The sequence below is a fragment of the Schistocerca gregaria genome, chromosome 3, assembly GCF_023897955.1.
Source record: "Schistocerca gregaria isolate iqSchGreg1 chromosome 3, iqSchGreg1.2, whole genome shotgun sequence".
Taxonomy (NCBI): Eukaryota; Metazoa; Arthropoda; class Insecta; order Orthoptera; family Acrididae; genus Schistocerca; species Schistocerca gregaria.
Window position 1 is genome coordinate 616,491,984 of NC_064922.1, and position 576,716 is coordinate 617,068,699.

The 576,716-nt window shown below is 42.4% G+C and overlaps 2 protein-coding genes and 1 non-coding gene across 6 annotated transcripts; 2 read left to right on the plus strand and 1 right to left on the minus strand.

Annotated features, from left to right (window-relative positions):
• The first annotated feature begins 1,233 nt into the window (after positions 1-1,233).
• LOC126353853 (survival of motor neuron-related-splicing factor 30) lies at positions 1,234-33,589 on the plus strand. Its single transcript, XM_050003015.1, has 6 exons — positions 1,234-1,516; positions 1,599-1,737; positions 20,967-21,105; positions 22,137-22,298; positions 30,670-30,796; positions 33,039-33,589. The coding sequence occupies exons 1-6, from the start codon at positions 1,463-1,465 to the stop codon at positions 33,180-33,182; spliced, it is 765 nt and encodes a 254-aa protein (XP_049858972.1). The 5' UTR covers positions 1,234-1,462; the 3' UTR covers positions 33,183-33,589.
• A 43,628-nt stretch (positions 33,590-77,217) lies between these two features.
• On the plus strand, positions 77,218-378,614 carry LOC126353852 (uncharacterized). Of its 4 annotated transcripts, none has more exons than XM_050003012.1 (11): positions 77,218-77,461; positions 208,338-208,437; positions 210,920-211,040; positions 262,598-262,808; positions 287,558-287,757; positions 302,805-302,997; positions 308,356-308,636; positions 319,322-319,484; positions 344,483-344,713; positions 360,845-361,045; positions 377,026-378,614. In XM_050003012.1, the coding sequence occupies exons 1-11, from the start codon at positions 77,365-77,367 to the stop codon at positions 377,175-377,177; spliced, it is 1,950 nt and encodes a 649-aa protein (XP_049858969.1). In that variant the 5' UTR covers positions 77,218-77,364; the 3' UTR covers positions 377,178-378,614. The 4 variants fall into 4 exon arrangements, with proteins under 4 accessions (XP_049858969.1, XP_049858970.1, XP_049858968.1 ...); XM_050003013.1 differs by having other exon boundaries at positions 77,255-77,461; positions 210,923-211,040; XM_050003011.1 differs by lacking the exon at positions 77,218-77,461 and adding an exon at positions 158,176-158,416 and having other exon boundaries at positions 210,923-211,040.
• A 152,092-nt stretch (positions 378,615-530,706) lies between these two features.
• Trnal-cag (transfer RNA leucine (anticodon CAG)) lies at positions 530,707-530,790 on the minus strand. The gene has a single exon. It is a non-coding gene; the product is annotated as a tRNA-Leu (tRNA).
• Between the last annotated feature and the right edge of the window lie 45,926 nt (positions 530,791-576,716).

Here is a 576,716-nt window from a genome sequence, read left to right on the forward strand (position 1 = left end):
TCCATGCTTCTGAGCTATGCTGTATAGACGTGTTTTATAATGATATCAATGTTCAATTTTACTAGTTACCACAAACTTTTAAGTTTAACTTGCGTCATTTATGATAGAACAGAATATTTATACAATAAAAGAATTTTTAAATGGTAAAAAACTGCCTTGTAAATTGAACATGTAACAATGGCTAAATTCAAATTGTGATGTTTTGATGACTTGTAACTTACGATTGTCTGAAAACTGAATTTTGTCTTTTTCGCTCTCTCTCTCTCTCTCTCTCTCTCTCTCTCTCTCTCTCACTGTCTTCCTCCTTCTCAAATTTGACTTGCCTTATACTGAAGATTTGGGGAGGAAAATAACTGATGATGGTCGAAGTAGAGAGGATATAAAATGTAGACTGGCAATGGCAAGGAAAGCGTTTCTGAAGAAGAGAAATTTGTTAACATCGAGTATAGATTTAAGTGTCAGGAAGTCATTTCTGAAAGTATTTGTATGGAGTGTAGCCATGTATGGAAGTGAAACATGGACGATAACTAGTTTGGACAAGAAGAGAATAGAAGCTTTCGAAATGTGGTGCTACAGAAGAATGCTGAAGATTAGATGGGTAGATCACATAACTAGTGAGGAAGTATTGAATAGGAATGGAGAGAAGAGAAGTTTGTGGCACAACTTGACCAGAAGAAGGGATCGGTTGGTAGGACATGTTCTGAGGCATCAAGGGATCACCAGTTTAGTATTGTAGGGCAGCGTGGAGGGTAAAAATCGTAGAGGGAGACCAAGAGATGACTACACCATGCAGATTCCGAAGGATGTCGGTTGCAGTAGGTACTGGGAGATGAAGAAGCTTGCACAAGATAGAGTAGCATGGAGAGCTGCATCAAACCAGTCTCAGGACTGAAGACCACAACAACAACATACTGAAGATACTATTCAAGTAGGTAATGGGGACCCATGATAGGAGCAGTTTGGCTCCGTAGTCCTTACCACAAATTTCCAAAAATTTCTAAGTATGTAGTGAATCAAATGGACCAAGTAAATGAAACGAAAAAATCTTTTTTACGACTGTGCTTATTTGATTTTCCTCGGGAGGTTACGGAAATTACTAAATAAAAATCAATCAACAATGGAGATATTAGTAGTGCAATATTTGCAATAAGATGATAGATCCGAATAATATGCTCTAATAAATGAAACATATTTTCTTGTCAGATATTCCGGATTGCAACTACTTTGGATTTGGGGACAGTGTATATAACCTTTGCCTATGTGTAATCGACGGGATCTCTGACTACGAAAAAACAACATTTGGAAGTGAAGTGAAACGTCTTTGAAAAAAAAAAGTAAAGGGAAAAATCTTATTATAAGGTGATAGTAGGCATAGCACTGTGTGCTGATATTAATAATTGCCGAATGCTTTTAGAAATACCTGTGGTCAGTTCTTAAGTTTTGCGAACAATTAAGCCGTAAAATGGCGGACGACCTGCAAGGAAATCTCCAGAATTACAAGTTACAACTGCAGCAGGTGTGTTGATCGCACTGATGAGTGTATAATCATAAAGAATGTAGTGTAGTTGCTATTGCTTGAGCATACATTTTGTTTGTAGGTCGAAGCTGCTCTGACTACAGATCCTGATAATGAAGAGCTTAAGAAGTTGAAAGTCGATTTAGAGGAGGTTATAGAACTAACTAGAGATCTAATTAAAACTCAGCTGATCGAACTAAAAGCTGCCCAAGAATCAGCCGGTAAGTTCTGTACCGTATTTTGAAACAGAGTGGATTTGTAAAACTATCTTTGTGTAGGGACACGATTAGTGTATTGATTGATTGTGGCACGAAAGTGTGCTGCATGACATTTCATGAAGTGGTAACTGGCAATTGACTTCTGTCGTCATTAGTGAGCTGTAGCCTTCCCTAGTATCGTTCAAGTCGTTAATATAGGTTGACTCCGATACACTTTCAGCTGAGCAAATCGTTCTAAAGTCATGCAATTTGGAGAGAGCTGTTATGCCTCGCATCAGACTATCACAGTGAATACTGCCGATTGCTCTGCCATGTTGGTGTACGTTCATGATGTATAGTATTTTGTTGTATCGGAACATTGATGCAGAAATTCTGTTCAGGTAGCAACTAGGGGATGATGTCAGTAACTGCATGAAAACATTAGCAAAAAAGAAGAAAACCATACCAACTATTGGTCCCTTCCAAGGACAGAGGGCATTTGGACAGATTCATTTTTATTCTAAACATCTTGAAAATGTATGACAGCAGTTGGAAAATAAGGATTTTTCAAAATGAATCGTCATGGCAACCGAAGTCTGGGTTGTGCTACAGATGATATGATATTTAAAAAATCAGGTAGTGGATCTATGTTCTCATTTTTGATATCCTTGTTTATGTACATAATATGCGTTGAAACGCCATTGAGACTCATCTAATACGGGTTATCTGATTTTGGCTAGCAGTTAGATTATACTATGAAAATTGCGTTTACTGTAGGGTGCTCTTCGATGCAAGATATTCTACAGATCTGTTTCTTACAACATTCATTGGCTCTTGTCAAATCACAACCAATATGTTGGCTAAAATGCACTTAACGGTGTATGCAGTTCTTGTGTGGCGTGCTGTTGTTGACAGTTTGTTTTGATATTCGTAGACAATTACGTGATCATTTATGGCGGCTAGTACGGATAATTGAATCTTAACTAATCTGGATTTTTTGTGTGTGAGGAGGGGGGATGGGGGGGTGGTAAAAACTCTTTGCATTGTGAAGTGTGATAACAAAACTTCATGTGCTGCCAGACTGACCTGAGCAACTCCCAAATCCTAGGTTATGGTGGAACTGACAATTTCATTGTGATTTGGCGGAGACAACGAATCTCAGCACTAAGATAAGCGTGCTGTAATAGGCTGACATTTAATATCTCAAGATACACGTTCATCACTGCATGAAATCATTTGCTGTATTTCCGAATCTGTCAAATATTCTGACAATGCAGTAAATTCTAATGTAATAGATCGAAATACCAGCTCATGTTATTTTAAGAACTATAGGAATTTGCGAATGGGCTTTCTGATTGGCAGGCAACAGTCATCTCGTGATTCATTGTATCTCAATCCCATCGTTCATCATACAAGTTGTCACCAACATCACCACAAACTCAATAGTGGTAGACCCCATTAGAGCAATTTTACCAAATTGCAGCATTGAGTCTAATGTTGATGTTGAACTACATTACAAATGTTTGTAAGTGCAGTGAACTGTGCAGAAGGTCAACAAGCAAATAAAATCACAATGTAATTTATGAGACTGCTACAACTATCTTGATAAAAAAGGGAGTCAGAAATGCAAAACAACAGTATCTCCAATAAATTCACCATCTCCACTAGACCTTTATTTATATATTGTACACCATGACCTAAGCTGCTGTGCGCAAGACCTAAATGGTGTGTTATAAACAAAACAAATTGTGTCTAACTGAAAAGGGCAAACAAAAACAACTAGATTCCATCTGCATAAGATCTGAGGTCCCACTTGTAAGAATATATTGTTGGCTTACTTTGTTCACAACACACATAATGGAGTTGCTGTAAATGCCGTTTTGCAGCTGCATATTAGAATTTATGTGGAGATAAATGAAGATGATCCACAGTGGAAGTCCTTGTAATTGGCATTTATGAATCATCTAAAATGAAATTGAATAAAGCTAAAATGCATTTTTAATTATTTCTTTACTTTGACTTCTGTGTTAGTCAATAAGATTTGTATGTCTTGTGGGAACACTGTTTATCCACAGTATTTTATCAAAAGTTAGTTACAGTATTTCAAAATCAGAACTTTGATACAGGCAAGGTGTCTTTATGAATTACTGTCACAAGCACTGAACATTAATATGGCCATTGGAAATTAAATGTGGCCTCACTGTTTCAGTCCAAGGAAGTGACCAATCCTGTCGTGGAAGTATTGCAGTTGAGTCAGGCTGCACTTAAACTTTGGTATTGACCATACTTCCTTACTAACGTTTACCAATCTGTACATGTTTAGGCATTATGCTATTATCATGCTCTAAGAAAGGTGCAGCATACACTGGGGACAATCAAATAGAATAAGCAGAACTTATGCGTGTAGCCCAAAATATATTGCTGCGAAGTAGCTTGTCAGTCATTTTCATGAAGATCTATTGCAGACTGCTTGGAATGCGCGTATGACGATGTAAGGAGAGCAGTTACCCCAGATGGCGCTTTAACGTACATAGATGTTCTGATATGCAATGAATACTTATTATTGTTACCAAAATAATTTAACTATTTACGAATCCAAGCCCATTAACTTATACATTTAGTGTCCTATTTAAGTTTGTGGTTTTTTAAAAAATTACAGAAGACATTGCTTTAGGCTAACATTTATTGTATGATTTTTGTGTGCAGTTTGCATAATAGATGGCATTGATGTGCAATGACACCTGCCCTCACAATGAACATATATTATTTCAATAGTTTTAAAAGTTATAAGAATGCATTCTACAATATTTCATTTAAATGGAAACAGAACATTTTGTTGTACATAATAATATAAAATGCATAGAGAATGGAAAATAAAGTGGTTGGACAAAAATCGGAAAAATTGTGCAAAGTGCATGCTTGGAGAAAAACACAGATGCTAGGCAAGCCTGCACGATCTGCTATTGTATTTGATCACAAATGGCACCTCTGCGATGTCCTCGGTATGTTTAAGGTGTCTGTCGTGGTCAGAACAGTGTTCTATGTAGTTGTGAATGCAGTATGTCGCAGCTAAATGCATTTGAATGTGGCAAATTGTCGGTGCTCATATAGTCGGTGCTTGCATAACCAAGGTAGAAGGGGGTGTTTGGTGTTTCAAGAGGCACCGTATCGATGATTTATTGTGCATACGGGGAAACTGGAAAGGCTCCATCCACTAAGTCACAATGTCAATGAAAGTGTGTGTTGACTGTTCTTGACAATCATTGACGAGGATTGTGAGAAACTGAACATCACACTCACGAACAATATAAACACCAAAACAACATGAAGGGAACTGCATAAGCTGGGAATTCCAGGGTGAGCTGGAATGACAAGACCACACATTAGTGATGCAAATGCCTGGGTCAGGAAGATGTGACACTGGAGCCATAAACCTGGACTGTGGAGCAATGAAAGTCATTTGGTGAATGAGTCTTGCTTCATATAGTTTAGAACTTCTGGCCAAATTTACGTCCCAAGAGTGAAAAGTTGTGAGGGTTGTGTGATAATTAGGACAGCCATATCATGGTATTCCATGGGCTCTGTGATTACTCTGTGAGGATGCATTACTGCCAAGGATTATGTGATGATTTTGGCTGTTGAAGTTCATACCATGGTATGTTTGTTCCCCAGTGGTAATGCTGTTTTTCAAGGCAACCATACAATGCCTTATATGTAGAGTGCTGTACTGGCGAAACTAATGAGTGTGCAATCAACCTAAAGACAAAAGCATAAAACACACTGTTATGCTGTATTGGTAGATCCTTATTGTAGTGAAAACAGAGGGCTGTCAGTGGGTACAGTTCATATAAAACAATAAGAAAAAATGAAGTATTTTGGAGCCACAAACACAGCTAAAAACAAGGAGGGAGTAAATTTGCACAAAATGTTAAAGGAGAGTTACAAATATTATGTAAAAACCTTGGTATATGTTATATTGTGCAACCTGAATGCACGTACAATGTGACACCAAGGCAGCCTAAAGCACGTCGAAAGATTAAGACGAACAGAATGCTTGCTTTAGGTATTTTGGTTTGCAGTATCATGAGATATATTTTTATCTCCAGTGATTACAGTGGGGATGAGGGGAAGCTTTTATCATCAATTGCCAAAAGCCTATGTAGAGGTAACAAATGCAATATGTAATTGCCAAATAAGTTGACCTTTTTTCATTCCATTATTTGACGTGCAGCAAAGGTCATTACATGAAGACATTTTCTGATATGGCTATTTTAAATAAATAAAAAAAAAAAAAAATAAAAAATAAAAATAAAACATTACACAGAAAATATAACTAACAAGTCATAAATGAAGACAGTGGTATGAATGATTTGTAGCAGCAACAGAAGGTGAACGTAAGTGGTGAACAAATAGAAGTTTGGTGTGGTATTTTAGGTTATGTAGACATAGGATTATATATAAAGGCCTATATTTCGTTTGAAGCATTAAAAAAATGTTTATTTACTGTCTGTAGATGGAAAAAAAGAGTGTGAACTTGGGTTAGCTAGATGCCTTTAAGCTGGTGCCTAAAAAAGTGTGGATACAAAGTATAGCATTAATACTCTCGAACTCCCACCCATGAGTTTGACACGCAAAAGACAGCACAAATTGCTGTAAAATTAGCAACCAATGTAGCAGCTGTTTTGTTGTCTAGGTGGAATGTCACTGACTACTTTTTCCATTGTTGGAGATCCAGTCTAAACGTAACTGCTGTCCTTGTTGTGGATGTCCAGCATCTGATCATCAACTTCTTTAGTGGTTAGACACTGGACTCGCATTCGGGAGGACGACGGTTCAATCCCGCGTCCGGCCATCCTGATTTAGGTTTTCCGTGATTTCCCTAAATCGCTGCAGGCCGGGATGGTTCCTTTCAAAGGGCACGGCCGTCTTCCTTCCCCGTTCTTCCCTAATCCGATGAGACCGATGTCCTTGATGTCTGGTCTCCTTTCCCAAAACAACCAACCAACCATCAACTTCTTTCATGGATATGTGACCACAGAACACTGCAGACAGAATGAGGTAATGGACTATGATTAGGAATGCCCAGCAGCCATCATGTTTCTGCAACAAACATTTACTAGGTAGGCTCATGTACAGGAAGAGCGTGGTCCTGTTGAGAACTCTAGGAAATAATGGTTAGTCTCGCATTAAGGCAGGCTAGGGAAAGGTATCAAGTTGACAGCTAGCTTATGAATGTCAGGATTCAGCTTACCAGGAAACCTCAATCAAGTTTCAACACCAGACACCGAAAGAAGTAAAAAGTGATTAAAGTCTCCATATGTTGGCATTGCAAGTTTTAGGGTGCGAAAGACAGTGTTTATTAAATGTAAAATCTGTGTCTGAAACTAGGTGAATGGACAGCTCAGTAAGTGTTCATGATCCTGTCAGGGTATTCTCCACATAGTTTTCAAATAAAGGGAGGTCCAGTTTCAAATCCTGTGCCAGTTCATAATGAATGGGTCATAGATGCTGTGTAGGCAATCACAGTTCTTTGCTTCCTTGCACAGAACATCGAACACAGTGTCTGCAGTTCAGCACAGTCCACATAGTGTCCTTTTGGCCAGTTGTTGCCTGTTCCATTCTGTACAAACAAAAAATTATCTGAGCTGGCCCAGTGACCCAGATCATACAGAGTCCATTGTACCTTGCTTCAGGTCAGCAACAATGTCACGATCATATTTTCCGTCTCATGCTTTCTTGTAATACACCTTTATACATTCCAACTTCAGGTCTGAGTCGCCATGGTATGCACCAGTAGTGTCTATGCCATGGTCATCTGAGATTGTCTCCCAGAACACATTTTATGTTGCTTTGCTGTTATGATCTATGTGCATTCAGGTAGTGCAATATATCACACACTGAGGTTTTTACATATTATTTTTGAAACTCTCCTTATCATTTTCTGCATGATTTACTTCACCCTTGTTTTTAGTTGTGTTGATGTAAAGTGCTTTAGGTTTTGTTTTATTGTTTTACACAAAATTTACCCAAATGGTTGCAACCAGCACCATCTTCTTATGGAAAAGATCTACTAATGTAATAGGAGAGTGATTTAAGATTTTGGCTGTCTGTATGTTCATTGTTTTCATAATGACAGCATTCTAGATTAGAGACACTTGACAGTTTGCCTCTTTTGTGACATATCGATGTACAGTGTGACACTGTGAAAAATGTCCTTATGGTCCTTCCAGTTGTGCTTAAATAGATTAGCTTTGGCTTTTTTAATATTTTACATTTTCATGCTCTGTTTATTTTTTATGTGTGTAATTTGTGCACACAGTTTGTACAGCAAAATGTGCTGTTTTTGTGTTTAAATGAAGTGTTGTAGAATGTATTCAGCGCCATCTATCATATAAATTGCACACAAAAAACATATAACAGGTGGTAGCCTCTAGTAATGTCTTCTGTACTTTAAACATAAAAAATACAAATAAGGCATCGAACATATGTTACAGGTTAATGTGCTTGGTTTAGTAAAATGTTAAATTATTTTTGTAACATAAGAATACGTGTTCTTGCGTATTAGAACAGCCGTAGAGATTAGTGGCATCTGGCATAGCTCTTACTTCCAAGATGAGTGCATTCCAACCGAGTTTTGGGTAGGTGTGAGTTCTGCTACACATGTTGTATTCTATTTGGTAGTTCTTGATGTATGCTTGACATACATCATTGAATGCCAGTGCTTTATTTCTCATTTGTGCTACATCTTTTTAGAGCCTTTGAAAGTGGTGTAATGCCAAAACACGTAAGGATTAGTGAAAGTTAATCAGGGTTACCACAAGTTCTGGAAATCGGGGAATTTCAAATGTGTCGGGGAAATCAGAGAAATTTGAAAAAAAAAAGAGAAACAGGAAAAATCTCGTTTTTGTCTCAGTAGATGAAATGGTTTGTTTACTGAGATGTCACGCATCGTCACTTGTTGGGGTAGTTTAGAATGTGCACTGCTTCTCCTCTTCCTCCCACTCCCCTCAGTTTGCAGTTAGTGTCTAGCAGCTCCCGAAGAGAGGCAGGCTGGCATGAGGAGAGGTTTGTTTGGATCTTATTCTCAGAGATTGTTAATACAGCAGCTGGAGACAGTGGTCATGTGTGGATGAGTTGTGTCTGAGGGATTGTGTGAATGCATGTGTGCTCTCGTTTTCTTACAAAGGTTTAGTTGTGAGTGTGTGATTGTCTTTTCTACATGCCTGTCGGCAGGTCAGCGATTGTCGTTACGGTGAGCTGCTACTTATTCTCATTAGTATTGATTCTCGGGTAATTTGCAAAATTTGTCTATTGCATGGATTGATTGCCGCTGTCTCATTTTATCAACATGGTGTCTGTGACACATGAATAGCTGGCCACATGAATTGATTTCTGTGATGACCCAAAACTGCATGCCATTTCTAATGAATCGGGCCTACCGATCTGAAGCCCATTGTTTCCCAGTAATGTGCAGGTCATGCCTGTTGGATCTAGTCTCACCTATCTGCTTGCAGGCCAGGTCTATTTGTGTGTGGCACAGTGTGATGGATTTTCGTGGTTTATCCATGGACCTAGGACCGAGGTGCTTCTCGGCAGGCTAGAGACCACAGTTTATGGATTTCACGACTGACTCAGTGCATCGTCAGGATTGCCACAGGTTCTGGAAATCAGGGAATTTCAAACATGTCAGGGAAATCAGAAAGTAAAACACTGGAAAAGTCTTGTTTTTTTTTTTTTTGTCTCAGTAGATTAATTGATTTGTTTAGTGAAGTGTCATGCATTGTCATTGGCTGGATGCAGCTGAGTACATGCACCACTTCTCTATTCCCTCGTTAGTACTGCTTCTCCCCCTCCTACCACTCCCCTTATCTTGCAGTCAGTGCTGTCACTACCTCTTACTACTAGCCTAGCAGCTGGCGATGAGAGGCAGGGAGACATGAGGAGTGGATTGCTTGGGTCTGATTCTGAGACTGCAGACACAATGGCTGGAGGTAGCGGTCGTCTGTGCATGAGTTGTTTGTAAGTGTTTATGTGAATGTGCACTCGTTTTGTGACAAATGCTGTGACTGAACATTCAGCTATGGGAGTGATTGTCTTTTCTTTCTGCCTGTCTCTGGCTCAGCAATCATCTTTATGGTGAGTTGCTGCCTATCTGTATTATTGATTCTCATTGTGTTTGAACACATGATCTGTTGCATTGATTGCTCACTGTGGCCTCATTTCATCAACATGCTGCCTGTGGCTCATGAATACCTGGCCTCATGTGTGAATTTCCACGGCGGGCCAAAACCACAGGCCATTTTTGTGGGTATCTGTAATGGATCGGGCCTGCTGATATAAAGCCATTTGGTTCCTACTAATTGTGCAGCTCCTGCCTGTCGGATCTAGTCTTATCGATCTGCCCGCAGGGTGGGTCAGTTTGTGTGTGGCGTAATGCAGTAGATTTTCATGGTTCATCCGTGGGCCCAGGACTGCGGTGGTTCTCAGCAGGCCAGAGGCCATGGGCAATGGATTTCAGGTATTGCGACTGTCTCACCGCAAATACATTGTACAGTGTGTCGTTTTATAGACATTTTATTTGTTCTAGTACATTTTGCCACTTGTACGTATTAGTATGGATGACAAGAAGAAGACAATTGTCAGTCACTGATGGTTTGTACACTATATAATCATGTGTTTCTAGAAAGAAAAATCACATAATACCTGTAAAATAATAGATATAATACAGTGGGTAATAACTGAGAATAATGAACGTTGTAGAACCAAATTTTATGGGTGGTCACCTAGTGTTGCTTTACACAATTATTCCCTACCTTATAATCTCCTACTTTTTTCTGAGGTTATTTCTGAAATATTTTGGGAATATTTTAAATCTTTTTTGCGACTCCAAGGTGATGCGTATTTTTGTCACAAAATGTGTTTCATTTTATTGAGATAAAATAACAGCAGCGGTCTTAATGAAACACATACCATTTGACTTGTTTTCTCCTTCTAAAAGCAATTCATTACAAAAGATGCTGATGTTAGTACTTAAGATTTTTGCTCACACAGGGGAGAAAAAGGAAGTCCTTAAATTTTATTTATTTGTTTGGTTTTTTGTGATCTTTTGTCTTTACTTAACTTTGAGATCACAAAGTTTGTCGGGGAAAATGATAGAACTTACCTAGAAATCAGGGACTCTCACTTCAAGAAACTTGTGTCAACCCTGTTATTATAGTGCAGAAAATGACCGCCACATCTTAAAGCATTTTCTATTAGAATTGCACTTTATCTAAATTTAGGCAAGTTCCAAGAACCATGGTACTTAGTCTACCCCTTGCTTCAATCTTTCATTGTTTGTGAACAATTTGCAAGAGGGTCACAAAAATAGTGAGTTTTTTGAAAAATCGTGTACTCGACAGAACATTTCAGAATATCAAACATCTTCCAAAGAGTGTCCATAAGAAATAAAACACTTGTCCTAACATTTTTTTCTGTTGGTGGAAACAGTTTTCAAACTCATCTGAAGTTGCACTGTTTACTGCTTCAATTGAGTTTTCGTGTTGAAAATTATTGCCTTTTAGGTTTCTCTTAATTTTTGGGAATAAAATTCAGATGGGGCCAAGTCCACTAGGTTGGGTAAGTGAGAAACCATTCTCATTTGGTTTTTGACTGTAAACTGCCCGAGGCTCAATGCTTCGTAAACAGGGGCATTGTTGTGGTGAAAAAGTCTGTCTCCTGTACAATGTGGGCTGTTCTTATACCTCTGCTTCACTTAATCATTTTAGCACTCCAAAGGTACATGGACCAATCACATTAATGTAACCATCACTTAGAGTTCGAAGTCACTGTGAAATAACCACTCACAGACAGCTGTTGGCAGCATTAGCAGTGGAGTATATATAAAGCATGTCAAGCGGGTGCAGTAAACTGTGCAGTTGTTATCGTAATGTGGAAAAGGAGTGATTTATCTAACGTTTGAAAGGGAATGATCATTCGCTTTTGGGCCAAGAGTGGAAGCATTTACAGAATGGCTAAGTTTGTAAACTGTTTGCATGCTGCCATTGTTAAAGTATTCAGCGCATGGTAAAATGGCACTATCCAAAACCATTGTCTATGCAACTGCGTTGCACCATGGGCCACAGATGGCAGGGGTGAATGACAGCTGTAGAAACGAGTACCAGTGAACATATGTGCAACTATTGAGCAACTAACTATGCAGATGAACCAAAGGTGCTACCAATAGTATCTCCTTAGTGACTGCTAAGCGACTGTTGTTCGGTATAGGCCTCTGTAGCAGGCACTTGGTTCATGTACTGTGGCAGTTTCCGGCGACTAGAGGAAGCAATGTGGTACTGGTGTGAAAGACTAGACACATGCCCTTCATCATAGGACTTACTTGGAGGTGCTGTGCTGATCTTCTTCTCAGGATAGCTGGCTGCGACGATCTGCCCAACTTCTTTTCCAAAGATATGATACTGTTTGGAGGAATTTGCTCTACTCTTAAAATGATTGCATACAATCAGGATACTTTTAAACCAACCCTACTATATTTCACTTCCACAAACAGAACACCACATAAGTTTCACATGAATGAATCTTATTTCGTAAATCCAATGAGTCCCGGTCCATCAGAAACCATTTATTACTTTTACAATAAATATAGTTCCAAAAATCTCTCAAGGTTCTCACAAGTCCACCATCCACAACTTTAGAGTGTCAGTAAGTAAGTAAGTAAGTAAAAGGAAGTGTCTGACATAGCATCATCACAGAGTAAGGCACGCTTGCTCCTAATGCTGGTCATGTAACTTCTGTGATGAGTGAGGTAACCTCTTGCCCACAAGGATGAGCCCTTCACCTTGTGGCATTCTCTTGACACACGTCCACCCTGCAGACAGAAAACGAGTGCGTGGTAGACACACTCCCATTTCTCACACTCTTACCTAAAACATCGGGTGTTCGAGATGGTGGAAAGCGGAGGGTCTGTAGAATTTGCGCCAAAATTCTTGAGGCACTACATATCCCTCCCCTTACCTCGAACACTCGATATTTTTTACATATTCAATATGTACATTGATATCACACTTAATAACAATCCACTTCTTTGAGATATCCAGTTACTTCATAATTCTAGATATATATGTATTTTTGCTAAATTCTTAACTTCACAGGATAAGCTCCCTCTTTCAATTCCATTCGTTAATTCCAGGTGTCGTGGACCCTTAAACATTTTACCCTTTACCTTTAATCCTTCATGTTACTCCTTCCTTTGTTCATACGGACTAGTACTATCCTATACATCTTTCTGTAGTCTGGAGGAACAAAATTTATCAGCCTGTTCTTTCCAACATCCATAAATTTTAATAAAGCTGGAGGCATTAAGACTTCAAACTTACCAGAATAAAAAAATATGTGATTTCTATCACTAAGCTGCCTTTTTTCCCTCGGGAACAGTACTCATCCCTTACCTATTGGTAACCTTTCTCCTGCTGTTCTGGTAGATACACCCCTTTCTTCTTCCTGTATTCTATGGTACTTGTCAGCCCCCTTCTTGGTGCCCCTGCCCACACAGTATAGGTCAGCCTCTCACTGGTCTGCCTATCTCTCTCTCTCTCTCTCTCTCTCTCTCTCTCTCTCTCTCTCTCTCTCTCTCTTTTTCAATTTGCTTTGTGAGTAGGCCCCATGATTTATCGACCTAGTATACATCTTTACGTATACCATCACTAAATATTATCCAGTAAAATTACAAAATCTACTTCATTCTTCATTATTGCTCATTAATACTTCATTTCGTATCCTAGAGTCCTCCTTTACTTTTCAAACTCCCTACCATACCATTGTACTTAAGTTATCAAAGGGTACACCATCTTTATTTGGGTCATCAGAGAGCCCCACTATTCAACAAGTTGTCAAGTCATTCTTATTTATATACATATATATTTTTAGAATTAGTCAATGTAGAACCATCACCTATAATACCATGTGCTCATGCTTTATCATGTGCATGTACTTCCCCCTACAACACTTGATGGTTCTTATAAGCTCTCAAACTGTACTTTTCCTGTTTGTGTCTTTGTGTTTCTGCATTCTTGGATGACAAGAGATGGTGTGGTGTTGGGTTGCATGACTCAAACGTCTCTTCCAGTTGACTTAAACATTGTGCGTGCAGCCGATCCTCTTCTTTGGTTTATCAGCTGTGTTGCTCTTAAGATTTAATTCATCTCTAAAGACTGTATGAGGTTAAGGGGAATATTATTAACCAGCTCTATATTCTTAAAATAAATTATGCACTCGTAGGCTCTTGTCAGTTCAACAACAATGTATTTTCGACTCTCATCCCAAAGTAACAATTATTCTCTACAAACTCCAGCAAACCAACTGGTTAGAAGATAAATGTCAGAATCTACTAAACATTCATAAAGTTACATATGTTCTGCCTCAGGCAGACCCAAGACATAAAGTAAAAGTCTCTATATAACACACGCTTCATCTGTCTCTGTAACAATCCTCATGACACCACACACACTATTGAACATTATCCAAATACTCTTTGACTTTTTGATATAACTTCTAGGGCACTGCTTGTAACCACTTGTCGGAGCCACTTGTCTGACACAGCTCCTGGCTCCTTGTGACAGCTGTCCTACCTACACACACACACACACACAGACCTGTATGGCACAGAAGAAGGGCTCTCTCACCCTTGTCATTAAAATATCAGGTGTTCAAGATGTTGGTGAGCCAAGTGTTTCTAGAATTCACCCTAAAATTCTCGAAGCACTACATATTCCTCCCCTTAGCTCAGGTCAGCCTCTCTTGGGTCTGCCTATCTGCCCTTTTCATCCAATAAATGCTGGGTGCACCCCCCTCCTCCCTGAGTAGGCTCCCTAGTTCACTGCCCTAGTATACGTCTTTATGTATACTGTTGATAAATATTACTTGGCAAAAGTCATTTCTACTTCACACTTCTATATTACTTCTCAGTACCTTATTTGATCCCCTAGAGTCCTCCACCACTTTTCAACTTTTATGCTTTCAGTAGACCTCATGTTTATATAGAATTCACCATATCATACCTTTCCTTATTCTAGACTTGTCCCGCTATCATACAAATCGTCAGAACAAATATTTGACTGATATTCCTACATAATCATCACCGTTAGTTCCTCCCTGGCTGATGCTCATTTGCTCAGCATTTCTCACATTTCCTTGTGCGATATAGAACTGTCTCTGTTCTTATACCTATGTATAAATATATAAGAAGTGACAAAAGGAACAAAAGGGGGTGATGTAGAACCATCATGTATCAACCATACAATATGTACATCTACCTAGATGTACATAGGTCTTTATTCCCCTACATCTCTTGGAGGTTCTGACATCGCTTTAAGTTTCTAACCCGTAATTTCCATGTTTGTGTCTAAGTGTGGCTTTGTGTGTATGTTGATGTGTGTTCGTGCAGCCTGATTCTTCAGCCCACTTATTTGAAATAAGTTGAAGGTTATAGGACACCACGCAGAATGAGGAGGACTTCAGCGATACAAATGTATGCATATGGAAAGAGGGAAAGATAGACCGGTACTCAGATGAGAAGTAAGAAAGGAAAAAATAGAAACAGTTGCTAAGATCGAAGAAGTGAAAGAAGATAGCCCCAAAGACAGAAAACTCTTCCCACCCCCCTTTCCCTGGATCCCTACTTTGCGGGTACTTGAGTGAGAAGTCGGAGGAGATATGATGTTGAACGTCTCCTACAAAATGGACATTCTCACCTTCACCTTTGAAGTCCCTGAAGAAAGATCTCAGCAACTTCTATGGAACAAACACTACACTAAAATAATTGTTTAGTCATTCAGTTTAAACTATTTTTCATACACACATAAAGTACTCTGTTCATTTTATGTCTAGATATTACATTGCTTGAATAGTATCATAATATTACCTTTGTACTTGTCCTATCTTCTATTCATTTCATTCCATGTTTAGAGATCACAGTTCGTTCGTGATCCTCTTAAATTAGTCACACACCGTCAGGTGGCTTGCGGAGTATGGGTGTAGATGTAGATCTTGCAGTCATATTTGGCCACTTAAATACTAACATGATGGGATAGTTTAAGAGGTTATGAATAGATTATAGAATATTTGAAGGGAATTTAGTGTAGGAAAACTAATGTAGAAGTAACACGAAAAACAACTCAGGATCCGACAGTCCTCACTCTGCCTGTTAACACAGAATATTAACATCCCTGGGGAACGGATATGACTCCACCCATATCCCATGGGTCTGATACTAAGCTCACTGGAGCAAGTCCATACCAGTCCCTCTTGTTACATTTTGTGTGAAAGTCTCCCCACAACAAAACAATCACCACTGTGCTAGGTAACACAACATTAGGTAAAGCTATTCTATTTTCTACTTTGCCATGGGCAAGTTTGAATTCTTCATCCATAACCTTGTCAGTATCATCAGGTTTGGAAAAAGCAACAGTCACAACGTTTCCAGATATTATACTCTGGGAAATTCTCTATCTATAATTAGCTCAAAAGGTTCCGCCAGACTGCTTACATTTATAATGTTAAAGTTGACTATCTTTTCTTTGAAATTTTGTTCTGCATTTTTTATTTGCGAACTGACAGCTTGTATAGTAACAGCTCGTATACTAACACCTGGAATTTTCGACTGAGTAATAGATATTAACTCCTAAAGTCGATCTGTGGTCTTTCGAGATATTCAGTTCCTGACATACAGAAATAAATTTAATATTAGGCTACATGCATTTTTAAAGATTCTAATTTTTCATTGAGATCGGGTTCTTTATTATTACATTCAGCATCAAATTTAGATTCCAAAGTAATCGTGCCTTCGCACAGACTACTAGCTTGTTTGCTTTGAGTGTCTACTTTGGCGTACAATGAATCTATGTTTGTTAGGCTTTTTCGAATTTCATTCAGAGCATGTAACTTAGAACTTAGTCTACCTCTTTTTTTTTGCACATAAAACTTTAGTGTAGGCTTTTATAGCTTCAGTCTGGGTATCTATTTTAGTAGCTATTGAGTGTATCAAGTCTAGGTTTTTCTTAAAACTATTGTCTAAATCTTTTCTAAAAGCTTTAAAAAATTCCTTCTGGGCTTTGAAATGATCATCTAAATTTTTACTAAAAGCATTAAAAAACTTGTTCTGGGCTTTGGATAACTTTATCAACTCAGCCTTTACCAACTCCTGCCCATCAGGCACCCCTTTACTTATTTCCATGGTCGTAGCTGGTTCTTGATTCTCCTCAAACTGTTTTAAGCTATCCGTATTTCTATAGACTTCGGCTCTTGTAAGGATCTAATACTAGTTTCAGTACACAGTAAAAGTTCACCCCACAGTATTTTGTAACACTTCTTACAAGAATAATAAACTTGTTTATTTTACACTGCATTGGTGAGCAGGTGTAGAATCGGCACCAGTGAATAGCAAGGGCGCCAGCAACGTCAAACATTGGTTGCGGCATCGGCGAGTGGACGCGAAGTCAGCAGTGGTGGCAGGTTACTGCATCGACGTCGGTTAGCTACTGCGTCGGCATAGGCATGATGTGTGTGGGTGAGAAATACTTCCTCCCCACACTAAAAACTCCTTAGTCAAAAAGTTGATCTTCTCTCTATTTTCTTGACGTTGTTACTTTTTCCTCTCTTATATTGTGCTGCATTCACAACGTTCTTCCTTCGGTTTATTGGACACCACGCAATTACTCGAAACAGTTTCTCTGTCTTGTTATTTCTGGTTGCTATGGCAACACAGTATCTTCTTATCTCGATTTCTGTCGTAAATTTCCCGCTTTTTACTTGTCCTGTCACTCCGGTTGCCACATTCTAATGCTTTCTTGGGCGACAAGAGACAATGCTGTGTTGGGTTGCACGTCTCTTCCAGTTGACTTACACATTGTGCGTGCAGGTGATCCTCTTCTTTGGGTTATCAGCTACGTTGCCCTCGCTGTTTAATTTATCTCCGAAGACTGTATGAGATTAAGGGGAATATTATTAACCATCTCTATATTCATGAAATAAATTATGCACTTGTAGGCTCTTGTCAGTTCAACAACAATATATTTTTGACTTTTCCCAAAGTAACAATTATTCTCAACAAGCTCCAGCAAACCAACTGGTTCCAAGATAAATGTCAGAATCTACTAAACATTCATAAAGTCACATATGTTCTGCCTCGGGCAGAGTCAAGGCATAAAGTAAAAGTCTCTATATAACACATGTGTCATCTGTCTCTGTAGCAGTCCTCATGACACCACACACACCATGGAACATTATCCAAATACTCTTTGACTTTTTGATGTAACTTCTAGGCCACTGCTTGTAACTACTTGTCGGTGCCGCTCATCTGACACAGCTCGTGGCTCCTCGTGACAGCTGCCCTTCCTGCACACAGACATGTGGCTCAGTAAAAAGGCTCCCTCACCCTTGTCATTAAAATATTGGGGGTTCAAGCTGGTGGAGAGCCAATTGTTTCTAGAATTTACCACGAGTTTCTCGAAGCACTACAGCACCAATGCTTACAGCTTGTGAAATGTCTGAAAACAAAGGGTCCAGGCCGGAGGAGGGAGCGTTACGGTTTGGCGAATGTTTCTGTGGCATTCACTAGGTGATGTTGCCATTCGGGAAAGCATAGTGAATCAATACAAGCATGCATCTATCCTAGGAGACCATGTCCATCCCTACGTGCAGTTTATAACAAAGAATATAGTCAATTTTTGGCAGTATAATGTAATTAAATAGATACAAAAAAAATCTACTCCAAGTGGCGGCAGGGGAACACACACAAAAAACGGTTTTACTTGTTCAAGCTTTGGGAGCCAATGTCTCCTTCTGGCAGAAGTGTTGATAGGAAAGCAAGAGGGGTGATAGAGGAGGACTGGTGAGGTTTAGGAACAGGGGTACAGTTTGGAAAAATCATGCAGGCCCCAGTGAAGGGAGGCTTAGTGGACGGGATGAGAAGGAATCTTTCTCATCCCATGTGGTCAGTCTCCCTGACCCTTTTCTAAAATGTATCCCAGTTACTAAACCTATCCAGTTTTCCTTCACCCCCCCCCCCCCCCTCCTTCCTTCTCCTTCAACGCTTCTTCCAGGAGCTGCCACTGGATCCAAAACCTTGCATAAATAAAAGCTTTCTTTATGTATGTTCTCCTGATGCTGCTTGGTGAGCAAATGTTCTTTTATCTATCCAATTACCCTACATGCAGTTGGTTTTCCCTTGGCACAATGGCACCTATCAGCAGGGGTGCAATGTGTCACGCAGCTTGCAGTGTACGAGCATGTTTTGAGGAGCACCAGAATGAGTTTACCGTACTCTCCTGGCCACTGATCTTCTCAGGCTTAAAGCCACCAAGAATCTTGTGGGACCACCTCGATCGAGCTTTTCGTGCCATGGAACCTCAGCTGAGAAATCTAGTGCAGGTGGCCATGGCACTAGAGTCAGCATGGCTCCACATCGCTGTCACTACCTTGCAGAATCTCACTGACTCTTCCTGCACATCTCAGAGTGATTGATGCTGCAAAAGGTGGTGGTTATTCAGGTGTTTAACAGGCGGTCACACTAATCTGACTGGACAGAGTAATAATGTGGGTTAACCATGGTATCTTGGAGAACAGATTCATCATGGATGATGCCGAAAAAACAGACATTGTCTTCACACAGAATTTCTCCTGACTTGCTTCTTATGCTCTTAGTGATGGAGTCTTTGACTGGTTGTTGGTTGGTTTTTGGGATATATCCATAACATGATGACTTTTGCATCGAAATCTAGCTCAACCTCTGACTGTTCTGTCAGTACCCAGCACCTGTACAAATGATTCTCTGGTTGTCAGGAAAAATATGTGAAATGAATTTCACTGCAACGTGTTTCTTGTTCAGTCAGCATTTGTTGGCATGAACTCCAGAATATTAAAGTTGTTTCCCCCAATTCACTGATTTCTACATTGATTAAATATGATAGCAACACAGATATTTTCAATGTTTTCATCCATTCTGGAAGTTGGTGGGTCTTCCCGATCATAATTCCTCTTCAGTTGACATTTGACCACCTTTAAGAAAAGTAAACCACTCATAAACCCTTATCTGGCTCAAAGCTGCTTCCCCGTAAGCTATCTGAAGCACTGAAATACTTTCTGCTGTTGATTTCCTAATGGGAAATAGCACCGGATTTTTGCATGTAGGTATTTAATGTCAGATGGTGGAAAAATTGCCAGACATGTGAAACAGTGCTTACAAAAACATACTGATCGCAATAAGATTTCCACATCAGTTTGCAATGGTAACTGATACTTTTGGTATTTAGCAAAGGCATCTAGCGGGAGAATGCAGAAGTAATATTATACCAACAACCAGAGAAAAATTTTCGTTACTTTTGGGTCCCCCCTTGTATGTACATAATGCCTCAAAATACTCATCTGAAATTTGGCCGTCATATAAGTTTTCCAAATTTATCTCAGTGTTTTAGTTTCTATAATGAAAAGCATGTTAAATATGGTAACATGCATTGAAGTGACCCTAACACAGGCTTGAGGCTCCATTACACTTCAGTTGTCATCACAACCTTTGTTTTGAATTCACATTTGTTGGCTGTGTCAAATCGCAACCGAATTATTGCTTTCTAGGCAAAGATACACCTTGGGCTATGCTGCAGATCAAGCTGTCACCACAATCCTAAGATTTAAGGGGCAAAGTGGGTGGCACACTTAAGCCACAACCACCCTTAAGACAATTTATGGTAGACATCTCGGAATGCTAGTGAATATTACTGTTGAATGAAATCGTTCAGTCTGAAAGACAGAACACAATTTAATGAAACTTTGTGTCTTGTGTAAGAGGGCACGATGAAAACATTGTATTTTGCAGACAAGTCTAAGGTGTCAGTTGAGTGTTCTGGGTAACAGACAATGCTTCAATCTGTCAGTATCTGCACTACATTTCTAAACTCCACAGGTAATCCTCTGGATACATTGCTATACATGAACAGCTGAAATAAAAGTGGGAAAATTGCTGCTTTGCTGTCCAAAGTTTGTTTCAAATAAAAAAAACTGTGACTGCAACAAAGAGTATGATCTGATGTCCCTGTGTGCCACACAGATGTAATATGTCAAGAAGTTTCATGACCACGTACATTCCACAAAGGAATTAAAATTTTAATGCTTTCTTCCATTTTCATATATTAATGTGTCTTCAGAAAAAATCCTGTGCTTATTTTATTATTGAGTTTTATATGAAAAATAACTTTTTTTTACAGCAAGTTCAAGTATAGAGGAAGCTGAACTTACAGCAAAGCTCCTGGCTGCTGAAGAACCAAATGTTAGCAGAATTGTACCTGTTCGAAAGGACTGGAAAGTTGGAGATAGGTGTCTTGCAATTTGGAGTGGAGACGGGCAGTAAGTTTAAACTTAAAATTCTGTTGTTCTAAAGTCTTTAAAGAATTAGGAAATATTGTGGTTCTATTTACTTACTGTGTTAAGTCTTACAGTAACAGGAATGGAATTGGAGTGGGACCTAGATTAAATGTTGTTATAAACTAATTTGGTCCACTGAATTTATGATGACAGCATTTTTATAGTATTGTAGTCAAATCTGCAGCTCTTATGCCAAATTATGTGTGTTTTTTAAGTAGTGGAAATGTTATCAATAGACAAACTGTTGGCTTTATATAAGTGCGAAAAAAATTAGTAATGTATAATCAGTCATATTTCAGTTATAGGTTTAGTTGTGTAAAATGTTGTCTTGTTATTTAAATGTGGGTAAAAACCTGAAATAGGGGAGTCTGCTGGTGAAGATGATTGAAAAAGATGCTATCAGCCAGTTCCAGTATTGCCTGCTAAAATGAGACTGTTTAATGAATGTTTGAAATGGTATGCATTCCGACCAAATGTCAGTATCTGATGTACAGTCAGTATATTTATTGTTCCATGCACTTGTTATGAATTAATTTATACTTTTGCAGGAGGTCATTTTGTCAGCTTGATTTGCATTTCGGCCATATAATGTGCCAGACCTAAGTGACATCCTAATATTGAAGGTGAGATCAGAAACTGGTACTAATGAAACAAGAAATATTCAGGTCCTTTCCACATCTTCCCATTTTTCCTTTCTGCGTAGAAATCACTATTGAAAAATGTGATCCTCGACCTGTTCCACAGGTGACAAACATTTTATAAATGTATCAGGCAGTTTTTTTTCTATATATTTTGTCATCGAAAATTTAGTTGCAGGCATTTGTCTTCATTTAAAATTAATCTCCATTTAATTTGATTGCTTTTAAAAATTTGCCATGAAAATGTCTTGTTTTTGTAAGTGTGCTATTGGTAGGACTCATCACTATATTGTACAGTACACGAACGACTTTTAATTGGTGTCATCTTTTATTTGTACGTAACAAACATTCAGATTTTGTGTGATCTGTTCACAGATATTACGAGGCAACAATTGAAGACATAACAGAAGATGGAGATGAAGTCTCCGTTGTGTTCGACAATTACAAAAATTCAGAAGTTACGTCAGTGGCGCTGTTGAAAGAATTAAAGGCTGGTGCGAAGAGACCAGCAGAAGATGGAGCTGATAGTAAAGCTAAGTATGTGAGCTTAAGGAATGATTTATACCATTAAATGGCTAGAATGTGGTATGTGTCATACCCTGGTATGTTGGTTGTGGTGTGTAGTGTTTTCAATTTCTAATGCTAGGTTATGAAGTCTTAATTTGATTGTGAGTTGGCAAATTTGATTATGGAATATACATTGTGACAACAGATTGGTCTATCGTGTAGCCTAATGTTTACTTTCGTGCCATATTTAATACACTTTTCATCATAAAAACTAAACCTGCACGGTAAATTCAGAAAACGTAGTAGACAAATGGTAAGTCTTTGACAAATGTTTTGATTCATATAATGTACATATTGTTGCAAGGGGAGTGTTCTTCATAACTTTTTCCAATAAAATAACAGTTTCAGTACAGTTGTTACTCTGAAATAGCGAGTGGGCCAATTATATTCTGAACATTTTATCTGTATATCTTTATTCATCCAAGGATCAACTCACAGTGATAATAATGTAGTGGCAACTAGTAGGCCAAAATACAACACACACCATACATAACATGCTTTAAGAGGGTGGAACAGATGGTCAGTTGTGGCCTTTATTAAGGAACCATCGTGGCATTTGCCTAGCGATCTAGGAGAATCACGAAAAATCACGAAAATCAGGTTGGCTGGACACAGCTCTGTCCCCGTGAATATGAGGTCAGTGCCTTAACAGCTGCAGTGCCTTACCTATGCACACATTGTTTCAGGTAACTTGTAATGTGAGACAGTTTCCTTCTTCACTGTTCACACACTAACGACAATCATGCTGAGACACACACTGATGATTCCTGATCTGGGAAGGTGATGCTGTGCGTATAGCCTCAATTTGAGACTCCATATTCGACTATGTGCTCCTGTCCACGTGAAAAATTAAGCCCTCTTGCATTACTATCATGTATTACACACCTTGACACACGATCCTTCTGAAAGCAGTAAACCATAATCATGTATTGAAATGTGACAAGGTGCTGTAGTTATTCCCTTTCATTACTATCCACTACTTTGGGTCCACCAAGTAATCTTTGTGCCATATGCATTAATTGTGAAGAACTTCTTAGCAATAATCTTTTTCACATCCTTTGGCCGTCTTTGTACAATTTTATTCCCTGATATAAAATTCTGTTTTTTTTTTTTTTTTTTTTATTTTTTTTTTTTTTTTGTAAATATAACTTTCTCTTAGTTCCATGATTTTGTGTAGAACTGTTAGTGTGGCATTTCATAATATTTTCTATGATTTGCACTATGTATTGGTATATGTACTCACTTGGTACAGTAAGGATGCCAATTTTTTTTAAACTGCACTTCATAATGAGCTCAGCCACTACTTGCAGTTATTATTTTTATGGCCCTTTTCTGCAGTTTAAAAACTGTCCATGTTTTGTGCCTTCAATCCCCAGAAAAGAATCTTCATAACTAAGAAATGAATGTGGCAGGCATAGTACATAAAACACAAGACCTGAGCGTGCCGTTCTGCAGTTGACCATCTCATCAATTCATTAACCCATGTCATGAAAGGTTTACTGAGGAAATACCAGACTATGACCATGTTTTTTGATTTGCAGAAAGCCTAAGACACTTGCTGGACGACTGGTATCCTCCGTATTCTTTACACTTGGGGATTCTGAGGGTGCCTGCTCCATTTTCTTCAGGAATTTTTAAAAGACATAGTTTTCAAGGTACGTGTGAATTCTGTATCGTCAGACAACTTTATCTAGGAAAGCAGGATGCTTCAGGGTTCCGTCCTGAGCGTTGATCTCTATCATCATTAACCCTATTGCGGCCTTTCTCCTGCCGGGCATCTCTGGCTCCCTTTCTGTTGATTATTTTGTGATCTGTTGCAGTTTTCCATGGACTTGTCTCCTTGAGTGGTGCCGTGCGCACTGTCTCGACCATCGTTACTTGTGGAGAATCGACTGTGGCTTTCACTTTTCCACTGACAAAACTGTTTGCATGAATTTATGGCAGCACAGTCGGTTTCTTCTGCCATCTTTACACTGTGGATCTGTTGTTCTTCCGTTCGCTGAAACTACAAATTCCTGGGGCTCATGCTTGATAAAAAAAATTTCTTGGTCATCCCATGTGTCTCACCTGACTGCCCACTGAACCTGATCCCTCAGTGTCCTAAGTGCTCTCAGTGGTACTTCCTGGGGAATGGATTAGACCACCGTCCTCCATTTGTATTGATCCCTTGTCCATTCAAAACTATACTATGGGTGTTTCATTTACACATCTGCATGTCTGTCCATCTTATTCCATTTAAATACAATCCACCATTGGGAATATATTTGATCATGGCATCTTTTACACTAGCCCAGTTGAAAGTTTCTATGCAGGAGCTGCCGAACTACTGCTGTCATACCGATGTGACATCCTCCTGAGCTGATACGCATATCGTTTCTCTTCCTTGCCTTGCCACCAATCCTATGCCTTCTTCTTTGGTGACTACTTCAACTGACAGTGTGGGGCAAGTCCCTCTTTTCTGTTACCTCCTTGAGTTCATTTCCGCTATTGCTCTGGCAGCTTAACTCCACCCTACCTTCCATGTTCCTGATGGATGTGAATCCTTCACTACTCTAGCTTCCTTCGATTTTCTTTAGCTTCCTGAGGTCACGACTCCAGATTTGATCTACCACTGTAAGTTTCTCAATTTTTGCACAGAACTTAGCTCTCAGACTGACCATGGTGTGCATTCATCTATGGCACCAATCATTCTAGGTCTTGGCTTCTGGAACACTGCTCAGTGATTATAACAAAGCTCTGTGCATTGTATCTTTTTTTAATCTAATTTTGTTCGTTTTCATTCATTGTACTGCTCGGGGCCGACGTCACAAGACACCCATTTCAGTTCATCGTTGATCAATTAACTGAGTTTTTTTGTTACAGAGGGCAGCTAACCCTCTGACCGAACACGCTGATTTACCGTCCCTGCTGTATCAGGCCACACTATACATCGGACGACACAGACTCTTCAAGTGTATCATTTGCTCTGATTCTCTCTGCCCGTCAGAGCCTCTGTGTACTGTACAAAGTCCATCCCTTAGTGCAACGAGTCCAAGAAAGCTTCCACTTGCTCACTCTTGAGGGAGCCTCTGCGATGTTTATGTGGGTCCCTGGTCATGTCTGTCTGATAGGAAAAGAGGCTGCTGTTGAAGATGCCAAGCCTACAGTCATCATACCTCAGCCTGCTAGTTTTTCCATTTCTTCTGATCTCCGTGTTGCTGTCTGTCAACAGGTGGTGTCACTTTGGTTCCTTCATTGGAACAACTCCAGGGAATTAAACCTCTCCCCACTGCATGACCGACTTCCTCTCAGCCCTCTTGTCACGAGGAGATCATTCTAGCTAGGTTGTGTATCGGCATTTTTTTTTTTTTTTTTTTTTTTTTTTTTTTTTTTTTTTTTTAAATAGCCTTCACCATTTGTTAAGTGATGAACCCTGTCCAATTTGTGCTCATTGTCATCAACCTTTGACTGTTCACCATTTTCCGACCAAATGCCCTTTTTTTATTTTTATTTTTTATTTATTTATTTATTTATTTATTTTTATTTTTTTTCCACTTACATTGTAATGTATGTTTGCTGTCTGAGTTATCGACAGTTTTAGTGAATGACGTCCAGGCTGTTGACCAAGGTGGTGAAGGACATTCAATCTTTAGGTCGGGACCTCCTTTGTCTGTATGGCATACTTTGTGGACATTTCTCCAAGAGGAAGTATTTGTTTTCAGCTCTCTTTCCTTCCATCAGTTGGGCTAAATATGTAGTCACTTTTAACTCCTTTTTTGTCTTCTGGTTCTGACATGGGTGTATATGACTCAGTTGTTTTTGCACCATAAAACAAAACAAAATACTCCAGTGTGATACAGTCTATTTCTCACATAAACTGTGCAGAGATGACTAAGCTGATTGAGATCGTTTAAAAGTAGGGGAGCTCCTTTTCATGGTTTATTAAAAAAAAAAGGCAGAGTTCTCCTACCTCTGACAACAGATATTTTACAGTGGGTGACCTCACACCCACTCCCTACATTTTCACCAATGAACTCCACCAACCACCCTTTCCTAAACCTATTGAGGTGCAGATCATGCTTAGTGTAGCCCCATCCCACTTCAGCTCTTGTTGTTTCATTAAGTTTGATGGTGGCTGCTATATACGTAGCCTTCAAGATGGCATCTGCATCAGAGGTGTGTTGAAGTAGAGCTGTCATAATGCTGACACAAGTGTCCAACAGTTGGAGTATTTAAATGTGTGCACTCACTGGGCTCCCAGTTGTGGAGCAAGGTGTTTGTTTCCATTGATCACCTCAAATGACAGTGACTACACATTTCAACATTGCAGCTGTGTCGGCCAGCCAGCATGTGAGATATCAGACAGGTTTGCGATACCTTGCGATAATGACAGACACTTCGCCCAAAGACTCATAGTGCTTTCTTTCGCTGCTTATGAATATCTGTGGCGCTCTGGTTCCCACCGAAAGAAATTCAATGACAGCTCTACTTGAAACACACTTCCATTACAGGTGCCAACTTGAAGGCTACATATAGCGCCACCACCTCTCTAACTTAAACTATAAGGCCTGAAGTGGGAATGTTCCACAATGTCTCAAAACAAATTATATGTTTTCAACCGAAATTAGTCGAGGAAAAAATTATTTACATTACTTATTGAACACCCCTAATACTCCTCTGTTGAGCAAATAAACTGTAATCTCAGATTGTGTTAGCTGCTAGTGAGAATAAGATATTAGGAATGGTTCTGGTTAACAATGCCAACAGCCTTGCTGCAGTTGTAACACCAGGTCCCACTAGATCACCGAAGTAAAGCACTGTCGGGCTGGGCGAGCACTTGGATGTGTAGCCATCTGGTCTGCTAAGTGCTGTTGGCAAGTGGGGTGCACTCAGCTCTTGTGAGGCAAAATAAAGAGCTGCTTGATTGAGAAGTAGCGGCTCCGGTCTCGGAAACTGACATATCACCAGGAGAACAGTGTGCTGACCACATGCCCATCCATATCCATATCCACATCCAGTGATGCATGTGGGCTGAGGATGACACTGTGGCCGCTCAGTACCATTGGGTCCGCCAGGGCTTGTGGATGGGGGTTTACGTTTTACGTTAATGGTTAGTAACAGAGAGCCACTAGACCATCGGCAATTTCCCTACTTAGTCCTCCTATGTATGAGGAATTTACTTTAACAGAGGAACATGTACATCCCCCTCCAGAGATGTATTTTAGAAGAAAGTACTATAGACAGTATGAATGTAGGAAATAAACGTTGTATGAGTCTACTGTAATGAGACACAAGAATCTCATTACTGCAAAGGAACTGTTTTCTCTCACAACTCTCAAGCAGTGATAAATTATAAAACTGACAATTTTTAATATCAACTACTGTTCACTGTGATACCACATTTCACTAACAAACCATGTAAAATTGAATTGATTCTGTCTGTAAGTACGTAGTTATCAATACCACGCAGTGGGTAAGACTCTGAGGAAATCACTTAGGTCCTTTCGTGGAACTCCAAAAGAAGCAGCAGCATTAGGTCAATAGAGGAGCAGGAAGGCTAGATTTGTGCACTTCAAGCACAGTTGCATCAAGTTAGGAGAGAGCTGTTGAGGGTAAGGGAAGGTGATAGTGAGGGTGCTGAGTTTCTTTCACATTCGTGGTGATAGACAATTAACAAACACCTAACTGCACAACTGGACATTATGGTAGTACTGATGCACACAGCCAGCTGTTGGAAATTTAAAGGTGTGTGCTTGCTGGGTTCCTTTCGCCTAACAGAAGACCATAAAGAACAATGAAGGGCAGTCTGTGCAGAATTGCTTGGGGGTTATGAAGCTGCTCGTGAACATTTTTGTTGGTCATCATAATAAAAGTCTGCACACTCTACAGGAGCTCACCAAACTTTATTGGACTGCTCTTCCTTGTCCATCTTACAGCCCAGATTGTGCACCATCTCAGACTTCCATCCGTTTGGCCCAATGAGGGACGCACTGCATGGGAAGGGAAGGGGTATATGGATGATAGAGATGTAATTGATGCAGTTGAGTGATACCATGGGGTATACATGCCCTTCAAGTAATGATGTAAGACTGCCATATTGAATTGAAATTATGTTGGAAAATAGTGTTCCATGGAGGGAAATGAATCAATCCAATCTGCTTTCAGAAAAAAAGTATTGCTTTACTTACTGAATGCCTGTGTAATATGTTCCTTACATGTGTTCTTTGGATACCTTATTATCCTGTTTCAAATTTTGCAGCACATCTAGTCTGCAAATTTCTCTTTGGAAGAGAGAGTAATGAATATTTTCTCTCGAGGCTCTAAAGTCGTACAAAGTTGTATAGTGGAGAGCTTTCTGCCTTTAATTTTTCATTACTCACTTGGAAGTAGCACTCAGGAGGAAGTGAATAATGATCTGCCCTCCAGGAATTTCAAATTAGGACTTGCCTTTTAGATAGATCAGTAACTGAAAGCAAGCTGTCAAACAAATGTTTTTCCAGTTAGCTAGCTGTTTGAACATCAAAGTAGCATGAAGAATGAGTGGGCAGATCGTGTACGCTGTAGCATTCATTTACATCTATATATAATTTTATGAAGACAATTTGTTCCCTTGTGAGAAGAGAAAATGCTGATTTGTAATCAGGGCAGAAGTGTAGGAGTGCTGATATTAACATATGGACCACCTGCAGAGAACATCATAGCCTTGTGGTTATGCAATGCCGTCCTATTATCCAGGATAGACAGAAGAGATTTTTGACACTGTCCTTGACTTATCAGGTGTATTGTGAAATTGGCACTTGTATGGAATGACAGGGGGAGGTAGGAGGTTCCAAGTTGTTAAGTTTTTTGTTGCAAGATTGACACATTTGAAGTCTGAGTACAATAAGTTGTAGTCATGGGATGAATTTCAGATAACAAGCACTTTCATTTTTGAAAGTGGACATCAGTTGTACTGGAGCTTTTAGGATAGAGTTTTCAAGTATCGATTTTTTTTTACCCTAGTGATCAGAAAATATTTGCAATATTACTTTTATGTTACCTTTGATTGTCCAATACATTTAGTAAAAAGAAGATTTTAAATAGTTGTATGGGATACTCACGAAGCCCATCTCTTATTGTTTTAACAAAAACACTAAAAACCAGGGTTTGGAAAAATCTGGGTTTTAAAAAAGACCCAGTGGTTTAAATGGGGTTGTATTGGAGTTTTGAGATTTTTTTGGTATTTATAGTCACACTTCAGTTTAATTTATTGAAACACTAACTCATTCTTGAAACTGCTCGATTCTAAATATGTAGAAATTGTAACAGAGTACTCTGAAGAAGTCCCTGCTACCATTAGCAAAATCTTGGAGATGCTGTTACAATTTGTGAAGATGCCATTCATCTTCTCTGATAATTGCCGGAGGTTTCTAGAGTCCTGGACCTGCTTGAAGCAGACAGCACAAATATCGAAAAAGTCATTGAACTGTGGATTGGTCTTTCAAAAGGCCCTGATATGGAACTCTATAAGAACATAATAAAAAAGAAAGAAAGCAACACTAGAACCCGTTCAGTATAATGTTAGTAAGTTACAGCCCAAGATTCAGAGGGAAAGGTAAACTGCTGATCAAGAAGAAAGTGCAGAAAACTGGCTCATAGAGATGCATCCAGAGTGGATTGCAAGTGTTATCTCTAATTATTTTCCTGCCAATATTTTTCCTGGTGCAATCGTAACACAGTTCCATCAAAAAAGTTGGTGGAAGACTGAAAATGGGAGAGAAAGGGAAGCTTACCAATAGAATTTATTCCTTTTGTGAAAAGCTTTATTTCTTGCTCTGTCAGCACTTCAACCAAACATTGAGAGAACCTTCTCCCATTGCGGGCTTGTTTGGTCAATATTAAGAAATAATTTAGGAGAGAGAAGAGCTGAGAAGTTAGTTCAGATCAATAAATTTCTGCAGATTTCTGAAAAGGACTAAATTGTGGTTCAGTCATTACACTTCTACAGTAAGTTAAAGCTTTTTTGTAGAAGTTTAGTATTGTTAACTGTGTTTCTAATATTGCAAAAAATATAAGGCAATAAAATAAATTCTTATGCCAGTAAGTATTTGCCTTCAATGATTATGATATCTCTTTTTAATTTATGTAAGACCAACTAGGTAACATTTTATATGTTGATTAAATGTTCATACTTACATATAATAGGGTTTTATTAGCTTTTTTGGCAGTTATAACCTTGTTATAAAGACTATGGACACCTTTCAGAATTAAGTAATTTCTTTGTAGAGATGCTAGATAACATTTATACAAATAGCTAGTTGCATATCTTAAATAAATGTAATCTCTTGAACTTCAAATAAAGTGACACTTTTTATCATTTCAGGAAACTGGCATTATCAAAACAGAGAGAATATCAGAAGAAGAAAAAGCAAAAGAAGTTGCAGAGGTACAAGCAATTGGAAGAGGAACGTGAGGGTGAGAAGAATAAGTGGCTTGCATTTAATTCAAAGGTAACTGCCCTGAGTTCACACCTTTATTGCACAGCAAATGCTGATGCTGTGCTTACGTTAATCTTTGTCCAATTTTCAAACGGAAATTTAACAATATTATTGATTTTGAGAGTTGCTCTAATTGGAATTAAAATTACCAAAGCAAGAGTTCATAGCTGCTTCATCATGTGACATTGTTGCACTGAGTTAACTGAACAGCTTTTGTTGCAAGCCAGTTACCCTATATGACACAACTTGCGTTTCAGGAACTGCCTGTATGCGAGGGTATGAATTTTAATTTTTAGTATGAGTTTTTATTGAGTTAGTGTACACCAAACTCAGGAAACAATTAGGTACTCCATTAGGTTTATTTTGTGCTGACTAGGAGTAGGGATGCTGACTAGAAAATTGTTTGAAGGAATCAACAGATAATTAAATAATTTTGGACCAAAGGTAACAACTCGGAATATAGTAGCTGCATTTGTTCACTGATAGGAATGTAAACAATGCTGGAAACTTCACTAGTGTTGTATGGCTTTTGTTCCTGTTGAATACTCTAAAAAGGATTCCAAAGTTAGCAAAGTTTCCTTTCCTTCTTTATGAACTTGTTGACAACTCAGCACCTCTATTATATGTTCAGTGATTTGTCACCTTCACTCCTATATTATTTCTGTTCTGCCAGAACTTTCAGTACTAAGAGATGATTAAAGTTTTTTGTGAGTTCTCTGTGGAATGTAATTTGAATTACCATAGAGACAATGAAAGAAACTGAAGCTACCATGTATTACTACAATAATGATGTAGTCTTCATAGTCCACTGAATGTTTATAGATCTCATATTCAGCCATTTGCATATCTTCTTTATTGCATCTTGGTAGGTTATTTAGTTTTGCTTTGTAAGATGAGTGTGTTGTTGGCAAGTTGCCAGACCAAGTGATAGAATTGGTCTCTTTGGAATTCACACACATTTGAACATTTGAACAAAGTGACAGAAAAATGAATGAAAACATTTCCCCTACCCTGTGTTTTGCATGACATTTTCTTCAATAAGTACTAAAGCTATTTACAGTTTTGGCAGAAACTAGATGGTAGTTATAAGTCAAGGGGCATGAAGGGGAAGCAGTGGTTGGGAAGGGAGTGAGACAGGGTTGTAGACTATCCCCAATGTTGTTCAATCTGTATATTGAGCAAGCTGTAAAGGAAACAAAAGAAAAATTTGGAGTAGGAATTAAAATCCATAGAGAAGAAATATAAACTCTGAGGTTTGTCTATGACATTGTAATTCTGTCAGAGACAACAAAGGACCTGGAAGAGCAGTTGAACGGAATGGACAGTGTCTTGAAAGGAGGATATAAGATGAACATCAACAAAAGTAAAATGGGGATCATGGAATTTAGTCGAATAAAATCAGATGATGCAGTGGGAATTAGATTCGGAAATGAGACACTTAAAGTAGCAGAGGAGTTTTGCTATTTGGGGAGCAAAGTAACTAAGAGAGGATGTAAAATGTAGACTGGAAATGACAAGGAAATCATTTCTGAAGAAGAGAATTGCCAGGAAGTCATTTCTGAAAGTATTGGTCTGGAGTTTAGCACTGTATGTATGTGACACATGGATGAAAAATAGATTAGACAAAAAGAGAATAGAAGCTTTTGTAATGTGGTGCTAGAAAAGAATGCTGAAGATTAGATGGGTAGATCAGGTAACTAATGAGGTGGTACTGAATAGAATTGGGGAGAAGAGGAATTGGTGGCATAACTTCACAAAAAGAAGGGACCAGTTGGGAGGACCTGTTCTGTGGCATAAAGGGATCACCAATTTAGTACTGGAGGGCAGAGTGGAGTGTAAAAATTGTAGAGGGAGACCAAGAGACGAATACACTAAGCAGATTGAGAAGGATGTAGGTTGCAGTAGGTACTTAGAGACGAAAAAGCTTGCATAGGATAGAGTAGCATGGAGAGCTGCGTCAAACCAGTCTTTACACTGAAGAAGAAGACGACTGTACAAAATTATTTTGGAAGACTGAGGTACTGCTGTTCAGTTACTGAATTATCAGAATGTGTGATATATTACATGAATTTCACGTGCTTTTACTCTTTATCAGTCATGCTTTTTACATCTCCAGCACAGGCAACTTTCCTTCTCATAGTATTGTTACATCATTCCATCCTGGATTTTCCATTTATTAATAATAAACAGACTTACACATAGATATATTTTGTGTTTTCAAATCTTTTCTTCTAATTTTACAACTTTGTTTCAGACCTCCAAAAAGGGCATGACAAGAAAAAGTATTTTTGCATCACCAGATAATGTAAATGGACGTGTTGGCATTGGGACATGTGGTATGAGTGGAAGACCTATGACTGAATTTACTACAGCTGAAAAATGGAGAAAGGGCATGTGACAGTTTTAGGAATTGTGTTTGTGAAATTCTGGTACTGACTTCCTTTCTCCATAGAGCTGTTCATGGAGTAGTCAGATAATGTGCGTCATCTAGTGCATGTTCGTGTGACGAGCTGTTTGTGAAGATGAAACAAAAGGTGGTATTTAAATTCCACAATGGACTAAATTGCTGTTTCATAATGAATGGAATGTCTTTTTTTTGAAACCGCAGCATTTTGACTGGTTTTCTATTGTGATACAGAAGTGTTGGTGATTAAACTGGTAAAATGCATTTCATGTATAATTTATGCCGTGTAGATGATGGACCATTTACTCAAAATGTAAAATTTTTTGTTGCTATTTATGCACTCATCAGAAGTATTTTACATTTCGTAAAACGATATAAGAAATGTTGTACAGTGATTTTAATTGTGTTGTAATTTATTGTGTAAATTTGTCACCTAAAGTACTGTATACATGCTCCTTCCCAGGTTGTCACAAAAGTATTTCTGGTAGTCACTCGATTTGCTCACAGTCCTTTGTACGAGACAAGACTTTCAATTCAGAAAAAGTGTGGTAGTTCGTATACTGCAGTCACACCAAAAGTTTTTAATTAAATTTCTTTTTTAAATTGCCAACATCTCTAGTGGTTTTTTACAGTGCCTTCGATATGTAGTGTACTGTCTCTTACTGCATACAAAATATTATCAATTATTTGATACAACAAATAATAAGGGTGAGAAGCAACCATTTACCAGTAGCTGCTCAATGTGTGGCACATAGACGTGTTTAACAGCAGTGACTTAGCTAGCTTTTGAGTTATTTGTCTCCATAACTTGTGCCTGTAGCCACTCAAATGCACCTACTTATGGTTGCAGCGTCATTTGTAAACTGTAAATGCCAGTAGCACAATCATTGTGAATGCCAGTGTGAGGTATGAGTCTGTGCAACTGATAAAAGCATGTGCAGCCTTCCAGAAGAAACTATTATTTGTAAAATTGTACAGAAAGTTCTTTTTGCAAAAATGGTTAAAATTCTCTACCAAACTGAGAGCCTATAATAAAGCTTGCAGATTGCCTTGTCTTGTAAGCGCAATACACAATATTCAAAATTTCAAATCACATCTGATTTAATATTTCTTTCAGAATACAAACAAAATGCAATTTATACAAGGAAAAAACCTATGCATGGTAGGGGGAAAAGGGCTTCAAAAACAATTATCAGTCCAATCCCGGGAGCGGAAAGACTTCCCTTAGGGGGAAAAAAGGACAGGTGTACACTCGCGCACACACGCGCACACACACACACACACACACACACACACACACACACACACACACACACATGCACACATATCCATCCGCACATACAGACACAAGCAGACATATTTAGGCAAATATGTCTGCTTGTGTCTGTGTATGTGCGGGTGGATGTGTGTGTGTGTGTGTGTGTGTGTGTGTGTGTGTGTGTGTGTGTGTGCGCGTGCGCGAGTGTACACCTGTCCTTTTTTTCCCCCTAAGGGAAGTCTTTCCGCTCCCGGGATTGGAATGACTCCTTACCCTCTCCCTTAAAACCCACATCCTTTCGTCTTTCCCTCTCCTTCCTGAAGAAGCAACCATCGGTTGCGAAAGCTAGTAATTCTGTGTGTGTGTTTGTGTGTTTTGTTCATTGTGCCTGTCTGCCGGCTCTTTCCCGCTGGGTAAGTCTTGGAATCTTTGTTTTTAATATAAATTACATTGATAGTGTGATCTTTCACCCTTGTGTTGTTGAGTAAGAGTCAGCCCATCAAAGGGAAGCAGTATCTGGGAAGACAGTGAGCGAAGGTTGTAGCCTATCCTCCATCGTATTCAGTCTGTGCATTGAGCTAGCAATAAATGAAACCAAGAGAAATTTCAAAGTGGAGGGCGAAGAAATAAGAACTTGGAGGTTTGCCGATGACTGCATATATCAGAGACTGCAAGTGACTTGGAACATAAGTTGAACAGGGTGGATAGTGTATAGCAAATATGTTATAAGTCAGATATTGACAAAGGTAGTGAGTGTAGTAGAATTAAAGCAATGCTGAGGTTCGGTAGTGACACTGAAAGTGGTTGACAAAATTTATTGTTTAGAGAGAATAATAACCAGTGATGGCAGAAGTAGAGAGGATATACAATAGAGGCAGACGGTAGTAAGAACAGCATTTCTGGAAAAAAAAGATAAATATTTTAACATCTAGTGTGTGTGTGTGTGGGGGGGGGGGGGGGGGGGGGCGGCGGTGGATATTTGTCTGGAATATAGCCTTGTATGGAAGTGCAGCTTCAGTGGTGAACAGTTCAAATGAGAAGAAAATACAAACTTTTGAAATGTATTGCTACAGAAGAATGCTGGAGATAAAACAGGTGGATTGGAATAGTTATGCAGAAATGAAGTGGCTTGCACAGTATAGACTTGCATTGGGAGCTGAATCAAAGCAGTCTTCGAACTGAAGACGACATTGTTAACCTTCCTAGAGTATTCAGTGCACTGTTTATTGCTGTCAGTGCTGACTGTTGAGCTTCATAACTGTTATTGTTGATATCATTGGAATTTGCAAACTCATGATAAATATTTGCTTAGCATAAAAGTAATACTGTGGAAGTGTAATTTACAGATTCAGAAGGATGTAGGTTCCAGTAGGTACTGTGAGATGAAGAAGCTTGCACAGGATAGAGTAGCATGGAGAGCTGCATCAAACCAGTCTCAGGACTGAAGACCACAACAACAGCAACAACAACAACATTTGCAGGTTCAGAATACTAGCTATAACCACTCTTTTGATACTGTCAGCAACTCAACACAGCCAAAAAATATTGTTCTTCCCACTTTCCTCACCATAGATGGTAGAAATAATGTAAATCAGTAAGTAAAAACTGGGAGGAGAGAGGCAGAAAAATGTCATTTGTGTTTTCATCAGTTCATGTATAAATATGTGCACATAAGGGCAAAACTAAATTGAATAATTCAGTAGCTAATGGTGATGCTTCTGCCACAGGAAACGGTACGGAGTTAGTGCAAGAGGCACTGTCATGGGTAGTGAATGAACAATTTTGCAACTACTTCAAAGATTGCAAAAGGTGAATAGGGAAGTGTGCCAGTAATCAGGATTACTTTGAGAGATGAAGTGTGTAAATGTTTAATTTCAGTAGTGTTTCAGATACCTGTCTGTGAATTTTGTCAGTGTGATTTGCACATAGTACAAATATCCCTTGACTGTAGTCATTAGCATAATCTCTGGCACTATCACCATTTCTATTGAAAAGTAAACAACTTGACATAATTTTCTGTAACTCATTGACAGTGATTTTGTACAAGCTTCCATCTTACATTTTAAAAAAATGGGGATCCCAACTTGTTCAAAAGAAAACAAAAACACTTGCCTCTTGAGCCACATTTCCAACAACTTGCTGAGAATTTAGATTCAAGGAGTGAAAAGTTCTATTAGGTAGACAGCAAATAGGAATGTTTCTGATAAAGTAGCATGACAAGCAGTAATATGTTGCCAACAAGACTTTATATTTAAAGATGTAGTTAAACTATTTCTTAGAATAACACTAATGTGATCAAGGAAATATTATCAATCATACACTGATAAACAGCAGCTATTTCCCATCACCGAGGGGGCAGTAGCATTTTTGAAAATTACAGCTTTCTGATGTCCATGATTAAATTTAGTTGGCGTAGGCATGAATAACCATAGAAATAATGGATTGTTAATATAATATATGTATTAAGTTTTTACTCTTTCTGTTCCTGTCATTATTCTATGCCTTGAGTCATTCCACTTTCCTAAAGGTTCTGCTTGTTGGAGGTGCACAGAACAATATGAATGAGGACACACACACACAGAGAGAGAGAGAGAGAGAGAGAGAGAGAGAGAGAGAGAGAGAGAGAGGTGTTGTTATCTGTTGTTTGTTTTCCATGCAAGATTTCCCCAATACGATATTGGTAAAGGAAAAATGCACATTTGTGTGAATGGGTCAGTTTTAATTTCTTCATGTGATTATATCTGTCTGTACTTTGAAAGGAACTTTTATTTAGACTTGTCAGTGGTCGAAAACCATTTGAATGTAAGTGTCCCTTACTTTATTTGAGATCAGAACGAGGAATGGGTGATTCAAGGTTTTCTGTCATTGATTGCTTATCAAGTCCTAGTTGTGATCTTAGCAGTTTCCACGATTATAAGTGAAAGTTGTCGACTATTAGCCTGTTTCCCTTCAACATTAAACGGCATATGTGTGCTGATACAGCTACAGATTGTTTTGCAACAGTGATTAATATTAGAGAAACTCAGAAGAATGAAGAAAAGAAACGAAACGAACTATTAACAGATTAAGATAGAATTATATGAAATTGTATTCTCCATCCATTATGACCACTCGTTACACCACAGAGGCTTTGTAAGCAGATAAATTAGTTTCGCAGTGTCTCATAAAAAAATCGGCGTGTGCCATTTGCTTTTTTTATTTACAACAGACCTTAGGTTATTGTTCCATGACGTGTCCCCACAAATTGTTACTGCCAATTATGTGCAAGATTTCACTTCAATTGTCACTCATTAATTAAACATTCAAAGTTTACATAGCATGAACTGCAGGAGTATACATTTTTCATACTGACCTAGTTCCCAGTTTTTGGATGCGGTTGGTATTGTTGCTGGGTCTAACTGGATTTTACTTTTTTGTCTTTATAATAGTTTCTCGCAGATAAATGCACAATTGAAGGGGGAAAAAAACAGGAGATTGTAGCTACTACTATCTATTATGTTGCAACAGTAATGTCAGACTTCTGTATACCAGTGATATGCCTGCTCTCCTCCCCACAATCCCCAACATTCTTTACCATTGCTGATCTCCATTGTAGCAACAATTTAGAAATAAGTGTCAAGCAACAAAGCAATTCAGTATTCGTATGCAACAGGACTTGGTGGTTCTTAATGCAGACAATATTTCTGTGCTTAGTTGAGATTGGAGTCGTTTCCCATCCTGGTTAATGAAGACACCCAGAATTGTTTTAGAGTTATCAGTGAACAAAAATAATTTTTCGCCAGTCTATGTTTATAAATCAATGTTTTACAAAAAAAATTTAAGCACTGTGACTGTATTTTCATTTACACTGATGGGTCTAAGCAGGGTTTACCATTGGCTGCGCTGTTTAATTTCTAGAATATGTTCTCAGGATTTGTATTCATAGGGTTTGGCAGTAAATTACATGTGATTTTGAGTGCGCTGGAGCAGACAGGTCCCAAGTGCCCTCCAAGCTGTCCACCAAATCTATGCAGCAGAAAAGTATCTGCATTTGATCCATGAAGTCCTTTTTGCCTTGTAGAGGCAGGACAAGGTGGTGTCATCACAGGATCGTGTCCTTCGGATGAGGAGAGGTTAGGGTGTCGAACAACAAACTGCGTTTGATGGTGAAATCAATGACCAGACGATCCTAATTACAACCACTGGGATGGAAGGAGTTTCTCTTACCTATAAATGGAGTACTATCCATTGATGTGTGGATTCCTGGTGGAGCAGGGGAATCCAACAGTATGCAGTGCTTATGGTGCACAGGAATCCATACACCATATTATAACAGCTTTTGCCCAAGCCTTGTGATATTACTTGAGTGTCCTATACACATACATAAATACCACCGCCACCAGTGATATACAAGATGATATTTCTGTGTCTGTGGATGACTGTTCATAATAAAGTCCTGCAATCTGCCTGTTAAAAAGTTTTCAGGAGAGATACAAAACAAACCTTTAAAAGGTTGAAGGTGACTGAAATCCAGTGAATAGATATAAACTATAGAGCTGTAGGGGAAAAAAGTTACTGCAGTCAACAAAATTGTAGTTGCAGCAAATAGTGAAACAAGAAGTTAATGTAAAGAAGGCTGTAAGGCAGAGTTAAAGGTTATTTCCATTGTCATAACCAATCTGTCTAGATGATGAACAGTTATCTTGGCAATGTAAAGATAGAGCTCCTCATATCGTGCAAGGTTATTTCACTTAATTATGATTAATTTGCAGACTGTTTTATGCAATTGTGTATGTTTCATTTAGCAAACAGTTTATTGCTTACATTGAGTCGTGCAATGTATGTATCCATTTGCTTAGGTTATGTTGTTAAGTTTTCTTGTATGTGGTACCTGCACCCTAATATGAGGCACCCTGTACGAGTTCTCAGCAGCTTATTGACATCTCATAGCTGCTAGCTGTAATTAATTGTGATTAGCAATTTGGTTGGAGAAGATGGTGATCCTCACTTCTTGCAGAGTATAGACATTGATCAAGGTACTGGAAATTCAGCAGCTGCCAGTACACTTTTCAGCCGTAAATAGTAACACATTTCCTCAATTTAAGTACATTGCAAGTGCTTTAGATACTTGCTTATCAGCAGCAATTTCTACAGTTACAGGTAAATGTAGACATCTGTCATCTAGCTGCATAGCCACTCCACTATGGATAAAAATGCTCACACATTTGGTTAGGAAGTGTAATGAGAATGTGATTTCTATACCCTACTACTAATTAATCAAATATGCCAACATCATACTTACTGGAAATAGTTTCTTAGGTATGGTAGCAGACACTTGGATTGACAGTAAGAAATTCTCACACACAGCATGGTATATTCTGTATGTAAATGAAGATCGTTCTTTAAAATCTACATGTTCATCAGTATGAAGCCTTCCTTCAAGACTATACAACACAGTAGCAACTTCAGAGAGGGCCTTCCAGTTGAATTACCTCTGAAATGATTAATGTAGACAATGACAAGTGCCAGTGTGATTTATTTGGAGACCATTTGATAAATAGTGTACTAGACACAATAGTTACCATTTGGGATGTTTGAGCAGTGTCCTCCAACCTGACAGGTGTTAGATTTGTTGTCTCCAGACTGAAGACTGGTTTGATGCAGTTTCTCATGGTAGCCTATCCTGTACAAGCCTCTTCATCCCTGCATAACTACAGCTACTTCTATCCTTTTGAACCTTCTTACTGTATTCCAGCCTTGGCCTTTGCTGTACAGTTTTTATCTCCCACACTTCCCTTCAGTGCCAAGTCGACAATTCTTTCATGAATTCCTATCAACTGTAATACCCCTGCTCACATGATGCAAATTATATCATTTCACATATTGCATTGTGCTTTAAAAATGAAATGGTTGTCAGCAAGTGATGGTAAAATAGTTTTTTGGCCATAAAATGATACACTATTGTGTTAATACTGATCTTGACATACTAAAGGTTCCTATGATTGTGGATCAAACTATTATATAACTCTCATTCCTTGCAAAAGCCCAAGGCTTGCTCTTTTGGTGCTCTGGATTATTATGCAAAGTTCATGTTTTTATACTTTGGTAAAAAAGCCCAAACACACGACTTATTAATTTTCTTTAGTCATAATACTGTGTCGGAATAACTACTACTGTACAAACACGTAACAACTCTCACCACAACAACAGAAACTACCCTCTTGATTGGTGTAATATCAACCCTTACATAGATTAATGAGACTGCATGTTTTTTAGAATATTTTTTTAATAATAACTCTAGTGACTTATAATGAATAGAAAGTTGTAAAAGTAAATTTATACATGACTGTGGGGCCAACGGCAAACAGTCAAAATGCAGAGTTTTCCAATGCTTAAGTTTTTAAATGTGTTTAGCAATTAATATTACAATAAGTAAGTTTTAATTAAAAATAAAATTAAGCTTTTGATACCCCTGCCAGATTCATGCATGTCAGATGAGTTGTTTTCTGTCGCAAGTCAGTATGATCCTTGGCTCCACTGTAAGATGCATGAATATCGCGCACATTGCGCAGTGCTTCTAGAGTCATAACTTCCCTTGTTTGGACTCCAGGGTAAGTCACAGGCTAACTCTAACTGGATTCTTGTTTACTTGGGCTATGCTCGCTTACTTTCAATGTTTTAATTCTTCACACTATCACCCTCTCTTTGTTCTGCATTTGTCCCTGATCTCACTTTTGTACTCTTTGCTCACCAGTTAAGCTGACAATCAGTGTTTATATAGGCATGCCACTCAGCCTGATACAGTGTATTCATTCTGAGTATTGACATGACCATAATCATCTTGCTGTATGAGATATAACAGTTGGTGGCAAAACCTTGCTCTCCCTCTCTCACTTGTACATTAATTTTTTTGTTAGTTGCTGTATATTGTGGCCACCATGGACACAACATTTTTGGAGTGTTGGAGGCAACAGGCATCACTGGAACTAAATTTCTGCGAGGGGGGGGGGGGGGGGGCACTCAATTGATAGGATGTAGATCACAAGGGGTTCAAGATTCCCTTGAAACCATTGGGACATAAAATCACTTTTTGGAGAATTCTGAATGTCTTGGACAATGTATTTTAGCAGCACTGAAAACTGCTAAAGCACATCATTGTAAGCATACATTAAAATATATTTTGCAATTACAGAGTGCAAAAAGTTATATAATATTAACTTTTTCATTTATTGACTGTGTGTATATAACTATTATGTCCTAAACAGCTATGGAATCCATTTCAAATTGAAAAGTTTCTCAATCCAAAATTTGCTTTACTTTTAGTGGAAACAGAAATAAATAGCCTCTTACCTATTCCGTTTTATTTAGTTTATTTTTCAGACATTAAATAGACACACAAACCAAAGAGTAGGAATAAAAATGTAAGCACGATAGTCACAGAAGTTGAAGTAGTTAAAAAATCAGAAATGGCAGTTAAATACAACGTCAAAAACAAAAGGTAAAATGATTTTATTAAGTTTATCCTAGTGATGCAAATATGAAGAGTGTTCAAAAAGTAAGGTGACTTTATATTTTTATGAAAAATATTTATTTATTCATCAATATTCATATTGTCCACTTTAAAAGTATTCCCACTCAGATACAATACACTTGTGCAACACTTCTTCCAATCCTTGAAGCACTTTTTGGTGCAGCCTCGAGTGCTTCCAGCGATGCAGTTTTTATTTCCTCAGTCATTGAAAGTCTTTGTCCTTTCATAGGTCTCTTCAGGTTTGGGAACAGGAGAAAGTTGCAGGGAGCCAAATTTGGTGAATAAGGCGGCTAAGGCAAGATTGCTGTGTTGTTTTTTGACCAAAAAAATCTCTCATAAGCAACAATGAATGAGCAGGTGCATTGTCAGGGTGCAAAAGCCATGAATTGTTTTTCCACAATTCCGGACTTTTTTTGCGTATTGCTTCTCGCAAACGGCACTTAATGTCAAGTTAATACTCCTGATTGACTGTACTTCCTTGAGGCAAAAATTCATGATGCACTTTGCTACAGTAATTTCAAAAAACCGTGAGCGAAACTTTGAAATTTGATTGAACTTGGCGTGCTTTCTTAGATCTTGGCTCTCCGGGATGCTTCCATTGGGATGACTGGGCTTTGGTTTTGACATTGTAACCATAAACGCACGTTTGGTCACCAGTTATGACCCTTTTGAGCAAATTGGGGTCATCATTGATATCATTCAAGAGCTACTGAGTAATGCTCATATGATGTTTGTTCTGATCAAAACTGAGAAATTGTGGAACAAACTTTGCTGACACACGTCTCATTCCCAAAACATCTGAAAAAATTGCATGACACAAGCCGACCGATATGCCAACATCCTCAGCAACTTCTCGTACGGTAATTTGACAAATTTCTAAAACAATTTTCTTCTCAGCTTCGACATTATCATCTGTTGTTGATTTGCTGGGGCGTAGAGAGCAAGGTTCGTCATTGGCATCTTCTCGGTCGTCTTGGAAAAGCTTGTACCATTTGTAAACATTTTTTTAAATTAGGGCAGACTCGCTATATGCCACTGCCATTAATTCAAATGTTTTACAGCACTTGATTCCATTTTTCACACAAAATTTGATGCAAATACTATGCTCCACTTTTTATTATAATCTAAAATTGCTGAGCACACTAAAACAAATCTAACCCTTCTATCTGTCAAAAACAAACGAAATATGCGGTACATTGGAAAATGTGTACATACGTTCAGGACATGTGTACAAATATAACAATAAAAAAAATGGTAATCAAATGTACATTGCCCATGCAATTCGAAAAGTTACCTACTTTTTGAACAGCACTCGTACATGTCTCCTATTGTCAAAATTGGATATAGATGCCAGGTGGTTGTAATCGGAGTGCAGCTACTTACAGAGGTCCAGTACAACAGCAAAACTTGATAGATATTCTAATGTGTTAATGTGGAACCAATTTATGCTGGGAAAAAATAGTTCCAATTTTGGATATTGGGTGCAAATATGGTGCTGAGAAAGATGTATAGAAATGTTTCCCTACATAATGGATGAAGAATGGGTAGAATGTCAAACAAATGAGAAAAGCGTAATGTTGATTGTATTATTAACAGTTTGTTCAATATGAGCACCAGAGGTGACGACGAGATGCTGTACAGTGCCAGATTTGCACCTATTGGCCAAAGTCTGAACTAATTTCTTTTCTAGCATAAATTGGTCCTACATTCATGCAATAGTATATCTATCCAATTTTGCTGTCATATGATAATTGCAGCCCACACAAGACTTCAATGAGTAGCTGCACTTTAATTGTAACAACTCTAAACTCTAGCAATGTTTCTTAAGTCTATTTGATCCACCAGCATCTTGCGTACACTGCAAACTGCTAAGTGATTGAGCCTCGTCCGTGTAATTGCTGAATATATATCTCTTCAATCATCATATGCTTTGCAGCTCAGTGCTGGACAAGCAAGCTTAAGTCTTACCAGTGCTTCAAAATTAGTGAATAATTCTCAAACTTCTTTTTTCCAAGATATCAAAACAACATTTATGTCTTTCAGACATTTTACATTGTGTTGTAGATGGAAGAGTTCAAGTTTTGCTTTCAAAGGTTGAACATCGATTTCCAAGTATGGTGCTTCCAAACCATGTCCTTTTTTCCCCACTAACACTTGAAAATAAACCTGTTTATTTATACCAGGTTGGTCAAGTAGTCAATATGTATGTACCTGGACAGCCGTATCATAGACTTCCTGCTTTTAAGGTTCGTCAAGCAAGAGATATTCATGTTGATATGTACCTTCAGACAACCACTGATGAATTCCTTTTTTCCTTGGAACTTTCAGCTTTTCTAAGCCATACTTGGATATCTTAACATTATATTCCTTGTATAAGAAAGAAAAGTTTTTATTCATGTCCTGAGACTCCTTTTATTCTTCTTGGAAACTCTTGTTCAAGATTTCTAGAAGCTCAATCACTTCTTCCCCCATCGTGAAATTAAGAAATGTTTTGCCAGCCTCTGTTAGTTCATTCAGTGATTTTAGAACTAAAGGATATTTTTTCAAAATTTCATTGATTTGTAACTGTCAGTATATACATTTGTGACATAAGGGCTTGATCATGTCTAAAGGTCCTCCAGCTGCATCTTCAATGATACACAAAAACCTGTCATTTGCTTTTGTGTTTGATAGCAGTATTCATGCTTGATGAGCTGACTGTATGGAGTTTTTAAACAATTTCTGAAATTTCACTGCTTGTTTTCATAAGGAATTACAGCTGTTGGCACCACAGTGTATGAAATCTGCCAAAGGCTGCTTGTCAGTTATAAATGAATGAATCCCACTCATGTTTCCTGCTCCATCATATGTCTGCCAACAAATCTTGCTTACAGGCGGCTGCAGTCTAAGAGGAACATTACAAATGAGTGCTGCTACATCTGCTCCACATTGAGGTGTTTTTCTTGTTATGGGTTGACTAAGCAATTGTGTAGTGTAATAACAGCTACCCTCTTTTCCGAATTTCTCGATTCCTGTCTTGGTTTCTCTAGATGTTGTTGTCCTGCTATACAGTGCCATATATTTAACCATTGACTTAGTTTCTGAATGCAAAAGGATGAGGGCTATAAAAGAGCTTCTACATTTAAATAACTCACTACAAAATCACAAAACACTGTTTCCATAATTATTCTATATTCAAATAAATTACCAACTCACAAAATTGATAATTTATAAAGCTTTTCAGGCAACATGTTCACACACAATGCTAATGCTTCACCCTTTCCATAAGTTTGTACTTAACTCCAGATAGCATGCCATAGAGTCTACACAACAACATCCAGTTTTCTTTGATGCTTGACCATTGTCGTCAGGCCCCTTTCTTCTCTTGAGTCCGTAGCACTCCCAAAGCACAACTGCAAAGTGCACATGACCTCTCTCTGGCCAGTCCAAATTACACATCCATCATCACTGTCTGACCTGTGCCTACATTGTTCTGTCTCTTATATACACATAAATTCCAACAAACCTGGGCACAGTGGATGCTCTTCAGGCTACTACTAATTAAAGTCATTTTTTCACAGGCACATCTTTCAACGGTCTAGTAAAAGGAAAGTGAGACATGTTGCTATGCTTTCTAGCAACGTGTGCCACTACAATATACATAATGAGTTTTATAGAATCTCAAAAAACTTTCATGATGATCAAAATTGTCATCACACCATCTTATAAAAACCTAATTTGCTCATCACCTGATAACCCTTTATGCCATCACAAATAAATGAATAATTTGAAAGATTCACTGACCTAATTTTTTGAACTGCAAACAATTTCCTTATTAAGAATTTCAATCAATACATTTTGTAACTTTTGATTAGTGTAACTTCATTGTTTTAGAAGCCATAATGTAAAGACAGCCTGATCATCCCCTGCAGAGTTTCAACTGTTCCATTAAGTTTCCTTCTAAGTTATGTGCTCTGTAATAGCCAATCCTTGCAGATAATATATTTAAAACTACTAATAATGATCATCAATAATATTAAAGTCATTTCTTGTTCAAATTTCAGCTGAGATGGTTTCCCTTTCATACCATAGATACTTTTAATTGCGTGTGGCTCAATACAGAATGAGAATGAGCAGAAATTCTCTCATGCGTTTTAAATTTTTCAATAGCCGTTCTCCAGTTCTTAAATCATTTTTTGGAATGCTTAATCAGTTTTAGGTGTAAGAGTTTTGTTTGGATATAACTTGGTATATTCTGTGCAATAAAAACAGCATACTCCTTGAAATCCAACCAACTATGTGAAGCCAAGGAAAGAGCCTGTACTGACTTTTCTGGAATCTAAGCACTCAGTGTGGAAGGTGCTGAACAGGAAAACCATTGGGTTGAGTTTCAGGCTGTTGTGGAGAGGGTGAGCAAACAAAGCTGCAACAATGAGTTTTGATCTCTCAGTTGTTGAAGAACATGGCAACGGCAGAATCTGCTTTCCAGATTTTCTTTCACATGAAACAAAGTAATAGGAAATATTCTGTGTTGGTATGGTTACCTAGCTTGTTACTCATCCTTAATACGAGTAAAAAGAGTATTTTTTACAGTTTCCAAAATTACTTGACAAACACTATGAGTATGTAACCACATGTCATTTCTATGCTTGAAAAACTTTTTGTAATTTTGTGGAATACTTTGTGAAGGACATAATCACTAATGATTGAACTTGAGTGCAATATTTATACTTTTTGTGACTTGAGTTTATATTTGTGCACTATTCTCAATGGAAACAATTGAGCAGCTACCCACATATTGTTAACGACAGTGCAAATCATTGAACTGGTTATATTTTGAAACAGCAATAGTCCTAAGATATTTCCATTTGTAAAAGCTTTGTTCGTGCAAAATTTCAGCTCTGTCGGTTGAGAGAAACAATGACAGATGAAGACCTCTACATTTTTAAATACTGTATTAGTTTTATTGTTAAAGCCAGAATAAGAAAGTGAAAATAATCAGTCAGAAAACACAATGTATTTTGTAGTTTAAAGTACAGACCTACACTTATAAGACATGCAGAACACTGGAAACCTTTTACCTTACAGAAACACTCTCCAAAAATTCACATTCTTTTACTGAGTAACTCAGATATAGCCATGACAGTTAAACTGCAAGTTTATTGTAAACATTTTTGTTCTGAAGAATCAAGGGAAAATAATATGTATAGAACATAAGAGCATATATGCTACATTTAAATCAGTTTAAAAAAGTTGATAGATTCAAATGAACTAGGTGTTCTACTACATTTTACTGGTAAAAATGAGTAAATGGGAGCAGATCTTTCAGTACATATTTACTTACGAACATTCCTTTACCTTTTTAAAAAAGACAGTATTGATTAATTGTTGTGAACTATCTTTATAACGATTCCTTGTGACACGTGCACTGGCTATTGTTTTATTATTATACCAACATGAGACTGAAAGAGACTGTCACATGACATTCAGTTGTTAGCCTTTTGCCTCCTGGCCATCTGCACTATAAACTTACAGCAAAACCATCAGATTTGTGTTTATCTACCCAATCATAGTCACACCAACACAATTCAATAAAATTTGGAATATTGTCTTCATTTACTGGCATATTAGTAAATCCTGCAAACCATTAGTTTTTAATGCACAAGTGCTTTTAGTATGGTTAATTAGTTAAATTTGGATATATTTGTTCAATGGCATCATTTTTGATGAACTAAGGTTAAAAAATTGAAATTATTTTACAAAGAATGTTGGGGAGGGGGGGAATCACATATCCCACTCCCTACCCCCCCCCCCCCCCCCCCCTTTCCCAGCAGTGGTGCCCATATAAGCCAACAAATCAAGATGCGGGAGGAACAGCTAAAATAACAACAATGAAAGTTGCAGCAACAGCTATACAGCTGGTAACATGAGTGCAGGTGGTGCAACTTCCACTGCCATCACCAGCCCTAATTGCAGGCTTTAATAAGACCACAGAAAAGTGGGAAAATTGTTTATCCATTTTAAGCTGTACCTCCAGGTAAAGTACATCTGCAAGCCTGTTAATTGGAACACTTTTTTAGTGTTATTTGTATGAGATAGCACAGAAATTGTGGAAGGTGGATTTCGCAAAGCTGTGTTAGTAACACACTACTATGGTCAAAAAATGCATGTGATAGCTGCTAGCTAGCAGTTTAATCATCATAAGTATCAGGGAAGTTGTGTGCTGTGTGATTAGCTGGCTTTCGGGAATTGACTTACTGGAGTTAGGACATACAAGTATTTTTTAGTATAAACATTGTAGCAATTCCCATGCAGACTACATAGTTCGTCATAGATTGGTGTGACTGGCACCATGACGTGGTTGTATGGTCAAAAGTGCAAGCACATTCATATCTAGTGTTAGATGAGGTAGCACAATTTACCGAGATGAAGGAGTTGATAGAGACAGTACAAAATACTTTTCAGAGGTGGCTAAACACGATAAGTCACTCCAGTGGTTCTGGTCCCCATTGGAGGCTATTCAAGGTTTAGCTATCACACCATTGGGGTGGACACTGCTGGACTCGTCCCAACAGATGCAGCAGTCTTGCTGATCATTACAGGAGAGGAGAAGCTACCCCTATTTCTTTGCAATTTGTCAAGCCCATCACGTGCCAGGACACTCAGCAGTTGAGTACAGAAAAGCCATAACAAAAAGACCGTCACAATATAAGCTTTTGGTCAACATGGCCTGTGTCAAAAATAGACAAAAAACACACACACACACACACACACACACACACACACACACACACACACAAGGGCAGTGGGGCAGGGAGGGGGAGGGATAGCAAGGTAGGGGTGGAGGACAGTAAAGTGCTGCTGGGGAGTGTACAAGGACAAGGTGGAGAGAGGCCAGGGCAGCTAGGTGCAGTTGGGAGGTTAGACAAAGGGCAGGGAAGAGGTAGGGGGGAGGAGGATAGTGGAAAAAGAGGGAAGTAAAAAGAGTGGGTGTGTAGGTGTGCAGCTGTGTAGTGCTTGAATGGGAACAGGGAAGGGGTTGGAAAGGTGAGAAAAATGACGAAAGTTGAGACCAGGAGGGAACACAGGATATATTGCAGGGAGAGTTCCCACCTGTGCAGTTCAGAAAAGCTGGTGCTGATGGGAAGGATCCATATGGCACAGCCTGTGAAACAGTCACTGAAATAAAGGATGTTTTGGGCAGCATGCTCAGCAACAGGGTAGTCCAGCTGTCTTCTGGCCACAGTTTGTTGGTGGCCATTCATGCGGGCAGACAGCTTATACTGTGACAGTCTTTTTATTGTACCTGTCTGCGACTCAGCATCTACACTATATGGTGAGTAGTGACTTTCCTTTTCACATATTGTTACATTTGATCCTGGATTTTTCGCTGTATGATTTTTGCCTGCTTTTCTTTGACCCTCGCTCAGGCTGTATTCCTTTGTTACTATTTTCTAATGCATTACTATACTCAATGTCCATCTTTCTTTCTCTTCTTTCCTGTGTTTCTCTTGTCGCCTTACAAACCCTACTAGATGCTCCACTTATGAGCCACACTGTATCGACCGTCTCAGCCGCACTCAACAGGCGACTACAAGACCACGCTGATTGTTGGTGCAGCATCTTATGTCCCACATTCCTCCCACTGATATCGTGCCCAAATCAGACTCCATCTGGGTGTGTTAGCAGTGACATGAGGACATTTGTCTTGCTGCAGTTGGATGGACTTATCAACTATCACACATATATTATCGGGAAGGAGTATCCCATTTCTCTTCTTCTTCTTTTTCTTCTGGTCCTCTACACCATCACAGGACCAGTCACTCAAAATAAAGTCCATGTAATGAGGATTGTGAACCGACCCTGCTATTACACTGTATACGTCATATTTTGGTGTGCAATGGGTTTTTATAGAAGATATATATCATCAGCTAAACTACAGAATATACATAAACCTGAGAAGTTTCATCTATCATTCTGTTTGACTGCAGAAGTTGACTGTGGTGATAATATGATTCAGACAGCTTCCTGCTGCAACGATACTGTTGACATTGCATTGAAAATACTAAGAATGCTAACATTATTATTATTAGTAAGAAAGGTACAGAAAAAAAAACATGGTTTGCTGTATAGCACATTTTTTGTTCAATAATTATGTACAGTATGCACTACAGAAACAGAAATCACATGGTTCTTTCTTCGTCTTCACACCTGTACAGAATTGAGCAAGTAAAGCTTTCTAGAATGCACAGAATACACTGGGGTTTCCCTCAAAGTGAGGAGTATCCCTTTAAGTGCTCCTTTTGGCATCATGTTGGTGCACTGTTCTAAATCGTCTACAAGCATAGTATATGTATGCAGGTAGTTTGCAGCCTGAGTGCAGTGCTACCGTACAGTGATGTGATAAATACTGTCAGGCCAGCACATCAAATATTCAGGGGAGACTGGGATGGATAGTTCTTGGTAGTCATCTGTTTATTGATGTAGGGTTCTGCATCACACAGCTCATCCCATTCCAACACCGTAAACTGCATTTTAACACTTCTCGGAGCATTTTTTATCTCTAACACAACAGGCTTCTGCAATCAGATACAGGATTGTAAGGCATATCCAGGGGCATGTATAGACTCAGATCACAATGCAGTAGTGATGAAGAGTAAGTTGAAGTTTAACAAATTAGTCAGGAAGGATCGGTTCACAAAGAAGCTGGGTATGGAAGTACTAATGAATGAAGAAATATCCTTGAACTTCAATAAGGCTATAGAATCTGCAACAAGGAATAGCTCAGTAGGCTGTACAGCTGAGGAGGAATAGACGTCTCTAAAAGGGCAGTCACAGAACTTGGAAAGAAAAAACAAGTACAAGAAGGTAACTGCGAAGAAACCACGGGTAACAGAAGAAATACTTCAGTTGATTGATGAAAGAAGGAAGTACAAAATGTTCAGAGAAATTTAGGAGTACAGAATCATAAGTCGCTGAGGAATGAAATAAATAGGAAGTGCAGGGAACCTAAGATAAAATGACTACATGAAAAATGTGAAGAAATCAAAAAAGAAACGATTGTTGGAAGGACTGACTCAGCATATAAGAAAGTCAAAACAGCATTCGGTGAAATTAAAATCAAGAGTGAAAACATTAAGAGTGCAACAGGAATTTCATTGTTAAATGTAGACGAGAAAGCAGATAGGTGGCCTCTACGAGGGGGAAGATTTGGTGCTCGTGAACAATATTGAAAACAGTAGGACCATCCAGCTCGATACAGTGGTGAACATACGAGTCAAAGTCGAGAAGAGCCCGCCAATTGAAGATACACACAGGTGCTACTTGTGTCAAAGGCAGCCTCATGTAACTGCAAAATTGCATCGAACCTCACCACAGCATCAAATGTGTAGGGCAACAGCAGAGCCGCATCTGCAAAAGGTGGAGTGATTAGCCGCCGCATTGTTCAAATTATCTGGAGAAGCAAATATCGAGTTACTCTGGCTACAAGATTTTTAAGCAGCGTGCCGCCAAACAGAGCAATAAGGTTGCGCTGTCCAAGGCAGTGCGACGAGACACCACCTTTGCGGCTAAAACGAGTGGGAATACAACCGACGACCCGCCCAAGAAGCAACACTACAGCAGTCAGACCATGAATTGCCGCCAAGCCCTGAGATAAGTGCCAGAACCCGAAGCAAGAACTCACTAAACAAGCCCAGCAGCCAACACGAACTCTGACTGTTGCCTGCAGCGACACAGATAACCAACAAATGGTGCTGCAGTACATGAAGTGGCCTGTAGAAACCTCCTGCAGATCATCGCACTTGCAGTGACGGCAGCCATCCAGACAAAAAGAGGAGCATGTGATCATAGCTGAACGACACATATCAGGCATGACCGTTTGCAGCTGTAATGCAAGCGACATATCCCAGCAGGCTGGTGAGTTTCAGCAGTTTCTCCGTTATGAGGCAGTAGACATAATCTTTGTCACTGAAGCTCACTTAAAGCCAGGTAATACTGTACGAGCAGCGACCTATTGCTGCTGTCACGGAGATAGGTTGTCTACAAGAGAAAGAACTAGAGTATATGTTTGAGCTTCCTTATCAACCTTCTCTTTCCTTTCGAGATGATGGAAGCGACGTCACAGTCTGTTCTTTGGTGGGCGGTCCACCACTTCTTGAAGACGGCGTGGCGCTGACGCCATTCCATGACAAACTCTTCCAAGGAGGAGATTGTAACATAAAGGACTTGGAGTGGTTTTCCAGAGTGACGAACATCAGTGGTCAGTGCCTTCTGCGGGTCGCCCGCGAGCATGACGCCTTAATAGTGGAATCATATGACTCTGTTATCTTTCCGAACAATAACGGCCATCGTCACACACTAGACGTCTCCGTTCTGTAAACATGTCGACCACTGCACCTTGTTATCGAATCCGATATCAGTACTATGCATTCTCGAGCTAGGGGGTACTGCCCAACCAAAACATCGATGAAGCCTCAAGAACTGGAGGAGTTTTAGGAGGATCTGGTCAGTACCCTCGAGACGAAGCCCAACACAAACGTCGTGGGCGCAGGTGCCGTACTCTGCCGCTTTGCTCACCAGTCAGTGCCAGCAGTGGATGCCAAGAAGGTCGCAACAGCCATGCCACTTCTAGTAGTAGATGCGAATGTATATTAAGGAGGCAGTCATAGGCAAGAATCAGTTCTTCCATGAGTGGTAGGTAACAAAGCACTCCCCCACCAAGGGGCTGCTGAGTAGGCTGTGAAGAGACATCAAGACTGCAGTGAAAGATCATTGCTACCGCTAGTGGGAGGGCAAGATAGTCTCCATCCATAAAGATGACGGCCGTCATGGGTAATAGCGAAGCATTATCTGCGCTGTGGCCACGGAATTACACGTCTGCGTGTGGGCAGGAACATCGTCACTGACCCATACTGCAACGCACTGTCTTGGCAGAGGATTTTAGGAACAATTTCATGCATGTGGAAGACCCAGCGGACGACACCTATGTTGGCCTCATCGAATAGTGACTGCTGTGGTTCACGGCGGCCAGGGCGGACGAAGGCCACACAGAGGAGGTAACGGAGAATAAAGTGGCATTTCAGCTACGTCACCTCAACAAGAAGACGGAAGGAGGGCACGAAAAACGAAAATGAAGTTCTGAAGCAGCTGCCACTAAATGCGATTCACTTACTCAAAGTAATATTTAATGTCATTCTGTGCACCGTATGCTACCCAACCATACAGAAACACGTAGTTGTGGTGGCAATACCAAAAACAGGGAAGAATCTGCCCCTTGCTCAGAGATACTGGTCCATCAATCTCGTAGCACTGACTCCCAAAGTGTTCGAGCATATACACATGCTAAGACTGCTCCAGCTCATCACCACTCAGGGCGTGACCGCACAGGAGTAGTTTGGGTTCTGGACTGGCCACTCGACTACCTGTCGGCTCCTCCAGCTCTTGGAGGCCACTATGAGTGCCACGGATTGGCGGGAGTGACTTGGGGCAGTACTCCTTGGCATCAGACAGGCGTTTCAAATGCATGTGACCTCACAGCTTCCTGCGTAAACGCCCCGTAGAGAGAATCCCACGTGTCACACATGAAGCTCATCAACAGCTACGTCGAGGGCAGGACATTCCACATCTGCGCCAGCGTTCGTACGTCGACAAAGCAGCAGGGTGGATAGCCAGGTTATCTACTTCGTGTGCCGAGAGATTCCAGCGAATGTGTAACCAATAATAATGCACTAAGACCCCATAGCCTGGGCCAAGAAGGGAAAGTATTAGGAGTGACCCTGGACAGTCGACCCACGTGGAAGTAACACACAGAGGAGAGAAAGGGTATGGCGTTGGAACGTCTATGTGCCGTCTAGCCCCTCTTCAGTCCGTCGTCGACGCTGTCCTCATGCTACAGCATCATGCCTGCACTTGAGTAGGCAGGTTAAATGCCAGTAAGAGCGGTGTGGCCCGCCTCCAGTGGGTGCAGAACCTAACTCTAAAGCCTGACATCCATGTTCCCAGGAACTTCAGTACAGAAGAGCTTCGTGAGCTGACAGGCATCCGTCAGTTACAGGACATACTCATGTAGACGACGCAGTTTGTCGCGGCGGCCGACCCACCCAGTGATCAACGGTCTGAGTTCAAATGGCTCTGAGCACTATGGGACTTAACTTCTGATGTCATCAGTCCCCTAGAACTTAGAACTACTTAAACCTAACTAACCTAAAGACATAATTCACATCCATGCCCGACGCAGGATTCGAACCTGCGACCGTAGCGGTCTCGCAGTTCCAGACTGTAGCGCCTAGAACCGCTCGGTCACTCTGGCCGGCAATGGTCTGAGTGCCTAAGCCCATCACTCTTTGGTTACCAGATGACCGGTCCTGTTGCAGGAGTGAATGATCCACCCAGAAACACAGGGAAAAATATTCCTTAAGTACCAGATGGTATATAAACAAAAGAGGCCACAGGTGTTTTGCCAAATCACCTCGTGGACACCTCCGTCCGGAAGGCAGGCATCAACGGAGAGGAATGACCTGTGGTATCTGTTGACACGAATCCGACTGAGCATGCATGTCATAGCTTGAATGTTGTAGAGCTTCGCTGCAAGGAACCTCTTTTCACTCTGAATTAACTCAGAATGGTCACCACCGATGACTGAGACAGGCTTGAGCAACAACACCTCGACCACTTTATGCATAACATGTCGAGGGCAAACGATTACAAGGAACATAGCTTTAAATCTTACCAAGCAGCAGTTTTTGATTGCACATCTACACATTCGAACAAACTGCTCTTGTTCTGGTTATTGCGCTATTGTTATTTTACAGAAATGTTATTTTTTAGTTTCTTAAGACTTGCAGTACACTTCCTGCTCGCTTTGAGAATTCACGCCCACACACGCAGATATGCAGGTAGTGCAAAACTACACTGCGCAGCAGTATTAAAGAGTAACTTTTCCGAGGCCGGCCGGGTTCTAGGTCCTACAGTCTGGAACCGCGCGACCGTTACGGTAGCAGGTTCGAATCCTGCGTCGGGCATGGATGCGTGTGACGTCCTTAGGTTAGTTAGGTTTAAGTAGTTCTAATTTCTAGGGGACTGATGACCTCAGCAGTGAAGTCCCATAGTGCTCAGAGCCATTTAACTTTTCCGAAACTCCGTAACTGTCTCCCATTGCGATCACAAGTTCGAAATTTGGCTCAAAGGTGCCTACAACTTTCCTCCGTAACTGTGCAAAAGCGTGGCGTCCTGCGGCGTTACCCCCGGGCTAAAGGACGCTTGAAACAGAAGGTGTCGACATATACGAGAAAAGGCCAGAACACAAAAGTTCACGTGACGTGTAAAGTGGGTTAATGAAGTCACATTGGTACCAAATATCACCATAATTCTGCTCAACACCGCAGAGGACGTGTCACACGATGGGAAGGCCGTCACAGCCCCTCTTACCCTCATTTCACCCTTTCCTTTGACGCCTCTGAAATGGAGATCAGAACGTCGACGCCCAGCCTTCAATTAATGCGGTATTCTTATGAGTGGCCGAGGAAAACTTTTCAGACATATCGGCGATCAGAATCGACACGAAAATGCCTCAGGTGGTGGCATAAAGCGCGTCGATAAAACCACCCCTTTCCTTGGAACGCTGATTCCCACACAATTTGCGGTCGAAAATGACAGTTTGCACTACAAAGAGCAACAGAACGACGTTTTTGGCAACTTTAATGACTCTTGACACCTCCTGGGCGATTCAATCCTTCTCGACGGACATCGCGGGTGTGCAACCCCATTGAAATTGATCTTACCCCTTTGGAGTACCGTGCGACTGCAATTTTTGCTCTGGTTTACGGGGTGGAACCCGAAGGGACCGTTCAAAACCATTTACGGAAGTTGAACGTGATCCAAAGCAGCTGGTAGTGCTTATGATTTTTCAGCCGTCCTGCTTCACGTCCTCCTCTCCCAAGATCATGGAGGAGTGCATATTGACACATGCTCGAATGCAACGGGAATGGTTCCCTCTAAGGCCCCCCTGTTTATCAGTACCCTTGGCGATACCTGTCCAAATTTACTGTGAATTTAAAAAATGTATCTTTACAGAGACAGCCTGCAAAGAAGTCCTAGATGCCTGCAGGTGGGCAACCAGTTCACACATCTGCAATGCCAGCTTCCTATGTGCAGGTGCCTAGGACTACTTTAAGGTTTTCTTTGTAAAGGCACATTTTTAAAATTCTCAGTAAATATGGGTGGGTGCTACAGAGCGTGTTGCCAAGCTCGGGGGGCCTCACATGGACCTGTGCCATTGTATTCAAGCAAGTGTCAACACTGCACCCTTCCATGATCATGACAGAGAAGGGTGTGAAACAGGAGGGCTGAAACAGCATAAACACTATTTGCTGCTTCAGATCACATTAAGATTTCGTCGAACAGTTTTGAACGGTCTCTAATGAGAGAGCATGTATTGCGGTTACACTGCACTTTATAGGGGTGAGACCACATCAAATGATGTTGCAGTCCTGTGATGTCCACCAAGAAGGGTTGAATAGCCACGGAGGTGTCAACAGTGCCAAAGGTTGTCAAGAACATCGTCGAAATAGCTCATCACACTGAAAATTGTCGTTTTCGACCACGAAATAAGTGCGAATCCACGTCTTAAGGAAAAGGATGGTTTCATCGACGACCTTTATGCCACCCCCGAAGCCTTTTCGTGTTGATTATTCAAATGAGTGTGAATTCCTAAGAGACCAAAGTGCTGAGGTCATCGGTCCCTAGACTTACACACTACTTAAACCAACTTACGCTAAGAACAACACACACACCCATGCCCGAGGAAGGACTCGAACCTCCGGCGGGAGGGACCGCGCAATCCGTTACATGGCGCCTAAAACGGCGCGGCCACTCCGTGCGGTCCGTGCCGATTCTGAACGGCGGTGCGTCTGAAATGTTATCGTTGGCCCTCATAAGAAAATCGCATGATGTCAACTCTGGGCATTGGGATTCTGACCTCCTTCGCAGAGGTGTCAAAAGAAGCGGTGAAATTTGGGTAAGAGGGGCCGTGACGCCTTTCCCATTGTATGAGACGTCCGGCGGTGGTGTTGGGCAGAATTATGGTGAAATTTGGTGCTAACATGACATAATTAACCCACTTTACACACCACATGAACTTATGAGCTCTGGCCTTACTTTCATGTATGTTGACGCCTTCCTGTTTGCAGCATTGTTGGGCTCGAGGGTGACGTTCGCAGGCCGCCACGCTTCTGGAAGGTTGTAGGCACCTTTGAGCCAAATTTCGAACTTAAGCGTCACAGTGGGAGACAATTAAGAGGTTTTGAAAAAGTAATACTTTAATTCTGTTAGGCAGTGTATTTTTGAACAGTGTATATTTGTTTTACGAATTTCTCTTTGAACAGGAAATATCAGTCAGTTTTAGACATAGAGACAGTATAAATAAGCATTCCAGACCATGCAAAATCTTAGTACAAAATGGATGTTAGACCAAAAGCAACGAAAAATAGTGAAAAAAGAGAGAATTAATTGAAAGTGAAGATGAAAATCATTGAAGGGGAACGGTTCTATCATTCAGAGTGCAAGAGTGTCGATCTGAAGATTATAAGACATTTTCCGTGCATAGGAACAGTACTTTAACAGTGATTAAAGACGCGAAACTTTGACGAGGTGAGAATAGCTACACTACGAGGTCCTTGTCTCTTAGGAACACGATCACTGGTTTATCCGTCAGCTGTTGCGGAGCAGCGGTCTGCATATGCAACGTTCTTGCGACCACGTCACATCCATATGTAAGTCAGTGGCGTTGGAAATTTCCAGTCGGTGAATACGTCCCATGCTTTGGCTTCTGACGTTTGGTAGCCCTGCATGGAATCAAATGTTTTGGGAGCCGCTTGTTGCAACGGGGAAAGACTGGTAGCATTGTGGAGGTAAGTCAAGATCTGTTTCAGGATTGCGTAAGTCAGTCAGTAGAAACGAAACCCTGGTAGTGTCACTCTGTTGCCAGTTTTACTGTCCCTCTGATAAGACCGCTTCTTCGCAGTAATGGGTAGAGGAATCAAGTTGAAATCTGTGTTAAACCTTAAGGTCTGGGCTCCCTTGGTGGTGCAAACAATTTAAATTTCTAAGTAAGCCCACTCAAAAGATACGTCCATGTATGTCACATATTTCGATACTTGCAAACTCACTCATCAGCCACTGATGTCTTGCTTTGAGCCTATGGTGTTTGAAAACTTACACGCAGTCTTCCTCAAAACAGATGGAGCCTGGATTTGCTGAAAACTACTAATGTAGATCTGCAGCTTATTACATACATAGAACAATTATAATTTGTTGAGCTTGGCACCAGTGTTGCTACTGATTATATTGACTTATATTATATACCTCGATGTAAATAGTGTCTACAGCTGGGCCATAACACCTAAAACTCTCTGATTTTGTATCTATGTCTTTGGACGGTTTTGATGTAATGAACATACCCGATGATTCAGACGAGAGAAAATTGTCCCATTACCTTGCACCAAAAGGCCAGGAGTTCCAAAGTAGCTGGTTTCCACATTATACACACACAATAGAAAGTACGAGATTCAGTAAAGAAATTTAAAGTAATGTCTGGAAAATAATCTTATTCTAAGCAAAACTCCCTGGATATTGTCATTTCCTTCAAGCTCACTGGATGAAATTATATATCGACATTAATTTTGTGAAACACATGAATGCGACAAATGATTTTGAAAAGAATTTCTTCAAGCTTAAGAAAAACTGTTTTGGGCAAAATTATTTATAATGCGTGGAAAATGAATGATGTGCAGCAAGTAACAAGTTGGGAAGGTAAATGCGGAGCTGCTACTCCGATTGAAAGACCAAATTTCAAGCACAATGTTGTATTTAATGAAAGTTTGGTTGCTATTGAATTAGGTAGACTTGTCATTGTATTTGATAAACCTAAAGCAGTAATGGTTATTTTAGATAGTTCTGAGATTTTGCTTGTAGATTTCCATAAGGGGCATGTGTTGAAGAAATATGATCCAAAAAATGTTAAAATATGCTACGCAGTCGCAGATGACCTAATGTATCATGTAACTATCTCAAATGCTTACGATGTTATTAAAAGTGATGTGCATGTGGGGCTCGATACTTTCGATTATCCCAATGTTAACATTTACAGCATTCCATGGGCTAAAAAAAGAAAGTAGGGTTAGTGAAAAAGATTTATAAGGGGAAACTATTTCAGAATTCTTAGGACTGGGCAACATTGTACACTCTCGAAGCTGCGGCACAGTGCGAACTGCATGGAGCGAAAGATGTGGAACGCTCATCAGCAAAAGAACTAAGCATTGACGATTACCGGGAATGTGTGTTAAATGATGTTGATAAACTGACTTTGCAATATATAATTCGATCTAAACTGCATACAGTGTCGACAATAAAGTGATGTAAATGAACCCTGTTGGCAAAATATAGGTTTTCATAGTAGATGGTAAAGCGAGCACGGTTGCGAGGGGGCACTGCTGTTTGTACAGCAGTTAATGTATCAGGGAGCTACTGCTAACAAATGTAGTTGTAGCCTATGTGTTGTGGGTATGAAAAAATATGTAAACTGGTAATGGAAGCTGTACATTGTTGATGTAGCCTTCTTCACAGTTGTATAGGGGCTGTGAAACTGATATCTGTGTGTGTCTTACGAAAATCTAGTTGTTACCTACTGGCTGTAAATGTATTATGAAACTGAAATTATAATCTGTATGTTGTAATCTGAAAATGTAATGATCTATAATGTATTGAGCTACATATTTCAGAGATTTTTTTGTGATCTATGCCTGTCATACCTGTCTGACGTCCATAGCACACAAAATATTTGTTGGCTTAGAACTATGATTGATCTACACTCATGCTCATAAATTAATGATAATGCTGACACATTGTGAAACAACGCTCTGGTGTGCGGTTTGTGGGTTTAAATCACCTCGGGGTATGACCATGCGGTGCATTTGACCTGCGGTCGTCGTACGGTGGCGCTGGCAGCAGTCCACCTATGCAGAGGTGTGTTGGTGCATGTCAGAGAACGGTGCAGCGAGTAAGTGTGCAGACGTTTTCAGACGTGCTAATGGTGACTGTGAGTTGAAAATAGCTCAAGGAACACATAGTGATGACGTTATGATGAGTAGAATACTAGGGCGACTGGAGGCTGGTCAAACACAGCAGGTTGTAGCAAGGGCCCTCCGTGTGCCACGAAGTGTGATCTCAAGATTATGGCAACGATTCCAGCGGACAGGAAACGTGTCTAGGCGCTACAGTACGGGACGTCCACAGTGTACAACACCACAAGAAGACCGATATCTCACCATCAGTGCCCGCAGACGGCCACGGAGTACTACAGGTAGCCTTGCTCGGGACTTTACTGCAGCCACTGGAACAGTTGTCTCCAGACACACCGTCTACAGACGACTGAATAGACATGGTTTATTCGCCCAGAAACCTGCAAGGTGCATTCCACTGAGCCCTGGTCACAGGAGAGCCCGTAAAGCCTGATGTCAAGAACACAGTACATGGTCATTGGAACAGTGGTCCCAGGTTATATTCATGGACGACTCCAGGTATAGTCTGAACACTGATTCTCGCCGCATTTTCATCTGGCGTGAACCAGGAACCAGATACCAACCCCATAATGTGCTTGAAATGGACCCTTATGGAGGTCGTTGTTTGATGGTGTGGGGTGGGATTATGATTGGTGCACATACACCCCTCCATGTCTTTGACAGAGGAACTGTACCAGGTCAGGTGTATCAGGACGTCATTTTGCACCAGTAGGTCCGCCTTTTCAGGGGTGCAGTGGGTCCCACCTTCCTCCTGGTGGATGATAACGCACGGCCCCACCGAGCTGGCACTGTGGAGGAGTACCTTGAAATAGAAGATATCAGGCGAATGGAGTGGCCTGCCTGTTCACCAGACCTAAACCCCATCGAGCACGTCTCGGCTGCTCTCGGTCGGCCTATCGCTGCACGTCTTCAAACCCCTAGGACACTTCAGGAGCCCCGACACGCACTGGTGCAAGAATGGGAGGCTATACCCCAGCAGCTGCTCGACCACGTGATCCAGAGAATGCCAACCCGTTGTGCGACCTGTCTACGTGTGCATGGTGATCATACTCCATATTGATGTCGGGGTACATGAACAGGAAACAGTGGCGTTTTGTAGCACGTGTGTTTCGGGACGGTTTTCTCAACTTACCACCAATACCGTGGACTTACAGATCTGTGTCGTGTGTGTTCCCTATGTGCCTATGCTGTTAGCGCCAGTTTTGTGTAGTGCCACGTTGTGTGGCACCAAATTATGCAATTATCTTTAATTTAAGAGCATGAGTGTATTTCCGAGAAAGATGCGTGACTTAAAATGGAGTTGAAAAATCGCACGAAGTGGGGTACGTCGAACAAGATAGCGGTTATGGGGTACATGCTGATTGGCTGTTTTATTTTAATGTCTGGTAAAATACTGTACTCTGATTGGAGGAGAGGGGTGATGTATGATGATGTCATATAAAAGGAGCGAGGCTTAGGAAGGGGGTGCAGCTCCAACCGCCACTGTCCAAAGAATGGCAAGTGTGCATATTTGTCGCTGAAGCCCTTTTGCCCTCCTGCTCTCGGGTAGCAGAGTACATGTGGAGTGCACATGTTTTTTTAGGCTAGGAAATAGTTCGAGTTAGCCTGAGACACGTTCACCAGTCAGTATACAGAAAGCGAAATCAGATCACGTACAAAGTAGAGCCACTTCGAATGTCAATATTAATACAGAAAACTTCCGAAGCATTTGTAACACAGTGCCTGAATATACCAGCCTCCAGGAAAACTATCGCTCTAAAATTATACCGAGAGCAGCATGAAACCCGAAGTAGAAAGCTCAGAAATATTAATTAATGTAGCATGGAATTTAAATCGAAAGGAGAGGTTAGACTTAATAGGAGGGAGAGTGTTCATTGCGGTCGACAAAAATGTTATGTCTATCGAGTTCGAAAATGAGTCTGACTGCGAAATTATTTGAACGCTAGTAACCGGTTTAGGTGATCTAAAATTTAATCGTCAGTTTTTTTTCAGCCACCCATTTCCGCTTTAACAGTTGCAGGACTATTCAAAGAAAGTCACCGCTCAGTAGTGTGGAAGTACCCTAGTCATGCAATATAAGTTGGAAACGTCTTCAACGTACCGAGTGTGGTTTGGGAGGATTATTGAATAATTACCGATGATACAGATACTCTTGTAAAGTGCTTCTGGCTCTGAGCACTATGGGACTTAACATCTGTGGTCATCAGTCCCCTAGAACTTAGAACTACTTAAACCTAACTAACCTAAGGACATCATACAACCCCCGGGAATCGAACCCAAGTGCTTCTGGATACCCTCTCCGTAAACTGCCTAGAGCAGCTAATTCAACAACTCCAACAACTCACATGCAATTGAAATATTTTCGACCTCGCAGCTATAAACGGGCCCTACCTTACCGTCAGTGTCGGTATAGAGACAGGAATTGGTAATCATGTCATCTTAGCGACAGTGGTTACTGAAGGTAATAAATACATCAAAAAGTCTAGAAGACTTGAGATAAGCAGTTGTTAGCTGCCTACTCAGTCAATGAATGGACATCGTTTAGTTCCAATTTGATGGACATAGAGGGGTTACAGAAAAAGTTCAACGTGATCATATATCGCGTTCGGTAGGAGTATACGCCTAGTAAGCGGATTATTGACGGAAAAGATCCGCCCTGGTTTAATAACAAAACTGAGGAAACAGAAACATCGACTGATAAAAGTTAACAGATATTCGAACATTTATAGAAACATCGAAGTGCAAAGCATACAACTTTCAACGTCACACGTTATCGAAACTTTTTGTCTAGAATCCTAGAAAAATCTGGTCCCGAATAAAATCACAAAGCTGGTAGAAGGCTTCTATTCAGTCACTGATTACCAGTCTGAAGAGACAATAGGAGACCGCTTAAGGGAAGCCGAAATTTTAAAATTCGCGTTAACAGGATCACTCACGTAGAAGGATCGTACAAACATACCATCCTTTGACAGCCGCAGAAACTCCTTAGTAGAGAATATAGAAACAGTCCTCTCTGACGTTGAAAAGCAGCTGAAAAAAGTACAAAACAAATAAGCTGCCTGGTCCGGATGGAATCCCGACATTCGGTTTTACAGAGAGTACTCATCGGGGATGACAACTTACTTAGCTTGCATTTATTGCGTACCTAAATTCAGCTTGTCCTTTACTCGCACAGTGTACTGCGAAGTATTCATGAAGGACAAAAGGTAGATTCCACATTCCTAGGTTTCCAGAAAGCATTTGACACTATGCTGTAATGCATACTGTCATTCAAGCGTTTCCCAAATATGTCAGTAACTCGCAGTTCGTTGTCCCGGCCGACGAGAGTTCATCGGAGACAAAGGCACCCTCAGAGATGCCCCAGGGAAATATGGTAGGACCCATCTCGTTCTCTATGTACATGAAAGATCTGCAGCAGCGTCCTGTTACTGTTTGTTGGTGACACTGCGGTGTATGGGAAAGTGCCGACGTTGGGTAACTGTAGGGGGACACAGGATGACCTGAATAAGGTTTCTGTTAAGTTTGGATAAAGGAAGCTTGCTCTAAATGTCGAAAAACGTAAGTTAATGGAGGTGCCTAGGTAGAACAACCCTGTATTGCTCGAATACAATTTAATGGTGTACTGCTTGACACAGTCACACCAACTGCACACCTAGGCGTAATGTTGCAAAGCGACGAGAGTAGTAGGGCAACCTTCGCGTCACCCCACTCTCCATTGTTGCCAAATTTATTCAAGATGGCGGCAATGACGTCTTCGAAGATGGCGGCATGTATACTTGGCAACATCACATGACGTCATCCAAGATGGCGGATTTTGGTGGGAGAATAGTCCAATTGTGCTACATCCACTAACCTAACCTCAAGTAAAAACGGCGGGAATTTTGAATTTTGGAGGGGAAAATAGGCCAATTGTGCTATGTCCACTAACCTAAGCTACCAGAAAAAAAATGGCGGGAAGTTTGAATTCCAACACGATAACACATGCAAAAACCGTACTTCTCTTTATTATTATTGATTATCATTTATTAACATTCATTATCATTTATTATTATTTATTATTATTTATATGATGCACGTGTTCGAGAATTAAGTGTGAAAGGACGTACTGAGCAGTCATCTATCAATGCTCGCAATGATACTTGCAAAGTAGAGGTATGGTTTAGCCACGACATTGAAATTAGGAAAACATGCTGTCATATGATTGGCCAGTATGCTTTATTACGAGGAAAAGGTGTGCGTCGAAATATTGTTATCATTGGTTTGTGTTTAAGTATATAATATTAAATGACCTATCCTCAGTGAGAGGGGTGTGTATGTCGGTAAAACTATTTGCTTATTTGACTACATGTATGCGTAATTTAGTACATTTAAGTGTTCACCAAATATGACTGTCTGTGAAAAAAGGAATTATTATGTTCTATTGAGCTGGGTTGTATGTGGTGGCGTAAATGCGTGTTCAAAATTATTATAACAGGGTGGGTGGCAATTAAGTAGAACAAGTTCTGTGAAAGCATGTGTAGAAGGAGTGAGCGAGTAGATAACACGACTCATCTATGACTGTATCATTAGGACATGTTTATAAATGTCGGACAATCTAGATTGAGGTCTTTTTTTCCTTTTTAATCGTATGTATGACTTCTGCTTGGAGTTATGTTTGTCTGTTTGTTCTAAATGTATACTCATCTTTGCTTAGAAAGTGAGTTTTGACAGAATTGTCGGCACAGCGTGAATGACGACGAGTTCGCTGGCTGGGGGAGACACAGTTTACATGTCGAGTTGGAGATGCAGGGGAGGATATAGATCTGTGCTATTCAGGAATCCATCTGTGCAATGCATGTGGTTAGACAATAGCTAGAGAGCAGGTATAGAGAGAGAGCCCACTACGGCATGCTGGTCCTGGGGCTTAGTGGACGGCTGTTTAGATGGACAGATATGTGGCTCTGACATGCCGCCGGCGGCGCTTGCATTTCAGGCGAATGGTCAAGACAAGCTTCTGTTGCAGTAACGGAGGTCATTCTGCTTGTAGACAGGTTGCAGAAGACAATTGATATGTCTTTCCCCGACTTAAATTGCATATATCAGATGCGCAAAGATCTGGAAATGGGATCAGCTGAACGATGTGTAGGGTGTGACTAAAGCCAAGTTGGGATTTTAATGTAGCATGCAGGTTCGGGAAAGGCGACACGTTTCGCACTGGGCGCAGCCATCTTGAATAATGGTAACTGCGTATTCATCTGACGTGATGACAGAGCGCTCTGTTGGTTGTCATAGGAGCTAAACACAGTTGAACTTGGAGCCATTTTTGTTAGGTAACATGATATAAATAATAATAAATAATAAATCATAATAAATAGTAATAAATGATCATAAATGATAATAAATATCCGGAGCAGCTGTCCGAATTCAGAGACCTGTTGGAGTGTATGGATCTGTAAGAGCGAACTTTGATGTCCTCTAGACGACCGAATAGCCAAGTAATAGTATGTGTTGGGCGGCTTTGGTGATCAATTCAGAATTTGAGAAGATGATTGATTTGGGTTGGAGTGTTATTAGATGGGATGTAGATTGTTCCATTGACTACTTCTGCACATTTGCTTCCTTTATTTAGCTGAATGAAGATCGATTGTGGTGTGTTGGATACATGCTTGTCTGTTCTCTAGACCTGGGACAGAACTTAGTTGACGGGTAAGTTATAGCCAAGATCTCGGAAATGTTACATGACTGAGACCGGTATTCGAGAGTGGAAATATCATTCTGCATATGTTTGTTTCTAGTTAGTCAGTGGTTTACAGCATGCTGCACATAGATAAAGTTCGGCGTTTGTAGAGAATTAATTTGAAGTCTATATCTTATGAATTATGATGAACTAGTGATCGGTAGGTTGTAGCCTAGTGCATGATATTGGGAAGTACAGCTAAAATGGTGTAATATTATGGAGAAAGTACATGTGTTCTTGCAGTCTATGAGTCTGAGGATGTTTGTAGAAAAGCGAACAGATAAAACAGATAAGGAAGGAGAGACAGTAAGGCGTTTGTGCTGGGGGGGGGGGGGGGGGGGAGGGGACGATACCGAATTTGTAAAAAGAGTTCTGAGGGTGACTTAGATCCGCTGATGTAAGAGGGAAGATTATTAGCTCTGAGTGTGGGGTCTGCAGAGAGAACAGGTTGATGGTGCTTTCCTAGGATTGGGGAGCATTGCTGTATATAGACGCTGTAGGAATAGGATTTTTTTTGCATACTGTAGAGATATACTGGATAAGTGCACTGTTTTGTGTCAAATGTGTATATACTGTATTGTGAAGTTAATGTGGTTTACATTGTGTAGCCTTTGTATATACTGCACTGTAAAGTTAATATTGATTATGTTATGTGACGAGTAGAGAGGAAGTCGTAAAGACGGTAGAGATACACTCCTGGAAATGGAAAAAAGAACACATTGACACCGGTGTGTCAGACCCACCATACTTGCTCCGGACACTGCGAGAGGGCTGTACAAGCAATGATCACACGCACGGCACAGCGGACACACCAGGAACCGCGGTGTTGGCCGTCGAATGGCGCTAGCTGCACAGCATTTGTGCACCGCCGCCGTCAGTGTCAGCCAGTTTGCCGTGGCATACGGAGCTCTATCGCAGTCTTTAACACTGGTAGCATGCCGCGACAGCGTGGACGTGAACCGTATGTGCAGTTGACGGACTTTGAACGAGGGCGTATAGTGGGCATGCGGGAGGCCGGGTGGACGTACCGCCGAATTGCTCAACACGTGGGGCGTGAGGTCTCCACAGTACATCGATGTTGTCGCCAGTGGTCGGCGGAAGGTGCACGTGCCCATCGACCTGGGACCGGACCGCAGCGACGCACGGATGCACGCCAAGACCGTAGGATCCTACGCAGTGCCGTAGGGGACCGCAGCGCCACTTCCCAGCAAATTAGGGTCACTGTTGCTCCTGGGGTATCGGCGAGGACCATTCGCAACCGTCTCCATGAAGCTGGGCTACGGTCCCGCACACCGTTAGGCCGTCTTCCGCTCACGCCCCAACATCGTGCAGCCCGCCTCCAGTGGCGTCGCGACAGGCGTGAATGGAGGGACGAATGGAGACGTATCGTCTTCAGCGATGAGAGTGGCTTCTGCCTTGGTGCCAATGATGGTCGTATGCGTGTTTGGCGCCGTGCAGGTGAGCGCCACAATCAGGACTGCATACGACCGAGGCACACAGGGCCAACACCCGGCATCATGGTGTGGGGAGTGATCTCCTATACTGGCCGTACACCTCTGGTGATCGTCGAGGGGACACTGAATAGTGCACGGTACATCCAAACCGTCATCGAACCCATCGTTGTACCATTCCTAGACCGGCAAGGGAACTTGCTGTTCCAACAGGACAATGCACGTCCGCATGTATCCCGTGCCACCCAACGTGCTCTAGAAGGTGTAAGTCAACTACCCTGGCCAGCAAGATCTCCGGATCTGTCCCCCATTGAGCATGTTTGGGACTGGATGAAGCGTCGTCTCACGCGGTCTGCACGTCCAGCACGAACGCTGGTCCAACTGAAGCGCCAGGTGGAAATGGCATGGCAAGCCGTTCCACAGAACTACATCCAGCATCTCTACGCTCGTCTCCAAGGGAGAATAGCAGCCTGCATTGCTGCGAAAGGTGGATATACACTGTACTAGTGCTGACATTGTGCATGCTCTGTTGCCTGTGTCTATGTGGCTGTGGTTCTGTCAGTGTGATCATGTGATGTATCTGACCCCAGGAATGTGTCAATAAAGTTTCCCCTTCCTGGGACAATGAATTCACGGTGTTCTTATTTCAATTTCCAGAAGTGTATTTCCAGAGTAACAGCAGTCAAGAGAGTGTATTTCCGATACTTAGCTCATTGTGGAATGCCAATCAAATGAGACCGCGATGGTAAGATTTAACTGTATAAGTATAATGAGATCAACGACTTCGGTATTCGAGAGTGCGAATATAATTTTTTGGTCTGTTTGTTTCTAGTTATTCAGTGGTTTAAAGGATTCTGTACTTAGAAAAAAAATTGGTGTGTTCGTGTAGTCTATGAGTCTGGATAAGTTCGTAGAAAGAAAGCGAGCAGGCAAGGAAGAAGAAGGGAGACTATCGTAGTTGTGTTGAGGGGGAGCGATCGCCGAATTTGTGGAACAGTTCTGAGAGGGACTTCCGTCCGTTGATGCAGAAGGGCTGATTACTGCTGAGTGTGGCGTGTGTAGAAAGAAAGAGCAGGTTCACAGTGCTTCCTTAGGAATTGAGAGAATTGGGGCATGTAGTGGGTATTGTAAAGTTAATGTGGATTACATTGTGTAGGCTTTGTACATAATGGATTGTAAAGTTACTATTGCTTATTTTATAGGATGACCGCGCGCGCGCCTGTGTGTGTGTGTGTGTGTGTGTGTGTGTGTGTGTGTGTGTGTGTGTGTGTGTGTGTGGATTGAGAGGGCTGTGTAGGTAATTTAGCGATCTCTGTAAAAGTTAGCACAGGAAGCATGAGAAAGAAAAGCAGGATGGTACTTCGATAACGAGTCCTTAGGAAATTAGGTCAGTAAATTCGATAAGAAGGAATGAGAATGTGCAATCGGTTGTGCTGGGATATAGGAGGGTTATGCTTATGTTGAGACCTGGAAAGGTAGGAGGTGGGGAGCGCATTCAGTATGATTTTGGTGAACAAGTTCTGTTAGGGTAAGAATTTGAATTTACAAATAACCTGAAAAAACACGAAAGCTAGCGTTAACTAATTTTTGGGAGCACTATACAATTTCGGAGAGGTTGACTGGGCTCTTATTATTTTTATTTTAATTTTCAAATGATCGTTTTAGATTGTGAGGGGAGAGAAGCTTGGGATGTGTGCGGACGGTGTGTGTGTGAACTCGCTCTCGGCTATTCTGACAACAGACGTGAAGGTGGAGATGTGACGCATATAGGTCGGCGAGCAATGGAATGCGACCTTAACATGTGTGTTGGACCGCACTGAGCTAACGACGGTGACAGACGACTCGCGTGGCCTGGCTTGGATAGCCATGTTCGTCATGTAGGTGATACGGATTTCTCAGGTGTTAGGTGTGAATGCGGCTGTCATCAAGTCATGTTTGAAGGGTCGAACAGCGGCCTTTGAGCGAATTGAGAGTTGTCGGACGTGTGACTTAGTGTGGGACACGTTGACTGCGCGCCTATGTTGAGTTACTTTGCTGTGCGTTATTTGGACAGATTACGAGTACTGATGGTGTTTACAGTTATGTGTACTGCATTATTTAGGAGCAGTTTGATATTATGCACTGAAATTAGGAGCTCTTTGCGTGTCTGCTGACTGTGCAACATGACACCAGGTATATCAGGGCGAGTGTTTTTTGTATGAGAGTAATAGGTATACTCGATGCATAAATAAAATGTAAGTTAAGTATTTGTGGGGCGATATAGAATATGAGAGAGTTCGAGTTGGTTGTTATTTTTTCTACTTGGAGGGTTTGTTAGATCAAATTGCCGAGGCGAGTAGCTACGAGAGCGCGAGGGGTGTGATTGCAGCGTATCTCCATCTCTCAGCGGTTAACGAAAGATAGGGCGAGCAATGCTCTCGGTTTAGGTACTGGGGGTGTGCTCTGGCCATGTGCTAGACCGTGTGGACTGAACAACAGTATTAGGGTCATAGTTTAGCGACAATATTTATAGAGGAGTATGTCCGAGGCGAGTATAAATGTCGAAACTGTGATGTGGGCGGTCTCGCGCTCGTGGTGTGTGAGAGAGGCAAAGCAGACGATTTTGAGTCATCACAGGCGACTTAGGTTAGTTGCTTCGTTTGCCACAATTTTCTTGTGTTTGGTAGCGAAACAAGAACTGACCATCAGAATTGAAGCTTGGCTTATTTATATAGACAGAATATGATATAAGTTAATGTAGGTTAGTACACGTTAGTAAACGGAAGCAAGCATTAGTACATATTAGCCAACGAACATGGGTCGGTAAAAGGACGTGGTGGTCGGTAGGGACTTAAACTATTTCATTTCAAGTCCAGGTGGGTGTGGCAGTGGCGAAAATTGATTTCAAGTCTAGGTGGACGTGGCAGTTTTCCGCATCCGAGAGGTTAATTAATTGATCATATTAATTAAATAGTCATGCAGACTTTGTTACTTTCACTTGCGGAGGTACTAAGCTAGGTGCGCGCGATGGCTCATATGTACGGACGTGTGTTTTCACCAAGGTCCTGGATTAGGTAATCGAAGCATGTGGACTGAATAATGAGAATCAGATGATCAGTTAACTTAGTGAGAGCGTTCTTTGTCCGACAGAGCCACGTGGTCGATCGCGCGTTGTGATGTCAAGGAAGTTTTCAACTCGGCAGAAAAAACATTCCAGTTGGAGCGTGTCGGTTCCTGTCTATCGGTCTTGAATTGCAAAGTTTATGGGGCTGAGGGCGTCATTTGTGCCCCATCACACGTGCTGGTGGGGCGGTATGTGGCGTGAGGGTGGTTTGGACAGAGCAAGCGTGTCGGTTCCTGTCTGTCGGTGCTGAGAATTTGCGAACTTTAGGACCGATATAGCTTTTAGCGAGACACGTGATAGAACTTTCCAAACATCTCGGGCTGTTGTGTGAGGTAGGTATCGGCAGGTTCGAACCTGTTCAGAAAAATAAATTTGGGATGGAACATGTCCTTTGTCCAGCACGTGGTCGACAGGTTCCATCCTGTCCAGCATTAAGTGCTCGCGGGCGTGGAAAGATGTTTACATTGTCGGACTCTGAGGTGAGCGCGGCTGACCGTTTGTGGTTGGACCCTGAGGCGCCACTCGCCGTCTACCTGGCGCGCTGGCCGTGGGGGCTGTGCGGGCACTGCTGGTCGCTTGATGTCAGCCAGCCAGGGAGCTGCCGATGGAGCGGGCTCAGCCGGTCGCGCGTACATCAGCTGCGCTCCGGAGTTTCGCTGTGTGAGCTTGGAGAAGTCAGTTGGGACACACCTGCATGACCGTAATGTCTGAAATAAGGAGTAATTTTCTAGGTATTTACAGAAGACTATGTCCGTCACGTGTATCGAGGGAGTGTGATGTAAGCGGGGCGGTGGCGCAGCGATTGTACATTTATTACGCGCGTGCGAGAGCGAGTCAGTTAGCGAGCGTTCTAGTGCGGACCAAACGTGCTGTTATTATAGTCATGGCGGATTCCACTGTCGAGCAAACTTTGCCACCAAAAATGTAGCACTGCGTTCTCGATCGCACAAGGACACGTGGTGGATCGACAGTTTTGAATGTGCCCAGGAAAACAACTTTGGCGCCAAAAGTGTAGCAGGGAACAGCTGACTGTTGTGTGATTCAGCTCGAGGCAAACCATTTTGGCGGTAAACGTGCGGAGGCGACGAATACACGTGGTAAGCAGACAAGGGACCGCTGTGACGTCAAACTCGGCAAGTTCCAGCGTGTCCAGCGAAAACATGTTTACGACGTGGGAGCGATCGCTGGGCTTGCCCCCAGTGCGGACAGCCGCCTCACGTGACAGGCGTCGGTTGTGTCTCCGCGCGCTGGCCAGGAGGTGGCGAGGATTTGAACTAATTCAGTTGGAGCGCGGACGTCGTGGTGACTGCACTGCAATATCAAAGATGTGTGTGCTGACTGTGTTGGAGAACAAATGATGACCGTACTGCTTGAAATAAAGTCTTCAGCCCCCTCCCCCTACAAAATCAAAGGACGTGACACTACATTAATATAAGTGCAGTTTATTATTTGACACGATTATGATAGGCTACCAGTGAAAAAAGATAAGTGACGGAGAAAGCTCATATGTGTGTTGGGATTTGAACTTGTGATAGATTTTTGTTATGGATGTAAGGAAAATGGCTTTCTTGCCGAGAAAATCGGACATCTTGAATAAATAATAAATTTTAATAATAAATAGAAGTACAGCTTTCGAGACATTATTGTGTTGGAATTTGAATTTGGGGCAATTTTCTAGTGGAGGTAGGCCTATAATAATAATAATAATAACAATAATAAATGATAATAAATTATAATGAATGATAATAAGTAATAATGAATAATAATAAACAAAAGTAAGATTTTGTAGCCATTGCCGTGCTGGAATTTGAATTTGGAGGGAATTTTCTAGTGGAGGTAGGTCAATAATAATAAATAATAATAAATGATAATAAATGATAATGAATGTTAATCAATGATAATCAATAATAATAATAAAGAGAAGTACAGTCTTTGCATGCATTATCCTGTTGTAATTGAACACATGCCAACGACAGCTCAGCAAAAACTGAATGTGCAGGAGAACGGTAATGGTAGTGCAGTGGAGGTAGCACAATTGGCTTTCTTCCCGCCAAAATCAACCATCTTTAATGACGTCACAGTGGCGCTCTCTGGTGGCAAGGGTATGAACTAACACAGTTGGATTGCATACACACGTGCATGATATAAATAATAATAAATGATAATGAATGTTAATAAATGATAATAATAATAAAGAGAAGTACAGTTTTTGGATGCATTATCATGTTGGAATTCAAACTTCAAGCCATTTTTTCTTCTGGTGGCTTAGGTTAGTGGACGTAGCACAATTAGCCTATTTTCCTCGCCAAAATTCATAATTCCCGCCATTTTTTCTTGAGGTTAGGTTAGTGGACGTAGAACAATTGGACTATTCTCCTGCCAAAATCCGCCATCTTGGATGACGTCATGTGATGTTGCCAAGTCTACATGCCTCCATCTTGGAAGACGTATTCGCCGTCATCTTTAATAACTTTGGCAACAATGGAGAGTGGGGTGATGCGAAGGTTGCCCTACTACTTATGAGCACTCGTTCATTTTCACTATTGTGAAATATATCTCTTCCAATGTTAGCTCTTTGCTGTTACTAACGATGTACAAATGCAGTTAACAAATGAGGAAACATTACTCTGCTCTTGTCCATGGACACAGAATGCATTAAACATCTGTTGGTGGAGTTGGGTTCGAGCATGAAGGAGCACCAGCCCCTTTCCTCTGAAATACACAAGAATACTTCACACAGACTTTTAATGGGCAGTACATTGGTCGGCTTGACCAGTACGTTGGCTAGCTCGTTCCCCTGATCTGAAGCCCTTGGGTTTTTGGTTATGGGGACGTTTGAAATCTCTGTCGAATGCAAGCCCGATAAAAGCTACAGGAACGCGTCTTCTGTGCCTGCCCGCACTTCAATGGCCCACTTTGGAGTTTTCCGAGTGTGTGTGATTCTCTAAGCCTTATTATGAATGGACACTATGTTGAGCATTTCCTTTAGCGATGGCTCACAAGTGCAGGTCGTATGTAACAGCAAGAAGATTGCATTAGAAACTCTGCTGTAACACAGTAACAGATTAATGAATTGTTATGTGTTTCTCATTTGCTTACAGCATCCTGTAGTCGTTCATAACAGCAAAGAACTTGCAGTAGGAGAGATGTCTTTTACAATAGTGAAGGTGAACAAGTGCTCATTGTTCCTAAGGTGTGCATTTTAGAGCCCATGTTTACTGGGCATTTTGTTCTTCTTTGGCCCATACTACCACATCTCAAAATATGGAATACATTTTTTTAAGACCCTGTGTAGTTGATGAAGCTGTATAACGGAACAGGATTTTCAAACCAAGGTTTCGGTTTATCTGAAAAGGAAAGAAGCGGTCAGGGAAGTCGAAGTGGACGTGGTCAAATGCAAACGGATGATAGGTGGACCGGGGAAGTTCTTTTGTTAATTCCCATTCAACTCTGGGTAAGTACTATACTTTTACACGCACTGATGAGCCAAAACATTATGACTGCTGCCCACCGCGAGGTAAATGCCTCCTTGTGGGGTTGCAGGCACGTGACTCAGTAGGGAAAGAATGTACGCCAAAGAAAGTCGAATGGACAGTCATTACAGAGGAGATAAGGGCCGCAAATGCGGAAACCCACTGATATAAGTGGTTTTGACAAAGGGTATTGTTGTGGAGCTGCGGCTGAAAACGATAACCTCTGAAACGGCGAAGTTGGTCGCCTATTGCCGTACTGCTGTCGTGAGCATCTATGGAAAGTCATTGAAGGGTGGTGAAATAACGAGTAGGTCGAATAGTATTGGACGATCACGTCTCATTACAAGACGTTGAGGTCGGGGGATTCCCCTCTGTGTAATCCAGGACAGGTAGCGATCTGTGTCATATCTGTCGACGGAATACAATGCTGGTGCAGACACACGTGTTTCGGAGCATCGAGCTCCACATCCCACGACCTTTACATGTTCCCATGTTGACCCAACGACATCGTCAGTTATGATTGCAGTGGGCACAGCAACACTTACACCAAGTGCAGTACCTCTTATGAGTTTCGTAAGTGGTGTTGAACAAGCTGTACGTCGCCTTCCTACGGACGCTGCTGAAGAAATAAGAAGGGAAACTGGTCGGGTACTTCTGAAAGCTCCCCCTCAACGCAGTAATATAACCGCTGAAGAAAGGGCTGCACTACGGAACCTTCGAGGAGATCCGGAAATAGTCGTGCTTAAGGCTGATAAAGGTAACTCTACCGTTTTGTTACCTCATGGGTTGTATTTGGAGAAGATGTATAGTCTACTTAGTAATATTATGTATCGGAGAATTGATCAAGATCCAACAGCATGTGTGCAAAGGAAGACGTGTGCACTTTTGAACTCTTCCTCGCTAGCTCCAGAGACTATCAAGCAGTTAAGACCACATGGCAGCGTACCGCCGAGAATGTATGGTCTTCCTAAAGTGCATAAAGAAGGTCTGCCTTTACGGCCTGTACTCAGTAATATTGGCGCACCGACATGTGATTTAGCCAATCATCTAGCTTCTTTGTTGAGACCATCGCTTGGCAAATGTTCACATCCTATACGGAACTCTGCTGATTTCGTTAACAGACTGGGGGCTCTCCACTTAAGTAGATCGGATCTTTTAGTGAGTTTTGATGTAGTTTCCCTTTTCACAAAAGTACCTCTTGCGGATTCCTTTATTCTAATTGATCAACAGTTTGAATCGGACATTACTGCTTTGTTCCGACACACTCTTTCCTCAACTTATTTTATGTTTAACCAGGGATATTTTGAACAGTCTGACAGTGTCGCCATGGGCAGCCCTCTGTCTCCTCTGGTGGCTAACCTCTTTATGGAGGATTTTGAGGAGAGGGCACTTGAATCAGCGGTCTGTAAACCAACTGTTTTTTGGAGATACGTCGATGACACTATCATAGCGTGGCCCCACGGAGAAGAAAAGTTAAGGGAGTTTTTTCATCATCTTAACTCCATCCATGAGAATATTCGATTTACTATGGAACTGGAGAAATATGGCTCCCTTCCATTCCTGGATGTTTTGGTTAAACGAAAGAGTGGCGGCACTGTGGGACATTCTGTCTATCGCAAGTCCACTCACACTGATTTGTGTTTACATTCTTCAAGTTGCCATCACCCATCCCAGACCATGAGTGTACTTAAAACCCTTGTACACAGGGCACACACAGTGTCGGATGCAGTGAATTTGCCTAAGGAACTGGCACATTTGAGACGGTGTTCAGAGACAATGGGTACTCTACCCGGCGAATTAACAGGGCCTTCTCAACTAGAGCCAGAATCCGGGAAATGGATAAAGAGGAGGACGCGCCAACCAAGTCCCTAGCTTTTCTGCCCTTTGTCGGAAATATCTCCTTCAAGATAGCAATGATTCTTAATCATTTAAATGTGAAAGTGGTCTTTCGTCCGCCTTCTAAGATTTCGGATTTGCTGGGATCGGTGGAGGACGATTTGTTATTGCGGAAGGCGGGAATTTACAAAATACCGTGTCAGTGTGGTATGGCCTATATAGGACAGACAACGAGTACAGTGAAAGAGCGTTGTACAGAACATCAATGTTGCACTCGCCTACTGCAACCCAGTAAGTCTGTAGTTGCGGAACATTGTATTTCAAACGGACATTCAATGGAGTACGACAAAACTTCGTTTCTGGCCACTGCAAAAACTTTTTGGGTCTCCATTTTCGAAGAATTAGTTGAAATACGCATTGCGGGAAATCTAATGAACCGTGACAGTGGTTACCAATCGAAGAACGCATGAAATCCCGTCATCTCCGAATTTTGCTCGAGACGAAGACGCCAGAAGACTTCGACAGCTGCGGCCAGCGAGAATAACGACGGCAGCTGATTACTGCAGTTCAACCAGCGAGGGCGCTGCCGCTGGTCGTTGTGGCCCTTCTGTCTCCGCAATTGCAACGCATGCGCGGCACACCTGCTCTCGGCTGTGGTATGTCATATTTGTGCCAACTTTTTAGTGCAGTGTTTAAGTGAGTGTTCAGTGTAGTGCGTCTTTCCACAGTGTTGCGAACAGAAATCATGCTGTCGCTGGGTGTGCATTTTATATCTCTTGCGAACAGAAACCAGACTGTCGCCGTGTTCAAATGGCTCTGAGCACTATGGGACTGAAGCGCCTAGAACCGCTCGGCCATCGCGGCCAGCCGTAGACATCATACTTCAGGAATCCTGTCAAGGACTTAAAAGAATGATAAGCTGCGGCATTGTCACGAATAAAACAGTGACCTGAATAGAGAATAAATTTCCTTTACTTTACGTCACAAACGTTTTGTCAACAGATTACCGGTTTCGGTTCACAAAACAGATCTGAAGATTGCCATTATAGACCGAAACCGGTAATCTGTCAACAAAAAGTTTGTGACCATAGACGTAAAGTAAAGGAAATTTACTTATTGAATCCACGCCAACCAGAATCTCTATTGTACTGTGTTTGAAAAATGGAACAAGACTCTATTAAACAGGTGGTCATAACGTTTTGGCTCATCTGTGTACATTAGTCTTCGACTACATGCATGCTCGTTGCTTCTACGTGTTTTCTAAATGATTCAGATTCTATCACCATAACTTTCATAGAACGATGAATACTGTAACAATTTTTTGTTACATCATTGGGCTACTAGTTGGTCTATGTGTTCCAGATGAAAAGAAGAAACATGAAATTAGCTCTTTATCGCTTTATGTGTGTTTGACAGGGAATCGACTTTTACTTGAGTGCTAGCAAAGGTGTTTCAGTAGCAGATTCATTAATTTTAGAGCCTTGTTTAACGATCCTATGAAGATTAAAGACAACCTTCCGTCACAGCTCCTCGTAACTACACATTGCCCTCGTACAGGTGTAAACGGCTTGTTACGCGCTTGTGCGTGTTTCAAAATACGGCCACGAGAGCGCACCGCTGTCCGTCATGGACGCCGTGCACTTCGGCGCGGTCATCAAGCTTCAGTCGATCCGCAACCGTGCGCGAATACGGAGCAGTGTGGCTTGTGCGCTCCGATGTCAGTGACAAGTGCAGTGCTGTGACACGACTATCCGAAGCGACAACAGCAGCAAAATGATAGCCGAGGGCAAGACTTTCTTCCTGCGTTCTGCAGTTTTCGTTGGACTAGCGTCAGTGGTGACTACAATCATTTACTTCACGCCTGTACCAGGTGAGACACATCGAAATGACTTGTCCAAAACTTGGACACCTGTATGCTGGTTCTTCACTGAGTGTTCAGGATATTACATTCGTCATTGTTGTTAGTATATCTGTTTCTTTTAAGGAGAGTACACTAAAAGTCATAAATACCAGCAATTAATATTGAAAGTTAGACTTATTTTTAGTACGATGATTTTCGTAATATAACGTACGTCCATATTAAAACTGGTTACTAAATTTGACACTTGAATTGGTCACACACAGTACGGCTTGACGACCGGAAATACGTTGTATAATTAATTTTAACCTGCAGAATAATATTTTCCATGCACGTAGAACAACATTCTGAAATGCGGTTTAAAGAAAGGCTGCAACAAATAAATTTTATTTTGAAATTCACTCACCTGTTTTTGGAACTGTTCGTGAGAGTGAAAAGTTAAATTACCTATGTGACCTAAGGTATAAATGACGTACTCAAAGCGCAGGGCTTGTAAATGTGACTGTTGCTCCACAACTATATTTAATAAAGGCGCCAAATATAACGCACATTGTGCAACTCCGTACTTGTGTTAATGCGAGCGAATGGACTAACAACAAAAGTAAAGTGCAATAGCCCCCATTCTTTTACCTTGTTATTCGGGAACTGCACATGGTCCTGGATTAAATTTTTGCTCCAGCACAAGGAACGTTTTCACAATTGCATTAATAGTGCCAAAAGTGAACTTTCTCTTTCACCCAAAATTTTGGCGAAGATGCTAAATTTTGTTCCAATCGCAGTTAATTGTTTTATAAGTCGGAAAGTACCGCTGATAAATCTCGATCACGTTTTGTTTTAAGAATTTTTATTCTCACATGCTTCAAATTTTAGTAACTACTAGTCTGTGTGAGAATGCCGAATGTCGACGAGTCTGCATTAGGCACAAAACTGAAAACTATTGCAGAGCTTTCCTTCGTAAAGTTTGCACAATGCGTTAGTGACACTGGCCTCATGAAACTGTTGGCTCCACTTGTCTGTGCTATACCACTGAGCAGGGTTACGCGTATCTGTGATAGTCTGCTCCTGAACGTCTGTCTGTGAGCTGAGCCTATGCTCCAGTACCTGCGGACCTTTCTTCAGACGTGGGCGTCCTTGTCACTTCCTGCGGTATCTGCGGACGAGCGCGCACTGTTGAGTCGCCGGGTTATCCCGATGCAGGCAGAATACCGGTTACAAGTCGTTTTCTTTTTCTCTCCTTTCTTGAGTTGCTTTAGCGCTCTGCCAACAGCATACTTCTTGCGTCAGAATCCACGTGTCAGTCGTTCGCTTACAACAAGCTCTGCCGGTATTTCCGACTGCGACAAAACCAATTTTTGAAAGAAACTATATTAAGAATTTTAAAATCACCCCAGCTCCGTTCACAGGAACATCCGGTCCATAATAGAGATACAGAAATATGACGTCTGCCTTTCCTGGATGTTTTGATTAGGTGGAAGAATGATGGTTCTTTGGGGCATTCAGTTTATCGTAAGCCTACTCGTAACGATTTGTACTTACAATCGAGTTGACATCACCCGTCACGAACTATGACTGTACTAAAAACACTTGCACGCAGAACTCACGCAGTCTCTGATCCAGATAGTTTGCCTGAATAGCTGCCCAGCTAAAGGCAATATTCAGGGAAAATGGATATGCCACCCAGCAGATCAACGGGGCACTATCAGTTAAAACCAAGAAACCGGAAATGGACGAAGAGGATAGGACACCGGCAGAGTCTCTAGCTTTTCTTCCTTTTATTGACAATATTGCGTTTAAAACGGCAAGAATTATCCAAAAATTTAAGATGAAAGTGGTTTTTCGTTATTATCTGAGATTACAGATTTTCTGGGGTCAGTAAAGGACAAATATTTCTGAATAAGACTGGAATTTACAAATTACCTTGCCAGTGTGAAAGAATGCGGCACCAAACATTAACGTTGTACTCGCCATTTGCAACCAAGTTTGCTAATGCAAAGCGTTGTATGTCGACCGGGATTGTGATAAAACAATACTTTTGTATGAATGTGTGATATCTGTTCTTTCGAATACGTCCAGAAAATCTTCTCGTAGGCCCCTAAGAGAAACCTCTCAGTCCTTACCCATAATCCTCAGCACCTTTCGGACTGTTAATAACTTTTTATGGTGTAAACGTCGAACGCTTCACAAAACGAAAAAAGCATACTACCATATGACTACAGTATCAATGAATCGCAGTTATCGGAATCGGTGAACTCATACAAATACTTGACTGTCGGTTCGTAAGAACATGAAATGGAGCGATTACATAGGCTAAGTTGTAGTCAAAGCAGGTGTCAGACGTCGGTAAATTTGAAAGATACTGCTTACAGAACACTCGGGCGGCCCTTTTTAGAATATTACTCAAGTGAGTGGGACTCGTATCAGATAAGACTAACAGGGGAATTGAGGGTACACAATTAAGGATATCTCGTACGAGGCAGTGCAGCTAATCGATCTACTCTGTATATTACTGCATGTGCTGATAGAGTATTGAGAAACGTTCACTGTCTAATCAAAAGTATCCTGATACCTGTTAGAGGACGTCAGTATGGGATGTGCCTACCCTTCGCCTTTGTTTCGGCTTGAACTCTACTGGGGACACTTTCAAGGAGTAGCCTGAATGTCTGTGGAGAAATGGCAGCCTATTCCTCCTCAAGAGCCGAAACCAGAGAAGGCAGTGATCTTGGACGGTGGCGTCTGGAGTGAAGTCAACGGTCTAACTCATCCCAAAGCTGTTGAACTGGGAATTGAGACTTTGGGCAGGACAGTCCTCTTGAGGAATGTTACTGTCCACAGACCACTGCCTCACACACGCTGCCTTACAAGAGGGTGCATGGTCAAGCTGATACCAGCAGTAATCGCCTCCAAAGTGTTCCTATACTGTACGCAGTACACAATAGTATCAAATTTTATGTATGTGCTTCCAAAAATTTCCCTAAATAAAAAAGGCTGTCCGTTGTAGACTTTATATAAGATCTAACGATACAGTCAACAACGGGCAATGTTTTCTTTTGCTGTCAAATATGTTCATATATTTCCGCATTTAGCGTTTCCTTAACACCCCCCCCCCCCCCTCCAATACCGTAAATTCCTCCGTACTTCGCTGTTGGCACTACACATGATGTGGACCGCCCCACAGTATAGGGTGATCCATCATACAAAGTCAGTCATTTCTGGTCATCCACTGTCCAGTGAAATGAAATGTCGTGTGTCTAGGGCCTCCCGTCGGGTAGACCAGTCGCCTGGTGCAAGTCTTTTGAGTTGACGCCACTTCGGCGACTTGCGTTTCGATGGGGATGAGATGATGATGATGATGATGATGATGATGATGATGAAGACAACAACACAACACGTATTCCCTGAGCGGAGAAAATCGCCGACCCAGCCAGTAATCGAACCCAGGCCCCTTAGCACGGCATTCCGTCGCTCTGATGACTCAGCTATCGAGCTGTCCAGTGGTGTCGCTGTTTAGATCATCTCAAGTGTTGATTAGCACTGACTACAGAAATTTGGAGCTTATGATGAGCTGCTCGACATTTGTTCCCCGCACTTTTTGACTCCTACCTGAACTGCTGGTAGCATTTGGGAATTCACTTCCGCTGATTTCGTGAGACATTTTACAACCATTATCCACAATGATCGACGGTCCCTGGCTGTATGTACATGAGGTCTGACTGGTCATGGTTTAGCTTTGGGTGCCAGTTCTCATTCCCTCTTCACAATCAGTTCGTTGTGTCACTGTGGTGCCAACTGCTGCTCAAATTGCTGCTGCAGCTGCAGTTAACAATGCGACAGAGCGATAGGCCGAACACGATAGTCTCCCCTCTCGGTGGTGCCAGGTGGCCGTCCGGAGCCCGGTCTTTTTTTGCGACCGTATATTCTTGTGACCGTCGCTGGCAGCAATCATGTACGGTGACCCATTCCTGCCAAGCCTTTCCGCAGTATCGCAGAAAGAACATCCAGCTTCTCTTAGCCGTATTACACGACCTCGTTCAAACTCATTGGGGTGTTGGTAAAAGCGCCTTTGTCGCCTTAGAGGCATTCTTGTCTAACACCAACTTACGACGTCCAGTCTCGGAGGTAGCTATCGCTCTCGACCGTTACGGTAAGTATTTGAAGCAAACTTGATTTGCGTCCTCATAGTGACGCTTAAAGCGCCTGTCGTATGCGACTGGCGCGAAATTTGAATAGAAATCATGTCAGATGTAGGAACACGCCTACCAACTTTAATTTATGTCGCATAACTCCTTCTTTGGGTTGTAATTTTTTTACCGTCAGTGTAAATAGAGAAAACTTAATTTTATCGATTTCTATGTCATTTCTGTGACAAGCTTTCTACGGTTACATGCGACATAATTACCAGAAGACGAAACTACAAGTCAGAAGCCGATTTTCGCTCAAGAGGTTACATGTTAAGGTCTGATACGATTTTACTAGCTCGATCTCATACAGGTTTACACGAATGGTCTTTGGAAACCAGCTGTTACAGTTTCCAGTTTAAACAGCAAAACGGATTTCTCTTCATTTAAATCTGGGAAATAGATAACTTCTTGTTCAGTCTAATATTTCTTCTCCTTAGCTGCACAAGAAGGTATCTATCGACATTTTTAAAAGCTAGAAGGAACATGCAAACCAGGCATATGTAAATAACATTTCAACGTTTACGTGGGGACGAATATCGATTATGGAATTGGAAAACAGTCAGCATGAACCACTTTTCCAGAATCGATGTTAGAGTGGTTACATGACCAACAGGAAGCGGTACTGGAAAATCAGTTTACGGAAACCAGATTTTAGAACGTAGTAACTGAGAATTTTTCAACTTGTCTTCACACAGCTTTAATTAAAGACCCCTGTGGTAGGCGGAAAAAAATCAAAATATGAAATACCTGAGACTGCGAGAAAGTTGGTATTCTAACGAAATGCGTGTAATGTTTGCTGAGACCTCGACGTTACAAAATGGCGATATCTCGATTTCTGAATAATGGACAATGACATGAACTTTCTCCGGTAAATTAAGAAAAGATAATGACGCCATCCGATAATGAGTATTAACATCCCACGAAGGCGTTGTCCGGAGCGTGATTGTTTCCATTGTTTTGATGAACATTTTAGACATGACAGTGACATATGAGTAAGTACAAAGATAGGAAAAGATACAGTATCCCCTATGCTTCAGTTTCAAATGGCAATAGAGACAGACCAGCATCGGGCATGTAAAGTTGCAGTACTGGAATTTATTAAATTGTGTTCACCACGAAATAGGGAAGAGAATGTCACTGATACGATAAACAAGTCTGGGTAGCAACCACTAAAACAAAGGCGTTTATCGTTGTGGCGAGATATTTTTTCGAAATTTCAATCGCCAACTCCCCCCCCCCCCCCCCCCTCCGAATTCCAAAGTACACTACTGGCCATTAAAATTGCAACACCACGAAGATGAGCTGCTACAGACGCGAAATTTAACCGACAGGAAGAAGATGCTGTGATATGCAAATGAGTAGCTTTTCAGAGCATTCACACAAGGTTGGCGCCGGTGGCTACACCCACAACGTGTTGACATGAGGAAAATTTCCAAACGATTTCTCATACACAAAACAGCAGTTAACCGGTGTTGCCTGGTGAAATGCTGTTGTGATGACTCGTGTAAGGAGGAGAAATGCGTACCATCACGTTTCCGACTTTGATAAAGGTCGTATTGTAGCCTATCGCGATTGCGGTTTATCGTATCGCGACATTGCTGCTCTCGTTGGTCGAGATCCAATGACTGTTAGCAGAATATGGACTCGGTGGGTTCAGGAGGGTAATACGGAACGCCGTGCTGGATACCAACGGCCTCGTATCACTAGCACTCGAGATGACAGGCATGTTATCCGCATGGCTGTAACGGATCGTGCAGCCACGTCTCGATCCCTGAGCAACAGATGGGGACGTTTGCAAGACAACAATCATTTGCACGAACTGTTCGACTGCGTTTGCAGCAGCGTGGACATCAGCTCGGAGATCATGGCTGCGTTTACCCTTGACGCTGCATGACAGACAGGAGCGCCTCAAAGACGAACCTGGGTGCACGAATGGCAAAACGTCATTTTTTCTGATGAATCCAGGTTCTGTTTACAGCATCATGATGGTTGCATCCGTGTTTGGTGACACTGCGGTGAACGCACATTGGAGGCGTGTATTCGTCATCGCCATACTGGCGTATCACCCGGCGTGATGGTATGGGGTGCCATTGGTTACACGTCTCGGTCGCCTCTTGTTCACATTGACGGCACTTTGAAAAGTAAACGTTACATTTCAGATGTGTTACGACCCATGGCTCTATCCTTCATTCGATCCCTGCGAAACCCTACATTTCAGCAGGATAGTGCACGGCCGCATGAGGCTGATGCTGTACGGGCCTTTCTGGATACAGAAAATGTTCGACTGCTGCCGTGGCAAGCACATTCTTCAGATCTCTCACCAATTGAAAACGTCTGGTCAATGGTGGCAGAGCAACTAGCTCGTCACAATACCCCAGTGACTACTCTTGATGAACTGTGGTATCGTGTTGAAGCTGCATGGACAGCTGTACATGTGCACGCCATCCAAGCTCTGTTTGACACAATGCCCAGGCGTATCAAGACCGTTATTTCGGATAGAGCTGGTTGTCCTGGATACTGATTTCTCAGGATCTATGCACTCAAATTGCGTGAAAATGTAATTACATGTCAGTTCTAGTATAATACACTCCTGGAAATTGAATTAAGAACACCGTGAATTCATTGTCCCAGGAAGGGGAAACTTAATTGACACATTCCTGGGGTCAGATACATCACATGATCACACTGACAGAACCACAGGCACATAGACACAGGCAACAGAGCATGCACAATGTCGGCACTAGTACAGTGTATATCCACCTTTCGCAGCAATGCAGGCTGCTATTCTCCTATGGAGACGATCGTAGAGATGCTGGATGTAGTCCTATGGAACAGCTTGCCATGCCATTTCCACCTGGCGCCTCAGTTGGACCAGCGTTCGTGCTGGACGTGCAGACCGCGTGAGACGACGCTTCATCCAGTCCCAAACATGCTCAATGGGGGACAGATCCGGAGATCTTGCTGGCCAGGGTAGTTGACTTACACCTTCTAGAGCACGTTGGGTGGCACGGGATACATGCGGACGTGCATTGTCCTGTTGGAACAGCAAGTTCCCTTTACGGTCTAGGAATGGTAGAACGATGGGTTCGATGACGGTTTGGATGTACCGTGCACTATTCTGTGTCCCCTCGACGATCACCAGAGGTGTACGGCCAGTGTAGGAGATCGCTCCCCACACCATGTTGCCGGGTGTTGGCCCTGTGTGCCTCGGTCGTATGCAGTCCTGATTGTGGCGCTCACCTGCACGGTGCCAAACACGCATACGACCATCATTGGCACGAAGGCAGAAGCGACTCTCATCGCTGAAGACGACACGTCTCCATTCGTCCCTCCATTCACGCCTGTCGCGACACCACTGGAGGCGGGCTGCACGATGTTGGGGCGTGAGCGGAAGACGGCCTAACGGTGTGCGGGACTGTAGCCCAGCTTCATGGAGACGGTTGCGAATGGTCCTCGCCGATACCCCAGGAGCAACAGTGTCCCTAATTTGCTGGGAAGTGGCGGTGTGGTCCCCTACGGCACTGCGTAGGATCCTACGGTCTTGGCGTGCATCCGTGCGTCGCTGCGGTCCGGTCCCAGGTCGACGGGCACGTGCACCTTCCGCCGACCACTGGCGACAACATCGATGTACTGTGGAGACCTCACGCCCCACGTGTTGAGCAATTCGGCGGTACGTCCATCCGGCCTCCCGCATGCCCACTATACGCCCTCGCTCAAAGTCCGTCAACTGCACATACGGTTCACGTCACTGACGGCGGCGGTGCACAAATGCTGCGCAGCTAGCGTCATTCGACGGCCAACACCGCGGTTCCTGGTGTGTCCGCTGTGCCGTGCGTGTGATCATTGCTTGTACAGCCCTCTCGCAGTGTCCGGAGCAAGTATGGTGAGTCTGACACACCGGTGTCAATGTGTTCTTTTTTCCATTTCCAGGAGTGTGTATTTGTCCAATGAATACCCGTTTATCATCTGCATTTCTTCTTGGTGTAGCAATTTTAATGGACAGTAGTGTATGTTGTTGATTCCCACTTACATAGAGAGAAATTATCTTCACGACAAAATAAGTAATCAGAGCTCGCACGGAAAAGTGTCCATGTTCGTTTTCCCCACATGCTATTAGAGAGTGGAATGATAAATAGTTCCAAAATGGTTTTATGCACCCTTTGCCCAACACTTAAGTGTGAAATGTCGATTAATCATATAGATGTGCATTAGGCAAGTTAGTGGTCCAAGCTATTTGTTTACAGTAGTTAAGATAAAATATTTGTTGTTACTCGTGACGAGTAATCTAGACCGAAACTAGGAAGCAGATTGGATTCATTAGAGTTTACTCTCTGATTTCAACGAGCTTCATGAATCTGGTTTCGTTCTCATGTGACATCACTCTAGCGTGGCGTAATGTGTTGAAGCACCACGTTATGGAACGGAGGTTAGGTCGGTAGACGGTTCGGGACCTAGTATACGCAATTTTGAGATGCAACGGTCATGTGAAAACTGGTAGGGAAGGCGATTGGGCGACTTTGGTTTATTGGGAGAATTTTAGGAAAGTGTGGTTCACGTGTAAAGGAGACAGCATGTAGGAAGCTGGTGCAACTGAGTACTGCTCCATTATGTGGGATCCGTACCAGGTCGGATTGAAGGAAAATATCTAAGCAATTCAGAGGCGGGCTGCTGTATTTGTTACCGGTAGGTTTGAACAATGCATAAGTGTTACGCAGATGCTTTGGGAACTCAAATGGGAGGCCATGGAGGGAAAGCGATGTCCTTTTCGGAAAACACTGCTGAGAAAATTTAGGGAATCGGGATATGAAGCTGACTGACGAACGATTCTACTGACGTCAACATAGATTGCGCGTAAAGACCAGGAAGATAATATTCGAGAAGTTAGGGCTTCTACAGGGGCACATAGATTTTTACCTCGCTCTATTTGCGAGTGGAAATGACCAGCAATGGTAGTAGTACCCTTTACCACGCACCCTACGTTGGCTTGCGGATTATCTGTATATATGTAGACACCTCCCTTTCCATGTTGCGAATGAATAAAGTGGTGATGTCGTAGACAGGACTGAGTCAGCAGATCTACGATTAGCTTGCAAAGATTCTATCGACCGCTCCGTAGTAAATAGTGAAGAATAGTCATGTAAACTGTGTTATTACGGCTGAATCGTTTTCTCCGCAATTGGCCCAATTATTTGCTCGAAATATATTTTTTCGCTGGGTATTAACAATTGTTTGTCCGTCCCCGGTAGCTGAATGGTCAGCGTGACGGATTGTCAGTTCTCTGGGCCCGTGTTCGATTCCTGGCTGGGTCGGGGAATTTTCACCGCCCAGGGACTCAGTGTCGCGCTGTCATCATCATCATCATCATCATCATCATCATCATCATCATCATCATCATCATCATCATTAGCCTATCATCCTCATCGACTGCTGGTCGCCGAAGTGGCGTCAATTAGAAAGGCCGGCACCTGGCGAACGGTCTGCCCGACGGGGGGCCCTAGCCGTACGATTAAATAACAACTAATTGTTTGCTAATTACATTAATCCTCCTTATTAATGAAGTCAGTTTCACTAAGAAAATAATCAGTGACATGGGTACGAAGGTAGGCAAACCTCACCTAAGGGATGTCGAAGGGGTTGACTAACCCTCAGGCGTAGAGCAGCCGTGAGACTAAAATTGTGTCTAAATTTCCAACAGGGAAACACGCAATACAGAAGTGCTGAAAAAGCACAAAACCCATTTGCTGCTTCGGATCACGATCTAATTTCCTCGAATGTTTTTTAACGATCCCTAGAGGTTCCATTCTGTGCACCACAGCAAAAATTTCGGTAACATTATACTTCAAAGGAATCAGATCGCGTTCAATGCGTTTGCAGTCCCTTGATGAGCTTACACTAGCGATGAAACGTCTAGGTGGTGGCAGCAGTCGTTTTCGACAGCGAAGTGTGTAGGAATCTACGCGCCAAGGGCAAGGGTAGTTTTATTGACGCCCTTTATGTCAACCCCTGAGGTCTTTTGGTATCAATTCTGAGTGGCAATGTGTCTCAAATGTTTCCGTTGGCCTCCTACAAGAAAACCGCATGATTTCATCGCTGAGTGTCGCGGTTCTGCCTCCATCGCAGAGACGACAAAAGAGATGAAATGTGGTAAAGAGGGATGTAGCAACCTCCTCATCGTGTGACACATCCACAGAGGCGTTGGCCAGACTTTTGGTTAAATTTGGTGTCAATGTGAGATCATTACTCCATCTTAAAGCTTACACAAACTTCTGAGACGTGGCCTTTTTTCCTCATATGTCGAAACCTCTCTGACTGATGTGTCGCTGAGCCCAGGGTGACGTCGCAGGGCGCTAATCTTTTGCACATTACAGAGTAAGGTAGTTGGAATCTCTGAGCCAAATTTCAAACTTACGCGTCGCAATGGGAGACAATTACGGGGTTTCGAAAAAGTGACCCTTTAATTTTGTTTCACAGTGTACGTGTACGAGGGTTATTCGGAAAGTAAGGAACGATCTTTCGCGAAATGGAAATTACAGTTAAAATCTGATGAAGCTTTGCACAGATGCGTTGGGCACTGTGTCTAGTACTCCCGTCGATCGTATCATGTCGCTCTTTTCAGTTCTGAGCTCACAGTGAGAACGTAAAGGAGGCTAGAAATTAGCGTCTCCCGCCAATCATGAGAGCCTGGTGAAAGATTTCGCCTAAAGCTATGCGATCCACATAACATAATTGTCATGCAGTTCGTTCTACACGACAATTGTCGGCCGCACTTTCCGGGGGGCAATGAAGATGCTCCTGCAGCGTTTCCGGTGGGAAGTGTTTGATCACCAACAATACAGCCTGGAATTGGCTCCCCCTGAGGTTCGTCTCTGCTCAAATTAAGCGCTGGCTATGAAGACAATATTTTGACTCAAACAACGAGCTGCAGTCCAGAGTGGAAAATTGTCGAAAAGCACTGGCGGCAGTCTTCTATAACGAGGGAATTGAAAAGTTGGTATAACGCTACGACAGATGTCTAAGTGAGCGGCGACAGTGCATAGAAGTAGTTGGAAGGTGTAGCTAACCCTTGCAAATAAAACAGTGGTTTCCATTTCGAGACCTATCGTTCCTTAGTTTCCGAATAGCCCTCGTATTACTCGTATCTTAGAATGTCGACACCCTGTTTCGTAGACGCACGCTGTGTTGCTAGCAATCAACTCCGACGCGATCATATAACGCCCATGTTTTGAATGGGGAGGAAATCGGCCATATTAATGCTGCCATGATCTTCGTCTTCACCCGTAATCGACTTACAGAAACCACGAAGAAGCTGAAACTGGTTGAATAGAAGGAGATCTGAAAGCTCTTATTGAAGTACGTGACTGGCCCGTTGGCGGATACTTGTAGTAGCTATCAAGGTCTGTGGATTTTACTCCGTTACATGCTTGCATCTGGAAATTACTGGAACTATGAGTCACAGAAGGGAGCATTTGTTGTAAACCCTAGTATTTTAATTTTAAAAAATAATTAATAAAAAGCCAAGGCAAGGCAAACGCAGATAATCTTTGCATAATGCCACAGGGAAAATAAGCTCACTGACATGATCTGGGGGGTTTCTGAAAACCGAATTTAACTTTTTCTTTCACTTAACACTGCAGTAAGTACTTTTCGTGCACCTGATAACCTTTGAATGACTTCTTTCATTTGTAACTTACAATGCTTTTAATAGAATTAGTTCAGTGTTTTGGCGTAGTTTTAGTAACGAAAATACATCAAAAGAAATTACGGTCCTAATAGATGATCAGCGTGATTTCACTTCTCTCTGACGTAGTCTGGTATCATGTGATTTAGAAAATGGCGTAAAATTTGAAATGCACTAGGTTTGCCTCGAGTGCGCGACAGTAATTTTTGGAATTTGTTAGAGCATTTTTAAAGGTTTTATGGGAGCCCAAAGTCGAAATGCAAATGAATTCAGGTCAATGTAGTATACCTTTCTGATGGCCGCAAACCATATTAAAATATTTCTTTACGCGTTTGAGCAGGTGATGAGTAATACTGCTTAATTTGATCTAGTGCCATAATTCATACTTGTACATATTTAACATCGTTTTATCTTCAACCGCATCTGTATTTCCATCAGATTACGGATCAAACTCTTGTCAACTTCGATTTATCTTTGAGGAAAATTTGAATAATGCAAACGATATAAAATAAACATCATTCAGAAACTAGCGCGATCAGCAATACAGTGCGCACCTCTAGACGTTAACGCACGGCCACACGCAAATCGATCGTATCCGAACATTTTTTTCAAGATAGTTGTTGTTAGCTTTTTTGACTATCCGACATCGGTATCTCTTGTTAGTTAATGATGCTCATAAAAGTTATCTAATATGCCAGCGCACATTATGTAAGTGATAGAGGAGTGCGGTTTAACACCTTATCGACAATGGGGGCGATTCACAAACTCAGACTGAAGAAGGGGGAGACAAGAAGTCGGCTGAGGCCTTTTTTATGGAGCCATCCAAGAAAACTGCAGAAAGCCTAAATCTGAATGGTCAGATATGGATTTGAACTCTGCTCCTCACGAATAGGCGTCTAGTGACTTTACCATCGCGTACCTAACTACCTGTGACACACGATTCGGACAATACATTAAGGCTACGCAGCATCACCAACACTGACGTTAATATTGGTGGTCCTGATTGTTTGGCCACATTAGCTTTCAGAGTTTGAGAAAAAAAATTGATGAATATTTATTTGTACTTGCAATTCAGTTTCTATTTCTTCGCAGGATTCAGAGACGCCAAACACAGACGAAAAACTATTATTAACGATATCCTCCTAACTGCTTATGTAAAATGTTAAATCGTTGACTTCGCTTTGATGTATCCAAAAATTATGGAAAACTCCGTCAGCACAACGGGCGTCAAACAGGGCTTTGCGAAGGAACTACTAAACGCCTCTGCAACAGGGTGCACTTTCATTTCACAATCTAGCTGACTAAATTTTTTTCGTATGTAGTTACAGGGGTCGTCATTTTTTCTGTTTCCCGTCGTTCCTTAGTTACTTCAAAATTTATGGAAGTATGTTCTATCTTTGCAGTTAAAAGAAAGGCAGTTTACATTCACCGTACGCGTTTTGCTTCTTTTATTTCAGAAGTATTTTCAAATGGTTCAAATAGCTCTAAGCACTGTGGGACTTAACATCTGAGGTCATCAGTCCCCTAGACTTAGAACTACTTAAACCTAACCAACCTAAGGACATCGCACACATCCATGCCCGAGGCAGAATTCGAACCTGCGACCGTAGCAGCAGCACGGTTCCGGACTGAAGCCCCTAAAACTGCTCGGCCACAGCGGCCGGTTTTATGAAGTAGTTTCAACGGCTTGTAAACACATCACAATATGTTACTGTGTACATCTTCCGCCGTATATCTCTTGTTTTCCAGACTAGAAACAACTTTTGTAGCACAAATTTTGGGAAGGGAAGTTAAATTATCGTTTGGTGTTACTTACGATTTCCAATGTTGTTACTCCACAGACGCGGTCCTGGACATGATTTCATTCGGTCTCCATGCTCCAACTGACCGATTTCTGGCATCTTTCACCCATATTTATCGCAAAACTCCCACAAATTAGAATATCAAACTACATACACACTCACACAAGACAAACAAAAGACGAAAGATACACACACCGACAGTCGGTACCATCACACATTGTAAACACACACATGTTGATCACAAAGTCAAAAGTGCACGTGATATGTTGTGATGTGATCAATGAGGATGAAAAAAACCGGCAATCACCTAGCTGGAACATGGGAACCGAATGAACACATCTCCAGACCCTCACATATGGACAAACAACATTGGAAATCGGAAGTAACACCGAACAATGAATTAACTTTCCGAAATTTGTGCTACAAAAGTTGTTTCTAATCTGAAAAACAAGAGAAAAAACATGAAAAACTACTGCATAATAGATTTATTACATGTGTTAAAAGAAACCTGTGTTACAGAGTACTGAAGATACTTCATAAATAAAAGAAGCGACACCCATACGGCAAAAACAAACTGCCTTTCATTTAGCTGTAGAGATGGAACGTAGCTTCGTGAAGTTAGATGGATGTTGATCAAAAGTTTAGCATAAATAAAAAAAACCACATGCTATGAAACCGGAATGTTCATCAAAGATCTAGAACAAGCTACAAAGAAAGGCGTTCGTTTTCCATACAATGCATCACTGCTGTAAGAGCGTGCCCAGGATATGAGCCAGAGGGTGCGTAGGGGCCCATGTTGGTTTCACGGTGAATGACAAAATAGTTTTGAGATTTCACGACACAGTAAATGCCTATGGACTGACTTGCTACTGGTCAAAATCAATTCTGTGTTCTCGCTTTCTTCAAACATACTTAGTACGTCCGTCTGAGAGGGCACGACGCGAGTTCGGTCGGCGAAAACTCTTTCTCCTAGGAGGAGGGCAGCTGGCCTCCCCTACCTATCAGTATGCCATTGCACTAATGCCTTTATTAAATTTAAGCCATTACTGCAGCCCCTTAGGCTAAAAGTCGAGGAAAAACTCTCCAAATATAGTGTCTGCACACATACTCGTGACAGAAAATTTAAGTGACCTCAGCAATTCCGTTATGTTTTGTTTTTGGCACTGGAACAAAGAAGACCGTTGGCCACCATTTTTACTCAGTGCGTAGTACTCGCGAAGATAAAAATGGTACAAATGGCTCTGAGCACTATGGGACTTAACTTCTAAGGTCATCAGTCCCCTAGAACTTAGAACTAGTTAAATCTAACTAACCTAAGGACATCACACACATCCATGCCCGAGGAAGGATTCGAACCTGCGACAGTAGCGGTCGCGCGGTTCCAGACTGAAGCGCCTAGAACCGCTCCGCCACCCGGCCGGCACTCGCGAAGATAAATGGCAATATTTCGCGAGGGTAACGTGAAGTGAATCACAAGAGCAAGAAATTTCCTTTGGCCGCGTCTTATTGAAGATGTAGCTTTAAACATGTGCAACTCAATAAACTGACTCGATCACTGACGACAGAGGACGTCTCGAGTTAACCTCACTTCCCAGAAGAGGGAGCGCCAAGGCAAGCAATGATTAACGACAGCACGAACGTTCAGTCACGAAAGAATATACTGGGAAAAGCAAGCTCTTCCCAGCACTGGACGAGAGCAACATATTAGTAGTTGAATGTTCGCAACTAGTGAAGCAGATCTCCGTGTTAGTGTGTCCTGTGCAGGCCTCTTCATCTCTGTGTAAGCCAACCTACATCCCTTTGACTTTTCTTATTATAATCAAACCTTCGTCTCCTTATCCAATTTTTAACCCTCTTCACCTTTCCTTCTCACTTCCCTACTTACCAAAACTGACCATGTCTTCATGTATCATGTTTTGTCCTATCAACTGAACCCTGCCTTTGGTCATGTTCTGGCAAGAAAATTCTTTTCTCCCCAGTTCAGTTCACTATCTCCTCATCAGCTTTCCCATCTACCCATCTAATCTTCAGCATTCATTTGTAACACGTTACAAATGCTTCTGTTTTCTTCTTTTCTCTTTATCGTCCACGTTTCACTTCCTTACTAAGCTACATTCCAACCAGATTCTCGGTAACACTTCAATTTATATTCGGTGTTCAAATTTTGTTCTTTTTCGGGTTTATTTTGCTCGGTATTGCCAGTCTGCATGTTACATCATTTATACTTTATCCATTGTCAGTTATTATGCTGCTCAAGTAGGAAAACTCATCTACTACTTTTAGTCTAATCCTTTAGAATTCCCAGATTTAATTCGACTATTTTCAATAATCCTTGTCTTACTTTTGCTGACATTCAGTTTACAAACTCTCTTCAAGCCACTGTCCATTCTGTTTAACCGATCTTCCAATTCCTTTGACAGTTCTGTCAGAACTACAATACCACAGGCAAAACTCAACGTTATTGTTTATTTTCCCTTTCCAAATTTCTCCTCCGTTTCGCTAACTGTTTGCTCAATATACATCAGGGACAAGCTACAACCCCATCTCATTCTCCTTCTCAACCACTATTTGCCTTTCATGCCTCTCATTACTGCGGTCTGACTTATGTTTAAGTTGCAGATAATTTTTCGCTCTCTGTATTTTATCCTTGATGTCTTCAAAATGTCAGGGTGTAGTCCAATCAATAGTGTCAAAAGCTTCCTCTAAATCTACAGATGCAATAAAGGTAGACGTGCCTTCCTTAACCTGTCTTCTAAGATACGTCGTAGTGCCTCGCGGGTTCTAAAATTTGTTCGGAACCCAAACTGATTCCCTATGAGGTCGGATTCTGCCAGTCTTCCTACTCCTCTGTGAATGACTCTTATTTGTACTTTGTAACCATGACTAATTAAATTAATGGTTCGGTAAAATTCACACTACCTTCTTTGGAACTGGGATTACTGCCTTATTCCAACATCATAATAAACTGTCTGTGATGTGAGTGGATTGATGAGGAGTGAGAGTACGTAGGAGTTGCAAAGCGGGTAAAAACAATAAAATGACCACATGAGTTATTTAAATGATGAATCAAATGACGATGTAAAATTGTTAGAGGAAAGTTCCGTATTACGCTATAGCACAACTAAAAGTCACAGGTTAAAAATTCGATAATTCAGATAAGAATATTTACGCCTGCGAATTTTACAGTACAGCATATACCTTAACCGAGTGCATGTGCTGTCGAGTGTGGATGATGTCTGACGTGTTGAATAATGAAATGTAGCCACATGATGTTAACTTTACTGGCGATTTACTTCTTTCTCAGTGAGAGTGGAGCGTGTAAAATCGAAACTGTCAGATTCTCTGTGAAAGATGCCTACTGTACTGGCAAAAAGGGTCTCAAAAATTTTTTTTTAAAAAAAAAGCTCCTCAGTGCAGAAAATAAGATGTGAATCTTACGTTGTGCGTCTGAGTATTCGCTGAGATACATATACATACAATAAACTAAAATTCGAGCCAGGACTCGAAATCAGATCTCTGACTTTCGGGCGTAATGCAGGATCAGTTAAGCATCTGAGCACGCCACACATGCCGATTCAAAGCAACAGCCTTCAATAACCTCCCTGCCACCTTTTCTGTGGGATGTCCTAGTGTTGTCTGCTCAAGGCTATGATTTCTACTACAGGCCAGGTCTGGCACACAACCAGGAAATCATGAAATTTACAACTTAACCTCTTCCTCAACAAGCATAAATGGAAGATATGACTGGCTGTAGGTCTCCAAGTGGCGCATAAACAGGCTACTACTCTGAACACACCTCCTGGACCTACCCAGGCCTGCAATATCACTTACACTGGGGTGACAAAAGTCATCGGATACCGATATGCACCTATGCGGAGGTGGTAGTATCTCGTACACAGAATGTGAAAGGACAATACACTAACGGAGCTGCCATTTGTGCTCCGATGATTCATGTGAAAAGTTTTCCGATATAATTATGGCCACACTACGGGAATTAACAGACTTTGAACGCGAAATGGTAGCTGGAGTTAGATGCATGGGACATTCCATTTCGGAATTCAGCATTCCTCGAGCCACAGTGTCTAGAGTGTACCGAGAATACCAAATTTTAGGCACTATCTCTCACTGTGGACAACGCTGTCAGTGCTAACGGATAAGTGACTTTGCTTGAAATAACAGTAGAAATCGATATAGCACGTACGACGGACGTATCTGTTCGGAAATAGTGGCAGAATTTGTCGTTAATGGGCTGTGGCAACAGACTATCGACGCGACTGCCTTTGCTAACAGCACGACATCGCCTGCAGCGCCTCTCCTTGGCTTGTGACCATATCGGTTGGACGCCAGACAACTGGAAAACCGTGGCCTGGTCATATGAGTCCCGATTTCATTTGGTAAGAGGCGATAGTAGGATCAGAGTGTGGCTGGCAGGGTGGCCGAGCGGTTCTAGGCGCTGTAGTCTGGAACCGCGCGACCGCTTCGGTCGCAGGTTCGAATCCTGCCTCGGGCTTGGATGTCCTTAGGTTAGTTAGGTTTAAGTAGTTCTAAGTTCTAGGGGACTGATGACCTCAGATGTTAAGTTCCATAGTGCTCAGAGACAGAGCCATTAGTGTGTGGCACACACCCCATGAAGCCACGGACCCAGATTTTCAACAAGGTGTTGTACAAGATGGTGGTGGCTCCATATTGGTGCGGGCGGTGTTTATATGGAATGCACCGATTACTGACTGGAAAAGATTGCGTTCGGCTACATGGGGTCCATTTGCAGCCATTCATGGGCTTCATGTTCATGAATGGCTGCATTGGCCCAAACACGATGTGATTTTTATCGATAACAATGCGCCACGTCAGCGGGCGACAATTGCTCGCGAGTGATTTGAAGAATATTCTGCAAAATTCGAGCGAATCATTTGGCCATCCAGATCGACCGACACGAATCCCATCGAACATTAATGGTAAACAATGGAGAAGTCAGTTCGTGCACAAAATCCTGCACTGGCGACACTTTCGCAATTATGGACGGCTGGCAGCGTGGCAGGGGACTTCCGACGCCTTGTTGAGACCATGCCACGTCCAGTTGCTGCACTGTGCCGGAGAAAAGCAGGAGTCCGACATGATGTTAGGAGGCATTCCGTGACTTGCCACCTCAGTGTACGCCTTTCTCTCTGAGAGATCAAAATAACCAGAGGGACAGATGTCGCACATCTTTAATCGCCAGCCGACCAAATAATTTCTGAAAAAAGAACGTTCAAATGTTTTGTAAAATGATTTGTCTAAAAGTGAGAAATAAAAGAAATTACAAAACCATTTGTTGCCCCTCTGAGCTCTAAATTACGTACAACAGCTGAGATGCTCATACGTTAGTGTCGTAAGGAGACCACTGAGTGAAATTCCAGCAGACAGTTACCCTATAGTACCTTTTAAAATAAAAAAAATTTTAAGATAAACATCGAACTCTAAATTCTCTGTCAGCACCTCGTTGTTTCACATTATTTCGAACATTATTCAGAGGCGCTCCATATGTTTCTCTAATTTGTTGCATTTCTTACTTTCAGATAAATCATCATTCCACACCGTATTTGACTGATTTTTCTCCATTTTGTACTTTCAAGTTTTCTTCAGAAAGCACGAAACATATTTAAATATCGGTCGGTATTCTGTTATCGTTAAGAGGATATAGATGAAGGGAAATCGGAGTAGTTTCGGTTTAAGCTGCGCTTTGAAATTTTTTGAAACTTCATTTACCACCAGTTGTTCCTGGAACACTTCAATTTTCCCTCAAATCACAATTGAAGTTGTTATTAATTATCCTGATTACTTTCATGCAATTAAATCTTTATTTGCGAAACTAGACCTCAAGGTGGTCAGTTCGACACTCCAATTGTCTATTAACACTCGTCATTTGGCTATGAAAATTCGGAAAGAAATCCATCGCGTAATTTTCTTCAAATTACTAAGTTTTTCTTAATTATTCTGATTACTTTCAGCAAGTTAGACATCTTTTTTTCTGAACCTAGGCTTCACGCTGGTCATTTTGATACCGCGTTTGATAATTTCCCACTTTTCGTTCGTGCTACGACAATGTGGACAAAAATCCATTGTGTAATTTCTAGAAGTCTTGTTTTCGCTCTGCTCTAACATTTGATTCAGTATTAATAATTCAGTATGCCCAAGATAACTATTCAACAGCAATAATACGCACATTGTTACAGAGAAACATAACTTTATTCAAAATAATAAAAATGTTTTAAAAATTACAATAATTTAATTTACAACATAAGCTGAAAATGTTCACCCTCCACCTCTACATATGTTTGCGCTCTTGAAATCACATTCAGACTCAATAGATGGAGGACTCTAACATCGCATGTTTCAGTTTTCGGTTTTCATGGACCAGTAACGATTTGTCTGACTACTCGAGTAACGAGAATGGTGAAACCAAGCTTCATCTCTCATAAAATAGATTGTCTGGTCAAGTCCGCGACCCACAATCTTGTTAAGCAACCGGTTATAAGCCTCTTTTCTTTATCAGCTTGAAGTAATAGCTGAACACATGAAACGCGGTAAGGTTTGAGGTACAAGAACTTAGTACAGAACGATAAGATGTGCGTGTAGCATCCGTATCTTGCGAAGACCGTCTGACAGAGCTTTTGGACTATCAGTAATTTTCTGCAGAATGTCTGTATTCACTCTTAAGGTTCGAACTATAGACTTACAGGCACGCTTAGGATTAGAGGCATCCCCACTGGACCGCCATTTTGTTATCAACTTTTTAATATTACTTTTTGCAGGAATACTAGAGGTCGGTATTTATTCACGAAAAATTTCACAAGTACGGATGTAAGTTTCAACTATAGACACTCTTTCTCATAATTGGACATACTTTACTTGACTAACCCAGAGAACGACGAAATGATGCTCAAAGCACTTTTAAGCAACAACTGAAGCTGTGTCAAGAAACCAGGCCCGTCGCGTGACGGAAGATAGTCTGAGCGGAAAAGAGTGAAGTCACGACAAGTTGATGGTTACTGAGCGGCGCCGCTTTTATCTTGGCCTTTTTTCGATGTCTTTATGGTGGTTGCAGTTTCGAGGCACCCTCAACGTGTGGGTCTATGTTTCTACAAAGAAATACAATCATTTTGACTTCAGTCGCCCACTCATTAACTGCTGAAATTCAAGGAGAAGACTGTGAGCTCTTCCTATTTTTATAACGTATTAATTAGATCTGATTTATTTCAGTTTTTTACCCGTGATTTTCCGCCTAAGCTGCTTCACTTTAAATTTGGGGCGGGGAGATTAACCGTAGTTCATATGTAGCATTATAACACTACTTGGTTTGACGATATTGAATTTATCTGTACTGTTGCTTAGCTTAAATATAACCACCGGGATTAAGCCGTTGAAATTAACTTTATAGTTAAAATACACTTAATATTGGAACTTTTTAAAATCTTTATTCAAAACACGAAGATAATAATCCCCATGATGAACTCAATAAAACGTAGCAGCTAATAATTGCTCACTTCCACTCAGGTACGATCGCTGTGAGAATATAAAACGTACCACACCAAATATTAACGATGGATATTTGTATGATGTTCACTTTAAAGCCAGTTTGACTCGTCATTAATTTTCGGTGACAGAAGTATGTGGTTAGTTATTGTGTCCCCATTTTGATTATTGCTGGTTAAACTTGTTTGAGTTGCAGCTTATTAATCGCTCTTTTATTTCTAAAAACTTTATTGGAAACGTCATTTTCGGTATAAATGGTCCACTCAACTGACAAATCAAAATTAAAATCCCCAGTAAGCATTCCTGAGTTCTAATAGCGTCAGTGCTTCCTCAGTTTCTTTTGAGTCCGCCAACCAAGTATCCCTTTCAGCGCGCCACCCATGCTACATGCGCACATTCATTGTCATGCAATATGTCATCAATGCTTCTCCTTGCCACACATTCGCACTTATACATCTTAATACTTCCTCGAGATACAGTAGTCTCGCTTAAATACTTTAAAGTCTATCGATGCGGAAGTCATGATACCCTTATACTGCGTGTAAATTTTTCGGCATTTTTGAATAACTTTTCGTTCGTAATAAACCGTTTAGATCAAAGGATTAAAGACAACACAACTTTCAATAGTACCAACATGAAAGGAACACAGACACACACCATTAATACTTAAAAAAGCTGCATAAGAGAGACTATTTCGCAAATAAAAGTAACACTAGTTTTAAATTGTCGATCGAAACATCTGAATGAAACCAAAATAAACTTTCATTGGTATCTCCGTACCTCGGACCATTGGAGAAATCTAGTAAATCCACAAAGAAGATCGGTTGCAAAACAATCGTGCGACCAGTTCTAGAATATTGTTCAGGTGTGTGGCATTCATACCAAATAGGACTTACAGGGGATATTGGAAGTATGCAAAGAAGAGCAGAGCGAGTGGTACGGTTTGTTTGGTCCAGACCGAAGTGTATTGAAATATTGATAAATCTGAACTGGTGGACGCTTCAGGATAGACGCCAACATCCCGCAAAAGCCTACTTAGGAAGCTTCAGGAACCAGTTGAAATGTGCCTTTAAGTTAGAATAAATTACATCAAAGGAAAAATCCTTCAGTTATGCGACATTTAAAGATACGAGTAATTCAAAAGTTTTGCTTATACATTTTGCAGCGTCATTAACGCACAGTCAGATATAGGTAGGATTGTGTCTCATTATCTGCGTATTTGCTGATAAAAGAAAAACTTAATTTGTAGGATGTTAAATAACTTCACTCCTTTTCTCCGAGTGCTGGATGCTCAGAGCAATGCGTTGTGGATGGCTTCCGTCATTAGCCGGCCGTGGTGGCCGAGCGGTTCTAGGCGCTTAAGTCCGGAACCGCGTGACTACTACGGTCGCAAGTTCGAATCCTGCCTCAGGCATGGATGTGTGTGATGTCCTTAGGTTAGTTAGGTTTAAGTAGTTCTAAGTTCTAGGGACTGATGACCACAGATGTTAAGTCCTATAGCGCTCAGGGCCATTTGAACAATTTTTGAGCTTCCGTCATTGTTCATAGACTGTTTGGGCGTGAAATTTCGATACTATTCTCACACACCGAAAATGTAAGAGAATAAAGAAAATTAAATTGTTGGACTTTGTCTCTACAAAGGTACGATCTTTCTTTGCTGCAATGTTCAGATAAAGATCCAACATGAAACTCAAATCGTTTCGTTATTGAACAGCGGCCGTTGCAATCCTGTTGAAATCGGTCTCCTGTATAAAAGTGTATGTTTCAAATTTGTCTTCTAAATGAAACACCTCTACATAATTTATTAAGTAATTATTAAAAAAATGCTTTTACTTGACGACGCTTACAATATAGAAGTAACCAAAAGTATGTCAGAGAATCAACTGATACAAATGTTGTCGCGACAGAAGAAGAAAAGTAGAATTTCACTGTTATAAAAGATAAAAGATAAAGATACACAAGCGGCATCTTAGAATGTACAAACTGATCTCAGAATTATAATTTTTTGACATTGCGTAATTGAGTATTACATTGAGTTCTACATATGTTTTATGAGTTTTCAAATAAAGAAAAAGGTGGTGTTACACAGTATTAAGTGACGAACCTAGCAACATACTACGTATGGCACCCGTAGAGATAATGATTAAACTGATTACCACACGCACAGAGGCATCCATGCATTCGTTATCCTCACGCTGCATATGAGAATGGAACGGGAAGAAACCCTAATACATGGTACAATGAAAACTACCCTCCGTCATTCACTTTACAGTGGCTCACGGGCTATGGTTTTAGATCATATATCGAGAAATCTACTTCTCGTCCTCAGTGTCCTAAAAAAGTACCTGGGTAACAAATTTTTATCTACAAGTCGTAGTTCCATTTCCTATATGCCTTCAAAACATTATCTTCCTCGTGTTCTCAGCTACTTGTATTAATTGGACATAGCCTCCTTTCTGCATTCATCTCTGTTGTCACCACGGTGATGGACTGACTTATTCACTTATACCTGTCCGCTGATTCAGAACTAAAACGAGAGAGGAGGTGGGACAAAAGTATAGATTCAGCAAAAACACGACACATTACCATGCCTAATACAGTGTAGGAAAATCTTTGGCATTCAAAACGGCTTCCAGTCTTCTCGGAATGGATAAATACAACTCCTGTATGGGATTCAAGGTAATCGTATACCATTCTACCTGCAAAATACTGGCAAATTCAGATAACGATGACGGAGGTGGATTACGATCACGCACCCTTGTCTTCAAAGTAGACCACAGGGGCTTAGTAATACTGAGATCTAATGACTGTGGTGGCCAGGCGAAGTGCGCCAATTCATCCTCGTGTTCACAAAATCAGTGAACAGAGGTCCTATCGTCTTGGGACACACATCAGCGTTGGGGAACAAGCGTCGTACACTGGATTCGTGATTTCATGTCAAGAAGGTCGCAGTTCGTAGTAATAGACGGCAAATCATCGAGTAAAACTGAAGTAATATCAGGTGTTCCCAAGGGAAGCGACCTGGGACCTCTACTGTTCCTGATCTATATAAATGACGTGGGTGACAATCTGAGCAGTTCTCTTAGGTTGTTCGCAGATGATGCTGTAACTTACCGCCTAGTAAGGTCATCCGAAGACCAGTATGAGTTGCAAAGCGATTTAGAAAAGATTGCTATATAGTGTGGCAGGTGGCAGTTGACGCCAAATAACGAAAAGTGTGAGGTGATCCACATGAATTCCAAAAGAAATCCGTTGGAATTCGATTACTCGATAAATAGTACATTTCTCAAGGCTGTCAATTCAACTAAATACCTGGGTGTAAAAATTACGAACAACTTCAGTTGGAAAGACCACATAGATAATATTGTGGGGAAGGCGAGCCAAAGGTTGCGTTTCATTGGCAGGACACTTAGAAGATGCAACAAGTCCACTAAAGAGACAGCTTACACTACACTCGTTCGTCCTGTTAGAATATTGCTGCGCAGTATGGGATCCTTACCAGGTGGGATTGACGGAGGACACCGAAAGGGTGCAAAAAAGGGCAGCTCGTTTTCTGTTATAACGTAATAGGGGAGAGAGTGTGGCAGATATGATATGCGAGTTGGGGTGGAAGTCATTAAAGCAAAGACGTTTTTCGTCGCGGCGAGATCTATTTACGAAATTTCAGTCACCAACTTTCTCTTCTGAATGCGAAAATATTTTGTTGAGCCCAACCTACATAGGTAGGAATGATCACCAAAATAAAATAAGAAAAATCAGAGCTCGAACAGAAAGGTTTAGGTGTTCGTTTTTCCCGCGCGCTGTTCGGGAGTGGAATGGTAGGGAGATAGTATGATTGTGGATAGATGAACCCTCTGCCAAGCACTTAAATGTGAATTGCAGAGTAATCATGTAGATGTAGATCCGATTGACCTGATCAGCTAAAATGTTTACGTAATCCTTGCAGTAATGCGACCTTGCATGGTAACCAGCAGGGTCCGTGGAATACCATGATATGGTTGTCCATCAGACAAACCTCGCTTTGATTCAATATTGGGACGTAAACTCGGCCAGAAGTTGCGAACAGTGTGCATCGAGAGCCATACGAACAAAAGACATTCCTCCATTGCTCCACAGTCCAGTTTTAATGACTCTGGCACGACATTTTTCCGTTAAGGACAATTCTTAAAATGATGCGTGGGTTTGAAATTTCAGCCAGCCCTACAATTCCCAGTTAATGCAGCTTTTGGTGTTGACGGGCTTCGTTAGGGCGACAATCAGTTCTGTATTTCCTTTGCAGCTGTGATCCTCATATTCTTGCTCACAATCCTCTGCTATGATCGTCCGTCGCCATCACTCAACACAAACTTCCGTCCGTGTTGTGACTTAGCGGGTGTTGTTTTCCCGCTTTTCCTGTACGCAGTAAAATCTTAGATACGGTGCCTCTTGAAACATGAAACATTTAGACTACCTTCATTACGGAAACACCCATTACATGAGCACCAACAATTTTCCCACATTGGAATTCACTTAGCTCCGACATAATGCACTCACAACTGCACAGAACGCTGTTCTGACCGCGACTGGAACTTTCAACGTGTTGAGGAAACACGCAGGTGCCGATCCTGATCAAACACAATAGCACACCGAGCGAGGTGGCGCAGTGGCTAGCACACTGGACTCGCATTCGGGAGGACGACGGTTCAATGCCGCGTCCGGCCATCCTGATTTACGTTTTCCGTGATTTCCCTAAATCGGTTCAGGCAAATGCTGAGGTGATTCCTTTGAAAGGGCACAGCCGACTTAATTCCCCATCCTTCCCTAATCCAATGAGACCGATGACCTCGCTGTTTGGTCCCTTACACCATATCAACCCAACCCAACATAGCGCAACCCACAAGCTTTGCTAGCATCAGCATTTATGTTCCACCTCTCTGTAGGTATTGCGAGGTTTCTCCGATATTGGGATTGTTCCCTTGCAAATGACGAGCCCGATCCTTATCCTGTATGCGCCTTTGTTCCGTCTCTAATGATCTCGTTGACCACGACACGCCAAACACTAACCTTCCTTCTCATGACGGCTAACTGCTTAGTTTCTGTTCACTTACTCTGGTTGCATAGAATAAGCCACTAATTGCCTTCGTAGAGTTACCTCGTCATAGGACGATCCGTGTCTGAGAGAAACGACGGAACCGGTCTCATTGCATTGGCGACGGCGCGTCTGTCAGCTCTTTGAGAGAACGACACCGGCGAGTGCGTGTGTTGCGTCATATCCAGCTTTCTCTCATACCGAATTACGGAACGCATTTACTCTGCGCTCCTTTCGCGAAATTGTTGAATCATGTTTGTCACTGTAGCAGCCATTGCCGTTAGCCACACTATAACTGGTACATTGCCAATTGGCCAAAACTGTTGCACGTCTTGTGCAGGTTTTGATTTCTGTGCTCGCAAAGAGAAATTGGAGAGTCTGAGATAGAAATTCCGCTTTATGAAAATCTCTACGGATTTAGCTTTCTTCCATCCTTACATGTTGCAACACATTACGTTCTACATTCAGTTGGTTTGTGACGTACTGATCTGCCAAAAAACTTTGACAAAACATAGAGTTTCTTTAAATACAGTTCTTATAAATAAGAATTAAAAAAATCTTTATAAAAATAGGGATAATAGTTGTAATTCATATTCAACAGATAACTAACGTGTGACATGTTATGAAGCTATGGATCTTCTCGCTCTCTCTCTCTCTCTCTCTCTCTCTCTCTCTCTCTCTCTCTCTCGATATATATTTTTGATGTTCAAGGATATTTTAAATCGCAAACAAATGCCCGGCTTACATATTAAAAACAGAAACTGATCGCAGAACTGTTGCAAACTTTTGATTAAGAAACGTTACTAAGACTGTGAAGTGTATAAAAACGTAAAACAAGAGAATGAGCTACATAGTCTCAAAAAGCTGTAATTACTTACACAAACTGAAAGCACCAAAAAGCAGAAATACTCCCCGAAAATGACTGAAGAGCATTCGGCTAACAGAAAATGATCTTTTCAGTATAAACTACAATACAAAATGGAAAATAAGTTTTTGTTGCTGCAATGGCAAGTTATAGATTTGTATATAATGTGACACTGCCTGCACAACATAGTAGCCCCCTTTGAATAAGGCAATTTTAGTGGCAAACGAAGGAAACTGAGTATGCTAGCTTCCTAGAGTGTTACACGCCATTTAGCTACTTGTTCCAATACATATACAATTTCGTTTCTAGAAATAGTTTAAGTCTTTTAGAGAAACACTATTGAGAAAACTTAGAGAACCGGCATTTGAAGCTGACTGCGAAACTATTTTACTGAAGCCAAAATACACTGCAAGTAAGGACCACGAAGAAAAGATTCGAAAATTAGGGCTCATAGGGAGGCATATAGATAGTCGTTTTTTCCTCGCTCTATTTGCGAGTGGAACAGGAAAGGAAATGACTGACAGATGTACAGGGTACCCTCCGCCCCGCTCCGCACGGTGGCTTGCGGACTATCTATAGCCGGCCGTGGTGGCCGAGCGGTTCTAGGCGCTCAGCCTGGAACCGCTCGACTGCTACGGTCGCAGGTTCGAATCCTGGATGTGTGTGATGTCCTTAGGTTAGTTAGGTTTAAGTAGTTCTAGGGGACTGATGACCACTGATGTTGAGTTCCATAGTGATCAGAGTCATTTGAACCATTTTTTTTTTGAACTATCTATAGAGATGTAGATGGTATCTCCTAACAGCAGTAGTAATCACCTGTTACATTCAGTAACGGTGGAGAGCCTCGCATCAGGTGGTACGATAGGGACCCTGCACTTTGCGAATAGTACTTATTCTTCTTAGTCGTCCTTACATTGGCATTAGCGCAGCAGAAACGAAAAAGGTAACGTGATCATACATCTGGGAGTCGAAGCTGGGACCAATTTTATAAATTCTCACTGTACGGAATGCAACAGAGCTCTGTACCTGTGTACATTATTAAATCTTATAACGAAATAAATATTATGGGCCAAATGATATAATAACTAATACAATCTAAAACATACACACATTCATAGTTACAATACACTTAAATCGTAATAGTCAGTAAACAGAGCACAGCACAGATTTAAGACTCAATTATTGATACCACCTTACTTCTGCGATGACTGAATCTGACTCACCAAACATTTGCTACTGTTTAAGTTTAATAAGTCATAGAATTCCTAAGAATTACATCTCAAATTAGCTTTCTCCGTTATTATTGCTTTCAGAGTCTCTACTTCCATTTCAGTTTTCCGTATCCTATTCATCAATGAAAACACAAGCTCGTATGCTGCATTTGTACCGGGGAATAAATAACGCAAACTCTACAATGTTAGAAATATTTTAAGAAAATATTTGTGGAACAGTTATACCCAAAGCATATGAGTGACTTATATTTCTATGCTCTATTTCTCTGCTGAAATGCAACAAACTGCTGAATATTAGTACGCTGTAGCAACAAGTCATTATCATTAATTTTACAGTTGGGAACATATTTTTAGACACTCGTGACATTCATGTACCTCTTCCCATGTTGGTACCATAGTGCAAAAGAAAGCATGTAGTCTGAAAATGCGTTTAATGATCCGTCCATTATTAATGTATTGTGAATTGCTATAATAAAATTCACACACGGTTTCAGTGAACTTTATGCACCCCTCAGATTTGTGTGCCATGTATCTGGTTTTTACCTTTTTGTCACGTTCACTCTTAAAACATGAAGCGCTTCTCCAACCTCTAACATGCTGTTCTTCTACCTTCAATACTGTCTCACGAAATGTGCTGCACTACTCATGCCAACGAAATACAAGTGAAAGCCTTAGGGCTACTACTAAGCAAATCCAGCAATAACACCAGTTTCCCCTCAAATGTTACTGAAGATCTCGAGCTTCAGCCCGTCATCAAGCAGGCCGTGTGAACGCATTTCAAAGTACAGCGAGTCATTGTAGTCTAGATTAGGGATTCGATATTGAAATAAAGTATAGATATTTGCTAGAAATATAAAAAGTTATATGTTGAGACCTCACATGACCGAGAATTTTATTTAATTTCCAAAAACCGGAACAGTTCGGATGAGGAAACTGTTCTGGCCAAATCAGGACGTCTGGTACCCTTAAAAGAAAGGTTGTTTCCACTTTGCATTCCACTGTCTGTACTAAGTACACCGATGGCCAGGGTAGCACAAGTGTCCGTTTCGTCCCCCGTTTCCCCTCCCCCCCCCCCCCCCCCTCTCTCTCGCTTGCCGATGCGTATGATGTCAAACTAAAATGGAAAATTGCAGTGGCAATAATGTAGTTACAACTAGGAAAACTTTGTGTGGGTCCTGCTTCTGCTTCTGCTGTACGCTTTCGACCAGCGGATATTTTCACGTAAGATGACAACAGTACGCCCAGAAGAAAGGCACGGCCGCTCGATGGCAGATATGTCGTCCCGGGGCTTGGAGGAGCGCTGATCCAAAAATCTGTGGCATAAGTCGTACTTCGCTAGCGAAGTGTCGAGCTTTGGAGAAAGCGTTGCTTACAACTTGTGCCTTCTTACGCGACGCGTTACGCCACTGCCAGCAATTTGCAGAGGGCTTTCTAAGGCAGGCGGACTACTACCGTGACTGACACGTAATCACCAGCGCAAGAGCCTTACTTCCAATGGGGAAGGCCTCAGGATGAGAGAAGCAGTCAAAAACCTGCTTCGAGGCCTGCCACTGTACAGTGCATGGCCCATTGTACAATTTCCTTTTCGATCTCATTCGCGTATTCACCGAGGGAAAAAAAGATAGTCTAAATGCCTCAAAGTGACCTTATAAAATATTTCTTTACATTTACTCATTCTGGTTATAGGTGAACTACAGGGTGTTAGGAAATTTGCTACGCTGTTCCAACATAATTGCGTTGGCTATACAGGTCTGAAACCGCTTAATTTGATTGAAAAACAGTTTCTGCAGATCTGATTGTAATATTCTTCTCATATATGCAGTTATTTCAGTTCTCAAGTCAAAGTGTGCGTAGGCCATTGGCAGCCACCATAGATTTAGTTGCTGCCCAAAGGAAAAAGCCAGGTGGAATAAGACGGCCGCTGTGGCCGAGCAGTTGTAGGCGCTTCAGTCCGGAACCGCGCTGCTGCTACGGTCGCAGGTTCGAATCCTGTCTCTGGCATTAATGTGTGTGATGTCCTTAGGTTAGTTAGGTTTAAGTAGTTCTAAGTCTAGGTGACTGATGACCTCAGATGTTAAGTCCCATAGTGCCTCAGAGCCATTTGAACCGGTGGAGTAAAGATCGGCGAGTGAGAGGGTCATAGGTTTTTTGAGATGAAACTGTGCCAAAAAGCTCTTCCAGAAGATGCATAGTGTTGTTAGCTGTGTGCGCAGCGGAGCTGTCTTGTTGAAATCGTGAATAGTTGATTTCTTCTTCCTTTAGCTGGTCAGTGAAATCTGTGTCATTAAATTATATAGTTCACTCCACATGGTTTCTTCAAAAAATAAAAGTCCAATAAATGCACCGTATGAATACTGCCACCCACACTACAATTTTCTGAGCATGCAATAGAGTTTGAAGCACACCATGAGGATTCTCCGTTGACCATAATCGTTTGTTGGTGACCTCAAGAATATCAATGGTATTCCTCTTAATAAAAGAATTTACAGTAACGGATTCGCTTTTCATGTACTCATCTTTCAGTTCTTGCAGTGGTGTCGCTTTATACGGGAACAATGTCATTGAGATATTTTTTTTATTTTTTACTCAATCACTTTAGGCACAATCATAAAAAGTGAGTCAAAAATAAAAAATAATGCCTTACAATAAGTCACTCACCGTCTCCGCAAATGCATGGTTGTTTTTTCCGAAAACAATTTGCCGGCCGGGGTGGCCGAGCGGTTCTAGGCGCTACAGTCTGGAACCGCGCGACGGCTACGGTCGCAGGTTCGAATCCTGCCTCGGGCATGGGTGTGTGTGATGTCCTTAGGTTACTTAGATTTAAGTAGTTCTGAGTTCTAAGGGACTGATGGCCTCAGAAGTTGTCCCATAGTGCTCAGAGCCATTTGAACCATTTTTTTGAAAAACTTGTGCAGTGATTTTCTGATTAAAATCGGAAATATCTAATAACTTCCGTTCGTTTAGTCTAGGAGGTCCTACAGTTCGTTCGGCATCAAACACTCAGCCTGTCTCTCGAAATTTCTCAAGAAGTCGACGGACGGCATTACGATGAGGTAGAGGCGTTGCCGGGAATTTTTCAGCAATTGTTCCTGTATTAAATCTGTGCATTTATCGCATTATCTAATAAAAGTTCAACAAGAAAAATACGTTTCCAGCTGAAAGCGGCATATTTTAAAAACAATTTGACATCTGAACACTATACATCACCTCCAGTAGCTTTCATCAACTGAATCAAACAATTAAATGTTACGGAACACAGAAGGAACTTAAAAACAACCGCGTGTCTGTGAGGGGGTTGATTTGGTGGAGGATACCAAACAGCGAGGGCATCGGTCTCATCGGCTTAGGGAAGGATGGGGAAGTCGGCTGTGCCTTTTCAAAGGAACCATCCCAGCATTTGCCTGAAGCGATTTAGGGAAATCACGGAAAGCCTAAATCAGGATGCCCGGACGCGGGGTTGAACCGTCGTCTTCCCGAATGGAAGTCCAGTGTTCTATCTACTGCGCCACCTCGCTCGATGTATCTATGAAAAAAACAGTTCTGCTGACTTGTGCTCTGTCAACTTTGTTTCGACTTCAAATAAATTCTCATAATTCTCATTTCGTTGTCCGCGCTTAAACCGTACTTTGGCACGAAAGTCGGCGCTTGTTGTGACTCGAGATTTTATATCGCACTATGTCCTCACACCTACATAGTAATCTTTGGATAACAATCTAAAGTCATCAGTTTTTGCCCTTAGTGATAACTTTATTTACTTCAAAATAAATATCCTTTTGTTACGGGAGGGGGGGGGGGGGCAGTGCTGAATTGAAACAGTTATGAATGCATTGATTGTCGTCGTCGTACAAAACATACTCCAATCTAATGTGTGATTTTTGCTTTTCATCATTTAGTCTTTACCCTTAAAGGATGTGTTTGAAACAATAAAAGCGCACAACAGCATCCTCTATCGCTGCGTTGACGCTTCTGTCCGCATACCGGTGGAAAGGAGTTTCCCGGGTTGCATACACAAAGTTGCGCAGGCGAACGGCTGTTTCCATCGCGGACAGATTGCGTAATGCCACTAGCCGTTGGATGGTACATTTGTGAACTGGTGCAGTTCCAGGCAGACACACAGGTCGAGTACGGTGGTGCAACTGCCCTCAGGTCTTCGCGATACAGATGTATTCTTTAAACTTGTCTTAAGTACCAGAATGGCATAGTGTTGAAAGTGACGGGGCTCTCCACTATGACAAAAAATGAATTTAGTGGTAGCCTGGATGGAATCTTCAATTAAAAAATTGGTTATATAGCAACTGCAGATATGATTTGCTATAGAGATAAACAGTTTATGAATAGTACAAATTAATAAATAATAAGCTGAATTGGTAAAGGGATTAGTGGTCTTTCCCAGGACAAAGTAAACATGTGTTTTTAGCATAACTGCCAAACCCGAAATCCACCGACAAGATATCGGAGGTTGTTCAGAAACTTTTTATGAGTATTTTGGTGTAGAGGACTTTGTCGCAGAGGATTACTGGAGTATTTGCATTTCGTTTGATCTCGTGTACCTCTTTTACTTGAATCGGCTAGTTGGAAAACGGGTCACCTCCCAAGAAAGAAAATTTTTCAGGAGACACAAGAAACTGTTTTGCTACACAACGGGTTTAAGCATGGTGTCGTGGAGTTGACTTGCAGCAGTTGGCCCTAGGGTGTAACAATGTACACCGCTGCCACATACTTTACCCATCAACTACGGTCAATAATAGAGTTTAACTCTACTAGAGATGACTCCTTCCCAAATCTGATGATGTCGATGAGGCAACTAGAGTTCTGTCTGCAGCGTAAGTATCGTGTTATGCAAGTTTATATTATTCCTATTCATTATAGCAATGAAACAGTGTGTTACGAGATACAGGTTTACTCGTAATGTACTCAAGATACAGTCGCAATCAGAACACAGCAAAGTGGACGACGGTGGATGCGCTTCATCTTTATCTTGTCCATTTTTCGCTGACAAGGAAGAATGGACCAATGAAAAGCACTGGCAACTGATAAGCACTGTTATAAAATGGTTTCTACTCGTAAGGTATGTTTCTTTTTATTGGAACGGGTTCGCTATAATCTTATGTTGATGGACATAGCCACATTCTACCCCAATACCCTTCTAACAAGCACTTGGGTTGCAGGGACGTAATCCCCTGTTTACAAAGCGATGCGTTCAGCTATAAAGATCAGTTATCTCCGGTGAGCGGATTATGAAAGAAATGTTGGACATGGCTTCTTTTCCAACTCATCGATGAAATTGAATTTTTATTGTAGTGGAAGTACCTGAACCACACTGCAAATATCGACGGTATACGCTGTGTCTCTTGTTTGGAAACAAACTTGTCCATTCAGTAACGGTTTTTGCTGTTGACAACAGTTATGGCTACTTAACTCTACGCCCTCAAGCTTGCACTTAGTACTGCTCCGTTCTGCCTTGAGTTTGTTTTCCTAGAGAGTTAGTTGTATGTCAATAGTGATAAACAGCAATACGAATATTTTTACAGATGGAGACCTGATCGATGTACACCTCGTGTATATCGATCACCACTGAATGCTATGGAAGAGCTGAACAATGATGCTTTGCTGAGTTTTTAACGCAGGTTTTGCATCTGAGTGTTGTTCCACTACTCTGTGTTTGGTGCAGTACGTGTCGTGACAGCATCGTACAGAATTTACATTGTTGTGAAAGTAATATCACAGAAACAAAAATAATTGTAGTAACAAACTGAATAACTCATACTTACGTGATTACTCTGTAATGAGCCGCTGGAAATCACAGGTCTCTTGTACTAAAATACTCTCTGAACAATCTCTGAAGTTTTGTCATTGTAGTTCGTGTTGACCCTGTGTACAGTCTAACTGCAGAAATACAGGGTGTTCGGATATTCCCGTTACAAACTTCTAGGACTTGCTGAGGACAGTGAGTACATAAACAAGGTTATTCTAAATGATAGATCCATTTTCAAAAATTCGTATGTATTCAAGTACAAGTCCAAAATGAACAAGCTTTATACCAATTAAAAGATAAAATTCCAAAGTTTTTGGCGGACGGTAATGGTTTCAGAAGCGGCTGGTAGAGTCCGCACGGCAGTATGTCCGTCATTCCGTTTCTGTCAGTTGTGAGATGGCGACTGTGGAGCAGAGGTTTTCTGCCTTCTCGAGTTCGAGAAAAGTGAGTCGCAAATTGCAGGGCAGCTGGCATTATTCGGTATTCAACCAACAATTCGCAAAAGCATTAGCTGTTGGTTTAAAAAAAATGGTTCAAATGGCTCTGAGCACTATGGGACTCAACTGCTGTGGTCATTTGTCCCCTAGAACTTGGAACTACTTAAACCTAACTAACCTAAAGACATCACACACATCCATGCCCGAGGCAGGATTCGAACCTGCGACCGTAGCATGTTGGTTTAAGCAATTTAAACAGACTGGAAGTGTGAGCAAAGATAAAAGCACAGAGGATGATGTCTGACGGATTCAAGGAAGTTTTGTCCGCAGTCGCAGGAAGCCTACAAGTGGAACCAGTCGAGAACTTGGAATACCCCAGCCAACCGTATGGAAAGTTCTGAGACAGAGTTTGATGTACAGGCCCTACGTATTACAACTTGGTGCAAGCTGTCAACCTCAATTACAAAGAGAGGCGTCTCGCATTTACTGGTTGTGTGTTAGCAAAGATGGGGGATGACGCAATTCTACAGCGTGTAATTTTTAGCGATGAAGCTACATTCCACCTTAGTGGAAAAATCAACAGACACACAATTTTCGCATACGGGGTTTGGAAAATCCACATTCACCATTGCAGCACGAAAGAGACTCATCGAAGATCGTGTTCTGTGCCGTATTCCGTACAAAGGTTTATGGACTATATAAAAATGGTATCTGTTCCCGACAGAACAGATACCATTGATGACCGTGCAGCTTCTCTAGAATGAAATGACAGTTAAATCGAAACCCTTAGCTGCCGACAGATGTTGTTACACATCAATGGGGACAGCTGAAAATGTGTGCCCCGACCGGGGCTCGAGCCTGGGATCTCCTGCTTACATGGGAGACGCTCTATCCATATGAGACACCATTTTTCTTTACGGAAAGAACTGTAATGGGAATCACGTACCTGGACGTGTTGGAACAATGGCAGATTCCCAGGACTTCATTTTCCAACAGGATGGAGCTCCACTACATTGGCACCGTGATGTAAGGGTCCTTTTGAATGACTCCCTTCCCTTGCGCTGGACCGGGGGCAGGGGGCTTGCGTACCTGGCTCTGCACTTCTGGCCACCGAGCTCTCCTGATCTCACAGTCTGCGACTATTTCTTATGGGGTTATGTGAAAGAAGGTGTTTATGTCCTGCCTCTCCAACCACTCCGAACGATCTGCGGAATCGGATCACTGCTGCCGTGCACTCAGTAACAGCAGATACACTTTCGCGTGTGTGGGACGAGTTTGGTTACCGCGTCGATATTCACCGTGCAGCCAACAGTGGCCACAGTGAATATTTATAATATTTATCACATTTCTAATTATAAATAATATTAAAACTAATTAATTACAAATCATTACAAATTATTAAATTTATTGAATTGATATTAAACTTTATGAAAGAAAACTTTGAAATTTCCTCTTTTCATTGGTATAAAGCTTGTCGATTTTGGATTTGTACTTGAAAATACTCAAAGTTTTGAAAATGGGTCCATCATTTAGAGTAATCCCGTATGTTGAATAGGAGCCCATGTCAGATAACGTGCCGTTCCCGTTCTACGACGGTTTCAATTAAGATGTGTAACGGGTCCACGTCTGCTGAGTGGAAAAAGAAAATCCTCAGAGTAGGTTGTCCTGGTATGCAATTGGGTAGACAGGATGACGTATTCCACGTCAGACGGTTACGCGATGTCACGTCTGCCTTGCTGCGAGACCTATTCATTGTCTGTGCGTCTCCGATACAGTAGGCTGAGGTGGTCCAACCGCGTGGCCGCCGCGGTCGCCGGATTTAACTCCTATGCATTAATTATTGTAGAGTCCTATGCAAAGTTTAATTTGCGAGACTCCTGTACAGACAGAGGAAGATCTACTGGCACGGGTTCTGGCCGCTGCACCAGAAACTGAAGAGACACCAGGCGGGTTGGAGGGTCTGTACCAGAACATGCTTCGTAGGTACAATGTCTGTAACAGCGTTGGTGGTCGCTACATCGAGCCGCTGTTGTAATGCATCAATACTGCTCCGTACGTACAATATATTAGGTCCTTTTGTGTTTTGGCAATAACGTAAACACATAATGTTTAAGTGCTAAAACAAACGAATGTGCTTAAGTGATACATGGATATTTCGTTCTGTTTCCGTTCGAATTGTTACCTAATATTTGTATTTCGTCACGCCTAATTCAGTTCTTCAAGCAGAATTAGATGAGATAAACAAATGAATTAAAACCGCCGTAGAGCAGAAACGGTACGTTCCCGAACATGGATTTCTGTTCAAAATATTATGTACTCACTCCCCTCTACAAATCCTGGAAGGTTGTAACGGGAATTTCCGAACACACTGCATATTCTGTAGGAAGTTACGGTTAACTGCTGTAGCTGTAGTAAACGTTCTAACGATAAAGTGGCAACTTGGGGAGAGTTAAGTTTACGGCTTCACGCTAGTTACTCAACAGCAGGTGTGACGTTGATGGTTATCTTTGTTCACGCTTCGTTACGGCGGAACAATACGGCAGTTGATACTATTATTGTGGGTACTATTTGTTTGGCAACTAATTAACCTTTGCAGCCGGATAGAAGCAAGAGTCAATGTTCATCACAACAAGCTTCCTAGAGTCCTGCATATTCCTTCCTCTGTATTGCTACAGATTACAAGCACCTGTCCAAGTTTGTGCTTTGAATGGAGAGCGTGCGAAGGGCCACAACAGTGATCTACTGGGTCAAGTCAAGACAAACATTCTGATTTAACCATCATGCTGCCTTCTACAGGTGTCCCTGCACAGAAGCACCTGATGGAACTGAAAGAAACTTGATAGCAAGTGGGTTAAATCTCTCTTCGCTAGTAACTGATAAGTCCACTTTAATAGATCAAACGCTTAAAAACGATAACATTTCTTCATAAACTTTACGTCATTTACAGGCACTTCATGCAATTAAACTTCCTATACACGTTCAGCTCCGCAGAGCTCACAGAGTTGCGGTACATAAATATTTAAATAAGTGGCGAGCAAATAAGAATTTACACGTGCGCCCTTGTCTACAGTGAACTGTGCAGCCGCTGCTGACCAGAGCTCACTCCAGTCCATCAGCACTCGACTACTACTATCAGCCCGAAGCGCATCGCTTGCTCTTATCCTTGGCGCACCGAAGATGCATGAACTGCTTCGTCTGCATTAAACAATACTAATGTTATTGAAGAATGCAGATAATGAAAAAAATCTAAATACTGTGTATGACAGCGTACTATTGAGAGTAGCTGCAGTCATCGTCAATCAAGTGTGAATATGCTGGGTGAAAAAACAAATACCGCACTTTGTGGTCAGCATGCGAGTCCTCATCTCGATTGAAGACAAAAATCTGTCTAGCAAAACCTAGCCTCGCCAATAGGTTTAATAGAAACGCTATTAAAAAAACGAGGCCCTGACAACGCTGTAACTGCGTGCAGTGCGGCGAAGAACAGGTAGCATGAAATCAGCGCTTTGCCGGAACTGTCCCATTAGCTCAATGCGACGGGGCAATGCCTTGGGTAACGTATATGCAGACCCGCCCATGCTTGAACATTTTTTTTCACTTAAACATTGTATCCAAAATACACCTCCAAAATGCGGTATCTTGAGTATTTATTTCTGTTGCTGTTACTTTTATTTAAACATTAAGAAGTAAAATGAACTACTTACAGACATAGACGACCGCTTTGTTTCGCCCATGACGCAAATAAATCCAACAGAAACTAAAACGATGACATCGTCTGTATCTAATGAGGTACAAGAGCAATATATGAAGACTACATTAGATTACACATTATACTACCCGCAGTAATCCCACTCTGTGCGTTTGACGTCCAGGCTTATCTTTACAGACCAGGTACGTACACGTACGAGCCACGTTTACTAGTACGAGCAGCGTTCACTTTAGAGAATATGTTTAAAGGGACCACCTTGCATTTGCAGACCCTTCGTTACTCGGTGGATCACACCTGCATCCACAATTGCCGAAGCGGCGTGTATACGAGCTTGTTGAAATAATCGTATGGTATTTATTGGGCGGGGTATCCCCTTTGGGGTTCGGCCGTCGTATTGCAAGTATTTTTAGCTGACGCTACTTCAGCAACTTGTGTGTCAATGATGATGAAAATGATGATGGACACATAACACCCAGTCCCCTGCCGGGAATCGAACCCGGGCCCCCTTGCATGGTAAGCGGCAACGCTACCGCTGCGCGAGGTTGTTAAGTCGTGTACATCCAAGGGGTGGACTACTACAGACTTCTTAGTTTAAGAGCTCCACAAATAAAAATCTAGTGGATTAAGGTTCGGGGGAACGTGGATGTCAGAACTTTGGACCTCCATGAGTAAACCATTTCCCCGGGAACGCTGCATTTAAATAGTTACGCACATTCATTCAAAGTGTTGTAGTGCACCGTCATGCTGAAACCATAGCTGTCACCGAACATCAAATGGTACGGTTTCTACTGCGCCAGGCGAAGTATTGCAAAGAAACGTACAGTAGAGGGGCGCATTCAATTTGTCTGGCCCACGATTCCAACCAGCAGGTTTACGCCAAATCGTGACAGAAAGCCACTATCACGGATGACATGTGGGTTGTGTTCCGAGTAAAAATGCCTTCTATAGAGGTTGAAAATAACTGCACCAGTAAAGATAGATTCGTCAGTTCATATCACATTGTTTATAAAATGTTATCTTCCACTTGGTGCAGAGGCCATTCAAAAAACTGTACTCGTCGAATGCGGTGTTCTCGTCGCTCGTGTTGAGTTAACGTGTAACGATATGGATACAGTTCTTCATTGAGCAACAATTCAACAACCAGTCTTTGAGGTCTCTGCAAGTGCCTTCCAAAATCACGGGTACTTCGCCGGGATTATTGGTGAACGGTTTCAAGAATCGCCTTTTTGGGGAACGCTTGGTTCTTGGACGACTGCTCTCCATTACTCGTGGACGAAGATTACCGGTTTTCCGATACTGTTGCTCCAGGCGACGAAAGTCATTCGTATAGAGACTGCGCATTTGACGGTACTGTGCAGCATACACACGAACAGGAGCAGCAGCAACAGCAACAAAGGCGTAACCCACCAAGGGGGCTCGCCACTCTTTGGCGGGTACGTGTTTGGCTAACATCGGGTCCCAGCCTTTGCAGCATTTTTCCCTTCCGTGCTGCGTGTCTATCCTCCTGCTATTCTTTTTCCCCTCCCGTGGGGGAACATGTCTGGGGTGCTATTGGGAATGTTCTGCATTGTCTGTCACTGACGTAAGGATACTCTCAACTTTCTTTTTCGCTCCCTTTTCCTTTCTTTGTTCATCTTCGCCTCTCGTTCCTCCGCTTCGGCGTTTGAGGTTACTCTTTTCCTTATTCCTCCCTGTGCGCTCCTGAAGGCCGGCCGTCTGATGCGTAACAAGTGACTGGGTAACGCGTAACTTTCAGCCCCAGTTCGACAGGCAGGGTTCGCACGTACTCCCTCGTAGGGCCCAGATCCAGGAAGGGGTGATTGGCTAAGCTTCAACCTTCCCAAATTGCCGATTGGTCCCTCTGTCAGGTGTTCGGGAGGTGTGACCTCAGATGTGAACAGTCACCTAAGGAGGGTGTGCCCCCTTGTGAAGAGGGCCCCAGTTGGAAGGAGCGCTCCATCGGAGATGCTAGCAATCATGAGGGATTTCATCACAATGAGTCAATCATCTTCCCAGTCAACGTCTACAAAACATTAACGTAATGAGGCTAACGATTCAAAGACCCTTCCCACTGCTTCGCAGTTCCTTGTGGTCTCACATACTGAAGACGGTCAGTCCTTCGCCATGGTAAATCCGTTTGTTATTCAGAAAGGTGTTGATGCAATAGTTGGCCCTGTGAAATACTGCTCTCGTTTACGGAATGGCACTTTCCAGTTGGAGGCTACTTCTGATTCTCAAGCACAACGTCTGCTAGCTGCCTCGCTTCTCCACAGTTACCCTGTTCGTGTCAAGGCCCTTAAAAGTCTGAATTATTCCTGTGGTGTAACTTACATCAGGCTGCTCGATGGTCTAAGGCCGAAATCCAGTCTTACTCCTCTGATCAGGGTGTCACTGCCGTCCATTGGGTGATGAAAAAGCAAGATTCCTCCCTACTATCCACCCACACTCTTTTTTTCAGCTTTGAAAGGGTGGTGCCTCCGTGCAAGATCAAAACAGGCTACGATATCATCACAGTCCGACCATCCATACCGAACCCGATGCGCTGCTACCAGTGTCTTCGTTTCAATCACACTAGAACGTCTTGTCGACCGATACCCAGCCACATGTGTAACCTATAGTAGGGATGAACATGAGGGCGATTGTCCGCTTCCTTCTCCCTGCTGTATCAACTGCAGTGGCGGCCATTCCGCCTCGTCTTGGGATTGTCCTGTGTATCTTGATGAACGGCCTGTCCAAGAGATCTTGGTAAAGGAAAAAGTGCTTTACCCAGTCGCTTGCAAGTTACTGGCTAGTCGCAAACCCTGCGTTCTCCCGTTTGGCACCTATAGTTCTGTTCTTGTTACCCCTCGCTCCATGAAGGACATGGTCACACAGACATGCGACCTCTAATTCAGCTCTGACGCTGTGAAATCGCCCTGTGTCAAGGTAGCTTCGACTTTCCCCCATCCAGCTGTGCAACAAGCCGTCAACCTCTCACCTCAATTGGCGAAGCCACCAGCCACACAACCGGTAGGCCGGAAAGAACAAAAGGAGTACTCCCTTGAAGACTTCCTCTGTCCCTCCAGCCAAATTAACACCCTAGACTTCCAGTAACCGGAAAGGCTCGAAGAAGTCCACCACAGGCAACTTGTCTTCTTCTTCACCAATCCCAAGATCCTCTTCGACGGTATTGCCACGTGATACCTTAGCCTGGCTGGCCAGTCTCCGTGTCGCCGGTGCGCACCACCAACCGTTTTTCAGCGTTGGACTCCACAGACCGACCGCATAAGCAAGCCGATGCTTCTGCGGACCCCATGGAGCAGGATCCTCCAGCTTCTGTGCCCTGTAGTAGCGACTCTTCACTGGCTGTCACTCGGCACCCGCCAAGGTGTCACTCCTACATCTCTTCCTCATCCTGACTCTCCTCAAATGGAATGTTCATGGCCTTCAGTCCCACAAAGAGGATTTATGGCTGCTTTTAGCATCTCAGCCTCCCCTTGTACTCTGCCTTCAGGAAACGAAATTGCGTCCTCACAACGACTTTGAGCTTTCGCATTTCTTCCCAGTTCGTTTTGAGCTTCTCCCTGAAGTCGGCATTCCATCTCATGCGAGTGTCATGCTGCTCATACAGGATCACATTCATAGCCAACCCATCTCCCTGACTACCCATCAAGTTGTTGCAGTTCATCTTTTCCTTCCCCACCTGACTTTTTCCCTCTGTATCTTTTATGTCCCTCCGTCATTTGATGTCACCAGGGCAGACTTCCTACAGTTTACGGGGCACCTACCTCCCCCATTTTTGCTGCTCGGTGACTTAAATGTGCATCATCCTCTTTGGGGTTCTCCCAGGACCTATCAGAGAGGTGCCCTCTTGGCTGACCTTCTTATTCAACTTTACCTCTTCTGCCTTAACACTGAAGCACCCACTTTCCTTCCCAACTCCTCGCACATCTATTCCCATTTGGACGTCCTTCTGCACTGCCCAGCTTGCGCGTCGTCTTGAGTGGTCCATTCTTTCTGACACCTACTCGAGCGACCACTTCTCATGTGTGGTATCCGTTTGCTGACTCCTACCCCATCCACGTGCACGCCAGAATGGCGAATTACTAAGGCTGACTGGTAGCTTTACTCCTCCCTGGTGACCTTCGAAGAACAAGATTTCTCCAGTTGTGATGACAAGGTGGAATATCGCACAAACGTTATCCTTACTGCTTCAGAACGTTCCATTCCTCACACTTCCTCTTTACCGCGCCGCGTCCCAGTCCCTTGGTGAACTAAGGCATGCTGCGACGCGATTTGCGCACAGAGACGTGCTCTTCGCGTTTTTAACGGCCATCCTACGATGGCAAACTCCATTCATTATAAACAGATGCGTGCAAAGTGTCGTCGCGTTCTTCGGGGTAGCAAAAGAGCTAGTTAGATTTCATTCACTAGTTCTTTTAACAGTTGCACCCCTTCCTCTGTCGTGTGGGCCAACCGCTGACGGCTCTCTAGGACCAAGATCCACTCCCCTATTGCCAGCAGGACAGTAGCAGACAATGTCATTGTGGATCCTATTGCCATCTCCACCACCTTGGGTGGCCATTTTGCGGAGGCTTCGAGCTCTTCCTACTATCACCCTGCCTTCCTCCATCGGAAACGAGCAGAGGAGGCTAGGGCGATACCCTTCTCTTCTCTGAATCGTGGGTGGTATAATGCTGCCTTTACTATGAGGTAGCTAGATCATGCTCTTAGTTCATACCGACCCTCCGCCTCAGGGCCAGACGCCATTCACATTCAGATGTTGCAGAACCTTTCTCTTGTGGGTAAGATCTTTCTGCTTGACACGTACAATCGCATCTGGGCTGAGGGCATATTTTCCGGACGCTGTTGCGAAGCCACCGTCATACCCATACGTAAGCCCACTAAGGACAAAAACCTTCCATCTAGCTACCGACCCATTTCTTACCAGCTGCGTTTGCAAGGTGATGAAACATGTGATTCATGCCCAACTGGTATGGTGGCTCGAGTCTCGCACTTTACTGAAAGGTGCACAGTGTGGATTTCGAGCGCGGCGTTCTGTAGTTGACCATCTCGTTACTTTGTCCACCCTTGTCATGAATGGGTTTCTGCGGAAATTCCAGACCGTGGCGGGTTTTTAGATTTGGAGAAGGCCTACGACACCTGCTAGAAAACTGGTATCCTCCGTACTCTTTACACATGGGGCTTCTGTGGCCGCCTGCCCTGTTTCCTTCAGGCATTTTTAAAACACCAAGTTTTGGAGGTGCGTGTGGGTTCTGACTTGTTGGACACCGTTATCCAGGAAAACGGTATGCCTCAGGGTTCCGTCCTGAGCGTCGTCCTCTTTGCTATCGCCATTAACCCTGTAATGGCCTGTCTCCCGCCGGGAATCTCCAGCTCACTTTTTGTTGACGATTTTGCCGTCTACTGCAGTTCTCCACGGACCTGTCTCACTGAGTGGCGTCTTCAGTGCTGTCTTGATCGTCTTTACTCCTGAAGCACTGACAGTGGCTTTCGCTTTTCCACTGACAAAACCGTCTGTGTGAATATCTGGCGACGCAATTGGTTTATCCCCCCCGTCCTTACGTCTTGGGCCTGTTGCCCGTCTGTTCGTTGAAACTACGAAATTCCTGGGGCTGATGCTCGAGAGGAAACACTCTTGGTTCTTCCATGAGTCTTACCTGGCAACCCACTGTATGCGGTTCCTTAATGTCCTACGTGTCCTCAACAGTACTTCCTGGGGTGCTGCACGAACCACTCTCCTCCGATCTCTTGTCCGTTCGAAACTCGACCATTGGTTCTTTGTTTATGTGCCTTCACGTCCATCCCTCTTACGCAGTCTCAACATTATCCACCATCGTGGCATCCGTTTGGCCACAGGCGCCTTTTACACTAGCCCGGTTGAGAGTCTGTATGCTGAAGCTTCTGAATTATCACTGTCCTACCACCGTGACTTTGTCCTCAACAGGTATGCATGCCGTTTGTCTGCCATGTGTGGCCACCCGCCCTATGCCTCCGCCTTTGATGATTCCTTTGCTCGACACTATGGGGCTCGTGCCTCTTCTCTGTTACCTCCTGGAGTCCGCTTTCGGCATTTGCTACGGCGGCTTAACTTCACACTACCTGCAACTTCCCCGGTGAGTGTGAACCCTTCACCACCTTGGCTTCGTGAAGCGCCCCATGTAAACCTTAGCCTTCATTGGCTTACTATGGACACTACTCCAGCCTCGGTCTATCGCCTTCAGTTTCACGACCTTCGCATGGAACTTCGCGATAGTACCTTTGTATATACTGATAGTTCCGGACTGACTGTGGGTTCTGGTGTACCTTCGTCATTGGCACTCGTGTCTTTCTATATCCCCTTCTGGCACACTGCTCAGTATTTGCAGCCGAGCTCTTCGCCCTGTATCAGGCCACGGAGTGCATCCGGCGACACAACCTTTTCAATTGTGTCCTCTGCTCAGACTCACTCAGCGCTGTACACCGCCCATCCCTTAGTGCAGAGGGTCCAGGTAAACTGTCCTTGCTCACACTTGGTGGAGTCAGTGTGATTTTTATGTGGGTTCCTGGCCATGTCGGTCTGCCAGAAAACGAGACTGCTGACGCTGGTGAGAGGAAAATACACGGACGTTCAGATAGAGTAGCATATCTCGGCCGTTTCAAATGTAACCACTTTTGGAAAATGAGTTTACATCTAGAGGAATATAATGGAAAAATCTTCTTCAAATTAGTGTGATGAGCTTGAGACTAAGTTTATTTTACTTAATCTGTCGTACCAAAAAACAGATGATACGGGCATACTGTGCTGTGACTTAAATGTACGCCCTATGTTACATCAATTTTTGATACGGTAATAAAAATTCGAAGTACCATCGTAAATATATATCTCTGAAGAAGTACATCAATTTTACTTTTCGCCCGTGCCCACAGCATGACAAAAAATAATCCAGGTAAACTGAAATAGTTTAATTAGTAACGTATCTTCTTTACTTCAAACTTTTTTCGACCATACACCATTTACAAGTAAACATCTGGTTTGAATAGATGCCCATATTGCATCAGTGAGTAAACTACGGAGTCTCAGTTTGTTGCTAGATTGTTATAACCACGATAGTTCTATTTGTATAAAATATTTTCGTGAAATACGTTTGACAGCTGGATTGAACTTTTAGTCTAGTTGATGCTTTGTGTTTGTATTTACACAAACCGTCACTCCAACTGTCAAAAATATTTCACGAAAATATTGTATACAAACAGAGCTTACGTGATTATAGCAATATAGCAACAGGCAGGCAGTCGGCAGTTTACTCACTGGCGCGATGTGGGCATCTATTCCAACTAGATGTTTACTTGAGAATGGCGCTATAGCCGTCATAAGCTTGTAGTAAAGAAGAAACGTTAGTAATTAAACTGCAGCATATTACCTGAAATTATTTATTATATCAGTTTTTCGTTAGTAGTGTGTTGTATTAAACGTTTTTTCTGGGTATACAATTGATTGGCGTTACAGGCTACTTGATTACATTTGACAAATTCTATAGTTCAGAAAGAGATTAGAATGTTCGTTGCGGTCTACTTAGAATTTTCTGAGGAGAATAAAACACTCCTCTTCAGTTTCTTTAGACCAAAGGTTCCCAAACTTTTCCCTGACCGGACACTTTGAGGATCCTGGTACTTTGATGAACAACCTTGTTTATTTTCAAGGTCAATAATTTCTTTAAAAAGGAAAAACTTGTTTTATTTAATTACTTCAATTGTCAATACGTCGAAGGAGAGGCCATGTTATTAACAGTTCTTCGTGGAGCACTTATTCACTTCCTGCAGACCACCAGAGTTCTGCGGAAGATAGTTTGGGAAACCGTGCCTTAGGTAGTTTTCGCTGACTTTCAGGGTATTGGCAGTTGATATGGAAATCAACCGTACTGGAGTAAGCAAGCTCAGTGGATCAAAAATTAGTCACCCCTAGGAGACCTAAGGCTAATGCCAGGCAACCCTGCCTCTAGCCCTGATTGTGTTGAACGTTGAAATTGATATTCCGGTTCTGGTTCATCTTCACTGGTACCTGAATGTGTGGACCCAAGTCTTGGTACGAAAACCACCCCAAACCTTCACAAACCATATTTCATCTGAATTACATTCCCGTAAACTGCGTATTAAAGCGCTCATTAGCCCGTCGGTGCATTATTTGAAAAGAGGCATGGTCGTGAGGTACCAGTTATATCCCAAGGCGACCAGTGTACCCTTTTAAAGAGGTGACAAATACTTAGTCCGGTGAACTAAGCTCGAAATTTGTCTCATGTCATTTAAGGGAACAATAGCAATCCTACATCAACTTGCTCGTATGAGGATCTGTATCCGTCTCCTGCTGCAGAGGAGTGCATTGTTACACCAAGTGCGCCACGTCCGTATGTCAGTAAGTGTTGCCGGGAGCTTTCTCGAGTAGCGGCCTGTGCTCATTCGCTAGGCAATTCGACCCCTGGGCCGCCATCGCAGCTTTCTCCGTGTTGCGGGACGCCACAGGTGTTAATGGACCCCGTTTCCAGGCGCCGCGAACTGACACACTTGCTGTTTGTTCGGCTGTAACAGCTGGCTGGCTGCCTTCTGTAGCTTCCACAAGGATGAAGCAGAAGCGGCTTACACTAGTACATTACTCATATCCGTCTGTCTTAATTTACAGTTTCAACTTCCTTGAGATTGACAAACACATTTATCCTTAATGAGATTTTCACTCTGCAGCGGAGTGTGCGCTGATATGAAACTTCCTGGCAGATTAAAACTGTGTGCCCGACCGAGACTCGAACTCGGAACCTTTGCCTTTCGCGGGCAAGTGCTATACCAACTGAGCTACCGAAGCACGACTCACGCCCGGTACTCACAGCTTTACTTCTGCCAGTACCTCGTCTCCTACCTTCCAAACTTTACAGAAGCTAGTTCTGCAAGTTTCGCAGGAGAGCTTCTGTAAAGTTTGGAAGGTAGGAGACGAGGTACTGGCAGAAGTAAAGCTGTGAGTACCGGGCGTGAGTCGTGCTTCGGTAGCTCAGTTGGTAGAGCACTTGCCCGCGAAAGGCAAAGGTCCCGAGTTCGAGTCTCGGTCGGGCACACAGTTTTAATCTGCCAGGAAGTTTCACATTTATCCTTGAAAACTAATTCACTGGTACGAAAAGTTTGGGTGCCAACATTAACAACTGTTATATCACCGGACTCGTCTTTCCAATAGCCGAATGCCGCTAAAAATGTATATTGTTCAACCTGAAAAACGACGCTTCCATCAGGATCTCGTTTGATACGAGAGTTTAACATATTAAACATAAAAAATGTTCAAATGTGTGTGAAATCTTAACTGGTAAGGTCATCAGTCCCTAAGCTTACACACTACTTAACCTAAATTATCCTAATGACAAACACACAAACACCCATGCCCGAGGGAGGACTCGAACATTCGCCAGGACCTATTAAACATCCAATATCTCGTTTGATACTAGAGTTAAACATATTAAACATGCAACTAAACTGACATGTGGTTCTTGTCGGCGACATTGTTGAATAAATTCTTCACGTAGTTTTCTCCGCATCAGACTTATTAGCCTCAAGATTTTGACCACTTGCTCCGTAATCTTTCAAATGGTTCAGATGGCTCTAAGCACTATGGGACTTAACATCTGATGTCACCAGTCCCCTAGACTCATAACTACTTAAACCTAACTAACCTAACGACATCACCCACATCCATGCCCGAGGCAGGATTCGAACCTGCGACCGTAGCAGCAGTGGGGTTCCGGACTGAAGCGCCTAGAACCAGTCGGCCACAGCGGCCGGCCTCCGTAATCGTCGCCAGGGGACTAATTTCAGTAGTCTGTTTGGAGAATATCATTGTATGGTAGTTAAATATGGACTGTGGGAAAACGGGAAGAAAAGAAAATCGAAATATTTGCTTACTATACTTACCAATATGATGTTGCAAGCACTCTTGCCTTGATGGATGCACTCATTCGTTTCTGGAGGGTATAATACAGCCATTGTATCCTGTCCTCAGACAACCTAGCCCACAACTGTTGAAAATGATCTTTTATATCCTGGGTACCGCCACTGGTAAGAATTTGGCGTCCGAAATCGTCCACCACTCCAAACGCAGCCGTTTGTGTTGCGGTGTAAGGGGCAGCCTCTGTATGGGGCGGTAATTCCATTGTCCGTCTGCTTCTACGGCCATTTGTGAAAGTTGACAGAGGATGTTGTACCGAGTCCATTACTTGTTCTCGGGTAGCAGACGCAGATGTGAAGGCTTTACGAAGTCCTTGGCGCAAAATACGGCGACCCTCCCTAGTTTTTGTCAGACGTATTCGACCAAAACCTCGATGACGGGCAACTTGCCTTGACGTTCCCATGCAGTGCAATGAAGGGCCGCAAATCTGGATGTTGCACGGTTTGACCTGTCGCAAAAAATGGTGATCTACAATCCCGGACGCGGGATTGAACAGTCGTCCTCCCGAATGCGAGTCCAGTGTGCTACCATTGCGCCACCTCGCTCGGTTTAGGTTTAAGTAGTTCTAAGCTGCTATCTTGAGTGAGAGTGAAGAAGAATTAAATGATCTGCTGAACGGAATGAACAGTCTAATGAGTACACAGTATGGTTTGAGAGTAAATTGGAGAAAGACGAAGGTAATGAGAAGTAGTAGAAATGAGAACAGCGAGAAACTTAACATCAGGATAACCAATGACGGACGGAGCAAGGAGGACATCAAAAGCAGACTCGCTATGGCAAAAAAGGCATTTCTGGCCAAGAGAAGTCTACTAATATCAAATACCGGCCTTAATTTGAGGAAGAAATTTCTGAGGATGTACGTCTGGAGTACAGCATTGCATGGTAGTGAAACATGGACTGTGGGAAAACCGGAACAGAAGAGAATAGAAGCATTTGAGATGTGGTGCTATAGACGAATATTGAAAATTAGGTGGACTGATAAGATAAGGAATGAGGAGGTTCTACGCAGAATCGGCGAGGAAAGGAATATGTGGAAAACACTGATAGGGAGAAGGGACAGGATGATTGGACATCTGCTAAGACATGAGGGAATGACTTCCATGGTACTAGAGGGAGCTGTGGAGGGCAGAAACTGTAGAGGAAGACAGAGATTGGAATACGTCAAGCAAATAATTGAGGACGTAGGTTGCAAGTGCTACTCTGAGATGAAGAGGTTGGCACAGGAAAGGAATTCGTGTCGGGCCGCATCAAACCAGTCAGTAGACTGATGAGCAAAAAAAAAAAAAAAAAAAAAAAAAAAAAAAAAAAAAAAAAAAATCTAAGGGACCGATGACCTCAAAATTTAAGTTCCATAGTGCTCAGAGTCATTTTGCTAACAACACTGGAGACGAACAACGCTAATGCACTCTGTTGGCGGTACTACCTGTGTGGACTCGCATTCGGAAGGACGACGGTCCAAACCCGCGGCCGATCATCCTGCTATAGGCTTTCCGTGGTTTCCCTAAATCGTTTCAGGCAAATGCTGGGATGGTTCGTCTGAAAGAGTAGGGCCGATTTCCTTCCTTAATCCGAGCTATGCTCCGTGTCTAATGACCTCGTTGTTGGCGGGGCATTAACACTAATCTCCTTCCTCCTCCCACCTGTGACAGAGAGTTGCAACTCTAATCGTTTGCATACCCACAGATGTACCGAGTGTTTATAAGTAATGTACAACTACTCACACAGGTCCAATGTGGTCTGTAGTTGCCGTATGTCAGCAATACTTGGTAGATACTCTAATGCGTTAAAGGGAAACTGGCTTACTCTGAAAAAAAAATTGGTTCATATTTTGGCCACAAAGGAAAAATCTAGCGCTGTGAATGCAAGAAATACGTGTAGAACTGTTTTAATATGTAATGGATAACGTTCTTGGAAAATGAGCTGTTGCTCTATAAAACAGAGATAGTGCGAAACTCAGCCCGTCCTTTTCCTCCATGAGAGCCACAGCGTAGTGGACAACGGCGCTTAGGCTGATGCCGTGTTCCTTGATTTCAGTAAGGCATTTGACACCGTCCCGCATTGGCGTTTAATGAAAGAAATACGAGCTTACGGAGTATCTGAGCATACCTGCGAATTGGATTCAAGACTTTCTTGCAGATAGAACTCAACACGTCGCTCTTAACTAAATCGACAGACGTAAAGGTAATATCCGGAGTACCACGGGGATGTGTGATAGGACCGTTGCTGTTCACAATATATATAAATGGTCTAGTAGGAAGCGTTGAATGTTCTTTAAGGCTCTTCCCAGATGGTGCAGTCGTTTATACCAGAAGATAGGAACGATTTGCAGAATAACCTGCAGGGAATTGATGAATGGTGCAGCCTCTGGCAGTTGACCCTGAACGTAAATAAATGCAACATATTGCGCATACATAGGAAAAGAAATCCACTGCTGTAGAGCTACACTGTTGATGACAAACAGCTGGAGACAGCGTCTGCCGTAAAATGCCTGGGCGTAACTCTCCAGAGCGAAATAAGTGGAATGATCATATAAGACAGATAGTGGGGAAGCAGACACAAGACTCAGTTTCATCGGAAAAATCTTAGGGAAATGTATCTCATCCACAAAAGCAGTGGCTTACAAGGCGCTTGTTTGCCCGATTCTTGAGTATTGTTCATCTGTCTGGGATCTCTATCAGATAGGACTGACAGAGGAGGTAGAGAAGATCCAACAAAGAGCGGCGCGTTTCGTCACGGGGTCGTTAGGCTGGCGAGAGAGTGTTACGGAGATGCCAACAAACTCCACTGGCAGACGTTACAAGAGAGTCGTTGTGCATCACGGAGAGGTTTACTACTGAAATTTCGGGGCAGCACTTTCCAGGAGGAGTCGGACAACACATTACTTCCCCCCATATACATCTCGCGTATTGACCACGAGGAGAAAATTCGAGAAATTCGAGCCAATATAGAGGCTTACCGACAGTCATTCTTCCCACGCACTATTCGCCAGTGGAACACGGTTGGAGGGATCAGATTGTGGTACCCTCCGCCACACACCATTAGGTGGCTTGCGGAGTATGATGTAGATGTAATGGATTAGGAAGGGGACGTGGGCAGAAAAGATCAAACAGGTGAGAAAGTCATTATATTAATTTTATTATTATCCGGCGCTTGGGTAATTTGTTCAATGTGTGCACCGGAGACGTCAAAGAAATGCTGCACCAATAAAACGGCGTGAACAGTTGCTAGCAGCCATAAGAATAAATAAATAAATAAAAAGTTTCATTAACAGCTCACGGTCTCACTTTTAAATAGCCATACTGTTCACTCACGATATGGCTTGTCAAATGACAGCGTGAATGTCATGTCATACCTTCACACAGATTGTGTACAGCGCCAGATTTGCACCTGGTGGCCCAAATTGGAACTAAATTTTTGCAGAGTAAATCGGTTCCGCATTAACGCAGTAGTGTACCTACCAAGTCGCTCTGCTATACAGTAATTACAGCCCACACAGGACCTCAGATATTAGCTGCACATTAATTGCAACCACCATATACACGTACGAAGCTCCTGACAACCGACCAACTGTTCTAGATGTTTCACTTTCTTTTTTGTGGCGGTGTATCTGGGGTTACTTGTCATAGCTACCTCATCCAGTATAATCGGCATCCTATTTCAATGATAGTCATGGAAAAATGTTGTTTTGCAGTTCTGTTTTTGATGAATAACTGCAGTACATTAGCCAAAGCTATTTTACGCAAATAAATTAATTGTAAGATATTAGACCTGCATTCTTGTTGTTGGCGTACCTGGTCTCTCTATTTAATACAAATAAAAGCACATGCTGCATTCTAATACTATTATTTTATAAGTAATAAACGAAATTCATAATTCATTAGACCTATCAAAGAAAGGGCTTAATAAAAACCGTTATTACATAACTTGCGTTGACGTGGGGAGTTACAAAAGTCATCATTACAATCGCAATATCGATGTAGTGGAAAGCCATCTTTTCATTGTTTGTGAGACCAATTTCAACGTCAACTAGTTTGTTCTGTGGCATAAAACATGATCTAGGTCTGAGGTAACTGGTAACGTTTCGCACTCCAAACCAGTGTTGCATATTGTGTGCAGAGCACATTCTAAAGACCGCCGAGGAGAATTTCATCGAACATCCGATTAAAGAAACGTAGCAAATAAACGGTCGTTGAAGTGCCCTGACGTACAAGTACCAAACGATTAACGACAAAACCAATACTGTGTGCTGACACCGAATTGATGGACAACGTTTTTAAAGAACTTGCGGAAGTTAAAGTGTTGTCGAAAACTGAAGAAACGGACATACTGTATTATAGAGCACAGCAGGCAAGGATGACGGTAAAATAAAGAGTGAAACTAGTTTTTCTAGACGTCTTACACTCTTTCGCAGTCAGTAATCCTGTCACAGTACACGTAGCTGTCGTATCGCTATCTTATTCGTCATACGCAAGATGAAATCGAAGTTTTGGCGAGACTTGCGTGCATTGGAGTCGGCTGTTTGCCTCTTGCTGTATTTGGTACCAGATGTTGGTACTTCATTTCCACTCACTTAAACTGCAGCGGAAATTAATTTCATTGTGTGCAGTCTGTCCCCATCAGGAGCAGGAATAGTTCCGTACAGTAACCTTACAGCGCGTCACGTCTGTTTGCAAACGCGCCTGCAAAACATTCAACTGTTTTTGAGTCGGAGCAAAAGTTAACACAACTCTTCCGTCAACAGTGAAGTGCAAAATTCTTATGTATCTCTAAGCTCAGTTTTTAAACGGGGACTGATGACCATAGATGTTAAGTCCCATAGTGCTCAGAGCCATTTAAACCATTTTTAAACACTTTTTGTGAAATATAGAGAAACAATTTTTTTTTATTTTTGAATTATCAGAAATTATGGAACACCCCATAAGCATAAAGCAAAGTAAGATATGTTAAGAATTCTCTGCCACATCAAAAATATTCGGTCATTAAAGCTTTTCGTTTAGAAAATACACAGAACACATCAATGGGCTCCCAATTGCTAAATATGCACACAGTACTATGCTGTGTGTTTAGAGATACAGACATATGGACTCTGAAGGCCATTCGGGGAACGAATTATCTGGCTCTGAGCACTATGGGACTTAACATCTATGGTCATCAGTCCCCTAGAACTTAGAACTACTTAAACCTAACTAACCTAAGGACATCACACAACACCCAGCCATCACGAGGCAGAGAAAATCCCTGACCCAGCCGGGAATCGAACCCGGGAACCCGGGCGTGGGAAGCGAGAACGCTACCGCACGTCCACGAGATGCGGGCACACACAAAAAAATATTTCTTTTATCATTTGTTATCCGACTTCAGACTTAAAACATTCTCGGGGCAGCAGTGGGTCAACAATGAGCTTAATCATGTGGGCTGTGGTGCCAGTGTCCTATAGATGTTGATCTGACGGTCATGATGGCTTTTCTGACGGTAGTGCAAGTAACATGCTTTAGACAGAATTTTGCGTGAAATGAAGTGATAAATGAATCTCTTACATCTGTGGTTCCATTGTGGTTGGAGGTGAAGCGAAGTACCGGTTCAGTTTTTTGGCTTGAACAATGAAATCAGCTGCAGCTTTTACTGTGGCTACACCAAGAAAACGAAGATTTTTCCATAGGACAGCCGGTCTATTTCTGTTATCGATTAATGTATGGGCATGCCTGAGTTTTGTACTTCTCACAGAGTAACTGACTGTTGCGCTCCTGCTTGTAATCAATATGATTTTCATGTGTGAGGGGCAGTTATTGTGCCCGATGTGCAGATTTCTGAGAGTTGTTTTAGTTCTTCAGTTAGCCAGGGTGCAGGTTTCCTTCTTGCTTTCCCGGTCTTCAGGCGAGCATAATGTCATGTATTTGAGTAAGTTTGTTAGTAAATCCACTAAGTTTTTCGTTTGTGTCGGAGAAGGGAATAGAAGACACCCACCAAACTACGTCCCGGCAATATTCTTCACCCTTGGTGGACGGACAACACCGGTAATATCTCGACAGTAAGTCGGCAGTTAGCTGCAACATCCTATTCTATATATATATATATATATATATATATATATATATATATATATATATATATAATCAGTATTGCCCAGCCATACCGCAATATGGCCATGTATAAGAAACACAGTTGTGGCCCCGTAATGCCGTAAACTGAGGCCTGTGTAAACGCTCCGTTAACAAGTGCAAGGTCAGCCGATAGTGACGTGCAAGTGTTTCCCTTTTAGCTGACTGTTTACTGAGGAAGCAGAAGTCTGCGACTAGGGATTGCTGAATCGCTTGGAAATTGTTTGCGGCAACAAAGCACGCGACTGCTGACCAGCGAGTTCTAGAGATCACTTAACCAGTAGATTAGGGCGAACAACACACTGCTGTCATTATTGGAATAATAGCAACATTTGTGATCTGTAAAACAGAATATCTGCTAGTTAATGTTAGATGTCGTTTGTGCGCTTTTTCGTTTTTTATTTATTTTTCTTAAAAGCCTGCAGTTGGAGTAGTTAGTTTTGTAGTAAACTACAGGCTTCTTTCGTGTACAGTTATTCACCTGTACAATTATTCAGCGGCGGATTAGGCAAAATAGACCTTCCATTTTCCTCGAGGACACATTTTTGGAGAAGATTAATCGCCAGAAGAAATCAGAAAGTACCCTTGCGTTACCTTTATCGAGCATAACCGTTTCCAAACCGACGACGGTGTCCAGCGAACACAGTGTCCGTCTGAAATGACAGTGAGCCAAAACCTGTTTTCATCAGGCAGAAACGCCGAAGATCGAAGAGAACTGTTGAAGCGAACAATAGACCTAACGTGCTACAAGTGGCATTAGCCGTACCAGTATCTCTAATTAACCGTTTGTGCAGTATCAGTCGGGCGCGAGGTGCACAAACTAAAACGTAAAGGAATTGCTGACGATACGCGATTATCTGCTGTCCACAGCCGACTCTCATACAGCCATGCGCTTGAAGTTATTGGGTGAGGTTCTGCCAGCAATGCTTTTCCGTGGGGTGCGTTATTTGCTAACTTTGCAGAGTTATTCTATTCGTATCTGATGACCGCAATTAGTTGTTTGATTTGCGGGATGCATTTTGCAACTGTGAACGGTTTTTGTTCTTCCAAGCCCATTTTTTATTAGTACTTTCTGATATGCTCTTTGCTTGACCATTGGCAGTTTTCATTACGCGATCGTAAAATTGGTATCAAGATCGGAATTAAACATAATTATTCTCTTCTCTTGCATTTCTTACTATCTCGTTGAAGATTTCCTACTTCAATGCTTGCTACGGGAAACAAATAGCATGTTTTAAAAGCGAGAATTTTCATTTAAAGATTAAATGCCTCCCTTTACCGAAATGTGCTGTTGTGTGGTGGTTGAATTATCCAATTTATGCATGACCATGAGATTTTAAAGGTGGGCCTACCTCTGTTAAATTCAGACTTAAAAAGAAAGTCAGTTGTAAGACTGTTTCATTACCGGCCGCTGTGGCCGAGCGGTTCTAGTGGCTTCAGTCGGGAACCGCGCGACCGTTACGGTCGCAGGTTCAGTCCTGCCTCGGGCATGGATGTGTGTTATGTACGTAGGTTAGTTAGGTTTAAGTAGTTCTTAGTTCTAGTGGACTGATGACCTCAGAAGTTAAGTCCCATAGTGCTCAGAGCCATTTGAACCATTTAAACTGTTTCATTACCTTTCAAAAGTAATTTCGCATCATTGCTTAAGGAGCGCTTCTACATTTTTCGATCACAGGGACTTCAATTTTGCATCTCAGGGGTATACAAACAACAACCACAACCACCTCACAGCACCATCAGAACAGAAGCTGTAAGAAAGGTTCGTAAATCGTGCCTGGATAGCTTAGCCGGTATGAGTATTGTGCTCGAAGGGCCAGATTCTGAGTTCGCGTGTAACAGTGAACGATGACATATTAATCGTAAACGGAAGCACACAATACGGGTGTGAATGTGCGACAAAATGAAAACGTGGAGTGGTTCCGCTTCGTATTATCAATGTACACTACTGGTCATTAAAATTGCTACACCATGAAGGTGACGTGCTACAGACGCGAAATTTAACCGACAGGAAGAAGATGCTGTGATATGCAAATGATTAGCTTTTCAGAGCATTCACACAAGGTTGGCGACGGTGGCGACACCTATAACGTGCTGACACGAGGAAAGTTTCCAGCCGATTTTCTTACATAAACAGCAGTTGACCGGCGTTGCGTGTTGAAACGTTGTTGTGATGCCTCGTGTAAGAAGGTGAAATGCGTACCATCACGTTTCCGACTGTGATAAAGGTCGGATTGTAGCCTATCGCGATTGCGGTTTATCGTATCGTGACATTGCTGCTCGCGTTGGTCGAGATCCCATGACTGTTAGCAGAATATGGAATCGGTGTGTTCAGGAAGGTAATACGGAACGTTGTGCTGGATCCCAACATCCTCGAATCACTAGCAGTCGAGATGAGAGGCATCTTATCTGCATGGCAGTAACGGATCCTGCAGCCATGTCTCGATCCCTGAGTCAACAGATGGGGACGTTTGCAAGACAATCTGCATGAACAGTTCGACGACGTTTGCAGCAGCACGGACTATCAGCTCGGAGGCCATGGCTGCGGTTACCCTTGGCGCTGAATCACAGACAGGACCGCCTGCGATGGTGTACTCGACGACGCACCTGGGTGCACGAATGGCAAAACGTTATTTTTTCGGATGAATCCAGGTTCTGTTTACAGCATCATGATGGTCCCATCCGTGATTGGCGACATTGCAGTGAACGCACACTCGAAGCGTGTATTCGTCATCGCCATACTGGCGTATCACCCGGCGTGATGGTATAGGGTGCCATTGGTTACACATCTCGGTCACCTCTTGTTCGCATTGACGGTAATTTGAATAGTGGACGCTTACATTTCTGATGTGTTACGACCCGTGGCTCTACCCTTCATTCGATCCCTGGGAAACCCTACATTTCAGCAGGATAATGCACGACCGCATGTTGCAGGTTCTGTACGGGCCTTTCTGGATGCAGAAAATGTTCTACTGGTGCCCTGGCCAGCAAATTCACCAGATCTCTCACCAATTGAAAACGTCTGGTCAATGGTGGCCGAGCAACTGGCTCGTCACAATATGCCAGTCACTACTCTTGATGAACTGTGGTATCGTGTTGAAGCTGCAAGAGCTGCTGTTCCTGTACACGCTATCCAAGCTCTGTTTGGCCCAATGCCCAGGCGTATCAAGGCCGTTATTACGGCCAGAGGTGGTTGTTCTGGGTAATTATTTCTCAGGATCTCTGCACCCAAATTGCGTGAAAATGTAATCGCATGTCAGTTCTAGTATAATATAATTGTCCAATAAATACCCGTTTATCATCTGCATTTCTTCTTGGTGTAGCAATTTTAATGGCCAGTAGTGTATTTTCGTTTTAATAAATCGAAATTGTTCTATTTCATAAATTTTAATATCCGTGTAATTGGTAGAGGCCGTTTTCCCACAGGACACAGTCCCATCGGTCACCCCTACATAGTTAAGTTACAAATTACGTAAGCTGACTTCAGGGTCGTTTCAATGCTATATGTATTTATATCTTATTTATAAATAACTTATTTGATGATGCTGTCACTTTAAAATTATGAGCTCCATATAGTGAATAGAGAAATGGTAGGCACAGCACTTCAGCCCATAGTGTACGTCAGATACATACAACCAAGAGCTAGGAACATATATGGAGTTTAAGTAAATCGTAGTGCAAATGTTCTACTCCAAAAAGGACGAAGATGTAGCTCTGTAAGTAAACTGTCATTGTCATTCTATTCAGGTTAAGGGAAAGAAACCGGTAAATATGTTGGAGTATCTGACAATACTAAATGTAGCCACAACATAGCGTGATTAAAAATAACGTATTTTTAAAAAATGTTTTTTGTAGTTATCTTGCCGCCTGGGAGCTACGTTGTACGTAATTTTTTGTCTGGGACAAGAAATTACCGGTTCCGACCCAGGTTTTCCTGAAGTTCCCCTTGGTTTTACCTACAAATCGCACAAATTGAAAATTTCCTTCAAAATATTCCCAGTGCACATAGCATTCACACAATTCCCTGTAGACTGAATTTTTAAAAAGAACTAGAGAATTACTGAGTTGCGAAGTCCCTTAACCTTTTCCCAATAAGCCGTATTTATTGTTTCAATTTATTTGCAATCGAGATCTCGAAGTAAACTACGACTTTATCTTCAGGCACTTCAGCACTGTGATCGATGTGCTATACCATTGAAAGCACACGGTATCCACAAGTAAAGTTCCAGTTTCAAAACACTGTAGAAAGAGAACCACTGCTCAGAATGACGCCAAATTTGAACAGCTTAGTATTGATGCAAGGAGAAACGTCATGAGAAAAAAACTAAATTTGACCAAAAGATGGCGCTGTAATCGTCAGACCAACAGACCTATGGCACATGGATGTTCCAGTTGGCGTCCAAGACGGCCAACACGAATGCCTCTATGAACGACTGAGCACCACCAGCCCTGGGAAAGTTCTGGAACCTCGAGAGTGTGAAAAAAGATCCGATGTGTGCTAAGGGTCTGGACAATAAGATTACAGAATTCGGAAAGGCATAGTCTTTTGATGTGCCATGAGACAGAGGGAGGAAAGCAGCTGATCCAACGTCTGTCGAAGACGTGGTTACAGCGTTGCAAACATCCATTTCACAGGGAATTGCCCATACGTTGGACATGCCTGCGAGCATGATGCGTGAAATCCTGCTAAACATCCTGCATTGCTATCCACACAAAATCACCAATGTTCAAAAGTTGCTTCCTGCTGACCTGCCAGCAACAAACGTTCGCTCTGGAGTTTATTGTTCGCGTGGAAGCTAAAAAGTGAATGCCTATGGAAAATTCTGTGGACAGACGAAACTCATATCCCTCTCCAAGGACATGTCAACAGGCAGAATTGCAGAATACGGGCAACGGAAAATCCTCACGCACAACAACCGGTACCACATCATTCTGCAAAGATGTGGTGCGGGTGGATGGCATCGTTTATCGTAGGGCCGTATTTTTTCGTAATGAGTCCTGCGGGTCCTGTTACCTGTACCGTGAGAGTCTTTTCCGTACCAATGACATTCCAACCTTTCAACAGCGTGGATGTGTGGGTAGGATCCTTTTTATGCAAGATGGCGCTCCTCCGCATATTCCACAGCCAGTGAAGCGGCTGCTGCAGAGGCATTTCGAAAATGCTAGAATTGTCATCCCTCGTTTCCCTATAGCTTCGCCATCCAGATCGCCTGATCTTAATCCGTATGACTTCTGGGTTCAAATGGCTCTGAGCACTATGGGACTTAACTTCTGAGGTCATCAGTCCCCTGGAACTTAGAACTGCTTAAACCTAACTAACATAAGGACATTACACACATCCATGTCCGGGGCAGGATTGGAACCTGCGACCGTAGCGGTCGCGTGGTTCCAGTCTGTAGCGCCTAGAACCGCTCGGCCACTCCGGCCGGCATGACTTCTTGGTGTGGGGTTATCTGAAATTGTGCTCAGTGAGCCAATTACGAACGTAGCTGAACTGGAGGTACGCATTCAGAACTTACCCCGGAGACACTCCGATCTGTTGGGGAGCATGCTGTTTCTCGATTTCAACTTGTAGACAGCATACTGAACATGTCTTGCGTCAGTCTCACGATAGTTAGAAACTGATTTAATTATTGCTTTTTCTGCGGTTTTTGGCCTAGGACGATTAAAAATCGATGTCAATTTGCTTTTATAAGATTCTTGGTCTAAGGACGATTAAAAACCTATTTTCCTTCCGCTGTAGTACGCCCTTGGCGTTGTGGATGGGCTTACCTAACTAACAGTGCCACAACTGTTGACTGCCGAACTTGTGCAGTCTTGTTCACTTAACAGTACGGATCGCGTAACGTGCAACTGAAACCCTAGGCGTCGTATTGCGATTCATCTGTCATTTGCAGCCGATCCAATTTACGATAAGACTTTTAAAACGCCATCTATTGGTAAAATTTTCGTTATTTTTTACGTGTCGTTTCTCCCTAAATCCATAATTTGCTGTTAAATTTGATGTCATTCTGAGCAGTGCTCATCTTTCTACAGTGTTTTGAAGCTGGAACATTAATTATGGACACCCTATATAGCCTGCTAATGTACCCCAGTGACCTCTATTGCGGCAACTGTAAATCTGTCGATTTAGTTTGCTGTTAGTTTTCGGAATTTGCTAATAAAATTTTTTGTTATGCTCCAGCTCGTTTCTAACATTTTAAACTTATAAAATGCTATTCCAGTAGTCATTATCTTCCCTTTTTGCAGAATGATTGTTTTCCTGTTGCTCACAAAGCCTATTATTTTATGTGTGGGAGTCAATGATTTTCTCTTTTTGTCCCAAAATCTAGCAGACTACAGTATAATGCACTCTGTTCAAGTACGCTAATGCAGCTTGTGGTGTCACCGCCAGACACCACACTTGCTAGGTTGTAGCCTTTAAATCGGCCGCGGTCCGATAGTATACGTCGGACCCGCGTGTCGCCACTATCAGTGATTGCAGACCGAGCGCCGCCACACGGCAGGTCTAGAGAGACTTCCTAGCACTCAGCCCAGTTGTACAGCCGAGTTTGCTAGCGATGGTTCACTGACTTCTACGCTCTCATTTGCCGAGACGATAGTTAGCATAGCCGTCAGCTACGTTATTTGCTACGACCTAGCAATGCGCCAGTACCCGTACTATTGATATTGTGAATCATGTACCATAAAGAGCGACGTTCGTCATTAATGGATTAAAGTTAAGTATTCCACCAGCTACGTCCGTTTTTCTCAATTCTAATTCCCTTGTCATGTTCCATACCTCACGCCAGCCTGCGTGAGCTAAAACGCGTGCATTTCGGCCCCTTGTAGTAACGGTGTAGGCCCTCCTGCCAACCACAACACAACTATCATGTAATTATTCCTAGAGGCGTTTAATTCTGTGTCAGGGGCAAGTCATCACACGATTTCATTTATTCCCTTCCATTTCCCCAATCCCGTTCGTTTTTTGTCAAGATTGTATTGTTGTCATGTGTTTATCCTTAATCAGCCTTTCTATTACCTTCATCAGGAACGGTAATGGATCGATATATACCTAATTTTGCAGAAAAGTTAGCTACACTGAGTAAATATCAAGAATGAAAGTAAAGGTAAGAGGAAGCGGTATGCTAAAGAACGAGAGAGAAATGAAGATGAATAAGAAGAAGACAGCATTATATCCATATAAGTAAAAACGACAAAACATTTCTTTACCATACTAAATAGAACGAAATGAAATACTGCTCACTGACCTAAAAAGAACTACAGTGTTCAGAAGAACAAGTAAAAATATCGAGCAGAAGTCTGCAGAGGATTCGCATTTCTGAGGTATGAGTAGTGTATATGGTCCCTTTACTTCGCTCCACACAGATATTGTTTCTGTTCACATCGTGAGAAATAAATTTAAATACGTAGAGGAAACCGGGGCAACGTGACGAGCGAGGCAGGATGGCTAATTACTTAGTCTAACAAGAAGACTATCAGACCTTTTAATCACGGATTTTGATGAGTCTTAGGTATGTTCTAGAGGGACATGTCCTGAATAAGTGGTTAGGCCCCTAGTTTCCGAGGGAATCGGTTGAAGTTTTATGCGTTCCTAATGTATCCGTGTTAACGTTGAATGTTTTGACCGAGGGAGGGTAGTGCAGGCGCTAAGGTTAACTGCTAACACGCTGGCGGTAGGGGTTCATACCCTGCTTGTGTTCATTTTTTTCCATTTTCATAGTACAGAATATCGTTAATTAGTAAGAGTCATGCAAAATTATTAAAAACTAGGTATTTTCGCCGGAGTAATTTCATCAACAAATCATTACACCACATTCTCTTCAAACATGGACAACGTTTGTTACAGAGTAGGTTACAGAATCCGTCTTACTCGCTATTACTTCCATCCCTTGCTGTGCAACAGAATTCCGGATGTTATTTGTCGCAGAAGCAACAGAAACACACATTTGTCGATTACCATGCACATGTAATGAAACCTTCTGCCTTGCAGGCACCCGAATTATTCAGGAGCGATACCGGAAAACACATTTCGGTTACATTTAAAAAGACTGTACCATCACTGACCACCTTCGATGAAACACGCGAATTTGATCATACCTGTTAAAGCTGCTGGACAAAATTGATGCAGAATTAAAAAATGTATTTTTTATCGAATCTTCCCCCGAACCGATTTCTCAAAAAGTTTTCGGCCTGTCGGAGAGCAATTTGTTTTTTTTTTATATTTTTGCGAAAACTTTTAGCAGCGTGTAAAACATAAGCATCACATGTTGTCAAAGTGGAGCACATATGGCGCGATAATTTTCACGGTGCAGGTGCATGGTTCTCTTTCATCTACAAGGATTTGGTCGTAAAGTGTCTTATGAGGCGACCTCCGCCACGAATCAATAATGTAAAGACATTTTTCTTGTCCCTCGTACGGAAGAGTGACAGGTTTGAAAAGATCTTCGTGGAGCACTTTCGTCAATTTCCCTGATTCGTGCAAGTCACAACTGCGTTTTTTAAATTTATGACTAGTTGTCAGCTCTTTTTGAACAATCCAACCAAATTTAACGGATGGTTCTAGCATACTTCAGAAATCGTAACGAAATATTTTTCCTGGCGCAGCTATAACCTGGCAGAAAAAAACAGCAACAAAAAAGAATTAATTTAGAGTAATGAAATTTCGGCAATACATTTGTCTAGATTACATATTTAAGTGATCAGCATTTCAAGATCATACTTTAATGTAAGCGCGAGATAAGCCATTGCAATTGTGAATACTGGTACATTAGTAACAAGTATCACTATCTGAATGTTGAATGCAAGTATGCAAACGTGCATCATTGTGTTGTACAGATGCCGGTCTTCACTTTGTGGGACGGAGTTACATGCTTGTTGCAATTGGTCGGTCAATATAGAGACGGCTATGTCCCATATGTGCTCGATTGGAGACATCCGGTGATTTAGCAGGCCAAGGGAATGTCCCGACAGTTTTAGAGCAATCTGGTTACAGCTGCGATATGTGGGTGAGCGTTATCTCTTGGGAAAACCCTTGGGAGTGCTGTAATTGAATGACAGCACAATAGGTCGAATCACCAGACTGATGTACAAGGCCGGCTGCAGTGGCCGAGCGGTTATAGGCGCTTCAGTCCGGAATCGCGCGACTGCTACGGTCGCGGGTTCGAATCCTGCCTCGGGCATGGATGTGTGTGATGTCCTTAGGTTAGTTAGGTTTAAGAAGTTCTAAGGCCTAGGGAACTGATGACCTCAGATGTTAAGTCCCATATTTCTCACAGCCATTTGAACCATCTGATGTACAAGTTTGCAGTCAGTGTGCGTGGGATAATCACGAGTGTGTTCCTATTGTCATACGAAATCGCATCCCAGACCATAATCCAGGTGTAGGTCAGGAGTGTCTAGCGTGCAGATAGGTAGGTTGCAGGTGTTTAGCCAGCCTCCTCTTTACCATCACCGAGCGAGGTGGCTCAGTGGTTAGACACTGGACTCGCATTCGGAAGAACGACGGTTCAATCCCGCGTCCGGCCATCCTGATTTAGGTTTTCCGTGATTTCCCTAAATCGCTCCAGGCAAATGCGGGGATGGTTCCTTTCAAATGGCACGGACTACTTCCTTCCCCGTCCTTCACTAATCCGATGAGACCGATGACCTCGCTGTCTGGTCTCCTTCCCCAAAACAACCAACCAACCAACCAACCAACCAACACGTCCATCATTGGCACCGAGGCAAAACTGGCTTTCGGCAGTAAATAAAACAGGCCTCCACCCTGCCCTCCAGTGAGTTCTCGCTTGACACCACTGAAGCCCCAAATGGCGGTGCTTGAGGGTCAGTGGAATGCACGCTATAGCCGTCTGACTCGGGGTTGTCCTTGGAGTAACCAATTTGTAACAGCTCGTTGTATCACTGTAGTGCCAACTGCCGCTCAAATTGCTGCTGCAGATGCAGTACAATGCGCCACTTCTACAAGATGAACACGATGGTCTTCCGTCTCGGTAGTGTCACGTGACCGCCCGGAGTTCGTTCTACTTGCGACCGTACATTCTCGTGACCACTGCCAGCAGTCATGTACACTGGTTACACTCCCGCCAAGTGTTTATGCAGTATCGCACAAGGAATTTCCAGCTTCTCGAAGCTCTTTTACACGACCTCGTTCAAACTCACCACGACCCCACGTCCAATCTCAAAGGTAACTAACGCTGACGGCTGTTAAAGCGTGTATTTAAAGCAAACCTGATCTGCGCCCTCACAGTGGTGATACTTACACCACACTTACGTGACTGGGACGAAATCTGAATAGACATCATTTTTCAGATATAGAATCACGCTTACGAACTTTCGATTATGTCTCACAACGTCTACTTGGTGTAGAAATTTTTTTCCGCCAGTCTAGTACACAGTGCTGTGAAGGAATGAGTGATCTTGTTGAACTCGTTTTTCGCTCTCTGTCCACAAGCGATCCGTTTTTCTGCTACTGGTAGTGGTAGTGGCAGTCTGTTTGTTACGTATTAATCACACAATGAAGGTCAAACCTAGGAATGAGTACCTTCCTCAGTATCTGGCATACAGGGTGTTCCAAAAAGAATGACCCGATTTTAAGCAGAATTATTTATTAGGAAGAAGAACACCAACAAATTGCATACTAAATTACTCAGAAAAGATAGAAATTTATTAAAATCCACCATAACTGTTCGATATGTCCTCCATTGGCTGCATGGACGACATCTAGCCGATAGCCGAATTCATCCCAAACTGAACGTAAGGTGTCTTCTGTCACTGAAGCTACAGCAGCTTATTTTCTGGTTTTTAGTTCATCAATGTTATGAGGTAAGGGAGGGACGTAAACACATTGTTTAACATATCCCCACAGGAAGAAATCACATGGTGTTAAGTCAGGGGACCTAGGAGACCAAGAGTCGTGTGAAGTTAGCACCCCTTTTTCGAGAAATATACATTTTTTTCAAGTTTCTGCTACCAGTCACTTTTTATTTTATGCTGAATCTAACATAATGAAATGCGTTTCGAACATGTTCCGTTCATCTTCAAGCGTTTATACATACATACATACATACATAGAGAAATGTTACTTAAAAATAAGCAGTCGTAAACTAGATTAATCTAGAACACTTTGTCCGTCGTTTTTTACTGTAGCTGCTCGTGTGGCATTTGGGGGGAAGGAGGGGGGCAGTGTATATCTAGAAATCGAAATCAGTGATGTCTTCTGCTGGTTTTCTTCTTTGTTGTTGACTACGTATATCACAGCCTGTATTGGATGCAGATAGATTTGCATCAGTTATGTGTTACGAAAAATAGTGTGAACGGCTTTTATATGGCAATCACTTACAATGTCATCATCTTGCTGCTTCACTTGAATCACTGGTGCAATGGCGGAGCTGTTGATTGACATTACACTATTGCACATTTTATTTTGTCACTGACAGCCAACGTAATTCACTGCACAAATTGCTTCGATGTTATACACACAACACAAGATGGCGGACTGTAGCATGTGAGTCTGTATAGATTACCGACGTTTTGTATCTATATTCTTGGTTTTAGTCAATTATATACATTGACATTTCTTGAATCTATTGTTAGAACTGGCTTAAGGCTTTTGAAGAATTTTGAGTTTTTGAATTCGGTTGTTTAATTAAGAATGTTATCTCCATGCTTTGTGCTATGTATGAAAATTTCCATTTCTTCCATGATATCCATTCTTTTACTTTTTTACTATTTTGTGTAAAATTTCGAGGTTGTCTTCGATTTTCAAATGGTGGCCTGTGTCTTTAATGTGAGTTGCTGCTGATGATTTGTTACATTTATCAAGCCTGTAGCAGTCTAAATGTTCTTTGAATCGGATTCTGCCTGTTTGGCCGATATAATATTTATTACATTTTTGTAGGTAATTTTGTGAATTCCAGATGCATCAAGACTTGTATCTGGTGGTTTTACATTGTGAATAAGCTTCCTACTTAGGTTGATGTTGGTGCTGAAGCTAATTTTTACTTCTGTGTTTTTGAATAGTCTTACTAATTTGTCAGATACTATTCCAAGATATGGCATTTTTACATATTTGACTGCTGGGGCTATGTCAGTTGTGAGTGTAGTTTGATGTTGTTTGTTCAGTTTATTTTTTATCTGTTGTGACATGTTAGATTAAGCATAAAATAAAAAGTGGCTTGTAGCAGAAACTTGAAATAAATAATTATCCGTCACAACCACGGTTCACGAACATAGCCATTATGGCTGAAAATAATTATATTTTTTTCAATGTACGCCGTATCCAACGTTGAGGTCAGCGCGTATATTTTTTCTGTAACTCTACACCATGCCGATTATGTCTAGTGCTGTTTCAGTTACATAGTGACATTTGTCTCAGTGTTATTACAGGTTAAAATCGGGTGATTCTTTCTGGAACACTCTGTACTTCCGCAACTGCTTATACTTCGTCCATCGTTGAGAACGCCAAATATTTGGAATTTTAATGACGAACCACATACGGAATACACATTTTAAAAAATTGTGCTGTAATGACTGAATTATTAATGAAATTACTACGGCTACAGTGACTACTTTTGAATAATTTTACATGACATATACTATTTAATGATATTCTGTACGATGAACCTGAAAGAAGAATAAAAAAAGGTATACAGGCAGGGCCCGAACCGCTATCGCCCGCGTGGTAGGCGTGAACTTTAGTCTCTATACTATGCTGACTCTCACCGAGCGAGGTGGGGCAGTGGTTAGCACACTGGACTCGCATTCGGGAGGACGACGGTTCAGTCCTGTCTCCGGCCATCCTGATTTAGGTTTTCCGTGATTTCCCTAAATCGTTTCAGGCAAATTCCCGGATGGTTCCTTTGAAAGGGCACGGCCGATTTCCCTCCCAATCCTTCCCTAACCCGAGCTTGCGCTCCGTCTCTAATCACCTCGTTGTCTACGGGACGTTAAACACTACCTACCACCACCACTACGCTGACACTCTCGAAAGGTATTTAACGTTACGGATACAGACGGTGCACATGAAAATTCAACGTCGATTTTCTCGCATACTAGGGACCGTCTTATGAAAAGCCGCTAGCCAGGTGCTCAGGACAGGACCCTTCTACGACATACCTAAGAATCATCAGAGTCCGTGATCAGCAGGTCTGATGGCCCCTTTGTTATGTTCACATTTCTTGGTAATACCATCATATGGATATTGCTAAAGTTTCTCATGGTAATTCATTAAACTTCGCACAGTGAAGCTGCTGCTGCCAATTCAGTTTGTGAAAGATAACTGTCTTGTAAATTCCTTGACGTATTATAACTTGCAAGGGTTCAATGTAATCTCTTATAGGAAAACTGTGAAGATATTTGGTTATTCTTTATTATAGATGAGTAAACACACAATACTCGTTTCACAGTCGCCATTTATTTATGCCTTATCCTTGTTAGTCCTACTCCAAAAATCAGGCTTTAAACATAGCAGACTGAGGCGATGCTCTAGCCATCTGTTCAGCGCTGCTTATAGCACAAAGCAGCTTCTGTTGAATATCATGCAGAGAATAATGAAGAACCATGAGCTTCAACAAAGTCAAAACTTTTACGACGGATTTTCTGTTTTTAAGGCTTTGTCTAAAGAAAGACATTGTGTGGAAAAAGCCCCTATACGCTAAGTGCTTGTGTTTTAATTACCTGATCTATGAAACTGGTGATGGTTGATAAGGAAGCACACAAGGTGGAACAAGAACATTTAAACAAACAAAGACAAATTCCAAAGTGTAGTGCAACATCCTGCTTGCTGTAATATCTGCTTTCACTCTCCACTACTAGACAGGATAGAATGCTGCAAACGCTACACATGGTGGGATGGCGATAGCGTTTGAAGGAAGATAATTTGCTTGTGATTCTTGTTGATAAAAAGTGCTGATATAGAATTATGTCAATTTTCAACACAATAGTCCTTGAATTACATACTGTGCAAAAGAAATACATAGCAATGTTTAATTAATATGCTGTATTATATTTTATAAGAATAAAAATGTATTCTACGATGATAAGTATAGGGAAAAGATGAAATTATTGGACTAGCTTTTAAAATTGGTAAAAAATTGTGAATGTATGAAAATAAACATTTATACAGCTAAGTATAACAGAGTACTATAGTTTCTAATGTACGCCGAAAAACAGAGTATTCCCATAAAAAATAGATTAAAAATGGTTAATTGCTAACGTCATCAACTTGTCCCGATCTCTCTACTACTATTATTAACTTTGTCTTCAAATATACTGCACCATCAAAATAAGACCTGTGTGTAATTTTTACACAATGGTTTTGTCTGAATATTTTTAATTTATTTAATTACAAATAGCGGGGGTTCTTTTACGAAACTTAGTCGGATTGATAATGTACACTAGTAACGACGAGTCAGTATTATATCCATCTACGTTTTCGTTATAAACCAACTGCTGCCTAAACTGATTAAACCAAAACATGCGTAGGTACCCGTTTTATGCCGCGAGGTAACGCACGTGAAATTCCTTGAAAAAATAAAAAATGCTGTTATTTCAAAAAATTTAGGTGGTAATTTCTTTTTCACTGACTTAAACACAAAAAAGTAACACAAAAGAAGCACACTTCCATTTTATGTGCGTGCTCAGAAGGAAAGAGAATTCTCTCTCTCTCTCTCTCTCTCTCTGTCTCTCTCTCTCTCTCTCTCTCTCTCTCTCTCTCTCTCTCTCTCTCTCTCTCTCTGTGTGTGTGTGTGTGTGTGTGTGTGTGTGTGTCAGAAGGAAAGAGAATTCTCTCTCTCTCTCTCTCTCTCTGCCTCTCTCTCTCTCTCTCTCTCTCTCTCTCTCTCTCTCTCTCTCTCTCTCTCTGTCTGTGTGTGTGTGTGTGTGTGTGTGTGTGTGTGTGTGTGTGTGTGTGTGTGTGTTTTGTGCTGTGGATGGAGTTGACCCGTGACACGACATGCTTTCATTAGAACAATTTTGAACAAACTATTATCGATTTTATTTAACGATAGTTTCCGATTCATGAGATAAAGGCGTGATGTTTTAAGCGTGAAAAACTAGTTTTTCTTAAAAGGGAGCGCAAATAACCGTAGTCATCCATTGTTTGGTAATGATAGCATTTAGCGATTTCGAACAAACTTTAAGCATAATTTCGAATCTTTTCCAAACTTTTTCTCGCTTGCATGTTCAATGTCACATATAGGTCGTGTTTCATTCTCTAGCAGTCATTATCGTACGGGCCAGGTGCAGAACTCTTCCCCTGGAACAACTCTATCAGTCAAAAGCTGCTCAAACTTTCAGGCAAGTCTTCAAGTCTTGACAAGATTTGAAAGTGGTGCAAGGAGTGGCAACTTTCTTTACAAATTCAAAAATAATAAATTGTGCATTTAACGTAAGTCAGATTAGTAGTATCTTATGAGCACAGTGTTAATGAGGAACGTTTGTAATCAGTCAAGTCATAAAAATACACGAGTCTAATAATTAATTGGGACGTGAAATGGAATGATCACTTAGGCCCATCACATAAGTAAAGCAGATGGCAGGCTTTTTCCATTGGTAGGATACTGAGAAAATGCTCTCATTCTACAAAGGAGGTTGCTTAAAAAACATTCATGAGGCCCATTGTAGAATACAACTCAAGTGTATGGGATCCATACGAGCATAGGACTAACGTGCTGTAACGTTTTAGTCAGTGTGCATTGTTACATTCCAAATCCGTGTTAATTGTGATTCTTTGATAACATTTTCCAAGACTTTTTCTTTTTTGAAGTCTTATAGTGCTTTGGATTCTGTATGGAAATATTAACATTAGAGATCCTTTTGTATTATCTTTAGCTTCTGTCATTTCCTTTAGGAATGCGTCGTTTTCTTCATCCCATCAAAATGGTAATTACCTCTTTATTTTCCGTTTGTTTACGAGACCGGTTATCAATGCTTCCGCTCTTCATTTAGAACCTGTATGATGATTCCATAGTGTCTTTTGGCATCTCGAGTTTCATTTATATGTTCAGATTTTTCTCCCATTTCGCCTAATAGTTGTAACTTCGCAGCAAAATGTAATTTCACTTAATATCGTCTGTTACTAAGGTTTCTACATTACTTATAACTACCTTCGTAATGAAGGAATCCATATTTTCTTGCTTAAAAAAGAATTTTAGTGAAGAGTATTTGCACTCTAGGTTTTGAGAAATAAGTTTTATATTGTTCCGGCTCGATGTGAGTTTGTTGACGTCAGGAAATATCTGTTAGGGTCTGATTATTTTCCGCCAACTGGGGCAATCGCTAAATCTCAGCAACACTTTAACATATACCTTTGTTGGGTAGAGGTGGTTTATTGCGTCTTCGTCCGTTTTTTTCGAAGAGTATGCCTATTTAACGGCTTCCAGTGACAACAAAAATTTATTTTTCAGTACTTCCTATAATTATTGACCAGTTTAAAAATTTACATTGCTATCAAAAATGGTTCAAATGGTCTGAGCACTACAGGGCTTAACATCTGAGGTCATCAATCCCCTAGAACTTGGAACTACTTGAACCTAACTAACCTAAGGACATCACACACATCCATGCCCGAGGCAGAATTCGAACCTGCGAGCGTAGCAGTAGCGCGGTTCCGGACTGAAGCGCCTAGAACCGCTCGGCCACAGCGGCCGGCACATCGCTGTCATTAAGAGGTATAATTTACGTTAAAGTTTTAACCCAACAAGTGAAGTATTAGTTAGAAACTGTGTGTATGTCTTGAGGCAGCACGGCTCACCGCGCTCAAATTACCCGGACTATATTGATACAGTGTTTGCGAATGAGAGCACCTACTGACTTCCAATAAACTTTACTCGTATTTTCAAAACTTTTTCTATCTGACACCTCCCACGAAACAAGAAAGGGACAGAAGTCTAACGATTGCTGTGATTCCAATGATTCGGCAGTAATTTCAGCATCGAGCATGGCTTTTTAATTTATTCATTACTGCTGACTCCATTCGCAACACATTTTCCAAGCCGTTTCCACATATACCTATGAATGTACATGCAGCTTATATCACTGTACGAAGCATAGTTCGGGAGACATGACGTCATAAACATGGGTGAGAAACTGGCTTTTCTTAAAACGGAACCCAAATTATCCAGACTATACTCATCGAGTGTTTGAGAATGGGAGCACTTAACGACTCGAAACAAATTTTAAACACAGTTTCAAAATTTTGCTAAACTTTTTCTCGTTTTCATGATCAACGTCAGATATTTAACACATTAACTCATTTGTAAAGAGGGTTCCATACTTTAAAGGACTGAGGGTTGGGGGTTCGGGTATAGGCTAAACCGGGAATACATCCGAACTTAGTCATCGGCTAACGGTCAAGTGGGCGAGTAATTTAGCTTTATCTTATAATTCAGGGTTTCCTTTCTTTAAAATAAGAAAGTAAAGATCTAAATGGTACAATCAGTCTTATGGAATACAAAGTATTTGGATCTGTTCTTGTGTTCCCACTCGAGCCTTCGTATATTTGTTAGGTATGTACAAACGGATAATTTTTTCAGGTTTGGACGAAGAAAATATTGTAACCGCGAGCAAAGTATCTTAATGCTGTATTCCATTAATATACTGCAAGAGCTGATTTACATAATCAGATGTAGCGACAACAATGTATTGCTATTTTTCCCTCTTGATAGTTGCTCTATTGGATTATTCTTTAATCTTTTCAAAACTCTCTTTATCATCCAGTTAAGGGGTTGGAAAATTGTGAAGGTAGTATTTGGCGCAACGTAGAGGAAATGGTTGGATAAGTATTGCAAGGTAGAACCTATGACACGAGGAAAAAGGGCATTATCCGTAACTTTCTTTGACAACGAGAATTCGGACATTGTGTTTTAACATGTGGTTCTGCTGAAGGTGTAGTAGTGGTGGTAGTAGTAGTTGTTGTTGTTAAATCTACCCATAGATCACTATTACAAGGCTGTTGGACACGTTTTGTAATACAATTTGCCCGCATCTCGTGGTCGTGCGGTAGCGTTCTCGCTTCTCACGCCCGGGTTCCCGGGTTCGATTCCCGGCGGGGTCAGGGATTTTCTCTGCCTCGTGATGGCTTAGGTTAGTTAGGTTTAAGTAGTTCTAAGTTCTAGTGGACTGATGACCATAGATGTTAAGTCCCATAGTGCTCAGAGCCATTTGAACCATTTTATTACAGTTTAAGAACGACCAAAACAGAGTAATTCACATACACAAACAGTCACAAACTTACGGGTCTTGACAAAGACTGGCTTTTGGGCATACTGATGCAGCAAATGAGAAAATACCAACAGTGCTTGATGTGTTTTGGTTTCGTTTCTTTGGTAAGGAATACTAAATATTACCGTGTCTAGAACAGTAACACATACGGTATCAAAATTCATAAAATTCTACCAATGAATCGTCGAAGCTGCCTAGTTCCGGTGTATGATGATTGCCTTTCACTGAGTCAACGATTTTCGTTTCGTACAGATGCTAGGGGGTGAGGTATTTTATCTTCCTAGGCATTCCAAAGGCAACGGCTTTGCCGCAGCGGTAGCACCGGTTCCCGTCAGACCACCGAAGTTAAGCGCTGTCGGGCTGGTCTAGCACATGGATGGGTGACTGTCCGTTCTGCCGAGCGCTTTTGGCAAGTAGAGTGCACTCAGCCCTTTTGAGGAAAACTGAGGAGCTACTAGATTGAGAAGTAGCGGCTCCGGTCTCGTAAAATGACATAATGACACGGCGGTGAGCTCCGCCTACGTCTTGCAAACAAGACTGGTTGATTTACCACCTTAGGTAGCAGCCGGAAACCAGAGAGAATCTCTTCCCATCCAAAGCGACCCACATCTTTCGTGCTTACATGAGCTCCGCCTGCAGTCGCCCTCATGGCACCTGAGATGACTCCTCCCTCCGATATGCATGTGGACTGCGCTCTGGATTTTTTCCCATCTATGGGTCTCCATGGCTAGCCTAACACTGGAGCTCCCAACTACCAGTGGTACCTTCTTCCATGAATGCTCGAGCCTTAGAGGCCTAGATGCTTTCTCTGAAACAAGATAGACGATTGCAGCCGGCTCAAGATCTATGAGCCACAAATAGGACCTGGAACATGTTTGTCATACAAACAGAAGAGGTATTTCAATCGGTCTCCTAGAAATCTTTCGCTTCCTATCGCATTTAGAAGAGATCTCCCATTCGACCTTAATGGATTCAGTAACATGTGGGACGTGCTGCACATCATTTCGACTTCGGAGTCCAGTCCTTCACAGTGATGCCAACTGACAGTAATCTCAAAGTACGTGACCGAAGCCAGCCCGTAGCGATTTGAAAACTTTGTCCGCACTTACACACCTTCAGGTACATAACGCGTCGTCACAGGAAGATATTCAGCGCGGTGTCTAGCGACGGGCAGAAAATAAGAGATTGTTTCCTTTATCGCTATAAAGTTCGTCTGTGTAGATCAGATCAACATAGGCGTATTACCCCTTATGGGGAGGGGGGATTAAAATGAAATATTTTGAGGGGTAAGAAGAATAAAGATTCGCCCACAACTCTCAAGTATTTTTGAAATATAATCTGTACCAAAAGTACACTCCTGGAAATTGAAATAAGAACACCGTAAATTCATTGTCCCAGGAAGGGGAAACTTTATTGACACATTCCTGGGGTCAGATACATCACATGATCGCACTGACAGAACCACAGGCACATAGACACAGGCAACAGAGCATGCACAATGTCGGCACTAGTACAGTGTATATCCACCTTTCGCAGCAATGCAGGCTGCTATTCTCCCATGGAGACGATCGTAGAGATGCTGGATGTAGTCCTGTGGAACGGCTTGCCATGCCATTTCCACCTGGCGCCTCAGTTGGACCAGCGTTCGTGCTGCACGTGCAGACCGCGTGAGACGACGCTTCATCCAGTCCCATACATGCTCAATGGGTGACAGATCCGGAGATCTTGCTGGCCAGGGTAGTTGACTTACACCTTCTAGAGCACGTTGGGTGGCACGGGATACATGCTGACGTGCATTGTCCTGTTGGAACAGCAAGTTCTCTTGCCGGTCTAGGAATGGTAGAACGATGGGTTCGATGACGGTTTGGATGTACCGTGCACTATTCAGTGTCCCCTCGACGATCACCAGAGGTGTACGGCTAGTGTAGGAGATCGCTCCCCACACCATGATGCCGGGTGTTGGCCCTGTGTGCGTCGGTCGTATACAGTCCTGATTGTGGCGCTCACCTGCACGGCGCCAAACACGCATACGACCATCATTGGCACCAAGGTAGAAGCGACTCTCAACGCTGAAGACGACACGTCTCCATTCTTACCTCCATTCACGCCTGTCGCGACACCACTGGAGGCGGGCTGCACGATTTTGGGGCGTGAGCGGAAGACGGCCTAACGGTTTGCGGGACCGTAGCCCAGCTTCATGGAGACGGTTGCGAATGGTCCTCGCCGATACCCCAGGAGCAACAGTGTCCCTAATTTGCTGGGAAGTGGCGGTGCGGTCCCCTACGGCACTGCGTAGGATCCTACGGTCTTGGCGTGCATCCGTGCGTCGCTGCGGTCCGGTCCCATGTCGATGGGCACGTGCACGTTCCGCCGACCACTGGCGACAACATCGATGTACTGTGGAGACCTCACGCCCCACGTGTTGAGCAATTCGGCGGTACGTCCACCCGGCCTCCCGCATGCCCACTATACGCCCTCGATCAAAGTCCGTCAACGGCACATACGGTTCACGTCCACGCTGTCGCGGCATGCTACCAGTGTTAAAGACTGCGATGGAGCTCCGTATGCCACGGCAAACTGGCTGACACTGACGGCGGCGGTGCACAAATGCTGCGCAGCTAGCGCCATTCGACGGCCAACACCGCGGTTCCTGGTGTGTCCGCTGTGCCGTGCGTGTGATCATTGCTTATACAGCCCTCTCGCAGTGTCCGGAGCAAGTATGGTGGGTCTGACACACTGGTGTCAATGTGTTCTTTTTTCCATTTCCAGGAGTGTATTTCATAAGACTGATTATTACATCCTCATCAGGCCTGTAAAATTCAGCATGGCCTAAAGGCGTTCTATAGACATTCCCATGCATTGCGATTTTCACTTGCATGTTGTTCCTGCATATTTTTAATGTCATCTACCCATCCTCTGTTACTCTTTCATCTGGGTCTTTCCTTATATCACGTATCCAGCAAAGAACCTCATTGGTCGTTGCGACACCCATTCGCTTCATTACATTTCTTACCCACAGTCATTCTAATTTCATCGCACTTATGGCCGCTTCTTCCACGCCAACCTGTTCCATGATTATTTTCTGTCCGTGCTCCTAATTCCCAGCATGTATCTCTCCATTGTTCGCTTAGTATCCCTTTGCGGTTTTCGCACGTCGCCCAACAGTATGAACTGATAATACACAATGTCTGTAAACTTTCAGTTCATGCATACTTAAAGCTTCATTTGATAATGCTATTCAGTTTACCAGAAGAACTTGAGACAATTTTTACGGTTCTGTTTTTTCTAGTGCTGTTCTAGTGTTCATCCAGTCGTAGTAGCCAGCACGTGCCATGAGTAATAAATTTTGTTGGAAACCGTTTTCCTGATTTGGAAACCAGCCAGTAAATAACTGATTTCTAATATTTTCAGAAAGTGAAACCTGAACAAAAATACAATTTTCTCGACTCCACGAAGAAAAAGGACTGGAAACAGGCGTTGATAAAAACTGAAATGTGCATGTCATAGGAGCGTTGCTGTGAGCGAGCGCGACTCCACACTGATAAACGTAACTCTCTGCTCCCACAGAACTACGGCTTGGAGGGGAGGATTTACAACTTTAGCCACGGTGACGATGAAAGAATTCTTCTCAAAACACTGAAACGCAGGGAGGTCTGCCAAATCTTCTCCACCATTGCTTACAGTACGCCCATTAATTGCCCCAAAGTTGGTACACGATAAATGTTGTGTCGTCACTCATTGGCTCAGACATATGCTACAGCGCCTTTGCCAGACATATGCTACAGCACCTGTGCCGATGACCCTTCTGATTGGCTGACGTCATCCGGACAGTTAGATTCTGAACTTTTCCCACACTGAATACGCACAGTGTCAGAGCCGCGCATTTGCATATTCATCACACCAGAAATGTTCAGGGGACCTGGGCCGCCTCGTGTGGAGCGTATGGCCACAACATTTCTGCCAGCCAGCATATCAGCAGGGGAGAGTCTTGAGTCGTCCCGTATTCGTAGCGCTGCGACCACCGAGGTCCGTCATTGTACCCTCTCATGCCCACCTCAGAGATATGAGCTACTGCGTCCCCTAGAAGATGGGCGCTGAGCTGCATGCAACTCTGGTGCAACTGTCTTAAGGCTAGCGTCCAGAGATGGCGCGTCGGGGCAAGGACTAATTTATGCTTCCGCTATACGTAACAACAAATGGTTCCCAAGTGGACATCCATCTGACAAACGCCGATATAAGCCGACGCATGGTTCCACAGACAGGACCAACGTTATCTCAAGACAGCAACAGGACAGTGTCTAGAATCGTACCCATGAATAGTCCAACAGGACATTCTATCCATAACCGTAGTTATCGTCAGCTGGATTCACAACTAAACCAGAGTTAAGACAGATCAGAGCAAGTGAACAATGAATGATTGTTATGCCCTATCTTCATATCACTATTTATGTTGATGCTTAAGTTCGTAGCGTTTTTGTTTTGCGTATTGATTCAAAAATGGTGCAAATGGCTATAAACACTATGGGACTTAACATCTGAGGTCATCAGTGCCCTAGACTTAGAACAACGTAAACCTAACTAACCCAAGGACATCACACATTTCCATGCCCGAGACAGGATTCGAACATGCGACCGTAGCAGCAGCGCGGTTCCGGACTGAAGCGCCTAGAACCTCTCGGCCACAACGGCCGGCTTTTGCATGTTGATATTCCGGTTGCTGTGTGTTTATAAACCGATTGTCATTTTCCTATTTGTAGTTCACTGTTGCTATTTAAATTTACATATTGTCATTTTGTCACGTGGAGATAGTGAGTGGAGACACGTGTGCGTATCACGTTGGAGTACTGACGGGGCGAGAGAAGATTGTATGTGTGAACCAACAACCATAGCGCTGACCGTCAACCGACGAACGGCAACAGGGCAATCCCGCGGCCAATTGGAGTGCGTGGCGCCAAGTTTTCATAGGTTGAAAATGGTGCTTTGTTGGCCTACACAACATTAGTAATTTTGGTTCCTACTGGCATCAGCTATCCAGGGTTAAAATTTCGTGACACAATTTTTCTCCACCCTGTATATGCATCTCTGCTTGCTCGTTGTCAATTGCCTCGTGAACAACACCGACGATTCCTATTTTACATCGTTACTGATGACGCGAAATTGTGTCTTCATGTTAACGTAAGGAAAAGAATGGAATAGTTGTGTCCAAACAAAGCAGCAACTCCGGGTACAAAGACCTACGCGCATCTACAAAAGATGATGTCACGCAACTGGTGGAACAGCGATGGTGTGATGTACTACGAACTGCTTCCCCGTGGAATAACCATCACTGCTGACATTTGTTGTCAACAACTGAGACATCATGGAGACGCAGTCCATGAACGACGATCAGGAAGGCTGCGTGAAGTGACGCTGCATCAGTATAACGACCGCCAGCATTCTGTTGCTAAATAAAAAAATAAAAAAGAACACTACACTGTAGTTGGGTTGGGAAATTATGCCGCACCCGCATTATTCACCTGCTCGTATGTCCTCAGATATTCACCTTCTTCGCTCTTTATCGAAAAACCTTCAAGCAACTTCGTTACCGAATGAAAACGCTCTCCTACCATGGTGCGACGAGCTCTTCGCCTCACAGCCATGTGACTTCTACAGTGACGGAATCGAAAAGTTACCCCAGCGTTGGCAGATTGTTGTAAGTACTGAAGGAGAATAGAATATATTACTGATGACTCAAGTCTCTTTTACGTGTATCTATTGTGTTTATAAACTTGTGCATAAACGTTTGAACTTATGTACCAAGCCAAGTTTCAATCAAGGAACTGTTGTAAAGTGTTGCTGATCGACGTTTCCATCATTTAGCGGTACGTGTTGCCTAAAAGTGCGTTTACACCAGTGCGCCTTGCGGCTGGTTGCCGTACGGCTGTGGTTGCCTCCACACGCAAGTAGAGGCGCGCAACGTGAATACAGGTGTGAATGGAATCACTCGTGCGCACATACTGTGGAAAAGGCATGCACCTGCACGCGTGTATCTTTTTGGGTGTGGGGCAAGCACAGCCCCACGGCGACTAGCCGCAAGGGACACAGTTATAAACGCTATGAAGCCCTGTGGCGAGGCTCTATAGTTTCTGCGCGCAAGCAACCCATCTCGTAACAGAAATTATTTTCGGTGGTACTGGATCCTCTTCCAGCCACGTTTACATCTTTGCCGCCAAGTACCTTTGACGAATACAACACAAACATAAGGCCGGTATTACACTGTAAAATTTCTTTGTCAAAGATTTGGTCAAAGATGTGATCAAATATTCCGTCAAATATATTTGACAAAGATCTTTGACGTAGTGCTAGAAGGAGTATTACACTGTCATCATATTTTTCGTGAAAGTTCAAGATGACTGACAACAACAACTTGTTATTGACCGCAGCAGTTGCATTTACCACAATTGCACTGTGTGCACATGCGGAAGAGAAGCGGGGAAAAAAAAAGGAAACATACCTGAGTGAAGCCGTGGGTTTTACGACGACACGATAAAAAGCATTCAACAAAACTTGTTACGTGAGCTTACAGTGGAGGACGTCAAGTCGTACATCAATTACTTAAAGAATGGGTGAGCATACATTTCTGTGTGTATATTGTAACAAATAAGCCCTCGGTCACAATTAACAAGTCAAAATTGACCTCGTTTGGACGCTACTATGAGCGTCGTCTTCAGAATTAGACTAATTGTTCTAAAACATATTAGGTATATAGTACATTAATAAAATTAAAGTTTGTACTGACTGGAAAAGATGCAGTACTTACAAGTCACATATTAAAAAAAATCTGAGCCGGAAAGGCGACGTAGTGAACAGTTGTGACATGGCGAGCCGCTAAGGGCTGCTCGTACTGTGAACAACAAGGGTTGTTCACAGGGTTGTTCACAGTACGATCAGCCCTTAGCGGCTCGCCATCTAACAACTGTTCACTACGTCGCCTTTCCGGCTCAGATCATTTTTAATATGTGACTTGTAAGTACTGCATCTTTTCCAGTCAGTACAAACTTTAATTTTATTAATGAACTATATACCTAATATGTTTTAGAACAGTTAGTCTAATTCTGAAGACGACGCTCATAGTAGCGTCCAAACGAGGTCAATTTTGACTTATTTGTGACCGAGGGCTTATTTGTTCCAATATAATTCTGACACAGTCACTGAACCTTAGCAGCTATGTTCAAAGTTTTACATTTCTGTATGTGCTCAGTGATGTGTATCCTCATATCACAAAGCACAATATTCAGCTAAGAACTGCTACATCTGCAGAAGACACTCACTGTAACACTCCGATCCCTTGCTACAGGTGAGGGTTGGGTTAGCTTAGCTTACCTTAGCTTAGCTTAGGTCAGGTCAGGTCAATTCAGGTCAGGTCATGTCTCCAATCTTCTTAATCCATTTTTGTATTCAGGGTGCCTCACGTTGTAAAGCGCCTCATCAGCTTCATACATCTCTATTAATTTTGTAGTTGTCGGCACACACCAATTGTGTTTGTTGGCAATATTTGTGAAAACACTACAGACGACAGAACGCTGCAGCGATGCTAGCGCTCTGTGTGGTAACATGTCACATTGCAGTGAACAGAAGACAAGTGACTTCGATGGTAAAATCTACAGCGAGGCCCTAGATGTGACCAAATATTGGACGACATTTGACAGACTTCCCTATTACACCATCAAATATCTTTGAGAAAGATATTTGGCAAAGAAATTTGACAGTGTAATACCGGCCTAAGGGACAACCGCATGAATTTTGTTTCCGGTTTAGGAAGTGTGTTCGGCGGCACCAAAGCGGAAAAAGGCTGTTGAAACAATACAATGAGAGCCTCCATTTCTAGTGTAGTGGGGAGGTTCGCTGCCGCCAGCGACTTTCGCTCCGGTGATTGGTCAGGGGTGGGAAGCTGACGGAGTGGCGTTCGACTGGGGAACGAGATTTTTCGACTGAGTGGCGGCTTCTCCCCTCCTCCGTTGCGGCACAGAAAGTGAAAGAGCCCGGAAGCTGGCGAGACGGCAGGGGGGGAAAAGAGTCGGGAGCGCCTCGGGCTTCGACGTGCGGAGCGGACGCGGAAGAGTAGCTGCGTTTTCCGGCCCCCCCTTCCAGTGGCGGAGGGCGTGCCGGGGGTCGTCCGCGGCGGTGGGCCCGCGTGTCGCGGCGTGTGTGAAAGTGAACGCCGCCGCCGACGGAACACTTTCGCTGGCGTGCCGGGTCCGCGCGGTCGCGTTACGCCGTGTTCGCGTCTCTTCGCTCGCTCGCTCGCCGTGCCATGTCCCGGGACCCGCGCTGCTCCAAGGCGAGCTCTGCGGCCGCGCCGTGTGCCGGCCACGGCTCGCCGGCCACCAGCGCGCCGTTCGCCGTGCGCTGCGCCGTGTTGGCAGGCCTGCCCTCGGCCGTCGCCTTCATCCTGCTCTGCTTCACGCCGCGCCTCGGTGAGTAACGTCTCTGGGCTCAGTCCTCCCGAGAGACTCACGAGCTGCTTACCGCCACATTGCAAATTCTCTCGCGATTCCTCAAGATCGAATGTTACTGTTAGGGGCCACGGCTGTTACTAACGAACCTCATGCTCGTTCCTGCCTTCCTGTGGAATTCAACAAGCTTTCTATTAGGGGATATATCAGTGTCATGTAGGTCCGTATCACCTTGTAACGTTGGCGGTACTACACTGAAGCGCCAAAGAAGCTGGTATAGGCATGCGTATTAAAGTATAAACATATACAGGGTGGTCCACTCATAGTGGCCCGGCCAGATATCTCACGAAGTAAGCATCAAAGGAAAAAACTAAAAACACCGAAACTCGTCTAGCTTGAAGGGGAAACCAGATGGCGCTATGGTTTGCCCGCTAGATGGCGCTGCCACAGCTCAAACGGATATCAACTGCGTTTTTTTAACAGACTAACTCCCATTTTTTATTACATATTTGTGTAGTACGTAAAGAAATATGAATGTTTTAATTGGACCACTTTTTTCGCTTTGTGATACATGGCGCTCTAACAGTCACAAACGTATAAGTACGTCGTATTTTGTAACATTCCGCCAGTGCGGATGGTATTTGCTTCGTGATTCATTGCCCATGTTAAAATGGACCGTTTACCAATTACAGAAAAGGTCTATATCATGTAGATCTATGGGTATTGTGATCAAAATGCTGAACGGACGTGTGCTATGTTTGCTGCTCGGTACCCTGGACCGTTCGCCAGATAGTTACGTAATTTAATGAAACATTGTTCAGCCACATGTGAAGCATCAACTACGACCTGCAACAAATTATGATCCCCAAGTAGCTGCTGTCGCGGCTAATCCGCACATCAGTAGCAGACAAATTGCGCGAGAATCGGGAATCACAAAAACTTTGGTGTTGAGAATGCTACATCAACATCGATTGCACCCGTACCATATTTCTATGCACCAGGAATTGCATGGCGACGACTTGGAACATCGTGTACAGTACTACAAGATGTTTCATTGCATGACAAAATGGCGATATACTCCCAACATAGTGGATGTCCGGCACATAGCTCGCGTGTGGTTGAAGCGGTATTGAATAGCATATTTCATTACAGGTGGGTTGGTCGTCCAAGCACCAAACCATGGCCCGCACGTTCACTGGATCTGACGTCCCCGGATTTCTTTCTCTGGGGAAAATTGAAGGATATTTGTTATCGTGATCCACCGACAACGCCTGACAACATGCGTCAGCGCATTGTCAATGCATGTGCGAATATTACGGAAAGCGAACTACTCGCTGTTGAGAGGAATGTCGTTACACGTATTGCCAAATACATTGAGGTTGACGGACATCATTTTGAGCATTTATTGCATTAATATGGTATTCACAGGTAATCACGCTGTAACAGCACGCGTTCTCAGAAATGATAGGTTCACAAAGGTACATTTATCACATTGGAACAACAGAAATAAAATGTTCAAACGTACCTACGTTCTGTATTTTAATTTAAAAAAACTATCTGTTACCAATTGTTCGTCTAAAATGGTGAGCCATATGTTTGTGACTGTCACAGCGCCATCTGTCACAAAGCGAAAAACGTGGTCCAACTAAAACATTCATATTTCTTTACGGACTACACGAATATGTAATAAAAATGGGGGTTCCACTTTAAAACAACGCAATTGATATCCTTTTGACCTATGGCAGCGCCACCTAGCGGGCCAACCATAGCGCCATCTGGTTTCCCCCTTCAAGGTAGACGAGTTTCGTTCTTTGTAGTTTTTTCGTTTGACGCTTATTTCGTGAGATATTTGGCGCGGTCACGATCAATGGACCACCCTGTCTAAACAGGCAGAATCCGGCACTGCAGTTGGCAGCGTCTGTGTAAGACAACAAGTGCTGGGCGCAGTTGTTAGATCGGTTACTGCTGCTACAATGGCAGGTTATCAAGATTTAAGTAAGACTGAACGTGGTGTTATAGTCGACGCACAAGCGTTGGGACACAGCATCTCCGAGATAGCAATGAAGTGAAGATTTTTCCATAGGATTATTTCACGAGTGTACCGTGAATGTTAGGAACACGGAAAAGCATCAAATCACCGCCGCGCGGAGTTGCCCAGCGGTCTGAGGCGCCTTGTCACGGTCCGCGCGGCTCACTCGTCGGAGGTTCGAGTCCTCCCTCGGGCATGGGTGTGTGTATTATCCTTAGCGTAAGTTAGATTAAGTGGTGTGTCAGCTTAGGTACCGATGACCTCAGCAGTTTGATCCCAGGAGACTTAACCACAACTTCAACTTCAAATCTCCGACATCGCAGCTGCCGGAAAAACATGCTGGTAGAACAGGGCCAACGACGACTGAAGAGAATTATTCAACGTAAAAGAAGTGCATTTCTTCCGCAAATTGCAGCAGATTTATGTACTGGGCCATCAACAAGTGTTGGCGTGCGAACCATTCAAGCAAACATCATCTATATAGGCTTTCGGAGCTGAAGGCTCCCTCTTCAACGCTTGATGACTGCACGATACAAAGCTTTACGCCTCGCTTCGGGCCCTTTAACATCGACATTGAACTGTTGATGACAGATTACATGTTACCTGGTCGGACGAGTCTCATTTCAAATTGTATCGAACGGGTGGACGTGTTCGGGTATGGAGACAGCCTCATGAATCCGTGGGCCCTGCATGTCAGCAGGAGGGGACTGTTCGAGGTAATGGAGGCTCTGTAATGGTGCGGGGCGTGTGCTGTTGGGGTGACATGGGACCCCTGATACGTCTATATACTACTGACAGGTGACAGTTACATAAACATTCTGTCTGATCATCTGCATCCATTCATGTCCATTGTGCATTCCGACGAACTTCGGCAGTTCCAGAAGGGCAATGCGACACCCCAAACGTCCAGAATTGCTACAGAGTGTGAAATGTCCCCTTAGAAAACTTAATGAATTACTATGTAGATACACCTCTTACATTATTTGATTTTCAAATAGCTGAGCAAAACTGAACGTACTCAAACATTCACTAAAGTGACACACAATATTTTTTAGTGCAACGCAATCTGACTTTCAATAATCCCTACAAGAGAATGGCCTTGACTAAATTAACCTATACGTTTCTCAAATCACTTACCTCACAAAAATCATCGTTACTCAAACTACTGCAATACTGCTAGCTAAATAAAAGACTCAAACTACTGAAGGCACAAACTACTGATAGGCACAGTTAGCAAATGAAAGATTTTGATACAAACAATGTATTTACCTTAATAGTGTTCAAAAGTCATAATATATATCTATCAGTTCATGACATCCAGTGTTACAAATTTACTGTCTCTGATGGACATACGTCCAGATCATCCGCTATCAAAACTCTGCCATCTCACTCCCCACATCCACCACTGCTGGCGGGTCACCTCCAACTGCCCAACGCTATGCGCTGTTCACATCCAACTGCCCAACACTACATTGGAGAATATTTCAACAATGCCAACAAGCCACAGACTGCACACAGCACAGTCAGTGATTTTCATACAGAACGCTACGTGGCGTTACCAACATAAAAACCTAAACAGCCTACTTACAAGTGGCTTCAGGAACACTTTTTTGAGTTTAAACACTTCCGCCGGCCTACAAACTCCCTACACATGAACATTATTGAGCATATCTGGAATGCCTTATAACGTGCTGTTCAGAAGAGATCTTCACCCCCTGGAAGTCTTACGGATTTATGGACAGCCCTGCAGAATTCATGTTGTCAGTTCGCTCAAGCACTACTTCCGAAATTAGTCGAGACTATGCCACGTCGTGTTGCGGTACTTCTGCTCGCTCGCGGGGACTCTACACGTTATTAGGCATGTGCACCAGCTTCTTAGGCTCTTTAATGTATGTTGCCCCTCTTTACTGGATGCCATATCTGCAGTTCCCTGTAACTATTGGGCTGGCGCATAAGTTCGTTGCGTTTTCCCATATGTTTAATAAACACAACAGATAAACCACAGACTTTAGTCAACAATGAGATATTCTCATTCACTATTTACATCAGTCTGGCAACGCTGGGGAAATTTTCGATTCTGCTACTATAGAAACCATGCGGTTTTGAGGCGAAGAACTCGACGAGCCATGTTTGGAGCCCATTTGCATCCGGCAAGGAAGTTCCTTGAAGGTTGTTCGATATAGAGCGGAAACGGTGAAAATTTCAGGGCGCAAGATAATTTGAATAAAGTTCATGCTGAGTGATGTCTCCACCCAATCCCGTAGAGCGTTTTTTTACCAGTACAGCAGAATGCAGGCGGGCGTTATCGTAGAGTAGCATCACTCCACGTAGTCTTGCTGGTCGTAGTTCTTGGACTGCGTCTGCGACACCTCTCCGTTGTTGACAATAATTGTCAGCAGTTATAGTTGTACCTCAGGGAAACAATTCATAGTACACCACACCGTAGCTCTCTCAGTAGATGTGTAGTACTACCTCTTGTGGGTGCAGGTCTTTGTATGGGGAGTTGTTGCTTTCTTTGGGTTCAAGTATTCCTTTTCTCCCTTATGGCAGCATAAATTTGGAAATTTGTGATAAGTTCCTATGGGACCAAACTACTGAGGTTATCGGTCCCTAGGCTTGCACACTACTTAATCTAACTTAAACTAACTTACGCTAAGGACAACGCGCACACACCCGTGCTCCAGTGGGGACTCGAACCTCCGACGGGGACAGCCGCGCGAACCGTGGTAAGGCGCCCTCTATTACGCTGATACCCCGCGCGGCTGTGTTAGCATAAAGGCATCCGTTCGCATGGTCGGTGTGGTTCACGAACCGAGTGATGATGAGCAAGCCAGATTTTTGTGATTTTGGGTTAGAGCATGCAATACCCAAACACTAGATTTTTGAACCATCCCCATCCCATGTAAATGTTACACGATAGTGGAATGATCACAGTTCATCCCATCTAGAAGTTCTCGAGTACACTGACGTGGATCACTGTGGATTAATATGTTAAAAGATTTTCATCAAACCCCGAAAGTCAATCAATAAACCCAAAGTAATCGGAATATGAACATGCAAAACAAGAACGCTATGACCTTTTGCGTCAATCTAATATTAACTTCACAAGCCGCCTCTAGGAGTGAATCAAAAGCTTGCGCACGAATTACTGGACCTGACAGATGCCTTGAAATATAACTCTGGAATAATCTTGGAAGTAATCCTGATCCAGTGGAAGCTCTGAAATATCAGGAAGATGAAAAGTCATTTCACAGGTGCCAAAACTTTAGCAAAAATAATCCCCCATTTGAAGCCTCTTGGTGTCTTTTTGGGCAGCATATCAAAAGCCTCGTGAACATGATACCATTTCCCGTCTAAGAACCACGTCTCCACAGGATACTGACGAGCTTCGTGCGACACTCTGTGTTCTTGATAAGGTGCATACACACTAGCCAACGGAGGCCGATGAATGACAGCCAGTCGCTTGGTTGGCCGAGATTTGCTTGGTGTATACGGGCGATAAATCGGAGCCAACGAAGTGGTAGGCCTTGGTTGTGGTTCGGTCAACTGGCGCTAACATCAAACCGTTGGCAGTTAGCTGGCCTAGCGACCCCCCCCCCCCCCCCCCCCCCCCCCGCCCGATAGTGTGGACGGCAGGTTGAGTGTGTGATGGTCCCGTAGCGATTAGCTGTGTCGAACGTATGTATGTTTATTGTATTTAAAATACTGAGATTGGAATAGAATACGGACACAGTATTAAAGCTGTTTGAGTTTCAACATGATGTAGTGTACCGACGTAAGTTTTGTATAAATGATTTTCTTTTGACATATGACCATATGCAGACTTCGTCACCAACGTCAGTTACAAAACACTTCAGAATTATTTAAACTCTTTTTGTAAGTGGTCGCTGAATGGTTCTTGAACGAAATTGTAATTAAAACATCATCATTTGAGTCGTATGCGCCGAATTACGTCACTCAGTCCAATTGGTTTGCGCAAACTTTTTTCAATTTAGATGTCATTTGTTTTTTCTCAGACATATTAACGCAAGAATCTGCTTTAATAAATATTAAAACCACATTGAATAAACTTTTAAGACTCAAACTCGCGATGAACGTTGTCAAAATTAATAATCTTGTCAAATAAATCAATAATTCTTCTTAAATAAATTCTCAGAACACGTATTTAAACTTTTGTGGTATACACTACTTTATTCTCTTCCTATATACTACATATAGACGTGAACCTGAGCCTTGACAAGATAGGACTAAACATTTACAACATGATTAAACTTTCTATGACATCACTGTTGTAGAAACATTACAAATTCTTATTTTTTCAGTTTTTTAGAAGCACGACGCAACAACTCGGTTTCAGGATGTTCTGTTGCTGTTTGGCTGTCGACCTGCGACGTATAGTGGCCAGCAATTTTCTCTCTGGTCCGGCAGTGAAGATGCTGTCTCCGTTCGTTGCGCCGCCCTCTCCGTACATGAAACATAAAAATAAATACAAAACTTTAGATAATTCACAACAATTATAAATATTACAAAATACCTAAGCAAAACACTAAATTAAACTTACATTCACCTGCAAACTGGTCTGACACTGCTGGATGGGTGACGCTTCAATTTCACGTCCCACCACAATGAGAGGTAATATTTACGGTACCCTACGACCTCCTATTATAAAAACAAATTGAAATGATTAGACGCTTGGAAGGGGACAAGTGAGACGACAGAAAGCAATGTGCACGATTTAAAGAAAGAAAATTGAGTCCTTATTGAGAAAATTGTCTTCATTGCCATGTTTTCTCCCTGAACGATAAAGAGAAAAAAAAATGGAAGTAATGCTGAATGGTGCCTAAAAGAGGCGACATCGTTGGAAATTTTAAAGGATGATACGAAATTTATAGCTTGCTTTCGGAAAAATCATGAAATTTCCGCTCGTTGCCCTAGCGTGTACGCGCCCATAGAGTGCGTCAGAATTTTGCACGAAGATCTTACGCCTATACTGAATGTGGTGGTCGCCAACTTAGGTACTTTCTGTAATGTACAACGTTGGTAAATAAAGGGGACATTATCTTTGCCATGTGCACTATTGTCCTTGTTCTTCCAGACATTCCAAAGCTTTTATTGGCTCAGGATTCCCATACGAACTTGTTATACTTCGACTGCTCTATCAACTCCTTCAGCTTGTGATCAGTCTATTCTTCAAGATACCGTCTCTCGGTTATAAGAATTCACTTTTTCTCCACCGACTGACGTATGGAACAATAGGGCAGTCTGTAAGGGGAAGTCAGATGAAAACTAGAGAGATGGAAAAGAAATAAGCAAAGTGTTTGTTATTTCAAAAGTTATCACCGTAACTGTTAATATATTTATCCCATTGTGAGACAAGACGGTCAATGCCTTCAAGGGAAAATGTTTACGGTTGTCTAGGGAACCGTGTCTGGACCCAGGCGTGCACCTCTTCACCCAGCGGCCACGAATGTCTTCCTTCAGGGCTCCAAAAATATGGAAATCACATGGTGAGAGATGATTGGTTGGTTGTTTTGGGGAAGGAGACCAGACAGCGAGGTCATTGGTCTCATCGGATTAGGGAAGGACGGGGAAAGAAGTCGGCCGTGCCCTTTGAAAGGAACCATCCCGGCATTTGCCTGGAGCGATTTAGGGAAATCACGGAAAACCTAAATCAGGATGGCCGGACGCGGGATTGAACCGTCGTCCTTCCGAATGCGAGTCCAGTGTCTAACCACTGCGCCACATCGTTCGGTGCATGGTGAGAGATCGGGACTGTATGGAGAACGTGTAACTTTGGTAACATGTAGCGCTGCCCTCACTGCAGAAGTTTAGTTGGGAAGCCTTTACACATCCTCCATACCGTCCCGATCTTTACCCACGCATTTTTTTTTACTTTTGGAACCCCGAAGAAAGACATTTCTGGCCGTCGATTTGCTTCGGACGACGAGGAGTAAGCCTGAGTACAATCATGGTTCCGCAGGCAATCGCAAACATTTTTCCATTAAGTCTGTAAAAACGGGGCCCTTATAGTATCATTTTGTTGTCTGTCTGTCTATCCGTTTGTTAAAACCTCTTTTTCTCAAAAACGGGTAGACGCATCACGTTGAAATTCATGTCACTTACTGAGGTCTACAGTCCGTTCGTGGTGTCAATATTTAAAGCGTCTAAGTCAGTCCAATCAAAAGATACGGCCATTTATGTCACGTATTTAGAAGTTTGATGCTCGCAGACTTACTCATCAAAACCTATAGGGTGGTTCCCGTTAACTTAGAATCATGAATTTTGGCAGTGAGTAAGGTTTCACAGGACAAGTCCAAGTAAAGGAAGAAATCCGAAAATAGTTAATTTGTAATTATAACATAGGAAAAATTATCTCTTTTGTCATTTGTTGGTCAACTTCAAACTTGAAGTTAAAACTCTAGAAAGTCTTGGAATCCGTGGGACGGATATCTTATCACTATCAATGCCGTTAACAGGCAAAAATAGTCGAAATTTTCGATTCTCGGAATGAACGAACTGTCTATATACGTAACTATCATCAGTGTGCAGTACTCTTCGCACCTGACCGATTTCTTTCCATCCATCCCGATTTCATTTGACTGGGCCCTATATGCACACAATAAAACAAGTTTTGCATCAACTCGGTTCAGAGAGTTGCGGAACCTGTACAGAAATTTGGAATAGAGATCAACAAAAACATCATTATTGCTCATTAAAACCACACATTGCATGTTGTACCACCATACAGCGAGACCTTCAGAGGTGGTGGTCCAGATTTCTGCACCTCTAATACCCAGTAGCACGTCCTCTTGCATTGATGCATGCCTGTATTCGTCTTGGCATACTATCCACAAGTTCATTAAGTCACTGGTGGTACAGATTGTCCCACTCCTCAACGGCGATCCGGCGTAGATCCCTCAGAGTGGTTGGTGGGTCACGTCGTCCATAAACAGCCCTTTTCAATCTATCCTGGGCACGTGCGATAGGGTTCTTGTCTGGAGAACATGCTGGCCACTCTAGTCGAGCGATGCCATTATCCTGAAGGAAGTAATTCACAAGATGTGCACCATGTGGGCGCGAATTGTCGTCCATGAAGACGATTGCCTCGCCAGTTTGTTGTCGACGTGGTTACACCATCGGACGGAGGATGGCATTCACGTATCGTACAGCTGTTACGGCGCCTTACGTGAGCACCAGCGGCCTACGTCGCCTCCATATAATGTCACCTCAAAATAGCAGGGAACCTCCACCGTGCTACACTCGCTGGACAGTGTGTCTAAAGTGTTCAGCCTGACCACGTTGCCTCCAAACATGTCTCCGTCGATTGTCTGGTTGAAGGCATATGCGACACTCATCGGTGAAGAGAATGTGATGCCAATCCTGAGCGGTCCATTCGGCATGTTGTTGGGCCTACCTGTATCGCGCTTCATGGTGTCGTGGTTGCAAAAATGGACCTCGCAATGGAGGTCGGGAGTTATGTTGCATATCATGCAGCCTATTGCGCACAGTTTGAGTCGTAACACGACGTGCTGTCGCTGCACGAAAAGCATTATTCAACATGGTGGCGTTGCTGTCAAGGTTCCTCTGAGCCATAATCCGTAGGTAGCGGTCATCCACTGCAGTAGTAGCTCTCGGGCGACCTGAGCGAGGCATGTCATCGACAGTTCCTGCCTCTCTGTATCGCCTCCATGTCCAAATAACATCACTTTGGTTCACTCAGAGACGCCTGGACACTTCCCTTGTTGAGAGCCCTTCCTGGCACAAAGTACCAATGCGGACGCTGTCGACCCACGGTATTGACCGTCTAGGCATGGTTGAACTACGAACACGAGCTGTGTACCTCCTTCCTGGTGGAATGGCTGGAACTGATCGGCTGTCGGACTCCCTCCGTCTAATAGGTGCTGCTCATGCATGGTTGGTTACATCTTTGGGAGGGTTTAGTGACATCTCTGAACAGTCAAAGGAAGTGTGATACAATATCCACAGTCAGTCTATGTTCAGTAATTCTGGGAATCGGGGTGATGCAAAACTTTTTTGATGTGTGTATTATTTCAGGTACGTACCGACACTTCCTGCTGAATTTGCAGAGTTGCACCGTTTGTCGTCACCTACGTGCAACGTCTGTTTCACGGTTCCGTGGCATGTGCTAGCTTGGAAACTGTGTACGAGAGTACCTCTAGTTGTGTACGTGGGTATTCTACAATACTTGCTACTCGGGTATTCTACCATGCTCAGTACATAACGTTTTTAGAGAGGGTGACTTTGCTAAGTGGGGAAATGCTGCAATGAATTAATCCTCGAGTTTAAGGAGCATGAAAGACCATACCTAAATATGGCCGGAAATGCATTCCAAGGCGGTTCACTCCCTTAAAGGTAGGGATAAAATATCTTTGACAGTGACTCCAGTATCAGCATCATGTAGGTGCACCGCCAGCATGGAGTAAGCCAGACGATCTTGTAGAACGTTCTCCACTTATAACGCGTTTTCAAATAGCCCCCACGGCGACGTTTTTGTGGCTACTTCGTCGCACAGGTCACGACAGTGTTGGTTTCCTGTCTTTCACCCCATTCGCAGATGAGGCAGTCCCGATCTTACGAGGGGCGCTGTCTTCAACCTTCACACCCCCTCATGTGGGGTACAGATAATTTCCATGGTACGATGGCAACGAACCAATGTGTGGGCGGGAATTGTTTACGACCATCACGTAGGACCTGTCATCCTTCCACAGTACGTCGCAGGCAAAGCATATCCACATTTCCTGCGAGTGGCCCTGCGTCCCCTGGTGGAGGAGCCCCCTTTGGTGATATGAAGGGCAATGCGGCTACTATATGATGGTTCTCCAGCTCACTGTCTTGTTGAGTGTGGCGCTAAAACTCGCTTGGAACGCATTTTCGGTAGTATGTCAACATAATCTTTTTTCTGTTTATCATCTCACGATCTTTTCCTGCAGTTTTCCTCCATTCAACAAAATCATCCTGTATACTACACTTTTCTTTACCCTTGGGTCTTGTGCTGAAGGTAGTTCAGTATCGACGAGCATTCACTAGAAGCACGCAGTCCGCACCATAACATCACCAAAATAACGTATATTATTCTTCGCCTGACTTTACTTTCACATAAATCACAGACCGAACAATCTGCAATTGAAAAATTCATTTAATCCTGTTGCTACTTGATGTAGCTCCCTCTATACTACCATACCGTCCTAAGTCCGATGCCTCTGGAGGCCACCGCTCCAATGACTGCAAGATTGATATCATTAAGACTTCGAACTGAACTTCGTGTCTCTTCGTAAATTCTCGTGGGTTATCGGTTTCACAATATGATCCGCATTTACTATTAGTAAATTGTACACTGTCCACTCATATTCAAGTGACAGCCTGTTAGAAGTCTGAATAACCATCTTTTACAGCGCGTACCGCTGCGAAACACGAGGAAGGGTCAGAGAGGTTCTGGGAGGTACCGACAGGGATGTGGAACCATGCAGACTCCACTCCCGTAGACAGCTGCGCTTGGTTTCTCGATTCAGGTTCGTTTGGCGCGAATATATCGACCGAGGTGAGCCCACAGATTATCGATTCGGTTTAAATACGGTGAGTTTGATGGTTCAGGGGAGGGCAGTAAACTCATCCTGGTGCTCTTCAAACCACGCTCGTACACTGCGAGCTGTGTGACACGTTGCGATGTCCTGCTGATAGATGCCATCCTGCCGAGGAATAAGAAATTGCATGTAGGGGTTGACATCGTCCTCAAAAACAGATGCATACTTGTGTTGGTCCATTGTGCCTTCCAAAATGATGGTATCAGCCAGCGTATGCCATGAAAACATTCCCCAGACCATAACGCTCCCTCCTCTGGCCTGGACCCTTCCGACGATTGTTGCCGGGAGTTTGTATTCAGACGACCGTGTGTCCGATGGAGCATAAAACGTGATTCGTCTGGAAAGACCACCTTTCGCCACCCAATGGATGTCCATTTGCGGTACTGGTGTACAAATTCCAGCCTTGTTCGCCGATGAACAGCAGTCAGCTTGGGCCGGTCAACCAGGCGCCTTCTGTAGAGCCCATGTGCAGCAATATTCGCTGGACGGCCGTTGAAGAGCCAATGTTGGTAGCTTCTTGGTTCACCCCGGTAGTCAGTTGCTCGACAGTTACACGTCCTTCCATGCACGGTATACATTAACCACGGCGGCAGGCAAACAGTTTACAAACATACTTTTCGTAAATCCTTCGATCCTTCAAGCGATAGCCAATGATGATGCCCCTTTGCACGTCAGATCAATCGCTCCGTCAGATAAATCGCTCCGCCTCCGCATTACGACAACGTCTTTACTGTTGTCCGTGTTCCCCTGACACGCTTTAAATGCCTTATACTGCTGTTGCTACCACCTGCCGTCTGTGAGCGGTTATTGCACACTGACGTCGAACATAGGCTGTGGTCACGTTAATGCCAATTGTCCGTGTACACTGTAGCAGCAAAAGTCATGGGATACCTACCAAAATCGTATCGGACCTCCTTTTGACCGGTTTACAGCTGTAGTCGACGTGGCGTTGGCTCAATAAGTCATTGGGAGCCCGTATAGCATTTTGTACAAGAACAGACCTCTCGATTACGATCCATAAATTTTCAATGGGATTCAGCTATACTTTATAGGCACAGCAAGTGAAGTTACGCTATTTGCTATCCGTCCTGGTTTTGTAATTTTAGTGGCCGGCAGGGTAGATGTACATTCTTGGAATCCCAGGCGAAAGCAATTACCACACTAGTTTTGAGCTAAGCATGAAACTAAGAGAGTTGAGGACAGCAACAGAACTTAGAGTAGCAGATGCAGCAAACAGTCGTACACCGCGAGCATATCTCCGAAAGCGTGTGGGCCTAAATTCAAGGGGGCAGTGAATGAAGTTAAGAAAAAGTGCTGTGAGATAAGAATGAACCAACCACCAAAACCAAGGCAGACTGTCCGAAAGTGCACAACATTGCACATTAGTCTGTAAAATAAAATTTTTTTATTGGGTAACATTGAATATCGTGTTGCTTAAACTCATTGCGAAATGACTGCATGCTTGGCGAGCTGTCCTCGGAGTGGCAGACACGCTACTTTCCAAGTTCGCATTATTTGATGAAGGACCCTTTGACAACACTCGAGTATATAAGGGAGCTCGGTCCGACGTATCGCTCCAAGTTACAATTTGTTCCAAGCATGCTCTGTCGGATTCATCTAAGCAGACATCACAGGCTATTCCATCCGGTTGGCTCCTGACGCTAAGAGACAGGAGTTCACGATATGAGCACGTGTGCTCGTGCTTTACCACCTTGAAAGAAGCACTAATCGTAGAAGTCTGGACGGCAGGATGGATGTCCCTGTCCCGACACAGCACAGGCCTTAATTATCTTTTACGGTATCAGATCTAAAACCGTTCGATTATCTTTCTTTCGGTTTCCCCACTGTCCATTCATTATTCACTACCATACAATTCTATGCTCCAAACGCACTGTCGGAGAAATTTCTCCCTCAAATTAAATCTGATATTTGATACTAGAAGAAAAATGTCCACATTTGTGTGAATCCCTAAGGGACCAAAGGTCATCGACCCCTAGACATACACACAACTTAAAGCAACTGATGCTAATAACAACACACATACCCATGCCCGAGGGAGGACTCGAACCTTCAGCGAGAGGGGTCGCGTAGTCCGTGACATGGCATCTCAAACCGCGCGGGTATACTAGAAGACTTCTCTTGGCTTATTTGGGCAGCAAAATAACCGATGGTAGCCGAACAAGATAGAATGTAAAATGAACTGACAAACGACGAATTTATCAACAGGAATATAAACTTGAGAGTCAGTAAGTTTTTTCTGAAGATAATGGTCTGCAGTGTAGCCACGTACGGATGTGAAACGTGGACGATAAACAATTAAGACAAGAAAACAGTAGAAGCATTTTGAAATGCGTTGCTTTAGAAGAATGCTGACGATTAGATGGCGAGATCGACTAACTGCAAAAATTAGGAAATGGTTGTCAGGCCACATTCCGAGGCATCAAGGAATCGTCAGTTTGGTAATGGAAGGAAGAGTGTGTTTGTGTGTTTCTTGTGTTTTTGTGTGTTTGTGCGTGCTTGCGTGCAAGCGTGCGTGCGTGTGTTGCGTGGGGATGGAGGGTAAAAATTGTAGGGGAAGACCAAGATATGAGTAGAGTAAACAGATTCAAATAAATGTAGGTATCAGCAGCTATGCAGTGGTGAAGAGGCTTGAAAAAATGGCTCTGAGCACTATGGGACTTAACATCTATGGTCATCAGTCCCCTAGAACTTAGAACTACTTAAACCTAACTAACCTAAGGACATCACACAACACCCAGTCATCACGAGGCAGAGAAGAGGCTTGCACAGAATAGACAAGCATGGAGAGTAGCATCGTACCTCTCTTAGGACTGAAGACCACAACAACAACAACAACACACGTATAAAAGAATATGTATCACATATGAATACGTGAAAGCATACATGGTCGAAAGCAATATAAACATTCAGTTGCAAAAGATGAATCACATTGTATTATTAACACTACAACATTCATCATTGGTTTGTTATCTCAAATTGCTGAGATGAGAATCTTTTATCGTCAGTATAAGTGTGGTGCTAAATATTGGGGATACTGCCTAGTGTGACGATGAGCTTGTTTCTGTTCAAAACTTACAAGCATGTCCAACGTACACTTAAATCAATCTGAATAAACGATATGGCTACTTCCTGCGGAATGCAGATCATAATGTTGGTTGAAATCCTGCATGAAAATTGTTTCCATATTTCATTGTCACGTGGGAACGGAGTAGTCGTTATCAGCCGAAATCCACTGAACTTCCAACTATCAAGTTGGGCAATACGTCTTATAAAATTACCACTAGTTTTCATTCTGTCGGTGCCTTACGATTTGCCAGCGAACTGACGACATTATATAATATTTCTACCATGTAAGGTAGGAATACTACGTCCCGTCGACGATGAAGTCACTAAAGACGGAACTAAATTCTGATTGTACATGTATGGGGAAGATAATTGGCCGTGCCCTTTTTAAAGGAATTGTCTTTGCATTCACCTCAACTGATCGACGAAAATCACAGTTAACCTAACCCTGGATGGCTGGACACAGATTTGAAGCTCACTTCTCTAGAATACGAGTGCCGTGCCTCAGCCTTTCACTATGTCCCTGTACGTGATGGTTCTTATGGCCTATCCTATACTGTTTTTGCCATGAGCCCGCGAATATCTACTTATGATTCTGAAGTGTTTGTTCTCTTGAAGAACAGTAAACTGGTCCCTAACCATAGTGGCACACGTTATGCCCGCGGTATCAAACTTGCACTTTTATTCTAGTTCCCATTACGCTGATAAGATGTGTCATTAACTGTACCTGATAACTTCTTGAGTTACTGCTTCCTGTTTCTGCCCTTCCTCGTTAATGGCCTCTGAAAACCTCAGCCTTCCCACCGGTAGTTAAGCCTGTATAAAGCGTACAATAGTTGCTGAAACCGAAAATATTTAAACAGTGTAAAACTTTCGAAATATCAAAATTCCACGTTATAATAAAAGCAATAAACTAAATAAATAAGATACCTGGATTTAATAAAGGAGCTCTGTTTAGGATCACACTGACAGAGCTCTTAAAACCTGAAACACAGGGTTTCATACAAATAAGTTGGTGACGGAGCCTGACAAAAACAAAGTAGGTTATTGCCTAAAACCACGTAACTTATGGAAATCAAAATCAACGCTAATTCGATGGCTGAACACGCAGTAGAAAATAAAAGTTGCATGTAACATGAGATGTCATCAACACCAATGAGCGAAACCATAATCATCTTTATTGTTTATTTTTATGTTGTTTTACGCTTCTAATTCCTAGGGCACAATTGAGGACCAGATTCCCCTGGTCATGGAACGAATCCGCACATGAAACAAACATCAGAAAGGTAACAATAGATCAAATAAATTTACACGAAAGCTATCCAGACGACAAGCTGCTGATTGGATACATTAGCATAATCAACAATACAACACAGGAATTAGCTTAACTTTTTTCCAGGAACTCCCCGACAGAACAGAACACGGGAGTCATGAGGAAGTTCTTCAGTTTAGAGTTGAAAGTGCGAGGATTATTGCTAATACCTTTTAATTCTTGAGGTAGCTTATTGAAAAGAAGCTTTCTGCACAAGAGCTAAGGAGGTGCAGTGAAAGCTGCTAATACAGTACTTAGGAATAAGCTCATATTGTTAACAAACAGAAGACATTAAAGAAAACATATACATGAGAGGCTGACGACAGAACTCACAGACTTCAGTGCAGGGGTCGACAAAAGTTTCGAGAACTGCTCGAACTGCCCGTTTGTGAGCGAAAACGACACTTTGTGAATGGGAGGAATTACCCCAGAATAGAATGCCGTATGTGATAAGTGAATGAACATAAGTAAAGTAGACTAATTTTGAGTGTTGGTTCTTCAGTTATTTCGGATACTGTTCTATTGGTAAATATAGTATCATTCAGTTTCTGAACAAGATCCTGAACATGGACTTTCCATTACTGCTTACCAATTTTTCTGAATACCTAGGAATTTCAATTGTTCAGGCACACTAATCATATGCCCATTCTGTGTAATCAAAATGTCAGTTTTAGTTGGGTTGTGTGTTAGAAACTGTAAAAACAGTCTTATTCTGATTAAGCATCAGTTATTTTCTATAAAAAATCTTTCAGATCGCTCTGAGCACTATGGGACTTAACATCTGAGGTCATCAATCCTCCAGAACGTAGAACTACTCAAACCTACCCAACCTAAGGACATCACACACATCCATACCCGAGGCAGAATTCTAACCTGCGGCCGTAGCGGTCGCGCGGTTCCAGACTTAAGCGCCTAGAACCGCCCGGCCACACAGGCCGGCGTATGTTCTATAAGCCATTAGCTTATGTCATGAACTGCACTATTTGATACATTGCCTACGTTGCACCCAACATCCTTCACTATCTAGCGAATTACATCAGCAGATAAATACACTCCTGGAAATTGAAATAAGAACACCGTGAACTCATTGTCCCAGGAAGGGGAAACTTTATTGCCACATTCCTTGGGTCAGATACATCACATGATCACACTGACAGAACCACAGGCACATAGACACAGGCAACAGAGCATGCACAATGTCGGCACTAGTACAGTGTATATCCACCTTTCGCAGCAATGCAGGCTGATATTCTCCCATGGAGACGATCGTAGAGATGCTCGATGTAGTCCTGTGGAACGGCTTGCCATGCCATTTCCACCTGGCGCCTCAGTTGGACCAGCGTTCGTGCTGGACGTGCAGACCGCGTGAGACGACGCTTCATCCAGTCCCAAACATGCTCAATGGGGGGACAGATCCGGAGATCTTGCTGGCCAGGGTAGTTGACTAACACCTTCTAGAGCACGTTGGGTGGCACGGGATACATGCGGACGTGCATTGTCCTGTTGGAACAGCAAGTTCCCTTGCCGGTCTAGGAATGGTAGAACGATGGGTTCGATGACGGTTTGGATGTACCGTGCACTATTCAGTGTCCCCTCGACGATCACCAGAGGTGTACGGCCAGTGTAGGAGATCGCTCCCCATACCATGATGCCGGGTGTTGGCCGTGTGTGCCTCGGTCGTATGCAGTTCTGATTGTGGCGCTCACCTGCACGGCGCCAAACACGCATACGACCATCATTGGCACCAAGGCAGAAGCGACTCTCATCGCTGAAGACGACACGTCTCCATTCGTCCCTCCATTCACGCTTGTCGCGCCACCACTGGAGGCGGGCTGCACGATGTTGGGGCGTGAGCGGACGACGGCCTAACGGTGTGCGGGGCCGTAGCTCAGCTTCATGGAGACGGTTGCGAATGGTCCTCGCCGATACCCCAGGAGCAACAGTGTCCCTAATTTGCTGGGAAATGGCGGTGCGGTCCCCTACGGCACTGCGTAGGATCCTACGGTCTTGGCGTGCATCCGTGCGTCGCTGCGGTCCGGTCCCAGGTCGACGGGCACGTGCACCTTCCGCCGACTACTGGCGACATCATCGATGTACTGTGGAGACCTCACGCCCCACGTGTTGAGCAATTCGGCGGTACGTCCACCCGGCCTCCCGCATGCCCACTATACGCCCTCGCTCAAAGTCCGTCAACTGCACATACGGTTCACGTCCACGCTGTCGAGGCATGCTACCAGTGTTAAAGACTGCGATGGAGCTCCGTATGCCACGGCAAACTGGCTGACACTGACGGCGGCGATGCACAAATGCTGCGCAGCTAGCGCCATTGGACGGCCAACACCGCGGTTCCTGGTGTGTCCGCTGTGCCGTGCGTGTGATCATTGCTTGTACAGCCCTCTCGCAGTGTCCGGAACAAGTATGGTGGGTCTGACACACCAGTATCAATGTGTTCTTTTTTCCATTTCCAGGAGTGTATTTTAGAATCACCTGTCATATTAGGCAATTCATTTGTATATAAGGGTGTCTCTCTTAAGAGTAGTCAGACACATTTCCTGTGGTGTTTTGTCAGATATTTACAATTTCTTTTTTGCAATGTGTAACTGGAGGCAGTAAAAACAAATACTGCTAATCAAGTCTTTCATGCAACGCCCAGAGCCACTAGATAGTGTCGGTTTGTTTTCAGTTAAAAGCAAAATGATATTTAAAGCGTAATTTTGCGTGCACATTCGACCGAGCGTTCCCAAAATAGTCGAGTGCCATATTTGTTTTATCAGTATTTTTTAACAGGGACAGTAAAACACGTAGACTCTTTAGTAGCGCAGCAGCGTTTATTTAGCAGCGCTGTTGCGTGGCAGTAGGAGAGAGCGCTGGCCTGGCTGGTGCTGTTGCTTCTGGAGCACTGGTCATTCTTCTCGATTTACTGTGCCTGTTAATAAATATTAATAAAACAGACATCCCATTAGGTTAATTTGGTAACGCTCACTCGAATGGGCACATACAATTCCTCTTTAAAAATCATTTTACTTTTAACGCGAGACAAACCGACACTTTGTATCGGCATTGGAGGTAGCACGAAAGACATAATTGCTGTGGCCGAGCGGTTCTAGGCGCTTCCGTCCGGATCCGCGCTTCTGCTACGGTCGCAGGTTCTAATCCTGCCTCGGGCATGGATGTGTGTGATGTCCTTGGGTTAATTAGGTTCAAGTAGTTCTAAGTCTAGGGGATTGATGACCTCAGATGTTAAGTCCCGTAGTGCTTAGTCCTTTGAACCATTTTTTGAAAGACATGATGCGCAGTAGTTGTTTGGGCTGACTCCAGTTACACATTTCAGAAACTAAATTCCTTATATGTAACGAAACACCAGAGAAAACGCACTTGACGACTCTTAGGAGAGACACTGCGTGTGTAAGGAACAGCGCTGACATCTCAGGGAGCGCCCATCTAACCGTGCCCCTATAAGATGCCACATTACTGTGACGAATAACCTTTTGCTGTGTGTAATTAAAATATGACATTAACCAGTTGTGAGCTAATTCTGTCTACAGTGGTTTTAAACAGCAACACACAGCGTTCCTCGTTGAGATTCGAAAGCGACGAATATCTGTGTATTCGAAAATCGATGTTGGAGGCTTTGGAAACGACTCATGATCTTTCGATCCACCTCCCTTTATTTTCTGTACAGGACCAGTGGTCATCGCCCAGTCAGGTATTCGTCGCGACATCTGGAGCAGCGGCAGCCGAAAGTGGAGCTATGTACCACATAAATGCACTGACTGGAATGGAAACTGTTACACCCTGAGACACCAGTCTGATATTTATCACATTCTGTACAGATACTCCTTACGTAACGGGTATTAAATAATTAACCTTTCATCCCATTTTAAACTGATTTTCCACGTAAACATCAGTATGAGATGCGACACCTAGGGGCACGAACACAGTTTTGTATTCGTTCTGACGTGGAAGCAAAAAGCTTCCGAATGTCACTCTGAGGAATTCCTTACCATACCTGAAACACGTGAAGTTTCCGTTCATGCAGATTGCTGGCTGGCGGCTGGTATGAAAGTGAAAGTGTACGTCTTCCCATCGCGTCCCTGACGTGGGTGTAGGCGACGAAACGGGGGAGCAGTCAGGAGTGCGTACATTCATCAAGGCATTCGTGGTTTGAGCTGTTGCGTGGACACCAGTAATATCCTGCTGGAATACATTCCTCGTTATAAATCGTACGACAACAGGGTTTACCTTTCTGCTTGCCTTCTGGCGATCATTCAGTCTCTGTTCAACAGTTACCGAAACAGTCTTGTTGTCGCATCCAATAGCGCCAAAGCCCATGGTTCCCGGAGCTGGAGAAGTGTTTCTCTGGAGACTCGCCATTTTCCCTGACCATTCATCAGGTTTTACACGAACATGCTGGCGAGAAGCCCTCCCAATGTCTCCGCTGATACGTCTCTGTCTCTAGTATGGCGTCAGCGGTACGATACACAACTCGCGTCCTCAACCCGTCTCCCAGTAATCTGTTGCCGATGGACAGCAGTGACAGCCTGCCTGTAATGCCTGACTGAATCCCACCTTTTCCACCCGCCAATTCGTCAGAGCCAGTCCAACAGCACTACGACGTTCTCGCGGTGCATTCCTTGTGGAAGGACTCGTATCTTCTTGTCACACTCTTGTGCAAAGTCCGCTTCATAACCTCTCTTCCTTCAGTCACTGCACTACAGCCAGTTATCAGTGTGACCTATCGGTATAATGCTCCCATGACAATCGTTCGACCTTTCTCAAATCCGGAAGATGGCGATAAGTTCCACCTGAACATCCTCCTGGTGAACTGCATTGCGATCTCCTTCTGAAAAGTAGCCATCATGTACCTAACATTCTTTGTCAGTGGGAAAGACATTTCTGTACTGAAAGTAAGTTCACATAACATATGAAATTTTAATCAACCTATCACAGAGGCGTGGAAATACTGGAGTATCAGTGTGGTGGTGCTGCGTCCCGGCGTTGTTGGTGTAACACTTCACATTTGCGCGAGTGCAACGTCACCACCACTCTACGAGTCTAGCTCCATGTCTATAGAATGGAGAGATATTAGCCCCTCCTAATGCACTGGACCTGAATATTGCTGGGAATCAATCAGTGTAAATTCTGAATCGTAGCCAAATGAAATTGTATCATTCCTTAATGAAACTGTGCCAATCTCTTGCAAGATGTGGGAAGAGTGTAACAGTACCTTAAATATTTTTAATACGAACTAGAGTTGCTAATGATAGTCCAGTCTGTAGCTCTGGAGCCGGCCGCGGTGGTCTCGCGGTTCTAGGCGCGCAATCCGGAACCGAGCGCCTGCTATGGTCGCAGGTTCGAATCCTGCCTCGGGCATGGATGTGTGTCATGTCCTTAGGTTAGTTAGGTTTAAGTAGTTCTAAGTTCTAGGGGACTAATGACCACAGCAGTTGAGTCCCATAGTGCTCAGAGCCATTTGAACCATCTGTAGCTCTGGAGGCTGGCGAAGGCGTGTTATTTCATCCTGCTCCATCTTAGCAATTTTGAAATTTCCACCCAAGAAAGTCGAAGCATTGCATGGATGTACTTAAAGTGGTTTAGCGATTAAGATAAATGGACACATGAGCCTTCTACTTTTTCTTGACGAATTCCTTAAGATACCTTTTGCGACCAGCGTTTTGAAATGGAACTCATTCTAGAAATGCGTATTTATATATTTAAATACTACGTGTACTTTCTGACATTAGTGTTATCTCAATAACTAGATTGCCGTTCAGTGGTAGCTTCCCGTCTGTGTCTTTCGTCTTGTGCTAATTTCTAACACGTAAAAAATGTCCTCGATTGTCGACCGTCGAACATGCACGTACTTTCATGCGATGCCAATATTGATATGTTAGGTAAGCAGGACACGGGCTGCTGGAATGGAAGGACTGAGGTCAAGTCGGGAAACATCAAAAATATATTCAATTTTTATATCTGTCAAGACACTTCGAACAGCATATAACGGTAGCATGCACATGAGAATTAAGTAAAATATGGTTTTACAGACAAGCTCAGCAATCTGAATCGTAAAACAGGCACTCAGAACAAATGTTTAAACAAATGTTCATCAATAATATGGAAATTTTGGCCTGCCATTAATATGACAACACTTCATTGTTATTATCCAATGCTATATCGGTTTTACCATTAAACAAGTAAATCACTTCAGGAGCTAGGTATAAGACAATTTGTTTTATCCATTTCTGGAAGCAGCGCACCGCAGTCGGAGCTAAACCATACGCTAACTACCTAATTTACGTCAATAGAGGACGTTTGTATGTTTCATTAAATGTACTTGGAAAAATTGGCCTTTTCTTGTTGATGTTCAGTATTTCTCTATGATGTTAACTGATCATCAAAAAAAAAACCTATTTGTATGCACTATATTTCTTTCATGTTAATTATTTAGTGGAGACCACTATGATTAGTATTTGTCGAATTTCATATTGGTATTAAATAGAATTTTATCAAGACTATATCCAATTTTCTTTAATTTTTAATTTTTTTATTTCATGTAACAATTGTGTATAGGGCAGTTGTAGGAACCTATTATTGATGTTTTGCGTAAGCTTTGGTGGGTCGCTTCACCACTAATAAAGAGTGAACATCAATAAAACAGACAAACTGCAGGGACGAATTGCTGTCTGTTAATGGAGGAAAAAAGGTCCTACAAAGATGTGTTCGGAGATGCATCGCCACGGTAGATGGCGCTGAGGAATGACAGTTGCTCTGCCCATGTGCCGTGTGTTCATTGTGTGTTGCAGGCTATGTGATTGACGCAGTGCACTGAAAGGAGAAGAATGTTCCGGTTTTCGTGTTGCAAACAAGCCGAGACGGTGTTTGTGTACGGGCAAGCAGATGGAAACGGTAGATAGGTAGCACGACTATACCAAAGTAAGTGCCCTCTCAGATACCAACCACATCGTAAAACATTTCAAGCCCTTTTTGACCGTTTGTGTTGTTACTGATCCCTTCAGACAGACGAACTTGCAGGGAAGCGGGGGACTGCGCGTACACCAGAGTTGGACGACCGGGTTCTACAGAAAATTGAGACGGTCTTAGTGCAATTCCAGGCAGGTGAAACGCCAACATGATTTAAGTCAAAGTTCGATTATGTGTATCCTGCGTGACAACCTCTACTATTTCTGTCACCTGCTGTCCCATGGAGGCCACGGTGAACATGTGTTACCACGTGCATGCCATGCAACTCTGTACTGTGTTGCGGGACGATGTATTGTTGATGCACTCACACCGTCCATTTTGGGACACATGTTCATAGGCCATTTTTTCCTCCATTTAAAGCCATAAATCCGTCCCTGCAGATTGTCAGTGAAATGAAGTGAGCGTACGACGTTGTTGGCCGGGAGCCCCCATTCGGGGAAGTTCGGCCGCCGAGGGCAGGTACTTACTGCATTCGACGCCACATTGGGCGACTTGCACGTCGGAGATTCCCTGAGCGGCGTAAATCTCCTTCTCCAGCCGTGAATCGAACCCGGGCCCCTTGGCGTGGCATTTCGCCGCGCTAACCAGTCAGCTAACGGGGGCGGACAGTTTGTCGGTTTCACTAATGTTCACTCCATATATGAACAACGAAGATAAAGTCGACATTTCTTGATGTATTTAAAAGTAATGTGCAAATATACTTGCTGATTTTATTTATCAAGAGGGGGTTTTAAAGTACTATATTTGATTGCAACTGGTTTAGTTATTTTTTAATATAGATGACGTTATTTATTCTAAATGAAGCAAACTGAGGCTGCTGTACCTGTTGTAAATCATCACCTCAGTTTCTTTCTCCCTATACACCAATAAGATCATATTATGGTGACATGTAACGTTGCGAGTTTGTTGGATTGTAACTCTTTCAGCTGGTATGTTGACCAGATTGGATCACTGCTATTGGATAATATGGTTTTTTACATATTGTTTTATGTAAATCCGTTATAATTCTGTAATTTCCTTGTATTTTAGGACAGAAGATGGCTATTTATAGCTGTAATCTGGAAATTCAAGAATAATAAAAACTAACGAGACTGCGACTGATTAGTTGTGTTCCTACCCTTCTCTAGAGTCTATGTTCGCTGTGCACAACAGTTCCTTAAGGAGTCAAAGCTGGTTAAAATTCACAATATTAAGGTTGCACTGAGCCACCTTCAGACAGTGAACACACCTGTCTTCCAGATCACATTCAGTTCAGTGGCAAAAGTTCCAGAATGTTGTAGGAAAATACAGTGTATTGCAGGCAGCAGAGCTTTAACAGTAACAACTAATAATGAGGAACGAAGAATATCCTCCATACTCGTATTGTTCAAATAAAAATGGCTCACCAATAAGGGTGGTTTTGCAGGGGAGCAGCTCACGTGGACTCAGTACTGCAATCAATTCCGTGAGACGCCACATATTTCCCTGCCAACCCCATTTCGCCACACAAGGCGCTGCTCCTGCAACGGGACGCTCCAAAGTCGCCAATGCAGGCCGAACGCACCCCTTGCCCGCCACGTTCCGTCAAGAGCGGCTGCTGCTTCGTACACGCGGCCTACCGCAGGCAGCCACTCCAGCCCCCTGTATGTGTCGCTCGGGAATATCGCCTACCCACCAGATCCCTCACCAGATTCGCAACTCCGCAGAGGCTCGCACTTAAGACACCGTCAAACCAAAGACTCCACTGACAGACATACACACGAGGTAAAATATCTGGCCAGCAGTACAGACTGTACGTACCCGGAACACAATCAAATATCAGTCATGAAAGCGTTAAATTAATACACGGTTCAGTAGCATTAATGTGTCCAACTGTCACAGACTGAATGGACGTGCAGGAAGAAAGTCTGTGAGCTTCTGGAAGTTACCGACTGCGATGTGGAGCCATGCCGCTCCAGTGCCGTGGCCATCTGCGCTAGGTTTATCGGTTGAGGGTCCAAGGCGCGAACAACCCAGTCGATGTGCTCTCATAGATTTTCGACTGTTTTCAAATCCGGGGGGGGGGGGGGGGGTATGGTAAACACATCCTGGTGCTCTTCAAAACACACACGTATACTGCGAGTTGTTAACATCTTCTAAACTGCACGTTCTGGTGGACGTGGTCACCAACTTGTGTTGATCCATTGTGTCTTCCAGATTGACGAGATCCCCCTGGGAGTGTCACGAAAACATTCACCACAACATAACGCTCCCTCATCCGGCATGGAACGTTCCAACGATTATTGCAGAGCCGCACATACCAACGCCCGTCTGTCCGATGAAGCATAAAAGTCAGTGGACATCCAGTTACGGTATTGGCGTGCAAATTCCATCCTTCGTCGCCGATGGACAACATGGCTGCATGAACCAAGCATCTGCTGCGGAGGCCCATATCCAGCACAGTTCACTGAACGATCGTTGAGGAGTCACTGTTGGTAGCACGTTGCTTCACCTGGGCAAACAGTTGCTCAATCATTACACGTCTATTCGCACGTACACTTCTCTGTAGGCGTCATTCAGCCCTATCATCTACGACCTGTGGTACACCAAAGTTGCCTCGATGCCGGTTTTACATGCTGCCGTTTTGCCATGCACGGTATATCTTAACCATGGCAACACTCGAACAGGTTACAAACTTAGCCTTATCAGAAATGCTTCCACCCTTGGACCGAAAGCTAATGATCACGTACTTTGGACGTCAGATAAATCGCTCCGTTTCCGTAATACGACAACGACTGCAATGTTTTCCGCGTCCGCCGACACGCTTTATACACCCTCCACTGCTAATGCTGCCACTAGTTATTGCAGGTTGATGTCGAACCTAGACACTGGTCAACTTAATTTGACTGGACTACTACTACTATACCAGGTACATCCAAGTTCTAAGGCCTCCGATTTTTTTTCTCCGGACTGGAAAGAGATAGAAACATGCGCATTGTTTTAAAATGAGGCCGCCTCCATTGTCAATACGTCCCAGAGATGGCAGCACCGTACGGCAGATGGAATTTTACAGCCAGTAGCGAGAATGAGAACTGTTTTAAATACTTAAAATGGCGACGTTTTCCTTACTTGAACAGCGTGCAATCATTCGTTTTCTGAATTTGCGTGGTGTGAAACCAATTGAAATTCAACGACAGTTGAAGGAGACATGTGATGATGGAGTAACGGATGTGTCGAAAGTGCGTTCGTTGGTGCGACAGTTTAATGAAGGCAGAACATCGTGTGACAACAAACCGAAACAACCTAGGGGTCGCACAAGCCGGTCTGACGACATGATCGAGAAAGTGGAGAGAAATGTTTTGGGGGATCGCCGAATGACTGTTGAACAGATCGCCTCCAGAGTTGGCATTTCTGTGGGTTCTGTGCACACAATCCTGCATGACGACCTGAAAATGCGAAAAGTGTCATCCAGGTGGGTGCCACGAATGCTGACAGACGACCACATGGCAGCCAGTATGGCATGTTGCCAAGCAATGTTGACGCGCAACGACAGCATGAATGGGACTTTCTTTTCGTCGGTTGCGACAATATATGAGACGTGGATGCCATTTTTCGATCCAGAAACAAAGCGCCAGTCAGCTCAATGGAAGCACACAGATTCACCGTCACCAAAAAAATTTCGAGTAACCGCCAGTGCTGAAAAAATGGTGTCCATGTTCTGGACGGCGAGGGCGTAATCCTTACCCATTGCGTTCCAAAGGGCACTACGGTAACAGGTGCATCCTACGAAAATGTTTTGAAGAACAAATTCCTTCCTGCACTGCAACAAAAACGTCCGGGAAGGGCTGCGCGTGTGCTGTTTCACCAAGTCAACTCACCCGCACATCGAGCTAACGTTACGCAACAGTTTCTTCGTGATAACAACTTTGAAGTGATTCCTCATGCTCCCTACTCACCTGACCTGGCTCATAGTGACTTTTGGCTTTTTCCAACAATGAAAGACACTCTCCGTGGTCGCACATTCACCAGCCGTGCTGCTATTGCCTCAGCGATTTTCCAGTGCTCAAAACAGACTCCTAAAGAAGCCTTCGCCGCTGCCATGGAATCATGGCATCAGCGTTGTGAAAAATGTGCACGTCTGCAGGGCGATTACGTCGAGAAGTAACGCCAGTTTCATCGATTTCGGGTGAGTAGTTAATTAGAAAAAAAATCGGATGCCTTAGAACTTGAATGCACCTCGTACTAATACTACTACACCTCTGGACATTAAAATTCCAACACCAGAAAAGATAGCAAACCAGGTGTCGTTTATTGTTCTTATATGGTATATTAGAGAGAACGCATGATTAAAGTGGTAGGTGATTGGGGATATAGAAGGAGCGAAACTCAGCGCACAGAGATGCTACCTCGGGCAGGAGCAATGGCTCTAATGTGGCTCGGCTTCAAATAGAACTGAGCAGGGATTCTACACTGCTTCAACAAAGAGGAGCGTTCAATAACTAATGCTACATATTTTTTTCTGAAAGCAAGTTGGTTTCATTCACAATTCCTGTGCACCATATTATTCTCCGCTTTTTGGCTACAAAACTGTAAACATAATCTTTGTTCAGTGCGGTGGCCTTACGCCACTTCTCTGGGAGGGCCCGTATGTCCGCGTGTTACCACTCTTCTGACTGAAGTCGGAGCCAACGTCTTGCTGTTTCAATGACCTCCCCGCTACCCAGAAACTGCTTCCCGAGGAGTGCATCCCTCAATGGACCAAACAAATGAAGTCGGAAGGTGCGAGATCCGGGGTGTAGGTTGGATGAGGAAGAACAAAAATGGTTCAAATGCCTCTGAGCACTATAGGACCTAACATCTGTGGTCATCAGTCCCCTAGACTTAGAACTACTTAAACGTAACTAATCTAAGGACATCACACACATCCATGCCCGAGGCAGGATTCGAACCTGCGACCGTAGCTGTCACGCGGTTCCAGACTGAAGGGCCTAGAACCGCACGGCCACACCGGATGGCGAGGAAGAATAGTTCAGTGCAGTTTTGTGAGCTCCTCTCGGGTACGTAGACTTTTGTGAGGCCTTAGGCGTTGTCATGGCGAAGGAGAAGAAAGATCACCTCGAATGAGAGAGTTTCCACGTTCCAACGTTGCAGGAATCACAGCTGTATGAGGCTGGCCGGCGCGCTGGAGATCGGACAGGTTTGCGCGACCTTGTTGCGGTAATGATACATGTCTCGCCCAACGACTCACCGTGCTTTTGTTAACCGCTATGTCTCCGAAGATATTCTGCAAACGCCTGTTAATATCTACGGTGCTCTGGTTTTCCGCCAGTAGAAACTCTGTGACACCGCTCTGCTTGGAAAGCAACTCCGTTGCAGACGCCATTTTGAGGGCTACGTATAGCGTCGCCACCTGTCGGAACTTTATAAAACTATAGGGGTTGAAGTGCAAATATTCCACAGTGTCTCGAAACAAATTCTACATTTTTTCAAAGGAAATGTTGCTTTATTTATCAAACGACCCTCGTATACGAAAGGGTTCATCAACTGTAGTATCCCGTTTTTCTGCAAAATAGGACTACACTGAGTGATAAAAAGTATCCGGACACCGCTATGTAATGCGAAATCGATAACTAGGTGTCATGAAAGGCGGAACCGTCATAAAAGGTGACAGAGAGTGTTGGGTTGCCAGTACGGAGACTGTAACATCAGAGGGGAACGGCCAGGAGAGCTCAGTGATATTGAACGTGGAAGAGTCACGCTACTCGAGTGGCAATTCCATCAGGGACATTTCAACCTTTCTGTAGCTGACCAAGAGGACTGTTGCAGATGTGATAGTAAAGTGGAACACGAAAGTACAACCAAAAGTATACCTATATCAAGCAGATCTCTTGTACTGGTCGAACAGCTCCGCATAAGCCACACGTTTCTGTAGTTAAAGCACTGGACGGCGACTGGCTGCAAACGATTGGTCTGTAATGATGAATCGCGCCACACACTGTGGCAATCCGATGGAACTGTTTGGGTTTGATGAATGCCTGGAGAACGAGTTTAGTACCGACGGTAAAATACGGAGGACATGATGCTACGGTCTGGGGGCTTTTTTCGTGTTTGTGGCGTGCTCCTCTTATTAAGCCTAAAAAAACTCTAAATGCGAAAAGATACGAATATATTTTACAACACTGTGTATTACGCACAGTACAGGGGCAGTTCGGAACCGATGATTGTTTGTGTCAGCGTGTCACTGCACCCTGTTATAAAGTAGCATCTGTGAGACATTGGTTTGTGGACAAAAACATTCGTGAAATGAACTGGCCTGCCCTGTAGCATCTGTGAGACATTGGTTTGTGGACAAAAACATTCGTGAAATGAACTGGCCTGCCCTAAGTTCCGATCTGAAACCAGAGAAACCCTTTGGGATGAGTTAGAACGTCGATCTAGCTCCAGACCCCAGCTTCCAACATCACTTTCTTATATGTTTTGGCTTCTGAGGAAGAACGGGCTGCTATTACTTAAGACATTCAGACACATAATTTTTACTGTCCCCAGCATAGTTCATCATCATAAAGGCGAAGGGCGAACACACCCTATATTAACGTCCGCCAGTAGGTGTGCTGATATTTTTCATAAGATAGTGCAAATATTTTTGTTTGGGGTTGTTTTGGGGAAGCAGACCAGACAGCGAGGTCATCGGTCGCATCGGATTAGGGAAGGAAGTCGGCCGTGCCCTTTGACAGGAACCATCGCGGCATTTGCCTGAAGCGATTTAGGGAAATCACGTAAAACCTAAATCAGGATGGCCAGATGTGGGATTGAACCGCCGTTCTCCCGAATACGAGTCCGGTGTGTGTTTTCATTGGGTGACAGTTCTGGAGAACGTGCTGGCCAATGTACCAGTCAAACGCCTTCTGCATCGAGGCACGTCAGGACAGCAGGGACAAGGCACGTCTTGCGTTACTTTGCTCAAAGATATCCCTTGTTGTACAGCTTACTGGGATAGCTGCTGCGTCATCCAGGAATAGTTAACTTGGCGCTGGAAGGAGCAGTAGAGGGGAAGAATAGTAATAGCGGATGTTGTGGTTGGCAGGAGAGCCAACATCGTATTGCTAAAGGAGGCCGAAATGCACGCATCTCAGCTCACGCACGCTGGCGTGAGGTCTGGAACATGACAAGGGAATAAGAATTGAGAAAAACGGACGTAGGTGGTGGAATACTTAACTTTAATCCATTAATGACGAACGTCGCTCTTGACGATACTTGGTTTCCAATATCAATAGTACTGATAATGGCGCATTGCTAGGTCGTAGCAAATAACGTAGCTGAAGGCTATGCAAACTATCGTCTCGGCAAATGAGGGTCGTAACTTTTACGGCAGTTCGTGCGTGGTAAGTGGAGTTTTTCTATTCTATAAACACCGCACAGCCGTTCACTGAGGGACCTGCATTGGAGGAAGGGATGCTAAAAATACGGTGACCGCCTCGCCGGGGCAGCGCCGGTGCAGTGCCCTGCTATCGACCCGCCGCCGCCTCCGCCGCCAGCCAGGTTCAAGGACGCACAGCGCGCCGGGGGCGGCAACCGGCATGGATGTTGCAGCTGCAGCAGCGAAGCTTAGCGTGTGGCGGACGGCAACTGATACCTGTATCTTTGCTTTCTGAAGTCCGACTGATCCTATTTCATCCCGCAGCAAACTTTCCCTATGAATTGCTGTAATATTTCCTCCTACACCCCCCCCCCTCTCTCTCTCTCTCTCTCTCTCTCTCTCTCTCTCTCTCTCTCTCTCTCTCTCTCTCTCACACACACACACACACACACACACACACACACACACACACACACTTACACACTTCTCTTTCTTCGTACCTCAATCGGCAAAAACGGTTCGGTCATTCACTTTCGTAATAACACTAAACACCTGCAGCCATCGTTTCGATGTTATTTTATTATAATACAACCAGTTTCGGCGATGATGATGATGATATTTAATTTGTGGAGCGCTCAACTGCATGGTTATCAGCTCTGTGCAAATTCCCAATCTTTTCACTGTTCGATCTCGCGCCACTTTCCCGAATGATGATGAAATGATGATAACACAAACACCCAGTCCCTGGGCGGAGAAAATCACCGACCCGGTCGCGTATCGACCCCAAGACTCCGTGATCCAGAGACAGAAACACTAGCCACTAAACGAGCTGCGGATACCAGAACGCTGAGGGTGATAGGGGGGAGGGGAGGGGTCAACTCCGATCGTACACATGAGTTGGTAGTTGTTGGCTGCAGATAGAACATCGCTACTATTGCATTCTACGGAAGCCATTTCATAGGTGTTGGACACAGATGGGACCGTGTATACTATCGTTCACCCGGACAGCGTCAGCCAAGGCCTGAAGATGTATACTGAGACACCGAAACAGGATCACTTTCTTGTCCGTCCGTCTATCCGTCCGTCGGTCTGTCTGTCTGTCTTTCCGATTTTTAAGAAGACTTTTTCGCAGGAACGAGCAAACATATCAAGTTTAAATTTATTTCATATACTAAGGTCTACTGTCCCGTGGTGGTGTAAAACATTTAACCTTCCAAATCAGTGCGATGAGAAGATACGACCATTTATGTCACGTACTCACTCATCAAAACCTGTGCGTTGACCTAGAATCACGAAATTTCACAATGCAAGTAAACGAAAAAAAAACCAAAAATTGTTAAACTGTAATTATATCGCGTAAAAATATCTTTTTACCATGAGAACTTACATTGCAGTATCGATATCGATAACAGGCAAAAATCGTTGAGATTTTAGACTAGATTTAGATGCGCGAGTTGTGACGAACTAAGCTTTTTTTTTGTAAGTGCAGCCACTCTTCCTCAGTAGCTACTTCCATTATGTGTAACACATAGGTAAGAATAAAGATTATCCATCTTTTTCACTGAAGGTTTACGGTGAAACATCCTGGCAGATGAAAACTCTGTGCAGACCGAGACCCGACCTCGGGACCTTTGCCTTTCGCAAGCGAGTGCTCTACCAAGTGAGCTACCCAAGCACGCACGACCCGTCAACATAGCCCTACTTCCGCCGGTACCTCATCTCCTACCTTCCAAACTTCACAGAAGCTCTTCGGCAAACCTCCTGTGAAGCTTCTGAGAGCTTCTGTAAAGCTTGGAAGGTAGGAATGAGGTACTAGCGGAAGTAGGGATGTGTGGTAGAGTTGTGAATAGTTCTTAGCTCAGCCTGTTCGGTCAGAGGGTTAGCAGCCCTCTTTAATTAAAAAAAGAAATAAAAACTGAGTTAACCGATCAAAGACGAACTTTAACGGATGTCTTACGACGTCCGCCCCGAGCACACACAACGAACGAAAACGGAAAAAAAAGTTGGTAGGGCACTTGCTTGGAAAAGGCAAAGGTCTCTAGTTCGAATCTCTGTCCGGCACACAGTTTCCATCTGCTAGAATGTTGCACATCGGCTCATAGCTGTCGAGTGAAAATCTCATTCTGGAATGTTTACGTTGCTTTTTACCCAGATATGCTTTCACCTATTGTTATTTGGCATCATCAGTCTATTCTTACCTGAATTGTACTGTTGATTTGGTCTTCAGTGCGATGACTAAAGGCCAGTACGACAACAACCATCAACTGCAATTGTACACAAATGAAAAAAAAACCTGTTACGGATAAATGAAACTTATGAGTGCTGAACACCCAACTATCTATGATTCAAAATAATTTGTACCCGGTTTTAGCAATTCCAGGTGGGGCATTTCCGTCTGACCGTTGTTCGCACAAGTAAAATGCCCCATATCTCAACAAGTTTTTCATTGCAGTTATGTTCATAACATTTTTTCATCAAACATGATTCTTGCCTATTCAGCTTAATACTAACAATTGTGTATAATGCATGAGAAAGCAAGCTGCTTTTACAAATATTATGACCATAACGAAAAGATGGTCCATGTATAGACCGAAATTAGTGGCAACTTAAATTTTTGATAGCTGCTGATGGTGCAGCGTTATAAACATGCCTCTCATTTTTTTATTGTTTTGATCAGCACTATATTTTGTAGCTATATGGAACACATAAAAAAAATCTTGTAATTGAGGAGAAAACTGATAAATTTTCAGTGAAGATAGTTTTTGGTTTTTCTTTGACATAGTTTTTCCAAACGTAAAAACGAGAAATCCACTATGCAACAAAACTGACCATTGGAATCTTTTACGATACTTAGAACTGTGACCAATAAGCAAAATTTTGACCCTGCAAGAATTAGTTTACAGGACCACAACTGCGAAACTTGTGTCGTACTGGGCCCTTCTGGAGTCATTTCTCTAAAAGATAGCCACAATTGAGTCACATCATCCTGAAAAGCAGCACAGTACATGTTCGGATCGTGTGAACTGCGAAGAGTCAATTCACTGAGATGACAAAAACCACGAGATAGCAGTATAGACACATACAGTTGGCGGTAGTATCGCGTACATAAGGTGTAAGGGCAATGCATTGGCGGAGCAGTTATTTGTACTCAGGTGATTCATGTGAACAGGTTTCCGATGTGATTATGGCCGCACCACGGAAATTAAGACTTTGAACATGGAATGGTAGATGGAGCTAGACACAGGGACATTCCATTTCCATCGTTAGTGAAGCCAATATTCCGAGATCCACATTGTCAAATGTGTACCGAGAATACCAGATTTCTGGCATTACCTCTCATCACGAACAACGCAGTGGCCGACGGCCTTCTCTTGAAATAACTACAGAAATCGATGTGGGGGATACGACGAACGTGTTCTTTAGGACAGTGCGGCAAAATTTGGCGTTAATGGGCTGTGGCAGCAGACGGTCGACGCGAGTGCCTTTGCTGAACGGCACAACATCGCCTGCAGCGCCTCTCCAGGGCTCGTGAGCATATAAAATCGTGGGCGGGCTAGATGAGTCCCGATTGAAGTTGGTAACAGCTGACGGTGGGGTTCGAGTGTGGCGCAGACCCCAGGAAGATGCGAACCCACGTTGTCAACAAGGCACTCTGCAAGCTGGTGGGTCCGCAGCTCGTGGTCGTGCAGTAGTGTTCTCGCTTCCCACGCCTGGGATCCAGGGTTCGATTCCCGGCGGGGTCAGGCATTTTCTCTGCCTCGTGATGACTGGGTGTTGTGTGATGTCCTTAGGTTAGTTAGGTTTAAGTAGTTCTATGTTCTAGGGGACTGATGACCATAGATGTTAAGTCCCATAGTGCTCAGAGCCATTTGAACCATTTGCAAGCTGGTGGTGGCTCCATAATGGCGTGGGCTGTGTTTACATGGAATGGACTGGATCCTCTGGTCCAAGTGAACCGATCCTTGACTGGAAATGACCATGTGCGGCTGCTTAGAGGCAATTTGCAGCAATTTTTATGGATGAGAAAGCGCCACGTAACCGGTTCAAATGGCTCTGAGCACTATGGGACTTAACTGCTGTGGTCATCAGTCCCCTACAACTTTGAACTACTTAAACCTAACTAACCTAAGAATATCACACACATCCATGCCCGAGGCAGGATTCGAACCTGCGACCGTAGAGGTCGCGCGGTTCCAGACTGAAGCGCCTAGAACCGCTCGGCCACCCCTGCCGGTGCCACGTAACCGGGCCACAATTATTCGCGACTGGTTTGAAGTACGTTCTGGATAGTTCGAGCTAATGACTTGGCCATCCAGGTCGCCCGACATGAATCCCATCGAACATTTATAGGACATAATCGAGAAGTCAGTCTGTGCAGAAATCCTGCACCGGCAACACTTTCGCAATTATTGGCGGCTATTGAGGCAACTTGGCTGAATATTTCCGCAGCGGACTTCCAACGACTGTTTGAGTCCATGCTATGTCGAGCTGCAGCACTAAGCCAGGCAAAAGGAGGTCAGACACGATATTGGGAGGTATCCTGTGACTTTTGTCATCTCATTCCGCTCGTTCCCAGTCCTTAATCACTAATGAGCTGTGATAGTTGGTTACATAAGTCATTTGAATCTTTGTAGCTCTGTGGTGCCACAGAATCTATAGATACGTTTGGCACGGTGGCACAGGAGCCATCTAGCTGCCGCCTGCGGGGTCTGATCCGTCTCGAATCAATCGAGCTGGTTGTAGTGGTGCAGAGGTCAACTGCGCGACCTCCTACATTTGTCTGCTTGTGTCCGCCGCCACATCGTGTGCTGATGCGACGTCCGCAGAAGCACATATTAGAGCGCCTTTTACAGTGCTGCAGGCAAGTCTCTTTTCTTAGTAGCCTAATGGTTGCTACTATGCGCTAATGCAGTATGGAATGACTCTAGATATGACATTGCAACCCACTTAGTTGAGGTTCAGAATTAAAGTACAAACATTCTGGGAATCGCTGTTCGACTAGGAAAAATTTCATTTGTCGTATGGCTACATCGCAAATATATTACAGTTATGCCGACCGGTGTGGCCGAGCGGTTCTAGGCGCTACAGTCTGGAACCGTGAGACTACTACGGTCGCAGGTTCGAATCTTCGAATCCTGCCTCGGGCATGGATGTGTGTGATGTCCTTAGGTTAGTTAGGTTTAAGTAGTTCTAAGTTCTAGGGGACTGATGACCTCAGATGTGAAGCCCTATAGTGCTCAGAGCCATTTGAACCATTTTTATTACAGTTATCACAAACTATAAACTATTATGTAGGCCACGAATATAGTCTATTGATCCCTCCGTCATCACGATGAATCCCGTTGGATGACCAGGGAAAGTTCTCAGAGGATATTCTTGAACTTTATGGTGAAGTTATTTTCTTGCTTTTATGCCAATAGTAGGCACACTCTTCAGTGTTAGTTCTTATTCGGTTAAGAATCTACCAGGTCTTGCGTGGCAGTTCAGAGCCAGGTGACTTGAGATCGACATATGTGGCAGTTTAAGTTGTTCTGTCGTAGCATTAATCTACCGTGTATGTCTCCAGGAGTAACCAGTATTAAAGCCATTACCAGCTAAAATTCATACTATTTCCAGGGGTGGGTGACGAGAGTGCCGCCTATATTTGCTTATGCTCGGAATGTCTTCGTGAACACGGAGGTTAGGATTCTTCTATAGTGTTTTGTGCCCCCGTACAAGTGCACTTTCCCGCTGCAGAGATGGAGGTGATATGTGGCTAAGTATGGGAAGCCAGAAAGTGGGTATGAGTGTGATGGTACTCGTTATAAGACGCATGATATGGCTGAGTTGTATATCTATATGTTTTGTGTGAGCATTACTCATCCAGACTAGTGAGCGATATTCCGCAACAGAATAAACCAATCCCAGAGTTGAAGTGCTGAATGTTAACGAAGTTGACCTCCATGATGTACCACAGTGTTTCTGGAGGACGTTATTTCGGTTTTGATTTTGGCAGCTGCTCTTAATAGATGATTTTGCAACTAAGCGTGTCCCCTGGATATACAGAATTTAGTTCTGAGTAATCTTCCTTCAAAGTAGACAGTAAGCTCTTTATTACTCCCTTTGTTGTTCAGGTGAAATGTTGAGACTTCTGTCTTAGTGACACTTGCCTGAAACGTCCGTTTGCGGAAATAGAGGATGTTTCAAAATGAATATAAGGGTTTTGAAGCTTAGTAGCACATATTACATTCACCTTACAATTATAAATAATACACCAAATGAAAGAGAAACACAAACAGTTTTTCTTACAATTATTCAGTGTGAACACCGATCACACATAGAGTCGATAGGCAAGTTTTTCCGAAGCCTTGATCAATGTGTCAGGAGTAACTGTTGCAATAACACTCTTTCTAAAGTCGGATAGATCAGCTGATATCGGAGGCACATACACATGATCGTGTCATGCATAAAACGCTGTGTCAACCGGCCTCTTGCACCGGTCGGATACAGCGTCGCTTAACCAGTCGCGTACTCGGTTATGCCTGTGAGGTGGCGCACCATCTTCCTCCCAAATAAAGATTTGTTGTTCAGCTTCTTCCATTGAGAGACGGGCTATAGTTGTAGCATATCAAGATAAGAAACATCAGTTACAGTTGATTCACCGAAAAAGAAAGGCCCATAAACTTCCCGCGAGTATTTTTCTTGGGGAAAAGCGTGAAAGACGCGCACTCGTTCAGCACGCTTTTCAGTCACTCTTTGTCATTCCGTAGCCTTCCTATTGGGCACAGGTGTGTAAACAAAACTGTTTTAATCAAAATATCCACGGGTGTATTGCCGATCTACAGTGTCCGAACGGGCACAATATTTCGGCGATCATATATGTCGCCATCATCAGGTGAACTGACGGACTGAGCTCCTGTGAACGTGCCGGCACGGAGATCCGTACGCTATGGCTGCTCAGAGGGAACTGCTCTAATCATATCTCTTCTTGTGCAGCACTTCGTCTTTCTTAGGAACGTCATCTCTGCTATTTAAATTTTGTTTTCTTGCTTTTCGTGGTAACCCAGCTTTCGCTTCCGTAGGATAACACTGGAACTCCCATTACTTTATGGAATTTCATGATGGTTTCTTTTTGTACTTTATGGCCCAATGTTCTGCTAATGTTACCACAGACTGCTTGGAACTTGTGTATTTTATTTTCAATTTCAAGGTCCTAACAAAACTTGTTAAAGTCCAAACAAAACTTATAGCACAGCTAAATAAGATATTTGAGAAACTTGTTCTAAAACTGAATTACCCAAAATAATTTTTGATCTAACTGGATATTTTTCTCTGAATGCTAGTATTTTTGTTTTGTTACTGGAAATTTTAAAGTTTTACTTCTTGCAAATTTCGTTCAGCTGGTATACTGATATTGGGAGGTCATCTTCATTCTTTCGAATAATAACGATGCCACCAGCAAACAAAAGTACATTCAGGTGTTCCTCATTCGTTATCTTAATTCCTTTTATTACTATACATTTCCATTTGCGAAGAATGAAATTAGTGTAGATATTAAAAAGGGTAGGTGATAGTCCACATCCTTGTCTAACGCCTTGGTTAATAATTACTTCCTCTAATCGATTCCTACCTGTGTTTATTACAAAGCGTGTAGTTTTCCAAAGTCTTTTCACTACCTCTGTTAGAGATATCCACATTCCATAGGGTATCACGGTCAAATGATTTTGCAGCAGCTGGAGAGGACTCTCTCGTATCCCGTCTACCAGTGACCCGATCGATTTTCCCGTTCGTTTTAAGCGATTCCAGTTCTCAATCAAGGTTTTGTTTGCAATAACAACAAACAAGGTTGAAGGTCGAGAGAGAAAGAGAGAGAGAGAGAGAGAGAGATGGGGGAGGGAGGGGATATGAGCAGAGATGGAAGAGGAAGGAGGCAGACAAAGAGAAGGGGGGAATGGACAGTGAGAGGAGGAAACCGGCTTAGGACGCTGGCAGCGCTGTTCACGAGAATGCACGGTCGCAAGAAGACTGGGCTCTGAACGGCCACGTGGCACTACCGAGAGGAAAGGACTTCGTGTTCGGCGTGTGGCTCTGTCGCATCGTACTGCATCTGCAGTAGCCATTTGACCAGCAGCTGGCACGACAGTGACACAACTCATTGTTACAAATCGATTACGTTAAGGACAGCTCCGAGCCAGACGCTCTGTAGTGTGCATTCCACTGACCCCAAACCACCACAATTTGTAGCTTCAATGGTGTCAAGTGAGCTCATTGGAGGGCCTGGAGGAGGCCAGTTGTACTTTCTGATGAAATCTGGTTTTTTGTCTTAGTGCCAGTGATGGCCGAGTGTTGGTTAGAAGGAGACCAGTCCAGAACCTGCACCCAACCTGTCTGCGTGCTACACATTCTGGACCTATGCCTGGAATTATAGTCTGAGATGCGATTTCGTCAAGGCGCTACACTCTGAAACCGAGCGACCTCTACGGTCGCCTCTGCGACGTGCATGGCGTCGTCGCTGGCGGCGCAGTGTACCTGTCTATCGCAGTTTGAAGGCTATTGATATTGACCTAGCTGGTCAATTTAATAAACAGCAGTTGATTGGAGGTCCGAATGTATTTCGTGGACTCCATCTGAACTTTACCTGTGATGTACAAGCAGTGTTTGGAGGTAGTACTTGGCTCACACTTGTTGTCTGGAGCAATCAAGCAGATTATGGTGGCCTTGAAGCTTTTCCTGATGCTAACATTCTGACTTGGAAGACATGGAGTATTTCTGAGACTACAGGACTGTTGGCTAAACAGCCTTATGGTACTCTAGTTACAAGCATGCCTTTTGTTTTGAGTACTAGAAAGAAGAAGAAATTAAATGCTGATGAGTACCTCTTTATATGGGCTAAAGTTGGTAATGGGAATTGTAAAATATAGATCAACGGCGATTGTAAGATTTATTATAGACAGTAAAGATCCTTATCTCCTTTCCTTATTTCCTTTCTAAAAAAAAAGACTGATTGAGGTGGTTATGGGTCGCACCAGACCGCTCGTGATTTTTTTTTTTTTAAAGATGGCCCTCTGGTTTGCTCGCTAGGCGGGTGACCTTGAACGGGACTTAGCCGCAGGTTCGAATCCTGCCTCGGGCATGCATGTGTGTGATGTCCTTAGGTTAGTTAGGTTTAAGTAGTTCTGAGTTCTAGGGGACTCATGACCTCAGAAGTTAAGTCCAATAGTGCTCAGAGCCATTTGAGCCATAACGTCTGTCTGATGATGCCACCTACTGTGCTGTCCTTCATAAACTGCATTCCAGGCGGTGTTTTCCAATAGACTAACGCTCGCCCACATACTGGAGTTGCAGCTCAACATGCACTACAGAATGTCATGTCGCCATGGTCTGCTCGATCTCCATATCTGTGTCCAATCAAGCACATAGGGAGCATCATAAGTCAACAAATCCAGTGACATCCACACCTAGCGTTAACTGTCTCTGTATTGACCAACTATGTGCAATGGGCGTTGCACTCCACTCCACAAACTGACACCCGGCACCTGTACAAGTCATAACGCATGCTCTTTTTCTTGCTTACATTCAACAGTCTGGCGGTTGCACCGGTTATTAATGTACCAGAATTTCACATTTTCGATGGCTTTTCTCGCCCTTACATTAACCTGTGATCCTGCAATGTTGTTCACTTGGTATATTACCTAGAGAGATGAATTCCCGAAATTTCATTACTCAACATCAATAATTTTTTGGTGCTGCGATTTTTTTTCCGTTAGTGTATTTCCGTGGACGCCGTCGTTATTCTAACAAAGTGACCTACGAGCGTGAATATTTACTCCTTAAAACCGGCAATGGACTTCATTTAAATTTAAATGAAGATGGGTTCTGCATTGACTGTGCGATATGCATTAAAGCTGGCACTAACGGCAGGCACTCAGTTTCATCACTTCGTCAGTAGCGAACAACGTAAATCTCGCCAGGCTCAAACAAACTAGAAAGAATATATAAATCTTGTTAGAGGATCAATTTCTGTAGATTCTATCAAATAAGATTAACATATTTTTCAAGTAGCCCAATAATTGTTAAAAAGTAATATGCACCTTCGCCTTCCGATATGCGGACGCCACAGAAGAGATCTGAAATGTAAGCCTTACAGAACAGAAGAAAAAGTCTTTCTCTTCTCGTTAAGGAAGCAATTTACGTTTCCTTTTGTGTTAAACAGAATCACTGTGATCATAATTTACAGTACCGTTTTACATTATCTGTACACTCACTGCGAGGCGGGGGGGGGGGGGGCTGTACAACACCGTGAATCTCTTTGAATCTCTTTCATATGGTATTACAAAGATGATTGCAAGTCGCTGTCTTTATTCCGTGGGCGGAATGCTGCGGCATGGTTTCCGTTCCAGTCTATTTGTGGCAACGAAATCGGATGCTATTGGCTGTCTGTTCTCTGGAGAGTGGGCATTCGGGAGAAAAACAAGAGCTACGTATTCCTTACCGAATCTCTCCCTGTCCCCGATTTCTAGGAGCGACACGAATACCTTGCAGAACCTGTTCTCGCTGGAGATTACGAAAGCCGCAGTTTTCGAAAAGGGAGTGTCGGATACAACGATCGTATAGGAAAATAGAGCGCTCGTGTTTGGGGGGGGGGGGGGGAGGAGGGTGGCAGGGGGGGATGGGTGGAGGGAGGGGAGGAGTTCGGCTCTTGATTGGAAAGTCTGGCAAAATGAGCGATGGAAGGAGTGGGGAAGTAATACCGGAGAAGGAAGTGCTCTGCCTGGCGAGCCGTGTCATGCTTTCTCTTTACAATATTCAGGGTAAGGTCGCTGTTCGCGGTCTAACTCTGTGCATTGAACGCAAGGCGAACTTATTCCTGTACTGCGGGTGGCTGGGACGGGAGAGCGAGAAGCAGCGCAGCGAACGCAGCTGAGGAAAACAGTTTCGACATACGAACAGCCAGCAGTGCATGTGAGGCGATGATATCACCAGAGTGGAAGCGCAACCATAGGCCTCGACCCGTCACGCTAGGAACTTCGGCGTGATTCAGCAAGAACACCCTTCGCAGTTGCTTATTGTTACAGCAGATGCGCGCGCAGGCAGTCGTTGGCACGCTAGCAGCATTGCAAGGGAGTGGGAAATTCAGTTACGATGGAGTGTGAGTGGAGTGGAGTGCGAGAGACCCTGTCCGTGTGACAGAGCGCTACGTGTCCATGTTTCGAAATTTCGTCGTCCCTGCGCAACAAGAGCATTGACTCCCAGTCACGTGGCTTCAACAAAACGGTGCAATTGCACACAAGGCGCATCTGCCACTGGATGAAGTGTGCTTTTTGAACGTCTCTCTCTCTCTCTCTCTCTCTCTCTCTCTCTCTCATGTAGCTGGGCCGGCAAGTTCACCCAGTGTGACTGCTCCCGATGTCCTCCTCCGGGTATATTTGGCCAGAGCGTTCGAAAATCGTGCTGGTGACCAATATCCTTAGAGGAGTCGGCGGTATTCCTGTTTCTGTGCTGGAGAACACTTCGCGTAGAAGTTTCATAACACGTCTACAAGGGTGCACGGATAGAGGCAGCACTTATCTGAGTGACGTAAACTTCGAAAAGTAAGTGCTATATAATGCAAGAAACTCGAAAGATTCTCTAAGAAGTCTGCACTTGTAAATCAGGAAGGCCTGTGTTAATAAATTTTTGTAAACAGTTGAAAAGGGGCGTTCTTTCTGGATAAGCTTATAGTATCGCCGTGTTGTGGATCGGTATGTGGCTGCGCTCCTAACCGGCAACAACAACAACAACGCTCGCTCGAAACAGGGGAGCCATTTGCAGCCAGGGATCGTGTGATGGTGACGAAGGCAGTATGACAACATTCTTTCTCTCCGGAGTCGTCACAAACGGACACGTCCATCACGATGCTGGACTCAGAACCGAGACTCGTCTAAAAATACTACACGGTGCCACTCCTGTACTCGCTGTTGTTCAAAGCACCATTGTCGGCGCGCCTCTCTGCTGCTGCCTCACGGGAATCCACAAATTGTCTATGTGGGTATAGTCTGCTGTGCTCCAGACGGCCCCCGCGCTATCCGTGTCGATACGTGATTTGTTGCAAACAAATCCATTTCCTGTCTCTTGGTAGGAGATGCTGTATGAACCTACACGGCCGAGCGAGCAATATATCTGTCCTCTCGGACGCTAGTCGTACGGGGCTACGGAATTCCTACATCACGTCGACTAAGGCGCCTCTGAATCCGCTGGCTTCGAGTATGGTGCAGCTGAATCCCTGGAGTCAGACCAAACAAATGTTGCTCCTAAAGTCCTTCGTGCAACGTCCTGTCTCTACAGAAAGCGTCCTTTTGTTTCCCGGTGCAAATGAAGTGATACGTTAAGCGGAATTTTACGTGCCCATTACGTCCAGCCGTCCCGAATTAGACAAGTGCGATGTTAGTTTTATCAGTACATATTAACATGGACAGTACAACACGTAGAAAAATCAGTGGCCCAGCAACGACTTGTAACTTCTTGGGTTTCTGGTTGTGTATTGCAAACTAAACTGGTTTCCTATTCTTAGCGTTGTTTGTGTCTGTATTGTGATCCTCTACAGTGCAAGTTACGTGGTTACTTAGACGCCATCTAGCAACAAGAGTCGCCAAATTCAAATGAAACTGCATAACTGTATCGTAATTATGTTTTACCAACAATGATCAGAAAATGAAGAACTTTATATTGGAGAAGCTTTAATGTGAAACACTGCACTGCAGTGAACAATGCTACGATGCATGACTAAGAGAGTAAAAATTCTACATAACATTAGAAAACGAATTTTGAAAGAATAAATGTCCAAAATACTTATATTAAAATGCCCTGTCAATTTACTTAAGCAAAGTGACTAAATAAAATTCCAGACATTAAGGGGAGTTGGAACGCCCTATCCCGGCAATGTTAAATTTAATGACTTGGCTTCCCTGTATTTCAGGAACCACTGTAGCCATTGACATGAAAATTTTACAGGACATTAAAATGTATGTTCTGAGCCTACTGAACTAAAATAATTGCATTTCATTTACTGCTTTCGGAAAAACAATTTTTTAATTACACAGTTATAATTTTGTGTATTTTATGTACGTTATCCTAAATCATTCTAATTACGCATAACATTATGTTCTTCTTTTAGTTCAGTAGACTCAGGATACGTATATTAATACTCCCTGAGGTTTAGGGAAAAATACAACAGAAATTGTAAATTTTCAGGAACGGCTTCTAAAGTTTCAAAAGACTGTAACTCACTAAATACATGCTTAATTTTTATTTTTAATCACTCAGAAGCACCCTACACCATACTGTATATCATCCTCTTGGTCTTGCTCCAAGTTTTTTCTTCTTTCTGGACTCCTTAGTGGCCAACTGTGCTGCATACTCTGCTTTATCAATGCAAACCTTGTCCATCCGTTTTGGTTCTCTGATGCAGTTTGCTCCAGGATTAATTCCCATATGCTGTAGCACTTTCACCTTACCGATGATGCCATCATTAAAAGCAATAACAGCACCACTGACCCACCACTTTAGTGTCTACATTCCAACAAAAACATTTTTTGATAAGCGAGTCCATATAAGATTATTGGACGACTCACTGGGATTTTGAGTCTGACCATGCTGACACTTCTTCAGTAATTCATGATTTGCCAGATGTCCGTAAACAGGTTTTATGTTATCCATGACTGCTGCTAGGATGGAATGTTTATGGCTGTACGAACTGTTTGAGTACTGGTTGGTTCAAATGGATCTGAGCAGTATGGGACTTAACTTCTGAGGTCATGAGTCCCCTAGAACTTAGAACTACTTAAACCTAACTAACCTAAGGACATCACAGACATCCATGCCGGAGGCAGGATTCGAACCTGCGACCGTAGCGGTCGCGCGGCTCCAGACTGTAGCGCCTAGAACCGCTCGACCACTCCGGCCGGCTTGAGTACTGGGCACTGCGGTAATTGCACGAATAATAAGGCCCAGTATTTTATTGTCTGTAACTTCACACGCCACATGTTGAACACAGTGTTTCCCTTTAATCGAAAATATCTTACCATGAAACCCACGTTTCTTAAAAAAAATCGTTTTGACGTCATACTTTACTTTTTGAGAGATATACCAACCTATTCATCACTTTTCCTCGGAAAAAACGTTAGCACTTAGACATCACACATGCGTTTATATTATGAAACGATACGGTGCTGTTTTTGACACCGCTACCAACACAAACACGTAATTTAACCTTTATAACACAGCAGTCCACTGCCTTCTAAATAAAAGGATAACGATTTTATTAGATCTTGAAGTAATGCTCGTCAAACATTTTCAACCGGTGTAGATTACAAGCCGGCCGGTGTGGCCGTGCGGTTCTATGCGCTACAGTCTGGAACCGCGTGACCGCTCCGGTCGCAGGTTCGAATCCTGCCTCGGGCATGGATGAGTGTGATGTCCTTACGTTAGTTAGGTTTAAGTAGTTCTAAGTTCTAGGCGACTGATGACCTCAGAAGTTAAGTCGCATAGTGCTCAGAGCCATTTGAACCATTTTTTTTGTAGATTACATTTAAAAAAATAAAATACTTCCCACGTGAGTTTATAAGTGATATATATACACTCTTGGAAATGGAAAAAAGAACACATTGACACCGGTGTGTCAGACCCACCATACTTGCTCCGGACACTGCGAGAGGGCTGTACAAGCAATGATCACACGCACGGCACAGCGGACACACCAGGAACCGCGGTATTGGCCGTCGAATGGCGCTAGCTGCGCAGCATTTGTGCACCGCCGCCGTCAGTGTCAGCCAGTTTGCCGTGGCATACGGAGCTCCATCGCAGTCTTTAACACTGGTAACATGCCGCGACAGCGTGGACGTGAACCGTATGTGCAGTTGACGGACTTTGAGCGAGGGCGTATAGTGGGCATGCGGGAGGCCGGGTGGACGTACCGCCGAATTGCTCAACACGTGGGGAGTGAGGTCTCCACAGTACATCGATGTGGTCGCCAGTGGTCGGCGGAAGGTGCACGTGCCCGTCAACCTGGGACCGGACCGCAGCGACGCACGGATGCACGCCAAGACCGTAGGATCCTACGCAGTGCCGTAGGGGACCGCACCGCCACTTCCCAGCAAATTAGGGACACTGCTGCTCCTGGGGTATCGGCGAGGACCATTCGCAACCGTCTCAATGAAGCTGGGCTACGGTCCCGCACACCGTTAGGCCGTCTTCCGCTCACGCCCCAACATCGTGCAGCCCACTACCAGTGGTGTCGCGACAGGCGTGAATGGAGGGACGAATGGAGACGTGTCGTCTTCAGCGATGAGAGTCGCTTCTGCCTTGGTGCCAATGATGGTCGTATGCGTGTTTGGCTCCGTGCAGGTGAGCGCCACAATCAGGACTGCATACGACCGACGCACACAGGGCCAACACCCGGCATCATGGTGTGGGGAGCGATCTCCTACACTGGCCGTACACCTCTGGTGATCGTCGAGGGGACACTGAATAGTGCACGGTACATCCAAACCATCATCGAACCCATCGTTCTACCATTCCTAGACCGGCAAGAGAACTTGCTGTTCCAACAGGACAATGCACGTCCGCATGTATCCCGTGCCACCCAACGAGCTCTAGAAGGTGTAAGTCAACTACCCTGGCCAGCAAGATCTCCGGATCTGTCCCCCATTGAGCACGTTTGGGAGTGGATGAAGCGTCGTCTCACGCGGTCTGCACGTCCAGCATGAACGCTGGTCCAACTGAGGCGCCAGGTGGAAATGGCATGCAAGCCGTTCCACAGGACTACATCCAGCATCTCTACGATCGTCTCCATGGGAGAATATCGGCCTGCATTGCTGCGAAAGGTGGATATACACTGTACTAGTGCCGACATTGTGCATGCCCTGTTGCCTGTGTCTATGTGCCTGTGGTTCTGTCAGTGTGATCATGTGATGTATCTGAGTCCAGGAATGTGTCAATAACGTTTCCCCTTCCTGGGACAATGAATTCACGGTGTTCTTATTTCAATTTCCAGGAGTGTATATATATATCATTTTAATCGGAAAATCGCAAATTTTATAAGGAGATAAAAATCCGGAAATGTGGAAAAAAATATTTTTCCGTTCTAACTACCCTTAAACGTTGCACAAGTGAATGCAATGCTCTGACGTTAAACTGGACTCGACAAATTTTCATGGATTACGTGTGGCAATGGGAACTCGTTACTGCTCTAAGGTAGTGAAAATTAAGACAGCGCAAAAAAAAAGGGGGGGAAAGAAAGGAAACTTGCGCAGTGCAGTTCAAGAATTCGCAACTTACTATGCTAAGCAGAGCATGCTTCAGTTTTAACCACTCTCTTTCGCGAAGTGCAATACGGCGACACACATTTAGAAAACAAAATTTTCGTGAGGAGAAGGTGGCTAAGAGTAGTCTTATTAAGTGATTGAAAGAGACTAGCATCCAAAGTTATAGTATGGTAAATGAAAGTCAGTCCCTGACAATTACAATCATCTTCACAAAAATCACTTCTTGTTAAAAATATGATCTGTCATGAAATACGTTAATAAAATGGTACAAGGTTGGTGCATCTATAACTCTAAGAACTATCCGGGTGAGCAGATGACTTTATTTAATCACTTCTGAACAACCAACAAAAAAAAAAAAACACCCAAAATTGCCCTTTTTTCAGAGTCATCAACAATCAATAGCGAGCAAGCAACTTCTCAAACCAGTCTATACAAATCACATTTCAAAAATTTCAGCATCCTCTGCGTTTGTATCTCTCTGTTCCGCTGGTTATTTCGATACCATACAGCAGCGTTAACCAATATCCGACTCCCTCATTTAACAATGGACGCTAGTGGCAATTACAACCAAAGATCATATTGATAGTACTGAGAACCTTTGTGGCGTAACATATAAACTATTGCATACCTGTGTTTGGAGAAATATCCGGTATACAAGTATAAAGCATGACACACAGAATAAAAGTAGAACTCACATCACTTTCATTGAATAACAAAAATAAGCTAGTAACCTTCAGACTGAGCTGGATGTCTCGCGGTAGCATTCAGCGTGGACGGCTTCTAAAGTTTCGAAAGACTGTAACTCACTAAATACATGCTTAATTTTTTTATTTTTAATCACTCAGAAGCACCCTACACCATAGTGTATATCATCCTCTTGGTCTTTCTCCAAGTTTTTTCTTCTTTCTGGACTCCTTAGTGGCCAACTGTGCTGGATACTCTGCTTTATCAATGCGAATCTTGTCCATCCGTTTAGGTTCTCTGATGCAGTTTGCTCCAGGATTAATTCCCATATGCTGTAGCACTTTCACCTTACCGATGATGCCATCATTAAAAGCAATAACAGCACCACTGACCCACCACTTTAGTGTCTACATTCCAACAAAAACATTTTTTGATAAGCGAGTCCATATAAGATTATTGGACGACTCACTGGGATTTTGAGTCTGACCATGCTGACACTTCTTCAGTAATTCATGATTTGCCAGGTGTCCGTAAACAGGTTTTATGTTATCCATGACTGCTGCTAGGATGGAATGTTTATGGCTGTATGAACTGTTTGAGTACTGGTTGGTTCAAATGGATCTGAGCACTATGGGACTTAACTTCCAGACTGAAGCGCCTAGAACCGCTCGGCCACTCTGGCCGGCCATTTAATACAATACAAATCAAATTAGACTGAACAGGTATTTACTGTGTGAAGAAGTTTGTAATTGTCTTTTGTTTGCTTGCTGTTTGCCGCTTTTTTGCCGCAAAATCACGTAGTCTCTTAAGAATTAAAACCTCGGTAGACGATGTTTCCTCCAGTTACTCTACATATTTTAAAGCAGTTTCTAAGGCCTTGTGTCCTTCGTTGTGAGAAATCTTTCTAATTGAGACCAGTCTCGTCGCAGTTCAAAATTTGATCGCCTGTTTAGTTTTCCTTGTCCAATACCTTGTGACGTTTATTCCTAAACAGTTGAACAGCTTCAATATTTGCTGAAAGCTTTTCACCGCCGAGATTAAGTTGCTGAATTCCGTATCTTTTCTTGCATCTATCGAGCCAGGCTTCACTAGCTGTGAAATCAGGTTCACCTTCGTTTATTTCGTTACGAATCTTTAAGGCTTTTTCCTGCAAAATAGGTCCCGACATAGGTACACCTTTATCTCTGTGTTGAGTAACCCATAGGAACAAAGCTTCACTTACTTTGTCACAATCACATTTTTTCATGGTTTTCCGATCTTCCAAAACAGCCGAGGTTGCTCGCTGAGAGCACCACTTCTCAATTTCATTACTGTGCCTTTTCCAGTCTCCAACTGTTGTTTTCCCGACGTTATAGTCTTGCGCCACTTTTAATAAAGTTTCACAATTGTCTATTCTTTTTAAAACTTTAAGCTTTTCTTCCATTGAAAAGACCACCTTTTTCCGTTTTGAAACCACCGCCACGAATTTTTACAATAAACAAAGTGCAACGCGTCCACTCCACTACAGATCTAAGTTGGCACTGAGGATTGAGGAGTAGCAGACGGTGACAATGAACTGAGTAGCAACAAACAACACGTCAGTCACTGACCTGTCGACGGCTGGGGCACGGCCGGCGCTGTGAAAGGGTCGGATGACCGAAGATCGGATAATCGAGACTCTACTGTAATACACTTTATAACAATTTGACGTCTGGTGCATGCCATTTTCTTGGTGCTGCAATTTTACTGTAGTCACGCCAAGATGCGTTTGGATATTTGGTAGCAATAACGTTGTTTTTAGATAAACTGGAGAGGAATTCTGTCTTATGTAAGGCACCGTTTTATAGTTTTGTTTACACCCAGTCCTGTTTCAGCATTTTTTGTGCTAATTTCAGTGGGTTTATTTCTTTATTTCCTTTCTGTAAAATTGTTGTTACATGTGAACCTCTTCTGAAGGCTATATGAACTTTTAATAAAGACGACACGTTGAGCTGCAAAAGGGAACAATGAAGAGACTGCAATTATGTGATCTTCTGGCACAAAATATTTACATTTGTAAAAGGAGAGATTATTGTCAAATATTCTACATTAGTTTGTATACAGGACCGAGTTGAGACATATATCACTGAGCTGAGGCATTGTGTGTTGCTCGGTTATATGTATGATAGTTTAAGTTGTATTGTAAGTTTGGAAATTAAGTGGTTGTCTTCATTCTTAACATGAAGCTATTAGTTGTTTATGCTGGTAGCTTTAAATCTACTGGACAGTCTGCAGATTGTGATTTGCAAAAGACAATTTTTTATTTTATTTTTCTGTTTATTTTTCATTTCCTTGTGAAAATCTCTATATATCGGTTTATTTAGAGTGTTATTTATGATTTTTACGCTGTTATAATTCACTCTGCTTGCATTTTCAAACATTAATCTGATTTCTAAGGTAAAAAATTCTTTTCTAAAAAGAAGAAAAAAAAAACACATTGCCCACGAAGGGTGACGACTTCTTTTAAGAAATCTTTAGGGTTTGTGGACCCATGCAAAGGAAGACCAGTAATGAATTACGTAGGAGTGAGTACGTAGACAAGTAATTAGGCATTTACGTGCAGAAGCCGGGCGCTTTGATGCTATTCCGCTATTTAGTTCTGTGGCCTAACTGTTCTTCGTTTCTTGTTCTTTGCAGACATTGAGTTCGCATCATGTGAACGACCGTGCCACGAGCTGGACTGGCCGATGATCTGCAGGGTGAAGCTGACCGTTGAAGTGTACCAACCTCTTACAAGGTAACCATTACGAGCCGCTTCTCACATTTCTTTGAATTGCAAGTCTTTGAAAACTGTCTCCGTTCTGGATACAGCTCTCAGTTTAATTATAATGACGTCCATTCGTTGTTTTATCTTCTTGAAACTTCTGCAACTTTATTATAGTACCTCTAGGGTAAAGAAATTTTGTGAATGGAGTCCACATTCCGACAGATACTTTTATTTGAATGGACAAAATTATCAAAAACAGCATACATTTTGTTATTCCAGATATTTACCGCCTAAAATGATGAAAATGATGTACTTTGTGCGTGGTACGAGTCTCTCCATGGTTTATTATCAAGTGAAAGTTTCTCGTCTTGGAAGCCCTTCTTCGTTCTGTGCAGGACTACTCGAGCTTCCGTAGGGTGTGCTGCATGTTACCTGACGCGCAACGCCTACTGTCGGAGATAAATTGACTGTGTCATACTTAGTTACTAAACGGCATTCCGGAGCTTTACGATTAGCTCTCATCTAAAACTTACAGCGTATACGCCATTATCAGTATCAGTGACTAATGGTAGACCGACAAGTTAAACTTTATAAGACTGCGCGCTCTATCGCGAAATATCTCACGATAGAAATATACTTGCAAGTAATTTATTCTATTAGGGATAGTCGCAACTAATAACAGCGCAGTTCTCTTTATTTTTCGAGGTAGTGGCTGGTGTGGAAAACTTAAGGACGAAAGTAACTTTCAGATAATGTGTTACTGCCAAGTAACATACTTCAATGAAACGTGGACCATGCATAGAATGAATTGCTATATTATAGGACAGAAGGTGAGTGAAATACGAAATGAGACGAACAGAACTGACTCTTTCATGCAAAGACAATAATTACACAAGTCCCGGGAATCGTGATGGTCCCCTCGACATAACAGACGTCGGGATATGGTTCTTAATACGGCGTGAGATCATCACGGACGGCAATGCACGATCTGCAACGTGGTCTCCACACATTTACGAAGGAGTTGTTGTGGTTGGGCGTTTCATTTCTCAACCAACATGGATGACAGCTGCTGGATAATTGTTGGTGCATTTGAATGTGCTGCAATGTGTTTCCCCAACCTACTCCACAAGCTCTCGACGGGATTTAAAGTCGGGGGAACGAGCAGGCAGTCCATTCGCCGAATATGCCCTCGTTCCAAGGGCTCCTCCACTTGAGCAGCTCGATGTTATCGCACACTGTCATCCATAAAAATGAAGTCAGGACCGAATGCAGCAAGAAAAGACGCACATGGGGAAGAAATACAAAGTCACATTAAAGTTGGCCGGATGGTGTGCCGTCTTCTAAGATTTGGAGGTCAGTACGCCCACACAGTATTGTGTCATCCAGATATTGTCCTCGGGAGATGTTATAATGAAGAGCGCCAGGACAGTGCACTCTCACTGCTCGCTGATTGACACAACATTGTCTTCTCCCGTTCCTCCAAATGCTTTACGTTGCGGGGACAGCCCCATTTGGCGCTACAGTGGCAACATGCTCCCGCAGTTTCATTCATTTCCACCAAGTTAATATGTTTCATTGCTTTATCCATCTCGTCCTTAAGTAGCATTGTACGATTCTTCAGTGGTGGGGAACATCGCTTGCTTAGCGCCGACACTTCAGTACTTTCGCACACAGCGCCTGTATTATGCTCTGATGTTCCTTGCTTGCAAATAACTATTCTATAAAAACGCATATGCTGGTAAAGTTTGTTGCCTGCCAAATACAACCATTCACAATGTAACTAAGAGGAAGAAAGGTTTCACACTCAGCAGTGAGATGTCCAAAGTCACAAACCTGATGGCTACATTGGATACCACTGCACTTTTCATGACGTGTTGTTTCTGGAGGTGGTAAATAGTAGCTTCAGTTGGAAATGGCATACTTGAAGATTCATGCGGACTCGCCTCCTCGCCGAATGGCCATATCGAGGTTAGAGGCGATGTTTCACGGTATTAGGGTGATGTCCGTTGCGAGTGAGTACTTTTTCCCCCAGTGTGTTTATCTCCCTTGTGGAAACTATCAAATTTAGACAGGCCAAGACTATGCCAAAGAACTTTGATGTTACTGCAACTGTATAAATCATCGTGACAGGAAAAAAACCAGCAAAAAAATTGTCATACCGATAGTCCTTTTCTCATGCGATTCATGAACAGAACAAGAATGAGGTGAAATTATAGTTGTATCCAAAGTACCCTCCTCCTTTCAGAGGACAGATGTAGTTAAACACACTTCGTACGCCAGACGAAAAAAAAGGTCTAGCACTGTAATCGATCAGCGACTAATAACGAACTGAGTCACAGGTTCACTTGAGGAGGGCAACTAATACGTTCAACAGAGCAAAAGGCGTTCTGAAAAAAGCAGAAGAGCTCGCGTATTTGCTCGTACTGTTGGTGGCTAGTTTTAAAGCGTGTGCCCGTGATGAATGCCAGAGACGGGCGCAGCGTGCTGAGGTGTGGCGGTGCTCCTGTTGCAGCAGCTGCGGGTCGTGTCCGAGCAACGTGACCGACTGCTTCCGGCCGCAGTGCATCACGGCGGACGGCGTGCGCCAGCCCATGCTCACCGTCAACCGGCAGCTGCCCGGGCCCACCATACACGTGAGTTACTGCCATCACTAAACAAGAGCACGCAGGCCTGACGGTACGGGGGGACAGCTCTATATCTCCTACGTCTACATCTACATGCATACGCAGTAATTCACAATTAAGTGCCTGGCAGAGGATTCAAGCTGTTTCCCTGCCGTTCCACTCTCGAACGGCCCGTGGGCAAAACGAGTACTTAAATCTTTCCCTGCAAACTCCTATTTCTCTTACTTTAACACTATGATCATTTATCACTATACAGTCGGGTGTCAACAAAACATTTTTGCATTCGGAGGAGAACGTTGGAGATCGAAATTTCGTGGAAAGATCTTACGGCAATGAAAAACGCCTTTGTTTTACTGATTGCCACCCCCATCTCGCACAGGCAGTTTAGTAAACCTGTTCCATCATCTAAGCCTTCTGACAGTAAAACAGTCTTTGATTTGCCTTCTCCACACTATTATCCATGTGGTCATTTCGATTGAAGTTGTTCGTAATTGTAATTTCTAGGTATTTAGTTGGATTGTCAATCTTTAGAAAAAAGATGGCTCTGAGCACTATGGGACTTAACATCTGTGGTCATCAGTCCCCTAGAACTTAGAACTACTGAAACCTAACTAACCTAAGGACATCACACACATCCATGCCCGAGGCAGGATTCGAACCTGCGACCGTAGCAGCCACGCGGTTCCGGACTGAGCGCCATAACCGCGAGATCACCGCGGCCGGCGACAATCTTTAGATATGTGTGATTTATCGTGTAACTGTAATTTAACAGATTCCTTTTGATGCTCATGTGAATGACCTCACACTTGTCACTGTCTAGGGCCAATGAGGTAAATGACAGCATCATCTGCAAACAGCTTAAAGACAGCTGCTCAGATTGTCCCCTAAATCGTTTATGCTTGGAAACTGAAAATTTGCGGTAAGCTTCTATGGGACCAAACTGCTGACGTCACCAGCCCCTAGACTTACACACTACTTAATCTAACTTTAACTAACTCACGCTAAGGACAACACACACACACACACCCACGCCCGAGGGAGGACTCGAACCTCCGACGGGGGAGACCCACGCTTTTCGTTATAAGTCGTCACAGACCACGCGGTTACCCCGCGCGGCAATCCTTTATGTAAATCAGGCACAACAGAAGGCCTATAACAATCCCTGGGGAACCCCACACGTCACTTCTGTGCTCAATCACTTGCTGTCAATTACTACGAACTGTGATTTTTTTCGGTAGGAAATCACGAATCCAGTCGCACAACTGAGACGATGTTCCATAGGCACGCAACTTGATTATAAGCCTCTTGTGAGGAACAGTATCAAAACCCTTTTGGAAATCTATAAATATGGAATCAGTCTGAGCACTTGTATCTACAGCACTCATTACTTCCTGAGACTAAAAAGCTAGTAGTGTTTCATAAGAACGTTGTTTTCTGAATCCTTGCCGACTCTGCGTCAACAGATCGGTTTTCCTCGAGGTAATTCACAGTATTTGAACACAGTATATGTTCCAATATGCTACTGCAAATCGATAATTCATCCGGTTACTCCTATAATCTTTCTTGAAAATTGGAGTGACCTGTGCAACTATCCAGTCTTCACGTGCAGATTTTTCGTGGAGCGAGCTGTTGTATATGATAAGTACGGAGCTATTATAACAGCATATTCTGAAAGGAAACAATAGAATATAATCTGGACTGGAGAACTTGCCTTTATGACATTATTTAAGCTGCTTTGCTACGACGAGGATATATTTACTTCTAAGTTACTCAAGTTGGCAGCAGTTAATTCGAATGCTGAAATAGTTTCTTCGTCAACTTTGGTGAAGGAATTCCGGAATATTGTATTTAGTAATTCCGCTTTAGTGGCACTGTCATCGTAACATTACCCTCGCCATCGTGCAGTGAAGATGTCCATTGTGCCTGGCAGCTGGCATATTTCACATATGACCACAATCTCTTCGGATCTTCTCCAAGATTTCTAGACAGAACTTCTCCGGCCGCGGTGGTCTCGCGGTTCTAGGCGCTCAGTCTGGAACCACGCGACTGCTACGGTCGCAGGTTCGAATCCTACGTCGGGCATGGATGTGTGTGATGTCCTTAGGTTAGTTAGGTTTAAGTAGTTCTAAGTTCTAGGGGACCGATGACCATAGATCTTAAGTCCCATAGTGCTCAGAGCCATTTGAACCATTTGACAGAACTTCGTTGTGCAGACTATTAGTAGCGTCTCGCACTGAAGATCGCGCTAAATTTCGAGCCTCTGTATAATATCTCTGATCTTGGAGAGTGTGCGTTCTTTAAAATTCGGCATTCTTTTTTCGTTGCTTATGAAACAGTGCTGTAACTGTTTTGTGCACCACGATGGCTCTGTTCCGTCTATTATTAATTTATTTGGTATAAATCCCTCTACTGCTGTCCACATTGAAGCCGACTGGGCGAAGTGGTGCAGTTTTAGCACTTTGGACTCGCATTCGGGAGGACGACGGTTCAAACCTGCGTCCGGCCATTCACATTTAGGTTTTCCGTGATTTCCTTAAATCGCTCCAGGCATGTGCCGGGACGGTTCCTTTGAAAGGACACTTCCGATTTCCTTCCCCATCGTTTACAAAATTCGAACTTGTGCTCCGTCTCTAACGACATCGATGTCAACGGGACATTAGCCCAATCTTCCTTCGTTTTGGTTCTGGAACCCTTTTGGATCTTTCCCGAGACCTCTAAAGAAACCGCCAAGTTCGCTCGAGAAAGCCCTTGACATTTGTATAGCCGCTTCCTGTGTGTAAGCGGTACCCGATATCTTGCGCAATTCAAGGACTCTGCAGCCTACACTTTCAGGGAACAGTTTGTGTGTCTGATTCAGATCCGTCACTTGGCTCTGTACCAAAGATCCGCAATCGGTCCTATCGACGATGTAACAGATGATGATCTCTGCCTTCACCTTGCAAGCAAGACTGGCAGTCCTTACCAATTCTGCTAGCCGCCTGAAACTAGAGAAAATCTGTTACGACCCAAAGCATCACACATCACATGTACCAACATGAGCCACCACTTCAGCTGGCTGCACCCTGCACTCTTAACTGCATCCGAAAGGACCCGTCCCATATCTTGAATGACTATCCTCAATATGTGCACATCAGATTTCTTCCCTCCCTTACAGCCATTACTTGCCTAACATTGGAGCTCCCAACTAACAATAACCCTACTCGCTCTGACTGCCGAGATCTTGCAGGCTGAAAGGCTTCCCTTAAAACAGGACAAGCGACTGCATCTGGCTCAGGATCTTCATCAGCCACATTAAGCGCCTTAAACCTGTTGTCAGAGGACAGATTTCGCTGGCTGCCACACCTAGGTATGACTTTCCATTAGACCTCTGGTGCCGGCAGTAACTGGCGCATCAACAGTAGTGGACCAATCGGCGACGGACACTTGAGACGTCCCTTGGATCCCCACGTCTACCCCGGCCACCACATTGCCAACACTCTCAGTTTATGTGACCGAAGCCAGCACCGCCTGTAGCTGTTGGTACAGAACCACCAGCTCTGCCAGCATCCGAACACAGCTCTGAGTCCCTATCCATACAAAACACAGTAACATTCAACATCACACAGTTATTGAAACCCTAATCTGTCCCTAATAAGTACCCAAACACGCAATAAATTTAAAAATTAACCTAATAATACACAGATAACTTAGCATAAGTCACTCCTGATTGAAGCTCGTAAAAGTAACTCACAAACGACCGGTGCACTCGCCTGAGCTGCTCCAGCAACGCAAGGAGCTTCCTCACTGACGGTCTAACCGACAATGAACTGTTCGTATCATAACAAACAAATATACAGTCAACACGAACAAAGACAGGAAACTTGGGTAAATTTTAACTTACACATAGGACTAAAGAACTTTTATTTTGAAGAGAACCATCTGATATTACGAGGGATATAAAATTTACACGTGAACACACTCAAATTTCAGATACATTCAAAATGATGTCAAACTCGTCCCATAATATTGCGAGCATATCTGCAGTTAATGCATTCGTTGCTATGTGGCGTGGCATTTCGCCAGAGTTGTCAGAATAGGGAGACACACAGACAGAGTTTACCAAAGACTCCCAAAAACAGAAAAATATTGAGAGGTCAGGCGATTTTGGAAGCTAATGCTGGAATGCGAGATATATACGGCCGACCGAGATAGGGGGGAGTCCATAAATCGCTCTAGCCATATGTCGGAACGGCTCTTTCGAAATGGCGCGGCCGATTTCCGTTCCCCCGTCCTTGAAATAACCAGAGCTTGTGCACCCTCTGTAATGACCTCTGTGTCGACCTAAGGCTAAAGTATAATCTTCCTTCAGTCCTTCTGGGCGATCCATCGTTGAGGCAACTTATTCTTAAAAACGCGCATCGATGAGACCAATACATTGTTAAGAAATGGTCTTACATACAGGTGGCATTGTAATGGTGCTCCATCCTGTTGAAAAACCAGATATTTTTTTCGTGATTTCGTACGTTCTTCCAGGTTTCCAGCGTATCCAGAGACGGTATTGCTTTATCCGTCTTTATGTCTTGACAGTTATGTGTTGCTGCCGTGTTTCCTTTATTCTTCCGTTCTGGCGGTTCACTTTGACATTTAAATGGAATGTAACCCCTACACTAAACTTGAAAGGAAATTATCTTCCGTCTCCACACCCAGAGTGAATTAACAAAATTCTACACGCTCTTGTTTAGCACCATCGTGAACGGCTTGCAGAAACTCAATGTTACATGGTTTTAAACACTCGTCGCCACAAAACATGCCGCACAGACACATTAGAAATAAGTGACTCGGCTGGCGCGGCCAATAGACTTCTGTGGGCAACATGGATAATTCTTTTGAATGCGCTCTAGGTCTTGAACGGGCAAACAGGAGCCACCTCTGGGTATCCCCTTGCATAATGACCGGTGTCTTGAAACTGTTGATACCATCTTTGAATGCTTCGAGTTGTAGGAGGGACAATACTGTACACTCGAAGAAAACCACGCCGAACATTTCTAACTACACTGTACCTGCAAAACTGGTTCTTGAACGAGACGTCGGTTATCGTTTTGAAATTCCCACAATATTTCAACGGCGCAACTGACAGGCATCTTCGGAGCGGTGATCATACTGCTTAGCTATGTCCGAAGCTTCTTGTTTATACCAATCAAACACAAAAGAAAGAAAGAAATCTCGAGGCGTCAGCACGCCAAATTCGGCTGGCAACAGTGATCGGTAGAGGACAGACACCAGCCACATGTCGGGAGATAAACCTAGACCTTCGGCGCACGCGCAAAGGCTCCCAGTTATGCTGTGCGCTTTCTTTCGCGAGCCGCCTGACGATGTACGTGACCGCGCCGGCGTGTGTCCTTTCTCGCCGTTGTCATCCGAATATCTGTCGCCACCGAGGCGTCATCCATTGTATGACCAATTATTCCCCTACGTGGTCTATGTGACTGTGACAAGGCCAGTGCTGGATCCGCTGCAGTGCTAAGTTCTTCTGCAGCCTAGCTGTCCCACCAAGAAGACGTCGACGAGAGATTTTTAGTATTTTTGTTGTCCATTTTGTACCCCGTACGTAAGCAGTGCTCAGCCACTGCAGATTTCTCTGGCTGGTTTAGACGTGTGTGCCGTCAGTGTTCGACGCATCTGTCTTCCACTGTGTGACAAGTTTGTGCAGTGTATGACATCCCGCAGCTACAAGACATCTTATAGACACCAGACCTCCTCAAACCAAAGAGGTCTTTCACCCACCCTAGAGGAGCTCTGAGTTTCGTTGGTCGACGGCAGACCCATTCAACTAATCTTCCTATTTTTTAAGAAACACCGCAGACGTATGGCAAGATGATCATTCCTCTTTGTTCTTCACTTCCTTACGGCTCCTCACTTTGTCTAACACGCGCCGGGTGTAAGATACAGCAAATCTTCCGTTCAAAATAGCTCGCCCTCTATGAACCGTCGTCCTAAGAACGCCTCTTCCTTGTGCAGGATGGTGGCAGCTGGTGGTCTGCAAGTACAAGCCCGTGCGTGTAGGTTTACAGGACGCAGCGTGACCCAAGGCTCCATTCTGTTTTCTCCGCACCTACACATCCAGGAATGGTTGTTCGCAGTTTCTCTCCTTTGTAAACTAGGTGTTCAAACAAAGACCATTTAGATATCGTAAAAATATATCCAGCGGTTCAGTACGCCGGGGTCCGATTACAAAGGTGTCATCCACATATCACTAAAATCCGTAGATATCAATTCTGCCGTCTGAAGAGCTCGTTCCACGAAATCTTCCATAAAAAAAGATTAGCCACAGTGGGTGACAAGGGACTACCCATTGCGACACCACCAATCTGCTCAGTGTACTGTTCGTTGAATAAAAAATAAATCGAAGTGAGCATGTGCTCATTTATTGCGTCTGTTGGAACGGAGAACGCAAATTGTCTTATATTGCTGTGTTGCCTGTATCATGACGCATATGGATCACACAAAGAAGCGAGCGTGCGAACTAACTGCACCAAGGCGACCCTTAGCGGCAACCACAAGAACCGGCAGCTTAAAACCGGCGAAAAGGTAACCTTTCAATTTCGATACATAAGTTAACATTTATGGCAAGTGTCTCTCTTCATTTCTGTAGGAGACGTAGTCTTGTGAAATCGGATAAACACTTTCGTAACTCCCTGTACTTCATCAAACTCGCACCGCCGCCTTAGGCTATCCTGTTGGAAACAGTTCAGGCACTGTTGAACATTTTTGTGCTCTCTCCATACTCATCTCATCAGCTAAAATCTATGGTGGGTTTCCATGTGAATTTTAGATGTAGCATGTACTGTTAAAAGGACGTCCTGGTCCTCGTATAGCAAAAATAACTGAAATTCGTTAGTTTGTATGCACCTCATGAAACTAGGTCTCAACAGCAAAATGATGGTATCGTAACATACATTTTGGAGAGTTTCCTGAGAAAAAAAATTAATCTGCCGTCAATAATGAAGGTTGTTTTAGGTGCCGTCATCATGAATTATTTAGCTCTTCCACCTGCGGAGAAATGCTGGGTGTTTCAGTCTTTTCGAGAAATTTCCAGGGGGTCAGAGACAAAAAAATTACTGACACTTTAGTATGCGACGGTCCTAGAATGTGGAGATTTCGCCGAACTAGCAGCGTCTACTAAGCAGATGTGTAGCATTACGCTCCACAGTTTCTTTTAGGGGCTTCATGTGCAAGGTGTTTTGCATTGTTTCATTTCTTATCCTGTCTCTTCTCGTCTCATCCAGGATCCTTCGTAGAAAGGGCATCTCTGTTGCTTGTATTTTGCTCAGATCTTTCTTTGTCCAAGTCCAGCATTCAAAAGGTCAAAACTGGCAGATAAATCGACTTGTACATCACGATCTTTCCATTCGGGAGAGCGACGGTTCAAATACACGCTCGATGATCCTGATTTAGGTTTTCTGTGATTTCCTTAAATGGCGTAACGCAGACGCCGTGACGTTTCCTCTGACAGGGCTCTGCCAATTTCCTTCCCCTACCTTCCCTAATCCAAGCTTGTGCTCCATCTTTGATGACCTCGTTGTCGACGGACGTTAAACACCAACCTCCCCCGCCCCCGTGATCTCCGCTTTGGAAGCTACTTTCTAATCTCTATGTCCGACACACAACCCCTACCCAATACTACCTACCGCTGTAAGTTTTTAGAGTGATTTTCTACAAGAAAACGGTAAGAATGTATGTCTCTAAGCAGAAAAAAGTATTGTAAAAGTAATGAGGACCTTAATTTTTCCCATCCTACTGGCTTTCATGGGGAGCAGATGACTGGATGATAGGCAACACACAATGCATACTAATGCTGCAGAGCGCCTATGCCCTGCCGCTAGTTTCAAAAATGCGGAGTATCGCCCGGTAGTGTCAGCAAATACACTCCTGGAAATTGAAATAAGAACACCGTGAATTCATTGTCCCAGGAAGGGGAAACTTTATTGACACATTCCTGGGGTCAGATACATCACATGATCACACTGACAGAAGCACAGGCACATAGACACAGGCAACAGAGCATTGACAATGTCGGCACTAGTACAGTGTATATCCACCTTTCGCAGCAATGCAGGCTGCTATTCTCCCATGGAGACGATCGTAGAGATGCTGGATGTAGTCCTGTGGAACGGCTTGCCATGCCATTTCCACCTGGCGCCTCAGTTGGACCAGCGTTCGTGCTGGACGTGCTGACCGCGTGAGACGACGCTTCATCCAGTCCCAAACATGCTCAATGGGGGACAGATCCGGAGATCTTGCTGGCCAGGGTAGTTGACTTACACCTTGTAGAGCACGTTGGGTGGCACGAGATACATGCGGACGTGCATTGTCCTGCTGGAACAGCAAGCTCCCTTGTCGGTCTAGGAATGGTAGAACGATGGGTTCGATGACGGTTTGGATGTACCGTGCACTATTCAGTGTCCCCTCGACGATCACCAGAGGTGTACGGCCAGTGTAGCAGGTCGCTCCCTACACCATGATGCCGGGTGTTGGCCCTGTGTGCCTCGGTCGTATGCAGTCCTGATTGTGGCGCTCACCTGCACGGCGCCAAACACGCATACGACCATCATTGGCACCAAGGCAGAAGCGACTCTCATCGCTGAACACGACACGTCTCCATTCGTCCCTCCATTCACGCCTGTAGCGATACCACTGGAGGCGGGCTGCACGATGTGTGGGCGTGAGCGGAAGACGGCTTAACGGTGTGCGGGACCGTAGCCCAGCTTCATGGAGACGGTTGCGAATGGTCCTCGCCGATACCCTAGGAGCAACAGTGTCCCTAATTTTCTGGAAAGTGGCGGTGCGGTCCCCTACGGCACTGCGTAGGATCCTACGGTCTTGGCGTGCATCCGTGCGTCGCTGCGGTCCGGTCCCAGGTCGACGGGCACGTGCACCTCCCGCCGACCACTGGCGACAACATCGATGTACTGTGGAGACCTCACGCCCCACGTGTTGAGCAATTCGGCGGTACGTCCACCCGGCCTCCCTCATGCCCACTATACGCCCTCGCTCAAAGTCCGTCTGCTGCACATACGGTTCATGTCCACGCTGTCGCGGCATGCTACCAGTGTTAAAGACTGCGATGGAGCTCCGTATGCCACGGCAAACTGTCTGACACTGACGGCGGCGGTGCACAAATGCTGCGCAGCTAGCGCCATTCGACGGCCAACACCGCGGTTCCTGGTGTGTCCGCTGTGCCGTGCGTGTAATCATTGCTTGTACAGCCCTCTCGCAGTGTCCGGAGCAAGTATGGTGGGTCAGACACACCGGTGTCAATGTGTTCTTTTTTCCATTTCCAGGAGTGTAGTTTCTCTCTAACAACAGTTGTTTCCCATGTCATGATTCTGCAGGGCTTGTGTTAAATTGTATGGATCTATAGATATAATTTTCTAAAAATTAGAAGGCCCAAATTAATAAAATGCAGTCTGACTATTCTCACTTGTGATTCTACAGACACCCGTACTCATACAGCGAAATGGAATATTTTGCTTCATTTAACATCTCTTAGATTACCTAGACTGACACCCATTACGTGATTCGGTTCACATGGAACGGGTGTTCTCAGCGACTGTGTTCGTTTAACATTGAGAAAATGTACAGCACCTGAACTGAAATTTTGGCATGGATAGTCTACTGGGGGCTATTTGTATAGGGAAGCTATAGTGATGAATTAACTTGCATCTTAACATACTGAAGATACCCGCACAGTGATTGAAATGTAGATCTGCAATAAACAGCTTTTTGACGATTGGTTGCTGTACATTTTCTCCACAGCAGATTTATGCTTTCAGGTGCAGTATAGTTATTTTTCGTCGAAATGACCTCGCAACGCCACACCACAAGACACAAGTGAATAAAATTTCGCGTAGCCGTCGCCTCGAAGCTCTCGAAGTGACTTAGCTTATCTGACTTGAAAATAATTTGCTAATACAAAAAGTTTTTCTTTGTGAGCACCTCCTAAGAGCAGAAATGGGTTTTACATTGAGAAAAACTGTGTTGGGTTAGGTACGAGAAAATTTAGTGTAAGTATCCATGTAGCCACTGGGCTGCGCCTCAAGCTTGCTCTCTTCTGTTACCTGATGAAATTGATGCTTCATCAAATTAAAATTAAATAACGCGTGAATCTTCAATAAAGCTATGAAATTTGCACTAAATTTATAATTATTATTGTTCTTTAAAATTTAAGAAAGCGTCACCCCGTTTTACTGATTAATGTGCAAAAAACACCTGCTCTCTCAGAAGTCATACAAAGATCGATTCCCCAATATGCGTTTGAAAATGGTGTGAGAAGAGCAAGATCTGTATGGTGAATTAAGTATCGACTTATTAGATTTGATCACGAGTTACATTCAGTTCATGAACAGAGCAAAATCTGTCACGCAGATCGTAGCCGTTGTTGTCAATCTCCTGCACATCCGACAGGAAGACCTAAGCAATCACATTGCTCCAATGTAATACGCAAAGTCGTAAAGAAAAAGTACACATTACCTTGTGTTGCTGAGTAGGCAGAGAGCAGCGGCATATGCATGTTGTTCTCACGTTCATAATACGAACTCATTACTGCACTTATGTATAGAGCATCTTATTGCAGCGATATTCATTTCCCAGCCGTATCGATACAGAATATACCATACAATTGTCTGGCCATCACATGCAACTTCTAGCGACCACTTCCCGGCCAGCAATGTCTGCCTGGTCGCAACCACAACAACAAACACACTCCATCTGTCTGCTCCACTCCAACTGACCTTTCCTCGTTTCGAAAACTAGCCTGACCAAATAAGGCGACCACGCTCTCGCTATTCATTGGCTAAGCCAAACTCGCTCGAAACACTAGAGACAAAGACCTACTCGTAAGTGTAGCCGACGCAGAAGAGAAAATTCGGAAATCGACCATTGTGTTACCGATACAAAAGTAAAAGCACATGCCAATAATCCACATGTAAGTAAATGGAGCACACGAAAGACGAAACATACAGAATACACATTTCAGTCTATCAACCCTAGATGAATGTCACAAAGTCTTTGAACCACCTTGTATATCCACTTGGTTCTACAGTACAATGTAGTATACACGGATTATACTTCTACTCTTGACCAACAGTATCATCATCATCTCAATAAACAAACCAAACCAGCAGTTGAGAAGAGATGAATATTCGGGATAATGCACTGCCAAAACAGACAGGTGACAACTGACCCAACAATGAGACTCCGAAGAAAATATGAAGATGTATTCTAACGGAAGGTAAAGGAAGATTGAGGCCTAATGTCTTATCGCGGGCGATAACATTCGAGGCTGACCAAAGAGTTAAGAGAGGGTAGCTTCGAGGCTGACCAAAGAGGTAAGAGAGGGTAGCTTTTGCCTAATTAAATATAAAGAAACCCGGAAACCTTAAATCTGGATAGTGGAACGGAGATTTCAGTTCCATTCCTTCTGAATGAGGGTCCATTACCTTAAGCGTTCTACCATCTCTCAGGTTCTAATGGTAGATTTAATAGTTGCTTCAGTAGTGTAGAAAATAAATTACTTTAGCCGAATTTTCTATCACACTCGTGAATAGATTTTACCTGTAAGCTGTTTGATAGGTAGAGATCCGTAACATATCTCCAAACAAAACGAATTAGTAATCTTAAATTAACTGATTGAGCCCACATGCAACCTACTGTGATTGAAAGAAACTCGTAAGTACTGCGTGACCAGAATTGTTGAAGCTTCCTCCGTAGCAGTAAGACCCAGCCTGTGAGCCAGGCCAGTCATTTCAGTTACGTTCACCTGCAGTGAGTCCCCGATCGGCGAAATTCCAACTTCATTCAATGTATGGTATCAAAATACCTGGAAAAGCCAGGAAAGAAGCGACATATGTCATGTAAAATCTGTGTCTTATCTTCTCCTTGTATCATTCGAAGAAGAATTGTTCTTATGGAATATACCTCCACTATGGGCTGAAAGAAGGGCACCATTGAGACTTCTACAATATCCATTGTGTAGCGGTAACTCTTGAGAGTACTTAAAAAGCCACGAACAGACACTCCAGTCTTCTATGACGAGACATGATCTGGCATATGGAGTTCTCATCTGCTTTTTATCGCGCACTCGATCATCACTATACCACTTGAAGTGGTAATCATAGGGATAAACCTTTTTTTCTCATAGCAATAGGAATCCACTGCAGACACATGCTCGAATTGTGCCGTCAAGGGACTTCTATGCCTACCGGTACGCGCATAAGGTTCATGGTGATCTGGTGGGCGGGCAATGTCAGACTTCCAGCAGAGTTCAGAGTTGCGCCAACACTCGACATGTGGAACAATATTTTATTGAATGTCGTGTCTGTTTGAAGATCCTATTTTTCTTCAGAATATTTCATCTTAGATCATCTACGACAGGATCAACTAGGTCACTGATTAATTATGAAAATAATCAATTATTCAAGGAAATGTACTTCTTTTAACGCTCCCACAAAGTTGGGTTGTATCAATGTCTGTAACAATGAACTGTCTTTATTGACATGGGTTAACTTCAGCACATTTAGAATGAATCATTGCTCGCTCTCCATTACACATATTAATTCCATATAATTTCTGCTTTAGGGAAAATACTAAGATAATGTCATGTTCATTCAATTCCTACTGAAGTTATCGGAAGGTACGAGGTGGTTTGAAAAGTTCTCGGAACGGAATAGAAAAAAGAACTTAAATCACTATTTTTTTTATTATTCAATGTAGGCTGCGTGTAGATGAATGCACTTAGTCCAACGATGTTCCTTTGCCTTGATCCCATTTGGAAAATTAGTTTCCTCCAAGCCTGCAAAATAGTTGTCAACTCCGGCTTTCAATTGTTCAGTTTTGTGAAGAGATGGAAGTCTGACGGAGGTATATCAGGTGAATAAGGTGGGTGTGGCAACAGTTCATACCTTACTTCGTATAATTTTGCCATGGCGACGGCACATGTATGCGGGCGCGCATTGTCTTGATGGAAGATGACTTTCTTCCTTGCTAAACCAGGGCTTTTTCGCGTGTCTTTTGTTGCAGTTTGTCCAGGAGGTTAGAATAGTATTCTCCTGTAATAATCTACGAACAGAATCTCGTTCGCACCCCAAAGCACTGATGCCATGATCTTTCCCGCCGAAGGAATTATCTTTTCTTTCGTGGTGGCGGAGAATCAGCATATTTCCACTGCTTTGACTTGTTTTGTCTCTGGGGTACAGTAATGCACCGAAGCTTCATGGTGGTCGCAAACCGAAGCAAAAAATCTTGTTCGGTTATCCTAAAACGGGCCAAACATTGTTCCGACATATCCATTGTCATGCGTTTTTGATCCAGCTTGCAAATAATTTTTGCATTTCTAATTCTTCAGTTAAAATGTGATATACCCTTTCAGATGACATCTGGCTAGGGTGAGAAATTTCACGCACTTTCAATCGGCGATCCTCCATGACCGTTTTGTGCACTTTTGCAATGATTTCTGCGGTAGTGCCACATCTTGACCGACCAATGCGCGGATCATCATCTAAGCTCTCCTGACCAAATTTAAATGCATTTGTCCACTTGGCAACAGTTGAATATGAAGGAGCAGAGTCCCCCAGTATGTTCTGGAAATCGGCATGAATGTCCTTTGCTTTTCATACCTTTCTTTACGAAGTACTTAATCACTGCTCGAATCTCAATTTTTTTTCCATATTCGCAAATCACTACGTGGGAACAACAGAGCCACGTCATCGCCACAGCTCTCTCCCAAGAGCACTGACGTGACACGTGTTTACAGACAACAGTCCAATGAATATCACGTGAACAATTCAATGCGGCGCGGCTATCCCCCGTCGGAGGTTAGTGTCCTCCCTCGGGCATGGGTGTGTGTGTCGTCCTTAGAGTAACTTAGTTTGATTTAGATTGAATAGTGTGTAAGCTTAGGGACCGATGACCTCAACGGAAGAAAAAAACGTTGCGCTAACGCGGACTCTCGTGGTGATTCCGAGAACTTTTCAAATCATCCTCGAAATTTCGTTGATAGGCATAGGAAGAGGTCAGAAAGATTCAAGCCTAGGCCTCACTGTCTCGAAAAATGAGATTTTACTATGTATCGATTGATTATAGCCCTGCGCATCTACTAGTGAAATGATTTGTTGATTTTTCAACAGACGGTGCAGTAATGTAAGCATATTTCCTCACGTCAGCACGTTGTAGGTGTCGCCACCGGCGCCATCCTTGTGTGAATGCTGTGAAAAGCTAATCATTTCCATATCACGGCATCTTCTTCCTGTCGGCTTAATTTCGCGTCTGTAGCACGTCACGTTCGTGGTGTGGCAATTTTAATGGCCAGTAGTGTAAAATGATTTTTTTGTGGTGCAGTCACTGTGTTACTACGAACTAACGATGGCGCAGCTGTGTCGAAACTTTTACTCTTCCTTCATCCAGCGACATGTGCAATGTGTATCTACGTTTTATAGTTTATCCGTAATAAAAGGTTGAAATGAGATCTTTCTTTTTGAATTTTCCGGTATACATAAATGACTTTTCCTGCAGCTTCCCCCTGTACACGTAAGTCACATATGTTACACGTATCCCCTCCTCCTCTCTCCGTCAGCCTCTTCTTCCCCCCACCCTCCTCCCCCCTCCCTGACCTCCATCCCTCTACCCGTTCAGCTGTGCCCATCTGGTCGGGAACCAGCCGGATCACATTGCGATAATACCCACGTAACACCCAGACCCTGTCGAACAGCCGACGTGACAGGCATTACTCACCTTTCTCATTCAAGGCCCTACTTCTACCGAACAGACTGACAAGAAAGCTAGTTAATGTTACATTTTCATCCATTTCTGGGCTTAGTTTAAATTTCAACTCTCTATCACATCGGGAAGTTAGCTTAAAATCAATTGCATAATTTGTACCAGACAGACAGACAAGAAAGTGGCCTAATGAAAACGTTTTAAAACTAAAGGATCCTATCAGGACAGCCCACCATTACACCCGCCGCCACAGCCGATTCACAATGCACGATACAGCGACAGCCCTGAGCAATTTATATTTTAGGTTCGGATGCGTGAAGTTCCTACTCGCAGGTCTTGGGCTGTATTCTGGGTTAAATCTTAGATATAAAGTGGTCGGGATCCTTATGGTAATACGCCCGGTGGGTGAGGGCGTGCAGCTTGGCGGTCAAGCTTGCGTTATTTGTGATGAGTAGATAATATGCTAGCACGAGGTTCCACCCGCTTCTTTCTGTGTCAACAAGGATTATTTAAGGATCTAGGGATATTCACAGTAGCTTCTCAGTATATATACTCTTATGAAATTTGCTCTCTACTCCGGGGGCCTTGTTTCGACTCAGGTCTTTCAGTGCTCTGTCAAACTCTTCACACAGTATCGTATCTCCCATTTCATCTTCATCTACATCCACTTCCATTTCCATAATATTGTCCTCAAGTTATGTTATTCAATCTGTATAGTGAGCAAGGAGTGAAGGAAACAAAAGAAAAATTCGGAGTAGGTATTAAAATCCATGGAGAAGAAATAAAAACTTCGAGGTTCGCCGATGGTATTGTAATTCTGTCAGAGGCAGCAAAGGACTTGGAAGAGCAGTTGAACGGAATGGATAGGGTCTTGAAAAGAAGATATTAGATGAACATCAACAAAAGAAAAACGAGGATAATGGAATGTAGTCGAATTAAGTCGGGTTATGCTGAGGGAATTAAATTAGGAAATGAGACACTTAAAGTAGTAAAGGAGTTTTGCTATTTGGGGAGCAAAATAACTGATGATGGTCGAAGTAGAGAGTATATAAAATGTAGACTGGCAATGGCAACGAAAGCGTTTCTGAAGAAGAGAAATTTGTTAACATCGAGTATAGATTTAAGTGTCAGGAAGTCATTTCTGAAAGTATTTGTATGGAGTGTAGTCATGTATGGAAGTGAACATGGATGATAAATAGTTTGGACAAGAAGAGAATAGAAGCTTTCGAAATGTGGTGCTACAGAAGAATGCTGAAGATTAGATGGGTAGATCACATAACTAATGAGGAAGTATTGAACAGGATTGGGGAGAAGAGAAGTTTGTGGCACAACTTGACCAGAAGAAAGGATCGATTGGTAGTACATGTTCTGAGGCATCAAGCGATCACCAATTTAGCATTGGAGGGCAGCGTGGAGGGTAAAATACGTAGAGGGAGACCAAGAAATGAATACAGTAAGCAGATTGAGAAGGATGTAGGTTGCAGTAGGTACTGGGAGATGAAGCAGCTTGCACAGGATAGAGTAGCATGGAGAGCTGCATCAAACCAGGCTCAGGACTGAAGACAACAACAACAACAACAACAACAACAACAACAACATGAAATTTCTTAGTAACAACCAAACCCAATTCAAAAGTAATAGCAGTGTGCATAACTACAATACTAGGAGAAAGGATGATCTTCACTATTCAAGATTAAATCTAGCTTTGGCACAGAAAGGGGTGAATTATACTGCCACTAAAGTCTTTGGTCACTTACCAAATAGTATCAAAAGTCTGACAGATAACCAACAAGTATTTAAGAAGAAACTAAAAGAATTTCTGAATGACAACTCCTCCTACTCCATAGAGGAATTTTTAGATATAAATTAAGAAAAAACCAAACAAAAAAATTATTAAAAAATAAAAAATAAAGTTGTTATATTAACTTAATTATGTTGTTAAAGTAACTTAATTATGTCATGTATTGGAAAATTTGACTCGTTCCACATCATTACGAAATATCGTATTCTTGATCAGTGGAACTAGTATTAATCTAATCTAATCTACATAAACACGACAGTATAGTTCATGCCGTCACATGCAATGATGTGAATACAATTGACACGCACAGCTTCACTATGGAAAAGTGTCGAAGCGCGCGAAGGAAGGAAATGTTTCCATTTAGCCAGATAACCTCATGCCCCTTGAGATTTTTCGGCTGTAATACCATACGACATTACTTTTAACCCAGTCAAGGTATAAATAAATGTTGCGTACAAAATAAAGACAAAAAACATAAAAAATACGTCGATGTACATCGTATTTGGTACCTTGAAAAAGAATTGATTTTTCCTCTTTGGCTTTTGATATAAGATAAGACTAGTGAACAATCAGCACTCTGCATGAAAGTAATTAGGATGTAATAACCCTGGGTTCGGTGTGGGGCGGCGGAGGGGTGAAGTGGACTGCGGTAGTCGTCGTGGGGTTGTGGACCACTGCGGCTGCGTCAGGGACGGAGCCTGTCCGTCGTTTATAGGTCCCCGGTTCACATACAATACAATACAATACAATTTGGATGTAACAAGGTTTAAGTTATTTAGCTTTGCTCATATTTTCCTAGTTTGTGCTTCAAGGTCTTGGTTCCTTGTGGTCATGTTCTATTTCAAACGAACTTTCACCGACGTTCTCCGTTATTACTTTCCGGACATTCTAGATGGAACTTTCGCTCCGCTTATCCTAACGACGCTGAGTTAATCGGGAAAAGTGGCGCAGTCCTAATGATTGAAAGCTGCTGCTGGCAATCCAGCAGCTCTTTTGCATACATCGGGCTACGCTTGACAAATTTCGTGATACGTAACTTTCACAGTGCAGCTGGAAAGGACTGGTGAGGACTTTCAAATCCACATGGTTCAAAATTCAAATGGCTCGAAGCACTATGGGACTTAACATCTGAGGCCATCAGTCCCATAGACTTAAAACTGCTTAAACCTAACGACATCACACACATCCATGCCAGAGGCAAGATTCCAACCTACGACCGTAGCAGCAGCGTGGTTACGGACTGAAGCGCCTAGAACCGCTCGGCCACAACGGCAGGCCAAATCCACATGGAAACTTCTCTGGTAATAATTATTAAGGTGAAAACTGGCACAACGAAAAGTAGCAAATGCAAGCTACACTCCTATCATTGACTGGGTAGATATCATAAAGTACTCCAATGCTGGTCACTTTTATTTGTGGAATCTGTATAGTCTTGACGCAAATTGTGTACGCCGACGTACGTCAGAAGCATTTCTTGCGGGAACTGGCCGCAAAAGATGCTATGTATTTCAACATGCTCACTTTCGATTTCTAAGAGACAATCATAAATAACTTAACGCTAGTAGAAAGGAACATCTACACTATGTGATCAAAAGTATCCGGACACCTGGTTGAAAATGACTTACAAGTTCGTGGCGCCCTCCATCGGTAATGATGGAATTCAGTATGGCGTTGGCCCACCTTAGCCTTGATGACAGCTTCCACTCTTGCAGACTTGCGTTCAGTCAGGTGCTGGAAGCTTTCTTGGGGAACTGCAGCCCATTCTTCACGGAGTGCTGCACTGAGGAGAGGTATCGATTACGGTCGGCCAGGCCTGGCACAAAGTAGGCGTTCCAAAACATCCCAAAGGTGTTCTGTAGGATTCAAGTTAGGACTCTGTGCAGGCCAGTCCATTACAGGAATGTCATTGTCGTATAACCGATCCGCCACAGGTGCTCGATCGATTTGAAAGACGAATTCGCCATCCCCGAATTGCTCTTCAACAGTGGGAAGCAAGAAGGTGCTTAAAACATAAATGTTGGCCTGTATTGCCATAGTACCACGTAAAACAAGAAGGGGTGCAAGCCCCCTCCATGAAAAACACGACCGCACCATGCCACCACCGCCTCCGTATTTTACTGTTGGCACTACACACGCTGGCAGATGACGTTCACCAGGCATTCGCCATACCGACACCCTGCCATGGGATCACCACATTGTGTACCATTATTCGTCACTCCACACCATATTTTCCCACTGTTTAATAGTCCAATGTTTGTGCTCCGCCGTGCGGGATTAGCCGAGCGGTCTAGGGCACTACAGTCATGGACTGTACGGGTGGTCCCGGCACAGGTTCGAGTCTTCCCTCGGGCATGGGTGTATATGTTTGTCCTTAGGATAGTTTAGGTTAAGTTGTGTGTAAACATAGGGACTGATGACCTTAGCAGTTAAGTCCCATAAGATTTCACACTCATTTGAACTTTTTTTATTTTTTTCTCTCTTTCCACCAGAAGCAAGGCGTTGTTTGACATTTACTGGCGTGATGTGTGGCTTATGAGCAGCCACGCGAAACATGAAATCAAAGTTTTCTCACCTCCCGCCTGTCATAGTACTTGCGGTGAATCCTGATGCTGTTAGGAATTCCTGTGTGACGATCTGGTTAGATGTCTGCCTATTATACATTACGACCCTCTTCAATTGTCGGCGGTCTCTGTCAGTCAACAGACGAGGTCGGCCTGTACCCTTTTGTGCTGTACGTGTCCCTTCATGTTTCCACTTCACTATCACATTGAAAACAGTGAACTAGGGATGTTTAGGAGTGTATAAATCTCACGTACACACGTATGACACTTGTGACACCCAATCACCTGACCACGTTCGAAGTCCGTGAGTCCGCGGAGCGCCCCATTCTGCTCTCTCACGATGTCTAATGACTACTGAGGATCTTGATATGGAGTACCTGACAGTAGATGGCAGCACAATGCACCTAATATGAGAAGCGTATGTTTTGGGGATATCCAGATAGTTTTGATCACATAGTGTTTCCCTGAACTGCCACAAGGCAATTCAAATAATAGTACGTAACGTAAAAGTAACCGAATGTCGAACTTTGAACAGCTGCCTCCACTGTATTACTCCTTTCCAGATTATCACTAAGGAGGAAGTTTTATTGAAATAATTTACAGACGCAAATGTGTTAACTTCGACATTTTTTTAACTGGAATGTTCATTGACTTTTGGTATTCCCATTTGCCCATCTCCGGCTGTTTAAGAAAACAGCTATTGAACTTTATAGTATACATCTTTTCAATTTCTTAACATATTTGTGTAAATTGTTTATTTAATGTTTAGCGTCTCGTAAATATTAAAGCTACGAGAAACGTCTTTAAATCACGAAGAATGGAATCAGAAGTTGGCTCGTGAAGTAACCACTCGTTCAAATGAAGTAACTGAAAGAAAATATGGAAAAGTTAGTCCTAGGTATGGAATAGGAAACTGAAACCTGAATACATGACTAAAGTCAAGTTTCGCCACCAAACTTAGACTATCATTTAATTTTTGATGGGCATTTCCTTTACTGCGAGAAGAGTCCATAGGGTCGAAAACGGAAAAAAAATAAATATAAGAGGCAGTCAAATGAAGACAAGACGTATGGAAAAAAGTAAACTGTCTATTATTTCAAAAGTAATCGACATAACTGTTACTATATTTATCCTTTTCTGAGACAAGATGGTCAGTGCCTCCCTGGAAAAATGTTTGCGGCTGCCCACTGAATCGCAGCTGTATCCAGAAGGGCAACTCTTGGTCCGTAGAATGTGTATAGACACGAATATTTTTTTTTCAGGGCTTCCAAAACATGGGAATCTCGTGGCGAAAGATCGAGACTTAATGGCGATGTTTCCCATACAAACTTCAGAAGCATAGTCGAACATTGGCAACATGTGCAACAAAATTATGCCGTCCGTCAACATTCTAGAGAAGTTGGAATTGGTGGTGCGCCTCAGTTTTTGGAAACGGACCGGGTACCACAGTGCGTTTTTGTGTTTGTCAGTCAATGAGCAGAGCGCTCCTGCAGACAGAGTCGTCGTGACTTTCGGCTCTGGAGTGTCTGTTGCTTCGACTACGATGAAGTTCCGCTGGGAAGCCATTACACATCCTCCATACAGACCCGATCTGTCCCATGGGATTTCCATAGTTTTGGAGCCCTGAAGAAAGACACTAGTGGCCGACGATTTGCTTCGGACGAACAAGTGCAGTCCTGGATACAGTCATGTTCCACAGTCAACCACATTTTTCCGTGAGGATGTTGACCGTTTTGTCTGACAGTGGGATGAATGTATTAACAGTTATGGCGATTACTTTTGAAATAATAAAAAGTTTCATTACGTTATTTCATTTGTATCGTTCTCATTTGATTGTCCTGTACACAATACAAAGAAGGAAAGGGAGGGTTAGAGTTTAACGTCTTCTCGACGCAAGTAAGAGAAATTAAGATCTAACGTCCTGTCGACGGCGAGGCCAGTAGAGGCATCACAAGCTTCCATGGCGTCAGGACTCTTGCTCAATTTAATTGGACAAAGGTTGTAATGTGCTTTTGGGTAGTGCCTTATCCTTGTAGTTCAGCGATCAACCCCTAACAAACTCCGTGCCGTCAAGGAGACGACGACTGTGTGGCGGTCATCCATGCGAGCCAACCGCAGGGACTCAGTCGTCCTTTGTCGGCTCCGCATTGGCCACACCCGACTCACGCACAGTTATTTACTGTGTCGTGAGGATCCCCCTCTTTGTCGTTGTGGGGCGTCCTTGACGGTGGTCCATATTCTGTCGGAGTGCGCCCTTTTAACCGTGCTCAGGCAGACTTTTGCAATGCCTGACACGCTCTCTGCTCTTTTATCAGATGACTCTGCCATGGTGGACTTGGTTTTGTGTTTTATTCAGGCAGGGAGTTTTTATCCTTTAATCTGAGTGTGTTTTTTAGTGTTGATTCTGGCTCTTAACCTCTGATTTTAAACTGAGTTTTTAAAGTGTTCTTGGTGGTTGGCTTTTCCTCTTTTTCTCTACGGTCGGCCAACCACCGTCACACTGTGTGTTTTGTTTTGTCTGGTCTCTGTCAGAGTATTTCATGTCCTGTTTCGTCTGCTGTCTTTCCTGTTGTTCGTTTTTTATTCTCTTCGGGTGGTTTTAGTTTTTATGGAACAAGGGACCGATGACCATAGTAGTCTGGTCCCTTTAATCCCACAAACCAACCAACCATCAGCGATCAACCAGTCATCTTAATGTCATCCGCTTCTTTATTAACACTGTTATTGTGTTACAACTGTATGAATAGTTAAACTGGCATCGCCATATAGATGACATCAGACGCCTTCTAATGAAATACCCCGTCGCATCCTACAACTTTACCATGACACAGACGTAGTTCATCAAACAATAAAATTCACCATGGAAACAGGAAATGACAAAATGTTAAATTTCCTTGACCTCACAATACATGGACACAATAATCAACACTAATTGTCCATGTTTAGGAAAGTCACCACCATAAGCACAGCCACACCCAAAAACTTAAATCACACAGACAAACCAGTTTCCAATATACGTTGCACATACTAAATAAAACTCCACACAGTGAAGACAGCTACAAATATGAATTACGGATAAGCAAACAAATAGCCGTGAAGAATTGCAGAAAATGAGACAAAAGGCTGTGGAGAGTTCATAGGACACAAATATACTAGACAAACTGAACCACAACTTTAAAACAAAAAAAGAAGGGGACACCTAGCAGACAAAAATAAACAAATCACCAAGGCACACAGATCGTCACCAAGGCACACAGATCGTCACCAAGGCACACAGATCGTCACCAAGGCTCACAGATCGTCACCAAGGCTCACAGATCGTCACCAAGGCTCACAGATCGTCACCAAGGCACACAGATCATCACCAAGACACATACAAGAACACACAGAGTAAACACACATGCAAGAACATAACGCATGCAAGAACACACATGAACAAGTACCAGTCACAACAACAAGCAATGGTACACACTCACAACAAGGACGCAGCCCATTGGACAGACAACATACTCAAAAAACAAAGATTAAATAACTAAGCTACAGAACATATACCTCAATACAGATAAAACTAATGACAACCAATACAAACACAAACAAACACATGTGGTATATGTCAACCCAACTGACATGTCAGGACTGCAAAATAATTTGTTGGCCAGACAAACCAAAACTTTAATAGTAAATACAGAGAAGAGAACTAAAAAGTAACAGTTGTCATTCTACATCTGCCGATCACCTTATGGATAAGTACAGCATAATCAAACATCTCACTGCGCAACTGGACGAGCTGACATACTCCTCCACCAGTTGGGGTGATGAAAGGTGTGTGCCCGCTCCGTTAAAGAACACCATAAAGAGCAACGAAGGACCATCTGTGCGGAATTACTTGCGCGTTACGAGACTGATCGTGACAATTTTTTGTCGAAATTTGTCACAAGTGATGAAATATGGGTTAATCACTTCCAATCGGAAACAAAACGCCAATCCATGAACTGGCGCCACTCCACCTCCCCTCCCAAGAAAAAGTTCCAAGCTGCACCCTCAGCTGGTAAAGTCATCGCGACGGTCTTCAGGCATTCTGAAGGAGATACGCGGTTTGATGTTCTCCCTGATAGTGCAAAGGTCTAACCTCAGGAAACTGAAGAAATGTTTTCAGCGTGTTCGTCGTCACAAAAATGCAAAAGAACTTCTCCTTCTCCACGACAATGCAAGGACTCACACAAGCTAGTGCACCCGACAGGACCTCACGAAACTTGATTGGACGGTTATTCCTCATCCGCCCTACAGCCTGGATCTCGCAGCTTCTGACTTCCATCGTTTCGGCCCAATGAAGGACGATGCACTTCGTGGGTAGCAGTACGTGATGATGGGGAGAATATTGATATAGCAAGACGTTGGCTTCGACATTGACCAGCAGAGTGGTAGCTTGCGCATATACAATCCCACCCAGTAAAGTGTCATAATGCCGTCGCATTCAAATGAAATTTATTTAATTATACTGGAGACACTATGCGAAATTTTTTGTGATTGTTGGTGTTGTTTATGACCTTTGATTTTCATTTTAACAAGATAACTCCTTCCGAACTTGAAGCACGATTTTGAAAAAGGACGCTAACGACCATGGTACTAAGCGCCAAATAATTTTCAGTCCATCCATCCATCTATCGAATGGGTAAGGACAGTGAAGTAAGTCGGGCATGTCAAGGGAGCTATACCACCGATTGTCCTAAACGATTTAGTGAAACCTCAATAAATCTAAATCTGGCTGGTCAGGAGGAGGTTCTTCAGGATGCTGCGCCACCTAGCTCGGGGTCTCAAGGTAAGAGTCGTTCGTTATTAGGAATAGAGCTAAACTGGTCCAGGACGGGTCAGTGGTCTTCTTGATGAAACTTCTCCTGGTATCGCCAAAGTGATGCAGGGCAATCAAGAGAACTCTTTATTAGGCTTGCCAAATGGGGATATGAATGAGTCCACGCTCAAGTACTGTCACTGTGAGGGAAGGCTGCAAATGCTAATCGGTGTTATCAGACCTTGCGAAGTCTACAAATTGAAAAACGAAAGACTTAGAATACCGAGAGGAGGTATTACGATTTTTCTTTATAATACGTGACCTCATGCGCTCCCTATCACAGGAATCACTTTCTTTAATTTGTGAAGATCTTCGACCACCCACATCCCCCCCCCCCCCGCCTGGTTTAGCGCCGGTTGATTTTAATCTGTTCCTTCTACAGGAAAGTGTTGCTACGGCGAAGCTGAGATACAGGGGTTGGACAAAAGTACGGAAAAACCTCGAGAATTATACCCTTGAACATAAATGTAGATCATGACAGCCAAACCTGCAGCTTGCGATGTCTTGTTTGAGCATGAGCGGCATCTGTACAATGTTCTTGATAAGTTGAAAATGTCAGTCGTCAAAACAGTGCTCTGTTTAGTTGTGACTGCATTATGTCTTAGCTGTCCGCAGCTCGTGGTCTAAGAGCTAGCGTTGCTGCCTGTGGATCACGGGGTCCTGGGCTCAATTCTCGGATTGGGGATTTTCTCTGCTTGGGGACTGGGTGTTTGTGTTGTCCTCATCATTTCATCGGCATTATCATCATTCGTGAGAGTGCCTAGATTGGACTTTGAAAAGAAAATGGACTGTGTAAAAATTGGGACTTCGTATGGGCGCTGATGACCTCGCAGTTGAACGCCCCTCAAACCAAGCATCATGATCATTATGTCTTAGCTAAGAGAGCTCGAACATGGGGAAATTCTTGGTGCTCGTGTGATGGGTGTTTCCATAACCAAGGTAGACGAAGTATTTTGTGTTTCAAGAGGAACAGTATCGAAGATCTATACCGCATACAAGGAAAGCGGAAAAAAGTCATCCGCTAAGTCATAACTCGGAAAAACTGTGTGTTGAGTGATAGTGACAGACGGTCATTGAAGAGGACTGTTTAGAAAAATTAGGGGCCGACAGCTGGAAGAGTCACTGCAGAACTGAATGTCGCACTCGCGAACCCTGTCAGCGCCAAAACAATACGAAGGGAGCTCCATAAGCAGGGAATTGCGCGGCTAGATGAAGTTTCTTAGCAACTCTTCAGTGACACCTACAATAGGAAAATGTGCTGCCGAAGCTATGAAACCTCGACTATGGAGCAATGGAAAAAGTCTTTTGGTCGGATGAGTTTTGTTTCACACTGTTTCCAATTTCTGGCCGAGTTTATGTCCCAAATAAACGTGGCGGGGCTTCGGTGGTGTTTTGGGCAGCCATATTTTGCGGTATTTCATGGTTCCCCGGGTTACTTTACAAGGTCGCATTGCTGCCAATGATTATGTGATCATTTTGGTTTATCAGGTCCATGCCGTGGTACAATATTTGTTTCGTAGTGGTAATGCTATGTTCAGAAACTTCAAGGTCCCTATTCACACAGCTCGCATCATGAAGGACTGGTTTTGTGTGGAGGAGGATGAATTGTTGCATCTCCCCTGGCCAGCACACTCACCAGATCTCAATATTATTGGGTCTTTGTGGTCTACTTTGGAGAGAAAAGTGTGTTATTGCTGTCGACCTCCATTTTCGTTACCTGAACTTGCCACTATTTTGCAGGAAGAATAGTATAAAATTCCACTGAAAATCACACATCTCCTGAATGTATCCATTCCGAAATGACTGAAAGCTGTTTGAAAGCCAACGCACAGTATTTCCTACACTGTATTAGGCATAGCAATGTGTTGTTTTGATTTTTCCGTGTTTTTGTCCATCTCCTGTACAGACTACAATTACCTCATGGCTGCAGGCATTGGCAGCAGATTCCTGCGATACTGGTGCACAATTATTGGGGCACCGGAATGATAAATGCCTTAACAACGGAGGTGACTATGTTGAAATGTAGCCAGTGAATTTCTGCAAATTCTAGTTATTGATGTTTTTGTTTTCTTTGTTCGCTGTCGGAACTTTTTCTGAATGGCTCTCGTAGGTAGAGGGGATACTGAATTATGATCCCAAGGTCAATACCTTACGCACTGAAGTGATCTACTGTATTAGGTTTTATCGGTGTGTTTCATTAATGGCGTGCTTTCGAGTGTTCAGACAAGTTGCTACCTTCATTCATCTGCACAATGTTTCCATCACCGACCTACTCGTCTTCTTCATGTATCCATGTTGTTATGCGTACTCGCTGCCTGGACCACAACATATGTGCTTAGACTAATTACCGAGCGCACAAAGGCAGTTAACCGATTATTCTTCCTGCGCTCAAGACGCTAGTGGAACAAGAAGAAACCCTAACATGTGGTGTGCTTCGTACCCCCTGTCACGCACTTCGCAAGGCTTGTTGAATGTGTATGTAGACGCAGGCGCTTGGGAACCTAAAACCTCATTGAACGAGGAATGGGGCAGCTTAGCTACAGAATATCTGCACGGCCATGTAGAATGTATCCCAGATGTAGTTTGTGCAGTACCGGGCGTTTTAAATTTTCAGGTTATCGATATGCTGGTATGAATGTTGAAATGGCTGTTCCCGTCCCGCACGATATTGTTGTAGTTTTTTACCCCCTCTCCCCCGTATCGGTCCATATTCCACTATTTCTGCCTGGTCGTGTATGAGAAGTTGGCATGTCCTCTATATTTTCTGGTCTAGACTCTATGGTCTTTCGATGTCACTGTACGAACGTTATTTGGCCTGCAGCAGAACGCATTCTCGTTTCTTAACAACTTTCAAACAGTGATGAAGTGCAGTCAGTAGGGGATAAGTCCCTCGAGCTATTCACTTCCCACTTGATGGTAGTGTAAATAGTAGAAAGTGAGACAGAAGACAGATCTGGGAGCTGTGTGTGCAGGGAAACGCTAGCGGATGGGTCTCAGTGTAGTGGGGAAGCTTTCCCACCCGCTGGCTAGCGGTCACCAATGCCACCCAGTAACCCCGATATCGCGGGCAAGATGGAGGCTGCGGTCCAGTTTCGCCTACATCCCGACATCGCAGTGACCCCTCTCTGCAGGGAACCGGTCCCAAGCAGAACCCAGAGGAAAGTGCCCATCCTGTAGTGTAAAACATCATAGCGGCTCTGAGATCTTCCTCTCTCTCCTGGTAATCACTGTGTCTAGGAAACAGCGGACCCAGCGTGCAGTTTCTACCATCTGCGTCCTCATCTTGTATCTTCACCGTTCGACGTCGGTTTTGGACTTCATATGAACATATCTCTGAGGCATCAGAGGTTAGTTTAACTTGCTTCTTTATGTAGTCTTAGCTAGCAAGCTAATCATGTTCCATAGGCAATTCACACGATACCTGTTGTGATAAATGAGAGAGCTGTTTAACCGACAACATAAATATCTCATTCTGGAAACATCCCCCAGGCTGTGGCTAAGCCATGTCTCCGCAATATCCTTTCTTTCAGGAGTGCTAGTTCTGCATGGTTCGCAGGAGAGCTTCTGTAAAGTTTGGAAGGTAGGAGACGAGGTACTGGCAGAAGTAAAGCTGTGAGTACCGGGCGTGAGTCGTGCTTCGGTAGCTCAGTTGGTAGAGCACTTGCCCGCGAAAGGCAAAGGTCCCGAGTTCGAGTCTCGGTCGGGCACACAGTTTTAATCTGCCAGGAAGTTTCAACATAAATATGATTTGTCTGTATAGCAATGCGATATCATTCTTATATAGTGAGGTGTAGCTATGGCCGGTCGCTCCAAAGATGCTTACTTATCTGACCGGCGGTCAGAGACCTTGAAGACCATGCGCCTACTTTACAATCTGTCTTCAGCAGATCCTGTCCTGTGCAACTTCCACCCTATTCCCTGTGAATCCTAGTCGTTTCTGGTCCTTCCGTAGTCCATCCTCCCATCTTGTTCGTGGCCTTCTCCGGGGGCAGTTTCCTTCTGGCCCTCCTGGCGACTCTACTTTAGGAATAGCATCTGTCATCCTCGCAACGTGCCAAGTCCATTGTAGTTGATTAATCTTCGCTTATTGTACAGTATTGGGCTGTTCCATAAAAGTGTGGGCATGCAGCCGCATAAATTCGACTACTTCTAATATTTTGGCAGAACACCGTCCAGCCATCTTCAGTGTGCGCCGGGTGACTGAGGCTCCAGTAATTGCTCCGTTCTTTTAAACCTGGGAATCGCACCACTATGCATGCGGTCATAGATTCACGAGGTGCCAGAGACGTTAATCGGTGGCAAAGAAGTACAAAATATGCATGAAATTAGATCTATGGCTACACAGTCGATCCGCATGATGGTATCGATGTGTCACTGTGAGCGGTACCGTTGCGACGCCTTCAAGAGTTTATTACAGAAACTGCTGGATTCCAAGATTTTCTCAAGCTGAAGCCGCTATCTCTTAGTTAAATTGGTCGCCAACCGAATTTCAGTTGCTTCTTTCACGACTGAGTCCCAGACAGATGAAGTCGAGGCTAAAATTTTTTGTTTATCGAATACCATAGAGCCCCAGTGTCAATACAGTGTTCTGCCACCGCCGACGATTTGTTAGGCTGTAAAAGCCGAGTGCACCTGCGGCGCTCTGCGTATCTCTCAGGACTGTACGTAATGCCTATCCGATGTATAAAAGGCCATACGCACAGGGGTCTTTAAACCTAGGCTGCCGAAGCACCAGATCATCTTTAACGGAACACAGGAGGTTCGAGTCCTCCCTCGGGCATGGGTGTGTATGTTTGTCCTTAGGATAATTTAGGTTAAGTAGTGTGTAAGCTTAGGGACTGATGACCTTAACAGTTAAGTCCTATAAGATTTCACACATTTGAACAACTAGTACGGGCATAGGATTCAAACACGCCTGAGTCTGAGAAGCACACAAGTAGTTCATAAGACTCTCATGAATTGAGAGGGATCGTTCAGTAGAGCAGTTCTTTGCTGGTATACACAAAATATATCTAGGAGCGATTCTGATGTTCGGATGAATATCAAAATGATACTTCTCTCTTAGCATTTTATTTCAGCAGGCAAAGGAAGACTGTTCTCACATCCAGAACAGAAAAGGAAGTTTCTGAGAAGACACATTCTGTTCCAAAAGACATCTGAGTTCCCATGCTGCAGTTGTTATGTAGCGTCGGCCGTTGTGACCGAGCGGTTCTAGGCGCTTCAGTCTGGAACCACGCGACCGCCACGGTCGCAGATTCGAATCCTGCCTCAGGCATGGATGTGTGTGATGTCCTTAGGTTAGCTAGGTTTAAGTAGTTCCAAGTGCTAGGGGACTGATGATCTCAGATGTTAAGTCCCATAGTGCTCAGAGTCATTGAACCATTTGTTATGCAGCGTTATAGACTTCTCAGGGTCCATTTTCGTGAAAATGAATAAGAATGAGAACTTTTCAGAAAACTCTTTGTAGACACCAAGACGCTTATTGAGCTCTGTGGATGGTCTGTCCGATATATTTAAATAACTGGTCTTCAGTATGCCACCAACAGATTTGCAAAACCACAGTTTTATTTTCAGACTCAGAGTCTGAGTCGTCAAAGAACTTCTTTCGTTTCCTCGCACGCTTTTCTTTAGTTTCTTTGACTCGTACAAGTTGTGCAGTCTTCAGTTTTGTCTTCCCCAAATTTTTGTACACTCCAAAAGATTGTGTCATCTCATTTATGAAAGTTAGAAGTAAAGTATAAAGTTTCACACCTCCAGGTATGTCGACTTCTTCTGACTGTAGTGTTGTGCTCGCTGCATTTAAACGTTCCAAAATACCCTCCCTAATTGTAACCCTGAAAGCAATATCTTTAGAGTTCAGCTTTTGCAATATCCCTGTTGCTTCTGATAATCTCTGCTTTCTCACTTTTGTCTTCAGAAATGGTCTTTTGAGCTTTATTGGCTGCATACCACTTAGTATTTATGCTTTTACAGGCATCTTCTGGAGATTACTACCTTACAGAGACACTTCATATTCAAGGCTCCATCTCCAAAAATTGATTACACAATTTTCCAGTCTTCTATAGATGACGTAAAAACACTGTAAGATGTTTGTAGCCACTATATGGCCTATGGCTGCGCTTGATCCTACCAGATTGAGCGAATGAGTGTACCAGGGATGAAAACTGCCAAAAGATTGAAGGACTTGATTCGGACTCGTGGGCCAGAGTAGATTCCAGCCATATTTCTAGCATTATCATAACTTTGGCCGTGGCAGTTGCTTATATCAAATTCATGGAAGTAGGGGAACTTAAAAACTGCATCTGTCAATTCTTTCCTGGTATGTCCAGCATTTCTCGTAAACTTAAAAACCGTTCTTGTGGTACGTCACCTTTATTTACATATCCTGTTATGAAACTTAACTGATCACGGTCTGAAACATCAGGGGTACAATCCACAATAATGGAGAACTACTTTGCATCGACTATCTGCTTTATAATGTCTTCTGTGACAGTCTTCCCTATAATATTTATAATTTTTTGATAAGTGCTAAATAATAAATACGAGGTGCTTCCTTCACCCAGTTTTCCACATTTAGCTATATGACCTGCTAATAATGTAACAAATTCAGTTATCATGTCTAAACAAAATTACGATTCCTTAAGGAACCAAATTGTTCCTTATCTCCACGAACTGACAATCCCTTTGAATAAAGTTTCTTAACTATAGCCACTACTCTCTGCAGCACATATCTCCTAAACTTTACTTCTTCTTGTAACTGAGTAAAAATTGTTTATCAACTCTACGTAGAGTATTTTCCCTTTCTTTGAAACTTGTAACCCAATCACGATGAGCACTGGAATTTTTATGTTCAGTCACTCTTAGATTGGCGTGTTTTCAATAACTAAAACCACTTGTAGCGAATTGAGATGATCCCCCAAACAGTTTACACGGTGCACGGTAAATTGCGCCCCGAAAAATCGTCAAATGGCTCTGAGCACTATGAGACTTAACATCTGTGGTCATCAGTCCCCTAGAACTTGGAATTACTTAAACATAACTAACCTAAGGACATCATACACATCCATGCCCGAGGCAGGGTTCGAACCTGCGACCGTAGCAGTCGCGCGGTTCCGGACTGAGCACCTAGAACCGCTCGGCCACAGCGGCCGGCAGTGCGCCCTGGCTGGGAGACTAAACGAAGTAATCACGTTGCACGATGTTTCCATTCAACAATTTCGTTTCAAACAAATTCTTGGAAATAACAGGATATGCTCGCACCGTTTCTATTCTGATTCATTCTGTTTTGGACTAGTAATCTGTTCTCACCGATTTCCCCAAAAAAAGAGAGTTTCATCACCTATAAAGTCTGACGAAACTTCCCCTAGGTGTAACCCTGGTTCACTTGCAGTGGAATTGTTCGTGTGTTCGGTATCGCAGTGGTTGTGTTGTTCCAAATTAGGATGCAAAGTTCCTTCGCTCATGCACCCACATCTGAAGCAACACGCACTGCGGCGACTACAGCCGTTATGAAATGCACGAAATGTATTCGCAGTTGCGGATATGAACAATCATCAGCTGCGTAATGGAATGACAATAAGGAAACTTTGTGCCGAACCTTGGGTCGAACCCGCGTTTCCCGCTTATAGCTAGCAGTAGCCTTACCATTAGGCATCCGAACACGACTCACGGCCAGATACAAGTTCCCATATGTCGTTAACCATGTATCTACAACCTATATTCGTATTTGACCGCCGACACCGGGTCAAGTGCCTTTCTAGTAAAATGTCTCGCCTGTACGGGAATACACATAATGGATGTAAGAGTACAGGTTGTAGACATATGGTTGACGACATACGGAAATTTGGGTCTGGCCGTGAGTCCTGTTGGGATAGCGTATTGGTAGGGCGACTGCTCGCTAATAGGCGCCGCCATTCCATTATACAGCTGATGCTTTTTCATATTCGCTACTACGAGTACATTCCGTATTCGTATGTTGGTTATCAATATCAGATATACTAACGTCGAGCTTTTCACCACAATTGCCACTGCACTGTGAATTATTTGTTTGTTTCAAGTTCTCATGAGAGAATGTAGTCCTTCGTTAACGAAAGAGGGTTTGACTTTGGCGTCTGATCTAACATTTCCTTTTCCCTCCTCTTCTTCTGTTCAACTAATTTTCTGCAGCCTGCGCCACTGAGACATTTCCTACCGTTCATATTGGCGTTTAATGTAAATGAGAACTTCGCCACATTAATAAAACAGGGTAAATACACACAAACAATAGTAAAAGCAGCAAATTGATACCACGCTACATCAAAGCGTCTAATTCTACATCTCTTGCGTCCATGCCTTGCCCCCCAAACCATAGAAGAAGCGTAGTGTTGCCAGCTGCATGATGCACACATCTCCATCGCTCTGTCTACGATTTCCCTCTCACTAATAAAAATTCCTCAAAATATCGCTGGTTTTTCTGCGTACGTTAATTTTTTTGGTAAAAAATATGCCGTCCTAAGAATTTGCCGCCCTGGGCCCGGGCCCATTTGGCCCATGCGTAAATATGGACTGGTTGTATGATCTGGAAGCACTGAGAATTCGTTGGTTTACTTCTAGTTGGTCATTACTCCTCTAGTTGAACACAACAGATACATATTTCACAAGTAGTAATATAGAGGGCGGTTTTCACTAATTTTTACTGGAAATTTGAGGAATGTTTTTGACTTGCGCAACTAATTGTTAACGTTTATAGCTATCGAAGTATGACAAAAACTTTGTCTCTTTTATTGGTTGTATATGCTAGTTTCTGTGGTGTTGGAAAGAGCCTTAGAGTAGAACTTCAACAACATAACATGTATGGGAACAATGCCGCCTCAGGCGTCTTATCACCGAAACGCTATGGGCGCTCTTTCATCGACTTCGCCAACTAAATGTTGCAGACGACCTCTTACTGCCGTACTCTGTGGCTCATACGACTGCTTGCTTGCTCGTTACATCTACAAGGCCCTGGAATACATTCCGTCGTCATGTCATTTACATACTTATTTTCACGCACTTTTATAATTACTTCTAGTACGAACTCACTGTTAACTCGCAACTCAAGTGTCGGGGGGGGGGGGGGGGGGGGCTCTGACGTACTACAGATGCTAGTAGTCTCCCATCCATACAACATTTGGTTATTTCACAGCGCAAATACCCTGACATTGCCAGCGAGTGTACCACAGTCTTTAAAGATCTGTTTTTTTATGGTCAGCTGCAAACATTCATTACATTCATTTTCAGCGCTCTTTGGCATGACAGACATCAGCTGTTACAATTACACCTAATTTATATGCATACACCTCTGTGAGTTCGGCTCTTAATCGCTGCAGCCCCACAACGATGCAATTCCGACCTGTCGTTATTTGAAAAATTTTGACTGGGTCGGCTTCCCTACTCTACTCTACTCTACTCTACCCTACCCTGCCCTGCCCTGAACTTACCTTATTGAATTGTTTATACCCATACATATTATGAAAATGGATGTATGTAGTTGCGTGTGTATGTACGTGTGGCTCCTTCTTCTATACCATTGGACCGATTTCAATAAAACTTGGTACAAAGATCCCTTACTGTTAGCCAACAATCGGTGTGGGGCTAAGAACCGCCTATCATAGTTCAGAAGCATAAACCCTAAGGAGCATAAAGAACTGCCGCATTGTGGATGAAGCTGAAATTTATTACTTCTTTGTTAATGATTCTATTCGCAACATATTCGGCAGACGGTATCCACATACGCCGCTGAAGGGACCTTCACAAATATAACATTGTAGCTCAAGAGATATGACGTCATAAACACTGATACGCGTGAAAAATGTATCATGCAAGAATCTTTAGTTCATTTATTCTTTACTACTAAGACACTCCTGTAGACGAGTCAACTTAAGGAAATCCCTGACACATAGCAGCGCATTTGACAGCTTTCAACTGCGAAGCGCAAACGGATGTAGGCGAGAACAGCCGCCCAAAGAGCTACGAAGAGGCGTTGCCACAGAGACGTTCACAAAATCGTGTTGTGAAGTAGCGGCGCCCAGCGTATAGAAAAGGTGCGGGATCATCTCTCACACTGAGTCTACTGCGTCTTTTCAAAGGTGTTTTCACGAATACATGATAATATAAAATTAATTGTTGGTGAAGCGGGTACCAGGTTGAGATTCATTAGGAGAGTCCTTAGAAAATGTAGTCCATCAACAAAGGATGTGGCTTACAAAACACTCGTTCGACCTATACTTGAGTATTGGTCATCAGTTTGGGATCCGTACTAGACCGGGTTGACAGAGGAGATAGTGAAGATCCAAAGAAGAGCGGCGCGTTTCGTCACAGGGTTATTTGGTAACCGCGATAGCGTTACGGAGATGTTTAGCAAACTCAAGTGGCAGACTCTGCAAGAGAGGCGCTCTGCATCGCGGTGTAGCTTTCTCGCCAGGTTCCGAGTGTAAAATTAGAGAGATTCGAGCGCGCACGGAGGCTTTCCGACAGTCGTTCTTCCCGCGAACCATACGCGACTGGAACAGAAAAGGGAGGTAATGACAGTGGCACGTAAAGTGCCCTCCGCCACACACCGCTGGGTGGCTTGCGGAGTATAAATGTAGATGTAGATAATGAATTTTTTTCGGTGTTACGCTACAAACACAGTTCACTCTTTTCGTGTCTAAGAGAAAATGGGCAAAATGAATACCCACTTAGCGCTAGTTTTGTCAGCTAGTTTTAAAATAATGCGTAAGTGTCTCGTCTTGCTTACTTCAGGAAGAAATAGCTAAGTTTACGTGAGTAGTTACCTCATAAAGGACAAATGCAATACGTGTTAGTTTTGCTTACTGAGCTTGATTTGCAGGGTCTGTATGAGGTCAAGGTGGGTCCAGTTTCCCGAAAGCGCGTGAGAAAGTGGTTACCAAGGAGAGCAGCTGTTCGACCTAGAGGCCGCGCCAGCCTTGCGCCCTCACAGTCAGTGCTTACGCCGTCAGGCAGCGCTGCTGCAGAAGCCGCCGCGGGCGCTTTTCTCGTCGGCGAGCGAGTAGGTCGCTTGCCGGCAGGCCCTTCCGCATTGTCAGGCGACGTTTTTGCTTTCAGCTCCTCTGCGCCCACCGCCGCCGTAACTCGATGAGAGAAATCAGTTTCACGACCTCCCTCCGCCCGACGGAGAAACTACTCTGAAGCGACAAAGAAACTGGTAGAGGCATGCGTATTCAGATACAGAGATACGTAAACAGGCAGAATACGGCGCTGCGGAAGGCAACGACTATATAAGACAACAAGTGTCTGACGCTGTTGTTTGATCGGTTACAGCTGCTACAATGGCAGGTTATCAAGATTTAAGTGGGATTGAACGTGATGTTATAGTAGGCGCACGAGAAATGGGACACAGAACCTCCGAGGCAGCGATGAAGTGGGGAATTTCCCGTATGACCATTACACGAGCGTACCGTGAAATCAGAAATCTGGTAAAACACCACATCTCCGACATCGCTGCGGCCGGAAAAAGGTCATGCAAGAATGGGACCAACGACAGCTGAAGAGAATCGTTCAACGTAACAGAAGTGCTACACTTCGGCAAATTACTACACAATTCAATGGTGGGCCATCAACAGGTGTCAGCGTTGCGAACCATTCAACGAAAGATCATCGATATGGGCTTTCGGAGCCGAAGGCCCACTCGTGCACCCTTGATGACTGCACGACACTAAGCTTCACTCCTCGCCTGGGCCCGTCAACACCGACATTAGACTGTTGATGACTGGAAACATGTTGCCTGGTCGGACGAGTCTCGTTTCAAATTTTGTCAAGCGGATGGACATGTTCGGGTATGGAGACAGCCTCATGAATCCATGGACCCTGCATGTCAGCACGGGACTGTTCATGCTGCTGTAGACTCTGTAATGGTGTGGGGCGTGTGCAGTTGCAGTGATGTGGAACCCCTGATACGTCTAGATATGACTCTTACAGATGACACGTACGTAAGCATCCTGTATGATCACCTGCATTCATTCATGTCCATTGTGCATTCTGACGGACTTTGGCAATTCCATACCCCAAACGTCCAGAAATGCTACAGAATGACTCCAGGAACACTTTTCTGAGGTCAAACACTTCCGCTGGCCACCAGACGCCCGAAACATGAGCCTTATTGAGCATATCTGGGATGTCTTGCAACGTGCTGTTGAGAACAGATCTCGACCCCTCGTATTCATGAGGATGTATGGCGAGCCCTGCACGATTCATGTTGTCGGTTCCCTCCAGCACTACTTCTGGCTCTTCAGTGTACGTGCGTGCACGGCGCATCGACAGGCTGTTGACATTAAGGTGGCGCAGGGCAGTTTCAGATTACACCCACCAGAGGGTTGAAAGGTCACTATAATATAGGCGAGTAATCTAGAATGAGAAAATGTGGGCGTTCACCGTGAGGTACCGTTAGCATTTCCCCACGAATCATGATGTAATACAATATTGCAGGGTCTGCGTTAGTAAGAAGTACGATGCAGTGTTCTTTCGGATATACATGCATGCGTATGGAAGTTTGGGTCTGGCGATCGAACACCTAATGCGGGAAATCCGGGTTCGAATACCGGTCCGGCACATAATTTCCTTGTCGTCAGTCTATTATACAACTGAAGGCAACTGCGAATGCATTTCATGTAAATTATGCAATACACGGTGCTTCAGGAGAAATAGTAATATTTTGGGAGGTAGAAGTGTAGACAATTCAGAATAAATCATTCCATGTAACGTGCGTCCAATTTTTATTAGTCCAGAGATACAGCTGCCAGATCGTCACCCAATTGTTAGGTAAAATTTATACAGATTTCAGTTTGTTTTTAGTGCTCGAGTAGCCGGGGCGAAATAAGCCCAGTCAATTAAGACCAAAGAAGGTCGAATCTGGGAAATAATTCGTGCAGTCGCAAATTCTTGCACACTGGTAGGAGGGAGTGTCATAAACGACAAATTAGAAATCCTGACCGGCAGCTGAGTGTGGGAATGGGGGTGCGCTTGAAGGTCAATTTTGAATGTTTTTCTTGAATAACCCAGTGACTAACACCGTTCTGGCCGACCGGTTCCAGTTACAACTCCCTCACTTGAAAGTCGAACTGATGACATTATTCGTGCCGATCGCAGTGTAGCTGTGAAGATAAGGTTCGAGTCAGTATTGGTACAGTTCATAACATTATCTGTAACAAGCTGAAGTACCGCAAAACATGTGCAAGAAGGGTCCGAAAGGCGTTCACGTGGCTACACAAAAAAAAACAGGGTTGAGTGTGTGCACAGAGCTAAAGGAAAGTTATGAAAGAGAAGGTGAGCATTTCCTCGACAAAATTTTAAATTGTGATGAAACTTGGGTTCACTATTATGAGCCAGACTCAAAAAGACGAAGCATGGAGTGGAAGCACACTAACTCAACTGTCAAGAAAAAATTCAAAACCCAAGCATCAGCAGGAAAAGTCATGTTAACGGCGTTTTGGGATGCTGAAGGTGCAGTTGTTTTGAGTTTATCTCCAAGAGCAGCGTACAATGGAAAGTCAATACTACTCGGATTTGCTTTTAAACAAGATATAGCCAGCCATGAGAGAGAGAGAGACCTGATGGATTTCAGAGGAGAGGTTTGATTCTCCAGCGAGACAACGCACGTCCTCATATTGTTCAACTAATCCATGAAACCATCGACAAAATGGGCTGGGATGTCCTCTCTCTTCCCGTTTATAGTCCTGATTTAGCACCAGTGATATCCATTTGTTTGGTGCACTGAAGATGGCATTACGTGGGAAGAGGTTCCAGGACAACGAAGACATGAAAAGGTTTGTGGGATATTGGTTCAAACATAAAGATAAAGAGTTCTTTGCAGCCGGAATAAAAAGGCTTGGAGCCCTTTGAAGCAATTGCATAAATGATCAAGAGGGTTATGTTGAAAACTAGACAAAGTATTGTTTTGTAAAAATAAACGCTTTTTTTCTCCATACCAATTTCCCTCATTAATTATTGAATGACCCTCATAGATAAACTTTCATTTCGCATCTTGCTACTCCAGTTGTGACGGATTTATAGGTCGCCTGACATTTTTATTTTGAAGTTCTAATTATGAAGTTCTGCTTGAGTTTATGTAATTGTATTTTGCTCCACGTAATTACAAATGCTAAGTATGCCGATATTTGTGTACAGGTTTTGTAATGAAAATGGTGCTGCTGCTTGTAGAGAACACGGTAAACTATTTCCTAACCACAGACTGCCACATTTTTTACAAAATTACTTGAGATTGGCAGTCATATTTTATCTGAACGTGCAAAGGAGCGCAGTGTGCATGAAGCAGCCGGCCGGAGTGGCCGAGCGGTTCTAAGCGCTGCAGTCTGGAACAGCGCGATCGCTACGATTGCAGGTTCGAATCCTGCCTCGGGCTTGGATGTGTGTGTTGTCCTTAGATTAGTTAGATTTAAGTAGTTCTAAGTTCTATGGGAGTGATGACCTCAGAAGTTTAGTCCCATAGTGCTCAGAGCCATTTGAACCATTTTGCATGAAGTAGAAAACATTACTCAGTTGGTAAAACAGGTGGTGGACATTACGTTTCCCATATCATTTGCTGCGGATTCAATAGCTTCAAGAAGGAGATGAACATACATGACCGAGCGAGGTGGCGTAATGGCTAGCAGACTGGACTCGCAATCGGGAGGACGACGGTTCAATCCCGCATCCGGACATCCTGATTTAGGTTTTCCGTGATTTCCCTAAATCGCTCCAGGCAAATGCCGGGATGGTTCCTTTGAAAGGGCACGGCCGACTTCCTTCCACGTCCTTCCCTACTCCGATGAGACCTGTGACCTTGCTTTCTGGTCTCCTCTCCCACAACAACCCAAACCAACGTATATGATTGGAATTTTGTCGTTTGATTCTTGTAAATCGGCGAGGATGCCCATAAATTTACTGACGAAGCCACTTTGACTCTTTACGGTGTTAATAACATTCGTAGCTCACATCGGTAATCAGAAGAAAACTCAGGTGGCTTTGTGGAGGCGCATTTTCAAGAAAGCTTCTCTGTAAATGTGTGGTGCAGTATGATAGCTGATCAGTTGATTGGGCGTATTGTGGTACCGCATCGTCTTAAACATCCCCGTTGCCTAAACTCTCTTGAAAATAAGCTTTTAGCGTTATTGGAAGATTAGATTTCCGGATATGGAAATGGATCGTACTTACATAACAGAACCCAATACGTTGTCCTCGGCGGTGATGTACATCAGACGCGATGATATCGTCAAGAATGCTCCAGCGAAGTGTGATAGAACCGCTCTTACTCTGTATATACATAAATGATCTGACGGACAGCGTGAGCACAAATCTGCTGCTGTTTGCTGATGATGCTCTGGCGTGCGGGAATGTGTCGTCGTTGCATGACCATTGGTGGATACAAGATGAGGTAGAAAATTTTCTAGCTGGTTTTATGAATAGCAGCTTGTTCTAAATGTTCGAGTAAAGCATTACTAGTCTCTAACTTGACGTAGTCCGGTCGACTAAATAGTTAGGCGTAACACTGCAAAGCGACATAAAGTGGCACGAGCTTGTGAGAATTGTAGTGGCAAAGGCGGATGGGAAGAGTTTAAGGAAAATGTAAAGAAGACCGCATATACGTAGAAACTAGTGCGACCCAAAAAATGGTTCAAATGGCTGTGAGCACTATGGGATTCAACTTCTGAGGTCATCAGTCCACTAGATCTACTTAATCCTAACTAACCTAAGGACATCACACACATCTATGGCCGAGGGAGGATTCGAACCTGAGACCGGAGCGGTCGCGCGGTTCCAGACTGTAGCGCCTAGAACCGTTCGGCCACCGCGGGCGGCTAGTGCGACCCATTCTTGAGTACTGCTCGAGTGTTTGAGATCACTACCGGGTCAGATTAAAGCAAAACAAAGCAATTCAGAAGCAGGCTGCTGTATTTGTTATCGGTAGCTTTGATCAACACACAAGTATTACAGAGATGCTTTGGAAACTCCAATTGGAATTCCTGGAGGGAAGCCGGCCGCGGTGGTCTCGCGGTTCTAGGCGCGCAGTGCGGAACCGTGCGACCGCTACGGTCGCAGGTTGAATCCTGCCTCGGGCATGGATGTGTGTGACGTCCTTAGGTTAGTTAGGTTTAAGTAGTTCTAAGTTCTAGGGGACTAATGACCACAGCAGTTGAGTCCCATTGTGCTCAGAGCCATTTGAACCATTTTTTGAACCTGGAGGGAAGGCGACGTTCTGTTCCAGGAACTCACCTGGGAAAATTTTAGAGAACCGAGATTTGCAGCTGACTATAGAACGATCCTACTGCTGCCAGGTATATTTTGCGTAAGGACCATGAACACAAGGGAAGAGAAATAAGTATTCGTACGGATCCATATAATAGACGTTCTTCCCTCGCTGTATTTGCGAGTGTAACAATAAGGGAAATGAGTAGTACTGGTATAACGCGCCCTCCACAACGCACAATACGGTGGCTTGCAGAGTTCGTAGATGTAAATTTAGATGCTCCTTTGGCTGGAAGGAAGCGTATGTTCTTCCAGCATGACGGGGCCGCTGTACATTCTAAACGTCAGGTGGCATATCATCTAAATTTAAATTTCCTCTATAGATGGCTTGGCAGAAATGGTCACTTTTCTTGGTTACCAAGAATTTGGTTGTGAGATGACAGAAAAGAGAAGACTTGAAATAAAAATTAGAAGCAAAAACAAATTGGCCGTTTGGATTCTGAATACTGCTGCCTTCATAAAAGTGCGCAGAGACGACCTATGAAGAGCAACACGTGGCGTTCTCAAGAGAATTCTAAAGTGCGTTGAAATCGGCGGTGGAATGTATAAAAATCAACTTCGAACTTAATCAAATGCCTTCCTGTGAGTTTTTGTTTGGGTTACATTCTAAATATTGTTTATGTGGAGCCAACATAGACAATCTACATATTATACAAAATGTTTGATTGAAATTAGGCTATAATTCCATCTCTTAAAATACTCACTGTTGCTCTTGCAACACCCTGTAGTGTAAGCTGGAATCGGGACAGGGAGGGTTCTTTTTCCAATTTATTGACTTTTGGGTCGTGCGTATTCACCCATCTTACTACCAGTGTCAATTATAACGATACTAACGTTAAGACAACACAGAATCCAGTCCCCAAGTGGGGAAATCTCCGACCCTGCCGGGAATCGAAACCGGGTCCCTTCGCTTAGCCATCCCCTGCGATGACAGTGCAGCTACCGAGGCGGACGACAATGCGTCAATTTAAGTAACTAGAGACAAGCGGGTGAACTTTGGTGAAAAGGGGTTTCTCCGGCGCCGCGGCCAGCGGCCGCATTTCCTCGCAAGCGGCGGAGATGGCCGCAGCGCAGTGGCGGGTGGTGCAGACTCTGCCCCTGCCTCGTCTGAGAGAGCCGCGCCTCCTTTCTCTCCATTGTCTCCGGAGGAAATGAGCTCGCCAATCACGACCGCCCCACCACAAAAAGGGTGACCTCGATCTCCGCTGGACAGGCAGGCACGGACTTTCCGCGCTGCGCATCCAGAGCCACAGCCGGGAGGACGTGGAGCAAAGACGTCGCGTAGTCCACTTGTCCTCTGCAGACGACGTCCTGCTGGGAAAGTAGGCCAAGTCGCTCTAGACAGCGACCTTGCTCGTAATATGGGCAGCAAGTAAACAAGGGATTTCAAAAGACTCCCTCACACGGTGAATTACTTCATACACTCCTGGAAATGGAAAAAAGAACACATTGACACCGGTGTGTCAGACCCACCATACTTTCTCCGGACACTGCGAGAGGGCTGTACAAGCAATGATCACACGCACGGCACAGAGGACACACCAGGAACCGCGTTGTTGGCCGTCGAATGGCGCTAGCTGCGCAGCATTTGTGCACCGCCGCCGTCAGTGTCAGCCAGTTTGCCGTGGCATACGGAGCTCCATCGCAGTCTTTAACACTGGTAGCATGCCGCGACAGTGTGGACGTGAACCGTATGTGCAGTTGACGGACTTTGAGCGAGGGCGTATAGTGGGCATGCTGGAGGCCGGGTGGACGTACCGCCGAATTGCTCAACACGTGGGGCGTGAGGTCTCCACAGTACATCGATGTTGTCGCCAGTGGTCGGCGGAAGGTGCACGTGCCCGTCGACCTGGGACCGGACCGCAGCGACGCACGGATGCACGCCAAGACCGTAGGATCCTACGCAGTGCCGTAGGGGACCGCACCGCCACTTCCCAGCAAATTAGGGACACTGTTGCTCCTGGGGTATCGGCGAGGACCATTCGCAACCGTCTCCATGAAGCTGGGCTACGGTCCCGCACACCGTTAGGCCGTCTTCCGCTCACGCCCCAACATCGTGCAGCCCGCCTCCAGTGGTGTCGCGACAGGCGTGAATGGAGGGACGAATGGAGACGTGTCGTCTTCAGCGATGAGAGTCGCTTCTGCCTTGGTGCCAATGATGGTCGTATGCGTGTTTGGCTCCGTGCAGGTGAGCGCCACAATCAGGACTGCATACGACCGAGGCACACAGGGCAAACACCCGGCATCGTGGTGTGGGGAGCGATCTCCTACACTGGCCGTACACCTCTGGTGATCGTCGAGGGGACACTGAATAGTGCACGGTACATCCAAACCGTCATCGAACCCATCGTTCTACCATTCCTAGACCGGCAAGGGAACTTGCTGTTCCAACAGGACAATGCACGTCCGCATGTATCCCGGGCCACCCAACGTGCTCTAGAAGGTGTAAGTCAACTACCCTGGCCAGCAAGATCTCCGGATCTGTCCCCCATTGAGCATGTTTGGGACTGGATGAAGCGTCGTCTCACGCGGTCTGCACGTCCAGCACGAACGCTGGTCCAACTGAGGCGCCAGGTGGAAATGGTATGGCAAGCCGTTCCACAGGACTACATCCAGCATCTCTACGATCGTCTCCATGGGAGAATAGCAGCCTGCATTGCTGCGAAAGGTGGATATACACTGTACTAGTGCCGACATTGTGCATGCTCTGTTGCCTGTGTCTATGTGCCTGTGGTTCTGTCTGTGTGATCATGTGATATATCTGACCCCAGGAATGTGTCAATAAAATTTCCCCTTCCTGGGACAATGAATTCACGGTGTTCTTATTTCAATTTCCAGGAGTGTATATTTGCAGTGCCCAGTAGCGTCCTTCAGTTAACGCACCGGGCACATAAGTCGGGAGAATCAATTTTCTAATCCAAGTCCTAACGTTGATGATAAACAGAGAACACAAACACCACAAAACTCCACAGCCAACGCAGACCCTACACTGCACACAGAACAGAAACATTTGAGACTAACAAAAATAAATGGAACACGCTAACATACACACGCAGGATAGCAAATATATTGAAGAAAAAAGTATTACACGTAGCGTACAGAGCAGACAGATTCCAGTCACATTTACAAACACCATTTAAAAAAACGAATACGAAGGATAGAATCTGTACCAATTTGCATCTCAAGAATGCAAATTAATGTATTTGGGAAAGATAGGGAGAAATTTCAGAACTAGATATCAAGAATATGTAAGAAGCATGAACAATATAACATGGAAATGATATGAAAATTATTAGAATGAACAATCACAACGGAAAATTTGAAACATTACACGAAAATTTTCTCATAGAAAGCGCCCTCGCAATGAGTAAGATATAAGTAAATGTCCAAACTCAATGAGAACGTTAGCCACCGAAAAACAGCGATAGCAGCGCCCTAAGTGGCCAGCAAGCGACACTTCTGAACACGAAACCGGATGAGTGCAAATACTAACGTTTATATTGATTTGAACGTAGTTTTTACTCTAATAAATGTATGTAGTGTCATAAAAATTGGCAATAACTAAAAAATTATTTAGTTTTCTGCGGAACTGTTTCCCAACACAGGAGAAACCAATTCTACATATGTTGCTAAATCTAAGCTATAAACGGCAAGAACTCCATCCCATTCGCTTTTGAAGCTAAAGTAATTACATTTATAAAAATATTCGTATATTAGAAAGTCCAATGAAGTGAAAGAAAGAGCGAATCATTGGAATCCATGAAAAAAAAATTGAAATGTAATGGAAAGTGCCTGCGATGATAACAACAGACAATAACAGAAACATATGCTTCTCATGCATGAAATGTCTTAATATTTTCTTTCTTTCAGAGGAATAATTTGCAAATATAGGCATATTCGAAAACATTTATTTATGAATTAATTGTAGCTTATGTCACTGAATCAGTGTGATTCGGTTGTTTTTACATATATTTCACGATAATTCATGTCTCGCGGTAACTTAATAACGCATGGAACGCAAAAATGTAACATCTGTTCCGTTAATTAAGTAGAAATAGCTAAAAACAAACATTATCCTTAAGACGCATGTGCCTATTTTCTCACTGCTTGGAGCGCTAGCGTCACTGCAGCTGTCACACGGTAACAACTTTCGCACCAGTGTGTGTCGTAACTGTGTTCTGCGACTATTGGCAAAACTATAAACAGTACATACAATAAAAAACTCACCTTTTAGAAAAACATACAGTGAAAATCAACTATTTAGATGAAACGTACACGCGAACGCCGAAAATTAGACGTCCTGCATTACACAGGGCGAGATAAAACCCAAGGAAACTCATATGTGAAGGGCTTATTTCTATAGTGGTACAGTCCATTTTTGTTCATATTCAGAAACAGAGTCCTAAAGTTAAATGAGCGCTGAAAAATCTCCTGTTGAGAGACCAGAAATATTCAAGCATATGGCTTCTTGCAAGAGATGAACCTTTCTTCTGCTTACTTGGCTCATTAATTTCAGAAGCATTATAGGCACAAAAGTGGAGTTAATGGACTTGTACCACTATTGAAATAAGCCCTTCATGTGATAGCAGCGTCCCAAAAAATCGTAGGTAGGATCAAACAATAATTTAATCTTACAAAACTTGCTCTCCAAAAGGTCGTTTCTCACTTAACAGTAAGAGAATATACAACGCATTTATTACAAAATAAAACAAACATGTGTTACAGGCCCTCGTGATGCTTCATAAATAAAAGGCAATAAAACGTGTATAGCCTAAAAACAGTCTCTTATTTAGTTACATAGACGGACCAGCCTCCAAGAAGACGATAATAATGATAATAATATACAAGAAACTATGGAAAGAAAGAAAACTTGGAAATGACTTAACATTCTGATTCAATTTTCGATCTTTTCCCTGCGTCAGGGAAGGCAAGTACCAGGCGTGTTTCTTCAGTTTCCTTTCCAGTTCTTCTCCATCTCACTATACTTTCTAGCTCTGATAATATCGACGTTTGTTAAACTGGAAAATTTACTTGCCGAAATTCTACCTTAACAAACTGAGGAGCGACTGCTTTTATTTTGCTCATATGAATACATCGCTTAATTGTGCTTGATGGATGTTAGAAAAGATAGCCAGGTGTTAAAGACAGTCTTTTGCGTGCTCGACCGTTAAAAAAAAATATTGTGCAGAGAGAATAGCTCACTTAGTATGGGATACGAAACTTGTTTGGTTTAAATGCGACAAGCTGCTCACATACAAGTGACACAGATACTCTTTGCAAAAATCAAGTCGGTGTATGAGGTTCACAGGTTCTACAGCAATGTCACCACTGAATACGAGTCCCGTCTGTGAAGTTCTGTCATGTCTTTTCTGATTTTTAGATTAATTATTGCGGCTTTACATAGGAAACACCTTACGTTACAAAATAAACTTGACCACGTGCTTAATACGAACAAGTGTGCCTTGTACTTCTCAAATATAAAGTTGTTCAATTGAAAAATTGAAAATGTCGTTTTGAAATAATAACTGTACAAGTCAAATTACTTTGTTTTATTGCCCCTTTAGCATGTAACACAATTTCCTAACGGCTAAACTCATCCATTCTTGTGTTAACAGTTAAGCTCGTTTCACGTCCATTCTGAAGTAACGGTCGCTACTCTTCGTTTCCACATTAATTAAACAGATAATCACTGACCAAGGAAACGTTTTCATTTACTTTCTATCATCAACATGTTCCTCCACGAGAGTTACTGATTCACAAACACAACACTGTTTCAGTGATAAATCTCATAATTAATCTCACGCGCCTTTCCGTGAAATAACTTAGTTACTGAAACACTTTTCTTCTGCGATGCGACGTAGCACTTTCAATTTTTAATTATCTTTCTTCCAAATTTACACGTGTTTATCGGCGAAGCGGCTGCGAGCGACCACTTCGCGCTGATGCCCAATAACGACTCTACCGGACACACCAAAACGGCGCCTGGCCACTGCCCACTAGCGCTGGGGCATTGTCATTATACAGCAGGAGGCGGCGACAAGTAACGAGTACATTAGCGATACGTTACAACACAGCAGACTCCTTAAAATCATATTGACATAAAGCACGCGTACATTTCCTTAGCCCCGAGGTTACATGAGTGTCGTCACTACGAACCGCTTCAGTATTCTGACTTTTTCCATAAAAGGTTTGTATGGTATTACCCTTTCAATATCCTCATACATTTTCTCTATCTGTCCATCTTCAGCTTGCGACGTCGGTATGTATACCTGAACTATCGTTGTCGATGTTGGTTTGTTGTCGATTCTGATGAGAACAACCCTATCACTGAACTGTTCACAGTAACACACTCTCTTCCTGTTCATAACGAATCCTATTCCCGTTGTACTATTTTCTGCTGCTGATATTACCTATACTCATGTGACGAGAAATCCTTGTCTTCTTCCCATTTCACTTCACTGACCCATACTATATCTAGACCGAGCCTTTGCATTTCCCTTTCCAGATTTTCCAGCTTCGCTACCACATCCAAGCTTCTGACACATTCCACACTCGCAGAATGTTATCGTTTCGTTGGTTATTTAATCTTTTTCTCATTATCACCTCCCCATGGCAGTCCCATCCTAGAAATCCTCATCTGAGACTATCCCAGAATATTTTGCCAATGGGAAGACCATCATGGTACTTTTTCAATTATAGGCCACATGTCCTGTTGATACACACGATGTGTCTTTAATGCAGTGGTTTCCATTGCCTTCCGCATCATGATGTCGTTGATCATTGCTGATTCTTCCGGCTTTACAGGTAGTTTCCCACCCAAAGGACAAGCAAGTGACCCGAACCTGTGTCCGTTCCTCCGCCCTCTTTGACAAGGCCGTTGGCAGGATGAAGGTGACTTCTTATGCCGGAAGCCTTCCGCTGCCAGTCCTGATTCCTAATCAAAATTTAAGCAGTGGCTCGATCCGAACCTGGGGCCGAGGACGTTTTGATTACCAAAGACGCTACCCCCTAGATCACTGGTTTACCGTCTTAAGTTAGTTTTATAGGTCTAAGAACTGATCTTCATACGTAGCTCAATAAAAAAAAAATCTGTATCGCATCTCGAGCCCGTTCATGTTAGAATTTGGACGATTGGCAGCTGATAACCACTGGCACGTTACACAGTCCAGTACGCTGGTACTTCTGTGGCTTAAAAACAGCAGCTACTCGAGCCGCATAGCATCAACGAGTCACGAAGCGGCCAGCTATATAGGAAAATTCAGACACTAGCGTACTTGCAGAAGTATTGTCGTGCAGTCATACTTCACAATATCCGAGTTTACAGCTACTTTAATACCCTAATCTTTGAAAATGTACCTGCTGGGCCTAGGCGCATAAATCTGGATTGTTACTGTTTGCTTCGCACAAACACGCACACGGCTTCCCCACTTCTCAGGCGGGAGTGTCTCTCGAAGAGAAACACATGTACCGTTTGTGGAGGAGTATGCTAATAGGGCGCAGCGTCCGCTTTCTACTGCAGCCATCTCGCCGGCTTGTCTCTTTCTAGGTATTCTGTCGCTGTCCTACTCTATAGAAACCACTCTACTTCCATGAAAACGTAGGTTTAATAAGTCTGAGGAGCTATATTATTTAAAATATTAAGCTGAGTTTGTCTTTTGTTACACTAAAATTAACGCCATTCGTGGGAAGTCTAGCTAACGTTTCGTAATTAAAGCACGAATAAGGGGGCGTAGAAGGTGAGACACCGGGCTTACGTTCGAGAGAACCGCGGTTCAAGTCCCCGACCTAGCATCCAGATTTAGATTTTTCGTGTTTTTCGTGTACACCTCCAGGCCAATGCCGGAAACCTGCTTTGAAAAGAACACAGCCGGTTTTCTTTTTAAGTCTCAGTTTGCTCTCTATATCTAATGACCTCGTCGACGGGACATTAATACCTGATATTTCTTCCGTTCTTATGATTTAATCACAACAGAGCAATTGGCGCTTTTTGAAAAGAACGAAATCAAATGAAATGCATTGTTATACTGATTAATTCACATTCGTATCGTACACTTCATAGGCTCTAGCAGGCATATTTGAGCCAGCAAGAACTTATTAAAAATACCTAAGTTGCAGTTGGTTCGACAACTCATAATATATTTTTTGAATAACGACAGTGTGCCGCACTGGCTGTCGAAACTGGGGTTGGAATGTCGTGTTGCGCACTTCTGGTTGTGTAGCGATTTCCGGTGTATGACATAACATTGTCAAACGGACATAAATGGTCTACGGTCAAATCCTACGTTGGTCGTACATTCTTAAAATGCAGTTGGATGGTCGAACTTCAAAGTAAACAACATAGTACCTAAGATATGCTACTTGAATAGCTGCAAGGTAACCAGTGACTGTAAATAATTGAGTAAAAGAAATTGAATTATATGTAACGACTGCTTTTCATGTAATTTTTCTTCGCAATCGATTCAATGTACAACATGGCTAGCGAAATCCCAAAAAGTGAGAATGAGGGTAGAACATTTCCGCTTTCAAGGAATTAATTTGACTTGAGATGATGCAACGGATCCCTGGCCATTTCACTCTTTGTGTACTATCCTAACGCTGTCAAAAATATCTATGAACATTATGACCACCGAACAACATATCACATCACCTCGTGAGGCATGTGATTGAAAGCATTTTTCCAGATCGAGAAAAATCCGATGGTGGGGCTTTCCTTCTTGTCTGTATTTTTGTTTGAGTAACTTTTTACCAGTGAGGGTACCTTTGTACCACTCACTACTTTTGTTTAAAATGGCTAGTGCTCCACCTACTTGTACTATTTTGTACTAAAAGTAACAGTTTTTTTACCTCTGTGATCTCTAGTTAGTTTTTTAGTTTCTTTCCAACGTCCTACAAGCTCTTAGGTTTGTAATCATCCTTTAGTTGCGTTGGCTGTGATGTGAGCTTCTGGAGACTGCGATTGAAGTTGAACAACGTCAGATCAATATAAATATCTTGATATTTCAAAGTAAATCTGCAATACTGAATTAACACAGTTTGTTTTGACTTCTTATTAACATTTGATTTCCTTCTGGTGCGATCTAAATTTACCCAGAGCACTAGACAAAGGACAAATCTTTTGTTTTAGAAGACTATTCTAAACTGATACTGAACGACCGTGTAACTTTGTACGATAATTAAAATTGAAATTTTACTCTAATAGGGCATAGTTAGGACACTTTTTCACTTTAACAAGTATTTAGTAAGAATAGATGTAAAATATTACAATGTTTGTTGCGATGTGTAATTTATTTTGTATTCAGTATTTTCAAAAAACGGTACAAAGATACCCCGACTGACTGGATGTGACTGAAAGAAAATGTATGCAAAGTGCATGTGTGGTATCACATTATTTGACGGGTGCGTTGAACCTACCGACATCGAACGTGACTTTGACCCATGACGTACTGAGGTTGCGACGTGTAGCGTCTTTTGTGTGGATGTATTGTATTGTATTGTATGTTAACCAGGGACCTATAAACGACGGAGAGGCTCCGTCCCCGCCGCAGCCGCAGTGGTCCACAACCCCACGACGACTACGGCAGTCCACTTAACACCTCCGCCGCCCCACACCGAACCCAGGGTTTTTGTGGGGGCGACCCCCGGTGGACCCCCCAGAGAACGTCTCACACTAGCCCTATGTTTACGTGGTAGAGTAATGGTGGTGTACGCGTACGTGGAGAACTTGTTTGCGCAGCAATCGCCGACATAGTGTATCTGAGGCAGAATAAGGGGAACCAGCCCGCATTCGCCGAGGCAGATGGAAAACCGGCTAAAAACCATCCACAGACTGGCCGGTTCGCCGGACCTCGACACAAATCCGCCGGGCGGATTCGTGCCGGGGACCAGGCGCTCCTTCCCGCCCGGAAAGCCGTGTGTTGGACCGCACGGAAAACCGGGCGGGCTTTCGTGTGCATACTTAGATAAAACATAATAAAGACAATGTTTATTTTGCTTCAGTATTATCTTTCGGAATACAGCCTGTGGTAACAAACTTACCAGTAGCGTAGTCCCGATATGTATCTAAGATTTGAAGGTGACAGAACCATTTTCACTTGACGAAGAAAACGAGTTTGGTCTCAGGAGAATAACTAGAATTCATAATGGCTTGCTTTCGGATGTACAACCGAGTTGTTGACTCCTTTTATACGCACGATGCGTAGACAGTCGTCTTGTTCCGTAGGAGTGAGTTTTGTTATGCGTACTCGCTGCTTGGCCTTGGACGCCGAAGAGACTGTGAAGTTTTTTGTGGTAGGTTGAGATATAGCGTCACCGGTGGATCTCGGTCTCACTGCCTTAGTGTAAGGGTAAAATTGTTCTATCCTACAATGAGGTCAACCCAGCACATTGAAGGTGTGGCGTTGGGATTTGAAGTCCCATACCACCCTCCGACTGTGGAAGTTCAAGGTAGCAGGCAATAGGTAACACAACTACATAAATGGTGTTATTAGTCATATACGTGATATTGGTGATATAATGGTCAACACATATCGAGTGGTCGTATCAAGCCTGACACTTTATCAGTGGCCGTACGAGGGTTATCGTTAGCCACGGTCTGAATATGATTCCTGGAGGATGGTGAGAGGAGCAGGGTGGTGGTCCCAGTGCTGGGGAGCCGTGGTGCCAATGTCGTGTAAGCTACTGACCGTGTCGGGCCCTTTGTCATGGAGACGCCTTGCCTTCTCTCTAATGGGCTTTTTCAGAGTTACAATGTTTTTTTCTTCGTGGAGAATAAGTAGCCTGGTGAGGCGAGGGGCATGAGCGGTTCACCAAAGCACCTTATTTTGCAGGCGCTGGAGGGTCTGCATCCAGGAAGGAATAATCGTGGCCCACGCGGAGGAGGTGAGGGAAGGGTAGACAGCTATCAGGTACAGTTGGAGCTTGGTTTCTAGGTTCAGTTCGCTGCTGCTAAACAGTGGGTGAGACGCTTTTATCGGCTTCTGTCTTTTTTGGGTGACATTTTGTATGTGAGGCTGTTTTTTATCCTTGAGGATACCTAGATATTTGTCCCGGGGGGCCATGGGACGCGGACGCCTGCAATAGTCATGTTGTGGCGGAGGATTGGGCGCCGTGTGGTGAAGGAAGTATTGTCGCTGTTGGGCGGCTGTTTACAGCCAAACACGACTCCCGGCAGCAGGTACGCTACTTGGTACTAATTTGTTTTTCAGAGCCTGCGCTTTTATTCGACGAAACGAACATTCTCTTGGCTGATTGCGAGCAGTCCCTAATATAACCGTGAAACAAAGTACGGCGTGTGTGTTGGAACCAGTGCTTGGTGGTGCTGCAGGTGTGCGAGAACGACATCCTGCTGGTGGAGCTGGAGAACCGCGCGCCTGGCGTGGAGCTGTCGGTGCACTGGCGCGGCCAGCCGCAGCGCGAGACGCCTGCCATGGACGGCGTGGCCGGCGTGACGCAGTGCGCGGTGCCGGCGCACACCACCTTCCAGTACAAGTTCCGCGCCGCGGCGCCCGGCACGCACCTCTGGCACGCCTTCACCGGTAAGCGCCGCGCCACCTCTCCGCCTAGCAAGCGCTCCTTCCTAAACCAAACCCAGGAGTACTGCTCCAATTTAATTCACGTGCCGATGAAAATGTCAGTGAAACAGATATAGCGTCAGTGGCATTGATAAACTGCTGAAATCGTAAAAACTGAAGAAAGCCGTAGGGCCAAATGGAATCGCTATCAGATTCTACACACAATTTGCGGCTCAGTTAGCCCCTCTATCAACTACACACATCCAAAAAAGTTTTGCATCACCTCGGTTCCGAGAGTTGCGGAGCCTATACAGAAAACTGGAATAGAGATCAACACATCATTTCTGCCCTTTTCTTTGCTCATGAAAACCACACATTGCATGTTGCACCACCATACAGCGAGACCTTCACAGGTGGTGGTCCAGATTGCTGTGCATATCGGTACATCTAATACCCAGTAGCACGTCCTCTTGCATTGACGCATGCCTGTATTCGTTGTGGTTCACTATCGACAAGTTCATCAATGCACTGTTGGTCCAGATTGTCCCGCGCCTCAACGGCGATTTAGCGTGGATCCCTCAGAGTGGTTGGTGGTTCGCGTCGTCCATAAACAGCCCTTCTCAATCAATCCCGGGCATGTTCGATAGGATTCATGTATGGAGAACATGCTGGACACTCTAGTCGAGCGATGTCGTTATCCGGAAGGAAGTCATTCACAAGATGTGTACTTTGGGGGCTCGAATTGTCTTCCATGAAGACGAGTGCCTCGCCAGTATGCAGCCGATATGGTTGCACTATCCGTCGGAGGATGACATTCACGTACCGTACAGCCGATACGGCGCCTTCCATGACCACCAGCGGCGTACGTCACCACACATAATGCCTCCCCAAAACAGCTGGGAACCTCCACCTTGTTGCACTCGATGGACAGTGTGTCTAAGACGTTCAGCCTGACCGGGTTGCCTATAAACACGTCTCCGACGATTGTCTGGTTGAAGACATATGCGACACTCATCGGTAAAGAGAACGCGATACCAATTCTGAGCGGCCCATTCGGCATGTTGTTGGGCCCATCTGTACTGTACTGCATAGTGTCGTGGTTACAAACACGGACCTCGCCATGGACGTTGGGAGTGAAGTTGCGCATCATGCTGCCTATTGTGCATGGTTCAGTCGTAACACGACGTCCTCTGGCTGCACGAAAAGCATTATTCAACACTGAGGCGTTTCTGTCAGGATTCCTCCGAGCCATAATTCGTAGGTAGCGGTCATCCACTGCAGCAGAAGCTCATCGGCGGTCTGAGCGAGGCATGTCATCGACAGTTCCTGCGTCTCTGTATCTCCTCCATGTCCGAACAACATCGCTTTGATTCACTCCGAGACGCCTGGACACTTCCCTAGTTGAGAGCCCTTCCTGGCACAAACTAACAATGCGGACGCGATCGAACCGCGGTATTGACCGTCTGGGTAAGGTTGAACTACAGACAACACGAGCCGTATACCTCCTTCCTGGTGGAATGACTGGAACTGATCGGCTGTCAGATCCCTTCTGCCTAATAGGCGCTGCTCATGCATGGTTGTTAACATCTTTCGGTGAGTTTAGTGACATCTTTGTACAGTCAAAGGGACTGTGTCTGCGATACAATATCCACAGTCAACGTCTATCTTCAGGTGTTCTGGGAAACAGGGTGGTGCAAAACTTTTTTTGGTGTGTGTATAATCTGTCGTAGATTTCTCGAACAAAAAACAGTGCCCAGTAGTTGGAAGAAAGCACAGATGACACCTGTGTACAGGAAGGGCAGCCGAAGTGATCCACAAAAGTACCTTCCATTATCCTTGACATCCATATGTTGCAGAATCTTGGAACATATTTTGAGCTCAAACATAATGAGGTAACTCGAATGGAGTGACCTCCACCATATCAACCAGCATGAATTTCGGAAGCACAGATCACGCAAAAACCAACTTGCACTTTTCTGACATGACATCCTGAAAGCACGGATCGAGGCAATCACGTAGATGCAGTATTTCTCGATTTCACTCAGTACCGTATCAAAGATTATTACCAAAAGTGCGATAGTATGGGGTGTCAGACGAAATTTGTGACTAGACTGAGGATTTCTTGGTCGGGGAGGACGAAGCATCTCATTTTGGGTTAAGAGTTATCGTCAGATGTGGTAGCTTCGGATGTATCCCAGGGAATCGTGTTGGGTCCCTTACTGTTCATGTTGCGTGTTAATGATGAAGCGGATAAGGTTAACAGTAACCTCAGACTTTCTTCAGATGATGCAGTTATCTACAGTGAAGTACAGTCTGAGTTAAGCTGTACAAATATATTCGGTCCGAAAATTACCTCGAGCAATTAAACAGAGAACCGACTCGTGGAGATAACATCTTGGACCTACTGATAACAAACAGACCCGAAATTTTCGACTCTGTAAGCGCAGAACAGGAATCAGTGATCATAAGGCCGTTGCAGCATCCCTGAATATGGAAGTAAATAGGAATATAAAAAAGGGAGGAAGGTTTACATGTTTAGCAAGAGTAATAGGAGACAGATTTCAGACAGATCGAAACGAAAATTTCTGTTCCGACACTGACAATGTTGAGTGTTTATGGAAAAAGTTCAAGGCAATCGCAAAATGCGTTTTAGACAGGTACGCGCCGAGTAAAACTGTGAGGGACGGGTAAAACCCACTGTAATTGAACAACAAAGTTAGGAAACTACTGTGAAAGCAAAGAGACCTTCACTGCAAATTTAAACGCAGCGAAAACCTTTCAGACAAACTGAAGCTAAGTTAGCGTAAGGAGGGCAATGCAAGAAGCGTTCAGTGAATTCGAAAGTAAAATTCCATGCACCGGCTTGACAGAAAATCCTAGGAAATTCTGGTCTTAGGTTAAAGCAGTAAGTGGATCGAAACAGCATATCCAGACACTCTGGGATGATTATGGCATTGAAACAGAGGATGACACGCGCAAAGCTGAAATACTAAACACCTTTCTCCAAAGCTGTTTCACAGAGGAAGACCGCACTGCAGTTCCTTCTCTAAATCCTCGCACAAACGAAAAAACGGCTGACATCGAAATAAGTGTCCAAGGAATAGAAAAGCAACTGGAATCACTCAACAGAGGAGAGTCCACTGGACCTGACGGGATACCAATTCGATTCTACACAGAGTACGCGAAAGAACTTGCCCCCCTTCTTACAGCCACGCACCGCAAGTCTCTAGAGGAACGGAAGGTTCCAAATGATTGGAAAAGAGCACAGGCAGTTACAGTTTTCAAGAAGGGTCGTCGAGCAGATGCGCAAAACTATAGGCCTATATCTCTGACATCAATCTGTTGTAGAATTTTAGTACATGTTTTTTGCTCGCGTATCATGTCGTTTCTGGAAACCCAGAATCTACTCTGTAGGAATCAACATGGATTCCAGAAACAGCGATCGTGTGAGACCCAACTCGCTTTATTTGTTCATGTGACCCAGAAAATATTAGATACAGGCTCCCAGGTAGATGCTATTTTCCTTGACTTCCAGAAGGCGTTCGATACAGTTCCGCACTGTCGCCTGATAAACATAGTAAGAGCCTACGGAATATCAGGCCATCTGTGTGGCTGGATTGAAGAGATTTTAGCAAACAGAACACAGCATGTTGTTCTCAATGAAGAGACGTCTACAGACGTTAAACTAACATCTGGCGTGCCACAGTGGAGTGTTATGGGACCATTGCTTTTCACAATATATATAAATGACCTAGTAGATAATGTCGGAAGCTCCTTGCGGCTTTTCGCGGACGATGCTGTAGTATAAAGAGAATTTGCAGCATTAGAAAATTGCAGCGAAATGTAGGAAGATCTGCAGCGGATAGGCACTTGGTGCAGGGAGGGGCAACTGACCCTTAACATAGACTAACGTAATGTATTATTGTATGATTATATGATAGCGGAACAAACACTGGTGGCAGTTACTTCTGTAAAATATCTGGGAGTATGCGTGCGGAACGATTTGAAATGGAATGATCATATAAAATTAATTGTTGGTAAGGCGGGTACCAGGTTGAGATTCACTGGGAGAGTCCTTAGAAAATGTAGTCCATCAACTAGGAGGTGGCTTACAAAACACTAGTTCGACCTATACTTGAGTATTGCTCATCGTGTGGGATCCGTACCAGGTCGGGTTGGCAGAGGAGTTAGAGGAGATCCAAAGAAGAGCGGCGCGTTTCTTCACAGGGTTATTTGGCAACCGTGATAGCGTTACGGAAATGTTTAGTAAACTCAAGTGGCAGACTCTGCAAGAGAGGCGCTCTGCATCGCGGTGTATCTTGCTGTCCAGGTTTCGAGAGGGTGCGTTTCTGGATGAGGTATCGAATATATTGCTTCCTCCTACTTATACCTGCCGGGGAGATCACGACTGTAAAATTAGAAAGATTGGAGCGCGCACGGAGGTTTTACGGCAGTCGTTCTTCCCGCGAACCATACGCGACTGGAACAGGAAAGGGAGGTAATGACACTGGCACGTAAAGTGCCCTCCGCTATACACCGTTGGGTGTCTTGCGGACTATAGATGTAGATGTAGATATAGATGTAGATAACTGGTTTGATACAGCTTTCCTTGCTTGTCAGTGGTACGCATAACCACTACAATGTACATAAATTTCAACCTGATTATTGTAGTCAAGCCTTGGTCTCCTTGTATAAATTTTGCACCCCGCACTTAGTGCCAATACCAAGGCGACGATTTATTTACGACTCCAGAATGTGTCCTGTCAACCGATCCCTTTATTTGGTCAAGCTGCGCCGCAGCTGGCTTTTCGTCCCAATTCGATTCAGTGGCTTCTCATTACTTATCCCAGTTAGCCATCAGACCTTCAGCATTCTTCTGTAACACCACATTTCAAAAGTGTGTGTCCTCTTATCTGAACTATTTCGATATTTACAAATTTCTCTTTTTCAAAAATACTTGCCTTGTATTGCCAGTCTATATTTTATATCCCCTCAACTCGACTAACGTGTTATTTTTCTGCCTAAATACCAAAATTTGGCTACTGTTTCCATTGTGTCACTTCTTAATCTAATTTTTTAAGCGCCGCCTGATTTAATTCGACTACATTGCATTAGCATTTTTCACTTTTTTGATATGCATCTCACAGCCTCTTTTAAACAGGCTTTCCTCTGGCCGTAAAAAGATCCTAGCAGCGTATGAATTCGTTCAATGGTTGCTGTCGAGTCTACTTGACTCCAAAGGCTGTTCACGACTGTAGAATTTTTTGGAAAAGCTTACTGTATGCTGTTCATATTATAGATGCACCGCACTCTCTCAGAATCTTTCTTACAAAACTATGTATTACAGTCGGCATCCCTACCTCTGTTTTCACGTGTTTCATATCGATCTTTTGTATTAATCTTTACTTATTCAAGTAATGTGATGGGCTCCAGAACTTTACCACTGATCTAGTAATTGATTACTATCAGGTTATATCTCTTCGTTATAGGTATTATCTCGTATTTATCCGCATTTAAAGAGAAACTATAAAAAGAAAAAAAAGGTGAAATGCGAGTAGGGCTCGCTCTCTGCGGATTCCGTACAGACTTAAATGTGTATGTAGATAGCTCACCCACGCGGGATCGGGAATATCTACGATTTTTACCTGTTATAGACATCAATACTTGTAAAAAATCGAACCCGGAAATCCCAAGACTTTCGTGTGATATAATGGCAAATTAACAGTTTAGAATGTTTTCCCTTACTCGTACCTTGAAACCTCACTTCTTGCCAAACTTCGCGATTCTAGGTTAACAAGGAGTATTTTTTGTGAACGAGTTTTCGAGTGTCAAAATACGTGACATAGAAGCCGGTATCTTTCGATTTGGTGGCCAAAGTCTTCCGGCATAAAAAGAGTCACCATCATTCTGCAAACGGCCTTGTCAAAAGGGCGGAAGAGCGGAAAAAGGTTCTGGTCACTCTTTTGTCCTTCGGATGGGAAACTGCCCCTAAAGGCGTAAGAATCAGCAATGACTAACTGCATGACGATGAAGAAGGCAATAGAAACAACTGCATGAAGACACACAAAATGTATCGACAGGACATGTAGAACGTAATTCAAAAAGTGTAATGAGATCTCTCTATTGGCATAATATTCCAGAGTAGTTCCCCATTCGGTCTATTAACCTGACATACGGCCGGGAAAGCGGTGTGCTGACCACATGCCCCTCCACATCCGCATCTAGTGACACCTGTGGGCTGTGAGGATGACATGGCGGCCAGTCGGTATCGTTGGGCCTTCCAAGGCCTGCTCGGCCGGAGTTTATTTTTTTTTTTAGTCCCCCATTCGGATCACTGGGAGGGACTGTTAAAGGGGAGATGACCATGAGAAAAAGATTGAATAATCAACGAAAGGATAACATTCTACGAGTCGAGGCGTGGAATGTAAGAAGCAGTGTGGTAGGTAAGCTAGAAGGACTGAAAAGGGAAATGCAAAGCCTCACTCTAGATATAGTAGGGGTCAGTGAAGTGAAACGGAAACAGGACAGAGGGTTTCTGGTCAGATGAGTACAGGGTAAGTAGCAGAAAATGGTCTAACGGCAGTGGGATTCGTTATGAATAGGAAGGTAGGGCAGAGAGTATGTTACTGTGAACAGTTCAGTGATAAGGTTGCTCTTATCAGAATCGACAGTAAATCAGTACTGACAACGATAGTTCACGTAAACATGCTGACGTCGCAAGCTGAAGATGAAGAGATAGAGAAAGTATATGAGGATATTGACAAGGTAATACAGCACGTAAACGGGGAAGGAAATCTAACAGTAATGGGGGACTGGAATGCAGTTGTAGGGGAAGTAGCAGAAGAAAAGTGACAGGAGAACATAGGCTTGGGACAAGGAATGATACAAGAAAAAAAGACTAATTGAGTTCTGTAATAAATTCCAGCTAGTAATAGCGAATACTCTGTTCAAAAATTATAAGAGGTGGAGGTATACTTGGAAAAGGCCAGTGATACGGGAAGATTTCAGTTAGATTACGTCATGGTCATACAGAGATCCCAAAATCAGATAATGGACAGCAAGGCGTACCCAGGAGCAGAAATAGACTCAGCTCACAATTTAGTAGTGCTAAAGACTAGACTGAAGTTTAAGAGATTAGTCAGGAAGAATCTATACTCCTGGAAATGGAAAAAAGAACACATTGACACCGGTGTGTCAGACCCACCATACTTGCTCCGGACACTGCGAGAGGGCTGTACAAGCATTGATCACACGCACGGCACAGCGGACACACTAGGAACCGCGGTGTTGGCCGTCGAATGGCGCTAGCTGCGCAGCATTTGTGCACCGCCGCCGTCAGTGTCAGCCAGTTTGCCGTGGCATACGGAGCTCCATCGCAGTCTTTAACACTGGTAGCATGCTGCGACAGCGTGGACGTGAACCGTATGTGCAGTTGACGGATTTTGAGCGAGGGCGTATAGTGGGCATGCGGGAGGCCGGGTGGACGTACCGCCGAATTGGTCAACACGTGGGGCGTGAGGTCTCCACAGTACATCGATGTTGTCGCCAGTGGTCGGCGGAAGGTGCACGTGCCCGTCGACCTGGGACCGGACCGCAGCGACGCACGGATGCACGCCAAGACCGTAGGATCCTACGCAGTGCCGTAGGGGACCGCACCGCCACTTCCCAGCAAATTAGGGACACTGTTGCTCCTGGGGTATCGGCGAGGACCATTCGCAACCGTCTCCATGAAGCTGGGCTACGGTCCCGCACACCGTTAGGCCGTCTTCCGCTCACGCCCCAACATCGTGCAGCCCGCCTCCAGTGGTGTCGCGACAGGCGTGAATGGAGGGACGAATGGAGACGTGTCGTCTTCAGCGATGAGAGTCGCTTCTGCCTTGGTGCCAATGATGGTCGTATGCGTGTTTGGCGCCGTGCAGGTGAGCGCCACAATCAGGACTGCATACGACCGAGGCACACAGGGCCAACACCCGGCATCATGGTGTGGGGAGCGATCTCCTACACTGGCCGTACACCTCTGGTGATCGTCGAGGGGACACCGAATAGTGCACGGTACATCCAACCGTCATCGAACCCATCGTTCTACCATTCCTAGACCGGCAAGGGAACTTGCTGTTCCAACAGGACAATGCACGTCCGCATGTATCACCTCTAGAAGGTGTAAGTCAACTACCCTGGCCAGCAAGATCTTCAGATCTGTCCCCCATTGAGCATGTTTGGGACTGGATGAAGCGTCGTCTCACGCGGTCTGCACGTCCAGCACGAACGCTGGTCCAACTGAGGCGCCAGGTGGAAATGGCATGGCAAGCCGTTCCACAGGACTACATCCAGCATCTCTACGATTGTCTCCATGGGAGAATAGCAGCCTGCATTGCTGCGAAAGGTGGATATACACTGTACTAGTGCCGACATTGTGCATGCTCTGTTGCGTGTGTCTATGTGCCTGTGGTTCTGTCAGTGTGATCATGTGATGTATCTGAGCCCAGGAATGTGTCAATATAGTTTCCCCTTCCTGGGACAATGAATTCACGGTGTTCTTATTTCAATTTCCAGGAGTGTATATGTGAAGAAGTGGGATACAAAAGTACTAAGGAATGACGAGATACGCTTGGTGTTCTCTGAGGCTATAGACACGGAAATGAGGAATAGCTTAGTAAGCGGTACAGTTGAAGAGTTATCACAGAAGTGGGAAAGGGAAATTTAGGTACAAAGAAGATAACTGGGAAGAAACTATGGGTAATGGAAGAAATATTTCAGTTGGTCGATGAAAGAAGGAACTTGAAAAATGTTCAGGGAAATGCAGGAATACAGAAATACAAGTCTCTGAGGAATGAAATAAATATAAAGTGCAGGGAAGGTAAGACGAAATAGCTGCGTGAAAAATGTGAAGAAATCGAAAAAGAAATGATTGTCGGAAGGACTGACTCAGCATATAAGAAAGTCAAAACAACCTTCGGTAAAATTAAAAGCAAGGTTGATAATAGTAAGAGTGCAACAGTAATTCCACTGTTAAATGCAAACAAGAGAGCAGATAGGTGGGAAAAGTACATTGCAGGCCTCTACGAGGGGGAGACTTATCTGATGTTACAAGAGAATAAAGAGGCATCGATTTAGAAGAGACTGGAGAAAGAAAAAGAAAAGAGAAAGAAAACTGGCGTTCTACGTATCAGAGCGTGAAATGTCAGATCCCTTAATCGGGCAGGTAGGTTAGAAAATTTAAAAAGAGAAATGGATAGGTTAAAGTTAGATATAGTGGGAATTAGTGAAGTTCGGTGGCAGGAGGAACAAGACTTCTGGTCAGGTGACTACAGGGTTATAAACACAAAATCAAATAAGGGTAATGCATGAGTCGGTTTAATAATGAATAGGAAAATAGGCATGCGGGTAAAATATTACAAACAGCATAGTGAACGCATTATTGTGGCCAAGATAGACACAAAGCCCACACCTACTACAGTAGTACAAGTTTATATGCCAACTAGCTCTGCAGATGACGAAGAAATTGAAGAAATGTATGATGAAATAAAAGAAATTATTCAGATAGTGAAGGGAGACGAAAATTTAATAGTCATGGGTGACTGGAAAAGGGAGAGAAGGAAATGTAGTAGGTGAATATGGATTGGGGCTAAGAAATGAAAGAGGATGCCGCCTGGTAGAATTTTGCACAGAGCATAACTTAATCATAGCTAACACTTGGTTTAAGAATCATGAAAGAAGGTTGTATACATGGAAGAACCATGGAGATACTAAAAGGTATCAGATAGATTATATAATGGTAAGACAGACATTTAGGAACCAGGTTTTAAATTCTAAGACGTTTCCAGGGGCAGATGTGGACTCTGACCACAATCTATTGGTTATGACCTGTAGATTAAAACTGAAGAAAATGCAAAAAGGTGGGAAATTAAGGAGATGGGACCTGGATAAACTGAAAGAACCAGAGGTTGTACAGAATTTCAGGGAGAGCATAAGGGAACAATTGATAGGAATGGGGGAAAGAAATACAGTAGAAGAAGAATGGGTAGCTTTGAGGGATGAAGTAGTGAAGGCAGCAGAGGATCAAGTAGGTAAAAAGACGAGGGCTAGTAGAAATCCTTGGGCAACAGAAGAAATATTGAACTTAATTGATGAAAGGAGAAAATATAAAAATGCAGTAAATGAAGCAGGCAAAAAGGAATACAAACGTCTCAAAAATGAGATCTACAGGAAGTGCAAAATGGCTAGATGACAAATGTAAGGATGTAGAGGCTTATCTCGCTAGGGGTAAGATAGATACTGCCTACAGGAAAATTAAAGAGACCTTTGGAGATAAGAGAACCACTTGTATGAACATCAAGAGCTCAGATGGAAATCCAGTTCTAAGCAAAGAAGGGAAAGCAGAAAGGTGGAAGGAGTATATAGAGGGTCTATACAAGGGCGATGCACTTGAGGACAATATTATGGAAATGGAAGAGGATGTAGATGTAGATGAAATGGGAGATATGATATTGCGTGAAGAGTTTGACAGAACACTGAAAGACCTGAGTCGAAACAAGGCCCCCGAGTATACAACATTCCATTGGAACTACTGACGGCCTTGGGAGAGCCAGTCCTGACAAGATGTATATGAAACAGGCGAAATACCCTCAGACTTCAAGAAGAATATAATAATTCCAATCCCAAAGAAAGAAGGTGAAAATTAAGGAACAATCAGTTTGATAAGCCACAGCTGCAAAATACTAACACGAATTCTTTACAGACGAATGGAAAAACTAGTAGAAGCCGACCTCGGGGAAGATCAGTTTGGATTCCGTAGAAACACTGGAACACGTGAGGCAATACTGACCCTACGACTTATCTTAGAAAAAAGATTAAGGAAAGGCAAACCTCATTTGTAGACTTAGAGTAAGCTTTTGACAATGTTGACTGGAATACTCTCTTTCAAATTCTGCAGGTGGCAGGGGTAAAACACAGGGAGCGAAAGGCTATTTACAATTTATACAGAAACGAGATGGCAGTCATAAGAGTCGAGGGGTATGAAAGGGAAGCAGTGGTCGGAAAGGGAGTAAGACAGGGTTGTAGCCTCTCCCCGATGTTATTCAATCTGTATATTGATCAAGCAGTAAAGTAAACAAAAGAAAAATTCGGAGTAGGTATTAAAATCCGTGGAGAAGAAATAAAAACTTTGAGGTTCACCGATGACATTGTAATTCTGTCAGAGACAGCAAAGGACTTGGAAGAGCAGTTGAATGGAATGGAGAGGGTCTTGAAAAGAGGATATAAGATGAACATCAACAAAAGCAAAACGAGGATAATGGAATGTAGTCGAATTAAGTCGGGTGATGCTGGGGGAATTAGATTAGGAAATGAAACACTTGAAGTAGTAAAGGAGTTTTGCTATTTGGGGAGCAAAATAACTGATTATGGTCGAAGTAGAGATGATATAAAATGTAGATTGGCGATGGCAATTAAAGCGTTTCTGAAGAAGAGAAATTTGTTAACATCGAGTATAGATTTAAGTGTCAGGAAGTCATTTCTTAAAGTATTTGTATGGAGTGTAGCCATGTATGGAAGTGAAACATGGACGGTAAATAGTTTGGACAAGAAGAGAATAGAAGCTTTCGATATGTGGTGCTACAGAAGAATGCTGAAGATTAGATGGGGAGATCACATAACTAATGAGGAAGTATTAAAAAAAAGGCTCTGAGCACTATGGGACTCAACTGCTATGGTCATCAGTCCCCTAGAACTTCGAACTACTTAAACCTAACTAACCTAAGGACATCACACACATCCATGCCCGAGGCAGGATTCGAACCTGCGACCGTAGCAGTCACAGAGTTCCGGACTGCGCGCCTAGAACCGCTTGACCACCGCGGCCGGCTGAGGAAGTATTGAATAGGATTGGGGAGAAGTTTGTGGCACAACTTGACCAGAAGAAGGGATCGGTTGGTAGGACATGTTCTGAGGCATCAAGGGATCACCAATTTGGTATTGGATGGCTGCGTGGATGGGTAAAAATCGTAGAGGTAGACCAAGAGATGAATACACTAAGCAGATTCTGAAGGACGTAGGTTGCAGTAGGTACTGGGAGATGAAGAAGCTTGCACAGGATAGAGTAGCATGGAGAGCTGCATCAAACCAGTCTCAGGACTGAAGACCGCAACAACAACAACAACAGGGAATCCAGTATTTGAATCAGAATTTCAAAGAGGTTTGAAGCACTTAAGATAAAATAAGACAGAAGGGATAGATAACATTCCATCATAATTCCTAAAATCAATGGGGGAAGTGGCAACAAACGACTATTCACGTTGGTGTGTGGAATGTGTGTGTCTTGCGACATACTATCTGACTTTCGGAAAAATCAACGCAATTTCGAAGACTGCAAGAGCTGACAAGTGCGAGAATTATCACGCAATCAGCTTAACAGCTCATGCATCCAAGTTACCTACAAGAATAATGTACAGAAGAATGGGAAATAAAATGGAGGAAGTGCTAGAATGACGATCAGTTTAGCTTTAGAAAAGATAAAGGCACCAGAGAGGGAATTCTGACGTTGCCATTGATAATGGAAGCAAGACTTTAAAAAATCAAGATGCGTTCATAGTATTTATCGACCTGGAAAGCGTTCGACAATGTAAAACGGTGCAAGATGTTCGAAATTCTGAGAAAAAGGGGCTAAGCTATAGAGACAGACAGGTAATATGCACTATGTACAAGAGCCAAGAGGGAATAATAAGAGTGGACGACCAAGAACGAAGTGCTCGGATTAAAAAGGGTGTAAGGCAGGGATGCAGTCTTTCACTCCTACTGTTCAATCTGAACATCGAAGAAGCAATGATAGAAACAAAAGAAATGTTCAGGAGTGGAATCAAAATTGAAGGTGAAAGGATATCAACGATACGATTCGCTGATGACAGTGCTATCCTGAGTTAAAGTGAAGAAAAATTGCAGGATATGCAGAATGAAATGAACAATCTAATGAGTGCGGAATATGGATTTGAGAGTAAATTGAAGAACGACGAAAGTAATGCGAAGTAGCAGAAATGAGAACAGTGAGAAACTTAACATCAGGTTTGATGGTCACGAAGTAGATGAAGTTAAGGAATTCTGCTACCCAGGCAGCAAAATAACCAATGATGGGCGGAGCAAGAAGGACGTCAGAAGCAGACTAGCACTGGCAAAAAGGGCATTCCTGGCCAAGAGAAGTCTACTAGTTTCAAACATAGACCTTAATTTGAGGAAGAAATTTCTGTGAATGTACGTTTGGAACACAGCATTGTATGGGTGTGAAACATGGACCGTTGGAAAACCAGAACAGAAGGGTATCGAAGCATTTGAGATGTGGTGCTACAGACGAGTGCTGAAATTATGTGGATTGATAAGGTAAGAAATGAGGAGGTTCTGCGAAGAATCGGAGAGGAAATGAATATGTGGAAAACACTGATAAGGAGAAGGGACGCAATAGTACGACATCTATTAAGACATCATGGAATAACTTCCATTATACTAGAGGGAGCTCTAGAGGCAAAAACTTTAGAGAAAGACAGAGATTGGAATACATCCAACAACTAATTCAGGACGTAGGTTGCAAGTGCTACTCTGAGATGAAGAGGTTGGCACAGGAGAGGAACTCGTGGCGGACCCCATCAAACCAGATTGATGACTCAAAAAAAACTTTTCACTGCATTGACTTAGAAGTTTGAATGTTTTATTCCACTAATGGACCATAGACCTTACTAAGTGACATTTAAACTTCATACGTGTACCGTTCCTGAGAAAAAGTGCTCTTAACCTTCGGACAGACAGGCAGACCGACAACAACGGGATTCTATAAGCGTTTAATTTTTACCGATTGACGTAGGAACCCTAATGATGAAGTACAAGCAGGTAAATTTCTTTTAGATAGATTTGCTTCAAGGCGATTTTCTCAACACAAATTTTTAACTGTACGTTGGAAATGACCAGAATGAATGTGAAACTTTTTGCATTCTATAAATAGAGTTTTTATGTAGTTTTCAAGACAACTTCGTCAGAACTGAAGCAGTTGTGAAAAACTGGAAGACTGCTTGATACATTAACGGCTAACGTATTTAACTTGACTTGCAAAAAGTGTCGGCACTTCAGTGAGCGCTGTTCTCGAGGCGAGGAAAACGAGCTCGTGTGAGAAAGAGCAGTGGGAAAAAGGCGAATGCACGTGAAATGAATGACTCTCGTGCCTGTTTCTGGACAATCGCAATTAGCTTGGCATGCAATACCAGAACTACTTTTTACAAGCAGTCCAACTCTCGTTCTGTGTCGGTGACGACTTCAGACCGCCTTTCTGTTTCCCCTTGCAACTGTCAAAAGCCTTAATTCGACGTATAGCCAGAGCTGACATAATCTCATCGATAACGACACACGAATACATTTGCTGGCGGACGTGAATGAGAGAAGGAAACGATTAAGAATCCATGTGACTGTCTACAGCTGTTTCCACGATCCTAGATCTTCAGTGTTTGGAGATTGAGACTAGAAGTACAGGATGGTTATAATTAGACTTCCGCTACTTGAGAGGACCACCAAGAAAAACGAGTGGTCGTAGGACTATGAAATTTTGTGGAAACATTTGAAAACACGCTTGGAAGAGAAATAAAGACTAAATCACAGAAAGAAACACATTTTAATTTCGTATCAGTGGGTACCAAATGTTAGTTGCGTATCATGTTTACGTTCCACGTTGCAAACATTTCTCAGTGTGACGAGCATCTGCATCCACGACAGCCTGAAACCGCAGTAAAGATACCATTTCACAATTGTTCGCAGCCCTTTTCGAACTGTGGCGTGTTCAGCTGTCGTGACACAGCTCGTGTGTCCATTTAAAATTGCATATTGCTTGCAGCATTCTTAGCCATGATAACAGTAACTTCTTCACCAATTTGTGACGCAATATTGTCACCCAGGAGCAGTTCCCAAATCGCTAGTTAATTCGATCTTCCGAATCTTGTTCTTAAACCCTGATACGCACAGTAGACACCTCTGTATTCCTTTAATGCGTCGATACTAAAGAAAATCAGCAGCATTATTGCTGTTGTTTTGATGAAACTGCTTAACCAGTAAAGCCCTGCTCACCTTGTCCAAAAGCATGTTGACTGTCAGTATCTGTAATGCACATTGATGCCTGTGTTTGAAACGTATGTCGCCGTACCAGTAATGGCGCCTAACGGCAAGTCATGACACAAAGCCTACTAACAAAGCACATCTTGTAGCGCATAGTCTGAACATCATTTCTATAAAGTTGGGTAGCCATAGGGTAAATAGTTTTCAGTCTACATCGACTCAGGTAGCTAAAGTTTAATTGTAATCACCCTTTAGATCAGTCTATAACATGAATCTAACTTTTAAACCCGCAAGCCATCTAGTTAATTGCTATGTAGCCAGAGGCCTTTTATGCCACTACGTTTTATGATAACTTGCCTATCAATCGAATGAATTTTCCTTGTTTCTTTATCTAACACACACACACACACACACACACACACACACACACACACACACACAAACACTACTTTAAAATCAAAGACGATGTTTCGAGTGATAGTATCGATTTCATTATTATGATTCGTATTTGCCTTTTTTTCTTTAGCTTAGTTTCATACTGGTATTAAATGTAAGATGTCCAAAACCTTTAGGGTCAAAATTTCACGCACGTAGAAGACCCGAAACCCAGTAGTTAGAGATAAAGATTTAATGTTCAGAAATGAATATTTAATTTTTTGTGAATGAAAAACACTCGATATTTGTGTAATATTCTGCAATATGTACTGCTTATTTAATTAATCTTTATTGTCTATTAGGACATCATCAGTTGCCGGCCAGAGTGGCCGAGCGGTTCTAGGCGCTACAGTCTGGAACCGCGCGACAGCTACGGCCATGGGTGTGTGTGATGTCCTTAGGTTAGTTAGGTTCAAGTAGTTCTAAGTTCTAGGTTCTAGGGGACTGTTGACCTCAGAAGCTAAGTCCCAGAGTGCTCAGAGCCATTTGAACCATTTTTTTAACATCATCAGTTACAGAGAGAAATATATGTAACTGTGAATTTTGTAAGGTCAAAGATTTTAACTAGGTGTATTGAAAGAGACTCTTAATTCGAAAATGTCATGTTCCCACCCTGAGATGCAGATAAAATTTATTATTTACACAGCGGATACGGAGAGGCATGTGGTGAGCACACCGCTCTCTCGGCCGTATATCAGTTTACGAGACCAGAGCCGCTACCTCTCAATCTTACATAATCGGTTTGCAAAAACTGTGCTATGTAGTGCGATCAATCATGTTATGACTGCAACAGACGTTAACACCGTAAGCGGGTTCATACCACATAGAGCTGGCTGTACAAAAATGTTTATCTATTCCCATAAGACCGATGCACACTTAAACAAAATATAAATTACCGAACAGTCGAAAATAGACTATAAATAATCTGTTTTCTATCCCGCCTGGAAGGCGGCGCGTGGGTCTGCTCCTGCAAACTGAAGAGCAGGCCGAATGTAGGAAGTTAGTAGGAGCAGGAAAAGGTGAAATCCTTCGGTACTGCATTTAAAAGTGGTTTTACTATTTTACTTAACGTTGGCTTATAGATGGGCACGTAGGTGCGAAGCCGTACATCGAGCGACAAAGACACAATCTGTAGTGGCTCGCCGGTGGCCGAGCGTTCTAGGCGCTTCAGTCTGGAACCGCGCGACCGCTACGGTCGCAGGTTCGAATACTGCTTCGGGCATGGATGTGTGTGATGTCCTTAGGTTAGTTAGGTTTAAGTGGTTCTAAGTTATAGGGGACTGATGACCTCAGATGTTAAATCTCAAAATGCTCAGCCCTTTTTTTTTTTAGTGCCTCGCCCACTATGAAATAGAAAACAGTGTTGCTTGCTCTCCTACTCGGAATCAAGTGGGCTCACCCGGGAGCGGCGCTCGTAGAGCTGCACAGCGCCGGCTAGAGGGCGCTGTCGTCGATGTCGTAGTGCCAACCTAGCAGAGCGCACCTACGTTGTGGCATCGTAGCTATCTATACCACAATCTGAGTCTTAATATACAGTTAAGTCTGTGACCATAGGTGCCGCCGCACTTCCGTGGAACGTAATACTCAGTAAAAGTAGTAGCCAGTCCGGGGCACGTGTGTTGTCTCTGCAGCCTCCTTGAAGAGTAAACTGCCCACTCTGAGTTGTGTAGCCTGGAACTGCTACTTCTCTAGCTGATTCATTCGAATCGAACCAATGGGAGTCTACTTGGTTCACTGCCATCTTGCACGCTTCTGCCCTTCATACTATACTTAATATTGATTTAACTTGTTTATTCCCTGGGAGAATGTATCTCTTAATTACCTTTCTATCCTTTGCTATTTCTCTTGTTAATTAAGTTAGATCCCTCATTGTTCATGCGATTTCAATATTCGCTAATCTGCGATCTACCCGCTACGATGCGGTGCAGCTTCTCATGTTAGTCCGTTAAATTTTCTCCAAGGAAAGTGGGATGATGATGATGTTTAGTTTGTAGGGCGCTCAACTGCGCCGTTATCAGCGCCCGTACAAACTCCCAACCTTTGCTCAGTCCAGTATCGCCACTTTCATGAATGATGATGAAATGATGACAACACAAACACCCAGTCATCTCGAGGCAGGTGAAAAATCCCTGGCCCCGCCGGGAATCGAACCCGGGACCCCGTAAGGGAAGTGGGGGAAGGGAGAGGGAAGCGGGGTGCTGCCTCGCTCGCCAGTCCACGGACATTCCAGCATAAAAATGACGGAGGAAGGCGCCTGCCTGTCGCTCCTACTGTACTGCGTTTCCACAAAACCCCGTTGATGACGTAAAGCGGTTGGACAAAAATTATGGGAAGACGAAAAACAAAACATGCCTAATACGGTATAGGAAATTCGTTGGCGTTTAAAACAGCTTCCAGTCGAATGGATAAGTATAGGTTCTGTATGGTTTCCAAGGAAATTTCTTCCTGCAAAACAGTGGCGAGTTCAGGTAACGGCGATGAAGGTGGGTAACGATCGTGCACCACTCTCTCCAAAGTAGGCCACAAAGACTCAATCATATTGAGATTTGGTGACTGTGTTCACAAAACCAGTCCCAGACGACGTGAGCTGCGTGAACAGGGCTTTGTCTTACAACTCAGCATTACGACTATGAAACAAACATTGTATCACGGAATGGACCTGATCAGTCAAAACAGTCACATAACCCTTGGCAGTAAAGCGACACTGCAAACTAACCAGGGGTTCAATGGAATACTACGTTATGGCTGCCCAAATCAGCGAACTCACGCCATGTTTCAGTCATGGGCCCTAAACTTGGCCAGAAGTTGGAAACAGTGTGGAATAAGACTCGTGCAACCAAATGACATCCTTCTAATGCTCCAGTCTGCAGATTTCATGGCTTCGGCACCTTGTTTTCCTGTTACAGGAATTTGAATTACTGGAGAGTGGTTTTGAAATTCCAGCTCGCACTGCAGTTTCCACTTATGAACCATGCTTTCAGTTGTTTTGGTGTTGACAGGGTTCGCGAGTGCGACATTCAGTTGTGCAGTGACTTTCGCAGCCGTCGTCCTCTTTATTTCTCGTCACAGTTCTCTTGAATGATCGAGATAACTGACACACACTATCAGGCGTGTTGGGTCTAAGCAGATTATCTTACTAATTGAATATAGATTCTTATAATAAACACTTCGGTACTGAACTGAATTACAGTGTACTTTGGGTAGTGAGCAGTTCTTGTTATCTGCAATGATGTAGTGACGAATTGGTGCTTCATGTATTTATAAATCAGGGGAAAATTCTTAATATTAAATTTTACTATTCTGTAGTAATACGGGTAAAATGCAGTGTTCGCAACTTTTTCTTTTTTTTACTCCAGTTAGAGGAAAGAATTCACAATAATGGCATAGTATAGTGCATCTCTCTCTCTCTCTCTCTCTCTCTCTCTCTCTCTCTCTCTCTCTCTCTCTCTCTCTCTCTCTCTCTCTCTCTGTGTGTGTGTGTGTGTGTGTGTGTGTGTGTGTGTGTGTGTGTGTGTGTGTTGTTGTTGTTGATGATGACGGGGTAATCGCTGACTGTAAGAGACAATACCCAGCGTGTTAAGGAAGTTTTGTTGAATAGTTGGGGGCTGGCGTCCGATATCGGGACGAGGCCTTCCTTTATACATTAATTATTCAAGCAGTTATTTCGCTAGAAGCTGGAAACCATGTGTGTGACTTTGAACCGAAATTCACTGTGTTCGTTATACTTTGATTTCAATATGTGTGCTAGTGCACTAACATTGCACTATATTGTTTCCATGTTACATCGCTTTGTGCTTATGATTATGTACAGAGGACATCCACTTTGAAGTGTCAGAACTAGCGCTCGGTAAGCAAGAACTCACTCCTCAGTAGACGAAGAACAAAAAAACATTTATTGGAAGCAACACCTCACAACTCCGTGAGTTGTTCATAATTCAGTCACTAGAAAAAGTCACGACGAGTCTTGTTGGCATGGTACACTGTCTATTGTCTATTTGTAAGTGGTCTTCAAAAAGTTTATCCGTAACTAAAGTTCACTTAATTTCACACGGGCAAAATCTGTGTCCTGATATGGGCCACTGTCTTGCAGTGGCTGTACAATGGTACTAACACGATGCAAAGTCAGCGAATACCACAGTCCTGGCAGCGGAGCTCCATGAGGCAAGTATTTCTTTGCAGTGGACAACTGGCAGCTCCACGTTGGTTCTGTAAGATCTCCAGGTAGGTGAGTTGGTTTCGGCTGCTGGGAACTGGCCACGTTCAAATGTGTGTGAATTCCGAAGGGATCAAACTGCTGAGGTCATCGGTCCCTAGACTTACACACTACTTAAACTAACTTACGCTAAGGAAAACACACATACCCATGCCCGAGGGAGGACTCGAACCTGGGGCGGGAGCGGCCGCGCAGTCTGTGACATGGCGCCATAAATCACGTGGCCACTCCGCGCGGCGACTGGCCATCAAATATGTTAAGTGCAGTGCTGGTGGAAGAGTGTGTAGTGACCAAGTACTGCACGTGTGGTAGGGCGGAAGCAAATGGATCCGGACTGGTTGTGCCTCCTAGGGGCGATGTGGCTGCCACCTGTCAGCGAAGTGAGCGCCTCTGGTCGCAGCGGCTGTGTCCAGAGTTGTCTCTGACAATACAACGCTGTTGACCTCTGGAACTATTACTGTTTCGGTTCTCGCTGCCGCGGCCCCTATGAGCTCGTGTTTCGGCTACCCGCAGTGTTCTCGTGTCAAGCTGACGGGCTATGTGCCACGACATAGCACAATTCCCAGTATTTGAACCCAATAAAGGTTGATTCACACTTGCCGGAAGGTCAACGTCACGTTTTTGAACGTCGACTGTCAGAGCAATTCCTTAACATTGACACTACACGGCACGTCATCGTCGAAAGAACTCCGTGACGTTACAGCTCATTCAAAAAATATTCAGCAGAGGCGCTATTTCGTTGGTCATAATAGATCGTCATAAAATGCCGGAATTCAGTTTAAAGCAGTTTGCAATGATTGCTGTTGCACTTCATGGTGAGGAACAAAGAGCAAAAAGAGTATCTTTACAGGGGCTTGAAGAGGAGTAGTCACCGTTTCATAAATATTTCAAAATATCTAGACAAAAGTTCTTTTTTACCTGTGAAACAAAATACAAATAAAAATTACGAAGAGGCATTCAAGATTTAGACGTCCAATATAACCTTGAAAGAAGCTGATGGTTCGCCTACGGTATGTCTAGGTGGGCCATTTAGTGTACTTGAACTATGTTTCTATATATTTCTGCTACCTGCTGGTCGTCATTAATTTATTACGAATCTTATTTTAAACATCTGCATGCCGCATCAACTTTACTCCCGATTCTTCTTTTCGCTATTCCACTGGAAAAATCGTGAGATCAGCACATTGAACAATAAATGTACCGTTTATTTTGCAGTGTATTCCTTCACTGTATAAAATAAAATACTTCAAGTTAGTATCGTCTTCTAGTATATACTAAGACCTTTTCGAGATAGAAGTCAGTGGGGAATACTTTCGTATTAGATCACACTGCGTACCTAATGTAACAGTTGCTCGCTAAGTAGGCTACACTGTGGCCCCTCGAAATATTTTTTCCGAGGAATCTTGACGTGACGCTGGCGTCAACTGACGTGTCAATGACGTTCCGTTGACGGTGTGTGTGAATGCCACCATTTGAACTACAGAGGTGACTCTTTTGACGTGACGTGACGTGACGTGACGTAGGTGACGTTCCGTCAAGTGTGAATCCACCGTAATACAAACTGTCTGGCACGGGTTGCAAGGATATGTGTTATTCCAATGATTACAAAGTCATGTCAGATTTACAAAGAATTTATCAGTATGAGCCCACTTATCAATATGATGCGGCACCCTCTCTGGCCTGGATGCACGCACTAATTCGGTTGGGAAGGGTACTGTCAACCCGTTGTATAGTCTCCTGAAGGAAGCTAATCCAGACTTGTTGTAACTGGTCCTTGATGTCCTACATACTGCACTGGGACATCGTAGGTAGCCCCACACCTGCGGTATACGGGACAGATCTGGGAACCTAGCTGTCCACAAGAGTGCCTCAACATCTCACAGACAGTTCATAGAGACACGTGCCTCGTGTGGATGAGCATTCAGCTGAAAAATTTACCACAATATTGTCACACGAGAGGTAAAACGTAAGGACGCAGGATGCCTGTGACGTACCCTTGTGCCTGGCTCACTACCAGTCATGTCCTGAAATCATCTTCGGTGACTCCCCACACCATGACATCAGGAGTAACACCTCTGCGCCTCTCTAAAAAAACTGGAAGATGGGACCTCTCACGAGATCGGCAGCATCGTCGCCGACGATCGTCATCCAGAGTAGAGAAGAACCGTGATTCATCGCCCAACACAATGTGACGCTAATGATCAGCAATCCATGCGTCCTGGTCACGACACCACTTCAAACGCAGCAGTTTGTCTTGCACTGTTAATGGCAGCCTAAGCAGGGAATTGTAATTCCTTAGGCTGACTGCTGGTAGTCTCTGACAAATGATGCAGGGTGACACACAGTATTCAGGGAGTTCACTATTTGTTACGTTTCTCTTCGTGCGCAATATGGCAGTAGTCTCTTGGGGTGGTTCAGTGTAGTCTGTCAGAACCTTTACGACGAGAACGCCAGCTCTCGCGTTCTCATATAATCCATCATTGTGCCGCTGTCGCATGCAAATGTCGTAGCAATCTGGATATTGCACAATTCGACCGGCTAGCCAAAAGGAGACACAAAATGAGGCCCCTTTCAAAGTCTGCCAGGTGCTGATAACGCTATCCTAGACGAGTGCGCGGCGTCGCCATGCCCTGTACAGCGATCACAATATATGACACTGTTCGCTTCCGGCATATGCTCTACCAGCCCTGGTAACGACGCTAAACACGAACAAAGCTATTGCACTCTGGTGGCGGTTCTACCTATCACAGAGAATATTGCAACTCTAATGACTTAAGAGTACATGCCCGACGGTGGTGTGTAGTTATATTGACATCCGATCGGGTGCTTTTTCTTCTTTTTGTCAGGCAGTGTAGTTCCTCTTACGAATATATACAGGGTGACCGGAAGTCTGGGAACACTTTCAGTTATTTATTGCACAAAAACCAAACATTGTACAGACATGATACATATGTCATTTTGAACAGAAACCCTGAAAGTCTGTTTTCATGTATACCGCCACAGCGTAGTTTGGCAATTTGCCGATAGTCAGCGCTAGTCGCAAACATGGCGAGTTCGGGTGCGGAGCGATCTTTCTGTGTGTTGGAGTTCCACAAATACAAGTGTGCTACACCTGTTCAATGGATGTTTAGAACCAAGTACGGTAAGAAGCCACCAACAAGGAAGGCCATTTACCACTGACACAACAAATTCGTTACGACGGGTTGCTTGTGCCCAGCAAAGAGAAGCAGACGTTCCAGTGTGAGTGAAGTGAATGTGGAGCGCGTACGAGAGGCATTCATAAGGAGTCCATAGAAATCGGGGCGTGGTGCATCCCATGAACTCGAAATGGCTCCAATGACAGTGTGGGAAGTCGTGCGACAAAAGCTGTCTATGAAACCGTTCAGATTGGAGCTAGTGCAGAAGCTCAATGACGACAACAAAGACAAGGGTTTTGAGTTTTGTTCGCAGTTGCAACAATTGAATCAGGATGAGGATGGCATTGTTGGTCGCTTAATTTTTAGCGACGAAGCCACTTCCACACTAATGGGAAAGTGAATAGGCATAATTGTCGAATACGGGAAGCGACTGCCACAGTCGACGATGCCATGCTGGGACGGGTATGGCAAGGATTCGATTACCGTATTGACGCCTACCGGGTCACTCGTGGTTCGCGTATCGAATGCTTGTAAAAAAAAAAAAAAAACTTTCAGAATTTCTTTTCATAATGCAATATGTATGACATCTGTACAATGTTTAGTTCTTGTGCAATAAATAATTGAAAGTGTTCCCGGATTTTATGTATACTCCGTAGGTGCAGCGAATACGGTTTCGACTGGTAGTTGAGGCTGACGAGGTTCGCTGCTCTTGGCAAGCTGTGAGAACTGACAGATGGCGTGCAACTTCTTTCGAAACAGCTACCAGTACTACCATTAGTCACCGTGCGGAGTGTGGCCTTAGAGTGAACAGTTCAATTCCAAATTAATTGTCAAGATTTTTTGACCTGTTATTTGGAGAATCTAAATGGTCATACATATTGAATAATCATGGTGACAGAATGATTTCTATTTTGTGTATAATAATAAATTATGTTATCAGCAACCATTTGTACTATAAATGAAAGAACAAAACAGAAAATTGAAAATAAGGATCAGTTAAAAAATATATATAAAAGGAATTAGCTCACATTCCAAGCGAAAAAGTTCCAGGTTATGTTACTAGATGTGTTATTGGCAGCCTCGGAATAACTCGAGATTTGCCGAGAAACTACAACTATACCTTCTTATAAACCTATTGTTGCTACACTATTCTACAGTGCCCACACAAGTATGTGCATGACTCGGCAATCCTTGTCATAGCCGTACTGGCGTACCACCCGGCGTGAAGGTATTGGGTGCCACTGGTTACACGTCTCGGTCACCTCATTTTGGCATTGACGGCACTTTGAACAGTGGACGTTTATTTCAGATGTGTTACGACCCGTGGCTCTACCCTCCGTTCGATCCCTGCGAAACCCTACATTTCAGCACAATAATGCACGACCGCACGTTGCAGGTCCCGTGCGGACCTTTCTGGATACAGAAAATATTCGACTGCTGCCCTGGCCAGCACATTCTCCAGATCTCTCACCAATGGAAAACGTATTGTCAGTGGTGGCTGAGCAACTGGCTCGTCACAATACGCCAGTCACTACTCTCGATGAACTGTGATATCGTGTTGAAGGTGCATGGGCAGCTGAACCTGTACACGCCATCCAAGCTCTGTTTTTCTCAATGGCCAGGCGTATCAAGGCAGTTATTACGGCCAGAGGTGGTTGTTCTGGGTACTGATTTCTCAGGATCGATGCACCCAAAAAATGTAATCACATATCAGTTCTAGTATAATATGCTTGTCCAATGAATACCCGTTTATCGTCTGCATTTCTTCTTGGTGTAGCAATTTTGATGGCCAGTAGTGTATATGGTTAAAAGGTTAGCTTTTAGATATTCTGTGTGCAATCATACAGTTCACAGTCCTGAGTGTAATCTTAGAGTGAGAGTTTGGTGTTGCCCCGGCGCTCTTTCAGGCCTGACGGCGGCAGACACGGTGTCCGGCGCTCTGGTGGTGCGCCGCCCAGAGTCGAAGGAGTCGCTGCGGCCGCTGTACGACCGCGACGAGCGCGACCACCTGGTGCTGGTGTCGCAGCTGGCCGAAGCGCCCGCCACGCTGCTGCCGCCCGGCGCAGACGCCGCCGGCCGCGCCCTGCTCATCAACGGCCGCCAGCAGGTAACCGGCGCCGAGCTGACACCAGCCATGCCGTACCTCCTAACATCGCGTCGGACCTTCTCTTGCCCGGCTTAATGCAACAACTCCACGTGGTATGGGTTCGACAGGTCCTTGGAAGTCCTCTGCAGAAATACTGAACCACTCTATCTCTGTAGCCCTCCGTAATTGTGAAAATGTTGCCGGTGTAGAATTTTGCGGGCGAATTGCCCACAGATGTTCGATGTTATTCATGTCTGGCGAACACGGTGCCCAAACCATTCGCTCGAACTGTCCAAGACGCTCTCAAACCAATCGCGAACAATTGTGGCTCGTTCTCATTGCGTACTGTTATGCGCAAAAAATCCATCGTTGTTTAACATAAAGTCCATGAATGGCTTCAAATTGGCTTCAAATAGCCGAACATAACCATTTCCACTCAACGATAGGTTCAGTTGGATCTGATGACCCAGTCCATTCCGTATAAACACAGCCCATGCCATTATGGAGCCACCTCCAAGCCTTCACAGTGCCTTGTTGACAACTTGAGTCCATGACTTCACGAGCTCTGTGCCACACTCGAACCCTACTATCAGCTCTTACCAACTGTAATCGGGACTCCTCTAACCAGGCCACGGTTTTCCAAGCGTCTAGGTTCCCACCGAATTGGTCACGAGCACAGCGAAGGCGCTGCAGACGATGTCGTGCTGCATGCAAAGGCACTCGCATCACTCGTCTACCGCCACAGCCCATTAAATTCTGCCGCACTGTCCTAGTTGATATGTGCATTGTCTATGGTGAGAGGTGATTCCTGACATTTCGTTTCTCGGCACACTCTTACCACTGTGGATGTCGGAATACTGAATTCCCAAACGATTTCCGAAATAGAATGTCCCGAGCATCTAGCTCCAACTACCATTCCGCGTTCAAAGTCTGTTAATTCCCGTCGTGAGGCCATAACCACGTCGAAAAACTTTTCGCGTGAGTCACCTGAATACAAATGGCAGTTCGTCAATGCACGGCCCTTTTCCCTTTTTATACCTTGTGTATGCAATACTATCCCATGAATTTTGTCACCTTAGTGTGGACAACGATCCTCAGCTTTTATTTTATGCCTCTTCGCTTCAAAATTTCGATGAGTGTTTTCCAATCAATACTGTCAAGAGCTTTCTCTAAATATACACTTACTATAAACGTATTTCTATTTTCTAAGATAAGTAGTAGGGTCAATATTCCTCGCATGTTCCTATGTTTCGGCGGAACCTAAACTTACCTACTTCCTAGATCGGCTTCTACCAGTCTTTTCATTCTTGTGTAATGTATTTTTGACATCAGTTTTCAACCACGAGCTTTTAAACTGTTGGTTCGGCATTACTTTTACTCATCAGTCTCTGTGTTCTGTAATGAATTTTTGATAGCATTTTTCAACCACGAGTATTTAACTGTTTTTCGGTAATATTTTTACTCGTCAGCCTCTTGGGTCTTTGGCACTAGAATTATTAAGTTGTTGTGCCTCGTATATCTTGAATACCAAGTGAATAATTCCCTTGCCGCGCGGAGTAGCCGTCTTGTCACGGTCCGAGCGGCTCCCCCCGTCGGAGGTTCGAGTCCTTCCTCGGGCATGGGCGTGTGTGTCGTCCTTAGCGGTGTTAATTTAAGTTAGATTAAGTAGTGTGTAAGCTTAGGGACCGATGACCTCAGTAGTTCGGTCCCATAGACCTTACGACAAATTTCCGAAATAATTTCCTCATGGTATGTTCTTTCAGTTCTCTGTCAGATTCTACTCGTAGCCTCGTATCTCCCATATCATCTTTAACTACTCTTCTTTCCTTTCCACAATACTCACCTTACATGTCAAGATAGCTACTCGGGATTCACATGCCAGCTTAATGTATTTTTAAAAACAACTAATTCACAACCCGTTCAACAGACACAGAAAATCAGTACTAAACCAATGAACATTCGACATCGTGTCCACGTTAGGAGACGTGTCTCAAGAGTAAGCCACCGCCGATGCTTTAATGTTACCGCGGGCTGTCCCAACCGCAGCGAAGGTCAACCACTTCGTTGGCCCCGATCTATCGCCGGTACACGCTAAGCAAATCTCGGCCAACGAAGCGGTTGGAGGTCGTTCATTGGCCTTCATAGTCCTAGTGTGTGCACGCTTGTTAAGACGAATCTGGATCGCACTCTCGAATTTCTTTAGTTTGATTTACTTGCGTTGAAATCATCGGCGATGAACGCGGCACTGTAAAACACTGAAGTGACATAAATCATGAGACAGAGAAATGCACATATACAGGAACGGTAGCATCACGTGCACAAAGTATAAAAGAACGACGTATTGGCGGAGCTGTCATTTGTCCTCAGGTGATTCATGTGAAAAGGTGTCTGACGTGGTTACGGCCGCACGACGGGAATTAACAGACCCTGAAAGCGGAATGGTAGTTGGAGTTACATGCACGGGACATTCCATTTCGAAAATCTTTAGAAGATTCAGTAATCACATCCACAGTGTCAAGAGCGTGCGGCGAAACCAAATGTCAGGCATTACCTCTCACCACGGACAATGCAGTTCAAATGGCTCTGAGCACTATGGGACTTAACATCTGAGGTCATCAGTCCCCTAGAACTTAGGACTACTTAAACTTAACTAAGCTAAGGACATCACACACATCCATGCCCGAGGCAGGATTCGAACCTGCGACCGGAGCAGCACCGCGGTTCCGGACTGAAGCGCCTAGAACCGCTCTGCCAGACAATGCAGTTGCCGACGGCTTTCACTGAACGACTGAGAGCAGCGGCGTTTGCGTAGAGTTGTCAGGGCTGACAGACAAGTAACTGCGACAGATAACCGCAGAAATCAATGCGGAACATACGACGCACGTAGCCGTTATCAAGGTGCGCCGAAATTTGGCGTTAGTTGGCCATGGCCGCAGGCGACCGATGCGAGTGCATTTGCTAACAGCACGACAAGATGAACATCAACAAAAGTAAAACATGGGGAATGGAATGTAGTCGAATTAAATCAGGCAATTCTGAAGGAATTAGGTTAGAAAATGAGACACTAAAAGCAGTAAATGGGCGGCGAAATAAGTGTCGATGACAGAAGTAAAGAGGAACAAAATGCAGTCTGTTAATAGCAAGAAAAAGCGTTTCCGAAGAAGTGGAATTTATTGACATCAAATAGAAATTTAGATTTTGAGAAGTATTTTTTTGTCGTTGCACATGCGTTGCTTGACCTCACAAGTTTCTGCTGTAGTCTGTGCGCTGTTGCGTGCGACCTCCGTGGTAAAGGCTCGCTTCACTGATATCAGATTGATCGTCTTCTGACGGTAAAGTCGTAAAACGATGTTCTGTTTGCTGTCTATTACAGGATTCCGTGCAGAACCTGCAAAAAGATCTCAGATAGTCGTATTTCCATTGATTCGTTGGTATTAGTGTCCCAGAATTTTGAAATGTGGACCATAGTATTTGTTGCGTTGTCTTTCACTGACTAACCAGGAGAAATATAGTGTTACGCGATGGCGGAGAAGCTGGCTCAGAGGAGGCGAGTACAGCACTGGTGTTCACCAAAAAGCTCCAGAATTATGACCACCTACTTAACAGCTGTTTGTCCCCCTTTGAAACGAAATACATCACTGATCAGGGATCCGACAGTTTGTTGGTAAGTTTATGAAGGTGTGTGGCATTAGATGTCTACGCACAGGTCATGCAATTCGAGTAAATAAAGGGCCGCTGATTTGCGTACGCGGTAATGTTGAACGACAGCGACCCAGATGGGTTCCATAGAATTTACACCCGGTGAAGGCGAATTTGGTAGCCGAGACATCAGCGTGAGTTTCCAGTAGTGCTCCTCAGACTACTGTAGTATGGTTCTGGCTCCGAGATACGGACAATTGTACTGTTGGAAGATGACATAGCCGCCGCGAGGGATTTGCCGAGCGGTCAAGGGCGCTGCAGTCATGGACTGTGCGGCTGGTCCCGGCGGAGGTTCGAGTTCTCCCTCGGGCATGGTTGTCTATGTTTGCCCTTAGGATAATTTAGGTTAAGTAGTGTGTAAGCTTAGAGACTGATGACCTTAGCAGCTAAGTCCCATAATATTTCACACACATTTGAACATTTGATGACATAGCCGTCGGGGAAGAAACAAGCACGAAGGGTGGTGTTTCGCAGCTGTCAGCGCGTCTTCGGTTACTACCACAGGTTCCAGGCAAGGGCAGGAGACTTTCTCCCGTAGCATAACATGACTCCCAGCAGCCCACGTCTGTGGCGCGCTGCACGTTTCGAGCCGCCATTCGCTCGATGGCGGCCTTTGTGATGACGACCAGCGACCTAGTGTAGCAAAAATGTGATTCACCCGTAGAGCCGACACCTTTCGATTGATAGACGGTTGAATCCCGATGGTCCCGTGCCCGCTGCAGTCTTCATGGAAGTATGCAATGTTGTAAACACCTGGCTTGTGCTGCCATAAGTCATCTTTGACTGTCGCAGAATCGGAGAGATTTGTGATGAAGGACGAAAGATCTCTTGCTCACTCCTCAAAATCCGTACTAGTATTGTAATATATGATATGCGAAAGTAACTCTATCTTTTACCTTCTCACAACTACATCACTGAACTAACTTCCCTGAAATTTGGTAAGGAGTTAGCCTGAAACCTGAGAGAAAACACGGACTACGTTAGAATGTGTACAGTACATGATATTTACTGGTTGGAAGAATATTACGCATAATAGGAAAAAACATTTACTCTTTATTCCCTTCGTTACCAAACAATGGTGATTCCTTGACGCCTCGACCGACGTCTTCTTTTGGTCAAGCTGTACCATAATTTTCTTCCGTGTTCGATTCAGTTCCCCATTAGTTATTCGATCCAGCCATCTAATCGTCAGCATTCTTCTGTAGTACCACATCTCAAAAGCTTCTATCCTCTTCTTGTCCAAACTGTTTATGGCCCACTTCCGTACAAGGCTACACTCCAGACAAATACCTTCACTTCCTAGCACTTAATTTTATATTCTATTTTAACAAATTTCACTTTTCGCAAATGCATTTCTTGCCGTTGCCAGATGGCATTTTATTTCCACTATATTTCGACCGTCATCACTTATGGTGCTGCCGAAATAGAAAAACTCATTTACTACTTTTAATGTTTCATTTCCTAAACTAATTCCGCCAGCGTCGCCTGATTTGAGTCCACGAAGCATAATTCGTGGAAGGAGAATAACGTTAAACTGACTACTAATATTTAAGAAAATATTGTGTTATTATGTTACGTAACCCTAGATTACTAAATCCACATAAAATTTACGATTGGGGCAGGGTATAAAACAGGACCTTTTGCACATAATTTGGTATGTAACATGCCACCGGCGATCTAATAATTTTAACTAACGAGTGTATAACCTATAATTTATGATTTACTTTTAATAAAACTGGAATAGCAAAATTTACGATGGTTCGGAAACAAAGTGATGTTTTCCCCCTTTTAGTGTTTAAGAGCTAAGAACTTACGTATTGTAGTGAATATTTAATAAAAAATGCTCATTTTACTTTACTTAAATTTCTTTTATTTGTTGAATGGGTGTATGAGAGTAAATAACAGTACTATTCTTTGTTTCCCCTCTGTCTAAAGCCTGTGTTTTGATTGTAGTGGAACCTCGTTGATCCGGATTAGGGTGGGACGATAGGTCATTCAGATAGTCCGGGAAGTCAGGAGAAATTAGAATGATATGTGATAAACATAGACGATATATTTACTTTCACGTAACGGCACAAAAATTATACTTAATTTTCACACAAACATTGATCAGATATTGAAATAATCGTGTGTTTCTACACTGGAAAATCAGAAAATTTCTTATGAGCCAGATTCGTACATCATTTATGTGTGACACCATTATGCAGCCTCCCCCCATGAACCATGGACCTTGCCGTTGGTGGGGAGGCTTGCGTGCCTCAGCGATACAGATGGCCGTACCGTAGGTGCAACCACAACGGAGGTGTATCTGTTGAGAGGCCAGACAAACGTGTGGTTCCTGAAGAGGGGCAGCAGCCTTTTCAGTAGTTGCAGGGGCAACAGTCTGGATGATTGACTGATCTGGCCTTGTAACACTAACCAAAACGGCCTTGCTGTGCTGGTATTGCGAACGGCTGAAAGCAAGGGGAAACTATGGCCGTAATCTTTCCCGAGGGCATGCAGCTTTACTGTATGATTAAATGATTATGGCGTCCTTTTGGGTAAAATATTCCGGAGGTAAAATAGTCCCCCATTCGAATCTCCGGTCGGGGACTACTCAAGAGGATGTCGTTATCAGGAGAAAGAAAACTGGCGTTCTAGGGATCGGAGGGTGGAATGTCAGGTCCCTTAATCGGGTTAGAAAATTTAAAAAGGGAAATGGATAGGTTAAAGTTAGATATAGTGGGAATTAGTGAAGTTCGGTGGCAGGAGGAACAAGACTTCTGGTCAGGTGACTACAGGGTTATAAACACAAAATCAAATAGGGGTAATGCAGGAGTAGCTTTAATAATGAATAGGAAAATAGGAATGCGGGTAAGCTACTACAAACAGCATAGTGAACGCATTATTGTGGCAAAGACAGATACGAAGCCCACACCTACTACAGTAGTACAAGTTTATATGCCAACTAGCTCTGCAGATGACGAAGAAATTGAAGAAATGTATGATCAAATAAAAGAAATTAATCAGATAGTGAAAGGAGATGAAAATTTAATAGTCATGGGTGACTGGAATTCGGTAGTAGGGAAAGGGAGAGAAGGAAACGTAGTAGGTGAATATGGACTGGGGCAAAGAAATGAAAGAGGAAGCCGCCTGGTAGAATTTTGCACAGAGAACAACTTAATCATAGGTAATACTTGGGTCAAGAATCATAAAAGAAGGCTGTATACATGGAAGAAGCCTGGAGATACTAAAAGGTATCAGATAGATTATATAATGGTAAGACAGGGATTTAGGAACCAGGTTTTAAATTGTAAGACATTTCCAGGGGCAGATGTGGACTCTGACCATAATCTATTGGTTATGACCTGTAGATTAAAACTGAAGAAACTGCAAAAAGGTGGGAATTTAAGGAGATGGACCTGGATAAACTGAAAGAACCAGAGGTTGTACAGAGTTTCAGGGAGAGCATAAGGGAGCAATTGACAGGAATGGGGGAAAGAAATACAGTAGAAGAAGAATGGGTAGCTTTGAGGGATGAAGTAGTGAAGGCAGCAGAGGATCAAGTAGGTAAAAAGACGAGGGCTAGTAGAAATCCTTGGGTGACAGAAGAAATATTGAACTTAATTGATGAAAGGAGAAAATATAAAAATGCAGTAAATGAAGCACGGAAAAAGGAATACAGACGTCTCAAAAATGAGATCGACAGGAAGTGCAAAATGGCTAAGCAGGCATGGCTAGAGAACAAATGTAAGGATGTATAGGCTTATCTCACTAGGGGTAAGATAGATACTGCCTACAGGAAAATTAAAGAGACCTTTGGAGATAAGAGGACCACTTGTATGAACATCAAGAGCTCAGTAGGAAACCCAGTTCTGAGCAAAGAAGGGAAAGCAGAAAGGTGGAAGGAGTATATAGAGGGTCTATACAAGGGCGATATACTTGAGGACAATATTATGGAATTGGAAGAGGATGTAGATGAAGATGAAATGGGAGATACGATACTGCGTGTAGAGTTTGACAGAGCACTGAAAGACTTGAGTCGAAACAAGGCCCCCGGAGTAGACAACATTCCATTGGAACTACTGACGGCCTCGGGAGAGCCAGTCCTTGCAAAACTCTACCATCTGGTGAGCGAGATGTATGAGACAGGCGAAATACCATCAGACTTCAAGAAGAATATAATAATTCCAATCCCAAAGAAAGCAGGTGTTGACAGATGTGAAAATTACCGAACTATCAGTTTAATAAGTCACAGCTGCAAAATACTAACACGAATTCTTTACAGACGAATGGAAAAACTAGTAGAAGCCGACCTCGGGGAAGATCAGTTTGGCTTCAGAAAACATCGCTCTTGTGCAACGCAGCTAGCTCTTTATTCGCACGAAGTAATGGCCGCTATCGACAGGGGATCTCAAGTTGATTCCGTATTTCTAGATTTCCGGAAAGCTTTTGACACCGTTCCTCACAAGCGACTTCTAATCAAGCTGCGGAGCTATGGGGTATCGTCTCAGTTGTGCGACTGGATTCGTGATTTCCTGTCAGGAAGGTCGCAGTTCGTAGTAATAGACGGCAAATCATCGAGTAAAACTGAAGTGATATCAGGTGTTCCCCAGGGAAGCGTCCTGGGACCTCTACTGTTCCTGATCTATATAAATGACCTGGGTGACAATCTGAGCAGTTCTCTTAGGTTGTTCACAGATGATGCTGTAATTTACCGTCTAGTAAGGTCATCCGAAGACCAGTATCAGCTGCAAAGCGATTTAGAAAAGATTGCTGTATGGTGTGTCAGGTGGCAGTTGACGCTAAATAACGAAAAGTGTGAGATGATCCACATGAGTTCCAAAAGAAATCCGTTGGAATTCGATTACTCGATAAATAGTACAATTCTCAAGGCTGTCAATTCAACTAAGTACCTGGGTGTTAAAATTACAAACAACTTCAGTTGGAAGGACCACATAGATAATATTGTCGGGAAGGCGAGCCAAAGGTTGCGTTTCATTGGCAGGACACTTAGAAGATGCAACAAGTCCACTAGAGACAGCTTACACTACACTCGTTCGTCCTCTGTTAGAATATTGCTGCGCGGTGTGGGATCCTTACCAGGTGGGATTGACGGAGGACATCGAGAGGGTGCAAAGAAGGGCAGCTCGTTTTGTATTATCGCGTTATAGGGGAGAGAGTGTGGCAGATATGATACACGAGTTGGGATGGAAGTCATTACAGCATAGACGTTTTTCGTCGCGGCGAGACCTTTTTACGAAATTTCTGTCACCAACTTTCTCTTCCGAATGCGAAAATATTTTGTTGAGCCCAACCTACATAGGTAGGAATGATCATCAAAATAAAATAAGAGAAATCAGAGCTCGAACAGAAAGGTTTAGGTGTTCGTTTTTCCCGCTCGCTGTTCGGGAGTGGAATAGTAGAGAGATAGTATGATTGTGGTTCGATGAACCCTCTGCCAAGCACTTAAATGTGAATTGCAGAGTAGTCATGTAGATGTAGATGAAATGTTGGAACAAGTGAGGCAATTCTGACCGTACGACTTATCTTAGAAGAAAGATTAAGGAAAGGCAAACCTACGTTTCTAGAATTTGTAGACTTAGAGAAAGCTTTTGACAATGTTGACTGGAATACCCTCCTTCAAATTCTGAAGGTGTCAGGGGTAAAATACAGGGAGTGAAAGGCTATTTACAATTTGTACAGAAACCAGATGGCAGTTATAAGAGTCGAGGGGCATGAAAGGGAAGCAGTGGTTGGGAAGGGAGTGAGACAGGGTTGTAGTCTCTCCCCGATGTTATTCAATCTGTATATTGAGCAAGCAGTAAAGGAAACAAAAGAAAAATTTGGAGTAGGTATTAAAATTCCAAGGAGAAGAAATAAAAACTTTGAGGTTCGCCGATGACATCGTAATTCTGTCAGAGACAGCAGAGGACATGGAAGAGCAGTTGAACGGAATGGATAGTGTCTTGAAAGGAGGATATAAGATGAACATCAACAAAAGCAAAATAGGATAATGGAATGTAGTCGAATTAAGTCGGGTGATGTTGAGGGAATTAGATTAGGAAATGAGACACTTAAAGTAGTAAAGGAGTTTTGCTATTTAGGAAGTAAAATAACTGATGATGGTCGAAGTAGAGAGGATATAAAATGTAGACTGGCAATGGCAAGGAAAGCGTTTCTGAAAAAGAGAAATTTGTTAACATCGAGTATAGATTTAAGTTTCAGGAAGTCATTTCTGAAAGTATTTGAATGGAGTGTAGCCATGTATGGAAGTGAAACATGGACGATAAATAGTTTGGACAAGAAGAGAATAGAAGCTTTCGATATGTGGTGCTACAGAAGAATGCTGAAGATTAAATGGGTAGATCACATAACTAATGAGGAAGTATTGAATAGGATTGGGGAGAAGAGAAGTTTGTGGCACAACTTGACCAGAAGAAGGGATCGGTTGATAGGACATGTTCGGAGGCATCAAGGGATCACCAATTTAGTATTGGAGGGCACCGTGGAGGGTAAAAATAGTAGAGGGAGACCAAGAGATGAATACAGTAAGCAGATTCAGAAGGATGTAGGTTGCAGTAGGTACTGGGAGATGAAGCTTGCACAGGATAGAGTAGCATGGAGAGCTGCATCAAACCAGTCTCAGGACTGAAAACCACAACAACCACCATTATGCAGTTGTTACTGCCTGGCATTCCAGATGAACCATTATCTTGTCCAGCTGCATTGTTGACTCTGTGCGTAACACAATGTCTTCAGACTAAGTACCAGCTTCGTCAGCCAATCCATCACACTACCGTCACTGTCTGCAGGACACGAAATGGCTCCATTTCGTCTTGAAAAATCAAAATGCAGACAACGCCATTGTCATTTTGTAGACACTGATTTACGTCTTTAACACCTATATCTGAACATCATTTTCATATTCTTCAATTCCAGATCCATCTGCAATGTTTTTGAACAATTCTCCTTCATCTATCCTACACAGTGCATCTAACCTCCTGCTCATGGGGACTACCACCCTTTTCCTCTTTGACGTCATTTTACGGCCGCAACACACGTGGCAGTACGGTACAGTAAAGCTAAATGTAGACTTAATATTATTGTCTAGGAACTCTTCCATTTGGTCCATGTTTGCATAGAAAAACAGTAATATCAGGAATTGAATCCGCCTTGATGCAAAACACCTTGTTATTCGTTCATTTCTTTATTATCCCAAACTAGTTTCGGCGACATATATCACCGTCATCAGTGGTTTTTTTTAATCTAAAATATGCATAAAATGGAATGATTGTACAAACACAGTAAAACAGTATTACATTTTTAGAATTCGTCTTTTAAAATAGTTTTCAATTGATACTTTCATACTACCTTATTTATTGTATGTTACAGCATGTTTTAAGCAATTATTGGCGCTGTTTGCGACATATTTTTCTGTGCTCTTTTTTTCTGTTGCCGTCTTTTTACTTAGCGAACATCATGTCATCTGCAAACCACGTGAGCGGCTGTTAGTAAACAAATACTAAAAGGTGAACTTCGTATGTCAGCAGTATACAGGGTGAGTCACCTAACATTACCGCTGGATATATTTCGTAAACCACATCAAATACTGACGAATCGATTCCACAAACCGAACGTGAGGAGAGGGGCTAGTGTAATTGGTTAATAGAAACCATAAAAAAATGCACGGAAGTATGTTTTTTAACACAAACCTACGTTTTTTAAATGGAACCCCGTTAGTTTTGTTAGCACATCTGAACATATAAACAAACACGTAATCAGTGCCGTTTGTTGCATTGTAAAATGTTAACTACATCCGGAGATATTGTAACCTAAAGTTGACGCTTGAGTACAACTCCTCCGCTGTTCGATCGTGTGTATCGGAGAGCACCGAATTACGTAGGGATCCAAAGGGAACGGTGATGGACCTTAGGTACAGAAGAGACTGAAACAGCACATTACGTCCACATGCTAACACCTTTTTATTGGTCTTTTTCACTGACGCACATGTACATTACCATGAAAGGTGAGGTACACGTACACACGTGGTTTCCGTTTTCAATTACGGAGTGGAATAGTGTGTCCCGACATGTCAAGCCAGTAGATGTTCAGTGTGGTGGCCATCATTTGCTGCACACAATTGCAATCTCTGGCGTAATGAATGTCGTACACGCCGCAGTACATCTGGTGTAATGTCGCCGCAGGCTGCCACAATACGTTGTTTCATATCCTCTGGGGTTATAGGCACATCACGGTACACATTCTCCTTTAACGTACCTCACAGAAAGAAGTCCAGAGGTGTAAGATCAGGAAAACGGGCTGGCCAATTTATGCGCCCTCCACGTCCTATGAAACGCCTGTCGAACATCCTGTCAAAGGTCAGCCTAGTGTTAATTGCGGAATGTGCAGCTGCACCATCATGCTGATACCACATACGTCGACGCGTTTCCAGTGGGACATTTTCGAGCAACTTTGGCAGATCATTCTGTAGAAACGCGATGTATGTTGCTGCTGTTTGGGCCCCTGCAATGAAGTGAGATCAATGTGGTGGTCGCCAATAATTCAGCACCATACATTTACAGTCCACGGTCGCTGTCGCTCTTCCTGTCTGAGCCAGCGAGGATTGTCCACGGACCAGTAATGCATGTTCCGTAGATTCACTGCCCCGTGGTTTGTGAAACCCGCTTCATCGGTAAACAGGTACAACTGCAACGCATTCTCTGTTAATGCCCATTGACAGAATTGCACTCGATGATTAAAGTCATCACCATGTAATTGCTGATGTAGCGACACATGAAACGGGTGAAAGCGGTGACGATGCAGTATGCGCATGACACTACTTTGACTCAGTCCACCGGCTCTCGCAATGTCCCGTGTACTCATGTGTGGGTTCATGGCAACAGCAGCTAACACACCAACTGCACCCGCTTCTCCTGTAACGGGCCTGTTACGGACACGTTTGCGTGCTACGACCATACACCTGCTGCATACAGTTGGCGGTAGATGTTTTGCAATGTGCGGCACGTTGGATGCTCTCTGTCCGGGTACCGTTCTGCATACACCCTGCAGGCTTCAGCTGCATTTCGTCGACACTCGCCATAGATGAGTATCATCTCCGCGTTTTCAGAGTTCGAATACACCATGGTCACAGTTCCTGCAACACTACACTATCACAGACGTCTGGTAACACGGTGTCCGCGTGCGAAGACGAATGCAGAATAACAATAGCAGCAAGCGCTACATGCGGACACTGCGACAGCTAGACCAAACCACAACAGCGCACTAGAGCCACACTCGTAAACACGGTCGTCATCGTAAACATATCCCTGCAGATGCTGCTCACCGACTGTGGCCCGTGTTTGTTACAACACACAACTGAACGTCGGAGGTTTCAAGCGTCAACTTTAGGTTACAATATCTCCGGATGTAATTAACATTTTGCAATGCAACTTACGGCACTGATTACGTATTTGTTTATATGTTCAGATGTGCTAACAAAACTAACGTGGCTCCATTTAAAAAACGTAGGTTCGTGTTAAAAAAGATACTTCCGTGCATTTTTGTATGGGTTGTATTAAACAATTACACTAACCACTCTCCTCACGTTCGGCCTGTGGAATCGGTTCGTCAGTATTTGATGTGGTTTACGAAATATATCCGCGGTAACATTAGGTGACTCACCCTGTATACTTGGGGTTGTTGTAGTGTTGGGGAAAACAGTTATTTGGTCTGTACTGAGCTGTTGCTTAGCTATTCGTGTACTGATGTTCGTTGCATGGTATGTGGCTGCTTTTATACACAGAAAAATAAAACTTTGCACTTTGTTTCTGATACAGAATATTACGCCATTTTGCTGTTCTCGCGTGTCGCGAGAGGCGTATCGCATGTGGCGAGAAAGGCTATGAAAAACTGTAGCGCGAATTACGACTTCTGTTCATTATCTATGTCTCTGTGTGTAATGTGGAAGTGGTTCTTTTGCGTGTGTGTGCTTTCTATTCTGTGTCCTTGGTCATTTCTCTCAGAGCGGTAAAGTGTGTGTTGTTGCAGAGTATTGTGTTTTCATTTACAACATTTTTCCTTTCGACTATAGCCTTTCGTATGTAGTAATTTTCTTCTATTGTTAGTTGTCGGTATAGACTGTTGCTGTTTCTCAGAATGCGTAGATCGTTTTCGATATTAGAGGGGTTATCGGTTTTGTTCATTAGATGTTCTGCAAAAGTTGAATGTTTGCTGTCACTTTTTAGAGGTCTCGTGTGCTCTGTGTACCTCGTTCGGAAATTTCTGCTTGTTTGTCCTATGTAGTGGGCCTGACAGAAGTTGCAAGTGAGTTGATATATTCCAGCGTTGCTTAATTTGTCTCAGGTTTTTCTGACTGGTATTAGTCTTTTCTTAACTGTATTGTTTGTTCTGAATGTTATTGGGATCCCTTGCTTTTTCAAGACGTTTCCTATTCTCTGTGATATTTTGTTATTGTATGTTACTATGTACCATCTCCCTTTTTTCTGAAGTGGTGTGGTCTGCTGTGTTGTCTGTGTGTACTGCATGTTTCCGTTTTACCTTGTTGTTGAGTTTGTTTATGATGTCTGTTTTGTAGTCGTTTTCAACAGCAATTTGTTTGATTGCATTTAGTTCCTGCGTGTAGCTTTCTGGTTTAAGAGTTGTTCTGTTTATCCTGTGGAGCATGTGTGTGAAAATGGCATATTTATGCACTGTCCGGTGGTTGGATGAGCTGTGAATAACAGTGCTTGTGGACGTGGGTTCTCTGTGGATGGATAATTCGTGTTGGTAGTTGTTTCTTGTGATTGTAAGACCCAAGAATTTATTTTCTTGTTGTTTTCTACTTCAATTGTGAAGTGGATTTATGGGTGTACTGTGTTGATGTTACTGTGTACCTCTTCTATCCTGTTGTGTGTTTCATCTACAAGAGAGATTATGTCATCCACATATCGGTACCAGTTACAAACTATATTTCAAAAGACGAATCGTAAAAATGTAATGTTTTACTGTGTTTGTGCAGTCATGCCATTTCCCGCATGTTTTAGATTTAAAAAAAAACCACTGATGATGTTGATATTTGTCGCCGAAACTAGTTTGGGATAATAAAGAAATTAACGAATAACAAGGTGTTTTGCATCGAGGCGGACTCAGTTCATGATATTACTGTTTTTTTTTAAATGTCGACTTGTTGACTGACACCTTTCCAAGATCTGTTAGTGGTGATTGAATGAATTTTAATTCAGTGACTCTCGTTGTAAACTGTTGCCGCTGTTATGTAGGAAGTAACAAATTCCGATGATCCACGTTAATGAGGTTCCACTGTAATTGACGGGCCACTTGTCGTATTGTTTCCTTGCTACTTTGACAGAGCAAAACGGGTGTGTCGCCAGGGCTCCGGGGACCTGCCGCTGCACACGTTCTGGGTGTCGGCGGGCCGCCGCTACCGGTTCCGCGTGGTGAACGCCGGCGGCGGCGGGCACTGCGCGGTCAACGTCACCGTCGAGGGCCACCGCATGCTGCTAGTGGCGCTGGACGGCGCGCCCGTCAAGCCGCAGCTCGCCACCTCCGCCGTGCTCGCCTCTGGTGAGTCGCCTCGCTTCTCGATCTCCACGCAGACCCACTAGAGCACTGCCGAAGGCGACAGCGTTAGTTAGGTCTCACACGCTACCGTGCGGACGAGCACTAGCCCACTGAGAGCAGTCTACAGGCGCGTGGTCACTCCACACCCCTACAGAAACAAAGCGGTTAGCTTCGTCGCAACGGAACGCGAGTAGATCGGCACGCTTTCTACGAGCTTAGATAGAGATCTTACCACAAGGTCACTGACAAGGACTTCCTTACACGGATGGGAACTACACTACTGGCCATTAAAATTGCTACACCAAATGCAGATGATAAACGAGTATTCATTGGAGAAATATATTATACTAGAACTGACATGTGATCATATTTTCACGCAATTTGTGTCCATAGATCCTGAGAATGCTGAAGATTAGATGGGTAGATCACATAACTAATGAGGAAGTATTCAATAGGATTGGGGAGAAGAGAAGTTTGTGGCACAACTTGACCAGAAGAAGAGATCGGTTGGTAGGACATGTTCTGGGGCATCAAGGGATCACCAATTTAGTATTGGAGGGCAGATTCGTAGAGGGAGACCAAGAGATGACGACACTAAGCAGATTCAGAAGGATGTGGGTTGCAGTGGGTACTGGGAGATGAAGAAGCTTGCACGGGATAGAGTAGCATGGAGAGCTGCATCAAACCACTCTCAGAACTGAAGACCACAACAGCAACAGATCCTGAGAAATCAGTACCAAGAACAACCACCTCTGACCGTAATAACGGCCTTGACACGCCTGGGCATTGAGTCAAACAGAGCTTGGATGGAGTGTATAGGTACAGCTGCCCATGCAGCTTCAACACGATACCATAATTCATCAAGAGTAGTAACTGGTGTATTGTGACGAGCCAGTTGCTCGGCCGCCATTGACCAGACGTTTTCAATTGGTGAGAGATCGTTTTGCCATTTGTGCACCCAGGTTCGTCGTTGAGTACGCCGTCGCAGGCGCTGCTGTCTGTGATGCAGCGTCAAGGATAACCGCTGCCGTGGTCTCCGAGCTTATAGTCCATGCTGCTGCAAACGCCGTCGAAATGTTCGTTCAGATGGTTGCAGACGTCCCCATCTGTTGACGCAGGGATCGAGATGTAGCTGCAGGATCCGTTACAGCCATGCGGATAAGATGCCTATCATCTCGACTGCTAGTGATACGAGGCCGTTGGGATCCAGCACGGCGTTCCGTATTACCCTCCTGAACCCACCGATTCGATATTCTGCTAACAGTCGTTGGATCTCGCCCAACGCGAGCATCAATGTCGCGAAACGATAAACCGCAATCGCGATAGGCTACAATCCGACCTTTATCAAAGTCGGAAACGTGATGGTACATGAGGCATAACAACAACGTTTCACCAGGCAACGCCGGTCAACTGCTGTTTGTGTATGAGAAATCGGTTGGAAACTTTCCTTATGTCAGCACCTTCTAGGTGTCGCCACCGGCGCCAACGTTGTGTGAATGCTCTGAAAAACTAATCTTTTGAATATCACAGCATCTTCTTCTTGTCGGTTAAATTTCGCGTTTGTAGCACGTCATCTTCGTGGTGTAGCAATTTTAACGGCAAGAAGTGTAATAACAGAGGTCACCCTCCCCCCTCTCTCCCCTCTCCCCAAGAAACCACCAGCAATTTTTCAAGATCATGCAGGGCAACCCCACCCCTCCAATCCCCCTCCTCCCCCTGGACCAATGAGATTCAAGCACCCCCTCCCCACCTTAGTCTTTTACAATTGGGGCAGTTGAGTAGGTAGCTTCACACTGGAGCTGTGCAGCATAGGGTGAGGTCCATCCTGTATCTATTTGTTAATAACAAATTACTGCAATTACCTTAATTCACGTCACTGGAGTTCTATTTGTTAATAACTATTAAATATTAGATGTGGTTTTCGTCATTCGAGGCGTCGGCAGAGACCACTCCCAGACAGTCTAAGTATTCTCATTTTTCCGCAGTTTTCGTATATTTCCCAAATTTTACTTACTTCATCCAATTACGTGAGTGTGACCTTTCGTTATCGACGTAACGTCAACACCACATTGTGTCGATTTCATGATAGTCACAGGCAATCCCAGTGCAGTATGTGTCCAGAATATCCAAATTGCTTATAATTCTTAAGTCACTATTACATTACTACTGTGTGTGTGTGTTCGTGTGTGTTTTATATGTCATAGGATATGCCCTAGGAACGAATAAATTCGTAGAAATAATGAAATCGTGACGTATTACTGACGCTACAGCAAATTTTATAGGCATTGCAGTTTTGCCGTTTCCAACAAAATGTACTGTATGTATAAGAAATACCAGACAGCGGTAGATAAAACCCTGCTGAGCCACCACCACGTTTTTAGATTCATTAATGTCATAGTTTATGTTTTAAAACGAGTGTATTGTTAGAAATAATAACCAAATCATACCAAAATTCTGATGTTTCCAACCAAGGGTACTGTTTGTATAAGAATTAGCGCATCGCTACAAGATATATGCAGTTAATCTTCCAGAAACAGTACTTAACTTGCGAACAACACGCGGACAGTGACTGCTGGAGAAATGGCCTGCACATACGTAATAACAGTAGAATCACTGTCCAGCTGTCATACTAAGTTACTCCCGCCAGTTATCGCGTAGTGTGGCTTAGTCCAACGAGACGACGCCTTTCTTTTGTTCGCGTGAAGCTTCTGGTATTAATAATGCAGCACGACATATCATTACAGTTCCTTGTCTTTAAACAGAGTGTAGCACACGATGCGAATACACCAATAGAAAAGGTTTGCCCCTCATTGTGGAAAGAGACAAGAACCAAAGTATGACATATGGTGCAATACACCGCATGGAACATCTCGAACAGAAACATGTTTCCAGTGGCAGTGTGTACGCGGATTAAGGGAGCCATTGATTTCCACAGATAACTGTTTACAGGGAAGGGGAATCAACAGAGGGTTAAAACCTTCCTCGCCTCTGTGTCTCTTTATTATGCTTTGATGCGTCCTTAATCGACATTAGTACTAACGGTCTGATATTGTTAAAAATACTTTATTTTTAGCACTAACAGTTCTTGATGTGCTAAGCTTGTCTCGCTAGAGGGTAAAATGTGGTAACTTAAATGTCTTCACCTAGGAAGTTTCTCATACGATTAAATGAAATATGGACGTTAAACACGTATCGTTACTTTCAATTGCTAACTAGTGCCTTGCTTGCTAATGATGTTTGCTTGGCTAAGTGGGTTGTTTGAAAATTTGTTTTTGTTTCTTGAGTTACATTTTGACGGATTTCGCAATGTGCATGTTAAACAGAATTGCCAAAAACACGTTTTTTGAGACATAACTGAAGCGAATAAAAAATGACTAGATCTCTCCAACAGTATAGGGGCAAGGCTTGTTCTGCGCCAAAGTATCGTTATCCAAGATGGCGGCCATGACGTCACCCAACCCTAAGGCCGTTTTTGCGCCGAAGTACCATTATCCAAGATGATGGGTAAGTGCCATGCCCCCCAGCCATGCCCCCCCCCCCCCCCAGCAGGAAGTTCAAATTCCAACAAGCTAATTCATCACACCTCAACTAAGATAAGAAAATCGTAGGAAGATAGGTAACTTGGGCTACCTAAGTCACCTGACCGCCACGTCTTCCTAGGAACTGGCGCCTAGTTTAAATTTGGTGGTAAAGAAAAATCAATTCGCGTGTCTCTACTAAGCTAAGAACATGGCTCGAGAGAAAGGACACTTGGACTAATCTAAGTCACCTGACCGCCACCTCCTCCTAGGGATTCGTGGGGAAAAAGACTCAACCAGTGCTGGGCCGGTGGAGAGAGGAAGGAATGTACTTTATTTATTTTGGAAAAATATATTTAGGGATGGAGTATATGTACGAGGGTCAGTCAAAAAGTAATGCCTCCTATTTTTTCTCTATGTTTAATTGTCAGGAAATTTAAATGCAATTACATAGGTTGAAAACCACAACATTGAGGATCATTTTGTCATTTTTCAATGTAATCTCCGCCCATCTCTACAGTTTTGGTCCATCTTTGAACAAGGGCATGTATCCCAGCACGGTAAAAATCACAGCTCTGCTTCCTAAGCCATTGACGCACGCATGTTTTGACGGCCTCCTCATCTTCAAAATGAATCCCACGATGAGCTTCTTATAGTGGCCCGAACAGATGGAAGTCTGATGGTGCCAGGTCAGGGCTGTATGGGGGATGAGGCAAAACTTCCCATCCAATTTTGACAATCTCGTCAGAGGTGTGACGACTGGTGTGTGGTCTTGCATTGTCATGCAAAAGAAGAACATCTGCCATTGATTTTGTTGGGCGAACTCGCTGAAGACGTGCTTTAAGTTTTTTGAGGGTTGTGACGTATTGAACCGAATTTATTGTGCATCCCTGCTCCAAAAAATCAACCAGAATCACACCCTCTGTATCCCAGAAAACTGTTGCCATAACTTTCCCTGCCGATCGCACAGTTTTGAATTTTTTCTTCCTCGGCGAGCTTGTGTGACGCCACTCCATTGACTGCCTCTTTGATTCGGGTTCAAAAAAATGCACCCATGTTTCGTCCCCGGTCACAATTTTTTTCAGAAACTCATCTCCCTCCAAACGGAAGCGCTGCAAGTGTTGGGAGGCTATTGTTTTCCTTGCCTCTTTATTCTGATCGGTTAACATTCTTGGAACCCACCGTGCACAAACTTTTGAGTACCCCAATTGTTTAATAATCGTGATCACACTGCCTTTACTAAGAGAAATAATGCGACACACTTCATCTGCAGTCACCCGACGGTCACCACGAATGATGTCATCAACTTGCTGAATGTTGTGTGGAGTCACTGCACTCACCGGCCTGCCGCTCCGCTTTTCGTCAGTCAATGGTGTTTGCCCTTCAGCTTCCTTACAACGACGAACCCATCGTCTAACAGTGCTGACATCCACTGTCACAACACCATACACCTTCTTCAGTCTTTCATGAATGCGTATGGGCGTTTCACCTTCTGCATTCAAGAATTCAATCATACAACGCTGTCTCAAACGAACATCGATGTCGGCCATCTTACAAACTTCTGCTGTGCTGCCACCTGTTGACACAGAAAGTTACTACTGCAGTGGATTGCAGAAGGTTTGAGGAATGGCGCCAAATTCAAATTTTTCACTTAACTTAATTTTTTTAAGTAGAAAAAAAATGGGAGGCATTACTTTTTGACCGACCCTCGTATTACACTGATACAAAACACACGCTCTGACATTCTTTCTCGAGGCGCCGCTCTTACCCACAGTGGCATGTTTGGCTTAGCATTGTGACACGCGTACACAACGGTGAGCGAGCTGCATTGGTTGGGACGCAGGTGAGCGCGCCGACGTGGTGATCCGCGCGGAGCACGCAGACGGCACCTACCGCGTCCTGGCCAACACCGTACCCGGCTGCGGCTCCCGACAGCTGAACAGCGCCGCCCTGCTGCGGTACAGAGACCCCGCCAGCGACGACCGCGACCGCGACCACGACGAGGTCGAGACCAACAGCATCGATGGGGATGGCGTGGGCCTAGAGAAGCCTTCGCCTGCTCCTCCCACGGAGCTAGCCGTCGAACACAGCGAGGAGCCGGAAACAGCACCCTTCAACGTCACGGTTAGTGTCGCCTGCACCAGCAAACGCGCCGTTCAGTTCTCTTCTACTCTTTCTTTATAACACCTCTAGGATTTACGAAAACAAAATATATTGTGCCCCCAACTGCAGGAATTCCTGATTGACACTGTCGGGAAATTTTGACTAGTTACAGCTACATCTGCATCTATACCCTGCAAACCATTGTGAACTGCATGGCAGAGGGTACGTCCCTTTGTGCCACTTACGAGGGCTATTCGGAAAGTGAGGAACGATCGGCTGCAAAATGGAAACCACTGTGAAAATCCTATGAGGCTTTCCACAGACGTTTTTGGCAGTGTCTCTAATATGCCTGTTGATCGCATCAAGATGAGCTTTTCAGTTGTGAGAGCACTGCGAGCAAGTAAAGGTGCCTAGAACAAGAATGTCTCCTGCCAAGTAGGCAGGCTTGCTGAGAGGCTTCGCCTTAATGGATGCAGCCCACCTATCACAACTGCCACGCAGTTCCTTCTTCGTGGCAATTCTCAGCCGCACTCTGCAGGGCCAGTGAAGACGCTCCTGCAGCCTTTTCGACGGGAAGTGTTCGATCACTCACAATACAGCCTTAATTGCCTCGTCCTGAGAAACATCTCTGTTCACATGAAACACTGGACACAAAGGCAACACTTCGGCGCAGGCTACCCGCTTTAGACCAGAGTAGACAATTGCTGGAAAGCACAGGCGGCTGCCTTCTATGACAATGGTGATGTAAATTTGGTATAAAGCTCTGACAAATGTCTAAGTCGGAGCGGCGACTATGTAGAGACGTAACTGGAAGGCGTAGCTAAATGTGCAAAGAAAGCAATTTTGATTGTCACTGTAGTTTCCATTTCCCGACCGATCGTTCGTTCCTTTCCGAACAACCCTCGTATTAGGGCTTCATCAGATTCATTTTCTGTACGGTACACACGAAGAATCATTGTTTAAACGCCTTTGCGTGTGTTCTATCTAGTCTAATCTTGTCTTCGCGAGCCCTATGGGAGTGATGTGAAGGTCATACAGTAAGCTCTATGGTCAAAAGAATCCAAACACCTGTTAGTGGACATTAATATGAGCTGGGCCCACCCTTCGCGTTTATGCCCGTTTGAATTCTGGTACAGATGCTCTCGTCAGGTGTCTGAACGTCTGAGGAGCAATGACAGCCAGCCCAGACTTTCTCAAGAGCCGAAACCGGAGAAAGTAGTGATGTTTGACGCTGGGGTTTGGAGCGAAGTCGACGTTCCAGCTCATCTCAATGGTGTTCCACTGGGTTTCCGTCGGTAATATGGGCAGGCCAGTCGATTTCAGGAACGATATTATCCACGCACCATTGCCTCACTAATGCTGCTTTATGACAGGATGGATTATAATCCTGATGTTATCGTCTCCGAACTCTTCCTCAGCTGTATGCAGCATACAGTGCTGTAAAATGTGTTAATATCCTTGAGCATTTAGCGTTCTCTTGAGCTCATTGAGAGAATCACACCCTAAACACAGTCTCCTCCGTGCTGCGTTGTTGACACTACAAACGATGGAAGGGAACGTTCTCCGGGCATTCGCCAAGCCTAAACCCTTCCATAGGATTGTCACTGGATATAGCTCGATCCATCATTCCAAATCACTCTTTTTTTCAATCGTCAGCTGTCCAGTCACGTCACTCTTTAGGCCACCTCAAACTTCGCTAAGCACTGACTGCAGACATGCGTGACTTCTGAGAAGCTGTTCGACCGTTGTACCGCACTCTTTTTAACTCCACACAAACAGTCGTTGTGTTAGCTGGATTGCTGGTAGGACTCTTGAACTCACGATTGATCATTTACGCTTATTTCATGTAATTCTGTACAAACACCCTCCACGTTGCGTGACGGTCCCTGTCCGCCAGAACATGAGGTCTGCCTCCTATTGACTCGGCTGTGGTCGTTTCTTCACATTTCCATTTCGGAATCACATCGCCAACGTTCGACTTGGGTAGTTTTAGAAGGGTTGAAATGTCAATGTTGGATTTGTTACACAGGTAGCATTCAACGACTAGTCCACGTTCTAAGACACTGAGCTCTCTTCATTGACCCATTCTGCTTTTACTGTTCCCATACCGACAAGAAAATACTCCCCGCCTTCTATTAAACTGGTAGGTCCAACTCTCGTGATATCTAGTGGCCAGTTCCGCGTTACATAGGCGTGTCCTGGTATTTATGATCGGATAGCCGGCCGGAGTGGCTGAGCGGTTCTAGGCGCTACAGTCTGGAACCGCGCGATCGCTACGGTCGCAGGTTCGAATCCTGCCTCGGGCATGGATGCGTGTGATGTCCTTAGGTTAGTTAGGTTTAAGTAGTTCTAAGTTCTAGGGGACTGATGACCTCAGAAGTTAAGTCTCATAGTGCTCAGGGCCATTTTTTTATGATCGGATAGTGTTTGCTCCTATATTACTCATTTAAACTAGATCTTGAAACTTTGTTAGTAGGCTTTCTCTGGATAATTTGTGTCTATCTTCGAGCGTTTGCCACTTTAGTTTCTTCGTCACCTCCGTGACTCTCTTCCACGGATCAAACAAAACTACGATCATCCGTGCTGCCCTTATTTGTATGCGTACAATACTCCTGTTAGACATACTCACTATAAGTCCAACACAAGTCAGCAATTGTCTAGGGTGGGTCGTACGAGTATTTTGTAAGGAATATCCTTAGTATACTAATTACATTTTCCTCATATCCGTTCAATAAACTGAAGTCTGCCATTTGCTTTATCAATGACTGAACCCTTGTAACTGTTTCATTTCATATCCCTATGATGACTATACTCAGATATTTGTTTGTTGTTTGGGTTGGCCCATTCCATTTGTGACTCCCTGATAATGTATTATGTTCTCTTTTTTCTTTGTCTCGCTAAGTGCACAGTTTTCGCCATGTGAACATTTAAAGCAGGTTGTTAGTCTTTTGCAGCACTTTGCAATCTTATCAGCCACTGGCGGGGATTGTGCAGTTTTTTTTTCATAGATAAATGCAGAATTTGCGAAAAGTTTGAGGTTACTGTTGGCATTGTCTGCAAGCTCGATAATATACAACACGAACAACAAGGGCCTCGACACACGTTCTTGAGGTTGCCTTGGAGTTACTTATGTACCTGTTGACGACTTCCCATGATATTTTCAAGCGGTAGTTGACATGCACGAGCACAAACCATCAGACTCTCCAGATCTTAGTACAGGGCGGCAAATACAAAACTTACGACAAGCAGACACGCTTAAAACAGGAATAATACTTGTCGTAACTCTCATGTTTCCCAGCTATACGCATATGGCTGGACATGTTACTGGTTTGTGTTCATGCCCGTCAACTACCCCTCGAAAGTGGTATAACAGCCGAAACTATCCAGTAGCGCAAAATAATTAATAATTACAGTCTAATGCGCGTAAAACGACATTTCCTCAAATTCTGTACTATTGTGGTCACTACCCGAAACAAGTACACTATTGGCCATTAAAATTTCTACACCAAGAAGAAATGCAGATGATACACGGGTATTCATTAGACAAATATATTATACTAGAACTGACATGTGATAACATTTTCACGTAATTTGGGTGCATAGCTCCTGAGAAATCAGTACCCAGAACAACCACCTCTGGCCGTAATAACGGCCTTGATACGCCTGGGCATTGAGTCAAACAGACCTAGGATGGCGTGTACAGGTACAGCTGCCCATGCAGCTTCAACACGATACCACAGTTCATCAGGAGTAGTGACTGGCGTATTGTGACGAGCCAGTTGCTCGGCCACCATTGACCAGATGTTTTCAGTTGGTGAGAGATCTGGAGAATGTGCTGGCCAGGGCAGCAGTCGAACATTTTCTGTATCCAGATAGGCCCGTACAGGACCTGCAATATGCGGTCGTGCATTATCCTGCTGAAATGTGGGGTTTCGCAGGGATCGAGTGAAGGGTAGAGCCACGGGTCGTAACACATCTGAAATGTAACGTCGACTGTTCAAAGTACCGTGAATGCGAACAAGAGGTGACCGAGACGTTTAACAAATGGCACCCCATACCATAACGCCGGGTAATACGCCAGTATGCACGCTTCCAATGTGCGTTCACCGCTATGTCACCAAACACAGATGCGACCATCATGATGCTGTAAACAGAACCCGGATTCATCCGAAAAAAATGACATTTTGCCATTCGTGCACCCAGGTTCGTCGTTGAGTACACCATCCTGTCTGTGATGCAGCGTCGAGGGTAACTGCAGCCAGGGTCTCCGAGCTGATAGTCCATGCTGCTGCAAACGTTGTCGAACTGATCGTGCAGATGGTTGTTGTCTTACAAACGACCCAATCTGTTGACTCAGGGATCGAGACATGGCTGCACGATCCGTTACAGTCATGCGGATAAGATGCCTGTCATCTCGACTGCTAGTGATACGAGGCCGTTGGGATCCAGAACGTATTACCCTCCTGAACCCACAGATTCCATATTCTGCTAACAGTCATTGGATGTCGGCTAACGATAGCAGCAATGTCGCGATACGTTAAACCGTAATCGCGATAGGCTACAATCCGACCTTTATCAAAGTTGGAAAAGTATGCTACGCATTTCTCCTCCTTACACGAGGCATCACAACAACGTTTCACGAGGCAACGCTGGTCAACTGCTGTTTGTGTATGAGAAATCGGTTGGAAACTTTCCTCGTGTCAGCACGTTGAAGGTGTCGCCACCGGCGCCATCCTTGTGTGAATGCTCTAAAAAGCTAATCATTTGCACATCACAGCATCTTCTTCCTGTCGGTTAAATTTCGCGTCTGTAGCACGTCATCTTCGTGGTGTAGTAATTTTAATGGCCAGTAGTGTAGCTTTGCGACTAACTTTAAGGGGGTAGAGTGGTACGAACCAGCAGGCAGCGGATCGCAGTTCTTCCTCGAATTTGATGTGCTCGCTGTGCTGCCTGTTTCGCAAGTGCTAGCAGTTTACGCCGGCAACACTGACCTCCTACACCAGGGATGGGAAAAAAATACTTTTTTTAACCGATACCGCCATTTTAGTTCTGAATACTTTTCGGTATTGGTCTGATCTCACTTGAAGGCTAACAAGTGACTGTTACGTTTTGCTAATAATCTGATAAAACCGAAATATGAGTTAGCCATAGCATTAGTGAAAATTTATTTTCGTTTTAAGGAAACTTTTTTATATGTAAATTGAAGCTGGAGGGGGGAGGGGGGGTGCAAAGGGGTTACTGGCATCAGTTGCATCGGGACATTATGAGGAATCAGTGTATGCCACAGCAGCAAAAACACCCTGTGAATGGGTTAGTGTCAGTAGAATAACTGACTGAAGTTAGGAGTGGACCCTTATTCTATGACAGAGCTGCTCTCGCCCTCTGGAAATCCTATAAAAGCTCATCAAAATCTTTACTGATTTTATCAGCTGAAACTGTCCCTAGTCTGGAAAATATGGCGATACGCACGTCTATAGATGAAGCAGTGTGTATGCTTCAATGGCCCTTAGTTCTCACAGGAACGATTAACTACGTGACTGGTTCGTTTATCCACTATCAGAGCTCAACAACTCTTCAGCTAATTTCTAGCTAAATGTCAGCCAAAGTGAAGGCAGTGTTCACACAAAATTCCTCTTTTGGCATCGTACAGAGCGTGATGCGACCTGTTCTACTCTTGGCACTGGTTCAGGGGAGAGTCCTTCACGATTTCGGTATTGTGTCTTTCGTAACAAACACATATATAAATATTGATATTATGATTTTAAAAAACTAATTTTACAGAGCGAACTGTGCACTGATACGCAGTTTCCTGGCTGATTAAAACTGTGCCGGTAGAACACTTGCCAACGAAAGGCAAAGGTCCCGAGTTCTAGTCTCGGTCTGGCACATAGTTTTAATCTGCCAGGAAGTTTCAATGTACTAGGTATCACACTGAATATAACTAAAAAAACGTTTAATGAGTAGGACGCATACGAATTTTTCTGAAGTCTTATACACTGAAGAGCCAAAGAAACTGGTACACCTGTCTAATTTCGTGTAGGGCCGCCGCGAGCACGCGGAAGTGCCGCAACACGACGTGACATGGACTCGACTAATGGCAGAAGTAGTGCTGGAGGAAATTGACACCATGAATCCTGCAGGGCTGTCCATAAATCCGTAAGAGTACAAGAGGGTGGAGATCTCTTCTGAATAACACGTTGCAAGGCATCCCAGATATGCTCAATAATGTTCACGTCCGAGGAGTTTAGTGGCCAGCGGAAGCGTTTTAACTCAGAAAAGTGTTCCTGGATCCATTCTGTAGCAATTCTGGACGTGTGGGGTGTCGCATTGTCCTGCTGGAATTGCCCAAGTCCGTCGCAATGCGCAATGGACATGAATGGATAGAGATGATAAGACAGGATGCTTACATACATGTCACTTGTCAGTCGTATCTAGACGTATCAGGGGTCCCACATCGCTCCAACTGCATACGCCCCCACCATTACAGAGCCTCCACCAGCTCATGCAGGGTCCATCGATTCATGAGGTTGTCTCCATACGCCGGCGGCGGTGGCCGTGCGATTCTAGGCACTGCAGTCCAGAACCGCGGGACAGCTACAGTCGCAGGTTCGAATCCTGCCTCGGGCATGGATGTGTGTGATGTCCTTAGGTTAGTTAGGTTTAAGTAGTTCTAAGTTCTAGGTGACTAATGACCACAGATGTTAAGTCCCATAGTCCTCAGAGCCTATACCAGTTGCTTTGGCGCATCAGTGCATAATGGTCACTTTTTCGAGGGTAGCGGAATAAATTGCCCAGTGCGGATATACACACTCAGAAATCGGACAGCTACCCTCTTTTGGCCGAAGGAACGCCACTGGCTTGGTGTCTTCCTTTTAGCGCAACTACTCTGCTGTTTTCCGACTGAACTGTCATCGCTGTCAGCCCCATTACAAATACGACGAACAGAAATAAACTATTTTGTATGTAGTATTTTAAGGACATCAAAACCTGGTCTACGTTGATCTTGGTAAGAGATTGTCCGGCTGGAGGTACTGTCTTTGCCTGCCATCTTAGACTATGTATTAAAACGATGCGGTATTTTTTTCCACTCTGGCAACTGAAACGCAAATCTCCATAGATGGTCCCCTGTATATCCATTAAATGGCTTTTCCATATCAAAAACTTAATCAACGTTACATGGCAAGGCTGTTACACTGGGCCGGCGGCGGTAGACGAGCGGTTCTAGGCGCTTCAGTCCGGAACCGCCGCGACTGCTACGGTCGAGGGTTCGAATCCTGCCTCGGTCATGGATATGTGTGATGTCCTTAGGTTAGTTAGGTTTAAGAAGTTCTACGAACTAGGGGACTGATGACCTCAGCTGTTAAGTCCCATACTGCTTAGAGCCATTTGTTGCACTGCTGAGAGCCATCATCTTATTTTCAGTTTTCTTGGTGGGACAGTCGTCTGTGTGTCTGTAGGCAACGTTGCACATCAGATCGAAAGTCTTCTTCCTGCTACTCATTGTTATGAACAGAACTAGTTTCTTTGCCCTCCTGCAGATTTGTAAGTTCTGCTCATACTGTATGAGGCACTGAGAGAACGTCGTGGTAAGACTGGTCTCGCTTGCGGAGAGCAATAGTTCAACCGTCATCTGATTATTCTGGTTTAGATTTTCCATGCTTTCTCTAAATCGCTTAATATATATGATGTGATGGTTCCTTTGGAAAAGATACGACCCATTTGCTTTCGTGTCCTCCTCGAATTCAAGCTTGCGCTCCATCTTTATGATCTCGTCATCCTTAACTGCCTTCCAGTTTTCCTTTGGTGGTGGCGATTTGGAGAACTCTCCGTTTCTCATAACGTTCTCCTCTATCACTTCCGGTGAGGGTAAAACTGCGCACATCAAAAAAAAGTTTTGCATCACCTCGGTTCCGAGAGTTCCGGAACCTGCATAGAAAATTGGAATAGAGATCAACATAAACATTATTGCTGCCCTTTTTATTGCTCGTGAAAACCACACACCGCATGTTGTACCATCATACAGTGAGACCTTCGGGGGTTGTGGTCCAGATTGCTGTGCACACTGGTACCTCTAATACCCAGTAGCACGTGCTGTTGCATTGATGCATACCTGTATTCGTCGTGGCATACTATCCACAAGTTCATCAAGGCACTGTTGGTCCAAATCGTCCCTCTCCTCAACGGCGATTCGGCGTAGATCCCTTCGAGTGGTTGGTGGGTCACATCGTGCATAAACAGCCCATTCCAATCTATCTCAGGCATGTTCGGTTGGGTTCATGTCTGCAGAACATACTGTTGACTCTAGTCGAGCGATGTCGTTATCCTGAAAGAAGTCATTCACAAGACGTGGACGATGGGAGCGCGAATTGTCGTCCATGAAGACGAATGCCTCGCCAATATGCTGCCGGTATGGTTGCACTATCAGCCGGAGGATGGCATTCACGTATCGTACAGCCGTTAGGGCTCCTTCCGTGACCACCAGCGGCGTACGACGGCCCACATAATGCCACACCAAAACAGCAGGGAACCTCCACCTTGCTGCACTCGCTGGACAGTGTGTGTGAGCCGTTCAACCTGACCGGGTTGCCCGTTGCCTTCAAACATGTCTCTGACGATTGTCTGGTTGAGGGCATGTTCGACTCTCATCGGTGAAGAGAACGTGATGCCAATCCTGAGTGGTCCAGTCGGCATGTTGTTGGGCATGGTGTCGTGGTTGCAAAGATGAACCTCACCATGGACGTCGGGAGTGAAGTTGTGCATTATTCAGCCTATTGCGCACAGTTTGAGTCGTAACAGGACGTCCTGTGGCTGCACGAGAAGCATTATTCAACACAGTGGCGTTACTGTCAGGGTCCCTCCGAGCCGTAATCCGTAGGTAGCGGTCATCCGCTGGAGTAGTAGCCCTTGGGCGGCCTGAGCGACGCATGTCATCGACAGTTCCTGTGTCTCTGTATCTCCTCCATGTCCGAACAACATCGCTTTGGTTCACTCCGGCCATCCTGATTTAGGTATTCCGTGATTTCCCTAAATCGCTCCAGGCAAATTCCGGGATGGTTCCTTTCAAAGGGCACGGCGGACTTCCTTCCCCGTCCTTCCCTAATCCGATGAGACCGATGACCTCGCTGTCTGGTCTCCTTCCCCAGAACAACCCAACCCAACTCAGAGACGCCTGGACACTTCCTTTGTTGGGAGCCCTTCCTGGTACAAAGTAAAAATGTGTACTCGATCGAACCGCGGTATTGACCATCTACGCATGATTGAACTACAGACAACACGAGCGTGTACTTCCTTCCTGCCGGAATGACTGGAACTGATCGGCTGTCGGACCCTACCGTCTAATAGGCGCTGTTCATGCATGGTTGTTTACATCTTTGGGCGGGTTTAGTGACATCTCTGAACAGTCAAAGGGACTGTGTCGGTGATACAATATCCACAGTCAACGTCTATCTTCAGAGGGTCTGGGAACCGGGATGATGCAAAACTTTTTTTGATGTGTGTATAACTCGTTCTGCAGAAGTGCTACAAGCTGCCATCGATAGCACTTTTGAAGTGGGCACAGAATGTAGCCTTTCGTCCAGGATCTTCGGTTTCGTCAACACATGTTTAACAGTAAACCTATAGACTGTAAGCTTGTGCTATGCACATGCTTTTTCAACTGTATTGATTCTACTTTTGACGAAGTTGTAGTGCTAACTTTTTGCTAACAAATTACAGAAATTGTATTTTCTGATGAGATTCTCTTGTGGCCTCTCCGATTACCAAAACTCAAAACATGCAAATTAATTACGTTCGATTACAGTATCTTCTTCACTAATTTGAAAATGTGATAGTGTAATGGGGAGATTAATGGAAAGAGAGGTAGATAGAGAAGGGCGATAGGTGGGGAGTGCGGGAGAGGGAGATGTATAGATAGAAGGAAGAGTGTTGGAGGAAAACGAAGTGTGTGTGGAATAGCAGATCCAAAGAGCTGGAAGGGGGAGAGTGAGAGTTGATGTGAGAGTGAGAGTAGATGCTGGAGGAGGAGAAAGAGAGAAGAATAGGTGAGAAAGAGGAATGATAGAGGTGGAGAAAGATACTGGACAGATAAGGAAGAGGTGGAGAGGTGAGAGAACGACAGGAAGGAGACAGTGAAATGCTCACAATGCTTTCAGAGATAGGGATGTGGAATAGGGGAGAAGAAATGGAAGGCAGAGGAAGCTGAGTAGAAGGGCAAGAGAGAATTGGATCTGAGCACTATGTGACCTAGGCATCTGACATCTATGGTCATCAGTCGGCGAGAGAAAAGCTGAGTAGAAGGGCGAGAGAGAGAGAGAGAGAGAGAGAGAGAGAGAGAGAGAGAGAGATGTAGCAGAGAGCGAGCGTTGAGAAAGAGAGGAGAAACGAGTGAGCGAGATTGATGGAGAGAAGCGCTTGTGTCAGGTGCACACGTGGCAGAGAGAGAGAGGGGGGGGGGGCGGAAGCATCGGAGGATGAGGGAGGGATTGCAAAACTAGAGGAGAGGTGGGGAAAGTACAGGAAAGAAACAGGGAGTTGCACAGGAGGCTTTCTGAGATGTAAAAATTTAGAAGGAAACAGAGGAGACGGAGGGAGGAGGAGGAAGATAAGGAAGAGGGTGAGTATGAGGGAGAGAGGTAGCAGAGAGCGAACTTGAAGGAGGAGAGGAGAAGGTAGCGAGTGACGATGAAACTGACGTGTGCGTGCCGCAGGTGTGGACGTGGCCGCGCTCCGAGTGCGAGAGCGACGCCGGCGTGCACGTGTGCCTGCAGCAGGTGCGCGGCGACCACGAGCTGCCGGAGGCCCTGGCGTCGTCAGAGCTGCCGCTGCGGCTGCTGCTGCCCTTCGGACGTGACCAGAGGGACCAGGCCACCGGTGAGTAGCGCACCGCACCAACTGCGCTTTCAGAGGCCCAAAGTAATTCACATGCATTTTACAAGCTTTTGAGTATAGTGCCTTGTGCGATTACATGATAGACTCCTTGTGACCTAGGCATCTGATTCGACGACGGCAAGTCAGTATGAAAAGATAACTCACAGGGTGTTCCACTCAAACCTTCCTGATTTCAAGGACCCAGGAGAGAAAAACCACAGTAGATACTACAGTGAAAATGCACCACATTGTAGAGCATCTCAAATTGTTATATTCCCGCATCAGAAGTGTCGAGTATCGTCGCCAGAGTGCAGCTTGGTCGCATGAAGTGAAATGGCGACTCCACAGCAGCGCTCTCAATCATTAGTGTGGTTTTCAGAAACAAAATCGCCGATTACTGTGCAAAGAAATTATCGTCGTGTGTGTGAATGTGATCCACCTGATGTGAAAACAATTAAGGAATGGTATACGAAGTTTCAGGCAACAGGAAGTGTTCTGAAATATTCTGGCGGTGCATGTTACCGAGTTTCAGACGAGACAGGACATCAGAAAATCGTTTCTCAGAAGCCCACGTAAGTCAATTCGTCAAGCATCTTTGCAACCTGATGCACCTCGATCAACATTGCATCATGTAGTTCACCAGCGTATTCGTATGTGTGCTTATAAAGTGCAAATTCTGCAACATATGACGCCGAACAACAAACCATGCCGACTATAGTTTGCTGCGGATATGCTGGAGCGTGTTGATATGGATGCCAACTTCCTGGAAAGACGTTCATTCTCAGATGAGGCAAACTTTCATCTATCAGGAAGGGTTAAAGTCATATTTTTTGGATTTGAGGTTCGCAAAATCCGCACGTTCACATTGAACATGTTCGTGATAGCCCTAAACTAAACGTCTTGTGCGGGATAAAGCACGCCAGGATTGTTGGACTGTTCTTCTTTGCAGAACAAGCTGTGAATGGGTCAGTGTATCTGGACATGTTGGAGCAGTTTGTGTACCCTCAGATACAAGACTTGCAACCCAAAATCGTTTTTCAACAAGATAGAACTCCGCCGCATTGGTCAACGGTTGTTCGCAAGTTCCTAGATAGGAAATTTCCCAATCGGACGCGGAGGACCCACCACGTTCACCCGAAATTACGCCGCTTTATTTCTTCATGTGGGGATTCGTGAAGGACCGCGTGTATGTGACCAAAGTGGAAGATATTCCTACGTTGCGACATCGTATCACTAATGCGATTGCAACAATAACACAGGAAATGTTACAAAGAACTTGGCAAGAAGTTGAATGTAGACTCGATATTCTTCGTGCTACAAATGGTTCACATGTAAAGGTGTATTGATGATAAATAAATAAATTCTTTGAGATGCACCACAATGTGGTGCATTTTTCATTCTCGTATCTACTATGGTCTTTTTTCCTGGGTCTTTGAAATCAGGGAGGTTTGAGTGGGAGGCCCTGTATTTTCTGTTCCATAAATTGACAACACTGTCTCAGCAACGGCGTACCTTAATCTTATTGCCGTTTTTGAGTGTTAGCTGTGCTGGTTCAGTGAATAACTGCTAAAAGACCTCGTCGTACTCTCATCAAAACTGTATATCTTCAATTTCAAAGGAATTCTAATGGGAATAGTAATTTGACATGCCAGCAGCGAAACAATGCTTCTTCACGTAAAATTGTCGTGTTTATCCCATTTCCATGCTTATGGTTATAAAAACCCTATAAATGAGTCGTACAACATTTTTAAAAAAGTGTTTATCTCATACTCCCTGAGAATTTTGTCGTTCAGAGGTGTCCTTTTATGTGGAAGTTCGTGTTCACATTTTTCAACGCCATTTGCAAATAATGTTAAAACATCTTCCGTTATATCATCTTTCGATTTATTTGTACAAAAAGTTCGTTTCATTTCTATCACAAAATTGCACTGCTGCCGAATTCGGCAAGACTACAAACATCAAACAAACCGAAGTACGAGACAAGCGTATCTTTTCCACACTGAGCCTAGAAACCAACAACTACATAGTATTTCCACGTGGCGTGAGTTTAGAAGGTAGCACTTTCGAAAAACTGAGTGTCTTACAGTTTTGCAGTTTTAAACGTAAATATTTTACAGTAATAAGCACCCTTCCAAATTTTTGTGTCTTATTAGAGATTTATGTATTCCTGTTCACGTTTTTATTATAAATATAATTACATATTTTTTGTTTTGGCTTCAGCTGATCTCGAGCCAATTTCGTACGTGAAAATAACGAAATTAATTACATTTTAATTATTTTGTTTTACGGACAAAAATTAATCTCCAAAGTTTTTTAAAGTAAAAAAATGAATAATGGCTTCGTTATTTTACATCAAATAGCCAAAATATGAGGTTTACAAGAAGTGAGATAGTGACTATGGTGAACAAAATTTCGAGTAAAACAAATTTTTAAATATGAGATATCAAACAAACACAGCAAGATTACGTAATAATTATAATTACATTATGATGTAATGCTTCTACATGTCTTGGAAATCTTGTGTTTATATATATAAAGACGTACACAGTGTAACATGAAAGCCTTGTGTTCGGAATTATTATTACTGAAATGTTTAGAATAAATCGTTGTATTAATATAATTCTGGTCCTCTATGAATAACAAATAGCTAAATATTTGTAGTATCGTTCCCAGAACCGATCGCGGTCCTCTGGTTTGGAGCCGAGTGGAAGGCTTAAACCAGAGGCTCAGACGATTCTGCGGAGAGCTGGGGTGCAAATTTCTCGACCTCCGCTATCGGGTGGAGAAATGTAGGGTCCCCCTGAATAGGTCAGGCGTGCACTACACGCCGGAAGCGGCTACGAGGGTAGCGGAGTACGTGTGGAGTGCACATGGGTTTTTTTTAGGTTAGAGAATTCCCTCCCTAGGCCCGACAAGACGCCTCCTGAGACGCGGCAAGGCAGGAGTAGGCAAAATGCAACAAGGAATAACAATATTAATGTGCTAATAGTAAACTGCAGGAGCGTCTATAGAAAGGTCCCAGAACAGCTCTCATTAATAAACGGTCACAACGCCCATATAGTACTAGGAACAGAAAGTTGGCTGAAACCAGACGTAAACAGTAATGAAATCCTAAACTCTGATTGGAATGTATACCGCAGAGATAGGCTGGACAGTGAAGGGGGAGGCGTGTTTATAGCGATAAGAAGTGCAATAGTATCGAAGGAAATTGACGGAGATTCGAATTGTGAAATGATTTGGGTGAAGGTCACGGTTAAAGCAGGCTCAGACATGGTAATTGGATGTCTCTATAGGCCCCCGGGCTCAGCAGCTGTTGTGGCTCAGCACCTGAAGAATAATTTGGAAAATATTTCGAGTAGATTTCCCCACCATATTATAGTTCTGGGTGGAGATTTTAATTTACCGGATATAGACTGGGAGACTCAAACGTTCATAACGGGTGGCAGGGACAAAGAATCCAGTGAAATATTTTTAAGTGCTTTATCTGAAAACTACCTTGAGCAGTTAAACAGAAAACCGACTTGTGGCGATAACATATTAGACCTTCTGGTGACAAACAGACCCGAACTATTTGAATCAGTTAAGGCAGAACAGGGAATCAGCGATCATAAAGCGGTTACTGCATCGATGATTTCAGCCGTAAATAGAAATATTAAAAAAGGTAGGAAGATTTTTCTGTTTAGCAAAAGTGACAAAAAGCAGATTTCAGAGTACTTGATGGCTCAACACTAAAGTTTTGTCTCAAGTACAGATAGTGTTGAGGATCAGTGGACAAAGTTCAAAACCATCGTACAATATGCGTTAGATGAGTATGTGCCATGCAAGATCGTAAGAGATGGGAAAGAGCCACCGTGGTACAACAACCGAGTGAGAAAACTGCTGCGGAAGCAAAGGGAACTTCACAGCAAACATAAACATAGCCAAAGCCTTGCAGACAAACAAAAATTACGCCAAGCGAAATGCAGTGTGAGGAGGGCTATGCGAGAGGCTTTCAATGAATTCGAAAGTAAAGTTCTATGTACTGACTTGGCAGAAAATCCTAAGAAATTTTGGTCCTATGTCAAAGCGGTAGGTGGATCAAAACAAAATGTCCAGACACTCTGTGACCAAAATGGTACTGAAACAGAGGATGACAGACTAAAGGCCGAAATACAAAATGTCTTCTTCCAAAGCTGTTTCACAGAGGAAGACTGCACTGTGCTTCCTTCTCTAGATTGTCGCACAGTTGACAAAATGGTAGATATCGAAGTAGACGACAGAGGGATAGAGAAACAATTAAAATCGCTCAAAAGAGGAAAAGCCGCTGGTCCTGATGGGATACCAGTTCGATTTTACACAGAGTACGCGAAGGAACTTGCCCCCCTTCTTGCAGCGGTGTACCGTAGGTCTCTAGAAGAGCGAAGCGTTCCAAAGGATTGGAAAAGGGCACAGGTCATCCCCGTTTTCAAGAAGGGACGTCGAACAGATGTGTAGAACTATAGACCTATATCTCTAACGTCGATCAGTTGTAGAATTTTGGAAAACGTATTATGTTCGAGTATAATGTCTTTTCTGGAGACTAGAAATCTACTCTGTAGGAATCAGCATGGGTTTCGAAAAAGACGGTCGTGTGAAACCCAGCTCGCGCTATTCGTCCACGAGACTCAGAGGGCCTTAGACACGGGTTCACAGGTAGATGCCGTCTTTCTTGACTTCCGCAAGGCGTTTGACACAGTTCCCCACAGTCGTTTAATGAACAAAGTAAGAGCATACGGACTATCAGATCAATTGTGTGATTGGATTGAGGAGTTCCTAGATAACAGAACGCAGCATGTCATTCTCAATGGAGAGAAGTCTTCCGAAGTAAGAGTGATTTCAGGTGTGCCGCAGGGGAGTGCCATAGGACCGTTGCTATTCACAATATACATAAATGACCTGGTGGATGACATCGGAAGTTCACTGAGGCTTTTTGAAGATGATGCTGTGGTGTATCGAGAGGTTGCAACAATGGAAAATTGTACTGAAATGCAGGAGGATCTGCAGCGAATTGACGCATGGTGCACGGAATGGCAATTGAATCTCAATGTAGACAAGTGTAATGTGATGCGAATACATAGAAAGATAGGTCTCTTATCATTTAGCTACAAAATAGCAGGTCAGCAACTGGAAGCAGTTAATTCCATAAATTATCTGGGAGTACGCATTAGGAGTGATTTAAAATGGAATGATCATATAAAGTTGATCGTCGGTAAAGCAGATGCCAGACTGAGATTCATTGGAAGAATCCTAAGGAAATGCAATCCGACAACAAAGGAAGTAGGTTACAGTACGCTTGTTCGCCCAATGCTTGAATACTGCTCAGCAGTGTGGGATCCGCACCAGGTAGGGTTGATAGAAGAGATAGAGAAGATCCAACGGAGAGCAGCGCGCTTCGTTACAGGATCATTTAGTAATTGCGAAAGCGTTACGGAGATGATAGATAAACTCCAGTGGAAGACTCTGCAGGAGAGACGCTCAGTAGCTCGGTACGGGCTTTTGTTAAAGTTTCGAGAACATACCTTCACCGAAGAGTCAAGCAGTATATTGCTCCCTCCTACGTATATCTCGCGAAGAGACCATGAGGATAAAATCAGAGAGATTAGAGCCCACACGGAAGCATACCGACAATCCTTCTTTCCACGTACAATACGAGACTGGAATAGAAGGGAGAACCGCTAGAGGTACTCAGGGTACCCTCCGCCACACACCGTCAGGTGGCTTGCGGAGTATGGATGTAGATGTAGATATTCAAACGGAAGTAACTAAACGAGAACTGTAAATAAAGAGTGTCACAGCGCTCAGAAATTGCAGACATACTTCCTCAATACAACTGATAAATTTTCGTCAACTACTAGGAATGTACGATAAATTAAGTTTTTCGTCTAAATAAAATAACACAACGCCCATTACCCTTGAAAACTGTATTCATCGTGATTGCAAGATACTGTATTACGAATTTGCAGTCCGTATGCACCAAAGAAAAAATGAAAGGACTGGTTCGTTTTCTGCACCATGAAGGCACCAAGGCTGGGGAGATTATTCGTGGAATGCAGCTGTATAACTTAATGAATTAAAAATTTATAAGTGGCTAAATAGCTTTGAAAATGGACGTTTGTGTGATTGCGACGAAGAGCGTTCGAGTAGGCCATCGATTTCGAAAACGGGCCGGGAAATTGAGACAGCTGAGCGTATGGTGTGCCAGAACAGATGGTATTTTGCGTGAAATGATTGTTAGCCATGATTCAGCAGTTACAATCGTCCACGAATCTCAAAATTGTCACAAAGTTTGCACTCGCTGGGCACCACGTTAACTGACAGGCAAACACAAACAAAATGTTTGGAAATGGTGAAATCACATTTAAGGCGCTTTGAAAAGGAAGGAGAAGACATTCTCAGTCGCACAGTAACAGTTGATGGGACATGGGTTCATCACTGCGAAGCACACCGTAAACAGCTTCGCCTACAGTAAAAAATTTCAAAAGCCGAACTTCTACGGGAAAGTTGAGGATGACATCGTTTTGGGATCAGAAATGTCAACTGCTGATTCATTACATTCCTGTAGATCAAACACTGAGAAGTGACAGCCACTGCGAGATCTGAAAGACACGGTCAAATCAAAGGCTAGGGGTCTTCCAGGAGGCGGGACTTGGTGCCTGGTGCAGCAAGCGGTCTATGGAGATACCCAACACTGGCCACCTATTATCGTGGCTCCTGGAAGAGGTGCAATGTTCATCAGAAGAAGTTAGTGACAATGTTATTGCTGTTGCAAAACACTGGGAGGTTCATATACAAGGTGGTCAGAAATTCACATTACAAACTTCTAGGACATGTAGAGGGTAGTGAGTACATAACATTTCGCATAGGAACCCATGTCCGGAAACGTATCGTTTCCGTCCTACGACTGTTTCAATGCAGATGATTATCTCATCCACACCCACGTGAGGAATGTACTTAGGCGTGACCCAGTAGAGTTTTTGCAATCCATTTGAAAAGAATACTGACTCGTTCCGTTATTACTTACGAAGTTGCATTACATCTTATGGTTTACATTAATCGACAACCACAAGAACCTAGCTTCTACGGCACCAGCCGCAACGTCTGAAGCATTACAACAGCGACTCGACGTGGCGACCACCAACGTTGTTACACACATTGAACCTCCGAAGCATGTTCTGGTACACTCCATCCCACCTGGTGTCTCTTCAGTGTCTTGTACAGCGGCCAGAACTCGTGCCAGCAGATATTCCTCTGTCTCTACAGGTGTCTCATAAATTAGGCTCTTCATATGAACCCACAAGAAGTAGTCCATATCGTTGCGGCCACGTGGTTGGACCACCACGGCCTATCCATCTTTCACCATACCGTCTGTTGAGATGTCTCCGGACAGCCAGTGAAAAGTGAGGTGGTGCTCCATCATGCTGAAACCACATTTCCTGACGGGTATTCAATGGCACAGCTTCCAAGAACGGGTCCATTACGTGTCGTAGGAAGACTAAGTATACGGGACCCATGAGCTTGGATGGAAGGAGGTATGGTCCAATCACATGAGTGTCCAGAATACCTGCCCACACGTTAATTCCAAACCTGTCTTGAAATCTCTGAACATGCGTGGCATGAGGGTTTTTGTCCGCCCAGACATTGCTATTTAGAGCATTCATAACACAATCCCTTGTGAACCTACATTCATCTGTGAAGATAACTCAACGTGGAAACAAGGGCGCGACGATGCAACGGTGGAGGAACCCCGTGCAGAAGGCGACGCGTTGTGGAAACCTGCTGAACCCATAGCGTGTCCCCCTTGTAAGTGGTGCGGATGTAATTGTTGCTCATGCAGGACATCCAAGACGGTACTGTGACTAACAGCCATTGCAAACGCAATTGTTCGCGAACTCGTTGACGGGCTATCTTCAATGCGACGCAGTACACCTTCTTCAAATTCGGGAGTGCGGCGTCGCCGTGGAGCACCACAGTCCTGCCTCCTCACGGTGAAGGTACCCGTTTCTCGTAGCCGTTGTGTAACTTGGGCAAACAGTTTGTGCGATGGAATGTGACAATGTGGAAAACGTTTGTGATACAGCCGACTAGCAGCTCTTCCGTTACATCCAGCTTCGCTATACTCAGGGAGCATGTCTGTGTATTCTCCAAATGTGTACTGCACCATGTTTCCTCCATCCGTGATGCACAGGTATTGACTCGGTCTCACAGCAAAGCGGACAATAAGTGGCATCTGGAGATCGTTTGACGTGGTACACGTCATCGTGTCTACCCTGTTTCATACCAGGACAGGGAACTCTAAGACGTTTTTCTTGCCCTAAGTAGACGTTGACGAGATACACATCTGAATTGAAACTGCCGTAGAACGGAAACGATACGATTCCGGACACGGGTTCCTATTCAAAATGTTGTGTACTCACTACCCTCTACATGTCCTAGAAGTTTGTAACGGGAATTTCCGACCACCCTGTATAGCTGGACTCAGAAAAACATGACTCGTAGCTCGGAAACTAGCATATTGACACTAGCATTCCATCTCCTGTTTACATGACTAATTCGATTCCTAAGTAATGATCCCTAGTTTCGATGCTACCTACACAGGAGGCTGTTCTCGTTACTGCTATTCTCCCCAAGCCAGGAGAAGTTTAAGAGAGACACAGCAGGTGTGACGTGGAATATATTCAGCTAGCGAGTTAGGGCAAGACATTTTAAGATCGTCAGTGCCCAGACCCATCGCTCGGAATTCATTACTAACTGCTAAATAAAAAGAGCAATGTTTCCATTCAAAGTTTTTCTCGTAAATCTCGGAATTAAGCCCACGATAGAAAGGTCGCTGTATATATCGACTCAATTAACTGAAAGATTTCGATGTATTCCTCTTGAAATCAGTGACGAGTTTGGCAGCCAAGTTTAATAGAAGTGGATTCATTTTAATCTGTGCTATGGTAACGCAGTAGCTAATACAGGACCTATGTCCTTCGAAGTTAAAAACTCATCAAATATATACCCATTGTGGCGAAACAAGCGCTGTATCATTGTGGGAGATATAGAGGAGAGCGAGTATGCTACGAGCGCCATATCATAACGTGCCTGCACGTAGCATACAAAGTGTTGCACATAATCTAAGAGTGAAATTAAAAATTAAACCAATTTTTCCAAACTTTGTCAATGTATGCTTCAGTATAGTAATGTTAACATTGTGAAGTCCCAGAATGATCTAATGAATATGTTTCACTAAATATATTATTTTAAGACAAAAAAATAAGGGGCGCCAAATAATGCAGCTAGAAAGCTACAAATTGTTCAGAGAGTGCAAATGTCTGTCACAATCAAACGTTACAAGTCTCAAGCTGCTCGGAGCAATGGTTTGGTCAAATTCGGCATTTTTACGTAAATTTGAAGGCGCTAAATATTAGACTCGAAAAGATGAAAATTCGTAAGTAGCCTCAGTTTGATACAAAAACATTGACTATGTGACTCCATTAAGCTACCTCTATTAGTTTTCAAATTACTCACTAAAAACTAAATTAGGAACATAAACGTCCTTATTCACAATTAATTACCATCTGCATATGTTATAGAAAGATCTAAATAAAACACTCGATTACACTGATGAAAAATGCAGCTATACCAAATTTGAAGACTTTAATGTAAATAACAATCATAAAAGGGAATCTTAAAGAGACAGTTTAGAGGTCGAAACTTCCTGGCAGATTAAAACTGTGTGCCCGACCGAGACTCGAACTCGGGACCTTTGCCTTTCGCGGGCAAGTGCTCTACCAACTGAGCTACCGAAGCACGACTCACACCCGTTACTCACACCTTTACTTCTGCCAGTATCCGTCTTCTACCTTCCAAATTTTACAGAAGCTCTTCTGCGAACCATGCAGAACTAGCACTCCTGAAAGAAAGGATATTGTGGCGACATGGTTTAGCCACAGCCTGGGGGATGTTTCCAGTTGGTAGAGCACTTGCCCGCGAAAGGCAAAGGTCCCGAGTTCGATTCTCGGTCGGGCACACAGTTTTAACCTCCCAGGAAGTTTCATATCAGCGCACACTCCGCTTCAGAGTGAAAATCTCATTCTACAGTTTAGAGGTCATTTCCTACTGTTGGTTCCGTTCTAAAAATTCTAGCCGGCAGAGTGTAAATACAGTCGAGCTAAAAAATTTTCGGTAACCAAAGCCAAGTTAACTTCATTCATATAAAAACTAAATAGATTGTAAATTTTTAAAAGACAGAGTTATCAATTAACACATGTCGGAGAAAGGGGACATTTAGGTGCTGCTACATTTGCCTTGAGCAGTTGATGGCAGGTGTTTCCGTTCAGTGGTCCGCTGCGCCCATATACCGGGTGATCAAAAAGTCAGTATAAATTTGAAAACTGAATAAATCACGGAATAATGTAGATAGAGAGGTACAAATTGACACATCCTTGGAATGACATAGGGTTTTATTAGAACAAAAAAAATACAAAAGTTCAAAAAATGTCCGACAGATGGCGCTTCATCTGATCAGAATAGCAATAATTAGCATAACAAAGTAAGACAAAGCAAAGATGATGTTCTTTACAGGAAATGCTCAATATGTCCACCAACATTCCTCAACAATAGCTGTAGTCGGGGAATAATGTTGTGAACAGCACTGTAAAGCATGTCCGGAGTTACGGTGAGACATTGGCGTCGGATGTTGTCTTTCAGCATCCCTAGAGATGTCGGTCGATCACTATACATTTGAGACTTCAGGTAACCCCAAAGCCAATAATAGCACGGACTGAGGTCTGGGGACCTGGGAGGCCAAGAATTACGAAAGTGGCGGCTGAGCACACGATCATCACCAAACGACGCGCGCAAGAGATCTTTCACCCGTCTAGCAATACGGAGTGGAGCGCCATCCTGCATACACATCGTAGGTTCCGGCAGTTGTTTATCAGCCAGGCTGAGGATGATGCGATTCTGTAACATATCGGCGTACCTCTCACCCGCCACGGTAGCAGTCACAAAACCAGAATCACGCATTTCCTCGAAGAAAAAAAGGCCATATAATGGTAGATGTGGTAAATCCAACCCATACCGTGACTTTCTCGTCGTGCAATGGAGTTTCCACGACAGTTCTAGGATTTTGGGTAGCCCAAATTCTGCAGTTGTGGGCGTTGACAGACCCTCGGAGCGTGAAATGAGCTTCGTCGGTCCACAACGCGTTACTCAACTAATCGTCATCTTCCGCCATCTTTTGAAACGCCCACACCGCAAATGCCCTCCGCTTCACTAACCCGCCAGGTAACAGTTCATGATGCCGATGGATTTTGTACGGACAGCATCGGAGGGAACGCCTAAGTGCCAACCAAACAGTAGTGTATGGCATGCCGATGCAACGAGCGACTGCACGACCGATGACTTCCCCGTGCATAGACGAACCCGCTACAGTCTCCATTTCTTCCCGAACTGTCTCAGCAGCATTACGCCTTGTGCTCGGTCGGCCACTACGCGGTCTATCGTCTAAACAACCCGTGGCTTCGAACTTCGAAATCATTCTCGCTACAGTTGCAGTTGTCAACGGACCTTTACCCGTTGGAATCCCCTTCCTACGGCGATAGGATCGTAACGCTGAACTAGCACATTCCCCATTCTGATATTACAGCTTCACTAAAAGCGCCTTTTCAGGTGACGTCAACATGCTGCGACTGCTGGCGCATCTGATTCTCTATCTCATTAAAGCTCATTTTATACACGATTGTCATGCGCAGTCACTGACGTTTTACTGTCCAGCGCCATCTGTCGGACATTTTGTGAACTTTGTTTTTTTCGTGCTAATAAAACCCCATGTCATTGCAAGCAAGTCTGTAAATTTTTACCTCTCTATCTACATTATTCCGTGATTTATTAAGTTTTCAAATTTATACTGACTTTTTGATCACCCGGTATAAATTCAGCCAGAGAAGCAGTGGCTTTTTTATTATTATTATCAGCAGTATTATTATGTTTGTGCTTGTAAACTTCTACAGGATATATCTATCAGGACTCAAAACGTTTATTTATAGTCATAGTTTCTGATCCCCCTGACTAAATAGCTAGTAGGAATATTTTCTTTCAGTGAGCAGAAGAATAATGTGGATTTGCAGACTGGAAATCATGGATAGTATGTTCTCCATCGCTTTCTGGCTGACCGCAGAAATAGTTTTCCGACCCTTGTAAACGGCGAAGTTTAGATTTATTTCTTTTAATTCACCCTCACCCCTACACTATTACAACGATTATGCCTAGCTGAGGCAATCTTACTTGCACACTATCTGAGCAGCATTTCTGGCGAGAAGAGTCTGGAAGATCTTTAATGTAAATCCAGAAGCAATGTAACACACGAGGTACACACTCTGGGGTCATGAAAGATGGTGATGTACGGTAAAGTCTGTCACTGATCAGTAAGAATATCGAAAATTACTACGAAAGCAGACAGATCGCATGGCAGACTCAAACCTATTCCAGTCCATACTGACAAATAAAACATAATTAAAGTCAAATTTTATAGTTCGGTTATCAGTAAACCCTAAATACTTTTGTCACAGGCCCTAAATAAAATACTTTAAATCTATCAAGGTTGTCTCCCTCCGGATAAGGTCGTCTCTTCGGATGCATGTCTCCATCTTGCAAAATTGCTCCATCGACGAAGACGAAAATACATTTCCTTCTTTCGTATGTGTTTCAGATACAAAAACGATATATAGGAAAATAAATGGGAGTGGGCGTGAAAACATAAAAATAATTTCAGTCACTAGATAGATAGATTCTACATCGAATAAGCGAAATAAGTGTCTCCTCTTCTGGAAAATGTTTGTCGTGGGTCTGTAAGAAAGATCGCAGGACAAATACACAGAACTAATAGACCTAGTTCACTGATGTCAGTTTGTTGTAGAGTTATGGAAGATATTTTGTGTAAGCGATTTGTATGGAACTGAGCTTACTCCTTACTTTCAGGAGCTAATGGGGAGCAAATTTATAGAAAAAACGCGTCCGCAGGGTGCATGCCATCGCCTAGCAAACAAAAACTGTATTCACGTTTGGACTGAAGACTGCTTAGCAAACAGACATCTGTATTTGGTTCTTAGCGGCGAGTCATTGAGAGAAGCGAATGCAGCATACAGTGTACTTCAAACAATTATGATATGACGGTTGCTGGTCACCATACCTCCTTGACAACTCCTTCTATACCATAGATGAATTCTTGAATATGAGTAAATAAATCTGGAGATATAATATATGCATTTTGTGCCATTTAAGGGAATGGGATAGATAATAGAAATATTTAAGTGTAACACTATATTGTAAACAAAAAAATTCCTGTGCGCATTTCTTGTGCATTTGATACGTTCCACATCATAACGGTTTTCCGTGCTATTGATCAATGGAACACGTAACTAACTAACTACATATCCCGTAAGTTGTGAACTGACAGACAACGGCTGAAGCTCTCTGAGGTTGGTGTGTCCTGTATAATCCTGGAGGGCAGCCGCTTCTTTTCGTGCATCATTCATCGCTGTAAAGAAAAAAACACAGTTTTTTGCAGCTGTTCCGTTATTTAAATAATAATACTACGTAGGTTTCTGATTATCATTTCGATTTCATCAACACAATCGGTGACCGACACATGCAAATGGTTCAAATGGCTCTAGTACTATGGGACTTAACATCTGAGGTCATCAGTCCCCTAAACTTAGAACTACTTAAACCTAACTAACCTAAGGACATCACACACATCCATGCCCGAGGCAGGATTCGAACCTGCGACCGTAGCAGCCGCGTAGTTCCGGACTGAAGCTCCTAGAGCCGCTCGGTCATCGCGGCCTGCACCCACACATACAAATACATCTAATATCATATTTATTAATCAACAAACACATCAATAATTGATATTAAATATCGCACAAGTTTTTGTACACAGACTGTAAAAATACCATTTTTGAGAAACGTTTCCACCTCAGTCTGTTTCGTGGTTGACAGTGGGCATATCCTCCTTTTGGGAACAGTCTTTTACAAGCTGACGATGTGGCTGAACTATTCAGATATTTAAGTGTAGTGTTTTGTACCTTTGGATAGCTAATACCGATGATGCGATTCAACACTTCTAATGGACCTGCCGGCCGATGTGGCCGAGCGGTTCTAGGCACTTCAGTCCGGAACTACGCAGCTGCTACGGTCGCAGGTTCGATTCCTGCCTCATGCATGGTTGTGTGTGATGTCCTTAGGTTAGTTAGGTTTAAGTAGTTCTAAGTTCTATGGGACTGATGACCTCAGTTGTTAAGTGCCATAGTGCTCAGAGCCATTTGAACCTAATGGACCTTGTTTAAGATCTAGAAGGCGGTTTTTCATTTGGCTGTGTTCTGTCCCAGTTTGCAATGTATTCTTTTCTAGTACTATTTTATAATTTTCATTACATTAATCAAATTTGTTTTTTTTTCTTTTGATGTATTGTGTCAACATGTTGCTCATCCTCACTCATAGTGGTTTCAACACTTCAAGCAAATCCTTGACAATTTTGATAGCCTTCGAAAATGCTAAAGCATCTTAATAGCGTATGTTCTTAAAACTTTGATCAACAACGTTAATATGGCTAATTTGTTAAAAATTCTGTTCGCACGAATATTCCTACAATGTTGCTGTTCAGATTCTCTCGAACAGCCTGTGTTGGTTGCATGCTAGATACTGTATTTCGATAGTCAACGTCGGTACTAGTTATTGCGATTATAGTATTGCATCCTAATTATACGAACAGCCACTTCTATAGGCCGCGCGGAATGTCACAAATGTCTTCCAGATCAGTGATGAGCGAACCGCGGCCTGCGGGCCGTATGCTGCCCCAACCAAGCCTTACGGCTCGCGGTTCTCAGCCGTACTCGTATTTCATAATAAGAGGAAAGTATGCCTCTGAATTTGCTATGTGAAAAGACTTAATCCTTTTTAAATAAAACAAGCTTATTACTCTTCTACATCTTTATTCTTCATGTCTACACACTTATTTCTCAACAGTCACGATGGTGACGAACATATTTCCCCCAACGAGAGACTAGTTTGTTGATACTGCCACTGCAGACTGTTTGATTTTGTTGACGGGGCCACAACCTCACCTGTGCCAGTAAAGTACGAGAAGGTGTTCTATAAGTACCGGAAACAGCTGGAAATCGAATGGGGCCGAGTCGATGACAGTCCCAAGGCGTCGTACTGTTTCAGATGTTGCAGCGCTCGTGTGTGGCCTGGTATTTTCATGCTGGCCGCGGTGGTCTCGCGGTTCTAGGCGCGCAGTCCGGAACCGCGCGACTGCTACGGCAGCAGGTTCGAATCCTGCCTCTGGCATGGATGTGTGAGATGTCCTTAGGTTAGTTAGGTTTAAGTAGTTCTAAGTTCTAGGGGACTGATGACCACTGCTGTTAAGTCCCATAGAGCTCAGAGCCATTTTGGTATTTTCATGTTGAAGGAAAGGGTGCTCCGAGTGGGGACGAATTCTTCGATTTCGAAACTCGATTAGAGCACGCCGTTTCTCACGCACCTACGTAGTTGCGTTACGCACCGCTATGTTACACACTACAATTCCGAGCCCCTCTAGAGGCAGAGGGCTGAAAATATGTAGACATAGGCAGAGACATTTCTTTTCAGCACGCCCTCGTAATGTGCACTAGCAACTGACAACCGAATCAAGAAACGTTACCTGCTGTTAAGAACTTCTTAATGGCGTGGTTTTCCTGCCTTGTAACAAACGAAAATACAGTACAATTTTGAGATGTGCTTACTTCTAATTGATGTTCATGAATTCTGCTGTGGACTGAGTAAAGTTGGCCGCAGGGGCAGAGGGGTAAATAGCATAGCCACTGTAGGGTTAGAGGATGTAATAAGGGGAATGTTTTATTGTTTGTCTGCCAGTACCCCAGTACCGATAACTCATAAGTGTGCGAGACTCATATCGATCAGCTGCCGTGGTATAAATTTCAAACGGGAGTAACGTGGATTAGTGAAGACATGGTGAAAAAAGCTTTAGAGGAATTCTTTTATTTAAATAGTATAAATCCTAAAATCCAGCTTAGCATGGACGTGGAGAAGGACAATGCAACATCCTTCTTGGATGCCTTCGTTATGAGACAGACTGATGGCAGCTTGAAACATAGTCTTTCGGAAGGTTACACATACCGACAGATACTTGCATAAGGATTCCAATCATCATCCACAACAGAGAAGAGGTGTAATTAAAAGTCTAGGGACAGAGCTAAAAGGATTTGTGCGTCGGAATACCTGGACGCCGAGTTAAAATATCTAAAGCATACTTTTGAGCAGAGTGAGTACTCTAGGAAGGAAATAGAGTTCTGCAACCGAAGAACAGGAGGCCTAAGGACAACGATAGGACATAGTGATGGAATAACACGGTTTCTGTACCCTTCATCAAAAAAGTAACGGATCAAATCGGCAAGATTTTAAGGAAACATGACGTTCGACCGATTTTCAGACCAACTAAGAAAATGGGCCAAACACTTCGTTCCGTTAAGGATAAACGTCCCCCTCTGTCTGCAAGTGGTGTATACAAGATTCCGTGTACGTGTGGTAAAGTCTACATTGGAACTACAAAGAGAAGTGTGAACACACGTTTGAAGGAACATAAAAGTCTTTGCCTACTAGGGAAAACAGACAAGTCAACCGTGGCGGAACACGCCCTTCAGTCGGGTGATCACGTAGTGAAATTTTCGGAAACTGAAGTGTTATGTACTGTGATGAACTATTATTCACCGCTATATAGAGAAGCCAGCGAAATATATAAACATGGGTATAATTTTAACAGAAAAGAGGAAGCTATGAAACTCAGCGATATGTGCACAGTGGTGCTACAGAATCGATGAGAAGTTTTTATTTTTGACGTAGTGTGATCGATAGTTATATTTTATCCTAGACAGGGTTTACCTCCGAAGATGTCCAACGTAGCTTTGAACGAAACGTCAGGGATAGATGAGTTCTATGGACCACGGCCATACAAACCAGAATAATTCTCTGCAGCTGAAACATCCGGTCGTGAAAGCCTTCATTGTATGACTTCAGTATCGACGTGAAACATCGATGTTTAAACGCTCTGCATCGATATTTTGTAAATGTTGGTGATCATTGAACATTCTTAGTTTGTACCGTTATGCTCAACAATATGTTTGTCAGCAGTGCTAGAGAATGGCCAAATAACCCGAAACCTGGATCACAGAAAAAATATATTTTACGCAACAAATGGCAATAAAACGGTTTGCCTGTAATTGTTTCATCAAATACCCGGAGTGAAATCAAAGAAATTATCGTTGTTGTAAGCACTGCCCTTTGAAGACTTTCTAACTAGACGTATCATTTCTAAAAATCTTGTATAATCGTGTGAAAGTAGACTCTTTCGCCAGAAGATGATGAGTATGGTGCTCGTCAAAACGTCACGGTATGTCAACAGTAAACATCAGGCACGAAAAGCGAGAGCTTTTTTTTTTCATGTTTGAATAATCGTCTTTCAGAGGCCGAGTAATTTATAAAATACGACCCGTGACTTCACTGAAACATTGACTTCGTTAGAAAGTGCTAGCGGAGGGCCCCTGTGTATGAGGAAACAGGAGGGAAACAATTCACGGACTGGCAGAGGGCCACTCCTGTACACACGGTGTTGCGTAACAGGCAAGGACGAGGTCGACTTTCTCCGTTCACGGCGAGTCACACACACACACACACACACACACACACACACACACACACACACACGAACTGCCGTCTGGTGTTACCCGTCGCTGCGATTCGTCACGAGTTAAGTTTACGGTAATTTATTTAATTTTGAGTTAGTTCCGTGTAAATTCCGAATACTTAGTAGGCCTATCGTAGCATTTTTCCATCATTCGCTTTTCATTAATGTCACGCTAAACTTGATTTATGGGATTACTCACATCTACCGCTAGGGTTTCAGAAATACTACCTTACAATTGTAGGCCTATAAACAAAAAAAATGTTCATCAATGGATAGACACAGACCCCAAATTCTATACGTATCTCACTGTCAATTGTGGTTGTCTTGTGGTATTTGAAAACTGTCAGTTGCACAGTCTAATTCCTGCCATTCATGCACCGGCCTGTCGCGGTGGCCAACAGCGAATGTATACGCTGTCCTTGTGGAAAACGTAATTCTGACAGTAGTGGTAATAGAATTGAACTTGACAAGGCGTATGAATGGTAGATGAACCAAAGAACTGCTTTGTTGGACTCCTAGAGATAAGAAGAGACCGATGACAGTATAAAACAACGGAGATGCACATACCTGAAAGCCAAACGAAGTGAGGATTCTACACCGAAGCGCCAAAGAAACTCGTGTAAGTGTGCATATTCAAATACAGAGATATGTAAACAGGCAGAATACGGCCTTGCGGTAGGCAACGCCTATATAAGAAAACAACAGTCTGGCGCAGTTGTTGGATCGCTTACTGCTGCTACAATGGCAGATTATGAGAATTGAAGCGAGTTTGAAAGTGGTGTTATAGTCGGCGCACGAGCGATGGGACACAGCATCTCCGAGGTAGAGATGAAGTAGGAAATTTCCCGTCCGACCATTTCACGAGTGCGCCGTGAAGATCAGGAATCCGGTGAAATATCAAATATGCGACATCGCTGCGGCCGGGAAAAGATCCTGCAAGAACGAGCCAACGACGACTTAAGAGAATCGTTCAGCGTGACGGAAGTACAACATTTTTGCAAACTCTGCAGATTTCAATGCTGGGCCAGCTCATGTACCCTTGATGACTTCACGACACGAAGCTTTACGCCTCGTTTGGTTCAAAAATGGTTCAAATGGCTCTGAGCACTACGGGACTCAACTGCTGTGGTTATCAGTCCCCTAGAACTTAGAACTACTTAAACATAACTAACCTAAGGACATCACACACATCCATGCCCGAGGCAGGACTCGAACCTGCGACCCTAGCAGTCGCACGGTTCCGGACTGCGCGCCTAGAACCGCGAGACCACCGCGGCCGGCGCCTAGCTTCTCCCCGGCAACACTGTTGATGACTGAAAACATGTTGCGTGGTCGGACGAGTCTCGTTTCAAATTGTATCGAGCTGATGGACGTGTACGGGTATGGAGACAACCTCATCAATCCCTGCATGTCAGCAGGGTTCTGTTCAAGCTGGCGGAGGCTCTGTAACGACGGGGACGTCTGCAGTTGGAGTGATATGGGGCCCTTGATATGTCTAGATACGACTCTGACAGGTGACACATACGTGAGCATACTGTCTGATCACCTGCATCCATTCATATCCATTGTGCATTCCGGCGGACTAGGGCAATTCCAGCAGGGCAATGCGACACCCTACACGTCTATAATTGCTGCAGAGTGACTCCAAGAACACTCTTCTGAGTTTAAAACACTTCAGTTGGCCACAAAACTCTCCAGAAATGCACATTAATGAGCATAACTGGAATGTCTTGCAACGTGCTGTTCAGAAGAGATCTCCTCTCCTCGCACTCTTACGGATTTATAGGCAGCCCTGTAGGATTCGTGGTGTCAATTCCCTCCAGCACTACTTCCGGCATTAGACGAGCCCATGCAACGTCGTGCATGAGGCACTTCTGCGTGCTGGCTGCGACCCTACACGATATTAGGCAGGTGTACCAGTTTCTGTGGCTCTTCAGTGCAGAAGAAGTCTTTATCCATCAGTAAATGTCAAGTGGTTCATAAAGTGCTAGTTGTTGTTGTTGTTTATGATGATGATGATGATGATGATGATTCTGTGATTAATACAATCAAATCATTACCAAATAACTTGTATTTTGCCTGATGCTAGTTTCATCTACAATGAGAAGTACTTTACCTGACAGAATTGAATTACAGTGACTGTACGCCTCTGAGGTTCAGATAATTGTCTGAAAGGACATTCTGACGCGAATCAACAGTTCCTAGGTGCTTATTGCCAGGGGACATTGCTGTGTGCCCTGTCTAATTAACGACAAGACTAGGTAGGAGTTTATTCCCCTGTTGCAGACTGCATGTACCATGCACATGCAGTCTGCAGTTGTCCTAAAACAGTAAGTGGTGTTGAGGATGGCGATATATATATATATATATATATATATATATATATATATATATATATATATATATATATATATATATATATATATATATTTATGGAAGGGAAAAGAACTGTTCCTAAGAAAATGAAAGTCAAAACTGTGCTTATTAACCACCAAATATACTGACACTGATACTTCAGAATTTTTACTTACACAATTTTGTTAACTGAGCGGATATTGTTTGTATGGGATTTCGAAATGGTTCAAATGGCTCTGAGCACTATGGGACTCAACTGCTGTGGTCATTAGTCCCCTGGAACTTAGAACTACTTAAACCTAACTAACCTAAGGACATCACACACATCCATGCCCGAGGCAGGATTCGAACCTGCGACCGTAGCAGTCGCACGGTTCCGGACTGCGCGCCTAGAACCGCGAGACCACCGCGGCCGGCTGGGATTTCGACATATTATTTTGCTGTCAGGCAGGAAACGTTCAGTTGCAGATTGGCTGGTAACACGACAAAAAACATGGTAAACTGAAAGTACAGCACTGGGGTGCACTTGCCACTACTCTACATCTACATCCATACTCCGCAAGCCACCTGACGGTGTGTGGCGGAGGGTACCCTGAGTACCTCTATCGGTTATCCCTTCTATTCCAGTCTCGTATTGTACGTGGAAAGAAGGATTGTTGGTATGCTTCTGTGTGGGCTCTAATCTCTCTGATTTTATCCTCATGGTCTCTTCGCGAGATATACGTAGGAGGGAGCAATATACTGCTTGACTCTTCGGTGAAGGTATGTTCTCGAAACTTTAACAAAAGCCCGTACCGAGCTACTGAGCGTCTCTCCTGCAGAGTCTTCCACTGGAGTTTATCTATCATCTCCGTAACGCTTTCACAATTACTAAATGATCCTGTAACGAAGCGCGCTGCTCTCCGTTGGATCTTCTCTATCTCTTCTATCAACCCTACATGGTGCGGATCCCACACTGCTGAGCAGTATTCAAGCATTGGGCGAACAAGCGTACTGTAACCTACTTCCTTTGTTGTCGGATTGCATTTCCTTAGGATTCTTCCAATGAATCTCAGTCTGGCATCAGCTTTACCGACGATCAACTTTATATGATCATTCCATTTTAAATCACTCCTAATGCGTACTCCCAGATAATTTATGGAATTAACTGCTTCCAGTTGCTGACCTGCTATTTTATAGCTAAATGGTAAGGGACCTATCTTTCTATGTATTCGCATCACATTACACTTGTCTACATTGAGATTCAATTGCCATTCCGTGCACCATGCGTCAATTCGCTGCAGATCCTCCTGCATTTCAGTACAATTTTCCATTGTTGCAACTTCTCGATACACCACAGCATCGTCTGCAAAAAGCCTCAGTGAACTTCGGATGTCATCCACCAGGTCATTTATGTATATTGTGAATAGCAACGGTCGTATTGCACTCCCCTGCGGCACACCTGAAATCACTCTTACTTCGGAAGACTTCTCTCCATTGAGAATGACATGCTGCGTTCTGTTATCTATGAACTCCTCAATCCAATCACACAATTGATCTGATAGTCCGTATGCTCTTATTTTGTTCATTAAACGACTGTGGGGAACTGTGTCAAACGCCTTGCGGAAGTCAAGAAACACGGCTCCTACCTGTGAACCCATGTCTAAGGCCCTCTGAGTCTCGTGGACGAATAGCGCGAGCTGGGTTTCACACGACCGTCTTTTTCGAAACCCATGCTGATTCCTACAGAGTAGATTTCTAGTCTCCAGAAAAGACATTATACTCGAACATAATACGTGTTCCAAAATTCTACAACTGATCGACGTTAGAGATTTGGTCTATAGTTCTGCACATCTGTTCGACGTCCCTTCTTGAAAACGGGGATGACCTGTGCCCTTTTCCAATCCTTTGGAAAGCTTCGCTCTTCTAGAGACCTACGGTACACCGCTGCAAGAAGGGGGGCAAGTTCCTTCGCGTACTCTGTGTAAAATCGAACTGGTATCTCATCAGGACCAGCGGCCTTTCCTCTTTTGAGCGATTTTATTTGTTTCTCTATCCCTCTGTCGTCTACTTCGATATCCACCATTTTATCAACTGTTCGACAATCTAGAGAAGGAAGCACAGTGCAGTCTTCCTCTGTGAAACAGCTTTGGAAGAAGACATTTAGTATTTCGGCCTTTAGTCTGTCATCCTCTGTTTCAGTACCATTTTGGTCACAGAGTGTCTGGACATTTTGTTTTGATCCACCTACCGCTTTGACATAGGACCAAAATTTCTTAGGATTTTCTGCCAAGTCAGTACATAGAACTTTACTTTCGAATTCATTGAAATCCTCTCGCATAGCCCTCCTCACACTACATTTCGCTTCGCGTAATTTTCAGTATCCATTGTACGTTCTGACCTCCTCCAGACAGACACCGAATTTTATAAATGATGCCTTGTCTCAGGAACCGTGAACCTTGTGTTGTAAGCCGGCTAGAGTGACCGAGCGGTTCTAGGCGCTACGGTCGCAGGTTCAAATGCTGCCTCGGGCATGGATGTGTGTGATGTCCTTAGGTTAGTTAGGTTTAAGTAGTTTTAAGTCCTAGGGGACTGATGACCTCAGAAGTTAAGTCCCATAGTGCTCAGAGCCATTTTGAACCTTGTGTTGTAATAAATAAACAAACACCGTGTGGATCACAATTTTTTATTTACTGTAAACCGGTTTCTTTCTGCGCTGCAATGCATCGTCTTGCGGCGCCCGAGGTGAAGGCGATCTGCGCGGGAACTAAAAATCGGCTGTCGGTAAATAAAACGTTGTGACCCAGACGGTATTTAGTTATTTATTTATTAGATACTGAATTCATACGTGTGTGTGTGTGTGTGTGTGTGTGTGTGTGTGTGTGTGTGTGTGTGTGTGTGTGTGAGTGAGTGAGTGAGTGAGTGAGTGAGTGTGAGTGTGTGTGACAGCGGCTCCGTTGTGTGGAACTGATTCTACGAGTCACTGAAAGCGTTAAGGGGCAGTCCTGACACATGAACTCTCAACTGTCACCTCGACAGAGATTGATCGGAAACGAGTCCAAGACAGTGATGGCGACCTAGATGTGCTCAGCGGTATCGAGGTCAAGTGGCTCACAGTCTGATTCAAAGTAGCTGTTATTGACAGCTAGCGCGCCTGACTGCCCCCACCAGTAACACGGCAGTGTCGGCCCCCACTGTGTTTCATTTCCGCAGCGCAAAGTGTTGTGCCTGCCAATTCTCAGTAAGACGTTCCAGTAGGAGATTGGTGTAACGTGTAGTGTCATGTACATCACGATGTGGACTAAAAGAGGCACATAACGGGGACACTTTGGGCATCTTAACGATGCGTGAATTTTAGATCTTTTACGTGAGATTTGTATGAGATAGTCTTTAAAGAGATTTTCTCTCGCCGCGAAAAGCTCCTTGTCTCTGTCTTAAGGCGCGGATCCAGTGGAAGACGGGGTCGTAGGGGTCAAGACTTCCCCAGCCACAAAAAGCACAAGAAGCACCGATGCAAACAAATTATTATGGTTATATTGAACCATTGCATACTGGCACACAATGCTTAGAGAAAACAGTTGTTCAAAACGGCTCCAAGCACTATGGGACATCTGAGGTCATCATTTCCCCAAACTTAGAACTACTTAAACCTAACTAACCTAAGGACATCACACACATCCATGCCCGAGGCAGGATTCGAACCTGCGACCATAGCACCAGAAAACATTGGGCATTAAGAAGGGAAGAAATGAAACTTTATAGGTAGAGTCTATGTGATGGTATTTCAGTGATTACAGTAGCAAATCACTTGGCAGTATGATCCCACTTATGAGTGTGACGTTGTAACCAATCTCTCCTGGATGCTTGCACTGATTCGACCGTAAAGCTGTTGTATCCTCTCCTGCAACAAACTACACCACAACTCTCGGAACTGCTCCTTGATATTGAGTATACTGGCACTGGGATAGAGTTGATGTTCGAGCTGGTCCTACAAATGTTCCATCGGTGCCAGATGTGGGGATCTCGCTGGCCACAGTAGTATATCAACATCACGCACAGACAGTTCGTAGAGACACGTGCGATATGTGAACGAGCATTGTTCTCTTGAAAAATCGCACTAAGTTACTGTCGCGTGGAAGGAAACATAAGAGGATGCGGGATCTCAGTGACGTACCGTTGCGCTATCAGTTCCCTCAATCACTACCAATCATGACCTGACGTCAGCTCGATGGTATACAGATGTCACTTCTTTTCTTGTTTCTTGATCCCCGGCTACTTGAGATCTCTTGAGAAGAGTCAAGATAAAAAGTTTAGTAGTGGCGTGGAACAATCTTTTGTGGGTGAATTCGTTTATGACTAATAATCTGTCCAGTTCACGTGAAATAATTATGTATAATAGAAGTGTTCATATTAACCTTATTAAACTTCCACAAGATTTTAATAATTCCACCTGGTTCAAATGGGACTTGAACATCTGAGGTCACCAGTCCCATAGAACTTAGAACTACTTAAACCTAACTAACCTAAGGACATCAAGTAGATCCATGCCTGAGGCAGGATTCGAACCTGCGACAGTAGCGGTCGCTCGGTTCCAGACTGAAGCTCCTAGAACCGCTCGGCCACATCGGCCGGCTCGGTTTTACAGAAACGCTCAAGCGGCTATGGATGAGCCGAGACACTTGTTCGCTTATTTTGAGTCGTCCTTCACTGAATTAAGTTTCTGGGGAAATTGGACGATGGTACTTACTATATTCTTCTCAAGCTACTGCAGCGCTCCCTGCCTCATCGAGGAAACGGTTGATTTCTCTTAATAATTGACAGTGACGATGCTATAGCAGATCTTGTAGCTGATGCGATAGAGAGAAACTGGCGGCCTTTTGTGCTATGGAGTGTGTGCAATGCGTTCTGCCCGCTGCTGCAGGAGCGACACGGCAGGTGGGTGGCGTGTCTTTCGCGCCTCCTCCGTCGCCGCTGCTGACGCAGCCCGACGACGTGCCCACGGAGGCGGTGTGCGCCGCAGACGTCGACAGCAGTGCGACGCTGGAGACACCAGCGCCGCGCAGCGGCTGCCCTCAGGACCAGCCGTGCCGCTGTGTGCACGTGCGCCGGGTCCCGCTGGGCAGTGCACTCGAGATCGTCCTCGTGAACCAGGGTAAGCTGTAGTCCTAAGTACAAGTGCCAGCAACGCCACATAGTAACATCACACCTCCGTTACTGTTTTTGAGATATCAGGGAAATGCTCGACGAGAAACAATGGGTGCCAATAGGAAAGATTTTTGCATTAAGCTATCCGTCGTCATAGAAGTGAAACTAATTACCGATACATGTGGTGTCCCACAAGGTTCCTTTTTAGGACACATCTTCTTGTGTAAGATACCAAGCTATTTTTTTTTTCAGATGACACAGACATTGCAATAAATACCCGCCATGAGAGCGGAGAGCGCTAACGCGCTGCTTCCTGGACTCGGGCAGGCGCACCGGCCCCGGATCGAATCCACTCGGCGGATTAACGACGGCGGCGGGTGTGCCGGCCAACCTGGATGTAGTTTTTAGGCGGTTTTCCACATCCTACTAGGTGAATACCGGGCTGGTCCTCACGTCCCGCCTCAGTTACACGACTCACAGACATTTGTAACACATTCACACTATGTCACGATTTACACTAGACGCAGACAGCTGGGGTACACTAATTCAGACCCGGGGGGTATGGGGTGGCAACAGAAAGGGCATACGGCGACCCCTAAAAATTAACTATGCCAATTCCGTCCTTAACCCTGCCGACCCTGCGCACAATGCAGGATAAAGGCAGTAGCAAAAAAAAAAAAAAAAACCATTGCAAAAAATTATGAATGAAGTATACTTTTAGAAAAATTGGTTCGTAAAATTTTCATGGACATTGGTATATGGTTGATAGCCAATTTACTAAATTCTGAAAAGGCACAGTTTGCATTGCAGAAATTGTGAGAGGTTTCCTCCCGGTAGACATCCAAAATATGGCGACAAGCAGACAGAAGAGGCCTACAGTGTTAAATTCTTGGGACAATAAATTCATAGCACAGAACTAGTGGTTCGTCTAAACAGATCTTTATTCGCAATGCGGGTGTTATCGCACACGCGTGGTGTTATAATAAAGAAGCTAGCATATTTCGATAACTTTACTTCCAAGTCAAACGGATTCAGTATCTGGGGCAACTCATTGAACCAAGATAAATTCTGCCGTGTCCAATGTGAATTATCTGTGGTGTGAACTCAAGGGCGTTGTGCAGAGTCCTATTCAACACTGTCGGGATACTAGCTACTACTTCCCAATTCATTCCTTTATGACATCTGTTGTAAATAACACCGCTGTGTCCGGCCCCACACGACTCGGCTCGGTCACCGATTCCGAACACGCGGATAGCCGAGCATGACCGGTCACCGCTGACGTCTCACCTCGCCTCGACCCGGCTCGCTGCACTGTACTCTTTTTATACAAAGGTAACGTTGCCAAGAGCAGCTAAATTCATAAAGCACTTGGAAAGTAAAATGATATTTCAATACAATCGCTGATAGATGACGAGTCTCATTTCGAAACAGAAGATATATTTTTCCTTTCATTGATAGGCATTATGCTGTTTCGTATTGCATCAGCTTGTTCTTTGTGCTTATAGTAGAGGGACGTGGCATGACATCTGCCACGCTAACTTCTCCATAATGCGCACCTAGATGAATTAATTTTTTGGCCTAGTTCTCTGAAACCTTAACCGGAAACAGCATTAAAAGTCTCATATCTTTAGCATACATTGCAACACATTTTTCTGTAATACTACTTTTTATTATTGCTGGTATTTCTGAAGGAGCTGTATCTTTGTGAGGTTTCTTGCAAACTGTGTTTCTTTAAATGAGTGGTTCCCGGCTGGAAACACAATAATGTAGAGCAGGTTATGCACGATACGTACCCAGTAGACGCACGGTTTTCGTCTCCAACTAACAGAAATGTTCTCCTTACTTGGCTTTTTGGGCCTTCCCGTTCCTTCAATGTATAAACATTGGTTTTAGTCTTATGTCTTACTGCACTGGCTTCGTCGCGCTGTATGATTACAGAGAGAGACACACCACAAATGAGAAGCCCGTACTGGCTATAGACTCACATGGATAATGACACGTGTAAAATGTTTGAAGTTTCATGCTAGGTATTCGGTCACAGCTTCTACGCTCGGTCACTAGAACTAGTGCGGGCAGCCTACCCAGTTAGGGTGTGCTCGCCCCGTCTCGTATTTTGTGCTCGCTTATTCGGTCATGCAGGACTCTAACCGGGATGTTATAATTAAAGCGCAGCTGGTCACGAAACTTGGAAGCGAAACTTGGTAGGTATGCTAACGCTTTGACGAAAAACTGATTTACGCCGGTAAACAGATTAGTTCCAATTGTAGCCACCAGGTGCAAATCTAGCGCCTATACACTGTTTGTACAACGGTATGACATCCACGCTATCATTTGACAAGTCAGTGAACAATATGATTATAGAGAAGAGATTCCGTGCACTGTTAACGAGGTGTTTTAACGTGTTATCTCCAGGCGTTTTCCAGATGCATGGCCTACAAGGTCACCTTATCCGAATCCATGCGACTTTTTGGTCTGCAAATATCTAAAATAATGTGTTTTACCAGGGACACCTTTGGTCCCTAACTGATCTGAAAGCCAGTATACAGGAACACACTGCCCAGATTCCACCGGAACTGCTACGAGCAACTGTTGCTGATCACGTCGTTTTACGGACGCATCATCTTGTCGACGTCTCCGGTGCTCATACTGAGCAAACTGTGTAAACGGCAGATAATAATCAGATCAACATTATCCCTTTGTCTCTTGTTTGACTTTCCTACCCACGTCCCGCTACTAATCCATTACACATGGAAACATTGTGTTAGATTAGTTAGGTTTATGTAGTTCTAAGTCTAGGGGACTGATGACCTCAGCTGTTAAGTCACATAGTGCTTGGAGCCATTTCTTTTAACAGAGATCGCAGCAGCACTACGTCTTGGCAATTAGTGTCTAAACACAGTCAAGGCACAATAACCACTCAAAGAGGGGAAAAAAAAACACATCAAAGCTGTCGAGCTACACGCCATGCCAGTCTGCATCAACACGGCGAGGACAACACACTGCCGGAAAATTACGTTAACGACCAGAGCAGGTAAATGGAACGTTAACGGCCACAAGGCAGAAGCTACCGCTGGTGCACTTCATTAATAATTTACAATCATTTCAATAGTTAAACATCATACAGGAAGATTGGTGCGAGACTTTGCCGACTCCAGCTCACCACACGTTGCTGCTTGCGGGAACGGTCCAGGGAGCAACAACTGGAAATGAATGGAGAGATGTCGCAGCAGTTGAGGTGTCGTAACAGGTTAACTGATTACTCAACTCCAGCATCCAGGTCCGGTGGGCGACGAACGTTGCAGCTCCCGCAGCCAGTGCCTCACGACTGTGATCGCGCGTGTGCGCCGCCAGCAGCTCCGCGGAGACTTCCTCGCTGCTCTGTCGCAACCGACCGACTCACTACTCCCGTACGCAGACAGCATTCATCAGCTCAGTGCAAATCACAGGAGCTACACACAGATCCACATAAACGTTTGCGCGAAGAACTCCGACAATCCCAAAACCAATCACCGTGGAACAACAGGAAGAAATGGCAAGTCCACACACACAGAGTTTCCATAACCAGTCGCCGACCAAATATACGTCGTCTGATAAGACGACCGACCGAACGACCAACCAAGGTCTTGCCTACTCAAATTGTGTGTGTCGGTAACAGTCGGGCGGGTCTTGGCTGTCCGGAGCTGACTGCAGCTCCAACCCGACGCAACTCGATGTCCGTTCGGAACTCAGAGACACGGCGACCCGCGCCCTCTGGCTCGGACCCACCCATGCAGAGGTAACTCTTGCCCGTCGGCGACGACTTCTCTGCACGAGGAAGGAACCGACCCACGTCCGGCGAGATGACCAACTGACGAGGCACAGAAACGGTCGAAAGACCAAATACACGTCGCCCGATGAGACGACCGACCGAACGACCAAGGAGCGGTCGTTCCCGCTCCAGTCTCCTTCCATCGGACAGTTCATGTGTGTGGCCAGCGGTCGACCAGCACCGGCTATCTGTGCCTCACTGGCGCTCCGACCCCCCTGAACTGCCGACACACGACGATCCGGAAATACGACAGTGCTTTTATCGATAAACGCTGCTTCTGCCACTCACGGGCAGGTAAGACAGGAACTTAGTGACGTCAGTAAATCGAATAAGAAAACGAGGCGGCAGTACCGTAAAGAGAAGATAACAAACCATAAACGGCATGAACACGAGTGGCGCAAGGCTCAGGCGTCTAAGCCAAACATGTTAACAGCAGTAGGGTAACGCATCATGTTCAACGTTTTTGTACTTAACTGCCAGCCACATTTCTCCGAATTGGCGAAAGGACTTGCGGCTGCAAGTCAGGAACCAGCGCTGGGTAGGTCGCAAAGGAGCAAAGAGAGCCAGTAATATGTGTCCTCGGTGATTAAAGACATGGCTGCGTCGGTGTCTAGTTGGAACATCACAGACTGGACGAACAGCGTCAAAGCTTAAAGTGAGCTTCCACGGTGGCAAGGTAACCGCCAGTTCCGCAGCCGTGACTGCGTGTACCACAGCACTGTCCTCACGCTGCCGCTGACCTGGCGGCTGACGGGTCACTTGTTGACAAACGATGGACAGGTGATCACTCTTTCTGCTGGCACAGCAGTTTCTTGCACGGTGCGGGCGTCGGCTTCTGATGTGCTGGCTGCTACACTCCAGAGAGGACTGAAGGTACACTGACGTGCGTGACATGTCTTGCAACGCCAAGAAGCGAGGGCGCTTCTGATCCATCCTTACACTGCGAAGAGGGTCAAGCGATACTGAGGGGTACCACAATCATCTCTCGCGAGACACCGGCAGTCTGAGTGGCCGTGAACTCAGATGGCACCCAGGGGCAGAAATAAGAGATCATGAGCAGCAATTCTAGCATTTTTAGACTTAGAGAAATCTTTTGACAACGTTGACTGGAATACTCTCTTTCAAATTCTGAAGCTTGCAGGGGTAAAATATAGGGAGTGCAAGGCTATTTACAATTTGAACAGAAACCAGATGGCAGTTATAAGAGTCGAGGGACATTAAAGGGAAGCAGTGGTTGGGAAGGGAGTGAGACAGGGTTGTAGCCTCTCCCCGATGTTATTCAATCTGTGTATTGAGCAAGCAGTGAAGGAAACAAAAGAAAAATTCGGAGTAGGTATTAAAATCTATAGAGAACAAATAAAAACTTTGACGTTTGCCGATGACATTGTAATTCTGTCAGAGACAGCAAAGGACTTGGAAGAACAGTTGAACTAAATGGACAGTGTCTTGAAAGGAGGGTATATGATGAACATCAACAAAAGCAAAACGAGGATAATGGAATGTAGTCGCATTAAGTCGGGTGATGCTGAGGGAATTAGATTAGGAAACGAGACACTTAAAGTAATAAAGGAGTTTTGCTATTTGGGGAGCAAAATAACTGATGATGGTCAAAGTACGGAGGATATGAAATGTAGACTGGCAATGGCAAGGAAAGCGTTTCTGAAGATGAGGAATTTGTTAACATCGAGTATAGATCTAAGTGTCAGGAAGTCATTTCTGAAAGTATTTGTATGGAGTGTAGCCATTTACGGAAGTGAAACGTGGACGATAAATAGTGTGGACAAGAAGATAATAGAAGCTTTCGAAATGTGGTGCTACAGAAGAATGCTGAAGATTAGATGGGTAGATCACATAACTAATGAGGGGGTGTTGAATAGGATTGGGGAGAAGAGAAGTTTGTGGCACAACCTGACTAGAAGAAGGGATCGGTTGGTAGGACATGTTTTGAGGCATCAAGGGATCACCAATTTAATATTGGAGGGCAGCGTGGAGGGTAAAAATCGTAGAGGGAGACCAAGAGATGAATACACCAAGCAGATTCAGAAGGATGTAGGTTGTAGTAGGTACTGGGAGATGAAGTTTGCAAAGGATAGAGTAGCATGGAGAGCTGCATCAAACCAGTCTCAGGACTGAAGACCACAACACATCGAGCAGGAATCATCAGTAGACTGGTGCTTCTGACGATGACATTCAACTTATGGAACCGGAGAGTCGTTGGTAAAAAGCTTCAAGAGAAATGTCTAGAGTTTTAAGAATTTGAAGTACGTTACCAAGACTAGGATCAGACTTAGCTAAAATTTTCGGATCGATCTCCCTGTCAGAGGTAAAGCGCAAAATCACATCTCGAATCAGTGTTTCAGCTTAGGAGACCTTACACTTCTGACACGTCAAGTTTCGCCTGTCTGTGAGCCCCTGCAAGTCTGACTTTCCATGTTGTTTATAACACTGATTAAACTCCAGCCTAGCCGCAGCAAGGTGTGTCTGCTACCTTAGCACCCTGTTAACAGAGCACTCAGTTAATTAAAAGACGATTCATTAGAGTGCAAGAGAGGTTTTAGTTTTTGCACCACTCCGTATAAACGATTACTAGAAGACAAACGCAAAGCGCTTTGCTGCCTACCAGAAATGTTAGAAGCAAAACAGTGGGTTTCGAAACGACGGAGGTAACTTCCCAGTTCTCCAACAACTCATCGATTGCAGGTAACTGCAGTGGGACATGTTTGTTGCTGCTGAGGCACGACCTGCAGAAGAGGGGCCCGCTGCTCTTTGTGCCGTTGCTTCTGAGAAGCAAACTCTAGTTGTAGCTGCTCCTGCTGTAGTGACTTACGTTGCTGTAAAAGTTCCATAAGCTTGCTCTCCATAACAAAGGAACACGTCGCCGTAAACACGATAGTGTCAGAGCTCATCCCCACTAAAGCATCCGTGCCTGATACACGAGCCTAATCCGTAGACAAGACCAAGGGCGTCGTGAACAGCGCACTGAATAAAAATGAAGAACGCAAGCCAGCAACTCAGAGTCCAGAGTAAAGACGTTTTACTTACAGCAACCAGGCGAGAATCGAATGAATTCATATGGCGCCCTATGGGAGACAGACCTGCGGTCGTTCCGGGAGTTCCGAGTGGCCATCGGGTCAGCACACGTGATCCTGTGATCGCACGTAGGGCCGGACAGACGCTAACTGTAGTGCCTCAGATGTGCTATGAACATCGTTCTCTAGTGTGGATATTAAGACCGCCACAGACCACTGTCCGCCGTTAAGAGAACAGGTCTCACATATACACTCCTGGAAATTGAAATAAGAACACCGTGAATTCATTGTCCCAGGAAGGGGAAACTTTATTGACACATTCCTGGGGTCAGATACATCACATGATCACACTGACAGAACCACAGGCACATAGACACAGGCAACAGAGCATGCACAATGTCGCCACTAGTACAGTGTATATCCACCTTTCGCAGCAATGCAGGCTGCTATTCTCCCATGGAGACGATCGTAGAGATGCTGGATGTAGTCCTGTGAAACGGCTTTCTATGCCATTTCCACCTGGCGCCTCAGTTGGACCAGCGTTCGTGCTGCACGTGCAGACCGCGTGAGACGACGCTTCATCCAGTCCCAAACATGCTCAATAGGGGACAGATCCGGAGATCTTGCTGGCCATGGTAGTTGACTTACACCTTCTAGAGCACGTTGGGTGGCACGGGATACATGCGGACGATCACCAGAGGTGTATGGCCAGTGTAGGAGATTGCTCCCCACACCACGATGCCGGGTGTTGGCCCTGTGTGCCTCGGTTGTATGCAGTCCTGATTGTGGTGCTCACCTGCACGGCGCCAAACACGCATACGACCATCATTGGCACCAAGGCAGAAGCGACTCTCATCGCTGAAGACGACACGTCTCCATCCGTCCCTCCATTCACGCCTGTCGCGACACCACTGGAGGCGGGCTGCACGGTGTTGGGGCGTGAGCGGAAGACGGCCTAACGGTGTGCGGGACCGTAGCCCAGCTTCATGGAGACGGTTGCGAATTTTCCTCGCCGATACCCCAGGAGCAACAGTGTCCCTAATTTGCTGGGAAGTGGCGGTGCGGTCCCCTACGGCACTGCGTAGGATCCTACGGTCTTGGCGTGCATCCGTGCGTCGCTGCGGTCCGGTCCCAGGTCGACGGGCACGTGCACCTTCCGCCGACCACTGGCGACAACATCGATGTACTGTGGAGACCTCACGCCCCACGTGTTGAGCAATGCGGCGGTACGTCCACCCGGCCTCCCGCATGCCCACTATACGCCCTCGCTCAAAGTCCGTCAACTGTACATACGGTTCACGTCCACGCTGTCGCAGCATGCCACCAGTGTTAAAGACTGCGATGGAGCTCCGTATGCCACGGCAAACTGGCTGACACTGACGGCGGCGGTGCACAAATGCTGCGCAGCTAGCGCCATTCGACGGCCAACACCGCGGTTCCTGGTGTGTCCGCTGTGCCGTGCGTGTGATCATTGCTTGTACAGCCCTCTCGCAGTGTCCGGAGCAAGTATGGTGGGTTTGACACACCGGTGTCGATGTGTTCTTTTTTCCATTTCCAGGAGTGTATACTATGTGATCAAAAGTATCTGGACTCCTGACTGAAAATGACAAAAGTTTGTGGCGCCCTCCTTCAGTAATGCTGGAATTCAGTATGGTGTTGGCCCACCCTCAGCCTTGATGACAGCTTCCATTCTAGCAGAAATGCATTCAGTCAGGTGCTGGAAGGTTTCTTGGGAAATGGCAGCCCATTTTCCACAGAGTGCTGCGCTGAGGAGAGGTACTGATGTCGGTCGGTGAGGCCTGGCACGAAGTCGGCGTTCCAAAGCATCTCGAAGGTGTTCTGTAGGATTCAGGTCAGGACTCTAAGCAGGCCAATCCATTACAGGGATGTTATTGTCGCGTAACCACTCCGCCGCTGGCCACGCGTTATGAACAGGTGCTCAATCGTGTTGAAAGATCCAATCGCCATCCCCGAATTGCTCTTCAACAGTGAAAAGCAAGAAGGCGCTTAAAACATCAATGTAGGCATGTGCTGTGATAGTGCAAGGCCCCCCTCGCCGCCCTACCATGAAAAGCACGACCACACCGTCACCCCACACAATGTTTTTTCCGCTGTTCAATTGTTCAATGTTTACGCTCCTTACACCAAGCGAGGCGTCGTTTGGCATTTACCGGCCTTATGTGTGTCTTATGAGCAGCCGCTCGACCACGAGATCCAAGTTTTATCGCATCCCGCCTAACTGTCATAGTACTTGCGGTGAATGCTGATGCAGTTTGGAATTCCTGTGTCATGGTCTGGATAAATGTCTGCCGATTACACGTTACGAACCTCTTCCACTGTCGGCGGTATCTGTCAGTCAACAGAAGAGGTCGGCCTGTACGCTATTGTACTGTACGTGTCCCTTCACGTTTCCACTTCACTATCACACTGGAAACAGTGGACCTAGGGATGTTTACGAGTGTGGAAATCTCGCGTGTAGACGCCTGACACAAATGACACCCAATCACCTGACCACGTTTGATGTCCGCGAGCTCCGCGGAGCGCCCCATTCTGCTCTCTCACGATGTCTAATGACTCCTGAGGTCGCAGATATGGAGCACCTGGCAGTAGATGGCATCACAATGCACCTAATATGGAAAACTTGTTTTGGGGGGGTGTCCGGAAACTTCTGATCGCATAGTGTACATCACAACTGTCGATTTCCATCTCCTTCGGACAATTGCTTCATCGTGCGCAGATTTTTTTCTTTTTTTTCCCTTGTGTTAGAGTGTAATTCAAGCTCCCAATAAACTGCTGTTTTTGTTCGCGTCGACGGCTGACTTTTGATCACATAGTATATCTGCCCCTCAATACCAATAATGTAAGGAAACATATAACTCCGGTAAGGTTCGTGTGTTACTACTGTGACTGTGATACACAGTAGTCTTTTACGGCCGGTGTTTGCGATATTGCTGATACATGATTTGTGGGAATAAGGCCGGGTCCAAGACCCAATTCTCTGCCGAACATCATTGATGATGATCAGAATATCTGTGTTTAGCCAGTGTTTGTATCTTCACATTACTATGTCCGCCGTGATTGTGGACTCTGTCATGTATGGAAGATTAGGCCGCTCCTGGAGGCGTGTTTGGATAGACAAAGACCACTCGCGGTAAGTGAGGAACTGGGTTTGACTCCCGGTCTGAACAAATTTTCATCTGTCACAAACAGCTGGTGTCAATCCGGATTCGCTAAATGTGAGTCAGTTTCGTAGTCTCCCTAGCGTTTCGTCTTCCACTGCTGGAGACATATCAAAGGCTTTAACGGCTCAGGCAGCTGTTACAGACTCTAAACAAGCTTGTTGAGCTTTTTTTGAGCCTGCAGCTCCTTTCTGACCCGTTGAAACCTCCACCTCTGTGTCTCCTCCAAGTCCGAATAATATCGCTTTGGTTCGCTCCGAGACGTCTGGACACTTACCTTGTTGAGAGCCCTTCCTGGCACAAAGCGACAATGCGGACTCGATCGAACCGCGGTATTGACCGTCTAGGCATGATTGAACAACATACAACACGAGCCGTATACCTGCTTCCTGGTGGAATGTCTGGAACTGATCGGCTGTAAATCCCCCTCTGTCTAATAGACGCTACTCATGCATGGTTGTTTACATCTTCGGGCGGTTTAGAGACATTTCTCTACAGTCAAAGGAACAATATCCACAGTCAGCTTCTATCTTCAGGGATTGTGGGAACAGGGGTGATGCAAAACTTTTTTTCATGTGTGTACAAGGACAGATGTCCAACAGGATGTCACCCTACAACTGTGAAAGCATATTTGTTGTGACTGTTTAGTACCACCAATAAAACAAAGACCAACGATGCTTTGTGTTCCACACCACACGTCGCTATTTACCTAGTTCTTTTAGTCGGAGTGAGTTTTCAGCTGACCAGTAGCGCCTATCGCGTGCAATTATACGCGCATGGTGCTTGTGCGAAAACGATGCTTCATCGGCAAGCAAAATCTTACTTATTAATGCCACACCACTGCGCAGTTTTTGGAAGACACAAATCGGGGAACTGTAACAGTTTTTGAGAGTCACTACCATGAAGCTACTTATGACGGAAATGTAGGGAAGACGAAATGCGTCGGAGAGTACGTAGTACTGGCAGCATACTCACAAATTCAAGCTGCCTTTTAATGACATGTGGCTTCTGTGTTGCACTGCTAAAATGTAAGTTGTATTCCTTCATGAGTTGCTGTTCTTTTTTGTTGGCGTGTTTCATTCTTCACACTTCCAGTTCATTGAAACGTTCTCTCACGTTTGCAACGACATATCGTATGGGCTTAGCACGATCAGGTTACCTTTAGGCATAAAACAGAACCACTGCTCTAAGAGTTTGTCGAACCTCGCCATAACCGGAAATCATATCCATATTTTCGACTGTTGTACACGATATAAATGTGTGGGTAGCTTCACGAGCAAGTTGTTTGATAGCTGCAACAGCAGAGTACGGTCTGGTGAACTTCAAGCGTACAGGTATAAAAACTAATCAAACTTGAATTGTTTGCTTTCATAGATGGAACCTCTTCTGCCAATGCCGGGGACAGTGATTTCTGCTGCGGTTGTTTTGTTATTATTTGACAAAGTTTTGCACATGTCAAATCGTTCAAGTTCTTGCCGGAGGTTCTTCTCCATATCATAGAAAGAAGTGGTATTTAAAAAATGCTGTGTCATAGTTTGGCAGCTATCAACGTTAAAAATTACAGGGTGTATCTACATCTACATCTACATAAAGGGTATTTCAAAAATGACCGGTATATTTGAAACGGCAATAAAAACTAAACGAGCATCGATAGAAATACGCCGTTTGTTGCAATATGCTTGGGACAACAGTACATTTTCTGGCGGATAATTTTCGAAATTACAGTAGTTACAATTGTCAACAACAGATGGCGCTGCAAGTGATGTGAAAAATGTAGAAGACAACGCAGTCTGTGGTTGCGCCATTCTGTACGTCGTCTTTCTGCTGTAAGTGTGTGCTGTTCACAACGTGCAAGTGTGCTGTGGACAACATGGTTTATTCCTTAGAACAGAGGATTTTTCTGGTGTTGGAATTCCACCGTCTAGAACACAGTGTTGTTGCAACAAGACGAAGTTTTCAACGGAGGTTTAATGTAACCAAAGGACCGAAAAGCGATACAATAAAGGATCTGTTTGAAATATTTCAACGGACTGGGAACGTGACGGATGAACATGCTGGAAAGGTAGGGCGACCGCGTACGGCAACCACAGAGGGCAACGCACAGCTAGTGCAGCAGGTGATCCAACAGCGGCCTCGGGTTTCCGTTCGCCGTGTTGCAGCTGCGGTCCAAATGACGCCAACGTCCACGTATCGTCTCATGCGCCAGAGTTTACACTTCAATCCATACAAAATTCAAACGCGGCAACCCCTCAGCGCCGCTACCATTGCTGCACGAGAGACATTCGCTAACGATATAGTGCACAGGATTGATGACGGCGATATGCATGTGGGCAGCATTTGGTTTACTGACGAAGCTTATTTTTACCTGGACGGCTTCGTCAATAAACAGAACTGGCGCATATGAGGAACTGAAAAGCCCCATGTTGCAGTCCCATCGTCCCTGCATCCTCAAAAAGTACTGGTCTGGGCCGCCATTTCTTCCAAAGGAATCATTGGCCCATTTTTCAGATCCGAAACGATTACTGCATCACGCTATCTGGACATTCTTCGTGAATTTGTGGCGGTACAAACTGCCTTAGACGACACTGCGAACACCTCGTGGTTTATGCAAGACGGTGCCCGGCCACATCGCACGGCCGACGTCTTTAGTTTCCTGAATGAATATTTCGATGATAGTGTGATTGCTTTGGGCTATCCGAAACATACAGGAGGCGGCGTGGATTGGCCTCCCTATTCGCCAGACATGAACCCCTGTGACTTCTTTCTGTGGGGACACTTGAAAGACCAGGTGTACCGCCAGAATCCAGAAACAATTGAACAGCTGAAGCAGTACATCTCATCTGCATATGAAGCCATTCCGCCAGACACGTTCTCAAAGGTTTCGGGTAATTTCATTCAGAGACTACGCCATATTATTGCTACTCATGGTGGATATGTGGAAAATATCGTACTATAGAGTTTCCCAGACCGCAGCGCCATCTGTTGTTGAGAATTGTAACTACTGTAACTTCGAAAGTTTGTCTGCCTGAAAATGTACTGTTGTCCCAAGCATATTGCAACAAACGGTGTATTTCTATCGCTGCTCGTTTAGTTTGTATTGCCGTTTCAAATATACCGGTCATTTTTTAAACACCCTGTAGATACTCTGCAAATCACATTTAAGTGCCTGGCAGAGGGTTCATCGAACCACCTTCACAATTCTCTATTATTCCAATCTCGTATAGCGCGTGGAATGAATGAACACCTATATCTTTCCGTACGCGCTCTGATTTCCCTTATTTTATCGTGGTTATCGTTTTCTCCCTATGTAGGTCGGTGTCAACAAAATATTTTCGGATTTGGAGGAGAAAGTTGGTGATTGGAATTTTGAGAAGATTCAGTCGCACCGAAAAACGCCTTTCTTTTAATGATTTTCAGCCCAAATTCTGTGTTATTTCTGTGACACCCCCTCCCATATTTCGCGATAATACAAAACGTGCTTCCTTTCTTTGGACTTTTTCGATGTACTCCATCAGTCCTATCTGGTAAGGATCCCGCACCGCGCAGCAGTATTCTAAGAGAGGACGGACAAGAGTAGGGTAGGCAGTCTCCTTAGTACGTCTGTTACATTTTCCAAGTGTCCTGATTTCAGAACTTCATGTTTATTCATACAAACATACTAGAAGCTTGGGATGGATCGCAAAATATTCACAAAATCTTAATGTGTCCACCAGCAGCACGAACAACATCTAATCTATAGCTAAATTCATTACACACTTTACACGATGTATCTGCTTTCGCAGAAGTTATGGCGGCTGTTATTCTGTTCTTCACTTCTTCTATGTCATGAGCTATCTTTAACTGAAGAATTGGCTTTTTCCGCGACTTCGGGAAGACTCCAGTGACTTCATTTTCCAACAGGATGGAGCTCTTCCACTCCGGCACAACGTAGTCAGTTTCTCAATGACGCTCAACACTGGAGAGGACAGGGGGGACCTGGAGCCACTGCACTGCATTCTTGGCCTCACAGATCTCCAGATACGACCCCACGCGATTTTTTCTTGTGGAGTGTGTGAAAGAAAGTGTGTTCATCTCCCTTTTACCTCGTGGCATAGCAGAAGTGAAAAAGCAGAGTAAGAGCGTCCATAACTTCCCTAAAAGCAGGTACATTGCGTAAAGTTTATGACGAATTTATCTATAGTCTAGATGACGTTCGTGCTGCTGGTGGTGGGCACGCAGAGAATTTGTAGTAATATAGCTAAAACTTTAAGATTTTCTGAGTAATTTGCAATTCATCCCGTGTTTGTTGAATGTTTTTATGAGTAAATATGTAGTTTTGAAATCAGATCATTCTTTTTGAAACACCCTGTACCTGCGTGTGTCAGAAAATTCGCTCACTGTCCGCTATAATGTAACAAAACCAGCACGTAGATATACACTCCTGGAAATGGAAAAAAGAACACATTGACACCGGTGTGTCAGACCCACCATACTTGCTCCGGACACTGCGAGAGAGCTGTACAAGCAATGATCACTCGCACGGCACAGCGGACACACCAGGAACCGCGGTGTTGGCCGTCGAATGGCGCCAGCTGCGCAGCATTTGTGCACCGCCGCCGTCAGTGTCAGCCAGTTTGCCGTGGCATACGGAGCTCCATCGCAGTCTTTAACACTGGTAGCATGCCGCGACAGCGTGGACGTGAACCGTATGTGCAGTTGACGGACTTTGAGCGAGGGCGTATAGTGGGCATGCGGGAGGCCGGATGGACGTACCGCCGAATTGCTCAACACGTGGGGCGTGAGGTCTCCATAGTACATCGATGTTGTCGCCAGTGGTCGGCGGAAGGTGCACGTGCCCGTCGACCTGGGACCGGACCGCAGTGACGCACGGATGCACGCTAAGACCGTAGGATCCTACGCAGTGACGTAGGGGACCGCACCGCCACTTCCCAGCAAATTAGGGACACTGTTGCTCCTGGGGTATCGGCGAGGACCATTCGCAACCGTCTCCATGAAGCTGGGCTACGGTCTCGCACACCGTTAGGCCGTCTTCCGCTCACGCCCCAACATCGTGCAGCCCGCCTCCAGTGGTGTCGCGACAGGCGTGAATGGAGGGACGAATGGAAACGTGTCGTCTTCAGCGATGAGAGTCGCAATGATGGTCGTATGCGTGTTTGGCGCCGTGCAGGTGAGCGCCACAATCAGGACTGCAAACGACCGAGGCACACAGGGCCAACACCCGGCATCGTGGTGTGGGGAGCGATCTCCTACACTGGCCGTACACCTCTGGTGATCGTCGAGGGGACACTGAATAGTGCACGGTACATCCAAACTGTCATCGAACCCATCGCTCTACCATTCCTAGACCGGCAAGGGAACTTGCTGTTCCAACAGGACAATGCACGTCCGCATGTATCCCGTGGCACCCAACGTGCTCTAGGAGGTGTAAGTCAACTACCCTGGCCAGCAAGATCTCCGGATCTGGCCCCCATTGAGCATGTTTGGGACTGGATGAAGCGTCGTCTCACGCGGTCTGCACGTGCAGCACGAAGGCTGGTTCAACTGAGGCGCCAGGTGGAAATGGCATTGCAAGCTGTTCCACAGGACTACATGCAGCATCTCTACGATCGTCTCCATGGGAGAATAGCAGCCTGCATTGCTGCGAAAGGTGGATATACACTGTACTAGTGCCGACATTGTGCATGCTCTGTTGCCTGTGTCTTTGTGCCTGTGGTTCTGTCAGTGCGATCATGTGATGTATCTGACCCCAGGAATGTGTCAATAAAGTTTCCCCTTCCTGGGACAATGAATTCACGGTGTTCTTATTTCAATTTCCAGGAGTGTATTTACTTACTCTGTACACGTTTGGCGAGGCATGTCTTAGCTGCTTCACGGGCGTATACTATGGAATTAAGTGTAGGTCATAAATCCTACATGCTTTTCTAATGTGCGAGTTGTTCTCCGTCCAAGTAATTTTTGTTGTAAAACAGGGTTTCCTTCGTCTAAATTATTAGTTCAGAGCCCACTTACAGATCCATTTTCTGGTGAAGCCAGGCAGTCCGGCGAGCATTACCCACGGACCCACCCCGGCTCTCCGCAGACCTGGATGAGCAGCGACTAACGACCGCCCCTTGTGTCTGCAGACGACTCGGACAGCACGATCCACGTGCACGGGAACCCCGGGTACGTGGTGGCGACGGCCGAGGTGCCGGTGGGCACTCCCGCCGAGGCGGTGGCTGCGTTGCTGAGGCCGCGTCTGCAGCTGCGGCAGCCGCCGCTCAAGGACACCGTGCATGTGCCGGCCAGGAGCGCAGTCGCGCTGCGGCTCGTCGCCGACAACCCAGGTAACCTAATGCTAGCAGCAGCACTTCTGGTTAGTTAGTTACGTGTTCCATTGATTGTGGTGTGGACCGTGTCAAAGGCACAAGAAATGCGCACGGGAAAAAAGCTTTTTTCTTCTTTTTTTTTACATTACAGTGTTATACCTAATATTTCTATTATCTATCCCATACCCTTAAATGGCACAAAATGCATATATTATATCTCCCGATTTATTTACTCATATTCAAGAATTCATCTATGGTATAGAAGGAGTTGTCAAGGAGTTATGATTTCGAAACTTCCTGGCAGATTAAAACTGTGTGCCGGACCGAGACTCGAACTCGGACCTTTGCCTTTCGCGGGCAAGTGCTCTACCAACTGAGCTATCCAAGGACGACTCACGCCCCACCCTCGCAGCTTTACTTCCGCCAGTACCTCGTCTCCTACCTTCCAAACTTTACAGAAGCTCTCCTGCGAACCCTGCAGGACTAGCACTCCTGAAAGAAAGGATATTGCGGAGACATGGCTTAGCCGCAGCCTGGGGAATGTTCCCAGAATCAGATTTTCACTCTGCAGCGGAGTGTGCACTGGTATGAAACTTCCTGGCAAATGAAAACTGTGTGCCGGACCGAGGCTCGAACTCGGGACCTTTGCCTTTTGCGGGCAAAGTTCTCCTTTCTTTCAGGAGTGCTAGTTCTGCAGGGTTCGCAGGAGAGCTTCTGTAAAGTTTGGAAGGTAGGAGACGAGATACTGGCGGAAGTAAAGCTGTGAGAGCGGGGCGTGAGTCGTGCTTGGGTAGCTCAGTTGGTAGAGCACTTGCCCGCGAAAGGCAAAGGTCCCGAGTTCGAGTCTTGGTCTGGCACACAGTTTTAAGTTTTGATCTCCCAGGAAGTTTCATATCAGCACACACTCCGCTGCAGAGTGAAAATCTAATTCTGGAGTTATGATTTCAATTTGTTTTTGAAACTATTATTGCTGTCTGTCAGACATTTTATTTTATCTGGGAATTTATCAAAAAGTTTTATAACAGCATATTTTACCCCTTTCTGTGCAAACATAGGTTAAGTAAAGGATAGTGTAGGTCTTTCTTTTTTCTGGTATTGTAATCATGTATGTTGCTGTTGATTTTAAAGTGGTCCATGTTGTTAAGAAAAAATTTCATTAGTGAGTAAATGTACTGTGAAGCAGTTGTAAGAATGCCTAACCTTTTAAAGAGATGCCTACAAGATGTGCAACTATGAACCCCACACATTATTCTAACTACTTTCTTTTGAGCAGTGAACGCCTTTTGCCTAAGTGTTGAGTTACCCCAGAATATAATTCCGTATGACATCAGAGAGTGGAAGTATGCAATGATAGCTTACTAATTTCTCCATCCTCAAAATTGGCAATTATTCTGATCGCGAAAGTTGCTGAACCTAGTCGCTTTAGGAGATCCAAATTATGACTTTTCCAATTAAATTCTCATCTATATGTACACCCAAAAACTTACTATCCTTTACCCTGGCTGTTGACTTCTTTTGATGTTTTATCCTTATTGAAGGAATTATACTTTTGCAGCAGAAAATTGGATGTACTGTGTTTTTTCAAAGTTCAGAGCAAAACCATTCGCAGAAAACCAATTAATAGCTTCTCCAAAGACCTTATTTGTATTATTTTCTACCAGACTTTCTTTTACTGGATTAATAGTTATGCTTGTATCATCAGCAAACAGTGTCAGTTCAGCATCTTGTTTCACATGAGAAGGGAGGTCATTCACACATATCAAGAACAGGAGGGGACCTATGATCAAACCTTGTGGAACACCTGATGTAATTTCACCCCAGTTAGATGAAAGTGGCAAACTCCTTCAAATCACTTGAAGCATGCCGCACGGCATTAGCCGAATGGTCTAAAACACTGCAGTCATAGACTGTGCGGCTGGTCCCGGCGGAGGTTCGAGTCCTCCCTCAGGCATGGGTGTGTGTGTTTGTCCTTAGGATAATTTAGGTTAAGTAGTGTGTAAGCTTAGGGACTGATGACCTTAGCAGTTAAGTCCCATAAGATATCACACACATTTTGAACTTGAAGCATATAAAGAGACTTTTTGCTTCCTGTTCTGTAGATATGACTTAAACCACTCATATGCTGTTCCATTTATACCATACAATTGTAATTTCTCTAACATGTCATGGTTCACACAATCAAGTGCTGTGGATAAGTCACAGAATATTCCTACTGGTGACATTTTACTATTTAAAGACTCGATTATGTGGACAGTGAAATAGTATATTGCTGTCTCAGTGGAACAGCATTTCTGAAATCCGAACTGTGATTTACCAAGTATCCTATTACTGTTGAGATGTCTAACCACACTGGAGTACATTACTTTCTCAAAGATGTTTGAAAATGCTGTAAGCAAGGATACTGGCTGGTAATTATTGACATCTGTGGCTTCCCCCTTTTTGTAGAGAGGCCTGACAATGGCATATTTAACCTGTCTGGAAAAATACCCCAAATTAGTGATGCATTACATATGTGACTCAAAACATCTGTAATTATTCCACATTGTTTTAATAACTTGTTAGAGGTGTCATCTACTCCAACAGAACATTTATTTTTCAAAGATTTAATAATTTTCCTTATTTCACAAGAGGTTGTTACATGAAAATTAATCTGAGTAAAATTTTACAAAACTGTCTCTTCCATGTACTCCCTGGCTTTTTCTTTTGAACTATTCTCATCAATTTTTTCTCCTACACTTAAGAAGTGATTGTTAAATTCATTGGCTACCTGTGTACTGTTGGTTAAGATGGTCTCATTCTCTTTAACAGTAGCACTACCTACCCCAGTGGTTACTTTTCCCGAAACCCTTCTAACAACATTCCATATTGATCTGATTTTATTGCTGGAGTTGTTAATTTATTCTCTAACATACATATTTCTTGATTTCCTTACAACTTTTCTCGGTATGTTACAATAATTTTTATAAGTGTAAAACTACTTCTGGGTCTTTACTAGTTCTTGCTGTCTCATATAGTTTTCTTTTTCTTTCTGAAGACACTTTAATACCTGTACTAATCCAAGGTTTCTTTGAGAAGTTTGTGGTGTTACATTTAGTAATTTTCTTTGGAAAACAATGTTCAAAAATGGATATAAATTTATCAAGAAATATGCTGCATTTATCATTAGCATTTGGCTCATCATATACATCTTCCCAGTTTACATTACCTAAACTTTCTCTGAAGTGATCCATAGATACTGGGTTGAGCACCCTCACACCTTTACTTAATGGTTTCTGAAGTGTACATCCTGTTAGGTTTTGTAAGCTAATCCATTTACCACAAGGAAAGCATGTGATTGTTCTACATCCTCTTGCTCTACAAATACATTATCTATTAGAGTACTACCGTCCTGAACTATACATGTAGGGAAATTGATCACTGATTCTAAGTTATATGTTGTTAGCAACACTTCTAGTTCACTTTTCCTATCAGAATTGCTTACAAAGTTAACATTGAAATCACCACAGATTAATAACTTCTTCTTTTCGTCTGACAGACAGCATAATAGGGAGTCAAACTTTTTTATGAATAGCTCCCAATCTCCTAGTGGAGAACTGTATGCTGTTGCTAATATCAACACAACATTACCTAGCTGAAGTTCACATGCACAAACCACAAAGTGCTGATCAACACAAAATATGCTTACTTCAACAGTTTTGTATTTATACCCTTGTTTTATGAAAATGGCAACTCCTCATTCATCCATATGAGATCTAAAAGTGCAAGGTGCTAAATTACACCAATTTATTCTGATTTTCCATCCCCACAGTTACATGATGCTCAGACAGACAAAGTATATCAATCTCATTCTTATTTTTGAGATCATCTAAACACATTATCAGCTCATCTACTTTATTTTTTATTCCCCTGATATTTTGGTGAAGAAAGTTGATACTGCCCTTAGCTTTATCCCTATTTGCTGTGCATGAAGTTTTTCTTCTATTTTCCTTGGTTGTTGTCTGTCTGGAATTTGGCTTCAACAAAAAAAAACCAGTCTGCCTGGTCCCAATTTCCACAGGGAAAACCCCTTGTGTGACTGTGCCCCCCCCCCCCCCCCCCTTACGGTATCTGCTAATAGAGAAGCTAACTTACCTTTCACCTCCCTATTAAGGTGCAGGTCATGTGTAGTGTAACCCCACCTACCAATAGCATCAACTGGAACAACACTCATGTGAGACTTTTCCGGTGTCTGGAGCATCCAGTTCAGCTCAGTGTTAACACTCCTTACAGCAGTGTTTACCCAGGGCTGATCATGGCGCTGAAAGACCTCCACAAACCCCACATTCATGTGCCCAGTTTTCGCTCCTATTTTATCCAGGTCACTCCTAATACTGCATCTTGGATTCACAGCCAGGCTGTTTCCTGCTCGCCCAACCATAATTACCTGATCTTTCTTCGAAAAGTCCTTGCATAGCTGACCTAAGTTTTCTGTGACCTGGATGAGGCTAGCACTTGGTTTCACAAAACTTGTGACCTGTTATGCTGTCCCTAATTTCTCCCAAAGCTGTTGGCCCACACCCCTCCCATGACTGCTACCTACAAGCAGAATTTTTCTTTTCCTTTTCTTGTTTGATCCCGACCTGTCTTTTTTCTTTAAGCTAGTATTCTGCTTCAACCTACATTCAACTACATCTGAATGAGGCCCTTCCTCCACTACATCAGATAGGAAGCCAAACTGATTTTCTAACTGAATTTCAGAAGTTTTATCAATTGTTTCCCTTTTTTGTCCTTTACTTGCTACCTTTTCTCAGCACCCAGAGTCCTTTACCTCCTTTAGCTTACATAATTCCAAATTTGCAATTTCTAATTCAGCCTTAAGGGCACAAATCTTTGCCTCCTGTTCCGCAATTTTTCTGTCCTTTCTACATAACCTACACTGCCATGGAAGAGCCTCGTTATCTACTGTCGTTTCCTCTCTGCTGCATTCGCCCCAATGAAACCACAACCTACAGTCTATACAGAACACCCCCTCTTTCAAATTTCTACAGCAACCACCACATTTGTCACATATGGTTTGATAGTAAAACGTAACACAAAAACAGAAAATAACTTCAACAACACAATAGTTTTGTAACCTGTACTAATACGTAACTAAACACTAATGTAAACAAACTTATAAACTTGCTTCAGAAACTTTTAATTAATCACACAAATTCTGGATGAGAGACACAAATTAATTTAACTTTGAAGCACTAAGTCTACACTGCTGGCACGCTGTACAGTGATGGATTATCCGTGTAACATTGCCATCCATGATAGCTGTGGCTGCTTCATCCAGGTTGTCCCTCAGTATGAGTATCAGAACACCTGTTACTGCAGGGATTTCAGCGCCGCCACTTGTCAATTGTCATCTTCTTGTGTTAATAGCAGGATGCCCTGATGAATTAGAAATTGATGTCATCAGGTAAAGAAGCAGTGAAGATCTGTTGGTGCTGTGGCCAACAGCTCGATAGCCCACTCCATGCAGACTTGCTGGAGGATCAGTGGGTTGCTGCTACAACTTCTCTAGAATTGATTGAAAAATCTTCTAAGGGTTGTGTGATTTGGGTGTCTATCCAGAAACACTGTTTCTCGCCTGTTGAAGTCCAGGGATTGGCACATGGGAAGTTGAGACAAGGCAGCCACATCTGACTGTCAAGTGGATGGCCACTAGTGTGTTGAACAGTGATAGTTTGATCAATACAAGGCCCACCAGTGCAGGCAATGTACAGTGTGTTCTGGAAGCTTACCCTTGAGCTCAAACAGTGATGATAATGGCTTCTGACCATACAAAAAATGACATTTCTCCATACCAGAAATGGCTGCCAGTGCCTCTTTTTCAATTTGGGAGTAATGTTACTGTGTCTTACTTAATCGTTTTATACATAAACAGTATAGATTTTTCAAAATAATTGGCAAACTTATGAGACAGGACAGTCCTGATACCACGCAGTTGGCATCCATTGCTAGAAGTAATGGTAAGTAAGGCTTGTGCATCATTAAACAGGGTGCAGGACAAGTGACTGGCCAATGAAAAAAAAAAAAAAAAAAATACGCTTTCAGCATAAATGATTCAATGAGTACACAAGAGAAGCTGCCTGTGGGATGCACTGGGCATAGTAGCTAGCCTAGCCAAAAAATGCTTGGAGTTCTTTTATTGACTTGGGGACCAGCATTTTGTGTCACTGCGGCATAATCTTGTGCATGCCGAAGGCCCTCTTTACTGAGAACACAGCCAAATAGAAAGCTGGGAAAAGGAACAGGAAAAGTTTGAAAAATTACACTTGATCATTTTGTTTATGATTACCATAAAAATGAGGTACAAACTATATAAGTATTCTTCATTAAGACATTGTGTTACCAAAATGTAGGCCTATTGGTAGTTTATACAGTAGCATATGCATGTGACAACTTGTTCCAAAACTCTCTGAAATATTGTCAGAGCACCAGTGACTTCAAAAGGCAATCTGTTGTGCTGATAGAGGCCAAAGACACTGTTCAACACCAAAGTTTTCTGCAACTTGTTGCCTAAAAGAAGCTAAAAGTAAACTTCTATGCGAGTTATTTTTCAAAAAGTTGAACCTCTTTCAATTTAGAAAAGAGCTCATAGGGATGTGGGAGCAAGTATGAATCTGCATTTGTTTGTGCATTGACTGTGAATTTAAAATTGACACAGAAGTGAAGGGAACAACCTAGCTTTTGTACTAGTATCAAAGTTGAGGCTCATTGGCTAAAAAGAATGGAAGCAGTTGCTGTTGTTGCAACCTGTCCAATTCCTACTTAACTTCATCTCAGTACACAAGTGGAATTTGACACACAATACACAGCTACAGCACTGCCAAATGTTTTGATACTTTGTGTGTGTAAATGTGTGTAAGCTTAAAGCCGTTACTGTTTTGCACTACATAACACAGTTGATATTTGGATGACAGTCTTCACATTTGATATTGTTTGCCTGAAATGCCACACTAACAGTTTTTGATATCTCCCAATCTTTCAGTGGGTCATTGAACATTTGAAAGGCTGGAACTGCCAGCAAGACTTAAGAGTTGGAGCATTGAAATAGTTAAAGGCTTTACAAGTTCCTAATGACTTGAGTTTTTACTGCCACAATTCAAAAAACTTTGCAACCATGATCATTATGCTTTGCTATGAAACTTCATCATCAATTTTGTGTCTTGCTCTCTTATGACAACAGTCATTTATTACACTTATGTCAGTAGACTCCTACATGAAACAAAAGTCATAAAGTTCAAGTCCTGAGCCACAATAAAATCCAAAGACTAATTCACCGCTCATACAGGCTGTTAAACTGAATGCTTGCAAGTTGCTGAATAGTAACAGGAGAGTGACAGTATTGACAGACAGTGGTGGAAATCACTACAGCAGTTAGTTCCCTTGGCTGTGTAAGTAAACCAGTCCTAATTCATCAAAGCAGAACTTCACTCTAGAAATGTAAGACACAGGCATAGCTCACTTGCAGAACAATTTGTTATCCAGCGGGCTCTGTAAATCTAGTGTCATCGTCTAGGGAGGTTTCAGTTATTTATTGCACAGAACATGACGTTGGCTGACACAGGGAATGAGAGTCAGCTTGTGGTCACTTGCGGTGAAATTGGCTGGGTAGTACATCTCTTATGGTTGATTGGCTGGTGAGGCAGTGTTTTTCTTGCTGGCAGTGCCCTCATTGGATGTAGATGTGATGACAGTTGCTGATAATTCCACATCTTCCATCAATAGTCTTGTGTCTATATATGTGCGGATGGATATGTGTGTATGTGCGCAAGTGTATACCTGTCCCTTTTTCCCCCCAAGGTAAGTCTTTCCACTCCCAGGATTGGAATGACTCCTTACCCTCTCCCTTAAAACCCACATCCTTTCGTCTTTCCCTCTCCTTCCCTCTTTCCTGATGAAGCAACCGTGGGTTGTGAAAGCTTGCATTATGTCTCTCCCCATTTTTCCATAACAAAGGAAAACATGCATTACTGTAGAGATGGCCATCTGTGGGGCTATATAGTTTATCTACAGACTAATCTACAACTCCTGATCACTATTCAGTGACAACTATCAGTAAACTCTTAGAATACAAATGGCTTATAATGCCTTACTGACTGCACTGTTGAATTTCATGATAAGATATGACCAGTTCTTTCACACTCCTTTCAATCTCTCTCTCTCTCTCTCTCTCTCTCTCTCTCTCTCTCTCTCTAAATTTCACTTTTACATTGGTAATTATTTGCCTACAGAACTTGTAACTTCACAATTTGCAGCAAACCACTCCATAAGCAAAAACTGAGCATTACTCCAAACTACTGTTAACAACAGAAATAATAGAACTTAGTTTCTGTATATATCCAGAATGATTTTCATTCTTTGTGTTTACTTATAGTCTTTTTCTGTGCAAATGTCTATAAATGACAAAAATGACCTATAGGTTGTTGGTATTGGTAATTTTCACTTCTGAGTTGCCACTGCAGGCTGATGTAAAATGAATGTGAACAACAGAAATTACTGAACGCGAAAATGAAGATTTGGCCCTGTCTGACTAACCCCTGAAGCAGATATTAGGATCTCTTAATGGTGATATTATTTCCTCCTCCTTGCTCTTTAACATATAAATTACAAAATAAACATAAATGAATAATTAAGGGAACCAGTAACTACAAATGTTAATTGCTGTTTCCGCTTATATGGTTATTGTGGATTAAAACCCCTTTATATATTACAAATGGTTATATATCAATGACCAATGGACATAAAGAGATACAAATGGGTTTCCTAACTAATATGATTGATCAATTACCCAAATCTGCCCCTTTTTATGGCTATGCTATCTAATAATGCGAGATGACTGACATCACCTACGTACCAAACACCTAGAAGACACTGCTTTCAAAGATGATCTACAGTGGTGTAGGACCTCATTGAAAAACATATTTACGTGATCACAGCTGTTTAGCGTTACAGCCCTAATAAGCTGAAGCAATTAGCAATATCACCATATGTACTGCATCCAGTACATCGGAGTTATGGTTCTTGTACATGCCTGCAATGACTGAAGAACTCCAGCTACAAAATAAAAAAACCTCCCATTCAAACACTAGGATGGCAGAAGACAGTCCTCTGACTAGTGTAATCTAATACTGTCTTCTCCTCTCTGTGTTCTACAGATGAGAAACACGAACTCCCAGCCACAAGGACGGAGTTCAGATAACATCTCAATGTGAGTATAGGCAGAAGAAGTGCTCTCTATCACTGAATGCTGCATACTCAAAGATGACTCCCTACCAAGAGACGAAGTCCACAATCATATAAGTTCACAACAGTACAGTGCCTAACTGTTCTCACTATAAAATCTCCTGAGAGCAATGACAGCAAGTCCATCTGTAGCAACAAAACTGATACTGAGCGACCAACACACATGGGGGGGCTCAAAATGGATGACTTGCTTCTCTCCACCACTGGCTTCCCAGCAAAGCTTGGCTCTCCTCCCCCGTAAGTGCAAAAAGCTAATCATATTCTCAGAACCAGGGAATATTCTCCCTCTCTACAGGTTCTTCCAAACGCTGACCAACCATATTTTAATCTTTTGTCATCCAGTGTGGAAAGTTTGCAAGGAAACACCTATTCCTGTTAATTAGGAATACATACAATGGTACGCTTCTCAGAGTAAATATCCTTGGAAATAATCCAGCTTGTGTGATTTCTGAGGAAACACTTCCTCGTTCCTCTCTGCTGCATCAAGATTTTCAGAGTTTCTGAAGTATTATCCAGTTATCCTTCCCGCAACACTACAATACTGGCCAGCCGTTGCTGTACTGCACACAGCGCTCAGGTGCCCTGACCGTCTGTCTTAGCTACCTCCTGTGTCATGCGGGGCCCACACACCTGTGCGGGCTTTTCCACCCAGGGCTTGAGTTACACCTGCCATTTCATTTCCACTGGCATTCCAACCTTTACCAGTATAGGCAATCATTCATTATGCTGTTTTGATAATAAAGACACTCCGTCACCTTTCACGCTATAAGTGTTAACAACTATTCACAAGGTTTACATGACAATGTCAGTATTGAAACTTCCTGGCAGATGAAAACTGTGTGCCCGACCGAGACTCAAACTCGGGACCTTTGCCTTTCGCGGGTAAGTGCTCTACCATCTGAGCTACCGAAGCACGACTCCCGCCCGGACCCCACAGCTTTACTTCTGCCAGTATCTCGTCTCCTACATTCCAAACTTTACAGAAGCTCTTCTGCGAACCTTGCAGAACTCCTGAAAGAAAGGATACTGCAGAGACATGGCTTAGCCACAGCCTGGGGAATGTTTCAAGAATGAGATTTTCACTCTGCAGCAGGGTGTGCGCTGATATGAAACTTCCTGGCAGATTAAGGTTCCGAGTTCGAGTCTCGGCCGGGCACACAGTTTTAATCTGCCAGGAAGTTTCATATCAGCTCACACTCCGCTGCAGAGTGAAAATCTCATTCTGGAAACATTCTCCAGGCTGTGGCTAAACCATGTCTCTGCAGTATCCTTTCTTTCAGGAGTGCTAGTTCTGCGAGGTTCACAGAAGAGCTTCTGTAAAGTTTGGAAGGTAGGAGACGAGATACTGGCAGAAGTAAAGCTGTGAGGGCCGAGCAGGAGTCATGCTTCAGTAGGTCAGATGGTAGAGCACTTGTCCATGAAAGGCAAAGGTCCCGAGTTCGAGTCTCGGTCGGGCACACAGTTTTAATCTGCCAGGAAGTTTCATATCAGCGCACACTCCACTGCAGAGTGAAAATCTCATTCTGGAAATGTCAGTATTCTTTAAATATGCATATATATCATGCACAACCTATCAAATGATACCTAATTCTGGTTGTAAATTATGGCATGGTATGTTGATGAGTGCTTGTAAGGTGCGAAATTATAGCCACCTTACACACTCAATGTCTTTTCGGGGTAATTTCTTTTATTTATCATCTGCAGGATACAGTACACATTTGACTATTCTCTTTATTGCATATCAGTTACATCTACTCTCCATGAGCTCCCTCAAAGAACTACTACTTTAATCTGCTGCTTTACAAACTTGCATTTGCCAAAGATAGCACCAGAATGACTAATTTAGTGACTGGCTTAATTTTATATTGCACATAGCGTTTGGTATTCACAATCTATGGTTACTGACAAAAATTCTTCGATAAATTATAACATCTGTTTTACAATGTTCTTATACAATTTTTGTGAAATGTTAAGTTGATCTCTCTACAATCCATACTGCTAAACAGTTCAAACTGTCACCAAGTTCCAGTAGCAGTTTGCCTATCTAAAGGCTAAGAGGGGAAACAAAAATTTGATTTTCAGTATTTCGTACAATTATTGACGGAATTTAAAAATTTAAAATGCTGTCATAATCAACTCATTATGATGTATAATTGTAAGTTAAAGATTGCACACAATAAGTTAGGTATTACATCTAGAAACAATTTGTGTCTTGAGGCTACATAACTCATGGTGCACAAATTATCCATGCAGTGCTTCATAATGAGAGCACATAGTGATTTCCAGCAAACTTTATATACGAAATTTTAAACTTTTTTGAAAAAATAATAATCGGAAAAATGTTTATCGCTTACTGTCTTTTCACTATTCATGCAGTGTAACTTCAGCAACAGACATGATGTTTTAATTTACTGTTCTTTTTCCCCTAGCTCCCTCCACAGCACATTTTTGTATAATATCAACATGCAGTGCACAACAGAATGTACCTGCAAAATTATATGATTGTACAACACACAGTTCAGGGGATGTGATGCCATAAACATTGAGATGCTTGAAAACCTGACTTTCTTTTAAAACATAGCACAAATTACCCAAACTATACTCATCCAGTGTTTGAGTCTGTTTTACACATCAGAGTTTTATTCTGTAAGGAATCAGGGGTGGGAAGGTTACTGTTGAAGTATATAAAATTAACACTCTCTTTAATAAAATTTTATGGAAAAGCTTCACAGTATGTCACACAGGACCCAGCATCTACAATCAAAGACTGTATGATAACAAAACTTGGTAAGAGAGACAGAATCATGCTCATATATGAAATATGGAATAGGAACCAACCTCAGTCTCCTCAACAATAAATGAACTGCTTCAAACCTCCTCAGTAAAAAGGTCTAGTCAACTTCGGCTGAACTGTACGCTACCTTGTATCTCTCGTATCAATACTGAACCATCTAACACCCCTCATTATATTACAAGCTAAATCTTGTCACCATACATTGTAATCTTTTTTCTGAATGGCTTTGTGCTTTTAATTTTTTACTAGCTGAGAAACCTGGCATTACCCAGGTATTCATTTTCTATTAGAAACAACAATAAAAAGTAAACTTTGTTGTAGGGTAACAACAACAAAAAATTTCATTTCAATTCATTCATGCAATGTTGTTGTTGTTGTTGTTGTTGTTGTTGTGGTCTTCAGTCCTGAGACTGGTTTGATGCAGCTCTCCATGCTACTCTATCCTGTGCAAGCTTCTTCATCTCCCAGTACCTACTGCAACCTACATCCTTTTGAATCTGCTTACTGTATTCATCTCTTGGTCTCCCTCTATGATTTTTACCCTCCACACTACCCTCCAATACTAAATTGGTGATCCTTTGATGCCTCAGAACATGTCCTACCAACCGGTCCCTTCTTCTGATCAAATTGTGCCACAGACTTCTCCCCAATCCTATTCAATACTTCCTCATTAGTCATTTGATCTACCCATCTAATCTTCAGCATTCTTCTGTAGCACCACATTTTCAAAGCTTCTATTCTCTTCTTGTACAAACTATTTATCGTCCATGTTTCACTTCCATACATGGCTACACTCCATACAAATACTTTCAGAAATGACTTCCTGACACTTAAATCTATACTCGATGTTAACAAATTTCTCTTCTTCAGAAACGCTTTCCTTGCCATTTGCCAGTCTACATTTTATATCCTCTCTACTTCGACCATCATCAGTTATTTTTCTCCCCAAATAGCAAAACTCCTTTACTACTTTGAGTGTCTCATTTCCTAATCTAATTCCCTCAGCATCACCCGACTTAATTCGACTATATTCAATTATCCTCGTTTTGCTTTTGTTGATGTTCATCTTATACCCTCCTTTCAAGACACTGTCCATTCCTTTCAACTGCTCTTCGAAGTCCTTTGCTGTCATCGGTGAACCTCAAAGTTTTTATTTCTTCTCCACGGATTTTAATATCTGCTCCGAATTTTTCTTTTGTTTCCTTTACTGCTTGCTCAATATACAGATTGAATAACATCGGGGAGAGGTTACAACCCTGTCTTACTCCCTTCCCAACCACTGCTTCCCATTCATGTCCATCAACTCTTATAACTGCCATCTGGTTTCTGTACAAATTGCAAAAAGCCTTTCGCTCCCTGTATTTTACCTCTGTCACCTTCAGAATTTGAAGGAGAGTATTCCAGTCAACATTGTCAAAAGCTTTCTGTAAGTCTACAAATGCTAGAAACGTAGGTTTGCCTTTCCTTAATCTTTCTTCTAGGGTAAGGCGTAAGGTCAGTATTGCCTCACGTACTCCAACATTTCTACGGAATCCAAACTGATCTTCCTCGAGCTCGACTTTTACCAGTTTTTCCATTCGCCTGTATAGAATTCATGTTAGTATTTTGCAGCTGTGGCTTATTAAACTGATTGTATGGTAATTTTCACATCTGTCAACACCTGCTTTCTTTGGGATTGGAATTACTATATTCTTCTTGAAGTCTGAGGGTATTTCGCACCACATGGTAGAGTTTTGTCAGGACTGGCTCTCCCAAGGCTGTCAATAGTTCCAATGGAATGTTGTCTACTCCGGGGGCCTTGTTTCGACTCAAGTCTTTCAGTGCTCTGTCAAACTCTACACGCAGTATCGTATCTCCCATTTCATCTTCATCTACATCCTCTTCCAATTCCATAATATTGTCCTCAAGTACATCACCCTTGTATAGACCCTCTATATACTCTTTCCACCTTTCTGCTTTCCCTTCTTTGCTTAGAACTGTGTTTCCATCTGAGCTCTTGATGTTCATACAAGTGGTTCTCTTATCTCCAAAGGTCTCTTTAATTTTACTGTAGGCAGTATCTATCTTACCCCTAGTGAGATAAGCCTCTACATCCTTACATTTGTCCTCTAGCCATCCCAGCTTAGCCATTTTGCACTTCCTGTCGATCTCATTTTTGAGACGTCTGTATTCCTTTTTCCCTGCTTCATTTACTGCATTTTTATATTTTCTCCTTTCATCAATTAAGTTCAATATTTCTTCTGTCGCCCAAGGATTTCTACTAGCCCTCGTCTTTTTACCTACTTGATCCTCTGCTGCCTTCACTACTTCATCCCTCAAAGCTACCCATTCTTCTTCTACTGTATTTCTTTCCCCCATTCCTGTCAATTGCTCCCTTATGCTCTCCCTGAAACTCTGTACAACCTCTGGTTCTTTCAGTTTATCCAGGTCCCATCTCCTTAAATTCCCACCTTTTTGAAGTTTCTTCAGTTTTAATCTACAGGTCATAACCAATAGATTGTGGTCAGAGTCCACATCTGCCCCTGGAAATGTCTTACAATTTAAAACCTGGTTCCTAAATCTCTGTCTTACCATTATATAATCTATCTGATACCTTTTAGTATCTCCAGGGTTCTTCCATGTATACAACCTTCATTCATGCAAACGCCTCTGAAATTATAATTTGCCTCCTTGGCTGAGATTGTTAACACATGCTTGTGCGGTGGTGCCAGACCTGGGGGTAAGCCGGTTCAAATCCAGCTGGTAGAAAAAATTTTCACTTTTAGTATTTGGCCGGCAAGGGGAGGAGAGGTGGTCGTGTAAAGTTCCCGATCACCACACTTTGCTCCAGGGTCCTGAGTTAGATACCAAAGCTCTTCACATTGTCTCACTCACTCCCTTCTGTCATTATCATAATCATCATCATCATCATCATCATCATTACCGTCGTCGTCGTCATACAACACAAACATTACATACACATGTGTGCGCACACAGACGTACTACAAATAATGTAATGGAGCATGGTGCAAGCAAAAACACAAACCTACCTCTGAAATTGTGAAACAGTTTCTGTATACTGTGCACAGCAGCTTCACATGTCTATGAAGCGATTTTGTAAATGTCTCCATGGCAACACCTCTTCATAGCTCTATAGACAGCTATTGTTTTCACCTACAGCCATTTGCACTTTGCCGTTCAAAGCTATCAAAAGTGCTGCCAGGTTTCAGTAATTTGCTTAAGTTGACTCAACTGTAGGAATGTCTTAATAGTAAAGAATAGATGTATTAAAACTTCATGCTTGATGTATTTTTTGATGCATCTCAGTTTGTATGTACTTCTCTTGACCTATGTTTCATACAATGATATATTCATGTAGGTACATTCAGCAGCATATGAGGATATCATCTGTGAAATATGTTATGAATAGCATTAGTAGCAAAGAAGTACTAAATTTAAATGTCGTGCATGATACAGCAGTTTTTATGCATCTCGGATTTTATGACATATCCCCTGATCTATGTATTGTACCATCATATAATTTTTTAGATACATTTAGCAGCATATGTGAATACTGCCCGTGAAATTTATTGTGAATAGAGTTAGTAGCACAGAAGTAATAATTTAAACATCATGGAAGATGTGGCAGTTTTTCGTACATCTTACTGTTTACGATATCATATCTCGTGGACCATTATAGGTAGATGGTTCTGACCTGACAGTGATTGTTGCTTGATAATAACAGTTATGTGAACCAAGTTTTGTTGAAATTGGTTGAGCGGTTTAGTAGGAGATTTGCAACACACACACACACACACACACACACACACACACACACACACACACACACACGCGGATTTTATTTTTGTTCAGAAATATTTGTAAAGGAATTAATTTGCTTGTATGTTGTTAACAAGTAAAACGTTTGTAATTATGTATCTGCATGCAGGTTACTGGCTCATCCACGACCAACGACCATCCCACTGGACAGCAGGTCTCGCAGTCCTCCTGCAAGTTGGCTCATCATCAGATGTCACAAATGTCCCCTCAGATTTTCCTCGTTGTGGCAGCTGGGTTGGACCAGAGTTCCTGCTTATATAAAGTAATGAGATGCAGAAGGTAATTGTGGTGTACCTGTAAAATTATATGAAGAACATCCACCAACAACATGAAGCAATTGTCTTTTACATATTAATTTAAGGATGTTGAATCTGAAACTTAGTATTTTAGCAGCTTATCCCATGACCATTAAAGTTTATGCTATAACATTAAGGAGTCAACATGTTATCTTTGAAAGGTTCTCACTTGATATTCTGCCATACCTCAGATTCAATAAATATTCCTTTTTTGTTGATTTAATGTTAAATGATTAAAAGCTTTGATGGAATTTAATTAGAAATGAATTGTCCTTGCAAAATAAAGTCTGAGTCGTTTCTAACTTTCTAAATTATATCTAGAAGATGTGCTGTGTGTGTGCTTCTTGTTAAAATGGCTTCCAAATTCATCAATAATTTTTTTTAAATGTCTGAGGAGACAGTGATGAATATAGGTCATTTTATAACAGAAATACATCAGCAGCTTCAGCGAAGTGATAACATTTCAGTTATTACAGCTAAATGGTCCGTATTAGTAGCCACAATGTGCTGTAAGTGCAAGTATGATTCGTCCCTAGAAGTACTCATTGCAGACCAGTGTTCAAATACTAATTAGTATGTTTATAAAGAAATAACATTTTTATGTCAAAACAGATGCCTTTTTAATGCAAATTTAAACTGCAGTTTGATATGTAGTTAGTTTTAGTGCTTAACAAATTGTATAATAACGTAACTTATACCAGCAATACAGATCATACCCACTGCAAATTAAAGGATTTTAACTACAATAGGTCAACACTATCCACCTTGTTTGAAGTGCTTCAGTGTTTTGAGGCACCATGACTAATACGCCATTGTCTTGCCCTGCTCATGATGTTAGTGGATAATCTGTGGAATGATACATAATGGTACATAGGATATTATTCTACGCAATTTGTGATTATTTGTCGGTCATTGCTCAATTACATAATGATGTTTTTGTAAGCCAAATTGAACCATTGTATATAAATAATGAAAGTTTGCTGTTGAAGGTAGTAACGGCAATAAAATACAATTTATGGATCAGAATGTAAGGAAATGTGAAATGTAACTATGATGACAGTGTACAGAAAATTGCATTTGTGATTGCTCATGCTTATTATGGAAGACCAATAAGAATTTTATGTATTTTCCATATCGTAAATTTTAAACTATCTTTGTTCTAACAGAAACTAACATCACGTATTATTCCTATAAAAATTATATATTGTATATTACAACAAAAAAGTCTGTGATAGCTATTGTTAATGTGTTTGTGTGTTATTTGTGTGTTCATTGCTTCCAAGGTAGCAAAGTAGATTACAATAATAAGTTTCATTGAAAGTGTTTTAAGTTATTTATATTATGAAAGCTGTACTTCTGTTAAACTTTATAGGAATAAATTGAAACTGTTACCTTGTAAATATATCACACAAATGTGTCACAACAGAATATACTGTATATAGAATAATATTTAGCCAAAACAAATAAATTCAGTTAAAGAGTAACCTCAAAACAAAAACAAAAGCTTCCATTTGAGTGCTATCAAAATTTGGAAAAAAGGACTCTTTTGGAATATACTGAGAGTGTAACTTCTTCCCCAGTGACTCACATTGCTTCATACCCAAAGTGGTAATATGGACTTCCAAATGATTACTTGTCCATATCTGTAGTCACTGTTCATTAACATAAATAGTTTTTTATTCAGGTCTCTTTAATTTGACCATTGTTTTTGCCAATCATAATAAATCCAATACATATTACAGGTGTGTGTGTGTGTGTGTGTGTGTGTGTGTGTGTGTGTGTGTGTGTGTGTGTGTGTGTGTGTGTGTGTGTGTGTTTTCCAGGAGCAAAATGACAGGGCCTGATGAAGAATGGTGTCAGTGGTGTTTCAGTCCTGGAGAATTGTGAAAATGTAAGATGCTCTTGAGTAACAGTTCCTAGCTGTTTGTTTCACATGAGCTTACACATACTGTTTGACAGCTGATCATATTCACACCCAATTTAGACCCTGCTTTCCCCTCAGGCATTGGTATTGCTAGTTGATTCCTTCAAAAAACACCCAGTATTCTTGCTACCTTTTTTTAAAGGTGTTCTTTTTCACATTCATTGCAGAGATTTCCTTTGGATACATACAGGTGTACACTAAGTGATCAAAATTATCCGGACACCCTCAAAAACCTACATTTTTCATATTAGGTGCATTGTGCTGTCACCTACTGCCAGAAACTCCATATCAGCGACCTCATTAGACATAATGAGAGAGCAGAATAGGGTGCTCTGTGAATTGGTGTCACTTGTCATATGTCTGTACATGAGATTTCCACACTCCTAAACATCCCTAGGTCCGCTGTTTCCAATGTGATAGTGAAATGGAAATGTGAAGGGACACATACACTGCTAAAGCATATACACCAAACTCGTCTGTTGACTGACGGAGACCGCCAATCGTTGAAGAGGGTCGTAATGTGTAATAGGCAGACATCTATCCAGATCATCACACAAGAACTCCAAACTACTTCAGGATCCACAGCAAGTATTATGACAGTTAGGCAGGAGGTGAGAAACCTTGGATTTCATGGCCAAGCAGCTGCTCATAAGCCATACATGATGCGGGTAAATGTCAAACGATGCCTCGCTTGATTTAAGGAGAGTAAACAATGGACAATTGAATAGTGAAAAAATGTTGTGTGGAGTGATGAATCACGGTACACAATGTGGCAATCTGATGGTAGACTGTGGGTATGGCGAATGCCCGATGAATGTCATCTGCCAGCGTGTGTAGTGCCAACATTAAAATTTGGAGGTGGTGGTGTTATGGTGTGGTTGTGTTTTCCGTGGATGGGGCTTGCACTCCATGTTGTTTTGTGAGGCACTATCATGGCACAGGCCTACATTGATGTTTAAGCACCTTCTTGTTTCCCACTGTTGAAGAGCAATTCGGGGATGGCAATTGCATCTTTCAATATGATCAAGTTCATAGTGCACAGCCTGTGGCAGAGTGGTTACATGATAATAACATCCCTGCAATGGACTGGTCTGGCCAGAGTCATGACCTGAATCCTACAGAACACCTTTGGGATGTTTTGGAACGCCAACTTCAGGCCAGGCCTCACTGACCAACATCAGTACCTCTCCTCAGTGCAGCACTCTGTGGAAAATAGGCTGCCATTCCCCAAGAAACCTTCCAGCACCTGACTGAATGTATGCCTGCGAGAATGGAAGCTGTCATCAAGGCTAAGGGTGGGCTAACACCATATTGAATTCCAACATTACTGATGGAGGGCGCCACAAACTTTTAAGTCATTTTCCGTCGGGTGTCCAGAGACTTTTGATTACATAGTGTAAGTTTTGCAGGACATAAATATTAAATGTGAATAAATGTGTTGTTATCGTAATAAGTGTGCACCCAGCAAGAAGGCCCTTGATCAGTTACTTTCTTAGACACTATTCTGCACTCACACTTCACTATTAAATCATTTTTAAATCATTTTGCTTTATGAAAATGCATTTGATGGACACACATTTCAGTACAATAGTAACATTGAAATTAAGTATGGAGATAGATTCAAATTTTTTATTTGTCTGGAGTTTCGTGGTACACCAATATCAAATGCTATCTATTGGTTTTGTATGTGCTAGTTTTACTGGAAAGTTTCTGACACAAAATCATTAGTTTGATTTTGATGATATTTAGTGAAGTTTCTTGAAGCATTTTTACATTAACTCTCACAAAAATTATGGGCATGCAATTAAATTTAGTCACACTGCATTTTATATTACTGAAAAAAAATGATCTGTCTGCATATGCCACACTTGACTGCAATATTAATATGTTACATTCCCCTTTATTGTTGTTAAAAAACTGATGTTAGTTAATTGTGTTAATAAAATATCAACTTTGGCATACTGAGTTATCTATGACAAAAAAAATCAGTCACCATATCAGTATAGCTGTGGATGCTTAGATAGTAAGACCCATTTTTTTAATGCCAGATACAACATATCACATCATGTTCCACATTACATAAAACTGCCTTATTGTTGTTGTTGTGGTCTTCAGTCCAGAGACTTGTTTAATGCAGCTCCCCATGCTACTCTATCCTGTGCAAGCTTCTTCATCTCCCAGTACCTACTGCAACCTACATCCTTCTGAATCTGTTTAGTGTATTCATCTCTTGGTCTCCCTATATGATTTTTACCCTCCACACTGACCTCCAATACTAAATTGGGGATCCCTTGATGCCTCAGAATATGCCCAACCAACCGATCTCTTCTTCTAGTCAAGTTGTGCCACAAATTTCTCTTCTCTTCAATTCTGCTCAATGTCTCCTCATTAGTTATGTGATCTACCCATCTGATCTTCAGCATTCTTCTGTAGCACCACATCTTGAAAGCTTCTATTCTCTTCTTGTCTAAACTATTTATTGTCCACGTTTCACTTCCATACATGGCTACTCCATACAAATACTTTCAGAAATGACTTCCTGGCTCTTAAATCTATACTCGATGTTAACAAATTTCTCTATTTCAGAAATGCTTTCCATTCTGGAATGTGCTAGTATGTCTGAAATAAATATATTAATTCCTTATAAAAGACTATAAAGCCGCTCATTGGTTGGCTTCAGGATGAGCAGTTGGAACAGATACATACCATCCACAAATCCTCAACCTATAAGTCATATAATGCTGAAATTATGTATCAATAGTACATAATTAGTATTTGAGAAGATTTGTTTCTTTTTTTATTTATGTATCCGAAGACAATATGAATTTTATGGTGTCAGAAATGTGGTAAGTATGACATAATGTAAGCAGTTTGTTTGCATATCAGATGATAAAATGACTTAAAATGAGCAAGTACACTGACTATTGTAAGGGTATTAGATTTTCCAGCTGTTTTGCATCCAAAGTTCGAAATAAATTTTTTCATTAATTGAGGGTGAAATATCATGTTAATCTGGATACAAATGAGCAGGCTTTATTAGCAGATCTGTTTATTTTTATCCAGAAAAAGTGAACAACTTATTGAAATATTTAGAGCAGGCAGACACAGTGGAAAACCAAGCAGAAAAATGGCACACAGGCAGCACTACCAGTAATAATAATAACCAACAAAGTAATGTTAACAGGAGATCTTGCCCCATTAGAGAGGATGCTAGAAATGGAGGAAGCAGGGTACATAATGGACATTATCATAACCATTCAGGAAATAGATACATAAATGGCGACAACAACAGAAATTATCACAATAACACATTTAACAGTACTACTACCATGGAGAGGGAAGACTAATATGCTTCTGGGAAGAGTCTTGGTCTTCCAAAACAATAGAAAGTAAGCCACAACAAATCTCTTCTAGCTTAATTAGGTAAGCTTACAACAAAATTTTACAGATATCCCAATACATGAAGATAACACACAAATAAAAGAATATATGAAACCAAAATTGACATGTACTGTAAGCAGTGTAACTATATAAGTTATTTTAGATTCTGATGATGACATATCAAGACCACTACTTCTTCAAGAGAAATAATTTGTTGGATGCATTCCCTTAGTTACCAGTCACATGAAGGCAGATAACCGGGGTAACAGGCATGACAGGCAGACTTGTGTATGCAGAATTGTTCATCAAATTTTGATCTCTGCCCTAACTCTTTGCCTTTAAATATGTCTGCTTGTGTCTGTGTATGTGCGGATGGATATGTGTGTGTGTGTGTGTGTGTGTGTGTGTGTGTGTGTGTGTGTGTGTGTGTGTGTGTGCGAGTGTACACCTGTCCTTTTTTTCCCCTAAGGGAAGTCTTTCCGCTCCCGGGATTGGAATGACTCCTTACCCTCTCCCTTAAAACCCACATCCTTTCATTTTTCCCTCTCCTTCCCTCTTTCCTGACGAAGCAACTGGCAGTTGTGAAAGCTCGTAATTCTGTGTGTGTGTTTGTGTGTTTTGTTCATGTGCCTGTCTGCCGGCGCTTTCCCGCTTGGTAAGTCTTGGAATCTTTGTTTTTAATATATTAGATCAAACACATTTCAACAAGCAATGTTTTTGGTGGAAGGTTTAAATGTACCTATGATTTTATGCATAGGCTGTTTGTTGGGCAATACTGTATCTTTAAACTTCCAAAATGGGACAATGACATTCACATATTGGCAACAAGAGGAACTGGCTGTCATATATTTCAAGCAAAGCAACACAGCCAGATTAGGACTCATTTTAATGACAAAAGCTACACTAGAACAGGATGACAGGCACCAATTAGGTGCAGACATCCAACAAGTGAATGAAACAGACATTATTGATAACCTCAACAGATCAAAGAATCTAAGCATTAATGGCAAGAAGAATCTGACGTCTTTGTTATGTAGACTTATATAAAATATATTCAACATGGTCAGGTATTATTAAAGATTTTATTTTAGTTTTTAAGATTAAAGCGCACACTCCATCTTATGTCAGACCCTACTGCCTATCAGCATGTATGAAGCCATCAGTACAAAAAGAAATTGCAGACTGTTATAATGGAATATTATAGAAATTCTGATAGCTGTTGTAATAATCCAGTAGTTGTTGTTGGATGGGGATATACATACAGTGCTGGATGCATGAACTGTAAATATAATAATAGAGCCAGGGAGGGATAGGCCCTCTATAATACAGGGAGTGAAGTATATCAGCACAATACACCTGACAGGAAGTTATGGGAATATTGCCTTACATGAAGATTCACTCAAGTATATGGCATTCCCATTTGATGGAAGGTCTTATCAATTCAAAGTGCTGCGATTCAGCCCAAACATGTCAGTCTCACTTTTCATAAGAACTATGGATAAAGAAATAGCAACAAGTTACAAAATTAAGTATTGTTATATGTCAACAACATAGTAATAACATCCACAACATGGGAGAACACCTGCAAACACTGAATGAATTTTTCGTGTGATTAGATTCCCAAGGTGTCACCATTACATTGTCAAAATCACAATTTGTGAGAAATGAGGTTAAGTTCTTGGGATATATTGTAAATACTTTGGGCATTCAGCCTGACCCACACAGACTCGATGCAATCACATTATGTTCAGAACCTTGTAATGGAAAACAACTCTAATCTTTTTTTCAAGATGGTGAGATTTTATAGAAAATTTCTTAACAGTTCAGTGCCTAATGCATCAGATGATAATGTTGTTAAAACAGGATATAAAGATAGATATAAAGAATTTTCAAAAATAAAAAAAAGGCATTGGCAGCATGGCAAATGTTGGTTCACCTGAATTTTGCTATTTCTTTTCATAAGGTGTTGGAAGCATTGGATTGTGGGATGGACTGTCACATATTCCAGGAGTATTTGACTGATTGCAAATTGGAGAAAAAATGAGTAGGTTTTACTAGTAGAATACTTGCGCAACATAAACAAAATTGTAGTATTACAGAAAGGAAACATTATCAGTAGTGTGGGCATTCATCAAATTTAGATACCTACTAGTGGGACACGAGATGGTAATACTTACGGACCATAGCATGTTGACATTTCTACTACACAGCAAATTTCGGCACAGCAGACTAACAAGATGGTCTCTCTTTCTACAGAAATTTCACTGTACTATTAAATAAATAAAGGGGCAATATAATGTAATACTCAATGCACTGTCTTGACTACCTGTAGGTCTTAAATTGAAGCAAAAAATAAAGGAAAATGGCAAATTTGCTGTTTATTTTCTAAAGGTAAATACATATGAGAAAGACATAGAATTTTTATAGAAAATTATGAGAACAAACCTCCCCCTCATGAACCATGGACCTTGCCATTGGTGGGGAGGCTTGCGTGCCTCAGCAATACAGATGGCCGTACCGTAGGTGCAACCACAATGGAGGGGTAGCTGTTGAGAGGCCAGACAAACGTGTGGTTCCTGAAGAGGAGCAGCAGCCTTTTCAATAGCTGCAGGAGCAACAGTCTGGATGATTGACTGATCTGGCCTTACCGTGCTGATACTTTGAATGGCTGAAAGCAAGAGGAAACTACAGCCGTAATTTTTCCCGAGGGCATGCAGCTTTACTGTATGATTAAATGATGATGGCGTCTTCTTGGGTAAAATATTCTGGAGGTAAAATAGCCCCGATTCGGATCTCCGGGCACGGAGTACTCAAGAGGACATCGTTTACAGGAGAAAGAAAATTGGCATTCTACTGATCGGAGTGTGGAACGTCAAATCACTTAATCACGTAGGTAGGTTAGAAAATTTAAAAAGGGAAATGGATAGGTTAAAGTTAGATATAGTGGGAATTAGTGAAGTTCGGTGGCAGGAGGAACAAGACTTTTGGTCAGGTGAATACAGGGTTATGAATACAAAATCAAATACGGGTAATGCAGGAGTAGGTTTAATAATGAATAAAAAAATAGGAGTGCAGGTAAGCTACTAGAAGCAGCATAGTGAACGCATTATTGTGGCCCAAGATAGACACAAAGCCCACACCTACTACAGTAGTACAAGTTTATATGCCAACTAGCTCTGCAGATGACGAAGAAATTGAAGAAATGTATAAGGAGATAAAAGAAATTATTCAGATAGTGTAAGGAGATGAAAATTTAATAGTCATGGGTGACTGGAATTCGATAGTAGGAAAAGGAAGAGAAGGAAACTTAGTAGGTGAATATGGATTGGGGGGAAAGAAATGAAAGAGGAAGCCGCCTGGTAGAATTTTGCACAGAGCATAACTTAATCATAGCTAACACTTGGTTCAAGAATCATAAAAGAAGGTTGTATATATGGAAGAACCCTGGAGATGCTGACAGGTTGGGAGAGCCAGTCCTGACAAAACTCTACCATCTGGTGAGCAAGATGTATGAGACCAGAAAAATACCATCAGACTTCAAGAAGAATATAATAACTGCAATCCCAAAGAAAGCAAGTGTTGGCAGATGTGAAAAAATAAGTCACAGCTGCAAAATACTAATGCGAATACTTTACAGACAAAAGGAAAAACTGGTATAAGCCGACCTCAGTGGAGATCAGTTCAGATTCCGTAGAAATATTGGCACACGTGAGGCAATACTGACCTTACAACTCACCTTAGAAGAAAGATTAAGGAAAGGCAAAACTATGTTCCTAGCATATGTAGACTTAGAGATTTAACAATGTTGACTGGAATACTCTCTTTCAAATTCAGAAGGTGGTAGGGGTCAAATACAGGGAGCGAAAGGCTATTTACAATTTGTACAGAAACCAGATGGCAGTTATAAGAGTCAAGGGACATGAAAGGGAAGCAGTGGTTAGGAGGGGAGTGAGACAGGGTTGTAGCCTCTCCCCGATGTTATTCAATCTTTATATTGAGCAAGCAGTAAAGGAAACAAAAGAAAAATTCAGAGTAGGAATTAAAATCCATGGAGAAAATATAAAAACTTTGAGTTTTGCCGATGACATTGTAATTCTGTCAGAGACAGCAAAGGACTTGGAAGAGCAGTTGAGCGGAATGGACAATGTCTTGAAAGGAGGATATAAGATGAACATCACCAAAAGAAAAATGAGGATAATGGAATGTAGTCGAATTAAGTCTGGTGCTGCTGAGGGAATTAGATTAGGAAATGAGACACTTAAAGTAGGAAAGGAGTTTTGCTCTTTGGGGAGCAAAATAACTGATTATGGTCGAAGTAGAGAGGATTTAAAATGTTGACTGGCCATGGCAAGGAAAGCGTTTCTGAAGAAGAGGAATTTAACATCAAGTATAGATTTAAGCGCCAGGAAGTCATTTCTGAAAGTATTTTTATGGAGTGTGGCCTTGTATGGAAGTGAAACGTCGATGATAAATAGCTTGGACAAGAAGAGAATAGAAGCTTTCGATACGTGGTGCTACAGAAGAATGCTGAAGATAAGTTGGATAGATCACATAACTAATGAGGAGGTATTGAATAGGATTGAGGAGTTTTGTGGCACAACTTGACTAGAAGAAGGGATCGGTTGGTAGGACATGTTTTGAGGCATCAAGGGATCACCAATTTAGTATTGGAGGGCAGCGTGGAGGGTAAAAATTGTAGAGAAAGACCAAGAGATGAATACACTAAGCAGATTCAGAAGGACGTAGGTTGCAGTAGGTACTGGGAGATGAAGAAGCTTGCACAGTAAAGAGTAGCATGGAGAGCTGCATCAAACCAGTCTCAGGACTGAAGACCACAGCAACAACATGTGAACAAAACAAAGACTGATACTTATCAGCATGAGATTTTCATCCTGCAGTGGAGGGTGCACTGATATGATACTTCCTGGCAGATTAAAACTGAGTGCCAGACTGAGACTCAAACTTGTGTCTCTCGTGGGCAAGTGCTCTAACAACTGAGCTGATCAAGCACAACTCATGATCCATCCTCACAGCTTCACTTTCACCAGTACCTCACCTCTTACCTTCCTGACTTCACAGAAAGGTGAAAGACAAAGAACTGGAATTTGAGTCTCAGTGCGGCACACAGTTTTAATCTGCCAGAAAGTTTCATATCAGTGCACACTCCACTGCAGGATGAAAATCTTATTTTGGAAACATCTTCCACACAGAGACTAACTCATGTATTTGCAATATCTTGCAACTTTTGTTGGAGAGCTTCTGTGAAGTTTGGATTAGATTAGATTAAATGTACTTTTTGTTCCAGTTGATCCTTGTGAGGATATCCTCTGGGATGTGGAACATATCAGAAACAAGAATACAATAAATATTTACAAAATCAGAACAGATATGCTAATATACTTCCATAAATCCCACATGAAATTTAGAAAACTTAATCTTAAGTGTATTTACATTCAAAAGGATATAAAACTTGTCACCAAATGTTAAATGTTCAATACACTTAGGTGCATATGATAATTCTTAGGCTATTATAGCCATACATTGTCAAATAAAAAAGATAAAATAAAAAGAACATTTTACAGCACTTATTTGCAATGATCACATTACTGCATATAATTTGTACACATTTCAAGTTAGACTCTATGCATTATTCATGTTATGTGAAATTATTAATACCATACATGCATCAATTGGTTCTGCTAAGAAATTCATCAATGGAGTAGGACTTGGTGACCAATATATCCTTTAGACTCTTCTCAAACCACATTAGTTAAACTTTTTATGGCTGCTGGTGTATTATCAAATAATGTGTATTGCTTAGTAATGGACACGTTCCTGAACCAAAGTAAGTCACTTTAGATCTTTGTGAAAATTATTGTGATTTCTTATATTGATTCCATGAACGTAGCTGAGCTGTCAGTCTGAGGAAAAAATATGTTTTAATGGAATTTCATTAAGGGATAAGTATATGGGGAGCAGTAGTTAGCTTCCACAGTTCCTCAAACAGCCCTCTGCAGGATGTTCTTTAGTTCACACCACAATTAATTTGTATTGCGCATTTCTGGGTGTGGAAAACTTTAGGTTGGTCAATGAGTTACCCCAGAAAATAATCCTTCGTGACATTAGGAAATGAAAGTAAGCATAGCATGCTATCTTTTTTTATTTTTATATTACCTATGTCTGACAACATTCGCATAATAAATAGAGATTTGTTTAGGCACTTCAGTAGCTCTGTGGTATACTCCTTCCAATTAAATTTATTATCAAGCTGTAATCCCTAGAATTTAACACTGTCAACTTGTTCTGTCTGCTTGTTGTCATATTTTAGCCATATGCCTGCAGGAAACCTACTGCAAGTTCTGAACTGCATATAGTTTTGTCAAGATTTAGTGACAAAGAATTGGCTAGGAACCATTCATAAATACCAGTGTCCATGAAATTTCATTATGTGACCTTTCTAAGGCTATTCTTGATTTATTGTTTATTGTTGTGTTTGTATCATCTGCAAACAAAACAGACTTATCATCTGGTAATGTTACTGATGAATGATCATTGATATACACAATACAAAAGTAAGGTTCCTAAGATAGAAGCTTAGGGGACACCATATGTTATTTTTCAATGTCAATAAACTTTACCAGCAGCTGTACACTTTAAAATATTTTATTTGATTCTGAAAGCAACCAGTTTTAGAAATTCATTTTGCCATCTTCAGGCCCCTGCACAATAAAAGAGTATACATTTAGTAATATAAGGATGTACAAATCAAGCTTACAGGAAGTGGCAGGTAATCATTATACCACTTAAGGTTAAAAATGAGGGTATTGGCATTAAATCAAATCTTTCTATAAATCCAACATAAGAGGCTAAAACATATGTAAATATAAGGTGTTACAAAAAGGTACAGCCAAACTTTCAGGAAACATTCCTCACACACAAAGAATGAAAATATGTTATGTGGACATGTGTCCAGAAACGCTTACTTTCCATGTTAGAGCTCATTTTATTACTTCTCTTCAAATCACATTAATCATGGAATGGAAACACACAGCAACAGAACGTACCAGCATGACTTCAAACACTTTGCTACAGGAAATGTTCAAAATGTCCTCTGTTAGCGAGGATACATGCATCCACCCTCCGTCGCATGGAATCCCTGATGCGCTGATGCAGCCCTGGAGAATGGCGTATTGTATCACAGCCATCCACAATACGAGCATGAAGAGTCTCTGCAGTTGGTACAGGAGTTGCGTAGACAAGAACTTTCAAATGCCCCCATAAGTGAAAGTCAAGAGGGTTGAGGTCAGGAGAGCGTGGAGGCCATGGAATTGGTCCGCCTCTACCAATCCATCAGTCACCAGATCTGTTGTTGAGAAGCATACGAACACTTCGACTGAAATGTACAGGAGCTCCATCGTGCATGAACCACATGTGTCGTACTTGTAAAGGCACATGTTCTAGCAGCACAGGCAGAGTATCCTGTATGAAATCATGACAACGTGCTCCGTTGAGCATAGGTGGAAGAACATGGGGCCCAATCAAGACATCACCAACAATTCTACTGTAGAGCAATGAGTCGCATGTCAACACAAGCACCAAAATCAACATTACCTTCCTTCAATTGGGCCAACTGGTGGTGAATCGTGGAAGTACAGTACATACTGATGAAACTAAAATGAGCTGTAACATGGAAATTAAGCGTTTCCAGACACATGTCCACATGACATCTTTTCTTTATTTGCATGTGAGGAATGTTTCCTGAAAGTTTGGCTGTACCTTTTTGTAACACCCTGTATATTTGTTAGTAGCATTAAACCAAATCTCTGTGTATATCCAGCACAATAAACTAAAACATTTGTACATATTTGTTAGTCATAAAACTATTTAAAATCACAGATTTACAAGAGATCATGTAAATTCATTAAAAAGATCAGCGTTAGACAGTGTACAATCAAGGGCTCTTTTGAAACAAAGCTCATTCTAATGTTCTTAAAAGGATACCGTAGTTTACACAGTCAAATGCCTTGGACAAACGACAAAAAATATCAGTGACCCATAATCTATTGTCTAATGTATTAAGTACCTACTCACTGTATGTGTAGATAGCATTCTCAGTATCAGAACCCTTTAGGAATCTGAATTATGACTTGGATAATATTTTATTTGTAGTCAGATGGTTAAGAAGGCGACTGTATATTAACTTTCTCAAAATTTTGGAGAATGCAGGCAAAAGAGAAACTGGATGGAAATTTGATGGTATTTCTTTGTCTTCTTTCTCATACATTTCTCATACGTTTCAACCATTCAAGAAGTGTTCCACAACAAAAGACTGATTACACAAGTAACTTAAAATGTCACTAAACTGAGAGGCACACTATTTAATCAATTATGTTGATATGTTATCATATCCACTAAAATTTTTGGTTTTAAGGATTTTTTGGTGAACATAACTTCTGCTGTGATTACTTGTAGAGACTAGTCTGAGAGATTCCGTAGGAGCATCTACTGAAAATGATGCCGTGCAATGTAGCAGCACAGTCTGAGGTGCGTTGCCACGGTGCACACAGCTACCCCCATTAGAGGTTCAAGTCCTCCCTCAGGTGTGGTTGTGTGTGTTGTCCTAAGCAAAAGTTACTTTAAGTTAGATTAAGTAGTGTGTAAGCCTAGGGACTGATGACCTCAGCAGTTTGGTCTCATAGGAACTCACCACTGCTGAACATGACAACTCCAACTACTTGTTAACAGTCATGAACTGCTTATTGAAAAGTTCAGCAAGATTGCACACGTCTGTTACCCTTGTATCATTTTCTCTTAATGCCATCTGCTCCTCTTCATCTCTGGTTCCATCAGTCTCTTCCTTCACTATAGCCAATATTATATTTATTTTGTTATCTGATGTGACTATCCTTTTCTAACAATGTGTCTGCTTTGATGTCTGTATGACTATCTTCGGTATTTTGAACTGTAGCATTTACATAAGAACTGTTTCTGACTGATAGATGTAGTTTCCTTTTTATCTTGCAGGGTACCTTTATTCTTTGACTAATCTATTGCTTTTTTATAGACTTTGGTCTAAACTGAGTTAGTTTTGGGGAAAAAAAAGTTTTCAATTAAGTTAAGGACATTATTAATAAAGGTGTTGTATTCCTCATTCATGCTATGACCATTATACACAACATTCCAATTCACATCTTTGAGGAGTTTCCTAAAAGAAGCAGCTCCTAAAACAATTAATTGGAAGATATGGGACAAGATGTTGGTGGAAGCAAAGCTGTGAGGACATGTCATGAGTTGTGTTTGGGTAGCTCAGTTAGTAGAGCACTTGCTCACGAAAGGCAAAGGCCTAAGAGTTCGTGTCTCAGTCCAGCACACAGTTTTAATCCTCCTGAAAGCTTCGTATCAATGCATACTCCACTGCAGAGTGAAAATCTCATTCTGAGAACATAAAACCTCCACAGGCTGTGGCTAAGCCATGTCTCCACAATGTTCGTTCTTCAAGAAGCGATAGTCTTGCAAGTTTCACAGGAGAGCTTCCGTGAAGTTTGGTAGGTAGGAGATGAGGTACTGGCAGAAGTAAAGCTGTGAGGATGGTCATGAGTGATGCTTGGGTAGTCAGTCAATAGAGCACTTGCCCATGATAGGCAAAGGTCCTGAGTCTCAGTCGAGCACACAGTTTTAATCTGCCAGGACGTTTTACAGTCATTTATGTTTACATATTGATGCTAGCACCAACATCATACTGATAGTACTGAGAATTGGAAATTGTGCAAAGCAAAGGAAAAAACTCTCAGAGATGGTTACTAGGCATCCCACAAACTAGCATTAGTTTAATAACTTGATATGTACCCATAGGATATGCCCATTTTGGCCCAAAAAAGTGTATCATCCACTTGAATAAATTTTACTACTTGTGGAGTACGGCTCATCTAGTTAGAAAAATCCTGAGATGCTATGAGATGTTCTGATGAAGCAAGCTGGGATATTTTTACTTCCCCTCTTTATTTTGCTATCTGCCTCCTTAAATTCATTTTTTCATTTTGGACTAATTAAAATTAAAATTAACATACATGAGTACAATCTGCATTTCCATAAAAGAGAAAGGTTGGCCCTCAGTTTTAAAGAATATAACACCAGATCTAATTCTGTGCTTAGTTTTATATACATAATTGATTTTTTAAATTTATTTTGACTGTTCCTAGTTAATATCTTTTGTTATAGGGTGAAGGGAATGATTGTTTTGTAGCTTAAATTCTATTGTTGACTTGTAAACAATTATAAATTATGTACTAATTATAAACATTTGGAGTAACAACTAATTATATCCTTAAAAGATCCATTTGGCTCTATTCAAAAACATGTTAGCAAAGCCAGCCCTTAATTAATTCCAAAGTAATTACCACTTTTGTCAAAAGTATTATTTGTGTAACTATATCTGTTAATTCATCATTTAAACAAATAATTCGGCTTAACTCTTGTAGTAGAAGAAACTGTTAAAAAGAAGGAAGTTTTTGATGTATTCAGTTAATTTAATGAGTTAGGTTGTAATTGTAATTTCTGTAAATTAACCTCCTCAAGAGACACCGATTTAATGTACCATTGTCCGTGCAGGCGAGGAGATTTGTGTGCTCTGGGTCCGGAGGGCTATGCTGGCGGTTGTGTAGCTACCAGCAGGGACATCTATGCTGGACAGGCTGAAAGAGGAGGGGGAGGGGGGGGCAGCCAGACCAAGTGTGTCCCACAACAACCTACTAAAAACCTATCTTTTTTCTATCCCTAGCCAATCCTTTTTCTTTTCCTTTCCATTTCCCCCACTTAACCGATGCTGGTGGTTAAACCAATTATATGGGTGTGGGGGAAATGCCAAGCCGATATGCCAAATATCTGGCAAATCGTCATTGGCTGGGTGATAAAATGGCAGCCTCGCCAACACAATTGAAAGCAGTGGGCCAATCACCCGCCCTTCTTAAATAACCTGATTACTGCAACTGAGATGAGAGTACAAAACCGGCGATGACCTTTTGCAAGAAAAGGAAAATGAAAATTGGCTTTTAGAATATACGAACCTTGAGGAAGAGTAACAAGTTGAAACAAGTGATCTGGGAAATGAATAACTATAAGCTTGATATCCTGCGATTGAGTGAAGTGAGGTGGCCAGTGTTTGGTGAAATGTAGACATCGGATGGAATTAAGTTTTTGTACTCAGATTGTGAAGAGGAAGAGGAACACCAGAATGGAGCTGGGCTATTGTTGACCAAGGCAGCAAAGAAGGGCCTTATAGAATGGAGAGCTGTGTGCAGAAGGACCATGACTGCCAGATTTATGATGACGGTCTGAAATGTGGTGCTCATCCAATGCTATGCCGCCACAGAGACATCAGAGATTGAGAAGAAGGAGGAGTCCTATTATCTGCTATAAGAGACTGTAAGGAAAGTGAGCAAGAAAGATATCCTCAGTTATGGGAGACATAAATGCCAAGGTGGGAGATAACAATGATGTGTTTGAACAAACAATGGGGGTACATGGCTTGGGTGAAATGAATGATAATGGGGAAGGATTTAGTGACGTTTGAATAATCCATGACCTTGTAATAGGACGGACCTTGCTTCCCCATTGGAGATGTCATAAGATAACATGGGTATCCCCAGATCATATTAGAGAAAATCAAATTGACCACATCGCCGTATCCAACAACTTCAGGTGGAGCAGAATAGAAGAGGAGCAGACGCAAGTAGTGACCATCATCTTTTTACTGCCTGTTTCTAAATGAAGACTGTGGCTTCCAGAAAAAAAAAATCAAGCCAAAGAATAGAAGACTCAATGTAGGTAAACTGAAAGATCCACAGATAGCTGAGGAGTTCGAGCTGGAACTCTGGAGTAGATTCCAGGCACAGGAACTGGAGATGATGGAGGCTAAGGACATGGAGGAAATGTGGACTGGACAGAAGTTAAGAATACTTTTGTGCAAGTGGATGAGAGACAACTTGGCTTTAAAAATCGCCTGTGGAGAGATTGGATGTGTGAACATACCTGGAGGAAGATCACCCATAGCAAGGAGGCCAAGGGAAAAGTAAACCAGAGCAGGAGCAGGCAAAAAAAAAGCACAAGCACAAGCTGATTACACAGCAGCAGATAAGGAAGTGAAAAGGAGTGTGAGAAGAGACCACAGGAGATGGATATATGAGCAGGCTGATAGAGCAGAACAGGCAGCGTGGAGGGGGGGGGGGGGGGGGTGAAAATCTATATGATATTGTGGTTGGCAGGAGAGCCAACACCATGTTACTAGAGGAGGCCAAAAGGCATGCGTTTTAGCTCACGCAAGCTGGTGTGAGGTCTGGAACAGGACAAGGCAATTAGAATTTAGAAAAATGGACGTAGCTGGTGGAATACTTAACTTTAATCCATTAATGGTGAACGTCGGTCTTGACGGTACATATTTCTCAATATTAATAGTAACTGATAATGGCGCCTTGCTAGGTTGTAGCAAATAACGTAGCTGAAGGCTATGCTAAATTTCGTCTCAGCAAATGAGAGCGTAGAAGTCAGTGAACCATCGCTAGCAAAGTCGGCTGTACAACTGGGGCGAGTACTAGGAAGTCTCTCTAGACCTGCCGTGTGGCAGCGCTTGGTCTGCAATCACTGATAGTGGCGACACACGTGTCCGATGTATACTACCGGACCGCGGCCGATTTAGAGGCTACCACCTAGCAAGTGTGGTGTCTGGCGGTGACACCATAGATATCACTAAGATGCTCCCAAAGAAAAGCTTCCAGAGGAGCTGACCAGTAAGGAATAAGAAAGGGGAGATACTAACTACACATGAAGAACAATAAAATAGGTGGAAGGAACACTTAAGCGAAGTTCTAAAATTGAAACCTTTGTGGTGAGGTAGAAGAACAAGAACGGACAGAATACAATGATCCTAGTCCCAGCGCTGGTGTAAATGCACCCACAAAAGCAGAAATTCAGATGGCAAAGCAGATCAAGAATGGGAAAGCATTACCCTATTGTCAGTACTGAGTAAGGTACTTTCGAGTATCATTTTAAACTGCATTAAGGATTCTGTGGAAGCGCAACTGAGGAGAGAGCAGGCGGGTTTTAGAAAACATCGAAGTTGTGTGGTCCTTCTATTCTATTCAGAATTATTCTGGAACAAAGTGTGGAATGGCAACACACCCTCTACCTTACCTTCATTGACTTTGAAAAGGCTTTTGACTCTGTCAATCGAAGAGCCATGTGGGATACACTTGCAAAATATGGCATTCCAGTAAAGATTATTGATATCATCAAGGAAATGTATGAAGACTATGAATGCCAAGTATCACATTAATTCGAGAGTATGACAAGGGTGTATGCTTTCGCCAGCACTATTTCTTTTTAGGTTGGACCATGTGATGAACAGAGTGATGGGGGGACAGAAGAGAGGCGTGCAATGGGGGATAGGCCCGAAGATCTAGATTTTGCAGACAACATCTGCTTAATGGCATAATGATATTGAGACACTGAAGTGAAACTGGACAGGTTACAGAGAGAGGCAGTAGTTGCAGGCCTCAAGATAAATGTTCGCAAAACCAAAGAAATGCAGATAAATTTGACCATCATGACTAGGCTGGCCATTAATGGAGAAGACACAGAACAGGTCAAATCTTTCTTCGGTCTCAGAAGTATGGTAATGACTACAGGAGGCTTTAAGGAGGATGCCCGTATTTGCATCTGCAAAGCAAATGGTGCATTTGTACAATAGTACCGTTTGGAGAAATAGGAACGTCTCAAAGAAAATCAAACTCTGGCTTTTCAGTAGCAGTGTTAAGGCTGCAAAATTTGGGAGGTGACTAACCACATCAAAGACCAGCTCCAAGTTTGTATCAACTGCCATCTCCAGCATATTTTAAATGTGCGATGGCCATATATAATGACAAATGAAGATCTTTGTAGGGAGACAAATCAGCAACCAATCAATATACAAATCAAGGGAAGAAAATGGAACTGGATTGGGCATACATTGAGGAAACGAGATGGAGCTGTTAAAAGGGTGGCGTTGGACTGGAGCCCTCAAGGAGCTATAAAACATGGTCATCCCAAACAGTCCTGAAAAAGGACGATCGAGAGAGAAGCTGCAGAGGATGGGGAAACCTGGAGTGAAGTGAAGAGACTTGCTAGAGAGCATACCAGGTGGAGGAATTTTGTCACGGCCCTATGTTCCAGAGGGAATGACAGGAACTAAGTCAACTAAGTCTGAAAATTAAACATCAAACATTGTGTAGTTTCAGTACCTATTATTGTGATGACATATAAGGGCCCAATGTTTGGTCCTGAGGCAGTCAGTCCATGGCAAATTTTCAGACAAGAAACCCATATTGGTTAGATCAACAACAATGCATCCATGAAATAAGTGTAAACAATTAGGCCATATGTTAAAACAATGACAGTGTCTGTTCAACACATACCTTATTATTATACAAGAACTGTGAACTGTGTGGTTAGGTTTTTACTGCTCATAGATGTTCAACAGTAAACTATTGTAGCAGTATGCTGATGTATGCCTGCAAACTATTAATGAGGCTTATCAAAAGATAACCAATAGTTCACTGGCCATATTAACTGTGTGTATTGGGGGCTGTGAACAGTGAAAGTAAAGAACTATGAAACGCAACATCATTTAAAGAAGTCAGTGTTGAACTTCCATCCCCCCATTTTTCAGCCAGTATAGCAACGCAGTAAATCAACACCAAGGACCATCAATGAACGTCACAGAAAGTTAAGGTACATGCTACTGATGCCACATTACATTATATCCAATCATTCCACATAATTTTTGGGGTTTATCAGCGCCACCCAAGTAAAATTACATCCATTATAGAAGGCAACATCTCGTAATGTTAAAATGAAATCAAGAGATCATTTTACAAATGTGGATAACCTGAAAAATTTGCTGTCAGATAAGGGAACACACTTTCTGGCCAAATACTTAAAAGAATTTTTGACATGGGAAGGTGTGAACCATGTCTTAATTTCTAAATTTCAGTCTTAAAGTAAGGTAGCAGCACGGGTCACGTGTGAAGTGGGCAGGCCTTGTTGGACTTACTGTGCAGATAAAGAGAGAGACGTGGTGATTGAATCTGAAAAGGTATTCAACAAGTTGCCAGTTTCAGTTACAAATGTTTGCCGACAGAGATGATAGGAGAATGAACAGAAGAAGAATTACTCTTGAAATGGGGCGAATGGCCACAAGAGGATTTTGGTGCACAGATGTTACTGATGTGAATAATTTGCTAATGAGAGGGACTGAGAGAAGAAAAAAGAGATAGCAAAAGGTATACCCATACAGTACAAGGTAGGGGATATAGTTTTAGTTAAGAGTCATAAAAAGAGCAAAAAAAGTGAAAATATTATAAGCAAATTCACTCTTTATATGAGGGGCCATTCTTAATAAATAAGATGCTATATTAACTGAATTGGAGGGGGAAGAACAAAGGTATGTACAGAATTCAAGACTCAATACCATTCATTACAGAACAGTAATAATAATTCACATGTTTGCAAATTGTCTATTATAATTAGTATGTTGCAAAACATCAGAAATTTATTATTATGGGAGTATGTATTTACTTTTCAGTTGAGTCAAAAGAATGTACAAGATCATAAATATTCTCATGTTGTACAGTATGGAAGTATAAGAGGAAAAATAGTCATAGGGAAGAGTTAATATGTAAAATCACCACTGTAGGGATACAAAGAAGGAGTATGTTTTGAAAGGAGGCCCTGGGAAAGGAAGGCGTGTGATGTATGTTTACAGTGTTAAAGGTGTTAATTTGGGTGTTCATAGGAACTTTAGAATGTTATGTTGTGTTGTGGGGTGAACTAATCACATTTATTTTAAAGATTGGTTTGAAGGGATTGGTGTACCTGAAAAGTAATGTTTGGGTATAAGACAAGTGCACATGGAGACAACAACATTGGGAGAGGGGCTGTCCATGATGTTGAAAATGTTTGAACCTGTCACCCTTGCCTGTAAATACAAAATGTATGGATAGTGATGTGGAGTGTAAACGGAGGTAGAAGGATCCTGGTAACAAGGAATTTCAGTGAGGTTGTAAGAATTGTGAGCAATGGATTTGGATAAAACTTTAATCATTCCATGGTCTCCTATCTATGGAGGTATTGCCCTAGCTGGTGAGATAATCTAAAATATTAGGCTACAGCTATTAGAGGATCACCAAAAAAGATAAATTTATTTGAAACTTTGAAGTTTGTAAAATGTTGTAATTTATAAGGGGTTGTTTTACACTTTCTTGAATCTTGGGGAAGGGTTTGTATCTTTTCCACAGCGAGGTAATTTGAATTTGAATAAACTTTGTAGGGGAAAGTACAGAACCTTGAGCTTATTCATATAACATTGGCCAATCTGATTTATCTTTTGAGAGAGGGGAACGGTATTAATGAAACTTGCAAGACCAAGTGTGGTGACGTGTCTTCTGAAATTCACTGAAGAGCCAAAGAAACTGGTACACCTGCCTAATATCCTGTAGGGTCCCCGTGAGCATGCAGAAGTGCTGCAGCACAACATGGCATGGACTTGACTAATGTCTGAAATAGTGCTGGAGGGAAGTGGCACCATGAATCCTGGAGGGCTGTCAATGAATCTGTAAGAGTACAAGGAGGTGGAGATCTCTTCTGAACAACACGTTGCAAAGCGTCCCAGATAAGTTCAATAATGTTCATGTCTGGGGAGTTTGGAGGCCAGCAGAAGTGTTTAAACTCAGAAGAGCGTTCCTGGAGCCACTCTTTAGGAATTCTGGATGTGTTTGATGTTGAATTGTCCTGCTGGAATTGCTCAAGTTCTTCGGAATGCACAATGAACATGAAGGGATGCTCGTGATCAGACAGGATGCTTATGTACATGTCACCTGTCAGAATCATATCTAGGCCTATCAGGGATCACATATCACTCCAACTGCATATGCCCCACATCATTACAGAGCCTCCACAAGCTTGAACTTTCCCCTGCTGACAAGCAGGGTCCAAGGATTCATGAGGTTGTCTCAATACCCATACACCTCCGTCCACTCCATACAATTTGAAATGAGACTCATCTGACCAGGGACCAGGCAAAATGTTTCCTGTCATCAACACTCAAATGTTGGTGTTGATGGGCCCAGGTGAAGTGTAAAGCCTTGTGTAATGCAGTCATCAAGGGTACATGAGTGGGCTGTTGACTCAGAAAGCCCATATTGATAATGTTTCGTTGAATGGTTAGCATGCTGACACTTTTTGATGGCCCAGCATTGAAAGTTGCAGCAGTTGTTATTGGTTCCATTCTTCCAGGATCTTTTTCCAGCCACAGTGATGTTGGAGATTTGATGTTTTTCCAGATTCCTGATATTCACCGTACATATGTGAAATGGTCATATGGGAGAATCCCCACTTCATCACTACCTTGGAGATGCTGTGTCCCATCGCTCATGTGCCGACTTTAACACTACATTCAAACACACTTAAATCTTGATAACCTGCCATTGTACCAGCAGTAACTAACTTGTCTTGTATAGGCATTGCAGACAGCGGTTTCATATTCTGCCTGTTTACATATCTCTGCATTTGAATAAGCATGCCTATACCAGCTTCTTTGGCGCTTCAGTGTAGTATGGAACTACTGCAGTACACTGGACAAAAACGACATGTTTTATTGATGATTTAGCTGGTGCATTTGGTGACACTAGACATTAATAAAACTACTTACATGATTTTGTATGTGCTGCATACAGACCTTTGATTCATCTGAAAAGAAAGATATACTAGCTTTGACACAATTTATAAAATATATTATATTTTCTGAAAGCTATCTTCTCATTCTAGTACCTAAAGTTTTTGGAAATAAATAATTTCATTGACTAAGGGTGAAATTTGTACTAATTTTGAATATAAATGAACATGCTTCATTGGCAGAAGATGTGTTCATTTTTCACCCTGAAAAATCATCCAGAACTTAGGCGTTTAACTGTTATGTAAGAGGCTTTATTAAGGAGCAAATCTTGTTTCTTACATTCCATTATTTGTTTGAATGGATTCATTGTTGTCCCAAGAGCATTAAAGCTGTATTTGTCAGTGCGGTGTGCTAAGTACTCAGAGGCAGCAAAGAATGTTTGTGCAAACCATGGGGTCCAGGAGTACCAATGAATGGAAGATTATAACAATAATGTATATACTGATGTAACGAAACTTTTTTATATGAAGTTGGGAGTCTGTTCAAAATGAGTTCTAACTAGATAATTTATATCTGATCATATTTTGCAATTAGAAGCACAATAAAAATCTTCCTACACTTCAGAATTAATGAATGCTTGTTTTGGTAGAAGTTAGCTCTTCTAGAGTCAGGGGTTCGCAGAGCTCTCAGCATTCTTGCAGTATGGCATGATAAACATGACCTGTCATTTGCTGGGAGAGATTGTGCAGTAACACATCATCATTTTTTTCATCTCATTCAGTGCAGCTTTATGTGAAAGTAAATGATACCAAGTTTGACTAATTTCCAAAAGTATTCTTTGAAGTACCATATTTATTTTTTTCGTTTATTTTTGGGCCCCTGCAAGCAATAGTTACACATATGAAATATGCAGAACAAGAGTGTTTTAACGAGAAAATATCATTCTAAAAATAATTTACGAATACCTGCAGCATTTTTGGAGTCGTTTTAGTGTATCTAGCTGAGCAAATCAAAAAGTTGTACCAACTTCTATAGTTTTATCTTTATCCAAAAACATTAAAGTGAATTTTAACCACATTCTGTTTAATGTGATTGGCTGCTGTTTAGCACTCATTTTATTTTATATTAATAAAGGTTATTTAACTGTAAGGATGGTACTTTTCTAGATTAAGTAAGAAATAGGTGTCTTTCTGAAAAAAGTACATCAATTTTTAAAAAATCCCAAATGGTAGATAAATTTAAATATCTGGGAGAATAAACAAACTGACTAGAGCACAATACATCACCAAGAACACCTACAACAAAAAGAGCCTGTAAATAGCAACAAAATTAAAACACTACAAAACAGTCACTCAGCCAGAAATAACATACACAAGTGAAACCATCTTGAAAACAACTAACACTACACAAACAGACAAAATACTTAAAACAAAGAGAAGAATCATCAGAACATGCAACAAAAAATCATACCAGAAAGATGGACACTAGATAGTAGTTGCAAATGAAAGTCTACAAGGAAATAGAACCAGTAGCAAGTACAATCAGGTAAAAATGCATTTCATTTTTCAGACATCTAATCAGTACACCAGAGAATAGGATAATCAGGAGAATAATAGAAAAATTGTGGAATAGTAAGTGCAACATGAGTGGATTACAGAAATCAAGGAAGATATAGATGAACTACAGATTACATTGGAAGACCTAAGAAACAAAACTGACAAAATCAGGAAACTCACAGACAAACAAACCAGACTGCAAATGAGAATCAACAAACAGACAATAGGAAGGGTGATTTCCAATGAAGGAAGAAGGATGAGATCCGAGAGAATGAAGAAGTGCTGGGCTGACAGGAAACTGAAAAATTCTTTGCACAAACATGACTAGAGTGGTCCAATGAAGGCCATAAAATGTAAATAAATAAATAAAATCCCAAATGTAAAAGCCATAAGAAATTAAGTAAAGAATTGCAGGCGTTTAGTAGCTGCTAGATCAGTGGTTGTCAAACTACATTCTGTGAGCCACAGGCAGCCCAAACAAGTATTCATGCAGCCCATGGTTCTCAGCCATATTTTATAATAATGCTAGTAACCTGCCCTGGCTTCACATGGGTAGCAGTAGTTGTAAGTACCTACTGCCAGGTGACTTGTCTGTCATAACAGTAATTTTGTTTGCAGGATACTGCATGAAGCTATGATTAAAAAGTGGAGAAGATCATTAAGTGAGTGAATATTATCACTTTCATATAAATTAAACAACATAAGCAGCAACACCAGGTGCCGGCATACTGTAGTGGCTTAAGATGTGAGCAGACTGCCCAACCATGACCCACAAACAATGCAAGTCGTGCATCAAAGGTGCTGTGCCTATTCAGCAACTCACAGTTCATAAGATTAGCCAGTATATACAGACAGAAGCGAGCAAGGAACTTCAATTTTTATACAACTAGCAGCTAAACCCAAACACTTATAGACAGGAAAATGTGGTGGTTAACTTTAACTTATAACATGTGTAAATTCACACCTAACTAAATTATTTAACAGTTACATTGCAGACCCATACACAGTCCCTGATACACTTACATACGGAATAACTTACCTGAAACCTAAAGATCCAGCAGACACAGCAAACCCAGCAAAATATCGCCCCATAACATGCCTACCAACAATATACAAAATATTAACTTCAGTTATTACACAGAAATTAATGACACATACAACACAGAACAAAATTATAAATGAAGAACAAAAAGGCTGCTGCAAAGGAGCACAAGGATGTAAAGAGCAACTGATAATAGATGCAGAGGTGGCATCTCAAGCTAAAACCAAACAAAGGTCACTACACTATGCATACATTTATTACCAAAAAGCTTTTGATAGTGTACCCCACTCATGGTTACTACAGATATTGCAAATATACAAAGTAGATCCTAAATTGATACAGTTCCTAAACATAGTAATGGAAAATTGGAAAACCACACTTAATATCCAAACAAATTCAAATAATATCACATCACAGCCAATACAGATTAAGTGTGGAATATACCAAGGAGACTCATTAAGTCCTTTCTGGTTCTGCCTTGCTCTGAACCCACTATCCAACATGCTAAATAATACAAACTATGGATATAATATTACTGGAACACACCAACACAAAATCACACATTTGCTATACATGGATGATCTAAAACTACTTGCGGCAACAAATCAACAACTCAACCAATTACTAAAGATAATAACAGAAGTATTCGGCAATTATATAAATATGGCTTTCAGAACAGACAAATGTAAGAAAAATAGCATAGACAAGGGGAAACACACTAAACAAGAAGATTACTTATTGGATAACCACAGTGACTGCATAGAAGCGATGTAAAGACTAACAAAGCGATGTAAAGACTAACAAAAATACTGAAAACAGAATTGACAGCAAGAAACAAGACAAAGCTATAAATACTTATGCTATACCAATATTGACCTATTCATTTAGAGTAGTGAAATGGAGTAACACAGAACTAGAAGCACTCAATACACTTACACGATCACAATGCCACAAATATAGAATACATCGCATACATTCAGCAACAGAAAGATTCACATTAAGCAGAAAGGAAGGGGGAAGGGGATTTATCGACATAAAAAACCTATGTTATGGACAGGTAGACAATTTAAGAAAATTCTTTATAGAACGAGCAGAAACTACCAAAATACACAAAGCAATCACTCATATAAATACATCGGCTACACCATTGCAATTTCATAACCACTTCTACAACCCTTTAGATCACACAACATCAACAGATACGAAGAAATAAAATTGTAAAAAGAAAACACTACATGGCAAGCACCCGTATCATCTAACACAGCCACACATCGATCAAGACGCATCCAACACATGGCTAAGGAAAGGCAATATATACAGTGAGACGGAAGGATTCATGATTGCAATACAGGATCAAACAATAAACACCAGTTATTACAGCAAGTATATTATTAAAGATCCCAATACCACAACAGATAAATGCACACTTTGCAAACAAGAAATGGAAACAGTAGACCACATCACAAGGGGATGTACAATACTAGCAAATACAGAATACACCAGAAGACTGACAATGTAGCAAAAATAATACATCAACAACTTGCCATACAACATAAACTAATAAAACAACATGTTCCCACATACAAGTATGCATCGCAAAATGTACTAGAGAATGAATGATGAATACAAATTATTCTGGAACAGAACCATTATAACAGATAAAACAACACCACATAACAAACCTGATATCATACTCACCAATAAAAAGAAGAAATTAACACAACTAATCTAAATATCCACACCCAATACAACAAATATACAGAAGAAAACAGGAGAAAAAATTGAAAAATACATCCAACTGGCTGAGGAAGTCAAGGACATGTGGCATCAGGATAAAGTTGACATTATACCAATTATACTGTCAACTACAGGAGTCATACCACACAATATCCACCAGTACATCAACACAATACAGCTACACCCAAACATATATATACAACTACAGAAATCTGTAATTATTGACACATGTGCAATTACCCGAAAGTTCCTAAATGCAACGTAACAGATACTGTACAGTTAAAAGGAAGTCACGCTTGATCAAGGTCCACGTCACTTTCCATTTTTAACCAGACATAACGTCTGAGACGGGAAAGAAATAATAATTCTGTGGGGCTTAATGCCCTGCTGCAGATCTTTCAATTGGGTATCACTTTGATGACTTGTATCTCTCTGCCCAGTTAGCCAACCAGGAAAAGGCTGCCTACATCTGTACTTAGAATCCAAAACAGTTTTAGTTTCTGGTAAATCCCCAGTGTCATTGAGTGGTGTTGCTAGTTTACTAAACAAAGACAGAAGTCCGTGATCTGACCAGGATTCAGTCCCACAACCGTTCAGTTGTCAGGCATGCGCTAGACCAGCAGGTCCAACTCAGATGCAGCTCAAGTTTCACTGCTGTCAGGAGTTCCAGAGGTTGTAAGTACTGCTAGATGGCAAAGTCATCATTTTCATAGTGATGGTGGGATTTAGTTCATCATAGATCATCCAAATTCCATGAAATCCTCACATTTATAAAACATATACAAGAACCTTTTTCATGCCTCGATCTATCAATCTATCAGTCAAAACTAGATCAAAATCCCTACATTGGTTTCTGAATTAGCCCATACATACAGACAGAAATGAGGAAGGAACATTATACATATACGTACTACTCAGCAACAAACAAAAATACTTGCAGACTGTAACATTTAAAGATGTGCCTCATTTTAACTGACAATGGTGAATTCAGCCAAGAAACTAAGTAAAGTTGGCTGGATACCTCACTGACAGAGGGGTAAGTAGTGTGGTCATGGCAGGATTAAAGGATATGAGGGGGGGGGGGGGGGGATATTTTATTGTTTGTTTTCCAGAACTGACATTTCAGGGGCATGCGCTACTTGTACTGGTGAGCTGTTATGATATAAATTTTAACATGGCTGCAACATGGATTTGTGAATGCACCTTATAGATGACAATGGTTGGTGATGTTTGGTTTGTGGGGAATTCAACTGCATTGTCATCAGCGCCTGTACAAAGTCACAATTTTTACACAGTCCCTTTTTTTTTTTACACAGTCCAATCTAGCCACTGTCATGAATGATGCTGATGATGATGAAATGATGAAGACAACACAAGCACCCAGTCCCCAGGCAGAGAAAATCCCCAACCTGGCCGGGAATCAAACCCGGGATCCTGTGATCCAGAGGCAGCAACGTTAATCACCGGACCACGAACTGTGGATACACACTATAGAGATGGTTAGCTTCAAATTTACATATTTGTAGCAAGAAATATGAAGCAAAATTGTGGCTGTTGTACAGTGCAATGAGTAGAAGAAAAAATGGCATTCAAATATTTAGAGAATGTTTTTGATTGTGTCTCATGTTGCCTACTGCACTTAAATATAAGTACAGTTACTGTTACGAATAATCATCCACTCAAAAAAACAACACTTCATCAGGCAATTATGGCGTAACAATTTTAGGATCAATGAGGGAGGCAGTAATCTAAAACACAGAACACTCAACATGAAGTGTTCCAAAAGGTGTTGACTTATAATTATTAGAACTTTTGTGTTAGCTATAATTAGTCTATTGAGGGTTCATACTATACTAATTTATGTAGGTTGCCTATTAATCATAAGACTGGTACAAATGTGGCCACAAGTGCTGCTCCATAATGTCAATATCTCCTCTTGAGCAACAATGTTTGACTGGCACTGCAAAAGATGAATTTTTGCAGAGTGTACTTTTGTTACCTTGTTCTGTGGATTTTAATTGTGATCTCTCACTATGATACAGAACTCATCATTTTTACAATTATAATTCACCTTCTCTCTCTCTCTCTTAAAAACACACACACACAAACATCATTTTATTACACCCCCATAAATGTTTCTATGGAGTAGGAGGAACTGAGCAAACATAGCTCATTTTATTGTGTATTAAATGTTTTATATCACAAAGACTTTTGCAGTTTAATATATCATTCCATTCTGTGCCACATTATAGCTGAGAGTATGTCATTTCTCCATCTAGTATTACTAGTATCTTATTTACAAATGTTACTGTTGTTTTTGAACTGTAACTGATTGTTAACAACAAACTTCATAAGGGAGTAAACATACTGTGAACACATTGTCTGTATGCCCAACTGTTTAAAGAGCTGTTTACAATAGGCTCTGGAGGGGACATCATACATTATCATTATTACACATTTCTGTGAAACAGCCACTTTCTTCCCCAGTCATGAATTACCCCAGAATATGGTACTATAAGATAGTACTTAATGAGAACAGGAAAAGTAAGTTGTGTGTTTCACTTTTTCATCTCCAAAATCTGAACTTTCAGGGCTTAGCTGTTTAAGAAGATTTAAAAATATGTGATTTCCAGTTCAGGTTCTTATCAATGTAAGCATGTAAGGGCATAGGATATTTAGTTAGATTTACTGATTTATCCTCCAGGATTATTTCCAATGTTATCATCAGACCTTATGCAGTACACTCGATTTGCAGAGGACTAGTTGTAAAGATCAAGAATTTTTTATATATATTTTTGGAACATCATATGATTAAAGATTATTTCTTTCAAAATTGCAATTTTGGCATATGTTGTGGCTGATGTCTCTGTCTCTGGGAGTGCCCACACCTGTAACATCTCATGTCAGTAGATAGAATATTTCACCTATTGCCTACCCCACTCACTATATCTATCTTCTTCTGTTCAGTAGCCATTTTAATAGCAGCATTTAAGTCTTTAGAGGTACCTGCTTAAACCCTCTTAGACATATTGGGTGGGGGGGGGGGGGGGAGGAGGGGGCGGGGGGTATCACCACTCGGGAAAGACGGAAAGACATTAGAGCCAATTAGCATGAAAATATACCCATTGAATTTTCTTATTTCTTCATTGAAACCTTCTATTTATTTATTTAGCATATATGTCATTGTACAAATGATACTGGGCTTGTCATACACAGAAATTAAAAATATGGAATGTACAAAATCGAACTGCCTGCAACATATATTAGTAAATTTACAGTTTCTTTGCATATGAATGATGTATAATAATTTATTTACCATTAATAACTACTCATAAAATAAATAGTGATGTAGCTCACAGGATTTGTCACACACTCCATTACACATCCTGGAGATTAGTTTATAAAATTCAATATATTCATTTACTGAGCAACATTTATCACCTAAAAATTTTCTAAATTCTAATTTAAAATTTATATCATCCTTTAAGTCTTTAATGTACTGAGGCAATGCGTTTAGAGCTTAATACCATGTAACTCACATGCTTTATGTCATCTGCATATAATACAACTTTGGTTGTTGTAACTGTAAATCATTCACATATATGAGAGAGAGTAGTGGACCTAAGTTGCTGCTCTGAGGTATTCCTGAGGGAACTTCTCTTGCTTTCCAGACTAAGCATTTTTTTATTTGAATTAACAGTGGTGAGGTCTACAATCTGAAATCTGTTTTTGAGATATGACTGAAACCACATTTTAGCTCTTCCTCTAGTACCTATTGCTTCCAGCTTATCAAGGAGGATTTCATTGCAAACAGTATAGAAGATTTTAGACAGATCTAAACTGATTCCTACTACATTTTCATTTTTCTCTTAATTTTTTATTATTTCTTAGGTGTAGTCTATGACTGCAGTTTCTGTGCTGCATTTTGCACACAAAATTGTGTTGATTATGATTAGCTACTAAGGAAACACACCTTCACTAAATGATACATTTGTAATATGTACTAGAGGTTTTGCAATCTGCAGTCTTTATTATGACTGGAACTGTACTTCATATACACCTGTTGCCATGTTTGGTTTTAAACTTCTAGTCAGCCTAATTACTTCCTGTTCACTTGTTGAAGGTATGTTCATGCTAAAGAAAACCCTTGGAGCCTGTATTATTATCTGGTTTCTAAAATTTAAGTTTAGTGAATGCAGTGCATTTAAAAAATTGTTATTAACATAGTTTGCCATTACCCTGCTTTTCTCTTCTCGAATGATACTAGTTTCATTTCTTACAATTTTCCATATGGTTTTTGATTTCTCGTCTGAGTTATTGATTAAATTGTCATTACACAGCAACTTTGCCTTCACTATTGAGTCATGTGCTTCTGTGACATTCCAATCAACTGCTCCCAAAGAAACCTCATGCTACTCTGTTTCCTATAGAATTGCTTGAGCCCTTGTCCAAACTGCTCAAATGTCATTATATTATTCAACTCCTCATTGTGCATCACAAATGCTTTGCTCTCTCCAAAAATCACAACTTATCCATTTGTAACAAATAACTATTTGTCAAAACTCTGTCTCCACTGCTCCCTTCAGATCATTCAGGAAAGAAAATATATCTTCAGCTGGCTTGCTAGAAAAGGGAGTAATCAAATTAGCAATGGCTAAACACACTGATGGATTAGATAAACTGGATGATGCCTCACCATCTCTCATAATATATATCTGCTTATGGATCTCTGATTGGGTTGCACTGTGAGCACCTTATTGGTTGCAAGCAGTGCTTCATAGAAATGCCATGAAATTGTGATAAATCAACTGGATCCTTCCACTTTGTAAAAACTACTCTCAAGTTACAATGACACACCCGCCTATACCGTATCTTCTGCACACAAAAGTAGGAGTAGAAACAAAACAGTTCATCCATTCACCCCACTGTAATTCTCACTGCTGACTACGTGGCTGCCAGTGTTGTAAAAATCCAAGTATGATTCTAATACCAACATTAAGTGTGTTCTGATTTATGACATAATTTAAATATTTTATGGTTGAATAGTAACTCAACAAGTCTGATAAAATTTAAAATGCATTGTAAATACATCATCCTCTGAGCTTTCTGATGAACTATAACTTCTCAAAAGTTAATGACTATTTATAAATATGTGGATTTTGAAGCAAAGAATTTCATTAGATTGCATACCATTTTATATTTTGCACTAGTTTACATGGCATTTCAGTTTCATATACAAGTTGTGGTCATTTTCAAAGCTCAAGTAATATTTGTTTCTAAACTGCTTTGCAAGCTATTAAGTTTAGATATTTGCCTGTTGCAAAGATAATTGTAACTACAGTTCATGAAACAATCATTCACTCTTTATTGATTATAGTAATACAAGCTGGACATTACAAAATTGAACAATTATAGGCATCAAAGATAGATAGTGATGTTTAGTATTTAATTTACAAGTTTTATATGCCAGCAATGGAGCATGCAAAGTTTTAGTGAGGGGCCTGATCAACAGCAAAAGGTATTATGATATCCAATAGGTGACTTGATTCAGTCTTGAAGTACATTATGCACATCTAAAACATTATAGCTTACAGACATATCATCTATTAGAGTATTGCATTCCTATATATATCTGTTGGTAAAATTAACAACAGAATTCAGGTGTTACATAATATTCCTAAATTATTTCTTTTACCTGAATCTTTCAGAAAATTAATATTAATCTCAACTTTAAAGCTGTATGCATCCTTATTCCACTCCATGTTACAGAAAGAATAGTTTTTGTCAGCACTACACCTGAATCACCAGGAAGTGAAGAGCAGAGAGCAGGTAATACATTTTTTACTATTTCCCCTATTAAATGAGTGGCAAAATATAAGTTTATGAATGTTAGCAGTTAATGGTGCAAGTGAGCGAAATGATTTCAAAACCACTGATGCTACCACATGAACTGTCATACCGAAAAAATACAAAGGATGGCAATAATATTTGTACATAAAAAATGGGATATTTATATGCAGTCTGATGTTTTCCTGGCATACTTCTAACTTGTAGACTTCTCAGATATTTCCTCGGGGTCATATTGTAAGTTCTCCACTATATTTTGGCCAACAGCCTCAATACCATCTTCAGGCAGTTACTAATGACTGCTGCTTAACACTTGTCTGCATGCAATACATATATAGGCCATTACCCCTCCACCACACCACTCCTGTCACTATCTGTGTAGCTGTGAATAGTGTTTTATTTGTCTCATAACATACAATTTCTAATCATATGATTAGTGTACAGAAGACACATAAAAAAATGGAAAACACAACTTAGGTCTAATTGGTACAAAGAATTTTAACATTAATATAAACTTTTTTTTTCTTTCCTCCCTTTTGTGAAGGACAGCTACATTTACACACAAGACTATATGTAAATTTATCCTGCTCAAATCTTCAGTTCATCCTTAATGAACTCCTCGACAGTGTAGTAGTAGCGTTTGACAAGTGTATCATACAGCTTTGCTTTCAGTGTCTCTAGGTTCATACTCAGAACATTCTTTCCTTTTAGCTTGTTATGAATTTTCATTGCCATATCCTGAGGAGACTGCGCATTTAGGTTTAAGCGATGAGTGGGAAGCATAAAATTGTCTTTGTTTCTCATGTTATATGCGTGATTGAAACAGTTTTTCTCGAATAACTCGAAATTGCTATGTAGAAAGATGATAATATCATAGATGTATAAGGAGGGAACTGTCAATAACTGTTGTTTTTCAAATAGTGGGCGACATGATGTCCGTGGATGGGCAGTACACATGTTCCTTATTATTCTTTTCTGTAACTTTAGTATATGTGCAATATATTGGATGGTGGTGGAGGTAAGGGTCTTCGAGCCTGGTCTCCCGTGTCTGAGCTATCTTTGCCAGGTGTGGACTGCATTGTATGGGAACACTTTTCTTTTTTAGGCTCAGTGCAGTGTTCCACACTTGATTCTGTTGTAGGCCACTATCTTTGTTAGTTAGACCATCCCAGACTCTGACTCAGTTGCCTTTTTTAATCAAACAATCCCAGAAGGAGGAAGACTGCCTAAATATTTTGATTCTGTTGTAATGCAGAGTATGGCCATCTTAATAAAAGGTGCAGTCAAATGAAAAGGAGACTGATGTCACATGAAAGGAAATTTTAATAACAGTTTTATACTTACACTTCATGTGGAACAGTACATTTGCATATAATTGGCACTGATATTTATTAATTGATCCTTATAGGTAGGAAGGGAGAAGATGACTTCATTGTAGAAACTCCTGGCTTGCTGACATATCCAGTTTTCCATGGTGTGTTGCACTTCCTAGTCAGAGGTAAGCCTCTGACCTTTCAGGGATTGCCTTTAGAGGCTCAAGATGTGCAAGTCACATGTGGATATCAAAGGGCTTTACAGAGACTATTTAGGACCTCCAATCAAAATATTTGAAGGATCTTGAGTGTCTTTTGACTACATGTGGTCTACCCTTGTCCTAGAGAAGCCTTAGATCACTGTAGTGTTGGCTTCCTGTAAACACTGTGTCCCAGTTTGTCATCTGGTTCCAGTTCCCTGGAATGTCAAGAAACAAGTGTGCATCATCCTGTTCCACTTCCATAATAAACTGTATGGTGGGTTGAAGTGAGTTGAGGCAATGGAGAAATTCACCTAAGCTGTCTCATCCCTGTGACCAAATGACAAATGTGTCATCCACATAATGATAGAAAGAACTTGGTTGTAGTTGGGCTTGCTCCAGGGCTTCTTCCTCAAAATCTTCCTTGAACAAGTTTCTCACAACTGGTGATAGAGGGCACCCCTGTTTGTAATATTCCCATCAAACAGAATATAATCTGAGGTAAACACAGACAGCATCATCACGGTATGCCCCCCATCACCATTTGTGGTGAATTTTCTCACAGAAGATTTTGAGAAGAAGATCCTGGAGCAAACCAACTTGTTTCTGCTGTTACATCAATGACATTTCACTATTTGGTCATATGGATTGGGCAGCTCGGTTGAATTTCTCCATCACTTGAACTCGCTTCAAACCAACATATAGTTTCCTACTGAGATGCAACGGGATGGTGCACTCCTGTTTTTTTGACAATTCAGTGAACTGGAATGACAGTCTGGGGCACAGTGTCTACAGAAAGCCTGCACTAGAGTGATCTACATTTATGTGCCTCCAGCAGTCACCACAGTGCCCAGTATGATGCCATTTTATGCACAATGCTCACAGGGTGTGATCTATCAATGATCAAGACAGCCTTCAGACAGAGCCCAAGCACTTGGAGATAACATTTTGAAGAAATAGGTATAGCTGCAAGCAGCTGATGCTTGCATTTAGACAGATTGTACCTACACAACAGCAGGAAGAGACAGAGTAGTGCAAATCACTAGTGTGCATCACACTTGTCAGCAATACCTCCACAAACTTCAGCAGAATCTTGGAGTGGCACAATGTTAAATATGTATTTTGCCCACACCCAAGATGTTGACACTACTAAGATCAGTAACCAGGTGTCTACCAAATCCTCTGACAGTGCAGCAAATCATACACTGGGGAAATGTACCAACAGTAGAAGAGAGACCCATGTACATATATGCCACATAAAATTATACCAGACTACCAAATAAGCCTTGGCTGACAATACTATTAAAACTAGCCATACTATGGATCACAACAAAACTAAGATACTTAGGCAGTTGTCCTTCTTCTGGAATTGCATGATTAAACAGGCCATTGAAAGTAGTCATGGATGGTCTAATTAAAAAAGATATTGGCCTACAACTGAGTCTGGTTTAGAAACCTGCACTGAGCCTAGAAAAAGAAAATCACTCCCACACTTTGAGCTTTGCACCCAACAACAATTGTGCATACACTGGAGATCAGAGTCCACAGCCAAGACCCACTACCACCGCTACCTACTGTGGTAGCTACATTGATACTGACAGGAGTGGAGTGGTGGAGCAGAAACCACCACTGCTCATAGGAGATTAACAAGAGTGGTGCCACCTGAAGGTGGCAATGAGCCAGCCAAAATATCATGGAGAACTTACGATGTGACCCAGATGGACACCCAAGAATTCTAAAATAATATTTACATATCTAAACAAATTACTCACTCACCCTTAGGATAAGACACAAAAATAATTGTTACAGTGAAAGAGTTGGTATATAAAACTATCATTGTTGTTGTTGTTGTTGTCTTCAGTCCTGAGACTGGTTTGATGCAGCTCTCCATGCTACTCTATCCTGTGCAAGCTGCTTCATCTCCCAGTACCTACTGCAACCTACATCCTTCTGAATCTGCTTAGTGTACTCATCTCTCGGTCTCCCTCTACGACTTTTACCCTCCACGCTGCCCTCCAACGCTAAATTTGTGATCCCTTGATGCCTCAAAACATGTCCTACCAACCTATCCCTTCTTCTAGTCAAGTTGTGCCACAAACTTCTCTTCTCCCCAATCCTATTCAACACCTCCTCATTAGTTACGTGATCTATCCACCTTATCTTCAGTATTCTTCTGTAGCACCACACTTCGAAAGCTTCTATTCTCTTCTTGTCCAAACTAGTTATCGTCCATGTTTCACTTCCATACATGGCTACACTCCAAACAAACACTTTCAGAAACGACTTCCTGATACATAAATCTATATTCGATGTTAACAAATTTCTCTTCTTCAGAAACGCCTTCCTTGCCATTGCCAGTTTACATTTTATATCCTCTCTACTTCGACCATCATCAGTTATTTTACTTCCTAAATAGCAAAACTCCTTTACTACTTTAAGTGTCTCATTTCCTAATCTAATTTCCTCACCATCACCCGATTTAATTTGACTACATTCCATTATCCTCGTTTTGCTTTTGTTGATGTTCATCTTATATCCTCCTTTCAAGACACTGTCCATTCCGTTCAACTGCTCTTCCAAGTCCTTTGCCGTCTCTGACAGAATTACAATGTCATCGGCGAACCTCAAAGTTTTTACTTCGTCTCCATGAATTTTAATACCTACTCCAAATTTTTCTTTTGTTTCCTTTACTGCTTGCTCAATATACAGATTGAATAACATCGGGGAGAGGCTACAACCCTGTCTCACTCCTTTCCCAACCACTGCTTCCCTTTCATGCCCCTCGACTTTTATGACGGCCATCTGGTTTCTGTACAAATTGTAAATAGCCTTTCGCTCCCTGTATTTTACCCCTGCCACCTTTAGAATTTCAAAAAGAGTATTCCAGTCAACATTGTCAAAAGCTTTCTCTAAGTCTACAAATGCTAGAAACGTAGGTTTGCCTTTTCTTAATCTTTCTTCTAAGATAAGTCGTAAGGTCAGTATTGCCTCACGTGTTCCAACATTTCGACGGAATCCAAACTGATCCTCCCCGAGGTCCGCATCTACCAGTTTTTCCATTCGTCTGTAAAGAATTCACGTTAGTATTTTGCAGCTGTGACTTATTAAACTGATAGTTCGGTAATTTTCACATCTGTCTGCACCTGCTTTCTTTGGGATTGGAATTATTATATTCTTCTTGAAGTCTGAGGGTATTTCACCTGTCTCATACATCTTGCTCACCAGCTGGTAGAGTTTTGTCATGACTGGCTCTCCCAAGGCCGTCAGTAGTTCCAATGGAATGTTGTCTACTCCGGGGGCCTTGTTTCGACTATCATTAACGCATAAGTAATGTCTGTAACTAAAGTGCATAGGTGTAAACTCACTAATCTTCAACACTGCTGTGCTACTGATAACAGCTTTTACTCAAAAAGTATAACACTACAACATATTTTTTAAAAAGTTGTTACTTTTAAAAATTATATGCTACAACATCTTTATAGCATTGCCAAAATACCTTCCACAGTCTCTTCACTTCCCCTGCAGACTCAAAAGTCATCTCTTAAATGTCATGGAAAAATATTATGCAATTATTGCTACCTTCTTTTGCAACATGTTAATGAGTTACTTTAGCAAATCTATGATTTCATCAAGTCACACCCTAAAATAAGGTTTCCTTCTTCAGCAATCTGTCTCACTCCAACCAGGAACACTTATCACCCATAGGTGGCCTTTGTAGTAAATTGATAATAAGAACAACAACAACAATACTTCATTTAACAATGAATAATGCTTGCATATGCACAAGAACAGTGAAGGTTTCCTGATACACAACAAAGTAATTGCTTGTAATAATAACAGTCTTCTAATGTGTAGAAATGGTTTTGTAAAAGGAATTTTTTAAGCCTAAATTTAGGCTTCACTCTGGGACAAGTCATAATACTGGGCAGAGCAATGGTTAATTTTAATTCTGTATGTTGCAGACCGTTTTCATACAGTGGGGTTATGTGGCTGCAGATGTAAAATGTTTCTTTATTTCTAGTATTGTACTGGTGAAAATCAGAATAGATGGTGGGATGCAGTCTCTTGACAAGCAGTATAGCAGTAAGAAGTTCACTATGGTCAGCACATCAGTTTTTGGAAACAGACCTCAACATCATTCCTTATATACAGCCCCATAGATGATGTCTATAGTGCTTTTCTGAAGAAAAAGTAACTTGCTTAGATTTGCTGTGGTTATTGCTCACCAAATTTCTAACCTGTGGTTCAGTGTGAGAAAATAAAACATCGTATGCAGTCTTTAGCACAACAGCACCTTTCAAAACTTGCTAATCATACTGGTTACAAATGTATCCTTAAATAAATTGCATGCTAGTGAGTTAACATACAAGTCCCATTTCAGATTGCTTTGAATGATTAAATCAAGAAATTTTATACTAAACTCTTTTTTTATCTTTCCACTACTTATGTAAGGATTAATTACACCATTGAACCTACTGTTGTTGGACTCCATGAGATATTTCTTACTGGTGCCTACATTTAGGTGGCTTTCATTAAAATATTTAACCATTACATTTGTCACATTAAACCCCATAGCACCATTAGAGCAACCTCTATTCACTGTGGTGCCAACTCATGTTGTCAAATTCATAGAAAATTATCTTAATTGCTTACAAGGGATAGTCACAAGGTTTCAATTATTATCTCTAAAACATAAAGTTATGTATCATTATGAATGTTTTGTCTGGTTTTGAGGGTAGATGTCTGCAGCTCTCGTAAACAGTTAAATTCCTATGCTGCATTACAATAGCATGCTGCTAGAGGAGTAACTGAATAATGTTTTCTGAGTACTGACATGACCACCATACGACTTGTATAGTTGAGTGGTGACTGGAAATGTGTAATAATATTTTATTTAAACCTTTCTCATCCTTCTGTTCACTGTAACTAGCTAACAATTTATTTCAAACACATGATATTTACAGTGCAGCCTAGACATCTTAAACTAAAATAGATTATGTAAAGGAAATCAGTATCTTTGTTAGCTAAGCCTCTCGAACAGTAAAGTAGTTGGGTGGTCAGACTGTTGCACTACACTTCAGACCTGCTCGGTTTTTCTATAAATGCTGTTCACATAGCTGGAATTCTCCTTTTTTCCTCACTATCAAAATTAAATATAGTGTTCTAGTGTAGAACAACACTGATAGTCATATGCAGGAGATCCATTGATAGTAGACGAGTGAAGGTGGTTGTATAATTCAGTTCAGTTTCTTTATCCATCTGTTAATAATATAAAATGTATGGATGTAGTCAACTCATAGCCAGGGCTAGATACAATAAAATTTCTTACATGAATATACAATCATCTTACATCAGTATATGTAAATAATTTTACTTTTCATAATCAGATATTCTTCAGTGATATAAAAGCTATGTGTTATTAAAAATTCCTTTAACTCTATTTTGAATTTATGAAATTCTTTCATTTTCTTTATTGTAGTGAGCAAAGCACTAAAAAGTATTTTGGGTTAATGATGTACAGTTTTTTGGAAAAGAGTTATTTGTGGGAATCTCTGTGAAAGACACCTCTGTTTCATGTTTTGTATTTATGAACCTAATTGTTCAATGTTGAAAATTCAATCATTTTGACATATAATTGTGGTTCACAGGAATTGTGGAAGAAGGAATGTCTTGCTATGGCACACAACATTATATTAGCCATAAGATAAAACTTACTCTTGTTTCCCATTTTAACTGAGGTTGCAACATATGTTTACAAAAGGTTTGGATCCAAACCTCTTCTAAACCTCTTGGCTACATTAGCATTCGGCTTTCTATGATGAGGCTTCTAATCTTGAAGGAGCATATATGCTGCAGACAAAAAAAAGACATAAGTGATTAGTCGCCCAATCCATTCAGCCACTTCATCTTTGAGAACGCTTGCTTTAGTGTGAATATGCTGGATGGAAAAGGCACAATCCACACCATTGGAGAAATAATGGCTGTGACCAGTGACACTCAAAGTGGCGGCGATTGAGAAGTTTAGTGAACTTGTGCCTCCAGCTATTTCGAATTTTCAAATGTTATCCGGCATCAATAGCAAGAAGATGATGAACAAAAGTGCTTCGCAAAGTTTCAAGTCTAGTGCCATGCAAAAAACTCGCAGTGAAAAATCATCCGGATAAAATGTAAGTGTGTAACATGTGAAGTCCATCCTGACAAAGCAAAACTAGTTGAAACTATTAATTCGTTGCAAGAAATTGTGCGCAGATCCCTGGCAGAAAACAAAGTGTTAGCTGATAGACTCAAATGTCTTGAAAATGATCATAGAAAACTAAAAACCGCCGAGTAGGGCGTAAGTGAATTCGACAGAAATAAAGTGTACACAGTGACCGAAGATTCCGTCGCCATTTCAAGTTTTCCAACACATTCTGGGTATACCGGTAACGCTAACCATAGCGCAATCATTTCGTCGTCTTTAGTAAGAAATTCTCCTACCGTGCTCCAAAAAACGGTAGGCCTATCTACAAAAGATAAAATCGTGCACCATCTGAAAGAAAAGCCTGTTATTAAGCAAAATGTGGAACCTCGCCAGCCAAAACCGTCACTCGTGAACAGAAGCAAGGTAAATTCAACATTCAAGACGACAGTTAATTTAACTAACACCACAAATGCAGCAAGAAGAATAAACGTATGTTTAATGGGTGATAGTTATCTTAGAGGCCTTGCACACGAAATAAAAAGCGTAAACAGTGAAGTAAATGCTTCAGGTTTTATTAAACCTGGCGCTCGTCTTGACCAAGTGCTATCAACTGTAAACAATATCTCTCGAAAGACAATGAAGGAAGACTTCATTGTAATATGTGGTGGTGCAAATGATGTCGCACGCAACGATGGTTTGCATGCTGTTAATGCCCTAAAATCTGCCCTAAACCATCTAAATGACTCAAACGTCATTGTTCTCGAAATTCCACACAGGTATGACTTGCCCCAATTCTCGTGTGTAAACAGGGCAGTAGCATATACAAACAGTCAATATGCAGAAATTTGCAACCGTTACGCAAATGTACAAATGGTTAACGTGCAACATTTTAGTAGAGATCTTTACACCAGTCACGGCCTTCACCGCAATCGGCGCGAAAAAAGTCATTATTTGTGAAATCGTCGTAAATGCTAGGAACAACGTATACTCAAAACACACACATTCGAAGAATGAGTGCTCCACAACACAAGAAGACTGCAGGAATGGGTATAGACAGACGAAATTGGACAAATGGCTGCTGAAAACATCAGGTGAAGCTGATTCTTCCCAGGCTCCCAGTACATGGAAACAGACCAACTTGAATAACTGGATACTGAAAAATACCAAACCCACTCTGTCAACTGATATTTCTTTTTTAGGGATAAATGTATAAGTGGTTCTGGTAGGGTGACACGTGCATCAAGCGTTCAACAATCCAAACTCACTTTCAAATTAATTCAGCAGAACTTTCAAAGTCTTGGCAATAAGCACAACGAGTTGGATACCATTTGCAGCAATTGATAAGCCTGATGTTTTAGTTATAAGTGAACACTGGTACACAGATGAGCTAATTAGTGTATGTAAGACACTTTCCATGAACTTTTGCTCTGCGTTCAGTAGAAAAGAGAAACGTGGTGGTGGGATAGCTAACTTTGAGGCCAGTGGTAGTAATAATAGTGTAATAGATGTAAGTGCTCTCAGCATTGAGGGTGTAATAGAACTAGCAGCAATTAATTATAAGTGGGGGAAAGAGAACTTAATTATTATAAGCCTATACAGACCTCCATCTGGTAGCCTAGATAGTTTCTTTGATGTTCTTAATGACTTGCTTGTTGACATTGACAGTAAACAATGCAATAAAAATGTCTGGGTTAACATAATACTAACTGGAGATATAAACATTGACTTGCTGTCCAATGACCCTGTATCTAAAAAACTAATGCTAATACTAGCTGAATTTAACCTAACATTTCTGATAAACGAGCCCACTAGAGAGGTCAATAATGTAAAATCATGCATTGACAACATTATAACTAACATGTCCCACTTTACATGCAGTGCATCAGTTCTGAAGCTTGCCATTACTGACCACCACGCAGTACAGGTATTGATAGAAGCTGAAAATCTTCATGTCAATAGAAAAGAGAAACAATATGTGACAAGAAGAATGACCAATGATGACAATGTTAAAGATTTCAACAGTTTGCTAAAAAGCTTACAATGGGGTGAAAAAAACAGCATTACTTTCAGTGAATTTTCATCAGATTTTTATTGTTGCTTCAATGTCTCACGTCCAGAAATGACCTTTACAGTAAATGACTGCAAAAAGATACAAAGAAATAACTGGATAACTCATGAAGTTAAAACAGAAAGAGAGAAACTTAGACTTTTCCAATATGCAATGATAAGTAATAACAATAATAATAGACTAAAGGTAGAATTTAAGAACTACCAGGATTACTATAAAGATCTTCTGCTAGAAACTAAAAGTAAATATGTAGCCACAATGTTAAGAAACTCTACTAACACAGGTTTAGCTGTTTGGAAAGTAATAAATAGCTTTAGGGATTGTAAGACAGATAAACAAACCATAAAGGTCATATCATGAAATGTCAATGTCAGATTGCAAATGTTTTTAATGAGTCCTTTTATTCTGTTGGAAAATCTGTCAATGATGATTTTAAAAATCTTCAGCATAAATATAGGGGCATTCCAATCAAACAAAGCATATACTTGGGCCCAACCAATAACAAAGAAGTCAAAAACATAGTAATGTCATTAAAAAATACAAAATCAGCGGGCTATGATGGATTGTCTATCTGTACACTGAAAAGATGCATAGACAACATATCTGATGCCATGGCCACAGCAGTAAATGATGTAATTGCACCAGGTTGTTATCCAGATAGTCTAAAGACAGCACAAATAACCCCAATTCACAAGAAAGGTGAAAAATCTAAAATTGAAAACTACCTCCCCATCTCAATCTTATCTGCATTTTCGAAGGTAGTTGAGGAAGTTATTTATACTACACTAATGACATTCTTGAGTCAACACAATTTAATATTTAAAAATCAGAATGGCTTTATGAAAAACAAGTCTACATCAGTAGCAGCAGCACAATTAATAGACAAAATAATAACGGCCATAGAGAACAAGGAGTATGTAACTGGAGTGTTCCTTGATCTAAAAAAAGCTTTCGATTGTGTCAACATCACCATATTACTTGACAAGCTGTGGAACCTGGGTATCAGAGGAACTGGCTATGAGCTAATAAAATCATATATGAGCAATAGAAAACAATTTGTCTTGCTTAAAACAAACAATGGGTCTTACAAATCTAAAATTACAGACATCAAATATGGAGTGCCTCAAGGTTTTGTCTTGGGACCGCCTCTTTTCTTGATATATGTTAATGGTATACAGAATTGTTCTCCTAACTGTACAAAAATATTGTATGCAGATGACACATCAATAGTGTGTAAACACAAAGACTATGAGAGTCTGGAGGTACAGTGCAACAGTGTAACTAATGAAATAGTCAAGTATTTTAATGAAAGCCATCTAAATGTAAGTGCTTTAAAGACTGCAATGATGGAATTTAAGACAAGGAAACAAATAGAATTTGACATGAAATTATTCATAGGAAATGCCTTTGTAAAAAAGGAAAAATGGACAAAGTTCTTGGGAATTAAAATCCAGGACAGCCTCAAATGGGACATGCATATTGATTCCTTAGCATGTAAGCTGTTGAAGAATGTGTTTGCTATAAATATGATTAGCAAATATTGTAAGGACATGGGTGTACTAAAAACTGCTTATCATGCCCTATTCTCATCAAACTTAAACTATGCTGTAGAAATATGGGGTGCAACAACTCAAGCCAACCTAAGTACATTATTAATACTGCAGAAAAAAGTAATCAGGATCATTTGTGGTGCCAAACCTCGAGAATCATGTCGGAATCTATTCCCAAAATTAGTTGTGCTTACCGTTATAGGTGTGTACATATTGAAAGTTATATTGCTAGTGAAAACAATAAATCCAAATTTCAACTGTGACCTGCACCAATATGATACAAGGCAAAAGTTCAGATACCATGTAAATAGCCACAGAACAGCTTTATATGAAAAAAAATGCACTTCATGCTGGGCTGAAGCTAGCTAATGCCCTACCAAAAAGTCTCACAACCCTTCCTACTAACAAATTAAAAGATCAGCTAAAAAGGATTTTAATTGTTAACCCTTTTTATTCCCTAGATGTGTATTATATCTGTATGAAAAGTGTTTCATACGTATGTCAAGCTCATAGTTTTAAGTAACCTACAACTAATATAATGTTGATAAAAAATATTTGTAATAACGTTATTGTATACTACCAGACATAAAATCCATCAAAATGTAAAATTTATTAATACAAACAAATCTTTAGTTTGTATTTTATAAACTGACGTATTCAGAAAAATAATCTGTATGATGTCCTGAAACTGTATAATTTCTTGGGACTGTATTTGATTATTCGATGTTGAATAAATATTATTATTATTATTAATTCTCATGAAAGTCGCCTCAGTATCAGACATAACTGGCAAAGCTAGCACTGGTGAAGTTGAGTAGTTTCTCTCACCACCCAATGAAGGATTAAAAATTGTAAAATTGTTTGACTTAAATGTCAGCCCTGCACATGATATCATTCCATTTGCTTATGATATTGCCGGACTGCATGCAAATAACACACATTCATTATCAGTACTTGGTTGGAATGGATTCGTGGAACTGAGGATGCAAGGAGAGAAATACAAATGCTCCAAAGCTGCCTGGCCACTATTCATCAATACATCTGTCAGTGATTACAGTACATACATACACCCTCACTGCAATTGAAGGTTGTAAATGAATTAACCAGGAAACACATGCCATCACTTTTGACTAGCCAAGGCTCATGATGTGGTTGCCTTCATTCCAGAGTTGAGCAATGTTGTCATTGCTGAGGCTAGGAGGTTTCCACCTCTTAATGTCATTCATGGGTGCCATTGGTACGATTATGGCTGGGAGTTGTTTATAAGAACTGTTAAGTGAGACTTTTTCAGCCAAAAGTGTTGATAAGATACTATCTGTACATACTTTCACCAGGGCTATAGATTAACACAGCCTTGCTTATGCTGCTTTGGGCGGACTGATCATTGAACTCTTGGGATAACAAGAAGAAAATTTGTTCGCACTTGATACAATTACCGATTCTTCTTACCAATACAAGATACATTCTGAGGATCCAGCATTGTATGCTGTGAAAGTCAAATTCAAGAAAGTGATGAAGGAAACTGAATGTAGGGAGCCAACTGCTCCATTATGGATCTAATACTTTCACATGTGTACACTAATGAAAAAGTTCATCAGAACTAAACGTACCGGTTTCTGGACTTCCACCCCAACTCAGTCAATAAATTATCCCCTACTTCCATGCAGCAAGCTATTTAGACAATGCCAAGAGTGGACACTTGTATTATCACGATATAATCACCTTAAAAGACAAAATGAATTCTGAAGAACATGAGAATTTGACCACGAAGGGCTACTTCACTGTTCACAGTACTAACAGATTCTGGCGAGAAATCTGGTCAGACATGACCATAGAGCAGGTTCTCATGCGAACCATGCTTGTCCACCCTCTTCTGGAGTATTGCTGTGTGGTGCAGGACCTGACTGATAACATGGAGAAAGTTGAAAGAAGGGCAGCTCATTTACATTACTGCAAAATAAGGGAGAGAGTGCCACCGACATAATATGTCAATTGAGGTGGCAGTTATTAAAAGAAAGGCATTTTTTGCTGCTGCGGAATCTTGCTGTGAAATTTCAATCACCAACCTTCTCCTCCAATTGTGAAAATATTCTGTTGGTGCCCACCTACGTAGGGAGAAATGATCATCATCATAAAATAAGAGAAACCAAAGGTCACACAGAAAGATTTAAGTGTTTGTTTGTCCCATGCACCCTTCCATAGTGGAACGGTAGAGAAACAAATTCTGCATTTGTGTGGCCATATTCTCCATAGTTGCTTTACGATTCTTGAAAGTATTATTGTTCTGTCATTGCAACATTACTGTTGCAATGACAGAATAAAAATGCCCTCAAGAAGGGTAGAGAAATAACTTGAAGGTGGTTCAATGAACCCTCTGCCAAGCACTTAATTGTGAACTGCAGAGTAATCTTGTAGATTTAGATGTAGTTATGGTGGGCTCTCTCGTGGGGTCATGAGGTCAGTGACGTTGTGCTTTCTCGATGGACTGTTCCTACATATTGATATTCATGGACACCTAACACTATATTCACAGAAATGTCGACAGATTAAAGCTCACTTTTTAAGCGGTGTGTCAAAAAATACGTTTGACGAGTGTAATGTGCAAGAAATTTAATGCTCTTCAGCTTTGTATACAGGTATGAAAACACAGGGTTTAGAAGTTGTAAGCTAAATAATGAAAAAAGGTAGAAAATTTCGTGGTTTTTCGGCTCCTCCAAGTTAGCAAAGGATCCTCAATGTCGGAAACGCAAATTCTACTCCACATTGTACCAACAGACAACATACCTATCATTCCTTTCGAAACACTTTCCACGTACAAAGTACCTGACTGATGGACAAGTATTCTGACATAGTACTCAGAGCACGTCCAGGTTTTGTTCCACCACCTCAAAACTCTCTCCTTGGGCTGTGGTTGCCAGATCGTCGGCGTATGCGAAGTGAGTCGGGTAATTTGGTGTTGGTTGGTCATTGCCATACAGGTTGAATACAGGTGGGGCCAGGTCACAACCACAGCGAACCCATTTTTCTGCCGATGCATAGGCACTTTCTATCCTACGAAACACTCGTCTTGCAGCAGGGATTTAGTAATTTTTGCAAGCTGGTCTATGCAGAACAGGGCAATCAAGGCTAGTCCCGTTATTTTTCACGAAATTTACAGTCGTCATTCGAACCCAGTCTTCTCGGCCAATGTCTGTATAGGGAAATGCACATAAAGCATTTCAGTTTCACACTCCGCCCTCTCCAAAAATGTGATTGGTATCATATACAGTACTAGGATCAGTGACGGGCTGCACAATAAAAAGGACTAATAAAGTGACTAAATATTATAATTCCTCCTGATACAAAGGCGACAGTATTTGTTTCTCTCGCATAGCACAGATTTGATAAAATAATTTCTCACAAAACCTCTGAGGAATGACAGCGAACAACGCTATAAAGTAATGCAATTCAAAATACGCATCCACAAGTGACGTCACAGCACCCATTAATATTACGTCACTAGTCAAAGCCTACGGCTCGTACCGCAAATCCCTCTTAGACCTAATTCCTTCCGAAGACTGTTGCGTTGCTGTAGCCGGTTTCGCAGAGGGTACGAACCCAAGCTCAAAGTTTTCATCTCCCCATAGATTCCACCAAATATGGTGGGTTGCTGAAGGGCGGAACACTAATTTAACGGGGTGGGAACATTAATTTATCGTCAGCATATCACCGACACACGGATACGTGTAATGCAATGTTACTCATTAACGCAAGACACACATTTCAATGACTCAGAGCGAACTGGCTGACGGTGTTAACGTACAATACGCATTCGACCCCGTAACCCAAATAATTCAAAACGCTTAGAACGGTGCACTTCGATAGTATGGCCGTTACTAAACAGCGTGACTGTTTTTTAAGTCCATTTGGTTCGATAGCAATGAATTTTCTCCCGTTATTTATTTATAATTTCCAGTTTATTTCTTTATGACGGCTGACTTCTTTCGGGCTACCAATCTCTTAGGCGTGGAGGTGGCGTCTATTGTTTTACGCACTTCTGAGTACGAAATACCGGGTGATCAAAAAGTCAGTATAAATTTGAAAACTGAATAAATCACGGAATAATGTAGATAGAGAGGTGCAAATTGACACACATGCTTGGAACGACATGGGGTTTTATTAGAACCAAAAAAATACAAAAGTTCTAAAAATGTCCGACAGATGGCGCTTCATCTGATCAGAACAGCAATAATTAGCATAACAAAGTAAGACAAAGCAAAGATGATGTTCTTTACAGGAAATGCTCAATATGTCCACCATCATTCCTCAACAATAGCTGTAGTCAAGGAATAATGTTGTGAACAGCACTGTAAAGCGTGTCCGGAGTTATGGTGAGGCATTGGCGTCGGATGTTGTCTTTCAGCATCCCTAGAGATGTCGGTCGATCACGATACACTTGCGACTTCAGGTAACCCCAAAGCCAATAATCGCACGGACTGAAGTCTGGGGCCCTGAGAGGCCAAGCATGACGAAAGTGGCGGCTGAGCACACGATCATCACCGAACGTCGCGCGCAAGAGATCTCTAGCAATACTTTGTTTGTTTTCTTTTTTGGTCTAATTAAACCCCATGTCATTCCAAGCACGTGTGTCAATTTGCACCTCTCTATCTACATTATTCCGTGGTTTATTAAGTTTTCAAATTTATACTGACTTTTTGATCATCCATTACACTACAGGAAAAAAACTGATATACCCTTTTAGAGGTTTTCACTTCACTCAAGATTTATTGTTGCAACAATGCATACGGAGTACAATCGGTTCTGAGGTACAAGGTATCGACCCATGCTGAAATACCGATATTAGTACGTGGTGTAGCCTCCATGGGCGGTATCGCAGGCGCTGACTACCGTCCAGTCGATCGTACAGATGGAGAATACGTTATGCCACACCTGCTCGAGCTGTTTATATAGTTACGTAAGAGTTGTCGGCTGACAAGGTACACGAGTCACTTCTCGTCGTATCATATTCGACACTTTCTCGACCGGAGACAAGTCTGGAGATCGTGCTGGCCAGGGAAGTTGCTGCACCCTTGCAGAGCATGTTGAGTTTCACGGGCATTGTGTACGTGAGTATTATCCTGTTGGAACAACACATCACCTTCCTGTTGCAGGAATGGCAAAAGAACGGGTCTAACAATATTCTGTAAGTACCGAGCGCTGGTTACCGACCCCTCCAGAAATATCCAAGGTGAATGAGAGTTGCAGCTTATCGCGCCCCAGACCATAAGGTCTGGGATGGGGCCAGTCTGACTTGGCCGAGTACACTCTACGAGACAGCGCACACCAGGTCTGTGTCGTACGTGTAAACGACCATCATTTGGATGCAGGCACAATCTGCTTTCGTCGCTGAAGACCATAGCGCACCATTCCATCTTCCAAGTGACCCTCTGAGGACACCAATCAAGTCATGCACGTTGATGCTGTGGGGTGATTGGAAGACGGGGTAGAGGTTGCATGCCCAGAGCGTCAGTTCTACACTACTGGCCATTAAAATTGCTACACCAAGAAGAAATGCAGATGATAAACGGATATGCATTGGACAAATATATTATACTAGAATTGACATGTGATTACATTTTCACGCAATTTGGGTGCACAGATCCTGAGAAATCAGTACCCAGAACAACCACCTCTGGCTGTAATAACTGCCTTGATATGCCTGGGCATTGACTCAAACAGAGCTTGGATGGCTTGTACAGGTACAGCTGCCCATGCAGCTCCAACACGACATCACAGTTCATCGAGAGTAGTGACTGGCGTATTGTGACGAGCCAATTGCTCGGCCACCATTGACCAGACGTTTTCAGTTGGTGAGAGACCTGGAGAATGTGCTGGCCAGGGCAGCAGTCAAACATTTTCTGTATCCAGAAAGGCCTGTACAGGACCTGCAACATGCAGTCGTGCATTATTCTGCTGAAATGTAGAGTTTCGCAGGGATCGAATGAAGGGAAGAGCCACGGGTCGTAACACATCTAAAATGTAACGTCCACTGTTCAAAGTGCCGTCATTGCGAACAAGAGGTGACCGAGACGTGTAACCAATGGCACCCCATACCATCACGCCGGGTGATACGCCAGTATGGCCATTACGAATACACGCTTCCAATGTGGGTTCACCGCGATGTCGCCAAACACGGATGTGACCATCATGATGCTGTAAACGGAACCTGGATTCATCCGAAAAAACGACGTTTTGCCATTAGTGCACCCAGGTTCGTCGTTGAGTACACCACTGCAAGCGGTCCTGTGATGTCTGTGATGCAGCGTCAAGGGTAACCGCAGCCGTGGTCTCCGAGCTGATAGCCCATGCTGCCGCAAACGTTGTCGAATTGTTCGTGCAGATGGTTGTTGTCTTGCAAACGTCCCCATCTGTTGACTCAGGGTCGAGACGTGGCTGCACGATCCGTTACAGCCTTGACGATAAGATGCCTGTCATCTCGACTGCTAGTGATGCGAGGCCATTGGGATCCAGCACGGCGTTCCGTATTACCCTCCTGAACCCACCGAGTCCATATTCTGCTAACAGTCATTGGATCTCGACCAACGCGAGTAGCAATGTCGCGATACGATAAACCGCAATCGCAATAGGCTACAATCCGACCTTTATCAAAATCGTAAACGTGATGGTACGCATTTCTCCTCCTTACATGAGGCATCACAACAACGTTTCACCAGGCAACGCCGGTCAACTGCTGTTTGTGTATGAGAAATTGGTTGGAAACTTTCCTCATGTCAGCACGTTGTAGGTGTCGCCACCGGCGCCAACCTTGTGTGAATGCTCTGAAAAGCTAATCATTTGCATATCACAGCATCTTCTTCCTGTCGGTTAGATTTCGCGGCTGTAGCACGCCATCTTCGTGGTGTGGCAATTTTGATGGCCAGCAGTGTAATATCCGGTTCGCAACAGAACGCTTTGACACATATGGGCTCACAAGCCCTCTGATGTCTACTGTGGTAGCTGTACGCTCTGCCACTGCTGCCCTTTCAATACGAAGATCTGTACTGTTTGGACGTCCAGAACTTCGTCTACAGGTATGAGAACGTTCATGTGACCACTGAAACAAGCATGAGTGCACAATTGGCGCAGCACTTCCAACGTCTGTGGCAACTCTCCAAAAGGATCATCCTGCCACTCAGAAGGTCACAATTTGACACGTATCAAACTCGTTCACTTGGCTGAAGGAAGCACGAGTGAGTCTCCGTGGCATGGTTGCCTGCTCGCTTCAAATATCTGCACGACGCTGAGCTTTCTGGCTGTGACCATTCCCTGTTAAAGGATAGACATAGATGGCGCTCTGGTACCTTGTAACTATGCTAAGTGTTGGCGGATGACGTTGAAACCATTATGCCAGGTGGCATATGCCGTCATCGGACCAAATTTGACGTAGTCTTCAGAGCTGTAAACATTTTTCCGGCAGTGTATTTTATGTGAGAATCCGTGCCTCCGTAAGTTTATGTATTGTTCGGCGACGTACCAATGAATGTGAGAACTGATTTACATCTCTTGAAGTTCTATATGTGTAATTAATGTTTTGTGTGTTGCTTCAAACCGTGATCATTTAACTGAACAACAAAATAAAATGTAATGAAAAAATACTGAAACAAAACTACAGTGAAACTTAGGGACTACATTTCTGTATTTGGTGTCTATTAACCATGAGAACCAGTCAAAGAAACTTGCAAGCGCACTTGATAGTTTCCTTCGCTTAACATTTATGCTAGTTTTGCAGGATTCTACACTGACACTTGATAGTCTCAGGTTGTTTCTACAGTTATTGCTGTTACAACACAGTGCGTCAGTTGTAAGTAGCAATCTGTATTTCTAGAAATGGCGATATAATAAAACAGAAAGAGGGCTGGAAGGATGATGGAGATGAGGAACTGCAATAGACTCTTTAGTAAACGGGAAGGAGTTGAATACAGTGATTGGTGTTAAAGACCAGGAAGTATATTATCAATCAGTCGCACCGAGAAATTCTGAGATATCACACAGTTGCTTGACTATACTTTCCTGTAAGCATGCAGCCTCGTAAGTTGGTCAATATTTATTTGTCAGGCCACATGACTCAGTAAACAAGAAGTATGACTCACTGCAACTAAGAACGATGAAAACAGTGACAAGGCAGAAGATAAGTACTGTATGTAGCTTGTTCGTTCACTGGAAATTGTCCCAAAGTAGTGGCGCAGTTCTTGATGGAGAATCGGCCGTGATTACTCATTTAATAACAGCTGACTAAATGTTTATTGAGACTGGATTTACCAGGTCGTAAAGTGGACGTTGAGCTGAAGTACACCGAAACATACAGATTAGATTTTGTTGCGGATTTGCTTTCCTCTTTGGCTGACGTTTCCTACATACAGTTGGATACTCTGAATTCTGACGATGAAAACATTAACTTCTGAAATTTAGACAGTAAAAGGGAGAAAGCAGTTTCAGCTCTGCAAAATCGAAGTTTGTGGTTTAGCGACTCGTGACGTCGAGGTCATCGTAGACGGAGCACAATCTCAGATAGCGTAAGGAGGCAGGAGGAAATATACTTTAGTCTTTTCAAAGGAAACATTCGCCTGAAATGACGTAGTTCATCGAGGAAAACCAAATTCAGGATAACCAGACGGAGACACGAACGCTATTCCAGCGGAAAACGAACCTATTGTCTTCACAACTGCGCCATCCCGCTCGATGCCGTGTAAGATTGTACTCTAAAGAGCCGATTCCCGACCTGTGCACTGAATCTTAGAGAATACAGGTATGAAAAATTGTTGTTGTCGATACATTAAAGGACGGACAAGTAACGCTCAGATAAATTCATGAAAAAAGCATTAATCTTTCATAGTACAATGGAAAGGAATACTGCACATAACTAGTTTTTAGAGACTGGAGACGGCTGATACAATATTCAGTCGCACGGTAGTGGACATAACCTTTGAATGACGGACAGAGCGCGATTAACCTATTTTCATTCTAATAATTTTAGTACAAAATTACACGGCAATTAGTGGTTCACGAGACCTTTCACGTAGCCAAGATGTGTTATTTTTCTCGTTCAAAAGAAATACTAACGTAGTCAAATAAGGAAAATGGAAATAGCGTTAAGTATTTTTTAAATCCATCTGACTGCTTCATATCTCGAAATAATCTTCTCACAGAACTTCGACTTTAGTACCATTTTTGCAACAGGAATGTGACACTCATATTGTCTCGATGGCGTCATATCCATGTGATTTGTTTCAAATAAATAATAAAAATATCGTATGGTACAAAACTAAAAAAAGCGACAACCACTTTCACCTCCTCAATCCGTCCATTCTTTACTTTCAATTAAAACAGAGTCACTGAAATTTACATAATTTATGTTGCAATTATTGCTTTAGTTAGTTCCAAAAGCAGTGGTAATTTTATTTCGAGATGTGCATTAATCTGTTGGCCACCGAGACCTGTACTTGAACGTACGTATGTCTTGTTGATAAATATTCAAATTCTTTTTCATTTTATCTAAATGCCAACTGGTTACATTGTAATAAGAATCGATTGGTGGTATTTTACTGATGGAATACGAGCTAACTTGTGAAACATAAAAATTGCATCCTGGTTCAGAGCATCCTTTCTACAAAAGGTATTGATGCAATACTTATCGGTAATTCTATGGGTAATATGTGCAACATTCTGTTCCGGTTTGGAATGTGCCCATATGTTACAAGGTCACAACACAGCCACAGCTTTAAAATGTGTCTTTGGCTGCGTACTGGCCATTTACATTGATGCCCTACACTGTTTTCCGTAAAACGAGTTATTTAAAAGGCTGCAGATAAAACACACATTTATGCACACTAATGTATGAGAAAAAGATTCTTTCTGGAGCGTGAATTGTCAGACAGATATAGTATAATTTATTCTTTAAAATGTTTTCATTAAATGTTGAAGCTTCAGATCACAGGTAAATGTCCAAAGATTTTTATGGCTACATACTTCACTTTTATTTGCGAAAAACTAACATTATAAAGAAAACTTTTACTACTCGTGGAGGACACTGTAGCAGCCAGAAGCCAAAAGTATTAAACTAAGTGTGGCACACGGCGCTAGTGTGAATACAGTGTGGTGTCGTCGGAAGAACAAGATCCCATGTCAAAGTTGGTATCTGGTGAGGCGTAGGCGTAGAAACGCCCTCAAGAAGTTCCATGCGCCACAAAGTCAACTCTGCATTCATGGCAATACCTCGTTCATCGCTTTCGACGACAGTATCGTCTTATTTCATATCCAGAAGTACGAGTTTTATTAGAAGTCAGAACTATATCGAAGTTTACACTCTATTGTACACTGGGATGAGACTTATTTTGTGTTGTGTCAATTGATAAATTATGGAGTACAGCGACACTAAGAAACACATTTTGTCGTGCTGTGGACATGGATTGTTTCTAAGTTAAGTATTCTATACTGTTTAAGTATTAAGTGATCTAATATTTCGTTTGTTTTGTAGTATCCACTTGACCCCCTCGAGATGTAAGTCTAGGCTTGCGAGGCCCCCTACAGTGCTGACATGAATGTCCCATGTGTTTTTCGTCCGGCACTACATGCAATCTCTGATAAATCTATTCCAGACAGATATGTAGTGAACATTGTGACTTAATCGAACTTGATCGTAGTATTATAGTAACTGCAAGACTCTTGGGCAATAATATACCTGAGTTTACAAAACAATTTGGGATACTAAAGTCAGCAATGTCTAGGATGGATCTTCAATAACACAGACCAAATTTTTCTACATGCGGAAACCATCGCATAGGACGACAGTAGGATAGCAGTACCAGTTCCATATTTAAGGGGGCGCGATTTACATGGACACAGTTTAAAGTGACACACTTCCGGTAACAAGCAGTAGTTATATAGTGGCCATTCTAGATGAGATAACGCTCTTATCTCAAGGTCGCTGGTAAGGACTTCCAGTGTCAGGTTATACACTTGCATGACTTGTTATTGTCTCTCTCCCCCCCCCCCCCCCTTGTCCCCCCCCCCCACACACACACTCCTTTTCCCCTGGGTAATCACCGGCGATTGATCAAGCTCACCCACAGGGAAACCCCTACCCCTCCCCTCCCCCTTTACTTCTCCCCTCCTCTCCATCCTGAGCCAATAAATTTTAACCTCCTACCTCTCCTATCCTTTATAACTCAGGCACTTAACTGGGTAGCTTCATTCTAAAGCTGTTCAGCCCAGGGAGAGGATCAGGCTGTGTCTATTAACTAACAACAAATTAATGTAATTGCATTACATCACATCACTCAAGGTATATTTGTTAACAACAAATTAATGTTATTGTATGTTAAGTCACTTTATTTGAGATCTATTTGTTAATGATGAATAAAATTAATTACATAATGTTTGTCATTCGAGGTATCAGTGTAAACTTGGCAGATATGTAAGAACTCTCATTTTTCCACATTCTACACAGTTTTATGTATTTTTCGACATTTGTTTATAATTTTAATATTTTTTCATATTTTTCTCAAATTTACGTATTTTTCTAAATCTTTTGCAATTTATCGTTCTTTGCCACAATTTTTCATATTTTATCCAATTATGTGAGTTTTGTTCACTGCTCTCTATGTCATGTCAACATCATATGGTGTCACATTAACATCTTGATGCTCTCAGCCAGCCAATCACATTGTACTGTACCCAAAAGTGTCCGAATTATTTAACATGGCTAAACCATAACTACATTACTAGTGTGTGTGTGTGTGTGTGTGTGTGTGTGTGTGTGTGTGTGTGTTAGAAACGAACACGTTTCCCTATTGGTAAATAATGACATTATGAGATATTCTGCAAAATTAGTGATGTTGTAGCAAATTCCATAAGCACTGCAATTTTGCCTATTTCCAAGCAAAGATGTATGTATAATAAATACCACAGCACAATGGATAAACCCTTGCTAAACCACCAATACATTGCTAGAATGGATGACACCACAGTTATGTTTTGAAATGACTGTGTTGTTGGAAATAATGAGTTCATAGTACGTTGACAGCATTATAGCAAAATTCTGAGGTTTACTGATTTTTCAGTCGAAGATACTGTGTGTGTAAGACCAGGACAGTGCTACAGAATATGCACCTAGACAGTGGTCCAGCATCTTCAACCAACTCCCAGCGAAAAGCAAATTGCGTGCAGGGTACAGTACACCTTAAATACTGACATTCGGAGTATGGCCATGAACACAGCTCCAACCCAGCAATGACCAATAAATTTACACAATGCAAGGGTAATAATCTGTGATGCATCCGATCTCATAGCTGGGAGAAAAATCACTTATGAAAGAAGGCCCTCCAAGCAGAGTCATCTGGCACACGACAAACAGGCCCCAGCACGTCAGCAGAAATATGTGGGCTGTGCTGCAGATAATCACCAAACACTCACCTCTCCTCCCACTTTCTCTGTGTAGCAATCGCAATCAAGTGCCACCCAAACATCCTGCTTTCAAGACTAGCACTTATGTGTAGCAGATACCATTTTCAGTCAGCACTCCGATGTGTATTGAACACATGAATTACACTTAAGATATCTAAATAAATAAACCCTGCCATATTATTAGTACATGCAACATTACTCTAAGACTCGTACAATACCAACAGAAAAAATGGAGTGACTAAAAAAAATGGAGTGTCTATCGCTATTATCATTATTTTGACTGATCCATAGAATTCCAGAGACCCAAGATGGCCACCTAGCACACTGCAGTTTTTTTTTAATTATTGGTATGAAAAACTTATCTGTCATTAATAATGAGTGACATCCCTTATACGTGTTTGCTTTACTACTGGTAAGTTGATACATTATACATTACTACCAACCTTCCACAACACAATCTTTATACAAATAAGTCCTGCAGTATTATTAGTTTGTGACAATACTAGAAGACTCATAAATAACAGGGAAGAAATCCTTGTATGTCTTTCCACTACACATCGTTATGATATTATGTTAATTGAAGGTGGAGGGGGAGAAAGGAAACGAAAGGGAAGGAACTGATGATATCAACTGAATCAAGACTATGTGCAATAGGAGGCATTTGCAAGACTGGGACTCGAACCCAGGATCTCCCGCTTACTAGGTAGTTGTGTTAAACACTAAACCATCTGGGCATAATGCTTATCACAAATGCACGGACTATCTCAATATGCTCCCCAGCCAACACACATTCCCATTTAGCGCCCCCTATCCACATTCCCTGCCCGTGTCCTCCATGGTTTTAATTTTAGATTCCAGCTGGAAGCCAAGCGATATTTGCATCGGCAGTGAGAGTTGTGGGTCCATTGCCTACTGAGGCGAATCAATTACTTTCACGTAACATCGCTATAAACAATTATAGTGGCTTAATATTATAAAAAATATGATAATTTTGCACAATGCACTAATTTACAAGAAAATATATTCCTTAATGTACGTTCTGTAAGCGCACTGATGAAGATCTCATCCCCTCATTATTAACAACAATTTAGATGATTCTCCATATATGCACCCATAGTAACAATAATTAACCTTCCCCCAAAGGGATTCAACTTGCGAACAACACAAGTGCATTCTACACATAAACGAAAACCATTTCTTCTCATTTCCTTAACTGTCTCTTTCTCAAGTGTACACCACCCCTGTTAACCCACGATGATGATGATTATGATGATGTTTGGTTTGTGGAGTGCTCAACTGTGCGGTCATCAGTGCCTGCACAAAGTCCCACTTTTTTACGCAGTCCAATCTAGCCGCTATCATGAATGATGATGGAATGATGAGGACAAAACAAACACCCAGTCCCCATGCACTGTCTCTCTGAGGAGAATGAAGTATATATGAAACGTATGGACGAACGTTATAATGTTACCCTAGCATGGAGGGTCATAATGAATGGATAACTTGATATCATTTTGAGTAGAGCTACAACGTGTGTTTTGATAAAATAATGTGCACAATTTAGACTTGGTCCTCAGTCCAGGGTTTAAGCATCCTCTGTAGTAATAATCACCTCAGAATACTTTATTTTATATGAGTACACCAGCAAGTTTGTGTAATTGATTTCTGTGTTAAATAATTAAAATTATAGATAGACAGATAATGTTTTGCATTAGACCCCACACATCAAACACAGTTCAGTTATTTGTATTGGTAGCAAGAAAACTTTGAGTAGACCCAATATGGCACCGTGCTAAGTGTGAATGTAGTTACTCTGACTTGTGTGTGTGCTGCATCGTGTATATGTGAGGGCCAGGGGTAGGGTGGATGTGATTTTTTTCCAGAATGTATGGTGATACTCAAAACACATGGTAACAGAGGAAATTCAGAGCCACACAAGTTCAATTATAGCAAAGGCGTAACTCGTTACTTAAAAAAATAATAATGTATGACGGTAAAATATTAAACATTAAAACCAACTGGATGGCGACAGGATGTCGCATGCTGGCAGATGCAACCATCAGAGGACCCCAGTGATTCACTGGCAAGAAACGTAACCCACCTTATTGTACTGATGAGATGCGAAACAGCAACTAAGCTGACAGCATCTCTAGAATTCTCGTTCTCCAGTGTGCTTTGCAGTATGTCAAAAACATTATATATCCCACAACTGGTACTGCTATGGTTAAATCTAGAATAAATGATATAAAATATTAGACTAATTCCAAGTAATAGTATTAGGTACTAATCTAGGTCATGTGGATAAAATTTATACAATCCATGCTTTGCACAAAGCCCTTTCATCCTCTATCAGCATACTTCTCATGATTTCATCTGTAATAGCATACAGAGGTATTGCTTCACATTGCATCCAAGTATTTTCAAGATTCCAGACACATATGACTTGCAATTCGCATGTCTTAGGAGACAATGCCACAGTATTCAAATAAAAATTACCATATGCTCATGCACACAAAATTAGTGGGGGTATGACAGTTTGTCTCTCTCTCTCTCTCTCTGTCTCTGTGTGTGTGTGTCTCTCTCTGTGTCTCTACAAAGCGCCATCTTTCCGCTATTGAAGCATATGTCTTGTCGTTCCCTCTCTTATATCTATTCGTTAGATTAAGTACCTACAACCCCTCTCTACCACATATTCTAATTACTTCATCTGCATAATGCTTTTTTATTTCTAAGTTAACGGTATCACATCTCTCCCTCCTTCTTTACAAATGGCAAATTCCATTTTTGTCCAAGGGGTCTGTGAGCCATCTGTCAACCATTAACGCGGATTCCCCAGTCATTTTGGGAACATATGATGCTGCAACTCTAACAGTTCTCTTCTTTGGTACAACCTTTTAGCTTTCTGGAAAAGTGTCCACCATATCTCCAGACACTTTGATCTAGTCTGCATGTCACGAATAAAATTTTGATACTTAATGTGTACAAATATAGAAATCGTTTATGACTGTTGTATCTGGATTATTTGACATACTTCACCATTTTTTCCATTTTTACGTTTTCCCATATTTTCACGTATTCTATATGTAAATGTAATGTCCTGATGTTTTGTCAGTATATCTGTTCTTGTATTATATGATTTCCTATTTCGTTATACAGTAGCATACTACGTAATTATTACTACTATCTATTACACAAGCTTTTCATTCTGTTAGTCTTTATTGTAATTTTACAAACTAAAATTCTACTCAAAGAGAAGAAATGTTACTGACCTGCATTAGAGCCCACTGGTACAGTTTTCCACACAGGCCCATCTTCTACTACTTTTTCTTATTCTTGTGTGGGTTTTTTGTTCCCAGTATCAGTATTTGACTGACTTCCGGGAGGAGCAACTCTCGTCCAGGTTGTTGGTCTTACAGAAGTAGAATTTGGAACATCAGAGGCATGCTGGTTGTAGAAGCTTAATTTTTCCCTAAATCTGGCGGAAAACTATCCTGTACCGTGTTTATATTATCACTTTCGTTGCACGAATCACTTTCATTTGCAAACACTGGAACTACTATACTCCTCATCGTCCTGATCGCTGTCAGAAAATTATAATTCTTCACCTGAGCTTTCATCTTCCATTTTCCTCAGTTCTTCTAATATTTCAGCGTCTGTTAGACGCTTCCTGTATTCATTACTCATGATTGCGGGGACAACCATCAGATACTGTCATAACCGGGCAATAACTGAAATCCTTGCTTCAGCTAACCAACAATCATCGCTTTATCGGATGACATTGTTGTTACGTATTTGAACAAGAAAGGGACAACATTTGAAGGAACTTCGCACGTAGCATTGCAAAGATGTAGCCTAGAAACACAAAAATGTTGTGAGGGGCCAAATTGGCCCCGCTGTCCTAGGTTGTAAGCTACATATTTCAAAACCTAATAAAAATAGGACACTCCGAGAAACGGTGGTTAATATTTCATATAACTGGTGAAGAGTCACAAAATATCAAGTCAGTTCAGTTTACGGTTTGCTCATAAAACAAGCGAAAAGTTCGAAAAGGGACCAATTTGGCCCCTCAGTCCTTCTAGTGTTAAAAGATGTGTGCTATAATTTTCCCGAGAACTATGTTGTAGCTCTTCCATAAAAGCCTATTTCACTCTCATACCAGTGCTTACATATTTATATACTTTTCCGGAAAAATACAGACAAACGCTTACGCTCACATTCATCACATTTTTTAATGCTTGTCCAAGCTCTAGGTCGCTTCTTGCTTGTAAGAGGGTCACACGATAATGACATCTGTTCATAACCTTCTTTAAAACACGCGAATACTCGTAAAAACGAAGCTAGATAGGAAATGGTCTATCTGTACAATACCTGATTTCTCTTATCTTATGCAGTTTGTATGTCGACTGCGAATGTCAGTTGTCAATAGTATTATCGCGGAAAGAGAATTGTCCAGTTTGAGTTTATGTAACACTGGCGTGTGGATCGAGCGTACCAATAACACGTTTAGCAGTAGGTTACTGGTTTTGGAAAAAGTCTACCTAGAAATAGTTGTGTAACAGCCTTTCCGTAAGCAATAAAAGATCCATTGCTACGTAATACAGCCACCAACCTTATAAACCTCTCGGGCTGACTATAACTTTTTTATTTCGATATTTCGAACTTTGTTTTTCTTCTTCGTAAGAAGCAGACTGTAGACCTGTCCTGTTACACACCAGTCGAAGTTTCCCACTGCATACGTAATCAAAACGCATATTTAATGCCCCCATCGCGTTGGCGAACATGACACAAGTTACCGCAAATTCGTTTCAGAACGTTTCTTGTAGTACAATCGACTTATAAAAAGTAAATTCATGTTGCAAGATAAAACTCTGTTACCGTTAGTAGTATGTCATTACTTGCGTTATTCGGGGTATTTAGAGAGAAGTATTATCAGAAAAAAAATTAACTGTTGGCTTCCTGCAATGTCGCCACTGCATGGGACCTGCTTACTTTGTTACAGGTAAGAGAGTGGCCCTCTGTGTTCTGGACGTTTGCAGTCGAAGTTAGGGACAGGCGGGGGAAAGGCCTTTCTCCACTGTTACCTACAGAGAAACACAGGTCACTGATTCGCCACCTTTTCTCAGTTTTGCACAGGACGTTATCCAGCAGTCGCTCTCAACCAATGTCCACACGTTGAGGCAGTGGCGGTTCTTCCCCGACTAAACGAATAGTATAATTGTGCTTACGTTGTTTGCAAGTTTAATCCTCTTGGTGGTAAGTTAATTATTGCTATTATGTGTTTGTCTTTGGAGAATCGTCTAAGTTCTAAATTGTTATTAGTAATGGAGGGACGAACTATCAGTTTAATAAGTCACAGCTGCAAAATACTAACGCGAATTCTTTACAGACGAATGGAAAAACTAGTAGAAGCCAACCTTGGGGAAGATCAATTTGGATTCCGTACAAATGTTGGAACACATGAGGGAATACTGAACCTACGACTTATCTCAGAAGAAAGATTAAGGAAAAACAAACCTACGTTTCTAGCATTTGTAGACTTAGAGAAAGCTTTTGACAATGTTAATTGGAATACTCTCTTTCAAATTTTGAAGGTGACAGGAGTAAAATACAGGGAGCGAAAAGCTATTTACAATTTGTACAGAAACCAGATGGCAGTTACAAGAGTCAAGGGACATGAAAGGGAAGCAGTGGTTGGGAAGGGAGTGAAACAGGGTTGTAGCTTATCCCCGATGTTATTCAATCTGTATATTGAGCAAGCAATAAAGGAAACAAAAGAAAAGTTCGGAGTGGGTATTAAAATCCATGGAGAAGAAATAAAAACTTTGAGGTTCGCCGATGACATTGTAATACTGTCAGAGACAGTAAAGGACTTGGAAGAGCAGTTGAACGGAATGGACAGTGTCTTGAAAAGAGGGTATAAGATGAACATCAACAAACGCAAAACGAGGATAATGGAATGTAGTCGAATTAAGTCGGGTGATGCTGAGGGAACTAGATTAGGAAATGAGACACTTAAAGTAGTAAAGGAGTTTTGCTATTTGGGGAGCAAAATAACTGATGATGGTCGAAGTAGAGAGGATATAAAATGTAGACTAGCAATGGCAAGGAAAGCGTTTCTGAAGAAGAGAAATTTGTTAACATCGAGTATAGATGTGTCAGAAAGTCGTTTCTGAAAGTATTTGTATGGAGTGTAGTCATGTATGGAAGTGAAACATGTACGATAAATAGTTTAGACAAGAAGAGAATACAAGCTTTCGAAATGTGGTGCTACAGAAGAATGCTGAAGATCAGATGGGTAGATCACATAACTAATGAGGAGGTATTGAATAGGATTGGGGAGAAGAGGAGCTTGTGGCACAACTTGACTAGAAGAAGGGATCAGTTGGTAGGACATGTTCTGAGGCATCAAGGGATCACCAATTTAGTATTGGAGGGCAGCGTGGAGAGTAAAAATCGTAGAGGGAGACCAAGAGATGAATACACTAAGCAGATTCAGAAGGATGTAGGCTGCAGTAGGTACTGGGAGATGAAGAAGCTTGCACAGGATAGAGTAGCATGGAGAGCTGCATCAAACCAGTCTCAGGACTGAAGACCACAACAACAACAACAATGGAGGGATGAGATATTCGTCGAGTGCTTACAGAACGTACACACAGGAATGCACTTCGTTGTTAATTAACGCAGTATATAAAATCGTCGTATTTTCTTATAATATCGAAAGGATTTATTTGTATAAACACAGTGTTGTGGCAATTTAGCAGTAATGCATCACCTTTCCACTATTAAAGCATATATATATAGGAATTTGGCCAGCTATGTTTCGCATACAACTTAAGACTTATGGTGTTTCTTTTTCTTCCGTTTTTCCCAGTACTTCTTCATTTTCTCGCCAACTGCTCGTCTCTGCTCATCTGTCCACACTCTCTTGGGTCGAGGTTTTGGCTCACCTTCTTCATAGTTTGCGTTTTCTATAAGGAGCCTAAAGTGATTCCTGTCACGTATTATTACTTCTGTAACACCTATTTTGTTGGCGTCTTTCTTTACTGCTTCTGTCAATCCTCTAGTTTTTTCAGCTTACTAACGTAATTAAAAAATTTCTTTGTAATCCGTGTTTCTTCCAGTCTTTTTAAATGTTCCTCATTGTATCTGTGATCTTTTCTGTATTTTTGTATAGGTCTTCATTTCTCTTTTTAGTCCACCTATTTTCCTTGTTTTTCTCAGGAGCTAGAATTTTTCTTAGTATTTTTCTCTCTCTTTTTTTTAGTTCTCTTAATTCACCTTTCTTATTCAATGTTAGGCACTCTGGTCCATACGTTGCTTGTGTCCTGATAACTGAATTATAATGTTTAATCTTCGCTTGTATGGATATTGATTTCTTATTGTAGTAGTCTTGTGTTAATTTATATGTAAATTCTAACTTTTTTATTCTTTCTTTATTTGTTGTGTTATCCAGACCATTGGCTTGGATCCTATCCCCCAGGTATTTGAATCTATCAACTCTTTTAATTTTTCCATACTTTGTTTTCATAAGCTTTTCTGTATTGTTTGTGTTCTATATACTCGGTTTTTTCATACAATATTTTTAGTCCAGTCTTTTCAGTAATCTCGTGTAACAGATCAAGCATAACTGTTGCGTGTGTTCGGTTTTCAGTTATCAATGCCATATCATCCGCAAAGGCTAAACATTTCACTTCAAATTTGTTCTTTCCTCAGCCCTTGCTTATACCCTTTGTGCCTCTGTTTTTTAATTTGGTTTCACATGTTTTTAATATTTTATTTAAAAGTTAAAGAGAATTGGGGACAGTCCGTCTCCTTGTCGAACTCCTGTTTTGATCTTGAATGGTTCAGAAATTTCGCCTTGAAACTTAATTCTGGATGTTGTGTCTGTGAGCGTTCGTGCAACAAGTCTACTGGTGTTTTCATCTATCCCTGATCCATAAAGTATCTGGAACAGTGTTCGTCTGTCAACTGAGTCGTAAGCCTTCTTGAAGTCTACGAAAGTAACTACTGTATTTTCATTTTGTATAGCTCTCACTCTCAAAATTGTTTTTAAATTAAGAATCTGTTCTGCACATGATCTACCTCTTCCAAATAATGCTTGATAATCTCCTATATTAGGTCCTGCTTGTTCCTCTATTCTATTTAAAAGTGCCTTAGAAAGTATTTTGTATGTCACTGGACACAAGAATATGTCCCTGTAGTTGTCAGTGTCTGTTTTACTTCCTTTTTTGTGGAGAGGCTGGATCAATGCTTCTTTCCAGTCACTGGGTATGATTCCTTTTGTCCAAATGTCTTTAATTACTCTGTGAATTTTCTGCCATGAGGATAAGCCCCCTAGTTTCCACATTTCTGCTACTATCCCATCCTCACCTGGTGCTTTGTTATTCTTCAATGCTTTGATAATCTTTTCTATTTCTTCTACCTTAGGTGGTTCCGATGGTGGAGTTCCATGTTGTGGTTTTTGAAATTGTAACCTGTCATTAGGCTCCTCACAATTTAGTAGATTTTCAAAATATTCAGCTAAAATTTGGCAGTTCTCTTTATTGCTTAAAACCATTTTTCCATTTTTATCTTTAAAATTTAAACTTGGTCAATGAAATCCTGTTAAAACTTCTCTGAAAATCTTATAGAAGTCTCTGGTGTTGTTCCTTTTAAAGTCTGAATCCATTTCTTCTAATCTGTCTTTGTCATATTTTCTTTTCACTGATTTGATGATTTTTGCTGTCTTTTACCTTTCTTCTTTAAACTCCTCCCAGTATTCGTGTTTCTTATTACTGTTCCATTTTTCCATGCCTCTAGTCGATTGTCAATTGCTTCGTCACACAGCTCGTTCCGCCATTTGTGTTTTGGTATTCTTCGTGGCTGTCCCATTTCTTTAAGTGACTCTAGCATTGTTCCTTTCATTTCTCCCCAATCATCCATTTTTCTTGTGTTTAGTATACGACAGAATTTGTCCTGATTTTGCACGAGAAATTTAGTGTTTACTATTGGAAATCTTCTTGATTTTGGTTTAGGTTTGTTCGGTTAGAACATGGTCTTTATTTCTGTCAGATAATGGTCTGAGTCTATGTTTAGGCCCTTCCTCACTCTGACATCCAAGATTTCCTTGTAGTTGCGAGTCGTTATTGCCACATGGTCCAACTGATATTCGCCTTGATATATATATATATATATATATATATATATATATATATATATATATGTGTGTGTGTGTGTGTGTGTGTGTGTGTGTGCAATGTCCACCTGTCCAGCCTGTGTCTTTGGAATTTTATGGATCGGTCGAAATTACGTTAATAGCGAGCATGCGAAATCTCAGACCATGACTGTTTAGCAGCCGAATTGCAGCACCTACAGGATATGTTCCGTATGAATAGTTACAGGAACTGCCAGATACTACATGCCTCAATACAGAACAAGCCTGGACCATAACCCGCTAAACTGAGGACGAAGAGAAACCTGTTGCGATGGTAGTTTCTCATAAATCGGGAACACTTCCGCAAAATCTGGAGAATACTCGGGAAACATAACTTCAACGTGTGAGCCGCACACATCCAAGATGAAAGCCTTTTTGGGATCAGTCAAAGATGACCTACTTCTCCAGAAACCGAGAGTTTACCGCAACCTTTGCCAGTGCGGCAAAATGTATGTAAGCCAGGCTATCCGTGCAGTACAGGAGACATGTACTGCGCACAAACGCCTCACAGACAACGACAGCTGAAAAAGTCACCTATGGCAGAGAACTCGTCTCATGAGGGCATGCCATGAATTACGATGGCACCGAATTGTTGCAACACTTCAACCCCTTCTGGGACTGTATTCCAGAAGACGCTTTGTAGGTCCGACTAGATGACAAACTAATAAATAAAGACAGTGGCTTTCAATTATGGACGCCCTGTTACCCAGACTAGAGCATACTCAAAGAACAGCGGTAGTCTGCTTAGAAATCCGATCCTATAATGAAAACTGAAGAACACAAGGGCGAATTGCCTTCATGCTTGTAGAAACCCACGATCAGCCTTGTCTACAGTGCCACTAAGACCCTGGAACTTCGTACACTCGCTACAAACTCGCCAGTGGGTCCTATGACATCATCTCCGATCTCGCGAGTCTCTTCCATCACCCAATTATAACTCTAGACACGTTGCTTTGAGCCTTGTTGGATACAAGTGAACGCTACCATTGTTGAAAGGAGAGCGAGTACATGGGTTTGCAACTATAACCGAGGACGCACTTCATTCTCGCTAGCGTTAGCAACCATTGGGCACGATGATTATTACATACTAATATAATGACTGATTTGTTATTATTGTTATGTGCAGTTAGACCCTATTGGATCATGAAAGCTGTTATGTTTTAATCTTCGCAGTTTTCAAGCAGCTCTCTAATTTTTTCTCGGTGATATATATATATATATATATATATATATATATATATATATATATATATATATATATATATATATGGTCACACGGATATCAACTGCGTTTTTTAAAAATAGGAACCCCCATTTTTATTACATATTCGTGTAGTACGTAAAGAAATATGAATGTTTTAGTTGGACCACTTTTTTCGTTTTGTGATAGTCACAAACGTGTAAGTACGTGGTATCACGTATCATTCCGGGAGTGCGGACAGTATTTGCTTCGTGACACATTACCCGTGTTAAAATGGACAGTTTACCAATTGCGAAAAAGGTCGATATCGTGTTGATGTATGGCTATTGTGATCTAGATGCCCAACGGGCGTGTGCTATGTAAGCTGCTCGGTATCCTGGACGACATCATCCCGGGCCGTTCGAGGGATGTTACGTTATTTAAGGAAACAGGAAGTATTCAGCCACATGTGAAACGCCAACCACGACCTGCAACAAATGATGATGCCCAAGTAGGTGTTTTAGCTGCTGTCGTGGCTAATCCGCACATCAGTAGCACACAAATTGCGGTAGAATCGGGAATCTCAAAAACGTCGCTGTTGAGAATGCTACATCAACATCGATTGCACCGGTACCATATTGCTATGCACCAGGAATTGCATGGCGACGACTATGAACGACGTGCACAGTTCTGCCACTGGGCACAAGAGAAATTACGGGACAATAACAGTTTTTTGCACGCGTTCTATTTAGCGACGAAGCGTCATCACCAACAGCGGTAACGTAAACCGGCATAATATGCACTATTGAGCAGCGGAAAATCCACGATGGCTGCGACAAGTGGAACATCAACGACCTTGGCGGGTTAATGTATGGTGCGGCATTATGGGAGGATGGATAATTGGCCCCTATTTTATCGATGGCAATCTAAATGGTGCAATGTTTGCTGATTTCCTACGTAATGTTCTACCGATGTCACTACAAGACGTTTCGCTGCATGACAGAATGGCGATGTACTTCCAACACGATAGATGTCCGGCGCATAGCTCGCGTGCGGTTGAAGCCGTATGGAATAGCATATTTCATGACAGGTGGATTGGTCGTCGAAGCACCATACCATGGCTTGCACGTTCACCGGATCTGACGTCCCCGGATTTCTTTCTGTGGGGAAAGTTGAAGGATATTTGCTATCGTGATCCACCGACAACGCCTGACAACATGCGTCAGCGCATTGTCAGTACATGTGCGAACATTACGGAAGGCGAACAACTCGCTGTTGAGAGGAATGTCGTTACACGTATTGTCAAATGCATTGAGGTTGACGGACATCATTTTGAGCATTTATTGCATTAATGTGATATTTACAGTTAATCACGCTGTAACAGCATGCGTTCTCAGAAATGATAGGTTCACAAAGGTACATGTATCACATTGGAACAACAGAAGTAAAATGTTCAAATGTACCTACGTTCTGTATTTTAATTTAAAAAACCTACGTGTTTCCAACTGTTCGTCTAAAATTGTGAGCCATATGTTTGTGACTATTACAGCGCCATCTATCACGAAGCGAAAAAAGTGGTCAAACTAAAACTTTCATATTTCTTTACGTACTACACGAAAATGCAATAAAAATGGGGGTTCCTATTTAAAAACGCAGTTGATATCCGTTTGACCTATGGCAGCGCCAACTAGGGGGCCAACCATAGCGCCATCTGGTTTCCCCAATCAAGATAGACAAGTTTCGTTCTTTGTAATTTTTTTCTTTTGACGCTTATTTCGTGAGATACTTGGCCCGGTAACGATTAATGAACCACCCTGTATACAAGTTGTGTATGTGTGTGTGTGTGTGTGTGTGTGTGTAATATATGTATATGAATGCATATTACCCTCGAATGTAACTGTGTATGTATGTATTTGCATAAAAACTTAATTTGTATTAACCCCTTTATTTCCACTAATAGGCAATTTTTAGCCCTTTAATATTTCTATTACACACAACTGACGACACAGAGCGCTGAAACGTATCGCAGTAGGTAATGCCACGATACGGAAGGTGAGTAAAGTATTGGCGCACGTGTATTATTGTCCTCACAGGGATCAGTACGCACGAAAGTCACCAGTTCCGGACATGCGGGAAACGAACGGGTTAATATTAAATTTCTATTCAGACAACATCAAATAATTACATTGTTATACATGCACTTCTGATATGTTATCGAGTCTGTGACGATAGTACAAGAAAACATGACACGAGGATGAAGTGTATTCTGTTAATGGTGATTAATAATTAATATAAATTTACAGCAGTCTTAAAAAAAAGGTTACAGAAAAGAATGATAAGCTGCAAATTCGCATTAACCCTAAACAGTGTCATGATGACTAGCTCTGTACCCCGTTTTCTTTTGTCGGAGCACATATTTTTTCTTGGTGGAAGTAGGATAAACAAGAATATAGCCATTTCGTTTGCAGTGGACGAACTTTGTACGTCCTTCGTTGGAGTCAACACTTGCCTTAGACGCCTATACACTTTCAGTAAGATGGAGACGAGTAGGAAGTTATGGCGGCGCCACCATTCTCAGACTCGTCATACTCGCAGAATTACAATGGGCACGAAGGAAGCCAATACAGCACTGACTGCTAAGGTATATAGCCTGCCTGCTGGAGCAGTGGGTGGGGAAGAGGGGATATAAAGGCTCCGCATAGCAGAAAATACCGTCATCACGAGCGCCTGACGATGGCAAGAAGTCGGCTTGCCGATTTATCGCCCCTTCTGGACGACACCCCATGACTGAATACCTGAGAAATATCCAAAATGAGCATTCTGGGTCTCATCCTGTGAGATGGACTGTTTTAATTCAGATCCACATGACGTTAGCATACAAAGTCGATGGTTTTTGTGTGGCTGGTCTTTGTACAATTCAGTTCCTTGCATTTTGAGTTGCTGACATATTGAAGGAACGAGTCTGCCACGGAATGAGCAGAGCAAAATCTTACGACAGGTAAAGGGCACCGCCATTTCGGTTGTATGGTGCTCAGCAGCTATCATGTGGTTATAAAACAAAAAGTGAAGCAGCCAGAAGGGGAAGAGGAAACGAAGTGAAACTTGACATGCTGAAAGGATATGTGATGTTATTTGACTGATTACAATGCTGTGTCAAATTTTCAAAGACCTTGGCAGTATGAGCAAGCCAAACAGAATGACAGTGCACCAATTCCGGCCTGGATACGAGCAGTTATTGGTATGGGAAGGTTTCATAAACTTGTTGCATGCTCACCTGAGACAAGTTGGCCCACAATTACTGTAATTGGTCCTTTATATTGGTTACTGGTACAGCGATGGAGATGACATTTGAGCTGGTCTCACACATCAGGGAATCTTACTGGCCACAAGAGAAGCGCCACATCACGCAGACAGTTCATAAAGACACATGCTGGTGTGTGGAGAGGCGTTATCCAACTGAAAAAAGGAACCACAATAGTGTCACATGAGAGATAACACATGATGATGTTGGTGAGGTGTTGTTTTAACATCACTGTTTTAACATCACCAGCTGTGATCTGAAGTCATACCAAATACACAATAACACCAGGGCTAGCATTGCTGTGACCCTGCAAAACAATGGAAGTATGGGACCTCTCCCTAGGTCCCCAACGTACTCACCGACCATAGTCGTCCAGGTTAGAGCGAAGTGCAGTTCATCTCTGAACACAGTGCGATGCGATTCATTAGCAGTCCATGTTTCCTGGTCACGACTCGACTTGGGACGCAGCTGTTTGTTTGGTTGTGTTAAGAGCACCCTATGCATGGGATGGTACTTCCCTAGTCCATCTGCTGCCAGCCTTCTATCTATGGTGTGAGATGTTTCAGATATTCCATTACCTGATTCTGGAAGACAGACGCAGATGTGAAGGGGTTATGATGTACTTGATGGACTACATGGCGATCTTCCCTTGTAGTGGGCAGACATGGTCGACCAGAAACTTTGACATGAGTGTGGTAGCCCTCACATTCCCATTTAGTCCAACATCAGGCCACTCTCAAATACAAATGCTCCACAAGTCTGGATACTGAATGATTCGATCAATCTGCCAAATGAAGACACAAAGTGAGGCCTCTTTCAAACTAAGGTGCTGATAACGCTGTCTCATACAACTGCACGGCATATCCGTGTCCTTCACAGTGATCACTCAACATCTTTCACTGATTACGTCAGTAGGGGGACAAAGCTGGTGTCAGTGCATTTTGTTAGTGCAGTTTGCCTACATCAGGGGGAGATATGCACTGAGGGGCAAACCTATTGTTCTCTTTTGATGGACAAGTACTTAACCATTGTTCTGCTAAAAGAATCCTTCCTTTTGATTGACAGGTACTTAACCTATTGTTCCCCACCCTCCCCCTCCCCCAAACCCCCTCCTCCCCTCTCACTGCTACAGGTACACTTTCTTATAGGTAAGAAAAGGGGTTCACTACACTTTCAACTACCTAGTTTCAACTACTTTTCAAGGTCATCCAACCACTCACTCCCACATCTGAAACACAGGCACTTAGATCAACGTATGTAGGAAATGTCTAAGGATTTTTGGTAGGTTAGGGAATAAGACAGGAAAACATCCTCTTACAAAATTTTTATTAACTTTTGCATATACATTTATACACAGAAGACAAGTCTTTCCTTATTTTTGCTAGGTGTAGATTTAATAATGTCCAATTTAATTCTTGACATCTTCAGAGCCAGAACCCATGAGCAAAGCGAGATGCTAGATATGCGCAAGAAATGTGGACAAGAAAACCAAATAGTGTGTGAAAAATGCTCAAAACATGTTTGCCCCAACCACAGATTTTCAGTGTGTCAAAATTGTTTGTAATCATATCTCAAATATGCAAAAATGTTTATAATATGCAGTGATAAAAGTGCAATTCAAAATAAAATTTCCTTAAATTACAGTTTCGTTTTCCTTATTGGGTACTCCGAGACCCCACTAGAGTATTAGTGTAAGATCATTTCATTAGAGTAGTTAAGGGTTAACATCATTCCTGTAAAGTTGGGTATCTATACGAAAAATAGTTTTTTCCGTCTACATCGACGTAAGTAGTGAAAGCTAATTGTATCCACCCCATGCATTTGCGTGTATATTGTGTATTGAACCGGGAACCTAGAAACGACGGAGAGGCTTCGTCCCCGCCGTAGCCCTGAGTGGTTCACAACCCCACAACAGGCTACAGCAGTCCACTCACCCCACCGCCGCCCCACACCGAAAACAGGATCATCATGAGGTTCGGCTCGCGAAGGACTGTCGCCTTCCCTCTCACTGACATCTTGCACATATAATGGCGTAATTCAGCTAGGAGCAATGTATGATTGGAAATCATGTGACTGTAAGTGCCGCTTTTTTGGATATTTAGAGTATAAAAGGATGCATGACAGCCACAACCGATCAGTCTTCTGTGGTAGTTGAAAGCATCGGCATGGATTCCTCCAAAGTGCTTGACAGGCTTCAGCTGTCGGGGAGGAGGACGAGACCAACCGACGAACGCTTTGGTTTATGGGTACTACTGGAGGACCTGGACAATCTTGTTTCTGACATTGGCAACATAAATTACACTGAAAATGGTACGCTCCTTAACAAGAAGAATTTAAATGTGCTTACTCCTATTACAGAACCGTTTTGCGATAACATTATGGTAGTTAAAATCTGTGATCAAGGGGACTGTCAGGAGTAGTTAGAGAAGGGATGATCTGTAATGTTAAATAAGGAGATGTGTGTCTCATTTAACTATTATCTACGTAGTAAGTTGTCCAAGTTCATGACTGCAAGACATGGTGCCAAGGCGATGCTACCATTTCTCCTACATGGAAGCGACAGTGTGACAGCAAGATAAATATTGGATAAAATTGGCAAGGAAACACTGAAAACCATTTCGAAGAAATATAAAAATCCTGTGGCTGTGCAATATAACGTGGAATTAGCCGACGTTAAATTGGATATTCTCATGGAAGAGTTTCCTGGAATATTGCAGCAGCTACTTGTAGACGATTATTACTTATCGGATTTAGACATAACGCAAGACTTTGCCGGAATTTTTGATAAAATTGAGATGTGCGACTACCTAATGTCAACCCACGACTTCTGCATGGAAGGAGGCATTCAGGAAAGCAGCAATGTGATTGTGGACAACAATAAGACAGCTGGAATAAACTGTTTAACGTGGATGAGCTCCGATTGTAGAGTAAAGTTATATAACAAATTCATATGTCAAATCACAAGTCCAAGAGTAAACAAAGTTATCAGTAACAATCTTATATACCTTATAAAGTATCCAGACGCGCGACTAAGGGAAACTTTTACGTCTTCTTTTGCTAAGGAGGATAGCATTACCAGCCGGGAGGCGACTGTATACAACTACAGAAGGGATCGTGTGTTCGACCCAGTGAGAAGTTGTTTAAGTGTATTAGACACCAACAAGCAGTATTTACAATGTTCTCCACTTTACTCTGTGCCAATTTCGTCCATGTGGTGTGAGCTAACTAATAATATGCAGAACAGTTGTTGTGTAGTGTTTAACAACGTTCTGCAGTTTGTCTACTGAGGTAATAAGAACACCCGAAAACTGACGTGTGCAAGCAAGTCTGCCAGACTCTCAGGACAGAGAAAAGCTTATAAGTTATGCTATGTCTGCATACAGCTATAATTATCCACCTGTAAACTACGTAGAGGTTCTTAACACAGACTCCAACAAAGACAAAATTAGCATGACGCAAAAGTGTTATATTAAAGAAGGAGAAACTTATTTTTCTCAATCAAGAACCCTGTTCTCCACAGTACCGTCCTATACATATATCGGAGAATTGGGGCTGGTTCCTAAAAATAATGTTACACCCCAAGCCTCATGAAAAAGAACCAGTGTATCAAACAGACTTAAACCATTCCCCGTTAAAGAAATTACTCCTTTCAGTGCAGTTAATGTATTAAGTGTACGGAAACAAAAACTGGAAATGGATGACCTCGAAGTAAAGAAAAGAAAACTGGAGTTCATGAAGAAGACAACTGCTATAAAGGAAGAATATAAGCTGCAGTTGGAAAAGGAAGAAGCTATTGCCGATGTGCAGGTCAGGTTTACGTATGGATTTAAACATTCTGTATGGAAAAATCAGACTACGAAGGGGAATACAAAATATTGGTATTTACAGTAAACAGCCATGGAAACTGGTCACATGTTGGTGTACTGGCCGAAATCAGTGGAATCGAGAACCTTTACTACACTCCTGGAAATGGAAAAAAGAACACATTGACACCGGTGTGTCAGACCCACCATACTTGCTCCGGACACTGCGAGAGGGCTGTACAAGCAATGATCACACGCACGGCACAGCGAACACACCAGGAACCGCGGTGTTGGCCGTCCAATGGCGCTAGCTGCGCAGCATTTGTGCACCGCCGCCGTCAGTGTCAGCCAGTTTGCCGTGACATACGGAGCTCCATCGCAGTCTTTAACACTGGTAGCATGCCGCGACAGCGTGGACGTGAACCGTATGTGCAGTTGACGGACTTTGAGCGAGGGCGTATAGTGGGCATGCGGGAGGCCGGGTGGACGTACCGCCGAATTGCTCAACACGTGGGGCGTGAGGTGTCCACAGTACATCGATGTTGTCGCCAGTGGTCGGCGGAAGGTGCACGTGCCCGTCGACCTGGGACCGGACCGCAGAGACGCACGGATGCAAACCAAGACCGTAGGATCCTACGCAGTGCCGTAGGGGACCGCACCGCCACTTCGCAGCAAATTAGGGACACTGTTGCTCCTGGGGTATCGGCGAGGACCACTCGCAACCGTCTGCATGAAGCTGGGCTACGGTCCCGCACACCGTTAGGCCGTCTTCCGCTCACGCCCCAACATCGTGCAGCCCGCCTCCAGTGGTGTCGCGACAGGCGTGAATGGAGGGACGAATGGAGACGTGTCGTCTTCAGCGATGAGAGTCGCTTCTGCCTTGGTGCCAATGATGGTCGTATGCGTGTTTGGCGCCGTGCTGGTGAGCGCCACAGTCAGGACTGCATACGACCGAGGCACACAGGGCCAACACCCGGCATCATGGTGTGGGTAGCGATCTCCTACACTGGTCGTACACCTCTGGTGATCGTCGAGGGGACACTGAATAGTGCACGGTACATCCAAACCGTCATCGAACCCATCGTTCTACCATTCCTAGACCGGCAAGGGAACTTGCCGTTCCAACAGGACAATGCACGTCCGCATGTATCCTGTGCCACCCAACGTGCTCTAGAAGGTGTAAGTCAACTACCCTGGCCAGCAAGATCTCCGGATCTGTCCCCCATTGAGCATGTTTGGGACTGGATGAAGCATGGTCTCACGCGGTCTGCACGTCCAGCACGAACGCTGGTCCAACTGAGGCGCCAGGTGGAAATGGCATGGCAAGCCGTTCCACAGGACTACATCCAGCATCTCTACGATCGTCTCCATGGGAGAATAGCAGCCTGCATTGCTGCGAAAGGTGGATATACACTGTACTAGTGCCGACATTGTGCATGCTCTGTTGCCTGTGTCTATGTGCCTGTGGTTCTGTCAGTGTGATCATGTGATGTATCTGACCCCAGGAATGTGTCAATAAAGTTTCCCCTTCCTGGGACAATGAATTCACGGTGTTCTTATTTCAATTTCCAGGAGTGTACATTGCATAAATAGAAATTTCGTGAGTCACAAAGGCACATAACTTTGAGGCTCTATTTTGCTGGCTTCTTGGGCATATACATGCGAAATTTGCATTTACCACGAAAGGGTACTAACATTTCATCGATTGTCACGTACGCTCCTGGAATACAATTCTTTTGACGTTTGTTTATAAAGAGTTTCCACACATCTCTAATAGCTGCAGGCCTGTCATCAGCCTTCGTAGCATCTCTTGTAGCAGCATAATCGAATCGCAATCAAGACAAAATGAATAAAAATCTCTGAACGCTCATAGTGGCTCGAAACACATCACGACCAGTTCCATCATTGGCAAAAAGTCCAACAACATTTCCGTGATTGGATTTCATTACTCCAGATAAATAAAGCAGACCCAGAAATGCTCTCAGTTCTGTTATATCTAGTGGCTTAATGAACGCTGGCTTAAGAGCTCTGTATTTGTTTCACATGTCATGTATCTTGACATTTGTATTGGTGAGTATTAGTTGCAATAAATCTTCACTAATGAACAGTTCCCAAGCAGATAATATGTCAGTTGAATCAATCTTTTTGCTTCACGTTTACCACCTGGAAGATAACTAACTATATTGTGAGCAGGGGTACGAGTTGTAGGAGGAGATTCTTTTGACCACTTGTAGCACTGCTTTTTTCCAAAAAAATATTTGTCAGCGGAAGGTCTAGTACACGCGTCTTCATCTGATTCTTCACAACTACTTCCTGATGTAGCTTCAGAAGTGGAATCTTGACCACTTAGTATAAATTCATCCTCATCTGCTGTGGTTTCCTCATCAGATTGCAAAAACGCACGATCATTGACTATTCTTTCCAACTCGTTATCTGTTAATGGCTTCGATGATGCCATTCTGAAAAATAATGCGTTCATACTCACCTAACCTTAACAATTAACGTTATCATGGAAAGTGTGCTGTTTTGGAAGTACTCTAAGATTTCAGTCACGTAAAACACTAATTGAGATAGTCAAAAACATCTTACGTTAATACTCCGATGGGGTATTCTGAGACCTCTGTTTCTTTATCTCACACAATAATACTGGAAACACCGCATTCAACACTCCGCCTTAAAAGGCAGCACTTACTGAGGATTACCAAGAACACAGGTGCCATCTGTTGTTCCGTTCACGTACTATGTATTGTATTCTATCGTCTGGGGTTCTCCGGGACCCCACTAGAGCAATTAAGGGTTAAGGCTGTGCACTGCAGGAACTGCGTTGTTAGTAGTGTTAGTTCCATAACTTGCTGCTAAGGGCCAGTACTAACGGAATTCAGACTCCAAGGACCGAGGATGTGCAAGCACGAACGGTAAACGTTAGTGTGAACTGCTTCGCCAACATGCGATCTCTGCTCTATGGGAGAAAGGTGCATTGGATTCAACTGTTTTGATCCACGGTGGAGCTTCACCTCAAATTGCTCATGAGGTTCAAATGTCTCTGAGCACTAAGGGACTTAACATCCGAGGTCATCAGTCCCATACACTTAGAACTACTTAAACCTAACTAAACTAAGGACAGCACACACATCCATACCCGAGGCAGGATTCGAGCCTGCGACCGTAGCAGCAGCGCGGTTCCGGACTGAAGCGCCTAGAACTGCTCGGCCACAACGGCCGGCTGCTCATGAAGACACTGTTACTTTGTAATACATTTGGAGAAAACCGAAAGATCGGCCGATCGTTCCAAACTGCGTGGCCACTAAGATTACCAGATTTTAACACGTAAGATTTCTAGTTCTGGGTTACCTGAGGGATTCGGTTTATCGACGGGACACTAACACACTTTGGAGGTTGAAGTAAACGTAGTGAGGGAGGTAGCCAACATCGCACCTGAGATGCTTGGGGCAGCAGTATAGCAGTCTCTAAAGCTGTTCCAGGCTGTCGTAGATGCAGATGGTCGTCACATTGAGCAAAATTGGTTACCTGGAACGTAAACGTAGTAGGCAATCAACAACTGTTACACTCTCGTGTGGAAATTAAAATGTGTTTCTTTCAGTGGCGCATTCGTCATTTCTTTTCTGCGTGTCCTAAGAAACGTTTCCATAAAGTTCCATTTTCCTACAATTAGTCGGGTACCTTCTAAAGTAGCAAAACTTTAATTATAATCAACCTGTATGTATAAATAGGAGTGCAAAACTGTTGCCTATAAAGGTAGAAAACTTTTCAAGTAATGTGAGTAAAACAGAAGAAGCTAAAACTCCTGCAGCATGTATTTTATTTTCAAAAATTTAATTGTAACTTTCTTTGGATGATGTTAGTGTTGAGCAGGTCTCGCACGGGTGCGGAAATGATTGTTTAGGTGTGAGCTTGACTATTGCTTGTCTGATTCTTCTGGTCCCGAAAAAATATCCAGCCGTTTGCCGTAGAGGCAAACACTGATCCTACCTCACCCGCTTCTGGGAAGATGTTTTTGTAAAGCCGCATGATTAGAAGATAATTAGCTGTCGCAGAGGCAGACCGAGATACGTTATCTGCCACAGCAGCTCAGAGGCCATACATGGTTTTAGATAACAGAAGAGCAAGTCAGTTACATTATGAACGCTTTGTCATGTGCGCCACTTGTTATGACCCTGAACTTTTGTACTCTCACGAGTCACGGGTCGTGTCATGTGCTATGATGTATACCACGTGACAGTAAAATGACGATCCTTAAATAAAACCGTTTGCTCCTTTCTCCAGCAAAAAATTAGATTCGTACCTGATGGAGGAAGAAACTCGACAGCACTTAACACAGACTAGATATTTTATTAAATACCATGGACAAAAAACTTGAAATGTAGGAATGTCTCACTTACAGCTCTGGTTGAAGTTAACGCCGTATACTTGAAAATAATCCTTTTTCCTAAAGTTTATTTACTCATACTGGATTCGCTGTTTTCGAGATTTGGAAAATTAATTTTAATTTTAATTTTGAGGTCGGATGCCCTTTCTGTCGTCACAAACGTGTGCGCCGTTTGTCTGTGTATCGAGTCAATTTCGTTCCGTGTGTTATCGTATTTTAACTGCTTGTGTATTGTATTTTCTGAGGCGATGGCGGGACGTAAGCCTGGTATCTAGATTTGCATAAATAAGAGGGGCACACTGCCTAAAAACCACACTCAGGCGAGTCACCTTACCAGATCAGCGGTCGTCAATCCGCTATGCAGATTCGATTAGGTTTTGGTTCACGTCCCTGTCTTAAAAACTAGCGCCCTGGGCCACCCAAATACCGAAATCTCACCTAGGACGAAATCGGGACTGTGTGGGGGACGTATAAAGGCTACCCAGCGAAGGTTTTGACCGTCTTGTCTCAGAGCAGGATAACTGAAGTAATAGTTATTGCGATTATTTTTGAAATAATAAACAGAACACTTCCTTTTTTCCCCTTCAGTCTACTTTTCATTTGACTGCCCCTTATAGGTGGACTGACAAGGTAAAAAATATGGAGGTTCTCCGGAGAAATTGCTAGGAGGGGAATCAGAGGAAGACATTGACAAGAAGAAAGGATAGGATGTTAGGGCAAATTACAACATCAAGGAATAACTTTCATGATACCCGAGGGAGCTGTAAAGGGGCTACACTGCAGAGGAAGACAGAGATAGGATTTTTTTTTCCTTTATTGTGATTCTAACACCTGTACATCAGGTGGGCTGGCAGCAGCATCCTACGCTGCTCTTCAGTCTCAGATTTGACAATGAAAAAATATAAAGAAGGCACATAAAAGACTGAACAAATTGGCTGACAAAAAATTAGTAGACACAGAATACAAAAAACACGAAGCCATTCACACTCGACGTAAAACACACTAAAAACTGTCGGCACGGCGCACAAACACTGACGACTGCTACGGCACAGGTGAACGTAGGAGCGTGACGGCGAACGCAAAACACAAACACGATGGCACACACACGAGAAACTGATGGCGGTGACCTCCACGTAACGTGTGCGAGTCCAGAGATAGGATACAGTCAACAAATAATTGAGGACGCTGAGTCCAAGGCTACTCTGAGAAGAAGCTACCACAGGAGAGGAGTCCCTGGTGGGCCGCTGTGGGCCGGCGGCTAAAATAATCTCGCTGGTCTTTACTTCGTTATGTTGTTGTTGTTGTGGTCTTCAGTCCTGAGACTGGTTTGATGCAGCTCTCCATGCTACTCTGTCCTGTGCAAGCTTCATCTCCCAGTACCTACTGCAACCTACACCCTTCTGAATCTGCTTAGTGTATTCATCTCTTGCTCTCCCTCTACGATTTTTACCCTCCACGCTGCCCTCCAATGCTAAATTTGTGATCCCTTGATGCCTCAAAACATGTCCTACCAACCGATCCCTTCTTCTAGTCAAATTGTGCCACAAACTTCTATCCCCAATCCTATTCAATACCTCCTCATTAGTTACGTGATCTACCCATCTAATCTTCAGCATTCTTCTGTAACACCACATTTCGAAAGCTTGTATTCTCTTCTTGTCCAAACTATTTATCGTACATGTTTCACTTCCATACATGGCTACACTCCAAACAAATACTTTCAGAAACGACTTTCTGACACTTACATCTATGCTCGATGTTAAAAAATTTCTCTTCTTCAGAAACGCTTTCCTTGCCATTGCCAGTCTACATTTTATATCCTCTCTACTTCGACCATCATCAGTTATTTTACTTCCTAAATAGCAAAACTCCTTTACTACTTTAAGTGTCTCATTTCCTAATCTAATTCCCTCAGCATCACCTGACTTAATTTGACTACATTCCATTATCCTCGTTTTGCGTTTGTTGATGTTCATCTTATATCCTCCTTTCAAGACACTGTCCATTCCGTTCAATTGCTCTTCCAGGTCCTTTGCCGTCTCTGACAGAATTACAATGTCATCGGCGAACCTCAAAGTTTTTACTTCTTCTCCATGAATTTTAATACCTACTCCGAATTTTTCTTTTGTTTCCTTTACTGCTTGCTCAATATACAGATTGAATAACATCGGGGAGAGGCTACAACCCTTTCTCACTCCTTTCCCAACAACTGCATCCCTTTCATGCCCCTTGACTCTTATAACTGCCATCTGGTTTCTGTACAAATTGTAAACAGCCTTTCGCTCCCTGTATTTTACCCCTGCCACCTTCAGAATTTGAAAGAGAGTATTCCAGTCAACATTGTCAAAAACTTTCTCTAAGTCTACAAATGCTAGAAACGTAGGTTTGCTTTTTCTTAATCTTTCTTCTAAGATAAGTCAGTATTGCCTCACGTGTTCCAACATTTCTACGGAATCCAAACTGATCCTCCCCGATCTCCGCATCTACCAGTTTTTCCATTCGTCTGTAAAGAATTCGCGTTAGTATTTTGCACGTGACTTATTAAACTAATAGTTCGGTAATTTTCACATCTGTCAGCACCTGCTTTCTTTGGGATTGGAATTATTGTATTCTTCTTTAAGTCTGAGGGTATTTCGCCTGTCTCATACATCTTGCTTACCAGCTGGTAGAGTTTTGTCATGACTGGCTCTCCCAAGGCCGTCAGTGGTTCTAATGGAATGTTGTCTACTCCCGGGGCCTTGTGTCGACTCAGGTCTTTCAGTGCTCTGTCAAACTCTTCACGCAGTATCTTATCTCTTCATCTACATCTTCTTCCATTTCCATAATATTGTCCTCAAGTACATCGCCCTAGTATAAACCCTCTATATACTCCTTCCACCTTTCTGCGTTCCTTTCTTTGCTTAGAACTGGGTTGCCATCTGAGCTCTTGATATTCATACAAGTGGTTCTCTTCTCTCCAAAGGTCTCTTTAATTTTCCTGTAGGCAGTATCTATCTTACCCCTAGAGAGATAAGCTTCTACATCCTTACATTTGTTCCTCTAGCCATCCCTGCTTAGCCATTTTGCACTTCCTGTCTATCTCATTTTTGAGGCGTTTGAGTTCCTTTTTGCCTGCTTCATTTACTGCGTTTTTATATTTTCTCCTTACATTAATTAAATTCGATATTTCTTCTGTTACCCAAGGATTTCTAGCAGCCCTCGTCTTTTTACCTACTTGATCCTCTGCTGCCTTCACTACTTCATCCCTCAAAGCTACCCATTCTTCTTCTACTGTGTTTCTTTCCCCCATTCCTGTCAATTGTTCCCTTATGCTCTCCTTGAAACTCTGTACAACCTCTGGTTCTTTCAGCTTATCCAGATCCCATGTCCTTCAATTCCCACCTTTTTGCAGTTTTTTTAGTTTTAATCTACAGGTCATAACCAATAGATTGTGGTCAGAGTCCACATCTGCCCCTGGAAATGTCCTACAATTTAAAACCTGATTCCTAAATCTCTGTCTTACCATTATATAATCTATCTGATACCTTTTAGTATCTCCAGGATTGTTCCATGTGTACAACCTTCTTTTATGATTCTTGAACCAAGCTTTAGCTATTATTAAGTTATGCTCTGTGTAAAATTCTACCAGACGGCTTCCTCTTTCATTTCTTATCGGCAATCCATATTCACCTACTATGTTTGCTTCTCTCCCTTTTCCTACTCTCTAATTCCAATCACCCATGACCATTAAATTTACGTCTCCCTTCACTACCTGAATAATTTCTTTTATCTCATCATACATTTCATCAATTTCTTCATCATCTGCAGAGCTTGTTAGCATATAAACTTGTACTACTGTAGTAGGCATGGGCTTTGTGTCTATCTTGGCCACAATAATTCGTTCACTATGCTATTTTGTAGCAGCTTACCCGCACTCCTATTTTTTTTATTCATTATTAAACCTACTCCTGCATTACCCCTATCTGATTTTGTATTTATAACCCTGTATTCACCTGACCAAAAGTCTTGTTCCTCCTGCCACCGAACTTCACTAATTCCCAATATATCTAACTTTAACCTATCCATTTCCCTTTTTAAATTATCTAACTTACCTGCCCGAAAAGGGATCTGACATTCCACGCTCCGATCCGTAGAACGCCAGTTTTCTTTCTCCTGATAACGACGTCCTCCTGAGTAGTCCCCGCCCGGCGATCCGAATGGGGGACTATTTTACCTCCGGAATATTTTACCCAAGAGGACGCCATCATCATTTAATCATACAGTAAAGCTGCATGCCCTCGGGAAAAATTACGGCTGTAGTTTCCCCTTGCTTTCAGCCGTTCGCACTACAGCACAGCAAGGCCGTTTTGGTTAATGTTGCAAGGCCAGATCAGTCAGTCATCCAGACTGTTGCCCCTGCAACTACTGAAAAGGCTGCTGCCCCTCTTCAGGAACCACATGTTTGTCTGGCCTCTCAACAGGTATCCCTCCGTTGTGGTTGCACCTACGGTGCGGCCATCGTATTGCTGAGGCACGCAAGCCTCCCCACCAACGGCAAGGTCCATGGTTCATGGGGGGTACTTCGTTATGTCGTCATGAAAAGACACTTAAATCGTCTGTGCGTGCTTTATACCTGCCTCCGCCATTTATAACGGCCAGAAATCTATTTTTGCGGTCAGTTAGAAAGCGCTGGAGAACGTACTGACCATAATATCCAGTCTGCAAGTCCATATTACTCATTGTACTGACTACAAGAAGATGTTCCTACTTGCTATTAACTCAGTACGATCAGGAACAATGACTATAAATAAAAGTTTTGAGTTCTAACTGATCTGTATATTCAGTAAAAGTTCACATGCACAAAATATAATAATATTCCTAATAATAATAATAACACTTACACGATCACAATGGCACAAATATAGAATACATCACATACATTCAGCAACAGAAAGATTCACATTAAGCAGAAAGGAAGGAGGAAGGGGATTTATTGACATAAAAAACCTACATTATGGATAGGTAGACAATTTAAGAAAATTCTTTCTAGAACGAGCAGAAACTAGCAAAATACACAAAGCAATCGCTCATATAAATACATCGGCTACATCACTGCAATTTCATAACCACTTCTACAACCCTTTAGATCACATAACATCAACAGATACGAAGAAAGCAAATTGGAAAAAGAAAACACTACATGGCAAGCACCCGTATCATCTAACACAGCCACACATCGATCAAGACGCTTCCAACACATGGCTAAGAAAAGGCAATATATACAGTGAGACGGAAGGATTCATGATTGCAATACAGGATCAAACAATAAATACCAGATATTACAGCAAGCATATTATTAAAGATCCCAATACCACAACAGATAAATGCAGACTTTGCAAACAAGAAATAGAAACAGTAGGTCACATCAAGCTTGTCCAGCCAATACACAAAGAAAACATAAATAAGTTTACCACCAATCTGGCTAAGGAAGGTTGGACTGAACTACTAGATAAAAGCAATGAAAACAATGCTAGAATTTTTATAACAAAGTACTGTGAATACATCAATGGGGCTTTCCCCTACAAAAACAAATGTGTCTTTAGTAAAATAAAACAAAATAACTGGATAAGCAGGGGCATTATGGTATCCAGTAATAGGCTCAAAGAGCTGCATGGATTAGTTAAGTACAAAACACAGGGTTCAAATCTTAAGATGTATTATGATAGGTACAAAAAAATATATCAAAAAGTCATAAAATGTGCCAAGAAAAAGGCTATTGAGAAGGCCATCAGCCTTTCAGAAAATAAGGCTAGGACAGCATGGCAAATCTTAAATGAAGAAACAGGTCATAGAAGGAATAAAAAGGACTGTCCCAAAGAAATTAGATGGAATAACACCTTAATAAAAAGCCCAGATGCCGTAGCAAATGTCTTTAATAACTACTTTGTAAATATCTGCAAGCATATGACAGACAATATCAGAACTCAAGCAAATAATGCTTTAAATGGGTTAAAGCTGAATAATCAATCATTAAGTAATTCAATCTACCTGTTTCCTATGAGTGAAACAGAAGTAATTAGAGTCATAAACAACCTGAAAAACACTAAGACACAGGATGTTTACGGGATCTCAAATATGCTGGTGAAACTGTCTTCTACCTTTATAGCTAAGCCACTTGCTAAATTATTCAACGAATCAATGGCAGAGGGGGTGTTTCCAGAAAGCCTGAAAATAGCAAGATTAATACCGCTATATAAAAAGGGTGATGCGAAAGAACCAGAAAACTACAGGCCTGTGAGTATTTTACCAATAACAGCAAAAATTTTTGAACGTATTCTGCACAACAGGTTGATGAACTTCTTCACAACATACAAAATATTATCCAGAAGTCAACACGGTTACCAGAAAAACAAGTCCACCACTACTGCTACAAAGGAACTTATTGACTATGTGCTAGATGCTTTTGACAGGGAAGAAACTACAATAGGGATATTCTGTGACCTATCCAAAGCATTTGACCTAGTAAATCATGAATTTCTTCTGCAGAAATTAGAATTCTATGGGATCAGAGGCACGGCACTTGACTTATTGAGTTCATATTTGACAAATAGATATCAGAAAGTGGAAATATCTGATGAAAAAGGAAATACATTTTACTCTGACACACAGAAAATTACACATTGTGTACCACAAGGAAGCGTGCTTGGGCCACTACTCTTTTTGATTTATGTAAATGATCTCCCCAGTGGCATCCAAAATAAGGCCATCCTCTATGCTGATGATACCAATATTGTGATAAAGGGTGCAAACTTAGAAGAATGTGCTCTAAACACTGAAGGGATTCTTTGTTATCTTGATACTTGGTTCTGCAACAACAGATTAGTACCAAATTACAAGAAAACTAATTTTATCTGTTTCAAAAATAACAGACCCAAACAAAATTTGATAGGATTAAAAATCAATGACAACAGTCTTGAACAAGTAACAAGTGCGAAATTTTTAGGTCTCTACATAGATGACGAACTGTCTTGGTCAGAGCACATCAATGCTGTATGTCATAAGCTTAACTCGGTTTGTTTTGCAATTAGGAAGCTAAGTGAAATTGTTAATATGGAAACTCTGATAAAATATTACTTTGCACAATTCTATTCCATTATGTCCTATGGAATTGAGCTTTGGGGGAGTGCATCAAATATGAAAAAGATCCTTATTATACAAAAAAAGGCAATCCGCATAATGACAAGACAAAAGTGGCGAGCCACTTGCAAACCAAAATTTAAAGAACTAAATATCCTAACGGTAGTAAATGTCTACATCTACAGAATTCTAATACTCACTAAAAAACACATTAATCTCTACCAAACGAACGAACAGGTACACCAATATGAAACCCGGAATTGCTGGAAACTAAGGGCAATTCAGCATCAGACCAGCCGATATGAGAAAGGGACTACATACATAGGAATGCGCCTCTATAACTGTCTACCAAATGTCATCACAAAAACACAGAGCATAAATGAATTTAAAAAAGGTATTAAACCAATACTGACAGAAAACCCATTCTATACTATACAGGAATACTTTGATTACAGCAAAAGTATGAATAAATAAGGTATGATAATAAACTTGTATAATTGTAGACTATCATGATTACTAACTTAGGTGATTTTAACATGTGTTATTATTAACTTTTTATAATATTGTTAATTTGAAGCTGTATAAGTAAACCCTTTTCATTCAATAAAGGGATATTTCGACTACAGCAAAAGTATGAATAAATAATGTATGATTATAAACTTGTATAATTGTAGACTATTATGATTATTAACCTATGGGATTTTAACATGTATCATTATCACTTTTTATAATAGTATCAATTTGAAGATGTATATGTGAAATTGTAATGTATTCTCAACTTCAATGTAAAACATGACAATGCCTATATGTAAAGATACAACATGTATCAAATGTATTACATCAAATGGTTGCTGAATAAATCAAATCAAATCAAATCAAGCGGATGTACAATACTAGCAAATACAGAATACCCCAGAAGACATGACAATGTAGCAAAAATAATACATCACCAGCTTGCCTTACAACATAAACTTATAAAACAACACATTCCCACATTCAAGTATGCACCACAAAATGTACTAGAGAATGAATGATGAATACAAATTGTACTGGAACAGAACCATTATAACAGATAAAACAACACCACATAACAAACCTGACATCATACTCACCAATAAAAAGAAGAAATTAACACAACTAATCGAAACATCCAAACCCAATAAAACAAATATACAGAAGAAAACAGGAGAAAAAATTGAAAAATACATCCAACTAGCTGAGGAAGTCATGGACATGTGGCATCAGGATAAAGTTGACATTGTACCATTTATACTATCAACTACAGGAGTCATAGCACACAATATCCACCAGTACATCAACGCAATACAGCTACATCCATACGTATATATACAACTACAGAAATCTGTAATTATTGATACATGTTCAATTACCCGAAAGTTCCTAAATGCAATGTAACATATACCGCACAGTTAAAAGGAAGTCACGCTTGATCAAGGTCCGCGTTACTTTCCGTTTTTAACCAGACATTAAGTCTGAGAAAGGAAAGAAATAATAATAATAATAATAATAATAAAGTTCTCAGTAAAATGGTCTATAGCCATAACTTGTAATTACCAAAGGTTCACTGCTCACCTTAAAAGTGGAAAATAACCTCGCCACATGCCATGCAGTTTTGTCAACATTACGGGCGGCACACAAACAGTTAATTCATAAGCAGTTTTGTCAACATTACGGGCGGCACACAAACAGTTAATTCATAAAATCTAAAAAAAAGGAAAAAAAAGAAAAAAAAACAGGACGGTGTACAGTCCTCGCGACTTCACTTCCTACTTTTGCGAAAACACTTCTGGTAGCTGCCTGGTTGTGATGTCTTCCGCGGCACAGCGCACGAAGGCGTTTGACTAACGCGGACAGATTGACATCTCGGTGCAAAGTCTCTCTCCTTAATGGCTCTTTGGCTGTATTTATATATGGGCGCAATAGACAGCCAAATGGAATATCTGCTTTCAACCGCCCTAAGCACAGATAGCAGCAGCATCTAATTGCCAATTTGTCGGACAAATAGCAATTGATATCTCTGTCGTTTATTAATTTACCATCTTCTTAATTTTTATATAAGTAGAGTTAAGTTTGCTTTAGTTATTGAAAATGTTTTAGCTGGACTGCATTTTAACTTTGTGGGCTAGAATTTTTAGAACGGAACTGACAGTAGAGCATGACCCCTGAACTGCCTCTTTAAGATCCCTTGTAATGGTTGTTATTTATAATAAAGTCTTGAAACTTGGTATAGCTGCATTATTTCATCAATATAATGAAGTGATGTAATTAGAACTTTCTGTAACCAACACAAATGATACTTAATCTACTATTAATAAGGACGTTTTAGTTCCAAATTTGGTTTTTAGTAAATAAATTGAAATGTAATAGAGGTAGCTTCTTGGTGGCAAAATATAAGGTTTTTAGATGAAGCTAAGACTGCATACTGTACGAATTTTCATCTTTATGAGTCTAATATTTAGCGCCTTCAACTCCTCGTAAAAACGCCGATTTTGACCAGAATATGGCTCCGATCAAGTCGAGACTTGTAAGTTGTAATTATGACACGCATTTGAGTATTCTGAACGGTTTTTAGCTTTCTAGCTTAATTATGTTTTCTTAAAACAATATATTTAACAAAACATATTCACTTGATCATTCTGAAACGTCACAATGTTAACATTAATACACCGAAGCGTACACTGACAAAGTTTGGAAAAGTTATTATAATTTTTAATTTCACTCTTCGATTATAGTGCAATCTTTTGTGTGGTACGCAAAGGTGTGTTATGATGACGTGGCGCAAATATTAGTGAACTGGGGTAAGTCCCGGCACATTCGCTTGCTTGTGTATCTCTTACAATGATACAGCTGTTGAAACTTCCTGGCAGATTAAAACTGTGTGCCGGACCGAGACTCGAACTCGGGACCTTTGCCTTCACCATCTGAACTACCCAAGCACGACTCGCACCCCATCCTCACAGTTCTACTTCCGCCAGTACCTCGTCTCCTACTTTCCAAACTTCACAGAGGCTCTCCTGCGAACCTTGCAGAACTAGCACTCCTGGAAGAAAGGCAAAGGTCCCGAGTTCGAGTCTCGGTCCGGGACACAGTTTTAATCTGTCAGGAAGTTTCATTCTGGAAACATCACCCAGGCTGTGGGTAAGCCATGTCTCCGCTATATCCTTTCTTCCAGGACTGCTGCTTCTGCAAGGTTCGCAGGACAGCTTCTGTGAAGTTTGGAAAGTAGAAGACGAGGTACGGGCGGAAGTAGATCTGTGAGGGCGGGGCGTGAGTCGTGCTTGGGTGGCTCAGATGGTAGAGCACTTGCCGGCGAAAAGCATAGGTCCGGAGTTCGAGTCTCGGTCCGGCACACAGTTTCAATCCACCTGAAAGTTTCATATCAGCGCACACTCCGCTGTAGAGTGAAAATCTCATTCTGGATACAGCTCTCGTATTGCCGCACCGCATCAAATCAGTCAGAAAAGTGACGTGACACACACACACACACACACAAGACCCTTCTACAATTTTTATCTGATAATACTTCCTCATCTTCGAAACGATCAGAAATACAAAAAAATAGCATAATAATATAACATGGACAGTAGTAGCACTACCTCACTTTCCTTTTCACTCTATAAATTACTTCTGTGTTCCAAACAACACAGGATAGCATGCTTCGTTTTACATTTCAAGAGGCCCTCGCTCCAGATGCATAACCTGACCTGCTATCCTATATGAATGTACTTTCTTTAGCTTGTATTGGTGCGACGCTGAATTTGAAGGTTTTAGAATGTCTAGAAAAAGCGAATCCCCCAGGTTACCTCTATCAGTGGGCCTTTCAGATCTCGTACTAAAAGCACAAATAGAATTTCCCATGGTATGTGCTCTCGGTATCCACTCTGGTTAGCACGGGAAGATCTGTTTGTTTGTGCTGTATGCAAAGACGAGAGGCATAGGAGACGGATCTATGGCTGTGTTCTTATCTCGTTTGTAGTAGGGGCTATCTGCAATGTCTATCAAATACTGGAAAACATATTTGTGCTCAAAGAATGTGGGATACTGGACCACTATTTCTGGTCCGACAACAAACAAAGATTTTATGCAATGGTTACAAGGATGGTAATGAAACATATTCTCGAATACTGCTCGATGTTTGGGACCCGTATCAGGTCATATTAAAGGAAGACATTGAAGCAATTCCAAGACGGGCTACTTAGATTTGTTATTCGTAGGTTCAACAACACGCAATTATAACAGAGATGCTTCAGGAACTCAACCGGGAATCCCTGGAGCGATGTACTTTTCGAGGAACGCTACTGATAAAATTTAGAGAACTGGCATTTCAAGCTGACCGCTGAACGATTCTAATGACGCCAACATACAAGTACATTTCGCATAAGAGCCACGAAGACAAGATAACGAAAAATTATGGCCCATACTGAGTCATATAGATAGTCATTTTTCATTCGTTCTATTTGCGAGTGGAACAGGAAAGGAAATAACTAGTAGTGTTACAGGGTACCCTCGGCCTCGCACCGTATGATGGCTTGCGGAGTATGTATGTAGATGTACAAGTAGAATGTCTTTAACATTTTGGAGAAATTCCAGATCTTGTGCTCCGTAATACAGTTTGCACACCACATGACGAACAGTCAGTTAGAACCCTACCAGTGTTCCCACCATAATCTTTTTCATTATGGATGTTTTGAACTTAATGTTGCTTTGTTTTATGAACAGTCAGTTAGAACCCTACCAGTGTTCCCACCATAATCTTTTTCATTATGAATGTTTTTAACTTAATGTTGCTTTGCTTTTTCTTGTTTCTGTTTTTATGTTTTTTATTGCATACTGGCCGTTGCAGTACGGTTTCCCTTATCAGCCTATCTTTTTACGTATTCATACTTGTTATGTCCAATAATTACTTTATGTCACTGGAATACTTATTCGTCGCCTTTCAATACGTTTCTTTTAGAATTCCCATCGGCGTTTTTAATAATTTTAATAACCTTTACTAATTTGCAAAAAATGTAAGTAGCCTTACTTTATAGTCATTTTGTAGTTTGGGCGTTATTGATGTTTCACCAAAACAATTTTTCAGATTATTTCATCTTAGTAATTATTAGAGTATTTGCCGTAATTTCAACATTTATATATAATGGTTCTTGTTCCTATATTACCTATGGTGTATTCTTTTTTTCAAATGGCTCTGAGCACTATGAGACTCAACTGCTGTGGGCATTAGTCCCCTAGAACTTAGAACTACTTAAACCTAACTAACCTAAGGACATCACACACATCCATGCCCGAGGCAGGATTCGAACCTGCGACCGTAGCAGTCGCACGGTTCCGAACTGTGCGCCTAGAACCGCGAGACCACCGCGGCCGGCGGTGTATTCTTTCATCTATACATGCTGGTTTATGTAATGACTCACAACCTTCGCTTTAAAAACGTAGCAATGTAACTTGCTCGCCAATTATGTCGACACATTTCACAGCTCTTTAGTTGCCATTTCTCGGCGCACTGCCCAACATCAGTTCCCCACACTACTTGTTCGTGTCTACACCTGTTTACAGCGACACTACCTTTCCGCTTCAGACATAGCCATGGTCACTCCACGTGATTTCTTAACGGTTACACAGGTTTTGCAGCACTGGTGAGCCATCGTTACTTTACTTTAGTGCAAGTTAATTTCCCCGCAGTTTTTGGGTTTTCTTAAGCTATGCCCCTTCTTTTAGGTCTACAAACGCACTTGCAGTGTTCAGTTACATAGCCTACAATCACTAAATTTTGGTTTTCTTCTTTTTCTGGTTTACTCACCATCCAATGAGCTGCCAATGCTAATGTCAAGTGCCATCCAAAAGATGGGACAGCTCCTTTTGCTGCCCTAATGTTAAATTAGCTATGTGAGTATTTATCTCCCTTTTTTGGTTCATATAACTCACATTATTAATGTTATTAATTTTCTCTTGATCCGTACTGCATGTGATTGTAGATTTTGAAACGTTGGTGTAAGGAGAAAGCCACCTACTTTGTAAGACACAGGAAAATTTTATAGATCAATCTGACTTGTGTTATAGAAGAATTTTAGAGAAACAAATTGTCTGCCTCTCATATCATAAAGAAATTTTACTTATAAAAATAGTTTGTGATGTATCAGTTTACTGAAGCAATTATCCACAGCACGAGTTTATCAGTCAGTTACGTAACAAATCGACTGCAAAAACGTTAACTTCAAGAGATAAATTTGTAGAACTTGGACACAGTAAAAGCTACATTGTCGTTGAGTATTAAGAAAAGCATTCTTGAGCAAAACAGCGCGCGATAAGCAGAGCAGTAAATCATAATCGAGTTCTGGGCGACGTGTGAAGGTGATCGGTTGGGTAAGCTGGAGCTCTGGGCAAGAGCAAGCGGTTCCCATTCGAAGAAGAGAAATTTTGAGAAGTGGGGAATACCTAAAAATACAATATTATTGGAGGAAACGTTTTTTTTTTAATTTTTTGTGTCGCTGATACAACTCAGCAACCAAAAGCTATTTGTCGCATTGCTTTACATGCATTAAGCAATTATTGCAGTCAGTTAATTTTCACTGTTCAGTGATTTTCAGTGTTAGGTAAATGAGATGATTTATCAGTCATATGTCGAATGTGTTAAGAAGTTGCATCAACTGTTAGATGAGAGGCGATTTTGATTTAATAATTTATATGTACAGCTACAAGCAATTTTGGACTTCAGTAGTGCTTGGTGGTTCTGATTCTGTATAGAATCATACAGGGACCCTGCCAAGCCTTGGAGCTTGTCCATTTTTAGCTGATGTGCCTGCTTTTATTGACACCTATATCACTATCCTCAGTATTGATGCTGCAAAGACCACTGAACAGTAGCAGCAATCCTCGATTACACTTTATTAAGGTATTTCCGAATGCAGAATTTAGCACTTCAGCTTCGGCTTCTTGTTGTCCATTCTGGCTCACGTGTTATCAAGCGTCTAGATATTAATCTATGGGCCACTCATGGAAAAAAATGAAACTGCGTTCCCACCTGGGTGCCTCGGAAATGAGCTCACATTACACAACATCCTGCCCTGACTATGCCTAAATCATCGAATTCATCTCCTACCACAGGCATGAATCGACCTTGTCTGCACAATCACAGCAGAAAGATTGAAGCCGCGCGCTCTAGGGCGCTGCAGTCATGGACTGTGTGGCTGGTCCCGGCAGAGGTTCGAGTCCTCCCTCGGGCATGGATGTGTGTGTTTGTCCTTAGGATAATTCAGGTTAAGTAGTGTATAAGCTTAGGGACTGATGAATGGTTCAAATGGCTCTGAGCACTATGGGACTTAACATCTGTGGTCATCAGTCTCCTAGAACTTAGAACTACTTAAACCTAACTAACCTAAGGACATGTCACACATCCATGCCTGAGGCAGACTCAGCTAAATATTTGTATAATAATTAAGTCCCACAAAAATACTGACAATCAAGCTCACATTTCGAACAAGGTAAAAAGGTACAGAAATATGAGGATGTTACTGAACTGGCAGACAACGCTCAATCAGTCAAGAAAGACACTCATAAGTAGCCATAGGAAATAAAATGAAGAAATCAAACACATAGCTGAGGGCGAGCAAAAGACTATCTAACGACAACACGTAGCAAATTACGTTAGCGGCGGCACGAAGGAGCTGGTGGTCCAGATGCGAGTTACCACCATAACTCTATATTATCTGATTGCCGCTACTAGCAAGCAACAAGATAGTTAGCACCAAGGCCTCTGGCTATCCCTTATCGAACCTTATGATGGCCGTCGACTCAACTGAACTGTCTCATGATGGCGCCTGAACGGTGGGACAATGTGGGCTGGAGACTGTAGCATCCACGAAGAACTCGGTTCCCAGTGAGCTCACGCTGTGGAGGTTATTTAACCCTCCGTTCGTTACTCGCGCGAAAATTCGTGACATGGTCACTCGCGCGGATGAAAGGTGTCATCCACAAAGCAAGCGGTATATTTGTTTACTTTGAACGGTCTTTATGGCTTATTTTATTATTTTTTATTAAATGTAAATATAATACATTTAATATTCGTACACTGTATAATATCTTGTAACGTTTGAAATAGTTCGACCATTCGAAGAACAATATCTCCAGCTGCATTACTGACATTACATGGTCTCTCTGTTTGCTTACCGACGTACGGTTCTAGATTCAAAGTGTAAGCTGTTTTTACATCAACCAAAGCAAATACTTTTAACCCATACTTTGCTGGTTTTCTAGGGATATATTGTTTGAATGGAATGGGCTGTTTCCTCTAAATTCCAAAAGCTGTTCGTCAACAGTAAGATATCCACTAGGTGAAAAATATTTTTGGCAAATGTTCGTGAATAGTTCAAGTACCTCTCTGATAGGAGCCAACTTCTCAGTCTCTCTGCGAACACCTCTATCACGTATATTATCAAAACAAAGACATCTCAACAGAAACCTGAATCGGTTTTCACTTATGCATAAATAACACGATTCAAGTCCGTTTCCCTTTGAGTTATCCCACAATTTCGATATACTCTTCCTTGAACGTCTCAAAGATCCACACAGATATAACAAACAAATGAAAGCTGTGATCTCTATCGCATCTGTTTCTTTAGCGACCCTTTCCCTAGAGAAGTTACCATGAACTTCACTGATGGATATATTACTGCGTGTTGCGATAATGCTTATTATGTTTTCATCCAAGAACAAATTCAGAACTATTGATTGACGACTCCATGGAGTGTTCTGTGCACCAGGACCGGATAATGGATATAATTGGAAGGAGAAACAGCATTGGTCGTATTTTTTTGTTTTATTATCCGCAATATCGATTTTCGGTCACTTAGTGGCCATCCTCAGTGCTGCAATATACAATTAAGATTGATAGACACTGGTATGAACAAGCTTAGAGCGATCACATAGACTCTAGTGACCTACATACGCACCGAGCGACCGCCAATTGAACGTGTGTAGGCGTTTTGGCCGACCGACTTAACTTTCCTTGTCGGGCGAGTAGTAACCCCTCCCGCCCCCCCCCCCCCCCTCCTCAACATACTGCAACCAACGAATTGTGCCGTGTATAGTGCTGTCCTGCCAACCGACAACTCTTCGTCCTTTGCCACTGAGCACGGGGTTCAATGCTGTTCTACAAAGTCCGAGGCAGACGAATCTTTGACAGGGCTTCTGAAGAAATTTAAAGACGAGATGTTGGTGGGACACGTCGTACGAGGAGTATAGAAATAGAGATTCCAGAAATGAAGCACTTGTTTAATTTTTTTAACGAATCCTTAATGGTTTATGCGGCACATACAGTAAAATCTATATATTATATGGAAAATGTTCGTAGACTTTCAGTATTTCGTTTTTTTTATGTTTTATTCTCGATATGTATCGAAAGTAATACACGACTCAGCCGCTTTTAAGGAGTTCTTCAAACCATGTCTGTATCGCGAATAGCTGTACAGCGGATTAATTACGGTTACTTGATAGTTGACACTTCACGCGTTGGAACTGGTTTCCCCCAGTCAGAGCGCTCAACGTCACGCCCAAACTATTCGCAACGACAACTGGCCAGTTCATTTCCAATTCCTTGTCTGACATTCTTTCTTCATGTGTTTCGATTCCGAAGCATGGGTCTGCTCTTTTATTTCGTATTTCATCACACACTTTAATCACAAGAACAACAGCACAAATACACAACGATGCTTATGAAATGCACACGTTTTACACACAGCACTAACCAAACACTACAATACGCTTCCACACAAGACGCAATACAGCGTAATATATGCAGTTATCATAATCACAAAAATTAGCTTACATTAGGTAACTTTGGGTGACATGCAACTTTCGAATGCTGCAATTCATCGTGAAACCTTCCCGTCTAATATTGGATGAACGTTTGCTTGCTGACTGAACGCTGCGTCTCTTAAAATCTTTTAACTGCTGCTCTGTCAAGACTACCTGCTGATTATTGCGACGAAACATAAAATGTGTTGTCGCCGTGGCCCTCAGTCGTTACCTGAAATTATTAAGACTGATTCTTACCTTTAATTATTTATACTGGATCGCCATCTGACTGCTACAGCAAACTGTGGAATGAATATACTTACTTCTCTTTAACATAATTATAAGCTGCTGGTGGAGTTTCATAATACTTTGTGATTGGAATTCTTTAAGTTGAAGTTAATTTAGATTTGATAAAAGCTGAAGCTCAGTTTAGACTTTTCTTTTAAGATAACAATAAATTCCGTAAAGCATTTACGTGAATGATTTTGGGATAGAAAATTCTTAATGCATTTAATCTGGTAGAAGTTAACTATATTCTGAGAACGATCTTGACAAACAATTACAAGGGGTATAGTTCTTTACAAAAATTCTTAAAAAGTAGCGTTGCGCTACATACCTAATTTTCCATCAAAATTACATAACTATATTCTGAGAACGATCTTGACAAACAATTACAAGGGGTATAGTTCTTTACAAAAATTCTTAAAAAGTAGCGTTGCGCTACATACCTAATTTTCCATCAAAATTACATAACTATATTCTGAGAACGATCTTGACAAACAATTACAAGGGGCATAGTTCTTTACAAAAATTCTTAAAAACTAGCATTGCGCTACATATAGCGAGTGGCTGGCGAGCACACCGCTTCTTTCAAAGTGTTAATTCATACCTCGCTTACAGCGACCTCCTCTCATGTCTCGCTAGCTACGACTGCCTCGTCTCACATCTTACTCGCAACTGCTCGCTTCCAACGCTCAATGCTACAAAAGTGCGGTCTCGCCGCCAACAATGGTTTTTGGTGCAGACAATCCCTGCTACCATTACAGATGTATTACTGCGCGCTGTTTCCCGCTCTTTCTCAAAATGTATCTATGCGCGGTTTCCCGCTCTTTCTCAATAATACACAATGCAATTTAATTAACAAAACAATTTAAATAAGAAACAGTTCAGATAATTACATGTTAAAACAGTTTAAATACGCCTATTACATAATTACATATGCCGCTACTCGGCTTTCTTAAAATTTTACTACGTTGTTGAGTCATATGGACTCAACATAAGTATAAAATTTGATTATAGAAAATAGTTTGAACAAAGTGTATACACAAATGCTGTCATACGAAATGATTTGTCTATCTCTAATAAAGAGAATATGTAAATAGAAAGGGTTTTAGTAGGAATTGTACATCAAGTAAAATTTGGTTCCCTTAAATTTAACAACAAGAATAAGAGTAAATGTGAAAATCAATATACAGATCATATGAAGCAATTGAAAGTTTACATTATGAAACATTTAATTCAAATTGGCATCTCTTAGTACCACAATTAAGGAAGGTACAAAAGGAATTGGATAGCATGGTCAAAGCACTGGCAACTGTCTGTGAATGCACTCAAAAGTCTGTTCCTTTCCCTCACATAGCACAACACCAGGTTTCGCCATGTGGTTCCATCATCGCCTTGCTCCATAGTTTTAGTGTACCCAAACACTAAGTACGTCGTCGAATAGCCTGAGTTGCCGCAGCCACATCTGGATTAAGTTCCATCTCCAATGGTCCATTAAGGTTGGTGGTGTGCATCTTGGTATGCAAACACCTATTGTCGTACATCATACTGTGGTGTGTATCTAGGTATGCAGGCACCAATTGACATACATCGGGCTGTGGTGTGCATCTAGGTATGCAAACACCTCGTCGAGAACATCATTGGTTGAAGTCACGTGTTTCACAATTCACTGATTCTGTGCTCAATAACCATGGGGATGCACAGGAATTAAGGTACGGGTAAAATTGTTTTGGCAATGGGTTCACGGACATTGTTGGTACCATAATTTGACTACCAAATAATTTTCCCTATGACAAAATATGTTGTGTCGTAATTTGTAACAATATGTAGTTTTAATTTAAGAATTCTTCCAGAAAATTATTCCCATATATAAAAGACATAAAAGTTCCTACTTATTCAGTATTTGATAGTATACAGATTTGTTATAGACAAGTACATTATTACTTATTCTGTATTTACATATCTTAGTTTCTTACATCATTAATTATAAATTTTGTTGACAATGCATTTCTTGACTTACTGTCCTAAAATTTTATCTTCCATTCAGGGGTGTAGTCGTCAGTTATGAGTCGTCAAATGTCAGGTCATAATATACAATAAAATTACTGTCATAAAATTATTTAAAGTATTCTTTTGCAGCTGAAAATTAAGGTAAACATTATTCTGGTTAGACATTGTAATGTGTGGTCCCCATCCATAGTGTTGCAATGTGTCACATGCTAGCAAAATTATTTCTTAACATTATACATTTCTTATATACTAACATAACATACACATTCTTCTTCTGCATCTGTGTCAACTCTCTGCATAACCTGTTATAAACATTCAGCATTAATTAACGTCAGCGCACGGCATGACTTATTATAAAACATTCACTATTAATTATCGTCAGTGCACGGCATGACTTCAATAAACATCTTCTGGTACTTCTCGTCCGCTCCTGGCATGACCTATAAAATTTCTGTAATGACAATTAGCGTCAGCTATCTGCGTGACCTAAAGATTCACATCCTTATTCTAACTAAAACTACGTTTCATTTTGATGACGTGTGACAACAATGCTGCATTCTGGAATAAAGAGTACATGTTAATGTTACCACTAAAATAATTGATTAATGAACGATCTATATTATCAGTTTAGCTATTGCAAAAATCGACATTTTCTTAAGTAATTATGTCACGTTATAAAAAAAATTTCTTTCATTTATGAGCTCTCAGTGCACAAATTCATACGTCGTGTCGTTGTCTGCATGTTCTCTTTAAGTTAGGAAATGTTTCTCGTGTTTTTATTTGTCTTGGCTGGCGTAGCATCATTAAGTACTGCTGTGTTCTTTAAGGTACGGTGAAATATTAGCGGCCCGCTGCGTGTCGCGGCTTTGTTTGTTACTGAAGCGCGCTGAAACTACCATTGTTGCATACTTACGTGTCACGCCGTCCTTTCGTCAGCTGAAATGCAAAAATTTAAGTCAAGAAATGTTTCACGTTGGATACATGATGATTCCCTAATGATTTCTTCTTACGTAGCGTTTCCACATGCACTACATTAGCGTGTGGAATATTACGAACTCTGTAAGGGCCTGCATACAGAAGTTCGAATTTACGGCATCTGTGCTTACCTTTGTTGGAAAGAAAATGAGTGCGAATCAGTACTTTGTCGCCAATCTCTTACTTCTGTAGTCGACTTACCTGCTTCTGTTGTTTCTTCCGCCGATCTGCAGCTCTTTTAGTGTTTGCTAATGCTGTGTCTATTATTTCACAATGTCGAAGCCTACGCGTCTTAGGAAAAGTAATTAGTTCGGTAATTTTGTTCGGTGGGTCTTTATTTGTCAGTATTACGGTTGGTGATAGCATCGTAGATTCATTGGGTATTGCATTTATCACTTCTTGAAACTGTAAAATATATTTATCCCATGTTGTATGTCTTTTATGACAATAAATTCTGCATAACTTCCCGATCTCTTTCATTATTCAATGTGCCCTAGAAATTTTATTGACGCTTTACCAAATTCAGATTTACGCAAGTTTATAGTTATACCATTCTGCTCGAATGTATTCAGTAATTGTTGAAGAGTATGATTGTGTTGTTCCCAGTTTTCTGCTGCAATTAAAATGTCATCGACATATGTAGTAATTTTGTTTTTCAGATCTTGTGGTAGAATAGTATTCATGCCTCGTATAAAGGCGGCAGACGAAATCGTTAGTCCAAACGGAAGTTTACAAAATTGATAGCATTCCCCAAAGCAGAGGAATGCCGTATATTTTCGGCAATTTGGGTGTAGTTGGATTTGCCAAAACCCTGATTTGAGGTCGAGTGTAGTATAAATGGAGGTGCCATGAAATTTTTGCAGTAACTCTTCTAACGTCTGTGGTCGGTCGGTTTCTGTAATGATTATTTTATTAACTTGACGTGAATCTAAAACTAAACGTAGTGATCCATCCTTCTTTTCAACAATGTGTAGTGGATTTATATATTGGCTGGCTGCTGGTTCTATTATTTATTGATCGATCATTGCTCGTAATTCTTTCTTAACTGCTTCTGTGTGTATGTGTGGGATTGGATAATGCTTTGCTTTGAAAGTCTCGTGTGGTTTCACCTGAAATTCGTACATAAATCCTGTCATTGTTCCTGGAACATTGGCAAAAACTGCTTTGTGTTGTACCAGAATATTTTCAAGTTCTGTGCGTTCTGCGTCGCATTTTGCTACACTATTGTCTACCTTGCGTGTAATTGTCTCGAACATATTGTACTCCTGTTCCTCTACCAAGTCATTATTAAGTGTGTTCGTGTATAGTGCGATATAACAATCGTTATCTTGAGAATCAGTAATAATCTCGATCCTGTGCATATTTTGTTCTTCGGAGGATACTGTGTTTTGAAATCTTACGATCACTTCTCTGTTTTCCTTTTGTAGTGTGAGGTATGACGATTTGAAGTCAATCTTCGCATCGTACTGAACAAGCAAATTTATTCCTAATATCATGTCTGTTGTTAAATTCGGAACTATCCAACAATCACTGTGGAACGTTTCCCTGCAAAAACAAATGTTAATTGTGTCTGTCTTTTAACTTCAATGCCTTTTCCTGCAAAAGCTCCCTTGACCTTCGTTCTGTTTAAAGGAAATACTGGGTAATCATTATTGCTATTGCATCTGTTAAATGTGTCTTCGTTAATTACGCACATAGGTGAACCTGAATCAATTATCGCTAAAATATTGTGCGACTGTAAATTTATCTCTGTTATTGGGTGATATATTGTTTTCTGTAGGATTGGTTTTTCCTGTAACAATGTGTCTCTCACGTCGTCAAATGTAATGGCATTTTCGGTCGTTATGTTTTCTGTGTGATTTCATAGTATCGACATTAAGAGATTCATTGCAGGTTTTCTCTAGTCATAATTCTTCAGATATGTGATTTTCAGCTTGAGAGTTTGGTATGTGTTCTATCAACTGTACAGTTCTGCCGTTTTGATTATTAGCAGTGTCTGGTGGATGAAATCTGGTGTCTGGTACATTCATACGGCAACGCAGCTGTTGGGCCCTGTTGTAGTTTCCGTTAAAATTGTCATTGTGGAACGTCCTCGGCGGTCTGTGTTCGTTTTCTTTTCTCCTGTCGTTATAACTTTGACTGTACGGCAGCCCACCTGCACCCCGTAGAAACGTTTGTTTTTGTTCATTTTGCGGTCGACCCGCGTAATGGCCTTCCCCGGTCGCATTATCTGAGCGATGATTCATATGGAAATTTGACCTATTCGGTTGCGTGTTAAGTCTCGGATTCTGTTGCTGTCCTGAATATAAATTTACCGTGTCAGTATAATGTTTTTCATTACTCCTGTTTTCGTTGTCATTTTCGCTGCGAAAGCGTTTACTCGGATTGTTATTACCAAATCGTGTTTGTTCAAAAGTAGCTGAGTTTGTTTGTTTTCCGTTCTGTCGTGAAAAATTTTTGTTAACAAATGCGTAGTCTGCCTGGTGTGCTTCTAATAGTTGTAAGATGTCTCTAAAAGCGGATACATTGTCCTTTTGTTGCCCTGTCAGTAATGACACTTTCAAAGCTCTGGGCAGTTTTGAAATGCAAAGCTGTATTAATGCCGATTGACTGTATGGCTCGTTGAGGTACTGGTTCTGTTCCACCATGTACTCGAAAAATTGTGTGATTGTTGGAAAGGTAGAATTTTCAAAGTTTGGCAAACTAAGTAGCCGATCTTTGATGCTGTTTTGTGTAGTGTCAGACCAATATGCTGATAAAAATGCTTCCTCAAATGCTTCTACGGAAAAACATTGTCTAGCAATTGGTCGCATTCGTCGTGCTGGTTCTCCTTCAAGAAAACTGACAATAAATTCTAACTTATGTTGTACTGGCCATGATGGTGGAAGTGCTCCCCTGAACTGTTGGATAAAATCCAACGGATGTATTTGCGCCCTGTCGTTTTTAAACGTTTTAAACTTTCTAACTGAAAGAAAATGTTTGTGATCAAAACTGTCATGTCTGTGTGTGTAAGTGTTGTCGTATTGTCTTGAATATGGATTCGGGTGTCTTTCTTCCTGGGTAAAATCTCTTACTCTCTGAAGTCTACCAACATTATATGTATTATGGATCTGAGGCATTTCGTAACGGTGTGTGTTCTGTTGAAAATGATTATGTGCGGCGGTTTCTTGTGCGTCCGCTATCTCTTGCTGTAGAGAATTTATTTGCGGATGCAATGAATCATTACGCGATTTTAGATCTGTGATAGTTTGTTGTATATTTGTCAATGGCGTGTTATTACTATTAGAGTTCTGTTGCACTGGGACTGGTGCAGTGTCGTCTGATCTCTCGTCATTGTTAGTATCTAAAAGATCTATTCTTGTAGTGAGTTCATTGATCTTTTCTGTCAGTTCGTTTCGTAATTTACGGTTGCTTTTGGTGACTTTCTTAAAATCTGCCTTTAAATTTTCTGTGTCATGGTTAATTTCTATGTGTTCTATTTTGTCAGTTAGTGTCTGAACGTCCTCTGTTAATTTATCTTTAACATTCTGGATTTCAGTGTCTGTAGAAGTTTTCACATCGATTGTCTGTGTTTGGATTTCTGTAAGCCTGTCTTGTATTTGATTATTTGTTTCTTTGACCGTTTCGATTTCTTCCGAGATCGACTGTATGTGATTGTCTACATATGTTTTGCCCTGGGCAAACACTTTCTTTTTGTCGTCCTGACGCTGTTTAGTGATTGTTTGTAGTAATTCTTTTCGTTCTTTATCCTGCGATCGCACCAGTTTACGGTGACGTATCAAACAGTTTTCTGTGTGATTGTTAAAACGTTCATCAATCTGAGCGTTTTGTTTAGCAAAGTTTTCTGTCATTGTTTCCCGTATACTAACTGCAAATGTTGCTTGGTTATCGGATATTTCTTGAATTTTGTCGCGTAATTCTTGTGTTGATTGTGAACATTTTTCAGCGACTGTTTGAATTTCTACTTTGATTTCGTGTTTTAGATTTTGGTACATGTTGTCTAATTTCTGATCTGTGTGTGCGTGTTCTGCCTTAATTTCGTTTTTTAGATCTTGTGACCTTTTTTCTAATTCTTGTGACCCTCTGTTAAAGTTTTGATTCATGTCTTGTCTCATTTGTAGCAAAAATGCCATTATTGGATCCGTTTCGGATTGACTTCTGTGTGTATTTGTATTCGTTGTTAAAGGCTGTAGATCTGTGTTCATTTGAACATCCACAGATGATTGTGACTGCGTCACGTTTTCCGTAATTTCGGAATTTTGGTCATGAGAACTGTTGGATCTGCTACGCAGGTTGTGTAGCTGTGTACCGTTTGAATATAAATCAGTGCTTAATGGAGTCTCTCTGTCTGACTGCATTGTAGTGGTTTCGTTACTGAAACTGTTATGTCTACTATGCGGAATTTGTGACTGTGTACCGTCTGTTGCATTTAATGCCAAATTATTTTGCACTACCGTTTCATTGTCTGTGGGCATTTCTGAAGTTACTTGTTCGTTAAACGCTTCCATATTGTTACAGTTATTAAATGTCTGTTCACCTAACGTTTCAGAATCAGGGTTTTCACACGTATTATTACTGCCTATTCCAGAAAAGAATCTCTCGTCAGTATTTTGTACAGTTTTATCAGTTTGAGAACGAGTAATTATTCTGCGGGACATTGTCTATAATCATCACACGCAACAAAAAGTTTTATCAGTTTGAGAACGAGTAATTATTCTGCGGGACATTGTCTATAATCATCACACGCAACAAAAAGTTTTATCAGTTTGAGAACGAGTAATTATTCTGCGGGACATTGTCTATAATCATCACACGCAACAAAATATATCACTGTTCAAAGCGGATTCAACACTGAACAAACACTTTTCAACGCCGAATCAATAAAGCAAACAGAATTGCCGATGACCTGTGAATAAAAGTTATACACTTTAGTATATGCGTTGCGCCACTTAACAGTAACTTATTCACACTATTATCAAAGTCAGTATATTCATATCCACAGTAGATTCACTAAAATGTCGTACTGAATGGATATCGCCAAGTGAAACCTTCCCGTCTAATATTGGATGAACGTTTGCTTGCTGACTGAACGCTGCGTCTCTTAAAATCTTTTAACTGCTGCTCTGTCAAGACTACCTGCTGATTATTACGACGAAACATAAAATGTGTTGTCGCCGTGGCCCTCAGTCGTTACCTGAAATTATTAAGACTGATTCTTACCTTTAATTATTTATACTGGATCGCCATCTGACTGCTACAGCAAACTGTGGAATGAATATACTTACTTCTCTTTAACATAATTATAAGCTGCTGGTGGAGTTTCATAATACTTTGTGATTGGAATTCTTTAAGTTGAAGTTAATTTAGATTTGATAAAAGCTGAAGCTCAGTTTAGACTTTTCTTTTAAGATAACAATAAATTCCGTAAAGCATTTACGTGAATGATTTTGGGATAGAAAATTCTTAATGCATTTAATCTGGTAGAAGTTAACTATATTCTGAGAACGATCTTGACAAACAATTACAAGGGGTATAGTTCTTTACAAAAATTCTTAAAAAGTAGCGTTGCGCTACATACCTAATTTTCCATCAAAATTACATAACTATATTCTGAGAACGATCTTGACAAACAATTACAAGGGGTATAGTTCTTTACAAAAATTCTTAAAAAGTAGCGTTGCGCTACATACCTAATTTTCCATCAAAATTACATAACTATATTCTGAGAACGATCTTGACAAACAATTACAAGGGGCATAGTTCTTTACAAAAATTCTTAAAAACTAGCATTGCGCTACATATAGCGAGTGGCTGGCGAGCACACCGCTTCTTTCAAAGTGTTAATTCATACCTCGCTTACAGCGACCTCCTCTCATGTCTCGCTAGCTACGACTGCCTCGTCTCACATCTTACTCGCAACTGCTCGCTTCCAACGCTCAATGCTACAAAAGTGCGGTCTCGCCGCCAACAATGGTTTTTGGTGCAGACAATCCCTGCTACCATTACAGATGTATTACTGCGCGCTGTTTCCCGCTCTTTCTCAAAATGTATCTATGCGCGGTTTCCCGCTCTTTCTCAATAATACACAATGCAATTTAATTAACAAAACAATTTAAATAAGAAACAGTTCAGATAATTACATGTTAAAACAGTTTAAATACGCCTATTACATAATTACAATCGTTGTGACTGGGTCACCACAGTCGTAAACCTGTGTAGCGCAATGGTTAGTGTAAAAATCTGACATGTTGCAGGTCTTAGGTTCGAGTCACGAAAAATCTTCCGACCTTTTTCTAAATTCTAAATCTAATCAAGAATTTGATTCTTATTTTTATTCATTTAATTGGTTTAAATGTTTTTTGTTTATAATTCTTCGCTTCGTCATTTTCATCATCATACTGGCTTTTTATCTGTTCTTATTTTTTTTTTCTTATAATTCTTTTTTTGTTTGAAATCTACCTGGGTCGTCTGCAATCTGCAACCAAGTGCCAACTGGATCTGCTCATCGGTTGGTAACGCGGCAATTTGTGTACCCAGTGTGAAGATAGTTTTAGGTATCCAATGACAGTGAGAAATTGCAGTGTGCTTTTAGCGCTGAAACTGAATTCCTTCTGTCTTGAGTTTGGCTGTAGAAGTTAGCTTTAATCGCCATGAACAACGCTATCGTGATTTTAGTTCTGCCTCAGATTGCTAACCGCAGTTTTCTCTGGTATATTGCACGTCACGAGACTGAGGTTAGCTTAGGACATGAGTCTAAATTCGAGGCCACAAAAAATGAGTTTGTGACATTTGCATGGAGCAACACTTGTATGGACAGGGAATGTGTTGATATTTGCACGAAGCCCAGGACCCTGCAGGTAGTGGACACAATTACGGTGTTCCAGAAGTAGGATACCCTGGCTTGTCCGCTACTACCTGCGACGTATTCTGGGGAAGGCCAAAACACATTTCTGCTCAAAGTTGTCCGTCCCCTCATCTGTTCGTAGTGTGCGTAGCTTTCTCCCAGAATGCAGTTGACCTCTAACAGGCAAATAGTGTTCTGTGTTGGGATGATGGAGCTCACTGAAACCACTAAAGGGAAACCTATACTGATTGGCAAAGGGCATCAGTATAGAGTGGACTATACAAGCATACAAGAAGTGACTTATTGGCATCGTGTAAATTTTAAAAAGAGTAAGTGCAAAGGAAGACTAACCACAAAAGATAAGTTTTAGAGGAAGGTAGTCATGTTAGTATTCCAGATGAAGCAGCAAATGAAGTGTCAAAACATTTTCTCAGAGCGAAGAAGCGAGCAAAAGAAACAGACGCTACAATTTCATCAGTTTACCTTGAAGTAAGGCAGTTCCAGCGAGGGCTATTCCTACAGTCGTATTGCGATTGGCTGCGCTCGCATTACGTCACCCGGCAGAAAACGAGGCCCACGAGAAAGACAGGCCGCGGCGCGTACGTCACGAAGGTAGGCCTGAACTAGCTCGCTCAGCTCAGCAGACAAAATGCGTTTCTAGACCTGTTAACTCGCTTCTGGGCGTGTAAGTACTAACGAGAATTGTATCTTCCACTGCAATCTGCTGTTACGAAGTCTACTGATTAACAGTACTACAGCAATATTTAATTTAAGATGAGTACTCGATATAAATGGCATATTGGCTTGTTTGCCTCGGGCATGGATGTGTGTGATGTCCTTAGGTTAGTTAGGTTTACGTAGTTCTAAGTTCTAGGGGACTGATGACCACAGATGTTAAGTCCCATAGTGCTCAGAGCCATTTGAACCATTTTTTGGCTTGTTTATAACATTTAGTCTCTTCTGCTTAACAGTACTCATTACATGCTCGAAGTGGTGCCTTATGCACCTGATTATCATTTTAGCACGATTTTATTTTATTATACGCCAGTACAGCAGCAACAAATTAAAAGTAACCCCATGGACTTCGATCATTATAGGACTAATAACAGTAAGATACCATAATAGCGGATTCCTGTAGAAGATCCAGTTTTTGTTTGTACGGACACGCCTGGTTACGAGTTAACAGGTGCAGAAACGTAGTTTGTTTGCTGATTTGAGCGAACGAGTGAGTTCAGGCCTACCTTCGTGACGTACGCGCCGCGGCCTGTCTTTCTCGTGGGCCTCGGCAGAAAAGCCGCGTCTGCCTCAGACAGCGCGCATTACAAAAGCAATGTTGTCGTTTTCTAAATGAATTACCAACTTTTCAGGCATCTTAGAGACACATATACATACACATACGCTCAAAACTAAACCTAAAAAAATACGCAGCTAACATAGTTCGACATATGAGGTAATAAAGGATGCGTAAAACAAACTTACCACCATTCCGTAATCTTCACGTGCATCGATCGGCTGCAGTTACTGACGACAAGCGGCTCTTCATTTCTTACGTGGTTGAGATGCCGTCCTCATGAGATTCTTCCTTGCGTCACTCTTCTTTCTTGCTTCTACTAGTTTTCATTTGAATGCCTAATACGTATAAAAGTTCGCGTTCTAACATACAAACTAATTATGTTTTCGTGTACATGAGGAAACTTTCTTTTGATAATCGAAGTTAAACTTTCAATTACGTAGTTACACTTCGAAATTGTTTGTCCACGGAAAACTGAAAATATAACTTCGAACTGTTTCACGAGAATTACTCAGTCTGTTGTTGGTCTTAGAAGACCCCCCCCCCCCCCCTCCGCCCACGAGAAACAGTATTTATCCATGACTGAGAACTTGTTCCAGGAATCGAGAACATTTCAGTGCGTGATCCCAAGGTTTTATCGATAAAACTACTTTTAAATGCGAGATATCCAGCCAAGTATTGAACAGAGTCAGGAGTAGCATTTTCTATATCAGCACTATTTTGATCTATTTCGTGGTCAGTTCTCAGGAATTCTTCTTCCTCTTCGGCAATACCTAAGATTATCTCAATACAGAGTTCACTTGTGATGAACTTCAAGATGTCGTCATCGTGTGTTCCAGTACCAGTATCTGCAGAAACGGCGGTGACTCTTTCTTCAGCAACTGCTACACTGCCTGATAAAGGTATGTCGTCTGCGTTTCCAGTTAAAAGAAGAAGCTTAATTCTGTGTTTGACCTCTACAACTGTGGGATTATTGTAGAACGCACCAATTCCTCGAATCTAGAAAAATAATTTTGCAAACAGTCCTGATTTAGACGTGATGTTAAGATAAACTTCACGTTATCTTTCTTTACTTCTTCGAGTAACCCTAGAAGGGATGTGATTGAGACTACAAATCCCTTCTGAAATGGCAACAAGCCCTTCCTGTTTCGACAGCGCATGTCATGGCAAACAATTTTTAAAGTGTTCTCTTTACTTTCAAAATTCAGATCAAATCCGCAACATAAAGGGAGTTCTAGAATTTAAAACGTCGAAAACATCGTTTACTAAGTCAAAGAACATACTTTCCCGTTCTTTTCGCAAAACGTACAAGAAAGCTTTAGCCGTGCGACGTGAAAATAAGCGGGCTGCCATCCTAACGTTTTGTCGAGCACGTCTTGTAACACTGCGCTTCTGAAATGTGATGTACTACATTCAGATCGCATTTTGGCTGTTTAACAAATTCTCAATTACATTCTTGGTTATCAAAGTTCCATCAGGAAGAGGTAACCCTTCATCTAAAAAGTGGTTCCTAAGAAGCTTCAATAAATGTGGCACATAGTAAAAACACAGATTTTCCTTTCATTGTGCGCTGGATTTTTGAAAAAAAGGTTTATGAGATACGGACACAAAGTTCATTCTACACTTTAGAGTTTTTTGCACCCATACCACACATCACAGCCGCAGCATGTAGTCCCGAATTTTCAGTTTTTAATATTACATCTGGTAGCAGACCACAGTTCATTGTCACATCAAAATTGTAATAAATCGGCTGCTTCCAAGATGAACACAAACCACGAATCATTGCAACTAGAGCATTCCTGTGAGGTCCTAAAATTCTGTCTTCCGAAGCATCATAGCAGATTCGACATGACAAAGGAATATTTCGCTTCTTCAAATATGTATAAGCTTTTTGAGAAAGAGCTTTTAGAGTTAGGGCATTGGCAATATCCAGAGCACTCCATTTAACACGTGTATTGCCTTGCAACAAACAGCGAACTTGTCCTGGAGTGAAACACTTAGATAAGATATTTTGTACTTTTTTCTTTACGACACTTTCTTTCACTGTAACACTTAATTTTGACTTCTTTAATAAGACGCGTCTAGCAGTATTGGCTTTCTTCAGGGTTGCTTCACAACTTTTTAAGGCTACTTTCAAGCACAGCATTTTTCTTATAAAGAACTTCTATTTCTGATTTCAGTCTTTTTATTTCTTCGTCCTTCACTTTAAAATTAGAGATCACAAATGGGCACTGGACTCGTGTCTTCGTCCAGTTTCCTTTTCCTTGGGGACACAGAGTGCAAGGTATCAATTGCTCTCTTGCGCACATCTCTCTTCTGATAACGTAGAGCTCGCTCACGAACATCTTACAGGAACAAAAAGGTCTGTTAATTGCTTCGTTTATGATTAATAATTAGTACTAAAATGATACTTTTTCACTAAAAAATAACTCATTTGAGAAGATATAACTTAATGAATCAGTACCTTAATCTAATTGATCAGTATAACACAGCAGCTTGCTTACCTCATTGTCAGGTTCAGTGCTGCTTTCAGTTGTACGTAAATCTCCGTGACAGTTTGCTAAATGTTGCGATGGAACTGCATCTGCTTTAAGTTTCTTCGTTTGCGGCAGCGCCAGGAGTTCGTTCTTTAAATCTCGCTCGTAATCCTTAGGAAGAAAATGAATGTAGCAGATACGGGCATTAATAACATTAATTTTGTCAGCTCGCTTGCACCGAGATATCCATACCCTTTGTAGGGATTTCTTGGGAAAACCATGATACACTGTACCACAAGTCTAAGTTCCATAATTTTTACAGGTTGCAACCGCACAATTACTCGTATTTCTATTCATAATTCGGTCTGCTCGCAACACGCGCCACTAATAAACACACTGCTGCCGTACTCAATGCTCTGCCCGGTGATATCACAGTGCGAAGGGTACTGTGGGTAAATTGTTTGCGGACACTGCCGGAATGGCCTACCTTATACATTCCTGGAAATGGAAAAAAGAACACATTGACACCGGTGTGTCAGACCCCCCATACTTGCTCCGGACACTGCGAGAGGGCTGTACAAGCAATGATCACACACACGGCACAGCGGACACACCAGGAACCGCGGTGTTGGCCGTCGAATGGTGCACCGCCGCCGTCAGTGTCAGCCAGTTTGCCGTGGCATACGGAGCTCCATCGCAGTCTTTAACACTGGTAGCATGCCGCGACAGCGTGGACGTGAACCGTATGTGCAGTTGACGGACTTTGAGCGAGGGCGTATAGTGGGCATGCGGGAGGCCGGGTGGACGTACCGCCGAATTGCTCAACACGTGGGGCGTGAGGTCTCCACAGTACAGCGATGTTGTCGCCAGTGGTCGGCGGAAGCTGCACGTGCCCGTCGACCTGCGACCGGACCGCAGCGACGCACGGATGCACGCCAAGGCCGTAGGATCCTACGCAGTGCCATAGGGGACCGCACCGCCACTTCGCAGCAAATTAGGGACGCTGTTGCTCCTGGGGTATCGGCGAGGACGATTCGCAACCGTCTCCATGAAGCTGGGCTACGGTCCCGCACACCGTTAGGCCGTCTTCCGCTCACGCCCCAACATCGTGCAGCCCGCCTCCAGTGGTGTCGCGACAGGCGTGAATGGAGGGACGAATGGAGACGTGTCGTCTTCAGCGATGAGAGTCGCTTCTGCTTTGGTGCCAATGATGGTCGTATGCGTGTTTGGCACCGTGCAGGTGAGCGCCACAATCAGGACTGCATACGACCGAGGCACACAGGGCCAACACCCGGCATCATGGTGTGAGGAGCGATCTCCTACACTTGCCGTACACCTCTCGTGATCGTCGAGAGGACACTGAATAGTGCACGGTACATCCAAACCGTCATCGAACCCATCGTTCTACCATTCCTAGACCGGCAGGGGAACTTGCTGTTCCAACAGGACAATGCACGTCCGCATGTATCCCGTGCCACTCAACGTGCTCTAGAAGGTGTAAGTCAACTACCCTGGCCAGCAAGATCTCCGGATCTGTCCCCCATTGAGCATGTTTGGGACTGGATGAAGCGTCGTCTCACGTGGTCTGCACGTCCAGCACGAACGCTGGTCCAACTGAGGCGCCAGCTGGAAATTGCATGGCAAGCCGTTCCACAGGACTACATCCAGCATCTCTACGATCATCTCCATGGGAGAATAGCAGCCTGCATTGCTGCGAAAGGTGGATATACACTGTACTAGTGCCGTCATTGTACATGCTCTGTTGCCTGTGTCTATGTGCCTGTGGTTCTGTCAGTGTGATCATGTGATGTATCTGACCCCAGGAATGTGTCAATAAAGTTTCCCCTTCCTGGGACAATGAATTCACGGTGTTCTTATTTCAATTTTCAGGAGTGTACGTCTAGCTACCTTGGGGCAGCTCTTCAATCGAGGTTACGGCTTACTAACATCTTTATCCTAACACAGAAGTGCGAAACAATCGTTACATGGCATTAGGTGAAAATATAGGGGAATTATACAAGATACCACCGATTCTGGAGGAATATTCTTGCAATAAAATAATTTTGTAATGAATGATGGTTCAAATGGCTCTGAGCACTATGGGACTTAACTTCTGAGGTCATCAGTTCCCTAGAACTTAGAACTACTTAAACCTATCTAACCTAAGGACATCACACACATCCATGCCCGAGGCAGGCTTCGAACCTGCGACCGTAGCGGTCGCGCGGTTCCAGCCTGTAGCGCTTAGAACCGCTCGGCCACTTCGGCCGGCAAGAATGATGGTATCAATTTTTTACTTGCAGACGATAACGGGGGACTCGGTAACAGAATACTGATGTTTGCCAGCGATAAGGGAAAACCGTGTTTATCAAACTGCGAATCATTCTTTGTGAATGGAATGTTCAAGAATTCGAGCTAGTAGTTTGGTTGTTTATACTCCATGACGTCCTTATAGTTCTTGGGGGGAAACAAACACCATTCCAGTTGTTTACGTTTTGGAGCAAAATAAAAAGCGAGAAACATATGAACGTTTTTTAAAGCTCTAATTCAAGCTGAGGTGCCTGGGTGGAACCCTACATCTCTGTTGATGGACTTCGAAACTGCCATTGTGAAAGCAGCTGACAGTATGTTTCCTGGACAGCGATTACTGGCTGCAGTTAACATTTTAGTCAACGTTTATGAAAAAAGTTCATTGTTGCGGCCTCCTTCCAGCGTCTAAGGAAAACGATAAAATATGCTGTCACATAAAAATGTGTTCCGTTTTAGCACATCTTCCATAGAAACGTTGGATGATAGTTCACTGTGTATTCAGAAGAGCATGCCTGAAAACCAAACGCTTCGGGACTTTTATGACTAATTTTTTGGGCCAGTGGCTCGATGAGGGGCATATGCCAAGAGAGATGTGGAATTGTAGTGGAAGGCGCCATCGCACTAATAACGACTCAGAAGGATGGAACCGAAGAGTAAACACGTTAATATCAAACGCTCAACCGAATGTTTAATCATTAGTGAAAAATCTTCGAGAAGATGCAGAGTACAACGGTCACCAGTTTCTACTGACTAATTTTAAAATTTTATGGGAAAACCAGAAAAAACCTGTATGAAAACTGACGAAACGATTGCGAATGGCTTAAAGAAACTCCGAACTAATGCAAACTTAAAATCATTTCTGAGTTACGTGGCTCACGCACAGAAGTTAAACTGACGAAGAAAACGCAGAATCATTGAAAAATTTGTAAATATTGAAAAGTAGTTTAATGTAATCATTGAAAATCTTTTAAATGTTATAAATAAATTTTATGGGGGACTAAAAGAGACAGGGGTGTAGCTTCCACAGTATCTTGCCATATCATTGCTAAGAGGTCCCCAGGTTACAGTCGCCCTGACATGTGTTAGCAGAAAGTCGTAAAATGTTTTCCACAATTTCACTCAAGGTGAACGCTCAAGTCAGTTTAGGCAGTACCCTAAACTCTTAATTAACCGGGCGCCAAATGTTTGCAACACTGAATGTCTCAGATTTCCCGCGGCGCACGTCAGCAAACAACAATGATTATGATAGTTCTCCTTTTTAGTTGAATGAGAACAATCTATAGTCGTTTATTTCAGTCTTTGCGGTTTATTACGTTCAAACGCTGTAAATCTAGTGATTATCTGTTCGTTAATAAGTTTGTGATGGAAGAGAGATTACCCCAGCGGAGCTATGAAAGGAAGCAGGACGTTATATAGGAAGTGCCCAAAATTTCATTTTTTCAGCAATCAGATTCTTTGGCTGATTTTCTTTGCAAAAGTAAATATTAAAACTTATCTATCTCCACGGTAAAAATACTTCTTGTTTATAAATTAGGTCACGTTACGTAGCGTTCTACTCTGTGTAACGTAGGACTCATAAGAATCATTACACATAGTCGCGGAAATGTACAACATACATAATTTTATTTCAATTATAGTAACAAACCGTAGAGTTAGATTAAAGGTACGCATGCGATGCATGTCTCTCGAGAGCAACGGCGTGTGAAGTTGCATCTGGGTGTATCGCTTAGTCGAACAAATTGCACAAAGTAAATACATGCGAGCAGTGCCTTCGCTATATTTGTACACACGCAGTACGCATCTTCATAAGAAACTATTTTCCATAATTTTATATACAAGTTTTCCCACATTAGGTATATGTATATGGATGTTCAATTTAAGCGCTTCGTGAGGAGTGTATGAATTAAATAAATTTTTCATCGTACAAAGTTAACAAGACGGCGATATATTAAACATGCGGACCCTATCGTACTGAAAATTATAGAGGAGCCAGTCAACGAACATTACAGTTTTGCAGTTATTGCAAATTGATGTTCGTGTGGAATTTTTCTCCAAACAAATCACTAACACTTTCGCAACAAACAGGCCAATCACTGTTACGTTCACCGGTGCCTGCACAGCAGCGAATTCTATTTTACATTACATTTTGAAATAAGTGTACTACTTTCAATCTCTGGTGCGGACTTGGTCCACCTGGTTTAAAAAAAAAAAATCTTTCTTCGAAGCTGCCGAAATGCTGTTCCGGCCCAAATTAAGCCCTGTACTCCGCTATTTTATTCACATTTTCACGATCCCCCTATATTCTGCAGGAATCTCGCACGTGACGCTTAGAACTTTCCGTGAAACACTATGTATGTACTGATCATTTACGTTGGTCATTTAGGTTGCGCTGCATTATCAGTTACGCCGTGATGTTTTATTGTTACTATCGCTTTGTCGAGCGTGAAGTTGAATTTCTAATATTACTAGATGGGTGAGGAAAGTTTTGGTCCCTCCCTCGGGCATATATATATATATATATATATATATATATATATATATATATATATATATATATATATATGTGTGTGTGTGTGTGTGTGTGTGTGTGTGTGTGTGTGTGTGTGTGTGTGTGTGTGTGTGTCTGTGTGTGTGTGTGTGTGTGTGTGTGTGTGTGTGTGTGTTTGTGTGTTGTCCTTAGCGTACGTTAGTTTAAGTTAGATTAAGTAGTGCGTAAGCTTAGGGACCGATGACCTCAGCAGTTCGATCCTGTAAGATCTTACCACAAATTTCCAAAGTTTTCCTGGCACATAATCTATTTAAAATTTTTGAAAACATTATCAACGATCTTTTAAAATTAAAATTTAAAGATTAAAAACAGTCTTGAACTTTTTATTTTTATTGGAGTGACCGGTTTCCGATTCTATTTAAGAACCATCTTCAGACTCTGAAAAAACATATTACCAGATAGAGGGGTCATTATAATAGCAAGTACCGGTATATACAGCAAAATGTAGAACTAATAAATAAATATACCCAGAACGGTGGGTGGACTCCGTGGAGCAAGTTGCCCCGACTTTCGACGCTGGAATAACTGCTAATTGGACAATGAGGGAACGGTTATTAAATAGGCTTGGTCACGCCCACCATTCTGAGTGTAGTAAGGTATTCTGCCTTACGGCAGGTCTTGTCATGGGCTAAGCAAGCCTCTTCCACTTTTGTCTGCCCATAGCCAGTCTTTTCATTTTTGAATATTTGTCTCCTTTGATATTGTCCAGCATTTGATATCTTTTTTTTCCTCTTCCCCTTTTTCCCTCCACCATTCCTTCTATTCCTTTCCTTCAATAGACAGTCCCTCCTCAAACAATGTCCAATTCAGTTCCGTTTTCTCTTTCTGATGACTTTCAGCATGTTTCTTTCTTCTCCAACTTTTCTTAATACTTCTTCATTCCTTAGTCGGTCTTCCCATTTCACTTTTTCCATTCTTCTCCGTATCCACATCTCTAGTGCCTCCAATCTTCTTTCATCTTCCCTCCTCAATGTACAGGTCTCTGCACCATATAGTGCAACTCTCCAGATGCAACATTTGGCAAGTCTTTTCCTCAGATCTTTGTTTAGTGGTCCACAAAGTAGTTTCTGTTTTCTCTTGAATCCTTCTTTTGCCATTGCAATCTTTTACTTAATTTCTGTTGTGCAATACATATCATTCATTATTACACTTCCCAAGTAATTGAAGTTATTCACTTGCTCTATTTCCTCTCCCCCTATTTCATACGGCATTTCCTCCCCCTTTCCTCCAATTACCATGATTTTCGTTTTCTTCTTGTTAATCTTCATTCCACATTCTTCTAATTTTGTGTTTAGATCATCTAACATTTATTCCATGTCTGTTTCACTTTCTGCCATCACAACCATGTCGTCTGCAAATCTTATACACTCCACTCTCCGACCCCTGTACAAACTCCTCTCATTCCATCAAAACTTTCACTAATAATTTCCTCCAGATATACACTGAACAGTGTTTGTGATAAACAACAACCTTGGCTTACATTTCTTCACAGTTCAATTTCTTCACTCATCGCACTTCCTGTCTTACTCTTGCTCTCTGGTTCAAATATAAATTTCTAATTAGCCGTCTATCCCTCCAGTCAACTCCATGTTTCCTTAGGATTTCCATCAGTTTGTCCCATCTGACACAGCCAAAAGCCTTCTCAAGATCAATGAACACAACATACACTTCCTTTTCTTCTCCATGAACCTCTCCACTATCACTCTCAGTAGCCCAGTGGCATCTCTAGTTCCCACTCCTCTCCTGAAACCAAATTGTTCATCTCCTATTACGCAATTCAGCTTTCCACATAGCCTTCTGTTGAGTGTCCTCTGCAAGACTTTGGTTGCATGCGATATCAGACTCACTGTTCTATGTTCCTCACACTTTTTGCTGTTCTTTTTCTTTTCTGTAAGTATTAAGATACTTTTTGTAAAGTCCTTTGCCCATTTTCCTGTCGTCTATATTTGATTACACAATTCAATCAGCTCCTTTTTCCCTTCTTCCTCCAATGACTTTAACAGTTCCACAGGAATCTCATCAATTCTCATTGGTTTTCCATTTTTCATCCTTGAGACTAAACAACCTATAAAACGTTGCACATCATCAAGGAGGCCCATGGAACAATTTGGGTTCGCCGGGCCCGATTTAAAGATTAATTAAAAAATGAAAGAGTTAACATTTCTAACCCTACAGTTTTATAATTTTCAAAAATTCTCAATATTAATTTTACTTGATTTTATTTTTAGATTCATCTGGAACACATTGTCTGCCAGAGGTTCGGGAACTAAAATAAACCCATACCGAAGATCTTATTAACTCTGATGTATTTCATAATATATCTTCCTCAGATAGAGGAAATTTTGGTGGCAGCATTACTCAATGAGAACGAAAAATAATTTTTAAATTGAGCCCATTTAAATCCCAAAGGATCCAGAAACAAAGCTGTGTTTTCAGCCTATCATTACTGATATTTCAATGAGACTGGTATAAAATTATCAAGGCCATGGCTATGTTATTGAAATATTTTAAACAAACCGTTATTGTCACTACTGTGGGTTAACGGTGTTTTAGTTAGAAGCAATTGTAAACAATATACATCTGGCTATGAAAACTCACAGCAGCATATTAACGCGGTTCTATCTTTTAATAATTGGTTGCAAGGTAACACCATCGACACTTTACTGCAGAATGAAATCAATAGAAAAATTACTTTCTGTTGAGATGTATTGCATCGTGTTATTAATGTCATACTTTCTTTAGCTTCACGCAATTTACCTATAAGAGGCCATAATTTTGAATCTGGAAATTTCTGTCAATTTTACCTGAAATAAACTACTTAAGCTCAACGATTCAAAATGAGATCATTAACTTACTTTATACCGCAGTTAGAGAACATGTTGTTTTAGAAGTTTAAAAAGTTTCATTTCTGGCAACTATTTTGTATACAATTCAAGACTTGTCGAAAACTGAGCAACGTGCTGTAGTCTTTCGATACTTCTCGATTGCAGAAAAAAAGCCTAAAGAAGTAAAAATCTTCGCGTCATTTTTGTGATTAATATCAGTAGCTGATTGTAGTGCAGAAGGGCTTAAAACTGAAATTTTTAATACTATAAAAGAAGTGGAACTGATTTGCCCAAATGTAGAGGGCAAGGTTTCGATGAAACAAATGTTTTGCCGGTTGTGTATGGAGGATTACAAGCCTTCATAAAATAACATGTGCAAAATGCCGCTTATATTCATGGCGCGGCCCACGCATTAAATCTAATTTTAAATGATCCCGCGAAAAGTGTTCCTGAAGTGACTGTTTTTCGACAATTTGGAAAAAATATGTATCTTTTTTGGCAGTAGCATACAACGCTAGGCAATGGTGAGTAACGACAAATATTTAAAATATAGAATTACCCTTAAGAAGATGAGCCCTACTAGATGGTCTCAAGACACGGTGTTTTATCGGCTATAAGAAAAATTATTCATTAGTAATGAAAACTTTGTACCAGAAATATTTGATTTTCACTAAAAAAGCCGAGCGTGACGAATGTAAAAGTATAATATTTTAGAGTACTACTATTTTATAGTGCTTGTTGCCTTTTTTAATTCCTTAATCCACTTTCTAAGACTTCACAGTATGAAAATAACGACTTACAAATGGTTCAGATGGCTCTGAGCACTATGAGACTTAACATCTGAGGTCATCAAACCCCTAGAACTTAGAACTACTTAGACCTAACCAACCTAAGGACATATACATATCCACATCCGAGGCAGGATTCGAACCTGCGACCGTAGCGGTTGCGCGGTTCCAGACTGATGCGCCTAGAACCGCTCTGCCACACAGGCCGGCAATGACTTACAAAAAGCTAGTATTTTACTAAGTAATGTTTTGAATAGACTGAGCGAAATAAGAAATCAAAGCTCATTTCATGGTTTGCTAAACGAGTCCAGGGACCTAGCAAAAGAAGGGTGGGGTGTGGGGGTAAAAACTGTTTTCAAAAAGAAGATTTCAAAGTCTCTGTGACGATAGTAATACATTCGAAGTGTTACAACTGGAGAAACTCATTACCTTCAAATAAAATAATAAAAAAGGAAGCGAGAAAACTGGCTGTTAAATACAGTGAAGCATATAATTTGATTTCTATGTGCAGTTAATTTCTTTGAAAATGTGCTTAAAAACTGAAATTCAGAAAATCCATTCAATTAAGGAAATCGCGTAATTATTAAAGATTAAATTTAATAGCAGCCACTTTTCCAGAGATAATAACAGCATGTTTCCTATTTTTTACCCTTCCTGTAACAACTGTAGCAGCTGAAATAAGTTTTTCGAAATTAAAACTGATTAAAACCTATCATAGGACTTCTGTGAGCAAAGAACGGCTTTTCAGACTTGTCAGTACTGTCTATAGTGGCAGAATATCTCGAAAAACAAAAATCGTCTTCAACTGTGGATCATTTAATAAGTAAGTTTGCCGAAAAAAGGCCAGTAAAGTATTTGTTTGAATATCTTGGGTAACTTAGACCCTAGAAGATTAGTTGTAAAAAGTTACTTTCTCCCCCGTAAACCACGGACCTTGCCGTTGGTGGGGAGGCTTGCGTGCCTCAGAGACACGCATAGCCGTACAGTAGGTGCAACCACAACGGAGGGGTATCTGTTGAAGAGGCCAGACAAACGCTGGGTTCCTGAACAGGGGCAGCAGCCTTTTCAGTGGTTGCAGGGGCAACAGTCTGGGTGATTGACTGATCTGGCCTTGTACGGCAACCAAAACGGCCTTGCTGTGCTGGTACTGCGAACGGCTGAAAGCAAGGGGAAACTACAGCCGTAATTTTTCCCGAGGGCATGCAGCATTACTGTATGGTTAAATGATGATAGCATCCTCTTGGGTAAAATATTCCGGAGGTAAAATAGTCCCCCATTCGGATCTCCGGGCAGGGACTACCAAAGGGGACGTCGTTATCAGGAGAAAGAAAACGCGTTCTACAGATCGGAGCGTGGAATGTCAGATCCCTTAATCAGGCAAGTAGGTTAGAAAATTTAAAAAGGGAAATGGCTAGGTTGAAGTTAGATATAGTGGGAATTAGTGAAGTTCGGTGGCAGGAGCAACAAGACTTTTGGTCAGGTGAATACAGGGTTATAAATGCAAAATCAAATAGGGGTAATGCAGGAGTAGGTTTAATAATGAATAAAATAATAGGAGTGCGGGTAAGCTACTACCAACAGCATAGTGAACGCATTATTGTGGCCAAGATAGACACGAAGCCCATGCCTACTACAGTAGTACAAGTTTATATGCCAACTAGCTCTACAGATAACGAAGACATTGAAGAAATGTATGATGAAATAAAAGAAATTATTCAGGTAGTGAAGGAAGACGAAAATTTAATAGTCATGGGTGGCTGGAATTCGAGAGTAGGAAAAGGGAGAGAAGGAAACATAGTGCGTGAATATGGATTGGGGGAGAGAAATAAAAGAGGAAGCCGTCTGGTAGAATTTTGCACAGAGCATGACTTAATCATAGCTAACACTTGGTTCAAGAATCATAAAAGAAGGTTGTATACATGGAAGAATCCTGGAGATACTAGAAGGTACCAGATAGATTATATAATGGTACGACAGAGATTTAGGAACCAGATTTTAAATTGTAAGACATTTCCAGGGGCAGATGTGGACTCTGACCACAATCTATTGGTTATGAACTGTAGATTAAAACTGAAGAAACTGCAAAAAGGTGAGAATTTAAGGAGATGGGACATGGATAAACTGAAAGAACCAGAGCTTGCACAGAGTTTCAGGAAGAGCATAAGGGAAAAATTGACAGCAATGGGGGAAAGAAATACAGTAGAAGAACAATGGGTAGTTTTGAGGGATGAAGTAGTGAAGACAACAGAGGATCAAGTAGGTAAAAAGAGGAGGGCTGCTAGAAATCCTTGGGTAACAGAAGAAATATTGAATTTAATTGATGAAAGGAGAAAATATAAAAATGCAGTAAATGAAGCAGGCAAAAACGAATGCAAACGTCTCGAAAATGAGATTGACAGGAAGTGCAAAATGGCTAAGCAGGGATGGCTAGAGGACAAATGTAAGGTTGTAGAGGCTCATCTCACTAGGGGTAAGATAGATACTGCCTACAGGAAAATTGAAGAGACCTTTGGAGAAAAGAGAACCACTTGCACGAATATCAAGTGCTTTCATGGAAACCCAGTTCTAAGCAATGATGGGAAAGCAGAAAGGTGGAAGGAGTATATAGAGGGTCTATACAAGGGCGATGTACTTGAGGATAATATTATGGAAATGGAAGAGGATGTAGATTAAGCTGAAATGGGAGATATGATACTGCGTGAAGAGTTTGACAGAGCACTGAAAGATCTGAGTCGAAACAAGGCCCCGGGAGTAGACAATATTCCATTAGAACTGCTGACGGTCTTGGGAGAGCCAGTCCTGACGAAACTCTACCATTTGGTGAACAAGATATATGAGACAGGCGAAATGCCCTCAGATTTCAAGAAGAATATAATAATTCCAATCCCAAAGAAAGCAGGTGTTGACAGATGTGAAAATTACCGAACAATCTGTGTAATAAGCCACAGCTGCAAAATACTAACGCGAATTCTTTACAGACGAATGGAAAAACTGGTAGAAGCCGACCTCGGGGGAAGATCAGTTTGGATTCCGTAGAAATATTGGAACACGTGAGGCAATACTGACCCTATGACTTATCTTAGGAGATAGGTTGAGGAAAGGCAAACCTACGTTTCTCACATTTGTAGACTTAGAGAAAGCGTTTGACAATGTTGACTGAAATACTCTCTTTTAAATGCTGAAGGTGGCACGGGTAAACACAGGGAGCGAAAGGCTATTTACAATTTGTACAGAAACCAGATGGCAGTTATAAGAGTCGAGGGACATGGAAGGGAAGCAGTGATTGGGGAGTGAGTGAGACAGGGTTGTAGCCTATCCGAGATGTTATTCAATCTTTATATTGAGCAAGCAATAAAAGAAACAAAAGAAAAATTCAGAGTATGTATTAAAATCCATGGAGAAGTAATAAAAACTTTGAGGTTTGCCGATGATGTAATTCTGTCAGAGACAGCAAAGGACTTGGAAGAGCAGTTGAATGGAATGGACAGTGTCTTGAAGGGAGGATATAAGGTGAACATCAACAAAAGCAAACCGAGGATAATGGAATGTAGTCGAATTAAGTCGGGTGATGCTGAGGGAATTAGATTGGGAAATGAAACACTTAAAGTAGTAAAGCAGTTTTGCTATTTGGGGAGCAAAATAACTGATTATCGTCGAAGTAGAGAGGATATAAAATGTAGACTGGCAATGGCAAGGAAAGCGTTTCTGAAGAAGAGAAATTTGTTAACATCGAATATAGATTTAAGTGTCAGGAAGTCATTTCTGAAAGTATTTGTATGGAGTGTAGCCTTGTATGGAAGTGAAACATGGACGATAAATAGTTTGGACAAGAAGAGAATAGAAGCTTTCGAAATGTGGTGCTACAGAAGAATGCTGATGATTAGATGGGTAGATCACATAACGAATGAGAAGGTATTGAATAGGATTGGGGAGAAGAGAAGTTTGTGGCAAACCTTGACTAGAAGAAGGGATCGGTTGGTAGGACATGTTCTGAGGCATCAAGGGATCACCAATTTAGTATTGGAGGGCAGCGTGGGGGTAAAAATCGTAGAGGGAGACCAAGAGATGAATACACTAAGCACATTCAAAAGGATGTAGGTTGCAGTAGGTACTGGGAGATGAAGAAGCTTGCACAGGACAGAGTAGCATGGAGAGCTGCATCAAACCAGTCTTAGGACTGAAGACCACAACAACAACAACAACAACAACAACATCTTACCTAACCTAGTCAACCTATACATAATCAATAAACATTTATTTTATTCAAAATGAGAATTTTTGTTGCTTTTGTGAAAAATCTTTGCTCTCCATTTGAGGATCGCCACAGTTGGGTAAAAGGGCCCCGTGACAAATTTTGATACAGGCCCCGTTTAAGGCAAGCTACGCCACTGAAAGCAGACTACCTCCTCGTGCTGTTCTCTGGAAACGATACAAAGTCGGCTAAATGTCTGTTGACCATAATTAGGTTCGGGGTAGCCTTAGATACGAACATACAGTATTTACAGTGCAGTGCTTAAGGGAATACTCCACCCAAAAATTTAACATTTCTTCTACTTTGCCGATGGCAACCAAAGTTGAAATCGTGTCTATTATGTAAAGATGTAGCAGTACCCAAGTTTTGAAATCCATAACTTCATTAGTTTTCGAATTTTGAATGTTTGATATGATTTTAATGGTATTCTTTAAAATAAATTTTTGATACTTACACCGCAATTAATTTTCACATCCTCGATTTTGTAGGTACGTTCACAAAACATAGTTCAATGGCTCTGTGCATTCATTTTATGAGAAATATTAGTAAGTTGTTTACAGCGTGTGCCCAAAATTTCAGCCTTAAATTTTCTTTCATTATCGTTACATAAATGTGAGGATAAAATAAACGAATTACATTTTCTATGATATTAATGTACAGAAGCATGCAAACACATCATGACTACTTCCTGTAAATATCTCATTCTGATTTGTTAATATTTATGAAAAAAAAAAGTCGCACTGAGTTTAGAGAACCAAACTTATGGGAATACGGATTTTAAGATTTTGTCAAAAGCTGAATGTTACTGAAAGACACATACCCTCTAAAATTCACCGGCATCGTAACATTTTCCCTTCCTGCTTATTTGAGGCTGCTTCTTGTAATTTCAAGATCAGGGTAGCCTTTTTCTCGAATTTTCTGAGTAAAAAAGTCCTCACAGTCTTCTTGAGGAGGTGCAGTGGTAAGTATATTTGATTGTAAGCCAGTGACTATTTCCTTGGAGCTTGTTGATTGTACTAAACAGGACTCCCGTGTATTCCATAAATTTATGTTTACACAGTCAACAGGCAACGGAATTGATTTCCAACACTGGCTGCCAATTGTTTTAGTTCAGTGTTCCTGGAAATTTGCAACTTGATTTTCCAAGTTTGAGTTTATGCCGAGTTCGGAGTAAAGATGGTTCTGTTTGACCGTGATAGAAATAAAAAAATTATCTTTGACATCTTTCGGTGCGTCGCAGCCCCTTACAAATACCGTATTTCAACCATTTGTTAGACGTACTTGTAATTCGAATACGGCCAAATCGCTTTGGAATCTAACGGTAAACACTCTAAGATGCGAAATAGCCATAAATTTTGCTTTTCAAAAAAATTAAAGTTTTGGGGTGGTGTCTCCCTTTAGCTATTTTTAAAGGGATGAAAAGTAACGTGATGGTCAGGTTAGGAACTTCAAAGCGCTCAGACACAGCAACATCAACGTATCAGTGCAGGATGCTTAGTCTATATGCTTATGGTTTCTTGATACAATTAGTGTTTTATTAATGAGGCTCAAAACTTTGAACACAACGAAAAAGACATTATAATAGATTCCATGAGAGAGATTATGGACAATTTGAAGGTAAACAGCGAGGAGTCGATGTGGGGAAAAAAGGAAACGCTTTTAGCGATATGGTTGAAGAAAGTATTCACCATATGGGTGCAGAGACTTAAAAGCCTCACTAATTCTCCAATTTTCAGCATGAAAATACATTCGTGGAGGTAGGTACCGTCTGTGCAACTAAATGAAGGTAGTTTGCTTGTTTTTGTAAAACAAATGAAAAACGTCAAACAAAACAGAAACAAAAGACAAACACACAACAGTTGGCAACACTACACACCGAAAACACACAAGTTGATCATCAGATGGAAGTGAAAGTGAAACATGCGATGTGAAAAGTAGGTATGAAACAACGCCAGAAATCGGCCAGGTGGAGTATGAAGAACAACAAATACATCTCCAGTAACACGCACACGTGTTCACAACGCTGCAAATCGTAAGTAATACCGAACGATACATTCATAAACGAAGCTTGTGGTAGCACAAAAGTTGCTTCTAACCTAAAAAGCGAGAGAAAAACACGATAAAATGTAATATATCAGCATATTATATCTATCATATAATACGTTTATTTTATATATAAAAAGAAACATGTATTTCAGGCCACTGATGATGCTTTCCAAATAAATGAAGCGAAACGCCTATGGCAACAAATTGCCTTCATTTAGTTGCATAGCCGGTACATACCTCCACGAATTTAGAGCAACTAAGAGAAAGATGAAAAACAGATCAAAATGACGATGAAAATATATTTCTATTTTCAGGATGGATATTCAGTGAATGATTCTGCAGTTAGATACTGCTTTTCAGCTTGCAAAGTGTTGCACAGTTTCACTGATTTTTGGGTTAGAACTTATACGCCTGCGGTGACTTTGCGTGATAAGTTTTATAGCAATATCAGTCTCGTAGATTTCTTTCCTCGACGTAAATTTTCACGACTTCACAAGTCTGCTGCAGCGACCATGTCAATGCTTAGGCATACACGTACACACTGCATTTTTAGACAATGAAGAGAACGAAATCCACCCACAGAAGCTCACTGGCAGAGCTTGCTTTCGAATTAGTATTACGCGAAAAGTGGCGCCAGACATTGATCCTTTAGTGAAAAGCAAAGTAAGTAATATTCCGCGATATTCTGTCTTTTTAAGTTTATGTTTAAATAAAATGGGAATGAAATATAAGTTTGTCAATTTATATTTCGTCCAAAAACGGAAGTTCATTAGGATGCCACAGTCGTAAGAAATACAATGTTTCTTACTTAACTGCCCTCCGTTCTTTGCGTCATCAAAATATTAAGAGATCTTGAATTTCTTAGTCAGTTCTCATTAATATAACTGTCTTAAAAATAAATTTGCCACGAAACGCGTTAATGAGAAACCCTGAAGCGATACATATTTGCTCACTGTTGCGGTGTGAGCTCGAGCCAACAGCTGTGTGACTGTACCCGTGAAAAGCCGGTTAGCCCTGTAAGAGACTTAGGCTCCGTGCATAATGTTCCGATCCCACAAAAACGCGTCGACTACCGCAGTTCAGTCATTGGTCACTTAAAATCAGCTGTCGACAGAGCATCTCACACTTCTGACATACCTCGCAGCGCCCACTTCCAACACTGTTCCGTGTTACGCATTAACAGGATTTGTGAAGTTGGGTTGTTTTTTGGGGAAGAGACCAAACAGCGAGGTCATCGGATTAGGGAAAGACGGGGAAGGAAGTCGGAGCGATTGTAGGGAAATCACGGAAAACCTAAATCAGGATGACCGGATGCGGGATTGAACCGTCGTCCTCCCGAAGGAGTTGTGAAGTGACGCGCCGCGTTTGCTGCGTGTCAGCTATTACCAGAGCGGTAGCCGGCAGCCGATTTGGCAACACTGTAGTGGCAAGCGACAGACGTTAAAACCAAGTAATATTATTCGGACTATAGTAATCTTGCTGTATAGCGCATACCTAGCCCGTTTGGGACCTCTCTGCAAGTCTTGGGCCAATTCACACTTGTCCAGTTGTCGTTTAAACAGAACCGGTACGTGGTTGTCGGGAGGTACACTGTATGAGACATTTCATATTTGCCCGCCAGGTTAGAAGGCACACGGCAGCCGTGCAGCTGTTAATGGGAAGCCGGGAAACCCCACTGCCGCAGCAGAGGAGGCAGGCCGTGGCAAGTACGTCACAGATCGGGACACTGCAGTTCTTATGAGTGTCAGCAGCTGTCTCCGAAGGGGAGCGAGTAACTATTTCAGGCGAGGTTAATAATTCTTGATTGCGCGTTTAAATTCATGCAAGCTCTCGATATCACATGACAAAGTTAAGACCTTCTTTTGTGGGTACGTTTTCAGTTACGTTTTGATTTCTCGTCTGCACTGTACGGAGCCGTGCATTCGCAAAGTGTGGCGGGCAAGCCACAAGTGGTGTCACGTCACAAGCTCGTTGCGCGCGGGTGGGGCGGGTATTTCTCTTGAGCACTGACATGTCTACCAGTGACGGCAACATGTAAACGAGTTCTTTGAACGGTTCGTACCTGTTATATCGCTTTGGAAGTAGATCAGGAAGTACTAATTGCATTAAAAACCGAAAGATGGATACCAAACCCAGTTGAACTAGCACCATGAGGAAACGGCCAGATCGGCCTAAATGGGATACTCAGTCCTACTACGATGAAGTACTTAGGGTTGTTATACGTCCCGATTAAACGTCAACGTCTCGTTTTTTTTACTCTTTGTCCCAGTGCCCCAAAAGAGCTCAGTTGGGATGGGAAGCTAAATATCCCGATTTTAAAGTACGAGAATCGAAGTTCTATACTCTACTGGTTCAATATATCAACATTTATTAATATATAACACATAACAAGCGTCAGCGACCTACTCTTATACTATAACTGGTTTATTTGATAGCAATTGGTAACGCTGTATAACAAAATTCGTTTATCATTGCAGTGCCGTATGAGTTGTCATTGTTTTGTGAAAGCGAAACGTACGCGCTGTTACGGTGACGGATAAACAGAAATATGGCGTTTCGTTAAAAGAGGCAACACATATGGCGAAGCATTCTGCAACCTTTGTTGGAGACCTATAAGCACAAAAAAAGTACTCCGGGAGAGTAAAACCGGCTAGCAGAAAAAAAGTACTCCGGGAGAGTAAAACCGGCTACAAGACACGAAATGTTCATTGCTACCGCTGAATTTACAACAGCTTATGGAACTGTAAGGTACCTCCACTTCTTCTACTGCCTATCGATCGCGGAGACTTGCCATGAGTACTTACGTCTGGCACTTACTCGTCCCCCAGTACGAGTACGTTATTCTCATTAATTATATAAATTGCCGAGTGATAAACTACCCTTTCCCTAATCTTGTCTTGTGGATACGATAGAATGTCAGGATAAGCTGACTAAATTCAGTCCACCTTTTGTATCGAATATGTTATAAAATGTACACAAGAGACAAGATTAATTGGTACAAGAAAATACTATCTACTAAAGGATAAATTCCTTGATTTTAGCACATTTATTCACCTTAAAAACAATTTAAAGACACCAAATAATGATTACAAATCTCAGGGTCTCCCTGTATTAATACTGGCCCTTAAACTGTCTGGCTCTGCCCTATAATGTACTTGCGATCTGTGATTAGGCGCGGAGTAACTGACATCCGCCGTTGTAATAAATATCAAGAAGGAACTGCTGTCTCAATGACCAATGTGAGAACCTCAGTGCAAAAAAGGAATGGAACACGTGATTCTCCAATGTAAATTCACTTTCCTACACGCCGGTGCATAATTAACATCAGCGTAATGATCAGAAGCTATAACCGTATAACTTCCCACCTCAGCGAGATAATAGTAAAATTGTACTTCACCAAAATTACAGCCGAAGACATCTGTCGACTGCCGTGGGTTTCTAAGACGACTCTCCTTTAAACTTCTCTCCTCTTTTCGCTGCTCAGTCTTTTCTCCGCCTTAAATTTGGGTGGCGAATCGTGTTTCCGGAAGGCGCTCGTTTCTGAACGCCGACCAATCGCAGTTTAGAATCCAGATCGAAGTTTCTGGAACTTCTTTCTACGTCCGTAGGAAAGTATGCGAATACCTGCTGTCAGGTGTTTTTGGCTGACCAGACCGTTTCTTACGCCTGCATGCCGGTACCTATTTCCCGTTTTGCAAGTGGTCCAGCTCACGGACGGGTTCCGGGATTAGCGCCAGAAGCGGCTGTGCCATCCTACTGCCCGAAGGAATGTGTGAGCTTCCTGTGTCCGTCCGTTCTACCACCAGTTTCGCAGCTCTGCTTGTTCCCCCGTCACCCAACATGCAGACATTAGACAGTAAATTAAGTGCCCTGGACGATGCCAATCACATACATGTATTTAATGAACGAGCACAAACCTGTCTGTTGTATCAGTAAAGGGGCTTACTTATGGCGTATTGGATGTAAACGCGGTTTGTAAGTTGTAAAATAACGCCACCTTACAATAACTTCCCGTTCCCCGCAATTTTTTACTAGTTTGAGCTCTTACAGTGTCATCTCATGCAGTACAGTTTCTTTTTGTGCCCTTATCAATTTATCAAATCTACCGAGAGCAGAGGGACAGACAAACACCAATATGCCTTTATCCATTCACCAAACATTCACTTCTGGGATGCTACCAACTTAATTTTTATTGACATGGTAATTATTTACTATTTTGTTCATCGGTTTCTTATAGTCGGAATTATTTTTAGTTTGTAGCACGACTGTTACAATGTTCAGGTGCAAAATAACACATGTCAGCCAAAGAAATATGTAAAGAAACAATATAATTTACCTAGTTAATTATGACAAACGGTAGTCCCTCTATTTAATTTAAACTCTCTTCATGCAATCTCTCATTCTTCCCTAACTGAATCTATAGTAATACAACATACTAAGAAAAAAAATATTGATACATATGGTCGTCCAACATTAAAATTTCATATATTACAAGAGGGCAGTCCAGTCTTTATCAAAAATATGGTTCATATGGCTCTGAGCACTATGGGACTTGACATCTGAGGTCATCAGTCCCCTAGAACTTAGAACTACTTAAACCTAACTAACCTAAGGACATCACACACATCCATGCCCGAGGCAGGATTCGAACCTGCGACTGTAGCGGTCACGCGGTTCCAGACTGAAGTGCCTATAACCGAACGGCCACACCGGCCGGCCATCTTGTGTTCTTCCCCGAGAGAGAGAATTATTCAGTAGGACGGTACACAGATTTTATGTGGTGTAGGCAGTGGCTATGAGGAAACCTATACTTCTTCTGCGTTGACTAAGAGTATATGCAGCTGTCCCTATTTCACTCTTCGTTTATTTCAGCTTCAGCCATTAATTTTATTGTTCCTAATCTTCTTGCTTCGTGATCTTCTGTCTCCTTAAGCTATTGTAATTAGGTAAGGAACATAGGTCGCTATAAGTTAATTTGCCTTTTAGGGTTGGTTTAGGTTTTGCTTCGAAATACGAGCTTTTGTAGTTGCCTCGATTCCCGTTAGATGGTGTCAGAAGACACGAAACTATTTGGTTCGTGAGATGAAAGTCACTCTTTAAGCTTTTATGGTGCTACAAGGTAGCGATAATGGTTTCTTTTGCAGTACACAAACCTCATCTGTGTAGGGCCTGCCTGTGGCGAGAGTGATGATATCAGTTTATCTGCCGTGCCATGTGCTGTCGAAGCCTTGTTGAACATGCCACCACTCTGTAGATCATTAGCAAGATGCGCGGGCCCAATTGATACCTGGGAGTGCGACGGCGTGTGTTCGCTGTCCGTCACCTTTTGCCCAGGAGCGGTTTTACCGTCTGCATCCACGCCAGCAGTTCGGCCACCCCAGCAGCTGGCTTCTTTTGTCCAGTGTTACCTCGAGCAACTCGTCATACTAGTGCCGGTCATATGAATGTCTGCACCCATCTGCACCCAATAATGCACACAGTCTAAATCATCGATACCTGTTCATGGTAACATATACATAAACATCGTACATTACATTGTTATTGAGGATGGACGGCAGTGACTTTTAAGGCAGATGTTCTAATGTACATCATTACTTTAGTTTTAATTATATAGCCGGCCGCACACTAGTAATATCAAGAAATACGTTTCTGAAGAACAGGAATTTGCTGAAGTCGAATAAAAATTTAAATGTTTGGTAGTCTTTTCTGGATACTTCTTTTGGAGTGCTACCTTGCGCGGTAGTGAAACGTTGACGACAAGCAGTTAAGACCAAAACAGAATAGAAGCATTTGAAATGCGGTGCTACATCTACATCTACATCCATACTCCGCAAGCCACCTGACGGTGTGTGGCGGAGGGTTCTCTGAGTAACTATCGGTTCTCCCTTCTATTCCAGTCTCGTATTGTTCGTGGAAAGGAGGATTGTCGGTATGCTTCTGTGTGGGCTCTAATCTCTCTGATTTTATCCTCATGGTCTCTTCGCGAGATATACGTAGGAGGGAGCAATATACTGCTTGATTCTTCGGTGAAGGTATGTTCTCGAAACTTTAACAAAAGCCCGTACCGAACTACTGAGCGCCGACCGCGGTGGTCTCGCGGTTCTAGGCGCGCAGTCCGGAACCGTGCAACTGCTACGGTCGCAGGTTCGAATCCTGCCTCGGGCATGGATGTGTGTGATGTCCTTAGGTTAGTTAGGTTTAAGTAGTTCTAAGTTCTAGGGGACTAATGACCACAGCAGTTGAGTCCCATAGTGCTCAGAGCCATTTGAACCATTTTTTTTTAAATTTTGTAAGCACATGTACTTAATGGAGCTCACCTTTCCACCGGTGCTATTTTATGTGGGAGAAATATTTTCATTGGGACATAGTGTACTCGAACACCAAAGCCCATGACATTTGGTAAATATCTGTCTACGCTGCTTGTTAACATTAAACAAAAAACAAACAGTGTGTCTACTCTACTCTTATTCTACTATACTCCCTTTTTTATTGTTTCTATGGTCTCAGAAGCATTTTTCCGCGCTATGGTTCTCTGGTGTTGAAAGCTGTGTTGGTTTCCCTGTAAACTAAGAACAGAATGCGCCACGGCGCATATATTACGGTTAGCCATATTTTCTCAGTTGGTAATCCAGCCCTTTCTTGTTTGTATTTAACCTTACGTAATCAAGTAACTGTACTTAACATTCTGACGTCAAATTATATAAACATCAACACTTCTAAATAACACGGGAGGCATACACATTTATCTCCATAAATAATGCCTATCAAGTCACTCACTGTTGACATCCTGCACTCACACAAATTAAATATTTCTTTACAGTTTGTCGTTCTGAAAATTTCATCCCATTTGTACAGGTAATCCTTTTAGCACGCATCTATATCACTATGAACATATTTAAAGAGAGATAACTTTCCTCAAAGAAACTCAATGGGATTGTTATATCTTTCCCAGGCACAAATAATATGGAATCACTAAATGGTTTTGTACTTGCTGGTTATCAATTTAAATATTGTTCTTTCTACTACAGCTTAATTCTAATCATTTTCTACCAGATTACTACATCTACTTAATCTCTGAACTTATAAGTAATTTATGCAGTGGACATCCCATTCTCCATTTACAAATTTACCATCCCTTGTTTTACTCCACGAAGTTTCTGATATGGCTTACATTATGTAATCCAAGTGATTTACCCGTTTTAATGGACTCCAGTTGCACTGCGTTTGCGTGTGCTAATCGCCTAATCCGTACAGGTCTGTCATAGGCAGCGAAGAATACGTGGCGTAACCTCTTTTGTTTATTGGACAAACGGTGGGATGTTACCAACACTCATTGGCCAATAACAAATTTTTGCTCATTTGCTTTGGTATCTGCACGTGTCTTGCGCTTCCCTCTTGTCACACGAATGTTACATAGCGCCTCTGCTATGAGGGCTCTATGCTGTTGTCGTTTCCTTGGCGGAAAGTCGATTAGTTGCCTTATTCTATCCGGAGCTGGGATATTTTTGAGTATGGAGATTGGCGGTATCAAAGTGGTGCTATGATGGAGTTCATTGATGACATCCTGAAACTCTTTCAGGAAGACAGGCCAAGCCGCATGTTTTGCCACAGTACAGAAGGCGAATGTTCCCTAGGCCCTTCATCGTTCTCTCAGAAGGATTCGAACTCCAGGGGCCCAAATCTAGAGATGAAGGCAGGTTTGATCTTATGTCTCTTTAATGTTCTCTTCCAAATCTCTGATTTATTTTGGGATCCATTATCTGAGAGAACCACATCGACCGGTCCGACCTAAGTTAGGAAGTCTTTGCAGAATGCGTTGCTTACAGTGTGATCCATTGCTCTCCGAAGTGGTGTCAGCGTCACAAATTTAGATGTGAGTTTTAACACCTCTAGAATGTACTTATATCCCCTTGGCGTTGTCATAAAAGGGCCCATTAAATCAGTGGCCGCGATATGACGCAATTTTTTGGGTACTTGCAATGCTACAGTTGTCGTTTTTGCCTTTTGGCACCTTCTGCAGACAGCCAATATTTTTCTTATCCTACTTTCCATGTTTTTGAAATAACATATCCTCCTCAGTTTCAAAAGACATTTACCAGCACCAAAGTATGTGTAGCTTAAGTGTATGTACCAAATGAGTGTATTAATAACTTCTTCCGGCATACACACAACCCAAAATGACTCATCTACGTTTGTTCTGTAAAAGAGAATTCCCTTTCTAATAAGGTAATGTTGGTGTATATTTGCCTGGGCTCGATTCCTCCATTTTCTCTTTATCTCCAGTAAGTTGGGGGTCTTTGTCCCGCTCTGTTATATTTTACATCATGGCAGTGATTTTTTGAACGCCACCTTTCGGAGGTAGAACAACGAAAAATATTCGTGTTCTAGTTCTCCTGCTTCATGCTCTTTTATGCCTATGGGTGAACGCGAAAGTGCATCGGCAATGACGTTAGTGGACCCTGGCACGTGCACGATTGTGAGTTCATACTCTTGTAGTCAAGTACCCAGCTTGTCAGTCTTCCATAAGTGAGTTTGGCGGTCAGCAGGAATTCAAGGGCTTTATGATCGGTATAAACTTTCGTTTTCCTACCGAAAAGGATATACCAAAATTTTTTAAAGCCCCGAACTATGACTAATGCCTCGAGTTCCGTTCCAGAATAACTTCTTTCGCTCTTCGTCAGAACTCTGCTCCCGAACGCGATAGTTTAATGCACTCTCTTTCCGTCTTGCTCGTACTCCTGCAAAATCATCACCCCTAATCCCGTCTTTGCGCTATCTGTCGCCATGCAAAAGTCCTGAGACAAATCCGGGTGCGACAGTATAGGAGCAGCAACAAGTGGTGACTTGAGAGCACGAAACTCAATGTGTGCGCACTCATCCCATACCCAGGGCGTCTGTTTGCTTGTCAACTGACAGAGGCGAGGTGTAGCCAAAGAAGACATAAATAATTTTTTTGTAAACATTGGTTACTCCTAAGACTCCTCTTAGTTGTTTACTAGTTCTTGGAGTTGCAAATTCCGCAATAGCTGCCATGCTTTCTGGATCGGAAGAGATCCCTTCACTAGTTATAATGTGACCAAGAAAGTGTCCCTGACTGCTCCCAAAACGAGATTTACTAATATTTACCGTCACACCATGTTGTTTTAGTCTGCCCAGCATTTCTCCCGGTAGTTTAGTTATGTCATTTTCACGATTAGTTTATTGGTATGGTGTGGAACAAGTCAGATTACAACACACACACACACACACACACACACACACACACACACATATATATATATATATATATATATATATATATATATATATATATATATATATATATATATAAGAATAGTGCTAATATTAATATTATTGGAATTTTTAGTTCTACGCATGCAACTACATTTAGAGGTACCATTTTTTTCCACGTGCTCTCAGTCGTGAGTATGTCGTCGACATGTTGATTCTTTCTTTCAGCTTACAACTTAATATACTACTAAAACCTCTGATGAATGCTGCAGATGAAATACTTAATCCAAATGGCAACGTTCGGAATTGGAAGCACTGCCCAAATGCAATAAATGCAGTATATTTGCGGCATGCAGTATCGAGTTCTATTTGTCAAAAGTTAGATCTCATATCCAATGAGGTAAAAACCGTAATCCCATGGAGTCTCTGGAGCAGTTCCTCTAACCGCTCAGGGCGATCTGTTTCTGGCACAATAATTGTGTTTATTTGATGCGAGTCTAAAACAAGTCAGATTCCACTATCCTTCTTCTCAACCACTCTTGAAGGGCTGTTGTATTCGGATGTTGCTGATTCAATGGCGCCGTCGTCATCATTTCCTGTTATTCTACTAAAAGCCGGCCGCGGTGGTGTAGCGGTTCTAGGCGCTCAGTCGACCGCTACGGTCGGAGGTTCGAATCCTGCCTCGGGCATGGATGTGTGTGATGTCCTTAGGTTAGTTAGGTTTAAGTAGTTCTAAGTTCTAGGGGACTGATGGCCACAGATGTTAAGTCCCATAGTGCTCAGAGCCATTTGAACCATTTTTGAATTCTACTAAAACCCTAACGGGTATGACAATGGAATGACATTGGGTGGAATACGAAAAGGTCTATGTTTCCTCACATTAAATCAGTATTGGTATCCTTTTATTGCCCCTGTTGTAGGCGAAAAGACTTCTACATTATTGTGCAGTGTCAATTCTAACCCTTGTTTATCCGTTGCGTGTACATTCTTTAGTGGTCTTACTTTTGTGTCTATTTCCTCTTAACTTTCACGTAATTGCTCCCTCTCTATCATAAGGTTCCTTACAAGTTTCCTTTTCATGGTGGATATAGTCTTTTCCTGTATGCTGGTTGTTAAACTGTAATTTTAAGCAGCTTGCGGAATTTGTGCCTTTATGGCTTCTTTGTCAAACCTAATACTGATTTTGTCGCATTTTTAATTAACCCCTTCACAGATATATTATCGCCTTTTGAGTAGAGAGAAAGTCATCCCCAACAATTATGTCCGGTGTTAATTTTGGTGAAACAACCTGATTTGCCATAAGTTCACGTCCCTGGCATTCAGATTCGATTTGTGTCTGTTGTGGAATCTCTGTGCCCTTTCCCATTAGTGCACCTCTCACCTTCGACTTCTGTACCGCTAATGTTGGTTGATTCACACAGTCCCTGCATATGTTATAGAGAGAGTCTGATATCGCCAACAGTTCACTCCCACTGTCTATTATTGGAGTGCAGTTAATGTTGCCTATTTTTATTGTGCCCCTTGGGTAAATTTCCGCTCTGCCTTCTGCCTCCTTCTCTTCTAACAGCAATTTTCCTACATTTTCATATTCTAAAATATTTACCTGACCGAATCCGATGCTGTTTTCGGGCTGTTTCTCTGTCTTACCCGATCTCTGGCCTAGTCAGTCATCGTTTCCTACTACTGTCACCTGTACATGTTCAGGATTTCCCCCCTGCAAGTCTGGGGGTTAGTTAGGCCCGAGGTATTCCTGCTTGTCGTTTTGGCCTTCATGTGATGGTCTCCTGTAGGGTTTTACCTCCCTTTTTCAAAATTTTCCCGAAGCGCGAGCTAATTGGGGAAGGGAGCTTTAAATGGTGCATAGTGTCCTTCACGAGCTGAGACCTCACACATCCTTCATCAACGTGGATCTGCACTTCTGCTCATTCTCCAGCTGTTGGGCGAGGTTACCCTCCTGGGTGCGTATTTTTGCATCAACAGTGCAGTCGTTTTCTACACTGATGATGATAGTGGACTTGTTTGCTTGGTTGCACCTGATATCCAGCTTGGTAGCCAATCTGTTGTGGTTGGGCCGCCATGTACCCTGTTGGTTGTAGCACCCTGACCACACAGGGATCGCTCTGATGATGCCTGCGCCGTTAACTCCCCACGTATGCCAAAGAGTAGATGCCCATCACCACGGGGCATTGGGACTCCCAGCAATGACCTTCCTGCCAGGTGGCCTTTGCTGCAGCTGGGTGGCACCTGTGGGAAGGGCCCTTGTCGGAGTGGGTGGCATCAGGGTGGATGACATGCAATGAAGCATAGCACATCATCTCTTGCTGGTGGTCAAACACCAGCAATCTCTAAGTGTTCATGGGCTCAATTCAAAGCACAGAAGTAGGACCCCAAATCGTTCCCCTCCCTGGCCACATCATGGGAGGAACATCAGGCTAAGGATGGCAGCAGCTCTTGCTTGCCCCAGTATTTGTATGTTCGAGAGCTGATAGGGAATCCTTCATTATGGTGAAGCCTCTGTTTTTTATTGAGCATTTAGAGGACAAGTTTGGTGAGGTGAAGGGCTTGTCCAAAATGAGATCTGGGTCAGTCTTGATGAAAACAACATCCTCTGCCCAGTCACGGGCGTTACTAGCTTGTGGCAAACTGGGGGATGTTTCTGTAACCATCATGCTCCATAAGACCTTAAATATGGTCCAGGGTATCATATTTCACAGGGGCCTTCTTTTGCAGTCTGATGATGAGCTGCACGCCAATTTAGAGTGGCGAGGTGTACATTTCTTTTGGTGTGTCGACTGGGGTCCGAGGGATAATCAGGTTGCCACCAGTGCCTTTATCTTGGCCTTCGAGGGTGATACATTACCCAAGAAGGCCAAGGTGATGGACTACTGCTGTGATGTAAAGACCTATATTCCTCCTCCAATGTGATGCTTTAAACGCTGGAAGTTCGGCCATATGTTTTCCCACTGTACTTCCAGCGTCACATGTCGAGATTGCGGGCGTCGATCACATCCCAATACTGCATGTGCCCTGCCTCCAATCTGTGCCAACTGCAGAGAGCACTATTTGCCTTTCTCGCTTGACTGACTGCAGAATTCTGCAGAAAGAAAGGAAGATCATGGAGTACAAGACCCTGGACCGACTGACCTACACTGAGGCAAAGAGGAAATTTGAACGCTTACATCCTGTAAATATGACATCGTCTTACGCCACTGCTACAACAGTTCTAGCCCCATCAGCTGCACCAAGCCCAGTCACCTCACAGAGCTGGAAGACTACACCTGCCCCTTGATGGTGGGGGGCACTTCCCTCTCTGTTGCTGCTGCACCACCTACTTTGGGAGCAACAACCCCCCCAACCATGGGATATCTGTCCTCACTTCTGCACTGGAGAAGCTTAAGTCTTCTTCGGCTCCTCTCGCTAGGAAAGGGTCCCTTGGGTTTCTCCTTTCCCAGGTTTCTGCTAGTGGGAAAAATGACACCCACCAGTTGCTGAAGAGCCCAAAAGCAGCTGGTCTTAGGGCTTCATGCTCATCCTCAGTCTCGGAGACTGGATCAGTGACGTCCTCCCAGCCAGGGAAACCCAAGGCGCAGTGAGAGAAATCCAAAAAGAAGATCCCCAACACCAAGGGAATTGCAGTGGAACCCACACCACCGCTACCTACAAGCTCTACATCTGCGGATGAGGACCTAGACCTTCAGACACAATGGATATAGACTGCCCAGGCAATAAGTCGGTGGCAGCAGGTGACCCTGAGACGTAAACTGCCGCATTCAATGTTCCATGCCTTCCCAGTCTCATGATGACATCCTCCAGTGAAGACTATAATAGTGTGTCAGATGGAATTTTCGTTTATGTGCTAAACTCAATCTGTAGTGAAACTGTGCCCCTTCAAACCTCTCTTGAAGCTGTGGCTGTCAGGATAAGGACGACACAGGAAATAACTGTCTGCAATGTATATCTTCCTCAGATGGTGCAGTAAATGTATTAGCTGCACTGATTGAGCAACTCCCTAAAACCTTTCTTACTTTTGGGAGATTTTAACGTCCATAACCCTTTGTGGGGTGGCACCGTGCCTACTGGCCAAGTCAGAGATGTCGAAACTTAACTGTCTCAGTTCGACCTCTGCCTCTTAAATACTGGGGCCGCCACACTTTGCAGTGTGGCTCATGGTAGTTAACTCTGCCACTGATTTATCAGTTTGAGCCCAGGAGTTGTCCCATATATTAAATGGAGAGCACATCGTGACCTGTGTGGTAGTGACCATTCCCCATCGTCCTGTTACTGCCCCGACGTCAGGCCCACGGACGCCTGCCCAGATGGGCTTTAAACAAGGCAGACTGCGAAACTTTCACCTCTGCTGTCACCGTTGAAACTCCCCCATAGGAGAACGTGGATTTGGTGGTTGAGCAGATGACTACAACAATCCTTTCTGCGGCGAAAGGCAGTCCCTTGGTGGTCGCCGGAAGTCGCTGGAATTAAGGAGTGTCGGTGAGCTCTACAGCGGCATAACTGGCACCCTTTCCAGAAGCACCTCCTAACCTTTAAACGGCTCCATGCCCCCGCTTGCCAACTTATCAAACGACGGAAGCAGTAGTGTTGGGAGAGATACGTCCTGACAACTGGGTGCCATACGTCACCTTCCCAAGTCTAGGCAAGGATCAAACGTGTTTTCGGGTACCAGGCCCCAACAGGTGTTCCCGGTGTTACCATAAATGGCGTGTTATCTACCGACGCAAACGCGGTTGCTGAGCACTTCACTGAGCACTATGCTCGAGCCTCTGCATCGGAGAATTACCCCCCCCCCCCCCCCCCAGATTTTCGCACTCTCAAACTGCAGCTGGAAGGGAAAGTCATCTCGTTCACTACATACTTCCTATAACGCCCCGTTTACAGAATGTGAGCTCCTCAGTGCCCTTGCACATTGCCCCGACACTGATCCTAGGCCAGATCGGATCCATAGTCAGATGATTAAACATCTCTCATCTGACTAAAAGTGACATCTCCTCATCTTCCACCAGATCTGGTGACATGGCGTCTTTCTATCGCAGTGATGGGAGAGCACCATCATTCCGGTGCTCAAACCCAGTAAAAACCCGCTTGATGTGGTTAGCTATCAGCCTCACCAAAGTTTTTTGTAAGATTCTGGAACGTATGGTGTGTCAGTGGAGTCACGTGGCCTACTGGCTCCATTTCAGGGTGGCTTCAGCCAGGGTCGCTCTGCCACCAATAATCTTGTGTGCCTCAAGTCTGCGATCCGAACACCTGGTTGCTGTCTCTTTTTATTTACGAAAAGCGTGTGACACGACCTGGCGACATCATACCCTTGCCGCATTATACAAATGGGGTCTCCAAGTCCAGCTCCCGATTTTTATCCAAAATATCCTGTCGATTCTTACTTTCCATGTCAGAGTTGGTGCCTTCCATAGTTCGCCCCATATCCAGGATAATGGGGTCCCGCAGGGTTCTGCATTGAGTGTATCTCTATTTTTAGTGGCCATTAATGGTCTAGCAGGAGCTGTAGGGCCGTCTGTCTCACCTTCTCTGTATGCAGACGACTTCTGCGTTTCATACTGCTTCTCCAGTACTGGTGTTGCTGAGCGGCGCCTACAGGGAGCCATCCACAAGTCGCAGTCATGGGCTCTGGCCCACGGTTTCCAGTTCATGGCAGCAAAGTCGTGTGTTATGCACTTCTCACGGCGTCATACAATTCATCCGGAACCAGAACTTTACCTTAATGACGATCCACTCACTGTAGTGGAGACATATCAATTCTTAGGACTGGTTTTCGACACCCGATTGACTTGGCTTCCTCATCTTGTCAGCTTAAGCGGAAGTGCTGCCCTCTGCAGCCTTAGCAACACAAACTGGGGTGCAGATCGCTCTATGCTGCAGTATCTCTACAGAGCCCTTGACTATGAGAGTGTGGTTTATGGTTCAGTGGCGCCCTCAGCGTTGCGTTTGCTCGACCACTGTTGCGTTCGCCTAGTGACAGAAGGTTTTAGGACGAGTTGGATGACCAGCGTGGCTCAGAGCACTATGGGACTTAACATCTATGGCCATCAGTCCCCTAGAACTTAGAACTACTTAAACCTAACTAACCTAAGGACATCACACAACACCCAGTCATCACGAGGCAGAGAAAATCCCTGAACCCGCCGGGAATCGAACCCGGGCGCGGGAAGCGGTGATCAGCGTCCTGGTGGAGGCCGGAGTCCCTCCTTTGCAGGTTAGGTGTGCACAACTGCTAGCTAGTTATGTTGCACACGTTCATACTTCTCCTCCCACATCGGCAGCCCAGGTCAGGGTTTCCATTTGCAGTTTGTGTCCAATGTCCGATTCCTTCTTTCCACACTGGAGACCTTGCCTTTACCACCTACACTTGAGGTCCATTCACGTACACCACCATAGTGTACACCTAGGCTGCGGCTTCGCCTGGACCTTTCACATGGCCCTCAGGACTCAGTTAACCCCGTGGCTCTCCACTGCCACTTCCTCTCGATTCCTGACATGTACTTGAGGCCATGAAGTGGCTTACACTTACGGCTCGATGACTGATGATCACATCTGCTTCGTGTATGCCAATAGAGGACGTATTGAACAGCATTCCTTGCCCGACAGTTGAAGTGTTTTCACTGCCGAGTTTATGGCTATATATCTTGCTCATGAGCACATGCGTTCATGCCCTGGGGAGTAGTTTCTTCTGTGTACTGACTGCTTGAGCAGCCTGCAAGCTATCGACCAGTGCTAACCTCATCATCCTTTGGTAGCGACCGTTCAGGAGTTCATCTATGCCCTAGAACAGTCCATTCGTTCAGTGCTGTTTTGTGGACCCCAGGTCACGTCGGAATCCCAGGCACGAACTTGACAACAGGCTGGTCAAACAGGATACGTGGAAACCGCGTAAGGAGATCGGCTTCTCTGCAACTGACCTGCGTTCAGTACTACGCCGTAAGGTTTTGCGGCTTTGGGAGACAGAATGGCAAACCTCAGCACGCACAACAAAGTGCGTGAGATTAAGGAGACTACGAATGTGTGGTCCTCCGTGTGGGCCTCTCGCAGGGACTATGTTGTTCGCTGCCGGTTCTGCATTAGCCGCGCTTGGTTGATACATGGCTACCGCCTGCGCCGTGATGCCCCACATCATCACCATATCTAGGTGAGCGGTCCCTCTTCGTTTTCCTTGCGATGGACTCCGCAGTTACGCCTCATCGGCTAATTTAGTTTCATGTTGTATACGTGACGATGGGTTTTATTTATCATTCTGTATAAGTTTTCGCACATCTCCTTTGTTCCTTTGTATTCTGCACCCTAACACTTCTAGGCTGGATGTTCTAATGTGGCACAGAGTGGTTGGCTTTTCCTTTTTACTCTCTTAGTCGGCCAGCCACGGTCATCTTCTCTCTTGTTTTTATCCCTTCTGGTTCTTGCTTCTCTGTGGTTTTCTTTTCCTGTTTTGTCTTTAATAGTGTTGGTTGTCCTGCCGTTCTTCTGGTTCTTCCATTCTCCTGTTATTGTGCTGTACGTCTCCTTTGTTTTCTTCTTTCCCTTGTGTAATTATTTTACTTGAAACAAGGGACTGATGACCTCGCAGTTTGGTCCTTCCCCCCCCCCCCCCCTCCCCCTCCTTTAAACCAACCAGCATACCAATCCAGGATTTGGTCGACGAATGTCGACTTCTTGCCCATACCTGATTGGTACGTGTGTGCGGTTGTTGTTTCTACTACTGTTCCACTATCCACTATTGTTCCACGTGCTCCCTCTCTGTTCATATGGCTGTCTACTATCTCTTATTATTTTCCCAAGAGAGATTGCTCCTGTCTTGATTGTTTTATTGAAAATTTTGTTGTTGTCTGTACTCGTCATTGTTCCAATCCTGAACCTCTATTGATTCTGTTTTGATTATCCCGATTCGGATTCTGGGTTTCTCTTTGATTCCTTTTGTCCCTGTTCTGCTATTCGTTAAAGGCAAATTATAATTCTCTGACCGTGTCCTTAAACAACTCCATATTGTCACAGCATCTACTGGGTAGCATTTGCTGGTATGTTATTGGTAACTTGATGTCACATAGCCGAAGAATTTATGTCGGACTACATGGGTCATCTAAGTATTGGTTCTTTTTCGTCATGTTTACAAAAAACTTCACCGGACTGCGGAACCCTGTATTTTCGAAATTCCTGTCCATCATCATCTCTTGCTTAATTCGGTCTTGTTTCTGTAGACCAGTACTTTCTGAGAAACACTGTGCGGAACTCTTCATATGTTTTACAAGTTTCTCATCAATTCGGCGGTTGCACCTTCCATGTGCGAGCAGACAAAATCTAATTGGTATCTGAGTGGCCAGTGGGGTGGTAAACTCAGATCAAATTGTCCTATAAACATCTTGGGTTGTAAAATACTTTCGTCATCTTTATAGTGTTGGAACCTTCTGACTGAAATGAAGTGCTTGAAGTCAGAATTTTCTTCGGAGCTTTTAACTGCTCTCATTGGTGGGATTTCGCATCTTCCTCAGGTCCGCTGTTCCGGCTGTGTTCGCTCATCATTTCTAGAGCGCACTCAGTATTATTCGACATGTGTGCGGTAGTACGAATTGACGAGTTGCAGTTGTCCATATCGAATATGGCGTTATTATTCGCGTGGTTTGCGACAAGCGAGGCTGTTGGATTTTGTGTGGTTATATGTTCCATGCCAAAGTTGGCCACACAATATTCCGTTACTGTGTTTACCCTTGTATCACACTTCTGTCAGACACGCTACTTTCTGTTTGTACAAGGTTGTGTGTACCGAATTTGGTCTTGTTTCTATCGTTTTCGCTGTTTTTACGCTACTAACAGTCTGGGTTTCCGTATTTTCTGAACATTTGTATTGAGACTTTGTTTCTTCGACTAGACGTTTAATTCTCTTTTTCATGCTTATTCAGAGTTGCTCAAATTCCACATTAGGTGCTTCATTCGGGGGTGTCTCTTTCGCACGCAATAGCGTCTCTTCGTCGCCTGTTATCCTACTCTGCAATTTATATATTGGCCGTTTTCCTGCTTTTGCTGTTTGTAGAGTCTCCTCCTTAGTAACACGAGCAATACGTTTCACGTTTCTAGCTATTAATTACGTTTCATTAGCAGTTCTTATCTCATCAGTTCCCTGCGCACCTACCAGTCTCAGTTCTGTCCCATCCCACAGATTTTCGTTACTCCCATGTGCCTCCGCCATTTCACTATTTATATTGTCTACAGTATTTGCTTGTTTCTCTAAACGAGCTTCAGCTCTCGTTAGCATGAGGAGTAAGACTACTCGATATTACCCCTCAAGTGCAAAGTTCCCTCACATAAATAATTACTAAATTGTCACTAGCACACGTACAAGAAAATAATTTAATAATCACTTAATTTTCCTAAGACAATCTTATCCTGTGGATACGATAGAATGTCAGGATAAGCCGACTAAATTCAGTCCCCCTTTTAACGAATAAGTTATAAAATGTACACAACAGACAAGATTAATTGGTGCAGCAAAATACTATCTACTAAAGGATAAATGCCTTGATTTTAACACATTTATTCACCATAAAAACAATTTAAAGACACCAAATAATGATTACAAATCTCAGTGTCTCCCTGTATTAATACTGGCCCTTAAACTATCTGGCTCTGCCCTGTAATATACTCGCGATCTGTGATTCGGCGCGGAGTAACTGACATCCCCCGTTGTACTAAACAGCAAGAAGGAACTACTATCTCAATGACCAGTGTGAAACCTCAGTGCAGAAAGGAGTGGAACACGTGATTCTCCAATGTAAATTCACTTTCCTACACGCCGGTGCATAAGCAACATCACCGTAATGATCAGAAGCTATAACCGCATACTTCCCGCGTCCAAGACGACTCTCCTTTAAACTTCTCTTTTCGCTGCTCAGTCTTTTCTCCGCCTTAAATTTGGGTGGCAAATCATCTTTCCGGAAGGCGCTTGTTTGTGAACGCCGACAAGTCACAGTTTGGAATCCAGATAGAAGTTTCTGGAACTTCTTTCTACGTCTGTAGGAAAGTGTGCGAATACCTGCTGTCATGTGTTTTTGGCTGACCAGACCGTTTTCTCACGCCTGCATGCTGGCCACGTGTTCCTGTCTTGCAGGTGGCCCAGGAGGTTCCTGGGGATTAGCGCCGGAAGTGGCTGTGCCGTCCTTTTGTTCGAAGGAATGTGTGAGCTTCCTGTGTCCTTCCGTTCTACCACGAGTTTCACAGTTCTGCTTGTTTCCCAGTCACCCAACATGCAGAAATTATACAATAAATTAAGTATGCTAGATGATGTCAGTCACATACATCTTTTTAATGAACGGGCACAAACCTGTCTGTTCTATCGTTGAAGGGGCTTATTTACGTCGTATTGGATGTAAATGCGGTTTGTAAGTTGTAAAATAACGCCACCTCATAAATTAAGTGACGTGATTGTACAGCTAAACACTGTTCAGTTGTGTATCTTGATTCTGTGGCTGCAAAAAAACAGTGTCGCAAGACCAAGAGCCATAACAATAATCAAACCTGTTCTAGCTCCTCATTATGTATCCATTTCGATTTTGGACTTAAAAATCTCTGTTTTACAGACTAGCATCTGATTGCGGCAATCACAAAGCACTGAAATTATTTCGTGCAGTTGTTCAGTGTTTTGACGCAGGTGGAGGGATGCAAACTAAACTAAGTGAGCTGGAGCATTTCAGCACTCATAGATGTTAAAATTAATTTAAAACATTGTGTAGAAATTTGCGGCGACAACTTCAACACCAATTTCGGGGGAATTGAACTGTGGAAGTGAGGACAACAAACATTTTAAGTCTCTTAAAAACGGAACTTGGGAAGGACTTGGAAGAAGTGGGCTGTCCAGCACACATTTTACAAAACACTTTTTCAACTGCCACAGCCGTTTTAACCGTTAATTTTGGATCAACTTTTTAATTACTTTTCCGTCTTAACAAATAGAACCTCAAAACTTCCTCTCTTTTGTGCATTTGCGGATAGCTTCTAGATAACTTTTACCATTCTTTAAAACTAAAAGAATGTAATACCTGCAGTGGAGTGTATTTTACAGCTGGGGAAGCTCTGAAATATTTTTCCTTGTCAGAAGAAAAGCCAGCAGAGATCATGGTAGAATTTTTCTCTGCTCCTTTAAACGACACTTACTTTTGATTTATTCACCATGAGCTGAGTTTGTTTAGTAAGCAAATAAAAAAAAATGGGCGTAGTAACAGATCTGTGATCTAAGTGAACCTAATTATTGACAATTCAATAGTTTCATTACAAAAGAAGGAAAGCTGTTGTTATTTGGGTATGAAAACGAAAGAAATTTTTTAAAAGTGCATGAAATCATTGCTGTAACGAATCATGGAAAACTTTCAATGACGTAAATGTTTTATGAAACTGCCAACTTTCAAATGAGCTTTGTAGAGTTTTATAGCTTGCAAGTAAACAAACTGATCATCCAAAAGCTATCAAATAATCTGAGGAGTATGACTGGTCCATAAAATAGTCTGTGTAAAATTGTGTATTTAAGTAACTTGTTGTTCTTCGTCCTCTTCAAATATGTTTACACAAGTATTATGCTCAGTAGTGACGCATAGATTAATTTTTCGAGTCATCTTATGACTGGATTTCTGTAGATTTTGTTCAGATATTGATACCAAAATTTATTTTTAAAGAAATAGCGGAATTCCAGTTTATAGTGTTAAAAATCATTTCTGAAATTAAAAAAGGAAAAGAGAAAAAACGAGAAAGCATCAGAAAATACGCATGGCTGCTTATCCTTTCATCCTGTGGAAACCACTCATCACAAGACACATTGCACCATACCTTAAAATCCTATTACCAATACTTCATAGGGACGTTTTGCATGTCACCTACTACTTCAAACCGCTACAAAATCTTCTCAGTCGATTCATTCAGTATAAAAATTACAAAAAATTTATTGCTTCATTTTTATACTCATCTGTGACTGACAGCAAGTGTATGGCTGGATACAATCTCTGAAGCATGTGTTTCAGCGTTGAATTGCATCCTTTGTTCTTACACGTAACTGACAAAAGTTGTAGCACCATCTCTTAAGTTCCCTAAAAGTATAAAGAATGTCTCAACATTATCTGTCCTCATGTTGAGTGGTAGTATTAATAATTAACAATGCAAATAAAACTGAATTAATTTTCTTTGTGATTTCTTCGTATTTGCTTACTAATAACATGTGCGTTTGTGCTGGTTCCTGAGTTTCACAGTATGTGGAATCCAGTTAATGTTTTTAACCTTGTAAAGACACTTGGTTTAAGAATCATGAAAGAAGGTTGTATACGTGGAAGAACCCTGGAGATACTAAAAGGTATCAGATAGATTATATAATGGTAAGACAGAGATTTAGGAACCAGGTTTTAAGTTGTAAGACATTTCCAGGGGCAGATGTGGACTCTGACCACAATCTATTGGTTATGACCTGTAGATTAAAACTGAAGAAACTGCAAAAATGTGGGAAATTAAGGAGATGGGACGTGGATAAACTGAAAGAACCAGAGGTTGTACAGAGTTTCAGAGAGAGCATAAGGGAACAATTGACAGGAATAGGGGAAAGAAATACAGTAGAAGAAGAATGGGTAGCTCTGAGGGATGTAGTAGTGAAGGCAGCAGAGGATAAAGTAGGTACAAAGACGAGGGCTGCTAGAAATCCTTGGGTAACAGAAGAAATATTGAATTTAATTGATGAAAGGAGAAAATATAAAAATGCCGTAAATGAAGCAGGCAAAAAGGAATACAAACGTCTCAAAAATGAGATCGACAGGAAGTGCAAAATGGCTAAACAGGGATGGCTAGAGGACAAATGTAAGGATGTAGAAGCTTATCTCACTAGGGGTAAGATAGATACTGCCTACAGGAAAATTAAAGAGACCTTTGGAGAGAAGAGAACCACGTGTATGAATATCAAGAGCTCAGATGGCAGCCCAGTTCTAAGCAAAGAAGGGAAGGCAGAAAGGTGGAAGGAGTATATAGAAGGTTTATACAAGGGCGATGTACTTGAGGACAATATTATGGAAATAGAAGAGAATGTAGATGAAGACGAAATGGGAGATACGATACTGCGTGAAGAGTTTGACAGAGCACTGAAAGACCTGAGTCGAAACAAGGCCCCCGGAGTAGACAACATTCCATTAGAACTACTGACGGCCTTGGGAGAGCCAGTCATGACAAAACTCTACCAGCTGGTGAGCAAGATGTATGAGACAGGCGAGTTACCCTCAGACTTCAAGAAGAATATAATAATTCCAATCCCAAAGAAAGCAGGTGCTGACAGATGTGAAAATTACCGAACTATCAGTTTAATAAGCCACGGGTGCAAAATACTAACGCGAATTCTTTACAGACGAATGGAAAAACTGGTAGATGCAGACCTCGGGGAAGATCAGTTTGGATTCCGTCGAAATGTTGGAACACGTGAGGCAATACTGACCTTACGACTTATCTTAGAAGAAAGATTAAGAAAAGGCAAACCTACGTTTCTAGCATTTGTAGACTTAGAGAAAGCTTTTGACAATGTTGACTGGAATAGTCTTTTTCAAATTCTAAAGGTGGCAGGGGTAAAATACAGGGAGCGAAAGGCTATTTATAATTTGCACAGAAACCAGATGGCAGTAATAAGGGTCGAGGGGCATGAAAGGGAAGCAGTGGTTGGGAAACGAGTGAGACAGGGTTGTAGCCTCTCCCCGATGTTATTCAATCTGTATATTGAGCAAGCAGTAAAGGAAACAAAAGAAAAATTTGGAGTAGGTATTAAAATTCATGGAGACGAAGTAAAAACTTTGAGGTTCGCCGATGACATTGTAATTCTGTCAGAGACGGCAAAGGACTTGGAAGAGCAGTTGAACGGAATGGACAGTGTCTTGAAAGGAGGATATAAGATGAACATTAACAAAAGCAAAACGAGGATAATGGAATGTAGTCAAATTAAATTGGGTGATGCTGAGGGAATTAGATTAGGAAATGAGACACTTAAAGTAGTAAAGGAGTTTTGCTATTTAGGAAGTAAAATAACTGATGATGGTCGAAGTAGAGAGGATATAAAATGTAGACTGGCAATGGCAAGGAAAGCGTTTCTGAAGAAGAGAAATTTGTTAACATCGAATATAGATTTACGTATCAGGAAGTCGTTTCTGAAAGTATTTGTTTGGAGTGTAGCCATGTATGGAAGTGAAACATGGACGATAACTAGTTTGGACAAGAAGAGAATAGAAGCTTTCGAAATGTGGTGCTACAGAAGAATACTGAAGATAAGGTGGATAGATCACGTAACTAAGGAGGAGGTATTGAATAGGATTGGGGAGAAGAGAAGTTTGTTTCACAACTTGACTAGAAGAAGGGATCGGTTGGTAGGACATGTTTTGAGGCATCAAGGGATCACAAATTTAGCATTGGAGGGCAGCGTGGAGGGTAAAAATCGTAGAGGGAGACCGAGAGATGAGTACACTAAGCAGATTCAGAAGGATGTAGGTTGCAGTAGGTACTGGGAGATGAAGCAGCTTGCACAGGATAGAGTAGCATGGAGAGCTGCAGCAAACCAGTCTCAGGACTGAAGACAACAACAACAACAAGATGAAATATGAAGAATGTGATAGCCAATCGATATTACCTACTTCTCCTGAGAATATGTTATTTATGAATTAATGTCTTGGATATTCATTTGAGTGATATCGACATTTCTTTAGAAACTAAACAAGTTTTTAAATTCATTACAAGTTGTGGAAACGTCATAGGAAGCAGAGATAACTCTGTAGATTCCGTGGATTGTGGTTCGGATTAACAAGAATAAAGCACTTAATAAGACCAAAGAAATCATATACAGTAATAGCTTTCAGTGACAAAGTAAATGCTATAAAGTTTTTGGTTAAACGGAGGAGGGAAGAAACGCTTTACATAAGCACTGTGCAAAGCCAGTTTTTTTTCATAAAATCTGAACATGAATTGTATAAATAGAAGAAAGATTTACACAAAGTACGAAACATGTGCCTAGATGTGAAAGAAAAATTGTTCGAAGGATTTAGAACAGCTCGTCAGTCAGTGCTCTGTTGTTGAGAGAGATCTACGAGATTGGACGCTCTGAATTGCAAGGAGGATAAACATTACTGATTTCCAGGCATTTTAAACTCTGTTAAACAGATTCAGGAAATTATACAGAAAAGAAAGTCGTAAAATTATAAAGTTTTCCTCAAGTAATCATCAAGAGATGTCATTAATAGGTAATAATATAAAGAAATTCGTAGCGGATGTGAAGATGAAGCTTCTTGCTATCCTCTAAAATGCTGTATATAAAGCCAGTCAGTAAGGTTTCGAGCCAACCCCAATTTGCCATTTCGAGCTAAAAAGATAAAATCGTTTGTGCAGTCGACGAATGCTCTGATAGATTTTTATACGACAGATGTCAGTGATACGAATCAGTGGAGTACTGTTTCCGCAGTTTTATATCTGTCTTCAGGCATTTTCAACTGTTAAACAGATTCAGGAAATTATACAGAAAAGAAAGTCGTAAAATTATAAAGTTTTCCTCAAGTAATCATCAAGAGATGTCATTAATAGGTAATAATATAAAGAAATTCGTAGCGGATGTGAAGATGAAGCTTCTTACTATCCTCTAAAATGCTGCATATAAAGCCAGTCAGTAAGGTATCGAGCCAACCCCAATTTGCCATTTCGAGCTAAAAAGATAAAATCGTTTGTAAAAAAGGACTCTTTACTTGCTGTAGTGAATCATATTATTGTTATTATTATTATTGTTACTTTCTCCCTCGTTCTTTTCTTTTTATACGTATAAGATATATACATAAAATAATAATTTTTTACCGTAGAGAATATTGGCATACAAACAAAACAAGTAGACATACGCTCTTCAGTTGATTAATCTTCACCATTTTGTATCTCTAAATGATAGCAGGCGGACGTATTACGAGTTCCGCCGAGTGAATATTGTTAAAAAAAACGTATATTCCAACAGTACATTATAGAAGTGTTATGGAAAGTGATAAGGAAAGCAAAGTTTATTCGTACATTCATATATGGTTCATCATTTCGCCCGTGCCGAGAATCCTGCATCAAGAGGATCGAAGCAAACCAGAAGAATTTGCATGAGCAGAGGAGGAGCCATCCGGAACCAGTATTGTTATACCAATCTCTATGCACAATAGCGGTAACAAGAAAAAGATGTACGTAAATTCACGAATGTGAAGGATATAAATACTTCCAATTTCTTTCAATTATTCTTCCAAAATTTCTATTTTAATTATTTAAGGTTCCATTATGTATTATATTTTACACATGCCTCCCTATTCTCACACACTATTCATTGCAAAAATCTTGTATTCGATGTAGCTAAATCTGGAAAAATGGGAAAGACAAATTTTAAATGTTACATCCGAAACGCGTTCTTAACATTTGCAGATAATAATTCGTCGCTTTTGTTGGACTCTTGGCCTGGACATAAAGACATCTGTATTTAAGAGGACGAGCAAAAGAATATCATTCGGTTTCCATCTGTAAGTAATAGTGTGATTCAGCATTTTCTTCTGAAAATTCAGGCAATGCAATTTCCGCTGGCTCTTTGTCATGTAAGGTTATCAGTGGAACAATGCTGTCAAACTTCAGTCATTGCTGCATTGTCAGTTTGCACATTTTATGAATCTGATAAAGCATGTCTGGCGTGCAGCAAAATATGCAGAACAGCAGCCACAGGCATTTCTTACTCTCTCCATTCCTGGTCTCTCTAAATAAAACTGGTATATACTGTGAAGTGCCTGTATGTGTTAATTTTTCTGTTATCAGGTGCTTCTGGTGTAAGAAAAACGTTTCTTTTCCTCATCCATAAGACACTTCGGATTTCGACCACGGAGAGTAAACAGAGAACTGTTTTTCGTATGCTTCGCTAAATGATATAGGGAAGTAGTTTCATCTTCTGACACCGAATTTGCCTTCGATTTTATTTTCAACCCTTACATTTGACTTCTCTTGATATTAAGTAACTTGGCTTTGACTTTCTTGATGTCTGCTATCCGAAGTGAGGAACCTGCTGAGACTTGATCATATAGATCTCTCAAAACGGAATAGTAATACTCTATAGTGCATTTCATTTCCCTTACGCTTTGGGCACTGTATTGAATAAGAACTTTCCTCAACTTTGGCTTTGCTATTTTAACCCACCAGTCAATGGCAGTGGCATATCTACTACGGGCTCGTAGGCATATTACCCATGTTTCTTTAATCAGATCTTCTAAATCATGATTTACTAACAACGAAGTGTTCAAATTCCACTGATTCTTGAATCGGCGAACCGGCTGTCTTGTTAGATTTATGCAAGCTAAGACACTTGAATGGTCTGAAAAGTACGTAGGAATGGTTTCTACTTTTGTCACAGAAGTTACAAGATTTTTAGTAATATATAGTCTATCAATCCTGCTACGTGATGTTGCCGTCACATAAGTGAACTCAACAGTGGAGGGATATTTGATTTCCCATATATCCTTTAATTCTAAACCAGTAACTAATTGCTTTAGTTCACTTGAGAAATTAAAATTAGGTAACTGATCTTTTCGATTTAAAACACAATTAAAATCACCTCCAAGTAATAACTGTCTTGGCGATTTCCTTAACAAGTATATCAAGTCATCTTTGAAGAAACGTGCCCTGTGAGCTCGATGAGAACTTCCTGAAGGGGCGTACAAGTTGATGATAGTCACATCATAAATATTTAGTCCTATTCCCCTTCCGGACTCCAATCGTTCCACCTCGCTTACTGTAATCCATTCTCTCGCCAAAATAGCTGTACCAACACTTGTTTCGGGAGACACATTTATGTAACTGACAAAACCGGGAATTACCAAATCCGAAATTAGAACTTTTTGTAACAGGGCAATATCAGTCGCGGATTCGTACAAAAATTCCTTAAGTGCCGATAATTTCAAACCGGTCGTGATTTTATTTATGTTTATAGTGGTGACAGAATAAGATTGCGTCATTGTGCTGTAACTATGTAGTTGTTTTTATGAACTAATTTAGTTTACTGTGGTTCACGGTTCAGTTGTCTCGGAAGGCTGAACGTGGAATAACACTTCAATCAGTTTATTAGTTACTGTCCCATTTTTTTCTACTTCTGAGGTTTTCTCTTGTACCGCAAGCAGACTGATTTCCTGGTAAACTTTCTGATTTTTCCGCCAGTGATTCATGTACGACCGTTTCGGACCGAACATTCTTTGGGCTTGGGTCGCCCCTACCGGATTTTCCCTTCCCTTGGTTACGAGCTACATTCTCATTTGGTTGCATCGGTATTTTACTTCGCGTCTTATCTGGAGCAGCAGCAGACGCTTTAGCAATTTCGGTTGCAGGCGCCTGCCCTGAGGTGTTGACCGTGATTTCAGTTTGGCCACCACTTCCCCGTTCTTTATTAATTTCACTCACTTTCTGATCGAGGGAAACAAATGGAGACTGCAGTTTTGCAACGTCTCCCTGAATTTGTTTATTAACAGATAGATTCTGATCTTTGCTATTGGCTACTGCACCTGTTGTTTCTTGCAAATGAATGCTGCCTACACCCCCCTTCATTTTCCGGTACCGTATGTGTGTTATGCTCCTCTGCCTTCTCATCGCACTGTTTTTGCTTGTGAAGTGAGGGAGTGGGACAAGACAGCTCGTCCTCTGAACAAGTATCAAATATCTCCAGAGGTCTTTTTTCGGTTGCGTTTCAGTTTCACGAGTAGTGGCAACAGAGTTTCCTTTCGTGAAGGGAGACATCAGCTTGACCCGCTGCGTTAACATCCTCAACCAGTTGTTCCGGGCTATTCTTTGGTAACAGATCATTTAAGGTAAGCTTCTGACGCTGTATCAAATTACTTTTAAGAACAACAGTTCGCCGCGGACATTCCTGTCTGAAGTGGCCGGTTTCGTTACATATATGACATGTAGCTTCCTGACCTGTATAAACAATTTGTGCCTTATACCCACAAACAGTTATGTGAGACGGAATATTCGTCTTAACGTCCATCTCGACACAGCGGACCCCGTTAAAACACTGCAGTTTAAAGCGAAGCGACCATCTTTCATTTGCAATTGATTTAACGTCTCCGTAGTGTGAAAGAGCTTCCTTAATCTTATCATTTTCAGAACTGTTTCGTTGTTAGCAAAATATACATTGCTCAAAAATTATCATAAGAACTGTGCCACAGTACTTGTTATAAAATATTTAATGTCAAATTAAACTCCGATTGATGTAAGTCATGTGTAATATAACGTAGACCTTGATTTTCTTTCCTCTTCTAGTCACATCTGCGGCAGTGTAGCTATGAATATAAACTACTATTTGTTCAAGAAACTATCTATTTGAGACATGTTTGGTATGGTTAAGTGCTTAAATTCGCGTGCCTGCACTTCGCAGAACAGCGCTACGTCCTCTTGTCACGGCTGCGTCTATTTATTCGCCGATTCGGCACTAGGCAGGAAGGGCTGCACAAACCGCTGTTGCAAGCCGTTCGTGCTGCAAAAATGAGTAATTTTAAAATTTACAAAACAAAAAAAAAACTTGTAATGCGCCTTGGCAGCTAAAATTTTGACAGTGCATTTCTTTTGCCGTAATACTGCTGCGTAAAGAATGTAAGGGTGATTTTCGATACGTTAAAATTGGACGATTCCCTTGTAAGTTTGACCTTGGAGCCCAAGCGATTGGTTTTCACACCCTGTACGTTGTAACTACCGACTAATAACAGGATCCTTCCTTCTGCATTTGGTTAACCATAGTACAGAATGTTGCAAATTTAAAAATGACGTAAGTAAAATTAATGTTAATGATGATGAGCAACTGTTGCCCCTAAATATCGATATAAAAATAGTTGTCAGGAGTGGGATTCGAACCCACGCCCACAGAAGTGGACTGCGACCTGAACGCAGCGCCTTAGACCGCTCGGCCATCCTGACAGATAGACGACACTTCAGTCTATCTTATACTTATAGTAGTTACATTTTATTTTTTATTTATTTCTTGTATGTTGTTGCCAGTGAGATCTTAATAATGTAAAATATCCGCTCAACACAATTTGAAGACGACACGCCGGTTTTTAGCAGTGACAGGCATCATTAGATTAACGCAAGCAGACTCAGAGATCGCCTGATCAAGTTGTACAAAAGAAACAGCTGGTAAAAACACCACTAAAAACAACTGCTGCGTTTTGGCAAGCAAACGGCCGCATGTATCTTAGCGCCTTAATGGTTTCGAAATGTTCCACAAACATGACAGTACCACTGTCTTCCCCCATGCCTGGCCAGTCTGAGCCTGTGCTTCATTTACAATGCCATCAATGTCGATAGGACATTAAACACTTCCTTTCCTTCTAATAGTTCAGTACACATCTAGCATCGCTAGCCTCATGGTACCGTTCCTATTTCGAAAAACAGAGGTCGTTGATCATATGCAATCTGCAATGGGCCTTAGTTGACCATTTCCTGTAAATAAGTCAGACTACAATTTTAGACTCTATGTTAGCTTCGACCGTCTTGTGCGTTGCTTGATTGCAGCATACTATAACAAGTTAAATACATTAGCGTTTGCAAAAATTGTAATACCAATGCGACTGAAATAGATTCCATACAACACAGTAGGTATTTGACAATATACAAATATCCTCTGACTTTGAGAGTTACACAACGAGTAAAGGAGACACTTGATGAGAACTCAGAGATGAAGAGATGGAGACGCAAAGTTAACGGATAACTACCCGCCTCGGTGTTCAGTAACTGCTGTAGTAATATCTGGGCGTGATACTTTCTGTTTCAAAAGAATGGCGCCGTGTCATTCTTAGTCATAATACTGCTAAATGCACGTTTAGCTGACGGTGCTCACTTGAACTGGTCTAATGATGATGAGCGTTTTTCTGGACCCATCCGCAGCCGGACTGCCAGGTCAGCACGATCTGTTGCAAATAGTAACCATTTCCAATGCACTGGAGAAATGCCAACTCTTCTGGCAGGACCTGGAAATCTGCAGTTCCTATCTCGTGGTGTCTATGAAGAGATATGTACAAGTAACTGAAAAGTTAACACACTTTTTTTTCCAATGCTTTTGGGTTCTGGTGAGACCGCTGTATAGATGAACACGAAGTGCCTTGACGAAGAGGTATTTTTTCTTCACTTACATGTACACCTTTTACCGAACGATGATTTGCATACTGTCGCCAATCACCGACAATGCCGCTAGCCTACGAATTGCTTCTTTCTTATCCTCGCCCCCTCCGACATGACCAGCCTATTATATTCTAGGAGCAATAAAATTTCACAGACTGATCGTCTGCAATAAATAGACCTACCTTCGCTTCACCAAAACCAGTGTTGTCCTGAAGAAAGCCGTTGCAAATTCGGTAGAAACGTTTGTTTTACAGTTTAAAGTATATTATAAAACAACACGGTGCAAACCCAGAAGAATTTTAATCATCGTGGCACAGGCTGCGGAAGCATATGTTCTTTGTTGCTAGGTATTGATCGCGCAGAGCTTAGATCATCATCCTCTTGCGTAAGCATTATCGATTATTTGATAAGGGCTTCAACTCTATTAGGTAAGTGAAAATATGGTATTTAAATGTTGGTGTCATTGTTAATTGGTTACGATCTACATTAGAAATTATGCTGCAGACACGTGACGGTGAAATAGATGATGAAATATCTGGTGGACATGTCGGAAACACTTCGATGTCAGGAAGAAAAAGGCACACCATGTCATCATCCCTTGAGTCACATTCGGCTTGAACCTTGGCCACTCGGTTAGCTACTTATTTGTGAAGTGCAGCGTGTAGTTCGTGGGCGATGTTCCAGGGAAAACTTCACATTTTCCTGAGATGTATCTGCCTGATTTATGAAAGAATTTACCCATGAATTTTCAGTACCCATAACTGCAATCAAACGTTCTGCGAAAAAAAAAATAATTCCATAGTGATACAGTAGTTGTGGTTTGCATTCCAAAGATTGGGTTGATGCAGCTCTCCACGGTGTTCGGTCTTGTCCAAGTCTCTTCATTTCTGCATAACTAACGTAATCCACATCGATCATCGATTTGAAACAGTTTCCTGTATTCGAACCTAGGTCTCCTGCTTTAGTCTCCCCCCCCCCCCCCCCCCTCCCAAACCACACACACATATAAGCGTCTATTACCAAGCTGACGATTAATTGATGCCTCAAGATGTATCTTACCAAATGATTTCTTCTTTTAGTCAAATTTTCACACGAATTTTTTTTTTCTCTAATACGATATACCCATTTAATCTTTAGCATTCTTCCGTAGATTGTCGCACAAATGACAGAATGGTAGATATCGAAATAGACGACAGAGGGATAGAGAAACAATTAAAATCGCTCAAAAGAGGAAAGGCCGCTGGACCTGATGGGATACCAGTTCGATTTTACACAGAGTACGCGAAGGAACTTGCCCCCCTTCTTGCAGCGGTGTACCGTAGGTCTCTAGAAGAGCGTAGCGTGCCAAAGGATTGGAAAAGGGCACAGGTCATCCCCGTTTTCAAGAAGGGACGTGGAACAGATGTGCAGAACTATAGACCTATATCTTTAACGTCGATCAGTTGTAGAATTTTGGAACACGTATTATGTTCGAGCATCATGACTTTTCTGGAGACTAGAACTCTACTCTGTAGGAATCAGCATGGGTTTCGAAAAAGACGGTCGTGTGAAACCCAGCTCGCGCTATTCGTCCACGAGACTAAGAGGGCCATAGGGTTCACAGGTAGATGCCGTGTTTCTTAACTTCCGCAAGGCGTTCGATACATTTCCCCACAGTCGTTTAATGAACAAAGTAAGAGCATAAGGACTATCAGACCAATTGTGTGACTGGATTGAGGAGTTCCTAGATAACAGAACGCAGCATGTCATTCTCAATGGAGAAAAGTCTTCCGAAGTAAGAGTGATTTCAGGTGTGCCGCAGGGGAGTGTCATAGGACCGTTGCTATTCACAATATACATAAATGACCTGGTGGATGACATCGGAAGTTCACTGAGGCTTTTTGCAGATGATGCTGTGGTGTATCGAGAGGTTGTACTGAAATGCAGGAGGATCTGCAGCGAATTGACGCATGGTGCAGGGAATGGCAATTGAATCTCAATGTAGACAAGTGTAATGTGCTGCGAATACATAGAAAGATACACTCCTGGAAATGGAAAAAAGAACACATTGACACCGGTGTGTCAGACCCACCATACTTGCTCCGGACACTGCGTTAGGGCTGTACAAGCAATGATCGAACGCACGGCACAGCTGACACACCAGGAACCGCGGTGTTGGCCGTCGAATGGCGCTAGCTGCGCAGCATTTGTGCACCGCCGCCGTCAGTGTCAGCCAGTTTGCCGTGGCATACGGAGCTCCATCGCAGTCTTTAACAATGGTAGCATGCCGCGACAGCTTGGACGTGAACCGTATGTGCAGTTGACGGACTTTGAGCGAGGGCGTATAGTGGGCATGCGGGAGGCCGGGTGGACGTACCGCCGAATTGCTCAACACGTGGGGCGTGAGGTCTCCACAGTACATCGATGTTGTCGCCAGTGGTCGGCGGAAGGTGCACGTGCCCGTCGACATGGGACCGGACCGCAGCGACGCACGGATGCACGCCAAGACCGTAGGATCCTACGCAGTGCCGTAGGGGACCGCACCGCCACTTCCCAGCAAATTAGGGACACTGTTGCTCCTGTGGTATCGGCGAGGACCATTCGCAACCGACTCCATGAAGTTGGGCTATGGTCCCGCACACCGTTAGGCCGTCTTCCGCTCACGCCCCAACATCGTGCAGCCCGCCTCCAGTGGTGTCGCGACAGGCGTGAATGGAGGGACGAATAGAGACGTGTCGTCTTCAGCGATGAGAGTCGCTTCTGCCTTGGTGCCAATGATGGTCGTATGCGTGTTTGGCGCCGTACAGGTGGGCGCCACAATTAGGACTGCATACGACCGAGGCACACAGGGCCAACACCCGGCATCATGGTGTGGGGAGCGATCTCCTACACTGGTCGTACACCTCTGGTGATCGTCGAGGGGACACTGAATAGTGCACGGTACATCCAAACCGTCATCGAACCCATCGTTCTACCATACCTAGACCGGCAAGGGAACTTGCTGTTCCAACAGGACAATGCACGTCCGCATGTATCCCGTGCCACCCAACGTGCTCTAGAAGGTGTAAGCCAACTACCCTGGCCAGCAAGATCTCCGGATCTGTCCCCCATTGAGCATGTTTGGGACTGGATGAAGCGTCGTCTCACGCGGTCTGCGCGTCCAGCACGAACGCTGGTCCAACTGAGGCGCCAGGTGGAAATGGCATGGCAAGCCGTTCCACAGGACTACATCCAGCATCTCTACGATCGTCTCCATGGGAGAATAGCAGCCTGCATTGCTGCGAAAGGTGGATATACACTGTACTAGTGCCGACATTGTGCATGCTCTGTTGCCTGTGTCTATGTGCCTGTGGTTCTGTCAGTGTGATCATGTGATGTATCTGACCCCAGGAATGTGACAATAAAGTTTCCCCTTCCTGGGACAATGAATTCACGGTGTTCTTATTTCAATTTCCAGGAGTGTAGATCCCTTATCATTTTGCTACAAAATAGCAGGTCAGCAACTCGAAACAGTTAATTCGATAAATTATCTGGGAGTACGCATTAGGAGTGATTTAAAATGGAATGATCATATAAAGTTGATCATCGGTAAAGCAGATGCCAGACTGAGATTCATTGGAAGAATCCTAAGGAAATGCAATCCGAAAACAAAGGAAGTAGGTTACAGTACCCTTGTTCGCCCATTGCTTGAATACTGCTCAGCAGTGTGGGATCTGTACCAGATAGGGTTGATAGAAGAGATAGAGAAGATCCAAGGGAGAGCAGCTCGCTTCGTTACAGGATCATTTGGTAATCGCGAAAGCGTTACGGGGATGATAGATAAACTCCAGTGGAAGACTCTGCAGGAGAGACGCTCAGTAGCTCGAAAATGGTACAAATGGCTCTGAGCACTATGGGACTCAACTGCTGTGGTCATCAGTCCCCTAGAACTTAGAACTACTTAAACCTAACTAACCTAAGGACATCACACACATCCATGCCCGAGGCAGGATTCGAACCTGCGACCGTATCAGTCGCACGGTTCCGGACTGCGCGCCTAGAACCGCGAGACCACCGCGGCCGGCGCTCAGTAGCTCGGTACGGGCTTTTGTTGAAGTTTCGAGAACATACCTTCACCGAAGAATCAAGCAGTATATTGCTCCCTCCTACGTATATCTCGCGAAGAGACCATGAGGATAAAATCAGAGAGATTAGAGCCCACACAGAAGCATACCGACAATCCTTTCCACGAACAATACGAGACTGGAATAGAAGGGAGAACCGATAGAGTTACTCAGAGAACCCTCCGCCACACACCATCAGGTGACTTGCGGAGTATGGATGTAGATGTAGATGTAGCATCACATTTCAAATGCTTCTATTCTGTTTTGGTTTTAACTGCTTGTCGTCAACGTTTCACTTGTGCGCAAGGTAGCACTCCAAAAGAAGTATCCAGAAAAGACTACCAAACATTTAAATTTTTATTCGACTTCAGCAAATTCCTGTTCTTCAGAAACGTATTTCTTGATATTACTAGTGTCACTTTATATCCTCTCTACTTCGACCATCTTAAACTATTTCGTTGCTCAAATATCGGAACTCCTCTACTAATTTCAGTGTATGATTTCCTAATTTTATACGAAGTCCACTGGAAGAGCGGTTGATTGGAATGCATTGGATTTTGCAAAGAGACCATCAGATGAACGTCAACAAAAATAAAACGCAAGTGAGGATTATATCTTCTTTCGTAATCTAGTTCCCTCAGCATGGTCTGATTTATTAGACTACATTCCATTATCGTGGTTTTACTTTTATTGGTATGCATCTTATAACTCCTTTGCAAGGCACTATCCATTCCAATACATGATTTTCCAAGTCCATTTACGTCTCTGACACAATTACAATGCCATCAGCAAACCTCCAAATTGTTATTTCTGTTTCGTGCACCTTAATTCCCTTTCCAAATTTCACTTCGGTTTTTCCCTCTCAGTTTCATCAGTGTACATACTTAATAACATGTGAGATAGCTTACAACCATATATCACTCCTTTCTCAGCCACTGCTACCCTGTCGTGTCATGTCCTTCAACTCTTATTGCCGTCTGGTTTCTACACAAGTAGTGAGTAACGTTCCGCTCCCTGTATTTTATCTTGCTGCTTTCAGAATTTCAAAGAGTGTAATTCAAGTCAGCATTGTCAAACGCTTTCTCTAAATCTACAAATGCTGTAAAAGCTTGAATTCGCGTTTTCTTACTTTTTTCCGGATCCCAAATTGATCCCGCTCGAGGTCGGCTACTATTAGTTTCTCCATTCTTCTGTAAATAATTCGCGTCAGTGTTTTGCAACCATGCCTCGTTAAACTTATAGTTCAGCAAAACTTGTCAGCACTTTCATTTTGTGAAATCCGAGTTATTACAACCTTTGTGAAGTCTGAGTGTATTTTGCCTGTCTCATATCTTCCAGGCTAGGTGGAATAGTTTTGTCATGGATGTTGCTATCGCAGTAGTTACTGGCATATTGCAAAAGTACTGCGTATGCCATTAGAAAGCGCTTGGAAATGTCACTGAAAGTTAGAACAGATTTCGATGTTTATTACTGTTTGAGTTATTAGTGCTGAACATTTTAATCGTATCGTCCGGTACTGCAGTGCTATGAAGACGTAGAGCCTAAACTGTCATAGACCGAACCTGTCATAAACAGCAACTGTAGAGAGATTGGAAAGCTATTAACTTGATATCATGATCGAGCCCTCTAAGGTTGTGAGGGAAATTAGAGAGTTGAACAACGGTTTCAAGGCAGCAAGAAATGAGGAGAAAGTAATTGTGGGATCAAACGAAATAGGTATTACCAGCAATCTCAGGTGCAGTGAACGGAACACTTGTGAAAAGTAGTTAAGCGAAAACTTTTATCGAAGAAGTTCGAACATGTAAGTGCTTACACAAGAGCCAGGACAAACATAAAAATCTACATTACATGAAATGAAAAATCAATAAATAAAAGCAACCTAGTCCCTGAATAGTTCCGTAATTGCAAACTATTTGACTCTCGCCTGTAATATTTTGTAACAATATGGAAAGCATAAAAATCGAAAGAAAAATAGTTGTATTACTAAGTTAATTTTAGTTAGTTGTTCACTTGCAGCAGCCCACTCACATTAACAGGTTGTAATTCGTACCCTTCGCCTATTACAGCTTTTCTCAACATATTGAAATACAGGATGCTTCAAAAAGAATTTGTGTGTTACAAACTAGTATGTTGACAAAACTATCAATCGCTGCGCTAGGCTCGGTTATTGAATGAAGTAATACATCGCCGCTAGATGTAGGTTGCCTTCTGTTTGCTTTGGTACTGTCACATGTTCCAATATAGCAACTCCGCAGCAGAAATCATTTTGTGTTCACGAGTTTGCGAAGTGTAATTGTGCAATTACAGTGCAAAGCCGTTAAGACGTTTCAGGTTGAGGTACCACACTGATCTTCCGAGTGGAAGGAAGCCTTACTGATAGTATCGACAGAAGCTAGACGCAGGATGTGTTTGTAAAGAGAGTCATGGCCGCCCTTGTGTTTCCGACGAAAGTGACAACTGCCTACAATAAAAGTTTGGCTTGTTTTGAGACGTCGGTGAGTTTTGAAGTCGTACTAGTTACAGCTGCTACAGGCTCTACGTAATGACGACAAAGCCAGTCGTGTGGATTTTCTGACGACTTTGAGAATGCTATTGACACTTTCGCAAAACACATCTTGTTTAATGCTCAAGCGACTTTCCGACTTAGTGGAAAAGTAAAGAAACACAGTGTTCGAAATTCGGACCTACAGAACCCACATACAGACACTGATCGTGTACGAGATTCACCCAAAGTGTGTTCGATATTCCACTCGTACGAGATTCACCTAAAGTGTGTTCGATATTCCGTTCATTTGTTTATGGCAATACCTTCTTTGATTCAAACACGGTTAACGGTGAGCAGTATCTTGCTATGTTACAAATCTGGTCGTTTTCGAGACTGAACGAGGACACCTTCATTTTTCAACAAAACGGGGTACCCGCTCACTGCAGTCGCCAAGTGCGTGAATATCTGAACGAAACTCCTGAGAGTGATTGTGTTTTGACTTTATGGGCGCCCAACGGCGTGGTTATCAGCGCATGGAAAATCTACCGAGCCGTTGTACTCGTAGCCGACGACTTAGTACTTCTCAGCTGGCCTCCACGGTCACTGAATTTGACGTCGTGTGACTTCTTCCTATGGGGGTTTCATTAAGGACAAAGTTTACACGCCAACATTACCGCAGAACCTAGAAGAGTTGAAGAATCGGATTCGTACGCCAATAACATCAGTGACCGTGGGCGTTCTTACCTGAATATGGGAGGATTTAGAGTATCAATGTGATATTGTTCATGTCAATGGTGGAGGATATATTGACCATCTGTCAACTAAACTAGAAAAGATTAACAAATGTATGTACCAAGCTTCTTAGCTGCATGTCTTACAGTTTAATAAATATAAGCGTTCGACATGCAAACATACTTTTTGAAACACCGTGTGCGTAATGTGGCACAAATCGCTTGCGAAAGAACTCAATCACTTTTCAAAGCACTGTACGTATACAGGGTGTTCGCTAATTCCCGTTACAAACTTCTAGGACTAATAGAGGAGAGTGAGAATATATCATCATGAATAGGGACTATTGTCCGGAACCGTACCGTTTCCGTGTTACAGCCGTCTGAACACATGTTTGCTAAGAAGATATGAAACAGAGTAGTCATGCTGGGGGAATTGGGGGGGGGGGGGGTGTTATGTCGGATCGACTGACGTCATTTGACGTCTATCCTATCGATCTGGCCTGGTTCCAGCCTCATTCACATGCCCGTGAGTGTTCACGTTTGCACAATACACCGACATGATCCCTCTGAATGCCGAAGCTCACGGAATTAGATGAGCTGCTGATCGCCTTTATTAAGATTGTTCTCCACAACTATTCCAATCTCCGATGAAGAGCAGGCTACATGATACAGTACTTCCATTTGCTGAGTTTCATGTTAGCGACGTGTGAAATGATAGCTGCAAGCTTCGGATGAACTGTAATAATTCGGCACGGTAATGTTTCATCTTCTGACATCAGGACGACTGTTGTTCACCGAAACAGCAGCCTAGCTTCAACTTTGATATGACTATGGTCTAATAGATAAACTCTAATCGGTTTTTTCTGCTTTGGGGGTCGTTTATAACGAGGGTGCGGCGGTTCAACGAAGTTCTCACAATGATAAAGGGTTTTGCAATAACCAATGCCAAGATGTTTCACAGTGTTTGACATGTATTCTGTTTGGACGCAATATGAGAGACAGTACTTTCGGCTCACACTTCTAGTTACGGTTAATCTCATCACAGGTTAGAATTTTTAGTATTCCATCACATGCTGTAACAATGGTCATCACACACAATCCTCACTGCAGTCCAAAACGGGGCCGGCGCGTTTGACGCGAACGCGAATATGTTGTTGTTGTTGTGGTGCTCTTCAGTTTTGAGACTGGTTTGATGCAGCTCTACATGTGCAAGCTTCTTCATCTCCCAGTACCTACTGCAACCTGCGTCCTTCTGAATCTGCTTAGCGTGTTCATCTCTTGGTCTCCCTCTACGGTTTTTACCCTCCACGCTGCCATCCAATACTAAATTGGTGGTCCCTTGATGCCTCAGAACATGTCCTACCAACCGATCCCTTCTTTTAGTCGAGTTGTGCCACAAACTTCTCTTCTCCCCAATCCTATTCAGTACCTTCTCATTAGTTATATGATCTACCCATCTAATCTTCAGCATTCTTCTGTAGCACCACATTTCGAAAGCTTCTATTCTCTTCTTGTCCAAACTAGTTATTGTCCATGTTTCACTTCCATACATGACTACACTCCATACCAATACTTTCATAAACGACTTCCTGACACTTAAATCTATAATCGATGTTAACAAATTTCTCTTCTTCAGAAACACTTTCCTTGCCATTGCCAGTCTACATTTTATATCCTCTCTACATCGACCATCATCAGTTATTTTGCTCCCCAAATAGCAAAACTCCTTTACTACTTTAAGTGTCTCATTTCCTAATCTAATTCCCTCAGCATCACCAGACTTATTTCGACTACATTCCATTAGCCTCGTTTTGCTTTTGTTCAAGTTCATCTTACACCCTCCTTTCATGACACTGTCCATTCCGTTCAACTGCTCTTCCAAGTCCTTTGCTGTCTCTGACCGAATTACAATGTCATCGGCGAACCTCAAAGTTTTTATTTCTTCTCCATGGATTTTAATACCTACACCGAATTTTTCTTTTGTTTCCTTCACTGCTTGATCAATATACAGATTGAATAACATCGCGGATAGGCTACAACCCTGTCTCACTCCCTTCCCAACCACTGCTTCCCTTTCATGGCCCTCGACTCTAACTGCCATCTGGTTTCTGTACAAATTGCAAATAGCCGTACGCTCCCTGTATTTTACCCCTGCCAACTTCAGAATTTGAAAGAGAGAATTCCATTCGACATTGTCAAAAGCTTTCTCTAAGTCTACAGATGCTAGAAACGTAGGTTTGCCTTTTCTTAATCTTTCTTCTAAGATAAGTCGTAGGGTCAGTATTGCCTCACGTGTTGCAATATTTCTACGGAATACAAACTGATCTTCCCTGAGGTCGGTTTCTACCAGTTTTTCCTTTCGTCTGTAAAGAATTCGCGTTAGTACTTTGCAGCTATGGCTTATTATACTGATTGTTCGGTAATTTTCACATCTGTCAATACCTGCTTTCTTTAGAATTGAATTATTATATTCTTCTTGAAGTCTGAGGGTATTTCGCCTGTCTCATAACTCTCGCTCACCAAATGGTAGGGTTTTGTACGACTGGCTCTCCCAAGACCGTCAGTAGTTCCAATGGAATGTTGTCTACTCCCGGGGCCTTGTTTCGACTCAGATCTCTCAGTGCGCTGTCAAACTCTTCACGCACTATCATATCTCCCATTTGATCTTCATCTACATCCTCTTCTATTTCCATAATATTGTCCTCAAGTACATCGCCCTTGTATAGACCCTGTATATACTCCTTCCACCTTTCTGCCTTCCCTTCTTTGCTTAGAACTGGGTTTAAATCTGAGCTCTTGATATTCATACAAGTGGTTCTCTTTTCTCCAAAGGTCTCTTTAATTTTCCTGTAAGCAGTATCTATCTTACTCCTAGAGTGATATGCCTCTACATCCTTACATTTGTGTTCTAGCCATCCCTGCTTAGCCGTTTTGCACTTCCTGTCGATCTCATTTTTGAGGCGTTTGTATTCCTTTTTGCCTGCTTCATTTACTGCATTTTTATATTTTCTCCTTACATCAATTAAATTCAATATTTCTTCTGTTACCCAAGGATTTCTATTAGCACTCGTCTTTTTACCTACTTCATCCTCTGCTGCCTTCACTACTACATCTCTCAAAGCTATCCATTGTTCTTCTACTGTATTTCTTTCCCCCATTCCTGTCAATTGTTCCCTTATGGTCTCCCTGAAACTCGGTGCAAACTCTGGTTCTTTCAGTTTATCCAGGTCCCATCTCCTTAAATTCCCACCTTTTTGCTGTTTCTTCAGTTTTAATCTACATTTCATAACCAATAGATTGTGGTCAGAGTCCACATCTGCCCCTGGAAATGTCTTACAATTTAAAACCTGGTTCCTAAATCTCTGTCTTACCATTATATAATCTGTCTGATACCTTTTAGTATCTCCAGGCTTCTTCCATGTATACAGCCTTCTTTTATGATTCTTGAACCAAGTGTTAACTATGATTAAGTTGTGCTCTGTGCAAAATTCTACCAGGCGGCTCCCTCTTTCATTTCTTAGCCCCAATCCATATTCACCTACTACTTTTCCTTCTCTCCCTTTTCCTACTCTCGAATTTCAGTCACCCATGACTATTAAAATTTCGTCTTCCTTCACTACCTGAATAATTTCTTTTATCTCATCATACATTTCATTAATTTCTTCATCATCTGCAGAGCTAGTTGGCATATAATCTTGTACAACTGTAGTAGACATGGACTTCGTGTCTATCTTGGCCACAATAACGCGCTCACTATGCTGTTGGTAGTAGCTTACCCGCACTCCTATTTTTTTATTCGTTATTAAACCTACTCCTGCATTACCCCTATTTGATTATGTATTTATAACCCTGTATTCGCCTGACCAAAAATCGTGTTCCTCCTGCCAGCGAACTTCACTAATTCCCACTACATCTAACTTTATCCTATCCATTTCCCTTTTTAGATTTTCTAACCTACCTGCTCGATTAAAGGATCTGACATTCCACGCTCCGATCCGTAGAACGCCAGTTTTCTTTCTCCTGATAATGGCCTCCTCCTGAGTAGTCCCCGTCCGGAGATCCGAATGGGGGACTATTTTACCTCCGGAATATTTTACCCAAGAGGACGCCATCATCAGTTAACCATACAGTAAAGCTGCATGTCCTCGGGAAAAAGTACGGCTGTAGTTCCCCCTTGCTTCCAGCCGTTCGCAGTACCAGCACAGCAAGGCCGTTTGTTAGTGATACAAGGCCAGATCAGTCAACCATCCAGACTGTTGCCTCTGCAACTGCTGAAAAGGCTGCTGCCCCTGTTCAGGAATCACACGTTTGTCTGGCCTCTCAACAGATACCCCTCCGTTGTGGTTGCACCTACGTTGTGACTATCTGTATCGCTGAGCCACGCAAGCCTCCCTACCGACGGCAAGGTCCATGGTTCTTGGGGGGAAGGCGAATATACGGCACACTAAAATCTTTGAAAAACACTTGTCAAGAATATCATATGTCACGAATCGGTAATGTTTCGCTGAGGGTCAGCCCATGGCGGTGGTCACTCATACAGCCGGCAAGACAGCTCGCAGCTCCGCCCGAAATCGACATACTTCAAACTGTAACTGTACAAACACTTCAATCATTAAGAGCTAGCGGCGCTTGACAATCGATTTCGCCTACTATCAGCCAGTGTGATGCCAAGAATGTGTGTCGTTGGGTAAGGAATGGCGGACCCCTTAGGGTTCCAATCCAAAATATTATCTGCTCAGTCCACTCTAAAAGCTCTAGAAGTTTGTAAAGGGAATTTCCGATCACCCTGTATACTTGCAGATACTTGTCCCCTTCTCATAAATCCCCATCCACACATATCCTTATGGCACCGAAAGTTCGTAGGCTTCGATACACCATGATTGTTATGGCAAATAAGATGTTTCAACCTTTAATAAATGATTAATACAGCATACTCTCAAAGAAGAGTATAAGAACATCAGTTCCATTTTTCGTATCTCACGCACTTCCTTGCGCATATTCTTAACATAGAAACAACAGCCTTCCTGGAAAGGAGATGGAAGTTCCTTCATCTTTCAGGCGTTCATCCGGGATATTATTAATTCTTATCCCGATTGTTTCGCCTGACAGTCTTTCAGCCGTTCTCAGAGTGAGTTGCCTGCGAGATTTTTAAATCGCTTTACACAATACTGTGAAGTAATCGTGCATTTGTCAGAGATAACACTGTTGGTTAGAAGATCGTCAGTTACAGATAAAACTTACTGTGTAAGCACAGAGTCAGCGAATCTACAGTCGTTGCATAATAATTGACTGATTATTATGGATAACATATGTTGGTAGCCCGGGCATTCAAGATTTAAAACAATATTTTCTTTGAGAGCACAAACGTGAAATATTGGTGAAGTGTTCACTGCCTGGCATTCAAACATGTGCCAATAACAACCAGTCAAATATTCCGTAAGCCCTATGGTTTCGCTGACTTCAGCTTGCTTTGTTTTACTCTTGGAAGTTTTATCTGTGACTGACTCTCTTCTGGAAGTACAATACGTCTTTGCTCTTGTTAGCAAGTCTTTTGTCTGACACATGCGCAGTTACTCCACAGTGTTGTGTAAAGTAATTTAAAAACCTTGCTAGCGACTCAGCTTGAGAATGGCTGAAAGGCTGTCAGCCGAAACATCGGAAACAGACTTAAGATAATGGAATATTCAATCCCTCGGAAAAACTTCAAGGGACAAAAGATAGGAGTCGGCTCCTTAATGGTATACTCTCCCACATCAAAGTGATATTCCAAAATGTTGGATTGTCAACGAAACAACAAATAACTAAGAAAGCAGACACTCAACAAGGGTCCAGAGAAATCCTGGTACAGAACCTGACATTAAGAAGCAGCTTCTCAATAGAAATAGTTTCGCAAGTTTGGATGAAAAATATTTAGCGGCATGCCAACGTCACTAGAATTAGGGAGCACCCCTGGCTCTTACTGTAAGGAAGAGAAATGCAACTGATCAGATGCCAGACAGCGAGGAGACTTTACTTACAGCCGTAGGTGGTTTTTATAATCACAAAGTGGAAACCTGTCAGCGGGTAGGGGATAAGAACTGGTAAAGCGATTTTTTGCGCATGGACACTATGTGGCAGAGTAGATAAAGCTGTAACAGTGTGCTGAGAAGTTACGCATAGTTACCTGAAGTTTTAATGTTTAGTTGTTAACTTTTCTTCATCCTTACCTCTTTTTTCTTTGTCTCTTTCTTTCCTATTATTTCATTAATTATTTTTCCTCTAGTAGCATGTATTGTAGCTCAATGAATTTTTTAGCGCGGTAAATTGATTCAGCAATGTAAATAAAGTGCTATTATTTAGTTCTGTTACAGTCTGTTTATTATAAAGAAACAATCTATTTAATGTTAAGCTAATACTAAATGGGTGAAATATGATCTGAGATCGTTTTCCACATTATATACAGTGAAGCAGTTATAAAAAAAAAGACGAATTTAAATATATCGAGGTGTGCTTTTCGTAAAGTTTTAAAGGCCAGTGTGGGGAATTTTGTGATTATGCAGGTAGTTTTTAACGTTTATAGGTGCCAAATTATGAACCAGACTTTTTGATGGCACCGCACGCTTTTTCTGCAGCATTGGAAGGAGCTTTCGAGAAGGACGTCAACAACTATAAACAATCCGTTCGTTTTCAAAGTTCTATACTTTCTTAATTATTACATGCACAAATATGATTGATGCATGAATAGAATCGTAAACCCAACTAGCTAGCATTTTGCATTCTACAGCTTTTCTATGAGTGCCCCTCTGTGCACATGACATATGTCCAAGTGTTAGCAAAGTTCGTAGCGACATGCTGTTAATGGTCATCACATGAGCAATGGTGCATTCTCTGAGCTGTTCCAATGTTCTTGATTGTAGGGTACGTACACAAGGTCCTTAATATACCCCTCCCCCCCCCCCCCTCTCCCCAAGGAAACAAGGTGTTAGGGCAGGCGATCTGGGGGGCGAGGGAGGCAAGGGAAAAGAGTCACTTCTTCACGATCACGTGCAATCCAGTGGTGCCAAAGTTCGTCGTTTAGGTAGCGACGAACGTTGATGCTCCAATGAGCGGGAGCCCCGTCTTGTCGGCAGAATTAATTCTCTCAATTAGCATCTGTTGTGGAAGCAATCATAACATATGAAGCTAAAAAGAACCTTTCACCGTCTCCCCAGAGAAAAAAAAGCCCACATAGCTTCGTCTGTAACATTACACAGAAAACATTAACCTTCAGCGAATCTTATTCATACGCCACAATTTCATGCCGATCTTCAGCGCCTCAGATTCTCACATCGTGGCGATCAACTTTATCAGATACAGGGTGCAATTATTGAACTATATGAAATAAAATCGTCATAAATTCTAAACTGTTTATGTTAGGAAGTTCAAACTTCACGGTTGGCTGCGGGGCATGATGGGAATTTGTATGCGCATGCATGGCTTGGCTTAGCTATGAAGTCAACTTTCATTTGGATGGGTTCGTCAATACGCAACATTGACGCATTTGGGAGATTGAGAATCTATATTTCGCGATCGACTGTGTGGTGTGCAATGTCCAGTCGGGAAATAATCGGTGCGATACTCCTTGATGACACAGTGACTGCCGATCGGTACATGAAGGTTTCTGAAGATTTCATCCCCATTATCCAAAGTGACCCTGATTTCTACATGTGGTTCGTGCAAGACAGATCTCGACCCAATCGAAGCAGGAGTGTTTGATGTCCAGGAGGAGCGCTTTGGGCATTGCATTCTGATTCTGGGGTACACAGAGGCCACTGGCCTAGGCCTCAATAGGTTGCCATATTCTTCGGATCCGAAGACGTGCGGCTCCTTTCTGTGGGGCTGTGTTAAAGAGAAGGTGTACAGTAATAACCCCAAAACCATTTCTGAGCTGAAAACAGCCATTCAGGAGGTCATCGACAGCATGCATGTCCCGACACTTCAGCGGGCCATGCAGAATTTCGCTATTCGTCTGCGCCACATCATCGCCAATGATGGCAGGCATATCGAACATGTCGTAACCTAAATCCGTTTACATGTTGAATAAAATGTGTACACGCCGTAGTTTGTAACAGATTTACGTTTTTTCCATATACGGGGTGGTCCACTGATCGTGACCGGGCCAAATATCTCACTAAATAAGCGTCAAACGAAAAAACTACAAAGAACGAAACTTGTCTAGCTCGAAGGGGGAAACCAGATGGCGCTATGGTCGGCCCGCTAGATGGCGCTGCCGTAGGTCAAACGAATATCAACTACGTTTTTTAAAAATAGAAATCCCCATTTTTTATTACATATTCTTGTAGTACGTAAAGAAATATGAATGTTTTAGTTGGACCATTTTTTTCGTTTTGTGATAGATGGCGCTGTAATAGTCACAAACATATTTCTCATAATTTTAGACGAACAGTTGGTAACAGGTAGGTTTTTTAAATTAAAATACTGAACGTAGGTACGTTTGAACATTTTATTTCGGTTGTTCCATTGTGATACGTGTACCTTTCTGAACTTATCATCTCTGAGAACGCATGCTGTTACAGCGTGATTACCTGTAAATACCACATTAATGCAATAAATGCTCAAAATGATCTCCGTCAACCTCAATGCATTTGGCAATACGTGTAACGACATTCCTCTCAGCAGCGAGTTGTTCGCCTTCTATAATGTTCGCACATGCATTGACAATGCGCTGACGCATGTTGTCAGGCGTTGTCGGTGGATCACGATAGCAAAAATCCTTCAACTTTCCCCACGGGAAGAAATCCGGGGACGTCAGATCCAGTGAACGTGCGGTCCATGGTATGGTGCTTCGACGACCAATCCACCTGTCATGAAATATGCTATTCCATACCTCTTCAACCGCACGCGAGCTATGTGCCGGACTTCCTTCATGTTGGAAGTACATCGCCATTGTGTCATGCAGTGAAATATCTTATAGTAACATCGGTAGAACATTACGTAGGAAATCAGCAAACATTGCACCATTTAGATTGCCATCGATAAAATGGGGCCAAATTATCCTTCCTCCCATAATACATTAACCCGCAAAGATCGCTGATGTTCTACTTGTCGCAGCCATCATGGATTTTCCGTTGCCCAATAGTGCATATTATGCCGGTTTACGTTACCGCTGTTGGTGAACGACTCTTCGTCGCCAAATAGAACGCGTGCAAAAAATCTGTCATCGTCCCGTAATTTCTCTTGTGTCCATTGGTAGAACTGTACACGACGTTCAATGTCGTCCCCATGCAATTACTGGTGCATAGAAGTATGGAACGGGTGCAATCGATATTGATGTAGCATTCTCAACACCGACGTTTTAGAGGTTCCTGATTCTCGCGCAATTTGTCTGGTACTGATGTACGGTTTAGCCGCGACAGCAGCTAAAACACCTACTTGGGCATCATCGTTTGTTACAGGTCGTGGTTGCCGTTTCACATATGGCTGAACACTTCCTGTTTCCTTAAATAACCTAACTATCTGGCGAACCGCCCAGACATTTGGATGATGTCGTCCTGGATACCGAGCAGCATACATAGCACACGCCCGTTGGGCATTTTGATTACAGTAGCCATACATCAACACGATATCGACCTTTTCGGCAATTGGTAAACGGTCCGTTTTTAACACGGGTAACGTATCACGAAGCAAATAGCGTCCGCTCTGGCGGAATGTTACTGTGATATTTCGAACTTATACGTTTTGACTATTACAGCGCCATCTATCACAAAGCGAAAAAAGTGGTCCAACTAAAACATTCATATTTCTTTACGTACTACACGAATATGTAATAAAAAATGGGGGCTCCTACTAAAAAAAACGCAGTTGATATCCGTTTGGCCTATAGTAGCGCCATCTAGCGGGCCAACCATAGCGCCATCTGGTTTCCTCCTTCAAGCTAGACGAGTTTCGTTCTTTGTAGTTTTTTCGTTTGATGCTTATTTCGTGAGATATTTGGCCCGGTCACTATCAGTGGACCACCCTGTAGTTCAATAATTGTTACCCTGTAAATGGAATGTCTCTTCGGTGCGGAATATCAGGTTTAGTGCTTTGTCACTATTTTGTGAAGGCGCTGCAGTTGTAACGCTAACTGCTGTGCACAATGCAAACTGTGGTTTTTTTTTTTTTTTCATTCGTGTATCTGTCATATCTGTTCGTGTAATACTTTGGAAAATATAGAATTCTGAAAATGAGTGAATCATTTCTAGTAAGCCTATATGTGTGGAACTTAATTTGATGGTAAGAAAGTAAGAACGCCGGAAACCACTAGCCGCCGACCATCACTCTTCACGCGCGCTATTTGCGAGTGGGTCGGGGAAGGGAGGGCCAGTCAGTCAGTGGTACCAGAATTACCCTCCGACTCACACCGTAATATATGAAGTAGACTTAGATGTAGACAGATGAAGAGGACGCTCGAACGTCTGGCCTACCGTATTATACCGCTTTCATAGTTCATTTTAACACAGAAGCAAACACAGCGTTTGTTGTTACTTCATTGGTGTATACTCACAGCGGAAAGTAAATCATAAGCTGTCGAGTGCATTCAAATTACGTATAAGTATTATGGTCAGCTGCACTGCATTAATGTAACTCAAGTTTCCTGTATATGAGATCCGTAAAAAGATGAATGTTAGCAAATAGTATAAGTTCAAATTCTATTTATACCTACACGATTACTCTGCAATTTACACTTTGGTGTTTGGCGAACTTTCCAGAAACCATTATTAGAGTACCGGTATTTCTCGACCGTTTCAATCTAGAATAGAACGTGAAAAAAAAGACTGTGTCTTTAGGTACGAGCTCTCATTTCTCTTATTTTATGACGATGGTCACTTAGTAAAATTTAGAAAATTCTGTGATATTTCCTGATGCTAAACATATGTACTTCACGTATAGCATCTCATCATTTTCGTGTTTAGATGCCTTTCTGAATCAGTTGCGGCGCATTAATGCCGGGCTGTCACGCTACTATGCCTATTTCTATACCGATTCGTTTGTGTAATATCCTCGAAGAACATATCGACTGTACTATGCCCAGGGACTTACTGCAGCCGGCCTTTCTGTCGATACAGAACATAAGAAATTGTGTTTTTCACTTGCGTTCGTGTTGTGAACTACTTGCGAGTGCGCATTTAATCATTTTATATCGTAAAATACCAAAAATGAAGAAGTTTATCGCAGTCGTAAATTTTATGGTAATCAACACAAGCGTATTATTGGATACCGTAAAAATGAAAAAATTATGACACAGCGAAGTGAGGGTGGGTCTAAAAGTCCGCCAGCCAGTGTTTCAATATGCAAGTTAAAACATATTACCGAAAAAGAGAAAGATGGTGGTTTTGTAAACAGGAAAATAACGGTTACATTTTAATTAGTAAGAGCAAGCTTTGAGAATTGCTTTTGTCTGTTGATAAATGTAAATACTGCAAAAGTGAAAAATCCCGTACGTTTGATGAGGACATAAGAGACAGTTCCAGCAAAATTGTAGTGGAATTTAAAGTGTTCAAAGTAGTGAGACATACAGTGAAATCACCTATAACATGGAAAAAAAGATAGTGAAATGAATATTCACATTTCTTATGCCATGAGGTGTATTGGGAGGGAAGAAAAGCAGCCTAATATTCCGTCATATGGTGAATCTCCGACCGCCAGCTGCCAAATTTGGGTGTTGTAAACTTTTGCATAATGTACTACCAAAAATCAGTGAAGCATCAATGTAGAGGGCAGCGAAAGTAACTAGATATTTGTCAATGAATTGACATTGTTGCTGTGTTAGACGGTTCCTGGCAGAAGAGTGGCCGTATATCACTGAATGGAGTTGTCACAGTTATCTCTGCAGATACAGGCAAGGTATTGGACTATGAATGTCTGACAAAACACTACCAATTTTGTGCCAGTAAGGTAAATGAATACAAATGTGACAAACTTCGAAGGTTTCGGAGGTGGTAGGGAAAGCGAGGGGGCAGTCTGTGCTTTTAGTAGTCAGCTGTTAGATGTGGTGTGCGATACACTCACTACAATGGTAATGGTAATTCTTAAGGCTGCAGTAGTTTTGTGGCTGTTAAACCATGTGATGAAACTGAAATTAGGAAAGTGAAAGGTGTAGGACATGTGCAGAAGAGAATGGGGAGAAACTTTAGGAAACTCTGTAAAGACATTAAAGTAAAATGTAATCTGATGGCAAAGCAATTAGTGGACAAGGCAGACTCACCAAATCAAAAACAGAAAACCTCACGGAACACAGGGTGTACATAAAGTGCGGGAACACGTTCAATTATTTCTTGCACAAGAACCCAACATAGTACAGATATCAAGCCTATGTCATTTTGAAGAGAAACCCTGAAATTTTTTTTCATGTACATCGCCACAGCGTCGTTTGGTAATCTGCCGACAGTCAGCGCTAGTCGCAAACATGGCGAGTTCAGGTGTGGAGCGAGCTTTCTGTGTGTTGCCCCGATCACCAGATCTCACTCCGTGTGACTTTTTTTCTGTGGGGACATTGTAATGATCTGGTGTATGTACCGCCTCTACCACGTGATGTAGCAGAGTTCCGGGGCAGAATACGGGAAGCGACTGCCACAGTCGACGATGCCATGCTGGGACGGGTATGGCAAGGATTCGATTACCGTATTGACGCCTACCGGGTCACTCGTGATTCGCGTATCGAATGCTTGTAAAAAAAAAAGAAACTTTCAGAGTTTCTCTTCAAAATGCAATGTGTATGACATCTGCGCAATGTTTAGTTCTTGTGCAATAAATAATTGAAAGTGTTCTGAGACTTTATGTACGCCTTGTTATTATGGCCTAGTCATGGGGAGAAACAACGAAAATGTAAGAGAGATTAAAAAAGCAATTTGGGTAACTCTGTTTCACAGAATGTCCACTGACGAGCATCCACAGCATGGACTCAGCTTCATGGTGAAAGTATAACAGATGAGAAGAAAATGGACAGAAAGATACACATGCACAGCCCATGCCAGAAACTGTTATAGTAGAACTAAAGTCAGTGTATAGAGAGTTTGCAGATTCTAACTCCTGGAAAAATGTTTACATGGTAAAACTTGGAATCCACATGAAAGCTTCAAGAGTTACATTTGGAGTACTTGCCCAAAACTGTTTTTGTTGTCATTTCAGCTTTTCAGACTGGCGTAATGGATGTCATGTGTTTTAATACTGGAGTAACAAACAGATTAAAAACCATGAGCAGACCAGGCTTCAAAACTGGGGACAACTTGGAAAAATGGGCTGCTACAAGTGATTGGGGGGGGGGGGGGGGCGTGCCAATGGAGCTGGAAGAATTGGCGAAAGCATAACAAAGACACCAGAATAACAAAGAAAAGAAAGAAAACTAAAGATGACAAGGACATTGAGAACCAACAAGATTATGGAGATGGAACGTTTTGATGTTATCACTGAGGTAAAAATTATATGCAATTCGTTGGTTCCAATTTCCCGTAATCACCATTTTTGCATAGTTGAGTATCATTATCTCATCCATTATTTGACACAAAAACAAAATTTTTCGTGAATACGAATACAGTGCTTGCCTACAGTGAACCGCATTATTCAACACTCTGTTAAATGTTCTTAAATTATTAGGAGAAAAAAATTGACTTCTAAAGTACGTTTTCTTAAATATACGAAACAACAAATTGGTAAATATTTCTGGTTTACTGTTTAAACAAGTTAATGATTATAAGAGTAAAATTTGTTTTGAGCTTTTACTTTGAATAGTGTGGAAGTACTGTGTACCCAAAATAAAAATCGCACATAATTCAGTGCTGGCCAAGAGAAGTCCACTGGTATCAAATATAGTTCTTAATTAGAGAAAGAAATTTCTGAGAATGTGCGTTTGGAGAACAGCATGTACGGTAGTGAGACATGGACTGTGGGAAACCCAGAACAGAAGAGAACAGAAGCATCTCATATGTGCTGCTACAGACGAATGTTGAAAATCAGATGAACTGATAACGTAAGGAATGAAGATGCTCATAGAATCGGTGAGGAACGGAATATATAGAAAACACTGACGTGAAGTACAGGATGATAGGACATCTCTTAAGGGAATCTATTCCATGGTACTACAGGAAGCCGTAGACAGTAAAAACTGTAAAGGAAGACAGGGATTGGGCTACATTCATCAAATAATTGAGGAAGTAGTCTGCAAGTGCTATTGTGAGACGAAAAGTGGGTGCAGGAGAGAAATTCGTGGCGGGCAGCATCAAACCAGCCAGAAGATTGATGACTCAAAGAGATGATAAAAAACAGTATTGACCGTAGTGTGCATTCCAAGGTTTTAATTTTTTCACGTATACGTCACAATAGACTAGTTATTTGGTTAAAGTTTTATTCCAGTGCCTGTTAAACTTTTGAATTACTAAATTTCAAAATACTAATAAAAACTTTAAGGCCGTAACATACAGGGCCTCTTAAGTTATGGAAACATGAAAATCGGAAGGGGCACGTCAGGACCGTATGGAGGATGATAGATGACAGTGAACTCAAGGAGTAAGACTGTTATAGATGTCGCGACATTCATGTGTGGTCTGTCATGCTGAAGGAGAAGATAGTTTATGTGTAGATGAACTCTTCGAATTCCAAATTCGACTACAGCACGCTGTTTCTCACGCACCGACATAGTTACGTTACTCACCGCCGTGTTATACGGCAACGTGCGGTGCCCTGTAACAGCAGAGAACTGCAGATATGTAGACTTGAAAACCAAATATGTAAATGTGAATGACGTTTGTTGTATTTAAAAAACTTGAAGAGTTTTCGCATTAAACATTCGGAGGGGTTAATTTTCAGCACGCCCTCTTAACACGAATTACGCATTTAACACGGTGACTGGCAAAAACCCTGCAGATTTCCAGTGTTTTAACGTGCCTCGGCGTATCAGTCACGCTATAATAACAACGAAATAACCGATGTCCTGCGCCGGACCATTCGTCGATGCGTGTGCGTTATTTTACATTAGCTTTGAACTTATAGTGAAACAAGTACGTATGTAAGCAAAACTTAGACAATGGATAGCAATGCATGTAACAAGGTCGTTATCATTTGTATACGTTTCAAATGACAGACTCTAAATGAAGAAAGTATCGGAAGCAATTCTTGCGCCATATCGAGGAAACTGCGCGAAAGTACGTCTCTCGTTTGTCACGAAGTAACGCCTCTACTTTCACAAGACAGGTTTCTCTGAAAGGAAGACCGTAGACTGTCGGTCTCTTACTTATGGTTGGTAGAATGTGACCAAGAATCCAACCCGAGTAGGCTGAGTTACGGAATTCTGTTTTTGCAATGACTATGCTGTTTTCTGTACTCAGTCAACGAATTCACTGTTAGACTTCGCTTTTTGTCTTGTATAAATAACTGTCACACAGTGGACATTTCATGCAAGATAAATAAACCTTTTCCTTCATCCTGCTGCGTTTCGATGATGAAGAAGAATGTATTTAAGAAGCACTTTATCTCGCTGATGGCCAGTGATATGTCTCAGTTACGTGTACATGTAATGGTCCTGTGAATTTCGTAAGTCTCATAACGTCTTTTAGTTATGTAATAGGGCGGATCAACAGGAGCTCATCTCACACCCAGGAAACTCGCAGATAGTGCTGATTATTTCAGATATAGACAATATTGTCCGGAATACTCTCTTTCAAATTCTGAAGGTGGCAGGGGTACAATACAGGGAGCTAAAGGCTATCTACAATTTGTACAGAAACCAGATGACAGTTATAAGAGTCGAAGGTCATGAAAGGGAAACAGTGGTTGGGAAGTGAGTGAGACAGGGTTGTAGCCTATCCCCGATGTTTCGAGTAGGAATTAAAATCTGTGGAGAAGAAATAAAAACTTTGAGGTTTGCCGACGACATTCTAGTTCTGTCAGAGACAGCAGAGGACCTGGAAGAGAAGTTGAACGGAATGGGAATGTCTTGAAAGGAGGATACAAGATGAACATCAACAAAAGCAAAACGAGGATAATGGAATGTAATTGAATTAAATCAGGCCAATGAGGCACACAAAGTAGATGAGTTTCGCTATTTGGGAAGCAAAATAACTAATGATGGTCGAAGTAGAGAGGATATAATGCGTAAACTGGCGATGGCAAGGAAAGCGTGTCTGAAGAAGAGAAATTTAACATCGAGTGCAGATTTAAGTGTCAAGAAGTCCTTTCTGAAAGTATTTGTATGGAGTGTTGTCATGTACGGAAGTTAAACATGGACGATAACTATTTCAGACAAGAAGAGAGTAGAAACTGTCGAAATGAAGAATGCTGAAGATTAGATGGTTAGACGACGTAATTAATTGAATTGGGGAGAAGAGGAATTTTTGGCACAAAGTGACTAAAAGAAGGGCTCGGTTGGTAGGACACGTTCTGGGGCATCAAGAAATCACCAATTTACAATTTAGTATTGGAGGGAAGCTTGAAGGGCAAAAATCGTAAAGGGAGACCAAGAGATGAATACACTAAGCAGATTCAGAAGGATAAAGGGTGCAGTAGTTACTCGGAGATGAAGAAGCTGGCACAGGATAGAGTGGAGAGCTGCATCAAACCAGTCTCTGGACTGAAGACCACAACAACTCTATCATTACCATTAGCTGCACGTGTATAGGTACAGGGATAAACGGTTTTCTTCCAAAAGTCATACGGGACTGATTTGAACACCACAGAGCCGTGGACATCAAATTGCGGCCCGCGGGCCTCATGCGGCCAGGTCATTCAAACATTTAATAAGCATTTGGAAATTGGAACTGGGAAAGCTTCTAAGTGACAAATCCCACATTTGTCAGGAGAAAAAAAAAACCATGTAGGTCTTTTCGTAAATGACTTATTTATATTCAAAAAAGAGAGAAGGTGTTCTGATAGCAGAGAAATATGCTGTTCATTTCATTACTGCAAAAAATGAAACAAAGGAAGAAATAAATACTTTATTAAGAACACTCAAAGTGTCATACCAGGAAACTTCTTGGCTCTAAGCTCCAATAGGAAAGTTTTTGTTTCAACTGTCAATAATAAAGAAGCTCTACCTTTTTTGTGATAATAAAGGTACAGAAATACAGAAGTCAATTTAACAAGTGAAACTGTAGTCAACAAAAACCATTTGTCATTTATTGTACATTTTTATAAATGAATAAAATAATTAAATTCAAGAAAAAATTCTCTTAGTCTTGAGTTTTGTTTCTTCGCGAAAAAGTTGCGCGTTCACTCTTCAAATCTCTCTTCAAACCATTCTAGGCTTCATGGTAGAGACCTGTATGTAATATATGAAATATATGGGGAAGCATTGCTTGGAAAAAGAACATGCCATCCAGAAATGGATGTTTGAAACATTTCTTCCTTGGTTTGAGAGTTGAAACAAGTGTAGAGACATGCAACAGATTACACAATAGCACTGAAAACGCTTTTCGTGGGAAAAGTCACTAAGAGCGTTTTACATTCACACATTGCAGAATGCATTTAAATATAAGTGCAATTACTGCTATTAATTAATCGTCTGCTCTCACAGACAACACATCACCTCGCAAGACAAAAAATTGCAGTGTCACATCTTTGTGCTCGAATGGTACCGACTTTTAACGATCAGTGGTTGGGGGACGGCGGACAGATTACTACAGCTACACTCTTTCATGGTGGGCCGGCGGCTCAAGGTTGCCACGCTTTATCCCCACTCCACACGCTCTCCCGAACTACACTACACGGTCAACAGCTATTGCCGCTTAAACGAGGTATTGTACATACAATAACGAGCATTGTCGGTTTTTAGAAGTAATTTATTACACTTTAATGAACTTTGTTTTGCACTTTGCAATACGATTATTCACGACTCTTGAGATTAATAAGTTAAAATCATTATATTAATAAAGGGAAAGAAATGAGAGTTTAAATTTAATCCACCAAACGGAAATTACGGAGGGCAGACATCGTCTTCACTGCCTTCGTCGCCAGTAGAAATGTCGTCACTATCTTCACGCAGATGTATTACAATGTTCTGAAAGCGTTCATCTCGGACTCCTTCCTTCGCGAAGTCTTCTTCCTGCAGTCGGTCCACATGGGCAATGTGTCTCTACCAGTCTTTTGTTGTCTCGTGTTTAATGGCGTCCTCAATTAATTTTCTCGCGTTTCTAATTTGAAATGTAGATTTCTTGTCTGCTACCTCTCGCTTTATCTGAGCCCATATCCGTTCCATGGGACTATACTGATAGTGATATGGAGGAAGCCGTATTGTTTCGTGTCTCATTTCTGCAGCTACATCATCAGACTCGTATCGCCTATAATTGGCTAATTACTGCCGTGTTGCCTAAAAATGCATAGCAATTCAGATATCGACGGATCATGAGGTATGCTTTTGCTTTGCAGCCGTTCTAAAATGTCAGCTTTCTTGGAATTTGTGTTCGAATTTTTTTAGTTAAGCATGGAATGATAGCTTGCATTGTTCATGACTATCACACATCCTTCTTCCAGGCTTCGAAGGAGATCGGTAAACCGTTCCGTAGTAACTACATTATTCATCTCTTTATAATAATCAACGCTGCTTTTAGATTAAACACCAATTCTGCCCCTCTATGAAATCGTATTTGACCCATCTGGCATGGCAGATTATCTGACGTGATCGTTTACCTAACGGGAATTTAGACCACCTTTTCTGTTAGAATCCTGCCAGAGCGGGTTTGAGTGACAAGTTCCATATTCGTGAATAATACGACGAAGATGATCATTCCTTATCTCATGCATTCTTCTTGAAAATGAGGCTCTTGTGGCTACAATATCTTTTCTCTCCAACAAAAATTTCCGACTGTCGTTAGCTTTTCTATATGTAAAGCAGTTTTCTTAAAATTGTATACAAGGAAATAATACCTCCTGCGTAATCTGTCTTAGCTTTTAAAACAGCTTTAAGTTTTTTTAAGTGTTGGGAATTCATCATTAACACAAAATTCATGAACTGAGCGACGGATTATGTCTTTCTGGAACTCACCTAACACTGTGACAGGTTTCTGGCTTGTAGCGTTTCTCTTTTCTTTTTTCTTGGAGCGGAAAAGCTTGACGCTATGTTATCTTCATTTTGGATTTCACTTTTATTGGCTTCCTCGCCGATGCGTTTCACTGTTCTTACCGAGACATGATATGCTTCTGCGCTTGTTTTTTTTTTTTTTGCGTATCTCTGAAAAAATCACATACCTTTTCTTGGCAGTTTTCCAGCGCTTTGAAAAAATTATACACTTTATACACAATATCCTTAGAGTGACGCCTAATACCACTCAAATTTGTATAATTTAATCGTAAAGGTATAGACGTACCTCACACTTTAGTTGTATAACTGCAGAAGGGGTGGATATTGCACTGGGAGAGAGGGGAAAAGACATTGTTGAAGGAATGGGTCACGTGAGGTGCGGAGTGGAATGAAAAGTCTATTGGACCTTTAACATACCACGGTCACTAATGAATAATGAGATCGCCTGCCTGAGCGGCCGTGCGCTTCTAGGCGCTACAGTCTGGAACCGAGCGACCACTACGGTCGCCGGTTCGAATCATGCCTCGGGCTTGGATGTGTGTGATGTCCTTAGGTTGGTTAGGTTTAAGTAGTTCTAAGTTCTAGGGGACTGATGACCTCATATGTTAAGTCCCATAGTGCTCAGAGCCAATAATGAGATCAAATTGTCTGACGACCGGTGCCACAAAGCATTACAGGGAAATTGCGACTGGAACAGGAAAGGAGTGTGTGCGTCAAAAAGCTTACGGCGATCGAATACAGGGTTTCCTACGAGTCTGCTTCAGTGACTATGTCTCCACTTTTTAACCACTGTGTCAAGGGCTACCCTCGAACGCACGAATAGCCGAACTCGATTCCCGCGGCTGCGGTTTGACCCTCGGGCTGAGCGCGAGACCGGCAGACACTTTCTCCGCTTTCGCACACGCTGGTGGCCGTCTGGCCGACGTCACGCTACGCAGAAACGCTGCGTCAGTGGCGACACCTTCGGAACTGCCGACGTCCGACAGCGAACAACACTCTCGTCATTCCTGCGCTCAGCGGGCACTCAACGGCGTTTGAGAAGAAGCGGCTGTTTCCGCAGAGGCGGCAGCTATCGACCATCCCGTTTATCTAGAATACCCTGAGATCTGTACGACATTACAGATAAACGGGCGTGGGAATTTCTTACTACGCATCGATTAATGTACCACTGGAGCTTCACATACTTTGCTGAGTTAGTAGCTGGGTATTGATGTGATTAACCTCAACGTTATTACACTACTGGCCATTAAATATGCTACACCACGAAGATGATTTGCTACAGACGCGAAATATATCCGACAGGAAGAAGATGCTGTGATATGCAAAGGATTAGTTTTTCAAAGCATTCAAACAAGGTTGGCGCCGGTGGCGACACCTACAACGTCCTGCCATGAGGAAAGTTTCCAACGGATTTCTCATACACAAACAGCAGTTGACCAGCGTTGTCTGGTGAAACGTTGTTGTGATGCCTCGTGTAAGGAGGAGAAACTCGCGTTTCCGACTTTGATAAAGGTCGGATTGTAGCCTATCGCGATTGCAGTTTATCGTATCGCGACATTGCTGCTCGCGTTGGTCGAGATCCAATGACTGTTAGCGGAATATGGAATCGGTGGGTTCAGGAGGGTCATAAGGAACGTCGTGCTGGATCACAACGGCCTCGTATCACTAGCAGTCGGGATGACAGGCATCTTATCGTCAAGGCTGTAACGGATCGTGCAACCACGTCTCGGTCCCTGAGTCAACAGATGGGGACGTTGGCAATACGACAACCATCTGCACAAACAGTTCGACGACGTTTGCAGCAGCATGGAATATCAGCTCGGAGACCATGGCTGCGGTTACCCTCGACGCTGCATCACAGACAGGAGCGCCTGTGATGGTGTACTCAAGGACGAACCAGGGTGCACAAATAGCAAAACGTCACTTTTTCCGATGAATCCAGGTTCTGTTTACAGCATCATGATGGTCGCATCCGTGTTCGGCGACATCGCGTAGAATGCACATTGTAAGCGTGTATTCGTCATCGCCATACTGGCGTATCACCCTGCGTTACGGTATGGAGTGCTATTGGTTACACGTCTCGGTCACCTCTTGTTCGCATTGACGGCACTTTGAACAGTGGACGTTACATTTCAGATGCGTTACGACCCGTGGCTCTACCCTTAATTCGATCCCTGCAAAACCCTACATTTCAGCAGGATAATGCACGACCGCATGTTGTAGGTCCTGTACGGGTCCTTCTGGATACAGAAAATGTTCGACTGCTGACCTGGCCAGCACATTCTCCAGATCTCTCACCAACTGAAAACGTCTGGTCAATGGTGGCCGCGCAACTGGCTCGCCACAATACGCCAGTCACTACTCTTGATGAACTGTGGTATCGTATTGAAGCTGTAGGAGCAGCTGTACCTGTACACGCCATCCAAGCTGTGTTTGACTCAATGTCCAGGCGTATCAAGGCAGTTATTACGGCCAGAGGTGGTTGCTCTGGGTACTGATTTCTCTGGATCTATGCACCCAAATTGCATGAAAATGCAATCACATATCAGTTCTAGTACAATATATTTGTCCAATGAATATCCGTTTATCATCTGCATTTCTTCTTGGTGTAGCAATTTTAATGGCCAATAGTGTATTTGGGAACTTTTGACTGGCACAAGCACCAGGAATCTGAAACTAGCGCACTCACCCTCGGTTATCTGACCCCCCCCCCCCTCCCTCCCCCACGTGCACACACACACACACACACACACACACACACACACACACACACACACACACACACACACATACATACATACATAGAATTCCCACTATCAATAAAATGAAAATTCCTTATGTACATCTTTTTCCTATATTTAGGCAATTGATTCAGCGGTTGACGTATATCTAATGGCAGTGTCACTGATTAAGTCTTCTGATGAACGACTGGGCTGAGCTGACAAGAAAATGGTCCAACAAGACATGTCAAAACTTACACTGAAATATTTTGGTCAGGAAGAAGGCCACGAAAGAAAGGCATTGTCAAAATTTTAGCTGCTAAGAGGCACTACAAGTATTAAAAAAATATCTGAAAATTGCCAAATTCGTAGACCCCTCAGGCGTGGGTAGAGGTGCACCCCCCTGCTGGTGCTGTAGCAACTACGCATGCGCAACTAGGTGCGCGCACGCGCGAGCGCTCTCTCTCTCTCTCTCTCTCTCTCTCTCTCTGTCTCTCTCTCTCTCTCTCTCACACACACACACACAGGAGGCCAGCGGTACATTTGTAAACAGGAAACACGACACAGCCCGATCGTAATTTGTAAAGGACGTTTCAGGTTACCGCTCATTGATAGTTTCTCTGACACCACAGTACAGTTACTATTCTCTCGAGTTAACCACTCACGTAACATCTATTACAAATTGTCAGTTGCTCTTTGCAGTATTGGTAAGTATTGACAATACAGATAAAGCTGAATTAATGTTTATTGTACTTACGTAAGACATGTCTGCTAATTGAACCTTTTTTCTTCCAGTTTCACAGTAATGTGGAATCCAATTAAAGTTCTTATGAGGCAATGATGAAATAGGAAGAAAGTGGTTTCCAGCCGAAATCATCTACTTCTCCAGAGGACGTACATATGTCTCGTATGTTAGTTGATTTCCTTGACATTCATTCGAATGATACCGACATTTCGTTTGAAATTGTGGATACGTTAGAAGAAATAGGAAATAAATGTGACAATTCCATGAATTATGGTTCGGACGACGTCAGTTGTGCTAGTAACAGTTCTGAAGAAGAATATCTTCTAAACCTAAAAAGAAAAGAAAAAAAGACCACGTACTGCAACAGCTTTCATCGAGGAAAAGACAGTGAAAATTGCTTAAACGAATAAGGGAAAAAGCGCTTGAAGTTACGTAGTGTGCAAAGGCGTTTTCGAATCGTAAAATCGGAGCGTGAACTGTACAAATGGAGGAATGAATTATGCGCCAAACGGAAACCCGAAACCATCTGAATGAGAAACTGTTCGAAAGATTTAGAACTGCTCGTTAGAGGCTATGCACCATTACCGATGGAGATAGAGACTGGGCCCTTCGAATTGCATCTGACATGAACATTGCTAATTTCCAGACTGCGAAGACTTGGCTACTACGCAAATTCAAGAAATTGTACAGAGTAGGAAGTCGCAAAATTATCAAGTTTACGTCACGTAAACGTGTAGAGCAGCCGCCAGTGATAGACAGCGCTATATAGGAATTCATAGCTAACGTAAAGACGACACTTGCTGTCACCCCCGCAACTGCTGTTTATAGCGCTGATCAGTCAGGTTTCGTGATAAGAACTGCGCACACACCGCACTTTATCATTTCGGGATGAAAAAAAAAGACGGAGTCGGTTTCCCAATCAATGAATGCAATGACACATTCGTATATGATAATGCCAGTGGTAACAATGAGTGGTTTGCTGTTTACTGAGCTGTATAACTATCTTCAAGAACCGCAAGGTAAATTAGAAACAAAAATAAAAAATGACTGTTTATTTGCAAAAATCTAGTAATCGACGTATCAAAATACGTAAAAATGGGAAATAATAATTTTAAACATTTCTTTCGTAACGTATTCCTACCAGCTGCAGAAACTAATTTATTGCTTTCGTTGGATTCATGGTCTGGGCATAACGCCGCCTCTGCCTTTGTGGAGGACGACGAAAAATCTGTAGATGTAATGTGGATTCCGCCGGGAACTACTAGTGCGATTCTACCTCTCGATAAAGAATTTTTTCGACAGTGGAAAGCATTTTTCGGGAAATCATCGGACTACATAATTTCCGATACCTCTCTCTCCTTTGTGGTTTATCAACGGAACAGTATTCTTAAGCTCCAGTCATTTGTGCATTACCAATTTCTTCGCTACGCTTTACGAATTTGATCAAGAATGCCTGGTACGCAGCGCAGTATGCAGAAGAGCGGCCGGGACCATGTCTGACTCCATCCCAGTTCTGTCTAAATAAAACCAGTGGTTACTGCGAACTGCCTGACTGCATCAATTTTTCCTTTGTCCGGTATGTCTGGCGCAAGAAATGTGTTTGTTTTTGTCATTCAGTAAACACTTCGCATTTTTGTGACGACTACTGGGAATAACTGTTTCGCTGATAGTCAAATGTACAGCATTCAAACATTATTATAAGCAATGGCCTACAGGAATGTAGTACTACAAGATTCATTTAATTTCAACAAATTACAAGTCTTCATTGCTGGAAATTGTCTATGAAGTCAAACACTGCCATGACTTTATTTTCTCCGCTTACTTCTTTTAACAGAATTACATGTGCAAGAATTGAACTGTCGATTTGAAGTTACTGAAAAAAATGCTTGTATAGTTTAAGCCAGGAGCAAAAGAGAATTCTGTGACTCCTCATAGACATTGCACTGAGTTAATAATCCACACTAACATTAGTCATAAAATACTAAATGATTATCACTTCAGAAAGCTGCTACTACTACGACGTAACTAGCTGCAGTAGCAACCAGTTGTAACTAGCTGCAGTAGCAACCAGTTGAAATACCTGTAAGAGGCCTCTTCGCAGCTAAAATTTGGGCACGGCATTTCTTTCGTTGTTTTCTTCCTGTGCAAAAAATTTCAGGGTAAAAATTTCTGGGTAGGTTTCGACATGTCTTATTGGATCCCTTGTCAATATTCAGCATTGGTTACGTCCGCGTCCAATATTTACCATGCGATCGGGAGTTCGTAAAACATCGTATTGATTCACCCAAGAGATAGGAAATATTACTGCATTTCTTCTAAATATTGCCAATTCAGGCATCGAACTAAATGTAACTGTGTTAAGTGCAGCAGATTCTACGTGTTGTTTTCATTTACGCCAGGGTTATTGTAGTAAACTTTCTAATAAACCAGAAGTTTATTGGAATTTTCCAATTTCCTGCCTTGGTCAGATTAACGCTCTCACCTCATGCTTTTTCTGAAGTGATAATCATTTAGTATTTTATGAGTAATGTTAGTGTGGATTATTAACTCAGTGCAATGTCTATGAGGAGTCACAGTTGTATGTTAGGATAAAGTTCATAAAAATAAGGTAAGCTGAGCGATGAAGCTGGAGACAAATTGTATCCGCGACATTTTTTTTATTCTCATATAAAAGGGGAGGAACTGGCAGTTAGTAGCCTACAGAGGTTCTTTATTAATTGAGTTACGCTTTAACATCTCTATAATACTGATAGACTGTACCGTTATGCAGTCCATGTATTAGTGTCTGTTCAACCTTGCTTGGATTTCGTCAGATGCTCATCATCGATGCTTTAAAAGACAACATACTGTATAAATTGCGTAATTATTTAGAGACAAGCAACTGAGTAAGGCAACAACTGTATAAAATAAGCTCTTACCTGCACCAGCTATGGTTCAACTCTTCAAGAGATAGTCACAGCCGTAGGGCGGTCGCCATCTAAGCACAAGTATTTCTATTTAGAGAAACAACATCTATAAGATTTTTCGCTATTTGTAGAAGACGCTGTAAAAGGAAACATGGCCTATCTTTTTTTTATTTCCCTTCCTTCTTTGCTCTTTCTTCGATATTCATGTGGCAGACAGCTTCTTTTTCTTTGACATAATTTCGTCAGATGGTTTGTCGTCATGAAGGCACTAAAATGTAAAATAACTTCACGAAAATGTAGGACAAGCGTACATAGAAATGTGCTAGCACTAAGCAAGAACGCTCTAAGAGACCAATCGAATCCTGGTCGGGACTCTAGGCTTGCTCTAGGTTTGAACGTCATTGTCATCGATACAGGGGGAAGGAGAGAAGGGAGGCACCACAGCTGGTTAGGGTGAGTGATTCTGTGTCACAAACGTTTTATTGCCCATCACTGAGCATTAGTGATGATTTTTCTGTGATGATTAAATGTAGGTTACTATGCAAACTGCCCTGGGGTTAACAATACTGATTTAGAGGCATTTTACATATGTAATAAATAGAGATCGGATTATATGCATCATAAAAATCTTAAAATATGCAGGCAAATATGCATGAAAAATGCTTAAAATGCATAAAAAGTGTCGAAATATGCAAGAGCAAATAATAAAAAAAACATGGTAGTCACTGCCCACTGCGTGCGATATATCTCAAAGTCGAACCTGTACATACCAATTACGAGGAAGAGCGCCGGTCACTAGAAAAATCGGTACATTTAAAACGCTGGTATCATTTTCTAAATACTTTCTGGTATAGTTTAGGAAAGGGGCCATCTGGGATTATTTTCAAACAATTTGCAATATGGGGGCGCATATCGTGTTTCAAGAATTGTTCCTTCTTTGTATTGTCGGTAACAAGCGGATGCGATGCGAGTGAGTCGCAGCTAAACAATCGATACGTACAGGACCAACTTCAAGATATATCGCGCGCAGAGGGGCACACTCAAAAACTCCGTAATATTTTATTAAAAAACAACATAGTCATGATTTTTTTGAACAGCATTAACTTTTAATTTATACTATTGGACCAAAGCATTATTTACAATTTATTTTACATTTTTCTACTATTGTAAGCAAAAACGACCAAGTACTGTTCCAAATTTTTGGTAGTAAGATTGTGTCTTCGATTACTCAAAACATTTTTATAAGCAGGAAAGGACGGATATACATTACCTGAGGTTGGGCTGTATTTAAATTTGGATGTTGTGTTGGCACTTATTGTTTCTGGTAAAAGTTCACGAATCCCGTTTAATAAAACTATTAATCTGGCACTAGGGTCCAAAGCCTTGGTTATTGTTTAAATGGTTTTCAAACTTTTCTTTAAGTTTTCTTCGACAATGAGGAGTTCACTAGAATAAAAATGGTGCAAATGGTTCTGAGCACTATGCGACTTAACATCTGTGGTCATCAGTCCCCTAGAACTTAGAACTACGTAAATCTAACTAACCTAAGGACACCACACGCATCCATGCCCGAGGCAGGATTCGAACCTGCGACCGTAGCGGTCACGAGGTTCCAGACTGAAGCGCCTAGAACCGTACGGCGACACCGGCGGGCAGTTCACTAGAATAATTTTGTTCATTAACTGAATAGATTCATTCATTAATCGCCAGACATGAGTTTCTGGATTAATACTGGCAGGTATATGGGAAAAATGAGTGCTAATCAGGGCAATGTCTTTTTTAATACCGGAATCATTAAAAACTTCCTTGCTCTGGTTAACTGCCAAAGCCTCTGCACTACCGAAGTCGTTTACAGCCCCTCTAATAGCCTCGAAATACTCAATTGTAAACAACAAAACTTCGACCCACGTACCTCAACGAGTGACCACTGGTCCGGGAGGTAAAAGCACATTTGGAAGTTTCTCTTTGTAGGTCTTGATGTGAGCAGGGTACTATAGAAACACTTTCTTTGTAGATGAAATCATTTATTTACATTCACAATTGCGGAACTCACTTCTTCAGCAAGGCGATCTACTCCAGGAGCAAAGCACGTTACAAGAATCAAATTGGGAACTTGGAGGGCTTTTCCTGCTTTGATCATATAGGGAGCAGCTTACATAAACACCCTTTCATCTGCGGAAGATTCTGGAATTATTTTTCTGATGCCCTCATTCACAATCTGGCGATCGTAGAATGATTTACTTTATCAAGTTCTTTGCAAGCTGCTAAATAAGAAGAAGAAGGCTCTTCTTTCAAAGCACCAGCAATTAAATTTGTAATGTAACGGCCACAAGTGTCTGTAGTTTCGTCACCTCAAATCCCGATAATGCTGCCCTTGAGTTCATTGCGTATTTCTTCGAGAACATTTACGTAAGTTGTCGGTATGTATGTAATTTTTAAGCAACGTCGATTCATCTGGTATATTTTGATTTAAGCAATATTTGCAGAGGAAGCCTTTGAAGATAGGTTTTGTAAGTTTGTGAAGAGGAATATTGCTTGCAATGAATGCTTCATACAGATCCATGTTAAACCGACTTTTTTGATTAGCTTTGGACAAATTCCTGCTATTGCAACTTGTCAGAAGTTGTCGTGGTCCTTTCTTCTGCATTCTGCGATATGAAGATTTGTCTTGACATGCTGATCTATTTGAAACTCTTTTTGCACGAAACGTTTTTCTCGCAAACTCGACAATATAAAAATTTTCGTCATATGTAAATGTTCCAGGATGGTCAACCATGCACGAAACGACGTTTCTTTTTTCAGGCGGCATGGCGCACAACACGTTACACACTACATGTCGTAAACACGTTCAACTGTGTACAAGTAAATAGAAAGCTAATTTGAAAGAATGGACGAGCGACTAAAAGCTTTCGTAGTTTAATTTGTTGCCGACGCGTACGGTATGACAGCGGAGGGGATTAACCGGGAGCGCGGGCGCAGAAGCATTGACCCCGTTTGCTTCTTCCTCTTACGTAATGATTTCGCTAGGCAGTGGCCTGGCCTCTCAGTAAAGCGATTGCAAGTAGTTCTAGGTCGCGGTCAATCTATGAGACATCAAAACTAGATCGAGCTAGAGACCGGCCGTCTAAATTTTTAAAATATTGTAAACATAGAGCGAAAATATGCATCGTCACTGTTTTAGTTAAAATATGCAGTAACTGATGAAAACGCACCAAATATGCAAATGCACATAATCCGGTCTCTACTAATAAATGTTATAATGTGATATGACGGCCACGCAAATAAACTTACTGTAGCCCTTCTCTGGAGCTGAATGTTAGCTTTTCCGCGGTTGATCCGGGTTCGATTAAAGGTGACATCACCAATTTAAACTGAAACTCCCTTTACTGATATAGTGTCATCAAAACTATTTTCGTATAGTTGTGAGCCACATGACATTTCTTATTTATTTTTATCTGTAAGTATTGTAACAGACATTTCCTTATTACATACGTGGTGTTCCAAGAGGAATGGTCATTATTTCAGGATACGACAGGAACGATCATTCGAAGCAAAAATGCCCAGTAAACGTGGGTTCTAAAATGCATGTCTTCCAAGAGGTAACAGCCCTTCTTCATCTTCGATGCTGTGACTCTGCTTTCCATATTTTAGGAAGAGGTAGTATGGACAAAAATAAGAAAAAATTGTGTAGAAAACTTGGGTTCTAAAACACATACCTTAAGAGCTATGAGAACTCGTTCAGTATAGGAAATGTTTCACAGTAAAAAAAATATTTAAAAAATGGCTCTGAGCACTATGGGACTTAAGTTCTGAGGTCATCGGTCCCCTAGAACTTAGAAATACTTAAAACTAACTAACATAAGGACATCACACACATCCATGCCCGAGGCAGGATTCGAACCTGCGACCGTAGCGGTCGCACGGTTCCAGACTGTAGCACCTAGACCCGCTCGGCCACTCCGGCCGGCTGTTTCACAGTAGCGAAGATAAAAAAGTGTTCAAAGCTTTTAAGGTATACACTTTAGAGCTCATGTGTACTGGTCATTTTTTTTCTTGTTTTGGTCTATACCACCACCTCTGAGTATGCGGAAAATGTTATGGGGCAGTTTTTTCAAAGCTGCCACGTAGCCTAATTAAAACTAACTACTCAAATTAGACTCTATAATCTAATCAGATTACCAGCGACGCATGAAAGTGAAAATGTGACTGAAACAAATACTAATGATTCCATTTTTGTGTGGGAAAGATATATGTAATTTTTTTCCGTGGGTCTGCTGACTGACTGTGCGAGAGTGGGGACAGCAGGAGACTAGACAGGAGGCAACAACGTCTAACAGGAGTTTGACTAAGCAATAAAGACCTTCTAATAAATTTGTTAACACAATTAATGGTGAGGGAAATGCAGTAACTTCCTGGCTATTCATAAATTCACCATCAAGTCACTCCAACACTGTCACACGGGTTTATAATATGCTGTCAACGACAGACAGCAATTGTCACATTTACCGAGCCAACCCAACCATTTACCACCAACACTGCAAAGATCACTGGCAACACATGATAAAAATTAAGCTCCCCTCATCCAATGTCTATACGAACGAATTTTACACAAAAGCTTACGTAACAACCGCAAATAAGTACGCACTCGATAAACTGAAAATGTCTCCACTATATAAACACAAGCTCAGTGCAGTCATTTCGTCTACTTACATAAGATAACTGAACAGCGAAGAGCGCTCGTGGTTGAACAGGTCTCCTTTCCCGGAAGAACACTCCAGGTGCCGTACGGGATGACTAATAGTCCGTGTCCCCTCTAACAGTGTAGAGCAGTGCGAAGAGTTAGAATCTGTTGATCTCCTTTTCTTGCGTTAGTATTATAACACCACTTAGCAACTGATATCTGTGTTGAACGTAGTGCTAAAACACTTTGTGGAAAAGAAACGTGTCCGGGGAGTGTCTGCACACTGTGTTGCTAGTGATTCATAAGGTGAGCTGTCGAAGGGTCGGTAAAATACTGTGTAGTGACTTTTTGTGGAGTAGTGAGGTAGAGAAAGTGGCGAATCGCCTGCTCGCTCTTCAATTAGCAGACCTACAAAGGAGGAAATTGCACGACCACACTGTGGGAACCTGCCTTCCCTCAGGCGTCTTGTCTCCATCTTCCCCATCCCCTCCAGCCCCTAATACTCTCAGAACAAAATTTATCCATTAATACGATGTGGTAACACATCTTATATTTGTTCTTAACCCACTTCATTTAACAAACATTAATTTTATGCCACTAAAACACTAGTTTTAATAATCTGACATTTTTCAATATCCAGCGACAGGGAAACTAGTAGTCCTAGAGAAAAGCTGAATGGGATCTTTTTTGTAGGAAATTAAATTTTGTACTTGCAAACGTTTCCACAATAAGGCGTTGTTTTCTAGGTATTCAAGAAAAACATAAAAAGTGGACTTTAATGACACCCCTCCCATCCACACGGACACGATTTTTAGTATGTTGTTCATGAGACTCCCCCCACCATACCCCCGCCACAACTGTACAAAAATTTGCGATTACACTAATTTTTTGCAACAGTAGATCATTTCTGGTCTTCGTACATAGGACTAAACACATTATACGTCGAAAAAAAAGCGCCACGAATGAATTGCACGAACGGCACAAAAATCGGGAGTGTGATATTCATGAACAGACAAACAAATGATTACATATTCAGACAAAATTGTATGATTGTTTCAAGAGAAATATCTCTACAAATTGAGAAAATCAATAACATGTTGGTCTGCCTCTGGCTCTTCTGCAAGCAGTTATTTGAGTTTGGCAATGATTGACAAAATTGTTGGATGTTCTCCTGAGGTATATCGTGCCAAATTCTGTCCAATTGGCGCTTTAGAACGTCAAAATCCGGATATGGTTTGAGGGTCACACCCGTAAAGCTCCAAACGTTCTGAAGTGGGGAGAGATCTTGCCACCTTGCTGGCCAAGGTAGTGTTCGGCAAGCACGAAGCCAAGCAGTGAAAACTTTCGTCTTCTGTAGGTAGACGTCATCTTGCAGAAATATAAACCTAGGATGGCTTGCCATGAACAAAAATGGGGCGTAGAATATAGTCGATTGTGCTGTGAGGGTGCCGCGCATGACAACCAAACCAGCCGCGGTGGCCGAGCGCTTCTAGGCGCTTCAGTCCGGAACCGTGCGACTGGTACGGTCGTAGGTTCGAATCCTGCCTCGGGCATGGACGTGTGTGATGTCCTTAGGTTAGTTAGGTGTAAGAAGTTTTAAGTTCTAAGGGACTGATGACCTCAGATGTTAAGTCCCATAGTGCTCGGAGCCATTTGAACCATTCTGAACCATGACAACCAACGGGTTTTGCCATGGAAAGAGATGGCAGCCCAGACTATCACTCATGGTTGTTGGGCCTTATGCTGGGCGGCTGTCCAGGGCGTCTCCAGACATGTCTTCGGCCTGTAATCCATTGACTGGAGTGGAACTGTCTTTAGCGATGAGTCCCGATCGAACTGAGCCCCAATGACCAGTCTGTTTGCAAAATAAATGAAATTTCAACTGATCTTTGCTTAAACTGAACCTAATAACAGTCTTCAAATGCATCTAGAGACTGTGAACGATGTAACTGTGTCCTGGCTGTAATTTTAAACCTGGCTCTAACAAATTTATGTGGCTTACCTGTGGCAACGGAAAATCTGTACTGTTCAAAGTGATCAACATAAAAATACAGTGCAGCAGCAAACCAGCTAAAACTAAAAGTCTTGCACAGTGAAATGCAAGGACATGTAATTATTCTAAGCCGGCCGCGGTGGTCTCGCGGTTCTAGGCGCTCAGTCCGGAACCGCGCGACTTCTACGGTCGCAGGTTCGAATCCTGCCTCGGGTATGGATGTGTGTGATGTCCTTAGGTTAGTTAGGTTTAAGTAGTTCTAAGTTCTAGGGGACTGATGACCACAGATGTTAAGTCCCATAGGACTCAGAGCCATTTGAACCATAAAAAAAAATTCTAAGCAGCCTATGGCTTAGCTGTAGCTACAGTGTTCCATAGATTGCAATGCGGCACACACATTTTTAAAACGAAATTTTCGTGAGGACGCCGTGCAGGATATTGCATTTACTAAATGATGTAAGAGAGACTACCATTCAGAAACTGTACTGAAATACTGTTACCTTCCTTAACAGTAACAACAATCTTGGCAAAACTTCTTATTAATGTGACTTTGCCATGAAATTCCTTATTGTAAAGGAGTGGTAAATCTACAACTTCAAAGTGAACATATACTTTACCTACTGACGTCTGAAAAATGAAACTAACCAGAACCAACAAAGAAAAATCCTACTAAAACTTTCCGTTTTCCAAGCACATCTTACATCACAAGTAGGTAACAAATGCACCAACAACGTTACCTGTAACTCTTCATACTTCTCAAATTAATATTTGCCAGATCATATTTCCAAAATCCAACGTGCTTTGTATCCTTATCTCTAAGCTCTGCAAGCTATTTCCAGACCGCTTAGTAGTGTGCCTGACATCCGACTCACTTATTTCTCACAGAATGCTCTGGCAACGGCAATGTTAGTGGCAACTAAAGATGACAGTGCGTGTACTCAGAACCCCTGGGCTTAACAGATCTACTATCGAACGTTACTTACTTACTTACTTACTTATACTGGCCACACAGACCGCAGCCGGTCCTTGGCCTCACAACCTTCCACACTTTCCTGTCATCTGCATCTTCATCTCCCAGACCCAGTGCATCTCCCACGGTATTATCCTTCCATCTCATTCTCGGCCGTCCCAGTGGTCTCTTTCCTTCAGCTTCTCCATCCATTACAGCCTTTATAACCGTGTTCTTCCCTCTCCTCCTCACATATACGTACTAGCTTAGTCTCTTAATTTTCACACTCGGTACGACGTCAGGCAGTGTATATAATTGCCTTGAGTTCTCTATTTCTGCTTATTCTTCACTGTTCATTTCCTTTCACTGGTCCTTATATTTTTCTCAGTTCTGTATTAACAAAAGTGATGAGTTTTTTCTCTGTTTTCTTTGTCAGGGTCCATGTCTCACATGCATAGCACACTGTTGATATATTCTTATTTTTGCTTGCCTAGATAGTAACTTCGATCTTATGATGTTGTGCATAGCTCCTATATATCTTCCCCCAGCTTGAATTCGTGTTACTGTCTCTTGTTCTATAAGGTTTTGGTGGTTGATGTTGACTCCGAAGTACGTGAATGTGTATGTTTGAAAAATGTCGAATGTACAAATATGAAGTAAGACACATCGAATGAAAATACAGAGGAACTAGAAACCTTACACAATGTGCGACAGCATCGAACAGCGCAGGTGGAGGACATCGTGGAACGATACAATATTCGGCGAATGGACTGGCCTGCCCATGTCCCCGACTTCAATCCCATTGGGCACGTGTGGTATGCGCTGGGGAGACGTATTGCAGAACGTTCACATTCACCGACGGCCATCCAGTAGTTGTCAAGCACGCTGGTAGAGGGATGGAACGCCCTACCACAAGAACTCCGAACCATCCTTGTGGCAAGCATGAGAGAATGTGGCAGAGCATGCATTGCCGTCCGTGGTGATCATACACCCTTTCGTAATGTCCAGGGGACCGACATAAAGCGCGGTGACTTCAGTGTAATCTTCGCCATGGCTAAATGTGTAATTTCTGTTCGTTTCATTGCGTATTTCTTTCAGATGCCTTCCGTACTCTACTGTAACAGTTCTTGTGTGATCCAAGATGCATCGAAATACGTAACTTGGCAGTGACACTTAATGCTAAAGTTGCTTGCGTCCTCAAGTTTTGCACATCCTTGTGTAACGAAAATGCACTGTCCAGTCACAGTAACGTGACCAACTGTCAAAAACCTGAACAATCACCTTCTGAACGCGAGACCTGCGGGAAGAGGATCAGTGAGGTACTGGATTGTACCGACATGGATGTGAAGCCATGCTGATTCCAGTAGGCTTGGTGGCCAGCGGAGTAAGGTAAGCTCATCTTGGTGCTCTACGAACCACGCACATACACTGCGAGCTGTGTGACAGGTTTCATTGTCCTGCTGGTAGATGCCATCGTGTTAAGGAAAAACAAACTGCATTTAGATGTGGACAAGATCGCCAAGGATAGATGCATGCATGTGTTGGCCGGCAGTGCCTTCCATAATGACAATATCAACCATGAAATGCCACAGAAACATTGCCCAGACTGTAATACTTCCTCCTAGTTGCAGGGTGTTAGTATTCAGACTTCCACGCTGTGCACGCTGATGGTCATCTGTCCAATGGTGCATAAAACGTGATACATCTTAAAAGGCCACCTGTCGCCACTCAGTGGACGTGGAATTGTGGTACTGGCGTGCAAATTCCAGCCTTCGTCGTCGGTGAACAGCAGTCGGGATAACTGTATGAACCAGACGCCTACTGGAGAGACCCATGCACAACATCGTTCGCTCAGTGGTGATTGAGGAGACACTGATGGTAGCCCCCTTGGTTCATCTGGGCGGTCATTTGCACAATAATTGCAAGTCTATTCACCTGTACACACCTCTGCAGCTGTCATTCACCCCTGTCATCTATGGCTTGTGCTGCATCACAGTTGCTTCAGCGCCTGTTTTGGGTAACGCCATTTTCCCATGTACATAATACTTTTAGCCAAGGCAGCAAGCGAACAGTCTACAAACTTAGCCAGTTCGGAAATGACTCCTCCCTGGTCCAAAAGCCAATGTTTAAGTCCTCTTGTGTGTCAGATAAGTTGCTCCATTTCCGCATTACGACTGCGCTGTTTCCCGCGTCCTCCCGAAACGCTTTACACACAATCAAAATAAGTTTTGCATCATCCCGGTTCTCAGAACTCCTGAAGGTAGACGTTGACTCTGGATGTTGTATCACAGACACAGTCCCTTTGATTGTTCAGAGAAGTCACTAAACCCGCCCAAAGATGTAAACAACCATGCATGACCACCGCCTATTAGACGCAGGGAGTCCGACAGCCGATCAGTTCCAGTCATCCACCAGGAAGAAAGTACACAGCTCGTGTTGTCTGTAGTTTAACCATGCCTAGACGGTCAACACCGCGGTTCGATCGCGTCCGCATTGTTACTTTGTGCCAGGAAGGGCTCTCAACAAAGGAACTGTCCAGGTGTTTCAGAGTGAATCAAAGCGAAGTTTTTTGCACACGGAGGAGATAGAGAGAGACAGGAACTATAGATGACATGCCTCGCTCAGGCCGTCCAAGGGCTGCTACTGCAGTAGATGACCGATACGTACGGATTATGGCTCGGAGGAACCCTGACAGCAACGCCATCACGTTGAATAGTGCTTTTCGTGCAACCACAGGACGTCGTGTTACGACTCAGTATGCGTAATAGGATGCATGATGCGCAACTCCACTGCCGACGTCCATGGCGAGATCCATCTCTGCAACCACGACGCCGTGCAGCGCGGTACCGATGAGCCCAACAATATGCCTTCTACCAGACAATCGTCGGAGACGTGTTTGAAGACAACTCGGTCAGGCTGAACGCCTTGGACGCACTGTTCAGCTAGTGCAACAAGATAGAGGTTCCCTGCTGTTTAGGGGTTGCGTTATGTGGAGCCGACGTACCCTGCTGGTGGTCATGGAAGGCGTCGTAACGGCTGCACGATACGTGAATGCCATCCTCCGAACTATAGTGCAACCATATAGCCAACATATTGGCGATGTATTCGTCTTCATGGACGACAGTTCGCGCCCCCATCGTACACGTCTTGTGAATGATTTCGTTCAGGATAACGACATCGCTCGACTAGAGTGGCCAGCATGTTTTCGAGACTTGAACCCTATCGAACATGCTTGGGTTAGATTGAAAAAGTCTGTTTATGGGGCGACGTAAGCCACCATCCATTTTGAGGGATCTACGCCGAATCGCCCTTGAGGAGTGGGACAATTTGGACCGACAGTCCCTTGATGAACTTGTGGATAGTATACTACGACGAATACAGGCATGCATCATTGCAAGAGGACGTGCTACTGGGTATTAGAGGTACCGGTGTGTACTGCAGTCTGGACCACCACCTGTGTAGGTCTCGCTGTATGGTGGTACAACATGCAGTGTGTGGTTTTCATGAGCAATAAAAAGAGCGGAAATGATGTTTATGTTGATCTGTCTTCCAATTTTCTGTAAAGGTTCTGGAACTCTTGGAACCGAGGTAATGCAAAACTTATTTTGGTGTGTGCATATACTCCACTCCTTAGCGCTGCCACCTGCCGGGGTGAGTTGTTAAGACGTCGAAAATATGCGGAGCTGTCTTGGCGGACATAGTTTTTTGCTGGTTACGAGGCATGACCAATTAAGTAATACGTAACACCACAGAACAGGACCGGTTTACCTCGAACCTAGCGTCACTGCACAGGCTTGCGTTGTCGTCCTCGGCTACGGCGGCGATCCATTCTGAGGCCTAAAGTTGCGTCATATCAGCCTAATTCCTATTTTAGCCAATGTGTGCCATAATTTTTCTCCCTCCCTGATGCGAGTCAGGACTTCTTAATTATTTACCCGATATACACATCTAGTAAAGATATTTGCTACATACGAGGGTCAGTCAAAAAGTAATGCCTCCTATTTTTTTTCTACATTTAATTGTCAGGAAATTTAAATGCAATTACATATGTTGAAAACCACAACATTGAGGATCATTTTGTCATTTTTCAATGTAATCTCCGCCCATCTCTACAGTTTTGGTCCATCTTTGAACAAGGGCATGTATCCCAGCACGGTAAAAATCACAGCTCTGCTTCCTAAGCCATTGACGCACGGATGTTTTGACGGCCTCCTCATCTTCAAAATGAATCCCACGATGAGCTTCTTTTAGTGGCCCGAACAGATGGAAGTCTGATGGTGCCAAGTCAGGGCTGTATGGGAGATGAGGCAAAACTTCCCATCCAATTTTGACAATCTCGTCAGAGGTGTGACGACTGGTGTGTGGTCTTGCATTGTCATGCAAAAGAAGAACATCTGCCATTGA

Coding starts and splice junctions, on each gene's coding strand:
- LOC126353853 (XM_050003015.1), top strand. CDS start 1,463: ATGGCGGACGACCTGCAAGGAAATCTCCAGAATTACAAGTTACAACTG. Junction 1,517..1,598: donor ACAAGTTACAACTGCAGCAG/GTGTGTTGATCG, acceptor TTTTGTTTGTAG/GTCGAAGCTGCTCTGACTAC. Junction 1,738..20,966: donor AGCTGCCCAAGAATCAGCCG/GTAAGTTCTGTA, acceptor TTTTTTTTACAG/CAAGTTCAAGTATAGAGGAA.
- LOC126353852 (XM_050003010.1), top strand. CDS start 158,254: ATGTCCCGGGACCCGCGCTGCTCCAAGGCGAGCTCTGCGGCCGCGCCG. Junction 344,714..360,844: donor GATCGTCCTCGTGAACCAGG/GTAAGCTGTAGT, acceptor TTGTGTCTGCAG/ACGACTCGGACAGCACGATC. Junction 361,046..377,025: donor GCTCGTCGCCGACAACCCAG/GTAACCTAATGC, acceptor ATCTGCATGCAG/GTTACTGGCTCATCCACGAC.